The 576,716-nt window shown below is 46.3% G+C and overlaps 1 protein-coding gene and 1 long non-coding RNA gene across 8 annotated transcripts; one reads left to right on the forward strand and one right to left on the reverse strand.

The window, feature by feature from the left end:
• Nucleotides 1–165,550: 165,550 nt before the first annotated feature.
• LOC147701398 (uncharacterized) lies at nucleotides 165,551–218,889 on the reverse strand. 2 transcript variants are annotated; one of them, XR_015297459.1, is made up of 3 exons: nucleotides 218,746–218,889; nucleotides 198,645–198,858; nucleotides 165,551–166,344 (listed from the first exon to the last, which is right to left on the reverse strand). It is a non-coding gene; the product is annotated as an uncharacterized LOC147701398 (long non-coding RNA). The 2 variants fall into 2 exon arrangements; XR_015297458.1 differs by lacking the exon at nucleotides 165,551–166,344 and adding an exon at nucleotides 186,341–186,427.
• A 29-nt stretch (nucleotides 218,890–218,918) lies between these two features.
• Nucleotides 218,919–462,710, forward strand: LOC147701399 (beta-1,4-galactosyltransferase 3-like). Of its 6 annotated transcripts, none has more exons than XM_086930078.1 (7): nucleotides 218,919–219,089; nucleotides 269,229–269,890; nucleotides 289,872–290,107; nucleotides 319,640–319,827; nucleotides 389,309–389,431; nucleotides 413,556–413,660; nucleotides 460,580–462,710. In XM_086930078.1, exons 2-7 carry the CDS (start codon nucleotides 269,617–269,619, stop codon nucleotides 460,728–460,730), a joined length of 1,077 nt encoding a protein of 358 aa, XP_086786204.1. In that variant the 5' UTR covers nucleotides 218,919–219,089; nucleotides 269,229–269,616; the 3' UTR covers nucleotides 460,731–462,710. The 6 variants fall into 6 exon arrangements, with proteins under 6 accessions (XP_086786204.1, XP_086786205.1, XP_086786202.1 ...); XM_086930079.1 differs by lacking the exon at nucleotides 218,919–219,089 and adding an exon at nucleotides 219,227–220,415; XM_086930076.1 differs by lacking the exon at nucleotides 218,919–219,089 and adding an exon at nucleotides 219,227–219,485.
• Nucleotides 462,711–576,716: the final 114,006 nt, after the last annotated feature.

The following is a 576,716-nucleotide window of genomic DNA, read 5'->3' on the forward strand; positions in this document are numbered from 1 at the left end:
CAGAGTAATGCTATTATGACAGGATTGTATCCAGTCCTGGACGAGGGCCTGCCCAAGGCGACCCCGGAGGTACCGAAAGATCTGTCCCCTCCATTGGTTCCGACTAAATTACGTCACAAAACCGCAGCAGATATTTTCCTTTCTTCCTATTTAGATGACGTAGCTCCCGCATATACCAATGTAACCGCACCACATGTACCTGTACTCCCTGCTGATCGTCTGGCCCCGGGTCCGCAAGAGCAGACCCCTCCAGCAGCACTTCCTGCACCTATCGCTCCTCCTATTGTTCCCGCTGGTATTAATCCGCTTAATCCCTTTGGGCCTGGTACTGCTCAGGTTCCAACTCCGTTACAGATTCCGACCTTACAGTCAGATTATGCTCAAGCCTCCGCCACAGGAGGTGCCACAGGAGGTTATCGCACCCCGCCACAGGTACATCGAATGACAATGAGAGATTTAGCAATGCAGCGTACGCCTAAAGCAGCCCCAGCCGAAAAGCTTAAAGAACAGCTTACAGATTGCAGATATGATACAGTGCCCGGTAAAACAGGACCCATGATGTTGGCATCCCTACGTTTAAGACGTGTTACAGATTACTTGGTGTTATTACCAAAAATGCCAGAACATCTAGACAATATATATCATTTCATTAGAACAGGAGAAAGACCCGAGTGTGTTGGTGAAGCCATGTCACGTCAGAAAGTCGAGACACAAGGTTTAATAATGCGATTTTTGGTTAACTGTCTGATAAGGGAACAAGATCAGCCTAGCTTTCCACAAGAAGAGATGGGACGATTGTCAAGATGGAGTCAGAATATTGCCGATGGTAAACATGATAGAGAGAAAAGTATACATGCCATGGTTAGAAAGATCCGTAAAGAAATAATAGAAATACATGCCCGTCGAGACTCTGAAAGGCATTCTGAGTCAGACGATAAAGAGACCTCAGATGAGGAAGCACCAGAGAACGCGGCAGAAACCTCGCAACAAACGGGGGAAGACATGATAGCATATGTAGGTAGAGAGAAACTACATAGACAGTACCCTCTTGATAGGCCCTTCGACAGACCCATTCGTTTAGAAAACAAGAAACGTTACCTTTGTCCGATACCAGAGCGATGTTCCCTTGAACATATATTCCAGATTACTGATAAAGTACTGAAAGAAAGAATAGGTTATCACGAACTCAATACCTTACGTGATCAGGAACTAGCCCGGTCTGCGGTACAGTGGGCCGGTTATGACAGCATATACAAAGATGATTCAGTAGTGCAAACATTTTTAAGTCTTACTCCAGAGGAACAGCGACTAGCTGGTATATACATGACCCAACACCTCATTATACAGTATGAAAATCAAGCATCCGACCCAGGTCCATTGTATAATTTATTGCAGGACTTACTCATGAGAAGATGGCAAGGTCTAGGTACCGATCTAATTGAAATAATTCTAGAACAACGCCACAAGTATAGAACCTTCTTAACTCCACATCTTGTTTCCGTTCCACCCCCAGTCAGGCAACCATATCACCTAGACAAACAGAATCCTTTACGAGAAGTACATCCAGTTAGGAAAGCCGATGATACCCTTGAACGCGTGTTTGTATACACGCCTATAACTAAAATGGAACTGTTAGAAATGAAGAAAATAGTACCCAGTCATGATAAAGACCCTGCAGGTTTCCACCGTGAAATAAAAGACATGTTACTAATGGGAGATTACACCTATTCAGACATTATGAAGATACTGAAAGTGTTATTGCCTGCCGGTATTTACGAGAAACTCAAGGAAAAAGAATGGGAGGTGGGAGACAAAAAGATTAATTGGGCTGAATTAGAAACAGAAGAAACTGGTCGAACCCCAGGTTTAGGTCTTGGGGAGAAAACTAAAGCATTACCAGGATTGTTAGTACAGGTCTTGCCAAGATTATTGGCAACTAAAAAGGAGGATTGGGATGCAATCTCAGCCTGCAAACAGAAACACGACGAAGACACTAGTGATTTTTATTCCCGATTCGAGAAATGTTTTATTATTAACAGTGGCCTGAAAACGAGTAGCGAGTCATACCCACACCTTTTTGTGTCAAAGTTAGTCGAGAACTCACTGCCCCAGGTTAAGAACCGTGTACTGAAAGTCGAGAGCACATGGCAAGCTAATACACCTTCCCAAATGTTACAAATGTTACAGTATCACCAGAACAGAATTAGAGAAGAACATGATCACGAACAGAGACGTATGAAAGACACAAAAATGAAAGTACTAGTTGCTCAGTCAGTTCCAGCTGACGGTCATAAAAGGGGTACGACAACATCCAATAATTCAAATTCAGCAGCTCCTGTTAAAGGGGTATGCAACTATTGTAAACAGCCAGGTCACTATGTAAACGATTGTGCAGTTCTGAAGCACAACATAGCTACAGGTAAAACTAAAGAGAGACCGCGTCCTCCTAGACAGGACCAGGTCCAACAACACGTTCCACAGAATGTCCAGCCTATGCAGGTTCCACAACAGACCGTAGCGGTACCACAGCCACAACCCATTGCCGCAACACAACATGTTACACAGCAGATGTACCAGTATGCACAATCTGACTATCCCGATTATCAGCAATACACATGAAACAGCCTAGAGAGGGAGGTTGGCTTGCCCCTTATTGAGGTTCCTGTAGATCAAGAAGGCCCTTATGTACATAGTCAGGTATTAGGGAAGGATAGAAAATTTTTGATTGACACAGGGGCAAGCAGAACGACCATCAGTCACGAAGAGGTTCCAGGGGCACCCCTCTCAGGCTCACAGAATGTTTCCCTTGGATTTTCGGGAAAGCCTATAGTCAATGAAGTATCGAAACCTGTCCCTCTAGCAGTTGGTCCATTATCTCGTACTACAGACTTATTACTCACGAAATCATGTCCAGAAAACTTGCTTGGTATAAAGACCCTGAAAGCTCTAGGAGCTGTAATTTGTTGTTCTCCGGAAGGAGTAAGGTTGTTTCTTCGTGATTTCAAAGGCCATTATGTATTGAGAGATTTTGACCCCAGGTTACAGAATGTTCCTGCACATTTATGGGCACAAGGCCCCACTGATGAAGGTTGTATGCACATTACTCCATATCGTGTCACACTCAAACCAGGAGTAGTACTACCACGTATCCGACAATACAAGTTACCACCAGATGCTGTAGTGGCTTTACTGAAAATCATTGACGAGCTCATGGCACAAGGAGTGGTTGTAGAGACCGACTCAAATGTTTGTAATTCCCCTATCATTCCAATTCTTAAACGTACAGATCCCAATGCTCCTCCTGTTTATCGATTAGTCATCGATTTACGAGAATTGAATAAATGTATTATACCACAGTATCCTGTAGTCCCAGACATTTCATCCCTATTGACTGCTATTGATTCTGAGGCGACGTTCTTTACTGTAATTGACCTCAAGAACGCCTTCTTTAGTGTCCCCATTGATCCGGAAAGCCAATATCTTTTCGGATTCTGTTTAAATGGCCGAAGCTTCAAATTTGCACGCGCACCTCAAGGATTTACAGAAAGTCCAAGCATCTACAGCCAAGCATTGAAAAGACAACTTGACAGTATTCACATGCCTGCCAACACTGCCCTACTCCAATACGTCGATGATCTATTGATCACCGCCCGTAGTGAACCAGAATGTGAACAAGCATCATTGACAGTTTTGCATTTCTTGGCGGACAAGGGACACAAGGTGTCCCCTTCGAAGCTACAATTCTGTGCCCAGCAAGTGGTGTACCTTGGGCACTTGCTGTCCAAGTGGGGTAGGCAGCTGACACCTGAACGAATTCAGTTAATTGCACGTCTTCCGCAACCCAAGACACAGAAAGAAGTACGAGCCTTTATTGGACTCACTTCCTATTGCAGACAATGGATTCCACAATATGCATTTCTAGCTAAACCACTCATACAGTTGACAACACAGGAGGCAGCGTCTTTGACTGTCCTCCCTTGGACTCAGGAACATACACAAGCTTTTGACGAATTAAAGAAAACCTTATGTCAAGCACCTGTTTTAGCGACACCATGTTACAGCAAACCTTTTACACTTTTTGTCACAGAACGCAATGGCACAGCGTTGTCGGTTCTCACACAGGTACAAGCAGACAAACACAAACCGTGTGCCCATTTTTCAAGTACATTGGACCCAGTAGCACAGGCCCTGCCTGCGTGCTTAAAGTCAGTTGCAGCGACAGCTCTAGCAATCAGACAAAGTGATTCCATTGTATTAGGACATCAATTGGCCGTACAAGTTCCGCATTCTGTAGAGGTTCTCCTAAACAGAACACAGACTCAACACTTGACTGTAGCACGACTGACAGGTTATGAATTGACATTATTCCAACCCCACATAGAAATCAGACGTTGTAATATACTGAATCCTGCTACACTTTTACCATCGAGCACAATAGACCCTACTCCACATGATTGCGTGGATGTAGTTGACACAGTTACGAAACCCAGACAAGACTTGACAGATGTCGCATTATCCAATCCTGACCTGACACTTTATGTGGATGGTTCATGTTTAAGAACAAGTACAGGAGAGTTAGTAGCCGCATATGCAGTGGCCACTGAAACTGAAGTCATAGAAACACATCGCATTGACACCTTGTCAGCCCAAGCAGCAGAGCTCATTGCTCTAACCCAAGCCTGTACACGAGCCAAGGACTTGAAAGTAAACATATACACAGATTCACGATATGCATTCGGAGTCGTTCACGACTTTGGTGTCCTCTGGCAAGAAAGAGGTTTCTTGACCTCTCACGGAGCCAAGATACAACATGGTCCCCTCATTCAAGCTCTGTTAGAAGCAATACATCTTCCTACAGCTATAGCTATCATGAAGTGCAAGGCACATACGAAAGTCACAGACAAGATTACTCAGGGCAACGATTTTTCAGATCGAATAGCGAAACATATAGCATTGACTCAAAATCAAACAACGGACATGACAAAGACTGATGTACCCTCACTGACACATAGTATGACAGTCAGGGACCCCACACAAGATGTCATCGACATACAGACACATGCCACTCCAGATGAAATAAAGAAATGGACTGAACAAGGAGGGGTCCAGACAGATCAAGGATGGATGACGAAGGGAAAGACCACATGGTTTCTCCCCGACTCTATGGTTCAGGTTATCATCAACACAGCACATAGTCCAGCACATTTAGTAGAAAAAGCCATGTTAGACAGTTTTCAGAATATCTGGTTCAACAAGCATTTACGAGCAGCAGCCAAACAGAAAGTGCGTACCTGCATGATCTGTTGTCAGTTCAATCCAGGAAAAGGTGTTCCCGTAGAGCAAGGTGGATTTCATCCTCCCGACTACCCTTTTGAAGTCCTCCAGATGGATTATATTCAGATGGAAAGATGCCGAGGATTCAAATATGTCCTCGTAGTTGTCTGTGCCCTATCCCGATGGACAGAGGCATATCCCGTCCCAGATTATACTGCCCCGACCACTGCCAAGCAGTTGGTTCGTGAATTTTTCCCTCGATACGGTTTGCCCCGTGTCGTGTATTCAGATAACGGTCAGCCATTCTCGTCTGAACTCATGAAACAGGTCTCGCTTCTATTGGGGTACCAGTGGAAGTTTCACTGTGTCCGGCATCCTGAGGCAGCAGGTCTCGTGGAGCGGCATAATCAGACTCTGAAAACTCGCCTTGCAAAAGTGTGTAAAGAGAAGGGAGTAGATTGGATAGTAGCTTTGCCAGTTGCTCTTTTTTACATGAGAATGGTAGCTCATTCTAGGGCAGGGCTATCCCCGTATGAGGTGGTCTTCGGTAGACCTCCTAATATGTGGGGGACGCCTCTGCCGCGAAAAATTACCGATGTTGATAGTACTATGCTGACAGATTACCTTGCTTCCTTGATGTCTGCACTACAATCATGTCGTTCACAGGTCGCAGCAGCCTTCCCAGACAATACCGAGGTGAAGCCACATGAACTGGTACCAGGCGATGTAGTCGTCGTACGCAACTTCGACAGGACAAGCCCTTTGGAGCCCCGCTGGAAGGAGCCGAAGATCGTTTTGTTAACAACAAGGACAGCAGTAAAACTGGAGGGGCGTAAAGGTTGGGTGCACTCCAGCCACGTTAAGAGATACTTTGGACTTCCGCCAAAATCTGAATCCCAGAACTCCCACGTACCAGTGACTGATACCAAACTCCCCCTTCTAGAGAAAACTCCCCAAGAGGAGTATAAACAGAAATTGAGGTCTAGTAAGTCAGACAGTTTAATTGTTTAAGTCCCCCCCTGGGTGAAGCGGTTAGGCAGTTTCTGACAATGTACAAGTTAGACCCAAATAGAGAGAGAGATAGACAGGAGACCAAGAAACGAAATTATTGTAAAAGTCTCCGGAGCAGATGCGTCTGCACATTACTTGTTATGTTTTTTCTGAGTCTTGCGATTATTGCAATAAGTTTGATGTTATGCATATAGTTTCCTCTTGCACATTCTTTTCCTAATGACACTGTCGAGCACACGTTTAGTGCTCTTCCTCCACACGAATTGTCCTATCGACTTGCGCTGCGCAACAATACATTTATTCGTATGTTACATCATTCTCACCAGATCAACAATGCTACTAATTGTTGGATATGTGGCCGACTCCCTCCCTACCAGAACTACAAGGGAGCTCTGCCCCTCTTTCCTTACCCGTTTACACATAATGGTTCCTGTGGTGCATGGTTTAGTTTGATATCCTCTATAAATACCGAGTCTAGAGTTTCCCAAAGCAATTGGATATGGGGAAATCTGAACACAGTCATGAACAAGGCATGTTTCCCAGATAAGGAGGGTTTTCCGCAAATGACAGGGACAGATCTAGAAAATGAAGTGTATGGATTAGGCAATTTTACACTTAACCTCATGATTCTAAATGTTCAGTCAGAAACAAGTCCAGACTTGCCATCCATATCAGTTTTACCCGCGAAAGGTGTATTATGTGTCAGAAAGAAAGGTTCAGTACATCTAGGTCACAGTGACTGCACTACTGTGGTCGAATTCAGTGATAAAGGCAAGTCTACATTCAAAGCTTCCCGACATTCCTATTTCATTTGTGGTCAGACAGCCTATGTCCGTTTACCCCCAGACTGGGATGGTACCTGTTTCATTGCATTCTTATTGCCACCAGTATTCCTAGCCCCATCCGACTATCACAGGAATTCCCGCCTTAATATTGTTAGACACAAGAGAGACCTCCCCATAGTTGATCAGACTGAAACTACATGGGAACAATATACAGATTTCAATAAAGGATTCTTTCCCTATCTAGGTACTGTCTCTAATAGTAAACTGATACGCAAGTTAACTAGAATACTTAAAGCAGTAGTGAATGAGACTACTTCTGCCTTGGGCAACTTAACAGAGGAACAGTCTGCTATGAGACTTGTCGTTCTCCAGAACCGCCTTGTCCTTGACGTCATCCTGGCCGATAGGGGCGGGGCTTGTAGAGTCATCGGATCCAGTTGCTGCGTGTTTATTCCAAATAACGCGCCATCAGTCTATAAGGCCATAACCAGACTTCATGAAATTGCCCATCTGATACACCAGAATCCAGGCTCCTGGACTTGGTCCGGTTGGCTCTGGAGTGTAATCACAGCCTGGGGATGGAAGCTACTGTCATTCCTAGGAATCATATTGGCCATAGTATTCAGTTGTTGTCTATGTCTGCAATGTGGGCCAGCGATTTGCGGCTTGTGCGCCACGGCTTGTGTTCCCCATCCGAGTTCACGTTCCCATTCCCGAAGAAAGAAAGAAGAGCAGATGTTGTTATATGAACAGATTGATGGTCTCATGAACATTGACATATCATGAAGGGTCCGTAGGGGACAAGGAGGGAATGAGGTAATTGAAATTTTTATGGTCAAATGTGTCCCCTATCGTGTACCCCAACGGCTCCATGTACGAGTTTCAAGTACATGTAATTTCCCTCCACAACCGAATCTGATGACGCAAATACATTTGCGTCCACCGTTAACATGTCCTCTATCAGATCCACCATGAATGGATTGATAATTCAGTTCCTAAGTATGCCGTGCCACCGTCTTTATATGGTGCGCTTTTCACGTTTTTCTTCTGGGTCTGCCGAACTAGGCCCTGATTTTCTGTCTTCAAGCCATGTCTGCCTCTGCCTTTGAAAGCTGCAGCATGAAGATGTATCCCTGACCTCTGCCTTACTTCCTGCCAAGCGAGCGGTGCCCGGCTCGGCCTGGCCTGCCTGCCAAGAAACAGTTTTTTACCTTCAAGTTATCAGCGTAGCCTGCTCAGCTCCTAGAAAACACATTCCTGTCTAGTGATTTAGGTAAACATATCCCCGGCTGCAGAGCAAAGAGCAAGTCTCCCTGTCTCCGTGCAAGTAATTTACAGTTCCCGTTACCAGAATAGGCCCATGGCCCCCGCACGTAGACACGCAGACACCTATGCACGCACTAACATTCAGTATAGAGTGGCCTCTGCCCAAGAGACCATTTCCTCTAGATTAAACATCCTCCAAATACTAGATATCAGATATGTTATAGGGACAGGTCGATCTGACATGCCAGACTTCTGTCTCTTCTACTAGTGTTAAATGTCAGACCCTTAGCTTCCTCCCGTTGCACGTCAATCACACGTCATATTAGCTGCGCGCGCATCCAGGCCATAGGTTTCAGCTGACTCTGCAAGAATTCCCTAAGCATCCACCCACTTGTGACACTTTTCTGTGACGTTTCTAGTACACGCCTATGTGCACACCCTTGTTCACGCCTTTTTGCTACGCACATGTGTTCTTATCATATACATTTCACTTGTCACGCCTACTGTATTCAATGCCATTGTGTCATTTTGCTATATATGTCATGTACTGTGAATAATTCGTGTACATCTTTCCTGACATCTTCCCTGCCATTATTGCATACCGAACCCTTGTATTGATGGAATAGATCTCCATGACTCGAGTCATTTTCTATGATTAAAGCCCTTATGACTCAGACACCACGGACTCTGCCTCTCATTTGATTGAGCTATTTTCTTTAACTTTCCGAAATTATCTGGCAAACTCGTATACGGTAAAATATTTACCACAAATGGATAAACACCTCTGATACCGCCCACATTCTGCTCACCGCACATTGTACACCAGCTGAATTACTCATCACAGACTACAAACAACTCTCACTTGCCTCCTATAGAGATTTTTTGAATCCTTTACACAGCACACATCACACACTAAACCTCAACTACATACATCTCCCTTTTCAACAAAGACCAGACAGGCCTTCTGCTGAATAACGCAGACACACCCACTACTTCACGTGACATGGCTTTCAGACCTATTGGTCTTTCTCAAAACCAAAACCGTCAATGACTGCAAGTACACACTGGTAAAAAAAAATGAATAAGCCCACGGTTTGACTCACACTTTACACACCAACTCCAACTTTCTCGGGCATGATTAATTTCAGGTTCAGCAGCAGCAGCGGTCCGGTCACAGGAACACATTTTTTAAATGATTCCTCGGTGTGCATAGCTGCCAAGGTCTCAGATTGCCATGTGTGACATTTTCAGAATTTCAATGTTATTAAGAGTGACATTTGAAGGAGTATGAGTGACACTTTCTCGTGAGCAAAATGAAGCAATGAAGACAAGGGAAACATAAATATCACAAATTACAACCATTTGTGCAATGAGACACTATACTAGCTCCTCAGTAAACCCCTGCTGCCCTCTGTTGCAGGGGGTGAAAGTCTAGTAGGCATTACTGCACAGTGTGAGGCGGACATCAATGAAGTTTGAATGAGAGCATCTGAAGGCCGTGAAAGGCCTAGCGTTAGAAAGCGCTAATGTGCACACTCCAAAAGAGCGACAAAGAGGCGGAAATGCATGGATTGAGACACATTGGGACATAGATACATTAATAGACGTGTATTTACAGACACTGGGATGTAGAGAAATAGTCATGAGGGCATAAAGACATGGGCAGACTGTCACTACAATTTAATTCAGACACAGGTTGGAAAGGTACAGGGAACTCACACCAAAAGGTAGGGACACGTTAATGGGTCTTAAAAGTATGGGTGAATTGGCACGGACTATTACAAACACAATGCTGCAGAAAGATAGAAACAAACTTAGAGAAACCGAAAGAGACCGAAAACGGGGTAAAAGGCTTAATACATGAATGTGGCCTTGAGGGGGTAGTGAAAAGTGAGGACATGATGCCAAAATCAACTGCATGACTATGGATTACCCAGACCCAGTAACACGTGCCGTTTTTTATTTAATCATCACGAGGCAGGACTTCTTCCTAGGCTAATGTTTACCGAAAGTCACCAATCAATTATGCTACAAAAAGTCACAAATCAATACACTGTTTACTAGCGACATCACACAGCCAAACACTTCACAAAGTCCGAGAATGAGATAGCAAGTCTTAAATCAGTCAGATTTATCGCTTACCTGACTGGAAAGCGGAGTTCCAACTGCTGATAACACTGCAGCTGCTGGAAATTGTTTAGTGAAGGCAGTGGGGCATGTAATCGGCGGCCCCTCTCTTACTTACACTCCCTCTGCCGTGTCTCGACCTCTCTCCTCTGGCTCGACTCTGTGTCCATGAAGCCTCAGCACCTTAAGCTGAAATCTATGCTTCCCACATCTTTAGGCCTTAGCATAACACAATGCGCACGCGGACGGCTATGAGGTAATTGGACCTGCACAACATTCAGTTACTCCATCTGCCCGGGCCTAAAAACTGGTGCTACCTTAAGTGTTTCTCCGGTTCAGGCGCGCACTGTATAAAAGTGCAAGAATGGGCCCCACAAAATATCACAGATATTAAGTGTTCTCAAAACACGAAAACTGTAAACTGCTGCGTATTCCGAGCGCATACAATACCGTGAAAACTGTAAGTGAAACAGTTTAAAAGATTTTTTAGCTTTGCAGCAGCCCATGGTGTTAATCAAATCTCGGGTGGGTGGCTGGTTCTCACTTCGAGTCTTAACCTGACCCGACTCGTTAATCCAGGGCTGCCTGCTGTTGTCCAGTGACTGACACTGACTGTCCTGGGCGGCTTCTGCAACCGCGGTCCCAAGCTCCATGTGAGCGCCTCGACAATTAATAATTGAATTCACCACTGCACTACTTGATGGCGGCCCGGCCAAGGTGTGAAGAAGCAGCAGGGAGTGTTTTGCGAGCTCTCAGGCGCCATGCTGAGTGAGGCTGCCAGGCCTTCCAACGCCAGTAATACAGCGCAGCGCTGCTTAGCCAAGGGCACTAATGAGCGTCATAAATCCGACGCGGACAGAACACAGAGTGACTGCCCGGCACGCCGTGTGCGGCGTGCTCATTGCTGCCACAACAACTTCCTCCTCGCACTCGCATCAGGCAACTGGAAGTCACGTGACGCGCTGCTGCGCAGCCGCGCGCTCGCACTTCAAACGGCGGCTGCAGCACTGGCCCGTTGCGGCAGCCTTTATCATTTATTTGAGGACACTCACTGACAGTAGTGTCCTCAAATAAATGATAAAGGCCGCCGCAACGGGCCAGTGCTGCGGCCGCCGCCCGCATAGTAGTGCCACCTGGGGCGGACCGCCCCCACCGCACCCCCCTAGCTACGAGGGTGGCCCAAGCTCTTCATCCTCAACGGGTGGATGTTCCAGCTCATCAGGATCCAGGATGAGTGGCACCGCCTTCTCAACTGCCATATTGTGCAGCATGCAGCACACAATGAAGATGTTACACACCTTGACCGGGCGTATGGGAGGGATCCGCCAGTCTTATCAAGGCACCAGAATCTGCTCTTCAGGAGTCCAAACGTTCGCTCAATCACATGCCTGGTCTGCCCGTGTGCATTGTTGTACCGATGGTCTGCAGCTGTCCTTGGGTTGCGGAGCGGTGTCATGAGCCACGGCATGTTGGGATATCCTGCATCTCCTAAAAATATACAGCGTGTTCAAATGTAGGGTAAAGCAATTTTTTTCAGATAAATTTTAAATGTGGAACATACAGGACAAACAGAGTATACCCACCAACAAGACATTCAGCATCATCTGTGGTACCCTGCTACACCTCATGATGAATGCATCATGGCACGATCCTGGAAAACGAGCACAAACATGGGAAATCAGCATGTTAGCAAGACACACCACAAGGGCATTTATTGAGTGGTAATGCTTCCTATTGCGGTAATCCTGCTCCTGAGCCTGTGGTGGCACCAAGGCCACATGTGTACCATCAATGGACCCAATGACATGTGGCATCCCTCCCAGGGCATAGAATTCACCCTTGACATCTCTCAACTCTTCTGGGTTTGGAAATTTGATGAATTCATCAATTTGTCCTAACATGGCAGCTAAGACATCACGTAGGACACGGCTTGACATGGTCTGGGACATACCCCCCATATCTGCAATGGTAAATTGAAATGTACCTGTGGCAAAAAAATGTAGGGCTGCCATCACCTTTAGCTTTGGTGTCAGCGCAGTTGGATACCTGTGTTGCGGTTGGAGATGTGGGTCCAGCCTGTCCGTCATGCGCTGAATCAACTCTCGAGTGAATCTGTAACGATGGATGCAATCACGTTCCAGCCTGAGCCTGACCTCGTCAGTGCCGGTCGCTTAACCCGCCGTTTGGCTCCTCCTGTAGGTCACCCGGTCCCCTTCTGTTGCCGCCTGCTCTCATTTGCCGCCTTTTGCTCCCACTGTACTTTTGCCCTGCTGCTGTGCCCCTGATTGTGTTTTCGCTCTTGTCCTGCCGCTCTGTTTCTGTACTGCTGATTGTGTCCTCGTAGCGTCATAGTGCCTTTTGCTCCCGCTATACTTTTGCGCTGCTGCTATTGCCCCTGATTGTGTTTTTCGCTTTTGTCCTCTGCCCCTGATTCTGTCCTCTGCTAGCGGATTCTTCTGGCCCCTCGCCCCGCTGGTACACCCCGCTCCCTGCCGCTGCTCCCCCGCGGCCCCGCCCCCTCTCCTTCTGCTTCCCTCTACCCTCTCCCATTCGCCACCCTGCTCCCACCTCCCAGCTGCCCCTCCCTCCCACTGTGTACTTAGGGTAGTGGCCGTGCGACGGAGAGCTGTGACCCAGCCTGACCTCATCAGTGCCGGTTGCTCAACCCGCCGCGTGGCTCCTCATGTAGGTCACCCGGTCCCCTGCTGTTGCCACCTGCTCGCATTTGCCGCCTTTTGCTCCCGCTGTACTTTTTCCCTGCTGCTGTGCCCCTGATTGTGTTTTCGCTCTTGTCCTCCCGTTCTGTTTCTGTACTGCTGATTGTGTCCTCGTAGCGTCATAGTGCCTTTTGCTCCCGCTGTACTTGTGCCCTGCTGCTATTGCCCCTGATTGTGTTTTCGCTTTTGTCCTCTGCCCCTGATTCTGTCCTCTGCTAGCGGATTCTTCTGGCCCCTCGCCCCGCTGGTCCACCCCGCTCCCTGCTGCTGCTCCCCCGCGGCCCCGCCCCCTCTCCTTCTGCTTCCCTCTACCCTCTCCCATTCGCCACCCCGCTCCCACCTCCCAGCTGCTCCTCCCTCACACTAGGTACTTAGGGTAGTGGCCGTGTGACGGGGAGCTGTGACCCAGCCTGACCTCGTCAGTGCCGGTCGCTCAACCCGCCGCGTGGCTCCTCCTGTAGGTCACCCGGTCCCCTCCTGTTGCCGGCTGCACGCATTTGCCGCCTTTTGCTCCCGCTGTACTTTAGCCCTGCTGCTGTGCCCCTGATGGTGTTTTCGCTCTTGTCCTCCTGCTCTATTTCTGTACTGCTGATTGTGTCCTCGTAGCGTCATAGTGCCTTTTGCTCCCGCTGTACTTTTGCCCTGCTGCTATTGCCGCTGATTGTGTTTTCGCTTTTGTCCTCTGCCCCTGATTCTGTCCTCTGCTAGCGGATTCTTCTAGCCCCTCGCCCCGCTGGTCCACCCCGCTCCCTGCCGCTGCTCCCTCGTGGCCCCGCTCCCTCTCCTTCTGCTTCCCTCTACCCTCTCCCATTCGCCACCCCGCTCCCACCTCCCATCTGCTCCTCCCTCCCACTGGGTACTTAGGGTAGTGGCCGTGCGACGGAGAGCTGTGACCCAGCCTGACCTCGTCAGTGCCGGTCGCTCAACCTGCCGCATGGATCCTCCTGTAGGTCACCCGGTCCCCTGCTGTTGCCGCCTACTCGCATTTGCCGCCTTTTGCTCCTGCTGTACTTTTGCCCTGCTGCTATTCCCCTGATGGTGTTTTCGCTCTTGTCCTCCCGCTCTGTTTCTGTACTGCTGATTGTGTCCTCGTAGCGTCATAGTGCCTTTTGCTCCCGCTGTACTTTTTCCCTGCTGCTGTGCCACCCCGCTTCCACCTCCCAGCTGCTCCTCCCTCCTCCCGCCCCCCCACTCTCCATTTATGGCAGAGTCCGCACGTACGCGCAGCGTCCACGCGCAGCGGGCGCGCCGATTGAGCGCCGAAGGCGCACCAAAGGCAAGGCCGTCTGCGCCCGTCCGCGCCTGGACCGCGCCCAGCGCCAGGACCCCTGGCGCCCGCAGATGCCAGCCCACCCGCCGGACTTACGACGCCGCCATCCTCAACGCACTCAACACCGGCCGGATCCCCGGTTGCTACTGAGCCACCCCAAGATGCACCCACGGACCCTTCACCTGCCAATCCTGCAAGTTCTCCTGCATCCGGACCTGTACCGCACCCTCCAAGCCGAGCACCAGCAGCAACCACCTGAATTGCATCCTGCTCAACACCCGCTCCGTTCACAGACACGCCGTGGAACTCTGGAACCTGCTCGACACCACAGCTCCAGACGCCGCCTTCCTCACGGAAACATGGATGAACGCCTCCTCAGCGCCCGACATCGCCATCGCCATATCGGACGGATACAAGATCACCCAGAGAGACCACGTCAACCAGACAGGAGGAGGCATCGCCATCGTCCACAAGAACACCATCCGCATCACGACCAACTCCGACGACACCCTCACAGCCGCCGAACATCTTCACTTCCAGATACACACCGACCCCAATACCACACTCAGAGGCACCCTCATCTACAGACCCCTAGGACCTCGCACACAATTCAGCGAAGACATCGCAGACTTCATCAGCCCACACGCCCTCGCCTCCACTGACTACATCCTCCTAGGGGACCTCAACTTCCACCTGGAGAACAACAATGACACAGCCGCCCTGCTGGACAACCTCGCCAACCTCGGACTAAAGCAACTGGTGAACACCCCCACCCACTACGCCGGACACACGCTTGACCCAGTCTTCTCCTCCAGCAAGCACATCTCCTTCAGCCACTCCACCGGACTCCACTGGACAGACCACAGCTGCGTCCACTTCAGCTTCAGAAGGACCACGACTCACCGCCACCCGCAACAGGTTCCCCGCAGGAGCTGGAACAAGATCACCAACGACCAGCTCACCACATCACTGAGCCATAACCCTCCCGCCAGCTCAACGGACCCCAACCAAGCAGCCAACAACCTCGCACAGTGGATCACCAACTGCGCTGATGACCTCGCACCTCTGAAAAACCATCCCAGCAGGCCCGGCAGCAAGAAAGCCTCCTGGTTCAATGACGACCTCAAGAACTCCAAGAAGAACTGCCGTACCCTCGAGAAAGCCTGGCGCAAAGACCTGACTACAGACAACATGACCGCCCTCAAGCACGCCTCCCGCAAACACCACCAGCTGATCCACACCACCAAGAAGACAGCATTCAAGGAATGACATGACAACAACGCACACAACAGCAAGGAACTCTTCAGCATCGTCAAAGAGCTCTCCAACCCCAGCACCAGAAACAACGACATCACTCCCTCACAAGACCTCTGCGACTCACTTGCCTCTTTCTTCCACAGCAAGATCGCCGACATACACAACAGCTTCAGCCCACAGGCCACGTACCCAACCACAAAACCGACGCCCCCCACCACCACCCTCCTCGCTTGGACCCCGGTCAGCACCGAAGACACCATCCACACGATGAACACCATCCACTCCGGATCACCAACCGACCCATGCCCCCACCACGTCTTCAACAAGGCCGACTCCGTCATCGCACCCCAACTCCGGGACATCATCAACTGCTCCTTCAACACCGCCACCTTCCCGGAGAGCTGGAAGCATGCCGAACTCAGCGCCCTCCTGAAGAAACCATCAGCAGACCCCACCGACCTCAAGAACTACCGCCCCATCTCGCTCCTCCCTTTTCCTGCCAAAGTCATTGAGAAGACCGTCAACAGACAGCTTGCCACCTTCCTCGAGACAAACGGATCCCTCGACCACTCGCAGTCCGGCTTCCGAGCCAACCACAGCACCGAGACCGCCCTCATCGCTGCCACTGACGACATCCGAGCCCTGCTAGACAACCGGGGAACAGCGGCCCTCATGCTCCTGGACCTCTCCGCAGCGTTCGATACTGTCTGCCACCGCACCCTAGTGCAGCGCCTCAGCAACATCGGAATCCAAGAGAAGGCACTAGAGTGGATCATCTCGTTCCTCGCCGGAAGAACCCAGAGAGTCTGCCTCCCCCCGTTCAGATCCAAGGCCACCAAAGTCATCTGCGGCGTACCACAAGGATCATCACTCAGCCCCACCCTCTTCAACGTCTACATGAGCCCCCTCGCAGTCATCGCACGCCAACACAACCTCAACATCATCTCCTACGCCGACGACACCCAGCTGATCCTCTCCCTCACCAACGACACAGCCACCGCCAGAACCAACCTACATGAAGGGATGAAAAACGTAGCCGAGTGGATGATGAACAGTCGCCTGAAACTGAACTCAGACAAGACGGAAGTCCTCATCCTTGGATCATCACCTTCTGCCTGGGACGACTCCTGGTGGCCCCCTGCCCTGGGCAGCGCACCCAAACCAACGGACTACGCACGCAACCTGGGCTTCATCCTGGACTCCTCCCTCTCGATGACCAGACAAGTCAACGCCGTCTCATCATCATGTTTCAACATCCTACGCATGCTCCGAAAGATCTTCCGATGGATCCCCACCGAAACCAGGAAGACGGTCACCCAGGCACTCGTCACCAGCCGACTGGACTACGGAAACCGGAACCACAGCCAAACTACAGAAAAGACTCCAACGCATCCAGAACGCCTCCGCACGACTCATCCTGGACATCCCCCGACACAGCCACATCTCCGGACACCTGAGAGACCTGCACTGGCTCCCCGTCAGCAAGAGAATCACATTCCGACTCCTCACCCACGCACACAAGGCCCTCCACGACCTGGGCCCCAAGTACCTCAACAACCGCCTGATCTTCTACACTCCCATCCGCCAGCTACGATCGACCAGCCACGCCCTCGCCGCCGTTCCACGCATCCGAAGAGCCACCATGGGAGGAAGATCCTTCTCCCACCTGGCTGCGAAGACTTGGAACTCCCTCCCCATCCACCTCCGTCTGACCCAAGACCACCTCTCCTTCAGGAAGCAACTCAAGACCTGGCTGTTCGAGCAGTAGCGCCTTGAGACCCTCCGGGTGAGTAGCGCACTATACAAATTTCTTGATTGATTGATTGATTGGTTCCCTCATGGTCTCCAAGTTGGGAAAAGGCCTTGGTAGAGGTGGTGCCCTGCAGTACATATTTAGGAATAATGTAGAACAACTGTCAGCCAGAAAATATTCCAATGTACATAGCACATGCAACCTTGCTAATACACATCAAGGTACTATGGGGGCTGGTGTAAGCAATACATCCTGGACACATGTGGCAGCTTCATGGCACTTAAAACTTTACCGAGATACATCTGTAGTAATAGTAATAAACTTTACAAGCACACAAATAAAGTGCAGCGCTGCTCTGAGTGAGCAGAGCAAGATATCACTGGAGTGACACACATCACCAGACCTGCATTAGAAGGTTGTTATCCTTGACTGCAAGGCACAGACCCAGGTCACATGGAATATCTATTGGACATATCATACAACTTACTAATGAGGTGTGTATGTGACAATGCAAGACCACAGCAATTGTCAAGATTCAGACATGTATGCATATGGATCAATGATGTATGATGCCATCAGACACAAAATACCTTGAAAAGGCTCCTGTGCCATGGTGTGCGTACAAGCAAAACCATTTCAGTCACAACACAGACCCATTAGAGATGCACCCACAGAGATGCATTATACAGACCTCAAACTGAAAATTCTGCATTAACATTTATACACACAATACATTGTTACATAGGGACCTGATTAGCGTCAAAATGACAACTGAGAAATTGCCACGGTCCCTGCCATCATGTGACAGGTTCCGGAAGTGATGACTGTGCAATCCCAGGGCTTATGTGCATGACAACATGTGCATGATGATACACAGGGGACAAGTGGAAAGGTGATGTGTACCACATAGTGCCCCATCACACATCACATGTGTCACCAGGTTATCACACATCAATTGTGCAACATGAACTGATATGCTGTGCTATATCAGTGCCTGCCACACCTAGGGCCTAGCTCATGGAAGTATGCAATGACAAGAACTTGATAGACATCCTTGTGTTAACCGTACTGCTACATCCCTGCCATGTGTGCGTCTCGTATCACTAGCCAAACGTGACCGTGTGCAATGTACCATCCCCCTGCTTTGACTCCATCGCGTGAAACGCACTGGGTAAAACGCACCATACACCTAAATTCACATGGGTGTGTGAAACGCACTGTGTAAAACGCACCGTACACCTACATTCACAAGGGCGTGTGAAACGCACTGTGTAAAACGCACTGTACACCTGCATTCATATGGGCGTGTGAAACGCACTGTGTAAAATGCACCATATACCTACATTCACATGGTCGTGTGAAACGCACAGTGTAAAACGCACTGTACACCTGCATTCACATGGGCATGTGAAACGCACTGTGTAAAACGCATCGTACCCCCACAGTGCGTGCGTGTGTGCGGGACGTTTCACCATTGTAATGGTGCCATATGCGAGCGTACCGTACCCCGACAGTGAGTGCATGTGTGTGGGACGTTTCACCATTGTAATGGTGCCATACGCGAGCGGACCGTACCTCGACAGTGCGTGAGCATGTGCGGGATGTTTCACCATTGTAATGGTGCCATACATGAGCGGACCTTCCCCCCACAGTGCATGCATGTGTGCTGGATGTTTCACCATTGTAATGGTGCCATAGGCGAGCGGACCGTACCCCGACAGTGCGTGCGTGTGTGCGGGACGTTTCACCATTGTAATGGTGCCATACGCGAGCGGACCGTACCCCGACAGTGCGTGAGAGTGTGCGGGACGTTTCACCATTGTAATGGTGCCATACGCGAGCGGACCGTACCCCGACAGTGCATGCATGTGTGCGGGACGTTTCACCATTGTAATGGTGTCATATGCGAGTGTACCGTACCCCGACAGTGAGTGCATGTGTGTGGGACGTTTCACCATTGTAATGGTGCCATACGCGAGCGGACCGTACCTCGACAGTGCGTGAGCATGTGCGGGACGTTTCACCATTGTAATGGTGCCATAAATGAGCGGACCTTCCCCCCACAGTGCATGCATGTGTGCTGGATGTTTCACCATTGTAATGGTGCCATAGGCGAGCGGACCTTCCCCCGACAGTGCGTGCGTGTGTGCGGGACGTTTCACCATTGTAATGGTGCCATACGCGAGCGGACCGTACCTCGACAGTGCGTGAGCATGTGCGGGATGTTTCACCATTGTAATGGTGCCATACATGAGCGGACCTTCCCCCCACAGTGCATGCATGTGTGCTGGATGTTTCACCATTGTAATGGTGCCATAGGCGAGCGGACCGTACCCCGACAGTGCGTGCGTGTGTGCGGGACGTTTCACCATTGTAATGGTGCCATACGCGAGCGGACCGTACCCCGACAGTGCGTGAGAGTGTGCGGGACGTTTCACCATTGTAATGGTGCCATACGCGAGCGGACCGTACCCCGACAGTGCATGCATGTGTGCGGGACGTTTCACCATTGTAATGGTGTCATATGCGAGTGTACCGTACCCCGACAGTGAGTGCATGTGTGTGGGACGTTTCACCATTGTAATGGTGCCATACGCGAGCGGACCGTACCTCGACAGTGCGTGAGCATGTGCGGGACGTTTCACCATTGTAATGGTGCCATAAATGAGCGGACCTTCCCCCCACAGTGCATGCATGTGTGCTGGATGTTTCACCATTGTAATGGTGCCATAGGCGAGCGGACCTTCCCCCGACAGTGCGTGCGTGTGTGCGGGACGTTTCACCATTGTAATGGTGCCATACGCGAGCAGACCGTACCCCGACAGTGCGTGAGAGTGTGCGGGACGTTTCACCATTGTAATGGTGCCATACGCGACCGGGCCGTACCCCAACAGTACGTGCGTGTGTGCGGGACGTTTCACCATTGTAATGGTGCCATACGTGAGCGGACCATACAGCGACAGTACGTGCGTGTAGGCGGGACGTTTTACCATTGTAATGGTGCCATACGCGAGCAAACCGTACCCCGACAGTGCGTGCATGTGTGCGGGACGTTTCACCATTGTAATGGTGCCATACATGAGCGGACCGTACCCCAACAGTGCGTGCGTGTGTGCGGGACATTTCACCATTGTAATGGTGCCATACGCGAGCGAACCGCACCCCGACAGTACGTGCGTGAGTGCGGGACGTTTCACCATTGTAATGGTGCCATACGCGATGTGAAACGCACTGTACACGTGAGGGGATCTCAAAAAATAAATGCTCGGGGTACACCTAGGGGACAAGTAGTAGGCCCTGAATACAGCCTGGTTGTCATGGATACTGAGATTTGGATGTGTGCTACAGGTGTCCTGCAAAAGTCAGTTGGTCAAAAAAATACAATGTTGCAAATTGATTGTGGAGCTGGTGCTCAAATTTTAAACCATGCAAATGTGTGTCAGGCCCTTAAGTTTAAAGGGAATGGATGAGAGGTAGGATGCAAAGTGATCTGGCCTATCACACTGTACTCCTGAGACTGAAAGCCCCTCAGCAGCACCAATTTAAGGCTCCATGTGGCTGTGAGAGAGCACTTGACTGCACAACATTAGAGTGGACCACACTGCTGCTGTCTCTGCATTCCCTGGACCATCATGTTGCTTACACTGGAGAGGGCACCTGCATTCTCTGATGAGGAAAACCAGGCCCTGCTGGATGCCCTCCTACCACAGTACAGCAAGCTGTATGGGAGACCAGGGGAGCAGGTGAGTGCTGAATGCACTAGCTGTGAATGTGCACCTGTTGAGTGTGTGTCACAACAGGCATTGTGTATTGGTGGGACAGACATGCTATGTGGTTTTGAGAGAGTCACAGGGGGTGTACATGGTGGTGTCTCTCATCCAGAGCATGATGTAGTTCATGTGTGTTAACTCCTCACTTGCATTGTGCTTACTGTGACATTCAAAGCATTGTGAAAGACACATTCAGGCATGCAATACCTTGGTGGCTATATTCACAAATGTCCTGAGATGTAACAGTGTTTCCTCCAGGCTGACAGCTGAATGTACTCACAGAAGTTCATGACTTGTGGGGACCTGTGGTGATATTCAAGAAATTATGTTTCTGACCTCATGGACATTGAAGTATGTGAATGTTCCTTGTCATGTGGGTGAGTGTGTATGTGGTGTGTTGCACCGCAGCTGCATGTCGTATGCATCTGCTCTGCCCATCTGATGTGACAAGTGAGCAGTGTTGTGTGCCTGACTAGCAAAGTTCGCATGACACCTGTGACACCTCTATGTGAAGTGGCACATGTGCAAAGTGATGGTTGTACCTACTGTGGTCAGTGACTGGCAAATGATCTGTGCCAGTGTATATCTGTCTGCTCTGGTGAGGGTTGTTAAGTAGATAGGATATGTGACTGCTTGCCACATGCTATCCCACACGCTGTAGTTGCATGTGTTGTCCAGTATGTGACATGATCAGTGAGTGTGTTGCCCCCTTATGCCATCTGTTGTCTTTCATAGGCATATAGTGCATTGGGGTTTGCCCACAGAACAAATTCACATGTACAATGATCCAAGTCCTGTCAGCATCCTATGGCCTGTTTTCATCATCAATGTAGTGCATGTGTGTCTCTGGGACATGGAGCAGGTGTAGTGATGGTGTTTCACTTTGTCTTCCTGACAGGTAACTGCCTACGAGAAGGGGGAGATCTGGTTGGACTTTGCCAGGGCTGTCAGGTCTGTGGGGGACCCTCGCTGGCGGATTACCAACATAAGGAAAAGGTGGCAGGACATCTGGTGCTGGACCCAACACAACCACCCTTTTGGACAACCTCGCCAACCTCGGACTTAAACAACTTGTCACTTCCCCCACCCACATCGCAGGTCACACACTCGACCCTATCTTCACCTCCAGCAAACATGTCTCTTTTAGCCACACCACAGCTCTCCTCTGGACTGACCACAGCTGCGTTCACTTTACCTACAACAAGCCCACATCCAACAACCACCCCCAACTCACTCTGCAAAGAAACTGGAACAAAATCACCATCGACCAGATCTCCTCATCGCTTCTTCAAAACCCCCCAGCCCACTCCTCAAACCCAGACCAAGCAGCCACCAACCTCACCCAATGGTTATCCAACAGCGCCGACATCCTAGCACCACTGAAAAAACGACAAATCAAACTAGGCAGCAAGAAGGCCTCCTGGTTCAACGAGGATCTTCAGAAATCCAAGAAACTCTGTCGCTCCCTTGAGAAGGCCTGGAAAAAAGACCTAACCACCAGCACCAAGGACGCCTTCAAAAACGCCACCCGCATACACCACCAACTGATCCGGACTGCCAAGAAAGCCGCTTTCAAGGACCGACTAGATAACAACGCCCACAACAGCAAGGAATTATTCAACATCGTCAAGGAATTTACCAACCCCTCAGCCAACTCCAACGACATCACCCCCTCTCAAGCCCTCTGCGACTCCCTAGCCTCATTCTTCCACAACAAAATTGCAGACATCCACAACAGCTTCGACAACCGACCCAAAGACCAACCCACCCAACCCCCTGCAGGACCCCCACCCCCCCTGAATATCCTCAATGACTGGAAGCCAATCTCCACTGAGGACACCATCCGTCTGATGAACTCTATCCACTCAGGATCCCCCACAGACCCATGCCCTCACCACATCTTCAACAAAGCAGACTCCATCATAGCACCACACCTTCGAGACGTCATCAACTGCTCCCTCAACTCCGCAACCTTCCCAGAAAGCTGGAAACACGCCGAACTAAGCGCCCTTCTGAAAAAACCCACAGCGGACCCCACCGAACTCAAAAACTACCGCCCTATCTCACTCCTTCCATTCCCGGCCAAAGTCATCGAGAAAGCGGTCAACAACCAGCTCGCCGCATTCCTCGAAACCAACAAATCCCTCGACTCCTCACAATCTGGCTTCCGAGCCAAGCACAGCACTGAAACCGCCCTCATCGCAGCAACAGACGACATTCGAACTCTACTGGACAATGGAGACATAGTCGCCCTCATCCTCCTCGACCTCTCCGCAGCCTTTGACACGGTCTGTCATAGCACCCTTTTACAACGCCTCAGAAACGTCGGAATCCAAGGAAAAGCACTGGAATGGATCACCTCGTTCCTCACCGGAAGAACCCAGAGAGTCCGCCTCCCACCATTCAAGTCAGAGGCCACTGAAGTCATCTGCGGCGTGCCACAAGGATCTTCACTCAGCCCCACCCTCTTCAACGTATACATGAGCCCCCTCGCGGTCATCGCACGCCAACACAACCTCAACATCATCTCCTGCGCCGACGACACTCAACTGATCCTATCACTCACCAGAGACCCTAACACTGCCAAAACCAAACTGCATGAAGGAATGAAAGAAGTAGCCGAATGGATGAAGCACAGCCGTCTGAAACTGAACTCAGACAAAACAGAAGTCCTCATCCTAGGCACCTCCCCCTCCGCCTGGGATGACTCTTGGTGTCCAGAGGCCCTTGGAAAAGCACCCATCCCGACGGACCACGCACGGAACCTGGGCGTCATCCTGGATTCCTCACTCTCGATGAACAGACAAGTCAACGCCGTTTCTTCATCTTGCTTCAACATTCTTCGCATGCTCCAAAAAACATTTCGCTGGATCCCCACCGAAACTAGAAAAACAGTCACCCACGCTCTGGTCACAAGCCGACTGGACTACGGAAACACCCTCTACGCCGGTACCACCGCAAAACTCCAGAAAAAACTCCAACGCATCCAGAACGCTTCAGCCAGGCTCATATTAGACATCCCGCGCAAAGAACACATCTCCGTCACCTGAAAAGCCTCCACTGGCTCCCCGTCAATAAGAGGATTACTTTCCGGCTCCTAACCCACGCACACAAAGCACTCTACGAAATCGGACCCGAATGCCTCAACACACGACTGTCCTTCTACACCCCCCCCCCCCGCCAGCTACGATCCTCCAACCAGGCCCTTGCCACTGTACCTCGCATCAACAAAACCACCATGGGAGGTAGATCCTTCTCATACCTGGCAGCTAAAACCTGGAACTCACTTCCCACTCACCTTCGCCTTACTCAGAACCACCTAGCATTCAGAAAGCAACTTAAAACATGGATATTTGACAAGTAAGTCCCCACCCTTCTTCAAGCGCCTTGAGACCCTCTGGGTATGTAGCGCGCTTTATAAATTTATTGACTTGACTTGACTTGACTTGACCCGGCGTAAGCCCGGGTCCAGCTGAAGCTGTCACCTCCACGCCGGCATGATGGAAGTCGTCATCTCACCCCCCACATGCTCCGGGTCCTGGAAGTGGTCTTTCCAGACCTCCATAGGTAGTTGCAGGAAAGACAGCAGCAAGAAGGGGGTATGTACATGGCTGTTTGTAGTGTCAGCTGCTACTTGAGGTGCTCTGAAGCCTGGAAATACTCCCACAGTTGGGGTGTCTGGTCAGCCAGGCTATTTGTAAATTGTAGTTTCAATTCCCCATATTCAGATGGTGTCCATTTTCATCCCTCACCCGCTTCCTCCACATGTGTCCCTGGTCTGTGTTTTGGGGCATTTGCACAAGTTCTTCTAGGTTGCCAGGTAATTAGACTGCACATTGATTTATTTTGCACATCATGTGGGAGGGAGGTCTGTCACATGTGTTGGTACCTTGCCTGTGCCATGACCTGCGCACTGTGTTTGTGCTTCATATTTGTTTGCCCTGATGATGCATCTCATCATAGTAGTGTGGGGGTTGAAATGCACACCATTGCAGCATGCATGACCCATGTTGTGTTATCAGACCTGATGTACATCATTTGTGAGATATGCATAGTGCCATCCCGGTTATTGATGGTACAGTCAGCTCATTCCATAACCACTGATCAGTGTGCCCACTACAGTCACCAGACACACCCTGGACTCATAGTCATGTGTGTCATGCAACACTGTGCCCATTCAATGTGTGTTCATCATGGCTCTGCCTCAGTGGCATTGGAGCCTGGCATAGTTTGTATGAATCCTGTGTCTGCTACATGTGCCCACTGAACATGGATACAAGATGTGGCTTGTGCATGGTTACACTGGGCAGTGCCTGTGTGTCTATTCACAAAAATCTGTGGTTGTTTGTTTGTGACTAATATGTATTGCCATCCCTACGAGGTGAGCTTGTGTTACTTTTGGACTCGTTGCTGCACAGTTTTGTGTACCCTGATTCCGATTTCTCACTTATTGATCTGTATCAATCACATGGACTGAGGGATGGGGGTGTTGTGCAGGGGATGTCTAATGGGCCTGCCTGATTACGCCTTGCCAGGTGTGACCTGTGTGTGGGCATTGGATGGCTGATGTTTCACCATGCACTTCCCCTGTGATGGTGGGCAATGTTTTTATTTTATGCTTGACAGCCTATGTAATTATTTTCAAAACATGATTGTGCCTCATTCTTTTGTACACACATGTATGTAGTTGTGGTGGAATGCTGTTTTGTGTTGGTGTGCACACTAGTGTTGTCATTTAGCCTGGGGATGAGGGTGTGTCCACGATGCAGGTATGATTTTGTGAAATGTATATTTAATTTATAACTTATTTTAAATAATTAATTTTATGGTATTTTATTTTTGCGTAATATAAATCAGTAGCGGGTTGTGGGTTTATAGGGGAATAGGGTGGGAAGTAATTTCATTATAATTAATTAAATATATTAATTTATTTATTGGTATTTATTTTGAAATAATTGTTCATTATTTATTAATTGGTAATTAATTAAAATTTTATTTGTAATTCATTTAAGCATTAAATCTTTTTATTAAGGGAAAAAACATCACAAGAAGTACAGCGGTTCGTGCTTGAAAAGGCGCGGGCCTACCATTGATAATACATGCATGGAAGTAGGACTGTAGTGAGCTCCAGTCAATGCGCATTATACACAGCAAGCCGCCTACAACTCAGCTGGGCCGACCGCGTTGTAATGGTTTAGAAGTCGTTTTTGGTAGCATTGCATCAGGAAACAAGAAAAAAACAGCCCCAACAAGTCCCCCCCCCCCAACTCCCTCACCTTCCCCCTCCCTGTCCACCGAGCGAGGACCAAGCAATAGACTAACATCACCCTACAGGGTTCCCTGGAAGGCATCTCACCTCCGTACTTTCGGCTTATGTGGCTGTGTTTTAGAGTCTGCAAGCGGGGTATCTGCGAGGCGTAGCAGTCGCAGGTAGCAAGGACAGCTCAGTTCCCTGAACTCTCCCGTAAGCAGGGTCAGGAACGGCCGCCAGAGGTCTGCAAACTCTAAACTCTTCCCCGCCCTTGCCAACAATAGTTTCTCTATGCCCAGTATCGTCCAAAGCCTATGCAGCCAACCAAGTTGGAGGGGGGTTGAGCGTCCCTCCAGTGTGCCACAATATTCTGCACCGCCGCCCCCAGCGCAATCGCTATAAGCCTACCCCTCATGGATTTCAGGGGGTACATCAGGGGGTTAGGGAGGCCAAGCAACACATAGGCGGGGAATCGGGGAAGTTGTGTGTCTAAGTGCATGTTTATTAAGTCTAGGATTAAGGTCCAATAAGGTTGTAGTCGGTCACAGCTCCACAGTAGGTGCTCCAGTGTGCCGAGCTCCCCACACCCTCTCCAGCAGCGATCACTAACGGGAGGGTCCCAGCGGTGTATCCGTTCAGGCGTGTGGTACCAATAAGTGACCACTTTGGTCAGCGTTTCAGTAAGGCCCATATGATAGGCTGAGTGTCTGGCCCTGTGGTATATGCCTTCCCACTCCTTACGTGTGAGCTCTCTCCCCAGGTCCCTCTCCCACCTGGCCCTCCCCGCGTTGTACGTGTAAATGTCGGTGAGAAGTAGGTGTTGGTATAGGTCAGAGAGTAGCTTTTTGTCGGATGTGCGCGCCAGTAGCCATTTTTCGTACGGTGTGAGGAATCGATGCGCGCCGGGTTTAATCGACGGGTGCAAGACCCAGTGTCAGACCTGCAAATAGGACAATCGGTCTGTCTCTGGTATGCCATAATCCTCTTTCACCTTCTGGAAGGGGAGGGTACCGTTGAGGTCAAACATGTGTCCCACGTCTCTACAGGGCGTCGTCTTCCTACCGCGAATGCCCTAGGGTCGAGACTGGGGGGAAAATCCGGACTGTCAAAAAGCGGTGTAATCGGGGAGGGAAACGAAGTGAGACCCCGCCGAAGTGCCACTCTGTCCCACGTGTCCAGGACCATGCTCGTGATCTGCGACGCGTAGAGGTTGGGTGGCTTATGTCGACACGGTAAGAACGGAACGCCCTAGAGCGGCCGACCTGCCACCGCCTGGTCCTGAAAGAGCCAGTGATTACTGGACTCTAATTGGTGCCATTCCACAAGCGTGCGCAGCTGGGCGGCCTGAAAATATAGCGTAAGGTCGGGTATTCCCTCTCCGCCGTGTGCGGGAGGGAGTACAGCAATCGAGTGCTTGAAGCGCGGGCGGTAGCCATTCCAGATGTAGCGAGCCAGGTCAGCCTTCGTCTTTTGAAGCCATCCCGTCGGCGGGCGCAGAGGGAGTGTTTGGAAGACATAAAGAATCTGCGGCAGCAGGGTAATTTTGGCGGCCGCTATTCGGCCCAACCAAGAGAGTGTAAGGGACCTCCATCTCCTAAGTTCTTCGCCGAGACACGCGCTGAGCCTCACGTAATTGGCATCTGCTGTGGCTCGAACAGTCGGCGCCAGCAGGACCCCCAGATAGGGAATGGAAGAGCTTGACCACTGCAAGTCAAATTCAGCCTTGGCCTCCGCTAATGCGTCCGGAAACAGGGATATGTTCAAGGCCTCCGACTTTCCCACGCTGACTTTAAAGCCCAAGGCCAGTGCAAAGGTATGGAGCTCAACAAATACCGCTCGGAGGGATTGCATCGGCTCCATCAGGGAGAGTAAGATGTCGTCTGCGTATAGGCTGACTTTATACGTGTCGCCGCGAATGGAATGCCCTTAATAAGGCTGTGCTGCCTTATACGTTGCGCTAACGGTTCCATACACAGTGCAAAAAGCAGGGGGGAAAGCGGGCAGCCCTGCCTGGTCCCCCTGCCAATCGGGAATCGTGGGGCGGTATGACCATTGACTCTGACCGTCACAGTTGGCTGGCGATAACAGTTAAAAATACGGTTGCGGAGTGTCTCACCCAGGCCGAACTTCTGCAGTGCCAAGTCCAGGTACGGTCAGTGCACCCGATCGAATGCTTTCTTGGCATCAATGGTAAGGAGCATGCAGCCCGGCCTTGTCCGTGACCCAGCCTCTATTAAGTGGAGAACTCGTCTAGTATTATCACTGGTTTGCCGCTGTGGAATAAAGCCCGCTTGGTTGGGTTCCAATAATTGCTGCATATACGGGGCCAGTCTACTGGCAATGATGCCCGTGTATAGCTTAAGGTCGATGTTTAACAAGGATATTGGCCTGTATGAGCCGCACCGAGTGGGGTCCCGGCCTGCTTTAGGAATCACCGAAATCGCGGCCTCCAACAGGTCTGGAGGTATGGCACCCGGTTGATCGAAGGTTTTAAAGAGGTTGCGCAGTAGGGGGGCTATTTGTGGGCAGAACATTTTATAGAAGGCCGCCGAGTAGCCATCAGGACCCTGCGATTTGCCCAGTTTGAGGCGGGATATCGCCGATATCACTTCCTCTAGGCTTATGGGTCGATCGAGGAACTCCGCCTGTGCGTTGTTCAAGGATGGGAGGGCCGCCCCCTGCAGATAGTCGCGACCCGCTTGCAAATCTAATCGGTCTGCTGCATACAGTCCAGCATAAAAGTCCCCAAAGGCAGCGGCAATAGCCGCATCCTCCGTGACCGGGTCACCGTGACTAAGCTGGAGGGTCCGAATGTGTTGCCTCTGCTGCTGCTCCCGCAGTCTGCTCGCTAGCAGTTTCCCGCAGTGGTCCCCTCCGGTGTAATACGCATGTCTAAGCCGCATAGTGGCGTACTCGGCCACATCCTGGTCTAAGGCTGCTAGCTTCTTTCGTTCTGCGCAGAGTTGGCGCCACGCTCGAGCTGCCCCCGTGCGCTGATGCATTTGTTCCAGCTCTGCCACACGTTGGATAATTTCAGCTCTCTTTTGCGCGCGTTCTCTGTTATTGGCAGTGGTCAGTGAGATGAATTCGCCCCGGAGAACCGCCTTGAGCGCTGCCCATTGGGTGGCTTTGGTGGTGTCTTCATTAGCATTGTGTATGAGGAATTGGATGAGGGCAGCCTTGATCCACTCGATTATGGCCGGGCTTTGTAGTAGGCTGTCTCGCAAGTGCCAATGTCGTTGGGGGCCAGGTGTGGACGGTGTCAGAAAGGACGCCATCACTGAAGAGTGGTCCGACAGGGAGGCCGGAAGTATCTCGACATCTCGCGCACGAGTCGCTAATTGGGAGGAGCACAGAAAATAATCGAGTCTCGCGTAGGTTTTATGGGCCGCCGAGTAGTGAGCGTATGCTGTGGCCTGCGGATGTGCATGTCTCCATAAGTCGATCAGGCCCAGGTCTGCCAGGCGAGTCTGACCCAACACGGACAGTGCCCCGACCTGGCCGGAGCGTTGTCCAGAACGGTCCCCCGTGTTGTGAAATACTAGGTTAAGGTCGCCTCCCAGCAATATGTGTGGATGCGTGTTGGCAGTGGGCGCCTCTGAGGCCTTATGTAAGAATGCCTCCTGACCATCATTGGGTGCGTATATGGAGCCTATCAGAAGTGTCTGCCCCGCTATGAGAAAGCGATGTACTAGTAACCTGCCTTTGATCTCAACCTCTTTTTGTAGGACTCGTCCCCAAAAGGATTTCACCACCAGGATCGCTACTCCAGCCACTTTCTTGCCTGCGGAGGAGAAGAATTGCCATGGGAAGGAGCGGGATTTAAGTCTATGGTGATCTTTGGGAAGTAGGTGCGTCTCCTGCAGGAGGCAGACGTCTGCCTTTGAGTGTTCTAGGAGAGAAAGAATCGCCCTGCGTTTGACTGGATTATTAAGCCCTCTCACATTGAGGGAGAGAACAGTTAATGGACGTGTCATCTTAAGCAGGCAGGTGGAGCGGCTGCGTAGTGTGCTCGTTCGTGGAGGTGAAAAGGGGAAAAGAACCCCGCTCGGTACTCGTGGACAAGGAGGACCCCCCACCCGCTCCCCCCACCCCCCCTCTTCTTCCCCAACTCCCGCCAACCCCATCCCCAAACCCCCCCCCCCCCCGGTCCCCCCATAACCCCAACAAGGAACTCCCAAAAAAGCGCAAACCCCAAACTAGAAATCATTGTCCTGGTCCTGTGCAGTCTCTTTCTACAGGTCCCTGGTATCAGGTCGAAAAGGGAAAAACGTGTAGTCGAGGCAACCCCAGTGGCCCCCCGCCCCGTCCCTCCCGGCCCCTTGCTATGAGAAGGTATTCATTCACACACCCCAATTTTAGCATATCACAGCTCCGCGGAAGTGTCCTTGGCGACCTCTTGGACTGCTGTCGCATGTTCTTGAGCTATGGTATTGGGGTCTGGCTTGCGGATATTCTTGTGGGTCCGCTGTCGCCTCACCCGCTGCCAGCCGTCCCCAGTTCTGGTCTGGGAGGGCACCGGGGAGGACCGCCTGGATGAGTTCTCCTCACTATCCTCCGTCTCCAAGGTGATGCCCAGCAGCTCACAAGTGTCCCGCAGGGATCGAAGTTGACGGAGGACCCCTTCCCATTTAAAGATGAGTCTGAAGGGGTGGCCCCAGGAGTAAGGGATTCCTTTGTCTCTTAAGAAGGCCGTGACCATCCTAAACGACCTCCTCTTCTGCAGCGTGATTGCCGACAGGTCTTGACATAGCGCCACCGCATAGCCCCGGAACTGGAGAGGCTGTTTCTGCCTCGCCATTTGGAGAATGCGCTCCTTCAGTGGGTAGTCAGGCAAGAAGGCCAGGATGTCAGGTGGTGGGGCCGAAGCCCTGCGTGCTATGCCCACTCTGTGTGCTCGATCTATCCGGACCTCGAAGTCCTCCTGCTCCCGCAATATGCTCCGGAACAGCTCCTGCAGAAAGGCCGTCATGTCACCCCCCTCCGAGTTAGACGGCACTCCCCGGACCTGTATGTTATTGCGACGGGAGCGGTTCTAGAGGTCTTCATTGTGTGCCTGTAGGTCTGTGTGTTGGTCCTGAAGCCGAATGATCTCCTGTTGCAGGAGTTCGATCTCCCCGCTTCTGTTGCTCACCGATTCCTCCACCGCCGCCACACGCTCACCCAGTTCATCGACGTCATGCCTGAGCTCCCTGTGCTCTCCTGCCATCTCTTGTTTAAGGGTTTGGAAATCTTCTCTGAGAGTGCTGAAGAGCGTTTCCATGAAGGCCCTCATGATGGGAATCTCCCCTTCCGGTTGTGTCTTAGGTTGCTCCGGTAGTTGGCTCTGCTCCGGGATCTCCGCCCCCTTGGGGGTGCCCCTGGTTAGCATGTCGGTGATCGTCCGTCCTCCCTTGTGATTCGATATGGCGCTATTTATAGTCACACCCGAGGCCCGTAGGGACGTCAGTATAGGAAGGCCCAGTGTGCAGGTGGAGTGGCCGGTGTGGCCCCGCCGTAGACTCCCGTGTGGGGCGTGGGGGGGCGCACGGCCGGCTCGGGACGTCGCCTGTTGTATGATGTCCAGCTCTGTGGGCTACTCCCAGTGTGTCCCGCTATCTCCACACGCGGCTCCTCCCTCTGGCCTGGGGTTCTTTCGCCTCCACAGGGCCTCTCTCCCGGAACCGGGCTGGCCCCGCCGGTTCCGCGGCTTCTCCGGGGGTCACCCCCCGGGTATTAGGCCTTTGCGGCAGCGTGGTCTGGAGTCAAGCAGGCTCCGCTGGGCCTCGCGCCGGGAGCTCGACTCCCGCCCCCCGATTCTGGTGCAGTCCTTGAGGGCAGGACAACCACTCCACTCAATGCAGCTTTGCCTCTTGGCCACTACCGGTCTTTCCCTGCAGCCAGTACCGCTCCACTTGAGCGTGTCTCGCCCGGCTCTAACTTCCCGTGGTGCCACAGGCCCGCCTCTGAGGGACCTCCGCCGCTCCTCCCGTTCCTCTTGCTGGGGGCGCGATCGTCCGCCCGGCTTGCTCCTCACTTCACGCCACTATGGTCTGTGGCCTCGGGGGGTTCACCTGGGTCTCCTGCGTGATCCGGGTTCCACGCCTCAGCTGCGCTCCTGTATCCGGTGCCGGGCAGGCCGCAGTAGGCCTCACGCCGGGGGCTCGATTTATGCCCCCCGAGTCTGCACAGCCCTCAGGGACAGAGCGCACAGCTCCACTCCGGTGTCTCCGGGGGGCTCAGTGCGGCCTCGTTCTTCAGTCACCCCCAGATTCAGCCCCAGGCGGCGCACAAACCTCCAGGGCGTGTGCCGCTCTGTATTGGTCACACGTGGTGCTGCAGGCCAGTCTCGGGTGAGCTCCGCCACATCTCCTACCGGGGGGCACGATCAGCAAGCCCCCCCCGGATCCATCCCCTCCTCAGCTCCTCACCTCCGCAGTCTGGCAGATGCTGCGCTGCGTCGTGTAGGCGCGGTATCCGTTGCCGGAGGACTCGCCCGCCCAGGCCCGTGCCGGGGGCTAAATTTGTGGCGTCCCGCTCCAGGCCAGTCCCGACAGGCCGGAGCCGGCAGGACCCAGTCTCGCCAACCTCCGGCTTCCTCTCTGCTCCGGCTGGGTTGTGGCTACTTGGGGGCAGCACTCGTCCGGGCTCCAGGCAGATCAGGGCCCCGAAGCAGCCCGTCAATAGCCGGCTAGAGAGCTCGGCCGTCGCCGTGGCGTCTCTCGGGCCAGCGCTGGTTGCTGCTTCCGGGGCAAAGCTCAGGATTCCCCCGCCCCTGATCGGGTCGTCGCTTGACCGTGGTCACAGGGTCGCCACTCGCCAGGCTTGTGGGGGGCTCAGCTATGCACAAGGGGGCACAAAAGGGGAATTGGGACGGTGAGCTCCTCGCCTACACGTCCGCTCTGGCCGCCATCTTGGCCACGCCCCCCCTTGTAATTCATTTTAATTAATTGATTCATTGATAATTATGTTAATTATATTAATTAATTTTCTGTAGCGGGTTGTGGGTTTATAAGGGAATATGGTGGGAAGTAATTTAATTATAATTAATTAAATATGTTAATTTATTTATTGGTATTATTGTTTCATTAATTATTCATTAATTATTAATTGGTAAATAATTAAAATTAAATTGCTAATTAATTTTACTTAATTGGTTAATTGATAATTAAGGTAAATATATTAATTTATTTTCTGTTGCGGGTTGTGAGTTTATAGGGGAATAGGGTGGGAAGTCATTTAACTAAAATTAAATATGTTAATTTATTTATTGCTAATTTTTAATTAATTATTAATTGGTAATTATTTAACATGTAATTGGTAATTAATTTTAATTGATTGATTAATTGGTAATTAATTAAAATAAAATTGGTAATTCATTGTTAATTAATTAATAATTGGTAAGTAATTAAAATATAATTGGTAATTAATTTTAATGAATTGATTAAATGTTAATCATGTTAATTGTATTAATTTCTTTTCATTAGTGGGTTGTGGGTTTTCAGAGGATTAGGGTGGGAAGTAATTTAATTATAAATAATTACATTTTTTTATTTATTTATTGCTTTTTTTTGTTGAAATTAATTAATTTATTATAAATAACTAATACTTATTTTAAAAAAAATTAATTGGTATTCATATTTAATTAATTTTCATTCATATATGAAGTATTTATGTTCCCTACTGTTGCACTCTCAGGAGTGGGAATAGTAATTTTTACCCCTATGCTATCCAACGCTTTTCCTACTGTTGCACTCATTGGAGTGGGAATAGTAATTTTTACCCCTATGCTATCCAATGCTTTTCCTACTGTTGCACTCTCTGGAGTGGGAATAGTAATTTTAACCCCTACGCTATCCAGCGCTTTCCCAACGGTTGCACTCGATGGAGTGGGAATAGTAATTTTTACCACTACGCTATACAAACCCTTTCCCTACTGTTGCAATCTCTGGAGTAGAAAAAGTAATTTTAACCTCTACGCTATCCAACGCTTTCCCTACTGTTGCACTCACTGGAGTGGGAATAGTAATTTTTACCCTCCCGCTATCCAACGCTTTCCCTACTGTTGCACTCTCTGGAGTGGGAATAGTCATTTTTACCCCTAGGCTATCGCTATCCAACGATTTCCCTACTGTTGCACTCATTGGAGTGGGAATAGTAATTTTTATCCCTACGCTATCCAATGCTTTCCCTTATGTTGCACTCTCTGGAGTGGGAATAGTTTTTTTAAACCCTACTCTATCCAGCTCTTTCCCTACTGTTGCACTCACTGGAGTGGAAATAGTAATTTGTACCTCTACGCTATCCAACGCTTTCCCTACTGTTGCACTCTCTGGAGTGGGAATAGTAATTTTTACCCTCCCGCTATCCAACGCTTTCCCTACTGTTGCACTCACTGGAGTGGGATTAGTAATTTTTACCCCATACACTATCCAACGCTTTCCCTACTGTTGCACTTTCTGGAGTGGGAATAGTAATTTTTAACCCTACGCTATCCAACGCTTTCCCTACTGTTGCACTCTCTGAAGTGGGAATAGTAATTTTTACTTTCCCGCTATCCAATGCTTTCCCTACTGTTGCACTCTGTGGAGTGGTAATAGTAATTTTTACCCCTACGCTATCCAACACTTTTCCTACTGTTGCACTCTTTGGAGTTGGAATAGTAATTTTTACTTCTACGCTATCAAATGCTTTCCCTACTGTTGCACTCACTGAAGTGGGAATAGTAAATTTTAATTTCCCGCTATCCAACGCTTTCCCTACTGTTGCACTCACTGGAGTGGGAATAGTAATTTATACCCCTACGCTATCCAACGCTTTCCCTACTGTTGCACTCTCTGGAGTGGGAATAGTAATTTTTACCTCTATGCTATCCAATGCTTTACCTACTGTTGTACTTTCTGGAGTGGGAATAGTAATTTTTACCCCTACGCTATCCAATGCTTTCCCTACTGTTGAACTCACTGGAGTGGTAATAGTAAATTTAACCCTCTCGCTAACCTACGGTAACATTATTGTATATGTTTTCCTAATATTATGTAAATATATATATTAAAATTATTAATACATTTTTTTTAAGTTACATTAATTATTTATTGATTTTAAGTTTATTTAAGTATTTTAAAAATGTTTAAATTAATTATATTTATTATTATTAAATATTATTTTTAAGTTACATTAATTATTTATTAATTTTAAGTCTATTTAGGTATTTTAAGTTTGTTTAAATTAATTATATTTATTATTATATAATTTATTTTTTTAAGTTACATTAATTATTTATTAATTTTAAGTTTATTTAAGTATTTTAAGTATGTTTAAATTAATTATATTTAATTCTAAATTACTTTTAAGACATTTAAAAAATTCGATATTTTGACTGTCTATATTTTTTACAATCGATATTTTGGAGTCGATATTTTTGTACTTACCTGTTTGTAGATAGGAAGTCGATATTCTGGCATTCTATATTTTTCCCTCGATATTTTGGCAAGCCGATATTTTGCTCCTTGATATTCTGTCTGTGATCTGGCCACTTCACATGACAGCCAGTAGGTCTTATATGCAAGCAACTGCATCATCAGGTACCAGATGCCCCTGTGAGGACTGACAGATATTACGTTGACTCACATTAATGATTGTACCCTGGCACTCCCAAAATCTTGAGCTAGCAGTAGAGTACAAAGTTCCCCAGGGGGCGTTTAACAATGTGGAGCAAGGAGTTGGTATTATAAATACAGTGGCTGCAAAGAAAGGGTTCCCTAGTCGGAACTTAGAGAGCCTCACACACCCAAAGTAATAAGCGTGAAACACACCCTTACTAGAGGGTGTCCGGTGTCATCATCGGCTCACTGCCCCTCGTCAGACCGGCGCTGCAATGTCTGACGGAGTCCCCAGAGGTACTCTTTTGACGGGGTTCTTTTGGTTCCTTGCCGATGGTGGATGTGGGTGAGGATGAAGGAAGGTGTAGTCAGTGCAATGGTGAGTGAAGGCGATAAAAAAGGTAATCAGTCCACTTCCAACTTTAATAACGTGGCTGATTCCTTAGTTAAAAGGGGTGGGAGGGGAGTTTAGAGACCGTAAAGGTGTACAGAACAATAACTCTACCCCCTGGTGTGGTCAACATGTTTCTCGCCAAAAGGCGATTCGTCAGGACCTAAAATAAAGTACTACACAAAGAAACAAATGTGGACTCAATGCTCAATCTATATAAAGAAAGCAAATACAACCTCGCTGGGTCAGAGGACAAGAGGGCCAAAAAAAAAAACTCCCAAAATCTTGTCATTATTTCTTTATGTTTTGAATGTGTACATATGACGATTTGTGTAAGTTACACTTATGTGTCTGCATGATAGTTGTCTCACAAGTAGTGCACACAAAACTACATTATCAAATTTTGTGTTACAAGCTGGCAGCTTTTGATTGAGCCCATTGTTAGTGATTAATGTTGTGCGTTGCTTTCCATATACATGTCCACACAGTGGTTTTTGGGTCTTGCAACTCCTTTGCTCTCAATTGTACAGACTAATGTGTATAAAGCAATCAAGACATCTGTTGGCCCAACGTAGGTTTGCAACACTTGCCCCCTGCTTGTGGAACACCTTCCCTCCTGAGATCCGGAACTGCCAAGATCTCCTTTCTTTCTGGAAAGCCTTGAAGACCTGGCTCTTCAGACAAGCATATCAATAACTCTCCACCTCCCATCCATGCTTATGTTACTGTTGACCTCAGCGCCAAGAAACTAATCGGTGATAGTGCGCTTAACAAATGCCTTAATAACATAACATAACATAACATAACATAACATGTATATGCCAAATCTGAAAGCCATTTTTTCCTACCAGTGTTTCATCTGACCGGGTGCCAGCTGTTTCAGTGAATGTGTCTATGTTTATTGGGTGCATTTCCTTGTGAGTGTTCTTTCATGCAGGCACATACGTGTTTCCTTTACAAGTTTGAAAATGTACACATTCAATACATGTTGAATGTTCGAAGTATTGTGAGTCACAAGATGTACACTATTTCTTACATTTTTGATCAGCCAAATGTACTTACAGGGCTCTGAGTGTGGTGTCACCTTGGGGAGTGAGGTGGGTTAGTTTGCCCTGACGGCCACGACAAAAGTTTTTTTATTAGTAAACTTTAAGTGCCATCACTTCATTGTATGGGTCTGCTATCATGAGAACCAACAGAATCTTCTAAGTGTAACTGTCTTTGAAGTTGGGGCCTGGTGTGTTGATGGTATCCTTGTGTCCAACTAGCATTGTGGCAATACCAACTGGTCAGTACTAGTCTCAAATATGCGCAGAGCTATCGGGCTGTTACTCATTATGCATGCCATGATTTGCTATGTGACCAAATGATTTTGTGCTCATGTGCCATATGTGTACAGGTGACTGATGCATTTTTGTTTCTTCTCCTTGCCCACAGCATCATCAACCGAGCCAGAAGGAGGAGACATGAGCACGGACCAGGAGGAGGGACCCAGCCACAGTGGCACCAGCGCTGAGGAGTTGGAGGAAGCTAGTGGCATGGAGGGTGAGGGGAGTCAACCGTCCGTACCTTTTGAAGGTGACACTTAGTATAATGCGGACGGATCGTCATCTGACTCCCTGGAGGAGGGGAAATACCCGGCGAGACCTTCTATGTCTGTCCCCGCCTCCTTCAGACCCATCTCCACCCTCCCAGTTGCTTGTGTCCCTTCTGTCCGTGCTGCCCCACATGTCTCCTTCGTCCCCGGCACCGCAGCCCCTTCCCCTGTCTCCCCTGCTGCCCTCACTGCCGAGTCTGTGGACCTATTCTGGCAGATTCTTGTTGGTCAGACATCAATGCTGACTGTCCTCCATGGCCAAACACAGATACTGACACAGTTGTTGTCATTCGTGGAGAGCATATCAGATAACATATCTGACCAACGTCGGAGTCTATCGTCCATAGACTCAACACTGATGGCAGCAGTTGCCCTCCTGCAGCGGTCCATCCCCCCAACTCGTTCAGACCCATCCACATACCCATCTCCCATACCTGTCCAAAGAACACACAGACACACAAGGGCACACACACCAACAGGGACACCCAGCACACTACCACGGAAGTCTAGGTGTAGTTCTCCAGACACACAATCTCATGGGGATGTAGGCACACCCACAGGGACTGGGGAAAGACAGCAGTCACGCCGCCACAGACACACTACACCTGACTCACAACCCTCTACCTCCACTCCCATTGTGTACCCGGGGTCAGGTGGTAGCCTGTCCGAACTGGCAGAAGTAAGCAGTGAAGTATATGTTTCAAGCTTTTGCGATGCACCAGCCACTGTCGAGGAATCCTCCCCACCTGCACCCACTATACCTACCCTTCCCTCTCCTGTCCCTGCGGTGCCGATCACTGACCCAGTCGATGCCCCCATGGGTCCACAGACCTCAAAATCCACCATGTGTAGGCAAGTTTGGGGGTGACAACCTCCACAGCGTCACTACTGTCATGAACAGTATATTGGACTGGCCATTGGCCTTCTTTGAGCATGGACTCATTTATTTACTCATTTTAATTTAGGAGCTGAATAAAGCATTTTATTTTTCATTCTGAACTATAGCATTTCAGGTACTTGCTTTAGGTGCTGTGTGCCTAGGAGTTGGTGTCATGTTAATGTTTTGGTATTGTGAAAGATGTCGATTTTCTGATGGTGATGAGGTGGCCCATGGTATCTATGTGCCATCCCAATGTTGCTGCGAATTCTCTTGATTAGTGTGTGTGCAGTTTGCATACATACATTGTCCAAAAGAGAGTCCCTTCCTCAGTGACACATGAGATCTTTACTACAGACAGTTGCACAATTGTTGTGGTTACTTTTGTGCAGAGTTCCTTTTTTCTGAACCTTCCCTTTGGCAATGGCCATGCCTGCTCACAGATGAGTTGTGCTCATTGATCTGTGCCATCCATGCTACTCACTGTAGTTGTGTTTGTAGAATGTATAAATGCCATCATGGACACCATCTGCCTTGTTCACACTATGCAGATATATAAGATCACTGTTTTACCCTTATGTTTTGATTTGCAATGCGGGGAATTAGTGCACACAACTCCCAATTTATTGATTTGTATTTAAGGTGTTTCAACCCTGTTCCTTCTATGAAACAGTACATGTTTCACCACCTGTACATTCATATCAGGGACGGGATATACATGACAGTGTGTTTATCCTTTTTGCTCTATTTGTTTGGTGGGCTGTTACATGACTACACACTATTGAGTCATGATGGTAGGGTGTGTAGGTTGCCAGCAAACTTCATGGGTGGATCAGCATGTGTGATCTGACATCACACCCACATGTGGTGTGTCACGCAGAGTGTGACAGGTATTAAACCTCCATGGAGTGGGACACTGCTGTAAATGATGTGTTTCTATGGCACTATCAGGACTGTCAGAGGTTAGGGCTGTAAACATACACCCAAGTAGTTGTTGTATGATAATGATAATGCCCCCCCTTTCACTGAGCAATGCTGGGGGCCTCTGCACACACCCCTCCTATGTCTGGGAACTGATGGGAGTCCTGTGCACACCCCCCTCCTATGTCTGGGCACTGCTGGGAATCATATCCAGCCTCCCGCCTATGTCTGGGCATTGCTGGGAGTCATATCCAGCCACCCCTCCTATGTCTGGGCGCTGCTGGGAGTCCTGTGCACACCCCCTCCTATGTCTGGGCACTGCTGGGAGTCATATTTACATCCCCTTCCTATGTCTGGGCACTGCTGGGAGTCCTGTGCACACCCCCCTCCTATGTCTGGGCACTGCTGGGAGTCCTATCCAGCCACCCCTGTCATGTCTGGGCACTGCTGGGAGTCCTGTGCACACCCCCCTCCTATGTCTGGGCACTGCTGGGAGTCATATCCAGCCACCCCTCCTATGTCTGGGCACTGCTGGGAGTCCTGTGCACACCCCCTCCTATGTCTGGGCACTGCTGGGAGTCCTATCCAGCCACCCCTGTCATGTCTGGGCACTGCTGGGAGTCCTGTGCACACCCCCCTCCTATGTCTGGGCACTGCTGGGAGTCCTACGCACACCCCCCTCCTATGTCTGGGCACTGCTGGAAGTCCTATCCAGCCACCCCTGTCATGTCTGGGCACTGCTGGGAGTCCTGCGCACACCCCCCTCCTATGTCTGGGCACTGCTGGGAGTCCTATCCAGCCACCCCTATCATGTCTGGGCACTGCTGGGAGTCCTGTGCACACCCCCTCCTATGTCTGGGCACTGCTGGGAGTCCTATCCAGCCACCCCTGTCATGTCTGGGCACTGCTGGGAGTCCTGTGCACACCCCCCTCCTATGTCTGGGCACTGCTGGGAGTCCTACGCACACCCCCCTCCTATGTCTGGGCACTGCTGGAAGTCCTATCCAGCCACCCCTGTCATGTCTGGGCACTGCTGGGAGTCCTGCGCACACCCCCCTCCTATGTCTGGGCACTGCTGGGAGTCCTATCCAGCCACCCCTATCATGTCTGGGCACTGCTGGGAGTCCTGTGCACACCCCCTCCTATGTCTGGGCACAGCTGGGAGTCATATCTACCCACCCCTGTCATGTCTGGGCACTGCTGGGAGTCCTGTGCACATCCCCCTCCTATGTCTGGGCACTGCAGGGAGTCCTGTGCACCCCCCTCCTATGTCTGGGCACTGCTGGAAGTCCTGTGCACACCCCCTCCAATGTCTGGGCACTGCTCGGAGTCCTGTGCACACCTCGCTCCTATGTCTGGGTACTGCTGGGAGTCCTACGCACACACCCCTCCTATGTCTGGGCACTGCTGGGAGTCATATCTACACCCCCTATGTCTGGGCACTGCTGGGAGTCCTGTGCCCACCCCCTCCTATGTCTGGACACTGCTGGGAGGTCTGTGCACACCCCCCTCCTGGCACTGCTGGGAGTCATATCCTGCCACCCCTCCTATGTCTGGGCATTGCTGGGAGTCCTGTGCACACCCCCTCCAATGTCTGGGCACTGCTGGGAGTCCTGTGCACACCTCACTCCTATGTCTGGGTACTGCTGGAAGTCCTACGCACACCCCCCTACTATGTCTGGGCACTGCTGGAAGTCCAACGCACACACCCCTCCTATGTCTGGGCACTGCTGGGAGTCATATCTACACCCCCTATGTCTGGGCACTGCTGGGAGTCCTGTGCACACCCCCTCCTATGTCTGGGCACTGCTGGGAGTCCTATCCAGCCACCCCTGTCAAGTCTGGGCACTGCTGGGAGTCCTGTGAACACCCCCCTCCTATGTCTGGGCACTGCTGGGAGTCCTACGCACACCCCCTCCTATGTCTGGGCACTGCTGGAAGTCCTATCCAGCCACCCCTGTGAAGTCTGGGCACTGCTGGGAGTCCTGTGCACACCCCTCTCCTATGTCTGGGCACTGCTGGGAGTCCTATCCAGCCACCCCTATCATGTCTGGGCACTGCTGGGAGTCCTGTGCACACCCCCTCCTATGTCTGGGCACTGCTGGAAGTCCTACGCACACCCCCTTCCTATGTCTGGGCACTGCTGGGAGTCCTATCCAGCCACCCCTGTCATGTCTGGACACTGCTGGGAGTCCTGTGCACACCCCCCTCCTATGTCTGGGCACTGCTGGGAGTCCTACGCACACCCCCCTCCTATGTCTGGGCACTGCTGGAAGTCCTATCCAGCCACCCCTGTCATGTCTGAGCACTGCTGGGAGTCCTGTGCACACCCCCCTCCTATGTCTGGGCACTGCTGGGAGTCCTATCCAGCCACCCCTATCATGTCTGGGCACTGCTGGGAGTCCTGTGCACACCCCCTCCTATGTCTGGGCACAGCTGGGAGTCATATCTACCCACCCCTGTCATGTCTGGGCACTGCTGGGAGTCCTGTGCACATCCCCCTCCTATGTCTGGGCACTGCAGGGAGTCCTGTGCACCCCCCCTCCTATGTCTGGGCACTGCTGGAAGTCCTGTGCACACCCCCTCCAATGTCTGGGCACTGCTCGGAGTCCTGTGCACACCTCGCTCCTATGTCTGGGTACTGCTGGGAGTCCTACGCACACACCCCTCCTATGTCTGGGCACTGCTGGGAGTCATATCTACACCCCCTATGTCTGGGCACTGCTGGGAGTCCTGTGCCCACCCCCTCCTATGTCTGGGCACTGCTGGGAGTCCTGTGCACACCCCCCTCCTGGCACTGCTGGGAGTCATATCCTGCCACCCCTCCTATGTCTGGGCATTGCTGGGAGTCCTGTGCACACCCCCTCCAATGTCTGGGCACTGCTGGGAGTCCTGTGCACACCTCCCTCCTATGTCTGGGTACTGCTGGGAGTCCTACGCACACCCCCCTACTATGTCTGGGCACTGCTGGGAGTCCTGTGCACACCCCCCTCCTATGCCTGGGCACTGCTGGGAGTCCTATCCAGCCACCCCTGTGAAGTCTGGGCACTGCTGGGAGTCCTGTGCACACCCCCCTCCTATGTCTGGGCACTGCTGGGAGTCCTATCCAGCCACCCCTATCATGTCTGGGCACTGCTGGGAGCCCTGTGCACACCCCCTCCTATGTCTGGGCACTGCTGGAAGTCCAACGCACACCCCCCTCCTATGTCTGGGCACTGCTGGGAGTCATATCTACCCACCCCTGTCATGTCTGGGCACTGCTGGGAGTCCTGTACACAACCCCCTCCTATATCTGGGCACTGCAGGGAGTCCTGTGCAACTCCCCCCCTCCTATGTCTGGGCACTGCTGGAAGTCCTACGCACACCCCCTCCTATGTCTGGGCACTGCTGGGAGTCATATCTACACCCCCTCCTATGTCTGGGCACTGCTGGGAGTCCTGTGCACATCTCCCTCCTATGTCTGGGCACTGCTGGGAGTCCTACGCACACCCCCCTACTATGTCTGGGCACTGCTGGAAGTCCAACGCACACACCCCTCCTATGTCTGGGCACTGCTGGGAGTCATATCTACACCCCCCTATGTCTGGGCACTGCTGGGAGTCCTGTGCCCACCCCCTCCTATGTCTGGGCACTGCTGGGAGTCCTGTGCACACCCCCCTCCTGGCACTGCTGGGTGTCATATCCTGCCACCCCTCCTATGTCTGGGCACTGCTTGGAGTCCTGTGCACAACCCCCTCCTATGTCTGGGCAGTGCTGGGAGTCCTATACAGCCACCTCAGTCATGTCTGGGCACTGCTGGGAGTCCTGTGCACACCCCCCTCCTATGTCTGGACACTGGTAGGAGTCATATCTACACCCCCTCCTATGTCTGGGCACTGCTGTGAGTCCCGTGAACACCCCCCCCCCCTATGTCTGGGCACTGATAGGAGTCCTGTGCACAACCCCCTCCTATGTCTGGGCACTGCTGGGAGTCCTACGCACACCCCTCTCCTATGTCTGGGCACTGCTGGGAGTCCTGTGCATACCCCCCTCCTATGACTGGGCACTGCTGGGAGTCCTGTGCACACCCCCCTCCTATGTCTGGGCATTGTTGCATGGTTATATACGCGCGCGTGTGATGCACTGTACCCCAACATTAATGACGTGTGAGCGGCTCGTATCACTATTGCAATGTTGATATACGCGAGCGTGTGACTCACCGTACATGTACACTTCCATTGTTGCGGTACGTTGTACTCACCGTCTGCGCCGTCGTCAGTTTCTGTGCACCAGGTCGTAGGCGTACAGGACAGGAATGACACGGTCCATGGGGTTCATGGCGTTTCTGTTACGTACCGGGGTGCGGTTCGGACCGGACTCTGCTTTTACGGTAGTTTTCAGCTCCCATAGCAATAGGGTCGTACGGAGTGTCGCCGAGATGAATTGTACTTGCAGGGCCGGAAACTGATGCCTGTTTACGTACGGACAGTGTGTACAGCGTGACCCGGATAAGTATTGTATGTATTTTTGGTTTGTATGGTGTTTGGTACGAATCGTATGTTGAAATGCTTTGGGTTATAATCGTACTTCATCGTACGTATGGGGAGGGTGTAGGTTTACGAATCGTATAGAAAAAACAGACCGTACTGCGATTCGTGGGGATTTTACCGGATCGGAATTGGCCCCCATATGTCAGTGGTAAATGATGATATGTTACTCCTTCTGCTACAGATGTCAGCAATTTCATGCATACATAACAATCATTAACTTCCACGGTTTCTACATAATATACTAACATGTTAGCAAAAATATTTAAATATGTATCATTTTTATTTACACTGTGATGAAAATCTGTCTCATCTGGTGCTTCTAATTCTACTCTGTCTTGCTTAATGTTAGCTACCTTTCCATGTGCACTAGTGTCATTCTGTTTGCTTTCGTTCATTAGGTAGGGAATGGCTATTGTCAGTCCTACCCATACTATAAGTACTAAAAATATGCTACATATACACATTCTACAACATCTTGTTACACAATTCCGTTTCGGTTTTCCACCAGCTCTATTATCAGCCATTTTTAGACTGAGAGGATTTCGCCCCTCTTTTTACAGATTCCAACCTAGGGGATTTCTTTTCTTCAAGTTGGTCTCACTTCTTCGTCTATTCGATCAGCATTAAATTCTTCATCACTATCTCCCCTTATTTCTAAATTCTCAACATCATCAAGAATTACATATGTCCATTCAGGACCCTTGAATTTATTATTCAGTCTTTGCAATCGTGGACTTACCTTCTTAGCTTTTCAGTGGACGGTCCAGATTGGCTTGTTACTTCATTAACTTGGTCAGGTTCTTCACTTATTGTCTTAAAGCGATATTTCAGTCTCTTGATAATACTAGGCCAAGTATAACCTTTCCTGAGTCTTTTAGCTTGCACTGTGCTTTCAGTTTCTTCAAGTTGTCTTTTGTTTTCATTGATTTGTGGCACAACTTGATTATGTCCGTCTTATTTATTTATTTATTTACTTATTTGTATTTTGTAAAGCGAATGGTTACACTAGTAAGTGTGTCCCCGTGCTGATATTGCTACAGTTGTTTCCAAGAGTTCATGGCATGAAAGCGAAAGGACTTAAATCCGGTCTTAGTCTTTAGGGAAGAGGACTGTTTTTAGGTCTCTTCGAAAGTTTGACTCAGAGGGCTCCAGACGCAGTTTTTCTGGCAGCTGGTTCCAAATCCTAGCAGTCATGACTCTAAAGGATTTTCCACCCATTCTGGCTGTTTTAACCTTCGGGACCTGTACTTGCCCTGTGCCGCATGATCTAAGCTGGCGGGTGGGTTCGTATCGTTTCAGAAGCCCATACAGATACCTTGGGCCTCTACCATGAAGTATGCGATGTCCTACACATAGGGCTTTGAAAGTTACCCGTTCCCTAATCGGGAGCCAGTGAAGGGTTTTCAGTGCTTTTTTTGATTATGCTCTTCTGGGCAATTGTAGGATCAAGCGGGCCACTGCACTTTGTATTCGTTGTAGTCTAGAGAGGCTTTTTACGCTGGCCCCATTTGAATTCCTCACTATCTGACCTTGTCCAGGGCTTATTACATTAGCCGTTTCTGCTTGGATGGGTTCTTCTTCTCTATTCTGACCCTGTTCAGGATTCTGTTTGAGTTGACTTTGTTTTCCTTCCTCTTCCTGAACTTTGTTTTCTTTACCTAACTGGTCCTGCCCAGGTTTTATAGATTCATGATTTTCTTCTGCCTGAGCGTTTTCTCTAATGCCTATCTGCCCCTCCTCCGACTCACAGGTGTTGCTTTCATTTTCTTCTGTCTGAGTACTATGATCTTTCCTTATCTGGGCCTCCTCAGATTTGATGTTAGCTTTATTTTCTGTAATATGAGTACATCCTTCTATTCCTGTCTCGTCTTCACTCTCGTCCTGTCTTTCTAATCGAGTTTGACTTCTCGTTTTCACAATAATTTCAGGTATGTCCACCACTGAGATCCAGGCATCCTGACTAGTGCTAGGTTGTTCTTGATCAGCTACTTCAGGATCAGGATCTGTTACTCGTGATCCTTCAGCTGTACAACCATCAGCCTTTTCAACTCCTTGAGCTGGTTGTGGATCTACTTCGTCAGGTGCTGGTACTCTCTTTGTATGGCTTGCATGAATCCAATTAGGCAAGCCTGCACATTTTACAGCTGTTGTCGTAACCAATATAACCTTACGTGGCTTTTCCTACCTTGGTGCTAGGCACGACTCTCGTGTGTGATTTTTTCACTACTACTCAGTCACCCGGATTCAGATCATGCACTTGGTTCGGCTGCCTGGCAACAGCATTTTCCCCTACCTGGTGAGAGATAGAACGCACTTGGTCAGCCAACTCTTTGCAATACTCCAGTACCAAATCATCAGATATATTCAACAGCTTCTGTCCTGGTATACATGCTTGCCTCATTGCCCTTCCCATGAGTTTCTCATGGGACTCAAGCCTGTATTTTTGTCTGGGATGCTTCTGAGTCCCATCATGACAAGAGGTAAAGCATCAGGCTACTCCAGTGGGGTGGATGCACACACCTTTCCCAGTCCTGCCTTGATTGTGGCATTCAGTTGTTCTACCACTCCAGAAGCCTCTGGACGATATGCACAGGGCAGTTTTTGTTCAATTTTGAATGCTTCACAAATTAATCAAACAATTTCATTATTAAAATGAGATTCAATAGTTACTGAAAAACTGATTCGAGGAATGAGTTCCCTCAGTAAAAGTTTGTCCACTGTCAAGCGGTTGTATGACATTACAACGCATACTTTTACAACGCATGCCATTACAACAAATTTTTTACAACGCAACATCCATTAAAACACATTCCATTACAACGCATGCCATTACAATGCATTTCTAAAAACTACCTTTACAACGCATTCCATACAACGCGTACTACCTTTACAATGCATGCCATTACAACGCATACCATTATATTGCATGTATGGTAAGTATTGGATAGTGTAGGGGTAAAATTTACTATTCTAACACCAGGGGGGTGCAACAGTAGGGTAAGTGTTGGATAGTGTAGGGGTAAAAATTACTATTCTAACTCCAGGGGTTGCAACAGTAGGATAAGTGTTGGATAGTGTAGGGGTAAAATTTACTATTCTAATTCCAGGGGGTGCAACAGTAGGGTAAGTGTTGGATAGTGTAAGGGTACTATGTGTTGTGATGATATGCGTTGTAATGGTATGTGTTTTAATGACTGCGTTGTAATGACATGCGTTGTAGTGGTATGTGTTGTAGTGTCATGCGTTGTAATGGTTGCGCTGTAATGGCATGCGTTGTAATGGATGTTGCGTTGTAAAAGTTTCATTGTAATGGTAGTGCGTTGTAAAAGTTGCGCTGTAAAGGTTGTTCCCCCTGTCAAGCTGTCATTCCTTCTGGTCGGGTATGCCTCCACCCCCTTTGAAAGTAAACAAAGAATGACAAGTATATGTTTCAATCCTAGACAGGCAGGTAACTGAATGAAATCAATCTGAACTCTTATGAAGGGACCCTCAGCCTTTCCAATCTTCCCTGTGCAGACTACAGTTTTCCTGCCTGGGTTCATTTGTTGACAAGTTAAGCATCTCTGGCAAAGACTCTATGTGATATTCCTGAAACTTGCATTAAACCAATCTTGTCGTAAAAGTCTAATCATAGCATCTCTGCCTATATGTGTGTCTCCATGATACATTCTAGCCATGGGTGCAAGCATACAGTCAGGTAACACAGGTCTTCCATCTAGATAAATCCACACTTCCTTGTCAGCTCTTCTCTGACAATCGATTTTATCCCATTCTTCCTTTTCTTTTGCCTCTGCTTCATCTTGCAAATCTCTCACTTCCTTCCATGTTCCTACATCCTCAAGTAGCATAAGTTGGCAGCTGATTCCACATGCATCAATTTTCTTGTTTACTGCGTCATCCCGCTCCTGAAAAAATCAGGGGTAAATTTCAAAGATTCTAAAAAACTTCAGGCCAATTTCCCAGCTCCCATTCCTGGCAAAGGTGCTGGAACAGCACGTACAAAACTCACTGTCATACAATCTAGAGGATAACCACCTCTTGCAATTGAATAGGCAGGGTTTAGAGCCCACCTCAGCATGGAGTTGGTCATGCTGTCTGCGCTGGATGAACTAAGACTGAGGGCGACAAGAAAAAGCTATGTGCCCTGGTGCTTCTGGACCTATCTCCAGCATTTGAAACGGTCAATCATGACCAACTATTTTTGCGGATTTCGGAACTAGGCATCCAGGGCACGGCCCTTGCGTGGCATACATCCTTTCTTAGGAGTTGTTCTCAGGGAGTACAGCTGACTGACCACATGTCCGACCCGGCCATAATTTCGTGCGGCGTACCACAGGGCTCAGCGCTGTCACCTCTCCTTTTCAACTCCTACCTTCAGCCACTGATAGCGGCACTGATCCGCATGGAGTGCCGGATTTCTAACGATGCCGATGATACTCAAATAATCATCCAGATAGACAGCTCCCCGATTGCCCACACAACAAATCAAAACATCTTAAAATTCACTGTCAACTGGATGACAGCCAACTCCCTCAAAATTAATCCTGACAAGGCCGAGGTCTTGGCTGTCACCACAGACTCCAATCCCTGGAGCGAAACTCTTCTGGCCTCACGAGCTGGGCACCTACACGGAGCCGGCCGTAAAAAGCCTGGGCATCAAAATTGATGCCAAACTCTCCATGATCCAGCAGGTGTCTCTAGTAGTGGGAACATGTGTGGGCATACTGAGACAGCTGCAAAAACTTGCTCCACTCCTCACCTTTGCCACTCTCAGACTGGTGGTATGATACTGTCACGGCTGGAATATGGTAACTCCCTGTACATCGACCTACCGGCAAAATTGCTGGCCAGATCACAGGTCATAATGAATGACACTGCCGGACTAATCTACAGAGCGCCTAGATGAGCCCACACCACCCCACTCCTACGCCAGCTGCACTAGCTTCCGATCAGGCAAAGAATAAAGTTCAAGGGCCTCTGCATCGCATATAAAGCCATCTATGGTTAGGCCCCCAGATATATCAAAGATCGTTTGGTTAACTACGCTTCTAGCAGGGTGTTCCGCTCCTCTGAGGCTAGCCTGTTGGCCTGCCCTCGCTCCAGCTTGTCCTCTAAGGGAGGTGGAGTATTCTCAACCTCCCTCCCCAAATTTGGAAAACCTGCTGGATATTTTACGTAAGGAACATGCCCTTCTCCTGTTCAGAAAGAAGTTAAAAACAGTCCTTTTTTCAGAAGCCTGGGGCACAATTTGAATCTGATTCACCCCATGTGCTAGGGTAGGGCTCTCACTCACATTGCTTAGAGACCTGAAGGTGATAACACGCTCCATAAATATCAATTACAAATACAATTACTGCTATTTTGTATTTAGCACAATGTTGGGCACCTTTGTCAGCATAACCATTACCAGCTTTCACCATAATTTCCTGACTGGTGAGCTGCACACTTGACCACAGCCACTTCTTTTGGCAACTGAATTGCTTCAATTAATTCTTTTATGGAATTTCCATTTTTAATAGGGGTTCAAGGAGAGGTCATGAAATTACTTTGCATCCAGAGCTCACCAAAGTCATACGCAACCCCGTAACCATACTAACTGCCAGTGTAAATGGTTACTCTCCAATTTTTCCAAATATTACAAGCTTTGATTAAAGCCACCAATTCGGCTACTTGTGTAGACTTGACTTCTGGTAAATAGGATGCTTCAACTATTCCAGCATATGTGCACACAGCATAAGCAGCACTCAATCCTCCTTCCTCATGGCGCATACACGAGCCATCTACAAACAGCTCATGTTCTGCATTCTTTAAGGGTTCTTCCTGTATATCTGGACGAGGCTTGGTACTTAATTCAGTGACATTGAGGCATTCATGATCAACTTCATATTTTACCTCTTCAAAATATTGATCTGGCAACAGAGTTGCTGGGTTCAAGACAGTATATCTGACTTTCGTTACATTCTCAGCCCCTAATATGACTCTCTTATATTTAGTCAGCCAACTAAGGTACTGGAGTAAGGTACTGAGGACGGGTTTTTGTTAACAGAATTCCAACTGCATGTGGAACATACACCGTTACAGGGTGTCCCATTACAATAGATTCACTTTGTTCTAAACTCATGCACGTTGCAGCTAGAGGTTTTAGACACCCTGGGAATGCAGATGCCACTGGATCCAATATAGAGGAAAAATATGCAACCGGACGTCGCATTAGGCCATGTCTTTTTGTTAGGACTGAAAGTGCACAATTATCTCTCTCATCACAGAATAACGCACATTCTTTGGAAAATTGTGGCATACCTAGAGCAGGTGCTTCACAAAGACAGTTCCGTAATTTCCAAATGCTGTCAAGCTTTCATCATCCCACTCTACTGGATCTTTTGCTCGTTTCTTGTAAATTTGTATCAAAGGTTTGGCTAGTACTGCAAATCCCACAATCCACACTCAGCAATAACCTACGACTCCAAGAAGCATCCTAATTTCTTTCTGGGTCTGTGGTAACTGCATATTTCTTGTTATTTGTATTCTTTCTGAAGGCACTCTTCTGACTTCTCTTTCTATTTGGTGTCCCAAATATTTGACCGAAGTTGTGCAAAATTGTAATTTTTCCGGTAACACTTTATGTCCACCTTCAGCCAGGTGATTCAATAATGCAATGGAATCAGTAATACAATCATTTCGAGTTTTGGGTGCAACCAGTAGGTTGTCAATGTATTGCACCAAGACTGATTGTCTGGGCAACACAGAGATTAAAAAAAAAAATTCAGAATCTGATTAAAAATCGTAGGACTTTCAGTATACCCTTGTGGAACATGATTCCAAACATAAATATGCTCATCAAAATTGAAATAAACTAAAAACTAGCTATCAGGATGCAATGGATTAGAGAAAAAGGCAAGGCACAAATCAATTACAGTGAACCATTTTGTACTCCATGGTATCTGATATAAGATTACGGCTGGATTTGGTACTATCGGACAACATGGTACGATAATTTTGTTAAATTTCCTCAAATCTTGGACCACCCTATATTTACTGTTAGTTTTTTTTTATACCAATTATAGGCGAAATACAGGGACAACTCATTATTTCTTTTAATGTGCCTTGCTCGTCTCTCGTCCAATCTCTGCTGCAACACCAGCTTTAATTTCTGGGCCCATTTTGTATTGTCGAGTATTTGGATACAGTTACTTTTACTGGGTCTACATTTGTCATTAATCCTACTTCTTTTCCGGTAAAATTCCACACATCAGGATTTACTGTATTTTGGACCTCGTCTGCTAAACTCGTCTGGTGTCATCATAGAAAACAGGTCATTCACTTCTGTTCCCTGTTTAGCGAACATAGTTTTGTATACTCCATCTTCATCAGGAGTTTGAATTGCAACACCATCCGGTGTGCAAAATATTGTGCAGTTATTTTTCAACAATAAATCCTTTCCTAGTAGATTCACAGGGTTTGAGTCACAGACCACGAACTTTTGCATTTCTCTAAAATTGCCAATACATACCTCCATTGGTTTAGTGATTGGGGTCCTAATTTGTTTATTAGAAACGCCCACTACTTGGATTGCTTCTCCCGAGAGGGGTAGGTTTGAGATGTCTGCTGTTCTCACAGTAGAACGGGTAGCACCAGTATCCAATAAGAAGGTGATGTCATTTCCTTCAACTTTACCACCTATAAATGGACCTGACTGATCTACTGGCAAGGATGCGCCAAGTACGCATTCCTCTTCCCCCCCTCTCAGGCACCGTCATTGGGATTCTGCCTCAAAAAAGGAATCCTGCAAAAGAAACTGTGATGTTAGAGAATGTTTCTTACCGCTTCCCTCCCGGAATCCGGTGTCCAAACAGTACTTAGCTTGACTCACAAAATCTGGCATAGGGACAGGTGGCAATTGACTCTGTACAACCTGCTGCGGTTGCCTCATTAACATCTCATTCTGCGTCTGAGGGTTAAAATTTTGAGTTTGGACAAAATTATTCTGTATAAGTTTACACTCGTTTTTCCAATGCCACAATTTTCTGCACCCCTGACAGGGAAACTTTTTCCTAGCCTCTTCTTTGCTCATTCGCCCTCTTGGTTTGCCCCCAGTATTTTCACCTTGACCTTTTCTTTGGTTTCCTGCCTGATTACTTATTTGAAGTTCTTGTTGTTCTGCTAATTTAACTTGAGCCCACAATACCTTTTCTTCTTATTTCTTTCGTCATTTGTCGATCTCATCCCCACAATACTTTGCATACTTAAGGATCTCATGGCTTCGCTTGCCAGCATAACATGTGCTATTTAATCATTTGCGATATTTCTAACCTCAACCCAGACACAAATCGATACACAAAATGAGTCATGTCTTTGTTTTCAATGTTTTCAAACCCACTGTACTGTTTGAACACCTGCAAGAGACTTTCATAATATGCATGTACTGACTCATCTTTTTCTTGGGCAGTTCTATCATTTTTTATCCGGTTTCTTTTAGTGGAATTTTCCCTTTCAAAAATGTATTACTTGATATTTTTTCATTACATCGTCTGATGGGGCTCCTGTTTTTGCATCTCTTGGGTACTCATCATTAGGCCAATCTACAGTGATTTTACATTCTGCTCATAAATCAGCAGGAACAACAATGTCAAACAAACCATCTAAACCCATCAGCAAAACTTTCGATACTTTCACAAACCTTTCAACTTGCCTGTACCATTCTACTGGTTCTGCTTGTTTCATTAAGTATTCAGATGTTGTTCTATTTTCCTGAGCTTCTTCCTTTTTATTTGCATACCTAACTTTCCATCTATCCAAATCCACCCACTTTTGCACCAATGTTAAAAATTCTTTTATCTGTAACTTCCTTCCTGGCACATTCATGTTTTCTAAATCTTTGTCAGAAATTTCTGCTCTGTAAGGTTTCTGCAATACTTTGGATTTACCTATGTCAGTTCCCATTTCTGAGGCCAAATTCATTAGTTTTTCATGAAATATTTTTGTATTTCGGGTGATGCTTCAGCATATGAATAGTAACTCTTCTTCACTGAAAGTTTTCAATCTTTCTATCTCTACATTTCTAGCTATCATTTCTTCCAATTCTACTTGTGATTTAAATCTATCCAATACTTTCGGTTGTGTTTGGGTTTTTCTATATCTCGTGTCCATCTTTCTATTTCTTCTGGGGTTACAGCAGTAGCACTTCTTGTTCCTATAGGTGTTTCGATCTGTACCTCTTTTGAACATTCTGGTGTGACCTTTCTAAATGAATTGCATATTGGCTCTCTTATTGGCAAATCCATTAATGAACTTATTGGCTCACACTCACACTCACTTCCCTGATTATCTATTATTATTTTAGTCGGAACAGGAGTTTTAGGACAATTTTGCATATCCCCATAAAAAGGAACAACAGGACCTATTGTTACTGGTATCGTTAGAGCTTCAGGACTTCAACTGAGTTACTTCCTAAATTAATTCACTTCTATTTTTATTTATTGCTTCTTTTTCTTTCTCTTGAAGTACCTTTTCTATTGTAGTGTCATGTACTACCTGTGGAACCAAGGGTGTTTTCAGAAATGGGGCACTAGGGGTAATTCTATTTGATTCTTCCTGAAAAGGTGGAGGATTTTTCATTAAAATGTCTTCAAAATATTCATCTTCTGAATCTCCACTACGTCACTAAATGTTTTGTTATCTCTGTACTTTTGATTCCTATCGTTTCTTCTGTGGTCATTACATGATATAATCCTTCTACTATCATGGCCTATCTCAAATTGTTTCATCTGCTTGTCTCGAGATTTATGTGGAAATTTAGGATAAAATCTACTCAAGCTCTGGCCACTTCATAATCGGTCTCTCTCAAATGCCTCAGTTTCCCATTCTTCTAAGGCTTCGTACTGGGTTAATCTAGGTCTTTGTTCTAACTCATTCATGCGAGTTTGCAAATTGTGTAAAATTCTCCCATTAAATGTTCCATACTCAGAGAATGCTTGATACTCCATCATCTTTTTTGTATTCTATTCAATTCTCTAACCATACACAAGTGTTGTAACCTTTTCCTATCATCATGTATGACATAGGTGTTTTCGGGGAAGGAATAATAATCCCATCTCTCGTTTTAATAAAATAATTCTTAGTTTTCTGGATAAATGACATTTTTCTGTTTTTTCTGTACATTTTACGTGCATTCCCTCTAATATATTGCTGGTGGGCAAAACCTATAAATCTTCTGTCTGGACGAGTCCCTATTATAGTTGGATTGTGTCTCCACATGCAAAACCCACTGTCTATTAACAATGGAACTTCAATTTTCGATGATTAATATTTGTTTACTTCTTTTAATGCTTCTCCAATACCAGCGTGTCTTCTATTCTGGTGACCAGTCAACGTTTGGTTTACTGATTTACTTTAACCAATGATTGTGTGGCTTTTCTGTGATGTCAGATTTGCTCCCCTGACTCACCCCTCCTTGACAATTTTATCTCGGCTACACACCTGCTGTTTCTACCAATCCTAGCGCGGCTCTTAGTGATGCCAGTGCAGCACCCGCAACTGACCCCTCCTTTGCAAGTTAATACGAAACTCAATTTCAGGCAGCCATTTTAAATACTACTGCGCAGCTGCAAAGATTTCCCACTAAAGCGAAAGACATCATACTACGTAGATGTAGTAGACGCATGCGCTGAAGAGTTACCGCATTTTTGGCAGCCATTTTAAGTCACTCGAATTACTTATTAGTAAAGCAAATTGAAAAGCTTCCCTAGATTAAATAAATGTTTGGTGGTGCAATTATTAGTATTTACAAAACATGTTGGGTACATTATTAAATTTTACTCCAAGAGGATTGAATCCAAGCAAGTTGTTTTGTGTACGAAACGATGCTCCATCATCTGTCCGACTGGATGGAGGGAACGCCCGCTGGACGTGGCTCTGATTTTAATGTAGTAGTGGTAGGCACGTCATATGGCTGCCTCATTACTCTAACCCTCCTTTATACATGTCCAGTGATATCCATGCTTTTGGGGGCGTATCTACCCTGTGGCTGCGGTCCAATACTGGGTTCTGTTCCTTAGTTGGGGCATTGTCATATGGTGTCGTAATTATGCACCAGGGTTTGCTTCCTTATAATACACCTGTTCTCCTTCTGTCTACAGTGACATTGGACTGTTTATTGACAAGTCCTTTTTCGTTTTATTCTATCTTGGGAATCTATTCCATTCCTACGCCAGCCGGGAAGGAAGTACAACCAGCACAGTGGCAAGCCTCCCTTTTCATGATAATCATTTTGTGTGCAGGCGTCAGCGCAGTTAATTGAAGCCCCATGGTTTGGATGGACCATTGATCCCTACCTTTACACTCCTAGTTTTTGCAGATCGATACATATTCAGTTGTTCGCAATAGAGGTACGAATCAAATCTCTCATTGTTAGCTTGACTGACCTTCCACTCTGTGGTCCCTCTTCTGTGCTTACTCTGTCACTTTCCTCTTTTCCTTTCCCTTTCTCTCTCCTTTATAATCTCGGATATACCTTGTCCCTTTCTCAACACATGTCAGAAAAAGTAAGTAAGTAAGTAAGTAAGTATTGAGCTTATGGAGCGCGAACTAAGCCCAGGGGCGTCAAGGCGTTGATGCAAACTGAAGAGGGGAAGCAGACTAGACAGTATGCTCATACTGGAGTATATGAGAAAAGCCAGGTTTTTAAGATTTTACGGAAGAGAGAGTGAGAAGACTGACCAGAAAGCTCTTCCTGGAGGAAGTTTCACAGCCTGGCCGCAGTCAAGGAGAAGGCTCTACCTCCCCACCTGGACTTTTTAAGCCTAGGAAGTATTAGTAGGTTTTTATTAGAAGAGCGAAGTGGTCTGCTAGGGACATACCCCTGGAAAATCGCCTTGATTCTCTCTGGGCCTGAGCCATAGTAGGCCTTGTGAGTCAGGCAGGGGGACTTAAACAGGATCCTTTGGTCAAGAGGCAACCAGTGCAGAGACCTGATAGAGGCTGGGACAGAATGAGATTTCAGGAGATTCATCACCAGCCTGGCCGCAGCATTCTGCACCATCTGCAAGTGTCACACTAGGCCCTTGTTAATGCCCAAATAGAGGGCATTACAATAGTCCAGTCTGGACGTTACCAGTGCATCCACAACGTGCTTGCGTGCTTCAAAAGAAAGAAAATGAGCTATTTTTCTAAGGACCCTAATGATACCAAAACAAGTGGATATGGTCCTGCTGCCCTGACGGTCCAGGGAGAGTGAATTATGAACGATAACCCCTAAGTTCTTTCCATGTGAAACCGGACAGGGGCAGGCACCTAGACTGGCAGGCCACCAGATGTCCAGTTTACTACCAACGATCAGGACCTCTGTCTTGTCTCCGTTTAATTTGATGTAGTTTTCACCATCCAGGAGGAGACAGCCTGCATGCAGTTCCTAAATATGAGGGCAGAGTCCCTGATGTTATGAGAAATGGAGACCATTATTTGGGTGTCATCCGCATAGGACAACACCTCCAGCCCAAATGATCTAACAACCTTTGTCAGTGGTGCAACATACATGTTAAAAAGTGTTGGACTCAAGGAGGAGCCCTGAGGCACACCTCATGACAAGGACTTGGAGGCCGAGTAGAATGGACCAAATTTCACAGTTTGGGCCCTTTCACTAAGAAAAGAGGAAAGAAGGCTCAAGGCCGAGCCCCCAATCCCTATCTCCCTACGTCGTTGAACCATCCTCAGGGGAGGCAGGGTATCAAAGGCAGCGGTGGGTCAAGAAGAACGAGCAGAGTGGTATGCCCTTCATCCACTTTAGTATGGATGTTATTAAAGACAGTGTTTAGTGCTGTTTCCCTACTGTGATGGCTTCTAAATCCGTGTTGGGAGACATCAAGCAAAACAATGGTCCTTAAGGTAGGTACTAAGATGGGAGTTAAGATGAGTCTCCAACATCTTAGCAGGGACTGGCAGAAGGGAGATCGGTCGATAATTTTTCCATTCTTGTTGACAAGTGTATCACATTTGTATTCGATTTTATGTTGTAATTTATAAGATGTTTTGTGATATGATGGAATGATATACATAGTCTATATCTTTATGTGCATGATGAGATTATACCAGTCACCAAAACTGTATCACTATACACTGCCACTATGATGTGATTGCACCCAAACCATTGTTAGCCAGTTTAGGATGTCACCTGACACCCTTCCACTCCACTGGTCGATACACCACTTATGGAACCTATCTATTAGAAGTGATTTTGCACATGACTATGGGTTGTCACCCAGGGTGTTACTACACTAGAGTCACCTGTCGCCTTCCTTTAACACATGTTTGTGTTTTAGTCTCTGAGACCCTGTTATTGTACATCTTCTAGCCCTGAAGTAGTTGTGGGTTTACACCCTGACGAAACACATGCTGGCGGGGCAATCAATCTCCAATAAACACAAAGGACACGAGACACCCGGAGTGTTCTGCAATTGTTTTACATATTTGTGTGTTGATAGTAGTCATTTGCTTGAATTTTAATGAATCTGAGATACGCTGTACTGGTTCTGCAGTTTTCAATAACGTGTGCACAGGAATTTGGTATAGAAACCTGTGGGCCTTGTGTCTGTTTGAGGGATTCAGGGCTATCCCCTCACCTGTAGCACCGGACGGTACAAATATCATTTATATACAGATGCGCACACGAGTAGGCAGCATCGCCTACCACATACATCCAAACCCTTCCTTTGCATCCATCTAAGAACAAAGGGTTGCGGACCATTTTAGATCTTCAGACCATCAATCTCTTCCTCAAGAAGGAGAAGTTCAAGATGTTCACTGTTGCTCAGGTCTTGTCTGCCCTAGACCAAGAAGACTGGATGGTAGCTGTTGAAGATCGAAAGTCCACAGAATTGGACCCACAGGATGCATATTTTGACATTCCCATCTTGCAGGGCCACAGGCGTTACTTGTGGTTCAAGGTGGGCTGTGAGCATTTTCAGTTTACTGTGCTCCCTTTCGGCCTGACCAGCGCCCCTTGTGTGTTCACCAAGGTGATGGTGCTGGTTGACCTCATCTGCGCAGGTTAGGGGTGTCAGTCTTTCCCATACCTCGACGACTGGCTGTTGAAGGCACCTTTCCCCCGGTCTGTCGTCTCCTGCCTTCAGGCTACAGTGAACCGCCTGCATTTGCCGAAGTCACACCTGACTCCTTCTCAGATGCTCCCTTTCATCGGAGCATTTCTGGACACAGTGCAGTTTCGGGTCTATCCTCCCAAGCTGCGAGTCCAGGATATTTTGGTTATGATACCGATGTTTCTGCTTCTATCCTGGATTCCAGTGAAACTGACTCTTAGGCTGTTGGGCCTCATGCATCCTGTTGGTAAAGCATGCCAGGTGGCGTATGCAAGCTCTGCAGTGGGACTTGAAGTTCCAATGGGCACTGCATCAAGGTAATCTTACCGATTTGGTCCAGATCTCAGAAGGAACTGCACAAGATCTGCAGTCGTGGTTGCGAACCGCGATTGGGTCAACAGTAGACCCCTCACCCAACCGGAACTCACAGTAGTGACAAATGTGTCACTTCTGGGATGGGGCGGCCATTCCTGGGAGAGGTGGAGATTAGGGGACAATGCGGAGTCAGGGCTCCACAAAAATCGGTAGGAATCCGAGTGATTCGATAGGCATTGAAAGCATTTCTTACCTCTGTCAAGGGGAATCTATTGGAGGGTTCACAGAAAACCCCACCGCCATGTCTTACTGCAACAAGCAGGGTAGCGTGGGGTCATGGACCCTTTGTCAAGAAGCTATACATCTCTAGACATGGTGGTACAGCAGGGCATAACCCTGCTGGTTCAAGACCTGGCACATTATCCGAAAGCAGGATGGACAAACTCGGCTGTCAATGTCTAGCAGATCACGAATGGCGTCTCCAGTCAGAGGTGGTGCAAGGTCTCTTTCAACAGTGGGGAGAACCTTGGTTAGATTTGTTTGCTTCTGAAGAGAACACGCAGTGTCAGGAGTACTGAGCACTGGAGTTTCCAAGGTGGTTATCACTCGACTACGTCTGTCGTTGTGAGTGGCACTCAGGCCTACTGTACGCCTTTCCGCCCATACCACTCCGGATCAGGGTTCTAAAGATCAGGAGCAACAGGGCCCAAGTCATCCTTGTGGCTCCGGACTGGGCGAGGAGAGTCTGGTATCAAGAGCTTCTGAGAATGAGCATAGATCCTCCGATCAGGCTGCCCCTTCGGAATGATCTCCAGTCGCAGCAGCAGGGGCGGGTCCTCCACCCAAACCTGTCAACTTTGCACCTCCATGCATGGAGAGTGAATGGTGGCAGTTGATAGCTTTTGACCTTCCTCTTGAAGTCTGTAACTTTATTTTGGAAGCAAGGCGGCCCTCCAATGAGATGGCATATGCTTGCCATTGGCAGAAATTTTTATTATACTGTACAGAAAGGTCTATTGATCCTCTTTCTGCATCCCTTTCTACTGTCCTTTTGTTTATTCTGACCCTTGCCCAGCAGGGCTCTGCTTTGGGAACTCTCAATGGTGACCTTTCTGCCCTGTCTGCTTTTTTGCTGCTTCCAGACCAGCTCTCTCTTTTCAAATCTCATATTTTACATATATTTCTAAAAGGGCCGGCTCATTTGTTTTCACCGATGCCCTTTGTGATGCCACAGTGGGATCTTAATTTGGTCCTCACCTACCTGATGTGTGCTCCTTTTGAGCCTCTGCACAGTTGTCCCATCCGGCTGTTGACCATCAAGACAGCCTTCTTAGTGGCAATTATATTGGCCCAGAGGGTGAGTGAGTTGCAGTCATTATCTTGCTCACCTCCTTAGCCAATGTTTTTTTCTGAACAGGCTTCCTTATTGCCAAAAGTTGTAACCCCATTTCATCTGGATCAATCCATCACTTTGCCCACTTTCTTTGCTCCCCAGCATTCTTCTAAGGAAGAGGAGCGTCTCCGCCGGCTGGACTTAAAAAGGTTTCAGAGTGGATGACCAACTCTTTGTGTGGTTTGTGGGAGCAAAGAAGCGAAGGGCAGTGCAGAAAAGGACCATCTCTTGCTGGGTCGTTCCCTGCATCAAGATCTGTTATGCCCTGGTGAGGAAGCAGCCCCCTGAGGGAATAAGGGCCCATTCAACCAGGGGAAAGGCTGCGACTATGGCCTTGGCTCTTGGTGTCCCAGTCCAAGACATCTGTCGGGCAGCAACGTCGGCATCCTCGCACACTTTTACAAACACTACTGCCTTGACAGACAAGTCCGCAGGGATGGGCATTTTGCCCACTCGGTCCTGCAGGACTTCCTAGTATAGGATATTGGTCCGCAACTCACCGCTGGGATGGTATGGCTTAGGTATCTAATTCAAAAGTGAGGAATCTGCAGCTAGAAGTCTCTATCAGATGAACAAGTTACTTACCTTCCATAACGCATTATCTGGTAGAGACTCTATCTAGCTGCAGATTCCTTCCAGCCCCACCTATGCCTCCCCACTTTGCAGGCTAATATTGTAGGACTAGGTTTACTCCTCGTTTCAGGGCTCTAGTTTTGCACATAACTGCGTCAGTTACTTTGTGGCTCTGTGCTTCTTGTGTGGAAAAAAAGTACGAGTTCTGACGTCTGTGCGCCTGTGCGGCACCTATTTAGGCACCGCAAAGTCATAACCGATGCTACCGGCACCACTGATGTCACATGGATGCGGAATGAAGCCACCCGATGGCACGCGCAATGGGTATTGCTCAGCAAAAATTTCCGGATCCAGCCTGACACCTGGGATATTCAAAGTTAAGGAATCTTCAGCTAGATAGAGTCTCTACCAGATAATGCGTTACCGAAGGTAAGTAACTTGATCATTATCACATACTGGCTAGAGAAAGTGTATCCACAGCACAAAGCATTTAAACACATGTTATGTTTAAAATGTGGGAAGCAAGAAAAAACGTGAGAACTTCTAAAAGACATCAAACAAAAGTGGTATACCAGTACCAGCAAGGGGAAAAGATATGTTTGTAATTCTAGTTATCGGTACATGTCCGTAGATTCCCTGCTGCTCTTGTCAAACCTAACACTTATGAGGAAATAACTTCCCTTTCACCGATACTAGTATTAAATCATGGAATGCAAATGTTCTGCTAGCCAAAAACCCAGGGCTGACACGAGTCACCCGCCGCATTGTCACTCTCTCCTATTGCACATCACCATATACCCTCTATATAGAACGCATTGTGCCCTGTTTCTCGTTATTCCACCATTCAACCAACTCGGTGCTCCTGAAATGTGCATTAACCGGTGCTAATGTGATGTACAGAAATCGGGGTTTTCCTCTACGCACAACATCTAGTGCTCCAATTCAGCCAGTGCAACCCTATGACACATGCCGAATGTATTTCTGGCACACCTCACCATCTAGTTTGCCAGTGCAAAGTAATCTTTTTCTCTCATATAGTATATTACTTTGTGACCATGTTTGACATAATTTCCTGAAAAAACACAGTTAAAGTAATATTATGATTTTGAACTAAAACCAGGGCCACCACTGGAAACGTTATTCTGCGGTAATGGCTTTTAGCACATAATTATGGATTTGCTGCCTTTGCCACATAATCGACCATCTGCTGCATAATCTACAGATTAAAACCAAAAATACGTTTTCTATCTCAAATGGATCAAAAGTGTTTTAGAGCAGTGGAAGGCCCGTCGCAAAGCAAAGCTCTTCGGCAAAGCAAGTCTTCTATGGTCCCCTGACTGGTGGCCGCTGGACCTAGGTCCAGTGCCAACATCAAAGCCACATGTCAAAAACTTAGGAGTAAAAATTGACCAAAAACTAACCCTTAAGGAGCATACCAATCATATCGCAGGATTGTGCTTTTACACCATCGGCCTTTTAAGACGAGTCTTCCCGTATCTCCCTGACACCTATAGAAAGACACTGGTACAGGCCCTGGTTACCAGCCGCCTGGACTACTGCAACGGCCTGCTGACACTTGCTAACGCTGATGCAGTGGGCCGCTTGAAGGTAGTCCAGAATACGGCGGCCAGATTGGTTATGAGCGCACCAGCCAGGACTCCCTCTAAGCCCTTGTTGGAAGAGCTGCATTGGCTCCCTATACGGCAACGAATCAGCTTTAAAATGTGTTGCACGGTCCACAAGTGCTTATATGGAGACAGCCCTAAACATCTTTCTCAATCGCTGGAGCTGTATCAACCTGGCCGGTCACTTCGCTCAAGCAATCAAGCCCTTCTGAAACCCCCTGTAACAAAAAAATCCAGACAGGGAGACCGAGCATTTTCTTCAGTCGGCCCCGCTCTGTGGAATAAGCTTCCCATTGAGCTGAGAATGACCAACAACCATCTATCCTTTAGAAAGTCACTAAAAACTCTCCTCTTTCGGGAAGCATTCCAACTCCGCTAACCTTCGCACTGTATCTGCTATTGTCTCTGGTGAACAAAGCGCGGAGATACCCTTATGGGATTGATTCCTGCGCGATATAAGAAATTAAATAAATAAATAAATAAATAAAGGCTAACCACTCATCATTCAGTTGCTTATTTATGTATTTAATAGTTAAATTGGTCCTAATGAGGTCAAATGTGTGCCCAGACCTAGGGGATTTCTTTTCTTCAAGTTGGTCTCACTTCTTCGTCTATTCGATCAGCATTAAATTCTTCATCACTATCTCCCCTTATTTCTAAATTCTCAACATCATCAAGAATTACATATGTCCATTCAGGACCCTTGAATTTATTATTCAGTCTTTGCAATCGTGGACTTACCTTCTTAGCTTTTCAGTGGACGGTCCAGATTGGCTTGTTACTTCATTAACTTGGTCAGGTTCTTCACTTATTGTCTTAAAGCGATATTTCAGTCTCTTGATAATACTAGGCCAAGTATAACCTTTCCTGAGTCTTTTAGCTTGCACTGTGCTTTCAGTTTCTTCAAGTTGTCTTTTGTTTTCATTGATTTGTGGCACAACTTGATTATGTCCGTCTTATTTATTTATTTATTTACTTATTTGTATTTTGTAAAGCGAATGGTTACACTAGTAAGTGTGTCCCCGTGCTGATATTGCTACAGTTGTTTCCAAGAGTTCATGGCATGAAAGCGAAAGGACTTAAATCCGGTCTTAGTCTTTAGGGAAGAGGACTGTTTTTAGGTCTCTTCGAAAGTTTGACTCAGAGGGCTCCAGACGCAGTTTTTCTGGCAGCTGGTTCCAAATCCTAGCAGTCATGACTCTAAAGGATTTTCCACCCATTCTGGCTGTTTTAACCTTCGGGACCTGTACTTGCCCTGTGCCGCATGATCTAAGCTGGCGGGTGGGTTCGTATCGTTTCAGAAGCCCATACAGATACCTTGGGCCTCTACCATGAAGTATGCGATGTCCTACACATAGGGCTTTGAAAGTTACCCGTTCCCTAATCGGGAGCCAGTGAAGGGTTTTCAGTGCTTTTTTTGATTATGCTCTTCTGGGCAATTGTAGGATCAAGCGGGCCACTGCACTTTGTATTCGTTGTAGTCTAGAGAGGCTTTTTACGCTGGCCCCATTTGAATTCCTCACTATCTGACCTTGTCCAGGGCTTATTACATTAGCCGTTTCTGCTTGGATGGGTTCTTCTTCTCTATTCTGACCCTGTTCAGGATTCTGTTTGAGTTGACTTTGTTTTCCTTCCTCTTCCTGAACTTTGTTTTCTTTACCTAACTGGTCCTGCCCAGGTTTTATAGATTCATGATTTTCTTCTGCCTGAGCGTTTTCTCTAATGCCTATCTGCCCCTCCTCCGACTCACAGGTGTTGCTTTCATTTTCTTCTGTCTGAGTACATTGATCTTTCCTTATCTGGGCCTCCTCAGATTTGATGTTAGCTTTATTTTCTGTAATATGAGTACATCCTTCTATTCCTGTCTCGTCTTCACTCTCGTCCTGTCTTTCTAATCGAGTTTGACTTCTCGTTTTCACAATAATTTCAGGTATGTCCACCACTGAGATCCAGGCATCCTGACTAGTGCTAGGTTGTTCTTGATCAGCTACTTCAGGATCAGGATCTGTTACTCGTGATCCTTCAGCTGTACAACCATCAGCCTTTTCAACTCCTTGAGCTGGTTGTGGATCTACTTCGTCAGGTGCTGGTACTCTCTTTGTATGGCTTGCATGAATCCAATTAGGCAAGCCTGCACATTTTACAGCTGTTGTCGTAACCAATATAACCTTACGTGGCTTTTCCTACCTTGGTGCTAGGCACGACTCTCGTGTGTGATTTTTTCACTACTACTCAGTCACCCGGATTCAGATCATGCACTTGGTTCGGCTGCCTGGCAACAGCATTTTCCCCTACCTGGTGAGAGATAGAACGCACTTGGTCAGCCAACTCTTTGCAATACTCCAGTACCAAATCATCAGATATATTCAACAGCTTCTGTCCTGGTATACATGCTTGCCTCATTGCCCTTCCCATGAGTTTCTCATGGGACTCAAGCCTGTATTTTTGTCTGGGATGCTTCTGAGTCCCATCAGGACAAGAGGTAAAGCATCAGGCTACTCCAGTGGGGTGGATGCACACACCTTTCCCAGTCCTGCCTTGATTGTGGCATTCAGTTGTTCTACCACTCCAGAAGCCTCTGGACGATATGCACAGGGCAGTTTTTGTTCAATTTTGAATGCTTCACAAATTAATCAAACAATTTCATTATTAAAATGAGATTCAATAGTTACTGAAAAACTGATTCGAGGAATGAGTTCCCTCAGTAAAAGTTTGTCCACTGTCAAGCGGTTGTATGACATTACAACGCATACTTTTACAACGCATGCCATTACAACAAATTTTTTACAACGCAACATCCATTAAAACACATTCCATTACAACGCATGCCATTACAATGCATTTCTAAAAACTACCTTTACAACGCATTCCATACAACGCGTACTACCTTTACAATGCATGCCATTACAACGCATACCATTATATTGCATGTATGGTAAGTATTGGATAGTGTAGGGGTAAAATTTACTATTCTAACACCAGGGGGGTGCAACAGTAGGGTAAGTGTTGGATAGTGTAGGGGTAAAAATTACTATTCTAACTCCAGGGGTTGCAACAGTAGGATAAGTGTTGGATAGTGTAGGGGTAAAATTTACTATTCTAATTCCAGGGGGTGCAACAGTAGGGTAAGTGTTGGATAGTGTAAGGGTACTATGTGTTGTGATGATATGCGTTGTAATGGTATGTGTTTTAATGACTGCGTTGTAATGACATGCGTTGTAGTGGTATGTGTTGTAGTGTCATGCGTTGTAATGGTTGCGCTGTAATGGCATGCGTTGTAATGGATGTTGCGTTGTAAAAGTTTCATTGTAATGGTAGTGCGTTGTAAAAGTTGCGCTGTAAAGGTTGTTCGCCCTGTCAAGCTGTCATTCCTTCTGGTCGGGTATGCCTCCACCCCCTTTGAAAGTAAACAAAGAATGACAAGTATATGTTTCAATCCTAGACAGGCAGGTAACTGAATGAAATCAATCTGAACTCTTATGAAGGGACCCTCAGCCTTTCCAATCTTCCCTGTGCAGACTACAGTTTTCCTGCCTGGGTTCATTTGTTGACAAGTTAAGCATCTCTGGCAAAGACTCTATGTGATATTCCTGAAACTTGCATTAAACCAATCTTGTCGTAAAAGTCTAATCATAGCATCTCTGCCTATATGTGTGTCTCCATGATACATTCTAGCCATGGGTGCAAGCATACAGTCAGGTAACACAGGTCTTCCATCTAGATAAATCCACACTTCCTTGTCAGCTCTTCTCTGACAATCGATTTTATCCCATTCTTCCTTTTCTTTTGCCTCTGCTTCATCTTGCAAATCTCTCACTTCCTTCCATGTTCCTACATCCTCAAGTAGCATAAGTTGGCAGCTGATTCCACATGCATCAATTTTCTTGTTTACTGCGTCATCCCGCTCCTGAAAAAATCAGGGGTAAATTTCAAAGATTCTAAAAAACTTCAGGCCAATTTCCCAGCTCCCATTCCTGGCAAAGGTGCTGGAACAGCACGTACAAAACTCACTGTCATACAATCTAGAGGATAACCACCTCTTGCAATTGAATAGGCAGGGTTTAGAGCCCACCTCAGCATGGAGTTGGTCATGCTGTCTGCGCTGGATGAACTAAGACTGAGGGCGACAAGAAAAAGCTATGTGCCCTGGTGCTTCTGGACCTATCTCCAGCATTTGAAACGGTCAATCATGACCAACTATTTTTGCGGATTTCGGAACTAGGCATCCAGGGCACGGCCCTTGCGTGGCATACATCCTTTCTTAGGAGTTGTTCTCAGGGAGTACAGCTGACTGACCACATGTCCGACCCGGCCATAATTTCGTGCGGCGTACCACAGGGCTCAGCGCTGTCACCTCTCCTTTTCAACTCCTACCTTCAGCCACTGATAGCGGCACTGATCCGCATGGAGTGCCGGATTTCTAACGATGCCGATGATACTCAAATAATCATCCAGATAGACAGCTCCCCGATTGCCCACACAACAAATCAAAACATCTTAAAATTCACTGTCAACTGGATGACAGCCAACTCCCTCAAAATTAATCCTGACAAGGCCGAGGTCTTGGCTGTCACCACAGACTCCAATCCCTGGAGCGAAACTCTTCTGGCCTCACGAGCTGGGCACCTACACGGAGCCGGCCGTAAAAAGCCTGGGCATCAAAATTGATGCCAAACTCTCCATGATCCAGCAGGTGTCTCTAGTAGTGGGAACATGTGTGGGCATACTGAGACAGCTGCAAAAACTTGCTCCACTCCTCACCTTTGCCACTCTCAGACTGGTGGTATGATACTGTCACGGCTGGAATATGGTAACTCCCTGTACATCGACCTACCGGCAAAATTGCTGGCCAGATCACAGGTCATAATGAATGACACTGCCGGACTAATACTCAGAGCGCCTAGATGAGCCCACACCACCCCACTCCTACGCCAGCTGCACTAGCTTCCGATCAGGCAAAGAATAAAGTTCAAGGGCCTCTGCATCGCATATAAAGCCATCTATGGTTAGGCCCCCAGATATATCAAAGATCGTTTGGTTAACTACGCTTCTAGCAGGGTGTTCCGCTCCTCTGAGGCTAGCCTGTTGGCCTGCCCTCGCTCCAGCTTGTCCTCTAAGGGAGGTGGAGTATTCTCAACCTCCCTCCCCAAATTTGGAAAACCTGCTGGATATTTTACGTAAGGAACATGCCCTTCTCCTGGTCAGAAAGAAGTTAAAAACAGTCCTTTTTTCAGAAGCCTGGGGCACAATTTGAATCTGATTCACCCCATGTGCTAGGGTAGGGCTCTCACTCACATTGCTTAGAGACCTGAAGGTGATAACACGCTCCATAAATATCAATTACAAATACAATTACTGCTATTTTGTATTTAGCACAATGTTGGGCACCTTTGTCAGCATAACCATTACCAGCTTTCACCATAATTTCCTGACTGGTGAGCTGCACACTTGACCACAGCCACTTCTTTTGGCAACTGAATTGCTTCAATTAATTCTTTTATGGAATTTCCATTTTTAATAGGGGTTCAAGGAGAGGTCATGAAATTACTTTGCATCCAGAGCTCACCAAAGTCATACGCAACCCCGTAACCATACTGACTGCCAGTGTAAATGGTTACTCTCCAATTTTTCCAAATATTACAAGCTTTGATTAAAGCCACCAATTCGGCTACTTGTGTAGACTTGACTTCTGGTAAATAGGATGCTTCAACTATTCCAGCATATGTGCACACAGCATAAGCAGCACTCAATCCTCCTTCCTCATGGCGCATACACGAGCCATCTACAAACAGCTCATGTTCTGCATTCTTTAAGGGTTCTTCCTGTATATCTGGACGAGGCTTGGTACTTAATTCAGTGACATTGAGGCATTCATGATCAACTTCATATTTTACCTCTTCAAAATATTGATCTGGCAACAGAGTTGCTGGGTTCAAGACAGTATATCTGACTTTCGTTACATTCTCAGCCCCTAATATGACTCTCTTATATTTAGTCAGCCAACTAAGGTACTGGAGTAAGGTACTGAGGACGGGTTTTTGTTAACAGAATTCCAACTGCATGTGGAACATACACCGTTACAGGGTGTCCCATTACAATAGATTCACTTTGTTCTAAACTCATGCACGTTGCAGCTAGAGGTTTTAGACACCCTGGGAATGCAGATGCCACTGGATCCAATATAGAGGAAAAATATGCAACCGGACGTCGCATTAGGCCATGTCTTTTTGTTAGGACTGAAAGTGCACAATTATCTCTCTCATCACAGAATAACGCACATTCTTTGGAAAATTGTGGCATACCTAGAGCAGGTGCTTCACAAAGACAGTTCCGTAATTTCCAAATGCTGTCAAGCTTTCATCATCCCACTCTACTGGATCTTTTGCTCGTTTCTTGTAAATTTGTATCAAAGGTTTGGCTAGTACTGCAAATCCCACAATCCACACTCAGCAATAACCTACGACTCCAAGAAGCATCCTAATTTCTTTCTGGGTCTGTGGTAACTGCATATTTCTTGTTATTTGTATTCTTTCTGAAGGCACTCTTCTGACTTCTCTTTCTATTTGGTGTCCCAAATATTTGACCGAAGTTGTGCAAAATTGTAATTTTTCCGGTAACACTTTATGTCCACCTTCAGCCAGGTGATTCAATAATGCAATGGAATCAGTAATACAATCATTTCGAGTTTTGGGTGCAACCAGTAGGTTGTCAATGTATTGCACCAAGACTGATTGTCTGGGCAACACAGAGATTAAAAAAAAAAATTCAGAATCTGATTAAAAATCGTAGGACTTTCAGTATACCCTTGTGGAACATGATTCCAAACATAAATATGCTCATCAAAATTGAAATAAACTAAAAACTAGCTATCAGGATGCAATGGATTAGAGAAAAAGGCAAGGCACAAATCAATTACAGTGAACCATTTTGTACTCCATGGTATCTGATATAAGATTACGGCTGGATTTGGTACTATCGGACAACATGGTACGATAATTTTGTTAAATTTCCTCAAATCTTGGACCACCCTATATTTACTGTTAGTTTTTTTTTATACCAATTATAGGCGAAATACAGGGACAACTCATTATTTCTTTTAATGTGCCTTGCTCGTCTCTCGTCCAATCTCTGCTGCAACACCAGCTTTAATTTCTGGGCCCATTTTGTATTGTCGAGTATTTGGATACAGTTACTTTTACTGGGTCTACATTTGTCATTAATCCTACTTCTTTTCCGGTAAAATTCCACACATCAGGATTTACTGTATTTTGGACCTCGTCTGCTAAACTCGTCTGGTGTCATCATAGAAAACAGGTCATTCACTTCTGTTCCCTGTTTAGCGAACATAGTTTTGTATACTCCATCTTCATCAGGAGTTTGAATTGCAACACCATCCGGTGTGCAAAATATTGTGCAGTTATTTTTCAACAATAAATCCTTTCCTAGTAGATTCACAGGGTTTGAGTCACAGACCACGAACTTTTGCATTTCTCTAAAATTGCCAATACATACCTCCATTGGTTTAGTGATTGGGGTCCTAATTTGTTTATTAGAAACGCCCACTACTTGGATTGCTTCTCCCGAGAGGGGTAGGTTTGAGATGTCTGCTGTTCTCACAGTAGAACGGGTAGCACCAGTATCCAATAAGAAGGTGATGTCATTTCCTTCAACTTTACCACCTATAAATGGACCTGACTGATCTACTGGCAAGGATGCGCCAAGTACGCATTCCTCTTCCCCCCCTCTCAGGCACCGTCATTGGGATTCTGCCTCAAAAAAGGAATCCTGCAAAAGAAACTGTGATGTTAGAGAATGTTTCTTACCGCTTCCCTCCCGGAATCCGGTGTCCAAACAGTACTTAGCTTGACTCACAAAATCTGGCATAGGGACAGGTGGCAATTGACTCTGTACAACCTGCTGCGGTTGCCTCATTAACATCTCATTCTGCGTCTGAGGGTTAAAATTTTGAGTTTGGACAAAATTATTCTGTATAAGTTTACACTCGTTTTTCCAATGCCACAATTTTCTGCACCCCTGACAGGGAAACTTTTTCCTAGCCTCTTCTTTGCTCATTCGCCCTCTTGGTTTGCCCCCAGTATTTTCACCTTGACCTTTTCTTTGGTTTCCTGCCTGATTACTTATTTGAAGTTCTTGTTGTTCTGCTAATTTAACTTGAGCCCACAATACCTTTTCTTCTTATTTCTTTCGTCATTTGTCGATCTCATCCCCACAATACTTTGCATACTTAAGGATCTCATGGCTTCGCTTGCCAGCATAACATGTGCTATTTAATCATTTGCGATATTTCTAACCTCAACCCAGACACAAATCGATACACAAAATGAGTCATGTCTTTGTTTTCAATGTTTTCAAACCCACTGTACTGTTTGAACACCTGCAAGAGACTTTCATAATATGCATGTACTGACTCATCTTTTTCTTGGGCAGTTCTATCATTTTTTATCCGGTTTCTTTTAGTGGAATTTTCCCTTTCAAAAATGTATTACTTGATATTTTTTCATTACATCGTCTGATGGGGCTCCTGTTTTTGCATCTCTTGGGTACTCATCATTAGGCCAATCTACAGTGATTTTACATTCTGCTCATAAATCAGCAGGAACAACAATGTCAAACAAACCATCTAAACCCATCAGCAAAACTTTCGATACTTTCACAAACCTTTCAACTTGCCTGTACCATTCTACTGGTTCTGCTTGTTTCATTAAGTATTCAGATGTTGTTCTATTTTCCTGAGCTTCTTCCTTTTTATTTGCATACCTAACTTTCCATCTATCCAAATCCACCCACTTTTGCACCAATGTTAAAAATTCTTTTATCTGTAACTTCCTTCCTGGCACATTCATGTTTTCTAAATCTTTGTCAGAAATTTCTGCTCTGTAAGGTTTCTGCAATACTTTGGATTTACCTATGTCAGTTCCCATTTCTGAGGCCAAATTCATTAGTTTTTCATGAAATATTTTTGTATTTCGGGTGATGCTTCAGCATATGAATAGTAACTCTTCTTCACTGAAAGTTTTCAATCTTTCTATCTCTACATTTCTAGCTATCATTTCTTCCAATTCTACTTGTGATTTAAATCTATCCAATACTTTCGGTTGTGTTTGGGTTTTTCTATATCTCGTGTCCATCTTTCTATTTCTTCTGGGGTTACAGCAGTAGCACTTCTTGTTCCTATAGGTGTTTCGATCTGTACCTCTTTTGAACATTCTGGTGTGACCTTTCTAAATGAATTGCATATTGGCTCTCTTATTGGCAAATCCATTAATGAACTTATTGGCTCACACTCACACTCACTTCCCTGATTATCTATTATTATTTTAGTCGGAACAGGAGTTTTAGGACAATTTTGCATATCCCCATAAAAAGGAACAACAGGACCTATTGTTACTGGTATCGTTAGAGCTTCAGGACTTCAACTGAGTTACTTCCTAAATTAATTCACTTCTATTTTTATTTATTGCTTCTTTTTCTTTCTCTTGAAGTACCTTTTCTATTGTAGTGTCATGTACTACCTGTGGAACCAAGGGTGTTTTCAGAAATGGGGCACTAGGGGTAATTCTATTTGATTCTTCCTGAAAAGGTGGAGGATTTTTCATTAAAATGTCTTCAAAATATTCATCTTCTGAATCTCCACTACCAGTCACTAAATGTTTTGTTATCTCTGTACTTTTGATTCCTATCGTTTCTTCTGTGGTCATTACATGATATAATCCTTCTACTATCATGGCCTATCTCAAATTGTTTCATCTGCTTGTCTCGAGATTTATGTGGAAATTTAGGATAAAATCTACTCAAGCTCTGGCCACTTCATAATCGGTCTCTCTCAAATGCCTCAGTTTCCCATTCTTCTAAGGCTTCGTACTGGGTTAATCTAGGTCTTTGTTCTAACTCATTCATGCGAGTTTGCAAATTGTGTAAAATTCTCCCATTAAATGTTCCATACTCAGAGAATGCTTGATACTCCATCATCTTTTTTGTATTCTATTCAATTCTCTAACCATACACAAGTGTTGTAACCTTTTCCTATCATCATGTATGACGTAGGTGTTTTCGGGGAAGGAATAATAATCCCATCTCTCGTTTTAATAAAATAATTCTTAGTTTTCTGGATAAATGACATTTTTCTGTTTTTTCTGTACATTTTACGTGCATTCCCTCTAATATATTGCTGGTGGGCAAAACCTATAAATCTTCTGTCTGGACGAGTCCCTATTATAGTTGGATTGTGTCTCCACATGCAAAACCCACTGTCTATTAACAATGGAACTTCAATTTTCGATGATTAATATTTGTTTACTTCTTTTAATGCTTCTCCAATACCAGCGTGTCTTCTATTCTGGTGACCAGTCAACGTTTGGTTTACTGATTTACTTTAACCAATGATTGTGTGGCTTTTCTGTGATGTCAGATTTGCTCCCCTGACTCACCCCTCCTTGACAATTTTATCTCGGCTACACACCTGCTGTTTCTACCAATCCTAGCGCGGCTCTTAGTGATGCCAGTGCAGCACCCGCAACTGACCCCTCCTTTGCAAGTTAATACGAAACTCAATTTCAGGCAGCCATTTTAAATACTACTGCGCAGCTGCAAAGATTTCCCACTAAAGCGAAAGACATCATACTACGTAGATGTAGTAGACGCATGCGCTGAAGAGTTCCCGCATTTTTGGCAGCCATTTTAAGTCACTCGAATTACTTATTAGTAAAGCAAATTGAAAAGCTTCCCTAGATTAAATAAATGTTTGGTGGTGCAATTATTAGTATTTACAAAACATGTTGGGTACATTATTAAATTTTACTCCAAGAGGATTGAATCCAAGCAAGTTGTTTTGTGTACGAAACGATGCTCCATCATCTGTCCGACTGGATGGAGGGAACGCCCGCTGGACGTGGCTCTGATTTTAATGTAGTAGTGGTAGGCACGTCATATGGCTGCCTCATTACTCTAACCCTCCTTTATACATGTCCAGTGATATCCATGCTTTTGGGGGCGTATCTACCCTGTGGCTGCGGTCCAATACTGGGTTCTGTTCCTTAGTTGGGGCATTGTCATATGGTGTCGTAATTATGCACCAGGGTTTGCTTCCTTATAATACACCTGTTCTCCTTCTGTCTACAGTGACATTGGACTGTTTATTGACAAGTCCTTTTTCGTTTTATTCTATCTTGGGAATCTATTCCATTCCTACGCCAGCCGGGAAGGAAGTACAACCAGCACAGTGGCAAGCCTCCCTTTTCATGATAATCATTTTGTGTGCAGGCGTCAGCGCAGTTAATTGAAGCCCCATGGTTTGGATGGACCATTGATCCCTACCTTTACACTCCTAGTTTTTGCAGATCGATACATATTCAGTTGTTCGCAATAGAGGTACGAATCAAATCTCTCATTGTTAGCTTGACTGACCTTCCACTCTGTGGTCCCTCTTCTGTGCTTACTCTGTCACTTTCCTCTTTTCCTTTCCCTTTCTCTCTCCTTTATAATCTCGGATATACCTTGTCCCTTTCTCAACACATGTCAGAAAAAGTAAGTAAGTAAGTAAGTAAGTATTGAGCTTATGGAGCGCGAACTAAGCCCAGGGGCGTCAAGGCGTTGATGCAAACTGAAGAGGGGAAGCAGACTAGACAGTATGCTCATACTGGAGTATATGAGAAAAGCCAGGTTTTTAAGATTTTACGGAAGAGAGAGTGAGAAGACTGACCAGAAAGCTCTTCCTGGAGGAAGTTTCACAGCCTGGCCGCAGTCAAGGAGAAGGCTCTACCTCCCCACCTGGACTTTTTAAGCCTAGGAAGTATTAGTAGGTTTTTATTAGAAGAGCGAAGTGGTCTGCTAGGGACATACCCCTGGAAAATCGCCTTGATTCTCTCTGGGCCTGAGCCATAGTAGGCCTTGTGAGTCAGGCAGGGGGACTTAAACAGGATCCTTTGGTCAAGAGGCAACCAGTGCAGAGACCTGATAGAGGCTGGGACAGAATGAGATTTCAGGAGATTCATCACCAGCCTGGCCGCAGCATTCTGCACCATCTGCAAGCGTCACACTAGGCCCTTGTTAATGCCCAAATAGAGGGCATTACAATAGTCCAGTCTGGACGTTACCAGTGCATCCACAACGTGCTTGCGTGCTTCAAAAGAAAGAAAATGAGCTATTTTTCTAAGGACCCTAATGATACCAAAACAAGTGGATATGGTCCTGCTGCCCTGACGGTCCAGGGAGAGTGAATTATGAACGATAACCCCTAAGTTCTTTCCATGTGAAACCGGACAGGGGCAGGCACCTAGACTGGCAGGCCACCAGATGTCCAGTTTACTACCAACGATCAAGACCTCTGTCTTGTCTCCGTTTAATTTGATGTAGTTTTCACCATCCAGGAGGAGACAGCCTGCATGCAGTTCCTAAAATTGAGGGCAGAGTCCCTGATGTTATGAGAAATGGAGACCATTATTTGGGTGTCATCCGCATAGGACAACACCTCCAGCCCAAATGATCTAACAACCTTTGTCAGTGGTGCAACATACATGTTAAAAAGTGTTGGACTCAAGGAGGAGCCCTGAGGCACACCTCATGACAAGGACTTGGAGGCCGAGTAGAATGGACCAAATTTCACAGTTTGGGCCCTTTCACTAAGAAAAGAGGAAAGAAGGCTCAAGGCCGAGCCCCCAATCCCTATCTCCCTACGTCGTTGAACCATCCTCAGGGGAGGCAGGGTATCAAAGGCAGCGGTGGGTCAAGAAGAACGAGCAGAGTGGTATGCCCTTCATCCACTTTAGTATGGATGTTATTAAAGACAGTGTTTAGTGCTGTTTCCCTACTGTGATGGCTTCTAAATCCGTGTTGGGAGACATCAAGCAAAACAATGGTCCTTAAGGTAGGTACTAAGATGGGAGTTAAGATGAGTCTCCAACATCTTAGCAGGGACTGGCAGAAGGGAGATCGGTCGATAATTTTTCCATTCTTGTTGACAAGTGTATCACATTTGTATTCGATTTTATGTTGTAATTTATAAGATGTTTTGTGATATGATGGAATGATATACATAGTCTATATCTTTATGTGCATGATGAGATTATACCAGTCACCAAAACTGTATCACTATACACTGCCACTATGATGTGATTGCACCCAAACCATTGTTAGCCAGTTTAGGATGTCACCTGACACCCTTCCACTCCACTGGTCGATACACCACTTATGGAACCTATCTATTAGAAGTGATTTTGCACATGACTATGGGTTGTCACCCAGGGTGTTACTACACTAGAGTCACCTGTCGCCTTCCTTTAACACATGTTTGTGTTTTAGTCTCTGAGACCCTGTTATTGTACATCTTCTAGCCCTGAAGTAGTTGTGGGTTTACACCCTGACGAAACACATGCTGGCGGGGCAATCAATCTCCAATAAACACAAAGGACACGAGACACCCGGAGTGTTCTGCAATTGTTTTACATATTTGTGTGTTGATAGTAGTCATTTGCTTGAATTTTAATGAATCTGAGATACGCTGTACTGGTTCTGCAGTTTTCAATAACGTGTGCACAGGAATTTGGTATAGAAACCTGTGGGCCTTGTGTCTGTTTGAGGGATTCAGGGCTATCCCCTCACCTGTAGCACCGGACGGTACAAATATCATTTATATACAGATGCGCACACGAGTAGGCAGCATCGCCTACCACATACATCCAAACCCTTCCTTTGCATCCATCTAAGAACAAAGGGTTGCGGACCATTTTAGATCTTCAGACCATCAATCTCTTCCTCAAGAAGGAGAAGTTCAAGATGTTCACTGTTGCTCAGGTCTTGTCTGCCCTAGACCAAGAAGACTGGATGGTAGCTGTTGAAGATCGAAAGTCCACAGAATTGGACCCACAGGATGCATATTTTGACATTCCCATCTTGCAGGGCCACAGGCGTTACTTGTGGTTCAAGGTGGGCTGTGAGCATTTTCAGTTTACTGTGCTCCCTTTCGGCCTGACCAGCGCCCCTTGTGTGTTCACCAAGGTGATGGTGCTGGTTGACCTCATCTGCGCAGGTTAGGGGTGTCAGTCTTTCCCATACCTCGACGACTGGCTGTTGAAGGCACCTTTCCCCCGGTCTGTCGTCTCCTGCCTTCAGGCTACAGTGAACCGCCTGCATTTGCCGAAGTCACACCTGACTCCTTCTCAGATGCTCCCTTTCATCGGAGCATTTCTGGACACAGTGCAGTTTCGGGTCTATCCTCCCAAGCTGCGAGTCCAGGATATTTTGGTTATGATACCGATGTTTCTGCTTCTATCCTGGATTCCAGTGAAACTGACTCTTAGGCTGTTGGGCCTCATGCATCCTGTTGGTAAAGCATGCCAGGTGGCGTATGCAAGCTCTGCAGTGGGACTTGAAGTTCCAATGGGCACTGCATCAAGGTAATCTTACCGATTTGGTCCAGATCTCAGAAGGAACTGCACAAGATCTGCAGTCGTGGTTGCGAACCGCGATTGGGTCAACAGTAGACCCCTCACCCAACCGGAACTCACAGTAGTGACAAATGTGTCACTTCTGGGATGGGGCGGCCATTCCTGGGAGAGGTGGAGATTAGGGGACAATGCGGAGTCAGGGCTCCACAAAAATCGGTAGGAATCCGAGTGATTCGATAGGCATTGAAAGCATTTCTTACCTCTGTCAAGGGGAATCTATTGGAGGGTTCACAGAAAACCCCACCGCCATGTCTTACTGCAACAAGCAGGGTAGCGTGGGGTCATGGACCCTTTGTCAAGAAGCTATACATCTCTAGACATGGTGGTACAGCAGGGCATAACCCTGCTGGTTCAAGACCTGGCACATTATCCGAAAGCAGGATGGACAAACTCGGCTGTCAATGTCTAGCAGATCACGAATGGCGTCTCCAGTCAGAGGTGGTGCAAGGTCTCTTTCAACAGTGGGGAGAACCTTGGTTAGATTTGTTTGCTTCTGAAGAGAACACGCAGTGTCAGGAGTACTGAGCACTGGAGTTTCCAAGGTGGTTATCACTCGACTACGTCTGTCGTTGTGAGTGGCACTCAGGCCTACTGTACGCCTTTCCGCCCATACCACTCCGGATCAGGGTTCTAAAGATCAGGAGCAACAGGGCCCAAGTCATCCTTGTGGCTCCGGACTGGGCGAGGAGAGTCTGGTATCAAGAGCTTCTGAGAATGAGCATAGATCCTCCGATCAGGCTGCCCCTTCGGAATGATCTCCAGTCGCAGCAGCAGGGGCGGGTCCTCCACCCAAACCTGTCAACTTTGCACCTCCATGCATGGAGAGTGAATGGTGGCAGTTGATAGCTTTTGACCTTCCTCTTGAAGTCTGTAACTTTATTTTGGAAGCAAGGCGGCCCTCCAATGAGATGGCATATGCTTGCCATTGGCAGAAATTTTTATTATACTGTACAGAAAGGTCTATTGATCCTCTTTCTGCATCCCTTTCTACTGTCCTTTTGTTTATTCTGACCCTTGCCCAGCAGGGCTCTGCTTTGGGAACTCTCAATGGTGACCTTTCTGCCCTGTCTGCTTTTTTGCTGCTTCCAGACCAGCTCTCTCTTTTCAAATCTCATATTTTACATATATTTCTAAAAGGGCCGGCTCATTTGTTTTCACCGATGCCCTTTGTGATGCCACAGTGGGATCTTAATTTGGTCCTCACCTACCTGATGTGTGCTCCTTTTGAGCCTCTGCACAATTGTCCCATCCGGCTGTTGACCATCAAGACAGCCTTCTTAGTGGCAATTATATTGGCCCAGAGGGTGAGTGAGTTGCAGTCATTATCTTGCTCACCTCCTTAGCCAATGTTTTTTTCTGAACAGGCTTCCTTATTGCCAAAAGTTGTAACCCCATTTCATCTGGATCAATCCATCACTTTGCCCACTTTCTTTGCTCCCCAGCATTCTTCTAAGGAAGAGGAGCGTCTCCGCCGGCTGGACTTAAAAAGGTTTCAGAGTGGATGACCAACTCTTTGTGTGGTTTGTGGGAGCAAAGAAGCGAAGGGCAGTGCAGAAAAGGACCATCTCTTGCTGGGTCGTTCCCTGCATCAAGATCTGTTATGCCCTGGTGAGGAAGCAGCCCCCTGAGGGAATAAGGGCCCATTCAACCAGGGGAAAGGCTGCGACTATGGCCTTGGCTCTTGGTGTCCCAGTCCAAGACATCTGTCGGGCAGCAACGTCGGCATCCTCGCACACTTTTACAAACACTACTGCCTTGACAGACAAGTCCGCAGGGATGGGCATTTTGCCCACTCGGTCCTGCAGGACTTCCTAGTATAGGATATTGGTCCGCAACTCACCGCTGGGATGGTATGGCTTAGGTATCTAATTCAAAAGTGAGGAATCTGCAGCTAGAAGTCTCTATCAGATGAACAAGTTACTTACCTTCCATAACGCATTATCTGGTAGAGACTCTATCTAGCTGCAGATTCCTTCCAGCCCCACCTATGCCTCCCCACTTTGCAGGCTAATATTGTAGGACTAGGTTTACTCCTCGTTTCAGGGCTCTAGTTTTGCACATAACTGCGTCAGTTACTTTGTGGCTCTGTGCTTCTTGTGTGGAAAAAAAGTACGAGTTCTGACGTCTGTGCGCCTGTGCGGCACCTATTTAGGCACCGCAAAGTCATAACCGATGCTACCGGCACCACTGATGTCACATGGATGCGGAATGAAGCCACCCGATGGCACGCGCAATGGGTATTGCTCAGCAAAAATTTCCGGATCCAGCCTGACACCTGGGATATTCAAAGTTAAGGAATCTTCAGCTAGATAGAGTCTCTACCAGATAATGCGTTACCGAAGGTAAGTAACTTGATCATTATCACATACTGGCTAGAGAAAGTGTATCCACAGCACAAAGCATTTAAACACATGTTATGTTTAAAATGTGGGAAGCAAGAAAAAACGTGAGAACTTCTAAAAGACATCAAACAAAAGTGGTATACCAGTACCAGCAAGGGGAAAAGATATGTTTGTAATTCTAGTTATCGGTACATGTCCGTAGATTCCCTGCTGCTCTTGTCAAACCTAACACTTATGAGGAAATAACTTCCCTTTCACCGATACTAGTATTAAATCATGGAATGCAAATGTTCTGCTAGCCAAAAACCCAGGGCTGACACGAGTCACCCGCCGCATTGTCACTCTCTCCTATTGCACATCACCATATACCCTCTATATAGAACGCATTGTGCCCTGTTTCTCGTTATTCCACCATTCAACCAACTCGGTGCTCCTGAAATGTGCATTAACCGGTGCTAATGTGATGTACAGAAATCGGGGTTTTCCTCTACGCACAACATCTAGTGCTCCAATTCAGCCAGTGCAACCCTATGACACATGCCGAATGTATTTCTGGCACACCTCACCATCTAGTTTGCCAGTGCAAAGTAATCTTTTTCTCTCATATAGTATATTACTTTGTGACCATGTTTGACATAATTTCCTGAAAAAACACAGTTAAAGTAATATTATGATTTTGAACTAAAACCAGGGCCACCACTGGAAACGTTATTCTGCGGTAATGGCTTTTAGCACATAATTATGGATTTGCTGCCTTTGCCACATAATCGACCATCTGCTGCATAATCTACAGATTAAAACCAAAAATACGTTTTCTATCTCAAATGGATCAAAAGTGTTTTAGAGCAGTGGAAGGCCCGTCGCAAAGCAAAGCTCTTCGGCAAAGCAAGTCTTCTATGGTCCCCTGACTGGTGGCCGCTGGACCTAGGTCCAGTGCCAACATCAAAGCCACATGTCAAAAACTTAGGAGTAAAAATTGACCAAAAACTAACCCTTAAGGAGCATACCAATCATATCGCAGGATTGTGCTTTTACACCATCGGCCTTTTAAGACGAGTCTTCCCGTATCTCCCTGACACCTATAGAAAGACACTGGTACAGGCCCTGGTTACCAGCCGCCTGGACTACTGCAACGGCCTGCTGACACTTGCTAACGCTGATGCAGTGGGCCGCTTGAAGGTAGTCCAGAATACGGCGGCCAGATTGGTTATGAGCGCACCAGCCAGGACTCCCTCTAAGCCCTTGTTGGAAGAGCTGCATTGGCTCCCTATACGGCAACGAATCAGCTTTAAAATGTGTTGCACGGTCCACAAGTGCTTATATGGAGACAGCCCTAAACATCTTTCTCAATCGCTGGAGCTGTATCAACCTGGCCGGTCACTTCGCTCAAGCAATCAAGCCCTTCTGAAACCCCCTGTAACAAAAAAATCCAGACAGGGAGACCGAGCATTTTCTTCAGTCGGCCCCGCTCTGTGGAATAAGCTTCCCATTGAGCTGAGAATGACCAACAACCATCTATCCTTTAGAAAGTCACTAAAAACTCTCCTCTTTCGGGAAGCATTCCAACTCCGCTAACCTTCGCACTGTATCTGCTATTGTCTCTGGTGAACAAAGCGCGGAGATACCCTTATGGGATTGATTCCTGCGCGATATAAGAAATTAAATAAATAAATAAATAAATAAAGGCTAACCACTCATCATTCAGTTGCTTATTTATGTATTTAATAGTTAAATTGGTCCTAATGAGGTCAAATGTGTGCCCAGACAGCATTACCACGTACAAACATTACTGAATAATGGAGTAATACTATAATGAAAAAAGTCTGCATTATGCTGCATAATTTGCCTCTTGTTACCACATAATTTAGTCAACTCTGCCACATAGTTTGGTGCTCCCCTGCCACATAATTCCAGTGTCCGTTGCTAAAACCTAAAAAAAACACTGAAATTGGCCAATTATGGTTACCTGTACATTCCACAAATCTCCACCAATACAGTGGTTGTACCCTCACAGATGCCACGGGTCATAACCCAATCGGATCCAAAAATTATTTTCAAATGTCGCAATTCATTCATTTTCTCTATGAATTCTGATTTTATTTTATAGAAAATGTACAGTGTGACTTTTGAATCGGGTGAAAGCGGACCTCGCGCTAGTACTGGCGCGCACCAACAAATGCACCTGCAAACACTCATGCAAGAGAATTCTGGCTTGTGGAGCCACGCTATTTGCTAGCGTTGCACTTTTTTCCTAAAAAATACTGTATACGCACTTTTTGAAACTATACTCCTGTGTGCCGTTTCACCAGCTGTGCAGCAATTTTTCTTAGAAGATTTTCCTCTATGAAGAACCTCTTCATCATTCGTCAGCATTACTGGTGTGCTGTAACTCAAAGTAGGTGTGCCAGGACACCCTTTGTGAGCTCAGGTCATTTGAACATATTCTCTATGGCGTTCCAGAGTGAGGTGGGTGAAAGTACAAACCAGAACATACAATACTGTTAGAATTAATCATGAAATATTGACTTAGGTACCATAGCACATTGTTTTCAAAGACAGTATAGGAAACAAATGATTGTAGAGAAGGACAAATGATTACTTATATGCAACATTTCAGTCATATCAGTCAGTCATGTCAATATTTTTTGTTAGACTAATTAAAATCGTTACAAAATGCAAAAGTCTGGATAAAAAATACTATACTACCATGAAATGTGTACAATGTGGAAAGAGTCTGAATAAACATATGAACTATCATAAAACAAATGCTAAAAATGGTTTGCAAACTATGTTTGGTATATGTGAGCCAGGGGTGATTCTTCTTAACTTTTCATCCTATTTTCTTATATCTTATAATATGCACAGGCAGAAAAGAAGGGTACATCGCTGATGATGGAAACATAAATACATTCCCCTTTCTCTTATTGTACACCATTAGCTCACTTTTAGACTAGAGTCGTGCGGTTCTCTCTCAAGAGAGTTTTATTTTTACATCAAATAGCACCTGTTGGACAGGCCACATGAAGGGCTCGCTCCCTCCCCGCCTGACAGGGCCCGGACACCGGCTCGCCAGGTACGACCCACCGAAGCAACCCGCAAACCGTCCCCTACGGGACTCCTGCTCCCGGACATCTCTGTATCACTGGCCCGGGCCACTGTCAGCACCATTGCCCGGCCCAGCCGCCATCTTGGACCCTGCACCATGAGGCCGCGTGGCCTCAGCTCGACCCCAACCCTGGGCCTGGCCAGGCCCCGACATCCCGGCACCACCATCCACCCAGGAGGTGAACGGACCACTTGGCAGGTCAATGGGAGGAAGAAGTGTCGATGGCTCTCCCCCGCCAGGTGCCAATCGCCCCCAGCCTCCCCGGGCGCTGGCTCCACCCCCCTGCTGGGTGTCTGGACTCCCTCATCCCGGACCTCCCGACCTCCAAGTGCGAGGGTCCGGACATCAAAGGGCGCCAGACCTATAACTGGGGCAGCTCCAGAGCAGGAAGGCAGTTGTATCTTGGAGTCGAGAGACACCGTGAAGAACTCATCCTTGACGGACTGCTGGCGCTGCCGCAGCCCTGCCTTGTGAACTATCGTCCTGCCTGCTGGCGCTGCCGCAGCCTTCCGCAACCTTCATCCTCGTTGGACCTGCTGGCGTTGCCGCGGCCTTCTTGCAACCTTCGTCCTCGTCGGGACCTGCTGGCGCTGCCGTGGCCCGTTCCTATATACGACCACCTCGGGACCTGCTGGCGCTGCCGCGGCCCGTCCCTCTCGAACGCCGAGCTCGAGGACTGTGAGCTACCATCATCGCATCGCAGTACCAGATTGGTAACAAAGACTGTCCCGCTACCCCTTTCCCTGTCAAGAGACTAGAATTAAGAGGATCCTCGTGTCCTGCTCCCATTGTATCGTATCACCATACTTCAAGAATTGCCTATAAAGAACGTTAACCTTATCCTTGTGTGGTGTCCATCTGTGGGGGGGAAGTTACTTGTCTGTACGATCGCTGGAGACGGCCCTCACCGGAGGCCTCTCCCCTTGTCCTCGGCCGACCCTCCCGGTCCCCGTCTAACATTTGGTGGCCAGCGGCGCGATCCGAACCAACGCGTAATCGTACAGAAAGCAACTCACCCCACGACTAAACCACAATGTCGACCAAAGGTAGCGGATCTACAGAGAAATTCCAAATGGAAAAACTGGAGGAGTACAGCCATCGAGAATTAAAACAATTTTGTATGGAACTGGGCATTGCTACCACCGGTCTGAGCACAAAAGATGACTTTAAACACGCCCTAGAATCGTGGGCAGAAGCAAATGCCGCCGGTCCCCGGGACCAACACATCGAAGCACCGGAGACGAGCACCGCTCCGTCCGAAGAAAGGAGAGCGGGTCTCTCCCGGGAAGAGATCCAAGAGCGAGAAAAAAGCAGACTGCACGAATTAGAGTTGGCAAGGCTCAAGTTGGACGGACAACTAAAACTAGCGGAACAAAAAATGAACCTAGAACACTTACGGCTCCGAGAAGAGCGGGAAGAAAAGCAAAGACAAAGAGAGCTCGAAGAAAAAAGACTGGCATACGAACACGAGCGCAAACTGGCAGAGATAGAACTACGGAAGCAAAACAAAGACCTGGGGGTGCCCGAGCAACCGCGCACCCCAGGAGCTACAGAACCAAAGGTCTACATCCCCAAAGATGTCGTCCGAGAGTATTTCCGAAACGACGACATACAACAGTGGTTCAAGGCCTACGAGATCGCCATGACCTCCCACCGGATCGATCGAAGTGACGGGGGAGCCGGTCTATGGGGGAGGTTCGTCAATGAAGGCCGCGATGCCCTGTTACAGCTCCCGGACCATCAAATGACGTCCTATGACCACATGAAGGCCGCCCTCCTCACTCGATATGGGCTTACACCCGAAATGTACCGCCAGAGGTTCCGCGACTGCACCCGAATCCCGGGTACATCTTGGGTGGAATATGTGAACTATTTCAGCCGAGCCTTCGAGGGATGGATCAAGGGGAGCCGCGTAACGACCTACGAGCAGCTTTTTAACCTCATTGTGTGGGAGCACCTCTCCAACAACTGCTTCGTCGAGCTCAGGCAGCACCTCCTCGACAGTAAATTGACTGATCCACGGCAGCTCGCCGCCGAGGCTGACCGATGGGAGAGCACCCGAGTGGGCCGGGGTGGGCCGAACGAACAGAACAGGAACAACCAAGGTCATCACCGTCCCCGAGGGGGAGGAGGAGGCCAGGGCCGGGGGAAAGACGCCGTCCCGGCCGCTCCCGCTACCAGCACCCCGCCCCCGGCCGGCCAGGGCAACCCCCCGATGCGCCCGGGATTCCGAGCCAATGTCACTTGTCACCGATGCCAGCGAGTCGGCCACTACGCCAATGACCCGAACTGCCCAAAGAACCAGACTCCGGGGCCCCGCCAGGTAGCTGCCGCCAGCCTAGGAGAAGAGCAAGTCTCCGAAGAGCATGAAGAATACGAACAGGAGCAACCAGAGTGGGAACCGGCCGCCATGGGCCTGGCGTGCCTAGGGGGAAGAGACATGATCCCGCGGGCTCCCCTACCCGCCAACACCAGAAAATACAGTCAGTGGGTGAACATAAATGGGCGCAAGGCTGAAGCCCTACGTGACACGGGGGCCAGTGTGACGGCCGTCCGCTGTCACCTGGTGACCCCGGAACAAATCCTGCCGAACGTTCTCTGCCCCGTCCGTTCAGCCGACAATTCTGAGAGCCTGTGTCGGATGGCCTGCGTCCCATTCGAATGGGGAGGAGTATCCGGCATGCTGAAGGTGACGGTCCGCGATGATGCCCCCGTGGACTGTCTCCTGGGGAACGATCTCGAGAGTTCCCCGTGGGCCGCCGTGGAAAGAAGAGAGCACTTGGGGATGTTGGGCCTCCCGGACTGGGCGTGCGTAACCACCCGGTCCATGGCCGCCCGCGCCATCCCCCGACCTGAAGAACCCAAATGGCCAGCACCTCCTCCCCCGATCGCTCCAGTGGGGGACGCCGACCATGCTGACCACCCGGAACAAACCCAAGAAGGGCTCGCTCAGCCCCAGGACCTTCCAGACCTGGCTCAGTGGCATCAAGAAGGGGGACCCACCCAGGAACAATTCCGTCAAGAGCAAAAGACCTGTCCCTCCCTCGAGGGACTACGACAGCAAGCCCTCGCCCAGAGCGCGGGAGATACCGCCGGGGCCCACTGGATCTATTGGGACAATGACCTATTGTACAGCGAACAAAGAATCGCGGAGTTGGGGGCCAGTCGAGTGTTGGTGGTGCCCCTCCGCTTTAGAGACTTCCTGTTGAATTTGGCCCACGATGTCCCCCTGGCTGGACACTTAGGACAGGACAAAACCTACAACCGCCTGGTGACCCACTTTTACTGGCCAAAAATGAGAAATGACGTCCTCAACCACTGCCGGTCCTGCCCCACTTGCCAGGCCAGCGGGAAGAGCGGCCGCAAACTCAAGGCACCCCTGCAACCATTCCCGGTTGTTACCACCCCGTTCGAAAAGGTGGGAAAAGACATTGTGGGGCCCCTGGACCCCCGAACAGTACAAGGGCATCGATTCATCCTGGTACTGGTGGACCTCAAACCCCACTTTGTGCGCTCGGAGCTCAGCCTACTGATGGCTACAGACAGTGGAGCGGAAGAAGACTCCGAGCCCCTCCCTGACCTACTGAGGACCCGGGAGAAAGATGGTTCAGTAGACGGGGTCCGACTCTCAGATGCCCTAACCCCGGAGCAGCGCCAAGACTGTCGGGCCCTCCTGCTGCAATTTGTGACCCTATTTTCCCTCACCCCAGGGGTCACCCCCTGGTGCTTGCACGACGTGGACATTGGGGACAGTCCCCCTATCAGACATCGGGCGTACCGCGTACCAGATCGGGTACGTGCCTGCATCCAAGAAGAAGTGTCAAAAATGCTCACACTCGGAGTCATCGAGCCCTCGGACAGCCCCTGGGCCAGCCCAGTCGTGCTGGTCCCCAAGGCTGCTGCCCCAGGCACCACCCCTGAGCTCCGATTCTGCGTCGACTATCGGGGTCTGAACGCTGTCACCCGAACCGACGCTCACCCCATTACCCGAGCAGATGAACTGATCGACCGCATGGGGGCTGCCCGCTACCTCAGCATCTTCGACCTGACAGCGGGCTAGTGGCAGATCGGCCTCACCCCCAGGGCCCAAGAACGATCCGCTTTCTCCACCCCGGATGGCCACTACCATTTCAAAGTGATGCCATTCGGCATGAAAAACGCTCCAGCAACTTTTCAACGACTTGTGAACCAGGTATTGGCGGGCCTCGAAGAGTTCAGCACCGCCTACCTGGACGATATTGCTGTGTATAGCCGCCACTGGTCAGACCACCTCCACCACCTCCGAGAGGTCCTGCAGGCCCTCCAACAGGCCGGCCTCACAATCAAGGCCAGCAAGTGCCAAATTGGCCAAGGGTCCGTGACCTACCTCGGACACCAAGTGGGAAGCGGTCTGGTGGCCCCCCTTCAGCTCAAGATCGCTGCCATCCAGTCCTGGCAGCCCCCCGTAACGCAAACCGAGGTCCGAGCCTTCTTGGGGCTCACCGGATACTACCGGCGGTTTGTGAAGGACTATGGCAGCATTGTGGGGCCCCTCACAGAGCTCACATCCAAGAAACACCCAAAAATGGTCAACTGGACTCCAGACAGTCAAGCGGCCTTCGAGAAGCTGAAGGCCGCCATGTGCACCGCCCCTGTGCTCCAGGCTCCCGACTACAGCCGGGAGTTCATCGACCAGACTGATGCCTCCGACCATGGCATCGGGGCCGTCCTCTCCCAGCTGAACCCCGATGGACTTGACCAACCAGTGGCCTTCATCAGCAGACGCCTACTGGCCCGAGAACAGCGCTGGAGCACCATCGAGAGGGAGGCCTTTGCAGTAGTGTGGGCCCTCAAGAAGCTTCGGCCCTACCTCTTCGGTACCCACTTTCGGGTCCAAACAGATCATCGCCCCCTGCAATGGTTAATGCAGATGCGGGGGGAGAATCCCAAACTGTTGCGATGGTCCATCTCCCTGCAGGGGATGGACTTCACTGTGGAGCACCGCCCTGGCCAGGATCACGCCAACGCGGATGGCCTGTCACGCTTTTTCCGCCTCGACGAGGAAAGTCCCCAAGAGGATGGGTGACTCTCCCCGCCTTCAGCTGGGGGGGACGCATGTTGGACAGGCCACATGAAGGGCTCGCTCCCTCCCCGCCTGACAGGGCCCGGACACCGGCTCGCCAGGTACGACCCACCAAAGCAACCCGCAAACCGTCCCCTACGGGACTCCTGCTCCCGGACATCTCTGTATCACTGGCCCGGGCCACCGTCAGCACCATTGCCCGGCCCAGCTGCCATCTTGGACCCTGCACCACGAGGCCGTGTGGCCTCAGCTCGACCCCAACCCTGGGCCTGGCCAGGCCCCGACATCCCGGCACCACCATCCACCCAGGAGGTGAATGGACCACTTGGCAGGTCAATGTGAGGAAGAAGTGTCGATGGCTCTCCCCCGCCAGGTGCCGATCGCACCCAGCCTCCCCGGGCGCTGGCTCCACCCCCCTGCTGGGTGTCTGGACTCCCTCATCCCGGACCTCCCGACCTCCAAGTGCGAGGGTCCGGACATCAAAGGGCGCCAGACCTATAACTGGGGCAGCTCCAGAGCAGGAAGGGAGTTGTATCTTGGAGTCGAGAGACACCGTGAAGAACTCATCCTTGACGGACTGCTGGCGCTGCCGCAGCCCTGCCTTGTGAACTATCGTCCTGCCTGCTGGCGTTGCCGCAGCCTTCCGCAACCTTCATCCTCGTTGGACCTGCTGGCGTTGCCGCGGCCTTCTTGCAACCTTCGTCCTCGTCGGGACCTGCTGGCGCTGCTGCGGCCCGTTCCTATCTACGACCACCTCGGGACCTGCTGGCGCTGCCGCGGCCCGTCCCTCTCGAACGCCGAGCTCGAGGATTGTGAGCTACCATCATCGCATCGCAGTACCAGATTGGTAACAAAGACTGTCCCGCTACCCCTTTCCCTGTCAAGAGACTAGAATTAAGAGGATCCTCGTGTCCTGCTCCCATTGTATCGTATCACCATACTTCAAGAATTGCCTATAAAGAACGTTAACCTTATCCTTGTGTGGTGTCCATCTGTGGGGGGGAAGTTACTTGTCTGTACGATCGCTGGAGACGGCCCTCACCGGAGGCCTCTCCCCTTGTCCTCGGCCGACCCTCCCGGTCCCCGTCTAACAGCACCGTTGTGCGGAGGGCGTGGAGGGGTAGAGACAGGCACTTCCGGTCGGCTGGGGGGACGGGACGGTTAGCGTTCTAGTTGACCGCCTCAGCTGGGAGGGATTTAAGGCAGAGGAAGTGTGCTCGCGCTTGCGGTGAGAAGGCTGTGGCAGGGCTTATCACTGTTGGCACGCTGCTGCTGACTACGGAGGTGCTGCACCAGGAGCGTGCAATATTTTAAACAAAAACTGCTTAACTGGTGAAGTACGTTATTTTACGGGGGCTGATAGAAGGCTATTTTTAAAATTACTGTTAATGCTGCTGGCACTTATCCGCCTTAGGAGGCACTGATACTCTGCTTACTGGGGTACCTGTCTCGATTCCTGCCTTCCCCGCCCCGTTCCGACGAGGTGACTAGCACCGTTGTGCGGAGGGCGTGGAGGGGTAGAGACAGGCACTTCCGGTCGGCTGGGGGGACGGGACGGTTAGCGTTCTAGTTGACCGCCTCAGCTGGGAGGGATTTAAGGCAGAGGAAGTGTGCTCGCGCTTGCGGTGAGAACGCTGTGGCAGGGCTTATCACTGTTGGCACGCTGCTGCTGACTACGGAGGTGCTGCACCAGGAGCGTGCAATATTTTAAACAAAAACTGCTTAACTGGTGAAGTACGTTATTTTATGGGGGCTGATAGAAGGCTATTTTTAAAATTACTGTTAATGCTGCTGGCACTTATCCGCCTTAGGAGGCACTGATACGCTGCTTACTGGGGTACCTGCCTCGATTCCTGCCTTCCCAGCCCCATTCCGACGAGGTGACTAGCACCGTTGTGCGGAGGGCGTGGAGGGGTAGAGACAGGCACTTCCGGTCGGCTGGGGGGACAGGACGGTTAGCGTTCTAGTTGACCGCCTCAGCTGGGAGGGATTTAAGAACCATGACCCCACATTCGCGCAGCGGGCGCGCCGGCAGCGCGCCTGAGGCGCGCCTAAGGCAAGCCCGGGGACAGGGGCCGGAACCCCTGGCCAAATTGAGAGATATGTACAATATTGTAGGTCGGAACTGCTGGCCTTATGCCCTCCGTTGGAAAGGGAGTGCAGACACAGCATGGTAGCTATGCAAAAAAGCGGGTGTTCACACTGTGCTTTTAGGCTATCAACTGCTCCGGCCAAATCAGAAGGGGAGGTAACTATGATAGGGGGCTTACCTAATTGCAGATCCCTTAGTAAACACACAATTCAAATACGGGATCTGCTTTTGGATCAAGACCTAGATTTGCTGTTTTAAACAGAAACGTGGTTAGGCATGATCTCTGATCCGGACATTGTAGAAACACTTCCCCCAGGGTACACTCTGGTAAGATTGGATAGAGTGGTTGGTAGAGGAGGGGGAATTGCTCTGATACATAAGACCACTATGGATTGTGTGCTGGAATCTATGGCCAGTCCCGACTGTGAGGCGGGAGTGTTCACTTTAAAATTAAGCTCTAAACTGACGGTGAGAGGGCTGTTGATTTATAGACCCCCAGGCCCATCCACCTATTTTGGGGCAAATTTACCAGAGAGTATTGCGCACCTAGCTATAAGGCATGATAAATTGCTGGTTCTGGGTGATCCGAACCTGCATTTTGATGATCCCCGGAATAAGGAAGCTCTACAAGTGCGCCAGGACCTTCAGGCATTTCAGCTACAGTGAAAGTCACTAGCCCCCACCCATCAAGGCGGACACCTGCTTGACCCGGTGTTCGCAAATTGGGAGGACGTGGTAGTTGTTAAGCCAGTTCCTGTCCCTTGGTCAGACCACTTCTTGGTCCCTATGAAGATTACTCTATCGAAGGAAGACAATCAGAGAGTAGAGACGGGCATGTGTACTTACAGGAAGTGGAAAACCATGGATCAGGGGAGGTTTAATAAGGAGTTGTTGGAAGGTGCCCTCCAGGGGGGACGGACAGTAACACAGCTTGTCTGAATCTAGATACACGCATTAGTAAAGCGTTTGATATGGTGGCGCCGCTTCTCCAGTGTAAGAAGGGGAACAGGAAACGTAAAACTGCTCCCTGGTTTACCCAGGTGCTGCAGGTAATTAAAACCAAATGCAAACGACTGGAGAGGAAGTGGAGTAAAGGTTTCCTAAGCCAGGATAAATTGGAGTATAAGACTCATCATCGTAAATATCAGAAATTACTGAGACAGTCTAAAGCCACCTACTTCAAAAATAGAGTTGACCTGGCCGAGAATGCCTCAAAGGAGTTATTCAAAATATACAGAGAAATTTCCTCAGTGGCCCAGTCGAATAATACTAATATAGGGGATGTGGAGGAGTGTGATCGTATAGCCACCTACTTTGCTGAGAAGGTGGAAGCGATCTACTCGTCCTTCTCAGAAACCCCACAAGTTGAGGTAGAGCCTGAAGTTCAGATGACAAGAGTCGGCAGTAGCTCGTAATCTGAACCATTTTATGGTTCCCTCCCCGGAGATGCTAAAAAGGATCTGTCTTGGTATTAAGTCTAGTTCGCCTAATGACCCGGCCACGGCTAAGGTAATGACAGACAGCCTGGATGTACTGGAACCGTATATCAGACATCTAATGGAGGTCTCATTTAGCTCCCGCACACTGCCTGAAAGCTGGAAACGTGCCATTGTCCTTCCAGTGAGGAAGAAGCCTAGCCTAAGCATGAGTAGACTTGACAACCTCAGACCTATTTCTCTTTTACCCTTTTTTGCGAAAGTGGCGGAGAAGTTGGTAAACCAACAACTAATGGCATATCTGGAAAAATTTAGTCTCCTGCATCCTGCTCAATCGGGATTCCGCGTAGGATACTCTACGGAAACCGCTCTTTTACGGGCCACTGAAACTATCAGGAAGGGAGCAGATGCGGGGCATACCATGGCCTTAATCATGTTAGACCTGAGCGCAGCCGTTGACACTGTAGCACATTCCACCTTGCTACAGTGTCTTAGTAAAGGTGGCGTATCAGGATCTGCCTTAAAATGGATAAAGTCCTTTTTAACATGGGGGGCTTCCAGGTTAGGCTGGGCATGCATCATTCCAGAGATATAGATTGGCAGCAAGGGGTGCCTCAGGGCTCAGCCCTGAGCCTGAGGAAATATAAATTTTATGGTCAAGAAATGTTCCCTAACGTGTACCCCACCGTCTCCATGTACAAACTTAAAGTGCATGTAACTTCCCTCCTGTGCCAGCTATGAAGACGCAAATACATTTGCGTCCAACGTTAACATGTCCTCTTTCAGATCCACCCTGAACGGGTTGAATACTCCGTTTCTAAGTATGCCGTGCCAACGTCTTTATGTAGTGTACTTTACACGTTTCCCAGCCCAGGCGAAGTAGGCCCTGAATTCTGCCATCAAGCCTTCTCCTGCCTTCTGATTCTAAATGCCTCAGCCTGGGCCTGCCTCTGTACCCGTGACCTCTGCCTTACTCCCTGCGCGGCTAACGGCGCTTAGCTCAGCCTGTTGTCTGCCAAGACTGTATTCAACCTTCGAATTATCTGCTCCGCTCCTCAGAAATACATTCCTGCCTACTAGTTCAAGTAAACATCCTTCCAGCTGCAGAGCAAAGGGCCCGGCCTCACTGTCTCCGTGCAAGTAATTCATAGCTCCTGTTACCATGGTAGGCCCATGCCCCTCGCATCTCATGCAGACACGTAGGCACATATGCACGCACTCACAGTCAGTATAGAATAGCCTCTGCCCAAGAGACCTTTCCCTCTAGATAATATGGTTCCCAAACAACAGATATCAGATATGATATAGGTACGAGTTGATCTGACATGCCAGACTTCTGTCTCTTTCCGCTAGTGTAAATGTCAAGTCCCCTGCACCCTCCAGCTCCACGTCAATAACACGTCGTGCAGCTGCGCGCGCATCCAGACCTCAGATTTCTGCTGACATTGCAAGATTCTGCTATGTACCCACCTACTTGTGACACTTTCATGTGACGTTTCTAGCACACACCTCTATGTTCACGCCTAGTTCACGCCTTCTAATTACGTATTGCTAACACGTGTGTGCTTTTATCTTGTTTCTCTCAGCTGTTACGCCTACTGTATTGGTATCCATTATATGATTTAAGTATAAAAGTTATGTCTTGTCAATAAAGTATGCTCTATCCCTTCCTGAACCCCAGTGGTGTCAGGAACATGATATCCGGTTCAAGAACCATTCCTTTTTAAGGAATAAAACCCCTAAGAACTCTAACACCACGGACTCTGCGTCTTTCTTTCCGATTGAGTTATTCTAATTTTAGTACTTACATGCATAGAAATTAAGACGGTAATTAAATATTTACCACATTATTTTGGCGCCCGAATAGGGACCCCTCCCCCACCTCACGCGCCGGTTGGTGCGTTGCAACCTTTGCCCCCTGCCATAAGTCAAGACGGACAATTACGCGTACCCGCAGGACTTCCTGTATCTCCCTCAGGCCTACGGAGGCGACGGAGACTGCGATCAGCACCCAGACGAGGCGGTGAGGAGTGCGGAGGATCCCGACCAGAGCCTAGCCGAAAGAAGCAAGGTCCGAGGTGTCAAGAGGCCCACCAGTTCCGAAGTATTCACGTATCGAGCCGAGTCGAGTCCAGTCCGGTCCAGTCCAGTCGAGTTTTCCGAGGCCTTCTGTTCCGTGCTTCCCGGTGAGTACCATTGCTGGGGACGCATCTAGACGGGTGCATTATTATGTATCCGGTAAAGACGGGTTTGGGTACACAAACACGGTCTGCACTGTTTTAGACAGTGTATCTGTGCTGTTTAGCAGTACATCAGGTATTCAAGTTCTTGCGCTGTTCTCCACAGTGTATCTGTGCTGTTTAGCAGTACATCAGGTATTCAAGTGTAGTCATATGTGTTTAATATGTTTTTCATGTGATTAATGTCGTGGTATGAGTGATCGTTTGATGTACATTACTGTGTTTTTGTGTAACTAGCTGTGTTCAGAGTAAGTAACAAGTATCGAGTATCCAGTACCAAGTAACAAGATGCCGTTTTTCAATAAATTAAGACAGATAGGAACTAGGAAGGGGATACTAGAGGAAGAAATTCCTATTCCCCCTAGGGACACTCCTGGAAATTTTATGTATCATAAGCATGGCTTAGATGCCATACTGTACCTAGATTTATGGGCCGATTATACCAAGCACCTAGAAGAGAGACACAGATGGCCCGTTACAGGAACATGGGATGCCGAGTGCATCATGAAGGTAGAAGAAGCGCTATGGAAAAAGAAAGCCAGACAATCTCAGAAAGACGCCACAGAATTTTGGCGTAAAGAATCACATAAACGTGCCGAAAAAGCACTCCGTAAAGAAGACAGACATAGAGAAGAGTCGGATAGAGTCCGAGAAAACGAATTAGTTAATGAAGGGATCCGAGTAAAAGCAGAACAAGTGGACCGCATGCGAAACAATCTTGTAAATGGCATGTACTTGGTGGCCGAGGGTTTGCCTGAAGCCACTTCAGAAATACCGAAAGATCTGCCGCCGCCATTGGTTCCGACTAAAGTAAGTCACAGGACCACTAAAGATATATTCCTTGCTTCCTATCTAGACGATGTAGCTCCCGCTTACACCAATTCACGTGCCCACGTACCGCCTACTGACGGTGACGGAGGTGGCAATCTACTCCAAGATAATGTCCCGCCATTACCGCAGCAAAGCTCACCCGCTCAACAGTCTGCTCCACCTGCTCCTCCACCTCCACCACTTCCCACACCTAAGATTAATATTCCAAATCCGCTTGCGCCTGATTCTAGTAAGAGACAAGTTCAGGTACAGATACCGACTCCACAGACATACAATTTTCAAGCTTCCGCTACAGGAGGTGCGACAGGAGGTCTCCAGACTCCGCCACCAACACACAGATTGAACGTTAGGGACATAATGAAGCAACGTACACCCCAAACACCACGTTTGGACATGCTTAAAGAACCCCTTTCAACTTGCAGATACGATCCAGTACCAGGTAAAGACGATAGAATGTTGTTAGCATCACTACGCATACGAAAAGTTGCAGACTACCTAGTGTTATTTCCAGGAATGACTGAGCACCTAGATAGAATATATCAGTTTATCCAGACTAGGGAGAATCCTGAAAGTATTAAAGAGGCCCTGGCTCACCAGAAAGTAGACATTCAAGGTTGTATATTACGTTTTTCCATAAATTGCTTAATAAGAGAACGAGACAGGCCTGGAGTAGACCAGGAAGAGATGGAAGCACTAAACAAGTGGGGTCAAAATATAGCCGAGGGAAAACATGACAAACTGAATTGTATAGCAAGTATGTACAAGAAAATCAGAAAAGCAGTAATAGAAATACACGAAAAAGAAAAAGAAAAAGAAAGTGACAGGAATGACTCCTCCGAGGAGGACGGACCTGAAGAACATGACACGGCTAAAGAAATGATAGCATATGTAGGTAAGGGAAATTATCTTAGGAAAGGCATTCGTCCAGAAAGCAAGAGAGTTTTCCTCTCTGGTATATCAAAACCGAATTCTCCTGAATATCTGTTTCAAGGTACCGATAAAATTCTTCAAGAACAGATGGGGTACCATGTACTCAATTCTATGGATGAACAAGAACTAGCCCGGTCAGCAGTACTATGGGCTGACAATCCTAACACATACAATGATGATACAGTAGCACAGACATTTCTGAACCTTTCCCCAGACGAGCAGAAATTAGCTGGTGTATACATGATTCAGCATCTCATCACTTTATACAGACAACAACATTCTGATCCAGGTCCCTTACCGGATACTTTAGAAGCGCTACTTATGAATAGATGGAGAGGCCTAAGTACCAGATTAATTCAAATAATTCTAGAACAACGACGCAAATATAACACTTTCTTAGGCCCACAATATGTTTCAGCTCCGCCCCCAGAAAGAAAAATGTGTCATTTTGACAGGCAGAATCCTTTACGAGAAGTACACCCAGTTATGAATGCCAATCATACCTTGGAACGTGTGTTTGTGTACACACCTTTAACAAAGTTGGAATTGTTAGAAATGAAGAAACTAGTACCCTGTCATGATAAAGACCCTGCAGGTTTTCACCGAGAACTTAAAGACATGTTACTCATGGGAGATTACACGTATACAGATATTATGAAATTGTTAAAAGTACTGCTGCCCACCGGCATCTACGAGAAACTGAAGGAAAAAGAATGGGAGGTGGGAGATAAAAAGATTATCTGGACTGAAATAGAAGACGAGGAAAAAGGCCGTACCCCAGGGCTAGGTCTTGGGGACAAAGCCAAAGCATTACCAGGTTTAATAGTACAGGTCTTGCCAAGATTATTGACAACTAAAAAGGAAGACTGGGACGCAATCTCAGCCTGTAAACAGAAACACGATGAAGATACTAGTGACTTCTATTCGAGATTCGAGAAATGTTTCATTATTAATAGTGGCCTGAAACCAGGTAGCGAGTCATACCCACATCTTTTTGTAACAAAATTAGTCGAGAATTCCCTGACACAAGTTAAGAACCGTGTATATAAAGTTGAAAGTACATGGCAAGCAAATACGCCGTCCCAGATGTTACAAATGTTACAATACCACCAGAATAGAATTAGAGAAGAACAGGATCACGAACAGAGACGTATGAAAGACACGAAAATGAAAATGTTAGTGGCCCAGTCGGTTCCAGCTGACGGTCAGAGAAAGGGTGCGACCCAGACAGGTAATTCAGCAGTTCCCGTTAAAGGGACATGCAACTATTGCAAACAGCCAGGTCACTATGTACATGAATGTTCAGTCCTGAAACACAATATAGCAACAGGTAAAACTAAAGAAAGACCGCGTCAGCCTAGACCAGACCAGGTCCAGCAACAGACTTCACAGAATATACAGCCTATGCATGCTCCACCACATACAGTACAGACCGCAGCGGTATCACAGCCACCGCCACAGCCCATTGCCGCGACGCAGCAAGTTTCACGACAGATGAACCAGTATGCCCAATCTGATTATCCGGATTATCAGCGATACACATGAAACAGCCTAGAGAGGGAGGTTGGCTTGCCTCTTATTGAGATTCCTGTAGATCAAGAGGGTCCTTATGTACACAGTCAAGTATTGGGAAAAGACCGAAAGTTTTTAATTGACACAGGGGCAAGCCGCACAACGATCAGCCATAATGAAGTCCCAGGGGCACCCCTCTCAGGCTCACAGAATGTTTCCCTTGGTTTTTCAGGACAGCCTATTGTAAATGAGGTATCGAAACCAGTCCCCCTAGCAGTAGGTCCATTATCACGCGTTACAGACCTGTTACTAACGAGATCATGTCCAGAAAACTTGCTAGGTATCAAAACGTTGAAGGCTCTAGGAGCAGTGATATGTTGTTCTCCGGAAGGAGTTAGACTTTTTCTACGTGACTTTAAGGGTCACTATGTATTACGAGAGTTTGATGTCAGATTGAAAAATGTACCGAAACACCTGTGGGCACAAGGCCCAACCGATGTAGGTTGTATGCACATTACACCATACCGTGTTACACTCAAACCAGGAGTTGTTTTACCACGAATCAGACAATACAAGTTACCACCCGATGCTGTAGTGGCTTTACTGGAAATCATTGAAGAGCTCATTGCCCAAGGAGTGGTCGTAGAAACCGACTCCAATATCTGTAATTCTCCTATCATTCCGATTCTTAAACGTACTGATCCCAATGCACCGCCAGTATATCGGCTGGTGATTGATTTACGAGAACTCAATAAATGCATTGTCCCACAGTATCCTGTGGTTCCCGACATCTCATCCTTATTGACTGCTATTGATTCAGAAGCAACGTTCTTTACTGTAATTGATCTCAAGAACGCCTTCTTCAGTGTACCCATTGATCCAGAAAGCCAATATCTCTTCGGATTCAGTTTAAATGGACGAAGTTTCAAATTTTCACGCGCACCTCAAGGATTCACAGAAAGCCCCAGCATCTATAGCCAAGCACTGAAAAGACAACTTGATTGTATCCAAATGCCAGTTAACACTGCCTTACTACAGTACGTCGATGATCTGCTGATCACCGCACGAAGTGAACACGAATGTGAACAAGCATCACTGATAGTTTTACATTTTCTGGCCGACAAGGGACACAAGGTGTCTCCTTCGAAGCTACAATTCTGTGTTCAGCAAGTTGTGTACCTGGGTCACTTGCTGTCCAAAGTGGGGAGGCAGCTCACTCCTGATCGCATCCAGTTAATTGTAAACATGCCACAACCCCAGACACAAAAGGAAGTGCGGGCCTTTATAGGCCTCACCTCGTACTGCAGACAATGGATTCCTCAATATGCATTTCTAGCTAAACCACTCATTCAGTTGACAACACAGGAGGCAGCGACTTCGACTGCCCTCCCTTGGAAACAGGAACATACACAGGCCTTTGAGGAATTAAAGAAAGCTTTATGTCAAGCACCAGTTTTAGCGACACCATGTTACAGCAAACCTTTTACACTTTTTGTTACAGAACGTGATGGTACAGCGTTGTCTGTCCTCACTCAAGATCAAGCAGGTTCACATAAGCCTTGTGCTTATTTTTCAAGTACATTGGATTCAGTAGCCCAGGCACTCCCTGCGTGCTTAAAATCAGTTGCAGCGACAGCCCTAGCAATCAGACAGAGCGACTCAATAGTATTAGGACATCCATTGACAGTACAAGTTCCACATTCTGTAGAGGTCCTTCTAAACCGAACACAGACTCAACACCTGACTATAGCACGACTGACAGGTTATGAATTAACGTTATTCCAGCCACACATAGAAATCAGACGCTGTAACATTCTAAATCCTGCAACATTGTTACCTTCGATTACGACAGATTCAGCCCAGCATGATTGTATAGAGATCATTAATGCAGTAACAAAGCCCCGACGAGACTTAACAGACGTTCCATTGACTAATCCGGACCTGACACTTTACGTGGACGGTTCATGTATGAGAACAAGCACAGGAGAATTAGTAGCCGCATATGCAGTGACCACTGAAACTGAAGTCAAAGAAACACATCGTATTGATACACTGTCCGCTCAAGCAGCAGAGCTTATCGCTCTGACCCGAGCCTGTATACTAGCCAAGAACAGAAATGTTAACATATACACAGATTCACGTTATGCTTTCGGAGTCGTACACGACTTCGGAGTGTTATGGCAAGAACAAGGTTTCTTGACCTCTCACGGTGCCAAGATTCAACACGGTCCCCTTATTCAAGCACTGTTAGAAGCAATACATTTGCCTTCAGGCATATCCATCATGAAGTGTAAAGCACATACTAAAGTTACAGACTCTATTTCCCAGGGTAACGACCTGGCAGACCAAACAGCAAAACATACAGCATTGACTCACACTCAGACAACGGATGTAACAAAGATCATAGTGCCGACACACTGTATGACAGTTAGGGATCCCACACTAGATGTAATCGATATTCAGACACGTGCTACTCCAGATGAAATTAAGAAATGGACTGAACTAGGAGGGATCCAGACAGATCAGGGATGGATGACGAAGGGAAAATCTACATGGTTTCTCCCCGACTCTATGGTTCAAGTCACAATAAATACAGCACATAGTCCAGCACACCTAGGAGAAAAAGCTATGTTAGACAGTTTACAGAATCTCTGGTACAACAAACATTTACGAGCAGCCGCAAAACAGAAAGTGCGTACTTGCATGATCTGTTGTCAGTTCAATCCAGGTAAAAGCGTCCCTGTAGAGCAAGGTGGATTTCATCCTCCCGATCACCCTTTTGAAGTCCTCCAGATGGATTATATCCAGATGGACCGCTGTCGAGGATTCAAGTACGTCCTCGTAGTTGTTTGTGCACTTTCCCGTTGGACCGAAGCATATCCAGTCCCAGATTACACTGCCCCGACCACTGCCAGGCAGCTGGTTCGTGAATTCTTCCCACGGTACGGCTTGCCTCGTATCGTGTACTCAGATAACGGACAGCCATTCTCATCCGAGCTCATGAAGCAGGTTTCACTTCTGTTAGGATACCAGTGGAAATTCCATTGCGTCCGACATCCCGAGGCAGCTGGCCTTGTAGAAAGGCACAATCAGACATTGAAGACACGTCTCGCCAAAATATGTAAAGAGAAAGGGGTCGACTGGATAGTCGCCCTGCCAGTTGCACTGTTCTATATGAGAATGGTCCCCCATTCGAGATCAGGACTATCCCCGTATGAGGTGGTCTTTGGCCGACCACCAAATATGTGGGGGACGCCCATGCCTAAGAAAATAACCGATGTTGACTGTAATATGCTGACAGATTACCTTGCCTCCTTGATGTCTGCACTCCAATCATGTCGTTCACAGGTTGCCGCAGCCTTTCCCGACAACACTGATGTGAAGCCACACGATGTCCGTCCTGGTGATACAGTTTTAATACGAAATTTCGACAGGAGGAGTCCGCTGGAGCCCCGCTGGCAGGAGCCGAAGCTCGTCCTTCTGACCACGAGGACTGCAATTAAAGTTGAGGGCCGAAAGGGGTGGATCCATACGAGTCATATTAAAAAATGTAATGAACTGTTGCCAGAGACTGACTCTTCCACCCCCTCAAAGGACTGCCCCGATTCTAGTGACTTTAAAGTTTGCAAGAGAGAGAAAACTCCGCAAGAGGAGTATAAATTAAAATTGCGGTCTAGCAAGTCAGACAGTTTAATTGTTTAAGTCCTCCCCTAGGTGAATCGGTTAAATTAGTTTCTGACATGTATCCCCTAGACCGAGACAGAGAGAGAGAGAGACAACTCAAGAAACGTGCATATTGTAAATCACTTCGTAGTCACTGTATAGTGACATTATTGGTTATGTTTTTTCTAAGTCTTTTGATTATTGCTGCCAGTATATTGCTGCATATATATTACCCTATCTTCAAGCGTGAACAATCTGCTTACAATGTCACTGCCGAACATTCTTTTAGCGAATTACCCCCTCACGAGTTATCTTACAGACTTGCGCTGCGCAACAACACATTCATTAGTATGTTACATCACTCCCATCAGACTAATAATGCTACAAACTGTTGGATATGTGGCCGACTCCCTCCCTATCAGAAATACAAGGGAGTTCTGCCTCTCTTTCCATACCCGTTCACTCACAATGGCTCATGTGGAGCATGGTTTAGATTAATTAATTCTTTAGATTCTGATATTGCTGTTTTCGAAGGAAATTGGGTTTGGGGAAACCTGAACTTAGTTCTGCTTAACGCCTGTTATCCTGACAAGAAGGGACTTCCCACTAGGACAGGAACTGATCTAGAAAACGAAGTATATGGGTTAGGTAATTATACAATTAACCTCATGATTCTTACTGTTGAATCCGAAGCTGCACCAGTTCTCCCTGCTATGTCAGTATTACCAGTCATTGGTGATTTATGTGTCAGAAAGAAGGGTTCAGTACACTTAGGTCATAGTAAATGTACTACTGTGGTCGAATTCAGTGATCAAGGCAGGTCTACATTTAGAGCTACTCGCCATTCCTACTTTGTTTGTGACCATACCGCATACATACACTTACCTCCAGATTGGGATGGTACCCGTTACATTGCATTCCTTCTGCCACCTGTTTTCCTAGCCCCCCCTGATTATCACAGAAATACTAATCTAGTAACTACTAGACTCCGAAGAGATCTCCCGATTGTCGACTATACTGAAACGGCATGGGAGCAATACACAGACTTCAATAAAGGTTTCTTCCCCTACTTAGGTACTGTTTTTAATAGTAAACTGATACGAAAATTAACTAGAACCCTCGAAGCAGTAGTGAATGAAACTACTTCCGCTCTAGGCAACTTAACAGAGGAGCAATCTGCCATGCGGGTTGTTGTTCTTCAAAATCGTCTTGTTATTGACGTCATCCTAGCGGATAGGGGCGGAGCCTGTAAGGTCATCGGGTCAAGTTGCTGTGTTTTCATTCCAGAAAACGCGCCAACAGTATATAAAGCTATCACACGTCTTCATAAAATTGCAAGTTTGATACATCAGAATCCAGGCACCTGGACTTGGTCCGGTTGGTTCTGGACAACGTTGACCGCTTGGGGATAGAAGATCCTATCCTTCCTAGGCATTGCCCTTGTCATAGTATTCAGTTGCTGCCTTTGCCTACAATGTGGGCCAGCGATTTGTGGTCTATGCGCCACATCATGTATTCCGCATTCAAGTTCCTACTCAAAACGCGAAAAGAAGAAAGAAGAACAAATGATGTTACATGAACAGACTGATCGGTTCATGAGGATTGATATATCATGAAGGGTCCGTAGGGAACAAGGAGGGAATGAGGAAATATAAATTTTATGGTCAAGAAATGTTCCCTAACGTGTACCCCACCGTCTCCATGTACAAACTTAAAGTGCATGTAACTTCCCTCCTGTGCTAGCTATGAAGACGCAAATACATTTGCGTCCAACGTTAACATGTCCTCTTTCAGATCCACCCTGAACGGGTTGAATACTCCATTTCTAAGTATGCCGTGCCAACGTCTTTATGTAGTGTACTTTACACATTTCCCAGCCCAGGCGAAGTAGGCCCTGAATTCTGCCATCAAGCCTTCTCCTGCCTTCTGATTCTAAATGCCTCAGCCTGGGCCTGCCTCTGTACCCGTGACCTCTGCCTTACTCCCTGCGCGGCTAACGGCGCTTAGCTCAGCCTGTTGTCTGCCAAGACTGTATTCAACCTTCGAATTATCTGCTCCGCTCCTCAGAAATACATTCCTGCCTACTAGTTCAAGTAAACATCCTTCCAGCTGCAGAGCAAAGGGCCCGGCCTCACTGTCTCCGTGCAAGTAATTCATAGCTCCTGTTACCATGGTAGGCCCATGCCCCTCGCATCTCATGCAGACACGTAGGCACATATGCACGCACTCACAGTCAGTATAGAATAGCCTCTGCCCAAGAGACCTTTCCCTCTAGATAATATGGTTCCCAAACAACAGATATCAGATATGATATAGGTACGAGTTGATCTGACATGCCAGACTTCTGTCTCTTTCCGCTAGTGTAAATGTCAAGTCCCCTGCACCCTCCAGCTCCACGTCAATAACACGTCGTGCAGCTGCGCGCGCATCCAGACCTCAGATTTCTGCTGACATTGCAAGATTCTGCTATGTACCCACCTACTTGTGACACTTTCATGTGACGTTTCTAGCACACACCTCTATGTTCACGCCTAGTTCACGCCTTCTAATTACGTATTGCTAACACGTGTGTGCTTTTATCTTGTTTCTCTCAGCTGTTACGCCTACTGTATTGGTATCCATTATATGATTTAAGTATAAAAGTTATGTCTTGTCAATAAAGTATGCTCTATCCCTTCCTGAACCCCAGTGGTGTCAGGAACATGATATCCGTTCAAGAACCATTCCTTTTTAAGGAATAAAACCCCTAAGAACTCTAACACCACGGACTCTGCGTCTTTCTTTCCGATTGAGTTATTCTAATTTTAGTACTTACATGCATAGAAATTAAGACGGTAATTAAATATTTACCACAAGCCCCACGCTGTTTAATCTATATATGGCCCCATTAGCAGAGATAGTGCAGGGGCATGGAGTTGGGGTCGTCTCTTATGCAGACGACACCCAGCTGCTGGTCTCCCTATCTCAAGCTCCGGAGTGTGCTGCATCCAATTTCAAAATCTGTATGCAGGACCTTGCCACTTGGATGAATGAGCACTGCCTCAAATTGAACGGTAGTACAACTGAGGTTTTGGTGGTACGGGGAAGTAGCAACAGCTGGTCAGCGGAATGGTGGCCGTCGAGCATGGTTCCCACCCCCATTCCTTGTAAAGAGGCCAAAAATCTGGGGGTATGGGTGGATCCAGCACTTTCCTATGAAGGACACATAAGTAAGGTGGCCAGCAAATGTTTCGGAGTGCTAAAGTCCCTGCGTAAGACACTGGACTTGCTCCCATTAGAGGCTCACAAGACCATGGTTCATGCGCTTGTAGCGTCGCGCCTCGATTACGCCAATATTTTATACTTAGGGGCCACGGAACATAGTCTTAGTCGATTACAGGTGTTGCAAAACTGGGCGGCGCAGCTTGTGCTGAATCAACCTAGGAGGGCGGCTTCTAAGAAAGCCCTTACCTCTTTGCACTCGCTACCCGTCAGACAAAGGATTATTTTTAAGTCTCTTTGTACCTGCCATCGCATTCTTAACAACGCTAGCCCGAACTACTTAAGTGACTTGGTTACCAGATATGTGCCCCAAAGATCGTTACGGTCCGTCGGAACTGAAATGGTGGTCATTCCCAGGGTCAAGAAAGCCAGGATGGGTGGCCGCTCATTTAGATTCCGGGCTGCGCAGCATTGGAATAAGCTCCCTGTAAATCTCAGGCTAGAGGGCTCTGAACGGAATTTTAGAAGGATGTTGAAAACTCACCTGTTTTCGTGCAGCAGGTAGTGGCGTAAGGAGTAGCTATGTCTACAGTCAACTCACCCAGCACGGGGACACGCCTAGATCGTGGAACCATTGCGCTTTATAAATGCTTCGTTATTATTATTTATCTATACTACTATTATAAAGAGAGAACTGTGTCCTTTGAGCCAGGTAAACTCAAAAAGTACACCACCAATCGCAACACCCAATACAGCGTTGGAAAGGGAAGGTCCAGGAGATGGACATAGGCTATATAAAAATAAAAAAATAAACGTAATTAAAAAAATTTACCATAAAAAAAGTAGTCCCTTGAAAGTAGCGCCGGCCGCGAGGTGCGTCATGACATCAGGAGCGTGGGGAGGAGCGGCGTACGCTGACGTCCGAGCATTGATTGCAAAGAGCGGAAACTGGAGGACTGGTGAGACGTGATTGGAGCAACCGACGCTGACGTCCGAGCATTGATTGCAAAGAGCGGAGACTGGAGGACTGGTGAGACGTGATTGGAGCAACCGAGAGGCGAAGAAAGGGGGACCCGATAAACGTGAGACGTGTGGCGAGTAGCAGAGAGGGTCAGGAAAGGGGTCACTCACTTGTGTGATAGTCACAAGGCAACAGCGCTAGGAAGGGGGCGGAGTGACATGATGCTGAGGCGGCCAGGGAGCAGGTATTGAGGTACAAAGACCGAGCGCTCGGGAAGGGGTGCTGTGACAAGGTGTAGTAGATGCCGCGTGGGAAGGGAACAGGTGACAAGGTGTAGTAGATGCCGCGTGGGAAGGGGTGCTGTGACAAGGTGTAGTAGATGCTGCGTGGGAAGGGAACAGGTATGATGTATACAGCCAGCTGGAGTGCAAGGGATATGGCAGAAGGCTTGAGAGGGCTGGTATGCGTAGAGAGAACCAAATAGCGGCTTTTGCAGTACGATCATCCTTCAGCACAGTCAGAAAGTCAGTGAGCAAACTAACAAGAGTGGATATGATACAGATGTGTCTACAGAAGTCGAAAGAATGCTGCCCTAGCATCTAAAAAGGTTACCAGGAGGTGGAAAAGTGGGCTCTTATGCAAACCCAAAACATGGTCTGAAAGAAAAGGTTTAAATACACGCAAAGCCTAACCGATTCCTTTTTCTACGTGCAGGCGGGGGCTCTGAAGCCTAATTGCTCCCGCTTTACTATAATTATCTGGTGCAATTGTGACAGTTTAGAGAGCCCACATATACTGCTTGCCTGATTGCAATGAATCTTACCTCTTTATCATTAAAAGACATAGGAATGGCCATTGGGCTTTACAGAGAGATGTGGTGAAAGCATATGCAGAAAATCACACGTCGACTCAGCAGATTACAAGGATGTGAATAGAGAACAGACAGATTGCAAGCAACCCGGACACTTTACCTGACACTATGGCTCTTCTTTTGTTTACGTACAATTGGGAAATGGAAGCGAAATGATAACTGGGACATTTCCTGCGTAGGCAGCCCAAATTATATTTCCTGCACAAACTCCCTTGGTTCTCCCTGGGAGATACTCTAAGGATTCATTAAAGTTGGGGGTAATCAATGCATCCTCTACTTTCTTTACGAACATCTATTTATCAGGAGATAAAGTCACTTGGTTGGTGCGAACAATGGGGAAGAAGACTATCATGTGAATCTATTTAAGGCTGGAAACATGCTCCTGATACGTATACAGTGTCCCAGTGGAGTAGCAATGGAGGGTGGGGGCAGTCCGCACAGGCAGCACAGGTTTTGGGAGCGGTGGCCTCCCCCTGACCAACCCTTACATGCATTTGACGCAGGGCGGCAAATGCAGGAATGATCGCCAGGACCCCCGCTCTCCCATCACGTGACTGTGGGGCAGCAAAAGCAGTGACCACTATGGGTGGCAAAGTGGATAGCTATGGCATAGCAGTGTCCCCTTCTGTAGATAAGAACTATTGGATTTAAGACATGGTAAAAATTACAAGGGGCCAGATGTATGAACATTGGATTTGCTAAAAGTGGTTGCACTTTTAGTGAATCCAACAGTATTTTTCAAAGTGATCTATGTACTAAGGTCGGTCCACAAAATACCGAATTGCAGTAGGTCACAATTTGCCCTACGGCATCAATATTTATGAAGTAGGTCGCACGTTGCCACCCACTACAATTCACTGCCAACACAGGGATGGTGGCTACCAGGGTCAGCAGCCCCATGGCTGTGATTATATTCAAATAAATCGATCTAAATGCAGTCTTAAAGGAAAACGGGATCCGTTTCTAAGAAAAAGGCTTTTAAAACTATTTTTTAAGAGAAGGCAGCAGTACCATGGAATACTGTCTACTCATAAAAACTGTTTTGGATCATTCACAAAAGGAAAAGGGTCCAACAGATTGAGAGGCCCAGTTCATTGATCATTTTTGGAAAGAATTAAGGAGGAGTTTGGGAATTTGTTCATTTACATCCACTAATTAACATTCACATACAGACAGTCATGACAGATGAGGAGGCTAAATCAAACTTTAGACCATTATTTAAAGAATTAAAGCATGCAACACCAAACTGAGTGGGTACATTGATTACTCTTAGCCGAGTTTGCGTATACCAAATCTTTGTACTCAGCATTAGGGTACTCCCTATTTTACTGCTCCGATAGGTTCTACCCTCAAATTTGGCCTAAAGTACTTGCCCCCTCAAAGAATCTCACAGTGTGGTCCCTGTACTGTGTGGCATTACAACTTGTTTGGAAAGCATAGGCTGCCTATAAAAGATTTGTGGTTCGCAACAAACAACATAACCTGCAGAATAATATAGAATACCTAGACTAGCTATCTTTTATCTTCCATCGCCGGATCCCATCCCAAGTTTAGTGCTCATTTTGTTGGCCTTTCAAATGAAAAGGGTTAGTTGGTACTAGGCCATCCAATTAGTGCTTCCCTCCCACTGGCGTAATCTTACTGTGGTTTATGCCTTCTGGGTGCCAAAGCTCATACATCAATCACCACACCACCATCCACAGTCATGAATAACGGGTCTCCTGAATATGTAGTGGAGGAGTCTCTGAATTTCCAAGCTGCAATATTTAGTGGTATTTAAGGGCTATGATGCTTTAGAATGATAATGGGAGCCTGATGTATTTGTTAGACCCTCCTAAGATAATTAAAGTTTTTCTTAAGTGGTTACCAGAGAAGACAGGCCACAATGAGAAATGGGGGGTGGCTGTGAGGAAGATAATGCAAGGAATCAGCCTTATAATGGTGGTTTTTCAATGGGAAGAGTGACAGAAAAACATTCCAAGCCAGTTAGGGTATTGTTTTATGTAGTATCCTTTATATTGTGTGTATGCATATTTCCCACTACTCCATCTGTAGAACACTCTGGTGTGATGTCATTTAGAATGTTGTTCTATTAAGCAGTCAGTTGGAGTAGGGCTGAGTGCCTAGCTGGGCGCTCCTGGTGGGGCTATATACTGATGTACTACTGATCTCCCATCTATCTACAATAAATCTACTTGAACATCACCAACCTGCGTGGAGTCAGTTACTACATTTATTTGGCGATGAGGATGGGATTTGATGGTTTCTGTTTCTTCACTTTATTTCTTTTCGCATTCATCAGAAAGGAGGATGGGAAACGGGTTTTGTATTTCTGTTTCCTATTATCTAGCTTTTCTTTGTTTATTATCTAGCTTTACTTTGTTTCTCTAGCTCTCTTCTCTTTATTTCCATCCACTAGGTTTTTATCTAGCCTTGCTTTGTTTCTACACCTCTTTTCTCTTTATTTCTGTCTACATGGTTATACACCTGAATATGTTCTTTTGCTTTTATTAGAAAAGAGGATATGTAGTATCCTGTATATTGTGTGTATGCATATTTCCCACTACTCCATCTGTAGAACACTCTGGTGTGATGTCATTTAGAATGTTGTTCTATGAAGCAGTCAGTTGGAGTAGGGCTGAGTGCCTAGCTGGGCGCTCCTGGTGGGGCTATATACTGATGTACTACTGATCTCCCATCTATCTACAATAAATCTACTTGAACATCACCAACCTGCGTGGAGTCAGTTACTACATTTTCCAAGGATCCGAACATGATACAGCAGTGACATAAACATGCACAGTCCTGGAAGCTCTAGAGACCCGGTACATGGAAACATGTAGAGCTAAAGTATTTAAAATACAAATGGATGCACTATATTTAATTTATAAACTAAAATATCATTATTATATTGTTTAACCATACTTTTAAAATGGTGATTGCACTGATAAAATCCTGTTAAAAAAAGATTCAGGTAGACGGACTTAGGGCCTTATTATGAGTTTGGCAGTCTTCCAATCGGTCTGCCACCACGGTGTTCCAGGGAAGACCGCCAAGCCCGTGGTGAGCTCACCTACCAGATTATGACCTAAATCCAGGGTGGGCGGGCAGTGCAGCAGCGGTGCCACGAAAACAGTCTGTGAGGCTTATAGGAGAGCCTAACAAGCAGACCGCCACAGTGAGAATGGCCATTGCACGTTCCTGCAGTGTGGAATGCATTATGTCGTGCATGCCACGCCGTGCAGGAACCAGGGTGAAAATTCCAGGGGGGTACAACATGTGCCTTCCTCCCGCATGCACCCCCAGGACCAGATTCAGCTGAGGGCCCTGTTAGGGCCCCCTTATCTGAATGTCCACCACCCTTTTCATTGCAGGATCCCCGACATGAAAATTTAGGTGGATACGCAGGTCTTAATATGCTCTACCCATTATTCAGGAGGTTCAACAAGTAATCGCCCAGTATTGCTTCCAATAGTGATGCATACCGTGACTCAGATCAATCAAATTATTCTGGGTGCAACTAGGCCTGTGTCACAGGTCACAAATCCGGGGTTAATGATGCCCCGGCCGCTGGCTTCTTATAATAATAAGTTGTTATTTATTAAGGAGTTTTATATAGAGCTAGACTGACCCATGGGTAACAGAGCACTTCACAACAGTTTTTGAGCAAGATTCATACAATAAGCAGTATTCTACATATAGGTTCAGAAGTCCAAGTGTGCTGAGCAGCACTGAGGTAGTCCGTGAGTCCTGAGATAATCTCATAGAGTGCACGTTGTCTTGGGGTTAAACTAATTAAGGGGGGGAGGAGCAGTTGGGGGATGAATAGCATGGAGGAGGTGAGTCTTAGAGCTACAATGTCAGTAGGAGACGACGAGCAGGGAATAGCGTATTGATGGCAGCTCTCCATTCGTGAGGGAGCAGTTGAGGAAAAGGACTTTAAGTTGTTTTTTGGACTTTGTGAAGGGCAAGATAGTACTGATACCGACTGGGATGGAATTCCAGATTTTGGGCGCGTTTCCGGCGAAGGACCGTGCAGCAGTTTTTTGTTTGCATGTTTTCATGTATATGATTGTATATGTTGAGCAGTTGAGGTGAAAGCACTGAACCTTGGGGGACGCCCCTGTTGGCAGGATGTAGGTCAGAGGTAAAGTTTTTTATTTTTATCCTTTGTGAGCGGCTGTGTAAGGAGGAGGAGAACCAGCGTAGGACCACCTCATCAGCTCCTACATTTCTTGTAAAGCCTTGATGAGAAGTTGATCAACCGTGACAAAGGCTGCCGATAGGTCTAGGAGAATGAGGAGGCAGCATTGGTTGGTATCGAGGGATTTGTGGATGTCGTCTGTGATGTTAAGGATCACGGTCTCGGTGCTGTAGCCTTTTCTGAAACCCGATAGATGGGGGTCAAGAAGGTTGATGTTATCCATGTGCTGAGTCAGTTGTTGGAGGGCGCATTTTTCAAGGATTTTGGAAAGGAGGGGGAGATTGGAGACGGGTCTGAAGTTATTCAGTTCCTTGGAGTCAAGGCTTGTTTTTTTTGTAGTGGCGTGACTTGGCAACTTTGAGGCATTCAGGTATGATGCCGGTTCTCAAGGAGCTGTTAATGATCTTGCACCAGAAAGGGGCTATGGAGAGTGTCAGTTTTTTGGTCAGTTTGGTGGGAATTAGGTCAAGGACGTGAAAGGCTGGTTTGGAGGTGGAGATCAGTTTGAGGATCTCGGTTTCAGGGATGGGTTGAAGGACTTCCAGGTTGTTGTGGGGTGCTTGGGCGAGCAATCTATTGTGACTGGAAGCAGGTTTTTGCAGACGGGGTTGATGTTGCTGTCCAGTGAGAGCTCAATCCTGGTGATTTTTTCTTCGAAGAAAGTGGCGAAGTTTTCACACAAGTCTTTGGAGGCCTGTAGGGAGGATTCCGGGGGTTTGGAGGTTTGTTGTCTGATGATTTTGAACAGTTCGTTAGGCCTGTTTTTTGCGTTGTCCAGGGCATCACAGAAAAAGGTGGATTTTTTGCTTCTGATGGGTTTTTTGTATTTCTTTCGGGCTGCTTTGAGTTGTTCGAGTAGGCTTGAGGAGGGTTTGATCCGCCATAGTCTTTCTGTAGCACTTAGTTGTCTTCTTTTGTTGTTAATGTCCATGTTGAACCAAGATCTGGATGGGGGACTTACCAGTTATAGATCTCCCATCAGCAAGCTGCCCCTACACAGTGGTCCTGGCAGGCGTACCAGGACTTAACAGTGCAAATGATGAGTCCATCATCCAGTTAATTAATAAAGTGACCCATTGGCTGTGTGATCATGCTAGATTTAATGTTGCCAAGCACAGACACATCTTGAGGGCCAGGAGGGTATCATGAATTGGCAGGACAAGGAAAGCATTCCCAGGAGATAGTGTGATTGTCACGCTTAGGTATCCTGAATTGGTCCATAAGATCCTATCTCCCCGTTCAAACCTATTTTTAGCAGAATCAGGGATCAAATCATTACCGCTGGGTTTCTTTTATAGGCCACCATGTAGCTTAAAATTGTCATAATGTTTTGCACGACAAGAGCAGGTATTAACTTAGGTGGGGGACCCTTGACTTTAAGTAATGCATTTGCACAATTGAGGGACCTGAAGGATATAGATTGACTACAAGGAGGGAAGGGCTTGGAAAGAGTTACTGATACTCGACCTGAATCTACTAGTATAGCAAGGGGAAGGGAGGAGACCAATTTGGGGATAACAACACAAATCCCCCAAGAGTGCACAGACCGAAGTCAGCTGGGACTAGATAGCTTAGAGAGGGCTATCATTGCACCTATTATCGCCCCATCTGTTGGTTCCCTGGAGGGGCGTATTGTGGGCATCTACAAATAATCTTGTGGAATGTATCTGGTTTAACCAGCAAGTTCACGGGCGAGCAGAGGCTCCATTACGTCAGAGATTTTCACATAATATGCCTCCAGGAAACTTGGGAGCCAGAAAATAACTTTTTGATTGAAGGATATAAAACCTTCTTCTGCTCAGCATTAAGATCGGGCTCAGGGGGAGCAAAGGGGGGCTAATCATGTTTATAGATCTGAGAATTCACGGTAGATGGAAGAATCAGGCATGGGACTCAGATGTAGCCCAAGGACTTACTTTCTTTAACAACATGTACAGGCATATTTAATTCATTTTTATAATGTGAAATCACACTCTCAGGGATTGACTATCCTTGATGAATTAAATACACGGCTGGAGCAAATACATGAGGTAAGTCCACTACAGTAACAATTTATTCTAGACGGAGATTACAATTGCCATCTGTGTCCAAACTTGAGGGTGACCCATCGTGATTGGTCATCCGGCACACTTAGGGAGGGACCACACATGGAGCATTCTCAAGAAGGGTGGGATTTGAGTGGCTTCCTAAACACCTATGGGTTATCTCACATGTTGGACTTGATCGCCACCCATCTGGACATAACTGTGCACTCGACTTACAAAGGGAGAGGTTGCTCATCAATTATTGATTTTATTTTTGTTTCACGAACATTGAAAAGGTTTATAACCTTTTCTAACATCAATTAAAGCGTATTTAGTTACCACAATCCGGTGACTTTGTCACTTGTTGCCTCGCACCAGCTTCCAGTACCTTATAGAGTAGCTGGGGGTACGATCTCCGCAACTGATCAAGGTAGGCGGTTACACTGGCCCCAGGTAGACACTGCTGCTTTTAACACTTCTCTTTTTAATATAGGCAAACAGATCATTTTGAAATGTCTAGACCCAGAAGTGCAATTGGGTTGAACTAGTAGAGAGGCCTTTAGGGATATTGCACAATTAGTGGATAGTTTACTGAAAGCACCGGCTTATTCCCCTTGTATGGACGCCCCAAGATGGTTTGTTGGACAATGTTCTTGGGCCCTTAAAGACTTAAAATGGGCCTTCAAGCAGTTCCGAGAGATAAGGATCGGGGGGACGGCCTGCCGTAAAATCTATAAACAAACTGTCAAGGGGCGAAAGGGACAACTACAACATAAAGCCTGTGAGGAGTTAACAGAGGCAGCTGAGCTAAAGGACTCATTTTTGGAGGGTCATTAATGACCCATGTTTTAAAAGACTCAGATAAACCAGGGCAAAGCCATAACATCCTACCAGATCATTGGCAGGAGCACTTTGAGGGTTTGTATAACCACCCCCTTAGAGCAGAGCAATTTCAGGCCATTGCAGAGCCTGCGTGCAGTCTGGTACTGTCATGCTGACTGGGCAAGTGCACCCACTTGCCAGTCCCTAAACCTTCCCTTTCTTCATATCAGTCACCCCTATGGTAGGCCCAAGGGCAGGGTGCATTGTAAGTATAAGGTAGGACAAGCCCTGCTGTGTGTGACATTTCCTAATAGTGAATTACAGCCATTTTCGTTTTTTACTGTTGAAAGGCTACCTGTTGTCCATAGGCCAGAATGGGCTGTTAGAGGGCTGTTAGAGTTATAACGTTTTATAATCCTAACTGTCTCAGAGAACATGATAGAAATTCTAGTATGCCTGAACTTAGAATAATAAAATACATCTTTTAGTGAAGTGGGTTTTAACATTCTGTGTTTGCAAATACCACTTTTAGAAAATAGGTATTTGCTTGTCTAACCATTCAAACCTGCCTCTGCTAGGTTGTGTATTCCTATGTCTGGTTTTATGAGTGACAGGGCTGGGAAATTCCAGGAGACAGGCTGTCACCCGGTGGTGAATAGAGAGATCTGCATCTAGATGGGAGGGAGGAGTTGCACATGAACCTTGAATAGGGCTGTGCCTGCCTTCCACAATGCTGGCTCCACCCCCTGGGGAGCGGCTGATGTCTCTGCCCTGCACAGTGAAAGAAGAGAAGGAGTCCTGTGAACAAAGTGCTCCAGGACTGTACTTGCCTTCCACAATGCTGGCTCCACCTCCTGTGGGGTGTCTGATGTGCATGACCTACACTGTGAAAGGAAAGGAGAAGTCTGGTAAACAGAGTGCTTCAGAACTGGTTTGGACTGGGCAAATGCCCCTCTCCCCTCAGAGAACAAAGGATTTGGGGGTATAAATATTGGCACCCTGATCCCATGAAATTAGATCACTTTGGACTACAAGAAGAAACCTTTACTGAAGAGAGGAACCTGAAGAAACTGAGGAGAGACTATTCCCAAGCTGAAGTGCTCCTTAGGGATTGGCCTGCAGTGGTTGCCTTAAGGCCAAAGGAAGGAGAAAGGAACTTTGTGTACTTTACTTTCAACTTGTGAAGGATCTCCAAGGTTTGGAAAAGAGCTTGCTTCCTGCTGAAGTTTCAGGGACAACAGACTTCACCCCCCAGCTCCCCAGAGTTCTTTGGAAGTGCCTGCTGCTGTTTTGGGCCTTCTGAGGAACTGCGTGTCACAAGGAGCTGGAAGTGCGACTCAACGAGAAGAAGCACGTTGATTTGCCTGCCGTCGCAACTCCAAAGGAGGGTGTCGCCGCTGGAACTGTCGCACTGCACCGCATCAGAGAGAAGCGTGCCGCAACGAAGAGGAAGCGTGTCGCCATCGCTGCTGCTGCCGTCGCAACTCCGAAGGAGGGTGTCGCCGCTGTAGTTGTCACACTGTACTACAACAGGAGAAGAACCTAGTAACAAGGTCGGAGCGTGTCACCATCGCTGTACCTGCCGTCGCAACTCCGAAGGAGGGTGTCGCCACTGGAACTGTCGCATTGCACCGCATCGACCAAGAGCACCTTCCCTCCCCGAGAAGTGCACTGCCATCGGTGCTGCTGCCGTCGCATCTTGGATATCACCGATGTAGTTGTCGCATCGAGCGGAAGCTTCACACATCGTGGGAAAAGAGCGTTGCTGCTGGAGCTGTTGTTGTCGCATCGTAAGGGTGCTGCCGCTGCAGTCCACGCATCGAACCGAGGACTTCTTGCATCCCCAAGAAGCGTGCCGCATCTGGAAGATCTTCACGTCTTTATTTCTTTGTATCTGAACTTTGCGGCATTTCCCATCGCTGCGACATTGCTTGTCATGGAAGCGCAACGCAACCTAAGGTACATCGACGCAGAGTGTCGCATCTAAGAACTGAACTTAACTAAGCTTAAATCTACCATGTTAAAGTAATCATAGTGTGTATTTTTGTTGTCTATGGTCTTGTGGTAACTCTATATAGAGTATACTTATTTTTTATATAAAACCTGCGTGGTGTCCATTTGTAGTGTTGTCACTGGGTTACTGTACGTGGTCACAACTGCTTAACTTACAACGCCTATGAAGTAAAGCCCTTCTGCTCGTGCCAAGCTAACAAGGGGGTGAGCAGGGGTTATTTTAGGAGTGTAATCCCCTTATCCTGACTAGAGGAGAGGGTCACTATTTGTCACACGTACCTACCTGTGCCAACTAGAGACCCCCAAATCTAACATTGGTAGTCAGTGGTGAGGATTTTGGATTTGCATTTGTGACTCATGTACAGTGACTGGTGAACACTACTTAGTGAGTGCAGACCATAACAATACGAAATACTTTTTGGTCGATTCCTTTTGGGATTTTTGTTCAATTTTTGAAAGATGCCTGATTCAGTTGTAGTAGAGAGAGCAGAATCTGTAGCCTATATTGATTGTGAATGGGAATAAGAGAAGCTACAAAGCTACAAAGTAAAGCACCTGAAGTATTTTTGCAAGAAAGTTAAGGTTTCCACTGTTGGGTGCACCAAGAAAGAAGAGTTCAACAAGGCGCTGAGGGCCTGGGTAGAAGCAAGGAAAACTCCTGAAATTGAGGAGGGGGGTGACCTGGCAATTGTGCAACAGGAAGAGCCATTGGGCTTAGAAAGAAGGGGAGTACCTTCCCCTGCAGGTAGCAAGGCTTCTAACAAAAGTCTGTCTCCAGAGAAATTGCTGGAAATAGAGATGACCAAGTTCAAGGTGAATAGGCAGCTGGAATTAGAAAATAGAAGATTTGATCTTGAGGAAAAGAAAATGCAGTTTGAGCATGAAAATGTTTTGAGGGAGTTGTAGTTTAAAACCAAAAGTTTAGAAGTTTCTTCCTCTGGTGGCAGCATACCGTCAGTACATACAGAAAGTAGAGTGTATATTCCCAAGGATGTGGTGAAGGAGTTTTACAAAAATGATGATATTTGTCAGTGGTTCAGAGCCTATGAGGTAGCCATGTCTTCCCACCGGGTCCCTGAGAGAGAGGTTCAGGAAATGCAAAAAGTTAGAAAACAGTACTTGGGTTGAATATGTAACTTTCTTTTGCAGAGCATTGGATGGTTGGGTAATCGGTAGCAAGGTTAATGATTTTCAAGGTCTCTTTGATTTGACTGCATGGGAGCACTTGTCTGATAATTGTTTTCCAGAGCTGTGCCAGCATCTGATAGATAGCAAGCTGACTAAGCCTACGAAGCTTGCTGAGGAGGCGGACCGCTGGGTGAGCACCCCCTTTCCACAAGGGTCATGTGGGAGACTCAGCCAAACGTGGGCAGGGTCCCCAGCAGAAGAGTGGGCGGGGACAAGGATAAACAGAAGGAGTTCCGAAAAAGGCCCCAAAGTAATTCCCAAGGGAACCAAGGGAAGGGTTCCCAGCCTCCCTCTGAGAAGAAGCAAGGGGCCCAACAGGTAATCCTGTTCCCCAGGGGCCCCTGAAGTGTTACAAGTGTGGCGACCTGGGTCATAATGCGAATGATACCAGGTGCCGCCTATTTGGTAAACCAGCACCCAATGGTGCTCCTCCCCGGCAGATGGCTAGTGTAGCCTCGGGGAGGAGATTGATGTCCAAGGTGGGTGGAGTCCGCACAGATGACCTTACTCTCTTTACGAGACTGTGAGATGGTCTCAGAAGCTCAGCTGCCCAGGAACACTAAGAAATATGGGCAGCGAGTGACCATCAATGGCCAAAAGGTGGAGGCTCTTAGAGATACAGAAGCCAGTGTGACAGCTGTCAAGTGTCACCTGGTGTCTCATGAGCAGATTTTCCCTCATGCATTTTGCTGAGTTGTTAACGCTGACAACACAGAGAGTCATTGTCCAATGGCTGAGGTTCCCTTTGAGTGGGGGGGTCTCTGGTACTCTTCAGATAGTTGTGAGGCCCGCCATGTCTGTTGACTGTTTGTTGGGAAATTATTTGGAGAGCTCCCCTTGGGAAAAGGTGGAGAAAACAACTCATTTGAAGATGGTTGGACTGGCTGACTGGGCGTGCGTGACCACCCGGTCAATGTCAGCCAGTAGGGGTTCTCAAGAGGACCTGGAGCCAGAGAGGAAGTCCCAGGAACCTGCCGAAGAGAGAAGTGGTGAGGGGTGTGGGAAACCAGCCCCCGAAGTTCCCATGGCCCAGGAGGAGATAGACCCTGAGGGATGCCCTGGAGCCTACCGGGGAGCAAGTAGCTGAACTGAGGGACCTGCCTGAGCTTCCCCTTTGGCAGCAAGAAGGAGGCCCCTCCAGGGTAGAATTCTGCAAGGAGCAGAGAGAGTGTCCTTCTCTTGTGGGCTTGCGGCAACAGGCTGCAAGCCAGGCAACAGGTGATCAGTCAGGGTCACACCTGATTTACTGGGAGAATGGTCTCCTGTATAGTGAACCTAAGGTTGCTGAACCTGTGTCAGTCCCTGTGCTGGTGGTACCCCAGAAGTTCAGAGCCTTCCTACTGGGGCTGGCTCATGATGTGCCATCAGCAGGACATTTAGGGCAGGACAAGACTTTTCAGAGGCTTGTCACCCACTTTCATTGGCCGCAAATGCGCAAGAGTTCTGATACCCATTGCTGGACTTGTTAGACTTGCCAGACAAGTGGAAAGAGTGGGAGGAGGCAAAAGGCTCCTCTCCAGCCATTCCCTGGGGTCAGTACCCTCTTTGAGCGGGTGGGGATTGACATTGTGGGGCCACTGGACCCCAAGACAGCCATGGGCAACAGGTTCATCCTGGTCTTTTTTTTTTTTGGTCCTCATCTCACCTTTTAAGCCTCTGCGGATCTTGTGAAGCCATTTTCGCTAACTGTGGACCTCTCGGCTTACCGCACACGCTTGGGTCCCCTGACCCATCCCCTTTTGTACAGGATTTGGTGTAATCATAGGACCAGCTAGATCAGTCTGAGGCCTCGCCCCCAACTCATAAGAGGATGCCAGATGTTTATCAACTTATCCTCCACACCTTCATATTCTAGCCATGCCATGGCAAACAAGGCTTTAAGCCAGTCTTCTCTTTTTGGTGGGAGGGGATCTTTCCATTTCTTACAGATCTCTCTCCACGCCAACAAAATCATATATAATAAGAGACCTCTGTGTCGCTGTGAGGCTGTCTCACAAAAGAAACCATTATCTCCAAATAGGACTAAGGAGAGATTCACATCAACCCTCGTTTTTAAAATGTCCCGGAGTGAGTCAACCACCTCTTTTCAAAAGGATTCTAATTCTTAGCACTCAATAAAGACGTGAGGGTCATTAGCTAGAAGTGTGTGGCATCTTGGACATTTGGGTGGAGGTACTGGAGCAAACTTTGCTATCTTAGTAAGTATGGGCGGTATTTGCAAATCTGCGATACGCAAATTCGAGTGAAAGTGAACTCGCAATTCGCAAAATTCGCGAATTCGTGCGAATTTACTGTTTTTGCCAGTTCGCGAGGGTTTTGTACAAGTTCGGGAACGCAAACTTACTTGTGTGGTCGCAACGGTCGCGACCATGTTGTTTCTACGTGATCCAGCCTGTTTGGCCATAAGGCGAATGATACCAGGTGCCGCCTGTTTGGTAAACCAGCACCCACTGGTGCTCCTCCCCGGCAGATGGCTAGTGTAGCCTTGGGGAAGAGATTGATGTCCAAGGTGGGTGGGGTCCCGCACACATGACCTTACTCTCTTTAGGAGACTGTGAGATGGTCCCAGAAGCTCAGCTGCCCAGGAACACTAAGAATTATGGACAGCGAGTGACCGTCAATGGCCAAAAGGTGGAGGCTCTTAGAGATACAGGAGCCAGTGTGACAGCTGTCAAGTGTCACCTGGTGTTTTAAGAGCAGATTTTCCCTCATGCATTTTGCTGAGTTGTTAACGCTGACAACACAGAGAGTCATTGTCCAATGGCTGAGGTTCCTTTTGAGTGGGGGGGTCTCTGGTACTCTTCAAATAGTTGTGAGGCCCACCATGTCTGTTGACTGTTTGTTGGGAAATACTTTGTCCAGCCTGTTTGCGAATCTGTGGTTCATCGCGGCCACCCTCCGGTTCATCACTGCCACCCTCTGGTTCACCAATGTCACCCTCTGGTTTGCCACTGCCACCCTCTGGATCATCACTGCCACCCTCTAGTTCACCACTGCCACCCTCTGGTTCATCACTGCTATCCTCGGGTTCATCACCTTGTGGTTCACCACTGCCACCCTCTGGTTGATCACTGCCACTCTCTGGTTCATTACTGCCACCCTCTGGTTCGCCACTGCCACCCTCTGGATCATCACTGACACCCTCTGGTTCATCACTGCCACCCTCTGGTTTGCCACTGCCACCCTCTGGATCATCACTGCCACCCTCTGGTTCACCACTGCCACCCTCTGGTTCATCACTGCTATCCTCTGGTTCATCACCTGGTGGTTCACCACTGCCACCCTCTGGTTCACCACTGCCACCCTCTGGTTCATCACTGCTATCCTCTGGTTCATCACCTTGTGGTTCACCACTGCCACCCTCTGGTTCATCACTGCCACCCTCTGGTTCATCACTGCCACCCTCTGGTTTGCCACTGCCACCCTCTGGATCATCACTGCCACCCTCTGGTTCATCCCTGCCACCCTCTGGTTCATCACTGCCACCCTCAAGTTCATCACTGCCACCCTCTGGTTGATCACTGCCATCCTCTGGTTCATCCCTGCCACCCTCTGGTTCATCACTGCCACCCTCTTGTTTGCCACTGCCACCCCCTGGATCATCACTGTCCCCCTATGGTTTATCACAGCACCCTCTGGTTCATCACTGCCAACCTCTGGTTGATCCCTGCCATCCTCTGGTTCATCCCTGCCACCCTCTGGTTCATCACTGCCACCCTCTGGTTTGCCACTATCACCCTCTAGTTCATCACTGTCCCCCTATGGTTTATCACAGCACCCTCTGGTTCATCACTGCCACCCTCTGGTTGATCACTGCCATCCTCTGGTTCATCCCTGCCACCCACTGGTTGATCACTGCCATCCTCTGGTTCATCACAGTGTAGGAAGGTGGATACCTGACTATGGTTACCCCAGATTTTTTTGCCTAGTGTATAGCTGGTTTTCGACTTAGTTGGCCTGGGATCCTGCTAATCAGGGGCCCAGGCCATCTGCTCTCTCTGTAAAATTCATATACATGTACTTTAGGTACATTACCAATTGGGATTGGATCACCTTATCAGCCCCTGTACAGAGTACTATAGGTACCCAGGGCATAGGGGCATCCAAGGCCTACCAGGGGCTGCCGCATATCTTTTGCCACCCCTGGCTGGCTATCCAAACTGACACAACTGGCTGATCACTCAGCTGGGGCAAGATAATGTAATCACCCCTTGCTTATATATAGTATACCTATATCTAAAGCTATATCTGGACACATATGCACCTATAAGTCACTCCAAAGGCAGGCCTTAACAATCCTGGAGGCAGTGTGCTTGGTTTTATGTGAGATGGTGCTCTAGCATGAGCTGAGCCAGTCTGCAGCTTTCGGAACCATGTCCTTTAGCTGTTCTGGGATATTGCCATACCATATACTCTTAAGTGCATTATAATCCTCGCGGTAACTTGCTAACTTTGGTTTGGCTTTATCGAAATATGTCGTGTAAGGTGTCATACGCTTTGGAATACTACCCCCTCGTCAGTTCTGGTGACGGGGGTAGCATTCCACCCTTCTAGAAGGAGAAGACATGTTAGTTTGCTTTAAACGCAGTTAAATCTAACCAGAGCCTCAGCATCACAAAATGGATGCTGCTGACACAGACACAAGTCTGGCCTCCTGCTGCTGACCGAAACTCCAGCAGGGGAGGCCTGGACAATAGGTTTCCTGTCGCAGGGAGGTGTTACACCTCCCCAGACAGGAGCTAGTGGATTGGGGCAGGGAGGGCTGAATGAAACGGAACACTGCCTGGGGCACACAAAGTGTCCCATGCACAGTCCAGTTCAAACCAGTGCTGGGGCTCTCCAGTCCCATCTCTGACGCAAAACTGGACAAAGGGAAAGGGGTGTAACCACCCCCTTCTAGGTTCCCACCCATAGGAGGGACCTAGCAGGAGATCCAGCCCCTAGATTTGGAATAAAGGTAGGAGCTGAGCCAATGCAAACCAGATCATCCTGACTGAAACTTTGAAACAAAACTCTGGACCCTTCGACATCCCACTCGACGTGGAAGACTGAAGAATCTCCTTTGTGGTCAAGGAGTGGCCACCCTGTGCAAGCAGGCACCATCAGCGCATCGAGACTTTCTTTGCCGTTGCTCCCGCCGGAGCTCGAACGACAGAGATCGACAAGACCCAGACTCCCAGACATCCAACAGCCTGATCCACAGTCCTGGCAAAGTTGAGACCCGTGGAGGCGACGAGAGACGTGGGACCGGCCATCTTGAAAAGTCGACGAAGTACTTCCTGTGTAGCTCCAGAGGCACCCTCGACGCTGTGCTTTGGGGTTTGAGAAGCCCCAGCCCGAGCAGCCTGTGTTCCAAAGATCACCCCTCCACACTCACCGAGTGCTGCGTGGGGCCCTTTTGCACTTTTCCTGCTCGACGCGTTGTCCGGTCGCTTGCCCATTGGCTAGTGGCCTCTGTGAAGACGATCCATCAAAACTACACTGATTGTCTGGTTGCTCCAGACTGGCCCTAGCTCCCCTGAAAAGGAGCCATCGATCTGACCTTCCCGGTCCAATCCAGAAGACATCTTCGAGTCCTGCTTGGGTTGCATTTGCCAAGGTTTGGTGACTTCAATTCGGGAACCGACACCGCCGACAGCAAGAGCCTTTGTGGGACAGCTCGTGTCCACCAGCTGGTCATCTTCGATCCTTCCTGGTCCACGTGGCAGTGGAGACAAACTACTCGACAGCACCTGATCGCAACCCGACACTGCCTGGTTCCGTCCTGGTTCCATCCTGGTCACTGGCTAGTGACCTAGACTCTGTCCCCTCTGCTTTCAGGTACTCTGCATCTTCGATCCACCCTTGGATATAACTGGACTCTTCTCTCCTGGCCGCCTGCAGCACCTTTACCTCCAGGCTCCATAGAACTCCACAAAGAAACCCGATGCACTTTGGCACCTATGCACCCGCTTCATGTGGGTGAGGTAACGAGATTACACTGGTGCTCCTATAGTGGTTTACACCTCTAGTGTCCTAGTTTTTAGTGGCTAAGTTCTAGTCCAGTCAGAAGACTCCTAAACCTATAACTTTCTGATTTTTACGCACCATTGACTTGTATGGTAAACGCGGTTGCCTATAGACACTGCACCCGCATCCTGTGGGCCTCCTATGTCTTAACCTTCGTTAGTCTAGTGTAGGCCCAGAGATTCCCTAGGCCCTAGGCCTGTTCATTTTGCGTGACGCGGTACTTATACCACTTTCTTAATATATGGTTTGAGTGGCCGCCCGGCTTATCCATGATTGTGCATCTTATTGTATGTTATACTGTGTTCTTTGTTTAACGCTTGAGCTCCTGTGCTCATAAAGAGTCAAGGGGATTATTCTAGAAATAAATACATATATTTTATAATATATAACTTGTGTGGTGTCCTTTCATTTGGTATTTAAAGGATTGCAAATGGTAAAACAGCTGGCTTCACATGCCCTCTTGAGTTTAGCCTAAGACTGATTTTGTTCATGCTACCACTAGGATAGCTGGTCTATAAGGTTGACTTACAACCAATCACCATAAGGGTCGTTTGGACTGGTACAAGGTGCTCACTAGAATAGTGATCATCATATACCAGGCCAACTTCTCACACACAGCACCCTCTGGTTCGCCACTGCCACCCTCTGGATCATCACTGTCACCCTCTGGTTCATCACTGCGACCCTCTGGTTTGCCACTGCCACCCTCTGGATCATCACTGTCCCCCTCTGGTTTATCACAGCATCCTCTGGTTCATCACTGCCACCCTCTGGTTGATCACTGCCATCCTCTGGTTCATCCCTGCCACCCTCTGGTTCATCACTGCCACCCTCTGGTTTGCCACTGCCACCCTCTGAATCGTCACTGCCACCCTCTGCTTCACCAGTGCCACCCTCTGGTTCATCACTGCCATCCTCTGGTTGATCACTGCCACCCTCTGGTTCAAGGCTGCCACCCTCTGGTTGATCACTGCCATCCTCTGGTTCATCCCTGCCACCCTCTGGTTCATCGCTGTCACCCTCTGGTAATCACTGCCATCCTCTGGTTCATCCCTGCCACCCTCTGGTTCATCACTGCCACCCTCTGGATTGCCACTGCCACCCTCTGGATCCTCACTGTCCCCCTCTGGTTTATCACAGCACCCTCTGGTTCACCACTACCACCCTCTTGTTCACCACTGTAGAATATGGGGGGAAAGCAAAGCACATCAGCCTCAACTGAGATGAATTCATTTGGGGCTGGTTAATGTGTCACTGAATTTGAGCTTCAAGTCTGGCACCTGCTTCCTTAGCTGTAAGTGTTTCCTGTTGCAGTTTAATGTTTTTTTACAGGAGCATTGTGCCATACTTGTAACTAACATTTTCTTCCATTACGAGATAAAATAGGGGTTGTGTATGGCATCTGAAAATATGACATGTTTTTCCTAGACGTCACAACATCTGATGCGGCACAGTTGACCACCAGTGCCGGGGCCAGCAGTGCGGAGGGGTCCACTCTGGATGCAGCGGCGCCAACAGGAGGAGCTGGGGGGGAGGACTCAGCGGAGGCCGACGGTGGTAAGTTATTATACTCCATTCTCATTGAAATGTTTTTGAGTAGGCTCGCAAAGGAGTGTATGATGTACTGTACAGTAGTACACAGTACACTCGTATAAGTAGACTGTACTGTTAAGAACAGTTACTAATTTAGAACTACTTTTTGGGCTGCAGTTCCAAAGCTATTGCCACAATGGCTATGTCTCAGCCGTCCGTGTGATGGTTAATACCAAAGATGCGAAACACCATAGGAGTATCCGTGTGCGCAGCAGGTTAAGCTGTACTGCTTTCCAATGTTTCCGCGTGTAAATGCGGAAGTCATTTACACGCGGAGACACTGGAAAGCTGAGGCGGCTGAGACGAATCAGCGAGAACCTCCACAGTACCCGGTAGCTGGGTAGGAATTAGAACCAGCTGAGAGCACATAGCCATTGTAGCAATAGCTTCGGAACCGCTGCCCGCGGGAGCCCTGATGAAGTCGTGGGCTACTAAACCTGACAAAACATTTGTTGGCTGGGCGTGGTGAATGAAATCTGAATCGAAGAAAAACTTCCATCAAGACTACTTCCACATTGTTTGTCTATTGGTTGTGTTGTTTGATTACCTACAGCAAAAGGCAACATGTGCACAGATACCTGTTGTATCAATTATGTTTGGATCTTGGTCCTAATTGGAGGTTTAGGTTCTTCCTCCTATCTGGGGCACCCTCAAAATAGTGGTTAGAAATTATAAATAACGTCACACACGGGAGGCGCCAGTTGTGGATCGACAATCAAAAAAAAACTGGTCCGTTATCTTCAAAATGTTATACTGTGTTTGCTACTTGCTGGTGTTAATGATGCTGGGGTTACTGAGTGTCAACTTTCCGTTGAATTATTTTGACTTTATGTTAAAGACTATTGGCTTCAGTATTTTTCTTTCTTTCTTCATAGATGCTACTCCAAAAAAGCTCACCCGTAAGGAGATGGCTGTTTGGGCCAGGGCTCGTAAGCTGGAGGCTATTTGTGCCGAGTATCGCTGGTTGTGGGCTCAGGAGCATGAGGACACTACAACAACCAGTACATCCTCCTCCAGTGCCCCCGGGTCCACCAGTCACAAGCCTCCAGCCAAACGGAGCCGGGCCCCGACAGCCTTCTTCCGCCACCGCACAGCAGCAAAAACAACAGCTGCCCCCCCCCCTCCCCCCTCCCAAGAGCCTGGATGGCACGTCAGCGCCGTCTCCGAAAGCGAGTGGAATACCTGGAGCGGTTGGGCGAAAAACATCAGCGCCAGCTCCGGGACCGCCGCAAAGAGCTGCGGGACCTGCAGCACCAGCTGTCCACACTACGCCACCGGAGGAAGTGACTGTCCCTTGCCCCTTTTTTAAAGACTGTTGGGGGGTGGGAATTGAGTTTTTGGGAAAGGGAACTTTTTGATTTTTGGACATTGGTTTGGTTAGGGAGGGGGGTGAGTTGGGGTAATTTATTTTATTTTTGTGACAACGACATCCATAATTTATATTTCTTAATAATTATATTTTTCATTTCAAAACACAGTATACGCGCTCATATTATTTTGTGTGGGGGTTGGCGGTGGTTACTGGACGTTTGGTTTTTTAAACCTACCAGCATGAATGAAACATCTTGTCCTGAAATGTACCAAAATGCAAGTAACCGAGTTAGTCAATTCAGTAGCCCTACTACTGTACTTTACTAGTAGTACTGTCAGTCTCTGCTCTCCTCCCAACTTAGTCCTATCCCATTATTCTACTACCTCTCCAATATGCTTATCTTACCTGTGATTTGTGAATCACGGTTAGTGAATAAGGTTGGTTGTTGACTTGAATCCTCAACAGATGCAATATCATTGTTGTGCTGGTAGCAGTAGTGGTACACACTGGCAGTATCACCATATGAAAAAAAAGGAAATGAAACATTGAGTGGGCTGAGCGTAGCATTAGAAACAGTACATTAGATAGTACGATAGAGAACAGTGCCCTAAATTGTAGCCTAAGCAGTGTTAAATTAATGTAAATATAGGAAGTAGTTGCGTGGAGTTGGACTGCTATAAGAAATTAAGGCAAAGGACACGTCATCAACGTAACGTACGCATTAGGCATTTGATTGTTCACGTCGTATAGGAGGAGGATGTTCTTATCAATCCACGATGGCGCACATGAACTTCTGATTGCAATGATTTTGGCTGCTTTGACCTTATCCTCCCCAGCAAGTGTGTGGAATTTATTGTTGTTGTCAGTCACACCACGATGAAATACCACACAGCCCGGGGGAAGGGTTAGGGTTTGAAAATTGGATGGGAATGGGGTTTTTTGGGAAAGTTTGGTAGAGAGGAAAAAAAACACAGCATGGACAGTCAAACAACAAATGAAGAGAAACACATTTTTGGATTTGAACTATGAAGAAACAAGTTGAGAGTACAGGGCTGCAGTCATTACACAATTTCAATTGCCTCTCTGCCCTCAGAGAGAATAAACACTTAGAACATTAAATTACTGTTAAACATAGCAAAAACATGGAATGCAATATAGTGGCCCCTGAATTTGAAGTACAATTTTAATTAAACAAAAAAAAAGAGTTGTTGATTGACATGAGTTAAAATACTGTGTGAAAGATTAGATAATAACTAAGACAAGACATATGAATCATCATTTCATGCACAAAAAACAAACAGCAATTGGTTTCATCAGAGCCAGACAGCCATTGCTGTCCAGTGCATGCCATCTTCTCAATTATTCATTACCTCTTCTACTTTTTGTCCGCATCTTCTTCGGAAAGTGAGGCCCCACAGGGCAGCCTCTCCTGTCAATATCAAAAGTAACTCTGTCAGCAATCAGCAAGCATGTAGTCAGTCAGTAGTTTCAGTCCCACTTGAGGGGACTCGTCGTAATCCATCAATCTGCCTTGAGGGAAATGGATAGGGGGAGTCTGGAGGAGGAGTATAAAGGAGCATGATTGAGGTGTGAACTTGTGAACCTCAGGAATGCAGCCTGGGGCACCTTAACATCAATCAGGAATATAAGATGAAGACAGTGCTGCTGATGGACTTGTTGTGATTATGTGATTAGAGTTTTGTTGTGGTAAAAGTTGCAAAACAAAGAAAGACACACAGGAATAAAAGTGAATAAGGACGAAAAAAAGGAAGTAATTTTCAGGGCTCGGTGTCAGGGAAGTAGAGCTCGTCCTCCAACTCCATGATTTGAGACAGGAGTAGGTCAGGTAACAGAGAAGAACTTCTGTCACCTAAGTCGGTGTCCTATTTTTCCTGCGTGCATTCACGTACTTTGTAATCTGGTGGTATCAAGTGCTGATTCATCTTGATCAGTGTTAACCTCTCCACATTTGTGGCCGAGAGCCGGGACATTTTTGAAGTTACAATGGCACCAGCAGCACTGAAAACACGTTCAGAAGACACGCTTGCGAGTGGGCAAGACAAATAATTTAGAGCTTGGTTGGCGATCAGTGGCCATAGAGACATTTTTCTGTACCAATACAGCAATGGGTTCGTATGAACAAAGACCTGTGTTGGCTCATCCAGATAGGCCTGCACCATCAACTCAAGGTTCTCCACGGTTGCTCCACTTTGCGTACCATCTGTGGCCTTCTCAGCACTGGAACGAACAAACCCTTGATGAGTTAGCCAATCCGCTTCCGACAATATTATGGCTGGGACTGGTGCAGGTGAGGATGATGATAGGGTTGCTGCTGGTGTCGTTAACGGCTGTGAGGGAAAGTGACTCCCTTCGGCCACAGATTCAGAAGTGGAACTTGACCCTGGATCGCCTGCTGATTCAGTTGGACTTCTGACGGCTCCTTGAATTCTCTGCCGATCTTTTTCGAACCGTCTGGCTGACACAGCTATCCAATGTTTGTACTTTGAAACATCTGCCTCATCAAAAGGAATGAATGCTTTGCTGGCCACTGCCTTTTTGTACCGTGGATCCAGAATAGTGGCACAAATGTAATGTTGTTCTGTATGTATCTTTTGAAGCCTTTCATTGGCAACTAGGCGGCTTAATAAGTTCTCCGCCAACAGATATGCAGCGTGCTTTCCACCATCATCTATCAACGTTGAAGACACTGCCTACAGTTGGTGCTCTAGCATGCGCAATGGGATAGCTTTGCTCAAAGAACAGTCCTCCCTGCTGACTTCACGCGTGAAGACCTCAAATGGACAAAGCATGTCTGTTAGGCTTTTAACTAGCTGCCATTCCTCCAACTCTAGCCTCAGGTCAATAGAACCTACTGTAAAGATATAGTCATTGATTACCATGCACTGCTCATACAGACGCTCAAGCATGTAAAAGGTTGAGTTCCAACGTGTTGCCACCTCCTGGATGAGTCCTTTGACTGGCACTTTACGTACATGTCGAATGCTCCTCAGCTGCTTCCGGGCCTTAAAAGAATGGCTGAATTGTGTGCAGATTCTTCGGCACATAGACAGTAACTTCTTGACTTGGGTTTCAGTTTTCAAGAAATCTTGAGCAACCAGGTTTATACAGTGCGCCACACACGGCACTCTGAAATAGTCACCGTCATGCATGGTCCTAACTATATTACTGCCATTATCCGTGGAAACATAACCAACTATGCGATTTCTTGGTTGCAGCCATTCAAAGACCTTAATGTTAAACTCATCCAAAATGTTTTTTGCAGTATGACTTTTCTCCATGGCAAACATGGCTAATGTCGCATGTTTCCGAGAAGCTTGAAAAACTGTGTCCAGGTCAACAACTGCACTTGACTTGTCTCTAACCCCTGCAAAAGACCCTGCAAAAGAGATCCAGTGTGCAGTGATGCACATGTAAACAAGGGCTTGGCAACTGGTCCATATGTCTGTTGTCAAGTGGATAGTGTGAACAGCACTCTTCTGCAAAGCTGCCCCAATCACCTCCAGCACATCTTGATGTAGTGCTGGAATCGCAACTCTGGCAAAATAGGACCGGCTAGGAACCTTCCATTTAGGGCAGACTGCTGCCACTATTTCTAGAAACCCCACCCCTTCCACGAAAGAAAAAGGGAGAAGGTCCAGCGCTAGCATTTTAGCCAGCTTTGCGTTATACAGACGTACCATTGGGCGGTTCAATTCAAATGGCGCCTCCGACCAGAACATTCCGCTAATGGTGGGCTGGATCATTTTACGTGACGATGATGATGATGACCCCTTCAAACCAGTTAGGCCCATTGATGTAGTTTTTCGCATTGGTGTCTCTCCAACACTATTAGTGTGCCTCATAGATGTTGCAGGGGTTTAGGGTGTGGGCGATACCACTGCAGTGCTGCTGCCAGGGGTACTGGGTGTACCAGAAAAAATTTCTTTCGCTTCTTCACTTCCCCCCGGCACAATCAGATTCTCATCATCATCAGATTCAGTATCAATGGATACATTTGGATTTGTTTTTCTTTTGCCTTCCTCGATCTTCCTCATGTGTGTTTCCCAAATGATAGTGTGGTGTTTCTTGAGATGACCTCTTTGGCCTCCGGTACCATAGTTGGTACCAAGCTTACCCGACTAACTGATCTTTTACAAATCGAACAAACGACCATGTTTTCCGCCTTTGCACTAACAGTAAAGAAGTCCCAAACTGCGGACTGGTGATGTCTGCTGGTGGTGGAGGTGCTACTTTGACTTTCAATGCCAGATGAAGTGGAGGATGGGCGTGGCTGAATTCGTTTCTGTTGTTCACTTACAGCACCACTACTTCTGGTCGAGCTGGATGGAGGTTCATGCCGGCCCTTCTGACTTAAAAAAGATGGAAGCTGTTGGTCGTGTTGGTGTTGTAGTTAACGCTGGTGATACCAGTGCCACGCTGCCCATATCCCACTCAGCAGCCATTCGGGCCAGGGTTAAAATGTCTATCTGCTGCATGCCTGCTGGGGCTGGAGTGACGACTGTGATGACTGGGTCATCGTCAGACTGTTCATCATCAGCAGAAGATACCACTTCTTGTCCGTCGTCATCACCCATAAGTGGAAGCTTTGCGGGAGCCTTCCTTTTAGGCTTAGCTACCTTTGTCGGCTCATCATGGGGTGAATGACTCTCAGACTGCATTGGTGGGTTCCAATCAACATCAACATCATCTGAAGGAAGGGGGCTTGAAGAAGAACTTGTAGTATCCCTCCTTGACCTTTTTCTTGCTGGGGATCTGGAAGACAATGGATAATCATCATCAGGAGGAGTGGCTTCCTCGGATACCTCCTCTTGAATAGCAATTTCCTGATGTGCCCCTACTTCTGGAGGAACAAGCGTTGTAGGCAGTTGTGCCGCTCCATGAACATCTTGTTGCACCTCTCCATGCACCTGTCCATGCTCCTCTCCTTGCGGCTCTACTTGCGCCTCTCCTTGCGGCTCTACTACGGCTCTACTTGCGCCTCTCCTTGCGCCTCTCCATGCGCCTCTCCTTGCGCCTCTCCTTGCCCATGCACTTGCGCTTGTACTAGTTGCACCTGTGGTTGTCGCTGCGGCTGTGGTTGTTGAACACTCATCTGCTGAGTTACACCCGGCGTTGATTGGATGGTACTTTCTTGTGATGAGCCAAGATCACTGGTCGATGGTGATTCAACAACCAAAGTCGCTGCCGCAGCAGCACTCATGGTTGTCTTGGACCTAACTTGGCGTGGTGGCACTGAGCCCAATGAAGCGGAGGTGCTGCTTCCAGCTTGGTCCCCGGCGGACACCGCTGCTGCTGCAGGCGTAGTTTTTTTTTCCCAAAAAAGGTGTCGGTGGGCACACCAGTATCCTTGGTAGGTGGTGCCACTTGCTTCTTCTGCTCCTTCTTACTGGCAGTGGCACTGATGACGTTTTTTGCTGAGGTGCTACGGCTAACTTTCTTTGGGGCCATCTTCTTGAGATGTCAGAACGGCAGGCCGTGATGCACGAGTTGCAGAGTTGTCTTGTCTATGGCCACAAGTGACGTCACGTGACGCTGTGGTGCACACACAGCTGCAGGACTTCCTCCTGGCACTGGTGGTGCTCTTGTGCACCTAAAAGCAATGGAAGCCAGAGTAACATCAGTTATACACCCCAAAAAGTAAAAAAACACTCAAAAATCCCCACAATCCCATGACATCTATGCCCTCAATGATGTTTAAATTCAAGACACCCCAGAGAAAGACTAGGCCCATGCACCACTGAGTACCCCTGGGCATAATGGTTGAAAACAAGGCAAACTGGGAGCAGGCCTCAGCACACTGCCTGGCTTCAAAATGGCCCCTTGACCCCCACCACATGGCCAGGCCCTGCCTGTCCCAGGCCTCAAAATGGCCCCCACCCACATGGCCAGGCCCCAACACCACCCCAAAAAGTCAAAAAAACACTCAAAAATCACCACAATCCTATGCCATCCTGGCCCTCAATGATGTTTAAATTCAAGACACCCCACAGAAAGACTAGGCCCATGCACCACTGAGTACCCCTGGGCATAATGGTTGAAAGCAAGGCAAAGTGGGTGCAGGCCTGAGCACACTGCCTGGCTACAAAATGGCCCCTTGACCCCCACCACATGGCCAGGCCCTGCCTGTCCCAGGCCTCAAAATGGCCCCCACCCACATGGCCAGGCCCCAACACCACCCCAAAAAGTCGAAAAACACTAAAAAATCACCACAATCCCATGCCATCCATGCCCTCAATGATGTTTAAATTCAATACACCCCAGAGAAAGACTAGGCCCATGCACCACTGAGTACCCCTGGGCATAACGTTGAAAGCAAGGCAAACTGGGTGCAGGCCTCAGCACACTGCCTGGCTTCAAAATGGCCCCTTGACCCCCACCACATGGCCAGGCCCTGCCTGTACCAGGCCTCAAGATGGCTCCCACCCACATGGCCAGGCCCCAACACCACCCCAAAAAGTAAAAAAACACTCAAAAATCACCACAATCCCATGCCATCCATGCCCTCAATGATGTTTAAATTCAAGACACCCCACAGAAAGACTAGGCCCATGCACCACTGAGTACCCCTGGGCATAATGGATGAAAGCTAGGCAAACTGGGTGCAGGCCTTGAGCACACTGCCTGCCTTCAAAATGGCCCCTTGACGCCCAGCACATGGCCAGGTCCTGCCTGTACCAGCCCTCAAAATGGCCCCCAACCACATGGCCAGTCCCCAACAACACCCCCAAAAAATAAAAAATAAACATAGAAATCACCACAATCCCATGCCATCCATGCCCTCAATGATGTTTAAATTCAAGACACCCCACAGAAAGACTAGGCCCATGCAGCACTCACTACACCTGGGCCTACTGGCAAGTAAGGCTTTACAGGCACCCCAAAATAACAAAAAAATCAACATATAACAGTGAGCTAAAATTCCATGACATAAATGAGAATTAAGTTAAAAAACAAATCACAGAAACAGTTGTATCATGCACCCATGACTAACCCTGGGCCTACTGGATACTGTGGCTACCCAGCACAATATATATTTTGTTAAAGTTGTGAAAAAAGTTTTAGAACTGTAGTTGCCTCAACTGCAATGCCCCAAACAAACAACACCAACTTACTTGTAAAATCTCAAGTCCAAAAGTGATCCAAACTCCAAAGTCCAAAAAGTCCTCAAATGCAAATCCAGCAGCAGTCACAAAAAGTAATCCTTCCAGCTCAACAGCCAAATGAAAAGTGACCAGTACATGCACAAAGCACTGGGAGGAGCCCACTGGACAGGAACAGGAATTTGGAGACTCTGAGGCACTTCCTTCATCCCACCCCACCCCAAAAAATGAACTCCTGCACCAAATAGTGCAGTCAAATGTCAAGCTGAGGAGTTATTCTGATCAAAATCATCATGTTCACAAGGTTCATGCTTCCTGCGGTGGATTTCTTGTGCAGAATTGCAATTTTTGCAATGTCGGGAATGCGAGCTGTTCGAATCTCCCGCCGGAAATCAGCTGCGCGCCGTTGCGGGCTTTTATGACGTACTCGCGTTGTCAAACTCTCGTCGTGCAAGATGGCAAGCCGCGATAATGTTATTGCGTTCGAAAAACTCTCGCGTGATCACGCAGCAAGATCGAAAATGGCGCCGTACACGCAAAACCTGAAGAAAAACAACTCGGCGGACTCAGTATCACGGTAAGACAACACAGCGCGCGCAATATTGTATTTTTAACGCGCGACCAAGCAAAATAATTCGTATCTTGCGAATTTGCGGATTATTGCGTAAATTTGCGTGATTCGCAGATCGCAAAATCGTCAAAAATCCGCAAATTCACCCACGAAACGGATTTTACGCCCACGCTTATATCTTAGCAGGGGAATAATAGAGCCTATTAATAACAAAGACATTTTTCTTTTTCAGATAGGCAGGTTTTATGAACTTATATAGTGTCTTTAATTATGGCTCAAAAAAGGACTTTACTGAGGATTCTACGGGGTATCGGTTCCATACCGCCTCCGGGGAAGGAATTGCTAGATCTTCAGCTTCTAGCAGAGGATAATACCATATTGAGATTTCCTTTTTGATTGGTAGAGTGGATTGACACAACCGCTCAATCTCTCCATTTCCCCTCACCTCCTCCCTCTCCGCATCATACTAGCTGTAAATATTTGAATATGGATAGTCCTGTGCCTATCTTAACTCTCAGATATTCCCAAGGATGTACTCCTTCGGTGTCCACCAGCTCCTTCCAGGTGTTAATTCCTGCCCTCTTTATTGGCAGCGCTAGACTGTCTTTCAGGCACTCCGGGGTTCCAGGCAATTCCCAGACTGGTGCCAGGTCCGAATAGTAACCTATCCCCCAACTAAGTCTCGCCCTGTGCCACAACTCCAGAGCTGCCCTCAAGACCTTCAAACGTACCCGCTTGAAGAATCTGGGGGACCCAAACTTGTACAGAAAAGCCTTGCCTCCTCCCACTCCTTCAGCTCTCACCATCTCTCCCAGCAGTCTGCCCCAAGCTGCCTCATCAGGTTTCACAAGTAACATCCGGATGCTCTTAAACTGGAATGCTACTGCATACAAGCCGATGTCAGGAAGAGCCATCCCTCCTTTAATTAGTCTGCGTCTTAGTTTTTTTCAAGTCAGTCGGATCCCCTTGGCACCCAAACAAAGCTCCCAATCTTGCTCTGTACCTTACTAACGCTCTCTTTCGAAAAGGTTAGGGGTATAGTGGAAAATAAATAAGAAAGCTTAGGGAGAATGACCATCTTTACAAAATTGATTTTCCCGTAAATGGTTAGAGGGAGATTTCTCCATCTACTGAAAAGATGGTCCATTTCTTTAGTCACTCTGCTTAGATTAATCTAAGGCGCCTTTTTTTGGAAAAAAGGCGCCTTCACCATAGGCTGATTAAAAAGTCTAAGGCTGCCTACTATGCAGGACAAATCCTGGGGGCGGAAAACTCGGCCAAAGAACTCTTCGGCATCTATAAGTCTCTGACCTCGGTAAATTCACCCACAGAGCCGGAGAGTTGCTCAACGGAGTCATGTGACCGTATTGCCGAATATTTCTCCGCTAAAGTCGAGAAGATCTACTCGACTTTCCCTAATCCGCCGACAGGGACTGACCTTGAGGTAGCACTGGGGGACACGGAGACGGCAGGGCATCTTACAAACTTCCGCACCCCCCCTTTTGAGGAACTAGTAGTGGTGTGTCGCTCTGTCAAATCAGGGTCCCCGTGGGACCCGGTGTCACCCAAACGCTTGGCGGATAGCCTAGAAGTTCTGGAGCCTTATATGAGGCACGTCCTGGACATCTCTTTCGGATCGGGAAAGTTGCCTGAGGGGTGGAAACAGGCGGTGGTGCTCCCGCTCCGGAAGAAACCCCACTTAGGCTTCGAGGTATTAGAGAATCTGAGGCCCATCTCACTCCTGCCTTTTCTGTCCAAAGTGGCGGAAAAGGTGGTTAATACCCAAATTATGAAGCACGTGGAAGAGACGGGACTGCTCCACGCGACGCAGTTTGGCTTTAGGCCACGCCATTCGACCGAGTCCGCCCTTCTTATGGCTACGGAACATCTGAGAGAGGGTGTGGATGCAGGCCAAACTATGGCTTTGATCCTGTTGGACCTCAGCGCGGTGTTCGACACTGTAGCTCATAACATCCTGCTACAGTGTCTGAACAGAGGTGGCATCTCTGGCACCGCGCTGAGATGGATCCAGGACTTCCTCAAGGGGAGAAGCTTCCGAGTCAGGCAAGGAGACTGCTATTCAAAGGGGGTGCCCCTGGGCCAAGGCGTGCCGCAGGGTTCGTCATTGAGCCCGACCCTTTTTAATATGTATGTCGCGCCTGTTGCCTCGATTGTGGAGAGTCATGGTCTCCAATTGGTTTCGTATGCCGACGATACGCAGCTGGTGATCTCCCTATCGCACGCGCCCTGTCTTGCTGCCGATGGCTTCCGGTCGTGCATGAAAGATCTTGCCGAGTGGATGGCTATCAACTGTTTGAAGCTTAATGGCAGCAAGACAGAGGTGCTGGTGGTGGGGAGAGCCCAGTCTGCTTGGTCGTCGGCATGGTGGCCATCTTGTCTTGGACCAACCCCAACCCCCTGCCAAGAGGCACGCAATCTGGGGGTGTGGTTTGATGCGGGTCTTACTTTTGGCCCCCAGATCAACCGGGTGGTGGGAGTTTGTTTTGGGATTTTGAAGAAACTGAGAAAGGTCCTTGACTTACTCCCGATTGATGCCCGTCAAACCCTGGTTCATGCTCTGGTGACAGCTAGGTCGGACTATGGGAACCTGCTGTACCTGGGGGCCCCAGAAAAAAGCATGGCACGCCTGCAAGTGCTGCAGAATGCGGCAGCACGTTTGATTCTCAGGCTGCCCAAAAGGTCGCCTTCTAAGGCGGCCCTCCAGCAGTTACACTGGCTCCCTGTGAGGAGAAGAGTGGATTACAAAGCCCTCTGCACCTGTCATCGTATCTTGAATGGCAGGGCACCCGATCCTCTGAATAAACTGATCGAAGTGTACCAACCAACACGTGCGCTTAGATCTGCAGGGGGCGGTCTACTGAGGATCCCTAGAGTCAAGAAAGCCCGCATGGGAGGCAGGTCCTTTAGATGCCTAGCGGCAAATAATTGGAATAAACTGCCAGCGGACCTTCGCCTGGAACCGGAGAAAGCTAGGTTCCGAGCGAAACTTAAAACATTCCTTTACACTAAATAACTGTCCGCTCAGCTTCTGTGCTCCCTGCTCGCTGCCTCTCCCACTTTCAGCGCGTGGACACGCCGGTGTGCGTAACGCAGCGCTTTACAAGTGTCCCAATAATAATAATAATAATAATAATAATCTGAGGAATCTTTTCAAGATCTTTCACAATATAGATCCCCAGATATCTAAACTCTGAGCTCACTGATCCCCTCCACTGCTCCAGATTCCAGCACATAACCTCTGTTTTGATCTGTTCACTGCGTAGCCTGACATGGACCCAAATTCAACCAATAACTCCTCAACGCGAGGAATCGCCACCTCCGGGCCACTTGTATATAATATCAGGTCATTTGCATAAAGGGCTAATTTGGAGCTATAAAGTTCAGACCTATAAGGTGAGATTAATTTGTTTAACCTTATAGCTTGTGCAAAGGGTTCTATGTAAATATTAAATAATAGAGGGGAAATGGGGCGCCCCTGCCTAGTTCCTTGCTGGATTTTAATGCTTGGCGTTAACAGACTATTTAAAAGAATCCGCGCCGAGGCTCCCTGATAGCAATTCCGTAGGGTTTGGATGAAAATGGGACAAAACCCCATTACCTCCAAAACCTCCCATAGGTACACCTGACACACTCTATCAAACGCCTTGGCCGCGTCTAATGCGACTACGGCCAAGGGGTCGGATCTTTGAATGGCTAGATCTATATTGCCTATCAATAGTTGTGTCTGCTCCTGGATGTGCCTTCCAGCCATGAACCCCTTCTGATCCGTATGCATCAGCTTGGGTACCAGTTTTGCCAATCTCCCCGCCAAAACGCCCATAAAGATCTTTTAATCAGCATTTAGCAGGGAGATTGGCCGATATGAGTCAGCCCTCAAGGGGTCCTTGCCTGGCTTTAAGATTAGAACTATTTTTGCCTCCTTCCACGAGTTAGGTACTTTACCTGCTGGGCAATATACTGAGTTAAAAATAGTGCCCAGAATGGGAGACAGCTCTTCAGCAAGATGCTTATATACTTCACTTGAAAGCGAGTCCAAGCCAGCAGCTTTTTTATTCTTTGATTTCTTTTTTTTTATTTTTATTTTTTAACTTTATTGTGCATTTAAATACGGTTACACTCACGGGCCTACAACCACAGGGGCCGGCCGCTAGAAAAAGTAGAAATAATCAGTGTTTACCACAGTTCTGTCGCCGACATCTTATAGGCCCGGCAGCAATACAGGATAAGATTCGTAGCAACACAGGATGAAACCAGGATATAATGGTATTTTGTTTTTTATAAAAGAAGAACAAAGAAAAGAAACAAACAAGTCTCAAGGCCTAAGACATTGTATATGAAGTTGTGCTTGTACGGGGGGACCCTCAATTGCAAGATGAACAAATTAGTAAGCGGTGGAGGTGGTCAGGGGAGCGTCAGTCGGGAAGTCAGAAATTGGGAACGAGAGTAGACTAAACATGGAATGTCGGATCAGGGGGAGAGGGAGGTGTCTGAATTATCCTCGAACAGGGGTATACATATGTTCCCTTGATAGGCGTTCCACTGGCTCCAGATTCTAGTCCACGCCCCAGGCTTGCCCCTAGCCAAATACACAGTCTTCTCTCTAAATATACACCAATCCATATTCTCCTTCCATACTGACATGGTGGGCGGCCGTCGGGAACCCCACAATTGCGCAATGTCTCTCTTTGCGATCATGTTCCCAAGGGCCGCCCCCCGAGTCTGGGCGACGTTGTAATCATTCGGCTTCCACACATTCAACAGACATCTCGGGGCCTCAGGCAGCAGAGCAACCCGGTGACACACTCCATCACAGCATGCACTTGATTCCAAAACGCAGCCACCTCCTGGCATTCCCAGATGATATGGAGGAAAGTAGCACTCAATCCACAGCCTCGCTTACAGAAAAACCCATGGAGACCAGCCGAGGACCGGTGACATACACACGATGAAGAATCTTAAGCTGGACGAGACGGAGACGGGCGGGAATGGCCACCTCCTTAGGGGAAGACAGAGCAGACTGCCAGTCTTCATCATCCAGTTCCAGCCCGTCCCCAGTACAGGCCTCCCTGAGACGCACTAGGAGATCTGCCCGATTGTTGATCAACTTTTTATATATTAGTGAAATCGTACTATCAGGCAGATGACCATCGAGTACAGGGTCTTCCAGTGGGGAGGACTCAGGAATATTGGCATCGGCGGCGAAGACAGATGTCAAGGCATGACGAACCTGTGCATATCTAAAAAACTCCCTTTCACTCAGCTCATATTCATTCTGTAATGTCTCAAAAGTATTAACAATTAAACAACAGGGGGTGGTGATGGACAGAGTTTCTGAATTAAGCAGAATACTCTCACCCAGTCAAGAGATCAGGGCTTAATCCAACACCGTTTTTTAGCTCACTGCACCATCCCAGCTCAGAACCTGGCTATATGCAAATTAGTCTGTCCCTGGCCCAGTGTATCATGGGAACAGGGCAAACCAAACTACCAAGCCAATTCTTTCACTGGGAAGGAAACAAGCTACCGGGGACCGGTTTCTGGCATTTCAGCCGTCTTCGGCCCGGCTTGCTTGAATCCTGATGGTGCAATGAGCTAGGGACTCACGTCTGAGTATACCCTTCCACGCTTATGGTGGACAAAATAATTAAACAACAGGGGGTGGTGATGGACAGAGTTTCTGAATTAAGCAGAATACTCTCACCCAGTCAAGAGATCAAAAGTATTAACAGCACCCTTAACCCAGAGGTCACCCACTCTGCTAATACCAATCATATCCCATTTCTCAAAACCTTTCGTTGTCCAGAGGCATCCCAATCTCTCCGACGCATGCAAAGGAGTCGCGCGTGTCAATCGATCCTTCCAACCCAGGGCAGCATTTGCATCACACCAGACTCGCACGGCAATCTTAGTGGGTCCTGTTAGATTTCTCCCTGCTACTTTAGAGTAGAGCGCCCTGTTGTAATTCCCACCTGGCAACTGATACTTGTCCATCTTAAATGCCGGGTTTGGGCTGGGTGCATACATTGCGTGATTATTCGCGCTCATCTGAGAGGCCCAATAGTACCGCCTGATATCTGAGAGCGCCATGCCCCCGTCATACCAGGGGAGGGTGAGCTTAGCGAGAGCGATTCTTGCACGTCCGTCCCAGATAAGCCGCCTCTGTAAGCTTTCCACCTCCCAGAAGTAACTTGCCGGGATGATGTCGAGTGAATTCTGTTGTGCGTACAGAAAACGTGGCAGGGACATCATTTTAAAGAGCGCGGCACGACCGAGCGGCGACAGTGGCAATCTATGCCAACGAACCACGTCAAGCTTCAACCTCTGGAGAGAGGGAAGCAAATTGCGCCATGGCGAGCAACAGGGTCCAATGATATAAAGATCCCCAAATATTTGAATCCCGTCTGCGAAACCTGGATGGGAAATCTACGCGGCAAGGGGGGGAGACCACCCGAAATTACATAGACACAGGATTTAGTCCAATTGATAACTAGACATGAATTCTTGCCAAACGAGGTGAGAACATCGAACAAGACGTAAAGCGATTTTTGGGGGGAGGTAAGGTATAAGAGGATATCGTCAGCATAAAGCGAGATCCGGTCTTCAAAATCGAGAGTCCCCTGAATACCCTTTATCGAAGGCTCCCATCGGAGCCAGGCTGCGAGGGGCTCTAAGGCAAGCGCAAAAAGCAGGGGAGACAGCGGGCAACCCTGTCTCGTACTCCTCCCAAGAGTGAAGGAATTGGACACTCGGCCGTTAACGACCACCTGAGCCAGCGGTTCCTTGTATAGAAGTTTCACCCACCCGATAAACTCCGAACCAAAACCAAATTTCGCAAGGGCGGCTCTGAGATAAGGACATTCTATAGTATCAAAGGCCATTGTGGCGTCCAAGGAAGCCAAGATGGCCGGCTCTTGAAGAGACCCCGCCCTCGCAAGAACACCATGCAAAAGCTGCAAGTTGAGTGCGGTGTTACGATGCGGGATAAAACCAGATTGGTCCGGATGGATCAGGTCACCAATCACTGTAATCAACCGATTGGCCAGAACTTTAGCTAGGACTTTAGGTTCAGCGTTCAACAGGGAGATGAGCCTGTACGAGGAGCAGCGATCCCGAGGCTTGCCCTCCTTAGGAATTACCACAATTGTAGCTAAACGCTGATCACAAGGGAGGGCGCCATGGTCTTGTGACTCCAGGAACATATCTCGGATATATGGTGCGACTTTATCGGGGCGCAATTTGTATAATTCGATGGATAGACCGTTCGGCCCCATGGCCTTGCCTGAATGAACGGAACGAATAGCGATCGCATTCTCATCCGCAGACAATGGAGCATCGATTAGGTCTCGGTCCACCTCCGATAGGCATGGCAGCGCAATATCACGTAGCAACAAATGGGAGTCTTCCTCATCTCTATCAGACACCGGGGAATACACAGTACAAAAATACTCCGCAAAACACTCCACAATCTCGCTCGGGTCAATCACTCACTCTCCACGCGATTCGCCCTTTCTTTCTTATCAAGCCACGCAATCAATTTACCCGCCTTGTCCCCGACATCGTACAATCTGCCCTGTTGCTCCCTGTGCATTGTTTTGGCAGCATCCGTGACATCCGTGACAAGGGACTTATAGTCCAGCTGCTTCAAACCAAGGACATGGAGTCTATCATGGGTAACGCCTAGTTCTAAGTCATTCTCCAGTTCGACTATTTCTGCCTCAAGACGCACAACCGAAATCAAGGATAAGGCATGCCCACGAATGACAGTCTTGAAGGCTTCCCATAGTGACACAGAAGAGGACACAGACCCCTCGTTTTCGAGGAAGTAATGATCTAGGGACTTTATCAAAGTGGCACGGGTCTTGGGATTACGCATGGGAGCGACTCGCCCCGCACCACTCACTCCAGTATCCATACAAAGCCACAATGGGGAATGGTCTGAAATGCCCCGGGCAAAGTGTCTAATCTCTCTAACAGAAGGGGACTGGGCAGCAGGCATGAGAACGTAATAGAGTCTGGAAAGATTTCCATGGGCCCCAGAGTGAAAGGTGTACTGACTCTGCGTTGGATGCATCAACCTCCAGCAGTCTACCAAACCAAAAGTGTCCAAAAATCTACCAAGCCATGACTGGGACTTAGGAAGATCCCTGGGGGGGTGACGGTCTACGGTACCAGAAACAACAGAATTAAAATCCCCGCCCATAACCAGAGTACCATCAGAGAGTCCCAGCATCACTCACCCAATATCTGAAAAAGTGGAGGTCTGGAGACCCGGAGGAACATATACAGTGAGCAACGAGATAGTCCTACCCTCCCATCTACCAGTGAGGTACCCACCCTCCCAACCCCTGTCGTCGAGGATTACATCGTCTATCTCCAGGGGGAGAGAGGACCGAACAAGAATGCCCACCCCCCTAGAGCCAGTGGTGAACCCAGAGTGTGCGACAAGACGATAACCCCACATATTCATGGCATGGCACATGTTTCCCACCAGATGTGTCTCCTGTAAAAGAACCACATCGGGGGACAGGCGATGCAAGAATTGCAGCACCACTCCCCGTTTTATTCTATCACCCAACACATTGACATTCCAAGAGATTAACCTCAACCCACTACCCCCCATCCCAACAAGTGATGCAGAACTCACCCCACAAAGAGCACAAAATTCGAATCATGGAGAAAAACAATACGTTGCCTTGAAGAAGAAAAACAAACTCAGAAACACCCCCCACCCCCCAACCGACTCCTGTTACAACTCCCCCCTCCCTGCACCCCTGCATTAGACTAGAAAGTCAGCCCCAACGTGCAGTGTGCCTGTCGCCCTACCATTACCCAATCTACAAAAAGACCCTGGAGGAGGAAGGAGACCCCCACCCCTGCCACCCTTGGGCACACAACAATACAATACAACAATAAGGAAATTATAGAACCCAGCTGCACAAAGTCAAGTGTTCGGAAATCAGGGGCCGAGTCATCATTTCTGTTCTGGCTCACCACCCTCGGCACCACCAGGGTGCTCAGTTCGGTCGTTCCGGGCAGGCAGAGAATCCAGCCAGTCACTCACATTCTCTGGTCGGTCAAAGAAAAATGTCCGGTCCTCGTACTCCACACGAAGTCTGGTAGGAAACAGCATCGCGTATTTCAGGCCCAAGTCACGGAGTCGTCGCTTCACACCCTGAAAACCCATCCTTTGCCTCTGGACGAGCTGAGTGCAGTCCGGGTAAAAGTTGACTGTAGCGTTTTCAAATTTTACCGGGCCGCTCACCCTCGAAGCCTGCAGGATATTATCCCGGTCTCTGAAGTGAAAGAGCTTGGCGATGATAGGCCTTGGAGGGTCGCCCGGTTTCGGCTTTCCACCCGGAACGCAATGGGCACGCTCCACTGCAAAGAACTTGCTCAGTCCTGTAGGGGCAAGATGGTTCAGGACAAGGCCCTCCACCAGGAGGCCTATCGAATGATTCTCAGGGTTTTCCGGGACACCTATGACGCGGATGTTGTTGCGTCTTGCCCTATTTTTGAAATCCTCCAGCCGATGAGACATGAGATCGTTAGTTGATTTCAGATTGCCAATTTCGGTTTGAAGTTCCGACACATCGGCCGTAAGGCTAGAAGTCTTCAAATCCAACGATTTCACCTTCTTGTTAGTTTTAGACAGGTCGGCTCTGATCAAGGTGACATCGATAGCAACCGTGTCGATTTTATGAGCTAGAGACTCATACTGCTGGCCGATGGTCTCCTTCATGTTAGCAATGGCGCTCATGACGTCTTGAAGAAACGGATCAGTAGGCGCGGTTGAATCTTCCTTGGCGTCCTCCGGGGTACGGCTGGCGCCACCAGGGGATCCTTTAGATTGAGTATACCGATCCATAATATTGGTTTGGACCGGTCCCCCGCGAATGGGCGCCTTAGTTTTCCGTTTCTTGATGTCGGCCCTAGCCGCCATACTGGAAGATACGCCCCGGAGGGGCCCATGAGACCTGGTGAAAATGGCCGCCTGCGGCAAGTCACCAAAAGTCTACAAAAGCAGGCTTGTGTGGCCGAGGTAGAGACACAGTTTGACACAACTGCGTAGAGGATAGAAGGCACACTTTGACAAAACAGAGCCTGGACGGATCTCCGACAGAACAGAACTGTCCCGCAGTCAGACAATGCCAGGACCCAAAAGTGAAACCGAAAGTTGATGCAGGGCTACTGGGGGAAGACCCCTCAGCCGTTGTTGTTCAACTTCGTCCCGGCATGCCATCTTGCCAAGTCCCCGGCTTACCGCAAGGTGGGCCTCAAAAGTTCGTATCAACGTAACTTTGTTTCCCAAAGTCCAATTTTTAAAGAGCAAAGAGATCAGCTGAGGGTCATCTTCAATAACCCATCTGAAAATTCAGGATAGCATCAGGATAAGTAGCGAAGAGTGGCAAGGGTCCCGGGAGCTCTGTGCTCAAGCGGCCATCTCGGATGATCGCGTAGCTCCTCCCCCTATTCTTTGATTTCTTAATCTGCTCTATGATTTCCTCTAACGTGATAGGGGCATCTAAACTGTTCCTGCCCTCCTCAGACAAGATGGGCAATAGTTTAACACCATGGATGCTGCACATATTCGTCTGCTGTGCTGGGACTCAATGTAAAACAGTATGGTCATGACGAGCTCAGCTCGTCATAAGCACAGCTCCACTGTACCTCATGACGAGCTGAGCTCGTCATGAGCATCGAAGGGGTTAATACTCAACCATGACCTCTTTATAGAGGTCTGAGAACAGTGAAGAAGGCAGGTTTGAATATACTCATTTTTACTTGATGTATCCTCATTACCGTTAATAATCAGTTCTTTATTATCGTTTCTGGTAGGTCAACTCTGGCTTTCCATGCCAGTAAGGCTCCTGCTTTTTCCCCATACTCAAAATTTTGCATATTTCTAGTGTACCATTGCACTCTACATCTTGCATCCAGCTTCACTCTTTATTCCTGTCAAGCCTAGTCTAGATCCTGCAAAACTTGCAAAAGATGCTCTGGGTCCCCATTATTTAAGCCATTCCTGTCCTTCTCTAACTGACTTATTCTTCCCTCAATATTTTTCAGGGCCATGGACTCTGCCCTATTCTTAGAGCATATGATACTGTGTAATCTCCCCTTTAGGCATGCCTTGTATGCATCCCAAATAAAATCCGTTGTTGAAGAGCTGATATTCAACGGGAAAAATTCTAAAGAAATAGACTTCATAGTCTCAATTTATTATTTATTTGGCATACTTATATAGCGCTAATCTGTCACCCAAAGGGCATCCTGGCGCTTTGACTCAGTAAGCCGAACCATCGATGCGGAGTTAGGCTACTCTGGGAAACAAATGCAGAGTTAGGCTACTCATGAGTTTTCAGCCCTTTTTTGAAGGCTGGGAATTCACCCTGACTTCTTAACAAGAGCGGGAGGGAGTTCCAGAGTCTGGCGGCCGCAAAACGAAACAATCGTCCTCCCATCCTTACTCTCTGCACTCTGGGGACCGACTCCAGGTACGCAGATGAGGAACGCAGGCTCCGAGATGTGGTGTACCAGGAAAAAAGGTTCTCTAACAACACTGGGCCCTGTCTATGTAAAGCTCTAAAAACCAGACAGGATGCTTTAAAAAGGATCCGCTGATGAACCGGCAGCCAGTGTAAATCCTGTAGTGCCAGAGTAGATGAGGCAGCGCGTGGTCGAGAAAGTGCCAGCTTGGCTGCCATATTCTGAACCCGCTGCAGCCTGCCCACCAGCGTTTTAGGCGCCTCCAGAAGTAGTGCGTTGCAGTAGTCCAATCTGCTTAGGATCAGACCCCGCACTACCTCTGGCCTAGCCTGGGCTGGAAGAAGTGGTAGGACCTTCTGCAGCATTCGAAGCAACATCATACATGTGGCCACAGACTTATTTATGAAAAGATCCAGTTGAAGGTTGGGGCCAAACATGACCCCCAGATTTCGAGCAGACTCTGCAGCCGTTACTGTCCCAGAGAAGGAAGGAGGCCAGAAATCATCCGGTAGAGCGCACGGTACACGGTCATTAGAGCAGTAGAGTACCTTCGTCTTAGATCCGTTGAACTGGAGGGAGTTGGAACGCAACCAGTTCGATGTGGCAGTCAGGCAGCGGTGGAAAGTCTCTAGAGGGACGGCATCTTTGCCCTCCAAGGAGAAAACCAACTGGGTATCGTCGGCGTAATTAAACACCGATATACCAAAAGATTTTATCAGTTGGAACAGATGGCGGAGGTACAGGTTGAAAAGTATGGGGCTGATGGCCGAGCCCTGTGGTACCCCCTGCCCAACTTTCCGCACATCCGACTTAAAAGGCGGCAGAGCCACTACCTGCTGTCTGTTGTCAAGATAGGAGACTAACCAGTCCCTAGCCAACCCTGTAACCCCGCTCTCCTCCAGTCTCTTGATGAGGGTGGAGTGGCTGACCGTGTCGAACGCGGCCGACATGTCGAGCAGCACTAAAAAGGCTGCCCGGCCTGTGTCGACCCGCGAACGAAGATTGTCTAACATGGCCACCAGCGCTGATTCTGTCCCATGCGCTGGCCGAAACCCAAACTGGGCCACATCTAACCATTCGTTATCCTCAAGAAAACTAGATAGAGAGCGGGTAACGAACTTCTCCAGGATTTTAGCCGGAAAAGGGAGCAGGGAGATAGGTCTATAATTTGACAAACAGGTGGGATCAAGTGAGGGTTTCTTCAGGAGGGGAGAAACCACCGCTAGTTTCCAACTCTCCGGGACGGTCGCGGTAGCAAGCGACTGCTGATAGATGGAATACAGAGGGTGAAAGAGTTCATCCTGGAATGCTTTCCAGATTTTATGCGGAAGAGGATCTAGCGGGGAGCCAGAGGATTCCGTCTGTGCCAGTTTACAAAACTCATCAAAAGAAGGCAGAGGAAAGCGACTCAATTGAGGATGATTAGGAGGTTCAGCCAGAGTTCCCCGACTAAGAGGAAGACCATCCCGTCGAAGATGACTAGAGCTAAGGGGTTCCTCCGGAGCTCCCAGACTAAGATGCCGGTAACTCTCCCGAGGTCGACTGGAGGACTCCTCCGGAGCTCCCACACCGAGAGAAGAGTTTCTCGGTGGGGGTCGACTGGAAGACTCATCCGGAGCTCCCGGGCTAGAGGAGGGGCGACTCAGCTGGGGTCGACTGGAGGTCACTTCCGGAGCCACCAGGCCGAAAAGCAGACGACTCGACCAGGGTCGACTAGAAGGTTCTTCCGGAGCTCCCAGGTCGAGGGGCGAGCGACTCGACTGGCTAGATAAACAGTCCGAGGCAGTCGACAGAGTTGAAGGCCCCCCCGCAAGTCCACTTAGAATCGTGGAGATCTTATCCTCAAAGGTGGCTGCCAGGGAATCACATAGAACCTGTGAGACTGGAATAGTATTCATGACACCAACCGGGTGGGAAAGGTCATTCACAATCTTAAATAAGGACTGAGATTTATTAGTTGCCTGGTTTAGCGTATCCAATCAATAACTTCAGGGTCGAGAAGCATGGCCCTCTTTAACGTCCATCTAGGCTGTACCTGCAGCCCTTTACTCTGAAATGCAAACTGCAATGGTGCATGGTCTGAAAGGTGGCTTGGCATAACGGTAATCCCCTTTATATCATTCAAGAACTGCGCCTTGAGACCCTCTGGGTGAGTAGCGCGCTATATAAATGCGATGATTGATTGATTGATTGATTGATCTATCTATAAAAACATAATCAGTCCTAGATGAGTGACCGTATTTCTTACTTTAAAACGTGAAGCCCTGTTGGTTACCCTTCATAGCTCTCCCCACATCAGTCAGATCTAGATATTGGATCAGGTTTAATAATGCACGTCGTATCTTTGAGATGCATTTATAATGACTCAGATTAGACCTATCTTTTATGGGGTCCAATAGGACATAGAAATCTCCACCTAAAATATAGGGAGGTGATTCCAGTATCTATATTGATTGCAACTTAAGTATGTAGGTCGAGTCATCAATATTAGGACCATAAAACGAGATGCACACTACGTCTGTATCGTTTAATGTGATTTGAGCCACTAACCATCTCCCAGACGAGTCAGTTTCAGTTCTTTTAATGGAACAAAAATTTCATGTGTCACCAATATTGCTATGCCTCTACTATGGGACGTCTGATGAGACACACTAAAACATTTTTTAATGGGGACTTTTAAAAAAATTGAACAGCTTTCTGTGAGGGAGGAACTTGGCGGACGCCAGCTGAACCACCGCGGCTCGGCTCCCCCTAAGAGATGCTTTTTTATAGTTTGCCAAGATGTTCCTGCTAGTTTCTTAGTCGGAATTATGATAAAATCCCCCCTATAATCTTTTATAACCCCTTTTGTCACCTGTTATGCTGCCGGAGTGCAGGGTTCGTGGTGCTGGATCACCTGTGGTGAGGAGAGCGGTTCGGGCGGAGAAGGGAGCGGTGGACGCGGCTGGTGCTCGCGGTGGGTGGAAGCGGCTCGTGCGCGAATGAGACACGACTCGGCTCTCTTTCTGTTCCGGGTCACTCCTTGATGCTGTTGGTGAATCGTGAGGAGGTGTAGCTGAACTGGAGTATTGCCTGCGTTTCTGCCCGAGGATTTGCCCACTGCTCGCCGGACCCGCTTCGCAGGTCCAGCTTCGCTGTTTGAGGACATTGTAATCGCTCGCACCTGGACTAGCGCTGAAGCGCTGTGCTTGGGAAAGGTGAGGTTCAACTGGCAACAGGGCTGCGAGTGTTAACACAGGGACTTCATTTCCCAGGTGTCCCTGTATGACCTTTTAACATCACCTGGTCCGCTCTCCCTGCCTGCCTGCCCTGCCCCCTGACCACATTCCCTCCCTTTATAGCAAGTAGAACATACCGCTGCGCGGGAGCACGCGGGAGCGTCCCGGGAGAAGCCCAGGACAAGGGCGGGACCGTCTGTGGCCGTCCGGGGCCGACAGAGGCCGGGCTGGGCCACACCACTTACATTAGAGACCGGGACACTCAGCACAACTTTATTGTGAATTGTTGACCCCTACTTGTTTAGTTGTTTCCTTAGTCATATTGGTGTTCCAATAAGTATTCAGGAAGTAAGTTAGGATTTACTTTGCGGGTCTTCTTCTTTTTTCCCTTTCCTCAGAGGGTATTTAACTATGAGTAGACTTAGTGGTGGTATAGGTAGGCCTTCGTTGGGGGGAGGTTCTGTTAGGGGGACTCTAGACGCCTTCATTACGAGGGCTGCCTCAGTCCTTGAAAAAGAGATCGTTCTAACAGAAAAACGCCTCTCCATGGCGTTGACCAAAAAACGATTGTCATTGGGCCAAAACCAGACAGTGGTGACACCCCTTAAACCGAACGCTGAGGTAGTTAAAGCCCAAATTCACAACCCCCAAAATGTAAAAGACCTATCACATTCGCCTCTTCTAGATTTATTAACACAGGAGTTAAATGAAACCGCAACTTCTATTGAAAATTCATTAAAAGCTTCATCAATCGTAGAAGTTGAAAACTCTTTAAATGCTTCATCAATCGTAGAAGTTGAGACACTGATGAACGGGCCCACTACAGATGAGGTACTAGTCAAAACCACTAGCAATATCCCTCCACCGTCGAAAAAAAAAGGAAGCTGGCCAAAACTTGTTTGGGTGATAAGAACAAGAAGGGTGAACCAGATCCTAGAGTCCAACTGAGAGGGTCGCGAAAGATAATAACAAAAAAACACCATAGTGGATCAGTTGCCAACTACACTCGCCAAAGAGTTATTGCCTAGTATGGAAAATATGATTAAATCATTAATTTCCCCATTGATAGAAAGGGTGAAGAGGATAGGGGAACAATTAGTCATTATAGAAAAGGAGGTTTAAAACAAATCATCATTGCCTAATATTCAGGGTGCTATGCCTCCTTTAGTACAAACAAAAAAGACTCGTGCAGAGGATAGATCACCACCTTTGCCATCCAATAATGCCCAAAACCTCCCCTTAATACAAAAATCATCTGCCCCAAAAGTGGCACAAAAACTAAAACCGACCACGCAAAATGGAGATAATGCGGAACGGGGGGGTAAAGAGGTAATCCAACAAAATAAACCAGACGTTGGTCCAGTAACCCCACAATACAAAAATAACCCAATTCAGAGAAGGGTCGACTTACCCCCGGATTCTGCTCTATTTGTAATAATTATGGCTGGAGTACCAACTCTTCCGGAGGGAATAAAAGAGCATCATTTAGCCTTAAAAAATAAGGTCATATATTGGCTCCGCAATAATAGACCTCTCCCGCACATTAATGGGGAAATCTTAAATGTTAGACATGTGAATTGGGTAGGAGCACGACCAAATGGATAGAAAAGGTGATACTATTATAATTAAGTCAAAGACTACAGAGCAGTGAGACATATCGGTGACTGGTAAGATGCGAAAGGAAGCGAGGAAATTTCCACTCATTATCAAAGTTATTTTTATCCTCAGAAGTTCCCTCAGCCCCTAATAGGTCTTCCTTTGGGAAATCGCGCAGCATACAGACACCACACAGTGCATCGCGGTCCCAATCAATCCTATTTTGGCTATCCACACAACTTCCCCATTAATCAGCCTTCCCATATGAACAATATAGGACATTTTGACTACAACATTCCAACTTTTAAACACTTTTCAATTTTGTATGGGATGGAGGGCGTGGATTGACTCACGCCTTCCATCAACCAGAATATTAGTCCAATAACTCAGAATGCAAGGGTGGGAAATTTGTTAACGGAAGGCCGGGTATTACAAAATGAAATGGGAAATAGCAGTAATTCCATCCCCCAACTGCACTCCAATATGGAAGAAACCGAGGTATCCCCTAATATAGTGGCCAAACTTAGTGGTGGTATTTTCTCCGACATACTTGGTGATACACCCATAGAGCCTGTCTCTGTGGGTGAGTCACAACCGGGAGGTCTTAATTCCACTTTGGTGGACAGTACTGAACGCAATGTGGGTCAATCATTAAAAATCATCTAATGGAATATAGCCGGCCTCCGCTCAAAGGTTGAAGATGGCACTTTACTGAACTTTGTTCAGAACCATAGTATAATCCGTCTCCAGGAGACTTGGGCGAGAACAGAGTTCCATCTTTTAGGATATAAAACCTATTTCACGCCCGCACTACCTGTTATTTCAGGTAGGTCTAAAGGAGGACTAACAGTTTTCATATTCAACACGATATGGGGCTTAAAAACTACTGTAGTACATCTAGACCCTATCTATCAGCTGCTTAGCCTAACGCTGAATAAAAAAAGAGTCCTTTCTTCTTCTTAATTTTTATTATAACCTAGTGGAAGACGATCCTGGCCTGTATTCACGAAAGGCTTTCCAAGTTGATGCAGAAAGTGGGAGGTAGAGCTAGTCCTAGTATAATATGGGGGGGTGATTTTAATCAGTATGTGTGCCCACATAGTAACAGTAATTTATGTGGCTTTATGGACGAACATGACGATCCTATAGTACATTTCAGTCATACTAGCACGGGGCTATATTTAAACGATGTCCTATTTGATCTGGGGCTTACTATGGCTAATAAGCCTGACGTGCATTCCGGATTATTGATTCCAACTTTTCAGGGGAGGGGCCACGGGTCAACAATAGACTACATTTTAGTTTCAAACACAATTGCTCACAGAGTTATGAGCTTTGATGTGTTGGTAAATACTTTAAGTGACCACTGTGCCCTGAGTATTGATCTCCACCTAATAACCACTAGGTCGTCCTCACAAAACATAGCACGTGCCCTAACGCAGAATACCCTGCACATATCCAAAATAAATGGGTTCTCCCTAAGATGGGATAAGTGTGACCCGGGGGAGTTAACTAAAGCTCTGATTTATGCAGTTTACCCCTCCATAGTCAAATGTTTAGACATGGGTACTCCGGCAGAGGAAATTCTGTATAACTTTGAGTTAATCATGGGGAAGATAAAGGAAGTGTTAATGGTTAAGTCACAAAGAGAGGCTTGCACGAAACCAGGATGGTTTAATAAAAAATGTACGACAGCACACAAAAAGTTGAAAGTAGCATTAAATGAAAAAAATAGGGACCAACAATCTATAAGAATCCTTAGAAAGGAGTACAACATAGCCTGTAAGGAGAGGAAGGCTGAATTGAGAACAGAATTATGGGACCAACTCCATAAACGCTTCCTGGACAGAAACAGTGAGGCATTTTGGAGAGTGGTTAAATCCCCTTATTTAATAGACTCTCATAATACTCCAACAATAGAAGTCGCAATTGAGGAATCAGTTTGGGTGGAACACTTTTCAAAAATATTTCAGATAAGCCCTGACAGAGGAGTCCTGGACTCAGCGCCTAGTGCGAAACAATCCCCAGTGGCTTATCCAATATTGTGGGTACCCACTATAAGTGAGGTATGTCTGGCGTTAAAGGCAAGCAAAAATGGGAAAGCGCCGGGCCCAAACGGGGTTCCCGTAGACTTTTTTAAATCCAATATGGATCTGTGGGCCGCCATTTTGACTAGGGTGCTTAGAGCAACAATGGAGAAAGGATTGCTGGCCTCCTGGACCAAATCCATCATGGTCCCAATTTGGAGATAGGCAAGACCCATCCTGCTATCGTCCGATCTCACTGCTGGACTTGCTAGGCAAGGTGGTGGGGAGAGTGATCCTTGAGGGCTTACAGCAGTGGGCTGACGATGGTGGGATCCTTTCGGACCTTCAGTTTGGGTTCAGGGAGGGATTTGGGACAACCGAGCAAGCCCTGAACCTATCAATGCTCTTGGGTAAATATGCCACAGCGAAGCAGGGCAGGTTGTACATGGTGTATGTAGACCTGTCTGGTGCCTTTGATTGTGTGTCCCACTCAAAACTTTGGACAGTTCTCCTATCCATTGGCATTGATGTTCCCTTGATTGATTATCTGAGGGAGTAGTACTCTAATGCTTCTGCGAGGGTACGATTTGGAGTGAAAGGGGAGATATCCGCGTCATTTGGGGTAGAGCGGGGTGTTCGGCAGGGGTGTGTCCTGGCCCCCTTCCTCTTTTCACTCTATACCAATGGGTTGGAGGAGGCAATGTTGAGGGGGGCCCAGGATCTCCCACAAATAGGAAAACGTCCGGTACCCGCTCTCCTCTACGCGGATGACGCGGTAATACTGGCACGTACTCCACGAGAACTGCAGCAGGCCCTGGATAGGTATGCCACTTTTATGGGGAACCTAGATTTAAGAATAAATATTAAAAAAACATATGTGATGGTAGCTGGCAGAGGGAAAGGGTGCAAACAAATCTCCCTAGACACAGAAAAAATTTAAAGTACGGGCCAATATCCATACCTAGGTATTATAATAGATGACAAGTTATATTGGAAACCCGCAATAGAGGCTCTGAGATTACATTTCTTGCGAGCAATCGCGGAACTTATAGCTTTCTCGCAGAAGCTGGGCAAAAGGCCACCACTAGAACTTCTGCAGATTTACAGAGCTAAGTGCCAGGCAATTGCCCTGTACGGGGCCGGAGTATGGGGGCACGCAAATGTTGGTTCCCTCCAAGTGGCGGAGAACTCTTTTTTAAGATTCCTATTAGCGGCACCTAAATGCATTTCAACGTTTGCTTGTCATACCGAACTGGAGATTCCACATTTAGAGGATCTGGCAAAGATTCAACCAATTTTGCTTTGGCGCAGAATCTGGACGTCCTGTAAGAACACATTTACTAAACAATTTCTCGCTGATTGTATGGCACTGGATTGTGCTTATAAAATTAGCTGGCTCAGATATGTAAATAACTTTCTGAACGATTTGGGCTTAGGGGACTGTTATGTAACACCAGAGTTAATCTGCGAGATATCTAAAAAGGAACTGAAATTGAGGGCTTTAAGCCACTTAGAGGAGCTGCGAATCGCCAAAGTAGGAAGTAAAACCTCTGTTCAACACTCTTCGGCGATCCAGACAACTTTTTCCATTCAGGCTTACTTATTGCATGATTTGTCGCAGTTTGAGCGATTTCGATTTAACATCTTTCATCGTCTGGTGGCTTCCCCGGTTCAAAATTGCTGGGACCATACTCTCCCCTTATGCCCTTGTGATGATATCTCAGAACAGTCTACTATTCACTCTGTTTTGTTCTGTAAGTTCTATGATGATTACCGTAAGCGCTGGCTTTTACCCTTGTTGAAGTTATTGGGTGTTAGAAGATGCCGACCAGCCATGCTGCGTTTACAGTTCTTAGAGTCGGATTGGATCTGCAAACTTGTAATGAAATTTCTGAAATCTGTCTGGAAACATAGGTTAAATCTATGATAACGGCCCTAGATCGCCGTGTAACTAAGATTAAAATCTGCAAAAGAACTTGTTTGTACAATTAGTAGCACTGTCTTGAGATCCCCACTGTTAGATTCGGACATCATATACTAATGTAATCTTGTATGTTCCTCTATTTTTTATATGAAATGTTTTATATAACTGTGAAAAGCTTTTATGGTTTTTTATGTATTTTAAAAACCGAATAAAGACTATTGATTGATTGACTCAGATTAGACCTATCTTTTATGGGGTCCAATAGGACATAGAATTCTCCACCTAAAATATAGGGAGGTGATTCCAGTATCAATATTGATTGCAACTTAAGTATGTAGGTCGAGTCATCAATATTAGGACCATAAAACGATGTGCACACTACGTCTGTATCGTTTAATGTAATTTGAGCCCCTAACCATCTCCCAGAGGAGTCTGTTTGAGTTATTTTAATGGAACAAAAATTTCATGTTTCACCAATATTGCTATGCCTCTACTATGGGACGTCTGATGAGACACACTAAAACATTTTTTCCAGGGGACTTTAGAAAAAATTGAACAGCTTTCTGTGAGGGAGGAACATGGCGGACGCCAGCTGAACCGCCACGGCTCGGCTCCCCCTAAGAGATGCTTTTTTATAGTTTGCCATGATGTTCCTGCTAGTTTCTTAGTCTGAATTATGATAAAATCTCCCCTATAATCTTTTTATAACCCCTTTTGTCACCGGCTGGTGCTCGCGGTGGGTGGAAGTGGCTCGTGCGCGAATGAGACGCAACTCGGCTCCCTTTCTGTTCCGGGTCACGGGAGGCAGCAAAGGTGGCGGCGCGGGCTTCCTCTCAAGCATGGCAGATTTAGACACTGTGGAGAGGGGAGTGAGTTCTTGTCCAGATCTTAATTTGATTGATTTGGAAGCTGTCTCCAGCACTAAGGTAGGGAGTCCACATACTATTAGAGGCTACATTGTGGGGAGGACCCGGAGGAGAGGGTGGTCCCTGGAGAGACTTATTGTGCCTGAGGAAAAGGGGGTGAGAGTCCTTGAGGCTTCAGTCAGATGGATGGATGCAGAGGGTGAGCTCAGTATTGGTAGTTTTGCTGGGCATGAAGGTTTTGGAAGCACAGAAGTGGCGCCACCAGAGGTAGTCCAGACCTTCAAAGGTAATAGGTACGCCCTCCGTGCTAGATCAGTATTTGACGCTCTAAATGGGAATCCAGTCTACCTCCCACGCGTGTCCCCTCCTATCTCTGAAGTAAGGCTTAGCGCCAGATGGGGTAAAGCGAAAGGGTGCAACTCCGAAAAAGTGTTAGGGCTAAAACCAAAACAGGTGACATTGCTGGTAGAAGGAAAGGAAAGCGTAAGAAAGAATTACCTCCTAAGATAAAAGTTATCCCCTCGCTCCAAACTTTTTATAAATTCCTGTCTACCAGTACTGCCTCAACAGCCAATTAAATCATGGAGATGTAGCCGAAGACAGTGTAAGTCAGGGGGCTCCTATCATTGTCAATACTGTTAATATTGTAGTCCGGTAAATGAAGAGGCGAGAGATCAGCATATACTCGAAACCCCAATAATGATTCATCCAGCAGTAAACCGGTCCAATAAATATTCAGTTTTGGCAAGTAACGACCCAGGAAGTTCCTCTATGGAGCTGTCTGGTGTTGGTAATTCAGATCAACAGGAGCTGTAGGAGTTGTAGCAATTGTAGAAGAAAACGGCAACGGCACCACCATTAATGGAGTACCGGAGATAACAAGAAAACCCAATGTAGCGCCCTCCAATCTGGCAGATATTCTTTTGGCAATGAAGGAAGAAATACCCTGTAGATTTACAGTCTCAGAAAACAATCAAGATAGTAGATTCCTAACATCTGAGGCGAACCAGGCAGAAATTCAAGCCTCCTGCGAAATACTAACTAAAAGATTAGATGACGTCACATTAAGAACTGAGGTCATGGAGAAAGAAATCCCGATGATGAAGGACACTATGCGATCGACCGACGAGGAGGTAGCTACATTTTCTGCTCAGAACAGAGAACTGAAAGAGGACACTGAACGCTTAGAAATCATTCTTGGCAGAACAACTTAAGGCTTTTAAAAGTTCCTGAAGCTCTGGAGGGGTCTGATCTTAAGGGGTTTGTGATTTCATTGCTAAAGGGAACGGTCCTGAAAGGAGTGCAAGAAGTGGACCTAGCACACGAAATTCAAAGGGTGCATCGTGATCCCTTTAGAAGGAACCCAGCTACGCAAAAGCCAAGGAAGATTTTGGTTAACTTTTTAACATATTCAGTTAAGGAGCAGATCCTGTCCTCCGCCCTAAAAGTAGGGTCCATTTCTTTTAATAGTTCTAATCCCTTCTCCTTTCAAATCAGATCAGACATTTCGCATGTAACGGCTGCTAGACTGTGGGAGTTGGGAAACAGGTTGGAAGAGCTAAATAATACGGGGGCTAAGGCACAGTTGAAGTTCCCAGCACTGCTTTGTGTGATGTGGAACAATCGCATGTACCAGATATTTATTTATTTATTAAATTTATAGAGCGCGGCAGCTACCCAAGAAGGGTTTCCTGTCGCTGGATGAGCAGAGTACTTGGTAACAACAGTTTAAAACTATGAGCAGAGTTATTGATTGAATAGCCAGGTCTTAAGGGCTCTGCGAAAGCGTATTGAACTAGATTCTTTGCGGATTTCCATGGGGAGAGAGTTCCAGAGTGTGGGACCAAGGTATGAAAAAGATCTGCCACCCATCCTGGCGAGTTTGATTCTAGGTACAGTAAAATTTGCGTGGGATGAAGACCGAAGGTGGCGGGAAGGAATATAGGAGCGGACCAGGGATTGTAGGTATAGTGGACGGTGCCCATTTTACTTTTAAACATGTAGCTCAGGGTTTTAAATTTGATACAACTCTCTACCCTGAGCCAATGTAGGTCACGGAGATGTCCGGAGATATGGGTTATGTTGGGAATTTTGCATAGAAGTCTTGCAGCGGCGTTTTGTACCAACTGTAGTCGTCGGGTCACTGCCTTGTTGGCGCCCAGATAGAGGACATTACCGTAGTCCAGCCGGGATGTTATAAGGGCATCTACCACAGATTTTTGGGTGTTGATGGGCAGCATCCACATGATTTTCCTGAGCCACCGCAAGATTGTAAAGCAGATGGCCGAGACCTTGATAACCTGTTGGTGCATGGTTAAGGCATTATCAATGGTAATTCCCAAATTACGGACATGGTCTGTGGGCAGAGGGAGGGGACCCATCTCGGCAGGCCAATGTGCAGAGCTCCATAGGTCTTGTCTTTGGCCCAGAATCAGAATTTCGGTCTTACCCCCATTCAATTTGGGGAGGTTGTTGTTCATCCAGGTGGCATTTTTCCCTAAACCCGATTGCATGTTTGAAAGGGAAAAGTTGATCTGAGAGTCATTAGCTTAAGTGAATAGGGTTAGACCAGCTTGTTCTGCGATATAGGCCAAAGGCCTGACATACAGATTGAAAAGTAAAGGGCTAAGCACAGAGCCCCGGGGAACCCCGTGGGGTGAAGAGTGAATATTGGAATGTGCAGTGTTTGAGAAGATTTGAAACGTGCAGTGTGTACTATTGGGAACTTAGTTAATTTAGGATTTTACATCCCAGGGGGGAGGAGGAGCTAAAAAGGCTCATGGGAAGAAGGGGCACAGGCACATGGGTGGGGAGCATTGGGTAAAAAATAAAAAACAATCTCATCTCACCTAGTTTGTACTACATCATGCCGAGTTGAGGAGGTAGCCATACAGGCCATTCAGGTAGATTGGGAAGATGGCAGGAAACCAAGGTTTAAGGGATAGAAAGACCATCTTTATCTCTTGGAATGTAAATGGACTGAGGTGCCCTCGTAGGCAAAGGCTAGTCCTCAAATATCTGGAATCATCCATTGCCCACGTCTGCTTATTGCAAGAGACACATTTGAGTTTAACAGGTTCATCCTAGTCTTGGTGGACCATGCCACCCGGTACCCGGAAGCCATACCTCTGAGGACAGTGACGGCCCCCCTGGTGGGATGAGCACTGATGGGAATTTTCTCCCGAGTGGGATTCCCTCGCGAGGTAGTGTCTGACTGGGGGACCAACTTCATCTTTAAGTATATAAAGTCCCTGTGGCAGGAGTGTGGTGTAACCTACAAGTTCACCACTTCTTACCACCCCCAAGGAAATGGGCTGGTTTAAAGGTTCAACCGTACCCTGAATTGCTTGATAATGGTTCTTGAGGAACGCATGAGGCCTAAGTGGGACGTCCTCTTACCGTGCCTACTGTTTGCATACCGTGAGGTGCCACAGAAATCTCTTGTGTTCAGGCCCTTTGAGCTTCTCTGTGGACACCCAGTCAGAGGACCTCTGAATCTGGTTAAAGAAGGCTGGGAGCAATCTCCCAGGAAACCTCCCCAGGATGTATATAGCTACATGCTGGCCTTCAGAAACCAGACTAGGTGTTTCAGGCAACTTGCTGAGGCGAATCTGGAAGCCAGCCAGGAGGAGATGAAGCGCTGGTATGACCAGAATGCCACTCTGATAGAGCTTCAACCTGCCCGTAAAGTGTGGATCCTGGCCCCAGTGGAGCCCTGTACGCTCCAAGATAGGTGGACCGGACCATTTGAGGTTGTGGAGTGCAAGAGTCCAGTTACCTACTTGGCGGACTTGCGGTCTCCTAGGAACCCCTTGAGGGTCCTACATGTCAACCGCCTTAAGCCCCACTTAGAGAGGTCTGAAATGGGCATGCTCTTGGCAACAGATGCTGGAATGGAGGAGGAGACTGAGCATCTTCCTGACCTCCTGTCATCCTCAGAGCAAGATGGGTCAGTGGATGGCGTTTACCTCTCTTCCACCCTGACCCATGAGCAACAGAATGACTGCCGCCAGTTGCTGGGACAGTTTTCTGATCTGTTCTCCCTGGTTCCTGGTGTCACAGATTGGTGCGTCCATGATGTGGACACAGGAGACAGCTTACCTATGAAGCACAAGTCTTACCGGGTATCTACAGGGTAAGGGCTTGCATCAAAGAGGAAGTCTCCAAGATGCTTGCGCGTGGGGTGATTGAGTCCTCCAGCAGTCCTTGGGCCAGCCCAGTGGTCTTGGTCCAGAAGGCTCCAGCGCTTGGTGCCACGCTCGAACTCCGGTTCTATGTGGACTACAGAGGGCTCAATTCAGTCACGAAGACTGATGTGCACTCCGTCCCTAGAGCTGATGAGCTATTAGATCGGCTAGGGGCTGCACGGTACTTCAGCACGTTTGACTTGACGTCTGGGTACTGGCAGATCGCCTTGACTGATGGGGCAAAGGAGAGGTCAGCATTCTCCACACCAGATGGGCATTTCCAGTTCTGTGTTATGCCCTTTGGGATGAAGAATGCCCCTGCCACCTTCCAGAGGTTGGTCAACCAGGTGTTGGTTGGACTGGATGAGTTCAGTGCCGCCTACCTGGATGACATCGCAGTGTTCAGTGCCAGTTGGGAGGAACATCTGTGCCACCTCTGGGAAGTGTTGATGGCGCTGCAGAAAGCAGGCCTCACAATCAAGGCGAGTAAGTGCCAGATCGGGCAGGGTTCCATGGTGTACTTGGGACACCAAGTTGGGAGCGGGCAGGTGGCGCCCCTACAACTCAAGATTGAAACCATCCTGGCTTGGGAGCCACCCAAAACCCAGACAGAGGTGAGAGCCTTCTTAGGTTTCACAGGGTATTACAGGAGGTTTGTAAAGGGGTATGGCAACATTGTTGCACCCTTGACAGAACTGACTTCCAGGAAGCAGCCCAAGCAGGTGATCTGGACTGACACCTGTCAGAAAGCTTTTGAGGCCCTGAAAGCTGCCATGTGCACGGCGCAGGTGCTCCTGGCACCCAACTTCTCTTGAGAGTTTATCGTCCAAACAAACGCTTCAGATGAATGAGGAGGGCCTAGATCAACCTGTAGCCTTTATCAGTAGAAGGTTACTTCCACGGGAACAGAGGTGGAGTGCTATTGAGTGTGAGGCATTTGATGTGGTCTGGGCACTGAAGAAGCTGAGACCATACCTGTTTGGGACTCACTTCCGGGTTCAGACAGACCACAGGCCCCTCGAATGGTTGATGCAAATGAGGGGTGAGAATCCAAAGCTGTTGAGGTGGTCTATATTCCCTACAGGGTATGGACTTTACGGTGGAACACTGCCCTGGTACAGAACACGTCAACACTGATGGTCTGTCCAGATTTTTCCACCTTAGTGAAGAGAACTCCCAGGAGTTAGGGTAGTTCTCCCCCCTTTTCAGCTAGAGGGGACACGTGTTAGACCTGGCACCATTGGCGTGGGTCTCCCTTCCATTTTTGTTGTTGCCTCATGTATTTTTGCTGGCATTAGATGCTTTAAGCACTGTGCCACTTCTATCCAGTGCCACAGTGCAAGTGTTCCCTACTGTAAATTGATGTACTAATCAGTGGTTCCATGTTTTGCTATTTGGTTTACTTGTCAGACCCTAGTACAGTGCACTGAGTGTGCCCAGGGCGTGTAATCCATATGCTGCTAGTTGGCCTGCAGCACTGGTTGTGCCACCCACAGAAGCAGCCTTGTAAAAAGTGTCTAAGGTCTGCCATTGCAGAGCCTGCGGACAGTCGGGTACTGGCATGCTGACTGGGCAAGTGCACCCACTTGCCAGTTCCTAAACCTTCCCTTTTCTTCATATCAGTCACCCCTATGGTAGGCTCAAGTGCAGGGTGCATTGTAAGTATAAGGTAGGACAAGCCCTGCTGTCCTAATAGTGAATTACAGACATTTTCGTTTTTCACTGTTGCAAAGCTACCTGTTCTCCATAGGCCAGAATGGGCTATTAGAGTTATTACATTTTATAATCCTAACATAGTAGAAATTTGAGTTTAGTGAAGTGGGTTTTAATATTCTGTGTTTGAAAATACCTCTTTTAGAAAGTAGGTATTTGCTTGTCTAACCTTTCAAACCTGCCTCTGCTACGTTGTGTATTCCTATGTCTGGTCTTATGAGTGACAGGGCTGGGGAATTCCAGGAGACAGGCTGAGTCACCCGGTGGTGAATAGAGAGATCTGCATCTAGATGGGAGAGAGGAGTTGCACCTGAACCTTGAATAGGGCTGTGCCTGCCTTCCACAATGCTGGCTCCACCTCCAGGGGAGCGGCTGATGTCTCTGCCCTGCACACTGAAAGAAGAGAAGGAGTCCTGTAAAGAAAGTGCTACAGGACTGTAGTTGCCTTCCACAGTGCTGGCTCCACCTCCTGTGGGGCGTCTAATGTGCATGCCCTGCACTGTGAAAGGAAAGGAGAAGTCTGGTAAACAGAGTGCTTCAGAAATGGTTTGGACTGGGCATAGGCCCCTCTCCCCTCATAGAACAAAGGATTTGGGGGTATAAATATTGGGACCCTGATCCCATGAAATTAGATCTCTTTGGACTACAAGAAGAAACTTTTACTGAGGACAGGAACCTGAAGAAACTGAGGAGAGACTATTCCCAAGCTGAAGTGCTCCTTGGGGGATTGGCCTGCTGTGGTTGCCTTACTGCCAGAGGAAGGAGAAAGGAACGTTGTGTACTTTACTTTCAACTTGTGAAGGATCTCCAAGGGCTTGGAAAGGAGCTTGCCTCCTGCTGAAGTCTTAGGGACAACAGACTTCACCCCGCAGCTCCCCAGAGTTCTTTGGAAGTGCCTGCTGCTGTTTTGGGCCTTCAGAGGAACTGAGTGTCGCAAGAAGCTGGAAGCGCAACTCAACGAAAAGAAGTGCGTCGCCATCGCTGTGCCTGCCGTCGCAACTCCAAAGGAGGGTGTTGCCGCTGGAACTGTCGCACTGAACCGCATCGGAGAGAAGCGTGCCGCAACGGAGAGGAAGTGTGTCGCCGTTGCTACTGCTGCCGTCGCAACTCCGAAGGAGGTGTGTCACCTCTGTAGTTGTCACACTGCACCACATCAGGAGAAGAACCTCGCAACGAGGTCGGAGTGTGTCGCTATCACTGTACCTGCCGTCGCAACTCCGAAGGAGGGTGTCGCCGCTGGAACTGTCGCATTGCACCGCATTGACCAAAAGCACCTCACATCCCTGAAAAGCAGGCCACCTTCGGGGCTGCTGCCGTCGCATCTTGGATGTCGCTGGTGTAGTTGTCGCATCGAGCGGAAGCATCACGAATTGTGGGAGAAGAGCGTCGCCGCTGGAGCTCTTGTCGTCGCATCCTAAGGGTGTCGCCGCTGCAGTCCATGCATCGAACCGAGGACTTCTCGCATCCCTGAGAAGCGTGCGGCATCTGGAAGATCTTCACGTCTTTATTTCTTTGTATCTGAACTTTGCACATTTCCCATCGCTGCGACATTGCCTGTTGTGGAAGCGCAACGCAACCTAAGGTACATTGACGCAGAGTCTCGCATTTAAGAAACGACTGAACTAAGCTTAAATCTACCATCTTAAAGTAATCATAGTGTGTATTTTTGATGTCTATGGTCTTTTGGTAACTCTATATAAAGTATACTTATTTTTTATATAAAACCTGCGTGGAATCCATTTGCAGTGTTGTCACTGGGTTACTGTATGTGGTCACAACGGCTTAACTTACAACGCCTCTGAAGTAAATCCCTTCTGCTTGTGCCAAGCTAACAAGGGGGTGAGCAGGGGTTATTTTAGGAGTGCAATCCCCTTATCCTGACTAGAGGAGTGCGGCCCTATTTGTCACATGTACCTACCTGTGCCAACTAGAGACCCCCAAATTTAGCAGGGCAAAATAGAGGCTAATTTCCAACAAATAGGAAATTACCCCAGTTCATACATGCCCTTAAAAATAGGTTGAAGCAACAATGCAATGGGGATCGGAGCAAGATTGGCCACTGCCACTTGGCATGGGTCGTAGGGTGACCCTGATTTGGCTGCTTCGAGGAGTCCTTGAATGTCTTCAAGGGACACGGATGAGAATTTCTTAAATGAGCCATTAGGAACTGTTGTTAATTTTGGTTCCTCAGCAGTTGCCTCAATTCCAAAGATGGACTCTACTTTATTCAAAAAGAATTTGGCGATGTCTTCGCAAAGTTCCTGGCTGGACTGAATGTTCGTCGTACTTGCTGATGCCAAATTGGAGACCGTTCTAAATAGCTCTTTTGCTGAGTTCTTAGCCATATCAATGTGGGTCGCAAAATACTCTTGTTTAGCGGAAAATATAAGTTGTTTGTACTTTTGTAGACTGAGTTTGTACAATGTTTTATCGGTTTCACCATAGCCCTTCCTCCAGTTCCGCTCCAGCCTTTTACACTTGAGTTTCTGATTTCTCAGATCCTCTATGAACCATGGAGTGGAGGGTAATGATCTTTTAGGGCGCAGTGACTGAGCTGGAGCTAATATCTTAAAGGCTTGGTCCAGCCAATTCATATACACTGCAGAGGCTTCATCCGCTCCCACTGGCAGTTGCCCTGCTGTGGCAGTTAAAAGCTCCCGCAGATCTGCCCCTTCAACTTTGATCCATGCTCTAGTGATTATAAGGCCTTTTAGGCACTGCCCCTTGTACTCAGACCCATTAATGTCAGCTCGAATTGGACGGCGTTGTGATCCAACCAGACAAGTGACAGTAGTCCCATAAACTTAAGACCTGGATGGTTGGTAAAAATACCATCTAAAGCATGGGTACTCACAAACTTTCTCTCGGGGGCCAAATTCGGAGTGTGGTTTGTGGCTGAGGGCCGCACCGGTGGGGGCAGGGTCAGTGGGGGAGGGAGGTGGGGCTAGAGCAAAAAGAAACTGTGACCATGAGGTTAAACACAAGCCCCTGCAGCAGACGCCTTCATCCACTGAGCCACCAGACTCCGCCTACACACATCTTTCTCTCTCTCTCTCTGCCTCTCTATGTTTTCCTCCCTCTCTCTCTCCCTCCCTCTCTCTCTCTGTCTCCCTCCCTCTCTCTGTCTCCCTCGCTCTCTCTCTCTCAATCTCCCTCCCTCCCTCTCTACCTCTCTCTCTCCATCTCCCTCTGTCTTCCACTGTCTCACTCACTCGGTCTGTCTTCCTCTCCCTCTCATTCTCTCTCCCTTTCTCTCTCTCCCTCCCTCTCTCTCCCTCTTTCTCCCTCTGTCTCCATCTGTGTCCCTTTGTCTGTTTACCTCCCTCTGTCTCCCTTCCTATGTCTGATTCCCTGTTTTCCTCTGTCTCCATCCCTCTGTCTCCCTCCCTCTGTCTCCTTCCCTCTTTCTCCCTCTCTCTCTCCATCTCCCTCTGTCTTACTCACTCTGTCTGTCTCCCTCTCTCCCTCTGTCTCTCTCCCTCTCTCTGTCTCCCTCCCTCTGTCTGTCTCCCTCTGTCTCTTTACCTCTGTCTCCCTCCCTCTGCATCTTTACCTCAGTCTCCCTCCCTCTGTCTCTTCTCCGTGTGTCTGTCTCCCTCTGTCTGTCTCTCTCTGTATGTCTCCCTCTGTCGGTCTACCCATCTGTCTCCCCCTGACTCCCTCTCTCTGCCTCTCTGTCTCCCTCCCTCGATCACCCTCTGTCTCCTTCCCTCTCCCTCTCTCCTTCCCTCTGTCTCCCTCCTTCTCCCTCTCCCTCTCCGTCTCTGTCTACCTCTCTGTCTCTGTCTGTCTCAGTCTCTACCTCTATCTGTCTGTCTGTCCCTGTCTCTTTCTGTCCCTGTCTCTGTCTCCCTCCCTCTGTCTTCCTCTCCGTCTCTCTGTCTTTGTCTGTCTCCCTCTGTCTGTCTCACTCTCCCTCCGTCTCCCCCAGACTCCCTCTGTCTCCCTCCCTTTGTCTCCCTCTCTCTCTGTCACTCTCTCTCTCGGTCTCCCTCTCCTCCCTCTGACTCCCCCTGACTCCCTCCCTCTGCCCCCCGTCTCCCTCCCTCCCATTGTCTTCCTCTCTCTGTCTCCCTCCCTCTGTCACCCTCTGGCTCCTTCCCTCTCTCCCTCTGTCTCCCTCCATCTCCCTCTCCGTCTCTGTCTACCTCTCTGTCTCTGTCTGTCTCAGTCTCTACCTCTATCAGTGTGTCTGTCCCTGTCTCTTTCTGTCCCTGTCTGTCTCCCTCCCTCTGTCTTCCTTTCCGTCTCTCTGTCTTTGTCTGTCTCCCTCCGTCTGTCTAACTCTCCCTCTGTCTCCCCCTGACTCCCTCCCTCTGTCTCCCTCCCTTTGTCTCCTCTCTCTCTCTGTCGCTCTCTGTCTGTCATCCTCTGTCTCCCTCCCTCTCCCTCTTTGTCTCTCTCTCTGTCTCCCTCTCTCTCTCTCTGACTGTCTCAGTCTCTGCCTTTATCTGTCTGCTCCTGTCCCTGTCTATGCCTCTATCTGTCTCTGTCTGTCCCTGTCTCTATCTCTGTCTGTCTCCCTCTCTCTCGCTGTCTTCCTCCCTCTCTGTCTCTCTCCCTCTCTCTCTGTCTCCCTCTGTCTCACTCACTCTGTCTGTCTCACTCTCTCTGTCTCCCTCTCTTTGTCTCCCTCCCTCTCTCTCCCTCTGTCTCCTTCCCCCTCTCTCTGCCTCTCTCCCTCTATCTATTGCTCTCTCTCTCTGTCTCCTTCTGTCTCACTCACTCTGTCTGTCTCCCTCTCCCCTCCCTCTGTCGCCCTCCCTCTGTCACCTTCCTCCCTCTGTCTGTCTCCCTCGTTCTCTCCCTTTCTGTTTCCTCCCTCTCTCTGTCTCCCTCTGTCTGTCTCCCTCTGTCTGTCGCCCTCTGTCTCCCTCCATCTGTCTACCTCCCTCTGTCTCCATCTCCCTCTGTCTCCAACTCCCTCTGTCTCCCTCCCACTGTCTCCCTCCCACGGCCTCCCTCTGTCTCCCCCGGACTTACTCCCTCTATCTCCCTCTGCCTCCCTCTGTCTCCCTCCCTCTGTCTCCCTCTCTCTCTGCCTCCCTCTGTTTCCCACTCTCTCTGTCTCCCTACCTCTATATCTTCCTCTGTCTCCCTCTGTCGGTCTCCCTCTTTGTCTCCCTCCCTCTGTCTCCCTATTTGTCTCCTTCTCTCTGTCCCTCTCTCTCTGTCTCCCCCTCCCTGTCTCTCTGTCTCATTCTTCCTCCCTCTGTCTCCCTCCCTCTGTCTTCCTCCCTCCATCTCCCTCTGTCTGTCACCCTCTGTCACCTCACTCCAGCTTCCCGGGTACACACACAGCCGCTGCCAAAGAATTTCACAGGTCTTTAAAAGACCATTTACTTGTTAATGAGGCTTTGTTGTGAATCACCCAACCTCTGTAGCGCAGAGTGTCTCGGAGTCCGCGCTGCGGTGTTTGCTGACACAACATTTTTTTTTTTTAAAACACAGGTACAATGTCTTCAAGGTCTGCGGGCTGCCAAGGAAGGCTGTACTATGAGTATCCATGATCTAAGGTATGCCATGCCTCATGAGTGGAACCTAACACCAGCTGCCTTAAGTCAGCACCGTTCATTATGTCATTCAGACCCAAGGTATCTGGGTCAGAAAGTGTCTCTAAATAAAAATTGAGATCTTGCATAACTGTATAGGCATCTGTACATAGACCTTCTTCAATACATTGCCCAATGATGCTAAAAATGAGTTTCTATGTCCTGGTGGCCTGTATAGCAAGCATCCTTTAAAAGTGTGATGATGAGATACATAAACATTAAAAAATAGCCCTTCTCATGCCTCCATAACGATAGGCTGAAAGGCTGCCTTAATTGAACCATGGTAGATCACAGTCAGACCCCCCCCCTTTCTTATGGGGCCTATCTAACGTAAAGCATAAAACCCAGGAGGGTAGCCTTCACTATATCAGACCCAGAGGAAATGTCCGTCCAGGATTCTGTAATGAAAGCTTTTTTTATCTCCTCTTCCTCTATCAGCCTTGCACACTCCAAACTGTGCTTGACCAAAGATCTGGGGTTAAACATTATACATTTAAATATTTGGTTCAAGCCTCCAACTGGCCCTGCAGTCTTAGAGACTTTTGATGAGATAGGGTGCAACAAGATCTTTGGCAAGGCCATTCTACAATTGGGGCATGCTTCTGGAAGGGGAACCGGACGCACATCCAACGCAAAACAGATACAGTCTCTGCCCCTTCCCCCCGTTTAGCTCCAGCAGTGTTGATCTATCATAGTAGCATGGAGGGGACATAACTGATCCAAAACTGCCAAGGTTCCTGGCTCTAAGCGCGGACGGGCGCAGACGGGCGTGCCTTCGGCGTGCCGGTGGCGCGCTCACTCCATCCTCATTTTTAACAGCAGGGCAGGGAAAGCCTAGACAGCTAACCCTAATCTTCCCCAAGATAGCGGCCTTCTGTAATTCAGAGCCATCTCAGCCCCCTATGAACAGCAGTTTTAACAAAATAAAAGCCTTGAATTAGTACTCAAAACAGGCTATTTAAAAGGGAATTCTGATTAAAATCAGGAATTTAAAAACAAAATCAGTCCAACAAGGTATTTCAGTATATGAATCTGGATCTAATTGTGCAAATAGCAAGTTGTAAAGATGCCACAGTTACAAAACTGTCTTTTCTCTTCTCCTGGCTCAAGCCTCAGGAGATTAAATCTGCAACTTTATATTCAAAGTCAAGAGGAATCATTTGGGTAAGTCTAGGTCTTGCTGCACACAAAATCAAGTATTGAAATATGTACAAGAAATTGAATACTTAGCATTAAATGAACTAGAAAGTACATATATTGGTAAAACAAACATGTTGGGTACGTAATATCTTTAAAAAAGTCCACTACTTGAAAACATATGTCTCTATGAAGTACTGCAATATTACAGCTTTGAGAAAAATATTACAGCAAATATAAATTAAGAAAAATATGCAGTCATTGGATGTGATGGATGTTTGGTGAAACATACCAAAGGAAATCTCATGAATCACAGGAAACTCAGTTGTGATACTCCAGATCAAAGGGAGTTTATCTATTTAGCACTCCTGCAACTGTTCAAGCCTTGGCGTACTGAAATGGAATTACTTGGAGATTTTCAGTGCTATGAAGATTATTTTACTGCATGTAAAGATTATCTTCAAATGCTGAATGAAGAGATTGAACAAGAAGCTACTATTGCAGCTGAAATTGCTAGAGACAGTTCTCAAGATAGTCAAAGTTCTGCTCCACTGAGTCAAGATCCACTAGGAGAACCAGTTCTTGAAAATGAAGCAGCAATCTCCATTACTGAAGTCGAAAAGGCAATGCATCCAGCTCAACAGGATATTCTGGAGTAGGGAAACCTTGAAGAACAACTAAATATTGAACAAAAAGAAATATAACAGCAAGTTACACAACAGATAGACCAAGGTTTACTTCATGAAAAAAAGAATGCACCTGCACATCATTTAAACCTATTTGAATGTATATCAGTGGTCAAGCTGGTACAGGAAAATGTTTCTTAATTAAAGTTTTGACCAGTTATTTACAGAAAACCACTGAATCACATTTATCTTGTGTTGTAACAGCTCCAACTGGGTTAGCAGCACACAACATTAAAGGGATTATGTTACATCGTTTACTGATGCTACCAGTTGAACGTGAAAACAAGTTGGAATATCACAAGCTATCTGGAGAAGCTTGTTCTGAAGTTTCAATAGAACTAAAGAAAATGAAACTTCTGATCATTGATGAGGTGAGCATGGTCTCAAACTTAATGCTTGCCTTTGTACATTTAAGAATGCAGCAGATTTAAGAAACAGATAATGATGTTTTATTAGGAGAAAAACATGTGACTGTATTTGGCGACCTACTACAACTTACTCCTGCAAAAGGACAACCAGTTTTTAAAACACTTGTGCATGAAGACACCGGGAAATCTTTGGAAAGTATTCAAAACGTCAATATTTGGAATTATTTCGAATATAAAGAACCTATTAGGAATATACGACAAGCAAGTGATGAACATTATGGAAGCATTCTTCAAGATATAAGAATTGGTGTTTTGACAAAACATGGTAATGAAGTATGGCAAAGTCGGCTACTTAGAAACTTGTTTCCAAATGAAAATGTTGCTCCTGAAATAATATACAAAAAAATTGGAGAAAATAAATCTATAATTTGCTTAATGCCAACTCTCCAAGAGTATTATACATTCAATGAAGAACCTTTAAAGCAGGAAAAACAACAAATAATGAAAATAGAAGCCATTGATTAAATAGAACACAAAGCAATTACTATTATTTTGTCAGAAACATTAAAATCAAAATTGGATTCTTCAGAAAAGTCTATATCTAAGACTCTAATACTGCTGGTTTAGAAAATAATTTATATGTATGTGAAAACTGGTAATTTTACTGCGTAATTTGGATGTAGAGAAAGGTTTAGCAAATAGAGCAATGGGGAAAGTTGTTGATTTTGTTAATTATTCTAATAGAGATGGAATTGAATTTTTGAAGATTAAATTTGATTAGATTGAAGAGATAAAACAGATTGGAAGCTGTGCTGTTCATTTTTTGCTTGTTAAAGACTTGTATGTTCGTAGAAAACTGTTTCTTCTTTCTTTGGCATATGCGGTGATCATTCATAAATCTCAAGGTTTAAGTGTAGATAATGCTTTGGTAAACATTGGAAGTAGAGTGTTTAAAGATGGAATGGCATATGTTGCATTTTCTTGAGTAAATTCATTATCTGGATTGTATTTGATTGATTTTGATGAGAGAAAGATTAGTGCAGATGCAAATTGTGTAAGAGAGTATAATCGGTTAAGACTGTATGCTCCCAACTTAGGTGAATATCCTGTGTATGGAAAACGTGTAGTATGTCCAAAACGAACATATGAGAAACACTGTAGTGAGGTTGGAAAGAAGAAAGAAAATCAAGAGAATGGTGAGACACCAAAGTAAATGAAAACAGACATTGTTGATGATATTGTAGTTTACCAGTTAGAAAATAGTTCAGGTATCACCTGCTATGCTAATGTAATCGTGAAAGTCGTGTTTTTTCTAGAAAATCTTCATCATCAAATTATGGAGAATCAAGAAAAAAAATGTTGTTCTTTGTTGCACAATATTTTTGAAAATTTTACAACTGATAAAACTAAAATCCAAAGTGCTTCTGGCATTCGGCATCTTTTGGACATATGTTCTGATTCTTTACAATTTACACTTGATGTACAACAAGATGCTCAAGAATTTCTTATGTTTATGCTTGCAGTATTGGAAGATGAAGGAATAGAAATTGATGATCTGTTTGGACTACGTTACAGATGGAATCATAAATGTTATAGCTGTTTTCTTCCACCACTGAAATAGACACTGAATGATTCATATATTTGACAATACCGGATTGCAAAATAGTGTCTTTTAACAAATAAGTAAAATCAGCTAATCAAAATATGGAATGTACTCACTGCAAATCAGAAATGTTGTCAACATTATTTATAGAAAGATTTGGACAATATGTAATTTTAATGCTACAACGTTGTAGAGCAGATGGAACAAAATTGGAAACCAAAATTAAAAATGTTGTGGCAAGTCAAGTGTAAATTTCAGGAAAAACTTTTAAAGCAGTGGCTAATATTTTCCATGATGGACCTAGTACAACATCTGGACACTATACTGTGTTTTTAAGATGCATAAAGCATTGACACATTGCAATGACAACCATTTGGAATTCAAATGTTAGTTGCCTTATGAATTACGAAATTCATATCTAATATTTTTGATACCAAAGTTCTGAAAACATCATTCGGCCTGTTGAGAAGATGTCAACATGAATTAATGAGCCTATTTGCCTATTTTGGATATTTTCAATGCAAATGAATTTGGTAACATCATGCGGCCTATTGGGAAGATGTCAATATTAATTAAGAAGTTTATATTGGATATTTTCAATCCAAACAGTTCTGGAAATATCATTCAGCCTATTGAGTAGATGTTAACAATTAGTGATTTTTTATTTTTGTTACGGTTCATTGATATTGCATTTGGAAAATTGTGATAGAAAGACGTAGGTCATATATTTGATGTTTGTATTGTATTCAAAGAGAATGAGAGTGTTTATTTTTGAAAATGTAAAGAGATACATGAAGTTGTTGTAAATATTTTGAACATAGATTTGTTTATTTTTACAATCTTATTGATTGAATTATTTGCCCGCTGTTTCATGATGATCAACATTAAAATCGCTGTGTATGGTGAAATTCAATAGAATCTGAAAACAGCAAAAAAGAAAACCTGATTATGTTACGTAATTCTAAGATTATGTTGTGTTTTTAATGTATAATAATATTTGCAATAATAGTATTTGTCTGTCTTTTACAGAAAGTAAAACTAAAGTTTGGAAATATTTTAAATTTAATTTACAATGAAACAATTATAAAATACTTTCAATGACTTTAATATGTCATTGATACAGAAGATAAGATGAAATAATGAAATAATGTAATAAGCATTGTCGTGTAGTTCCTATATTCCCAAAAGGCTCTGCGCATTGGAATAATATATCCTATAGATTAGACGTAGGACTGAGGTCAACTAGGTCTCTATCAAATATATTAAACTTAATAGTGAGTGCCAGCTAGCTCAGAGGTCACAAGAAGCTTTCTCGAATTCACAAGAGGGGATTAGTTTCTGACAACCGCATATAAATGACAACTTTGTTTCCCAAGAATAAGAAATATATCTCTAGAGTTGAGGAAACAATAGCAAAGTATTTCACTCAGTCACTCATGCATGCTTCGTTTATACAGAGGTGCAGAGAAATAGAGAGACGGGCGTTTTCAATAAAAAGGTTTTATTGAACAGTCTTCTTTCTCATGCAAGTAAAGTAAACTGCTACAATTGTAATGCAGACTGCAAAGTATGATGCGTAGAGCGAGAACAATATTATAAAATAATACTGTAAGAGCATTGTATGGTTTCTAAGCCATATATAAATACATACATAAAAAACAATGGCTAAAAATGCTCAACTGGTGCTTCTAAAATACTCCTACCCCAATGTACCTAACCTAAGTCTAGTACGCGGGAAGAAGTAAGTATTGTGTAGCATAGGTTTAGTTTTCTTAGCCAAGAATCTATTCAAGATTTCTCTAGGTTCTAATCAGCTCCATACCTCAGTTTAGAATAAAGGAGGTCTGGTATCTCAGTCTAGGGAATCGATTTCCCAACACCCCGCAAGAGGAGCTTGAAAACACTGGAGCTGGATTCTCGCCAAGAGAAATACAGCCTCTCGAGCAGTGCATCAGCTGGAGAGTCGGCTTCCTTCGGCACTTGCTGTAGCGAGCTGCGCCGGGCAAGTAGATAGTCAAATTGCTCCAAACCACTGTGTCTTGCTAGAGCAAGTGAAGGCATATTTATACCTTGAAGGTGTCTAGTTTGATGTAATAACGTCAGGAAAGAACCCCTAGGGAATAGTAGTTCTTTGTAAAGTACATGAGTTCTTTGAAAAATCAATATTCAAGCAAGGGAAGGTCCCTGATTGCTTAAGCCGATTTTCCAAGAAATTGTTGTGACGTTTGGTACGGGTGGAAGTAGCCATGCCTGTATTTGGTCTGCATGGACTATGTCTAACTAAGGGATTGATTTCTATGCCTATATCAGGGCAATGGGAATTGTACCTATATAAGGGCATGAATCAGGAAAATTCACTTGGAGCTTAAAACGCCACACAACAGCATGAGTTAATGTTTACAGACACGTTTATTGCAGTTATTCATTATTACGAACTCAATCATTTCAATCCTCAAATCACCTTAGCCGTACTAATGATCTTTAGGTACTGAAGCATAAACTATGTACTTAGAAAGTCACCCAGGCATTACTAATCCACACCTTTAATCAGTCTGGTACTAACCATACACTTCTGCAATCATCCAGAAATTAGGTCTACAGTCTTCCAATCACCCAAGTACTATCTATGCATTTCTTGAATCATCAAAACATTACTCTTCTACTGATGGAATCATCCAAGCAGTAACCATGTCTCATGCAATCACCCAGGCATTACATATAGTTTCAAAATCATTGAAACAATACATATTCACTTACAAAATCACCCAGGCACTACGAATGCAATTCTGGAATAACCTATGCACTATGAATACACTCATGCAATAACACAGACAGTATAAAGACAGTGCTTGAATCACCCATGCACTATCTATGCATACTTGCAATCACCCAGGCACTACTCATGCACTCCTTCGATCACTCAGGCACAACTCATCCACTCATGGAATAACCCACGTACTATCCATGCACTGTTTCAATTACCCAAGCACTACCCATACACTTCTCTAATCACCTAGACACTACTCAGTCACTTGTTCACTTACCCAGGCAATAGCCATGCACTTCTCCAATCACCTAGATAGTACACATCCACTCATGCAATCACGCAGGCACTACCCATACACTCATGCAATCACCCAGGTACTACCCTTACACTCATTGATTCACCCAAGAAATACCCAGTTACTCATGCAGTTACCCATGCAGTACCCATGCAATCCTCCAATCACCCAGTTAGTACCCAAGCACTCATGTAATCACTCTGTCACTATCCAAGCACATATGAAATCACTCAAGCACTACCCATGCACTCATCCAATCACCCAGGCACTACCCATGCATTCATACAATCAACCAGGCACTATTTATACACTACTAGAATTATCCACATATTACATATAAACTTATGCAATCACCCAAGCTTTACTTATGCATTTAGAAAATCACCCAGACATTACAAAAACACTTCTCCAATCACCCATGCACTATTCATCCACTGAGAAAATTATTATTATTTTTTTTTTTTAAATAATTTTTATTGTAAGCATACCTGTACAGGCCTTTACATTTAGAAACAGCTTCATAAGAGCGAGCAGATATACAGTGTGGTACGTCAACCAGTACACAGCCGTTATGCCCACAACCCGGGGGTTGGGCGGCGATGATAACTCTGCTCTTTCATGCCTGACGTTCTAGATAGAGGAGTGGCTGTCAATCGGATCATGTGCATGCTTACTTTTATAGTCCTACCCAACTGTGCGCTAATACCCCCAACTCCCACCCCCTGCGCTATTCCTATAACTCCCCCCCCCTTGCCCCTTCCCACCCACCACCACCCAACTAAGGCTTCTCTAGCGGACATGCCTGGGGTACTGGTAAGTGCCCCCCTGCATAACTGCTGCTACTGGGTGCTCAACTGGCCTCTCCCACCCTGTCTACGTCGGGGGTCTCCTCCTCTTCGTTAGCCTCGCTATCCCTGAGTGCTTGAACCATCACTTCCCATGAGGTCGCAGTGTCTGCTGCAGTTTGGGTAGGGGTCCTGCGCGCCAGCTGGTACCTGTGTGTGCTGTCAGCCGCTGCCCATTTTAGAAATTCCTGCCGCCACCTCCGTGGAGTTGGCCCCACCCTCGCCTTCCAGTTCCTAGTGATCTCCCTCTTGGCCACCATCAACCCCATATCGATGAATTTGCTCGTGAGTTTGGTCTTGGGGGTATGGGGAAACCAATGCAAGAGACATTCCGCCGGTCCATAGTCTATGGTCCTATCCGTCACTTCATTCAACACTTCCCCTATTTCCTGCCAGTAGCCCCGAAGTGCCGGGCACGCCCACAGCATATGCACCAATTCCGCCCCTTCCTCCGGGCACCGGGGACAAGTTGCTGTTACCGCCCCGAAATACCGCCTGATCCTCCCCGGGGTCAAGTACGCCCTGTGTAATGTGTAATAGTGGATTAATTGGAACCGAGCGTTTCTCGTGCTGTTGCGAGCCCTACGGATTAGCTGTGCCCACGTTGTGTCGGGTATGTCCCTACCCAGGTCCGCCTCCCACTTGGCTTTTAGGGCTGGAAGGGGGGGAGCAGCCTCTCTAATCATTCGGTTGTACAGGCACGTCACCGCCTTGATCGTGCCCGCCGCCATCATAGTGTACTGGCACGCTGCCGCCGTCTCAGGTTCCTCAAGGCCAGCCCCCCAGTGGGCCTGTATTGCCCTGGTCACCGCCGCATGTAGCAAGAATCCCCCTCTCGGGACACCAAAGCGGTCCATTAACTCCTGGAACGGGAGCAGCGCGCCATTTTCGTAGAGGTCCCCTACCACCTGTACTCCCGCCTCTTCCCACCCCTGAAGCTGCGACCAGTCGCCCCCATGTGGCAAAGCCGTGAGCATGCCCAGAGGGATCTCCGGTGCGTATGGGCGCCGAACCCCTGCCCTCCTCTGCACTCTGTTCCAGCATTGTCGGTACGTGCGCTGTTCCAGCGATAAATCCCGACTGTCCAGCCGCTGCTGGAGGGTAATATACGCTAGGATGTGTCTGGGAGTACCCCGTAAGCTGTCGTCCTCCGGGCCCCGATATACTCTTGCCACCTCTTGCGTGAAGATCTGTAGTTGGGCTGCAAGATAATAAAGTTCAAAGTCTGGCACCGCCAGTCCCCCCTCATCTTTCGGGCGAGAAAGCGTGGCGAGCGCCACTCTGCAGCGCCCCGCTCCCCAAATAAACGTTGTTACCAGAGATTTAAGCAGCCGAAAGAAGGAGCTGGGTAGCCAGATCGGGAGCGTCCGGAAGTAATATAACAGTCTCGGCAGGGCAACTATCTTTAGCAAAGAGATTCGGCCCGCCACCGATAATGGCAGCGTGGCCCAAAAGGCCATGCAGCCCCGTAGTCCTCGCACGCATCTTCCCAGGTTGCCCTCAAGCAGGGCCTCCGCCGTGTGGTAAATATGGACCCCCAGGTACTTGATGCAGGCGGGTTCCCAGGCCGCTTCCGACCGGTGTTGTGGCTGGGCCGTGCCCTCCTGTAGTGGGAAAAGACTCGTCTTGGGCCAGTTGACCCTCAGGCCCGACAGTTCTCCAAAGCTTCCTAGCAACGCTTCCGCTCCCTGCAGGTCCTCAACGCCGTCGCGGAGGAATAGCAGTAAATCGTCGGCATACAGCGAGATAAAATGCTGTCCATCTCTAGCTCGCACTCCATGGAAATGCCGTCCCGTCCGGGCCTCAGCCGCCAGTGGCTCTATGGCCAACGCAAAAAGAAGCGGCGATAGGGAACAGCCCTGCCGAGTTCCGCGCTCTACCGGGTAGCGGAGGGACACCGTCGACCCTACCCTCACCCTCGCTAACGCCTCCGCATACAGGACTTTCGTCCAATGAATATAGCCCGGTCCCAGCCCAAACCGCTCCATCACAGCATAGAGGTAGTCCCACTCCAGGCTGTCGAAGGCTTTCTCAATGTCGACCGAGAGGACCAACTCCGTCCCAGCCCCGCCGTCCAGCCCGTCCATGAGACGGACAAGCCTCCTGACGTTTATGGTGGTGTTGCGCGTCGGTATAAAACCGTTCTGGTCGTCATGCACCAGGCTCGTCATGTGAGGCAGGAGCCTCGCCGCTAGTATGGAGCTCAGGATCTTATAATCTGCGGTGAGCATGGAGAGTGGGCGATAGGACGCGGGGTCGCCACCCTCTCTGCCGGGCTTCAGCAGTGGGACCACTAACGCCTCCCGCATTGACTGAGGCAGCCGGCCCGCGTCCTTGGCCTCTTTATACACGGTCAGTAGTCGCGGTGCCATAACGTCTAGGTACTTACTGTAGAACTCTATGGGGAGCCCGTCGATACCCGGTGACTTATTCCGTGCCATGCGCCGCACCGCCGCCTTGATCTCTTCCAGCGCGACGTCCGAGCCCAGATCCTTAGCCTGTTCCGCCTCCAGCCGTGGGAGGGGCAATCCAGATAAGAAGGGTCCCGCCAGCTCCGTCCTGTCGCCTGGGGAGCTCTTGTAGAGACCCTCGTAATACGTCTGGAAGCCGTCGACTATGCCCAGCTGAGTGTGTTGCACCACGCCCGCCGCATTCCTTAGCTGGAGTATGGGGGAGCATCTTCGAGTGGGGTTCGAGAGCCACGCCAGGAGGGTGCCCGCCTTATCGCCCTCTACGTGGGAGCGCAGTACATAGCGCTTATGGTCGAAGGCTCGGAGCCTCTCCACTTCAACGGCTACTGCCTCCCTGGCCGTGCAGAGCGTCTCCTGGAGCTCAGGGCGCCCTGGCCGCTCCTTCTCCACCTCCCTCAGCCTGGTATCCGCCTTGGCCAAATCGCCCAACAACACCTTCCTCACGCCCACATAATCCCTAATGCAGATGCCCCTGACCACTACTTTAAAGGCGTCCCACTCCGTCGCCCTAGTGGATGCCGTTCCTTCATTCTCCGCGAAGTATTGAGCCACCCCCTCCGCTAGGGCCGCTCCGAGGAGGGGGTCCTCTAGGGTCTCAGGCCGCAGTTTCCAGGTAGGGACCCTGGGTGGTTCTGCTACCCACGCTAGCCGGACCAGTAGCGGATTATGGTCTGAAATCGTTCTCGTCAGGTACTCAGACCCCGTAACGTACGGCAGCACCCCTCTGGAGCAGAGTATCGTGTCCAGCCGGACATGTAAGTCGTGGAGCCCGGAGAAAAATGAGTAGTCCCGGTCAGTCGGGTGCTGTCCGCGCCAGACATCCACAAGTTCCCAACTTTCCTGCCACTCCCTTCTGCCCCTAGATAGCCTGTGGACCGGGGAATCGTGCAAGGGGGGGTGGGACCTATCCAAAGAGGGGTCCGCAATGGAATTGAAGTCGCCCCCCAGAAGGATCGGGCCCACCAGGGAGTGAGCCAGTCGCCCCGAAAGCGACGTGAGGAAGGCCAGCTGGTCCACATTTGGGGCATATATACTAGCCAGGGTAACCTCTCTACCTTCCAGCTTCCCTTCCACCACCACATACCTCCCTTCCTGGTCTATCCACTGGCGCGTTAGTTGGAAAGGTGTGCCTGCTCTAATCCATATTAGTACCCCCCTAGCATAGGCTGAATAGCTGGTGTGGTAAACCTGCCCCCGCCATCTCCTCTGTAGCGCCGCCCCCTCCTGCCGTGTAAGATGTGTCTCCTGAAGCATCGCGATGTGCACTCCCCTTCGTACCAAATAGGCATGTACCTTGTGTCTGCGCTGCATAGTATGTAGGCCCCGCACATTCCAGGTAATACAGTTCAACTTTTGCACATTAGCCATTGTCCCAGTGATCTGGTCGAAATCCTCCCTCCAGTTCTCGCCCGTCGATGGTGGTGGTACCCCCCCTGAACAAAACAAAACATCCCAACAGTCTTACCCACGGTGTACCCAGGGTCAACACCTGCAAGAAGAACAAACAATCCCCAACTGTGGAACCCCCCCCCACCCCCAGAATAGGCCCCAATATCATGATACTAGTTCCCATCCAAACTCCCACACCTGATTGACCCAGGTCTCAACTACACAGCCGCAGCTGTGGGTGCCTTAAGGGCCTACGGAGCGCGGACTCGGCCCAAGGGGTGCTGCGCCTCCCAACTCCCTGCCCCCTCCCCAATACCTCATGTCCTCCCCGCTTTGAGCCCCCGGTGTGCCCCGGTCCCCGCTATAGTCGTGGGCATGGGTTCACCTCCCAGCTCCCAAACATTACCCATCGTGCCCTGCCAGTGTTTCAGACATTCAGGATCCCGTCCGCCGTTTGCGGTGTCACCTGCGGCCCTCCAGTCCGATGAATCCCAGAAAGGTCCGATTCTGAGCCCGAGGCCGACACATTAGTGTCCGAGTCCGTGGCCCCCCTGGAGTCGGGGCCTTCTGCCCGGCTAAGCTTCTCCACTTCCTGCAATGCGGCCCGCCGTTCCGTTTCAGTCTGGGAGGCCGTCGGTCCCAGCTTCCCCCTCCCACGCTTCCTCAGCCTCTTTGATTGCCGCAGCCGTGCTGGTGAGCGTTCTCGCTCCTTCTCCCGTTCCTCTTGCGCCTTGGCTCCGTCGGTGCCAGCTTTGTATGTCTCCCACCAGTCCCAGGCCTCCGCCGACGTGTTAAAGAAGATCGCCTTATCGTCCACCACCACTCGCAGCCTGGCAGGGAAAAGTAAGGAGTAGGCAATCCCTTCAGTCCGCAGCTCTTTTTTGATTGTGAGGAAGGAGGCCCGCTGTTTCTGCGTCTCAAAAGTGAAATCCGGAAAAAGTGTGACTCTGCTGTTCGCAATCTGAAAGGGGCCATCCTCCCGAGCCCTCCGCAGGAGAAGATCTCTGTCCCTGTGGTGGAGCACCTTGGCTATTATCGGTCTGGGCGGAAGCCCGGGCTTGGGAGGACCCGAGGGGACCCTGTGAGCCCGCTCCAGAGTGAAAAATGGCGAAAGGCCTTCCGGTGCCACCACTGTCTTTAGCCATTCCTCCATGTAGGCAACCATGTCCATCGCTCCCTCCGTCTCCGGCACACCTACGACTCGCACATTGCCGCGCCGGCTCCTATTTTCAGCGTCTTCCGCCCGCCGTTCCAGGGTGCGTATGCGATCTAGGGCCTCCGTTAGCTGTCTCTCGGTCACCTTATGGGCCGGCGCTAGCTCCTTGATCACCGTCTCGGCCTCCTTGACCCTGTCTTTTAGCTTGTCGTGGTCCGCCCGGAGCAGGCCCAGCCCCGATGCCACCTGTGCTATATCATTGTGGAGTGCGTCTCGGGTGGCCGTTATGGCCTCCAGTATTCGATCTTGCAGCCTCTGCAGGTCTGTCTGCTCGGTGGGGCCCCTCTCCGCCGCCCCAGAAGTTGCTGCCTCTTCCGCCTTGGATTTTGGCTTCCCCATCGCAGTATGCCTCGCTGCTTCCGACCTCCCCTGCAGTCTGCGGTGCTCCGTGCCCCTGCCACGTGGCCCTCTCCTGAGCGCTATGGGGTTGCTCCGCACTGAGGTCGTGCACCAGAGGATCGTCCGCCTCGTAGCCCGTCCCCCGGGGCCTGTGGCTGCCCGTTCTCACCCCCCCTGGGCTAGTGTGCCTGGCGAATGTCACCACAGGGGACCCGGCGCCGCCGAGGATCCACCTCCAGGTTTTGGGCTCTCCCGCTATGCCCCTGCACACCTGCACAGCGTCCGCAGCGAGGCGAGGGGGGGGGGGGGGGGAGGGGGCCCCCAGTAGCACGCTCCGTGCCCCGCTTCTCGTGGTGCGCTGCTCAAAGTGGCCTCCCCTCACCTGCTGGCTTGTCCTGTGCCCAGAGCCGGGGAGCTGGTCTACTGCTCGTCCTTGCTGCGGTGGGGGCCGTCTGCTCGCACCACTCGCTCCGGCTCCCTCGGGCGGACCTTCGCCTCCCGCGGTCGCGGTCTCCGCGCTCAGCTGCCGAGGGTGAAGGATCGGCTTCCACAGCAGGGGGATCGCCGCCTGGGGCCCCCAATCCGGCGATCGCACTCAGTGCTCCAGCTCCGGTAGCGCGGATCCCCGCCTGTCCCCTGGAGTCCTAGATCTTCACCGCGGCCGCCATCTTTTGCGCCGCTCTCGGTCGCTCCGCCCAGGTGGTCGCCGCAATCGGCGGTCGTTCTGCCCTCCGTGCAGCCGTTAGCCGGTCAGATGCCGCCCAGCCAGTCTCCGTGAAGGGTCAGTGCGGTGCCGGGGCACACCGTGGCCCCGCGGCCCCTTTAACAGGATGATTGTGGGGAATAGGCACGGAGCTCCGGGCTCACGCCGCCATTTCCCTCGGCGCCCAAGCCACGCCCTCCACTGAGAAAATTATGCAGGCATTACCTATGCACTGCTGCAATGAGCCATGCACAACCCTTGCACTTCTGCAATGAACCTGCTTGTAACCATAGACTTATCCAAGCACTCCACTAATACTCAAGCACTTATAAAATCACCACACACTACTCTTCCACTCGTGAAATCACCTTGACACAACCCATGCACTCATGCAATCATACACACATTACACATAAACTAATGCAATCAGTCAAGCATTACACATCTTCCAATCACTAAGGCATTAACCCAGTAGTTATAGAATCACCCAAGCACTACCCATACACTCCTCAAATCACTCAGGCACTACTCATCCACTCATGCAATAACCCAGGCACTACTCATGCACTGCTTCAATCAACTATGCACTACCTATGCATTCTTCTAATCCTCCACACACTACTCATTCACTCCTTTAATTACCCAGTCAGTAAACATGCACTCCTCCAATTACCCAGTCACTACCCATGTTCTTATAAAATCAAAATGCACTATCCTTGCACTCCTCCAATCACCCAGGCACTACTCATTGACTCATGCAATAACCCCAGTACTATCCCTACACTCATGCAATAACCCAGGTACTATCCATGCACTCTTCCAATCACCCAAGAACTACCTATGTACTCATGCAGTCACCATGTACTACCCATGCAATCCTCCAATCACCCAGTTAGTACCCAAGCTCTCATATATTCACTCCACCACTATTCAAGGTGTATGCCGCCACAAGCGCAAGTATGTCTCCTATGCAGCGCATGTCAGGACGCACTCCGCGGGATCCAGAATGTAGCAAGAATGTCCACCTCCTGACCCCACCAACAACCTGACATAGCCATATACAGGGTGTTTGAACGATCGAGCGAGGGACGAGAAAGGAAGGGAACAGCAGGGAAGGGAGGCTGAAAAAGAAAACACACGATTATAGATATACACTCACATAAGCAACTACTCTCATAAATTCTCAGTAAGGCGAGACGTATTCACCTGAAGGCCTGTCTCTACGCTCCCAATCCAAACAAAGAAGTCGAAAGAACTCATATGTCTCTTCTCCCTACGGAATACAAACATACATATCAATGCTGGTGACAGAGCAAATAACAGTTCCCCTATTTGAGAACCTGGGAACCCACCCTGTCTGTTCCCTTTCAAACAATAAAGATTGGGGTGCTCTCCTAGTATTTGATGATCCTCAATGATATCAGGCAGAGACCCAAGTATTAATAAAGTAAAGGGTAACATAAATTCGTCTCGTAGTTTCCCCACGAATCTAAACGAACAATAGTACAGTTCCTTAGATCCGATCGAACTCCAAACACGGCAGAACGTAGTTGACCTCACTACAGTTCTCCGCTTTGGCACTTATATGTTCCAGTCATTATTCCATAATCCATGATCCAATAGTTAATGTCCCCCAATTCGGAAAGACGTTGTAAAATTACCACCGTCCTCCTCCTTGGTATCTGTAATCCACAAATGAAAGTTCCTGGTCACCAGACTCACGGATACTATTACGGCAAGGCGTAGCGGAATACTACAGCCTTCCACGATAGCAATTCCCCCAAAGACTCTCATTCGTGACGGTAATGCGAGGAACACACCTTTGCATTCCGCCCTCTTCACAGAACAAGAAAACGGCTCTCCCAACGAGAGATAGCACAATATGGAGAAGCCTTTCCGCTTCAAAACTGAGGAGCTGATAGCAGAGCCCCCCGCGCTCCTTGCGCAGAAAAGGAAACAAGCGTTCTCGGCAGAAAACACGCACACAGTACCTTAGTCTGGGAAGCACAGAACTGGCTGAACCTAGATCTCTGACCAGCAAGACGCTCCCCAGGGGCCAGATCAGAGCAACGATGCAGGCAACGAAACAGAATCCCGCACAATGTGCTAAGGCTCGGCCCACTATTTATCAAGTACACATGAGTGAAGCCTTCTGGGATCTATAGTTTAAAACGTTAGGCAGGCGCAGCTGAGAAGATTCCTGACAGTGCATGTGTGCTGAGTAGGCCAGACATAAAAAGGGGTAAAATACAAAAAAGGGAAAGGAAAAATGTAAACCTGGGGGATAAAGGAGTAGTTAAGAGGAACGGCATAATGAAAGTGGATAAAAATAATGTATCTGATTATAAAATGATTAGAAGAGGAGGACTGGGAAAGAAGAGTCATTAAATGATTGTCTCCTCTACACACCCTCAGTTATGCCCCTGGCTCCACCGCTAGTCCACAGTTCAGTGGGTTGAGTACCTGCTCTTATTTTTCCCCATTGTGGATTCAGCCTTCTAAAAACTATGAAGTTTAAATTAAGAAAAAATCAGGAGGAGAGTCACTTGAACATGTCGATCAGGAAAAAAGCCTACCTTTTGAGAAGCAAAGTTGAGCTTGATAAAGGTTATCAGCGGTGGAAGAAGGGCCAGTCTGTTCGTCCTGGATGTGCACATTTTACAGACTGCTTCTTAGGAGGGACACAGATTGTTAGGTGGTACATCAACATGTTGATGTGTTATGTAATTGTCAACTTGCTAAATGTATATACCCTTGTACAGTCTCCCAACATTCCCCTGTCAAATTAACAATTCTCCAATTGAGAATATTCAATAAAATCTTATTATGGTGTTACCTTCTGAGTCCCGTCCTTTTCTAAACTTGGGGTGCAGGCACCACTAGAGTAACAAATCATGTCATCATGATTTGTATCAACATTGCAAAACTGTCTCAAGGCTATTAAATGTAGCTATATTTGTGAAATACTCCTGTTTTCGCTCCCATTGTAATTAAAGGTTTTGAGTGGTAATTGCCAGAGATTTATATACTCTAGTGCTGTGTTGGCATGCATGGTGCACAAAGCCTTGGCTGAAGCACACAAAGATCTTGTGGCTGTTTTTTCTCCAAACTGGACTTTCATCAGACTGGTTACAATTGGTAGACCAGCGGGAGATCTGGCGTTGGTTTATAAATCATGGCATCAATGCCACCTAGAAACTAGCCTCTTCAGTAATTCATGTGAAACCTTTTTTTCTTAAAAGATAAAAACATATCATGACAGCTCCTTTTCCAGAATGCTAAGCTACAGGCTCCCCCGGCCATTTTTCCTGACTGAAACAGCGAAGCTTATAGAGTCCTAAATGGGAAAGGGCAACATTACTATTTTGCGGGACTTTAATTTTCATCTCGAGGACAGTACTAATATTGATACTATAGCTCCTAAAGAGACCCTGGCCTGCCTTGGGCTGGCACGGATGGTCAAGGTCTCCACTTACAAAGCAGGAAAGACCCTTGATGGTATCTTCTCAAATGTCCCAAGTTGTCATTTCAGTCTGTGCTTCCCCTTTCTGGTCATATCATATGGCAGTCTCCTTCTCATTTACATTGCCTCCTCTCCCTGGGAGGGGAACTACTTCCCACTCCAAGACCCTCAATCCTGGAAGGTATTCTTGTATACCATCCTCCTGGCTCTTACCCGCAAGTTCTCACTGATTTATACACCACGGTCGCCGACCAATCGCTTAAGCACTCTTATTTTACTATTTTAGGAGATTTAAACTTGCATGTGGATGATACTTCATGCACCAAAGCGAGATTGCTCCTGGACACCATGGAGGGCCTCAATCTTACCCAGGGGATTTGTGGCCCCACACATCGGGCCGGCCACAGGCTGGACCTATTGTTCACCAATCATCCAAATCTAACCACTACGTCTCCCCTGCCTCTCAACTGGTCTGACCATTATCTAATCCCATTTAGTCTGGCTACTATCCTTCACTCCGACATTTCAGTTAAGGCCAGAGACTATGGTAGGAAATGGTTCAAAATCACTTGTGCCTCGGTAGCCCCGCACTCTCTAGTTCCACTTGGCAGTCAGTAGGGGACCTAGACGCGGATGTCTCAAAGTTTAATGCCCGGTTATCCTCAGCCATTGATGCTATTGCCCCAATGCGACCGATAGCTTCCTCTAGGCTAAAACCCTCCGCACCCTTGTTCTCTCCTGCCTTGCGTGCTGAGAAGAGCAATTGTAAAAGGCTTGAGCGGAGCTGGAGACAATCCTATGATCCAGACATTAAAGCCACCTATAGAGCCACCATTAAAAAAATCCACAAACTTAAATGTACCGTAATGAGAGAGTACTTTATAGGAACAATCAGCTCTGCAGGAAACTCCTCCAAAACTCTGTTCAAAATAATGAAAGAGTTTTCTAAACCTACTGTATTATCCAGTTCGACCTACCCAGCGAAAGCTTCTGCGACGGCTGATCTAACTTTTTCACGAAAAAATTATAGATATTTTTGTTACATTCAATCAGCCCCTGTCAATCCTGGTTCTTGACTCCAGGGTACCCAAGGAGGAGGCTCTTACATCTTTCAACACTACCTCGAACGAAACCTCCTTGAAAAAAATGCTGCTGTGTAAATCTGGCTCCCCTTTGGATCCATGTCCGGCTCAATTATTCAGTTCTCTCGGCTCTCTCATCATGTCCCCATTGAATTCAATCTGGAACACCTCATTACAAACTGGTCATTTCCCCACATCTTGGAAACAGGCCATGCTGATCCCAATTTTGAAAAAACCTGAAGCCGATCCTTCGGTGTTCATAACTACTGGCCCACCTGACTACCTCGAGTCTGGACAACTTCTTCATGATTCTCAATCCGGATTTAGGTCCGGTTACAGTACCGAGACTGCACTTCTGGAGGTGACCGAGACTATTCGCGAATGCGTGGACGCAGGCGAGGCGGCTATGCTTGTGCTCCTCGACCTGTCTGCGGCTTTCGATACGGTCTCCCATGCCATATTGATAGAGGGACTATATAGTCTTGGGATTCAGGGCACCCTCTGGCCTGGATTAGATCCTTTCGAAGTGGTTGTACTCAACAGGTCCACCTTCAATCTTTAGTCTCAGAGAAAAAAAACACTAAGTGGCGGTGTCCCTCAGGGCCCTGCCCTGAGTCCACTGTTTTTTAATGTCTATCTATTACCGCTGGATTCGGTGGTTGAATCATGTGAGGTCAGAGTGATCTCTTACGCCAATGACACTCAAACTGTGTTTTCATTTAGAGATCACTCTGATGCTAGTTTTTCCAACTTTAGACGCTGCCTGAGCAACATCTCGTCCTGGATGGCACTAACACTCTCAGGCTCAATTCGGATAAAACCGAGGTGTTGTTTTTTAATTAAAAAAATCCACCTCTAACCTTACTTTGGTGGCCTCCTGGGTTGAACCCTCCCCCTTTACTGGTGAACTCAGCTAAGAATCTTGGCTTTCAATTTGAAAACTAATTGTCTTGCAAGGCTCAAATAAATAAGGTCACCTCTGCGTGCTTTGGTAAGCTTCACATGATTCGTAAAATTCTCCTTTTAACACTTTTGTGCTGTGTACCCTCAAATCTTTCCCTGATCAGTTTCTTGCTGGCTATAGAACTTACTTTATCCCTGCTAACCGGATTTGCATTTTCGGCTTACCTATAAATCCCTAGTATTTGAAATAATCTGAGCTTCTGTGGTCTTATAAAATTCAACTGGAAGGTTGGAAGGCTGTCCTTCCCAGATACCTTCCTGGAGGCGCAGCATCGGTTGCCGACGTGATTTCCTCTGCTGTGTTCGCAACTTCCAGTTGTGCAGATTGTGTGGGGGATAGCCTTGGTATTTTAATGGAATTAAAAAAGCAGATTCAGTGTCTGATGCAGGATGTGTTTCAGCTGGGGAAGTGCTGGCTCGGCTACTCATGAGGATGGGTCAAAGCATGTGTCCTGCCCCGACTCACCAACAGGTGGCACGCTGAAGGCTGTATCCTTTGCTGCAGCAATGGGCACACATCGCCTCAACTGCTTGTCAGCTCGTTGTTGACACAGGCCTCATAGTCAATTTAAACAGCTTAACTAGCCAGGCAGGTTATGGCCGGAGCCACATCAGTTGTGGGAGTGGGCATGACGGGGCCACATCCCATCTACTTAACCCCCTTTGCCGAGCCCAGCCCAGGGGTGCATGTGATGTAATTTAAGTATGGTGTGGACACTGAGTGGCACTCTACACAAATCTCACCAATGCTGTATTGTATTTTATTGCAGCATTCATATAGCACTTACTACCCCTATTTGGGGCACTGAGGTGCTTGCCTAAAAGGGTAGCATGCTACACTGTGTAGGGTATGTGGTTGGAAGGATGCTGTCTTTGGTTTGATCTTATGTGGTAAGGGTGTCCATGCTGTGCGTGATGATCACAGAGGTGCTGTAATCATGCTTGTAGTGTGTAGCAGTGGGTATGATGATGAAGTGTGAAAGACAGGCGCACAGTTTTTTTTCAGTATGCTGGTAGCTTCTTACACCTTGGCAGGTCTCTTTATGGTGTTTCATATGATGTAGTCTACTTAGCTGATTACAATGCTTGGATGTTCAATATGAGATTTTGGGAATAGTTGTGGTTCTAAGCTGGCATACTTGGAGGGAGAGAGAAGTGTAGAGGTCTTTTGGGATGGGCATATTTATCATCCCATATCAGAGTGTCTTTGTAAGATCTAAAGAAGGGGTCCGCTTGTATAGATATTTGGGGCCTGCAGTGGTGGGCTATAATACATTTCCCAGAATTATCCAGCAATCAGTGACAGATCTCTTCAGTTATTCCATGCCTGTTCATTTGGTGATGGCTGACAACTATGTAGCATTAGTTTGATTTATTATAAAGCCAAAAACAACCGAACATAGAGACACCTCAATATAAGAGTGTAAAATACATCAAAATCAGCATAAAGCCAAATCTGCAGAACCAATTGAGACGATGTAACATTAACAAAACAATTAGTTCAAGAAACAGAAAGCAGTGTCAGCATGTGAAATGTTCTTAAGAAGTCTCTCCACCATCAATGGAACATGTAGCATAAAGTTACAGAGACAGAGCTTGTTTTCAACTGCTCTCTCTGAAGGCAGAAGAAGTGGACCCTGTCCCTACTCTCGACATCACATTATTGCAGGTAACTTTCCCAAGATTAATTGCGTATCATGCCATCTGCTCTGGATACAATCTGAACAGTAGTTTTCCATGGACAGCAGTGTCTTCCATTGCAACATTCTGTCCTTAGTTCCCAGGCCCTCTTCTGTGTGAAGCACACCGACCTTCCTTTATCAACACAAGCCACACTCTTGTAACTCGTTCTCTCCTTGCTTGACTAGTAAAACAAAGACATTGTTCTAGCTAACAAGAGCACTTCTTTCACCACTTGCAACCCAAACGTGAGAAAGAATAAATCTACATCATATGAAGTTCAAACTGTTAATTCTAAAGCAAGAGTTTCCAGGGACTTGCATTTCAGGCCTACCAAGTTCAGCTAACATAAGAAAGCATCATAGGAACTTTATGAAATTACATAGAAAATAAGGCACCTTCGATTAATGTGTTTAACTACACGTAAACGACACACAAATAATAAACATTTAGTACATGAATAATTGTCAGTTTCTCAATACGAGTACTTCACGTTAATTTTTTTCAGCTTGTTACATTCACGTTCTACCTTAGTTCTCAATTTTACTTTCTAATAGCCTAAGCACATCACGTTTCAGGTTAATACATTCCAAAATTCTAACATTTCATGTTAATACAACAAAGGATTATATGCGGGGGAGCTCTACACATGTGATTATAATACCCCGTACTACATAAGTTCCCCCCTGATGATGTTGAGTCATCACAAACACACTTAAATCCCTGTAGAGTAGACCGATCTAAACATACGTTGTAACTAGTCTCCTCTGTCTGAACTCCAACTGCTTCCAATTCTCATAAATGTCCATCTTGCAGTCTTTCCACCTTCTTTCTCTCTCCCTTAAGGAGTTTTCCATTTGCCTTGCGCCATTTGTATGCTCTTGACATACCTATGAAGATGATAACACAAACCACAACAATGATTGACTTCAAGATATATCCAACAATTCCCTTTCCTAGGTTATCAAACCAACTTCCAACTGTGCCAATCCCTTTCCGATCTTACCCCACACTCCCTTGGTTGCCGGATCATGTATCTCGACGGACCTCAAGAACTACAGGCCCATCTTTCTCCTCCCCTTCACCGCCAGAGTCACCAAGAAGATTGTCAACAGTCAGCTAACGAACTTCATAGAAAAAAACGATGTCCTGGACACAACTCAATCCGTCTTCCGCAGCAAATACAGCACTGAGACTGCCCTCCTAGCCGCCGCGGACGACATCCACACACTCCTCGAACAAGGCCACACTGCCGTCCTCATTCTACAAGACCTCTGAGCAGTCTTAAACACTGTCTCCCACCGCACACTAGCCACCAAACTATGCAATACTGGCATACAGGAAACAGCCCTAGACTGGATCACACACGCCTATAAAGCCCTCCACTAAACCGGACCCCAATACCTCAACAAACCAATCTCCTTATACGCCCCAAAAAGAGAAACCTCTGCTCTGCTGACCTATTCCTGGCCGAAATCCCCCGCATCCACAGAGCCAGAATGGAAGGCAGATCCTTCCCCTACATCACGGCCAAGACCTGCAGCGAACTCCCGCTCAACATCAGATGAAGCCCGACACTTCAAGCATTAAGGGAGAGCCTCAAGCCCTGGCTCGTCGAATGACTGCAGCTGCCCAATAGCCCCCTCCCCCCAGCGCCTTGAGACCCTCATGGGTGAGTAGTGCACTCTACAGATCCCTGATTCATTTGTACCCTCAGATCTTTACTTTTATCAGGAATATAAGTACAACACTTTTGGACTTTCAGCATCCAACAGATTGCACCTCCTTATACCAGTAACACATATAACGCAAGACGGCTGTGCATCACCATCGCCCTTCTCGAAGCCATTTCTCCATCTATGAGTAGCAATGACTGAGCTTTGTTAATAGATAACTTTTCTACAGTGGTAGACAACCTGATCTTGTTCAGCACCACCTCCAAACTAGGTATCATCACTCCAAATATGGCTCCCATTAGTTCACCAGCACTCAGTCCACGTTGTTCCCAGTTTAGAGCTATAAGTCCATAGCTTCCTTTAGCCTTGTAGGCTAACTCTTCCTTGGTCCATTCAACTTTCCATCTCGAATATTAAATTTAACACTAAGGGGCCGACTACGATGGCGGGTGGACTCGAGTCCGCCCGCCATTGTTGTGGGGTTCGGGACCGCCCGCCATGCATGTGGCAGTCCCGCACTCCAAATTAGGATGCGACCGCCACAATGGTGGTCGCATCTTGCAATTTAACATTGCAGCGGGCGCTACTGACTGCAGCACCCGCTGCGAAATTAGAAATGCATGGGGTGCTGTTTGATTTGATTTAATTTGAATTGTTTCTTGTTAAGCACTCAAATGCAGTGGCGTCTTGGTGCTGGTTGTGGTACCCAGAACAGAACGTCATAAATGAATTTTAGATCCTAGAAAATAGCCAAGTTTTCAGCTCCTTCCTAAACATACCAAGGTTAGGCTGGAGTCAAAGTGTGGAGGGCATCTTGTTGCAGTTCACTGCACTACGTGGCAGGTACCACACTGTGCCTGGCACTTAGTGCAGTGAAATGTAGGGGGTACCCACGGGGTACCATGGGTACCTGCACTAGTGCACCAACACCTCCCCCCAACACAAGGGGGACCCTCAACTGGCTCCCAAATCCAATCCCACCAGCCTTTCCATGGCGGTTTCGCCACCATGGAAAAGCTGGCTGGCTAATTTGGCGGACGGTGCCTGTTGGGCACCGCCAAATTAAATCAAAAGAGGGAGAAGGAAGTATTTGTGATCCTTTCAGCTTTCTTGTTCATTATCAAAAAATCAAAGTGGGGAAGGATCACTTGTCCTGAGTAGCCAGGGTTTAGTTGTTATTCATTCTAGTACCGATAAAAAAATTAAAATACCCTCATTCACGTACTAAGGCTCGAATGGCGGTATATCTTGATTCTCCGCCTTTCCTTTGTTTTTTTAGCTACGTGACAGCATCATCATCACCCGGGGGTCCAGAGAGGCAGAGTAAGCACAAGTTGTGCACCACCGCGTAAGAGCAGGTTTCCCCTTTCTGACCGCCCGACGAAGTTTACAAATAAACTCCGACAAGGTACTAATAGACCTTGATACAGGTCAGGATAATATACCTAGACCCACCCTCAAAACGAAGAGGTGTTTTCTCATTCTGACTATCAGCTTCTAGGTCCAGAAGAAAGCCTACTCGACCACCCCCAGGGCAGACCAAGGCTGAAACATGTCGACCTTTTTATGGACTCCAAACAGTGCGGAAGCCCCATAACTTTCCTTCCTCCGCACAATTTTTTTTTAACAAGCCTGACACCAGACCTAATAAAATGTCGTTCTATCTGGTTACCCAAGCTTTTTTATCAAGAACTTTTCTTACTCACAATTATTTTCATCACTAATCGCTACTGTACTAACCAGTGGTGCACCTCCGGGTGGAGGAATCATACAAATTAACCCAACGATGATGCTGTCACATAGCTAAAAACAAAGGAAAGGCGGAGAGTCAAGTTATACCGCCACTCTGCCCTAGATTAACTTCTTTCGAGCAACTTATTTACAGTTCAACGTTTAATTTACAACCCTTATGAGATGAGAGACAATATCTTCAATGACTTGTTGTAATAGTTCGGCTCTCAATGCTACAATCTCTTGAGGAGACTGTGGAGCTCCAAAGCCTGGGAATAAAATGTCTTCCAATATCAGAGTCCATAAACCACTGAACCTTGGTGGAAAAGGCACAGTCAATGACAGAGTTGCCTTTGCCTCCATTCCAGGAACTCTCAGTAAGATCTCGGCAATGTATCCAAATCTCGGACCTCGCTCTCCCTGGCATTTGTAACCAGATAAGTCCACTCGGGAGAGGGATATCTCTGACACAGCACTCTTGCCCTCCTGGACCTCCATACACTTCCTGTGGCTTGCTTGCACTCGTTTAGATCAGACTCGTAAGATTCATTTACTGGTGCAGGTTCTCTATCAGATGCAAGTCTCAGGTTCTATATTTTCTTTTTCACAGGCCACAATTCATCTGCGGCATCTTTCTTCCATGACTGCACATGACCAATTTCCATAACAGTCTCTTCTGTGGAGTCAAACTCTATAATACTTGCAACGTTACTGTCTCCATCAGAGCCTATATCAGGGTCTTGTGTAGCTTACCGCTCTTCAGCCTGATCTGGTGGGTATCCAGTCTCTTTAGGAACCTCCACAGCTTAGCTTGTCCTCTATGGTGACCCCTCGGTCACGGCTGGAACTACTTCTGGGAGAGGAGCTGTTTTGTCAGAGGGACCTGTGACTCGTCAGGTACGGAAAGCATGGAACCAGTTCGGTACTGCTCTACACTTCACAGCAGTGTTTGTCACCAGTATCACCTGATATGGTCCACACCACCAAAAGTCAAGACATTTTTTCTTCACGTGCTTTTAGACAAGCACCCAAAAAATACGTAGGCGCAGGTCGCGGTAGACGTCTTTTGAAGTCTGTGCAGTCGCTGATTCAACCTGATGAAACACAGAATGTACCACATCAGCTAATCCTTTAAAGTTGTCAATGATCAAGTAATCTGTGATATTAATCAATGCAGCGGTAGGCACAGCAGGCAAGAAAATTGCTCTTCCTATCAAGATTTCATGTGGTGATAACCCAGTTTTCCAATCAGGAATACTCCGAAAGCTCATTAGAACCATGGGCAACACATCTGGCCATTACAGAGATGTTGAAGCACAAGCTTTCGTCATTCTTGCCTTTAGGGTTCCATTAATTTGCTCCACTGTGCCACATACCTCCGGCCTGTACCTACAATGCAGTGTTTGATCCACACTCAGGGCGGTACACAACAGTTTAATAACTTCATTGTGGAAGTATGTTCCTCTATCCGACTCCATTGTAGTTAGAAAACAAATCTAGGAATGAGCTCCCTCAGCAATAACTTTGCTTCTGTGAGACTATCACACCTTCTGGTTGGATAAGTTTCCATCCATCGAGAAAATGGCACACCACAACCAAGATGTACCTCAATCCATTACACACAGGCATCTCAACAAAGTTCATTTGGATCTGACTGAAGGGACCCCCCAATTTACCAATGTGGCTCAAGGCAACAAGTATTCTTCTCAGCATTCATTTGTTGACACATGACACCCTGATGACAAACTGCTTCTGCAATCACACCAAACCTCGGATTGAATCAAGTCTGCCTAAACAATCTCACCATTGCATTTCTTCCTATGTGAGATGCTCCGTGAATTTGTCTTGCCATTGGATTTAACAAACAATCAGGCAACACTGCCCTGTCATCAGTTGAGACCACATGTCACTTTCCCCTTCACACAACCTGCTCCAATCCAACTTGCTTGTTCATGATCTGTTGCTTCCATTTGCATATGACTTACTTCATCCCATGTTTCTGCAACAGCTGGCATCATGCTGAGTTCGGTCTTCTCTGTACTCCTGCCAATATATTCCCCATTGAAAATACATGTGTGTCTAGCACAAAAGCAAGCAACTTCGTCAGTGTACAGATTCCTAGTTGTAACAAAGTTGTCTCCCCTCACATGGGCTGCGCACTTGATGACAGCAACTTCCTTTGGTAATTGCAATGCTTCCAACAGTTGTCTCACATGTTCTCCATGTCTAATGGGAGAGCCTGATGACGTTAGGAACCCTCTCTGCGACCATAGCTGTCCGAAGTTATGAACCACACCAAAACCATACTGGCTATCGGTGTAGATGGTGGCTCAGGTTTGCTCAGAGACAAGACATGCATGGGCCAATACAATAATTTCAGCTACCTGTGCGGAATGTACTCCCTGTAAACAAGCAGCTTCAACCACTCCAGAGATAATACAGATAGCAAACGCTGCTCTCAAATTACCTTTATTGTCTCTTGGACATGAACCATAAGCAAAGAGGAATTGATTGGGATCAGGCAATGATTTACCGACAATGTCAGCTCTTGGCTTGGTGCAAAGCTCACATCAAGACAGTCATGGTTTTCACAATCTTCCCCATCAGCATTTGGAAAATGGTAATAAGGTAGCAGGATTTAACACAGAACAGCGCTTAAGAGTCACATTCTCAACAGCGAGCAAAACCTGCTCATATCTTGTCAATCTGTTATTTGTCAAATGCTGCATTTTGGTTCTTGTCATCAGGAGCTCAACTGAATGTGGTACATATACAGTAAGTGGATGACCCATCAAATGCTCTCACATTGTTCAATACTGATACCTTGCAGCAACAGATTTGAGACATCCAGGCAAAGCTGAAGCTACAGGATCTAATCTATCTGAAAAATAGGCCACTGGTTAACGGGCACCGCCATGTGTCTGGGTGAGTATAGAAAGAGCAAAACTTTCCCTCCTGTGACAAAATAATGAGAATGCTTTGTTGTAATCTGGCATTCCTAAACCTGGAGCATGCCAGGCACTCTCTTAACTCCAGGAAAGCAAGCAAGCAGTCGTTATTCCAAGGTACTCGATAATACACATCCTTGTGGGTCGGCACCTGCAAAGGCTTCGCCAACAAGGAGAAATTAGGAATGCATTATCGGCAGGAGGCAACCATTCCCAGGAACATCCTGACCTCTTTGTGTGTGCCAGGCGGATTCATTTTCATGACTTCCTCCACTCTTTCTGCTGACACCTTCCTCTTGCCTTTTTCGATTTGATGACCCAAATACTGCACTTTGTTCAGAAAGTACTGAAGTTTACTCGGAGACACCTTATGCCCAATGTCAGCCAGATGATTCAATAAGGCAACAGTATCTTCCTTACAAGCCTCTTGCTTTCCAGACGCAATGAGGAGGTCATCTATGTATTCGACTAGCACTGAGTTTCAGGGTGAAATCAAGTCCTCAAGGTTCTTCTTCAGAACCTGGTTCAATAGGGATGGACTTTCAGTATACCCTTGAGTGATATGAGACCACGTTAAGACACGTTAAGACACGATTCTCCAGAAGGAAAGTGAATAAAAATTGGCTTTGCAATGAAATGGAGAAAAATGCCTGACATAGGTCAATCACCCTGAACCCATCAGCCTCACAAGGAATCTGAAACAGGATCATAGATGGATTCAGTACCACTGGACAACATGGAATCACTATGTTATTGACCTTTCTAAGGTCCTGAATAATGCAATATTTACTGCTCGGTTTCTGCAATCCCATGATGGGTGAATTGCATGGACTTCCCATTATTATTATTTTTTTTTGCAACTTATACCGCGCAAACTAAAACCCGAAGGTGTCAAGGCGCCTAGCAAAAAAAAAGATCAAAAAGCGGGCAGTAATGCACTTACATGTACGCTTGAACAAAGAGGCGAGTTTTAAGGGCTGCTCTGAAAGTTTGGAGGGAGGGGAGGGACCTAAGTTCTAATGGAAGATCGTTCCACCATTTAGGGGCCAGGAGGGAGAAAGCCTTACCACCCCATCTGGCTTTCCGAGTACGGAGGATGTGGAGGAAGGAGTGATTGGAGGAGCGGAGGCTCCTGCCAGGGTTGTAGTATGTCAGGATGGCTCTGATCCCTGTGGGGCTGCTTTTGGCCAAGGCTTTATAGACCATACACATGGACTTGAAGACAATCCGCTCCTTAATCGGAAGCCAATGCAACTGCTTCCTGGCCAGCGTAGCCGAAGAGCGACGGGGAAGATCAAGGACAAATCTAGCTGCTGCATTCTGTACTACCTGCAAGCGCTGCATCTGACTCTTATTCAGTCCAGCATACAGCGCATTGCAGTAGTCCAGGCGCGATCCCAATAGGGCGACAGCAAGTTGTCTTCTTGCCGGCTGGGAAAGATAGTTCCTTATTTTCCTGAGAACATGAATTATGCCCCAACAGGTCGATACCGTCCTGTTGACTTGCTGGCGCATGTCCAGGGTAGGGTCAATCATCACCCCAAGGTTTTTGGCTGAAGAAGTAGGTTTGGGGCACAGACCAAGCGAGTCGGGCCACCACTCCATGGACCAGATATCTTCCCTTCCACCGAACACCATCACCTCGGTCTTCTCCCCATTCAATTTGAGTGAATTGTATATCATCCACTGGCCGACGGCCTCCATACAGGATCTAAATCTGGAGGCGGTCAGCTCAATTGACTGGGAGAGAGACACGAGGATCTGTGTGTCGTCCGCGTAGGAGACTACCTCCATCCCAAAAGATCTAATGAGTCTGGCAAGGGGGGTCACATAGATGTTAAAAAGGGTGGGACTAAGCGCCGACCCTTGAGGGACCCCACATTGCACAGACAGGGATGGAGATAGAAATGTTCCCAACATTACCCTCTGCTCCCTATGATCGAGAAAGGAAGAGAGCAGACTCAGGGCTGCCCCCCGAACCCCAATCTCGCCCAGTCGAGATGTTAAGACCTGGGGAGATAGGGTATCGAAGGCAGCTGTGAGGTCCAGAAGGATCAGGAGGGATGTCCGACCCTCATCCACACTCATGCGGATGGAATCGAGAACCAGGGTGAGGGCGGACTCGGTGCTATGTTCCCTCCTGAAGCCATGCTGGGAAGGGTCAAGGCAGCCTGAGTTCTCCACAAAGGCCGCTAGATGCTCGTTAAGATGGGACTCGAGCATCTTTGCAGGGGCCGGAAGCAGTGAGATGGGGCGGAAGTTTTTTAAGACCCCAGGATCGAGGGAGGGTTTCTTAAGAAGGGGTTTAACCACAGCATTTTTCCACTGCTGCGGAAAGACACCCTCCCTCATGGCCCCATTCATGATCTCAAGTAGAGGGGGTAGAAGAGATCCCCTACACTGCTTCAAGATCTTAAGAGGGCAAGCATCTAGTGGAGACCCTGACTTGGTTTTATCAAGCCGCTTGTCGAGATCTTGTAGGGAGAGCGGGGGGAAGGATTCCAGATAACCGGCCACGGGAGACTCTGCCGATGGGACATCAGGGACTACGGTAGCTGATGGCTCTGCCGTAGAAAGCCTCTGAGACTCCAGGGCAGTGTAAATGTCCGCTATTTTGGACTGGAAGAAGCGAGCGATGTCATTACAGAGCTCCTGAGATGGAACAACAGGATCGGGGACCTGAAGAGATGTGATAGAGTCCACGATCCTGAAGAGCTCTTTGGGAGATGAAAGGGAGGAAGTCAGGGCCACCTGCAAAGGCTTCGCCAACAAGGAGAAATTAGGAATGCATTATCGGCAGGAGACTTCCCATGATCTCCTTTAGAATGTCCTCCGCAATCATGGACTCAATTACAGGTGAAATTCCTGCCACCGTTTCTGGGTTGGGCTGAACTGCATTAGGCTTGACCTGCATGTGGACTGGTTGGACTCATCAAATTAGTACAATCTCTTCTCCTGAGAATTTCCATTCCACTAGAGAAACGGTGTCTCTCACATCCAGCGGCATGTCCTTTACTGTCAGCTAGGGAAACATGGCTGTGTAATGGTTCTGATTAGCCAGTTTGAAAACAATGTCCTCATCATTAGTTTGTAATTCAATTCCCTTCAGTGGGCAATAGATGGTGCAATTCAGTGTGCAGAAGTGGTCACTCCCTAGCAAACCGACTGGACTCGTATCACATACTACAATCTCTTCGTCAAAGGATTTGTCATTCTTTTGTTAGAGACTCCTACAAATTACATCGATTTTCCTGAAAGGGGCAGGTTTGGAACTATTGCAGATCTCACAGTCGTACAAGTAGCACCAGTATCTATCAAGAATGTAATGGGATGACCATCTATGTCTGCTTCCACGTGTGGTCGACTCTGGTCTACCCCTAACACTGCACCTAGTGTACAGTCTTCCTCCCCCCTCAGGCACCCTTATAAGGATGGGTCCTGCCCAAATCCATCCAGTGCTTCCATTAGGGGCATCTGATGGTACATTCGATTTCCCTGTGAGATTATCGGAGGTTGGGGCACTTGCACTAACTGATTCTGATTTCCTCCCGCACTAAGAGAGTCACTGTTGAGTCACTGTTGTTAACTGATTCACCACATCTGTCACATCCACAAGTTCCCCTTCCTGCACCTGATTTGCAGGATTTAGATGACCCTTGCGCTTCCAATGCACAATCCTGTGACAAAAATGGCAAACAGTGGTCTTTTTTAGAGTCGCAAAATCGATTCCTGTCTTAAGATCTATGAGAATCCCTCTCCCCTGCCCCGTGGATCCTGCGACTGATGTAACTTGGACATCTCCTGCAACATTCCCTTGACTGTGAACTACAGTTCCCCCTGTTGCCTGCACCTGCTCTCCCTTTTGTGCTTGTCGCATTTGAACCAGCATCAACTAATCTTTTATTCTCCTGTGTTTGGAATCCATATCATCACTGAAATACCTGGCGTAGCATAGAAATTTGACTACTAACTTATTTTGCCAGCATATTAAGTGTTGCTGGATCAGAAGGCTCTTTTCCGGCATAAGTCCTGTCACAAAGTTTGAGACGAATTGACCCATGTTTTTAGGGTTGCGACAGTATCTTCCTTACAAGCCTCTTGCTTTCCACACGCAATGTACAGAATATTCTTTTGTAATAGGCATGCACTGACTCTTTACGTTCCTGAGTCGTTCTGTCTATCTAAACCCAATCGATGTCTTGATGGGCTATTTTGGACTGCAACTATGTGATCACCGTCTCATACTTCTTCATAACTGAAGGTGAAGGACCAGGAGCTACAGTATTCATCTCTGGCTCAGCAGCAGACCACACAATAGCAATTATACAAACAGACCACAGATCACTAGGAACCACAATTTCAAATAGGGTATTTAAGTTAATCCACAACACCTTTGAGATCTTAACAAAGTGATCAACTTGCTTATACCAATTAGCAGGTTTCTCCCTCAACCTGGGTAAGTCATTGTGAATGCAGCTAGGTCACCCCTAATCCAAGGGACATGCACATACCCCCTCTCTGCACCTCCTGTAGTGGGTATGCCTCAACTAAAGGTGTTCCCCCTCCTGGAGGAGGCGTTTCCGCTGTTACCTTCCTCACACTCTTCTTTTTCAACCATCTTTCCTCCCACTTATGGACTATACTCCAAGCCTTTAGTCCTATAATCAACTCTTGGATTATGTGTCTTCATTCGCCGTCCCTCTCTTTTTCTCCAGCTCCTGGTCACTGTAGTGAAGCCTATGATTTCCTTGTAACATTTTCGTTTGAGACAAGTCCACTCCATACCTGTGAGCTAACTCTGATAACTTCTTATGCACTTGTGTCAGCCTGCGGGAGACATCCTTCGATAAAAATAACAGATCATATCGCTCATAAGTCTCTATCCTATCCAAAGGTAAATTCACACTGATGATCTTGTCTACCTCAGCCTTCAACCTCACCACATCCAAAAGATTTGTTTTCACTGCAGCCTTGATGGTAACCCGACTTGATTTATTACTCCGACTATCCTTGCTGTTATTTCGATCACTCAACTAGGATTTGAAGTCTGAAGCATCCAAGACATGCTGATTACCAGCGACTCCCTGACTTGTACTTGCTTTTGAGGCAGCACCAATTGGTCCATTTAGTGGAATTTCCCACATACGTAGGTCTGAACTAATGCTTGCCATAGGTATAGACTGTATAGTACTGGAACCAAAGCGTACTCCTGAAGGATCATCAGTAGCTAATGGGTTACTATATTACCTAGGCACCAGAGATGGACAATTCCCACTTGCACTCTCTGCTCTTCCCAATCCAGTCCTTTCAACCTGGACGGGCTGAATCTGACTAAGGCTGACCACTGAGCTCAGGTCATACACGGAAATAACATGACCAATGGTGTCCGGTACTGTATGAGCTTCCGGCAACTGTGAAGCAGTGTTAGCTCTGTTCTGTTCCATACCTCCTAAGGTGGACACTCCCGTCCCCCGTACTCCTGCAGATATCCTTCACACAACTCCGGTACCAGGAAACACTTGTGCTGGTGCGCTTCCCACGATTTCTGCACTTCCTGAGTCTTGTCCCCATCCCCTGATTGCACACTGTTAGGTAGAGGACGCTCAGATAACAGCCAATCCAAAAAGCTGTCTTCATTATCACTACTCTAACTTCAGTTTACCTTTTTGCTCCTGTCCTGAGGACCTCCTTCTTCTACTGGCACCTTTCTCCTTCTATGGTACGCAATCTCCATTTCTTAAGCTGTACATACTACTGGGCGTTCTGGTATGACCTCACAGTTTTCTTCATCCTCCCTTCAAATTTCCCGCTCTGTTTAGCATGTGCTGCACCCATCCATGCATCTAATGATTCAAACTGTGTTGGTCTAGGCAACGGTTGCAGCGTAAAGATTGGTCCTCTTAACTGATGCAATACGTCCAGACAAAATTAACCAAAGCGTTGAAATGACAATTGAACCTCATTTTCAGTGATCTTATGCCAATTTTGAAGCCAAATTATAGTAAGGAGTCCAAATTATGACGCCATGTAATGTGCTGGAGTATCCTCGAGTACCAACCCCTTTGTCACCCCTGAACAGATCTCGCAACACACTAACAAATTGCATGATTTCAACTGCAATTTGTTCAAAATATTGAAACAGAACAATTCTTTTCCAACCACAACTTCCTGATGACTACCCACCAATCCCAGCATGGCGTTACACCAACTGACCTATCGCAACAAGACACTCTCTGATGTCACCCTCATTCCGCTCAGCAGTGCACCCTCCTTCACAATTTCTCTGTACACATTCACTCACACAATCGTCTTAAAACCCAAAATTGTCTGCCACCTAAATGATCGATAGAATTCAATCATCCAAGAACATTCACACAAAGTAACCCTCGATGTGCGCTGGTCACCCGAATCAGTATAGCTCACCTCTGTACACAAGGTTCACTAAACGATTCCCATGCAGCCCATTCACACAAAGTTCCCTGTCTTAGTTGGAACTGCTGATGACGTCTCACAACAACTCCTTAATTCTTCGGTCAGACAATCACAATCTCAATCTCTGTGTCTTCTAAACCTTTAATATATAAAACCTGGGATATTAGGCCTCTTTGGGACCTGAAACTCAACCCTCAGTACTTGGACCATATCCGGCCCGAGCCCACATTCACTCGACTCTCATACAAGCTCCGCAAGACATCACACAATCAAATCATTCCCGCAATCTAACACATAACATTCACCCTATTAATACTCACTTCTATGTTCGCCGCTGATCTTGCTGCACCATCAATCTCCATCAGTCTCCGCCGGATTCTGTCGACATCCATTCTCGGTCATTGGGCTCTATTTTTTGACTCTAGGGTTCTAGGCTCCACTTTTCTAGACTAATTCTGAATTTTCACCTTGCTTCACGTGCTAACTACCCGGCACTGCTACCAACTGAAAGGGTTGAGTCCATATGTTCTGGACCTGTTCATGAGACACAATACAATGGTTCTTTTTAGCAGCATTTCAGCATAGAGGGGAGAAAACGTGCTATTGAAGTCAATCAATTTAACAATAGTCCCGGTGGACACATAGTAACCACAGACTATTACGTAGGAATAGTTTAATTTATTATGAAGCCAAAAACGAACATAGAGGCACCTCAATATGAGAGTGTAAAATACATTGGAATCAGCATAAAGCCAAATCTGTTAATCCAATTGATACAATGTAGCATTATCAAAACAATTAGTTCAAGAAACAGAATGCTAAGTATAAGAAACCATGTGTCCAAATTTCTCGGGCAACATCCATTACAACGCTGCTTTTACAACGTAAGTCGTTACCACAACTTGTGCTGGGAGGCGCTCTAGGCTAAGGAATAGTAGATTTACTTTTCCAACACCTACCTTCCCTACTGTACGTAGGCTGGTGTTGGAATAGTAAATCTTACTATTCCTAAGTCCAGCACCCTACAGCTCAAGTCGTGGTAACGACTTGCGTTGTAAAAGCAGCGTTGTAATGGTAGTGCGGTGTAAAGACTGCGTCGTAACGTCATACATCCAAATTTCTCTGCATCAAGGGCTGATGAAAGAAAAGCATTAATATATCCCTGCACTAACACTAAAGTGACATCCTTACTTGAGCATCTTCAGGAAAAAGGATAAAAGGTATCAGCATGTGGGGTCTTCCTAAGAAGTCTCTCCACCATCAATGGGTCATGAAGCATGAAGCTTCTGAGAAAGAGCTTGTTCTCAGGTGCTCTCTCTCTGAAGGCAGAGAAGAAGTGGGCGCTTTCCCTGCTCCCAACATCACATTATTGCAGGTAACTTTCCCAAGATTAATGGCAGATCATGCCATCTGCTCTGGGTACGATCCGAAAGGTAGCTTTCCATGGACAGCGGTGTTCTTCTATTGCGAAATGTTGCCCTTGGTTCCCAGGCCTTCTTTTGTGGCAAAGCACAACAACCTTCCTTTATCGACTCAAGCCACATAATTGTAACTTCTTCGCTCCTTGCCTGACTAGTAAAACAAAGATATTATTCTAGCTAACAAGAGCACTTCTTTCACTTGTAACACAAAACGTGAGAAAGAACAAATCCACAGCATGTGAAATTCAAACCTTTAATTCTAAAGCGAGAGTTTCCTGGGACTTGCTTTTCAGGCCTACAAAGTTTAGCTAACATAAGAAAGCATCATAGGAACTTTATGAAATTACATAGAAAGTAAGGCACCTTCAATTAATGTGTTTAAGTACATGTAAACGACACAATTAATAAATATTTAGTACATGAATAATTGTCAATTTCACAACACAAGTTCTTCACGTTATTGTTTTTAGCTAGTTACATCCACTTTCTACCTTAATTCTCCATATTACTTTCTAATGACCTAAGCACATCTCGTTTCAGGTTAATACATTTCAAAATTCTAACACTTTATGTTAATAAAACAAAGGATTATATGCGGGTGCGCTCTACACGTGTGATTATAATGCACCCCTAAAACAAAATGTGATTTCTGCCACATCATCTTCGTCACTATCTATTTCATGCTGCCAAGGTTTCAGATTGCTATGTGTGATATTTTCATAATTTCAGTGTAATTCTGAGTGACATTTTGACAACTATGAGAGACACTTTCTCGCGAGCAAAATAAAGCAAGGAAGATGAGGGAAACATATAAATATCAGAAATTGCACCCATTTGACCAATGAGGAACTCTAGGAAGATCTTAAAATTGCATCAAAGCACCAAAAATGGAAGGCCACTGACCTAGTAAAAAGCAGGAACTCACAGCTTATACTCAATGATGCTACTATTCTGGTTACCTCTTTTACGCAAACTGGACAATGTGTCCATTTCTGCTGACCGTGAAAAGATGAATATACAGGCAATGAGAGGAAAGACACATAAAAAATGGAGAAGCAGAAAGGGAGATGCATACAGTGGGCCACAGTTGTATTTTTTTTGGAGTGGGCAGGGAACAGTCCTTTAAAGATTGTGGGCCCTATTCACAGAACTAACTTAAGACAAAATCCTAAACTTACTACCATTTTGGTATTCACAGAAGGCACTTACTCATCAATGAGTAAGTGCCTTCTGTGAATACCAAAATGAGTAAGTGCCTTCTGTGAATACCAAAATGAGTAAATGGTAGTAAGTTTAGGATTTTGTCTTAAGTTAGTTCTGTGAATCGGGCCCAAGTTGTGCAGAGATTATGGTAGGCATTATATATATTTGTAGTATTTTTACTATCTTGTCCTTATTGTGTCGGATTCTTTTGTTAAAAACACAGAAGGGAGACAATTTCTATCACAATTTAAAAGGTAAATGTTTCTGTGACTATTTTCTGAAATAAGTATGACAGTTCAGTACAACAAATGGGAAAAAATCTAGGGTCTGATTGGCAAAGCCATGCGCACACTAAAGTTGGATTTATGTGTGCAAATGGCCTGTGTTACGGGTGTGAACTCTAGTTTGTGTTCCCAAAATGTTAGTTAACATTCAGAAAATAATTTAATCAGAATAAATAATACCTGTGCACAAATCATTTCTCTGGATAGGATACGGACATTTCTGAGGCAGCGATGACTTGCAAGGTCAATGTACACTCACAAAACTGCAAGCTAGTGGTTTTTCAACTTTTAAAAGAAACATTTCCACCCTAGGTATGGTCTAAGAATCACTCTTGTCCAGGGCAAAAATAAATCTGAATCCATGGTGGAAATGCCCACCAAGACAGTTGGGGTGCAAATGAAGGGGTTGCTATACAAGAGAACATTTTAAATCTCAATTGCAATTTTGTATTACTTGTACACACATTTAAGATACAGTCCATATATAAATGAAAACCTGTGAAAGCAACATTGAAATTTAGAAAATAATTAAGTGTACACCCAATCCTGGGGATTTTCAACTTGTTAGTCAGAGATGTACTCCAAATGTAGATGGAAACAAACGTTAGAACATTTTCACCTGTTTTTGCCCGAAGAATGAAAGCGTGAGAGAGAGCATGTGCATGTTCCCTGTGTGACTTTCGTTCCCCAAGCATAGCTCTGCAGACACTCTCACACTGCTAGTCCCTCACTGCCTAACTGTGGAAGGCGTCATGAAGAATGCCACGCAACGGCCCGCTTGAAGACTATAGCCTGTGCACCAGTGGCGGTGCGTCCATTGGGGCGTTGGGGTGTTGCCCCACTAATCAGAATGGCCACATTCTTCCTCGTTAACTAAACGAGGAAGATTAACTTCACTCACTGGCATCCCACGGCCGGAGTCAGTCAGGAGTCAGACGCGTCGCTGAAGGGTAGGGCATGGGGCGGGCCAGGGGCAGCAATGCAAGGTTGGGTTTGTGTTGTACTTGTTGAATGAGAGCAGCAGCAGGGCAGGCCCAGTGTGTATGTTCGGGTTTGGGCTGATCAATTTTCTGACCAGCCCGAACATGCGCACTGCAGTGCCCTGCATTAGGAGAGCGAGCGAGGGTTGCCAGTGGCCGCAGCCCCCGGTCTCCTATGGGCAGGGACAGTCCCTGCTCAAGCCAATCCTGGCGCTGCTGGAGCAGCGTCTGGATTGGCTGAGAGGGGTTGCCACCAGCCACTCGCGAAGGCGCCAACGCGGACCCCTGCCCAGGAGCGCACTTGCAGAAGCGGCGCGGACTGACCCAGTGGTCAGGTAAGTTTTCAAGAGCTTTTTTTTCTTTCTTTATTTTTAAACCTCCCCCTTACCCACTCCCAACCCCCCACTCCCGGGGCTAGCAATTCGATTGTCATGTTGGGCGCGCACTATTAATCTAACCTCTAACTTTTTGCAATGCTTTCTGTTTTCATGCCCAAACAATGGCTGACATTGCAACTATGTCTTACTGCCCAGAAAAATTCAAGAATCAGTACAAAAGCTTTGCCTTAGCATTAAATATATTGGTGTCCTTCTCAGTAGGCCTATTGAAAAATGTTGACTACTTTCTATTATATTCTTGTTGTGTTACTTGTCCTGGCAACTGCTGCCTGGCAACTGCAAGCTTCCACTCTTAGAATCCGGCTTGTGGAGTCCAGTAGGAGGCAGCTGAGGTTGTGAGAGTTAGCTGTTGGGGGTTGTTCCTTTATGCTTCAATAAACCTATATGTACACCTTCTTGGAGTTGCTCGTTATAAAAATGACGACGAGGATGGGATCCAATTCGTCAAAGAAGGTGATTTAATGAAATTCTCTGTTGGAACTGATTTTTTTTTTTTTCCTCGAGTTTTGGAGCATCTTTCGAAATTGAAGACCCACAGCAGTAACTATTTTCACAAGAGGACACCATCTGCTATTATTTGTAGGCGAAATTTTACTTAATTTATGCTGTGTCTGAAGCTGAGTGTCGTTGAGAGTTGCTGTGTGCCATTAAGTACTGGTGCAGCATAAGGAGTAGGATTTTGGCTGTGCGCAGGGTAAAGGTGTCTGTCTCTGTTGTTTTGTTTTCTTTGGTGGATCGTCAGACAACACCTTGTACCCCGTAAGACGCGCAAAGATAGCGTTTACTGGAGTGCATTTTTTAAAAAATTGTAAAAGCTATATTGGCGCGTGTTTGGAACACGGAACGCGAGTGCTCGATCTGCAGCCATATTATCTGATGTAGCTTCCCGTTGAGTTTACTTGAGCTTCACGTCGGGTCACGCAAACGTGCCTCCATTTTTTTTTTTTTTCCTTTAATGTACGTCGGAAGGTTTGCCAACCACGTTATGCATTTTTGCCAACCACGTTTGTACAAGCATCACAAATTTTCGGAATTCATTGTTTTAAAAACTTTGTGACAATCGACCACGTTAAACACACTCCAATGTACTTTTTAATCTCATTATACCAGTTTATCAACATCAGCAAGTTACCAGCAGAGCATTTTTTTTTCATTTTCTTGAGATTTTTCTTTTTTACATTCAATTAATTAATTTTCCACTTTGAGCTATATGTAAAAGGATTGTATTTATATAATGACTTCCCAAGTCATTACACCACCTCCTACCTTTCTTCAAGATCCAGGCACGCCTCCTATGAACTGGGAAGATTGGAAGGAATCCTTTATAACCTACCTGGAAGCAATTGGAAGCGATGATAATATTCCTAATAGGAAATTAGCAATTCTTAAACATCACCTGGGAGTGGAAGGAAGGAATGTATTAAAAACACTTCCTAAACCTCTTTCTAATTCAAGAGATGATGATAATGGGTCTGGTGAAGAAGGGTCCGGTGAAGGGTCTGCTAATGTTGAAGAAGAATGTTATGAAATTGCTTTGCCGATGCTTGAGGAGAACTATGGTAAAAAATTAAGTATAGTAGTTGAAAGGCACAATTTTTTTTTCGCAGAAGGTGAAAAAAATTAATAATATGTGGCTGCTTTAAGGAGACTAGCAATCACTTGCAGATTCAAAGATCTCAGAGATGAGATCATAAGAGATCATGTAAATGTAAATGTAAAAGTACATGTATTTATATAGCGCAAATCGCCCACATTGCAGGCATCTATGCGCTTGCTTAGGGAACCCGTCCTGGTATTCCCCTGTGAGATACCCTGGCAGGTGAAAGCCAGGCATCCCGCCGCGAGGGGCCGTTGTGGAGATTAAGCAAGCTATTGCCCAGAGTCGCAGATGATTAATGCCACGAATAACAAGAAGATTCAGGAGAAGTTACTAGATTTAGGTGATCCCACGTTAGAAAAAGCCATTAGCATAGCAAAGCGTATAGAAAACACTACATTATATGTAAAGGAATTATCTGTCTCTGAATCTAAAAATGAAAACAATTTCACAAAAGTGTGCAAAATAATTGACAAAAATAAGAAGGGTAATGTTACTGAGGAAATCAAACCTGAAGTTAAACGGAAAAATGTTTCGTCATCTTTTAATAAATTGTGTTACAGATGTGGGAGTAACAGACATTCTTTGGATGCTATGCATTGTCCTGCAGCCCAAAGCAGATTTTATAAATGTAAAAGGATAGGACATTATTCTAGAGTTTGTAAGTCTTCTAATACATTTCAAACGAAACCTGTTATTAATGCTATTGATGATGATGTGTGCGAAGGTGGAGTAGAATTGTGATGTTGAAGTATATATGATTGATGAAATTGATGACATTGCAAACTGTGAGGATTATAATTCTCCCAAATGTGATATTGTTGTTGATGGAAAAAAATTTGCAATGTGGGCCGATTCGCGTTCTCCCTCCACTATAATCGACAAACATGTTTGGAATGAGTTAGGGTCTAAAACACTTCAAAGTCCTGATGTCAATCCTGTGGGGTATTGTGGCCAGAAATTACCAGTAATTGGTCATTTTGTATCCATAATCAAATTTCTGGATAGGGAGACTGAAGCTAAACTATATGTGGTAGAGAAGGGCAAATCCCTGTTGGGTTGGAAAGATCAAAGAGCTTTAAATATCATTCTCAACCCTAATCACCCCATGCAAGTACTTTTGACCGATGGCGATAATAGTTGAGAATGGGTGAGAAAATGTCCTAATCTCTTTAAAGAAGAGTTAGGATGTTTGAGAAAATTTAGACATCAGATTATTTTAAAAGGTAATGCATCACCCAAGGTACACAAAGTGCGGAATGTGCCATTGGCATTGTGGATTTCGTTAAGAAAATAATTAGACAGGTTGTGCACTGAAGGCATAATAGAACTGATAGAAGCTTCGGAATGGCTCAGTCCTATCGTTATCTCACATAAACCTAATGGCAGCATTCGCATGTGTGTTGATTTAAGAGATCTTAATGAAAATATTTAGGTTGACCGTTGTGGTATTCCATGACTTGATGTCATCTGGAATCTATCTATGTCATTTGGAATTGTCTTAGTAACTTAGAATGTTTTCTCTTGATTTATTACTGTTACTGTATTGCTTATGCTGAGAGGACTTCTCCTGCTACCTGTGGTTGTTAAGCTGTACTTCATATGAATAAATCTACTTGAACCTACTTCCAGTGTAGTTGGACTTACTACATAATTACTGGCGACGTTGGGAGCAGTGGATTTCTGAAGACAGCTTCACTTGTTTTTCTTCATTATCATGCAAAATTTTTATTTTGCCAACTAAAGGAAAATTCTTCCTCTTCAGCGGTGAGAAGCTCCTTCTATGCATTTTTAAACCTTCTTTAAGAACTTGTTGGACATTGCTTCTCAAACGTAAGTCTTCTTCTTTCAAATTATTTTGGATATTTATTTCAATTCTGCGCCTTCTCGACATCACCACTCCTCGACCGCATTTATCGAGCGGTTTTCACTTTCATAATTTGAAGACTTTCATTTTAATTGCATTAGCGTGTACGCCTTTTCCCCTGCTCGCTTACTTTCAAAAGTAAACATTTAAGAACTCACCTCGAGCCTCGAGTTTCGAGCATCCCAGAGTTCGTTTACTTCCTTGTCCATTTGCGCTGCATTCTGGGATACCCGCATCATCGCGCACGTCATCGCGCACAACTAGACGCTCATGGCGGCCATCTTGGTGAAGTTTGAAGCAAAAACTTCGTGTTTTCTCTGATTTATCAAGCACATAGAAATTTTAATTCCTTAATATTCACCTTTTCAATTTTAATTGAAACGCTTTGCTGCAAATCTCCATGGTGATTTGCACACCTTTATTAAAAAAAAAAAAAAAAAAAGAGATTATTCAATTTCAGCAAATCCACAACTACGGTGATTTGCACACCAATACTGTTTTTTTTTCTACTATTTCTATTTTCACTTATTTATTCATACTGTTCTAATATTAATCTATATTGTTCTAACATTAACCTTTATTTACAGGATGTCTAATATTGCTGCACCACCCCATTTTCTTCAAGTTGCAGGTGATCCTCCTATAGAATGGGACCTTTGGTACCCCATGTTTATTGCATATGTGGTTGTTTTAGAAAAAGATGATTGTTCTGTAAAAAGAAAACTTGCCCTTTTAAGACATTGTCTTGGTGGTGCAGGGATAAAAGAATTTGACAATCTACCACCCTTGGAGGATGCTGATGACATGAATGTATTTAATAAAGCTTCTAAGCAAATGAAGATTCGTTTTGGTAGAAGGATAAATACTGTGATGGAAAGGTTCAAATTCTATTCTCGTGAACAGAAACCTGACGAAACAATTGAAGATTATGTTGCAGCACTACGTTCACTTGCCTGTACTTGTTCTTTTGAAACTATATCATACGAGCAAGTTCTTAGGGATCAAATTATGATGAAGACAAAAAGTAAAAAGATCCAAGAAAGACTTTGGTTAGGGACTGAGACTACATTAGCTGCGGTAGTGAATATAGCTAAAGGTATAGAACATTCTGAAATATTTGTATCTGAAATTAGAGGGAAAAATCAGAAAAAACATGTTCCTGAGGTTGAAGTAGCTATTGTTAAAAGTCAAACCAGTCATCCCACTTCGAGTGTTTTCAACAGTAAATCTAACTTCAGAAAAGAATATGTAAGAAATGCTAATGATAATAAGAGTTTTGTTAAGAAGGGTACAATATTTTGCTATAGATGTGGTAGTCCCAACCATGTTGGCAATTACAAGGGTTGTCCTGCTTGGGACAAAATCTGCATAAAATGCAAGAAAAAAGGGCATTTTGGTAATGTTTGCAGGTCTGGTCAAAAAATTAATTACATATCGCCTGAAGAAGAGGAAGTTCTTAATATCTTGAACTGTATACTTTCTGTTGATGAGACTATTCAAAAGAATTTAGCTTCTTGTACAATTTTTATGGATGACAAACCTGTTGATATTTTTGTTGATTCTTGTGCGTGGTACACCATTATTAGTAAGAATATTTTTGAACAATTGTGGCATCAAAGAGAATTATTGAGTCCAGACATATATCCTGGTGGGTACACGGGACAAAAGATTGCTCTAGAGGGTTTTTTTGGGCGAAGATATCTTTTAAGAACTGGGATATCAGAGCAAAAGTTTATGTTTCTACCAAGGGCGTGTCTATTCTTGGTTGGCCTCATCAACGTGGTTTAGGAATCAGGTTGGATCCTAATGCTAATCCACTAGTTTATGTTGATGAGCCCCGATTTGAAAAGTTTATTACTTATTCAATGGTGAACTTAACTTTAGATGCATCTAGCAGTGTTAGTTTCACTAAGAGTGTACTTGAAAGGTTTCCTGAAATTTTTAACGACAAGTTGGGAAAATACGTTGATTTTAAACACAAAATCATTTTAAATGATAACGCTGTTCCTGTTAGGCATAGGGTAAGAAACGTTCCTTTAGCTTATAGGCCTAAATTAAAAGAAATGCTAGACGATTTAGTCAAAAGAAACATAATTGAGCCAATTGAATCCTCCCCTTGGGTTTCGCCCATCGTGATATCACTTAAGAGCTCAGCCGAACTTCGCTTATGTGCGGATCTTCGCAGTCTTAATAAAGAAATATGGATAGATAAACATCCTTTGCCAAACATACACGAGTTAATTGCTGCGTTATCAGGTGCTACTGTTTTTTCTTCCATTGATTTGGCTAGTGCCTACCACCAAGTGGAGTTACATGAAGACTCCAGGAAATTAACTGCTTTTGTCACTCCAGAAGGTATGTTCCAATATTTGCGCATGCCTTTTGGGTTAGCGAGTGCAGCCTCCGTTTTCCAGCGCCTTATGAAAGAGTTATTGACAGAATGCAAGGGAGCTATAGCTTTCCAGGATGACATTTTGATTTTTGGGAAAGACTACATTGAACATGATGAGAACTTAGCTTCTGTTTTGGAAAAAGTTAGATCTAAGGGTCTTACGTTAAAATACACTAAATGTAAGTTTAGACAAGACAAGGTTGAGTATCTAGGACACAAAATCTCAAAGAATGGTATCAATACCAAAGTTAACCATGTTCACAGTATTGTCAATGCATCTTCTCCTAATTCAAAAGAACAATTGCTTTCTTTTTTAGGATTGACTGAATTTTACGGTAAATTTGTAAAAAAGTATTCAGATATTGTGCATTCTTTGAGGATTCTATTTAAAAAAATGCAAAGTTTGAGTGGGTCAAAGAACAACAGGAATCCTTTGAAATTTTGAAACGCAAAATTGTTGAAGCTCCATTTTTGAAGCCTTACTCAGTGGGTAAGGAGTGTATTGTCTATGCTGACGCAAGCAATGTTGGCTTAGGTGCTGTTTTGATGCAAAAGGATAAATCTGGTGAGTTTGTTGTATTGTATGCTTCTTGAGCTCTACGTGATGCTGAGAAGAACTACTCAACTATTGAGAGAGAACTACTTGCTTGTACTTGGGCTTCCCAGCATTTTAGACAATTTTTGTGGGGGAAAAAATTCTCTTTGAGAACTGATCACAAACCCTTGATCACTATGTTGTCTGCGGGAGGTGGAAGAGTTCTTACTGCCCGTCTAGCGAGGTTAGCAGCCAAATTACAAGAATATCGTTGTGAGGTTGTGTATATTCCAGGACGTTTTAATGTTCATGCAGATTGTATGTTACGTTTTCCAGCAAGTGTAGATGTAGGGAATAGTGTTGATTGTGATGTCGCATACTCGTTTGCAGATGTTACTGTAATTTCAAATCAAGAGAGCTCTTTGGTTTTTTCCGAGAAAGATTGGTCAGAAGCTATGAAAAATGATGCTGTTTTGAATCAAGTTAAGCAGTTCTTGATTAGAGGTTGGCCTGAGGAAAGGAAACTTTCCGGTGATTTGGCGTCATTTTACAAAGTCAAGGACGATTTAATGTTATGTCAAGACATCATTGTTAGATCTGATAAAATTATCCCTCCTATGAAATTAAGGGAAACAATTTGCAAATTAGAACATGAAGGACACATGGGCATGTCTACTACTAAAAGGAGGATTAGGGAACACTGCTAGTGGCCTGGCGTTGATGCTATGGTGGATAGTTGGTATTAGCAAAAAACAATGGCCCAACCCGAAATCGATTATCAGCTCAATGAATCAGTACTCACAGTTAATCATTTTTTGTGACTGAATGGGTGTTTAACAATTAATCACCTCTTGTAGATTTTATCAAACCACTTAAAAAGCATCCACCTTGGAAAAAACTGATTTATTCAAAAAAAGGGAGTTTTAATGAATTGCTCCAACACAGCGAGAAAATTTCATATATACAGTAATAAAAATTTTTTTTTTTCAACAAACGAACGGTAACAAAGAGAGCAGCGTGCTTCTATAAGGGTGCCAGAAAACAGAAGGAAGAAGTGATTTAAATAGAAAGGGTGTAAGCCTCAACAGAATAGTGACATAGGGTTATTTATAAAGTTGAAAAAACAGTGCTGTACAAAAAACAGCAAAATTATGTAATAAGGCCACTGATTGCTTGTTTCTCTTTTAGCATTTATACATTCTTTAGCTGGCATGTATAATGGTTGAAAAAGGTAGTGGTCCTATTTTTTGGAGTTTAGCGTCGACGTTTCGACCCGTCTGGTGGTACTAGGGTGGCTGGGGACCTCGACCTGCGGGTCTTCCTCAGGACGTGTATGACACAAAACTTCGTACCGTGGTTAATAAAGCTGTGAGCCCAAAATTCCTTTATATGGGGTGATCAAGAACCTCCTACATCTGGATGGTCATAGACGACTGATTGGTCACAGTCCCGTTCCTACAGTGCCGAATTAATGGTCGTTGGCCTTCCACAAAGTTATTCAGGTGATGTTATCAAAGGTAACATATAGGACTTAATCCGTTACTTTCTGTGTTCGTGTACAGGCATCATAATGAATATAGATGAAGCTCAATTAGTGCGCCAGGATTCCTTATGGGATGGCGGCCCTCACTTAGAGATGTTCGCAAAGGTCGAAAAAGTCTCCCCCGGCAATTCAGGGCGCTGCATGAAAACACAAACGAAGTCACGTAAGAATCGGATGCGGTTGTATTGCAGCCTAACGGACACTGTTTCTGGTGGATAGTTGGGTCAGGAATTTTTCTCCTTGCTCATTGAGTGACAAATCAGTGAAGAGTATGTCTGTTGACTTGACTCCCATTGAGTATGCTAATGGTCCTTGGCGAAGATTAGCTATTGACATTATCGGACCTTTCAGTTATCAATCTGGTAAAGAAATGTATGCATTGGTTCTCATTGACTACTTCTCAAAATGGCCTGAACTGAAAATTGTTGAGAAAACTTCTTCAGAGCAGGTGATTGAATTTCTTGATGAAATATTTGCTAGGGAAGGTTTACCGGAGGAACTTATTTCAGACAATGGTCCACAGTTCATTAGCAACGAATTTGAAGATTTTCTTAGAAATTGTGGAATTATACATAAAAGAACCTCAAATTATTTTACACAAGCCAACGGCCAAGTTGAGAGGTTCAACAGGGTCATCAAGGAATCTTGCCAATTAGCTGTGAGGAGTGGTTTGAAGTGGAAGAAAGCTCTTCAAGCAACTTTATTAACCTATCGTTTGTCTCCCAATTCAGTGACTGGTTTGTCTCCTTTTGAGTTGTTACGAGGGAGGAAACCAGGTTCTCGACTTTTACCTTGGTGGTTAAAAGGTAATTCTCCTTATGAGGTAGATTTTAAAGAATTGAAGGATAAAATTGGGAAATACCAGGAGAGAATGATTCAACATTCTGCAAAAAGAAGTATAATACTTGCAGTGTAAAGATAGGTGATCTAGTTCGTGTAAAAATGGGTGGTTTGTTTCACAGGAAAGTTTCTAGATGGTCTGATCCTGTCAAAGTCATTGAAATCTTTAGCAAAGCTGTCAGAGTAGAAGGAGGGAAAATATGGAATTTGAGAAGGATTTCCTTATGCAAGTCTTCTGTTGCTCCTTCCACTCAAAAAACTACCTTTCCAGAAACATTTGTTTCAGACCATAATCCAAATGGTTTTTCTGGTATGCATGAGGCTTATGACAATTTAGAAAATGAGTTTGTAAATAATTCTGATGTTGTGATTAATCCTAATGTTCGACCTGATCCGTGTGTCGAAATTGACAACCAATCAAATATAGAGTGTGAAGAAATTCCTTTAAGACGCAGTGAGCGCGTGAAATGTGCTCCTTCAAAGTTTAAAGATTACATTAGAACTTAACTTCTTTTATTGTATTACCTTGTTTCTCTTGGGGTTTTGTTATTTTTTTTGTTTGTTTTGTTATTTTCTTTTATTTATTTTTTTAAAGGGGGGGGAGGTGTGTGGTATTCCATGACTTGATGTCATCTGGAATCTATCTATGTCATTTGGAATTGTCTTAGAAACTTAGAATGTTTTCTCTTGATTTATTACTGTTACTGTATTGCTTATGCTGAGAGGACTTTTCCTGCTACCTGTGGTTGTTAAGCTGTACTTCATATGAATAAATCTACTTGAACCTACTTCCAGTGTAGTTGGACTTACTACAACCGTCATCCCATTCCCCATATAAATGAAATGCTGGCCACTGTGGATAATGCTACATTTTTCTCCACTTTAAACCTATCAAGTGCATATCATCAAGTGTTACCTCAATCTGAATCTAAGCACATAACATCTTTCATCACTCCAGAAGGAGCATTTCAATTTGTATGTATGCCATTTGGTTTGGCATCTGCCTCAGCAGTTTTTCAACGCATTATGCAAGGTATTCTTAAAGACATATCCAATATTTTGGTATTTCAGGACGATATTCTAGTGTGGGTAAAAGACAAGGAGGAGCACAATTATATTTTATCTGTAGTACTGAGCAAATTAGAGCTAGCAGGTTTGACCATCAGTCTAAAAAAATGTTAGTTCGAGCAGGCTGAGGTGGATTATCTTGGTCACACCTTAAATCATGATGGGATTAAACCTATGTTTAAGCTTGTAGAAGATCTAGAAAAAGCTCCTATTCAGCAAAACAAGGACCAATTAAGATAATGTTTGGGTTTAGCCGAATATTATTCTAGATTTATTTGTAATTTTTCTAATTGTGTATTTCCATTGTGTGAATTAATGTAGAATAATGTCACCTTTATGTGGTCAGACAAATGTCAGTGTGCTTTTGACGAAGTTAAGAAAGCAGTTGCAAATGCTGCTGCTTTAAAACCTTTCAACATCAATGATAAATGTATAATTGTAACAGATGCCAGTGGTTATGGTCTGGGCGCAGTACTAATGCAAATCCATGATGGTAAAGAAAATGTAATTGCATTTGCTTCCAGAACACTTAAAGGGGCGGAGAGCACATATTCCACCATCGAAAAAGAGGCATTACCATGTTGGTGGGGTGTGCAGCAGTTTCGTAATTTTATCTGTGGAATGAGGTTTGAACTCCATACAGACCACAAACAATGAATCAACATTTTTTCTACTTCAGGAGCAGTCAGGGCCACACCACGAATAGCCAAATGGATTTATCTTTTACAAGAGTAACACTTTAGCATCAAATATGTACCTGGGGTTAGGAATATAAATGTAGATTGTTTATCACGTCTTCCAGTGGATAAAGTTAATCAGGAAAGTTTTTATAACGATGAGGAAGAATGGGTTGTGGCCAAATTGGCTGAAGTGTGTCAAGCCATAGAAGAGTCAGATTGGAAATCGGCAATTTTGGATGACGTTGTTACTAAAAAAGTAGTTGAGGGTCTTCCATTAAAAGAGGGGTGGAAGTCCCATGAAGACATACGTACATATAAAGAAGTCTGATATGAGTTATCATTTGTGGATGGTATTTTGAGAAGAAATGACAAGTTGATAGTTCCTTCTACGATGAGATCTAGACTGTTAAAATTGTTACAGGAAGGCCATGGTGGTATGTCAGCCATGAAAAGGAAGGCTAGGGAGGATTTTTGGTGGCCAGGAATGGACAGGCAGATGGAAAGGTTTGTGAGGGATTGTGTCGAATGTTCTCGCAGTGACAAGACCCATATGGTGAAGGAAACTGCCATTCATCATATGGATTGGCCTAAACTTCCTTGGGAAAGTTTGGCAATTGATATTTGTGGTCCATTTGACATTCTTGGAGTTGGTAGCAGAATTGCCATTGTTTTAATGGATTATTTCTCTAAATGGCCTGAGGTGACATTTGTGCGAGAGGTCAAAACTGACATTGCAATTGATTTCTGTGAAGAAATTTTTAGGAGAGAAGGTTGTCCAGCAGAGATTTTATCAGATAATGGACCTCAATTTACTTCAGAAGAGTTCAGTAGTTTTCTCAAAACATGGGCATCAAGCATTTGAAGACCCCGGTTTATCATCCTCTGGGAAATGGCCTCATTGAATGGTTTAACCGTGTTTTGGGTGAACGTATACAAATGGCTATTTACAATCAAGTTAATTGGAAATATTTAGTAAAACAAATGTTGTGGAATTACAGAACCAGGCAACATTCTGTTACTGGTGAAACTTCTTTTTGTTTACTCAAGGGTAGGGTTCCTTGTTCTATTGCTGTTCCTGCATGGATGGGAAGATGTGGCAGGACAATTATTGATGATAAGGCCATAAGATCTAAAATTGAAGCTTATCAAAGTTCTTATGAAGACAGACATAAATAATAAGATACTCAAAGATTCTCAAAGATTTGAGGTAGATGATTATGTGAGAGTACAGTTGGGAACGTTACAACACAAAGGTGGTTCTAAATTATCAGAACCCTAGAAGAATATATCTATCAAGGGTCATCTTTTGAAATTTTCAGATGGCAAGTTGTGGAATGCCAATCGAGTGACAAAATATAATGAAACAGAAGTTCATGAGTGGTTATCTAAGGATATATATAGTCCTGTTGTGAGTAATGATGCCAAAGGTGTTTCCATTGGACGTTCTAAGGTTCCTGTTTGTACCAAATCACAGAGTCAGAACACCAAGTACTCGTGTCAGGAATGTTCCTAATGTTTGTACCAAATCCACAGTCAGAACACCAAGTACTCATGTCAGGAATGTTCCTAAAAAACGTCAAGATTACTCTTGTGGTTAACCTTTTAAGTTTTATTTTATAAATATATTTTTGTTTGTTTTTAAAGAAGGATATGTTATATTCTTGTTGTGCTACTTATCCTGGCAACTGCAAGCTTCCACTCTTGGAATCCGGCTTGTGGAGTCCAGTAGAAGGCAGCTGAGGTTGTGAGAGCCAGCTGTTGGGGGTTGTTCCTTTATGCTTCAATAAACCTATATGTACACCTTCTTGGAGTTGCTCGATATAAAACTGTCAGTGATAATACAACGTACTCGTGAGGCCGGAATGCTTCCATATTGAAAGTCACTACGTGTGTTTTGGCACACAGCGGCGATCGCTTCTGAGACGCCTGTGATTCGCTGGCACCAGACGGGCACGTTTTCTGCAGCTGAAAGGAAACTTTTACGATGCAATAGAGTATCATTAAACATATAGAGATAAGAACCTCTGCCTTTTATGTTATAAAGATCACAGTTTGAATTGTAAAGCTTTTTTTATGAGTGAGTCATCCTTCTGGAAATTTGCGAGAGGAAGCTGCATCTAATTCAAGCGCCAGAAACAAACATCAATTCGAAGAACAAGTGCTGGCAAAGCACACAGGTGTCTCTTGCGTTTTGAGGTATAAGAGACACACACTCTGGGCTAGGCAATACTCGTTTTAACAATGTTGGGGTAGAACCCCTCATCTACAGTCCTTCAGTCAGAGGATTGCAATGACTCTCTCTAATAAAGAAAATAGACGAGTCTTCCCTGTCTGTGTCCACTTGCTACTCTACGTTGTGCCTGACCCTTTGATTAGTGCTTTCATTTAAAACTAAAGCTAATGGAGGGAGGTGAAAAGGGTGTGTTGTGGGCAACATTAAATCAAATGTACAACACATATCAATATACTAGCAGAAGTGCACTGTGCCCAACTGCATGCAAGGAACATGGGCGCCTATTCTAGAATTTGATATTTAAAAATTGTTACATTCAGGGCCACCTTTAGGGCGGTGCGACCAGTGCGGCTGCCAGTGGTGGCTCCTCCACTAAGGGAGAGGAGCGTCACCTCACTGCTCTTTGAGTAGTGCAAAAAAATTAAAATTAAAGGGTAATAACAACATGCGTCAACAGCAGGTGGACAGTACACCTGTCGGCATACAGGCTGCGTATTTACGAATTTATTTTGAGCACAGAAATCTATAGCAATGATTTAGTCCACTTTCTTTATTATCCTAAGCGATCTTTGTAAAATTTCACATGAAGATTGTAATTGTGTTTTCATATTAGAATCTGCATAGTTCCTTTACCAAAATGTACATTACGTTTGTATTACTCTTTGAATCTTCTACGTTGAAACTGTCTGTTTATATGCTGTTATCCAACTCCGCCTTTCATACTTTTGATAAAATAAATACCATTATTTCAAAAACATGTTTTGTTAAAGGCACTGAGAGAGTGTTGTGTATTGTTTCCAAGAAGATAAGGTGCCGACTGAGTACTGATTAAGGGTGGGAGGTGTATGAAGGAGGGGTGAGAGATCGACAAGATAAGGCAGCGGACGGATTGGCTTACAGATCGGTGAATAACTTCTGGTCCGCCATCTCAGAAGGGCATGTACAGGTAGACGGGAAACCTTTAGGCATGCACCCAGTAGTTTGCAAGTTGCTCTATTAAATAGGAAACAGCTATCGGCCAAGTTAGCCATGTTACTTTGCCTTTCAGCATGTAGGCGTTCGTCGGACGTGCGAGCTCTCGACGTAACAGGTAGAGTATTCACTCAGGAAGGAGTTTCCTTTACCATTACAGGACGCACAAAGACAATGTCACGTCATATTAATTACAATGCATTTCCTGATAATGAAAAGTTGTATTTAGTTCAATGTTTAAAAACGTATGAGGAATGCACAAAGGCCGTTAGGCCTCAGGGCTGTTCACAATTGTTAATTGCTTTGCAAAAACCGTTTAAAGCTGTGGCGGCTGCCACCATTGCCAGATGGCTTCGTTATATCATGAAAGAAGCTGGCATTGACATTACCATATTTGGTGCTCATTCTGTGAGAGGCGCTATGGCCTCAAAATCATTCATGTTGGGTTCCAGCATCCAGGACATTATGCATAGTACAGATTGGTCCTCAGAGTCCACTTTTAGGACGTATTACTTTAAGCCGGTGGGGGATATTACCTCTGTTGTTTTCAATAAGCGTTAAACTAGCATAATCTGAAGCCTCCGGTTCTGTAATAGAATCAAAAATTTGCTAACATTAGTGCAAAGAATTTTCAATTCTATTAAGGACACGGAGGCGAGGATTATCCCACCCGGCATGGTTACTTGTATACCTGCTTGCCCACCCAGTTGTTTCGGTGGTTACGGTCTCATCTCCTTTATTTCAGGTTCAGACAAGAAAGCAGACTGAACGTAGAAGATTGCCAGGATATTCAACCTGAGATGTTGCGTTATTTCTTCCATGTTGGAGGAGTTATGAAGTTTCAAGTTACTTTGGACTTGTTCGCCTCAAAGAAAGAGGAAGATGGCTGCACGCAAGGAGTTCTTATGGACTATGGGGGCGTGCCTAAGTACATGTCATGATGGGATATGTAGTTTGTTTACTGTTATTGAATGAAAAATACGTATTTTCATAGGTTGCTGTGAGTTTCAGTAAAAGAAATGAGAAGCATAATCCTCGCCTCCGTGTCCTTAATATAATTGAAAATTCTTCGCACGAATGTTAGCAAAATTTTGATCCCAGATACGTCACGTATTATTGGTAATTCTGGAAATGGGAATACTGTGGTAATCCTAGCAGGACCAGAGTGGCCTAATGGAAATAGAAAACACAGTGCGAAATCAATGTTGCTGTAAAAAAATTCCAATGTCAATTCCCCATTTTTTACACAAAATTTCACCAACTCTTAGCAGGTGAAATGTTTTGACTGAATAGGCAGAGCACAGTAGTTCCCATCTCTAGCATTCTTATTAAACCAGTCTGTGTGCTAATTTAGCGTGCACAACTAAGCAGATGTTACATTTAGCAGTACCAGGAGCTGATTCACTTTATTATCCACAGTTTCTGTTGTCTTCTTTCTTCTATTTCTAGATTCTGCCATTTTATACCCCTGTTCTTTCCTTTCTCTGTCAATCTTTTCTTTGTTTCTTACTCTATTGCTGCTCTCTCTTAGTAACCCTACTATCTTCCATTGGTGTTTGTACTCTTCTTCCACCTTTAGGAGTTTATACAATTGAGATTCTTAAATAAAGATATTTATTCGTAGTCAGAATCACAGCCCTGCACAGCAGGTACTGCATCGGTTCAATTTAAATGTTTGATTTTACAAATTCTAGGCACCTCCACGTTAATTTAACAGTGCAACTAAGGAAAAAGAGAGCTGAAGTAATTTACCAATTATTACGCAAATTGGACGGGGAAGCAGGGATTAGCACACAAATGTTCAGATTGCACAACCGTACCAACAACTTTACATCTAGATCACATCCTGTCAAGGGAAACTCAGTCTGTAACCCACTTAACCGTTAGCTTCTTTGCTAAACAACAGTTAAGATAGAAACCTGCAACAGGATGAGGGTTTCAAAAGACAGATATTGTATTAAGACTACCAAATTGTCACGTTCAAATGCAAGACTTTGAAATGGACATTTACCACCCAGCCCCAAAGAAATATTGTTTGTTTCATATAAAAAGACACTAACATTTGGAATCAGTAGAGAAGGTTAACAAGCATTGGCATAGCCACTAGGTCCCGCTTTTGGGACCTTATAAGTATTTAGTTATGCAGCTCAATATCCTTGATGCAACATCAACTGTTGCATGGCTAAACACTTATAATGTCCCAAAGGCGAGACATATCGGCTATGCCAATGCTTGTTTTTATGTTGAACAGCTGACTGGGATGTGTAAGTGTAGCAAATAGTAGGTTGTATTTAACAATAATTGCGCAGAAAGTCAGTTCTTAGAAAGATTCTGAAATACGTTGTTATAATTCTACTCTAACGGTTCTCTCGAATAACAGGGCAACAGCCAGGAAACGTATTATTTACCGTAAGGAAAGTCCGTCATCCCGATGACCACATATTGGGGGGGAGCATTTATTGGTTAGAAGAGTTCTTCCGAAAGTCCATTGGATATTTCTCTTCAGAAAAAATACAGGGGCTTGTGATTGGCTTAGGAAATGTCTGCTTCTTATTCATTGGTCATGGCTGGCTTTCAGAGGGGCGCACGTGCCCCCTGCGAAGAGTTTGCGTTGCTGGTCGCCTCCATCTGTTGTGAGCAGGCGGACCTTTCTTTTCAAAGGATGGGTTTGGTTTTTGAGGTCAGTGAGTCGGCGCACGGGTCCGAGGGAGCGGGAAGATCCTGATGACCCTCGTAAAGCGGAGCTAGATCGGTGAGTAGCCTTGTAACCAAAGCGGCCGTAGCCTGATTGGACTCCGCCCAGCAGCAGCGCAGGAGGCGCTGTTCCCCACCGAGATCCACCCGGACCATACATTTTTTCGGACGCGCATCATCTCTTCCACTGTCTCACTCTGGGGAACGGGCCGACGCCCCGCCCTGTACCCGTCTGATTCTCTGCGCAGCTTGGCTTTGAGGTTAGACTTACCGTGCGGCTCCATCCTTAACTATTTGTCTGCTGCCACAGGAACGTCCCCCTGCCCAGGACTTCCACCAGCGCGGTGAGTGCGGACTACAATGCAGTCCAACGAGCTGCGCGGTGTGTCCGGGCTCCCGCATCCCTTCGTGGCAGGGCTTGGCACGGATGGACGTGATTTTCGCCCGCTATAGGGTAGGTCTTGCTCAGACCCCGCACTTAAAGTGCACTGGTCTGGAAACGAGAGGCCATTTAAGTTTACATCTTGGGAACCTCACGCTTTCCTAAAGTGCCGTCTCATGTTTTGTTCTCTCGGACAGCAGATGAACACAAAGTATTGGGGGGGGGGGGGGGGGGGAGGGGGGACCTACATTTGTGACTCGGCTGTGAGATTACAGTATACTCTTGAACCTGGATGTGGAAGAATGGAAGGGTGAATGTAAGCCAACATCATAGCCCTGGAAGTGGGGGCACAGAGTGCTGCTGAACCCCAAAAGAAGCATGCTGGAGTTTTACTATGGTGAATGAGGAATAAAGAGTCCTTTACATTTATCTTGTTATATTTGCTGTCGGTGTATATGGAAAGCTAAGTCTTCTGTCGAATTGCTGCGAATTTTTTAACACGGACATTAGTGCTTCCTTTTCTGTAAAGTAAAAGGGTTTTTTAAAGCAAGCTATTCAGGCCTGGCTCCAGGAATTTTTATTTGGGCGGGCCAAGGGTGCATTTGGGTGGGCCACCGCGGGCTCGACTTGTCGCATATGTCTAGGCAGGCCTGCTTCAGGGCCCTCCTTTATCTATTCTTAGTCTTACAAGGCCCAGTAAAACACACTCTTTTCTAAATCTCTTTCTAAATATTATCACTTTCAAAAAGTATTTTTTCCATGTAATGTTCCTTTGAATGGAAGAGGAGGTTTCTGAGGTGAGAGTATCAGGCAAGTGACACTTCATGAGCTCCCTCTGTGCGAGCCTTCAGGGAGAATCCCTCTTCATTACTACCTCCACCAGACCCTGGAGTCTACAACGCACTCGCTTACAGGCTTGAATATCCACTACTCCTCTACAATGTACCTTATCTCACAGCTGACCATATCAGGCACCATCGGGCTCCACTTTCAATTTTCCAGGTAAAAACAGTAACATCACCTTCAAACTTAAAACATTGAATATAGCAGTAAATATATTTAGCACGCACTTTAAAGTATGTTCCACAGTAGCCCTTAAGACACGACTGCTAATTAAATAAAGAAAACCGGAAAGGCCATGACTAGGCCGGCTTCAGCGCTGATGCAAAAGTCTTTTTTGACGCCACACCAATAACCTCTTTCTCCGTAAATACCTTTTACTATCCAACAGTGCCCCTCATCCTTCCATGCCCCCCCTATTGACCTCCTCCTAGAATTCCCTCACTGCCACATGTGCCCCTCATTTCCCTATAGCTTCTCCCCCTTATGACCTCCTCCTCTGATTCCCTCACTGCCACCCTTCACCAGTGCCCCTCATGTCTCCCTAGCTCCCCCCTCCATCCCATGACCTCTTCCTCTGATTCCCTTACTGGCACACTCTAACTGTGCCCCTCATCGCTCTATAGCCCCTCCCACTACCTCCTCCTGGGATTCCTTCACTGCCACCCTCCAACCATGTCCCTCATCTTTACGTAGCCCCTCTCTCATATGCATTTCATTTGTTGTATATTGATACTCATATCAGCGTAGTGTGTCAGTACTTTACACCATGCACACATTATACAAAGACAATGAATCATACAAGTATGTAAATCAGTCTACAGGGAATGTCACATTAGCCAACGAGGATTACAAGGTGTATGAATCACATGGCATCCATACTGGTGGGCAGTATATTTTAAAAGGGTTTGGTCTGGGGAAACAACCTTAGGATTTAAAGAGTATTCCATGGGGGTCAGCTTTACTGATAAAAATTTATATCTGCCCAAACATACTAATTTTAGCAACATAAGAATAATGAAAGACCGAGGAAGTTCTAACTATATCACAAAAAAAGCAAAGTTCTAACTATACCATTCATGTTTGTATGCAGCTCTTTAGTGACAGTTCATTGGTCACTGTCCTATGTTAGGATCTCCTGTGACAAAGGCAGTAACCCACTGAGCTTCCACATAAAATATAGTTCATCTGCATTTCAAAACTACTAGCATACAAATTATTGCTCTCCTGTAGGATCATTAATCGCCAGCATTATCTGGGCATTTTGTATTGTCATATTGTTGTCCTGTATCAGCCATGATAATGATAAAAACTGTTTAAATGAAGCGCACACGAAGTATGTGTCCTGCTGGGCCTGTGCATATTTTTAAAAGAAAAACAAATAGTAACACATTATCTTACCTACTACTCCATTAATCAAACTTTGTGTCAAAGCCTGATGTGATGAGCAGCTCAGGGGTCAGGAATGGTGAATAGGAGTAAACAAACTTTTTTTTCTCCTGCGCTGCATAGAAAAATAAATATCCACGCAGCAGAACAGTAGGCAAAGGTTACTCATGTCAAAGAAAGAATTTGTCGCCTTTCCCCATGTGGAGATGAAGGGGTGAAAAAAATAAGCAAAGCCTCGTTAACATGTAAATGGTCTTTTAAAGACCTGCGAAGTACTCTGGTGCTGCTGCGATAATCTCAAAGTGTGTGTGAGCCCGGAAAGCTGTCTCAGCCTAGGCGCACGTACACACAGACAGCCCTTTGAGGTTTGAGCCCAATGCCGTTGCGCGCCTGCCTTCAAGCCCTCACTGCGAGGGCCAAGGCTCTTGTTTGGGTGGTCCTGCCCCACCCGCTAGAATCGGGCCTGGATGTATTTGACAGTCTGGTTAAGGCGCAAGGCGTGTGAAAGGAAAGGCTGCAGGGTGTCTTTTGTTTTCTAACACACATTATTTGAATACTTGTAACTGAACTGTGCAAATATTTAAAATATATCTGCAGTTAACAAAGCACAGGATGCACGTTTTTCTGTCATTCTGAAGTGTGATGGAAACAAAGATTTTAATAGGATCAAGCCACTTTTCTTAGTGATCCATAAATGATAAAAGTTCACAGAAATCCGATTTCAATGCATGGTGCACTATATAATTTTCTGTGCAAATGTAGTGGCTGTTTTAATGTCAGTGTGCTGTTTGTAAATTACAGTCTGCTACCACACCATGTTTTTAGTAATAACATTATGACAGTGTGTTCCAAAACTCTACCAGCTGCACATTGAACCTGCAACTCTCCCTGCTGAACAGACACTGCTCATTTGCTGCTCTTGTTCTGTGTGTCGCTTGGGTTTTTACAGTCCCTATGACTTCAGTGATCTAACATTGATGTCAGGACTCCCACTCTGAAAATTGTTTTAGTAATACTGTAAGCCGCCAGTACAACTACAGAAAGTAATAATAACCTATTAGGGTCTAAGCCAACTTCTGCAGGATAAAGCAATACTGTGTTGCCTCTACGAGCTTTGTTTTCTATTTACGGGTAACGTGAACATTTGTATCCTGCCTGCTTGCCACTGGATTCAAGCAAGCCTGGCTGAAGACGGCTGTAATGCCAGGTCCTAGAAGGCTTGAATCAGGTCCATGGAAGGCATGGCTTGGCAGTTCGGGCTGGACTGTTCCCATGAGGCACAGGGTCAGACTGATTTGCATATGGCCATGTCTGAACTGGGGTGGCAGAGTGGGCTAAAGAACGGTGATGGATTAAACCCAGATCTGTTGACTGGGTGGGAGTGTTTGGTTCAGATGCTCCGTCCATCACCACCCCTTTTTGTACTGTCTTATGTGGTTTCCCTCCTACATTCTTGCCTGAATTAAAAAAAAAAATATATATATATATGTACCCCTGACGTAAGTTTGCTCGAGTTCCCTGCTTGAATAAGAGTGTGTCTGCATATGTTTGTATCTTATTTTCCTGGAAACGCTGTGGTAAACAGTAGTTGCCAGATTATTGTTGTAAGAGTATTGTATTAAGTTTATGTTGCTTTCTCAAAGACCATCTATTTAGTTATGTGATTCTCCTTTAATCTCATAATAATTTAGTTATCACTTGTAGTACATTAATTTTTATGTCTCGTGACCTAAAATGCGCGCAAGCGCATTGAGGGAACGAGAATTCAAGTGGCCAAAATCCTCTTCAAACCACGGGCTTTCAGCCGCGGTTTTCTTTAAGTTCACGTGAATCACGTGATTAAACATGCACGCGCATGCATCGGCAGCATTTCTCCTGCAGGCTCGCAAAAGGCTCTCCTCCCTCCCCACATCAAAGGCATCAATCACCCTCCCACAGGCTTCCCCAGCGCTGCCCGGCCCCCTGCTTCACAGCCAGGCCATCTGTTCCCTGCCAGACCTCTCACACCATGCCTGTGTACTTCAAAGGCTTATCACTTCACACGGCCGGCCGCAGGCCATGCAACCAGAGCACTTCAGTTGGTGCGCAGCCCCCCTCCCAGCACTGCCTTGTTACTCTCGGCAGCGGTGAGTCCCTAAACACTTTTTATATTTAATTAGCAGCAGCAGCATTTCTCCTGCGCAACGCCACTCTCCCAAGCAACCCCACTCTCCCAAGCAACCCCACTCTCCCAAGCAACCCCACTCTCCCAAGCAACCCCACTCACACACGCTACCCCACTCACACACGCAACCCCACTCACACACGCAACCCCACTCACCCACGCTGCGCCACTCACCCACGCTGCGCCACTCACCCACGCTGCGCCACTCACCCAAGCTGCGCCACTCACCCACGCTGCGCCACTCACCCACGCTGCGCCACTCACCCACGCTGCGCCACTCACCCACGCTGCGCCACTCACCCACGCTGCGCCACTCACCCACGCTGCGCCACTCACCCACGCTGCGCCACTCACCCACGCTGCGCCACTCACCCACGCTGCGCCACTCACTCACGCTGCGCCACTCACCCACGCTGCGCCACTCACCCACGCTGCGCCACTCACCCACGCTGCGCCACTCACCCACGCTGCGCCACTCACCCACGCTGCGCCACTCACCCACGCTGCGCCACTCACCCACGCTGCGCCACTCACCCACGCTGCGCCACTCACCCACGCTGCGCCACTCACCCACGCTGCGCCACTCACCCACGCTGCGCCACTCACCCACGCAACGCCACACACCCACGCAACGCCACTCACACCCACGCAACGCCACTCACACCCACGCAACGCCACTCACACCCACGCAACGCCACTCACACCCACGCAACGCCACTCACACCCACGCAACGCCACTCACACCCACGCAACGCCACTCACACCCACGCAACGCCACTCACACCCACGCAACGCCACTCACACCCACGCAACGCCACTCACACCCACGCAACGCCACTCACACCCACGCAACGCCACTCAAAGCCACTCACACACACGCAGTGCCACTTTCACCCACACTGTGCAGTGCACAATAGGTCTCGCAGTAGGAAAGTTGGAGCTATTGGTTTTGTAAATGACAAAGCCCTTTATGTTTTGAAAATGAAAACAAAAATAAAAGGCATTGTTATTTGCAATTGTAATAGCTCCAACTTTCCTACTGCGAGACCTATTGGCAACGCCAGTGCTTGTTGTTTTATTTGCTGTGTCCTTCTTTTGACGCCTATATGGTAACATGTTATCTACATTTAAAGAAACATTGCCATGTCTTCATCCATGTAGCAATCAAGAATGGGGAGAAGGAAAATTAGTGATCCCACCAAGTTCCTTGGCTTTAAATACTATTAATCAAAAGGGGGGAAGGGGGGATCACTTGTCCTGTATAACCTGGGTACAGTTCTTACTAGAATGACCCTTGTTAAAAGACCCTCATACACGTGTAGTCATGGTGGTATGGGCGGTATATCTTTATTCTCCGCCTTCGTTTACACGTCTGTGCAGAATCACGGGGTCAGTTGGTATGCACACTCCACCTGGAGGAGAACACCCTAGGTTAAAACAGTAGTGATCAGTGATTGTTGGTGAAGTGAGAGTGAATTTCTTAAAAACAATCCAATCATGCCGGGGAAGAAATAATTTTATTGACCGGGATTGAATTGATGATAGAGGATATGGTTGAATACGTTGGGGAAATTATTAGGATTCACACATATTCAATCCTCCTGTGTACAAAAAATGGTCGACATGTTTCAGCCTTATTGCCCAAGGGGTCGGTGCGGCTTTCTTCAGGACCAGGTGAGTTCGGTGAAGAGAGTGACTAAGGTCTACTCTCTAATGAAGGTCAAGGTTGGACCTATAAGTGAAAAAAAGGAATAGTATTGCTAGGGTGTGGGTCATAAGGATTAGTACAAAACTTCAATTAAAAATAGGTTTTTACTCAAGAGTTAAAACTACGCTATCAAACTCCCTATCTCTAGGGGACATAAACCACATACTCAGTACTGGGAAACAAGTCATGGCTGGGAACCTCCAAAGGTGTATGGCAGGAGGTAAAGGTAACTCTAGAGTTCATGCATCTCCCTAGGGTTCCTCAAAATACTTATTGTTCAGTAAGATACGTAAAGGTCTGGTTTCAAAAGGAATCTTAGTAAGGTAGAAAGCTATTTAATCTCCAACATAAGTTTGGGGTATTAAAAGGTGTTGTTACTACAAGCAACAGTATCAGGAGGCTGTTGTGATTTAACCCCAGATACCGAAAGTATACTCAAAACACATACCTTCCATTAGTTACTTTTTAACATTTCACGGGTACCCAGAGGCTTGAAGGAGGGGCTCCTACAGAAACAGGAGTAAGATTAAGTTAAAGGAGCGGATGGATACTTATCTCCGTTCAGTGACTCGGTCGTTCGGTCTATCCGCGCCATACCTCGTTGCTCCGCTCGCGAACATGCAGCTTGTGCTGTCTCTGCCTCTCGCGGTCCCGGATACGGCAGTAGCCTACGTTGCCGGGTTAAATGGTCATTTTCCGTGTGGAAATGGAGAAAAGACTCCTGGGGATTAATAGAGTGTTCATTGGTAAAGAGAAATATCGGCAAAAAATAGATGCGATATTAGTCACGAAGTATAGATTATACCTAATCGGTAAAATAGTGGTGGGTTTATACAGATTGGTGGTAGTTGTTATAGGGAGAATTAATGTCACCAGTAGAAGAAAGACTCCCGTATTGGTGTCAATTATCAAATGGATGGGTATTGTTATTGAGGTATTGGAGGTAGTATTATGATTGGTAAAATAAACCATATATAGTGGTATTATGAATATACTTGTTAGTTCTTATTCACAGCTGCTAGCAAGATTCTCAGGGGGACAGCTCATCTGTAGAGGCTCAGCCATGGGACACTATCATTCAATCCCCATTGGTCTGTCTTCAGACGATGAACCCATCTCTGTTCCTTTTCGAACAAGATGCGCTCCGCATTGTGATCTTTATTGCTCAATGTCTCTAAGATGACCCATTTTAGGTCTTCCACAGTATGTCCCTTCTCCAAATAATGGTTGGCCATTTTTGTTGTTGCTTTCTTGCACTTGACATTACTTCTGTGTTCACAGATTCTTTGCCGTATCTTCCTGCATGTCATTCCAATATACTGCATATTGCAGGGACACGTGATCATATAGATCACGTGGCTGGAATTGCAATTAGTATGAGTTCTAATGTACCATTTCAGATCTGGTAATAATTGAATCATTTTCGTGGGGGTTGTGAGGGGGCATACCGAACAACTCCCACAAGGGAAGTGACCTTGGACAGGTGGAAGGTCCCAAAGTTGTGTTTGTTTTGCTCTCTGCTCCAATTGCGGTCTAGTGTGTACTAGAATGTCCTTGAGGTTCTGGGTCCTTTTATTGGAGAATCTCGGTTTAGGCCATGATAGATTCGCCGAGGTAAGGATTCGCCAGTGTTTATTGATTATTTTCTTGATATGATTGGAAGCTGGACTGTACAGAGCTAAAGAAAGAACAGATAAGAACCGCAGTACATGGCATCATTATGACAGAATATCTCCGCGTAAATGCTGCACCCAGAGGCCTTTGGGTGACAAACAGCCCACGAATCTTTCTCAAAGACTTAGCCTTTAGGAAAGACTGGTCATCGATTTCGTGGAAGTGTACCAGGGATTATTTAGTACTTATCATCAAAACAGCTACAAGACTAACAGACGAATTGCAGGTCAAAATCCAAGTAATCGAGACCAAACTAAACACCATGGTAGATATAAGCATCTACAAACGCAAGCTGGATGAAATTAATAAGGAAATGAGCGATAACCAGGAATACCTCACACAACAAAAACTCCAAAAACTATCTAAGGAGCTAAAGAGGTTTTCGATCGAACGGATACATCCGTATAGTAGCAAAGATTTCAAGAGCAATGATAATGCTTCTAATCACAGCACCAACAGTGGCTCTTCAGTGGATGGGTCTGATAGTGGTGGGGATGACCACTATAACAATAGGAGAAGAGGCAACTTTAACAAACGGGGCAACCGTAGAGGTAACAATATGTGGCCACACTACCAAATGGGCCCCCCAATGCCCTTCCAATCATACAACCCACACTTTCAGAACTGGATGCCTCCTTTCTTCCAAGGCCCCCCTATAAATCACCAACAACAACAACAATTAGGACCCAATTTCAATCAACGTCCTTTTTTAGGAGGGGGCCGTGCTCCACAAAGACAAAGAGGCAGAGGAGTGACCTGGTCCGACCAACCACGCCAAGTACAGACCAGGAGTGTCACCAAAGCCAAAGCGGGACCGAGCACAGCGACCTGATTGTTAATTTAACAGAAAGGACACTCACTCAAGATCAAGTGAAAGTACTCAACAAGGGCCTGGGCTTTGTACCCACACCAAACTTGGATATCTTTAAAACCAAGTGTGAGATATCTGAATTTTGTCGGAAATTGAAACTGAAGGCCTTCTTTGGAGAACAAGAAAAAGCTACTACGGATGGTGATACTTCACTCAGGAAAAAGTCGAGATTCTGTCCCCTAAACTCACAGATACCAATAGAAATACCAACTACCCCAAACAAACAACTACCCCACCCCTTCCCCCCACACACCAGCCCTCATCCCCGTTCCTCTCATCCTCATTCCTCTCACCCCTGATACCACAGCTCCCATCCGCAACCCGTCTAACCTCGATCAACATCAGACTGACACACACAAATGCAAACCCCACCCTTTATCCCCCCCCATTCTCAGCCCCCACTTCCACCCATTAACTAATCACACAGAACACACCACCTCCATCAACTCAACTCCACCCTTTCAAAAAAGTACCATCTACAATCCCACTACGCCCCCCAGTCTCACCCCCCACTACCCAACCTCCACCCCCTTCACCACTAATAAACGCACATCCTCCACCCTACACTCCACGCCTACCACCAATACTCTCATCCACACTACCAACCTCTCCCCTATGTCACCTACGACCGAGCCTCCCATCCCCACCTCCAACACATTTCCCACAGGGGACCACATTACGGCCTCTCTCCTCCAGCTCAAAGAAGACATGGACATCATCAAACAACAACTACTCTGTCTATCACGCTCCAGTCACCCTTCACCCAACACCCTCCACCAGATCAAACAGGACATCCACATCATCAAACAATTACTCAGCACACATCCCAGACACCACTCACGCGCCTCCTCCATCATCTCCGCTCCCAACTGGTCCTCCATCCGGGCGGCGAACTCTCGCACTCGACCACCACCACACTGGACCTCAATCCCTGTTCACAATCGTGAAAACCGCCCCCATCGCTCCTGCAACCCTCTCTCGGACCTAGACACAATCACCCTCCTCCGCTCCTATGACTCAGCTCCCCATAGCAACACACCCGACACTCTCACTGCCATTCCCACGATTCACTCTAATCCCCTTAGACCCCCCACGCTGAACAACAGAATCGCTATCCATAGTAACCTGAGTAAAGTCCCCCTCGCTCTAGAACACCCTTCCACCCTCGACACACCCCGTCTCAAATGCACTCTCCTCAACTGCAGATCAGCCGTTAGACACTCCGCCGCTATCGCCGATCTCATCCTAAAATTGGATCTTGACTTAATCATCATGACTGAAACATGGCTAACAGAATCTTCTACACCTATAATGGACATTTTGGTCCCCCCCCAACTACCACATCACTAGACTTGACAGGTCTGGCAATAAAAAAGGTGGCGGAATCGCATGTATATACAGGAGCAACCTCTCTGTCTTGAAAGTAACTTCCCCTTCCCTACCCTCCCCAACTTCCTGTGAATATATCTGCCTCGATATTCACAGTGAGGACAAACCGATCTGCACTCTGCACGGCATTTACCACCCACCCGGTGACAACCTTACCTTCTCCCAACAAATCATGGACATGATCTCAGCCAACTCCGGGCGACAACTCACACAAATATACCTTGGTGACTTCAACCTCCACTGGAACGATCATAATGATGCGGTGGTAAAAGGTCTGAAGAATTTCCTTAACGCCCTTGACCTCACTCAAATTTGCAACAGTCCAACACACAAGAAAGGCTCTATCCTCGACCTCATCATCTCCAAAGAGGCCACTATCAAACTCGAATCTATCCAACCCTGTGATTGGTCGGACCATCATACCATCACATTCTTCATCAATGAAAAAGTTAAATTTAACCCCGTTCAACCCGCCAGGCCCAAAGTCTGGAAAAGAGACATGAAAAAACTAATCTCAAACTCTCTGCCCCCCAACAGCTGCAACTTACTACTTCCTCCTGCTGGCGTTAAAGATGTCCAATCCTTGACTGATCACTATCTTAACACTATGACCTCAATAATTAATGAAGTCGCACCCTTGCAACTAAAAAAAGCCACCACAAAAATGTCCAATCCCTGGTACGACGGGAGTCTCAATGACGATAGACGCGCCATGCGAATGGCAGAGCGCACCTGGAGATCAGCTCCCTCCGCACTGAACCTAAAAAACCTGAAGAAAAGGAGAAACGCCTACTTCAGGAAAATAAAACGATCAAAATCAGACTTCTTCAGCCGTCAGCTTGACCAAGCCAAAAATCGTCCGAGAAAGCTGTTTGAGCTTATCCGAACACAATCCAAAGAACAACCCCAACATCTCAACACTATGTGCGAAGCTCCCTCCTGCGAGGACTTCACCTCCTTCTTTAACCAAAAAACTGACAACATAAAGAATGACCTCCTCATAGACGCAAGCCTCTATCCCAAACCCCACCGCATAGCACCCACTACACCAAAAAACAATGCCACCTGGTCAACCTTTCTCACCTACACGGAGGAAGAAATTGGCAAACTGCTCAGCACTCTGAAACCATCCAATCACCTCACGGACCCCCTTCCTACTAACGCTGTCAAAGTCCTTACCCCGTCGCTCCTTCCACTCTGGACCAAAATCATTAACAGCTCACTTCAACAAGGGATCATTCCCGACTCCCTCAAAGTTGGTCAAGTCACACCTTTGCTAAAGAAACCTACAGCTGACCCCTCTGACCTAAACAACTACCGTCCCATTACCAACATTCCGACTCTTGCCAAACTGCTGGAAAAATGCGCACAAACACAATTAACTAAACACATTACTCAGTTTGATCTCCTCAACTCTCATCAATCAGGCTTCCGAGCAAATCACAGTACTGAAACTGCTATGACTCACATAATCGACGACGCCCTCCAAATCCTAGATCATAACGATACTTGCCTCCTCATCCTCCTTGATCTCTCCTCTGCATTTGACACTGTCAAACATGAGAGCTTACTCGAACTATTAAACACAAGAATGGGCCTATCTGGAACTGTGCTCAAATGGTTCACGTCCTTTTTGCATAACAGGTCGCAGAAATTCAAGAGCAACAACTTGATGTCTGCACCAAGACCTGTATCGCTAGGCGTACCACAAGGATCCTCCCTATCCCCAACTTTGTTCAACCTAGTTATGGAACCTCTCACCACCTTGCTGCAAGAATCCAATGTACACTTCCACATGTATGCTGACGACACTCAACTCTATCTCAAACTACAATCACCCAAAGACATCACGCTCTTGAACTCAACGATCAGAAGCACCCAATCGTGGTTGGCCGCTAATCAACTGAAACTCAATGCCCTTAAAACAGAGTTCCTTCTGATCTCACCACCCGCGAAGAGCACTACCGCACAAATGTGGCTTAAAGACCTAACGGCACTCAATGTCCAACCCACCATCGTGGACTCAGCGAAATCTTTGGGCATAACACTTGACACCAATCTCAGCATGCAGGAACACATCAACAAAGCAACTAAGGGAGCGAACTACCAAATCAACACCCTTAGGAAACTTAAACCTTTCCTTCCAACCAAAGACTTCCAAACTGCGGTACAATCGCTAGTCATACCTCGAATAGAATACGGCAGCACCGCCCTCTGCGGTCTCCCCCTAGCCACTACGGCACCCATCAGAGCCTCTCTAAACGCCGCAGCGAGACTTATCACTGGATCAAAAAAACACTCACACATTTCCCCTGACTTCAAATCCCTGAATTGGCTGCCGTTTGAAGCCAGAATACACCTGAAAATCGCTTGTCTGACGCACAAGGCTGTCCACCTGAGCTCACCTAGATACCTCGCTCAGAAGCTGACGATTTCTGGAGGCTCCAGAATCACTAGAGGTACAAATAATCTTTTGCTAAAGCCTAAAAGATTCCGCAAGGAAAAAACCTATAAACACTCCTTCTCAGGAATGGCTCCCAGGATTTGGAACTCGCTCCCCCCTGAAACCAGGCTCATCACCTCTACCATACTTTTCAAGAAAGAAGTAAAAGCGATCCTCATGGCTAAATACACTTGAACCACTACTGGAGATAAACTACAAAGACTTGATACTCCTCTGTACTACTTGTCGAACCCTTTGTATTGTTATTTCGATTCTGAAATTGACTTATTGATTGTTTTATGTTATCACCTCAATGTACCTTGAACATGTTTGATGTATCTGCGTATACATGCTCCCCTCCTCTGTAAAGCGCTCTGATATCTGCGAAGATCTTGTTCGCGCTATATAAAACTTTCTAAATAAATAAATAAAATAAATACAGACATTCGAACAAGCGGTGATGCATGATCTTGATGATCTAACAACTCTGACAAAGAAACCATTTCAGAACATTTCGAAGAGAGAACAGCATGCTCTTCAAGAACTAAAAAATGATAAGGATCTGGTAATAAAACCAGCGGACAAGGGTGGAGGGATTGTCCTGCTCACGAAAAAGAGATACCATGAACAATGTTTGGAATTGCTGTCTGACAACACCTTCTATGAAATCATTACTGTAGACCCTACACCCAGGCTACAACAAACCATAACACTGATGATCGAAGAGGCTGAAGCACATAACTGGCTTTCTAAAAAAGAAGCGGAGTTCCTATGTACTGACACCCCGAGAACACCATATTTTTACTCTTTACCGAAGACACACAAAGCTAGGAGCCCACCCCCGGGACGCCCCATAGTGTCCGGTATCGGTTCAGTTCTGGAACCTCTATCCCAGTTTGTAGACGAGTACTTAAAACCTTTGACCCAACAGACTCCAACGTACCTTAAAGATACTAGAGACCTTCTGAACCATCTCTCCACTGTGACCTTTTGTGAAACATCCATGATCCTTGTAGGATTAGACGTGGAAAGTCTCTATACGAGTCTCCCGCAAGGAAAAACGTTGGACACCCTGGAGAACATATTATTTAACATGGATTGGAACTACAAAACACCAAGGCATTTCATACTGGAGTGTTGCAGACTTGCATTAACAGAAAACTATTTTCTTTTCGAAACAACCATGTATAAACAACGACATGGAACCTCGATGGGCAGCACATTTGCCCCGAGTGTGGCCGGATTGTATGTCAGTGATTTTGAAAAAACGTTTGTCAACAATCCATGTAACCCCTTCCAGAGACAGATTCGTTTCTGGAAGCGTTACATAGATGACATTCTTCTCATCTGGGAAGGAAGTGCTGACAGCCTGACACAGTTTCACAAATGGTTGAATGAACAAGATCAATGGCTCAAGTTTACATACACATCAAGCAAAGAGAGTCTAGACTTTCTGGACATCACCATCTACGTGGAAGAGGGCATATTACACACGAAAACCTTTTTTAAACCCACGGCCAAAAACAGCTTGTTGTCGTTCAACAGCCACCACCCACGACCTCTGAGGGAAAACCTCCCATTCAGCCAGTTTCTACGCTTACGGAGGAACTGCAGCAAAATCGATGAGTATCAACTCCAAGCCAACGATCTGTGTGCTAAACTCTCAGCTAGAGATTACCCAAAGAGAGTGATTAAGAACTGCAAAAAAAGAGCTAGGAACCAAAACCGTGAGAGCCTCCTAGAGACCAACCCAAGAATTCAAGAACAAGACCTCATGACCTGTGTCACGACATACAGTCCAGCTTCCAATCATATCAAGAAAATAATCAATAAACACTGGCGAATCCTTACCTCGGCGAATCTATCATGGCCTAAACCGAGATTCTCCAATAAAAGGACCCAGAACCTCAAGGACATTCTAGTACACACTAGACCGCAATTGGAGCAGAGAGCAAAACAAACACAACTTTGGGACCTTCCACCTGTCCAAGGTCACTTCCCTTGTGGGAGTTGTTCGGTATGACCCCTCACAACCCCCACGAAAATGATTCAATTATTACCAGATCTGAAATGGTACATTAGAACTCATACTAATTGCAGTTCCAGCCACGTGATCTATATGATCACGTGTCCCTGCAATATGCAGTATATTGGAATGACATGCAGGAAGATACGGCAAAGAATCTGTGAACACAGAAGTAATGTCAAGTGCAAGAAAGCAACAACAAAAATGGCCAACCATTATTTGGAGAAGGGACATACTGTGGAAGACCTAAAATGGGTCATCTTAGAGACATTGAGCAATAAAGATCACAATGCGGAGCGCATCTTGTTCGAAAAGGAACAGAGATGGGTTCATCGTCTGAAGACAGACCAATGGGGATTGAATGATAGTGTCCCATGGCTGAGCCTCTACAGATGAGCTGTCCCCCTGAGAATCTTGCTAGCAGCTGTGAATAAGAACTAACCAGTATATTCATAATACCACTATATATGGTTTATTTTACCAATCATAATACTACCTCCAATACCTCAATAACAATACCCATCCATTTGATAATTGACACCAATACGGGAGTCTTTCTTCTACTGGTGACATTAATTCTCCCTATAACAACTACCACCAATCTGTATAAACCCACCACTATTTTACCGATTAGGTATAATCTATACTTCGTGACTAATATCGCATCTATTTTTTGCCGATATTTCTCTTTACCAATGAACACTCTATTAATCCCCAGGAGTCTTTTCTCCATTTCCACACGGAAAATGACCATTTAACCCGGCAACGTAGGCTACTGCCGTATCCGGGACCGCGAGAGGCAGAGACAGCACAAGCTGCATGTTCGCGAGCGGAGCAACGAGGTATGGCGCGGATAGACCGAACGACCGAGTCACTGAACGGAGATAAGTATCCATCCGCTCCTTTAACTTAATCTTACTCTTTCTGTAGGAGCCCCTCCTTCAAGCCTCTGGGTACCCGTGAAATGTTAAAAAGTAACTAATGGAAGGTATGTGTTTTGAGTATACTTTCGGTATCTGGGGTTAAATCACAACAGCCTCCTGATACTGTTGCTTGTAGTAACAACACCTTTTAATACCCCAAACTTATGTTGGAGATTAAATAGCTTTCTACCTTACTAAGATTCCTTTTGAAACCAGACCTTTACGTATCTTACTGAACAATAAGTATTTTGAGGAACCCTAGGGAGATGCATGAACTCTAGAGTTACCTTTACCTCCTGCCATACACCTTTGGAGGTTCCCAGCCATGACTTGTTTCCCAGTACTGAGTATGTGGTTTATGTCCCCTAGAGATAGGGAGTTTGATAGCGTAGTTTTAACTCTTGAGTAAAAACCTATTTTTAATTGAAGTTTTGCACTAATCCTTATGACCCACACCCTAGCAATACTATTCCTTTTTTCACTTATAGGTCCAACCTTGACCTTCATTAGAGAGTAGACCTTAGTCACTCTCTTCACCGAACTCACCTGGTCCTGAAGAAAGCCGCACCGACCCCTTGGGCAATAAGGCTGAAACATGTCGACCATTTTTTGTACACAGGAGGATTGAATATGTGTGAATCCTAATAATTTCCCCAACGTATTCAACCATATCCTCTATCATCAATTCAATCCCGGTCAATAAAATTATTTCTTCCCCGGCATGATTGGATTGTTTTTAAGAAATTCACTCTCACTTCACCAACAATCACTGATCACTACTGTTTTAACCTAGGGTGTTCTCCTCCAGGTGGAGGGTGCATACCAACTGACCCCGTGATTCTGCACAGACGTGTAAACGAAGGCGGAGAATCAAGATATACCGCCCATACCACCATGACTACACGTGTATGAGGGTCTTTTAACAAGGGTCATTCTAGTAAGAACTGTACCCAGGTTATACAGGACAAGTGATCCCCCCTTCCCCCCTTTTGATTAATAGTATGTCTTCATCCAACAAGCGGTACAAGTGTGATTTATTTTATTTAAAGAATTTTTTTTTTTGTGTTGGTACCGTAATTATAACTTCCTTGCAAAAAAAAACATTTGAAACCTTTAATAAATTCTCTGCTATTAAATTTTAAGTGGCTCCTAAAACGCTCAGGCTTTTGCATATACATTTAATAGAGAAGTGTACTGTATACAATAGTATAAAGGGCCCTATAAAACCACTCGAACTGCCAGAACTCTCCGTCTGACAGTTAGTGCTTGAAGCACATGTCACTGCCTCACAATAGCAGCCGTAAATGGGTTACTAAAATGCTACGGTTCTGGGCGTCGGTTGCTGTTCAGATTGAGTCATTATTTTGTGCAATTTGTAGCATTTGAGAGGCCCGGTATTTGATGCATATTGGCCACACTGGCTCATTAGGAACTAACCCCTGCATATCTGACATTGTGTGCCTCGTATTCTCTGCTGCCACTGGGGCTGTGGGTATGCTGCGCTGCATGCACATCTGCCTGGAGGGAACAGCATCATACCTGCCAGTGTGGTCTATGACCAGTGTATTACAAACCATGGTCAACAGATCTCAGATTGAGTGCCCGATACTCTCTGCTACCAGTGGGTCTTTGCATACAATGATTACTGTGCACTCCTGACTCTGGTCTAACTGTCCCAAATGGGACCTTTTCATCTATTTTTAGGGCGAGCCCTTATGATGCACTGCATAGCAGTGCTCGTGTAGGCGAGCTTGTTTTGTAGGGGTTTTTCAAAATGGACCTGGAAATGCCACATAGCTCATGCGTGTTATTTCCTAGGTCATATGCCTTGCAGTGGCGCGCGCGCGCACCACTCACCGGGTTTTTTTTTTTTTTAATCCATTTCACTGTCTCCCAGGAGCCTCAGTACCCACTCCGGCAGCAGCTGCCAGGTGACCTCGGCTAAGCATGGATGAGCACTGGGCCAGCACTATCACGGACTTCCCACTGGCCTTCAAACCTCATAGTTAAATCTACGTTGAGCCTTTTTAGGGCTCGCCCCTTTCCTATTCCGCAGGAATAGGAAAAAGAGCCCTAATGCAGCTAAACCACAACTTCAGGCCAAGGGCTAACCAGCGGATTTTGGGAAGTGCACGCCTCGTGCACGAGCTTGCCTGAGTTTTCTGCCTATCAGCCTGCCAGTTCTCCTCCCCTAATTATTCACTTCGCCGGCTCTGGCTCTTCAAAGGCTCTCCTCCCCGCCCCCCCGCCTGCACTTCACGGCCGCCCCTGTCGCTTGCCTTCTGTCCCTTAATCTCCCTGTGACTCCCCACTCCCCTCTCCTCGATCGCTTTCAGTTTCGTGATCACCCATGTGCCACATCTCCTGCCATATTCATTATCAAACTAAGCATAGATGACGCCTCTGAGTTATCACCGCACTTAGCACTCAGACGAAACTGGCGTAAGAAGCCGTCCATACAGTTATAAAATGACGTGACGTGACTGCATCCTCTCGGGCATTTCTTGACCCTGGTGCCTTAGACACAAAGGGTACTTTCTCAGAAAGAACGGATTAGAGTAACATATTCAGCCAAGAGGAAGCTGGGAACGGAACACACACCCTGACATGGAAGTAACATTGGAGCAGCCGCACAGAATTCGCAAAAGTGCTTTTTCAACAGTTTCCTGGACGTGTGACATCTGCCTGTGATTGGCAGGTGTGAGAAGGGTGTTCCAGAACCCGCTTGTGACACCAGTAAAGACATTAATTCCGCTATGCTAGTGATCTTCAAATTATATGGAAATCTTTGTATGAGGTGAATGACTTCACTTTGGATTTCAGCCCTATTCCAACATACAGATCACTGCAGTAGTATGTATCAGTCCGCTGCACTATCTTAGTATTTGAAATTGAAGACCCTGTCCAGCAGATTCTATGTAGTTCTCTGCAGCTAGTGCAATAACCCATTCCGTGATTACTACTCCTCTGAGGCGGAAGCCGGAGGACGAGACGACCACTATTTTAATTTGTAATTTTGTTTGTTGCACTTTTAACTTGTGAATTGTGCTATTCTTAACAAGCTCTTCACTCACCCTGACCGCCGCACTCACCGCCCGCTCCTCGCGCAGACGACTAGGATCTGACTCGTTGGAGGCAGGGCTTGCCGCCATTGGGGGTTGAGTCATTCAGCGCACCTGTGCTGGGATGAGTCCCACCCTCTCTCAACCCTATATATTTCATACCACTTCCAGCCCGTGCAGCGGACGGGCGCAGCGGGCGCGCCAAAGGCAAGCCCGTCTGCGTCCGCACCGGGCCCAGGGCCACCTCCCCCCCCCCCCCCCCCCCCCCGGTCAACTCGTCCCTCGGACCCCCAATGCCCCTGCCATGATCAAATATACTTCCTCTCAACTTCTAGAACTCAATCCTTCGTCCAACCTACCGCACTCAATACCTTCATTTCTATATATTGACCCTTCGGTAGGCCCTCTCAAATGCCCGGTTTGCATTAACCATACTCCCCCCGGCTACCACCCCTAAACAGGTTCTGGCAGCACTCATTAATGTACGCTCCCTTCCAAAACACAAACTCGACATCTTAGAGTTCATTGTGTCACATAACCTCGATCTATTGTTTATCACCGAGACTTGGGGTGATAACTCCTCTGGCCTGGATTTCAAAGCAGCCCTCCCTGAGGACTACTGCGTCCACAGATTAGATAGCTATACCGCCACCCTTTTTAATAGATCTATCAAATATAGAAACCGCTATAAACTCAAAACCACAGTCCTTAATTACAGAGACTGCAAAGCCTTTTCCTTCTCTATTAGCCTCTCCGGTAACCAGTCATTCACAGGCACCTTGCTCTACCGCCCTCCTGGCCCTAGATCTAATTTCCTTGTTAGTCTCAGAAACTACACCATTTTAGGAGACTTCAATTTTCATTTAGAATCCCTCACCGACAATGATACCATTGCCCTTATCAGTGATCTTTCAGCTGTAGGACTTCATCAAATTGTTACCCAGCCGACTCACAAGGCAGACCCAGAATTCCTGCTTACAGCAGTTAGTACATGTGTATGTTAAACCCTATAGAATCAGGATTACCAGGCAGAAAAAACAGTTCTGCACAATTATTCGCCAGTCGGTGGCATTTAACTTGCAATTTCAGGAATTCCATAGAGAGATTCTGGCTTGTATCATAAATTCAGCCTGTCCAGAATTCTGCATGGAATCCTGTATTCCAAAGGCTATAAACTGCTGACTCAGTAGTGGTTATAAACTAAGATTGAGACGTGATCATGGAATTCTACACAAGCATTTGCAGAGTGCAAACCTCGCTGGAGAGCAATGAAGTACTGAACAAGGGAAGAAGGCCTGAGTTAAGGTTTAGGACCTATTACAATAAAAGAGGCTGTTTCGGGGTGTGAATGACCAGGGGCATAGCTTCGGGGTTGTTTGTGGTATTACACCCTCTAATATATTATTTAGTAAAATAGTTGGGTACAGGAGCTTTCAGTCGGTGTGGTAAGGTGTCTGTCGAATTTCACCAGGAATTTTAAATACCCAGACGCAAACACATGCGTACTCGTCTGTTTTGAAGATCTTAAAACATTGGTATTTATAAAATGTGGTGTTTTAAGTACCCCTCACAATCTGCACTCCTTTCCTCCCCATTGGCCCATAAGCCCCCTCATGCACTGTTTCTCATAACATATCATCCCAGTGCGATTGTCAGAAAATCTGAAGCTCCTCCCCAGTCTTACTTATCAAGCCTCAACCTTGTGAATAACATTGTGTGGAGATGCAGTAATCCCTGAAGTGGTGGGTCTGCAGCTCCTTTTTGAACTGTGGAAGGCATGAGGATGTTGGTCTCTATTCTGAGAGCATAGATGGATAAGGCTTATCTCCTGGTTGGCTCCTGTTTGTAGTTTTCCATTTTCAACCTTGGGCCGATCTGGTTTCCGGTTTGGCATTGTCCACCTGAGGTACTTAATTGATCTGCCAGTTTCCCCGTTGTCATGTTAACACCTTAGCAGCTATGGAACGTCCAGCTCCAGTGCTGAACGTTCCATTGCGCAGGTGCAGTTGGAACGGCCGACGGCAGCACTCCCGAGGTAGTGGTGCCGTCGGCCGTTGGACTGGCGCAGCACTTATGAGGTTAAGTATTGTTTAGCATCAAACTTGTTTATTATTGCCGGTCTCTTGTTCATAGCAAAAACTTGCATAGGCCTACTTCTGCCTTCTTTCCCTGTCAACTCCTGCAGCCTCCCCTGCCTCTTCCAACTCTGTGTCATCATCGCTCGCTCTCTCCTCCCCTCTCCATTTCACTCTGCCTCTCCCCCCTTATTTCCACCATCTCCCCACTCTGCTTTTCCACTTCCCTCTTTCCTAGTTCCTTTCTTCTCTCCCATGACTGCATTTAAGCCGTTCTCGCCTCCCTTCCTTCGTTTTCTTCCTCGCTCCCTACTCCTTGAACTTAGTTTCTCTGTTTCTCCGTGCCTCTTTTGCCCGTGCACTTTCTTATTACGCCTTCATCTTACTTCTCCCACTGCTCTTTGATCCTTATCTTTCTTGCTTCACTAAACGTCCCTGCTTCTCTCAGCTCCCTGCTCCTCACACCTTCTTCCCTCTTCACCTCTATGCTTTGCCCTTTGCTTTTTAGCCTCCTTATCCCGCTCCCCCTTTGAAACACGACCCGCCCCTTCTTTCTGACCTGGCCCCCTTTTATTTTCCAGCGATTTTTGTCGACCTCAATGCCCTACCTCACTTTTTGCTCACTTCCCTCCCTCCGGCTCACATGTCTTCAATCTCCCTCTCTCCGGCAATTCCTCGCACCCTCTTACAACCTGCTACACACCTCTTCACTCTCCGCTCTCCCCTCAGGCTCTCTCCACCCCCTCACCTCCTCCCCCACCCCACCTCCTGTGCTGGGGTTCACCCAGCATGCTGCTGCCGCTGCCTTTGCTCGCAGCCCCTGGTAGACACATTCTGATCTGTTCTAGCACCACCACCACCAAATCCACCACATTCACCACCACGGCCAGCGCCACCACGGCCAGCGCAACCACCACCATTACCTCCACCACCACCACGTCAACCACACCCAGCAGCACCACCACCAAGTCCACCACCACCACGTCCACCATCACCATGTCCACCGTCATCACCACCTCCGCCACACCCACCTCCACCACTTCCGCCGCCACGTCCACCACCACGTCCACCACCACCATGTCCACATCCACCACCACCCTGTCCACCACGTCCACCACCACTACCACCACCACACCCACCACACCCACCACCACCGTGTCCACCACACCCACCACCATGTCCACCACACCCACCACCACCATGTCCACATCCACCACCACCACCACATCCACCACCACCACATCAACCACACCCAGCAGCACCACCACCACGTCCACCACCACCACGTCAACCACACCCAGCAGCACCACCACCACATCCACCACCACCACGTCAACAACACCCAGCAGCACCACCACCACGTCCACCACCACCACGTCAACCACACCCAGCAGCACCACCACCACGTCCACCACCACCACGTCCACCACACCCAGCAGCACCACCACCACGTCCACCACCACCACCACGTCCACCACCACCACGTCAACCACACCCAGCAGCACCACCACCACGTCCACCACCACCAGTACTTCCACCACCACCACACCCACTACCACACCACCACACCCACCACCACCGTGTCCACCACACCCACCACCACCGTGTCCACCACACCCACCACCACCATGTCCACCACACCCACCACCACCATGTCCACATCCACCACCACCATTACCACCACCACGTCCACCACCACCACATCAACCACACCCAGCAGCACCACCACCACGTCAACTACACCCAGCAGCACCACCACCACGTCCACCACGTCCACCACACCCAGCAGCACCACCACCACGTCAACCACACCCAGCAGCACCACCACCACACCCACGTCCACCACACCCACGTCCACCACACCCACGTCCACCACACCCACCACACCCACGTCCACCACACCCACGTCCACCACACCCACGTCCACCACACCCACGTCCACCACACCCACGTCCACCACACCCACGCCCACCACGAGGCCACTACCACCACATCTACCTCTACCACCACCACATCTACCTCTACCACCACCACATCTACCTCTACCACCACCACATCTACCTCTACCACCACCACATCTACCTCTACCACCACCACATCTACCTCTACCACCACCACATCTACCTCTACCACCACCACATCCACAACCACCACGTCCACCACTACATCCACCACCACCACCACCACCACGTCCACCACCACCACCACCACGTCCACCACCACCACGTCCACCACCACCACGTCCACCACCACCACGTCCACGTCCACCACCGCTCCCACCACCGCTCCCACCACCGCTCCCACCACCACTCCCACCACCACTCCCACCACCGCTCCCACCACCACTCTCACCACATCCACCACCACCACTCTCACCACTCTCACCACATCCACCACCACCACCACTCTCACCACATCCACCACCACCACTCTCACCACATCCACCACCACCACTCCAAATACCACCATCCATCGCCCCTCACTCCATCCATCGCCCCTCACTCCATCCATCGCCCCTCACTCCATCCATCGCATTGCAAATGCTTGTTATTTAATTATGTTTAATTTGCGAACAAGAAAAACAGCACTGAATAATGAGATCGGGCAAACTGAGCCAAAAATTCAGGCAGATGACAACCTCGCTTCTGAAAGGCAGAAGAGTTTTGCATAAGTCTCTCCAAGTTCTGATGGACAGAGTCGGCACATGACCGCATTGCATCCTGAAAAGCAAAATCGTTGGGTACCAGTCAGGCAGGTTCTGATGGACAGTCAGACAGATGACAGCCTCATTTTTCTGAAAGGCAGGTGGGGTTACCAAAGAAGTAAGTAAAAGTCAGGCCCACTTTTGATGGTGCAGATGCAAGATCCGCGTCGAAAGGACGATTCCCCTTAAGGCATGGCTGTCCTGTTCGAAGAGATATCACTGTTTTGAGGACGACCAATCCTTCACACTGCTCTTCCTCCATCAGAGCTACCCCTTTCCTAGCGCCTCTTTTTCGTCTCTGCCCCCCTCGTCAGGTCTTTAAGAGAATGACTGCAGACCTGGCACTAGGGGTCACTTTCGTAAGCATCAGGCTTTGCAGAAGATACAGGCTTCCTTTAAAGCCTTATAAAGGGTAAACACACATTCAGGATTCCGTCTATCATTTGCTGCCACAGTTCTTTGTAAGGCTGGCAGGGTGGCTCGGGGATTTAAACACTCCCACTGAAAGCTGCGGTGTTCTGCACGTTACGACTTCGAACCTCAGCGCAGCATTCGGTCCAACCGAGGTGAACACACTGTCATCAGACTGAACAGCCGCCTCTGCTAATTGCTAGATCGCTTAAAAAGGTTTACTATGAAGAGCTCGATAAAAACAAATTATATTTTTTGACTCCAACTTCCGGTGCAAAGATTTATAGCGCTCTAGGGAGATAGATGTAGTCCTTTGGTCTTCTCCGTTGCCTTGCAGCACGGCGCCCCTTGTGGTGGAGGTATAAGCAGCTGCATACAATGGATTTAAAGCAGCTCTTCGGGCGGTCACGATAGACGAGGACTCCCCAGGTCTGAACACAGTGGTTTTAAAGGCTGCTTTTACCACATGCACAAGCAGGTACAGGGATTCCCATTCCTTTTGTTCAGATAGTACTTAAAGCCGGCAGTTAATAAACACGTCCTAGTGATGGCTGGAAGGGAACAGGCTAGACAGACAATTATGTGCGGAAGCAGGTTTGAAGGCGAGACAGGTAATTACAGAGTGCCCGGATGAGGAGGGCGGGGCGCCCGCTGCCAGTCCGCGAGACAGTGGCGTTTAAATCCCAAATTCTGGCAACGGTGGCAAAGGGCCCAGCGCATAGACAGACCAGCCAGCACTCAAGATGAAAATGGCTAAACTGTCTCCTGCCATAGAGACCTGCCCAGGGCATCAGCAGGCTAGACTGTCCCCTCGCAACTCTGATGGGACAGGATGTCAAACAGTGCCTCTGCTGAGACGGCCACGTGACTAATACTCTGCCCGCCCATTTTTGGCTCACCTGCCAGGTGACGGGATGGCACCCAAGAGAGAGGCCCAAGCTGGTTTTGTCCTCTCCTCCTGCTTGCAGCTAGTCCTTTCCAGGCTACACTATTATCTACCACCACGCAGTTACCCCCCAGTGCTCCACTATCTTACAAGTACCTCGGCTCTGCTGTCTCCCTCCATCTCCCTACAACACATTCTCCCAACACCCCCTCCCCCAGTGCTCCAGTCTTCTGGTCCTCCTTGCCCCATTTTTTAAAATAAGTTTTATATAGCACAAACTTGACTCCAACCGGGTATCTGAGTGTTGTACATAGCACCATTTACGTTACATGAGGACCCACATTCATTTTGTTAGGCACGGGGAGACTAAGTGATTTGCCCAGAATCACAGCACCCATCGACCTCCTCTATCACTACCTGGTCTTCTGAATGCTCAGTAATGTCTGAAGCTCTTTTATGCTCCAGCCTCCACTCGCTGGATTTTTTTAGGTCTTGCTGAAGCTATCCCGTTAGGAATGCTTGGCGAGATATAAAGTAAGGGCTCTGAAAAATGCACCCAAAGGCGGATTGCCTACAGTGCATGTGAGCCTGGCGCGTGCACATTGCACACCATTGGCAACAGACTTCAAAGGAAGCCGCTCCCCTGCCACGCAATGCAGAGAGCTTGTCACAACTGAAGCTGAATGGGTAGACTGAGATTAGGGTGCACATAGGGACCCTTCAAAGACAACTCTTACTAATGCTGCATATTAGTAATTCTTGAACATGCCATCCTTCTTAGGAGAAAGCTTAAATACAAGTTTGAGAAACCGCCTGTTTTTTTCTTTTTGATTAACTTTGCTCCCCCCCTCTATTGAGAAGTGACAGGCTCCCTTATTAACCGGTCCGTAAATGTTTATTAACCACATATGAAGCAGACTCCAGCAAAATGTTTTCAGGATGCTGTCCACTTAGGTGCTTGCTGTCTTTACAATTTCTTTTTCAATTTTAATTTATAGTCTTGAGGGCGCACACTTTGTACTTTTCATGTTAAATGTGTATAGCTAGTAATGAGTTTTCATACATGAAGGAGTTGGCTGCAGAGAAATTGCCTCTTTTTTTGACAACTACAGATAAGTTGTCTATCTTGTAGATCACTTCACGAAATATCGACTCAAAGTTGGTGCGTGTGATCTGCTTTGCAGGCTGGTTTCCGAAACACAAAATGACAGTCCAGAGAAGGTGGTAGGATGTAGAAGATTTTCTTGGATGGAGGCTGGAGGTACATTTTAACACTATAGATGTCTCTTGGAAAACATAGGATGTAGAAGATTTTCTTGGATGGAGGCTGGAGGTACATTTTAACACTATAGATGTCTCTTGGAAAATATACCTTAGTAAATGTCTCCTGGGTTCCCAGTTCTTTTAATTATATGTAACTTGTAACAGAAACTGGTCTTGTCCCTCATCCTCTCTCCCACAATCTGCAGTTGCATACCTCAAAGTTAAACATGCCAGTGTTGCTGAGTGCATGACACTGTATGCACACTTTGAGCTCAACAAGTTAACTTGAAAGCATAATTTACCCTAGCAGAATGCTCTTAATGTGAAGGGGCTCTCTGCCAAAATCACCGGATGATGATTTAGATTACTGTTGGGTGGACATTTAGTATCCTTTGGTCTGGACTGCAGGTCCCAAGCAGTTACCCATACATTCTGATTTTGTTTGTCATTTAGTATAACAAGCAAGTGCTTCCAGCAGAAACTACCTTTTTAAACTTGGTAAGGACAGCTTTCTGCGGTGACTAGTGTGCCAAGTAATTTACACTGGCACTTCAGTTGCCAATGAAGAGGGTGTGGCCAGTGTTCATTGTGCAAGAAGGTAGTGGTATGTTGAGCATGCCAGCAAACGCAAGGGAGAAGGGGCGATGTGGTTATTTAATTGTGCTGGACGTTAACTGGCAACTCCTTACTGTTGGTTTTGTCTTAAGTTGCTGACAAATGCCATCCTCTAGTGCTCTCCTCCCCAAACCTGCCCAAATATTGGTAGTGGGGCCAGCACCTGAGGTCTGTTGTTGTCCTAAATTTGAGTTGATGTGAGGTGTTAATACTACATGGAGCAACTGCTCAAGTACTGTCCTGGTACCACTCAATTTTAGGTCTCGCCTAGGCGGTGAGCATGCGATGCTCTAGGAAGGCCTTTAGCCATCGGTCTTCACTTTTCAAGCACTACACTTGTGCTTGTGGCGGCATCCACGCCACAAGCTCTGGTGCAGTGCTTGAAAAGTGAAGACTGCTCTCCCAAGCGTGCGTGCACCACTCGCGGGCTCACCTCCTGCTCCCTACTTCATCTCCCTCTCTCTCCTTGCCCACATGTACCGGCCACTCACTCAATCCGCCCTCTCTGTCTTCTTTCTCTGTGGCTCACTCTGTCTGACCTAATTTCTCTGACTCTCGTTTTACCACCATCTCTTCTTCTTGGAGCTCACTTTAGTTCCTGATTTCTGCATTTTCTGCCTTCTAAACAGCCACTCTCGTGATATTTCTGTTCTCACATGCACTTCTTCTTTCACACACTTTTGATCTCTGTTGCACTCTTTTTAGCTTTCGCTCTATTGTACTCTGTTTCTCCCGCCACCTTCTCAGTCACTAATCCCCCATTTCCTGCCTCACTTTCGTTCTCCAGCTCTTCTGTTCCCACCCTTTTACGCTCTTCTGGGCTCCCTGGGATTGAACCTTTGACCCAGCTCTTCTCCTGAAAAGATCGATTATTTATGAATTTCATAAGGGAGGACTTGCTGACTAATGACTTACTGCTTCTATCATAAGATATTTTGTGTTTTTCTGGCCTGTCCTCAGTGGCCTTTACAGAGCCTTTTCATGGCCCACTGTTCAGGGCTTTGAGCCCTCCCGTATTTTTCTGGTTCATGCTGAGCTTTTTTTCACAGTTACTTTATTCAGAGGACTTTAATGCATATCCATTCAAAGCCCTTAAGTGTTTGTTCATTCAGAGCTTTGTAGTTTCTGTCTTCAGAGTCCTTCAGTGTTAATCCATTTAGAGCTCATCAGTCTTTTTTTGATATCTGCTGCTAGATCTCCTTTGCTTCCATGGTAAGTTGACTGACATCTTTACTCTTCCTGTGGTCTCTTCTTAGAAGCATTCAGTTTGTCTGTGATAACTGCTCAGCGCCATTGCCTTTGCTGTCTACCAGTTTTAAAAGGCCACTGTTCTGACCTGGTTGGGATCTCTTTATGTCCTCTGCTGTGCTCCTCTTGTATTCGGTTATATATTTTGGGGCCATGTGTGTCCTCAGCAGGCTGTGCTGCCTGGCTGGGCTGTACCCCTACTAAGGGTTGATGTGCTGCACCCCTACTAAGGGTTGATGTGCTGCCTGGCTGCAGGTGTACCCCTGCTAATGTTTGATTTGCAAGTTACTGGGAGTTTTCACCTGTGCTCTGGGGATTGGTTACTCTGTGGCGATTGGGAGAACCTGGCAGACACCAAGCAAACATGGAGAGACACCTGGCAAACTGGTTGAGCGTAGCTCTATTTTTTTATTATTCATGTCTGGCTGGGTGTTTCTCCATCCTAGAATCTTCAGTAATGCTAACAATTTTTCTCCTTATACCAAATCCAAATAACCTTTTACTCGCAGATAAACGTCTTTAAAAAACAAGCAAAGGCATAGCTAATAGGTCTCTCCTTTGGGACCTTATAAGTGTTTAGCCATGCAACAGTTGATGTTGTTGCACCAAGGATATTGTGCTGGATAACCAAACACTTATAAGGTCCCAAAGGCGAGACCTATTGGCTATGCCAATGCTTGTTTCAGTCAGCCCTTGGCTCAAAACTGAACACTTTGTGACGTTGGGTCGTCATTGTACACATCCCTGTGGTGTATTTGATCTTGGGTCATGTAGGGTCTTCTCTTTTCATGGATGTAGCTATTGTTTTTTTTGGTTAGTCACATTTTAACTCCGTGATTGAAGAGCTTTTCAAGTTGGAGAGACCTAAGGGAGTCCACCATTATGTGCATGGCTAATGGCCGTGGTATGTATTGCCACCGTTATAGACGATCATGCAAGTAGGGAGTGTGCTGCTGATGTTGTTCATGTATGACTAGATTCCCCCAGTACATGAGCTCATGTTGCACCAGGTCACTTTGACCCTGTTATGGGCCATGTGCCTCTCCAAGCTGCAGTAAGTGTAAGACCATCCTGCCCAGAGCCGCTTGTGAAATATTTAAAAATTCTGTCAGAAACGGACTATTAAAGAGACATAATAAATATAATACAAAATAAGAAAATCCTCAAGTTCAAGACCAGTTCTTGTTATTGCTGCAGCCGTAGCTCTACATCATGCACAGAGAAGGACCTCCGTTATTCAGTTGGCATCACAAAAAACATCAACCTCCATGCATTGACAACAATAACATTGCTGCTGATGAAGCGAGGTTCAGAAATGAATTATATTTTGACTCTCGAAGTTAAACTTCCATAATAAATCGTATTAATGAGTTTATGCACGAAAATGTACAAATCAACCTAGATTAAAATACATTCATGACCCACAGGACTAATTTACATGCTCTATGTTGCATTTGCAAGTACGTTGAAAAATAATGAACTAACCTGGTATATTGATTTTGTCAACATTAATTGCGTCTATTTAATGGCATGTGCCTATTTTAAATGTGCTTTTGTCTGTCGTGTCTTATATGTGGCAAAGGCTCATGGAGAATCCTGTTGGCCTAAAAAGAAGATGGTAAATAAAAACGCTGCTTATATGTGCCTAAAGCTAGATAACCTAAACTAATGGGTTAACTTTAGCAAAGAGGGTGGGTGACAGAATAATTTTCATTACTCGAATTAATTAAAGTTTGTGTATGTTTGAATATTAGTTCTCGAACGGGCCCAAAGAAAATGGCTGGCAGTGCTGAAAGATAATATGAAACTTGACCAGAGTGAAGCCTTCACTCACGTGCAGGAAGAATTCTCTTTTGCTGATTAAACAAAGAATAAATCGGAAGCGTTATGGTCAAGACGAATGTGTTCTTGTTGTAAGGACCGAGGACAATAATCCTGGAAAGCCTGCCAAGAGTAGGAAGTGAACTTTGCATTTGGACGAATGTTGCTTTTTTGAGGAAGCTAGAAGGATGGTAAATCTAAGAACAATAAGGGCTTATGATGTGCCCCGGACTTGGTCAGAAATGAATGACCTAACAGTGTACTGACGTGAAACAGCCAATTAGAAGCATGGATTTTGTTGAAGGAATGCAGAATTAGTAAGTTTTAGATAGAGAAAAGGTATAAAACCTGACTTCATGAGAGGAGGTCTGCTGGCTCGTTCCTGATTCCTGATGGGCGTGAAGTCCTGTCGGACTGTTGACACACGTAAGGATAGCTGATTTAATTACTTTTCCTTTAGGTTTTAATGAGTTTAGTCCGGGAAATAGAAATTAGGGGATGAGACCTTTTCTGCTTTAATTCTTTGCAAGCTGATTGTTTTGAAATGTCAGTCTACTATGCCTTTACTTTGAATAAATGATATTTTCATTTGCAAATAAAGATTTCTAAATTCTAAAAAATGCTCTTTGTTTGATAATAAAATTAATAAATTAGATTTTGAAATGACAAGCTGGTCTTGTTTATTCTTAGTCTAGTTACCATCAGTTGATCCATTTACCAAGTGACTTAATTAGATGTTTTCGTTATATTTTCATGATTATGATGATGACAAACTGCAGTTGTATATAATGTGTAAATAGATTGTGCATAGTTCCGGTTAATTAAGTCACATGATTCAGTTGCACAGTATTTGTCTCGGTTTCTTATGGGCCTTGCAAAAGTTTGATTAATGGTGAGTATCATGGTGTTGGGTAGTGTTGTTGAGACAGATTTTCTGTAGGGGTGCTGGATCAATTCTTTAGCAGCAGAGGTACGGTTACTATGGGAACTGACATGCTACATGGTAGTTACATAGGATCCATGTCTAAAACATGTTAAGTTTGTTTTCTTGTTACATGTAGTCGAAAGGTTTTTTCCAGCTGTGTGAAAATTCCTCGTTACCGGCAAAAGAGTAGTGTAACAGAAGAAGTTACACAATGCATTTGTTCTGTTTCAAAATAGTGGTATTGACATATGGCTAGTGTTGTGGACTTACAGCACAAGTTTAGGAATTTTAGGTGTGATAGGTTAAATGTATAGTGAGGATTCTCTATGAAATTGTAGCTTTGAGTATTGGGACTAGGAGCCTGTTTTAAAACTCGCTGTGAAAAGAGTAATAGGATTTATCCAAGCTTGAGTGAAGGGTAAGGAAGCGTCTTCTATTCTTACTGGCGAATGAGGATTTTCTATTGGCAGTTTAAAGTCCTACCAAAGATTTTTTGTATGCGTGGTTAGGGTTTTCTGTTTGAATGTGTATAAATGATTTTGTGAGAATAGCATTGTCTATTTCAGAGAAAGAACACTCACATGATTGAGAAAACTATTGCTTTATTTAGCGAAACAGGTTTGTTTTTCTGTATTTACTAATTAAATTTCATTGAAAGAATTGTCAAAATGGCGCTGTGAAAATATTTTGTAAAGGAGGGGTGTGTTTACCGAGCTGAGACGGCGAAGCTGCAGCGGCAGCATACGTCACAAGGTTCGCACTGTGATTGGTTAACATACGTCACAGCAAGCGCACTGATTGGTTCATGTGACCAAAACGAGCTGATAGCTGATTGGTCCTTTCTGAAAACAGAACTTCCATTGGTTGAGCAAGGTAGTGACGTGGCTTAACCTGATTGGCTTGTTGGTGAGTTTCGCGCACGGATTGGCTAGAGTAGCGGAACGACAAAGAAATACTTCCGCTTAATTTGGAAAAGATCGTAATAGTTTTAAGACATGAGTTATTGGTACAGAAAAGAGGAAAAGCAACCTACATGGTTTCAGAAATTGAAAAATATATTCAGCACCGATCAGAAAATTGAAACGTGTGGTGGAAAATTACTTCATAAGTACAATACACCCGCAGCATATATGGAAGGTGAATATGGTTATTATACTGTCCTTTGGTTTGACAATTGGATGCAATATACCAAAGATGATGGTGTATTAGTATGGCCGGAAGATGGGTCATTTAATATTAAAGTTTTGAAAAACTTGAGAGAAAAAATGACGGCTCTTTCGCCAAAGCCTAGACCTACTCAATTTGAGGCTTTAGTTGAATGGGATGATGAGATGATTGAACTCGAGCGAGAAACCAGAGGTATAACAAGAGGTCCTAAATTAGACATGAATAGGGAAACTCATGAGGATAGAATGCGTCGATGGAGATGTGCAGACATGTGTGATGGTTTGTACACAGTAAGAGTGATGATTACTGAAACACCAGGTCAAAAGAATACCCAAAAGAAAAGTAATATTTATGAAGAATTAGATGATGCGGTTTTAGAAGAAATTTATATTACAAAACGCAAACCGCCACCTTATCAACCAGATTGTTCATGGTCTATGGTCTACCCCGAGAATTTCTTCAGGAACCTCTCCAAGTGCACCTCTTAGAGAAATTGATGAAAATTCACCAAGTTTAAATCAGAAAAATGAAAAATTACCTGAAAGAGTAGGGACAAGAAGTAATTCTAATTCATCAGGAGAGAACAGAAATTATCCTGAGATTCCAGAACAGAGAAATGAATTCTCAAGGAATGTAATAAGAACAGAGAAACTTGGGAATATACCAGTAATTTCGGAATATTTAAGAGCAATGGAGGAATTAATACAGCAATTAACTAAAGGGATGGAAGCAGTAACAGTACCAGTAACAATTAGTCCTGTTGTACCGGTTTTTGACCAAAGAGAAAATAGACACTCAGCTCTGACTGTTCCATTAAATGCGGAAATTCAGAAAGTGGCTGAAAAATTTTATTCAGATTTATCAGAAATATATCGAGAAAAAACAATACCAGATTTAACTTAAAATCGAAGTTTGTCAAATGATCAGACACCATCTGTTGCAGGATCTGATTCTGGATCTCCAGAAAAGAGCATGAATAAAATAGATTTAACACAGACTCCACAGACCCCTGAATTTAAACTACTTGATGTTGCAAAATTGAAAGCAGATTTAGAAGAATTAATATAGAAGAATTAATTATTGGCACAATTGGAACTGACAATTTAAAGCTATATCAGGATGATGAATTATTGTTTATTTGCAAAAGCATACAATGGAAAACAAAAAACAAGTATGATCAATTAGAGGAAATGGTTGCTGAATTAGAAATAGATTTGAGTAGACAAACAATTGCAAAAACATTAGAGTGTATTTTTCTGAAAAAGATTGAAAATTTGAACACCACAGGTAGGATACCTCATGTAAAAGAATTGTGTTTCTGAAAAGATTAGGTGAATTAAGCAAATGGAGAGTGAAATGGACAAAAAAAGAAGAAAAAAGAGAAAGAGGGGAAGTTGCAAATTAGTTTCCTATGAGAGAAATAGCTGGTGGAGGGTACGTCCATGTCCCTTGGACAAGACAGGACATTCTACTGTTTACAAATGATTTTCCTCGGCTGAGAGTAAAGTCAGTAGAATGGTATCGCCAGGTAGACAGATTCATTGAAGTTTCTAAAGTTCTGTGGATTGACATTGTTGTCCCATCAGATCTTTGGACAGAATGTAAAATTTCTGTAAGTTGGCCCAAGGAAGAACCAGCTCGAGATAAAATAACAGGTGCTCCTTCAGCAGATGTCATGGATTTATATGACAAAGTAATTGTGTGTTTGAAAAACAAAATTGCCCCAAAAGAAGTAGTTTAGGTTAAAATTGACAAAACAAATCAAGAACCAAAAGAGTCAGTACATTCATTTTATAAAAGATTACTGCTGGTATTTAAACAATACAGTGGCTACGAAACATTAAGTGAGAAAGACATGAGCCACTTAATATACAGGTTTATGGCTTGAGACCTGACATTGGTGAAATGATTCGAAATGGAATTGTCGGCTGGCAATCACTCACAGTTGACGACATTCAGAGAAAAGCAAAATACTGCAGTGACAAGATAGATGCCAAGCAAAAGAAGCTTAAGGAAAAAGCAATGTGGACACAGGTGAAGGTAGCTGAACCGCAAATAGCGACCTTAGAAAATAAAATTTTTCATCAGAATCAAGGCAAATTTAAAGGAAATTTCAATAAACCAAAATGTATTGTGAATATTGAAGAGCTCAAGCAGAAGCTCCCATGTTTTAATTGCGGCGAAATCGGACACTGGAAGCGTGAATGTAAGAATCCGCCCAGAAATTTAAAAAATGCATCATTAAATCCACAAATGAAGAGTGAGATAAATCAGCAGCAACAGCTACAGCGACAGTTAGTGAATCAGCAGAGCCAAATTCCACAACCGCCACTTCCAAACTGTGTGAATGGGCAGAGATACAGTCCTGAAACAGGATTCTGCGGAGGTGAACAGGTAAACAGATCACCAAGAGTAAATGTGTCAAATGTTTCTCAACAATTTTGGTTAAAAGAAAATGAAGCAAGTGATTCAGAGGATTACTCATGACGTTGCCTGAGAGAGGAGGAAGAGTGTGTGCTTGGAGCCACTCTTGAGGTAGATCAGGCTGGTCCATTTGTAAATGGTAAAGTGAATGATGTAGAAATCACTTTTCTAGTGGATACAGGTGCTACCCGTTCTACTGTTAGATCAGTGAAAATAGAAAACCTTCCTCTCTCTGGTGAGACCATCCAAGTAGTTGGCGTAGCAAATCAACAGATTAAAAAAGATTCAACTGATCCAGTTAAAGTCGAAATTGGAAAATTTAAAGAAACACAGATTTGTAGTCTGTAACGGCAGTCCTGTAAACCTATTAGGGAGGGACATTTTATGTAAAATGAATTGCAAAATATATTGCTCACCGGATGGTATTGAGCTCCAAACTTTGGAAGAAGATGATCTATACAAGCTAACAATGCTAATGGTTGAAGAAGAAAATAATCTATTTCCTGCTTTTGATAAAAATAATTTACCTGAAGAACTGAAAGACAGTTAATGCAAAAATCTGGGATTTAACTGGAGATGAAATGGGTTTAATGAAACGTGTGGACCCAGTAAAAATTACTGTAAAACAAGGAGTAGATTTACCAAACATTCCTCAGTATAAAATGAAAGCTGAAACTATTGAAGGTGTCATTACTGTGATTGAGAAATTTATAAAACAAGGTGTTTTAAAAGAAATTGAGAGCAGCCCATGTAATTCACCAATTATGGGGATCTAAAAGCCAAATGGAACTTATAGGATTGTTCAGGACCTGAGAGGTTAACCAGATAGTTGTTCCATGTTGTCCAATTGTACCAAACCCAGCGGTAATTCTATATCAGATTCCGCAAGATGCAGAATGGTACACGGTCATAGACCTATGTAATGCTTCCTTTACAGTTCCACTGCATCCAGAGAGCCAACAAATGTTTGCGTTCAGATTCCAAGATCGCATCTTAGCATGGTGTTGTATCCGTCAAGGGTATACTGAGTCCATCTATTTTTATTTGTTAAAGAAATCTTTGGAAGATCTAGATTTACCTGGTAAATAAAAATTGTTGCAGTATATTGACTATCTTCTGGTGGCTGCAAAAACACGAGAAAATTGTGTAACCGATACCATTACGCTTTTGAATCGTTTGGCAGATGAGGGACATAAAGTGTCACCAGCAAAATTACAGTTTTGCAAACAAGAAGTAAAATATCTTGGTCACAGGATTGCAAAAGGAATCAGACAAGTGACAGTTGAGAAAATAAAAATGTTTCGAGCAATACAACCTCCAACAACACAGAGACAAGTCAGAATGTTTCTAGGAATGGTAGGCTATTGTCGTCAATGGATTAGTGGATTTTCAGTAATTGCGAAACCACTGCAGAGACTGACAAAAGCAGACATAAAAGACCCGATTACCCTAACAAAAACTGAGTTAGAAGCTTTTGAGCAGCTAAAAAGTAGTTTGTGTGAAGCTCCAGCATTGGGAATGCCAGACTATGACAAAGAATTTGAGCTGTACTGCAGTGAAAGAGAAGGTTGTGCATTATCAGTTCTGATTCAGAGATATGGAAAACTGAGAAAGCCAATAGCTTATTTCTCAGCTGTTCTTGATTCTGTTGCAAAAGCATTGCCAGGTTGCTTAAAAGCAGTGGCTGCAACAAGTGTAAGCCTTGAGCAGAGTGAATGAATCATAATGGGGTTTCCTGTAAAAGTGTATGTACCTCATTTGGTTGAAATTCTTCTTACCAGAAGCAAAACACAACATTTGACAAGTATCAGGTTGACCAAATATATGAGAACTATTCTGGGATCAGATAATGTCTCAATAGGAAGATGTGTGAATTTAAACCCTTCCACATTGTTGCCTGATGGTACTATTACTGAAATCAAGAACGAGACTGATGTTGACCACGAGTGCTTGGATGTTTTAGATTACTGCACTAAACCCAGGCAAGACATAAAAGATGTACCCTTGCCAGAATCAGACTTTGTTTACTTTGTTGATGGCTCCTGCCTAAGAACAGATGAGGGCATTCTGAGAGCAGCATATTTTGTCTGTACAGTTGCAGAAGTAGTTGAGGGTTCCTCTCTTGAGGGAATTCGTTCAGCTCAAGTGGCAGAATTAATTGCTTTAATTCGTGCATGTGAAAGAGCAAAAGGAAAAAAGATTACCATAGTGACTGATAGTCAGTATGGATATGGCGTAGTCCATGACTATGGCCAGCTTTGGTCTCAAAGAGGTTATTTTGACTTCTGCGGGAACACGGATCAGGAATGCAAAATTAATCAAGAGATTGATTGATGGCATTCAGTTACCAGAAAAAATTGCTGTTGTAAAATGTGCAGCACATAAAAAGGGCGAGGACTATATTACTAAAGGTTCCTTTGCTGATGAGATTGCAAGATACTGTGCGAATTTTTTTTTTTAATTAATCGGGGAAAAAGACAATGAACGTGTTTTGAACTCACTTATGGTAAGATCTGTAGTTGAGACATGGCAAGGAGTAAAAGATCTACAAGATGAGGCAGATGATGAAGAAAAGGATACGTGGCTAAAAGCAGGTTGCAGACAGCAGGAGGAAGATGAGGTTTGGGTTTATAAAGATGACAGACAAGTAATGCCAAATAGCATGATTGCTGACATGGCACGGGTGTACCCTGGTCCATGACCTTTAGGAAGAGACTCTATGAGCAGGTTGTTTAGGCAAACGTGGTTTAATCCAAAATTTAGGATTATTGCAGAATCACTTTGCCAGAGATGTTTGATCTGCCAACAAATTAATCCAAACAGAAAAACAGTTGAGTTGTGAGCATGGGAACCATAGGACGGGAGGGTGGTCCTTTTACCAGGTTGCGAATGGATTTCATTGACATGCCACCCCACAACAGATTAAGATATGTCCTAGTGATTGTCTGTCTGTTTTCAAGATGGGTGGAAGTGTTCCCAACACGTCACAATGATTCAGTTACTGTAGCAAAATTGCTTTTGAGAGAAATCATACTTAGGTATGGATTTCCAGTTACAGTTGAAAGTGATCGTGGCACACATTTTGAAAACCGATTGCTACAAATGATTTGTGAAGCCCTGAATATAAAACAAAAGCTACACTGTGCATACAGACCAGAAGCGTCAGGTTGTGTTGAACAAATTAATGGGACAATAAAAAATAGAATTGCCAAGATGTGCCTGGTTACAGGAATGAAGTGGACAGATGCACTTCCACTTGTTCTAATGACTTTGAGAAGTACACCAGATAAAGACAGGTCTAAGCCCTCATGAGATCCTCATGGGCAGAGTCATGAGACAAGCATTTGTTCCAGTTAATAAGCTATTAAGTATTAATGAAAGTACAATTATGGAATATTGCAAGAACTTGTCTGATGTGATGACTTCTGTATTCCATCAGGTGGGAACTGATGTGATTTCAAAAGAAAAAGAGCAAGCTCATGATCTGTTACCAGGAGACTGGGTAAGAACAAAAGTACACCGGAGAAGAAACTGTTTAGTACCCAGGTGGCAAAAAGCAAGACCGGTGATATTAGTCACAACAAATGCAGTTAAATGCAAAGGTGGGTTGACGCGAGCCACACCATTTGTGTACCACCTCCTGATAATCCTGATGAGGATCGTGACACGACAGCTGATTCAGACTCTGAAGAAGAACCTGAAGAGAATCCAGATTCTGAAAATCGACAAGAGGGTCGACATCTGGAAGAATCAGATGTGGATCAGGCATTGAATGAAAAAGATCTAGAGATTGTGATTCTAGATTCAGAAAATGATGAAGATTTGCTAGAAAAAGAAGCAGAAAAAGAATCTGAGTCAGAAGAAAATCAAGATCAGGAGAGTATTGAAAAGCAGATTAAAAGCTCTAAAAGCAGGAACAAGAATTCTGAAACTGGGAAGTTGGAAGTAATTCCAGAAGAAGACGACAAATTACTGAGTACCAGGTATATAAGGATGATGTTCCTAACGGAGTGACACTGCCGAGTAAAGAAGATCCTAGATATAAATTCGAAGTCTCAGAGACTGATTCAGATGAAAGTTATGAAGATTCTGAAATAAGAAAATTCTGAAAAAGAGCTTGGAGAGCTGAATGTAACAAAACTGAGCCAAAGAAGAAATTCATAAGAAAAGGATATAATTGGCCAAAAGAAAATTTAATATTCAAATTGGTGAACAAGTCAAAAGAGCAAATTAATGAGATATTCAGTCAAAAGGGTGAGTCTGATAAGAAAAATCAGATAGGAGAGAAAATAGAAGTGATTAGCAGTAGAGCAAAAAGAGTATTGAAGCCCAACCAAAAGTACAAATCCCCTGAGTGGACTTATATTATAATTCCACCAGTAGTGGAAATTAGTAGCAGTAGTCAGGAGGATTTAGAAGAAACCAGTGACAATGATTGAAGTTGTTTTCTTTTCAGGTTGAGGTTTATTTTTGGCATAAGGCTGAAGAAATTGTGTTAGGTGACATAAGGTCGAAGAAATTGTGTTAGCTGGAAAAACACATTGATGTAAGACGTGAGGTCGAAGAAAAGCTGTTAGATTGTTACTAAGTTAAAAAAAAAATTAAAAGGGGAGGTGTATATATAAAAAGTACTTTAAATTTTTGTTTTAGAATTTTTGTTTTTGATTTAAGTTAAAAACTCTTGTTTAAAAAAAAAAAAAAAAGCCTAATACTGACAATTCAAGGTGTACTATTTTTAGAAGATGCTGTAAAATGTCTTCTATTTGTGTGATCCTAATAATTTTGGTTTGGTTGATTTTGGCAGTCATCTTTCCTTTTAGGATACATAAAGAAAAATACAAAGCTAACATGACCAGTAAAGTAGTAACTAAACAAGTTAAACATAATGGCAAAACTAACAGTTATTGAGCACAAACCAGAGATCCACGAAGATGGATCTGTTGGTGATTTTTCTAGTAATTCTTTCAGGGGTGTGGAATTTATTAAAATATCTGCTTGTCCATGGGGCAGATTGCTTCATAAATCTACTTGTCCTCTAACAAAATCCACTTGTCCCTTTGGTGCCATGTAATGCGGCGACAAATTATGGCAGCAATCTCATTATATAAGAGCTCTTATATAGCCTCTCTGATTATGCCAGGGATCATAATATGGTAGTGTTTGAATACCAGCAATTCCTTTATGTTGCCATGTTTCGGCAGATCTACATACTGAGACTGAAGTAGTGGTAAGCAATAGTTTCAGGGTTGGAATGCCCTTTTGAGTCTGTGCAAACCTACTAACCTGCATGTTTAAGGGCTTTCAACAACTCTTCTCTAATCTTGTCCCATACTGAGAAATGTTGGAAATGTACTCCTGATAATGACAGACACAAACCTTCTTCCAGAGTTAGGAAAAAAGTGGTTGGAGGGAAAATGAACTTGGAAACACTCAGGTTTTCGCATGAGCAAATCTACACATGCACATATTTCTCATGCTAAAATGTAGTTCACAAATATTTTCTAGGACTACAATTTCTTGTCCTACTTCTGTAAATTCTTGTGAATTCACGAAAACCATATAACTAAACTTAATGCAAGTACATATACCAAGGGTGCACTTTTGAGACTTTCTTTAATAATTGGGGCCCTAATTTTGTCTGGCCTTAACATGACCTTGTGGGTTTACTGAAATTCCCTCTCTCTCTTTGTATTGGCTGGCTTCACTGTGAGTGACAGCATTCTGCTCTTTCACAAGGAGCATATCGGCACACAACATAGTTTTGTTCAGTGCCAATAACTAATTTGGCAGTGTGTGCTTTTTGAGACCAAAAACAATTTTTGCTTTTGGCAATGTTTGTTGTAATGGTGAGGGCCCGGCAGCTCTCACATCAATAAGGTTTTACAAAAACAATGCCAAAACAAGTCACGTATTTCTAAAACTAAAACACTGACCAGCAATTTCAGACCTACTGGCTTTGCCAATGCTTGTATATTTTTATGTTTTCCATAATCTTATTGATACTGGTTACTCTGATTTTCCAATATGAATATCTTTGGGAAATACTAGCATGCATCAACACATTTTACTAAATGACGCTGCAAAGAAATGGTACCTGAAATTTTACAGTTGTTTAGCAAAATGTGTTTTTCCCTACTTTCATTTAGGAACACTTTATATTGAAAGCTAAGAATCATTAATCTTGCTTTCAAGCTTCTGCAAATATTTGTATCTAATCATAGAGCATTCTGGGAGCATTATGCATAGCCTTATATTGCTAAACTTTGAAACCGTGTAAATAAATTTTTATACTGGAGTGGAGCCAGAATTTACATTTATTTAGAGCGTTCACCCTAATAATAAAGGCTTTAAATTAACGTACCATGAATTCAAATTTGAACAGCTTTAACATATCCACACGAATATTAACTTAACTGCAGGCAGTGCCCTTCCCTGACCTTTAATGTTGTACTGCAAACTGGCAGCCAAAGGGTTTGTGCTGCAGGAAGTTGGGCCTACTTGTCCCAAGGACAAAATACACATTAAAACTTGTTGCCCTTGACCCCAAACAATAGGTCTTGGGCGTCGGGCTATAGGAATTCCACATCCCTGTTCTTTTCACGACTTCTGTCAGAATATGTAAAAGTTATGGATGTGAAGGACTGTTACGCCTGTGTGAAGCTTCCTGCTTCTGTTTCAGATGGGGTTACTTATAACATGCTTCCCCTTACTTATGGCATTACATGCAGTGTTATAGCTAGTTTGTTCTATCAAACTCGTCGTCTGAAGTACTATTACTCAGATTATGACGACATTTTTGCAAATTTGAAAGTTGTAAATAGCTTGAACAAAGTAAGACCTGCTAAACGGATGAGGGAATTGTTTTTAGTGATTAATGAACTTACCTATGAGTACGCTTTTAAAAACAATTTAACATGCAAAATGAGAGCTGAAGAAAAATCATTTCTAAATTTGGTTGAGGTGAGAAGAGCGATTTACAAGAGAAATGAGATGCTGAAACAAACTAAATCAAAGTTTTGGCAAATTGAGGATGAAAAGCTCAATGGTGGAAATGGGTACGCTGCTATTCACATAGATTAACCTGTTAGTGGAAAATTCTGTATTAGGAGAGAATACTTTGTATGATAATTTCTTTGTGGGTGCAAGTCAATGTGAGGATACTTATCGTATCATAGGGTGATGGGGATTTAAAGGTGGCAAAGACCCAATTTTTCCTGGAATTTATTTTGTCTGTGGGAACAAAGCTTACTTTAGCCTCCCGGACCATTCGCATGGGACGTGCTATCTTGGTTTGGTTTTTCCCGAAAAATTTCATGTGGACAGAAATGCAGAAGGTTCATTCGAAATTGGCAAACATCTGAACAGGTACAGGAGGGAAAGTTTTTCAGAAATCATGGGTGACATATTTGGTGCAAAAATACCTATGGTGGGAATATCTTTTAATGCAATCAAAATCAGAAAAGTTTCCACAATTGTAGATAGATTGTCCACGGACACCGCAAGTGGTTTCCAATTAGTTAACACAGAAATTGTTGCCATGAGAAGTATGGTAATGCAGAACCGTCTTGCATTAGACATTCTGCTAGCAAAAGGAGGAGTTTGTGGGATTTTACATGTCCAGCATTGTTGAATTTCATTCAGAAATAGAACCCCTGGAAGATGACAATTTTTCATAACGTTTGAGCAAAAGATTTACAGCATTTGGAAACTGGTTTCGAGAGATTGGCAGTTCAATCATTGGCAAAATACTTTTATCCTGTAATAATCATAGTCATAGTGACACTTTTGTTAAAAATTAGTTGCATGATACACAAGAGAAAGAAGTATGTGAGGGAAAGAGAAGGATTTATAAACTCAGAAAGTAACGGGAGAAGGAGATAGAATTGGAAGAGTTTCGGAATGCACAATATGAGAGTTGTAGACTAACTGCTGAGTCAGGAGTTTAGAAAAACTAACACAGAGGGTGTTCAAAACATGTCTTCAAAAGTAAAAAATGTTGGTAAAATTTGGGTATTATTTGGTGATTTTGATATCACCAGATGAGGGAGTTGATGAAGCGAGGTTCAGAAATGAATTATATTTTAACTCGCGAAGGTAAACTTCCATAATAATCGTATTAATGAGTTTATGCACAAAAATGTACTAATCAACCTAGATTAAAATACATTCATGACACACCGGACTAATTTACATGCTCTATGTTGCATTTGCAAGTACATTGAAAAATAATGAACTAACCTTGTCTATTGATTTTGTCAACATTAATTGAGGCTGTTTAATGGCATGTGCCTATTTTAAATGTGCTTTTGTCTATGTCGTGTCTTATATGTGGCAAAGGCTCGTGGAAAATCCTGCTGGCCTAAAAAGAAGATGGTAAATAAAAACGCTGCTTATATGTGCCTAAAGCTAGATAACATAAACTAATGGGATAAGTTTAGCAAAGAGGGTGGGTAACAGAATAATTTTCATTACTCAAATTAATTAAAGTTTTGTGTTTGTTTGAATATTAGTTCTCGAACCGGCCCAAAAGAAAATTGTTGGCAGTGCTGAAAGAAAATATAAAACTTGACCAGAGTGAAGCCTTCACTCACGTGCAGGAAGAGGAATTCTCTTTTGCTGATTAAACAAAGAATAAATCAGAAGCGTTATGGTCAAGACGAATGTGTTTTAAGGACCAAGGACAAAAAGCCTCGAAAGCCTGCCAAGGGTAGGAAGTGAACTTTGCATTCGGACGAATGTTGCTTTTTTGAGGAAGCTAGAAGGATGGTAAATCTAAGAACAATAAGGGCTTATGATGTGCCCCGGACTTGGTCAGAAATGAATGACCTAACAGTGGGCTGACGTGATCCAGCCAATTAGAAGCATGGATTTTGTTGAAGGAATGCAGAATTAGTAAGTTTTAGATAGAGAAAGGGTATAAAACCTGACTTCATGAGAGGAGGTCTGCTGGCTCGTTCCTGATTCCTGAAGGGCGTGAAGTGCTGTCGGACTTTTGACACACGTAAGGATAGCTGATTTAATGACTTTTCCTTTAGGTTTTAATGAGTCTAGTCAGGGAAATAGAAATTAGGGGATGAGACCTTTTCTGCTTTAATTCTTTGCAAGCTGATTCTGTTTTGAAATGTCAGTCTAATATGCCTTCACTTTGAATAAATGATATTTTCATTTGCAAATAAAAAGATTTCTAAATTCTAAAAAATGCTCTGTTTGATAATAAAATTAATAAATTAGATTTTGAAATGACAAGCTGGTCATGTTTATTCTTAGTCTAGTTACCATCAGTTGATCCATTTACCAAGTGACTTAATTAGATGTTTTCGTTCTATTTTCATGATGATGACAAACTGCAGTTGTATATAATGTGTAAATAGATTGTGAATAGTTCCGGTTAATTAAGTCACATGATTCAGTTGCCCAATATTTGTCTCGGTTTCTTATGGGCCTTGCGAAAGTTTATGATTAATGGTGAGTATCATGGTGTTTGGTAGTGTTGTTGAGACAGATTTTCTGTATCGGCACTGGATCACTGCTGTCTCGAATGATTGATCTTTTGCACATCGTTTAATACGTGTGGAAATGCATCATTGTTTTTTAGGGCTCGCCACTTTCCTATTCCGCAGGAATAGAAAAGAGCCCTAATGCAGCCAAACCATACTTTCTGCCATGGGGCTCTCCAGCGGATTTTGAGAAGTGCACACCTCGTGCACGAGCTTGCCGCCTGCCTCCACATCAAAGCCATCTTTTGCTTTGGGCTCGGCCTCAGGCCGGCATTTCTCCTCCCCAAATTATTCACTGCATGGCCGGCCGGCACATCAAAGGCTATTGCTCCCCATGCGTCTCGTCACCCTTCCTCCATTGTTTTCACTTCTTTCACGGACGCTTGGGGCTTTGCTTACTACCATGTTCTGTTGCTTTTAGAAGCATTAAGTGTTACCTAAATAAATAAATAAATACGTACAGACTGATACAATAAACAATAATTTGGGATAAAATAAAAACAACCTGCACTTCTAAAAGCACCTTGGAAATGGAAAACACTCTTTTATTATCACTGTATGCTGCCATAGCAAGAATTAGCTGCTGTCTGCTCCAACTGAGAACGTACTTCAACCCACTTGAACAAACGTTATTTACTAAATTACCGAGTACCGTGCGCCCTGTGAGTTGAACCGCCCCCTGTTTCACTTCTGCCTCGAACACCTCGCAGCAAACCCTGCGCGCTGCTGGAGCCGAGCTAATCGTTCTGGTTGCAACAATAAAAGCTTAGCTACAATTCTCTTGTGGCACTATGTAACATGCTACATCGCCCTTACTAGACAAGGGGTTCCCGCCTCCTATGGGGGCCGTTTTATTGGGGGAGGGTGAACTTTCAGGTGTTTTTGACTCAACTCCACTCTTACCCCCGCGGTGTCGTGAAAATTAACATAGCAGCGTGGCCTTTATGCTCAACTATCCACAAAGAGACTTTCGCAATGAAGACACTTCCAGACGTGGTGCGCCGATTGATCCCTTTGTAAATGGGGGTGCCTGTAATTAAATCCCCTTCCATGTAAAGCCATATTTGATTAAGCTACATTGCACCCCCACCCTCTGTCCGCCTATGCTACCAGCAACCTTCTGGATCCCGACCCGAAGTCAGCTTTATTTTCACACATCTGCCGTATCGGGGGCCCCGCCGCCCACACCTATACCCGCCTTGCGATGCATGACTGGATCGCTGGTCCTCGTAACTCCAGGCTGGGCCTCCCGCCTCAACCCAAGGCACTGCTGTATTGACTTCAAGTGCCCCGTAAGTCCTGAAAACTCTTCAGCTTGTCCCCCCGTGGTCTTTGTGAATCGCTGCCCTCGCACCTTCGGTCCTTGCGAATCGTACTTGCTCTGCTCCAACTCGCTGCTCACGGTCAGGTTTCAGTTCTTGTCCTCAGGTCAGTTGTTCCTCTTCCCGGCGATTCCTCATTCCTTCTTCTCATTGCAAGGAGGGGGGGGTTGTCGTAACTCAGGGCTTAGTGCCCTTATTTAAACCCTCCCCAGCTGCTTGTCAACTTGTCCCCCTCCCCCCCCCCCCAATTGGAGGGGGGCGCTCAGACTTGCACGCAGAAGACAGCATTATACTGGCCTGGGTTCTCATCAAGTATTTTACCCGAAAAGTCCCAGCAATGGCTCAGTTTTTCACCCTACTCGTCTCCTCTGTGCACAACCCTCACCCACCCTCAAACACCCTCACTCACCCTCAAACACCCTCACTCACCCTCAAACACCCTCACTCACCCTCAAACACCCTCACTCACCCTCACTCACCCTCAAACACCCTCACTCACCCTCAAACACCCTCACTCACCCTCAAACACCCTCACTCACCCTCACTCACCCACACACCCTCACTCAACACACCCTCACTCAACACACCCTCACTCACCCACACACCCTCACTCACCCACACACCCTCACTCACCCACACACCCTCACTCACCCACACACCCTCACTCACCCACACACCCTCACTCACCCACACACCCTCACTCACCCACACACCCTCACTCACACATCCTCACACACCCACACACCCTCATTCACCCTCACCCACCCTCATTCACCCTCACCCACCCTCACACATCCCACTCTCACACCCCCTCAACCTCACACACCCTCAACCTCACACCCCCTCAACCTCACACCCCCTCAACCTCACACCCCCTCACCCTCTCACCCACCCTCTCACCCACCCTCTCACCCACCCTCTCACCCACCCTCACTCACTCACCCTCACTCACTCACTCACCCTCACTCACTCACTCACCCTCACTCACTCACCCTCACTCACTCACCCTCACTCACTCACCCTCACTCACTCACTCACCCTCACTCACTCACCCTCACTCACTCACCCTCACTCACTCACCCTCACTCACTCACCCTCACTCACTCACCCTCACTCACTCACCCTCACTCACCCTCACTCACCCTCACTCACTCACCCTCACTCACTCACCCTCACTCACTCACCCTCACCCTCACTCACCCTCACCCTCACTCACTCACCCTCCCTCACTCACTCACTCACCCTCACTCACTCACCCTCACTCACTCACCCTCACTCACTCACCCTCACTCACTCACCCTCACTCACTCACCCTCACTCACTCACCCTCACTCACTCACCCTCACTCACTCACCCTCACTCACCCTCACTCACTCTCCCTCACTCACTCACCCTCACTCACTCACCCTCACTCACTCACCCTCACTCACTCACCCTCACCCTCACCCTCACTCACCCTCACTCACACTCACCCTCACTCACACTCACCCTCACTCACCCTCACTCACCCTCACTCACCCTCACTCACCCTCACTCACCCTCACTCACCCTCACTCACCCTCCCTCACCCTCCCTCACCCTCCCTCACCCTCCCTCACCCTCCCTCACCCTCCCTCACCCTCACTCACCCTCACTCACCCTCACTCACCCTCACTCACCCTCACTCACCCTCACTCCCTCACCCTCCCTCACTCACCCTCACTCACCCTCACTCACCCTCCCTCACTCACCCTCCCTCACCCTCCCTCACCCTCCCTCACTCACCCTCACTCACTCACCCTCACTCACCCTCACTCACTCTCCCTCACTCACTCACCCTCACTCACTCACCCTCACTCACTCACCCTCACTCACTCACCCTCACCCTCACCCTCACTCACCCTCACTCACCCTCACTCACCCTCACTCACCCTCACTCACCCTCACTCACCCTCACTCACCCTCACTCACCCTCACTCACCCTCCCTCACTCACCCTCCCTCACCCTCCCTCACCCTCCCTCACCCTCCCTCACCCTCCCTCACCCTCCCTCACCCTCCCTCACCCTCCCTCACCCTCCCTCACCCTCCCTCACCCTCCCTCACCCTCACTCACCCTCACTCACCCTCACTCACCCTCACTCACCCTCACTCCCTCACCCTCACTCACCCTCACTCACCCTCACTCCCTCACCCTCACTCACCCTCACTCACTCTCACTCCCTCACCCTCACTCACCCTCACTCCCTCACCCTCACTCACCCTCACTCCCTCACCCTCACTCACCCTCACTCCCTCACCCTCACACCTCATCACACCCTCACACCCACATCCTCACACCTCACCCCCTCACCCTCACACCTCACCCCCTCACCCTCACACCTCACCCCCTCACCCTCACACCTCACCCCCTCACCCTCACACACCATCACTCACCCTCACTCACCCTCACCTCTCTCAACACTCATACCCTCAATGACCCTCACCTCTCTCAACACTCATACCCTCACACCCCCTCACACCCTCATCCTTACACGCCCTCACTCACCCTCACAACCTCACCCTCACAATACTCAAACTCCACCCTCCAACTCCACCCTCCAACTCCACCCTCCAACTCCACCCTCCAACTCCACCCTCCAACTCCACCCTCCAACTCCACCCTCCAACTCCACCCTCCAACTCCACATGCAAGACAACTACAGAACCCAAGTCCACCCTCCAACTCCACACGCAAGACAACTACAGAACCCAAGTCCACCCTCCAACTCCACACGCAAGACAACTACAGAACCCAAGTCCACCCTCCAACGCCACGGCACCCTCCAACGCCACGGCACCCTCCAACGCCACGGCACCACTCAACGCCACGGCACCACTCAACGCCACGGCACCACTCAACGCCACGGCACCACTCAACGCCACGGCACCACTCAACGCCACGGCACCACTCAACGCCACGGCACCACTCAACGCCACGGCACCACTCAACGCCACAACACCACTCTTTGCAACCAATCAACAACAACTGGTTCTAATATGTTCTCTCAATGTTTTAAGCTTTATTAGAAATGTACAAAATAATGTTAATATTTCACTTCTGTTCTTGGATTTTCATCACAGTAAAATACACTGAACATAATCTTCCCATAAGTTATTTACAAAAGTTTAAGCTATTGCCATTATACATTACAATAACTTTTATTTAAGTATTATTTATTAAAACAAATAAAAGCCATTGTTGTTTGTAATATTAACCCCTTCGCTGCGACGGCTATTCCGCCGCAGCGCTAAGGGGATGGGGCGGCCGCGCGCTAGTTCCATGCTTGTGACGGAACCGCTCCGTCACGGCTCGCGGGTGAGCTGTACTTGTGACGGAAGAGTTCAGTCACGAACCCGCCCGCCCATTAAAACGTCAGCGCAGGCGTGGCGAGCGGGCCGTGACGGAACCGTTCCATCACAAGCACAGCTCACCCGAGGCTTGTGACTGAACGGTTCCGTCACAAGCCTGCAAGGGGTTAATACTACAAAGTCATGTAAATACAACACATTGCATTAGAATGCTATAGGTGTCACGTTTGCAAAAGTTAAAAATATTGGCATTGTAAATGACGCAGCTAGTAATTTCCCTACTTTCAATACCAACACATAAATAAAATGTGTCATTTGCAATACCAATACCTCAAACTTTCCTAATGCGAGACCTATTGCATTGCAAATGTTTGTTTGTCTGGAGTTAGCCTAGCTCTTTTGTTTTTTCTCCCAAACTGTATAAAAAATGCACATGCTTAGTTTGATCGGGTTTTCAGTCAACCATCTTCATATGTTGGGCTGTTGGAGTGCCATTCGTATTTTGCTTCTGGCTACCACATCATACTGCATAGGGCAGTAGGTCACACCCACTTCAGCCATTGGCTCTCATCTCTCTCAGTAAGTCATAGCATTCTTCTACTTGTGCAAAGGAACCTCTTCCAGTGTCCAGGACTGGTGGCCTAATGTGTCCCTTTTTCTTTCCTTGTTTTGTTTGTAATTTCTTTTGTAATACTTTATAATGTTTAGGTCTTGCCTACATCGCTTAGCTAGGTGTGGCAAAAAGGTTCCATGTTGCTACCCAAAATTCAGTGCAATGGGGCAAGGACGTAACCATTGTTTTTATGAAGTGTTTGCCGTATTTCATCACTCTAACCTGCTGTAACAATCACACCGCTATAAAAGATTTCAAATGTTGAAGCTAACATGAATTTTACTTGCACTTCGACAAGAAAATGTTTAAGTCCTTCCGTTCATGCGCCTGTAGCATAAAGACACGGAAGGTGGGGAGGGATGAGGAGGGGTGGGGAGAGGGAGGTGTTGTGCCGCTCGTAGTTAATTTATTGGTTTTCCTGTTGAACCTGTTTGTGTAATCGGACACAATCCCGTGAGGACTGTGGCCAGAGGCTGCTTCGCTGGCGAACCGATGCGCTCTTGTTGCTGCAGACGGGTCCTGCTTTCAGTAGGCAAATACTAGCGAAGGCGCAGGAGCGCCTCCGTTCAAGCTTCAAACTCGCTTTATCCTTATGTGACCGAACCGCTCCGTGGAATGAAGGTAAACCCATGGACAGTTCGACGCTAAGCTGTGTGAATCAAAATGTTACGATGCTCTTCACGATATGTACAGGTGGTGATTGAACGGATCATGTGTTTTTAAGACTCGAATTGAGTGCCTTTTCATCATTGATGTCAGTCCAGAAGCGAACGCTAGTTTTTATTGGGGGCAATGTTGAAAGCAGAGTGTGTGTATCCATGTACTTTCCTCGACCTTTGTATTCCGAGTTATAAATCCACCATGGAAACACTGTCCCCGAAACATTAATATCCTTTTAAGGTACTGCTTTCCATTTGGATCTTGAAGGCTGCCAAACTATGCTTTCCTGTACGTTTACTACTGTGACATACCGAACAAAGCTCCCGACAATCATAATTTGGTGTAAATGTTTTTTTCTTTCTACAGGCTGGAACATCTGCTGCATTTAAACTGCATTTAAACTTCATTTAATCTGCGAAGAAATCCACTTTGAAGATTCTGTGCATTGGAGCAAGCTATGAGGACTGAATGCCCTTCCAGTTTATCTCGCCGGGACTCCTACCTGACCGCTCAAAGACAAAGTGCCTTGGCTTTTTGGAACCCCCGCCTTTGTGCTCCGCGAATCTAGCGAGATCTAGGGTTGCTTCCCGCCTCTCCCCCTTTCTTCGATGGTCCCAGTGTTCGGTGCTCTTACAGAAGCGGCTTTTAAAAAAATATCTTACTACACTCTGATTGTGTCCGCCTTCTCTGAGACTGCCTTCTCGGGATCGCTCGCACTGTCTCCGCACCAGACATCCACCCGTTTCAAGTGAAAATGGGCTTTGCCAAGGGGCGCTACTTGCTGATGTTTTTGTGTGTCCAGCTCGTGGTCATGGCCTTCCTGTACCGGGAAGGTTACCGGAAAAGGATGTCTTACTTCTTTGGAATTCTGTACAAAGGAGGTCCTCCTTCCGCAGCGGGTCCTGCAGTTGGTGCCCACCTGAACTCGTCTCACCCTGGAGATGTCTATGCCAATCTAAGCCTGATCATGAAACCCAGCATTGGAGAGCAGGAGCTGCCGAAGTGCCCGAAGACCTCCCCGTTACTGGGTATGTCATTATTTACAGAGTATCTGTACTGTCTTCAAATGTCATTGCGTCTATGAAGGTCTCGCTTCCACGTTCGATATGCAGCCTGTAGTGCAAACAGAGTTGATTGATTAGTTCCTTGTCTGCAGATTCACTAATCCGACCTTCAGACCTAGTAGGAGCTATGTTGTGTCTAATGTGTCTGCGAGAAAGTGAATCACCCTTAGTGACTCATGTTTGTCCTCAAGCCGTTGCTGATGATGCAGTCTTCAGTGTTGGCTCATAAGTTAGTGTCAGCCGAGAAAGCTGCTTAGATCTGATGCTGTTTCTGACGGTGTAAATCGTCGCTTAACTTCTGTGTAGCTTAAGTAAAGAAACGTTTTGTACCACTGAGTGCGTCACTATTTTTGCAGGTATTATTAGGCTGTGCAAATACAGCGTATAATTAACAAGTTTCAAATTGTTAGCAGATCAGAGCGCAACGATAGCTTTTTGCAAAATGCCTAATATTTCAGGTGAACGTAGTTGGTGCACCACTAGGATAGAGCTAATTTCAGTGCTTTTCAGCCAAAGAATCACGGCACAAGTCGAGGGGTACACGCAGGTAGATTAACTATTTTCACAGGTAGACGCCATCTACCCTGCCAAGAAGATGCTCCCCCCCCCACAGAAATATGCTGAACTCGTCCCGGTGCAAGTTTCATACACCAGGACACATTCAGCAGCTCCAGCACGTTGTCTGCTTTTCTAACGAGCAGCAAGGGGAGGAGGGAGATTACCAGATTTCAACCCGGCTCCGAAAGCCTGACGTTACGAGGCCTTCAGTCCTCCTTTTGTCCCCGTATCCTGGCTAGGAACTATCTGGATCTTCACACCTAGATGCAAACAAAGGCTCACAGCTTGGTATTACTTCACAGGTACTTAGGAGACCATGGTTCTGACTTTGTTCGGTCCCTGTAAATGAGGTATGCATGCACTATAAGCATGTCAGATGTCTTGATCTGTCACAGTACACAACTATTTACATAACATTATTTTGTTTTATTTCTTTATAGTGCTACTCGACCCCAATTGGGGTCGGAGCACTTTACATCACATTGACCATAAATAATTCTAAGGTGTAAATCAGTGTACATGATGTTTTACATAAGAAAGTGAGGTTTACAAGGTGTAAAAGTTACATGTACTAACTACAATAGTTCGCTGTGCTATATTAAAAGTATGAACTGTGAGTAACAAAATTATCTATTTGTTAACATCAGTAACCTGCTTACTTAGCTACATAAAATAAAACTGCATATTATATGATGTGCTTTGCAGAAGACAAATGCTACTTTGATTAAAAACTGGGACTAGATAAACGAGCTCTCTCCCCAGCATTTGTGTTAACTTTCAGAGTTATATTTCCATTATTATCCCCTGAGATTTTCTCAGCACTCCATGATCTCTGCAGCAGGTGCCATAACTTCATAAGATATTTTGAAATGCCGACTTTGCAAAAAATTAAATTGGGCAGAATGGATCAATTCTCCACGTTTTTCCTTGTTGCCAATTTCTTTGTGTGGGAGTAAAAAAAAAAGTACATGTGCAAGTTGAGGTCCAGATTTTGCATCAGTTTGCATTACTTTTTATGCACAACCCTGATGCAAAATCTCATTTGTTAAATCTTGTAACCTCAGTTGTACTCATAATAGACCTGCTGAAAGTGTGTGAGGTGTTAATATCTGATGTCACTTCTTGTGAGGTCTTGGGTTGAGATGCCACTTCCTGTGATGTCACATGACGTGATGTGTGCTGTGATGTCACTAACTTGGTTTTGTCCACCCACTTCTTTTTTTAGGACTTTTAGGACCTGTACCCTGTGGTAAGGGCAGAGATAGTGTGCTAGTAAAATAAAGCGGCCGAAAGTGGATTCGGCAATACACAGCATTGGCATTTATTTCTAGCTCGCACATTTAATTGCTCCGGCAGCATGTGTGGGCCCTGACACTCTTTCATTGACAAATTAAGTACTGCTTACCATGTTATCTTAATGTCAGCTGTAGGCATTTGTTTGGTGGTGCAAATAGTCGTGTTTGTGCTACTGAAATGGTCAAATTTCAAGATGAGTTAGGTCGGCCACATTTAATGGGTTATGGGTCAAATGGATTGTCTCGAAAATGGGCTTTGAGAAGAACACATTCTCATTTAAGGAAGAATCGTTAAAGAAAAAGTTACAATTCTATTAAGCCAACAGTAAGGGAAGGAAAGTGTGCTGGACACAATATTCAAACACCTCATAATCCGAGAACACAAAGAAACTACCTCGTTACATGAAATATACTGTTTTTTTTTTTTGTAAATATATTGCTCGCCTGCTTCCGGTGGTCTCTCCAAATAACTTACTGAAAGTACTTCATTTTTGGTTTTCTCAATCAAAACGTCTTTGTAGGAAAGTGCCCATTTAGGTGTCGCCCGCTTGTCGAGATTATAGTAAGCGGTCCGAAAAGTCTACCTAGCTGCGGATCGCGTACAGTTCATATGAGCGTGCACATCCGACACCATCGGCCTCGGCATCAGACTTCAAACGAATACGCTCCCATGCCCCCCACATCAGACTTCAAAGGAATGCTCTCCCCGCCCCTATTCTCGCCTTTTATCCTCCCCAGTTAATTGCTCCCCTTTTTCTCCCTTCGCCTTGCACCCCCCCTCCTCGTTTCACGGACTCAGGCCTCATGTTCATTGTTCCACTCCCGTTCACCAGCGCCAGAGGTGCTGTTTTAACTGCCCCTCTAAGCGGGCCCTGCGAAACTCGCCTCCCTTCACCCGCATGCTCCTTTCGTGGCCTTTCTACAGCTCCCCACTGTGTTCCTCCTTAAGGATTCCCTACGTTGCCTCTGTCTGAGGCTCATGGCTCCCTCCATTAAATGTCCACCGCTGTTTTTTCTCCCCAACCCTGCCTTTGAGGCTCCCCTCTCGCTTCTCTGAAGCCCATGCCTCCCATAATGAAATATGCCTCTCTGCTCATGTCTACCCCTCCTCTGCCGTTTCTCTTTTCCAGACCTCGCCCCACTCTTTGTGAAGACGGCTTCATATTGTTATATCTGAGCCCCCATCCCTAATTCCTTTGAGACATGCCTTACCCCCACCCACATTCATTATCTTGCCCCACGCGCCATTATTCTTAACCCCTTTCCTGATTTTCCAAACCCCCCTTTTCGGGAATCGCTAACCCCATCTCTCTCCGGTATTCACCACCTCCATCACTTCCCGTCTCCTCGGCATCTCAGCTGGCCCTGCCACTCCTATTGCCTCTCTTTCTATGAGGCGAGCCTGTCCCTCTCGTCTTATTTTCTCTCCCTCTTTGAGGCTTCCATTGCCTCTAAAAGAAGCGTGTTTCCGGCCTCCTGAACCCCTACTCTCACACTCCCTTTCTAAAGCTTACTTCTCCCTTCCTTGAATGCTCAACATGGTCTTTTTTAAAGGTTCTATTTCCCGTCCCTTCCCTCTGCTCGCTTTCCTTTCCACGACTCTCCTTTCTGAAGCTAACCGCTTTCTCTATCCCTCAGCTTTCCTCTCCGAATTCCACCTTTTCACCCTACTTTTTGAACCTCTGCCACCTCCCTTCCCACCAATGGCTTCTATGTCCTTCCCAGCTCTGTATCTTGGGCTGACATTTCCCTTCGTAAAAGGAGCCATATCCTTTCCCTCCCTCGTCTCTTGATTTCTTAGGGTCTGCATTTACTCTACTGACTTCGGAGCTCCCCTTATGAAGCCCACACTACTTCATCTGTCTTTTTGGCGGACTGCTTCCTCTGCGACCCCTCACCCCCCACCCCATAGTGCTTCCTCAGTTACTCTGTCTTTTACTTCCCCACCCCAAAATGCCCAGCTCATTTGTCTTTTTTTTGTGTTTAGGTCTCGCTGACTCACCCACCCTCTCCCACCCCCTCACCCTCACACCCCCTCGCCCTCACACCTCCTCGCCCTCACACCCCCTCTCGCCCTCACACCCCCTCTCGCCCTCACACCCCCTCTCGCCCTCACACCCCCTCTCGCCCTCACACCCCCTCTCGCCCTCACACCCCCTCTCGCCCTCACACCCCCTCTCGCCCTCACACCCCCTCTCGCCCTCACACCCCCTCTCGCCCTCACACCCCCTCTCGCCCTCACACCCCCTCTCGCCCTCACACCCCCTCTCGCCCTCACACCCCCTCTCGCCCTCACACCCCCTCTCGCCCTCACACCCCCTCTCGCCCTCACACCCCCTCTCGCCCTCACACCCCCTCTCGCCCTCACACCCTCTCGCCCTCACAGCCCCTCGCCCTCACAGCCCCTCGCCCTCACAGCCCCTCGCCCTCACAGCCCCTCGCCCTCACAGCCCCTCGCCCTCACAGCCCCTCGCCCTCACAGCCCCTCGCCCTCACAGCCCCTCGCCCTCACAGCCCCTCGCCCTCACAGCCCCTCGCCCTCACAGCCCCTCGCCCTCACAGCCCCTCGCCCTCACAGCCCCTCGCCCTCACAGCCCCTCGCCCTCACAGCCCCTCGCCCTCACAGCCCCTCGCCCTCACAGCCCCTCGCCCTCACAGCCCCTTGCCCTCACAGCCCCTCGCCCTCACAGCCCCTCGCCCTCACAGCCCCTCGCCCTCACAGCCCCTCGCCCTCACAGCCCCTCGCCCTCACAGCCCCTCGCCCTCACAGCCCCTCGCCCTCACAGCCCCTCGCCCTCACAGCCCCTCGCCCTCACAGCCCCTCGCCCTCACAGCCCCTCGCCCTCACAGCCCCTCGCCCTCACAGCCCCTTGCCCTCACAGCCCCTTGCCCTCACAGCCCCTTGCCCTCACAGCCCCTCGCCCTCACAGCCCCTCGCCCTCACAGCCCCTCGCCCTCACAGCCCCTCGCCCTCACAGCCCCTCGCCCTCACAGCCCCTCGCCCTCACAGCCCCTCGCCCTCACAGCCCCTCGCCCTCACAGCCCCTCGCCCTCACAGCCCCTCGCCCTCACAGCCCCTCGCCCTCACAGCCCCTCGCCCTCACAGCCCCTCGCCCTCACAGCCTCTCATCCCTCACCCTCACATCCCCAGCGTAACAAAACAGCATAGCATAGGATAGCAAAACATAGCATAACAAAACCCAGCATAGCATAACAAAACACAACAAAACGTAGCATACACAACAAAGCAAAACAAAACATAGCTTAATAAAACACAACAAAACCTAGCATAGAAAAACACACCCCCTCGCCCTCACACCCCCTCGCCCTCACACCCCCTCGCCCTCACACCCCCTCGCCCTCACACCCCCTCGCCCTCACACCCCCTCGCCCTCACACCCCCTCGCCCTCACACCCCCTCGCCCTCACACCCCCCCTCGCCCTCACACCCCCCCTCGCCCTCACACCCCCTCTCGCCCTCACACCCTCTCGCCCTCACACCCCCTCTCGCCCTCACACCCTCTCGCCCTCACACCCCCTCTCGCCCTCACACCCCCTCTCGCCCTCACACCCCCTCTCGCCCTCACAGCCTCTCGCCCTCACAGCCTCTCGCCCTCACAGCCCCTCGCCCTCACAGCCCCTCGCCCTCACAGCCCCTCGCCCTCACAGCCCCTCGCCCTCACAGCCCCTCGCCCTCACAGCCCCTCGCCCTCACAGCCCCTCGCCCTCACAGCCCCTCGCCCTCCCTCTCACCCACCTTCGCCCTCACAGCCTCTCACCTTCCCTCTCACACCCCCTCGCCCTCACACCCTCACATCCCCAGCGTAACAAAACAGCATAGCATAGGATAGCAAAACATAGCATAACAAAACCTAGCATAGCATAACAAAACACAACAAAACGTAGCATACACAACAAAGCAAAACAAAACATAGCTTAACAAAACACAACAAAACCTAGCATACACAACAAAACCTAGCATAGCAAAACACACCCCCTCGCCCTCACACCCCCTCGCCCTCACACCCCCTCGCCCTCACACCCCCTCTCGCCCTCACACCCCCCCTCGCCCTCACACCCCCTCTCGCCCTCACACCCCCTCTCGCCCTCACACCCCCTCTCGCCCTCACACCCCCTCTCGCCCTCACACCCCCTCTCGCCCTCACACCCCCTCTCGCCCTCACACCCCCTCTCGCCCTCACACCCCCTCTCGCCCTCACACCCCCTCTCGCCCTCACACCCCCTCTCGCCCTCACACCCCCTCTCGCCCTCACACCCCCTCTCGCCCTCACACCCCCTCTCGCCCTCACACCCCCTCTCGCCCTCACACCCCCTCTCGCCCTCACACCCCCTCTCGCCCTCACACCCCCTCTCGCCCTCACACCCCCTCTCGCCCTCACACCCCCTCTCGCCCTCCCTCACACCCCCTCTCACCCTCCCTCACACCCCCTCTCAACCTCCCTCACACCCCCTCTCAACCTCCCTCACACCCCCTCTCAACCTCCCTCACACCCCCTCTCAACCTCCCTCACACCCCCTCTCAACCTCCCTCACACCCCCTCACCCTCACAAAACAGCATAGCATAACGAAGCATACACAACAAAGCAAAACCTAGCAGAACAAAACACAACAAAACGTAGCATACACAACAAAGCAAAACAAAACATAGCTGAACAAAACACAACAAAACGTAGCATACACAACAAAGCAAAACAAAACATAGCTTAACAAAACACAACAAAACCTAGCATACACAACAAAACCTAGCATAGCAAAACACACCCCCTCGCCCTCAGACCCCCTCGCCCTCAGACCCCCTCGCCCTCAGACCCCCTCGCCCTCAGACCCCCTCGCCCTCAGACCCTCTCGCCCTCACACCCCCTCTCGCCCTCACACCCCCTCTCGCCCTCACACCCCCTCTCGCCCTCACACCCCCTCTCGCCCTCACACCCCCTCTCGCCCTCACACCCCCTCTCGCCCTCACACCCCCTCTCGCCCTCACACCCCCTCTCGCCCTCACACCCCCTCTCGCCCTCACACCCCCTCTCGCCCTCACACCCCCTCTCGCCCTCACACCCCCTCTCGCCCTCACACCCCCTCTCGCCCTCACACCCCCTCTCGCCCTCACACCCCCTCTCGCCCTCACACCCCCTCTCGCCCTCACACCCCCTCTCGCCCTCACACCCCCTCTCGCCCTCACACCCCCTCTCGCCCTCCCTCACACCCCCTCTCGCCCTCCCTCACACCCCCTCTCTCCCTCACACCCCCTCTCGCCCTCCCTCACACCCCCTCTCACCCTCCCTCACACCCCCTCTCAACCTCCCTCACACCCCCTCTCAACCTCCCTCACACCCCCTCTCAACCTCCCTCACACCCCCTCTCAACCTCCCTCACACCCCCTCTCAACCTCCCTCACACCCCCTCACCCTCACAAAACAGCATAGCATAACGAAGCATACACAACAAAGCAAAACCTAGCAGAACAAAACACAACAAAACATAGCATACACAACAAAACATAGCATAGCAAAACACACCCCTTGCCCTCACACCCCTTGCCCTCACACCCCTTGCCCTCACACCCCCTTGCCCTCACACCCCCTTGCCCTCACACCCCCTTGCCCTCACACCCCCTTGCCCTCACACCCCCTTGCCCTCACACCCCCTTGCCCTCACACCCCCTTGCCCTCACAGCCCCTTGCCCTCACAGCCCCTTGCCCTCACTCACCCTCACATCCCCAGCGTAACAAAACAGCATAGCATAGGATAGCAAAACAAAACATAGCATAACAAAACCTAGCATAGCATAACAAAACAACAAAACATAGCATACACAACAAAACAAAGCAAAACAAAACATAGCATACACAACAAAACAAAGCAAAACAAAACATAGCATACACAACAAAACAAAGCAAAACAAAACATAGCTTAACACAACAAAACCTAGCATACACAACAAAACCTAGCATAGCAAAGCACACCCCCTCGCCAACCCTCACACCCCCTCGCCCTCACACCCCCTCGCCCTCACACCCCCTCGCCCTCACACCCCCTCGCCCTCACACCCCCTTGCCCTCACACCCCCTTGCCCTCACACCCCCTTGCCCTCACACCCCTTTGCCCTCACACCCCCTTGCCCTCACACCCCCTTGCCCTCACCCCCCCTTGCCCTCACCCCCCCTTGCCCTCACCCCCCCTTGCCCTCACCCCCCCTTGCCCTCACCCCCCCTTGCCCTCACCCCCCCTTGCCCTCACCCCCCCTTGCCCTCACCCCCCCTCGCCCTCACCCCCCCTCGCCCTCACCCCCCCTCGCCCTCACACCCCCTCGCCCTCACACCCCCTCGCCCTCACCCCCCTCGCCCTCACAAGCCTAGCATAGCATAACAAAACACAACAAAACAGCATAGCAAAACATATCATACCAAACACAGCAAAACATAGAATAGCATAGCATAACAAAACACAACACAGCATAGCATAGCATAGCATAACAAAACACAGCATAGCATAGCATAGCATAGCATAGCAAAACACAGCATAGCATAGCATAGCATAGCATAGCATAACAAAACACAGCATAGCATAGCATAGCATAGCATAACAAAACACAGCATAGCATAGCATAGCATAGCATAACAAAACACAGCATAGCATAACAAATCAAAGCACAGGATAGCAAAACAGCATAGCAAAACAAATCAAAGCACAGGATAGCAAAACAGCATAGCAAAACAAATCAAAGCACAGGATAGCAAAACAGCATAGCAAAACAAATCAAAGCACAGGATAGCAAAACAGCATAGCAAAACAAAACATAGGATAGCAGAACAAAACGTAGCATAGCATACAGCATCACCACAGCATCACTCAGGGGCACCACAACATCACTATGCGCTACCACAGCATCACTGAATGCCACAACATCACTCGTTCGCCATCACAACATCACTCCGCGCCACCACAGCATCAATCTGTGCAACCATTCAACAACACCTGGTTCAAATATGCTCTCTCAATGTTTCAAGCTTTATTGCAAATGTAACAAAAAGATGTTAATATTTCTCTTCTGTTCCTGGATTTTCGTCACAATAAAATACACTGAACATAATCTTCACAAAAGTTATTTACAAAAGTTTAAGCTTTTGCCATTATACATCACAATAACTTCTATTTAAGTGTTAATTATTAACCCCTTCGGCGCCTATGACTGAAGCGTTCCGTCACGTGCCTTGGGTGAGCTGTGCTAGTGACGGAACGGTTCCGTGACGGCCTGCTCGACGCGCCTGCGCGGCGCTGATTTTGCGCCTGCGCGGCACGTTCTATTGAGCGGGCGCGTTTGTGACGGAACCGTTCCGTCACTAGCACAGCTCACCCGAGGCGCGTGACGGAGCGGTTCCGTCACAAGCGCAGGTGAGCCATGCGACCCCTCCACCCCCTAATATCAATACATGTAAGTCGCGTAAATACAACACATATTGCATTACAAATGCTATAGGTGTCACATTTGGCATTGTAAATGACAAAGCTATTCATTTCGCTATTTTCAAAAACAAAACCTAAATAAAAAATTTGTCATTTACAATACCAATAGCTCAAACTTTCCTAATGCGAGACCTATTGCATTGCAAATGCTTGTTTGACATGGTCACCCCCACTTTTTGCCTGATATTTGATGTGATTTCGGCTGGAAATGCACTGGGTTGCTTTCCATCGCAAAATAGCAGACATCCATTACAGCTTCAACACCCAGACAGCCCCAACAAACAAGTACACAACAGACACTTCGCACACCCTCGACCACTACCCCATGCTAGCCTGGGCCAGCGTCGACGACGCCATCAAGACCATGAGCACAATCCACTCCGGCTCTCCGGCAGACTCATTCCCGCACCACGTCTTCAACAAAGCAAGCAGCTCCATCGCTCCCCAGCTGCGCAATGTCATCAATCTTTCCCTAGAGACCGCTACCATCCCAGAGAGCTGGAAACACACCAAGATCAACGCCCTACTCAAACTTAAGGCAGACCCAAGAGACCTCAAGAACTTCCGGCCCATCTCTCTGCTGCTCTTCCTGGCCAAGGTCATCAAGAATATCGTAAACAGACAGCCAATCCAATACCTCGAAGGAAACCGAATCCTGTACCCTTCCCAGTCAGGGTTCCGCAGCAAGCACATCAGCGAGACTGCCCTCATCGCCTCCACAGACGACATAAGGGCCCTGCTGGACAACGATGAGACTGCAGCACTCCTCCTCCTAGACCTCCCCGCCGCCTACGACACCGTCTGCCACCGCACTGTACATGCATGCATCCGCGCCACAGGGTCATCTGCGGCGTGACCCAGGGAATCCTTCCTCAGCCCAACACTGTTAAACATTTACATGGCCCCGTTCGCACACGTCGCCCGACAGCACGACTTCAACCTAATCTCCTACGCCGACGACACTCAACTGATACTCTCCCTCACCAAGGACCCCATCACAGCCAAAGCCAACCTCCACGAAGGAATGAAGGCTGTCGCCCACTGGATGAAGATCAGCCATCTGAAGATGGACTCGGACAAGACGGAGGTCCTCATCCTCTGCTCCAACCCTTTAGCCTGGGACGACTCCTGGTGACCGACGGCACTGGGGCCAGCCGTGACACCCACCGACCACGCACGCAAACCTGGGAATCCTCCTCGATTCAACGCTCTCAATGACCAAGCAAGTCAATGCCGTCTCCTCTGCATGCCCCGCTGATCTACAGATGGATCCCGACTGATACAAGAAAGACAGTCACCCAGACCCTCATCCGCAGCAGACTAGACTACGGAAATGCCCTCTACGCGGGAGCCCCGACCAAGCTAATCAAACTACTACAACGCATCCAAAACACTTCTGCACGACCTGATCCTCGACGTACCACGACATGGCCACATCACCCCCACTTGAGAAACCTGCACTGGCTCCCCGTCAACAAGAGGATATCCTTCAAGCTCCTCATCAACACACACAAAGCACTCCACAAGAGTGGCCCAGCCTACCTTAACAGATGGCTCTCCTTCTACATCCTCAACCGCCAGCTATGCTCCGTTGACCTCTCACTCGCCACCGTCCCGCACATCAGAAGAACCACCACCGGCGGGAGATCCTTCTCCCACCTCGCCGCCAAGACATGAAACACCCTCCCACTGAGCCTACGACCGACCCAAGCCCCGCTGACCTTCAGGAGGATACTCAAGACCTGGATGTTCGATCTTTAGCGGCACCCCCTCAACGCCCCCCGCCCCCCCCTATCGCCTTGAGACCCTCGCGGGTATGTAGTGCGCTTTAAAAATGATTGATTGATTAACCAGGTCCCCATTGCCAGATCTCTTTCCCAAAACTGGACAATAGTTTCCCAAATAGATAATACCCTTTAGTGCTCCCTGCAAGTCCCTAGTAAAAGTTACCTCTGGTACCTAGGGTAAGAAGGCTAAAGAGGGTACTTAAGGGCTGAAAAACGCTTTGTGCAACAATAAAGTACCCCTCACCAAACGAATACAGACTGCCACTGCAGGGTCCGTGTCTTGATGCAGACAAGTGAAAACAGAACATGGCCCACATCTATGTGTGCCATGTCCACAGACCCTGCATGCAATATAGTTAAGTCACCCCTACAACAGGTCTTACACCCCTAAGGCAGGATGCACTATACTTTGTGGCCGGTAATACTGTGCAGAAGCAGGTATGCCCCTGTGTTGGTCATCTCTATTGGTGCTAGTACAAGCTCACATGGAAGCCATTTTAAGTACACGTGTTGGACACTGGTGAAAATAAGGTCTCCAGCTACATGATTGCTTCACTGAAGAGAATGATGCTTTGTATTAAGAACCTCTTATTAATAAATCCAAGCTGATCCCAGTTTTGGATTTATTAATACATTCACACTGAGGGCGTTTTAGAGGTGCCCCCTGAAAATCTATCTGCTACTGCTGTGTGGACTGACTGGTTTGCACCAGCTTGCCACCAGAGACAAGTTTCTGACCCCCAAAGGATGAGGCCCTTTGCTATCAGAAGGTCAGAAATGAAGCTTGCTTGGGCAAAGGGTGTTTACACCCCCTCCCACAAGATGGCTTGCAGATAAGCATTCCAAGGCATGGGAATCCTTAATTTGGTATGCAAATCAGGCTTCTCACAGGAGAGGAAGTCGCCCCACCCACCTTTGCCTACAGCCCTTAAACACCAGGATAGGTGGGGAAAATTAGCTAGTCAGATAGGCGTGTCCACCCTCAGGCCAGCACCACCCCTAAGGTGGGCTAGCAGAAGCGGAAGCAACTTTTCAGTTAGCCAATTTGGTGATGGTAAAGTTAGGAACTCTGGGATAGGGTTATGACTGCTCCCCACAGGACATGGCCATATAGGGTGTGTGGTGACCTCCAGGGGTAAGTAGTCCATTTACTCCTGCCGTACACTTCCCTAACTCCCCTAAATTAAGTATTTAGGGGAGCGCCTGTCACCAGAAAATCAGACCCTGTCTACGAAGATGAAGGACACTAAAGAGCCGTAAAAGAAGAGCAACTGATTTGGCTTGTGCCGGCCTGCCTGCTGTTCCTGTTGAACCTGCGCCAAAAACTTCTTGTCCTGTAGCTGTCATACCTCCAAAGCCTGAGAAGATGCCCTAGCCCTTTGGCACCTGAAAGGGCAGAAAATTTAGATAATCAGATAAGTGTGTCCACTCTCAAGTCAGTAGTGCCCCTAAGGTGGGCTACGTGAAGTGGAAGTCAATTTTTCAGAGTTAGACATTTTGGTGATGGCAAACTTAGGAAGTCTTTATTAATGACTCAAGAACTCTTTAACCTGCAGGCACCACAAAAAGAACTGTGAGGACTCAGGAACTGCCAAAACCTAATGCCGCACAGCACCACTGCACCGTTTCCCCCTCCAGCCCAAATTGAGGTGGACTAACGTGTGCGCAGGAGACCGATTCAGCTTTGGGATCACCCTTTGTGAACTCCACAACATCTCAAGCAGCCCCTCTTCGCAGGCCCCTTCAACCGTACGTACTCCCGGATGAAGAAACCTGACACCACAAAGATACTCTGCACCCGGCTTTTCCGGCCTGCAGAAAAGACCACCGGTGTCCCCATGTCCCCCGCACTGCAAGACTTGAGTCCTTTGGTTCAACCCAGCTGGCCTCCCACTCACTCAACGTGCAGCCTCTTTTCACAAAGACCGATCCCCATAGACTAACATTGAGCAGCCAATGCTGTATTGCAACACTGCAACTGGCTGCCCTAGTGCCGCTGGAGCTGTCTTGGACCTGGCCCAATGCTCACCTGAAGTCTGGGAGATTGGTCTCTTAAGTCGTTGTACTCTACTTGATTGCTGTACTTGTTTTTCATCCCATATTATAAAATTGCAGCTTCTGCAAAATGTACAATCAATTTTTTAAACGTGAAAATATTTCTCTTGAAAATGCCACTTACCTGATTGTATTGATTCTGGTGCCTACGCATATATAAAGCTAATTGTTGTTTTTTTAAATTGGTGTGGATCTCCTTATGGAGTTGTGTGCATCATTTATTGACTGTATATTATTTGAATTGCAGATGTCTAACATTCCACTCTGATCAGTCTAAGGTTGCTCAACCAAACTACCCCTAGCAGAGCACCTTGGAATTGCTAGAGCAAGCCCCCTGTCTACTCAAAAGGGAACCTCTGGACTCTTGCATGAATTTTGGTATATCCTATAAAGAGCCTGCTTACAAACAAAAATACAGGGCACTTAGTTCCTACAAACTCATCTCAACCCCCTCCACCACCTTCACAGAACCATTTAGTCAGAAGTAAATTATACATATAGGCAAATATGTCACAAGTAAATTAAGTAAACAGCAATTATGTAGCTCCGGTGAGCGATGTCTCACCCGAGGCCCATCCCTCAGAGTCATTTAGATGTCAATAGGAATGTACAAGTTCAAACACCATCTTAGCAAGTTCGTTTTCGAAATCATTTTAAGCTACGTCAATTAACTTGCCGGGCCAGAAGTTCATTGCCGAAGATTTCATCAACTGCAGCACACAAACTTCCTATGTTTCCCAACGATTTTCTACTGTCCTCACTGTCCGGAAGGCCGTCAATCCACCGGAGAACATCCAAACTGAGAAACTGTACTTGCAGTGGTGGCACGCTGCAGACGCTGCTCCGGGTGGCTCTCCACACGCTGTTGCATGAGAACGTGGAATGTACTCTTTTGAATTTCAAAAGTTAAAAAAGCTGTTGGAGTTGGCCATACATCATTAAATTTGACATGTAGAATAACCATTAGCTCCAACATCGCAACAGAGCTGTCCCAAATGAAATCTCCCTCTGTAGCGTTCAACTGCCGCTCGGTCATACTGTGTACAGCTAACTCTCTCTCCGTGGCGCCAAACGGCACAGCACCGCAAATTAAGCACTGACCATGCAAAATAAAGCACTGACAATGTAAAATAATGTAAAACAACTGTTGCGCCAAACTGCCGCAGGAACTCACACGAGTGTTGCTCTCTCTCTCTCTGTTGGTCGGGTGACAGCCGATCTTGCCGTAGTTGCTGCCAAACTTCCTTAGCATCGGCCAGCACGGTCCACTTTAGTCAGTAGAATCACTCACAAGAGGGGAATAGGAACTTCACTATACTCTGAAACTTTTCCCATTTACTTTCGGGCTGATGCGATGTCTTTTGGCACAACGGGGGTCAAACTCTCATGCCACACGCATAATACTGTCTTTTGATGTTGAGCTTAAATTTGCACTTTCAGATCTTTGGGCGGCCGATTTCGTGGTCACTGGTGGGGTCTCCTAGTGCCAGTAAGCTTAAACACGCATTAAAATAGAGTTTTTACCTTTTTAAATGTTCCTTGTCAGTTCTTTTCTTTAATACTCTTATGTTCGTTCTCTGTTTCTCTTAGATTTTCTTTTCTTCTATGAGTTAAAGACTCTTGTCTCCTTGTAGGTTCTTTGGTTCTTTGTAGATTTCTGCACGCTGTTGATACTTCTTTCTCAAGTCGCCAAAAATGTTGTAAATAAGGCCAGGTAGTCCATATGCTTTCTTGATGCTCCTTTATTCAGGTAAGATGGTAGGTAAGATATATAAAGGGGAAACCCCACCAGGAGTGGCTTCCTGCCACTCAGCCCACATTCAACTGCCAGACATCCACACAGAACATTCTATCAGGCTCTTGCATCACACATTCTAAGCTGGGCAGCAGGGACAAGTATAACACAACTTTACTGTTCATGGCAATACTGCAGCTCTGCAATGACTAGTCCCTGTCTGAATGACCCGCAAATGATAGCTTCTGCGTAATGATGGTTGATTGAGAAACCTTGATTCTATATTTTTTTGTGTGGAAGAGCTAGACAGGCCTGTGCCTCAAACGCTTTCACCTTTGCTCAGTGTCAACCAGCTGGGTTGGACTCCTTTGATTGTGACCTGTTATGTATTGCTCAGGTACAGCCTTGCAGGAGTCCAGTTTGGAAGAGTCCTGTAGACTGCTCTTTCTCTCCCCCTGTTTGATCCTGTAGACAGGACAGGACATCTTGGGAGAACTGTGCAATCGGATTTACTTCAGCTTATTATTTTCCAATCTAACCTCTCGTTTCAAACTGGTCTAGGTCAGTCTCCAAGGAAGGCCTCCCTAGGTGGCTCTATGCTATTGTCTGACTCCTGGGGAAGGACTGAACCAAATGTATTGCCTTGAGCTCTTCCTTATATGATGGCATGTACATTCTCCGTGAGTGACCATAGCCTTTTCATGTAATTTAATTTATTCAGGACATTTGCACCATTGAAACTCCTGCAGATACTGACTGTTCTTCCCGTATCCACTTGTGCACCTTGCAGTCCACTATACTTCCACAGAAGTACTCGTACACGAGTCCTTGTTTTTTTTCCCAAACAATCACTGCTTGATTTATTCACCATAATCAGCTGGGTGATGAGCAGTAGAAACAAAGAGATTATTGTGAGCAGTGGACTTGGCTGCTGATGCATACATAGCTTGTAGAATTAGTTACATGGCCCCAGGAAGGGGGGGGAAGTGACAGCGGTGGGAGGTGAATGGGATTGTTGAGATTAGTGCACAAACTGGTTGGAAGTCAATTGAGATGACTTTAGTTCGCCTCTACACAATATCTGCTTCAGTTGAATGCTTCATCTCTATGGAGTTGCTGTATTGAACTTGGTAAACCATTCAAAAGTGCCTAACCCCTTAACTGCTGGGCCTCCCCACAACCCCCCCGCCCCCCAGTGGAGTGGTTCCAGATGTTAGCCAAAATACAGCTACATTTAGTTTTTTTTGTGAAAAATGGGAAAAAAGTCCTACATATGAAAATATCTGTTTTTTTCCCTGCAAATGGTATCAAAAAAGGGTTTGTGGGGCTAAAATCTCAATTTTTCCAGCTTGTAGTGAATGGCCGACTTTTGTCAGAAAACACAAACATTTTACACAGTTCTGCCATGTTTCTGTGACATAACCTATTTTGTCTTTTGTGTCAACGTTTTCTCCTGTAACTTCTTCTATTTTTGACAACTCTTTGAAAGCAATCTACCGTTAAATCCACTGGACCTTACTGGTTGTGGGGATATATAGGACTTGTAGGTTCACCAAGAACCCGACGAACCCAGAGCCAAAAACTCAGCAGCATCTTGCAATGGTTTTTTATTATGTACCTGGTATATAGCTATTATTCTGGGAAAATGTATACATGGAAAATTCGGTATGAAAGACTCCTATGTATTTCTGAAATGGGAACAAAATATAGAGTTTAGAAACCGTAGATATTTGCATATTTCCGAAATTAGGAATACTCATACTAGCATGTGAATTTTCAGTCCTTTTTCAAAATATTTTTTTTTTTACACATTGTCTTTAATTTGGAAGGCAGAAATACATCAAAAATCAATAGGTAAAAACAGTTCCTTTACAAATCTGAATTACTCAAAGTGTCCCGATAAAAATGGTACCTCATTTGTGTGGGTAGGCATAGTGCCCACGACAGGAAATGGCTGAAAATGCAACGTGAACACATCACATTTTCACAATGAAAAATTAACCTTTTTTTGCAAAGTGCCTAGCTGTTGTTTTTGAACCCTATACATTTTTTTTAATCTAGACACCCAGGGGAATCCAGGAGGGGGTAACTTGACAGGCTATCAACAGGTTCTGTTAACCAGAATCGCCAATATACTTACACCAATTGAAAAAACCTACCGCACGACAATATTACCCAACAAACCTCCATTTTTTTAAAGAATTGTACTGACGGCGATTTGGACCCATTCTCTTCACCTGGTCTCGAGCGGGGCCAGTTTGGAATTATCACCGACAGAAGCGACCTGCAGTCAGCCACCCTTTAAGTACAGCCCTCAGGAGTCTCGGAATTACTGTATTCCATTGCGACGAAACACGTGTCGGCTGGCCAATTAAATACAATAAAAGAGGATCCGAATTACACAAACATTGGTGTTTTCTCTGACAGCAGAAACTTGAACTTCAAAGTGTCCATTGAGACAGCAAACTTCAGGACTTTTCTAATTGAGTGTGCAACAGGCATTTGTTTGCTACACATTTCTGGGAACTAGACACCTGAGGGGTTCCTGGAAGGTATGGCTTGTGTGGATCCCCCAACGTTTTCCTACCCAGAATCCCCTGCAAACCTCAAATGTAGCTGAAAAAAATCACTTTCCACACATTTTTGTCTGGGAAAGTTGTGGCATCGCTGGGCAGACAAGCATTTCCTACCACCCAGTGTTCCCGATTAAAAATGGTGCCTCACTCCTGTGGGAGGCCCAAGTACCCGCGACCGGCTAGGGCCCAAAATTTATTGAGGAGACTTCAAAATTGGCTATCACAAAATAACCTGGTTTTGCGGAGGGGGTCACCTTGGGCCCAAACAACCATATCACTTGCACTCACACAAACATACTGCCGCCATGCAAGGGCCCATCAAATTCATATGCCACAAGACATAAGGACTTTGACTATATTTTACCAACTGTAAAGTCTCTACCTCCTTCTTCCATAACATTACCAAATGCATGCCCAGTAAACCTTTACTAATGGCTTCCATGACAGCCACACGAGGCTCAGGAAGACATGTCTTTCATGCACCTCTAGTGCACTCACTATGCTAAATCCAACTCCTTCCAGTTTGTGGATGCAAGTTGGGGGGTGCTCGAGTATGCTGCAAAGCCCATTCCTCAAGCTGAGCAAGCATATCTACCTTTGAAACTAAGGCAAACATGCTGGAAATTTTCTAAAGATAACATCATGAACTATGAACGGATGAATGTGAAACAAGGGTAGTCCGTGACAACGTAGCATGTGTCTAATCCACCATTATGTGCAGTGACTGTAATGCACTTATCAAACAGCAAACTGACCATCTTCTAAGTTCTAACAGAGGATGAACATGGCAAGCAGCATTGACCCATAAGTACTACAGTAAATTCAGTGTGAGTGTGGCAGCAATGGATTTGAATCATTAGGTGAAGAAGTAAGGATGTGTATCTATACTACCTTTACTATCTGCCTTCTACCTTTGCAATTTTCCTCGGAAAGGGTAAATATCTTCAACTCCCCTAGAGAAGTGGGAGTCCACCTGCGTGCCCTAGAATGAGGCCGAAGAGTGCCTCCTTGCTCCCTCAGAAATTGTTCGACAAGCAAATTTCTTTGCTGCACAATTTAGTCTAGTAAGTCAAAACCAAAAAAGATATAGAAGTAATCAATTGACAAAAAATTTGCCGTATCTACTTTACATCCAGCGTCACCAGTGAAAGGCGGAATTTGGGGCTGAACTAAATTAAAAGGCTGCCAAGACAGTACTCCGTCTGTGCTTGCGGCCGTACATGCCTGCACTCTGCGTTGCTCTTCCCTGTAACGGGTATCCTGCTGCTTAGACTATGCTGGCAAAGGGACAGCACGACTGACTTCGTCTCCTTAAGAATCGCTGGACGATAAGTCATCGGATGGAATTTCGACGACTAAAAAGTCACTCCCAGTTTCGGCTCCATTGTCCTCTCCCTCAGATGCTGTCTCAGTATCTGCTGTCTCAGTCTCTGATCCTGCCTCAGAGCTGGACTCCAGAACCAGATTTAGGGCCTGGGCAGCATTCATCCAACGATATGCCATCTCTGCTAGTGCCTAAACTATCTTTTTAAAACACTATCCTATGTAGAAGGCGGATAGGTTGTTGGTGTTAAAGTGTAGGTGGGTGGGTGGGTGTGTGCGTGAGTGTTTAAGTCAATAATGACGAAGTCACCTTACCTTTGCGAAATCCACTTTACCTGTAGAATGTTCGCACTGCTGTCCTACTCAGAATAGAATCTTGCATTTACACTTTTTGCAGTAAAAGGTATCTTTACGTGTCTGGCCAGCTCTTAAAACCTGGTTCCTCGGTATCCGGTTTACTCTGTGCCCTGTGACACTGTTGCAGTCAGCACTTTTTAAATAATATTATTGGAGTAGAAAGAACTACGGCTAAGAAATCGGACTAGGAAAACAGATTGGAAAGCTTACGTTCTGTAAAGAGAATGTTGTTGATTAGATAATAAGTTTATCTTGCTACAAGACTGCGCATAATGGCTTCTATCCTGCTTTCGCCACACTCCGGTTTTACGAATTTTAATGCAATTTCACAAGTGTTGCCGAAGTTCCCAACGTGGGTGGCTGGAATTATTACGGGTACAGATGTGTTAATTACCCTGCAAACTGTTAACCTGTGTAGACTACTTTAACTTTAAACCTTATTGAGGAGAAGTTTGCTCTACACAATAGCGGACCAGAATTCCATTAGCCATTGTTCTGGTGGTGCCCAAGCCTTCTGACATCCTAGTTAAGTATCCACTGTACCTGCAATAACCTTGCCCTGGCTGTAATCTCTCCCCTTCAGAAAGGCAGCACAACTGAGGGGGCATATCTCCAATTGATGTGCCTCGTGTTATCCATCTCCAAGAAGAACACAATAGGTCACTAGTTTTAAAGGATGGGATTCTCTTCTAAAATCATTCTGGTATTAGACTTAAAGCTTGCAAAGTTACATTTATACCTACACTTTTTAATTAAATGCTTTCTTTTGTTAGGAGGACCTTTCAGAGTAACCTTTCCCACTGCATTGACCACAGCTGATATAATAAGGAAAAACCAGTATGTGACCAAAGGTGGACGATACAGACCCCCAGATTGCATTTCCAGTCACAAAACGGCTGTCATCATTCCACACAGAAACCGAGAAGTACATCTGAAATACCTCCTCTACTACATGCACCCCTTTTTGCAGCGACAGCAGCTGAACTATGGAATATACATCATCCACCAGGTGAGTTTCTACTTCTATTAAAAAATTGTTGAATTATTACTTTTATGGGTGTTTGCATACGCATCTTTGTGTATGGGATCATTTATTGGAGCAGTTATTTTTAATACCGGGGAAAGGGCACGGCAGCCATTCCCATCATTGCGTTTTGAGGGACAGCAGTGATTGTACATGTCATTCATTATAAGAGACTAAGGGAAAGACGTGGAGGTTTTGTCAACTATAGATTTCCTCCTACCACTGGGTGGAGATTTCCACCTTGGTGATATTCACTAATTGCCCCAGTATTGGAACTTTCATAGATTCCCATGCTTTGTATCATTCCCCGTCGTCGGAATGGGAGCCTCGGTAAATAGAAAAAACCATAGTAGTAAGCACAAAGTGAAAAAATAGGCCTAGGCCTCATCTCATTTTGTAGCTTATCCACCTCTTTTTGTAAAAGAGACAAATTCTGCAGTAGCCAATCAGAGCAGCCTCACCCCATAGAACCTTCCTGAGAGAAGCTCAGAGCCTCAGATTTTCTACCGCACGTTGTGCAAGGGAGTCTCCATTGAGCTCTGCTCAGTTTTCTTCAGTTTTCTTGTTATTTCTTCAACTACTTGGATATTTTTCATCATGTCTGAGAAGAAAGCCCTTTTTAGAGCCTGTGCCACCTGCTCCAAGAAGAGGTTGTTTGTCGAGGACAAACACGAGGATTGTATTTACTGCCTGTATCCGGACCATAAACCAACAGGCTGTCCGATTTGCAGATCCTTCTCAGCAAAGACCTTGAGGGACAGGGAAGGACGTCTCCTCACATGGCTTCAGAAGATGAAGGACAGGAAGGATATTATCTCTTCGGACAGTGAGGGCTCCTCGTCGATGGTGTCGTCCAGGAAGTCTCTGAAGAGGGGTAGGTCCCCCCTTTCTGCTTCAGACGAGTCCCGTCACAAGGCCTTACCAGGGACCTCTGATAGGTCTGACAGGCCTGCTGCCCAAAAATCTCCTCACCACGGTGAAAAGGAGAGGCAGGGTAAGCCTGAGGAACAACAGTCCTCAAAGAAGGTGAAAAAGTCTTCAACTATCTCTTCACCTCCCTCGGAGAAGGATCGAGGGGTCAAGAAGCCTTCAACTCCTGTTCAGGAGGTCGCTTCAGACAAGAGGCAGAGGTCGTCGACGATTAAACTGTCAGGTACGTCGTCGACGAGTGTTAAAAAGGACAACTCGGGCAAGGTTGCCTCGTCGACGGGCTCGTCGACGACGGCTGTGTCGACGACGCCTACACCGTCGACAGTTTTCAAGGCTCCAGATTCCTGTTCGTCGTCGACGAGAGTGACCATCTCCACGTCGACGACGATGACTACAAAGCTGGTGTCGACGACGAGGACGACTTCGACGACGATGTCGACGACGCCGGTTACCATGTTGCTGACGACGAGCTCGTCGACGATCCCGTCGACGATACCACCATCGTCGACGATGAGTTTCACCTCGTCGACGACGCAACCCCCGACGACGAGGTCAGTGTCTACGTCTGCACCATCGTCGACGCAGACCCTTAAGAGCTTGCCGTCGACGACGGCCTCGTCGACGACGAACTCGTCGACGACGGAATTTCCTGAAAAACATGTTTTTTCGCATAAAAGACGGCAGATAACGCCAGAGATGACGTCTCCTCGCCAGGTTCAGAGATTACCACCTAGCCTACTGTTAGAGGACGACTCTGATGAAGAGACTTTTAGTGAGTTTGGGCAAGCCTATAGCCCATCTGACCTCCAAGTTAAGGTTCAAGATGTTAGCTCTGAGGAAGAGCAGATGGAACGACAGCACTATGTTCCAGAACATTATTATGCGGAGGAGCGCACTACTACCAGGCACATGCCTTCACAGCAGCCTATGCGTCAGGTACCTGAGGGGATGGTGGCAATACCGTCCACTTTAGTTGCGGATTTGCAGCTTATGTTGCAGGACTATCGACAACGTTTCCCTGCTCCTCCAGAAACCCAACAAGTGCGCCCCCCAACACCTCTGCCTCAGACTTTACGACCTATGGCAGACCATTCTTTACCTCCAAGAGAGCGTGCCACTGCACCGGAAGTGCGCCCACAAGAGGTGGTGCAGGTGCAGGATACTGATGATGACGCTGCTTCTTCAGATGCAGACCAACAAGCGGATCCTGATCAAGATCAACAGGCGCCGTGGAATACTACTGATCCTATAGATCCGGACAACACAGATCCGGATAACAATACCTCGCCTCCAGCGGACGTTGGAGGGTTTCATAACCTTATGGACAGGGCATCCAAAAGATTTGGTCTCCCAGTGACCACAGTTCAATCGGATTGCTTCTTATATGACTTTAAAGAACCATTCAGAAAATCTGTGAGATCCATACCGATCATTGAGCATGTCTGGTCTGAGGGCTTGAAGGCGATGCATAATCCGGCCACAGTCCTCCCGGTGCTACCAAGACTGGAAAAGAAGTACAAGGCACCTGATGGCAGTCCGGCATGTTTGCTTGGCCAACCGAAACCGGACTCGGTTATTTCTCAGGCCGCCCAGAGCAAATCTAAGAATCCTTCTACGCCGCTGACTACCCCGCCGGATAAGGAGGGCAGGCGCCTAGATAATGTAGGCAAAAGATTTTCAGCTATGGCCAGTCCTCTGGTTAGAGCAGCCAACGCTTTAGCGATTCTGGGACGCTATGATCGGCAAATGTGGTGCGATCTTGCTCCATTTGTAGAAGAACTGCAGGATTCTTCTAAAGAGGAAGTGAAGAAGATTTTGCTCGAAGGGGAACGAGCCTCTTCGGAGGTCATTGATGTGGCAATGGATATAGCTACCACCGCATTCCGAGCACTTGCCGGCTCGGCGGTTCTGCGACGCCAAGGGTGGTTGAAGGCCACATGGTTCAGGCAGGAGGTGCAGAATAAGATCTACCATACGACGGTGAGATGCTGTTTGGCAAGCACGTCGATGAGGCCCTGCAAGGCATCAAAAAGGACACTGACACAGCTAAGTCCTTAGGTACATTGCAGTATCGTAAAGTGCCTTTCAGAGGGGCTAGAGGTAGAGGTTTTTCTTCTTATCGTGGAGGAAATCAAAATCGCTACTCTTCTGGATCACAGTCCAGCCAGACGTATAAGCCTCAATACTCTCAAAGGGGTTCTTTCTCTCGCCAGCAGCCTAAAGGACGTCAGGGGCAGCAAAGGAGAGACAACACTAGGAAACAATAGCGGCCAGGTGGCTCTTTCCACTGTTCCTGTTCCCTCATTCACATCAGTGGGGGGCAGGATTGCCCATTGCCTAAACAACTGGATGATCATTACATCGGATCAGTGGGTCCTACAGATTGTCAGAGAAGGACACACATTGGAGTTTCAAGACCTTCCTCCAACAAGAGCGCCGGATGCCTATCCTCCCAAACATCTCAGGCTCCTTCATCTCGAAGCCCACCAACTTTTCACCAAGGGGGCGGTAGAGCCTGTACCCCTTTCGCAGAAGGGGAAAGGGTTCTATTCCAGGTTCTTCCTGGTTCGGAAGACAAAGGACAAGTGGCGTCCAATTTTAGATCTACGGCAGCTCAACACTTATCTCGTGAAGTTGTCCTTCAGGATGGTCACTCTTCAGGATATCCTTCGTCTACTCAATCCAGGGGACTATATGGCGACCCTAGATTTGGAGGACGCCTACTTCCACGTTCCAATTCATCCAGCTCACAGGCAATATCTTCGCTTTACAGTGGGCAAGAGCCACTTTCAATTCAAAGTACTGCCATTTGGTCTCCGGTCCGCCCCGCGGATCTTCACAAAGTTTCTGGCTCCGGTGGCAGCTTTTCTCAGGAAGCAAGCTATTCAAGTGTTTCCATACCTGGACGATTGGCTGCTGAAAGCTCCATCTGCTCTAGAAGCGTCCAATGCAGTCCGGTCATGCAAAGATCTGTTCGAGCGACTAGGTCTTCGACTCAACAGGGAGAAATCGGTTCTATGCCCATCCAAGTCAGCAAGGTTCCTAGGGGCCATCCTGAACACAGACAGTTGCTTAGCCCTTCCATCGGAGGAACGCCAGACCAAACTAATGTGTTCAGCTCGTCTTCTCCAATCTCGAAAGACACTGACGGTTCGCAGGTACAAATCGCTTCTCGGATCGATTTCATCTTGCATACCTTTAGTTCCGCACTGCAGGCTCAGGATGCGTCCACTACAAGAGCAATTGGACAGACAGTGGCGGCAAGTCACAGGATCTTTCGACGACAGGATTGTCGTTACCAAGGAAATGAGAAAGGCAGGCAGCTGGTGGCTGCTGAAAGACAATCTTTCCAAGGGTTTATCGTTCCGACTTCCACCATCTCCCCTTATTTTAACAACGGATGCTTCCATGGAAGGATGGGGAGCGGTCCTCCAAGAGCTAAAGGTCAGCGGTCATTGGAGTCCAGTACAGAGCAAGTTCCATATCAACCTCCTGGAACTTCTCGCTATCCGTTTGGCTCTGCAAGCATTTCTTCCGAGGATTCACAACCGTGCAGTGCTGGTTCGTACGGACAACACCACAGCCATGCACTACATAAACAAGCAGGGTGGAACAAGATCCTCCACCCTCTCCAAGGAAGCCCAGACGCTGTGGAATTGGTTAATCCTGAACAATGTCTCCCTCTCAGCGGAACATCTAGCGGGGACACTCAATGTCAGGGCGGACGCTTTGAGTCGTCAGAGAACAGTCTCTCACGAGTGGGAACTGGATCAAACCGTTCTGGAGGAACTCTTTGCACGATGGGGAACACCATCCATCGACCTGTTTGCGACTCCCCAGAACGCCAAATGCCTGTCCTTCGCAAGCAGGGTTCACCATCGGGAATCCTTGGGGAATGCGCTTTTGATTGCCTGGTCAGGCGCCTTTGTTTACGCCTTTTCTCCCATTCCACTGATTCCGAGGTTGATCAGCAAACTCAAGGTGGAACCGTGCAGGATGATTCTGATCGCTCCAGCATGGCCCAGACAAGTTTGGTACTCGGAACTTCTTCTCCTCTCCCAGGACCAGCCAGTTCTCCTGCATCCTGTTCCAACTTTGCTAACAATGTCTCACGGTCAGGTTCTACATCCGGACTTGAAGTCACTGCGATTGACAGCGTGGCTCCTGAGTTCAGAGAGTTCCAGGGTTTAGATCTCTCAAGGGAATGTAGAGACATTCTGGCTCAGGCTCGAGCCCCTAGTACCAACAAGACCTATCGTGCTAAATGGAAGAGATTCTGTGTTTGGTGCCAGAAGGAAGGTTTACACCCATATACTTCTTCTCCGCACAAACTCTTGCCTTACATACTTTCACTGGCGAAATCTGGATTGGCTCCATCTTCTGTAAAAGTCCATTTGGCAGCCATCTCTAGATTCAGACGTTCCTCTTCAGGTCCTTCCCTATGGTCAGCGAGGATTGTCAAACAATTCCTGAAGGGTTTATTCAGGGTCTTTCCTCCAGTCAGGCCGCCACCTCCGGCCTGGCATTTGAATCTAGTTTTGTCATCTCTCATGAAAGCCCCTTTTGAACCTGTTCATAAGTCTGACCTTAAGTTTCTCTCCTGGAAACTGGCTCTTCTCTTGGCCCTAACATCGGCTCGCAGAGTAAGTGAGCTCCAAGCTTTCACGATTGAGGAACCGTTTCTCCAGTTTAAGAATAATGTGCTGATTCTACGGACAAATCCTAAGTTTATCCCGAAAGTACCTTCGGAATTCCACCTAAATGAGCCGGTAGTCTTGAAACCATTCTTTCCAAAGCCTTCTACACCCGCGGAAAGAACTTTGCACTCTCTGGACATTCACAGATGCCTGAAATTCTACCTGGAGCGAACGAAGCATTTCAGAAAATCTTCACAGCTCTTTGTTTCCTTCAGTGCTCCACGCAAAGGTTGTCCAGTTTCTAAAGCTTGTATTTCCCGTTGGATTTCCAGTGCTATACAATTTTGTCACCAGGCGGCTGGGAAACCGCTGCAGCGAGCAGTTCGTGCTCACTCTACCAGGTCAATGGCTTCATCTGCGGCTTTGTTCGCAGGAGTCCCTATCAAGGACATTTGCAGGGCGGCAACGTGGAGCAGTGTCCACACCTTCACCCGCCACTACTGTTTGGATTCTTCTGTGAAGGAGGATGCAGCAGTGGGCCAAGCAGTTCTGAGGAATCTTTTCCAATAAGTCGGTGAGCTTTCCTTTCTATCCCGCCTTCCTGTTTGCATATTTTGTATACCTGCATTATTGTCATATTGTATGATCCTATGTGTTCTACTGTTCTAATCAGAGATGTGTAACATTTTCAGGTTCATATATTGCAAAATATGCTTTTCTGTTTACTGCTGGTTACTCTGATACAAAGCATGGGAATCTATGAAAGTTCCAATACTGGGGCAAGAAAACTAGTTACTTACCTGTAACTTTGGTTCCCCAGTATTGGTAACTTTCATAGATTCCCATGCGCCCACCCACCTCCCCTGGGAAAGCTCAGTCTTCTAGTCTTGGTGGATAGCTGTTCACAACGGCTACGAAAATCTGAGGCTCTGAGCTTCTCTCAGGAAGGTTCTATGGGGTGAGGCTGCTCTGATTGGCTACTGCAGAATTTTGGTCTCTTTTACAAAAAGAGGTGGATAAGCTACAAAATGAGATGAGGCCTAGGCCTATTTTTTCACTTTGTGCTTACTACTATGGTTTTTTCTATTTACCGAGGCTCCCATTCCGACGACGGGGAATGATACAAAGCATGGGAATCTATGAAAGTTACCAATACTGGGGAACCAAAGTTACAGGTAAGTAACTTGTTTTCTTCCAGGCAGAAATCTCCACCTAGTAGTAAAATGTACAAGCCTCCAATCTCTTAAGAGAAATTACTCTCCAGAAGTTACTGGTAGTAACTTCACAACCAGATTTCAGATCTACACCTGTAAGGGAAGGAGGATATGTTCACTTATGCTGTGGAAAGCTCCTGATTAAAATACCATTCACCCTACCACAATCTAAACCCCGGATTCACATTTACACTGTAGACACATACATTCAGTCTATAGCTTGGACTCTTCCTTTTTCCTCCTGGACTAAGTGACCCTGCGGACACCAGTAGCATGATCCATCCTTCAGGATAAGGACCAAATACTCAAGAGGACAATTACATGGACTGAGGGGGGTGACTGGCCTAGTAGTTAACTTTGTTGTAGAGCACTAAAGGAAACTTCTGTGTGAGCCTGCATCTAGTGTGAGCGGGGCAGAGAAGCTGGCCATGTGGCTGGTGGTGGCACTCCTTCATTACATTAAGGAGGGAGGTACAAAATTTGGGAAACCTGAAAAGTGTCAGGACCCTGGGAGGTGAGTGAAGGAGCCACTCTGTGATTCAGGTGGCAAAGTCTCTTCCTTGAGGTATTCTCGAATCCTGCCTTAGTTTCACCCCCTCATTCACACTCCTTCCTATTTCAACATATATTCTTCACTATGGGGAGGCAGAACCCAGAGCGTCCGCCTCCCCCCCTTTCCGGCCCGTAGCCTCAGGGATCATCTGCGGCGTACCCCAAGGATCATCCCTTAGCCTGACTTTGTTCAACGTGTACATGTCACCGCTCGCCCACGTCGCCCGACTGCACAACCTCAACACCATCGCTTACGCCAACGACACCAGCTGATCCTCTCCCTCACCAAGGACCCCCTTACTGCCAAATCCAACCTCCACGAAGGAATGAAGGCTGTCGCCGAGTGAATGAAGACAGCCGTCTGAAGCTGAACTCGGGCAAAACTGAGGTCCTCATCCTCGGCTGCACCCCCTCAGCCTGGGACTACTCCTGGTGGCCGACCGCACTGGGAGCAGCACCGACACCCACCGACCACACACGCAACCTGGGGTTCATCCTTGACTCAACACTCCATCACCGAGCAAGTCAGCGCCATCTCATCCTCCTGCTTCAACACCCTCTGCATGGTCCGCAAGATCTACAGGTGGATCCCCACCGGAACAAGAACAGTCACCCAGGCCCTCGTCTGCAGCATGCTGGAATACGAAAACACCCTCTAGCCCGGAGCCTCGGCCAAACTCCTGAAACGACTTCAACGCATACAGAATGCCTCTGCATGCCTGATCCTCGACATACCTCGCCACAGCCGCATCACATCCGACCTGAGAGACCTGCACTGGCTTCAACAAGAGAATCCTCTTCAAGCTCCTCACCCATGCACACAAAGCACTCCACAACACTGGACCGGCATAACTCAACAGATGAACTCACCTTCTACACCCCGAATCGCCAGCTCCGCTCCGCCGAACTCGCCTTCACCACCGTCCCCTGTATCAGAAGAGCGACCATCGGCGGCAGATCGTTCTCCCACCTTGCCGCCAAGACCTGGAACAACCTCCCCATCGTCCTACAGCAGACCCAGGACCTACTAACCTTCAGGAGGCTCCTCAAGACCTGGCTATTCGAGCAGTAGCAGCACCCTGCAATCCTCCCGCCCCCCCCCCCCCCCCCCCCCCTGCCCCCAGCGCCTTGGGACCCTCACGGGTGAGTAGTGCACTTTTATAACTGTTTTGATTGATTGGATGGATTGATTGACTATGCACACTGAGCTGTTATATGCCCTGTGTATTCACTAAAATCCCAAAATGAGGCCAGGTAACAAACTCCACTCTTCACCACTACCTTTCTACTCCACACTCCTGTCGCATACTTCCCTCTCCCTGCCAAAGATAGGCTCACATTTCTCACTTCTGTCACAACCTGCTTAACCCCCTCTTCCTTTTAAAACTATTATTTATCTTTATGTACTCTTTAGTTTTTAAATACATTTCGTATTTTAAGTACATAGATAGCAATAGCTTGAGTACCATCTGCTTTGGTGGGATGACAATCTGGTAGTGATGCATTTCAGTACCTGTTGCAGGCAGCATGATTGCCTGGCTTGTGCAATGCCCACAGAGTCCATAATAACTCTCTAGAAAATCAAGTAGCTGCTCTCAAAAGTGATTTCCTGGATTGATCTGCGGAAATACTAGCCTATTGATGTGCCGTGTGGAAGATTTATTGCTATTTTAATTATCCTGTAGTAGTCTACTCCAATATTACTGTTCACTATCCTTTAAAACTTGCTTCTGAGAAAAAAGGAAAATCATACAAATACACTAATTCAATTCTGTTCGATAATCATGGAACTGTAAAGAGAGCTCAGAGGCACGAAGACCAATTCACACGAAAATCCTCTGTGCTGTTTGGGGTTCTCACCATGAAGTAGGTAATTTACAGCCTGGCATCTTTACCTGGGCTTCCCAATCGTCAGTGCTGAGGATTACTATCGTTTTCTCATTGTCCCATTTGTTTATTTCAGAGCATCAGACATATACTAATGCCCTGAAGTTTTTACTGCTTCAAGTCCACAGTCCTTGCTAATATCCCTGATTATTTTGGGGCTTAAAAGTACACTGAAACATGTTGCCAAATCCATAAAGACACGAAGGGGTAACATCTGTGTCCTAGATTTGTCTAATATTGTGATGGAAGGAATCTCCTTAATTATTATTTTTTTACCACATTGCACTTTCAAGTTAGAGTGGTGGCGTTGACAATCTAGATATGGAGATTTGGAGGGCTAGGCTATGAGGCTGTCCTCGAAGAGTTGTAACATGAGAACCAAGACTACAGCTAACCTTTTTTAGGGCTCGCCTATTAATATCCCGCAGGGATATAATAGGCTAGCCATATTGGGGTGAAACCAAGAGCTCAAACCATCGGGCGGATTTCGCGGTTTTCTAAGAGTTCACGTGAAATCACGTGACCACAAGCACGCGCATTTGCCCACATCAAAGCCTCAATCTCCATCCCACAGGCTTCCCCAGTGCGCTCCGGCCTCCGAGAGCTTCAAAGCTTCAAAGCTTCCCCGCCCACTGCTTCACACTTCACGGCCGGCAGGCCGTGAGCCGTGAGATCCATTCCTTTAATACAGTTGGAAAAGCCCAGCCATCTGCAGTTCCTTGTAGCTTGTTGTCTGTAAGTTAATGTATGTTAAAACGTAACACAATCAGCACTCACGTTTATTTTATTAAACGTTTAATAAAGGCAACTTCCCACATCAACGTCTGTTAGCCTTTCCACTTTACAATCACATTGTGTGGCGTTTTATATAGCGCTAACTAGACTCCAATGTATCAGAGCGCTTTACACCAGCACTAGTTACGTTACATACACACGCATTCATTTTTGGTAGGCACAGGGGATATTAAGGGATTTTCCCAAAATCACGCAAGCTTGGGCATCCCTGCCGAGACTCGAACCCAGTTCCCCAGCTCCTAGGTCAGCCGCCCTAGCCGTAAGGCCACAATCTCTCCACATTGTTCCTTTGTTTACTATCTTAGCTATTCAAGTTTCAGGCGTGCTCTTTAAACTATATATGGCACTTTTATTACCTTATTGTCTTCCCTTAGTTTCTTGTTTGGCGTGTGATTTATTTTACAACCCGGCCAGGAATGTTTGTGGCTGCTGTACATTTCTTAAATTACGTGTAGAAACATGAGACAGACGTAGACTCGGCTAGTACACTACACACGGAAATGACGTATACATAGTTATTTTTCCACATTTCATAGGCCGAGGATGTAAAGTAATATTTGAGACGTGTTATACTTTTTATCTAAAACATGAGCACTTGAAATTCGCATGCGATTATATAATGCGCTGTTTTTTGGTATGGGTACATATTTTTGTTTTGTTGATTGTACGTGGCAAAAACGTAGCTTTTCGCCCTATGAAAGTTGCGTGCAATTGCCCATGCGTTTTTCTCGCACCTAAATGAGTCGTTCAAACACGAACGCTGAGCACACCAACAAGAAAACAATGTAGTGTAACAGCATGTTTGTTGTGCGTATTATTTTCCTTTGTGAATGATGTCATATGCAAAGCCACGAGGTAACACAACTGCATGACTTGTTTTTCTTGTATTTTAATTCCACACATAGTTGAAACTATGGCGGCATGCCTTCCCCTGTAGCTTAAATTTGAGATGTAGCCTGCTTGCAACCTGTTGCGTAAAACACGTAGCCTGCTCCCAGCTGGGCCGCTGCCGAAGTCCTGCTCTGCCCCGGGGGCAGCCTCTCTTTCATTACTGGTCCCATGCTTGTGCGACCTCGACCAGCCCTGCACTTCCCACCTTCAGGCAAAGCAGCTGCCGGCAGCAGGCTTCCCCCTCCTTCTCTTACATTGGGGCCGTCGCCTGCAGATTTCCCTGTGCTGCTTGCTGCTGGAGGGGCCACTGCAGACTATCTCGCGCTGTGGTCCATCCACTGTCACCTGGCTGCAGGTGGTGTCCCTCATATCAGCTGCTGCAGAGACGATCCCGTACCTGCTCCCCCGCAGTTAACAATCACTTCAGCATTAATAACAATGGATCACAAGAACGCCAAACTGTGTTTACTAATAAAATGTTATACTGGAATGCCCCCCATTGTCTTTCCTTCTCGGAGCTGACGGTTTGCTTTTATCCTATTTACATGCCTTTATAATTTCTCTTTTTCACTGATGACAGCATTAGTTCTTTTCATCACCTTATCGTACCAGTTCTTTGCCCCCTTGGATGTCATCACTCGGATGATACCTGCTGCTTTTCATGTTAGGTTGCAGATCCATTTATTTTTTAAAGAGAAGGTTTTACATGGTAAATATTGAATTGATATCGGTTTGTTTTAAAAAGTGGTTAACATTAAAACTGGGACTTCTCTCAAAATTTAAAAAAAACGTAAGCGTCCAGTGTGTCTCACAGCTGCAATATGGTTAGCTCGTTTCTAAGTACTCAATATTTTGGCAAACAAGGGGGCCTACAGAGTTATGGCATTTTGCAGAGGATCACTCTGTTTGGTTGATTCGTGCGCGCCGGGATTCAGTGTTAATTAAATCGCCGCGTTCTTCAGTTCAAGCATTTTTCAGCATAATCTGAGCACGTAAACTTCACACTAATACCCAGTAACGAGAAAACCAAGAGCTAAGCAGAAGCAAAATGTATCCCCCCCATCTCTCCTCTCATACTGTAGGGGCCTGGCGAATGCTTTAGTAATATGCACAAGAAATTACTGCCACAGCTTTATTTAAAAATGTCACAAAAAGATGTTAATATTTCACCTCTGTTCTTGTTTTATGCTGTTTTAGTTTGACATAAATACCAGTTAACATGAAACTGCAACGGCATTTCCAATGCACCATCATTACCACTGCAAGAGTGAATCCCTTCAAACAATGAACAGTTTGTGATTTCTTTGCACAGATATTACATTATATATTACTTTGGCATTTCACATATTGGGGAATCAATTATTGCTATGATACTGGAGAGGCTTTGTGGTTGAGCACATTGCACACACATTAATATGGCATGCATTTCTTATCAACATTGACTCAACGATCTTATGATTTCTCCAACTAAATGTGAAAATCTAGCAACAAGTATCACCTACACTCTTCAAGGGCATGCAGTGGTGCTGCTTCTTTCTGAGTAACACGTTTTCGAGTGTATTGCAAGGATATGTGTATTTTATTGAAACATCTCTATTCACCACTCTCCCTTTCCATTTACTCCCAAAGCCTTCCATTTTGCCCCGTATTACCTCTCCTGACACCACAGCACCACTCAACACCACAGCACCACTCAACACCACAGCACCACTCAACACCACAGCACCACTCAACACCACAGCACCGCTCAACACCACAGCACCGCTCAACACCACAGCGCCGCTCAACACCACAGCGCCGCTCAACACCACAGCACCGCTCAACGCCACAGCACCGCTCAACGCCACAGCACCGCTCAACGCCACAGCACCGCTCAACGCCACAGCACCGCTCAACGCCACAGCACCGCTCAACGCCACAGCACCGCTCAACGCCACAGCACCGCTCAACGCCACAGCACCGCTCAACGCCACAGCACCGCTCAACGCCACAGCACCGCTCAACGCCACAGCACCGCTCAACGCCACAGCACCGCTCAACGCCACAGCACCGCTCAGCGCCACAGCACCGCTTAACACCACAGCACCACTCAGCGCCACTGAATGCCACAGCACCACTCAACACCTCAGCACCACTGAAGGCCACAGCATCACTCAACACCACTGAAGGCCACAGCATCACTCAGCACCACTGAAGGCCACAGCATCACTCAGCACCACTGAAGGCCACAGCATCACTCAGCACCACTGAAGGCCACAGCATCACTCAGCACCACTGAAGGCCACAGCATCACTCAGCACCACTGAAGGCCACAGCATCACTCTGTGCAACCATTCAACAACTGGTTCTAATATGTTCTCTCAATGTTTCAAACTTTATTACAAATGTCACAAAAAGATGTTAATATTTCACTTCTGTTCTTGGATTTTCATCACAATAAAATACACTGAACATAATCTTCCCAAAAGTTATTTTTCAAAAGTTTAAGCTATTGCTATTATAAATTAAAATACATTTTATTTAAGTATTAAGTATTATAAAAAATAAAACCCGTTGTTATTTGTAATATTAATATATCTAAGTCATGTAAATACAACGCATATTGCATTACAAATGCTATAGGTGTCAGGTTTGCAAAAGTTAAAACTATTGGCATTGTAAATGACAAAGCTATTAATTTCGCTATTTTCAAAACCAACACATAAATAAATTAAGCACTGGCGTTGCCAATAGGTCTCGCAGTAGGAAAGTTGGAGCTATTACAATTGCAAATAACAATGCCTTTTATTTTTGTTTTCATTTTAAAAACATAAAGGGCTTTGTCATTTACAAAACCAATAGCTCCAACTTTCCTACTGCGAGACCTATTGGCAACGCCAGTGCTTGTTCTCTGTCCCTTCCGTGTAAGCAACCAGTGCTTTCCTTCTGTCTCTTTAATAACTGGTTTGGTTACCTGTGTGTACCAAGTAGATATAATGTGCATACTATATTCTGATGGAGAAATGGGCAAGCAGATCTGTTGCTGCTTGAGCCTTGGTTAAAACGGATGAAACTCCACTTCAGGCTGGGATGTTGATGAGGCGTATCCTGTTTGTCGGGTGATAGGGAATTCTGCCAAAGGCATACACTGCTAATAAGTGTCCTCACTCGTTCGTGATGTGGGTGTCGGCTCCTGAAAAGGTATTTCCGGCATCTGTCAGAAAAGCAGGATGTCTCCCATGGCAATGACCATTTACAAGCTTTGATTGTCTCAAGAAATCAGTGATGCTTCTCTTTTAAATATTTCATTCATTTGAGGCACTGACAATATGACTAAAACACCTGCACTATAGAAAATCTCAGTTTTGAAATTTACAACCTATTCAGTTTTTTTTCTTTCTGAGCCTATTCCGCCGTCTGTAAGAACTTAGTTTCATAATATCTGTTCCTAAAGCGTGCATAAAATGCCTCTTTTACATATGTTTATGTACTTGTGCTTTGTGTTTGAATGGTGTTAGACCTGACATCATTGGCGTAGGCCTCCCTTCCCCTGCTAGTCTTCCTGTCTTGTATGTTGGCTGGATATAGATGTTCTGGGCGCCGTGCCACTGCTACTCAGTGCCATGGCGCGAATGCTCCATGTATATAAATGACTGTGTGAATTAGGATAACTCTGACGCTTACATTAGTATAGCCTGTGTTGTTAAGGATTACTGTCCATCACCCTATCTGGGCCTAGAAACCCGATAGGAACCACAAGTTTAATATGTTTATAATCGGGCCGGAGAGGGCCACCTTTTAGTGAAGACCGTTTAGGTATTATATGTTGTGAAATGCCTTTCCTGAAAACGCGGTAGTTTCTTGTTTAAAGCCTTAATGCGGGCTGTTGCGAGTATGCGTATTGGCCGTCTGGTTTTGGAGCAGCAGGGCCAGCTTGGTCAGGTTTTCCAAGCGTGGGGAGAGGTGACTCCCTCATTCTGAAAGGGCAGGATGTCTCCACGTAAGCCAAGTGCTCCCTGACCCCACCGATCTGGTTCTGACTGGCGTCCGTGATTTGCAACCTTAAAGAACAAAGACTTAGGTATAAAATGCTGGGCTGGAACTTCGGCCAAGTGTGTTCCTTCTGGATGTCAAGACGAGACTCGGTCCGAGTAAACGGAGACAAGCATTTTGCAACTTTAACCCATCTTGTCGAAGAAACTACCCAGAGGGCCCGAATCGAGGTAGCCTCCTGACGAAGTCTCAGGGCCAGTAGACTTCACCCAGTTGACAGTTGGTATTCCAGTGCGGGGAATTTTGCTTACAGGTGAGGCCCCTGTTGAGTAATCCGGAGCCTTTAGGTCTACTGTAAGGGCCAGAGCCTGGATCTCTTTTGAAACCTTTGCTGAACTTGTGTGGGCCGCTGCAGCTCAGAGGGAACTGCCGTCGCTGAGCGCCCGCCTAACTTTGAACCTTTATTTGCTGAACCTGTGCGGGCTGCTGCAAGCGCCCACCTAACTCTGAACCTTTGAATCTTCCTTTACTAAACCTGTGCGGGACGTGGCAGCTAAGACGTGAGCCGCCGCTGCTGAGGGCCCGCCTAAATCTGCACCCTCCAACCTTCCGCAGGATCCGTGTGGGCCGCTGCAGCTGTCGCAGCCGAAACCTGCCCCATTGTGATTTGTCCCATGGGCCACTCCAGCAGAGATAGAGCTGTAGCCGCTGAGTGCCCACACCTTTTGCTACTGGGCACCATCGCAATTTGTCCCGTGGGCCGCTGCAGCGTATAGCGAGCTGTAGCCGGTGAGTACCCACAATTCTGGCCACTGTGCACCCCCTTGAGCTGTCCCGCCGCAGCCAGAGGAGAGCTGTAGCTGCTAAGCGCCCTCGCCCTATGTTACTGTGCATCATTGTGCTTTGTGGAGGGGCGCGCCGCAGCTGAGAGCGCTGTAGCCGCTGAGCGCCCGCATCCATGACACCTTTGACCACTTTACATCCTCCTTTAGAATTGTCCTGCTTGCAGCCACAGCTGAGAGAGAGAGTTGTAGCCGCTGAGTGCCCGCACCCTTGACAACTTGCATCTACCCGGCATTGCCCTGTGGGCCGCCGAAGCCAAGAGAGAGCGACTGCCGCTGTGCGCCCACCACAGAGCAACACTATGATAGTCCTTGCCTCCCCCAATCCGGGCCGCCGCAGCCGCGTTCTGATGCTGCGGGTAGCCCGCCTGTCTCCTAGTCAGTGTGGATGTGTGCTGCGGACCTCTCCCGCTCCGTATTGTGATCGCTGGGAGTCCGCCTGTCACCGTCTCTGCGAGAAGCTGCGTGCTGTCCCCCCTTGCAACGGGGCGCGTATGCCCCATCCCTGAACTCAGTCAGTGTTACGATTGGGTCGAAGCATTTTCATTTCTTTGAGTCCCTACGGGTTGACTTGAATTGTTATTGTTAACGCGCTTTGAGAGTTGAGTTAGACTGCTAGATAAAGGTATTCTTTTTCTTTACCTACCAGAGTTGTGTCCTTTTGTGGTGTCATTGCTGCCTTATTGTACGTGGTCATAAACGCTTCACACACTTCCTCTGAGATAGGCTTAACTGCTTGTGCTACGTTACCACAGGGTTGAGCAGGGGTTATCAAAAAGGGTCACTCACTTGCGCTGACTGATATTTTGACAACTGTCAACCATAGGAAAATGTTTCCAGAGCTTCTGAGTTCGGGGTGACTACCCTCTGTTAATTGTACACAACCCATGGACCTGGAGAAATAGACAAACCCTAAACTTTCTAATGTGTTTGAGAAATGTGAATGTCAAAGGCATCAGCATTCTTGAGGTCCCTTTCAGATCCCTCACTGGATCATAATGCAAACTACTTGCTTGTGTTTTTCTACTAAACAGTTCGACTGGCAGTACATGTTTATGCATGGAAGCACCTCCCTCGGTGTCTGGCATGCCTACAACTTCCGTATGATACAGATGTCTCAAAGATGCATCCAGTTAAGTCCAAGTCTCCTGGCTTGCTGATCTCATGGTTCTTTGTTGGCAGTTGTCACTCCTCTAGTCTTGGTTACCTTGGCTTTGGTCTAGTTGATTAGTTCCTCGGACAGGATGTTTCTACTTTATCAAGCATCTCCTTTTCTGCATGTAGGCTCTCTCCAGGCTTCTGGGTCGAAGGGGAGATTAATGAAAAATTTCCTAGCTAACGTAACAGAAAGTTTCAATTCTATTAAGGACTCTGAGGCGAGGATTATGCTTTCTCTCTTCACTTTATTTGAATAGCAGCACATTAAAGATTTAACAAAGACTACATTTCCCATGAACCCTAGGAAAAGGTAGTAAGGAAAAACACATAGTAACATTGAATCAAGTCTGCATAACTGTGTCCAATCAAGGGCCTCCTAGCCCAACATAGTCCTTCGTTAGTGTCCCTTCGCCCTCTTTCGTCGCGCGAAGACAGCCATGACAACTTCTTCATGTGTCCTGTTTGTTCGCGTCAGAACCTGTCAACAACAAGGACATATTACCAATTGAGCCATAACTGCTATACCCTGCAAAGGAAGCAGCAAACAGATATCACAACAGAGCAAGAGTATCCCACTCATTTATACTTTTAAGCCAATTACTTACTGCAGTATGGGGAGGGATGTCTATCCTTGGGACTTAGGGTGGGATAATCCTCGCCTCTGAGTCCTTAATAGAATTGAAACTTTACGTTATGTTAGCTAGGAAATGTTTTATTCTATGTCAGGACTGGAGCCGAAGATTATACTAGTTCAAAGCTTGCACACCTAGAGGTGAGCCATATTCAGCACCGGCTTGAAGTAGAATCTCTTCAGTGTAGAGTCTGAAGACCAATCTGCGCATTGAGAATATCCTCAAAGGTGGCACCCAAGTCGAATGCTTTAGAAGCCATTGCTCCTCGTGTGGAATGAGCTCCGAAGTGATGGAGATTGATACCTGCCTCTTGCATCACCCGTCTAACTCATCTGGCGATGGTCTGAGAGGAAACCGCTTTAAAGGGTTTCTGGAGAGCAATGAGGAGTTGGCGTTCCCAGGGGGCAGGAATTCCTCAGTCATCTCTTCATAAGCTTTGAGACATCTAACCACACAGTTTTAGAGAATCTGCAAATTCCGCGGAAGAAATTACCCTGGTATGGTACTTCGTCCGTCGGAGCAGAGTGAAAGTCACCCCATTGGGGGTTAACGTCCTACTGGGTATGTCTAGAGCTCTAACATCGCAAACACATCTGCAGGAAATAAGGCAGAGGAGCATGGCCAATTTGGCAGAGAGCTCCTTTCTGGAAAGAAAACAATTGGGCTGCCAGGACAGAAACAGGTTGAGGACCTGACCCAAAGAACAGAGTAGCGAGGCTCTGGGAGAACAAGAGTAGAATACCATGCAACATCCTGCAGACCATTGGGTGTTCACCCATTGCTGTGCCATTATCCAGGACATGTCCAGATGAGATGGCAGGTCGGAAGATATTGATGGCCCTGTATGCCATGCCGCTGGAAGCCAATTGTGTTAAAAGTCACCACGTTCACGTCGTCTGCGACCTGGGGATCAAAACCCTGTTGCAAACACCAACAGGACCATCTGCCCCACGCTGATCTGTACCTCTTGACAGTACTGTCCGCCCAAGCATTAGAGATGAATGTTTCAGCCTCCTGCAAAAGGCCTAGGGCTTTCCATTGGCCCTGGAATTCCGCCACAACGAGTTTGTCTGCACCAGGAGTTCTGTCGGTACTCAGGAGGAGAGTCGGAAAGTGGGGGAGTAGGATTGGAAAATCCCAGAAAATTTCCAGTTCTTCTTGAAACCAGACTTGTGACGTCCAAAGTGGGGTTATTAGGACAAGGTTTGCTGACTGCCTGTGGACTTGGGCTGTTGATCTCATGATCATCGCGAAGGGGGGAAAAGCGTACCCCTTCTCCACACTCCAATCCTGTAGAAATGCATCTGTGGCTACCGCTATGGGATCCGGTCTCCAGCTGAAAAACCGAGGAGTCTGATGATATAATCTGGACGCGCACAGGTCCACTTAGAATGGACCCCAGTGGTTGCTCGGCCTCGCAAACACGCTCCGGTCGAGCATCCAAAGTCTGGAATCCCTAAAGTGGCGGGATTGGAAATCCGCCTCCTGGTTGTCTCGCCTTGGCAGATACTCTGCTGTAACTGAAATTTGACTGCCCAAGCAATATTGCCAAAACCATGGCGCTAGGTCCGAGAGGGCCTTGGATCTGGTGCCTCCCAAATGGTCCACATACCAGACAGCTAAAATGTTGTCCATCTTGAGAAGGACACAATAATGCACGGAGTCCCTCGCCTTGCAGCGGAAGGCAAAGGATCCCGCCAGAAGTTCCAGGCAATTGATATGCAACTTCTTTTTGTCAGGAGACCACAGTACTCCTGTAGAGAGGTTCCCGCACCTGGCACCCCAGCCTATTCATTTCATTATTTATTTATAAAGTGCGACATTCATCCCATTGGGATATCAAAGCGCTAAAGTAGTGGGAGGTTGTTGAACTAAGTTGGTCTGCATAAGATCGGTGGCAACAGTTTTAAGGAAATAGGAACGTTTAAAGTTTCTTCCTGAACGCCATACATTCCTCAGTTAGCCGTAGTTGCAGTGGAAGCTTGTTCCAGTGTAACGCTGCAAGATGCGAAAAGGTACGTCCACCTGCTGATTGTTTTAGTCTCGGCTAACGCTAGAGAGCATGACTTCTTCACCTGTCTGGAATGTAGAATTTGATTATATTCTGGAGAATCTTTGGCCTGTACGATGGAGCTCACGGTGTGCATGTCCTAAGAGCCAGTGGAGTTGGCTGTTGCATTTTGTAGCACTTGCAGGCGTTTGAAAAGGTAGTGTGGCATCCCAACGAAAAGTGCATTTCCTTAGTCTAACCTACGGACAAGCAGGGCCTCCTGCTTTTCTGCCTTGCCTAGCCTGCTGGTGTCTGATTCTATAACAAGATCTGGAGCGGAACCGAAAGTCTTGCGACCGTTCCAGGCCTCCATATGATCTAGCCACCACTGGATCTCCTCCCAGGCTTCGCTGGACAGGGAGACCTTGTGGGAGTAAGGGTATCCCTTGCAAAGAAAATACGCCTTGAGGCGCTGAAGAGCCCAGTAGTGTAGAGGGCCTGGAAAAATGGCCTAGATGGATGCCGACAGGAGCCAGCTGGCGGAGGGATACTTGCGGTCTGGAAAGGACACCTCTCAGTTCATGGCAGATCTTGGCCACCTTCCTGGTAGGCAGACTGAGAGTAGACTTGGTGGAGTCTATAACGAAACCCAAAATGGTAACGGACTGAGCAGGTTGTAACAAATTTCTGCTAATCCTAGGTTCCGAAGGAGGTCCTCTGCCATCCGAAGGTGAGCTGTTAATTGACTGGGGCAAGAACCCATAAGGAGTAAAACGCCTGGATACACAATCATTCGGATACCTCTGGCTCACCGGAACTCCATCACGGACTTGAGCACCTTGGTGAAACACCAGAGAGCCAAGGAGAATCTGAAAGGGAGTGCTGTGAACTCGCAAGTTTGCTGGAGCTAGACAAACTGGAGGAAGCATCTGTGGGGAGGATAAATCGGGATCACCAGATAGGCGTCCTTGAGGTCTAAGCAGACCATCCAATCTTGTAGACGTAGGACATCCCGGAGGAGGTAAATCCCCTCCATTTTGAAATGGCGAAAAACCAGCCATTCATTGAACCTGCATAAGTGTGGGAGCGCAGGTTTGATATACAGACGAGGAGGCTGTATGTATTTGCGAATAGAGTGAGATTTATTTTCAGGGGTAACAAATGTTCGTGAGTCAAAATATTGTTCTTCAGGTTCCTCTTCTAATGGTGGTGTCGAGGGCGATGTTTCCTGCTCCTCGTCTTCGGAGTCCAAGCGATTTCCCCGGAGGCTCATAAAAGAGGAAAAAAGAATGAGCCCTCAGAACACAGGTTCTAAAGTTTCTCAAAAGGTTATCCCGTCACCACACCGTGAAGTGTTCCGAAACTTATAACAGAATACAGCCTCGTAGAGTATAGGGATCGTGAAAGAGCTTCGTGCCTAGGGATGGACTTGTGCGGGAAAACAAAACTTCTAACCAATAACAACCAGATGTTATCTCTTGTTGCACTTCAAATACTATACAAGCCCTTTATGTAATATCACTCGTCAGGATATCCATTAAATTACAGCTCGAACCTCTTTGTCTAGGGCTTCGGGTTCACGAGCTGCTTGGTGATTCCTGTGTCTGGTTTGGAATCGGTACGGTTGTAAGGAAAGGAACCATCTAAGTACTCTCTTGTTGTGGCCCTTTTTCCTAGCTAACCATTCAAGCGGGGCATGATCAGTATATAAAGTAAATTCTCTACCTTCAAGATAGTATCGCAAAGAGTCTATAGCCCATTTGATAGCTAGGGCTTCTTTCGCTATAGTGGCATAATTCTTCTCTCTTGGGAAAAGCTTGCGACTAATGTATAATACGGGTTTCTCTCCCTGCAGTGTTTCCTGGGATAAAACAGCCCCTAACCCCTGATCCGAGGGGAAGGGAATAATCTGGACTAGTTAATACTGTGTCAGATGTTAAGGTCGTTTTAAGGGCCTCAAAGGCTCGCACCACCTCTAAAGGAGGATGTTTGAGAATCTCTTCTGTTTTACAGTTTTTCTGTAGCAAATCCGTTAAGGGGGTTGCCATCTGTGAAAATTGTGGGATCAACCTACGGTAACAGCCTAGTAATCCTAAAAAGGCTCGTAGATCCTTTTTAGAGCGAGGCAAGGGGATTTGAGATATGGCTGTTAGTTTGGAGGCTTGTTTTCTAATCACCCCTTCTCCTAATAAATAGCCCAAATACCGGACAGTTTGTGCAGCTAAATGGCTTTTAGCAGGGTTTATCCTTAAACCGTAATGTCACAGGGTTTGTATCACACTGGAAAGATGATAAAGGTGTTGTTCCCATGTCTCGCTATAGATGATGGTCATCTATGTATGCACCAGCATATTTCTCATGAGGCCGTAGGATTACATTCATTGCCCTTTGAAAAGTAGCTGGTGCCCCATGTAAACCAAAGGGTAAAACTTTAAATTGATAGAACCCATCGGGTGTAGAGAATGCCGTTTGTTCTCTGTCTTCTTTTCTGAGGGGTATCTGCCAATAACCCTTACATAGATCCAAAGTACTAATGTATTTGGCTCGCCCTATCCTCTACCATTTCGTCCACCCTAGGAAGGGGGTATGCATCAAATTCTGAGATTTTGTTGACCTCTCTAAAGTCGATGCGAAAACACACCAACCCGTCTGGCTTAGGTACCAGAACGATTGGTGAGTTCCACTCACTAATAGAGGGTTCAAGTATGTCAATTTGTAAAAAAAAGTTTGATCTCCTCTCGTATGGTTTGTCTACGTGCCTCTGGAATACGATAGGGTCTTGGAAGTACTCGTTTCCCTGGCGGAGTTTTTATCGTATGTTCAATAAATGTCGTCCTACCAGGAGAGATGGAAAAGGTATCCTGTAGGGGCTGTAAAACCTGGGATAGGTTATCTCGTAGGGAATAAGGCAAGTCAGAATCTATGCATTGATCGATTAGGGCCGGTTGTACCTTCGCCATGCTCACTTCGGTCGGAACAGGACCCTCCAATTTTTTCAATAGGTTAATGTGGTATACGTGGGATGTATGTCTGATCGGATCCGTTTCGATACGATAAGTTACAGGGGTAACCTGTTTGACTATAGTATAGGGACCCTGCCACTGTCCCAACAACTTATGGTCTTATAAAGCCATCATAAGCAATACTGACTCCCCTACTTGGAAGGTCCTCTCTTTGGTTACTTTATCATACTGTCTTTTGGGCCATCTGTGCTTCCTCAAGGTTATTCCCGACAATAGCCCTAATCTGTCCCAAGTGTGTGCATATGTTAGAGACATACTCCGTGAGGGGTTTGGAATAATGGGGTTCGATTTCCCATCTTTCTTGAGCCATCTCTAATAAGATGCGTGGTTTATTGCCATACAACAATTCAAAAGGGGACTACCCTGTACTCTTCTGTTCTTTGCATCTAATAGCAAATAGGGCCAAGGTTAACATATCTTCCTATTTCCTGGCCTATAAAGCTAGGAGTTTCTTTAAGGTGGTCTTTATAGTGGCATTATATCTTTCAACTAATCCAACCGTCTGTGGATGATAAGCAGACGTCCAGATTTGTTTGACTCCTAACTGAGTGCACACCTGTTTCATCAATTGGGACACAAAAGGTGTCCCTTGATCAGTTAGGATTTCTTTTGGAAACCCCACCCTTGAAAAGACTGTGATCATGGCTTTAGCGATGTTTGAGGCATCAGGCCTGCGTAGGGGTATGGCTTCTGGAAAATGCGTGGCATAGTCTACCATAACAAGGACACATCTACATCCGCTACGGGAAGGTAACAGAGGCCCTATTATGTCCATGCCTATTCTATGGAAAGGCTCACCTATAATAGGGAGGGGTTGTTGGAGTACCCTGGGCGGGTGATATCTACTGTGTCGCTGACACACTGGACATTCTCTACAGTATTTCTTCACTTGTTGATATATCCCAGGCCAATTAAAGTGGTCCAGGATCTGTTTCTCTGTCTTATCAGCCCCAAAATGTCCTCCTAATAAGTGGCTATGGGCTAAAAACAACACTTTCTCTTCTCTAAAAGAGCCAGGGACCAATAATTGTGCTTTTTGTGTGGGGTTTCCTTTCCTGTACAACAGCCCGTTCTTCTTAAAAAAAAATAAGGACCTACATGTTGGGGATCCTCATCTTCTATGGCTTTGTTCCATGCTTCTTGCAAAACGGGGCCTCTCGTTGCGCTGAATGGAAACTTCTATCCGTTTCCCAGGGGTTCTCGTCCTGCAACACTGGTAGCACCACTGGGTTCTTCGCTTTTTCTGCTCTCCTTTGTCTTCTAATCTTTCGTGCTTTGGTGACTGGCCATTCTTTTTCTTCGTCTTGTGCAAACGGTGCGGTGGACCACCATTCTTCCTCTTGTGTAGGTTTATCATTCAACAGCTGTGACAACTTTGGATAATCGTTCCCAAGAGTAGTTTGTTCGGGCAACCAGGGTATCAAACCCACCGTTAGGGTAGGTCCAGTATCTCTGGGGTGTTGTATTCTCACTTGGGCGGTGGGATATGGTTTAGTATCCCCATGTACACATCGTATAGCGACAGCACCATCGATAGCCCAAATCTTCAGGACGAACTACACTATGTAGGCATCCTGTGTCTTCCAGGGCGGTTACTTGTTGTCTGTTCCCGGAAACAGTGCAATGATAAGGCGGTTTTCCAAAGGAGAACAATAATAATTACGAGCCATCCCGATTTCCATTGGTTCCTCTTTTTGTGGGCAAAAACGAGCAATGCATCCGATTCCGCCACATTGGAAACACTGTGGTCCCATCGGGGATCTACGGATCGAGGGTCCCGGCACAATGGTCCAGGGTTCTGACTTCTTAATCGCTGGGGGTCGGGGAGGACGATGAGGTACCGGTCCTCCTGGTTTCCCTGGAAAGTCGTCCCGCCCTTTCTGAAGTTCTTGGGCTTGGCTACAAGCGCTGGCGATTTCTACCGCAGTCTCTAGAGTAAGATTGGCCTGTTGACGCACCCATTTTTGAATAGGCGGATGTAGAGAGGATAAGTATTGTTCTAAATAGATTTTTCCCATAATTCCGTCCTTGTCGGTTGTAGCTGGTTTAACCAGCGGTCGCCATGTCTTTTGCACTAAAGTATAAAGCCTGGGGTGTCTCTTGTGGACCTTCTTTCATCTGTCGAAATTTCTGTTGATAGGATTCATTGTCAACCCGAAATCGTTCCATAATGCATCTTTTTATCTCTGCATAGGAAACCCCTCCTTGGACTGTTTCAGCCTGATAGGCCGCCTGCAAGTCCCCGAACAAAAGAGTTCCTAGATATTAATCCCACTTCATCAGGCCAAGATGCTGCAGTCGCCATTCTTTCGAAGTTAGTAAAGAAATAATCCAGATCTTCCCCACTTACATAACGTTGTAACACTACCGAGGGTAGGGTGGTAGGACCTCTCTGGTGTCCTAAAGCTTCTGTGAGTTTATCCATTGCCGCAACATGAGTTTGGCTTTGCCCAGAAAGGACTTGTACTTTCCCACGGTCCTCTTCCACTACAGTCAGGAAGCGTTCTATTACTTTTCCAAAATGTTCCTGGTTTTCCGCCATTTTTGCAAGGGCAGCCTCCATAGTGCCTTTCAATCCCACTTCTGACACAACTTGTGGTAGCGCAGGTTTGATATACAGACGAGGAGGCTGTATGTATTTGCAAATAGTGAGATTTATTTTCAGGAGTAACAAATGTTCGTGAGTCAAAATATTGTTCTTCGGGTTCCTCTTCTACTGGTGGTGTCGAGGGCGATGTTTCCTGCTCCTCGTCTTTGGAGTCCAAGGGATTTCCCCGGAGGCTCATAAAAGAGGAAAAAAGGAGCCGTCAGAACACAGGTTCTAAAGTTTCTCAAAAGGTTATCCAGTCACCACACCGTGAAGTGTTAAGAAACTTGGAACAGAATATAGCCTCTTAGAATATAGGGATCGTGAAAGAGTTTTGTGCTTGGGGACGGACTTGTGCGGGAAAACAAAACTTCTTACCGATAACAACCAGATTTTATCTCTTGGTGCACTTCAAATACTATGCAAATCCTTTATGTAATATCACTCGTCAGGATATCAATTATATTACAACTCGAACCTCTTTGTCTAGGGCTTCTGGTTCACGGGTAAATGCTTAGGCTGCTTGGTGATTCTTCCCCCACCCAGGACTGCACAATGCCCAACCAGCGTCTTACACTCAAGCTCAACGAAGCTCAGTGGTTAGAGGCGGCAGACCCGAGAGCAGAGGACGGCCCGGGACCAGGGTTCGATTCCCGGCGTGGCAGGTTTCTGGACCAGGGTCAGCGGACTCGATAATTCTCTCGCCTCGGTGCCCACTCTGATCAGCGATCACACTCGGCAACTCTGGGCATTAGCTTGCCTCATCTTCACTAATGGCCCCACCAGACCGCCGGGGATGCCTGGTCTCACCCTGGAGATACCCATTAAGAGACCATCTCTCAGGGAAGCCAGGAAGGGTTTCGCAGCGGTCGAAGCGCCTTGGAACCCTCCGGGTAAGTAGTGCGCTATATAAATGCCTATACATTTACATTACATACACATACAACCCTTATGCACCCCACCTTCCCCCAGTTCCCGTGGGATGCCCTCACTCACCGGCTCTGCTGCAACTCTCCCTGAGTTGCGGCCGCTCTTCAGCATCCTCCGGAGGACTCCACCACTCCTCGCACCAGGGCTCGTCCGGTTCTGCATCCAGGGTGTCTTCTCTCCTCGGTTCCATCGCGTTGATATCGGGATTCTTCTCCTCTGCCTCTCCTTCCGATGTCCTCTCTCCGGTTCCCGCTCCACACGCTTGAACGCTGTCCTCCTCGTGGTCCTCCCTTTTCATCGGCCTCGCCCAATCACTTCCTGTGTCACGCCCGCCCACTTCCGGGTTCTTGCCGACTGCTCTCTGCAGAGAGACGGGAAAGCGGCATGCATTGGTTTCCTCTGGTATTGGAGTTCTTCGACCGTCACAAACCCTTCCAGTTCCAGGCATAACACGGGGAGCCTCTGCCCAGGGGGATACACCGGTGAGTCCCTCCTCACATTAAGTTAATAACTGGTTTTAGACCGCAATCGGTCTTGTTGACAAACTAAATTGCTTAGGAACCCCCTGGGGTGAGGGGCAGATAGGGAGATGGCGCCCTTGTTGAGGAGGGATGTGACTTCCTCGTTGACCAGGGTGGCGTCTTGGGTAGAGAACTGAATGGGACACGGTGTGGCCCGTTGGACCAGATTCCCCATATATTCTATATGAAACCCCTGCACTATCTGCAGCTCCCAAGCGTCTCGCGTGATGGACAACCAAGCCTGGGAAAAATTTGACACCCTCCCCCCTATTTTTAATTGGGGGAAAAATGGAGAACACTCACCGGGGCTTGAGGTGGACGCTCCTCCTCTGAAATCTCTACCCTTGCTGCGGTGCCCGCTCGTTGGATAAAAGTTCCCGAAGCGGGACTGGTGCTGGTATTGTCTGGAGTCTCTTTGTGAGTTCTGATGGGGTTGGTGAGCGGCCGAGTGGCCCCTGCCTCGGCCGGTCTCGTGAACTGGGCCTTGTCCAACGACATAAAAGTGTTAACAAACTTTCGAGCGCTTTTACGAAATGTTGGGCAAATAGACCTCCCTGGGCAATGGTGCCTGCCTCCGAGTCCGCCAGATCCCCGCTAATTTTGGGTCTATCTTGATAAGGAGGGAGGGCGGGGCTCGATGGAAAGGGCGCAATTCGCGTTGCCCAAAAATAGTAAGGCCCTCTGGGCCCATTCTGACAACATTTCCGGGGAAATTATGGGGCTTGACTCCTTGGCTTCCTCTGCCATGTCAAGGATTTTTGTAATGGGGCTGAGGGCATCCAGCAGCTTATCCTGACATGCCCTCCAAGATCTGTTGATCCCTTTTTTAGTGTCCATGATAAATTTATGCAGAAGAGTGGCCATGTAGGGGTAAATTTCTGGGGTAAGGGCCACTTTCGCCTCTATCGATGGGCGGGGATATTCTCCACGTAAACTATGCGGGCCTTCTTTTGCAGCGGACTACGGATGTACCCTGCAACGTAAGAGGCAACCTTATCAGCTGGGGCCCACTCTGAAGAGCGTGGGAGGACGATATAGTTGGGGTCAAGCATGTCTGACGTGCTCTGAGTAGTTTAAGAAGGACGGGAGCCAGGGTCTAGAGGGGCCCAGATTGGAGTCTGCATCTCCTGCTGCAGCCGGTTCAGTGTTGGGGGTGACTGGCAGAGAAGCAGGGGGGGTTCCCCGAAGGTAGGGCAGACTGTTTAAAAAGGCTTGTTCGAGCTGTGCAGAATGCATCCAGGTCCATCTCGGAGTACCGGGGCCACTGAAGTGGCGGCGCACCAGGATCTCCTGTGCCCACAGGCTCTGGGGCTGGAGGGGGTGCGGTCAAGTGGTGCGCGAGTCTGTCAAATGCCTGTGATATCTGGCGGGAGAGTCTATCTTTTAAAGGAGTTATGGCCTCATCAACCGCCCGGTAAATCGAAGTGTCAACCGCCTCATAGAAGGTGTTCCCCCCTTCCCCCCCCCCCCCCCCCCTCCACCCCCCAACACACGGCAAATCAGAGAATCTTCCTCCTCCTGATAATCCTCATAATACTCAATAGCTCTGATTTATGAAGGAATGCGAGACAATGTCACTGGGTGGTAATCCACCAGGCGGTGAATCGGGCCTAAAGTATGTCAGAGCTGGGTGGCAGCTCAAAAATAAGGGGCGGATTCGCCACAATTTAAATGGGGTACTAGCCCCAGGGGACTTGGTATGCTGGTAGAGGGGTGTAAACGGTACAAGATTGACTCTTTGACCAGGGAACTGGCCTTGGAAATGTCCCCAACAAGGCCTTCAGGCCCGATACAGACCCAATCAGTGCGTTCGCTACTGCAATAATACAGACTCTGTTCCCCGTGTACTTTATCTGAGGAAGGAACAGAGCGTGGATAACAACACGTTGGTCGGCCGCTAATGCGAGAGCTTCTCGCCGCCTACAGACCCAACGTCTGGCGTCTCCCTCAGGCCAGAGGCTCCAGAATGCGCGTGCGGTGCTTGAACTGCGATAAGAGTTCAAGCAGGGCGCCTCACTCTCTGCTGCCTCCCATGCCTGCTAGCGGTGGGATGGCCACATCTCTGAGGTAGACACCAGCAATTTAAGGCATAGGAACGGAAAGCCTTTTCTGTGGCGGCTTCCAAGGTAAAAAAAATAACGCGCCAAGCGACGCCGAACACAGGGACGTGCAAGTAAAATCCTACATTTGTTCTTAAAGAAACACGGATCAAGCGCAAAATGTGCACCAGTCTCAACAATGTCATTAACACAATCGTAGCCAATACAATATAAAATCGAGTACATTAACAGTGAAAAATAACACCAAACAGAGAACAAAGTCTGAAGGGTACTTATCTGGCTGCGTATCAGCGAAGAAAGAGGACGAAGGAACACTAACGAAGGACTATGTTGTGCTAGGAGGCCCCTGAGTGGACACCGTTATCCTGACTTGATTGGATGTTACTATGTGATTTTTCCTGGGAAATGTAGTCTTTGTTAAATATTTAATGTGCTGCTTTTCAAATAAAGCAAAGAGAAGGCATAATCCTCGCCTCCAGTTCTGACATAGAATTCAAAGGGCTGGCTTTGGAGTTTGAGATATTGGATGAGTAGGCCGAGCATAAATCTGGATGAACACACATCCCTTCCGTACAAACATTACCTGATGTGTTTAAAGCTTACGTACAGTGGATACAGCTAATATTTGAATGTGTTCTATAGTTTCTGCTGTACACATTTAGGTCGAGTGTTTTTGTGCATATTTCGACTAATAAAAGTATGATTATATTGTATTGAGGCTGGGAACTTCATTTTCATTTTACTTGGTGTTTTAATAACTCATCTGTAAATTTATTCTGTAAAGAATACATTTAAAACTTTGAACCGTGTTGTATTTAGCTGTGCATAAAAATACTGCTTTAAACTCAAACTTTCTGAGACTGTGATTTTTTTTCGAAATCTGCTCAACTCCACAGGCTGGGAATTACACATTCAATAGAGCAAAGTTGCTGAACGTGGGCTTCAAAGAAGCAATGAAGGAGGAAGACTGGGATTGTATGTTCTTCCATGACGTAGACCTTATTCCAGAGGATGACCGCAATATCTACACATGCGATAAGTTTCCCAAGCATGCTTCTATTGCCATGGACAAATTTTTATACAAGTAAATTGTTTTCTATTTATTTATCTAAATGTAAAATATTTTAATGACTACTCCGGTTTAGCCTGCACAGTTTCATCCCATTTCAAGAACAGTTAGCAAAACAAATCTGATCTCTCATAAAATGGTCTCCAAGCTGGTGAAACTGAGCGAGAATTTTGGGAGCTTTTGAGAATCATTTTATAGAGAAAACTACTTCTGTAAGTTTGTGCAGTTTGCTCGTTAGTTGTTTTAAACAATGTGACCAGAAGCTTTGTTCTCAGTGACGGGATCCTCAATTTATAATAACCTGCGGAATAATAAATTACTGTTGGTTCAGCTGCATCCCAGAGCACTGAAAAATCGAAAAATTATGCAGCCATCCTTTTTTTTTTTTTTTTTTTTTGCAGAGTGTTGTGCAAAGGTACACCGCCCCTTTTAAGATCTGCAGTACGTATATTGCTTCACTCCAGCCAAGTTCCATCCCCTCCCTTAACCACTCAGCCACAGAGGACCCTGGTAACAGTTTTACACTGTTTGGGCCTCTTTAAAAAAGAATAAAAAAACTGCCCAGGTTGTAATTTTTTGATTTCTGTTCTGCAGTTTCTTATGTATTTTTTTGGTGGTGATGTAGTAGGCAAATAATACAAAGTGCCTCTTTTTTTGGACAATAGAACACAAGTTGTTTACCTACAGCTATAGCTTTCATGTGTTGGTATATCTCCTAGATTAACATGCAACCCACATTCCTCCCTGAAAAAGGCTCCCTTTCAAGCAACATCTTTTAACACTTGTGTTACAAAATCTTATGTATGGTGGTCTCTGGAGAGGGTGATGTTCATTTTTCTGTTTCGCCATTTGCTGAAGTTTTAAATTAAGTTGTTATGCTTTAAAAGTGAATGTTTATCCTAAAGGCTCGGTTTAGTTTTCCTCTGCTATTTACGAATTACCATGGGATTCCCCAGCTCAGCAGCTGAGAAGGATTAAAGCATGTTCATCTATGTTGGAGTACTGCAGTTTCCGGTAAATAACTGTGTGTAACATGTTCTGCTGTAGATGCACATGTTCTACATACTACGGCCATCTAATGTTGGGTTCAGAAGTTCGTAATTTGTTTTTCTTCAGATGTTTTTCGAGTCACAAGATATCGATTGACTCCTTCCTTTCCTGGCAATGCACATGGGCATCAACTACATGAAGTATTTTTTATCTCTGTCATCTGGTTCAGACCTGCACGGCCAGGGCACCAAACTCAATGCATTCTGTTTGAACTCAACCAGATTTGGAATGAGCAGCCTTCATTACTTTTTCTTTGGGATGACATCTTCTAGAGACCGATCCTCCATCGACTTATGAGCCACCAGAGCCTAGGCCTTCTTCAGGATCGCCTGTCTCTCTTCAGCTTTCTGGTAGACAGTGTCCTTAGGGTGATGCAGCAGACTCCCATCGAGAACTGTCCTCAGCGTTGCACAAAGTTCTCTTCCGGGGTATACTCCTCAATAGTCCTAAGCACTAAATAGTCCTGCCCACGTACGGGTACCCCAGAGCAATTACAAATTATATGCATATACCTACATATATCCAAACACTCATCTTCAAAAAAGGATTGACAACGCCATGTTGTGACAAATAACAGGTTTTATTTGTCGGCTGATTAGAGGCGTTTTGCCTGAACCAGCAGGCTTGTTCACCACCAACGTTAATGCCAAAATCAACCATTTTTAAATTTTGTGCATGTGACATATCACATGGTAAACTACAGACACATTGCCATAGTAAAGACTCGTAGTTTTGCAGATACATTCATCAAAACAAATGTTAACTTTCTTCTTTTTTGCCGCACTATTATAATTTATTTTGCGGTCAATAAAATAAAAAAATAAACATGATAAACACTAACTTTCTTTCATTGACAATTTCATCTTTGACAAACCCTTAATTTCTGCATTTTGCGTTAACTTAAGAGTTTGTATCTACATTCCGCACTACTTAATTATGTTAAGAGAAAATATAATTCTTCTACAATTCAATTAACATTCACACACGCTCCCTTATTTGAATCGCACAAGTGATTGTGTTCATTTAAATTTGTCACATCTCCTTGACATAATTTACCATAATTAGTGTATACTGCCCCAGTGGGCTAAAGTCCACATATTAAACTGAGACTCAAATAAGAAACTGTTCATCCGACAATATAGTTGATGTCATGCCCAAGTGGGCAAACCCAAATTCAAAACCATGGTTCTCAACAATTATGCATTGTGTCAAAATTACGTGTAAACTAAACAAAAGTGCAAGTGTTGACAAAAACTAAAATTTAATTAAAACCGAGAATCAGAAGGAGTTTCTTACTTCATACAGTTTTGGCTATTCGTCAAACTTTTGGGGGAAGTTATTAAAGGTGTGCATATAAATCCTCCTCCATATTTAATCCATTCGGAACTCGTGTATCTAATTCTACAATAGAGCACGATTCCAATTTTCTTCTATCTCTTCCTCCGATCAAAGGAGGGATAGAATCAATGACAAAATATGACCAGCCTTGTTCGTTCTTATTGTGGAATTTCTAAATATGGCGCACTACTGGATATGTTTTGTCACCATTTGTAATTGCTCTGAGGTGCTGTAGCACTCTTTTATGAACAGTCAGAATAGTAATCCCCACATACTTAAGCTTGCATGGGCATTCAAGCACATATATCGCATAATCGGTCTTACAATCATAGTATCCCTTTATTTTTCTTTGTTTTTGAGATAACCCTGGGGTGTATGTGCTTGTATTCTTACCATGCCTACAGGCTTTGCATTTCATATATTTAAGGAAGCCTTCCTTCTGTTGCAGCCATGTAGCTTTGGGTTTTACCATGTTGGAATTTTGCACCATGTTACTAACCCACATCTGTTTGAATGATTTAGCCTTATGAAATGTAACTAAAGGTCTCCTTGGCACTAGTTTTCCCAAAATAGGGTCCTGTTGAATTATGTGCCAATCTTTGGTTAAGATATTTCTAACCTGCCCAAGCTTGTTGTTATATGTTGTTATCATTCTACACTAATTTGGGGGGTCTCACCTGCTTTAGCATGTTCAGTTGGATTCTGTTTAAACAGTATTTCCTCTCGTTTTTTTTTCTGACTTTGTGGATTGCCGATTGTATACATCCATCATCGTAGCCTGCAGATCTAAAATGTGCTTGCAAAGTTGATAGTTCTCTCTCAAAGACTTCTGGCTCACTACAGTTTCTTATAGTGCGTAGGCATTCACCATACGGTATACTTCTCACTAAATTGTTAGGCTGGAAGCTAGTTGCGTGAAGCAACGTATTACCTGCTGTAGGTTTCCGATAAAGTTTTGTTACTAGTTTTCCTTTACTTACGTATACTGTTAGATATAGAAAGTTAATTGATTTGTCACTGATGGTACTGGTGAATTTCATATTGAGGTCATTTACTTGAAGATCTTTTATAAATTACTGAGCTGTTTCAATGGCACCCCTGCATACAATGAATAAGTAATCTATAAAACAACTCCAGTGAAGAATGTTATTTTGCCATATTTCACAATACTGCTTCCGGACCACCTGCTCCTCTCACCAGCCCATATGCAAATTAGCGTAGCTGGGGGCAAAGCAGGTGCCCATCGCAGTTCGCAGGTTTGATGAGACTTCCCCTTTAAAGAGAAAAAAAGTTATTTTGTAAACAAGTTTTAGTCATAGAAATGAGCATTTGCGTGTGCGACCATAATGAAATTGGCATGTTTCCTAGAAAATGTTTTATGGCGTTGAGACCGTCCTTGTGCCTAATACTCGTGTAGTAAAATACTACAGGAGTATGACCCATAAACCACGTTGGGATCTGGGTAGAAGATCAGAATAAACAAACAATATCCCAACTGGTATTACTGTAGAGACATTTAGACATGTATGCGAAAAGCATTTCTTGAACGAAAACCAGGAGACTCAATTTGTTTTAAACCGTGCTCATGGCATCGTATAGTTAACGAAAAGTAAGAAACACAGTTGTAGCAGCACTGTACATGAATGAAAAACAAAACAACCCGAATTGGACTTGGTGCTAAGTATGTGCAAGTGACACATAAGGTGGCGACGCAAGTGACAATTGTGGTCAGCGTGAACGGCGCAAGGTGTGAAAGTGTCACGTATATATGAAGGTAAATTTCACCAAATGGCACTGAAAAGCATCAATAAATTTCGATGTATTTTCTAAAGCACTGCCTATTGCCGAAATAATTGGCCGACCAGGCGGATTTTTAAAATCTTTGTGCACTTTCAGGATTAAATAAAATACCGACACCGCAGGATTATTTACCTTAAGGAACACAAATTCATCATGCGTGATTAAACATTCATCCTACCAGTGCTGCAGCTGCGAGTTATACCTGCTGTGACTGTTAGTCATAACTTCTGTTTTAATTCTGACATAACTGCTTTGGTTATTAAATGCGTATATGCCTAATCTAAATAATGAATTCTTTGGAGTCGTCTAGACTTTGCAGAATAAGAGCAGTGCACATGGCCTGCTTCAGGTCATCTAATGCCTTTTGACAGCTTACTGTCCACTGAACTTTCTTTGGCATTTTCTTGGAAGTTAAGTCATTAAGGGGTGTCACTATGGAACCATACCCCTTGACAAATGTCCTGTAGTACCCAGTCCGGCCCAAGTAAGCTCTGAGCTGTGTCTGGGTGGTTGGAGCAGTCCAGTCCTTTATGGCCTGGATCTTGCTCTCCAATGGTTGAACCTGACCTCCACTTACAAGGTGGCCCAGGTATACAACTTTGCTCTGCCGTATCTGGCACTTGGTAGCCTCGATAGTTAGGCCTGCCTTTTGCAGGGCCTCCAAAACATTCTTCAGGTGGATCAGTTGATCTTCCCAAGTGGTGCTAAAGACAGCCATATCATCTAGTTCTTCAGTATTGGGGTGTCTTTCATAGATTCACATGCTTAAATATTCCCTGTCGTCGGAGTGGGAGTCCCACGGTACATAACATTATGTACATTATGGTGCTGTAAAGTTTGTAATGACAACCTCCGAGCGCCATATACTCTTAAATGGCATCACTGTACTTACAATGCCCAGGAATGGCCCTGGGTACTGTAGGGGCACAGGGCTCAAGCACCCGTGCCCTCAACTCTGGCATAGGGTACCCAGCTAGAGGGGTGACTGAAGTATGCCAGGGCAGTGGGTTCTGTGGGTATGGCACACAGGGATGTGTCATGGTATTAGGGGCGACATTACGCCCCATAACCAGTGGCTCAGCTTAATTCGAAAATATCCGTTTGAAGTTTGTCCGTGTTTTCCCAAATACTCAATACTTTGTTCATCTTTATATGTTTAACCACCTTCAATCCACAAATGAAGAATCATGCAATTTTCCAAGTTTCATATGTTCTGATGTGACCATCCGGAGACCTCTATCAAAAACACGACCAACGCATAATTCGTCCAAGGCATATTCTTTATTCAAACTCCATGCATTTCGGACTGCGTGAGTCCTTCCTCAGGGGTAGCTACAAGTGAAATATTACATCATTTATGCTCGCTTATAACGTATGCAATAATGCATATTAATTATTTGAAAAACTGTGTAAAAAAACAATGTAATATTGGTACTATTTTTCTGTGCCATGCATATTAATACATTTGTCATCCTCCAAAACCAACGAAGAAAAACCAATTCATGTGTGATTTGAAGATGGTTAAACATATAAAGATGAACAAAGTATTGAGTATTTGGGAAAACACGGACAAACTTAAAACGTTGGATATTTTCAAATTAAGCTGGGCCACTGGTTTTGGGGCGTAATGTCGCCCCATATACTATGGTTTATCACTTGTGTGCCACAAGGGCAAGGCACTGTACCAGTGAGCATGCACTCTTTGATGATCTGAGGACAAAAATGTATGATTTCAGAAAAGAATGGTGTGCATCCCAGTATCTTTTTGAACACAGGGATGTGTGCCAGGTCGACTCTTGTTTTAGTTCTGTACTTAGGCACTCAGCCTGCAAAGGCAGTGTGTGGGTGCCAGGGTACAGGGCCCCTGAGGGTGGCACAATAAGTGCTGCAGCCCTCAGGGGTCTTCTCTGATCACCATGCCCTGGGTACCTAGTGTACCATTTACTAGGGGCTGACAGGTGGCCAGAGATGCCAATTGGGTATTTTGTTTCAGCATAGTTTTTCTTTTTAGGGACCCTGGGCACACCTAGTCAAAGCACATCAGCAGTTCAGAAACAAAAGTGGGGGCATACCATGGCAAGAAAGATGGCGCACTCTCACAATCCCCAACCTGATAGGGAGGGACAATCTTCAGGTTTCTATGGTCATGAGACCTTTCCCTATCTCTAGGTACTATGCTGCCACCAGTGGGCTCTAGCCCACACAACCTTTTCTCTTTCAAGAGTCAGGGTCTCTTTTGCAAGGGCAACTTTTTGCCTCTTGATCCTAAGCTTGACTTCCTTCATCCTAGCTTTGTGCTCTCTCCTCCGAGGGGAAGTCATCCTCCTCACAGCAGAGGCACTGGACCCTACTGAGGAATCAGAATGATCAGAAACACTGGAGTGGGATCTGTGCCTTCTGTTTCCTGTGTTAGGCCTACTGGGGTGAGTGGAAGGGGGCCTCCCATGGCCCTCTCCACCTCCAGATAGTCCTAGGTTACCCAGTGGAGCTTTATCAGCTGCATCCTGGTCATCATCCTCATCAGAGACCAAGGGATCATCTCCAGTGGAATTTTCCTCTGCTGAAAGATGGCCTCCCTCCCCACTACCATGGTTACCTGGGTCTGATGCATTCTCTTCATGAGCTACTAAGATATCTACCAGGTGGTTAAAGGTTGGACTCTGTCCTTGTCTAAACTTTCTGACTGCACACAGGCTTCTCAGTTCTTGAAAATTGAATGAGTCATACTTAGGCACCCTCTGGGTTTCTTCTTGAGGAGGTCCACTAGGGCCTGCTTCCAAGGACATTTTGTAGTGAGGTGTGGTGTGCACCTACCTACACTAAATGGTTTCCTACTAGAACCTCTAGGAGTTGTAGTCAGGTTGTGCTAGGCCCTTACCACCTACAACTGCTAAGTTCAGTAGAGCTTATGTATTATAAGAACTTGATTTATATGTACCTACAGGTACCTTAATGTGATCTTTCAAATGATATTTCAAGATTATATGGCAAAACAGCAAGCTCTTATCCCATCCGCAGCACACCAATGTTAGAAGTTAGCCTGGCATATGATGTCCACTATTCTAGTGGGCACCTTGCACTAGTCTAATCGACCCTTTTTGATGGTGGTTGTAAAGTCAACCTTATAGACAAGCTATCCTAGTGGTAGCATGGACCAACAATCTTAGGCTAAGACTTCAGAGAGCATGTGAAGCAAGCTGTTTTACCAATTATAATCCCTTGAATATCAAATGAAAGGACATCACACAAGGTATATATCAAATACATATGTATTTATGCTAAACACAACCCCTCTGCAGATATCGAAGTACATCACAAGTTACTCAATTAGCATACGATAAGTCGCACAAATACAGTTCTGCCCTAGGGGCCTCACAAACCATATACTAAAGAAGTGGTATAAGAACCACGTGAGAGTTAGTCAGCAAGCCTAGGGCCTGTAGAATCATTGGGGATACACTAAACAACCAAAGGTTAGGAAGTAGGAGGACCACGGGAGACGCGTGCAGTGTCTAAACACAGTTGCGAGTTACCATTGACTTATAATGGGAAACGAAGAAGTTACAAAGTTACTGTTTAAGGACACCTCTGAATGGACTACGATAAAACCCCTTTAGACTAGGACACTTCGAGAGTCAAGACCCACAGGATCACCGAAGTACTCGCGTTACCTCACCCAGGGAAGCCGGGTGCATAGGTGCCTATTGGTGTTTGGTTTCGTCATCATTTTCTATGGAGAGCTGCAAAGAAGTGCTGCAGGCGACCAGAGGAAAAGTGTCCGGGTGGATTCAAGGATGGATCGGTGAAGTGAAGAACCTGAAAGCAGAGGGGGCAGAGTCTGGGTCACTAGCCAGTGACCAGGAAGGAACCAGAAAACGGGGTGGTGATGAACAGAGTGTCTGAATTAAGCAGACCACTCTTACCCAGTCCAAAGATCAGGGCTTGATCCATCACCGTTTTTTAGCTCCCTGCACCATCCCAGCTCAGAACTTGGCTATATGCAAATTAGTCTGACCCTGGCCCAGTGCGTCATGGGAACAGGGCAGACCAAACTACCAAGCCAATTCTTATACTGGGAAGGAAACAAGCTACCGGGGACCGGTTTCTGGCATTTCAGCCGTCTTCGGCCCGGCTTGCTTGAATCCTGGTGCAATGAGCTTGGGACTCACATCTGAGTATACCCTTCCACGCTTATGGTGGACAAAAATGATTCAGAAAAGGGACAGACTGATTTGCATATAGCCAGGTTCTGAGCTGGGATGGTGCAGTGAGATAAATAACGGTGATGGATCAAGCCCTGATCTTTGGACTGGGTAAGAGTGGTCTGCTTAATTCAGACACTCTGTTCATCACCACCCCCTCTTCTGAACAGGAAGGAACCAGGCAATGTCACGTGCTTGAAGGTGAGCTTGTCTCTTCAGCCACGAGGTCCAGGAGGCATCGACGATGACCAGGAGCTGGATACGAGCTGTCCCACGATGGATCTAGTTGACTGCGGAGTCGGTATCCGAATTGGACCCAACAAGCCTTGGCAACCGCAACCCACACAGGGTGACGTAATTGGCTCTGTTGCAGACCAGCATGGTTGTGGTGCTTCTTCTTTGAAAGGAAGCTGGAACATGCCTAGAGCAACCAGCAATGCAGTTTAGTTAAAAAGAAAAGTCTTCAGGGGGCTCACTAGCCAACAGTCAAGGAACCGGGAAGACGTGTCGAGCTGAAATGCAAGAGCAGGCCCCACGTGTCACTCGTGGAGGGCTGAGCTTTGGCGCAAATGGCGCTCGGGTCTGGGGTTTCTCGTATCCCAATGCACAACTGCGAGGGTACCTCGGTCGTCGAGCAGTTAGCAAAATGCAGGATGTCCAGGGTGTCTGGTCCCACGTCTCTCGTGTCCGCCACAGGTCTCGGCTTTGCTGTGGATGTGGGTCGGAGTTAGAGAAGTCTGAGAGTCCAGTTCCTGTGTCGCTGAGTCTTCGGGTTTCCGGCGGGAGCGTCGACAAAGCAGATTGGCAAGTTACTGGTGGTGCCTGTTTGCACAGGGTGGTCACTCCTTGACCACAAGGGAGATGTCTTCCGTCTTCCAGTCAGAATAGAATGTCGAAGGTTCCAAGAGTTCGGTATCAAAGTTTCCTTCCAGGTTAATCTAAAGTCCTGGGGGCACAGCTCCTATACTTATACTAAGAATGGGGGCTGGATTACCTGCGTAGGTCCCTCCTATGGGTGGACCTGAGAAGAGAAGGGGGTGGTTACACCCCTTTCCCTTTGTCCAGTTTCGTGCCAGAGCTGGGGCTGGAGTGCCCCAGCAACTGGTTTGACCCGGGCTATGCATGGAGCCCCTTGTGTGCCCCAGGCAATGTCTAGATGCATTCACTGAATGCAGCCCTCCCTGCCCCAGTACACATAACCCCTGTCTGGGGAGGTGCTGGCACCTTCCTGGACAGAAAACCTATTGTCCAGGCCGCCCTTGCTGGAGTTTTCCCCAGCACCAGGTGGTCAGACTCGTGTCTGTGGCAGCAGGATCCATTTTGTGATGCTGAGACTGTTTAACCGGGTAAAGCTGTAACATACATGTCTTTTCCCTCTAGAAGGGGGGAATGCTACCCCCGCTGCCAGAATTGGCGGGGGGGTGGTAGTATTCCAAAGTGTTTGACACCTTACAAGACATGTTTTGATAAAGCCAAATGAAAGTTTGCATTAACTTTAAAGGATTATAATGCACTTAAGAGTATATGGTATGGCTATATCATAGACCAGCTATAAGGAGATGCTTCCGAAAGCTGCAGAGGGGCTCAGCTCATGCTAGGGCACCCTCTCCCATAAAACCACCAAGCACTCTGCCTCCAGGATTGTCGAGGTCTACCATAGGAGTGACTTATAGGTGTATATGTGTCTATATGTAAAGGTAGATATAGGTATACTATATCTAATTAAGGGGTGATTACACCACCTTACCCAGGCTGTGTGAACAGACCTGTGGTGTCAGTTTGGAAGGCAAACCAGGGGTGGCACAATACATGCTGCAGCCCCTGGTAGGCCTAGGGTACACCTATGCCCTAGGTACCTATGGAACACTATACAGGGGCTCACAAGAGTGACCCAGTAACCAATCTGGTATGCACCTAAAGTGCATGGTATCCATTTAGAGAGAGAACAGCTGGGATGTGGGTCTAATTACCAGGCCCACAGCCACATTAAATGCGAAAAACCAGAGAATCACAGCAAAAAGTGGGGGTGACCATAGGAAGCAGACTCTACTCTCCTACATGGCCTTAAACTATTTTTGCTGCTTAGACTTTTTTTATGCATTACACTGGTACATTTCTCAAGACTTTTTAAATCATTAATCTGTAAATCATTAAAGACATCTACAGAGTCTCTCGTAGTCATAGGAAGCAAGCGTGATCTCATTCTAAAACTCGTCTCACTATCCCCAATGTCAAACCCTTGTTCTGTAGTAGGGGATCTCTGTGTATAGTCATAATCTAGTGAATAGTCCCGCTCATATGCGGGTACCCCGAAGCAATGAAAAATAATCTCTTAAGCTGTCTTTTTGTGCAGTTCTGCATAGACACTTAAGAGAGAATTTAAAGACAAATAATGCAGCCTATACCTGCTAGGCTCGACGTCAGAGTTCTCCTTCTCGACGTCTAAGATCGCAGTGACTTCGAAGCTCTACGACTCGAAGTCTGATACTCGGCGTCGATGATCTCTTCTTCGGCGGTGAGCGCCGGCTTGACCTCTCTCGCCGGGGAACAGACTGTGGTCACTCCTCTCGACGCCGACGTCGAGGCTATCGACGGAGACCGGTGGCGTTCTCTGGCCTTCTTCTCACTGGGGAGCCCCCCTGAGGCCTCAGCAGGGGCAGATGAAGCAGTTCCAGCATGCCCAGACCCACCTTGACATTGCTGTCTTCTTTCTCCAGTCCTTGGAGCCTGATCTTCGGTCTTTCCTTCAGGGTCCTGGAGGAGAAAGTCTGGCAGATCTCACACTCCTCAGGAACATGTGCAGAAGGGAGACACAGGATACACACCTCGTGTGGATCGGACTTGGCCTTCTTCCTAGAGCACTCAGGACATTTATCAAATAAGGCAGGCATATTTCATAAATGAGGACTCAGAATTACCTGAAAAAACACCAGGTCTACCTTTATACGCCTCCAAAAAGAACTGAAATTGGAGGGAACCTGCTGTGCTTTCAGGGATACTGAGAGTACTAGAAAGTTTTCTTAAAGGCATGGTAGTGGAGAAGTGTGGCTCACTGGTTAGAGGAGACAGACCTGGAAGCAGTGGTCAGCCCGGGACCAGGGTTCAATTCCCGGCTCGGCGGGGTCTTGCGTCCTAAAAATGTCCATGGACTCGACAATTCTCGCTCCGGTGCCTACTCGATTCACTGGCTCACACTCGGCGACTCTGGGCAATAGCTTGCTTAATCTCCACAACGGCCCCTCGTGGCGGGATGCCTGGCTTTCACCTTGTGGATACCCTGCCGGGGTTATCTCACAGGGGAATACCAGGAGGGGTTCCCTAAGCAAGCGCTTAGAAACCGCTCGGTGATTTGCGCTATATAAACTCCTGTACATTTACATTTACATTTTTGAGCCACATAATGGCAGCCTATTGGACTTGTCTGTCCACCCCTTCCTCTCTATCATTCCAGAGGCTTTCTTGGTAAAAGGGGAAGTTTCTCTAGGAAGGAAACTTGGCAGGCTGTGCTGAATATGGTATTGGTGGAATATCTAGTTGAAGTACTGGACAGTGTAGCCTAGCAGGTATAGGCTGCATTATTTGTCTTTAAATTCTCTCTTAAGTGTCTATGCAGGACTGTACAAAAAAGACAGCTTAAGAGATTATTTTTGATTGCTCCGGGGTCCCCGCTCATGAGCGGGACTAGTCACTAGATTAGGACTATAACAGAGATACCCCTACTACAGAACTGGAGTTACAGGTAAGAAACTACTCCTTCTATCGCCAGTTGATTGACATCTTCTAAACTTGGTTCCATTTCGTCTGTTCCTCCACTTACTTCATCAGTTGCAAGTTGATTTATCTCTAATAGGAGATCCATGTCACTGACTTGTAGAGTATTAAATTCATTGTGTGTTCCAGACAAATTGCTCCTTGTGCTTGATTTTGCTTTGATTTGATTTAACGCAAAATTTTTCTTTAATTAGAGCATTCCCGTGTATTTAAAAGTATCTACTTTGGCTTCCACATAGTTAAATTCCGATGTTGGGCGGAAAGAAAGTCCCAATTTTAAAATTTCTTTTCATCTTCAGATAAGGGGATTTTAGGGAGATTATTAATTGATGCCTCATTTCCATATTTATTCCTTCATTTGTTTCTTGTGGTTTTGCCTTCTATGTTACCATTGCTTTGAACCTTTGCGCCTCTGCCTCCTCCTTTTTGTGGACCTGCATAATTTGTCATGGGACGTTGGTGGAGGTTGAACCTCCGCTCTTCATGTAAAAAACCAAATTCATCCAAAATTGATGGTACCTTCTTATTGGGAATTCAACTTGGCCCTTCATCTGCTGTTGTTTTTACTTCAGAGCTTTGTACGCTGCTCGGGCTCAACTGCATTTCATATGCTGTTCTAGCGCTGGCATTCATTTTTTGTCTTCTCATATTTTCAAATTTTTTGGCAAATATGTAAATCTGGCCTCGCTCATAATTACCCTTATCCCGCAAAAATGTCTGCGCTTTACTTTCTTTAATAGAGGATTCCACTTTGCGTAATACAATTGGTATTGGACTTATTAGTCACATATTTATGCCTCCTAGTTCATGGTGACTCTTACCGGGCTCATAAACATAGTCTGCCCAAGTGGGCTCAAACCAAATTCATATTCAATTAGTAACTTATGAAATTGACTGAATGCCCACTTGGGCTGTGAACAAAGTTATATAGCAAAGAACACAGTTGATGGACAGAATGCAGAACAATGTCTTACATTCACCCCAGTACAAAGATCTGGGCCTAAATCCTTCGTTTTTTGCACTCCACACCACCCTAGGTCAGACAATGGCTATGTGCAAATCAGCCTTGACCCTGTGCCTCATGGGAACAGTCCAGCCCGAACTACCAAGCCATGTCTTTCCTAGACCGGAATCAAGCATCCAAGGACCGGTTTCTGGCTATCAGCCTTCTTCAGCCTGGATAGCTTGACTCCAGTGATGAGGAGAGCCTGGGACTCACGTCTGAGCATACCCAGCCCACTCGGGGTGAAAATTGCAAAGAACACAGTTGATGGACAGAATGCAGAACAATGTCTTACATTCACCCCAGTACAAAGATCTGGGCCTAAATCCATCGTTTTTTGCACTCCACACCACCCTAGGTCAGACAATGGCTATGTGCAAATCAGCCTTGACCCTGTGCCTCATGGGAACAGTCCAGCCCGAACTACCAAGCCATGTCTTTCCTAGACCAGAATCAAGCATCCAAGGACCGGTTTCTGGCTATCAGCCTTCTTCAGCCTGGATAGCTTGACTCCAGTGATGTGGAGAGCCTGGGACTCACATCTGAGCATACCCAGCCCACTCGGGGTGAAAATTGCAAAGAACACAGTTGATGGACAGAATGCAGAACAATGTCTTACATTCACCCCAGTACAAAGATCTGGGCCTAAATCCTTCGTTAACAAAGTTATATGCACGAAGGATTGTGCCTTACGCGTATGTTTCCGTGGCTCAAGTGTCAGGAGCACGGTAATCACGAACCTCTTTTGTTAAATATTGAAAAGCAGGGGTTCGAATCGCCAACTGTATTTACAAAGAATAACGTATTTTGAGTGACGATATTGCACTTGCAATACTCGTGGGTACAGTATTTTAGAAGTTGTATATTGAATGACAGGCGTTTCAAAATAAGCAATCGTGTTAGGTTATGTTAATAGCCATTTATAGAGCGCACGCACACCCGTAGGTTTTCACGGCGCTAATGCAGAGAAAGGTAACCCAAATCCCTAGGTGTATGCTTGCTCGAACAGCCACGACTTCAGGGACTTCCTGAAGACCAAGAGATTGTCACAACTCCTAAGTGACAAGGGGAGGGAGTTCCAGAAAGTGGCAGCTAGGTAGGAGAAACAACTTCCTCCTTGCCTTTTCCGTTTGAACGATGGAATTGTTACCAAGTAGAGATGGGCAGATCGTAAGTTACGCAGGGGTTTGTAGTTGTTAATCATGTTTCTTACAAATCTGGGACTGTTACCATGCAATGCCGTAAAAGCTATGCAACCCGTCTTAAAGGCAACCTTTTGGGCCATTGGTAACCAGTGTAATTTTGACATTCCTGGTCTAGCTGACTGCTATTTTGGTTGTTTCCAAAGGAGTCTTGCTGCCTGATTTTGAACCATCTGGAGTCTTTTAGTAAGCCCAGTGGCAGGCCAAGATATAGGGGGTTCGAAAAATTCAGGCGCGAGAGTACCAGGGCTATCACTACCTGTATGAGTGCGGAGAGAGTCAGCAGGTGTGCAATTTTCCTAAATTTCCGAAGTTTGGAAAAACTAGAGGAGACAACAGCTCCCACCTGTCCTTTAAGCGAGAGGTCGGAGTTGATGGTGACGCCGAAGCTCTTAACCGAAGGGGACGCAGTGGGAGAAGAGCCCATATCGGTCGGCCAGAAATGCGGGCCCCAACTGAGCTCACTCTTCCCTGGCAGAACTAGTTCTGTCTTGCCTGGGTTGAGTTTTAGGTGGTTCAGGTCCATCCAACTCCGTATGTGAGACATGGTCGCCCGGAACTCTGCAGCTGAATCTGGGGAATTCAGGTCATGAGACATGTCTTAGACTAATTAAATATGCATATTCTTTGGTTTATTTATGACAATCGATTATAAGCTACTATGTACCATTTTTTTATGAGTAGTTTTATGTTTTCAAAGTCTGTCTTCACTTGAGTATCACATGGTGTAACTTGTCAATATAACTTTATTGATCTAATTTGTACCAGTGAACAAGCAGCGGACGCTGCGAAATGCGTCGGGTGATTGAGCCGAATAAAACTTCACTAAAGAAATTAAATGGGCTGCAGCTTGTTCTTTTTGAAGATAACTAGAACAACTCTTTGCTGGATTAACCGGGGCATAAAAGGTTTATTTCCGTTGTTCATTCCCTTGAGACATTTAGTCGAGGCTGCAGCCCGAAGCACTGGACGGAATTAGACCAAATTTGGCAGAAAGGAAGGCTTGCTTACTCAGATCACGCTTTAACTTATTAAGTGTGAATCCGTTCAGTAGTTGTTTAGAAACCAGAGAAAATAAAGATGGTGATATCTTTGGCAGCAGCAAACTTACGACTATTTCTCTAATAATCGTGACTGTGCGCGCCAAGAGTAATGCCATGATTGGTTGGCCTCAACCTGAGTAGAAGTTGCAGCCACCATTTTAGGAAATAAGACCCAGTCCCTGGGGTGAAAATTCACCACAGGAGTGTTATAAGAGATCATGGTAGAGGTACCCTGGCCTCATATTTGACATATAGGGGTGTGTGTTAATGAGACCAGCTGTTTGTCAAAAATGTTTTGGTCTCGCAGAGAGACCTATTGCAGTCAAACCAGAAAGCTGAGTTCACGATACGGATTTGTAGAAGTGCAGGTGCTCGTGAACGCGCTTCTATCCCCCTGCCTTGCTCTTCAAAGGCTCCCCTTACCATTTGTTCCTGCCTCCCCTGCCCTCTGCTTCACACTTCACGGCCGCCAGGCCGTGACTCGCATTTCTGCCCAGCCCAACCTCATATTTACAACTGTTAGTCCTTTTGCGTTAGTTTATTTATTTATTTATTTATTTATTTTAAAGTTTTGTAGAGCGCGTAGTCACCGCGAGGGTATCCCAGCGCTGAATCCTTGTTACTCGTAAGGGGAAGCGGACCGAAAGGTGCCAGTTTAGGGGAAAAGAAGAGTTTTAAGAGTTTTTCTGAACCGGAGGAGGTTAGGTTCCGTTCTGAGGTTCAGAGGGAGTGCGTTCCACTTGACTCCAGTGTTTACCGAGAAGCGACGGCCACCTATGCGGGCCTTTTTCACCTTGGGGATCGTGATAAGGTTTCCGTGCTCCGAGCGGAGCGCTCTCGTGGGTTTGTAAGGGATGATCCAGTTGTTAAGTATGGGGGGGCCGGTGTTATGAAGCACCTTGTGGGCAAGACAGAGGGCCTTAAAAGTGACCCTTTCCCTGATTGGGAGCCAGTGCAGCTTCCTCAGGGCGGGCTTGGCAGATGATCTGGCCGGGGTGTTTGTTAGGAGTCGAGCGGCGGCGTTTTGTGCTTTTTGCAGGGTTTGAAGAGTGGATTCCGGGGCGCCCAAGTAGATGGCATTGCTGTAATCCAGCCTAGATAGGATTAATCCCTGGATCAGCAAGAGGCGCGACTGGAAAGGTAAAAGAGGAATTACTTTCCTGCAGGATTTAAGTAAACCGTAGCAGGTGCCAGCCGTCTTTCTGGCCTGGGTCCGGAAGGTAAGGTCAGTCTCCAGCCACACTCCGAGACTCTTGACTTCCTTCTTGGGAGTGGGGGGTTCGCCCATGCAGGCGGGCCAGATGTTAGAGGGGATGTTCGTGGTTTTTTGTCCAATGAGCAGAATCTCTGTCTTGGAGCCATTAAGCTTCAACGCAGAGTCGCTCATCCACTGGTGTACGCTGGAGAGGCAGTCGTGGAGGTTGGAGGGCTCGAGCTTAGGGTGGGAGAGTGTAACCACCAGTTGTGTATCGTCGGCGTAGCTGACGATAGTGACTCCGAAGGGTGACACAAGTTGCTCCAGTGGGGCCATGTAAACGTTGAACAACGTTGGGCTCAGGGAGGAGCCCTGAGGCACGCCGCACTGGAGGGGGATGGAGGAGGAGCGGCTTTCGCCTTCCCATACTTGGTAGGAGCGTCGGGAGAGAAAGGACGAAAGCCACTTCAGGGCTCTGCCCTTAACCCCAACAGTACCGAGACGGTGGGTTAGAACCTGGTGGCTGACCGTATCAAAGGCCGCACTAAGGTCTAGGAGGACCACTGCCACTGATCCTCCTGTGTCGATGATTTCCCTGGTTCTTTCTACTGCCACAAGAAGGGCAGTGTCAGTACCCTGACCTGGTCTAAAGCCTGTCTGTGAGTCGTTGAGAAGATGGTTTGACTCAAGGTACTGTGACAGCTTTTTGTTTGCTAGTTTTTCGGCGACTTTACCTATCCAGGGGAGAAGTGAAATAGGTCTATAGTTGGAGAGGTCTGCGGGGTCAAGCGACGGTTTCTTAAGAAGCGCTTTGACGACAGCTTCCTTCCAATTAGAAGGAACCTCTCCTTGTTCCAATGAGATGTTGATCAGGGCTGTAAGTTGAGGAACTATGGTCTGCGCGATATTTTTTGCAAAACGTATGGGAACCGGGTCGCTAGGGGCTCCGCTCTTGGTTAAGGTAAATATGCCTCTTACTACTTCTTCTGTGACTGGGCCGAGCGACTCTAGAAAGGGTTTGTCAACTGGAGATGTCTGCTCCTTGGCTCTCTCTAGGACGACGGAGTTGGCAGGTGGAAGGGAAGAGAGAATTTTTTTAATTTTTTCGTCGAAGAAGGAAGCCAACTTGACGCATTTTTCCTCGGCTTCTTTGGGGTCCATAGGTTTTTGGGGGGGGGGCCGGGACAAGGAGGAGTTCTTTTAGGATGGAAAATGTCTCCTTGGATGAGCTGGCTGAGTTATTTATCTTTTCCTCGAAGTAAGTCCTTTTGGCGTCGTGTAGGGCTCGCTTGTAAGCTTTCATGGAGCAGTGATAGACGCTTTTCTCTTCTGCTGACTTGTTTTTTCTCCATGAGCGTTCTGTCTTTTTGCATTGTTTTTTAAGGGTGGTGAGGGCGGGTGTGTACCAGGGAGAGGGACTGATTCTTTTCATGTGTTTAAGCGTGCTAGTCAGAGGAATGGAGCTATCTAGGGGTCGGACTAGCCAGTCCATGAATTCTCTGTCTGCGGTATTTGGGTCCGTGGACAGGGGGGCGATGGTATTGCGTAGTTTGGCTTCCCATTCTTCTGGAGCCAACTTGTGCCATCGTCTGATAGATGCCCTCGTTTTTTGTGTGGGCACTGGTGATGTGTCGAGTGACCAGTGCATGGGTATCAGCATATGGTCTGTCCATGGCAGGGGGGTGGGGTCCTGGGCGTGCAGGTTCCCAATGTTAGAGAAGATGGGGTCTAATAGTTGACCCTTCTCGTGGGTAGCTTTAGGATTTTGCAGATGGAGGTCAGCTGTAGTGAGATCTGCAAGCAGGTTTGCAGCGGTGGTGTTCGTGGGATCCAGAAAGTGCATGTTAAAATCCCCTAAGAGGAGGAAATTAGAGACCGAGATGGACTTGAGTAATATATGGTCCATCAGAGTGCTGGTGAATTCACCTAGGGATCCTGGAGGTCGATACACAAGTAGTCCCGATAGGGAGGTAGATGGTGAGATCTGGATAGTGAAGTGGCAGTTCTCACAGTCTTTAACAGATCCGGTCTCGATTCTGCATTTGAGGTGATCTTTGAAGAGTATGGCTAGGCCACCACCTCTACCAATTGGTCTATTTAGGCAACATGTTTGGAAGCCTGGGGGAGTTGCATTGGCCACATCAAAGTCGCTGTGCGGGGTTAGCCAAGTTTCCGTAAGAAATAAAAGATCTAGCAGCGAGTCCTGGACGAGGATGTTAATTTCGTGGGCATGTTTTACCAGGGATCTGCAATTCAGAAGGCCAAGCCTAAGTCCTAGGTGGCGTTCCGTTTCCACGGAGTTATTGCAGAGGGTGCATCCTACATAGGGGGTGTCCTCCTTGTGGATGTATTTGCACTGGGGGCGTTTTCCCGGGTTCCAGGCAAGCAGTGAGCCTCTGGGGTATGAAATGCGGTTATGCCGAATGGGCATAGTGGCTGGGCCTAAGGCCGTCTGGGCCCGGACGGGCCCAGACGGGCTTGCCTTTGGCGCGCCTTCGGCGCGCTGACGGCGTGCCCGCTGCGCCCGTCCGCTGCGCGTCCGGTGATTGCACATATTTTAAGGGAGGGAGGTGGGGGCGTGTGGGCGTGGCCTATGGTAGGCGTGGCCTCTATTCCTCGCTGTGAATGGCGGCGGGAATGTTTGTTTTCCACTTTCTAAGTTGCAGCGAAGATCGCTGTTTCGGCGTTACAATACCCGTTCTGGTGGAGCCAGGCAGGTGGGTGCAGTTTAAAAACAAGTATTCAGGGCACAGGTGATACAAATTTAAAAATGCGTGATCTCCCGGCTTCCGCCTCAGGAGTATGGCAAGGATCTGTTACCGTGGCGCTGTCGGCAGCGTTTTATAGTGAAGTGGGCGTGTGGGCGTGGCCTATGGTAGGCGTGGCCTCTATTCCTCGCTGTGAATGGCGGCGGGAATGTTTGTTTTCCACTTTCTGAGTTGCAGCGAAGATCGCTGTTTCGGCGTTACAATACCCGTTCTGGTGGAGCCAGGCAGGTGGGTGCAGTTTAAAAACAAGTATTCAGGGCACAGGTGATACAATTTTAAAAATGCGTGATCTCCCGGCTTCCGCCTCAGGAGTATGGCAAGGATCTGTTACCGTGGCGCTGTCGGCAGCGTTTTATAGTGAAGTGGGCGTGTGGGCGTGGCCTATGGTAGGCGTGGCCTCTATTCCTCGCTGTGAATGGCGGCGGGAATGTTTGTTTTCCACTTTCTGAGTTGCAGCGAAGATCGCTGTTTCGGCGTTACAATACCCGTTCTGGTGGAGCCAGGCAGGTGGGTGCAGTTTAAAAACAAGTATTCAGGGCACAGGTGATACAATTTTAAAAATGCGTGATCTCCCGGCTTCCGCCTCAGGAGTATGGCAAGGATCTGTTTAGAGCTGTATTTCATGCTTTACCACTCTTAGACTGCCACTATCTTTATTTTACGAATGCACACACACCTCCCCTTCACCCTCGCTTTTCCTCTCCCTGTATCTCTTACTCGCTTTCTTCATTTCCACTTCATCTCTCACATGCTTTTAACCTTTCTCTTTCACTCTTTCTTACTCATTATCAATCTCACTTTCTCAAAAACACTATCTTTCGTGGCCTTGCAAACCGCTCGCACTCCGCCTTAGACTCTTTCTCACGCCCACTGTCCCCCCAGCCCCCCACATCCACTCTGAGCCTTTCACCCCCACCTTTCTCTCTCCCACTTGCAGCCTTCTTGATCTGTGTCCATGCCTTTCTTCCTTCTCTCACTCATCGTTTTCCCGACCTTTCTCTGCTCTGTTTAAACCTGTTCCAATGGCACAATATATGTTTTAATTTTACTAAAAAACTATGATCTGCGCAGTTATTTGTTACAACACAGCTGTTTGGTTGACGCAATCGAACAATGTTTTCAGATCGGAACAATTGATGTCATGTGCGTCTAATGTTGTGTAATGTTCGTTTCATGGCAGCAGGGCTTTCTTTGCATTATAAAGTGCCACTCTCCTCCAAGAGGACCTGGCCAAATTTGTAAACTTGCTTAGCCCTTTTCAAGTGCCCAATTTGCACGTATTGGCTCATGTGTGAGAGAGCCTCCGAGAAAGGCCCCAAAAGTTCTTCCTTCTAGTTCTCAGATCTCATTCTTTCGTTTGCTCCGTTGTTTGTTTTTCAGAAGTTTTCAGTCCACCTTCCCACCTGAGCCAAGTCTATTATCCCCCTGCCTTGCTCTTCAAAGGCTCTCCTTACCATTTGCTCCTGCCTCCCCACCCACTGCTTCACACTTCACGGCCGCCAGGCCGTGACTCGCATTTCAGCCCAGCCCCCCTCCCAGGCCCTCTTCTGTCTGTTTTACCCCTTCACGCTCTGCATCTCACTCACAGCTTGGTGCCGCCAGCAGCTCTTCCCACTCCGCCTCCTGCTGCATCAAAGGCTCCCCTAATTATTCACGGCCCGCCAGCCGTACTTTCAGTTTCACGGCCTCCAGGCCGTGTCTCCTTTTATTTTTACTTTATTTTTTTTATTTTACCAGTTGTTTGTCTTCTGCCAGCCTCCTTTTCTCTTCGCTACCCTTTTCTACGTTTTATAATCTTTGTTTTCTCGCTGTACTACCTTTTGCCCATCTCTTTCTACTGTCTCTATCTCTTTTTTGCCCCTTCCCTTCTGTATGATGCATGTCTCTTTTCTGTGTCGCACTTTCTGTCCTGCCCCACCCAGTCTCTCCCGTGGGTGCACTTACATTTCTCTATAATTTCTCATTGTCTCCACTAAGTGTCTTTATTGCTCTCTTCCTCTCGTGCGTTGATCTTCGTTTTTCTCATCCTCATTGCCTGTCTAATGCATGTCTCTTTCCTACTCTGCCCTTAAAATATTGGAATTCCGAGTTTCCCCATTCACTCTCCTAGTCTCTTTATTGCTGTCACTCTATCTCTCGCTGCTATATTTCTCCCTGAGTATTCTATCTCTTGCCTGTGTCTGTTTGTGCACCCATGCTTTTATTGTCTGTATAGCTCTCCTCTCTTGGACTCAAACTTTACACTTCCTCTTGCCTCTCTCTCTGTCACTTTTACCCAATGATGCCCTCTTCTTTCTCTTTTGTTCTCCCCGTGTCTCACTGTACTGCCTTTTTGCCCATCTTTTTTTCAACTCGTCCATCTACTACCACTATCTTGTCTGTATTACGTACTTCCCAGTCCCTCATTTGCTAGCCCCATGCATTCATTTTTACCCAACTTCTCGTTGTCTCCCTCCAGTTTGTCTTACTCTTTCTCTCCCTTTCATTCATATTGTCTGCTCTCGTCTTTCTCTCTCGCAATCTCTGGCCCACTCGTACCTTTTTCAGACTCACTATCTCCTTCTTTCATAGCACCTACAATCTAGTTGCCACTGCCCTTCAGTCTCTCTGTGCCCCTCCTCTCCCCCTGCTCTGCCTGCTCTACGCCTGTGCCTCTCCGCGGCTTGACCTGCTCGGTGGATCGTAGTCTTCCATATCTGCCTTTGCCCCTCCTGTTTCTCACCGCATGATCTCTGTCTGCGACACTCTTCTTCCTCAAAGCCTGCCATCCTTTCTCTCTTACTCCTTCTTTGTGTCTGTTTCTCAGGCAGTTTCTGCCTTCTATCTCCCCTCCTCTCCCTCCTTCCCTCTCGTCCTCCCTCCCCCTCCCCCCTCACTCCCCTCACTCTCTCTCTCCTCTCTCCGTCTATCTCTCTCCCTTTCCCTCACTTCCCTCTCCCTCTCTCCTCTCTCCCTCTCCTCTCTCCCCCTCTACCTCTCTCCTCTCTCCCTCTTTATCTTCCCCCCTGCTCTCCTTTTTCTCCCTCTCTCCCTCTCCCCCTCTGCCTGCTCTCCTCTCTCTCCCTCCCCTCTCTCCCCTCCGTCCTTCGCTCTCGTCCTCCCCCTCTCTTCTTACCCTCCCTCTCTCCCTCTACCCTCTCTCCCTTAGTCTCTCTCCCTTTCCCTCACTTCCCTCTCCCCTCTCCTCTCTCCCCGTCTCAGTCTCTCTCCTCTCACCCCCTCTCTCCTCGCTCTCTCTTTACCCTCTCCCTGCTCTCCTTTTTCTCCCTCTCCCTATCTCCCACTCAACCCCACCACAGCATCACTCAGCACCACTCAACGCCACAGCCCCACTCGGCGCCACAGCCCCACTCGGCGCCACAGCCCCACTCGGCGCCACAGCCCCACTCGGCGCCACAGCCCCACTCGGCGCCACAGCCCCACTCGGCGCCACAGCCCCACTCGGCGCCACAGCCCCACTCGGCGCCACTGCCCCACTCGGCGCCACTGCCCCACTCGGCGCCACTGCCCCACTCGGCGCCACTGCCCCACTCGGCGCCACTGCCCCACTCGGCGCCACAGCCCCACTCGGCGCCACAGCCCCACTCGGCGCCACAGCCCCACTCGGCGCCACAGCCCCACTCGGCGCCGCAGCCCCACTGGGCGCCGCAGCATCACTGGGCGCCGCAGCATCACTGGGCGCCGCAGCATCACTGGGCGCCGCAGCATCACTGGGCGCCGCAGCATCACTGGGCGCCAATGAAGGCCGCAGCATCACTGGGCACCAATGAAGGCCGCAGCATCACTGGGCACCAATGAAGGCCGCAGCATCACTCTGTGCTACATTCAACAACAACTGGTTCTAATATGTTCTCTCTGTTTTAAGCTTTATTACAAATGTCACAAAAAGATGTTAATATTTCACTGCTGTTCTTGGATTTTCATCACAATAAAATACACTGAACATAATCTTCCCAGAAGTTATTTACAAAAGTTTAAGCTATTTCGATTATAAATTACAATAACTTTTATTTAAGTATTAGTTATCAAAAAAATAAAAGCCATTGTTATTTGTAATATTAATACATCAACACATATTGCATTACAAATGCTATAGGTGTCATGCTTTCGAAAGTTAAAACTATTGGCATTGTAAATGACAAGGCTATTAATTTCGCTATTTTCAAAACCAACACATAAATAAAATGTTTGTCATTTAGATCAAACTTTCCTAATGCGAGACCTATTGCATTGCAAATGCTTGTTTTTCCTTGCGATATTCACAAAGTTGTGCCAACCGTCTGGACCCCATGTACTATTGCGACATATTCATGAATATGTGCAAAAATATTCATTCAAACGTGCACTAGTCATCATTCTAGTTGAAGTGGAGGTGCTCCATGTCTGGTGATTGGTCGTTAGAGCTGGTTGTGTATGATGGAAATGCCTCCTGCCGGTAGGTTGATGCGGTCCTTGTGGATGATTTTGTAGCTTTCCGGGATAGCAATTGCGGTCCGGGGTGAGCCCGAGTTCATCCAGGTTTCCGTGAAGAATGCAGTGTTGGGTGAGATGGAGACAAGCAGGTCCCAGATCTCCACGACTTGTCATTTGAGGGAGTGGGTGTTGAGTAGGATGCATCTGAGGTGGTTGGTGGGTCTGGTGTGTAGAGCCAGTGCAAGGGCAGTTGCAGGTGCGGCAGGTGAACGGTCCTTGGTTGTTCCTCGGCGATGCGAGGTGGCAGGCGAAGTGGCGTCCGGGTTAGAGGGTGCTGGTGTCATACGGGTGGAAGGTCTGAGGACCAGGGTCTATAGTGCTGAGTGCGGACAGCCGCAAACTGGCTTGCCTTTGGCGCACAAGTGGTGCAGTCACCATTAAGTCGTGAGAAGGGGAGGGCTGGACAGCTGGGAGGCAGGGAAGTGGGAATTGTAGCTGGAGGGGGACAAGCAAAGGCATGGACACCGTGAGTAAAAGATGCAAAAGTGAGGAGTGGTGAAATGCAGAAAATTAAAGCATGACCAAAGAGCAGAAAAACAGAAAAGATGAAGGGAGGACTAAAGAGATCAGAATCGAGAAAGGCAGAAAACAGAGGGCAGAGTAGAGATTTTGCCCACTGGACCAACCGGGATGAGGCGCAGGCTAATGCCTGCGGGTGGAGCAGGGCCTTGAATTCGCAGACCTGCAAGGGTCAGGTTAGCAGCTACCAGGCGGAGCTGTGCAGGAAGGGAAGCAGTTCACTGACTAGGTCAGTGAGAGTGCTCATGCACCCCCTCCCAGACCCACACTGACCTATGCACCTACTCACAGGCCCACTCAGACCCTCATGCCCCGCTCACAGACCCTCATGCCCCGCTCACAGACCCATATGCCCCGCTCACAGCCCCATATGCCCCACTTACAGACCCATACATCCACTGAGAAACACCCACACACTCATACCCCCACTCACAGACCGACCGGTGCTCACACACCCACTAACAAAGGTTATAGGTTACAGTTATCAAAAAGATTTCTTTTTAAAACCTTAAGTCACTGAAAAAAACAAAAGTTAAAGGCACGTTATAGTTTGGAAATAGATTTAAAAAAACATAGAAATTCACTGAAAAAAGCAAAGGTTACAGGATGTTCTAGTTATACTCCCATTTCACTTGTACAAAACTGGAGAAATTCAGCAGTTAGTTACCTGAGCTAACTATACCTTATGCCCCCACAATGCATTGCTTATGACCTCATATATTACATCACTCATGACATGGCCTGTGTCATCACTGGTGACGTCATCCACAGACCCACTCAGACACACACTCACACTCCGATAGAACCTCTCATATACCCACTGCCACACAACCCTCACATACCCATACACTCACAACCAATCATTCATCCATAGAGCAACTCAAAAAACCACTCACTCAGCCACTTGCACCTACTAATACCCATACAGCCACTCATGCACCCACTCACCCATAGTCACCCACAAATCCAGTCATATAGACACACACCCACTCATACACTCTTACAGCCACTCACACACCCACTCAATCACCCATACAGCAACTCAACCATAAGGTGCACTCACATCCATACAGCCTCACACTGCTACTCACTCACCCATACAGACACTCACTCTGCCACTCACTCACCAATGCAGCTACTCTCTCATACACAGAACCACTTGCATACCCATTCACACATCCCTACAACCACTCTCACCCTTACAGCCACACACATTCACTCACTCTCCATTCCAGCCACTGCAAGTCATTCACCCACCTTTACACACTCAAACCGCTCCTCCCTCACCTATAGTCACTCACCCATACAGCTACTTACATACCCAAAGATACATCAACAGTCACTCGCACACCCGTACAGCCATTCTGACATCCACTCACACACTGATAGACAGTCACATTGCCACTTAAATGAGATGTTAGAAATTGTATGACTAATTACTAGTACAGAAAGAATAGTACTTTAACTTATGCTGTAGTTTAGTATATATATTTTAGTCTCGTAAACGTTTGCGAAACACTTACACTCACAGGTTCACTGTGATGTCATTTGAGATGTCATCAGTGATGTCACTGACCATGTCATGAGTAATGTAATGTGTGAGGTCATAAGCAGTGTATTACGGGGGACAAGTTATAGTTAACTAGGGTAACTATAGCTGCTGAACTTCTCAGGTCTTGAATTCGTGAAATGTGAGCTTAACTAAAACGCCCCTGTAACCTTTTTTTTTTTCTTCTTTTTTTCCCCCCAGTGGAAAAAATAAATATATAAACACATGTATATATGTTATGTTATGTTAAAAATGCTTGTTACCGCGCACGGACACCAATATATGTGTGTATATGTATATATATATATATATATATACATACATATATATATATATATATAGGTTCTGTGGAGCTAAAATAAACAACATCATTTGCTGACTCGTGGTCCGTATCCTTTTTGTTGTTGCCGTGGAGGCTGTGACCACGAGCGCAGATCGGACAGAGGAGGAACTTTGTGCTCTCATATATATGTATGTATATATGTATATATATATGTATGTTTGAGGCATATGAGCTGCAGATCGTACACTTAGCAATAGATCGCCACCTGGTGTTGGTCTTGGATGATTGCAGGTTGTTATCATCTTGGAAGAAGTCTTTGTAGTCACAAGATAGGGGACTCCTCCCTTGGACAATACTGCGCATGGTCATCGACTCCATCCTCAGATAGTTTTTTTCCGCCACTGGGTTCGAATGAAAGTTTTCCGCTCCGGCTGGAAAAGACTTTTTCAGCTACTTCGAAGCGTGAAACTGTATATGAACATTTTTGACATCGAATAGACTTTTTCGACATCACCAGCTACATTCCGGTGCGTCGACGTCAAGAGATGCCCGCTATGTTCCCTCACAGCAACCATCACGAGGTCTGCAACCTCTGTCTATCGCCGGAACACGACGACTCGACCTGCACAGCCTGTGCCTCCTAACGATCGAAGAAGACCATTCTAGATCGGAGGGCCCGTCGACCTGAAATGAGGAGATCAGTGCCAGCACCGGAGGCCATCTTTGAGGAGGAGATCGTCTGAGAGGACGTCTCCGCAGATGAAGATCCACTCGAAGATATCACCGAGGACGAGGCTCCACTCGTCACCGAGGAAGACTTGCCTGATCTCAGATCATATCGGGGGTAGAGGACTCGGAAGATTTGATTCCATCTCGACAGCCCGTGAGTACCCCTGCCACTGCACAACATACACTACCCAAGCCAAAGGCAGCGGTCGGCACTCCGCCCATGGGGCCCAGTCGAGACCGAAATCTACCCTCTGACGCCCCGCCTTCGGGCTCGGCTCCGAGGAAAAAGACTACGCCTTCCAGTGCCTCGGCACCGAAAAAACGTGCCAATTCCTCCTCCTCCATTGGCACAGAAACATCCATCTACACCGAAGGACTCTTCGACACCGAAGACAAAACACCCTTCGGTGCCCAAAGACAAAGACCCTTCGGCACCCACACCAAAAGATACATCGGCGCCAAAGCCAAAAACTGTACCGGATCCGAAACATTCGACTCCGAAACCTTCCGGTTCCAAAAATAAAGATAGAAAGCCAGAGTCCGGCGCCGCAGGCCCAACAAAACCTGTCTCCACGCCGAAATCTCCAACATCGGTACCAAAGACTCCAAGGCCTGATACAGAGAGACGCCTAAACCCTCTAACAAGCCTACCAAGCCGAAACTACCTTCGGCACCGAAGAATTGCCACAGGACTCGATAACTCCTCCTAAAGCAAAGAACACTAAACAACCACTATCTGCACCGAAAAAATCGACGTCGAAAAAGACTGTAGGAGAGGAAGAACTTTTTAGACCAGATCCTAAACAGAAAAAGGTCCATATCAACCCAAAAACTGGACATGTGGAAGCAATTCCTTACAAGAAAAGACCAGCAGACACACCACTTCCACCTGTGGTTCCTGCCAAAAAGGATTGTGCAACTTCTCCAATCCACCCTTCCTCTCCTTCACCTTCTTCTTCTCCTATCCCTCCTTATATTGAACCTATAGCTTCTCCTGTTCAATCTCCTGCATCATCATACCACACGGACGAGGAGTATGATCTAGGTGGGGGGAATGACGTACCAGAGCCACACACATACCCTTTAGATGAGGATGTCAATCCAGAATATCCTAAGGATGACAACATATATGGTTTTCCACCACACAATGTGCCAGACATTCCTGATCCTCAGTACTACCCAACAAAACCTTCCCTTCCAGAGGATAGTATTGGGTTTTATCATCTTTAAAATAGAGCTGCCCTTTACCATGGAGTTCCAATGCACTCTGATGCCATTGATGAGGATTTTTTACTAGACGCTTTTGAGCAGTCACAAAGGTCTACACAAATACTACCCATGATCAAAGGAGTCATTAAACATGCTCCAGACATATTTAAAGACCCGGTATGATGTAGGGTGTTAAATCCCAGAATAGAAAAAAGTATAGACCAGCACCATCTGATCCAGTCTATATTAAGGGACATCTGCCACTAGACACTTGGTAGTGTCTAATGCACGTAAAAGAGCCAATTCCCAGACCTCTCGTGACACGCCCCGCCTGACAAAGAATCTAAAGTTATTGATGCGTCAGGGAAACGGATTGCTGGGCAGGCAACAAACATATGGCGCACAGCAAACACACAAGCCTTACTCTCACGCTATGACAAGGCTCACTACGACCAGCTAGAAAAACTCATGGAGCACCTCCCAGATCAATACAAAGATCAGGCAGCAGAGCTCTTACAAGAAGGCAAATTAATATCGAATACCTCAATTAAATGTGCACTAGATGTAGCTGACACAGCATCCAGTGCAGTCAACACTAGTGTCATACTCAGACGTCATGCGTGGTTACGCATTTCAGGTTTCAAACCAGAGGTTCAGACTACCATCTTGAATCAGCCCTTCAATCAGAACCAGTTGTTCGGGCCGGAAGTAGACAGCACACTAGAAAAGATGAAGAAAGACACGAACACAGCTAGTGCTATGGGTGCATTACAATCCACACAGAGTAGAAGTTCTTTTCGCCGCTCCTTTTATAGGGGAGGCTCCAAGCAGACCGGCGCAGACACAACATCATTTTTTAAGACTCTCACACAGACCTCCTCTAACAAAGGCTACTTTAGAGGAGGACACAGAGGCAACAATAATAAGGGAAGAGGTAGCGGTAATAACAACCGCTCCTCTTCCACTTCCAAACAGTGACTTCCCTCTGCCTACCCTACAGCATTCCACTCCTGTGGGGGGCAGATTATCACAGTTCCTACCTGCCTGGAATTCCATCACACCAGACAGGTGGGTAAGACAGATTATCTAACATGGTTACTGCCTAGAACTCACAGCAACCCCCCCAAATATACCACCCAGGCAGCGTCCAATGTCCACAGAACATATAACTCTGCTTCAACAGGAAGTTCTAGCACTTCTACAATAGGATGCTATTCAAGTAGTTCCTTTAGAGGAACGGGGAACATGAGTTTACTCCCTGTACTTCCTAATTCCCAAAAAGGACGGGACACTAAGACCAATTCTCGATCTCAGGCCCCTCAACCATTCTATACAATCAGATCATTTACACATGATCACTCTGCAACAAGTACTCCCACTACTACAACAGGGAGACTTTCTGTCAACTATGGACCTAAAGGGCGCCTATTTTCATGTTCCTATACATCCTGCGCACAGGAAGTATCTTAAGTTTGTCATACAAGGACAGCACTATCAGTTCATGGTCCTTCCCTTCGGGGTCACAACAGCACCAGGAGTGTTTACAAAGTGCTTAGCAGTAGTAGCAGAACATCTCAAAAGACAACAGATACATGTTTTCCCTTACCTCGACGATTGGCTCATAAAAGCAAAATCATTCAACCAGTGTGTACAACACACAAAACAAACAAAATTCAGACATTGCACGACTTAGGGTTTACAATAAACTACACCAAGTCGCACCTAGAGCCTTCACACGTTCATCAATATCTAGGAGCTACCATAGACACATCTACAGCTCTAGCGTATCCCAGTCAAGCCAGGATACAGAGCATTCAGACCTTAGTTTCCTTTTTTTCAACACCAGCAGTCTCTCCAAGCCAGAGTGTTCATGAGACTAATAGGCATAATGGCGTCTTGCATCTTCATAGTTCCTCACGCGAGACTGCAAATGCGCCCATTACAAGAATGTCTAGCACAACAGTGGAATCAGGCTCAAGGTCCGCTCACAGACCTGGTGTTGGTAGATGGCCGTACATATTGCTCTCTGCAAAGGTGGAACACCAAAAACATGACAAAGGGACTGCCGTTCCTAGACCCTGTTCCACAGATAGTGCTCACAACAGATGCATCCCTCACAGGATGGGTAGCGCATCTCTTGCATTATACTACACAAGGCCAATGGAACAACCCACAGAGAAACAAAGCTGTCCTAATCCGGACGGACAATATGACAGCCATGTATTATATACTAAAACAGGGGGGGGCACTCTCTGCAACTGTCCCAGCTTGCACAGAACATTTGGAGATGGGCCAGATAGCAGATCTGTTGAGTCGTCAGTCACAACAGATTCACGAATGGGAGATACACCCACAAGTACTTCAACCATTCTTCCAAAGGTGGGGGCATCCACAGATAGATCTGTTTGCCACTCACGAAAATGCAAAATGCCCAACCTTCGCCGCCAGGTTTCCACACCCACAGTCTGAGGGGAATGCGATATGGAGGAACTAGTCAGGCAGATTTGTGTACGCTTTTCCGCCTCTCCCACTCATTCCACTAGTAGTACCCAAGCTCAGACAACAGTCTCTCAAACTAATACAAGTGGCTCCCATATGGGCACGTCAGCCGTGGTTCACCACACTACTAGATCTCTCACTAGTTCCACATCAGAAATTACGGCTCACGCCATCCCTGTTAAAACAGAACCATGACACCCAGAACCAAGCCAACTGAATATTGGCGATCTGGCTCCTGAAGTTTTAGAGTTTGGTTACTTAAACCTACCACCAGACTGTATGAACATAATTAAAGAAGTTAGAAGACCCACTACCAGAGCATGTTATGCCGCTAAGTGGAAAAGATTTGCAATATATGGTAAAAATAATCACATTGATCCACTGGATGTTTCCATCCAAAATATTATTTGCTACCTTCTACACCTACAAAGGTCCAATTTGGCTTACTCTTCCATACGCCTGCATCTGGCAGCAATTGCAGCCTATTTACAGAATAGGCAACATCTCTATTTAGAGTACCTGCAATCAAAGCATTTATGGAAGGATTGAAACTAATAATCCCACCTAGGTTACAACCTGCTCCAGTATGGAACCTAAACGTGGTCCTTACAAGACCTTCGGGACCCCCTTTCGAGCCTTTACACAAGTGTGAGTTGCAATTCCTAGCATGGAAAACTGCTTTCCTTGTTGCCATCACCTCTCTCAGAAGAGTTAGTGAAATACAAGCATTCACAATACAAGAACCATTTTTTCAGATACCTCCTAACAAAGTGGTTCTTAGGCCTAATCCAAAATTCCTGCCAAAAGTCATTACCCCTTTTCACCTTAACCAATCAGTAGAGTTACCAGTGTTTTTTCAAAAAACTGACTCTGTTGCAGAGAGGGCTTTACACACCTTAGTTGTTAGAAGAGCTGTTATACTACACAGACAGGACTAAATCCTTCAGAAAGACAAAAACAACTATTTGTATCTTTCTCTCCCCCACACAAGGGCAATCCATTTCTAAAGGAGGAATTGCCAGATGGATTGTAAAGTGTATACAAATATGCTATCAAAAAGCTAAACGTACACTAACAGTTCCTCCTAGAGCGCACTTCACTCGCAAACTAGGAGCCTCTATGGCTTAGGAAATATACCACTAGAGGACATATGCAAGGCAGCAACATGGTCTACAATACACACCTTCACTAAACACTATTGTGTTGATGTGCAAGCCAAGCAGCAAGCTGCAGTATGTCAAGCTGTTCTCAAACCACTATTTCAGTATGCTGCAACAGATACAAGCGACCACCGCTAGGGGAGACCCTGCTGCACAATCGATGCTAAGTGCCCGATCTGCAGCTCATATGCCTCGAACGGAAAATGCTACTTACCAGTATGCATCTGTTTTTGGCATGTAGAGCTGCAGAGTTGTGCACTTAGCAATAGATCGCACTACGGGCGCCTTGACGCCCGTAGGGCAAAGTTGCGCGATATAAGTTTAGTTTCATTCATTCATTCATTCATTCACCTGGTGTTGGGCTCGGATGATTGCAGGTTGTTGTCTTCTTGGAAGAAGTCTTTGTAGTCACAAGATAGGTGACTCCTCCCTTGGACAATACTGCACATGGTCATCGACTCCATCCTCAGATTGTTTTTCGCCATGATGGGAAATGATTGAGTTAGTAGCAGTAAAGAGAAAGGATGTCCATGCGTGTGCATCTAAGTAAGATGAGTACTGGAACGGATACAAGTCCAGGGGAGGCAGGTGGGCATGTACGACTCTGCAGCTCTACATGCCAAGAACAGATGCATACTGGTAAGAAGCATTTTCCATAGGAGCAGGCAGGAGAGGAGGGCCGTCCAGAGGCAACGTGACGAAACGAGGAGGTTGGGGCTCAGGGTTATGGAAAAACAAAGTATATGGGAAAACCTTAAATGTCAATTTAAACGCCAATACCATCATCAATATGGCGGAGATAGACCTATCAGCAGCGGAGAAGCAATTACTCTCTTTAGGTCTCTCATATTGCCCTGAGATCAATTTCCAATACACCAGAACAAGGGCTGACGTTTTTCAATTAATAAGAAAGCTTAAGTTGCAAAAATACCATAAGTTGCAGTTAACTAACTAATCAAAAATGAAAACCAATGTGGACAAACCCAGTGAAAGATCTAATTTGGTAGCCGGTGACTATGAGCTATTGGCACGGCACAAAGCATAATAAATGCACCTATAAACTCGCAAAGCGACATGGAGTTACAACAAGGAGGTGGGTTTCCGCCAGCATTTCCAATTCTAAACACTCAGCAAGTGAGGGGACTTGGAGATAAGAAACCGGAAACACCTTTCAAGAAAAAAATCCAGATTTGTGCCTGTGATGATGAACGACTCAATTGATGTATTCAATGATGTAGTGGTGGCTCAAGTGAAAAAATTAAATGTAAAAATCCAAATGACTAAGAGAAAGAGATCAAGTGAAGAAATACAATATGGCCTATTGTTGGGCAAACTAAAGAAAGAAAACAATGTTGTGATAAGAAATTGCGACAAGGGAGGAAACACAGTATTATGGCCTCTGTCCCAATATCTAACTGAAGCCAACAATCAGCTCAGTGATACTCAATGCTATCGTCACAGCTCTCCCATCAACTATAAACACTTGCAGGATGATTTGTGTAGCAAACTATTGGCGTGGAAAAGTCTTGGACTTCTGAATATGGAAGAATTCAAATATCTAAAGAAAGAACATCAGAGAACGCCGGTTATTTATTTCACACCGAAGATACACAAGGATAAGGATAAACCGCCAGGTCGGCCGATCATTGCAGCATGTGACGGTCCACTTGAGAATTTATCTAAATATATAGACTTTTTTCTGCAGGATCACGTGCAAGAGTTGGAATCCTATGTAAGAGACACAGGAGACTTTTTGCTCAAAATTGGTAAGGTTCAGTGGCGAGAAGGCTATTTGATAACGCTTGATGTCTCGTCATTATACACGTGCATCAAAAATTCTGTTGGGTTAAGAGCTGTAGGACACTTCCTTGCGAAAAGGCCAATTGAATTCACACAACACAACAAAATGCTCATGGACATGTTGATTTTTTTGTTTAGAGCATAATTTCTTTCTTTTTAATAAACAAATGTTTCGTCCGGTTCAGGGAGTAGCCATGGGGGCCAGCTTCTCACCCAGCTATGCCTGCCTATTCATGGGCTAGTGGAAGGAGCTGGTCCTCAGGATGCAATATAGCAACACTTACAGGGACAAAATTGTATCCTGGCTAAGATACATTGATGACCTGATAATAGTTTGGAATGGCACACTTGAGGAGGCGGAAACATTTATGCATCAATCACAATGATGTAAATCTAAAATTTACGTCCCACATTAGTAATTGCCAGGTATCCTTCCTGGATGTGCAAGTCAACATAGAAAACGGCAAAATCAATACTACAATATATAGAAAAGAAACTGCAGGAAATACTTTGCTAAATGCAACAAGTGCACATCCTACACACCTTATACTCCGCATCCCCTATGGGGAAATGCTGAGGCTGCTCAGAGTATGTAGTAATGAGGGAGAATTACATAAACATCCACAGGAAAGTAAGATCAGATTCCTAGACCGAGGCTACAGTGTCAAAACGATTGACATAGCAATCAGGAAGTCAAGATTGAGGCATAGGGAAGATCTTCTGGAGATAGCAAGTGCCACCTTGGATAAGAAGGGAGGGGTGCAGATACCAGACGAAACGCCCTGACTCATCCTGACCTACAGTCGACAACACAGGGAATTGCGCAAAATTGTACAACGTAACTGGCACATGGTGAAAGATGACCCAGTGATAGGTAATTATCTCCCTGAACATCCTGCAATAACTTACAGGAAGGCTACCTCCATGGCAGATATTCTGGTGAAAAGCAGCCCCGAATATAAGGATAATACAGGATGGTCCTTGGCCTGTAAGGGATTCTATAAATGCCCCAGCTGCAAAGCATGTTCATATGGCGTCAATAAAACTACATATATGACTGCCTTTAATTTAAAACCCCAGCCAATAAAATATCACCTAACATGTAAGAGTGAATATGTGGTGTACGTCTTAGAGTGCAACTGCAATCTAAAGTACGTAGAAAGTACAAAGGTTCGAGGCATGTGGGCTGCTGAATTCATATCTGTGCATAGATCGCCACCTAGTGTTGGGTCCGGATGATTGCACATTGTTGTCCTGGAAGAGTCTTCGAAGTATCACGAGATAGGTGGCTCCTCCCCTGGACTACAGTGCGCATGGGCATCGCCTCCATCCCCAGATTGTTTTTTTCCGCCATTGGGTTCGGATGTGTTTTCGGTTCCCTCTGTCGGACCCGATAGTTGTTCAACTTCTACTCGAGACCAAAAGGTCTTTAGGCTGGGCGTCGGTATAGTTGCGTACGGGTTTCTTTCTGACTCTCAGCTCCGATCTCTTGCTGCCCTTCCACGTGCTTTCGGCGCGGACGGGCCTACACTACACTCTTGCTATGGAGCGAACTCCGTTTAAGAAGTGCCCGGTGTGTAACTCTAAATATTCACACCTCGATGTGCACCCTGTGTGCAATACCTGCTTGTCGCCGGATCACCGCGAAGACACCTGTATGGCGTGTTCGAAGTTCCGGAGCAAGAAGACGCTGAAGATTCGCCGGGCTAACAGGCTCCAGGCTCAGTTATCGGCTTCGGCGCCCCCACCGGACGACATTTTCCAGGAATCTGTCGAAACAGAAGACTACGTGCAAGGTTCGGACTCTAATCCCGCATCCGAAGGTGACACCTATGACGAAGGTGCGGAGAACTTTGACGAAGGTGCGGAGAACTTTGACGAAGGTGCGGAGAACCTTGACGAAGTCGCCGATGAGGTAGGGGACGACGAACAGGCTTTTGCCACTATGGGTGATAGCTCAGAGGAGGAGCATCCCCAGCGAGACTCTGGGGTTATTACCCCTCCTACGGCCCAGGTCGAGGGATCGCCTTCGGGCCTTACCCAAGATCTAACTATGAGTCCTACGTCCCCGCCTCCGGGCCCGGTCACGGACACTTATGAACAATCACTTACGTCGACGAAAACGAAAGTGAAGCCAACTGGTCCCGCACCCTCTGATGCGAAACCGAAAGTGAAAGTTGCGCTGGTGAAGAAGGTTCTAGAGGCGTCAACTTCCAAGGAATCCAAAATGGCCGACTCAAAGAGCCACGCCAAGATGGCCGACCCGAAGTCCTCGGGGTCGGTGCCGAAGGCGAAATCGTCCGACGCGGCTGCGTCGGCTCCGAAAGGGGTCGTGAACCCGAAGTCGGCTCCGAAAGGGGTCGTGGACCCGAAGTCGGCTCCGAAGAAGCGTCTAGGCGACGACGCGCACAGCCAGGGGGCCTCGGCACCAAAGAAGGCGCATGTCGAGCCGGTCAAGTCCTCTCCGGCCTTGACGAAGAAGGTGGAGGAATCCTTACAGCGGATTCGGAAGGACACGGTGGCGCCGAAGCTCACGCCTAAGCCTGCGAATGAGCAGACGCCTATCCGTTTCACCTTTCCTCCCAAGTCGGCGCCAAAGGCCTTCGCGCCGAAACAGAGTGGACCCTCGAAGGAGGTATTGGCACCTAAAGCGGCCTTGGTGGTGTCGAAGCTTCGACTCCAACCCCTTGCTGAAGAGGAACGTCGTGAGGTACTCATCGACGCCAACACCGGAAAACTGTCGCTCCTCAAAAGGAAGATCACAACGGAGCCGGCGTTGGAACATTTTAAGATCCCTCTCAAGAACAAACGGGACTCCGAGGGCTCTTCGGCTTTGGTGGAACCTGTGTCCCCACAAACATTGGGGTACTCGCCGACGCATTCCGTCGCAGCCGGTGCGGACAACGAGGATGCCGAGTACGACTATCCGGCATACTCGGATCCGGAGGAGGAGCACGTTCCGTGGACCGCCGGTGGCGACCCGGAGGACCCGCAGGGGGGTCAGGACGCTCAACTTCGCGGCCAAGACGTCCCCGACCGAGGATTCGGCGGCCTTCAATGCCCTGATAGAAAGAGCTGCTGCTAACCACGACGTCGAGCTGCACTCGGACCCCGTGGATGTGGACTTCTTGTTCGACACCTTCTCGGTAGCCGAAAAATCAGTCAAAACGCTACCGATGCTGAAGGGGGTGCTTAAACATGCTACGGAGGTTTTCAAGGAGCCCACCCGAGCGCGTGTGGTCAACCCTCGCATCGACAGGAAATATAAAGCGGCGCCGACGGATCCGACATATATCAAGGGACACTTGCAATTGGACTCCCTGGTCGTTTCCAATGCTCGGAAGAGGGCAAACTCTCAAACTACTGGTGACGCTCCTCCCCCAGATAAAGAGTCCAAGATTTTCGAGGCCTCAGGCAAACGGATTGCTGCACAGGCAGCTAATATTTGGAGAATATCTAACACCCAAGCCTTGCTTGCACGTTATGATAGAGCCCATTATGACACATTAGAGGCCATACTGCAACACTTGCCTGACCAGTACAAGGAGGCGGGGGAGATGCTGATTCAGGAGGGTAAACTCATTACAAATGCATCCATTAAATGTGCGTTGGATGTGACAGACACAGCCTCCAGGGCTATCAATACTAGTGTACTGCTTAGACGCCATGCCTGGCTTAGAATTTCGGGGTTCAAACCCGACATCCAAACCACTATACTAAATCAGACAGTGAATCCTGACCATCTGTTTGGCCCTGAGGTGGATGCCACCCTGGAGAAAATGAAAAAAGATACGGAAACTGCCAAGTCCATGGGGGCTTTACAAAGTCAGCAGTTTCGGAGTGGTTCCTTTCGCCGCTCAAACTCCAGAGGCACCTCAAGGGGACAAGCATCCCAGTCCACACCATATTACAAGACTAACAACCAAGCCTCGTATAACAACAAAAATAGAGGTGGTTACAGAGGCAATAATGTCAAGGGCAGGGGACGTGGCAACAATAGCTCCAGGTCCACCGCCACCAACAAACAGTGACGTCTTGTCACTGCCCCCCGGCCATGCAACACCGGTCGGGGGGAGGCTCCAGCAGTTCCTGCCGGCGTGGACGTCCATCACCACAGACAGGTGGGTGAGGTCTATTATCCAGTACGGGTACTGTCTAGAGCTTACGTCCACTCCACCGGACATACCCCCAAGGAGCCGTCCTATGTCAAACGAGCACTTGACCTTGTTGCAGCAAGAAGTTCTCGTCATGCTGCAAAAAGGGGCGATAGAGCTCGTTCCATTGCAAGAGCGGGGAACAGGGGTTTACTCCCTGTATTTTCTGATCCCCAAAAAGGACGGATCCCTCAGACCTATCCTGGACCTCAGGCCCCTGAACTGGTACATCCTCTCGGAGCATTTCCATATGCTCACGTTGCAGCAGGTGCTTCCCCTGCTTCAACAGGGGGACTTCCTGGCTACACTGGATCTGAAGGATGCCTATTTTCATATTCCCCTGCATCCTTCCCACAGGAAGTACCTCAGATTCACTATCTTAGACCAGCATTACCAGTTCAAGGTTCTGCCGTTCGGGGTCACCACGGCACCAAGAGTGTTTACCAAGTGCCTAGCGACTGTGGCGGCGCATCTCCGTCGCCAGCACGTCCACGTCTATCCCTACCTGGACGACTGGCTCATTCAAGCAAGGACAGAACAGCAGTGCGTCGACCACGTGTCACGCACCATTCATCTCCTGCACGTTCTGGGATTCTCTCTGAACTACCCGAAGTCCCATCTCCAGCCCGCCCACGTGCGACAGTACCTGGGCGCGACAATCAACACTCTGGCGGCCACCGCGCAGCCAAATTCAGTGAGAATCGCCAGTATCCAGGCGCTGATCCATCGATTCAGACCCCAACACTCGCTTCCAGCGAGGGTGTTCATGCAGTTGATAGGCATGATGGCCTCCTGCATCTCCATTGTCCCGCACGCGAGACTACATATGCGTCCGCTTCAGGAGTGCCTTGCACGTCAGTGGACTCAGGCTCATGGGCAACTGACAGACCTAGTGTTGGTGAGCGGTCGGGCATACAACTCTCTGCATTGGTGGAATCCACGCAACCTTTGCAAGGGCCGACCATTCCAAGAGCCTGTCCCACAGATTATCCTGACAACGGACGCCTCTCTCCAGGGATGGGGAGCGCATGTACTCCATTACACTGTGCAGGGACTATGGACACTACAGCAAAGGAAGATGCACATCAATGTGTTGGAACTGATGGCAATCTTCATGGCCTTGAAGGCGTTCAAAGTACATCTGTGCAACAAAGTCGTGTTGATCCGGACGGACAACATGACGGCCATGTACTACATCCAGAAGCAGGGAGGCACACACTCTCCACAGCTGTCTCATCTGGCTCAGAGCATGTGGAAGTGGGCCATTCAGAGGAACATCTTCCTCATGGCAGAGCATCTCCCGGGCAAGGACAATCAGATGGCGGATCTGCTCAGCAGGCACAGCCATCAGATGCACGAGTGGGAGATACATCCATCAGTACTCCAACCGTACTTCCAAAGGTGGGGTCATCCAGAGATAGACCTGTTCGCCACAAAGGAGAACGCAAAATGCCAAAGCTTCGCCGCCAGATTCCCACACCCCCAATCACAGGGCAATGCGATGTGGATGAACTGGTCAGGCAAATTTGCGTACGCTTTTCCCCCAGCACCTCTGATACCGCTGGTGGCACGCAAGCTCAGGCAGCACTCGATGACTCTCATCCTGGTTGCTCCAACGTGGGCTCGCCAACCATGGTACACCACGTTTCTAGAACTGTCCGTGGTACTGCATCAAAGGCTTCATCTTACTCCCAGCCTTCTGACGCAGAGCCATGGCGACATTCAGCACCCAGATCCGCAACAGCTCAACCTGGCGATCTGGCTCCTGAAGTCATAGTTTGGCTACCTCAATCTTCCTCCCGATTGCATGAACATCATTCGGGAGGCAAGGAAGCCCACTACCAGAGCTTGTTATGCGGCTAAATGGAAGAGGTTTGTCATCTACTGTGCTAATCACAATATTGACCCTCTAGATGCTTCCATTCAAAATATCATTTGCTATCTTTTCCACCTGTATCAATGCAATCTGGCATACTCTTCCATCCGCATTCACCTGTCTGCTATGGCAGCATACCTCCAGAATAGGCAACATCTGTCACTCTTCAAGGTCCCTGCTATCAAAGCCTTTCTGGAAGGACTCAAAAGGGTCATTCCACCAAGGACCCCACCAGCTCCAGAATGGAACCTCAATGTGGTTCTTACGAGACTGATGGGTCCTCCCTTTGAGCCGCTGCACTCTTGTGAGCTTCAGTTTTTGACTTGGAAGGTTGCGTTCTTGGTAGCAATTACATCGCTACGGAGGGTTAGCGAGCTGCAGGCGCTCACCATCCAAGAACCTTACTTCCAGGTACATGCTAACAGGGTGGTGCTCCGCACTAACCCTAAATTCCTACCCAAAGTGGTATCCCAATTCCACTTAAACCAGACAATTGAATTGCCGGTGTTTTTCCAAAACCCGGAGACACTGGCGGAGCGCATGCTCCACACCCTTGATGTTAAGAGGGCCTTGATGTATTATGTAGACAGGACAAAAGATTTTCGCAAAACCAAGCAGCTTTTTGTTGCTTTTGCCACTCACCACAAGGGAAACGCTATCTCTAAAGCAGGGATTGCTAGGTGGATAGTAAAGTGCATTCAGATCTGTTACGCTAAAGCTAAGCGCACTCTCACTATCCCACCAAGGGCCCACTCCACCAGGAAGTTGGGGGCCTCAATGGCTTTCCTAGGTAACATTCCCTTAGAAGATATCTGTAGAGCAGCCACATGGTCTACCACACATACTTTCACTAAACACTACTGTGTAGACGTGCATTCCAAACAGCAGGCAGCTGTTGGTCAGGCTGTTCTAAAAACGCTTTTTCAGACTGCTGCAGCTGGCACGGGCGGCCGCAGATAATGGAGGGACTGCTATGTATTCTATGCACAGATATGAATTCAGCAGCCCACATGCCTCGAACTGCAAATGCTACTTACCAGTATGCATCTGTTCTTGGCATGTAGGGCTGCTGACATTCATATCGCCCACCCTCCTCCCCGGCGCCTGTAGCAGCTGCAGAATTCATTCATATACATACATATGCTTATAGCATGGTCATCATTCACATTCTTCACTCCATCTCTGCCAATGGCTAAAAACAATCTGGGGATGGAGGCGATGCCCATGCGCACTGTAGTCCAGGGGAGGAGCCACCTATCTCGTGATACTTCGAAGACTCTTCCAGGACAACAATGTGCAATCATCCGGACCCAACACTAGGTGGCGATCTATGCACAGATATGAATGTCAGCAGCCCTACATGCCAAGAACAGATGCATACTGGTAAGTAGCATTTGCATTACCAGGCCACAAGAGGGTTTTGCAGCACATCAGGGCGATAAATAACAATGATCCAAGTTACCCTGTAGCGCGGCATTTTCATGAAACCCATGAGGGTAAACCCAAAGATCTGAGATATTTAATAGACACCGTCCCAATTCAGAGAAGAGGTGGGGACAGGGAGGGATTGTTACGCCGATTAGAGACCCACTACATATTAATGTTAGATACCAAGCAGCCAAAAGGATTGAATATGAGTGAGGATCTATACACCTATTTGGACTGACAGTCTCCAACTGCGTCTATTTAGATCATATATGGGTTGTACGCAGTAAATGTAGAAAGACATTTTTATGAAATAATATTGTTTGCCTATCGAAGATCTGTTCTTGAAATCTCATCAATATTTTATATTTTGTGAAAGACTATGTATTCGTAAAATATGATTATGTAAATATTTTGATAGTACTTTTTATATGATTTGAAGTTTTATCCATAGAGACATAAATATTTTTCTACATAAAGGAGAGTTTTACAATGGTTTTTTAGTGGATTTTAGCATTTGAATGAATGAATTAATTAGTACCTTGCTTGAATACTGGTTTAATTAATTGTGGGAATTATTCATGTGATGTTAGAAAGTTTCATTCGAGGAAGCCCATTAGAAAACGGTCTCCTAGAAACATATTTATTTATGGATACTGAGCTAGAGGTTGTGTATTTGCTCTCAATATTAGTTTGAAATTAATTTAAGAAGGTTTGGGGTGTCACTTGTATGGCACTATTTAGTCATTTTCTAGCACTTTTCAACACTATTAGGTATTATTTATGGGGGTTCAGGGGATACACACTGTTTTATTGAATTTTTTTACACAAAGAAGTAAATCACATTCAAAGTTGGTGTGTTCAGTGGTAAAAACAAGAATTTAAAACTATGAATCGTTTCGGGATAAGGATGCATGCCAAGTTGAAGGGTATTGCAAAATACATTGAAAGTCAATATAGAATGCTGGCTGTGAACAATGAAACAATGTATTTTACAATCACAGCTATGCCCGTCCACCAATGCATTTAAGCAGTTATTGATTTTATCTGTATTTTACATGTATTTAAATGAAATGATTGTCTTTGGAACAGTAATAAACAAAAAAATCATCAATGAAGGACAAGTATTTCTTTTATGTCTATTTAAGCACTGTCACTTTAAAAAGAGGTGTCTCTCACGACATTGTTGTCATGTGATCAAGGCAGGGATCTGCCGAAATGTGTCGTGATGAATGGTGGCACAAATGAAATAAACTAAAAAGAAGCACCAAATTAGGTCTACCTAGTCTAATAGCAAGTCCGTGGTGAAGTTGTGGAGGAGGCGAGCTTTTGAAGTGTGTGTGTGTGTGTGTGTGTGTGTATATATATATATATATCTATCTATCTATCTATCTATCCTACTGGCGATAGCCAGTAGGTATATATAGTTAGGATTTTTTTCCTATGGGACTTTTGAAAATTCTATGTCTAATAACTTTGGCGTTTGTGGACGGAATCGGCTGAAATTTTCAGGAAAATGGCACATTTTGTTTCTGAGCAGCCCTTGAAAATTTGGGGGGGTTTCGTCAAGGGGGGGCCGAGAAAAAAGGGGGGTCCCAAAACGCGTTTTTCCCATGTTAATTTTCATAGGGCGTTTGGCCTCACTTTTAGCTCGAACGGCTGAATGGATTTGCACGAAACTTGGCCAAATTGTAGGGACTGTTAGCCCGATGTGCCTTTGCTGGGTCTCAATATATGTGCTCCAGTGGATTTTGAGAAATTAACGTTTTTAAAAATTTATATATCTGTGACAGCGTCCTGGATAGCGCACCAGTTTGCGTACTTTTCGCGTAACGGAGCTTTGCGAAGCGAAGCTGATTGGCTCTTCGGTGTCTGTCAACATTCTAAACAGTCCGTAGCGGCCGCCATTTTGTCTCTCGGTAGGATCGGGTAGCGTTCCGGTAAGCAGAACAAGGGGAAAACCAAAAGAAACAGTAAAAAAGTAAAATAAAATTTAAAGGAATAGATTTCCACCAAACTTGGCAAAATTGTAGGGACTGTTTGTTTGATGTGCCTTTGCAAGGCCTCAAGATATGTGCACGTGTGGATTTTGTCTAATTAAGGTTAAAAACAATATATATATATATCTGTAAGCGTGCTCTGGCGCGCTTACGTTACGGGTTTTGTTTGCGCTGCAGAGACGATACGTCACGTTTATGTGACGCGTCATGAGGCGTCTCACGTGGCTACGTGATACGTCACGTAATAAAGAATATATTTAACAGCTATAGATATTAGCTTTTAAAAAACCAATGAAATTCACTGAAAAAACCATAGGTTATAGACAATATATAGTTAGGAATTTGCATTTACAAAACCTTGAAAATTCACTGAAAAAAACATTGGTTATAGACCATATATAGTTAGGGATTAGCATTTACAAAACCTTATTTTACTCGCATAAAACCATTGAAATTCGCATATATAGTTAGTTGCGCTAACTATATATCGCGCACCCGCAATCCACTGCTGATGTCACATATTACATCATTCATGACATGGTCAGTGACATCACTGATGACATCACTGATGACATCTCAAATGACATCACTGATGACATCACCCAGTGACTTTATGTTTCTGTAAAGTTAAAATATGTCTTACATATTGAAGAATGAGTGGATGTATAAGTGTCTGGATGAAGGATTTAGTAGGTGCATGACTGACTGTATGAGTGAGTGATTTAATGTGTCTCACTGAGTGCATGGGTTAGTGACTAAACTGTCTTAATTTGTGTATCATTATGTCTGTTGTCCTGTAAACTGCTGCATGTGTTGATCAGTAGCTATATGAGTAACTATATGGGTTATTGATTGGTTGCCCAAGTATTTGTATGGGAGACTGAGTGTGTGTGTGGGTGGCTGGGAGGTGTGTGACTGTGTGAGTAGTTGATTCACTATATGTATGGGTTCAAAAGTGCATGTGGAAACAGCTGTATGGGCGGTTGACTGTGCATGAGTGCATGAGTGTATTGGTGAGTGAATGGATATCTCAGTGCTACATGTCAAAGTAAGTACATATGTAAAACACAGTACATGTGAGAGTTGACATATATAAATAACTGTGCATAAGAGCCAGTGAATGTGTGAGTGGCTGTATGGATCATTGTGAACATGTATCAGGGATTGTATAAGAGAGTAAATATGTGTTAGTATATGTTTGAATAAGTAAGGTGTGTATAACTGTATAGTTGAGAAAATGGAGGTGTGATTGATTCTTTGCATGACTGGCTAGGTGTGTGAGTAACTCCATGGATAAGTGACAGTCTGTGAGTGTCTGTTTACACTGATTGTATCTAAGGTTATATTAAAGTCTGAAGATGTTCATTGTATTATCACATAAATTATATCATCAGTGATGTGATCAGTAATGTCAAATGAGATGTCATCAGTGATGTCATCAGTGATGTCACTGACCATGTCATGAATGATGTAATATGTGACATCATCAGCAGTGGATTGCGGGTGCGCGATATATAGTTAGCGCAACTAACTATATATGCGAATTTCAATGGTTTTATGCGAGTAAAATAAGGTTTTGTAAATGCTAATCCCTAACTATATATGGTCTATAACCAATGGTTTTTTCAGTGAATTTTCAAGGTTTTGTAAATGCAAATTCCTAACTATATATGGTCTATAACCTATGGTTTTTTTCAGTGAAAATATATATATATTCAAGCTCAGACCATTTCCATCAAGAAACGTGTAACGCCCGCCAGAGGTAAGCGGCAAGATTTGATTTCAGCCCACAAACTTGTGTAGCAGACGCGTTTTGGACACAGTCCTTTGTCATAATTGGTACTGTTGAATGAATCTGATACAATGTGGGTGGTGAAGAACAAGATCTCTAATGATGACAAAATTGTTGTCACGATTCCCCCTCAAATCAGTAATGATGTTTTGAAATTTTGAAATGTGAAAATGAATGAAATTGTCGAATTTTAATTAATTCTCTCGCCCTAAGTTCGGCAAGGAGTGGTGAAAAGCCGATACACGGCTTTATTTTCTATCTTTTATTATCAGCCTTTTGATTTATGGTATATAATATATTATGTATCTATACCTAGATTGGCAATCAACATATCCATTGCTGCAGTTGTTGCACATGCATATATATATGCTAATAAGTTTGTGCTCTTTTCACTGACAAAATGGGCAGCTCAATAGCGCTTGGGTAAAATGCCAGTGAATTGCCGATACACGGCAATATATACATAATATGCACCGGCAATAGCGGGTTTGACACGAAAATGATATAACATCAATGTAAAATGTGTTATTTAACCTTCTCTAAGATGGCCGCCATGTTCCCATGCGCTGAAATAATTGTCCGTTGTCAGTTACTTGTAAAATAATGTATATATTACGCTGCTAGACGGTCAAGAATGTAAACATTGACGAAGGACTCTGTGTCTGAAACGCGTCACAAGTTTGTGGGCTGAAATAAAATCTTGCCGCTTACCCCTGGAGTGCGTTACACGTTTCTTGATGGAAATGGTCTGAGCTTGATTATTTGACTGCGAGTATCGGCGCGGAATCTGCACCCGCTGGTGAGTGCCTTGGGATTGCCAGTGCAATTGGGAATATATATATATATATATATATATATATATATATATATATATATATATATATATATATATATATATATATATATATATATATATATTCCAGCCTGTCCCTCGATGCACTTTCCGTGCGGACAAGAATGGGACACCAAATGACGCCACAACCAGACTCAAAGTACTTTCACTGGTTGTTGGACCTGCGATGGGCAAGCCCAGCACAGAGGGGGTAGCTTGGCTCGAGTGACCAGGCAAGTGAAGGCTTTCGTGCTAAGCCGGCTCTGACCCAATAATAACTCCCTGTACAGTCACCAAAAAGGACACCACACCACTGCTGTAGAAAAATACCATTCCTTTATATAAAATGTCTCTGTTGTGAATAGGGATCAATTAGGAAAGCACATACACATTTCTTTTGGTCACAATTTGCTGGGTTTTTGGAATAAATACAATAAATAAGTTCAAGAATAAATATCAATAAATACAATAAATATCAGGAATAAATAGAATAAATATCACTTTTGTTTAGCAGAATAAATACTGGTTCATTTAGATAAACAAACACATGTTCATTCTGGTATCGCTGCCACCAATTAAATACTTCAGGAACATTACACTTGCAATACGTTTCAGTTTGGAAAGATAACTCTTACAGTTTATGATGATTTCACTGATAATGAATACAGGCTTCTCTGGGCACAAAAGGAGTGTTGGGACTCTTTATGATTCACTCGGGGAGTATGCACGTGTATCTAAAAGGCAAGGAAACACAGTGAACACTTCATTTACACTCTGCTGCCACCGGGATGAGATCTCTGCTTGCCGGTGGGGTCTAAGCGCGCCTATGGGCTTTGTCACCGCTAGCACTCAGGCGGCACTAGTTCAAAGTCTTTAGACTGACGAACGGGCTGCCGGAGAGGTCACACAATCTTTGCGCTCAGTCAAATAAATGCCGGTTCACAGTTCCTTTACAACGCCGCTCCCCACCTGAAGAAACGGGCCCACCTCACATCGGCTGCAATCGGAAAACGATTCAGTCAGGGCACAGCACTTCTCACGCCATCGACGGGGTTCTCAGGGGCTCCACAGACCTCCCTCCGACTTCCTCATGCAGGGATGGTTCCCGCCCACAGCTACAGCTGCCGATTCACTGGGGAGGGGCAGAGACAGTAGTCCTGCCCAACGAAGGCCGGCCTTTCCCCGCCCCGGTGCACCACCTCGCCTTCAGACTGCGCAGGAAGCACTCTACGCCGGTGGGGCTCGGAGACATCCGAGCTCCTCGCTGGAGGCGCATGTCGCAAAGGGGCACAGAAGACGAACGCGGTCGCGGCGAACTTGCTCTCGCCTCGCGACACGCGGAATCTGTTGTGATTCACCATGAGGGGGGGGGGGGCGGGGAGGCACACAAAATTGGCCACAGTCTCTTGGGGGTAATGAGGCACTCGCTGGGCAGGCGCTGTAGGCGCGAGGTCACCGCACACGCAGCTGACTAGAACGCCAGTCAGGATAAACGCCAATGACCTTTGTTAATCTACTGCCCGCGCTACCAGCCACTTCAGGGGTCAACAGGGCAGGTGTCAATCTGGTGTCAAGTCTGGAATCTCCTTCTTCAGCTAGATCTGGAACATCATCATCCAATCTAGTCTTCTTGATCATCTAAAATGGCCGCTGACTAGAACGCCAGTCAGGATAAACGCCAATGACCTTTGTTAATCTACTGCCCGCGCTACCAGCCACTTCAGGGGTCAACAGGGCAGGTGTCAATCTGGTGTCAAGTCTGGAATCTCCTTCAGCTAGATCTGGAACATCATCATCCAATCTAGTCTTCTTGATCATCTAAAATGGCCGCCAGGGACTGGACCTTATATAGCCAGTGCCCTGAGGTGCTGGCTCGTGCCAATAGGTTCTAGAACCTTCTCTGGCTAGGCCAATGACATGGCACTTTTGAGATGTATTTGGGACCCTAACAGCCACCATGCTGTGGTTCTAGAGCAGCCATTTTGTGTACCTGAGGGAAATAAAGGAATTCCTGTCAGGAATGCGCGCCAAGTAAAAGGGCGCCAAAACCTTGAGAGGTCAAAGTTCATTGAGGCTCCAAGGGGAGTCACTCACATAAGGAAAAAGGATGGCCACCATTTTGAGGCCATTCATACAGGTTGCCAATCCCAGTCTATGATGTCACTGGTTTCGCCAGGTGCCTTGTAAACAGGTGCCAAAAACCTTGTGAACAACTGGGCGTCAAGGAACATCTAGCCCCATGAAACAGCACATAAAAGGTCCTTGTAGACAAAGAAAAGCGACAAATTTTGGGAGGCACAGGGGAACAAAAGAAATCATAGTGGTGAGGGGACTCTCAGAAGTAGACGGGGTCTAACACTGGTGATATATTTTTATTCGTGCATACAGGGTGCAAAGCCTTGTCAAACGTGTTTCGGGCGCCGGCTGTGCCCTTGCTCACTGACTATATATATATCCTACTGCGAGGTCGCCAGTAGTTAGTTAAAGTTAGAACCTAGTTTCCATAGAAAATGCATTTTTTGATTTGCTAATAACTTTGGCGTTGTTTGATGAATCTTCGCGAAATTCAACCCCCCAATAAGTTTCCAGGTCAGCTCCTATCCTGAATGTTTGGGGGTGATTTGTCAAGCAGGGGCTGAGAAAAGAGGGATCCTGAAACTTGTTTTTCCCATGTTAATTTGCTTAGGAAATTTTGAGACGAGCTACAGCCCGACCTGCTGAACGGAGTTACCACAAATTTGAGGAAAAGGTAGAGCTTTGTTTAGAAAGCAACCCCTTTTTTTTTTTTTTTTAAATGGTCTAAATACGTTCAGTAGTTTTTAAGAAATTAAAAAAATAAGAGTGAAAAAATCAATTTCCCATGGGAAACTTTGGGCCAGGCTACAGCCAAAACTATTGAACGGAATTACCCCAAATTTGGCAAAAGGGATACTGCGTTGATCAGAAAGCAACCTTTTTTAAATGGTGTAAATCCGTTCATAAGTTTCTGAAATTTTTTTAAAATGAAAGTTTCGATATCTGGGCAGAACACGAGCTTCACTGTGATTGGCTGCCAACACTCCAAACCTGGAAGTGTTGGCAGCCATCTTGTGACTCGGTAGAAGCGAGTCACCAGAAAACAGAGAAACAAAGATATAAAACAAGTGAAGGGGGGCAGGGTAAAAACACCCTGACCCCTAGGCCTGCTCAGGGGGTCCCAGAAGAACCCCCAGGGCCAAAAAAAGCACTTGTCTTTATTAAATTTAGGCAAAATTTGCGCTGGAGTCACAGATTCCCGCGCTTTATTTTAATGAGGCCCCCGGCTCGGTCCCGGGGGCATTTCTTAAAAAATCATTGCTTGGGCCCACTGGGGCCTCTGCAGCCCCGGGGCTTCACTCATGTTGAGAGGGCGCGGCCCCCCTCCCCCCCTCCTGGAGCCCTCCATGTGCTTATAACTTTGGCTTCCTTTGACTAATCTTCACACAATTTTCCAAAGAGTTTCTCTTTTGTGATCAGCTCCTATCTTGAAAGTTTGGGGGTGATTGGTCATGGGGAGGCTGAGAAAAAAGATGGTCCCAAAACGTGTTTTCCCAATGCAATATCCATAGGAAAGTTTAGACCAGGCTACAGGTCAAACTGCTGAAAGGAATGATGCCACATTTGGCAGGGAGAAAGGTCTTGGCCCAGAAAGCACGCTGTTGTTTAAATGGTGTAAATCCGTTCAGTAGTTTTTGAGAAATATCACATTTTACAGATATTGATATTTGAGCATTCTGACATCTGATTGGCTGAGGGGTAAAGAGCATGAGCTTGCGGCTCATTGGCTTAGAAGGGTTGAAACTAGGAAGTGTTGGCAGCCATTTTGTGTGATTTTGTGTAAAAGGAGTAGGGGGGAGAAAAATAGTATAGAAAGGTATAGTAGGAACACTGTGGAGTTACTTTAAGCAGTCTGCACGGTGCAGTGGCAGGGAGTTTGAATGTTGCGTTGGCCATGGCAATCACGTTCGCAGAACTGTGCTCGGTATTGTGGCAAGGTTGCTTATGGTCTGGAAAGCCCATTGGCAAAACAATGCGCTGTGTTGTGAGAAGCAGTGTGTAGGGTGCACACACAGGTAGTATGAACGTTGCGTAGGCATTGGAAATTACTTCCGCAAAACAAAGATGCGCTGTATTGCGGCAATGTTCAGTAGGCTGTGGAAATCATATCTGGAAAACAACAATGCGCTGTATTGTGGCCTTCCTTTAATATAATGTGGAGTAATGTTTACTTCTAATGTAGTGTTCACTTTTATCATTGACAGTGTCACTTTGGTACAGGAAATTTACTATTATGTGGGAGGGCGTGTTCTCGATCTGTGCGCGGAACAAAATTAATTTTATTGGCTGAGGTGTTCCAACAACAAGCTTAATGTTCATTTGCTGCGAACCATTGAAAGTAGAAGTGTTGCCAGCCATTCCCTTCCCCTCTGCTGAGTAGCAAGGACATCTGATTGGCTGACATGTTCCAAGGAGGACTTTCCCAAGCTTAATGTTCATTGGCTGTGAAGCATTAAAAGAAGTGTTGGCAGCCATTCCCTCCCCTTCTGTGGAACAACATGGACATTTTATAGGCTAAGGTGTTCCGAGTAAAAGTTTGCTCATTATTGGGTGGGAACGGTTCATTGTTGTCAGCCATTTTGTGACGCACTTCAAAGGAGTACGGGAATACAAAGTAGTAGAGGGGAGGATAGGAACACTATTAACTCTGTACAGTGGTCACAAGGTGGTGGACAGGGATTGTGAAGGTAAAAATTGTTTTTGATATATTTTAAGGATCATTTATATAATTGCTGTGGGGTGTACAAATCACGGCGAAAAAATAACATCTTGCGGTCTTCTTTTTATCAAGTTTGTGGGTGGGATGCTTCCCAGGAGCACTATGTACTTATAATGTGGTGTTTACTTTTCTGATGGGGAGGTGGGGTTGCACAGCAAAACTTTCTGTCTAGGTTTCAAATCGTTTTTATTAAGCAATTACAAATAAACTTTCTTTGGAAACTGACGCTTTATATATCAAAGGGGTGACAAATAAAAATGAAATTTCATAAAATATCACTTAAGCGTGGCCACACCCTCCTTTTTTCAGCTATAGTTTGTAGAAGTGTTGTCCGATATTCTTGATAACGTAAGAGGGAATGTATTACTTTTAGATAAAGTAGAAAAGAAGTTCTACACGAAACACTCCCGCACTACATCATCTGAGGTCAGAAGAACAAGTAAAAAACAGGTAAACACCAATGACTTCATATTACATAGAAATGTACGCTTTATTATTTTTTTGCAATTTCTATTCTGTAGAATTCGGGAACGTTCTGTCTTAGTGCTTAGAGATCGCTCAGTGTTCCGCTAACAAATCACGTACTCTTTTAAGAATATGTAGGATAGCACTATTATAATATACAGTACTGGTCCTACATATTCTATAGGGAGAAAGTGAAAAGGAACCGTAACTGAGAAATAGAAATTAGAAAATAACATTCAGAAATGTAGGGTTTATCAAAGGTTTAAAGTAAGAAAGCATGTATTCCAACCATCTTTTTTTTAGACTGCAATTTCGAAAAATATTCTTGCTGAAAAATTATTTGATCAAGTAAGTTATAAAGGTCAATAAGCTGTATTTCAGATGGTTTACTCCTGGCGCCGACAAATCTCCAATTCCTCTTCTGTAACAATATAACATTCTATTACAATATAAAATGTTACCCGAAAAGGAAAATAAGGTTCTGAATACAACACAAGATCAATAACTAAATACTTTTGAGCAGTGAATATTTTTGGGCTTCTTTTCTCCGGGACCTCGAAATGTTTCATGTTTGTGGCGACGGGTCAAAAACACCTCAATGACTGTGAAAATTATAATATACATATTCACAGTATATGATCCCAAGGGGGAAACAGGCTAACAACCAGAAGCTGGTGTCATGCGTATAAATCTTTACTCTTGGCGCCGAAGGGTCATGAACTCCTCTGAGATCACAATGACTGACAATATTATAATATACATATTGACAGTATATGATCTCCAGGGGAAAACAGACTAACAACCAAAAGCTGGTGAAGTTCAGTATAAATCTATAGTCTTCTCGCCGATGGGTCACCAACACCACTGAAGTCAATTACAGTGTCAATATTATAGTATACAAAGTCACAGTATATGAGCTCAAAGGAGCCAGAAAAGGAGTAATGTTCGCTGTATTCTCTCTGTTTCTGAAAAGAAGCTGGTGACGTTAAAGAAAAAAGGCAAAAACAACCAATAACACTTTTTTCTAAATACAAATGTTTAAATGGATAAATATCTACTATGCCAAAATCAAACTACTTACAACTCCTTAAAATGTTTTGTTGCCGCAAAACAAGAATCCGGCGCTAGAAAAGGGAACCTGTATCACAGAATGGACACGGGTAAATAACTCGCGAAAACAAAACTAATCGAACAACGGGTGTGGTCTATATAGTTTTTGGTCATTAAGTAGTGTATGGAAGGAAGTTGCGGCTCCGCCCATTTAGATGTCACGTTTTACAGTTAACACGTGGTCACATATTAACTGTTTAACTTGTGCACATGTTGGGAAAAGTTACAAAATGTGAAGCTGTAAAGGTTTCGATTTGGATCGTAACACGTATAAGGTCCTTAATATGTGCATACGCTGGCCAGCTTAAAAACTGTTACCTGGCAAACCATGTCATTTCTATTCTCATGACTAAAACATTTATTAATTTCCGTAATTCTAAATAGAAGACATAAAAAAAATATTGTTCACAATAGAAGAAAAATAAATGCGTGCTAATATTTTTCATCACTATGCTGTTAAATTAAAAAAAAATCCCAGCATTTGTAAAGCGTACAGCTACCTCCGGAAAGGTATGCCTGTGCTCCGGGCGTCGGGAAGATTAAGCAAGGTGTTGCCCACATTGACAATGTGGTAGGCTAACATGCTGCTGGAGCTGGGAATCGAACTGTCAACGCTGTTGTTCGAAGTCCGGTATCATAGCTGCTACGTCACACTTTTCTCACACTTCTATGTTAATTACTGCTAATTTAGTTTTAAACCTTGTTAAATTATATGTAGGGCTCCCTGTTTTCAGTTTTTACAGATAAATACAGACCGAAAACCATTTATTTTCCTGTCTGTATTTATTTTGAAATGTGGATAAAAACTGAAATTGGGTTATTTTTTGAGCGATTTTTAAATGCTGTTAATCATGACTACCATGCCAATAGCTCTGTCGATCTAAAAGAAAGAGAGTTAAAACAATAAAATAATTTTAGTAAAGCGCCTTAAACAGCAATATATATGCTAGTTGTAAAAACCGCTGGACCCTCAGCACGTGTGGCAGGTTCAATTTGTGCCCTGATAAACTCATGCTGGCGGAAGAGAAAAGAAAACACTTATTCCCCAATACAATCCCTTATACATGCAGTCACTCATCAATACAACTCTATCATATGCACTCATACACCTATTCAGACAATTTCGCACCGCCACTCATGTAAAGAATCAATCACACTCCTATTTACTCACCTATACTGTTATACAAACACCACCTGACTAATTCATACAGATAATAGCTCATACTTACTCTTATATAATCACAATACAAGTACACACTCATCCATACGCCACTCTCGTAATCACTCTCACATAGTTATTTATATACACCATTACTCACTTAACACCTTGGCTGCTAGGTGTTTTCCCCTCCTGTGCTGCAGGAGCCCACTTTCCCATTGTTCATGACGAGCTCAGCTCGTCATCAGCACAGCTCAACCGTGCATCATGACGAGCTGAGCTCGTCATCAGCATCGAAAGGGTTAAACTGCCTTTTACATATGTAGCTAATTACATGTACCACTGAGACCTCCATTCACTCATCAACACACCCACTTATAGAGCTGTTTCCACATGCACTCTTGAACCCATACACCAAGTAAATCAACTTGTCACACATCTATACACAGAGTCGCACATCTCCAACCCACACACATACAGGCACCCATACAAATACTCAGGCAAAAAATCAATAACCCATATAGACTATCATTTAGTTACTGACCAACCCTTGTACCAGTGTACACAACACACACTGATACGGACATTCACACTGTTTAGTCACTAACCCATACATTCAGTAAGACACGTTTAATCAGTCACTTATACAATCACACCTCGTAAATCCTCCATCCAGCCACTTATACACCCACTCATTCTTCAATACATCTTGGAATATATTTAAACTTCACAGAAACAGTCACTGGATGATGTCATCAGTGATGTCACTGACCATGCCATTGTAAGAGTGAAATGTCAAGCGAACTAGAACGTCCCTGAAACCTGTGGTTTTTTCAGTGTGTGTGTGTGTGTGTATATATATATATATATATATATATATATATATATATATATCCTGTAGGGCCCAGAAAGCCTTGCGAAAGGCCACGCCCACTACTGGCAGGGGCTGATACTTATCAAGGGTGCGAGTCCACGAACGGCTTTGCAATCCTTTTTGAACATGCCTCTGATGAAAGGACACAGTTCCTGAAACGCGTCAGGCGAACTTTTAATCTAGAAGACTGCAGGTGTTTTAGCTGTCTGCTGGCAAGCTGTGGAAACTATTAAATGCGAATACTAAAGAACTTCTTGAGGCGTCTCTTCGTTGGCTTACCTGTGTGTGTGTTTGATATATATATATATATATATATATATATATATATATATATATATATATATATATATATATATATATATATATATATTGTTGAAGAATGTGTGGGTGTTTAAGTGACTGGATGATTTAGTAGGTGAATGTTGGTGTGTAAGAAGCTGCCTGGGTTGTTGAATAGCTACATGAGTGTCTATATGGGTTATTGTTTTGTTGCCTGAGTATCTGTATGGGAGCCTCCGTGTCTGTGTAGGTGGGTGGGGGTTTGTGACTGTGCAGAGATGTGTGAGTGAGTGATAAACTGGGTGTATAGGTTCAAGAGTGCATCTGTGCAGGGCTGTACGGGTGGTTGAGTGTGTGTATGGGTGTGTTGGTGAGTGAATGGATGTCTCAGTGGTACATGTGTGAGTAACTAAATTTTTTGAAAGGCAGTATGTGTGTTGGAGTATATAAATGACTATATGTAAGAGTGAGTGATTGTGAGAGTGGCTGTATGGATGAGTGTGTGCTTGCACCAGTGATTGTATGAGAGTAAGTATGTGTTAGTATCTGTATTAATAAGTGAAGTGGTGTGTGTATAACGGTAGGCGAATAAATGGGAGTGTGATGGATTCTTTGCATGACTGACTAGATGTGTGAGTAAGTCTATTGATGATTGGGGGGTGTGAGTGTCTTTATAGGTGTAAGAGTGCACATGATAGTGCTATATTGATGAGGGTCTGCATGTGAGAGTGGCTGTATGGGTGAATGAGTAGAAGTGTGTGTAGACCTAGGAATCAGTGAGTGGGTATGTAGTAACTGATATTGGTGCGTCTATTATTTCTAAAATGAAAGTCTGTATTTTAGAGTGGTTGTATCAAAGGTTATATTAGGGTGTGAGAGGGTGCATCAGATTATCACTTGGATGATATCAGCGATGTCATTTGAGATGACATCAGTGATGTCAGTGATCATGTCATGAGTGATGTAATATGTGACGTCATCAGCAGTGCATTGCAGGGACGCAAGTTAAAATTAGCTCGACTAACTCTAATAGCTGAATTTCTCTGGGTTTGTATGAGTCAAATATCCAACTAACTCTAATGTCCCTGAAACCTATGTGAATGTGTTTGTGTGTGTGTGTGTGTGTGTATGTATATATATATATATATATATATATATATATATATATATATATATATATAATGGACTTTCACCTGCAGTATACTTTCATTTTTGTTGTAACGGTAAAGGCATATGCGTGGTAATGGATGTGTTGTTCTGTTATACATCTGTGCTATACATCTGGCATGCTGTGATGTAGACATCAAAGCATGCATTTATTAAGTGCTATTTCCTTGACTGGTCCGATGGAAGGCATTTTGCCTATTCGGTTGTGCAGGACTTTTTTGTCTAAGTCCAATTCACAGACCCTTCACGCCTTCACTTTAGGTAGGTGCTGCTTTTGTTTGCGTTTTAGACGTGAGGAATCTGTTGGAAGTTTCCAAAGGAAAAAGTTACTTCTCCAGTATTGGGGTGTCTTTCATAGATTCACATGCTTGAATATTCCCCGTCGTAGGAGTGGGAGTCCCACAGTAAACAAAATAGCAATAATACACTAAATATATATATATATATATATATATATATATATATATATATATATATATATATATATATATATTCAGAAGAAAAAACCTGAAATATGTAAAAGAAGAGGCATAAATTGCCTACCCAAAGTTCTACATAGGAATGCATGGGAATGGAAAAGACCTAATGCAGCCTATCCCTGTCATTATGTTGGTCCAAACTGCAGTCAATCAGGCGACAGCAGCCCTCTAGAACCTTCTCCTCAGAGCTCAACACCTAAGATTTTCTACCGCACGTCGTGTGTAAGGGAGTCTCCCTGAGCTCTGCTCAGTTTTCTCTTCTCCTCAGGTTATTCCTGTTCTCTACAATGTCTACTAGTAAGAAGTCTCTTTTCAGAGCCTGTTCATCCTGTGGAAAATTAAGACTTTTCCATGAGGACCCACACAGTAAGTGTATTTACTGTCTTTACCCTGACCATGAGGTGGGAAGCTGTAAGTTCAGTAGAATTTTTTCCAAAAAGACTTTAAAAGATAGAGAAGGCCGTTTACTACTCTGGCTTCAGAGGCTAAAGGATAAAGACAATATACTTTCTGATGCAGAAAGTCTAATTTCCGGCCATTCTAAAGAAGCTTCTAAGTGTGGTAGTGTGCAGGAGGTGCCTTCTCCATTTTTGAATTGTGTCTGTCTCCTTAACCCCTGCGGTGTCTTCACCACATCCTACCACTTCTGGGCCCACGAGACCTGGTTCTCAGGCTCCTTCCGCTTCTACTTCCAGTTTTTCTGTGAAGAAAAATGATTTTCCTTCGACGACGGTGGCTACAGTTCCGTCGACGAGTATAGCTATCTCTGGATCAAAGTCGACGACGACGGTCACGACGACGCTTGCTTCTGGATCGTCGTCAGCCCCTTCATCGTCATCGTTGTCGATGAGGGTCATTCTCAGTTCGAAGACTGTCATCAATTATCCCAATTTCGTCCTCGTCGACTAAGAAACCTCCGTCGTCGACAGTCCGATCGTCGTCGACGAAAGGATTGAAGATGTTGATTTCGTCGACGACGAGTGTTCCGTCGACGGGTGTCCCGTCGACGAGTGTTTCATCTTCTTCTGTCCCGTCGACGGCTATCCTGTCGACGGCTGCTCCGTCGACTGTTTCGTCAACGAAAAAGTTAAAACTGAAAGTTCCGTCGACAGCTACATCAATGAAGGTTCAGTCGACAGCTCCACTGCTGACGATGTCCTCATCGACGATTTCGTTGACGGTTTCCTCAAAAAAGACCACGAAATCCATCGCACCGTCGATGACTCAAATAGCTCCGTCGGCGGATGGATTGCCGTCGACAAGGTCGCAAGATGCAGTTTCAATGACAACTTCTTCATTTGACTCACTGCCTTTGTTGCCGCTGTCTTCCAGCAAATCGGACCACTTTGCAACTTTTACAGAAGGGGGAGTGATTCTTCCACCCTCTCCTTTGTTTGCTACGGACTCTGATCATGAGTCGGAAGGGCAGGCTCAAAGTCCTTCAGACTTAAATATAAAGTGCCAGGACTTCAGTAATGATGAAAAAGAACAGTATGGCCAGCATCATGAAGTTCAGTCTCAAATGCCAGCTGTGATGTTGCCTTTGTCAATGATTTCAAGCCTCCAAAACATGTTGGATAACTATATTTGGCGTTTCCCGCCATCACCACAAGTGTCTACTGTCCCATCGGTTTTGACCCTGATTACAGAGCCGTCAACCGCTCCTTCGCAACCAACACCGCCTGTTACCGTTCATAGAAGCACATCAGTTCAGGTTCATGCAACTCTTTATCCTGATGATGACGATGAGAACCCTCCAGAGCGTTGTGGATGGTGATGATGATCAGATGGCGGAGTGGGATGACTATCTTGGACAGACACCATTCCCATCGCTAGTGACGCCAGGGGATTCTCCTTTGGTGGATATTGCAAGCTTCCATCAATTGATGGACAGGGCGGCACAGCGTTTCAAGTTACCACGAGTCCAAAGAGAGGAAGATTGCTTCCTGTATGACTTTAAGAACCAACCATTTAAACCGATTCACACTGTCCCAATTATAGATTTCATCTGGGCTGAAGGGGTGAAACTCATGAAGACTCCAAACTCTTTACCAGCACAATTATCAAGATTGGATAAAAAATATAAAGCGCCGGTGGGATCTCCGGCATGCCTTACGGGCCAGCCTAAGCCTGATTCTGCCGTTACGCAGGCAGCTCAGAGAGGATCGCGAAACCCAACATCTACTATCACGCTCCTCCAGACCGTGAGGACCGACGTCTTGATGCAATAGGTCGCAAGTTTTCCTCAATGTCTTCTACGGCTGTGCGAGTGGCTAATGCTATGTCCATTTCGGGTCGATATGACCGTCCAGTTTGGGCAGATATGTCCGCCCATGTGGCGTTAATTCCGGATGCTTCCAAGGCGGAAGCGTAGCAGCTTCTGCAAGAAGGTGAAAGAACATCCGAGGAATTCATTGATTGTGCAGTGGATGTGGCCTGCACTGGTTTTCGGCAACTCACTGGAGCGGCCGTCTTACGTCGGCAAGGTTGGCTGCGCTCAACTTCTGTTCGGCAGAAAGTTCAAACAAAAATTCTTGATATGCCATATGACGGCGAATCACTCTTTGGAGCGCTCATTGATGAAGCGTTGCAATCCATAAAGAAAGACACTGACACTGCACGTGCCTTAGGTACCCTTAAATTTAAGAAACAGCCCTTTCGGGGGGCTTGAGGACGAGGCACTACCTCCAATTTTCGAGGAGGAAACCATCAATACCGCTCCTATAACCAAGGCAACCAGAGTTTCTCCGGAAACCAACAACCGTCTTCTCGTCAGCAGCCTGCCAAAACCTATAGAGGAAAGTCCACTTACAGGGGAACTTCCAACAAGCGTCAATGACTTGCCTTTAAATCTGCAAATTGGAGGTCGAATCTCTCTGTTTGGTTCTCAATGGTCCTCCATTACAACGGACCGTTGGGTACTCGATATTGTAGACAAGGGCCATGCATTGGAATTTGTCGAAGTACCTCCTCCGACGCCACCTTCCGGACCGCCACCTCCGCACCTCAAGGAACTATTCCATCAGGTTCGCCTTCTGATTCAGAAGGGTGCGGTAGAAGTAGTGCCAAGGTCTCAGAGAGGAAAGGGGTTTTATTCCCGATTTTTTTCTAATCGTCAAGAAGAACGGAGAATGGACACCCATATTGGACTTAAGAGCGCTCAATCAATATCTCAAGGATCAATCCTTCCGTATGCTAACGCTTACAGAAATCTTGTGTTTGCTCTCGGTCAGAGATTTCATGTCAACCATCGATCTCCGAGACGCCTACTTCCATGTCCCAATACTCCCAGGTCATCGGAAGTTCCTAGGATTCAAGGTGGGGCACCTGCATTTCCAGTTCAAGTTCTTCCATTTGGCCTCCGGTCCGCCCCTCGAGACTTTACCAAGATATTGGCTCTGGTCATGGCCTTTTTTCGCCTCCAAGGTGTCCAGATATTCCCATATCTCGACGATTGCCTCCTGAAGTCGCAGTCCCGCTCACAACTGTTGCACCATACCTCCATTTGTCAGAGGGTATTTCGTTCCTTGGGTCTGTCCATCAACCTGGAAAAATCCCGATTGCACCCGGCAACTTGCAAGGATTTCCTAGGGGCCACACTGGACACCATGCTGGCAAAGGCGTTCATCTCCCTGGAACGTCAACAGAGGATTCTACGCCTAGTGTTTCTTCTGTCAAAACTGTGCATTTCAGTCCACTGTTGAAGTCCTTTCTAGGGATGGCTTCTTCGTGCATCGCTCTCATCCCTCATTGCAGACTACGTGCACGTCCCATTCAAGAGGAACTGGACGGACAGTGGCATCAAGTCACCGGTTCCTTCAACGATCAGATTTGTGTCACGACTCGCATGAGAACAGCGCTCAAATGGTGGACACAGCCATTGCATCTTGCAGCAGGAATGTCCTTCCTGTCAAACACCCCAGATCTGACGCTAACTATGGACGCATCTCTGGAGGGTTGGGGGGCTCATGGCTATTTTTCTAGTGCTGAAATTGTTTCAACCCGTGCTGCAAGGAGAGTCTGTCCTAATACAAACAGACAACACAACCTGCATTCACTACATAAACAAGCAGGGCGGAACGAAGTCTCCGGTGCTACCCCGCCTGGCACAGGCTATTTGGGACAGGTCACTCAATCACCAAATCCCAATCACTGCAGTTCATCTCCCGGGGTTGTCCAACCTCCTGGCGGATTCCCTAAGCAGATCCCGATCATCAACCCATGAGTGGGAACTACATCAACCGACACTCAACATGATTTTTCGTCGCTGGGGTCGCCCAGCGCTGGATCTCTTTGCAACGCCTGAGAACCGCAAATGCCCAGCTTACGCAAGTTGGCATCCCCACAAAGGGTCACAGGGCAATGCCCTTTTGATGAATTGTTTGCTTACGCCTTTCCTCCAATCCCTGTGGTGCCGCGAGTGCTTTGGAAGATACGGAGAGAACCCTGCCACATCCTTCTCATTACTCCCAGGTGGCCACGGCAGGTGTGGTTCTCGGAGCTGCTCCTTCTGTCTCAATGCGAGCCCATCCCTCTTCATCCTCGGATGGATCTTCTTTCCATGGACAGGGGCCTCGTCTACCATCCGGATCCCTCTTCTCTGAGCTTATCAGCCTGGAACCTGAGCACTGTGAATTTGCACATCTAGCCATTCCTCAAGAGTGTCGAGACATCCTTGCTCAGGCCAGAGCTCCTTCAACTATAAAGGCTTACACGTTAAAATGGAAACACTTCTGCCATTGGTGTGCTGAGGCCTGTGTGCATCCCTTGCGTGCAACGCCCGCTGAGTTCCTCCCTTTCTTTTTTCAACTAGCTCAGTCAGGATTGTCCCATGCTACTTTAATAGTTTTTCTGTCGGCAATTTCACGCTTCCGCCACGATGGCTCCGCCTCCCTATGTTCATCTAGGATAATTCGCCAATTTTTCAAGGGACTCTTTCGTAAATTTCCACCAGTTCGGCGTCCTCCTCCTGCGTGGTGCCTCAACATTGTCTTAGCACAATTAATGAATGCACCATTTGAACCAATACATAGAGCGGATCTCAAGTACATCACCTGGAAGGTTGCGCTTCTTCTTGCTTTGACGTCTTCGCGTCGAGTGAGTGACATTCATGCATTCACGATCAAACCACCTTTTCTTCAGTTTAAGCCGGATTGTGTGCTGCTACGCACTAACCCTACTTTTCTTCCTAAAGTACCTTCAGATTTCCATATTAATGAGCCTGTTATTCTGAGGTCTTTCTTTGCTAACCCGCAGTCTCCTGCGGAACAACGCTTGCATTCCTTAGACATTAAGCGGTGCTTGAAGTTATACATGGCCGCTTTCAAAGGGGACGTCCAGCAGGCACACGTTCACGAAACATTACTGTCTGGGTGCCATGAATGAAGGGTATACCGCAGTAGGACAAGCTGTGCTTCGTAATCTTTTTCAATAAGGTGAGCCTCTATTCTACCCTCCTCCTATTAGATTCCATATGTTTTATGACTGTTTAATATATATATATATATGTATATATATATATATATATATATATATATATATATATATATATTTATATTGCACGTGTTCTATACACATACATTTTTTCAGTCTTTTGTTATGCATTGTATCTATGGAAACTTTGTCTTTTAGTACTGACTGCTAACTATTCTATATTCAAGCATGTGAATCTATGAAAGACACCCCAATACTGGAGAAGAACAATTGTTACTTACCTGTAAACAGGTGGTTCTCCAGGATTGGTGTCTTTCATATATTCGCATGCGACACTCCCTCCTCCCCTCAGAGGCTCTCTTCTCCTCATAGACTCTTTTGGGTCACTCTGTGCTACGAAAATCTGAGGTGTTGAGCTCTGAGGAGAAGGTTCTAGAGGGCTGCTGTTGCCTGATTGGCTGCAGTTTGGACCAACATAATGACAGGGATAGGCTGCATTAGGTCTTTTCCATTCCCATGCATTCCTATGTAGAACTTTGGGTAGGCAATTTATGCCTCTTCTTTTACATATTTCAGGTTTTTTCTTCTGATTATATATGGGTATATATGTTTATATTTAGTATATTATTGCTATTGTATTTACTGTGGGACTCCCACTCCGACGACGGGGAATATTCAAGCATGTGAATCTATGAACGACACCAATACTGGAGAACCACCTGTTTACAGGTAAGTAATAATTGTTCTTACTCCAGTATTGGTACTTTCATAGATTCACATGCTTGTATCATTCCTGGTCCTCATGATGGGAGTCCCCGGTGCTTACAATCGTAGTAGTAGTAGACTTAACCTCTTCGCTGCTGGGGCAATTCCCCCACGGTGCGGGGGTCCACGGCGCCGCGGTGTTTGTAACGAGCCCTGCTCATCATGAATCACAGTGTAGCTGTGCTCATGACGAGCTGGGCTCGTCACTACCGCGCCCACCGATTAATTTGCCCGCACAGGCAGGAAATCAATCAAGCGTGGGCGGTGCGCAGCTGTTATGACGAGCCCAGCTCATCATGAGCGCAGCTCCACTGTGAGCACCAAAGGAGTTAAATAGTCCTAATACACTAATAGGTATAGACTAAAGAAGGTTAGTTTAATAACCTATCCTAGTCCATATAAAGAAAAGGACCAGATTTTTGCCTCAACCAATCTGCACTAATCACCCTCTAGAACATTCCTGAAAGAAGCTCAGAACCTCCTATTTTCTACCGCACGTTGTGCTAGGGAGTCTCCTCTGAGCTCTGCTCGGCTTTCTCATCAAGGATAAAGAAATGTGGACTTTTTCTACAGGACAGTACAATGTTGTTATAACTTCTTAACATCATCTTCCTACTTTGGGGGTCTTCATTACATCTGCACTTTGTCTGACAAGGCTAAGAAGGCTGTCATCAGAGAATGTGCCACTTGCCTGAAGAAAAGACTTTATGTGGATGATCCCCCAAAAAATTGCATTTACTGCCTATATCCATCTCATAAGGCTTCAGAATGCAAGATTCGTCAGACCTTGTCTAATAAGACCCTTAGAGACAGGGAAGGATGTCTTCTCATCTGGCTTCAGAAACTGAAACCTAGATCAGACCCTGTGTCAGGCTCTGAGAATGACCTGTCTACATCTACAAAAGCCTCTTCAAAAAAGGCAAAAGAGTCATCACAGTCTGATAAAGAGCCTGCTAAAAAGCGCGCAAAGGTTCTCATAAAAAAGAACCGCCATCTAAGATTATTGTTGAACCAAAAAAACCTCCTGCGGAAGTAAAAACTGACTTTCAAAAAACTTACTACTTACATTCTGCCAGGAAGTACTGAGTTCCTGAAGAAAAGTACTTCAGCTCCGTTGACGAGAGGATGCATTTCTGGCATGTCAACGACATGTTCTATGGCTATCATCACCGTGACATCGTTGACCCGTGTTCCAGTTTCATAGACATCTCATAAATATTCCACAAGGAGATTGACAGACCGTCGACGAAGCACTTATCGTCGACGTTGATGCAGACTACATTGTCGAAGAAAATACCTTCAAGGAGGTCGACGTCGCCACCGCCGACGGAAAAAAGGTTGACTCAGCAAAGGTCGGCTAGGTCATCCCGGTCGACGAGTGCACCACCACCGTTGACAGGCACATTGCCGTCAACTAAGTTAAAGCCACCAGCGTCAACAGTGTTTACCGTTGACCACTCCGCAGGTGTCGATCAAATAATAATCATCGTGTCTGCACAATTGCTGTCGACGACATCACGTTCGGAATGTACAGTGGCGGCTGTGGAAGTGAAGACATCGTCGTCAAAGCAATTTTCGACACATCCGTCGACAAAAGTTAGATCTATGAAACTGACTACGCAAGAAGAGTCTGGCATCTGAAATCACGCCTGAACACACCTCACTCAGGAAAATTACTCCTCTCTTACTCACTCACCTTTTAGAGGAGGGAGATTCTGAAGAAAGTGATTAAGATGAAGGTCCCTTTGGGGTTGCATATAGCCCTTCAGAATTACACGTCAAGTGCCAACCAGTCGATGATGATGATGATGACCAACAATACTATGGTCAAGCCTATTTTACCCAGCCTGAACATCATCAGTACCTTGAGGAAATGGCATCTGCATTACTGGCAGATTTGCAGTTTATATGCAGTTTATGCTCCAGCATTACAGACAGCGCTTCCTACCTTCAGACCTGTCTAATATACCTCCTCCTCCTCAGGTGACCTCGCCTGTGAGAATTAGGACTCTTGGGGGATTTTACAATCTGTTGGAGCGGGTTGCAAAATGTTTGCCATACCAGTGCCTTCCAAGCAAGAAGACTGCTTCCTATATCATTTTAAGGAACCATTTTGTAAGTCAATTAGGGCTATTCCCATAATTGATTATATTTGAGAGGAAGGTGTTAGAATTATGAAGAACCCAGCATCTGTGTCAGTGGTGCTTAAACGTCTACATAAAAAGTATAAAACGATTGAGGATGCCCCAACACCGCCTCACAAGGCACCCAAAACCGGACTCCGTAGTGATGCAGGCCGCTCGAAAAATCCTACGTTACCCTTTTCTCTGCCTCTGGATAAGGAGGGCAGATGTTTAGATTCTATTGGGAAAATATTCTCATCAATGTCCGCTCTCACAGTAAAGGCAGCAAACTCCTGGGCGATTTTTGAGCGCTACGATCGCCAATTGTCGTCTGACATTGATTCTCACATTAATCAATTAGTGAAAGATGTAAAAGAGGAAGCAAAAAAGATATTGCACGAAGGAGAAATAACATTAAACAAGATTATAGATTCAGCGATGGATTTTGCTGTAACAGGATTTGGACAACTAGCTGGTTCAGCAGTTTTTCGAAGACTGGGCTGGCTTAAAGTCACCTAATTTCGTCCTGAGGTTCAAAACAAAATATTTGATCTTACATATGATGGAGTGAATCTTTTTGGCATCCATGTAGAGGAAGGCCTTAAAACCATCAAAGCAGACACTGCCAAGTCTTTGGGGACACTGCAGTACCGAAAAACTCCTTTTCTTAAAGGGTAAATGTCAACCTTCTTAGAGGAGGATACCAGCAATACCGTTGTATTCTTCCACGTCAGTCATACAGACCTCAGTTCCAACAAAGACAACCGCCTCAGACATTCTATGTCGGAGCTTATAGAGGAAAGAAGTCAAATCAAAGGCTGGCAAGGATACTAGCCGCCGCCAATGATACATCTGTGGCTCCAACTCTCAGTTCACCAAGCCAATCATTTCAATCTTCTCCTACACACCTGGCAAGCCTCTTGAGCTCCGATCTATAACTCTGTACCCTCTATTTCGGAAGCAACTTAAAGCCGACCTATTTGTCAAATGTTTCAACTAAACCAATTGGTGCTCCCCCCTTCCTATTTTGCTCCCCCCACTCCTACTCTGGAGAATTGTCTTTTGCAGCGCCATGAAACCGCTGGTGAAAGTGCGCTATACAAATATTTTAAACTCAAACTCAACTACGGACCAGTGGGTCGTGCGCCTAGGTCAATTCAGACACACTCTAGAATTTACCCCAAACACCGCTTACAAAACCCCCACAAGCCTCCCACTACAAACATCTCAGGACTATTCAACAAGAGGTAAAAAAGATGCTAAAATAGGGGCAATAGAGAGAGGACCATTCTCGAGCAGGGGCACAGCATTTTACTCCAGTTTCTTCTGAATCAAAAAGTTAAGGCAGTGTAGACCAATTTAGGACCTTCGAAATTTCAATATGTATCTGAAGAAACAATATTTCAGAATAACATTGCAAGAGGTACTGAAGCTCCTGAACAAACACGATTTAATAACATTCGACCTCCAAGACGCCTATTTGCATGTGCCTATTCATCCAAAACACAGAAAATACCTGAGATCTGTGGTATGCTACTACCAGTTCGGAGTGCTCCCATTTAGCCTCAAGTCTGTGCCAAGAATTTTTACGAAGTGCCTCACTCCGATTGCAGCATTTCTCAGACAGCAGAAACATCAAGTCTTCCCGTATATGGGCAACTGCCTTATCATAGCTCCGTCTGAGTGAGAAGCGACATCATCCACGAAGGCGTGCACAGATCTTTTAAAAAGTTTGGGTCTGACTATAAATCAGCAAAAATCCAATCCGAATCCGTCACAAAAGATTGTCTTCCTAGGAGCGATACTGGACACTGTCTGCTTAAAAGCATACCCGGCAGAGGAACGTCGGCGGTGATTTCTTGTTCTGGCAAATTCAATAAAAAGAAAAGTCACTTTTGGTCCACTTTTTCAAATCCCTTTTAGGGATGATGATGTTACGCATCAGTGGTATCACTGATTCCATTTTGTCGCTTCAGGATGCACCCATTTATGGGGGTGCTGGACAGACAGTGGGTACAGTCAGTAGGCTCATTCAACGACATTGTCAGAGTAACTCCATGTATGGTGAAGGCCCTAAAGTGCTGGTAAGACACAGACCATTTGTTAGTAGTGATGTCCTTGCATCAAGAAGCCACACCACTAGTGATCACAACAGATGTGTCCTTAGAGGGATGGGTAGCTTACCTACAAGAGCTCCAATTAAGCGGAAAATGGCATCAAGCTCGAACTCAATCTCACATAAATTTGTTAGTTGAAAGCTGTGCATCTAACCCTCAGGGCGTTTCTGCCCAGGATACAGAATTAATCAGTGCTAGTCCGAACGGACATTCCCACAACGATGCACTATGTAAACAAGCAAGGGGTCACGAAATCTCACCTTCTCTCCAAGGAAGCCCAAAAGTTGTGGGAATGGGCTATAGACCAATGAATCTGCCTCCGAGCAGAACCTGTTCCAGGACTGCTGAACACTATTGCAGACACGTTAAGCCGACTGACATTGTGTCACAAATGGGAGCTGCACCACCAAACCCTGAGGAGAGTATTCTTGTGTTGGGGCACACCAAACTTGACTTGTTTGCAACTCCCCAGAACCTCAAATGCTGGGACTATGCAAATTGGCATCCCCAACAGGGGTTATGGGGGTATGCCTTCTTGATTGCATGGTCCGGCATTTTTGCTTACGCTTTTCCTCCCATTCCTCTTCTTCCAAGAGTCCTGAGCAATATGAAAATCGAACCATGTAAACTGATCCCTATCGCTTTGGCATGGCCATTTCAAAACTGGTACACAGAACTGCTTCTCCTATCACAAGTCCCACACTTCAAACTTCCAGTGATTCCCAATCTCCTGACCATGAACCAGGGGAAGATACTACACCCGGACCTCAAGAGCCTGCATTGGTCAGCTTGGCTCCTGAATACAATGAATTTGAAAATTTCTAGTGAATGCCGCAATATCCTAGCAAAAGCGAGGGCAGACAGTACCAACAAGACGAACCGCCTCAAGTGGAGGAAGCGTTTCTGCATCTGGTGTCATTGGGAGAATTTACATCCACGGTCTTTCTCTCCAGAACATATCCTACCTTACCTTCTCGCAAAATCAGGTTTGGCACATAGTTCAATTAAAGTTCACTTAGCAGACATTTCCCGGTACAGAAGTCCATCGACGTCTTCTCCTCTATGGTCTTCTAGAGTAATTGAAGAGTTTCTCAAAGGGCTCTTTCGAGTGTTTCCGCCAGTTAGACCACCACCACCAGCCTGGCAACTGAACCAATTCACACTGCAGAAATCGAATTCCTTTCTTGGAAGTTGGCTTTGCTACTTACTTTGACCCCAGCCAGACGGGTCCGTGAAATCCAAGGTTTTGTAATAAAGGAACCTTTCTTGCAATTCAGATCCGATGGAGTTCTGCTCCAAAAAACCCAAAGTTCATTCCCAAGGTGCCATCTGATTTCCACCTTCACGAACCAGTCGTTCTTAAATCTTTCTTCCCGAACCCTACGACATCGGCGGAGAGAGCTTTGCATTCATTGGACATCAAACGTTGCCTAAAGTTTTATTTAGATTGAACAAAATCTTTCCGTAAGACGTCTCGACTATTTATGGCATACAGTACACCAGGGAAAGGTTTTCCACCCTCCAAACAGAGTATTTCCAGGTGGATTTTAGGTGCAATGCAATTCTGTCATCAAAAGTCCGGTAGACCTCTGTCGGCTAGAGCCCCAGCCCATTCCACAAAGTCATTGGAAACATTTATAGCATTATTTGCAGGAGTATCACTTCTGTTTGGACTCAGCAGTTCTCATTAATACAGAAGTAGGTCAGGCAGTACTTCGGCATCTGTTCCATTAACGTGAGCCACCCCCGTCTACCCTCCTACCTATATTGAACTGTATCACATTTCCATATGGTAATTTGGTTATGGTCTTGAATGCTTATGGAAGTTTTTTCCTTGACTGTTCACATTATGGTTATGTCTTTTTCTATGTTAGGTAGTTGCTTGCAGGTTACACTGTTTAGATTCCTGTTAAGCGTCACAACTATGGAAAATGTGCTACCAAACTGCTTACTACTCTGATTCAAGCATGTGAAAATATGAAAGTTCCAATACTGGAGAACTTCAGTTATAGGTAAGTAACGTATATCTTACTTTCAGTGATATTCCTTCTGATGGATACACTATGAAGTGGCCTCCTTTTAACATTCAAAAATGTTGCAATTTCTAGATCCGCACTCGTGTACCAACGATTCTGTTATGTTCCACGTTCGAGGGCACAGAAAAATTAAAGCTAGAAACTGATGCTGCCATGCAGGGATGGCGCTGAGATGCATCTCCTCTCTCAATTTCAGAGCAGAAAACGATACATGGATACACAACTGCGCCACCTAGCAGTGCACAGGAACACTACTCAAACTTTTCTGATCTAGTCTGGCGCCTGGGAAAAATTTAGAGAGGAAAGGAACCTGCGATTAGAGTATCCACCTGAAAGAGCATTACCAAAGTTAAAAAAAAATTGTTTGATTATTTCGTAGTGTATAGAGGACTTTAGACCCTGTATTTACAAGCTCCATTGAAATAGCATTGCTGTAGTCTGTGTTGTGAGAAAATATAGCTGCTAGTTCCTGAAAGCTATAAATAAATTTGCACTAAGATCTCTGGCTATGAAGGCGCTAAAGAGTTCTGTTATACTTTATTAATAATCATTCTATGTGTACTATTTATTTCTCTTTGAATTAAAGTACTTTGGTTTTATTCATAAAAGTAAACCAGTGACTGGGCACTAATGTATTGTCGGGTATTGTTTTTTAACTATGTTATAAGTTTCTAGCTCACACTACCTTGCTGTACCGAGTCAAGTGCTAAACTGACTCAGTACAGCAAGCAGTTTGGGCTGCTTTTGTACAGTGGCCGCCGTACACCATTGATATACTAACCAGACTGTCAAAGTTGGGGCCTAGGGTCCGATTGCCCTAGGGTGCCTAAACTAGGTATTCAAACAAGTGTATTTTAAGTATTACTATTACTGTGTGAGAAGGGTATTCCTATTTCCTTGTGTAGTTTGTGCAACCATATTTGTTCTTCTATTACCATTGTGTTTTGGGAGTGTTCACTCATGGCTGCTGCATAAAAATATCTTCAGGGTATTTGAGATTTATTGTAATTTATCATTTGCAGGTTGCCATACAAGTCCTACTTTGGAGGTGTCTCCGCCCTGACACCTGAACAGTACATGAAGATGAATGGATTTCCTAACAACTACTGGGGTTGGGGAGGAGAGGATGATGACATTGCTGTAAGGTAAAGTAATAATCTTGTCTCTGTTTTAAGGCAGCTATACTTGGTTAATTACATTTAAAAGTAAATACAAGTACATATCACGAGTGAGCAAAAACAAACTTCACTTCAATCTTCCTCATGGCCTTGTAGGAGGACTTGACTAAATAATAATGGCCACTTTAGCTATCCTTCCTACAAGCACATATTTTACAAACAGACCACATACCTTGAAACAATTGAAATTGAACAATAGCGTATGTACCTTTTTCAAGGGCATTGCTGTTTTGGGGAGTTCATTTAAAGCATCTACCTCGCTACCAAAGCATTGACATTACTCCTCGTTTTACTTTGAAGAGTGTTGAAGTGCCCCAACAGATATGCAGTTTTCTTAATAATAAAGCATAATTAAAAGCTATTTTTGTAGGCGCCACACATGCACATCTTATCAGTATTCATCTAAAGAGTAGTCTCTTAAATTAATTTTTCAAGACCGCAGGTGCCTACTTCAATTGTCATCTGGCAGTCTACAATGGTTTGCTTGCGGAAGGGTATGCTTAGGTGAGATTCCTCCACATCCTGCCTTTCAAAGACTAGCAGGAGGGATCATGGGCATCATGATAATGATCGCACTCCCAAGATTTCTTTTTTTCTGCCTTTGGGTCGGAAAACAATAGCTGAAGCTATACGGCCGTTGAAGGGATCACCAATCATAATGCATTGGATCGTCTAAGGAAAGACGAAAAGAAAAGAAACAGAGCACCGGAAATCACAGAAAGTGACCGAGGATCACTGAAGAAAGGAACTGGATTGCGTAAGCTGTCGTCCACGTGGTTGGAGAATGCATGGAAGGGGTGAGGGAGCAACTAGGGAAATAGAAAGCCTTGCTTTCAGATTCTGCCACAAGTGCCACCGAAAGTTTGCCCAAAATTACAAGCACAAGATATGCAAACTCTGCCTGTAGGAGGAATTTGACACAAAGAACTGTGAAGCGCATGCAGTGTTTTGAACAAAAACTCTGAGAGCAAGGGAGAGGGAGAAGCATGAACACAAAAGAACTATGCAGACGCAAAAGAAAGTGAGCACCTCTACCTGTTAAGTGAGATGAAGGACAACGTAGAAGGTAGAAGTTACTCAATCAGAATGTTCCAATGTCCAGGTGGAAAAGATGCGCAAACAGCTAACAAACCCAGGTATGGGGAAACTCAAACACCAGTTGATGCCATAGCACAGAGGTCTTCAAACTTTTGTCAGCCGAGCCACCCCATCTAAACCTTTTTACATATCGAGCCCCCCCACCGCTACCACCACATGACAAAAAAGTTCTGGAAGCTGCACTCTGCATCATTGATGGCCATTCCTTCCTGCAGAGCCCAGGTCGTATTTGGCAAATAATATTAAATAAAGGTAGAGTTTTGGTAGTCCATGTGCTTATTCTAAAGTTCAAATGAAAAGACTCCAGGAAAAAAATAAGCACAAAAAATTACATTGGTGCTTTTATTTTTCACATAAAACACAAAATTTAGGATAGGTTAGCAAAAACACTCCCAAAACACAAGTGAAGAGAGTGCATGTTTTTTTTCCACAGAAACAATGTGTGGATGGATTCTTTCTTCTGCCATACTTAGGTTGAGCTCCACTTCCAGTCTTGAGCAGTGCCTTAAAACAGGAGGGCTCACAAAATTGTGTAATATATTTTTTGCAGTTTTATATAGTGCGAACATAACCCAAAGGTGGAGCGCTTTACAAGAGCATCTTTTACATAACACAAGCACACCTTCATTTTTTGTAAGCACAGGGAAATTAAGTGATTTGCCCAGAATCACGTGATGTTTAGCAGATATCAAGAATTTAACCTGTTTTCCCAGCTCTACAGTTATTAGCTCTGGCTGTTGTGCCACATCCCTGCCCCTGAACAAGATATCAGAAAAAGAAGTTCCACATAACATGCTTTCTGACACAATCGAAAAATTGATTATGTGGTGTACGGCCAGGTGTTGCCATGCTTCCGGTTTTAGACGTCACATGGTTTGAGGAGAGCTCCAGTGGGCAGTCTTCCCCTGTGAGCTGTCCCATTTCAATCTCTGCTGTCCCTGCAAGTTCCAACAGCAGCTAGGGCCGTGGGGTCTGATTGCATTGATAAACACTGATAATCCGTAGTCCCTCTTTGTCGCTCACCTCCACGCAGACATGGCTGAAGAGCATGGGTACATGAGGCAGGTCACAACAGTGAGATATGTTATAGACACAGATTTTATCGGAGAATTGACAGTATCTGAATCGGTGGTGGCAGCCATGTCAAAGGCCTTGAAAAAAACATACAGGACCTCTTGACTGACAAGTTTTGATTTGCAAAGGGTCGCAATTCGGACACACCCTGTGGGTGCCTGAGGGTCCCCAAAGTGTGGATCAGAGAGAAGAAGAATCCGGAACAAAGGCATATATTTTTTGACAAGTTTCAGTTGCGAAGAAGAGGGATGAGGTAGCTGCTGGGCCAAGTGGTAATTTTAACCAGATAAGGGTGCCGCCCATAAAGGGGCTTCTGACTAAGACCTGGGGGATACAAATGCCTTCACATCAGGTGTGCAATGCCCATAGGGCTCAAAGGGCTTTGTCATGTATGTCAGCCCGGTATGAGACAGCTTCCCCGGGCACACACACAGACAGTTGTGGAGCTGCCAGACACTCCTGAGTACTTCACAGTTCTTTAAAAGACCATTTCGCGTTAACAAGGCTTTGTTTTTTTTCACCCCTTCTTGGAGCCCCTGAATGTCTACTCTTCCTATTGCTGGAAGAATTACACGACTTAAACAGATACTTATAGGGCAAGTAACAGTTGGAGGCATGTGTGCTGCAGATGCAAATGCCCTGCCATCTAGTATTGGGTCCGGTTGTTTGTAAGATGTTTTTCTTTGAAGAAGTATTTCCCAGTCACAAGGTAAGGTGACTCCTCCTGTTGGTGATAGTGCGCATGGTCATCAAATCCATTGTTAGATTGTTTTTTTCCGCCATCGGGTTCGGACGTGTATTGCTGCCCTCCGGTTCGAACCCGTTCTCCGGGTTCCCCCCGACGGACAATCCTCTCTACTCTCATCGGTATTGTTTCTGTATGAGTTTCACACTTCTCAGCGGATCGTGTCGACATCGGAATCTACTTTCGATCGGAAAGCTTTGTGGACGGCCTTCACGACCTGAAATGCAGCTTCAAAGCATCGTAGACACGCCGGACATCTTCATTGAAGACTCTGGCCAAGAAGGCATCCACGACAGAGAAGGAAGAAGCCTTCTCCAAACAAGAATCTGATTCAGAGCTCGAGATAGACCACAACGTCGAAGAACTGCGGCAACGACAAGGTGACGTGAGTACCGAAGCCCCCTTGCCCCCACAAACTCTGAAAAAGCACAAGCCTTCAGCACCACCTCTGCCTCTTGGCCAAGGTCAGCACTGTGACTGTTTCTGATGCCCCACTTTCGGGCCCAGCACCAAAACTACAAATCATGCCTTCCTGCTCGGTACCGAGTCGACAAAAGACCTTCTCGGAACCCAAAGCCTCGGGTTTCGAGCAGAAGTCCTGCTCGGAGCCAAATTTCCCTGCGCCGAAAGTAAAGCAGCCTTCAGAGCCAAAACCTTCCGCGCCGAAAAGTCAGCCTCCGTCAACACCGAAAACTCCGGCGACGAAACAGAGTCCCCATCGGATCCAAAATTGGACACAATTCCATTACCTCCCGATACGAAGCAAAAGAGGATCCATATTAACCCTGGCACTGGCTAATTTCACGTAAAGCCACCTCAAACGCAAGATTCAATAAGAGAAAACTTACAAAATCCCCTTGAAGAGAAAGTCGGTGGCTACAAGCCCTTTTCGTGTACCATTGCCTCCACCCCATCACCAACTGAGAACCTGTGAGCGGGACGGGCGGAAAAAGAATCGAGGCGGTCTTATTCGTGGATCAAGGATGGCGTGATTTATTGTCGGAGAATAAATCAAACAAATGAGGTAAGTGTCTTTGAGGTTATCCGGATGAAGGGTGTCCTTCTTTTTCCTCTTCCAGGCAAGTGGTGACGACGACCCCGGGTACCGAGGGAGAGAAAAAAAATGAAGGTGGTAAGTTTGACTGTCCGGAATGAGGGTGGGTTTAGAAAAGGAGAGGATAACAGTCACCAGTTCCAGAAGTGAAGGAAAAAGAAACACTGTGTGCACTAGGCAGGGTTAAAGTGTGGGGTTGAAGAAAGAACACCAAGGTACCAGACCTAAAGAACGTAGGACCTTTACATTTCCTGCCCCTTAGCTTCAGGTGGTAAGGAGAAAAAAAGCATGAATAGGCAGAGCCCAAATGAAAAGGACGTTTTGCAACCCCAAGCAGTGGGGGCCACGTAAGAGACCACTATCCAGGATTTTCGTTAGACCTCAGAAGCCCCAAAGTCAAACGATCCCTTGGCTTGACTCCAACAAAAGAAGTAATAGGGTGCACCGTGACCCTCCCAAGAACAAAGAAAACAGTCCTGATAACTCTGTGTGCCTTGTTCTAACAAAACCCTCCTAGCCCCCCCCCCACCCCCCCAACCCCCCTCCCAAACCTTCGCTCTCTCCCTTTTCCCCCACGTACCATGGGAGCCTTAACTCTCCAGAGTTACGGCGGCGTGAAGGTGTCCTCCGGGGGCGTCCACCAGTCCTCTGACCATGTCTCTGGGTCTGCGTGCACGTCCTCTGCTTCCTTCTCAATGACACCGCTGGTCCTGCATCAGACGTCCTCGCATCCCGGTGAGAAGTAGCTTCCTTCTTCAGTTCCAGTCCTTGATGAGCCTCCTCTTCCAGATTTCCCTTCACTCTCTTTCTTGTCGGCTTCTTTCGGGTTCTCTCCTCGATGCATGTTAAGCCTCTGTTTCCTGGGTCTTTATTCCATTGGCTCTCTTTCTCCTCTTGGCGTTCCTGTTCCTATATGGGAGAGGAGTCGGGGTTAGTTAACCCTTGCTTTCCTAGTTTGTCCCTCACGGCAGATGACAGATCGAAATCTGGGTGGAGGTGGAGGTGGGGGTCATGATAGGTCTAAAGGCAGGCTCCTCCTCTCAGAACCCTTCGCAAATTGCACCTCATGGCACTCCTTAATCCCATCATGACTATGATGCAGATGATGGGGGAATTAATATTCCAACAGATCCTTGGACAGACTACACAGTGGATCCACCAGGTGATACTGATCCAGACCTTTACCCAGCCAAACCATCTCCTACAGATGACAATGCATAACACCAAGAACTCCTTGCCAGGGCTGCATATTACCATGGAGTAGAGCTCCACATAGAATCACTAGAAGATTTTTTGTTTGAGACCTTAGTATACACACACAGGTCATCACGATCACTTCCAGTGCTTAAAGGCATGATGCGACATGCTGGTAAGATTTTTAAAGATCCAGTCAGAGCCCGCATCTTAACGACTAGAGTGGACAAAAAATATAAGCCCTCTCCTACAGACCCCATTTTTATCAAGGGACAAGTGCCATTAGATTCCCTAGTTGTATCAAATGCTCGTAAGAGAGCAAATTCTCAAACATCAGTGGATGCTCCTCCGCCAGATAGAGTCCAAATCAATTGACGCTTCTGGCAAGCGCGTAGCCGCTCATGCAGCAAATACACAAGGCCTTTTAGCCAGATATTACAGAATGAGGGTAAGCGCATTTCTAATTCCTCTAATCGTTGTGCTCTAGATGCCGCAGGTAGAGATCGACATCCGCATACTGCTCAGGAGACACGCTTGGTTAAGTATCAGGTTTTAAACCGCAGGTCCAACAATCTATCCTTAATACACCATTTGATGAAGAATACCTATTTGGACCTAACGTTGGCCAGGCGTTAGAGAAAATGAAAAAGGACACCTAAGTCACTAAATTGATGGGAGCACTTCAGACTGCAATCAACCAAGGTTCTTTTTGTCGCTCCTTGTACAGAGGAGGGCCAAAAACCATGTCCCCAGATCGAAATAACTCCGCTTACAAGGGTAACAACCAGTCCTCTGCCTCCAAAGTTTTTTCCGAGGAGGTTATAAAGGCAATCACTTCAAGGGTAGGGGTAAGGGTAACTCATCCTGTAACTCTCCTTCCTTCAACAAGCAGTGACCTGCCCACGCTTTCCCCCCGATTATACCACACCTGTCGGGGGGAAAGACTTCAACATTTCCTCCCCATTTGGCAGTCTATAACATCAGACAAATGGGTGCTTGGAATTATCCAACATAGTTCTTGTTTGGAGCATACCAGCAATCCCCCAAACATTCCACCTCGCTCTCACTAGTTGTCTCCAGAACACATACACTTTTTAAAACAAGAGGTCTAGTTCCTTTTACTAAAAGGAGCATTAGAGCCAGTTCTGATGCTGTACCAGGGCTAAGGGGTTTACTCTGTAGTTTAGCATCCCAAAAAAAAGGACGGGTCCTTAAGACCTATTCTAGATATGAGAGAGCTAAACATTACATACTGTCAGAGCATTTTCACATGGTGACACTTCAACAGATACTCCCACTTTTACAAACAGTAGACTGTCTGCTCTAGATTTAAGACACCTATTTTCATGTTCCAATTCATCCATCTTATCTTAAATACCTGAGGTTTGTGATAGCAAACAAGCACTACCAGTTCAAGGTACTTCGCTTCGCAGTTACTACAGCGCCCAGTTTTTTACCCAATGCCTGGCAGTAGTCACTGCTCATCACAGAAGACGACAAACTCACGTCTTCTCCCACGTAGACGACTGGCTCATCAAAACCAGTACTTCCCAAAACTGTCTGCAGCACACATAGAACACAATAGATTTACTTCATTGACTGAGCTTCACCATCAATGCACAGAAGTCTCACCTGCATCCCTCACAGATGCAGTCTTATCTAGGATCCAAGCTAGACACAGTCAAGGCTCTAGCCTCTCCAATGTAGCCAGAATACACAGTATTCAGACTTCTGTTCAACAATTTCAACCCAATCAAGCGTTACCGGCCAGAGTGTTCATGCAACTACTAGGAATGATGGAGTCTTGCATTGCAGTCATACCACATGCAAGGCTTCACATGCTCTTTCTTCAAGAGTGCTTAGCACGTCGATGGAATCAATCAAAGGGTCTGTTAACCGATCTAGTGTTGGTTGACTGCCATACGCATTGCTCTCTACAGTGGTGAAGCCCACAAAACTTGTGAACAGGGCGGCCTTTCATTGACCCTGTTCCACAGATCGTACTCACAGCAGACGCATCTCTAACAGGTTGGGGGACTCATCTCTAACATTACACAATACAAGTTGTGTGGAGCAACAAGCACAGGACTCTCTACATCAACTATCTAGAGCTCTTAGCTGTCTTCCTAGCACTAAAAGCTTTTCACTCATCTCAAAGCCCAAACTGTCTTAGTCCGGATTGAGACCATGACAGCAATGTATTATATGCAAAAACAAGGGGGGGGGACACACTTTCTCCAACTGTCAATGCTCGCTCAAGCCATTTGAAATTGGGCAATCCATCACAAGATTTATCTCCTAGCAGAACATCTCCCAGGAGTAAACAAATTGCTAATCTCCTCAGCAGAAGAAGGCAACAAATTCACAAGTGGGAACTTTACCACCAAGTTCTCCTTCCGTACTTCCAACTGTGGGGATTTCCACAGTAGACCTATTTGCCATAGCTGAAAACACAAAATGCCCAAACTTCAGGTCCAGGTACCTACACCCGCGATCAAAGGGCAATGCCCTATGGATGAACTGATCAGGGCTATTTGCCTATGCTTTTCCTCCTCTCCTGTCCATTTCATGGGTGGTTCGGAAGCTCAGACAAACATCACTCATTTATTCTAGTGGCTCCCACATGGGGTAGTCCCTGTTGGAGTTGTCACTACACACAGCAATAACTACACCTGAACTCCAGTCTTCTCACACAGAAACATGGAGAAATTACTCCTCAAACTCCCAAAGAACTGAATTTAACGATCTGGCTCCTGAAGTCCTAGTGTTTGGATACTTAAATTTACCACCAGAGTGAATGAATATTCTAAAAGAAGCAAGAAGGCCTACTACCAGAGCCTGCTGTGCTGCCAAATGGAAAAGATTTGCAATATATTGCAACAACAACAAAATGAATCCTTTAGATGCCTCTAAACAAACCATTATTTGTTACATTTACAACGACTAGGAGTGGCTTAAGCGTCTATTCGTTTGCATCTTGCAGCTTTAGTTGCGTACTTGCAAAATAGGCTACATCTGTCACTATTCAGAGTTCCAGTAATCAAGCCCTTCATGGAAGGTTTAAAAACAAGAACACCACCTAGGATTTCTCCTGCCCCAGTCTGGAATCTCAACATTGTCCTCACAAGGCACATGGGTCCACCTTTTGAACCATTACACAAATGTCCTTTACAGTTCCTCTCATGGAAAGTTGCTCATTGCTATCACATCACGGAGGAGAGTTAGTGAGTTACAGGCATCAACACTGAAAGAAACTTTCCTTCAGCTATACAAAGACAGGATAGTTCTCCGTACCAATCCCAAATTCCTTCCCAAAGTAGTTTCTGCTTTTCATATAAACCAATCAGTTGAATTACCAGTCTTCTTTCCTCAACCTGATTCCGTAGCAGAATGCGCTCTTCACACTCTAGACTTTTAAAAGAGCATTATTGTACTACTTAAAGAGAAAAAAAGGACTACCGCAAAACTGTTTGTAGCATTTGCTCCACCTCTTATTATTATTTTTTTTTTTTAAACAAACTTTATTTATTTTCCTCATTTCACATGGATGCAACACTCCTTTGGCCATATAGAACATATTATAAGAACGCAGCTCAGTAGTCAATTGTGTCCACATCAAGTCATAGCCCCGTATCACATTAGCTCATCGAGCCCGTCGCCCGCTTCGTCGTGAGGAGAGTAGTCCAGCAATTCAAGAGTCATACCCCACCTGACTTGTGTCGTGTCCCTGAGGGACTAAATCGGGCGACCCCAAGATGATGTAAGCACTGCCGATATTTGTTCATCATATCAAATAACAGAGAATGCTAACCCCCCCCCCCCCCCCCAACTCATTCCCTCTTCCCTAACCCTCTCCCAGTAACCCCACCTCCGCTCAGACATGTCGCTCTCCCTAACAGAGCACTTATTGCACAATATTTATTCCTCACAGGTTGTTGGAATCCCTGTGGCAGTGGTCCATGTTCCACCTAGGGGGATGCACCCACGTTAGTCAGCTCCCCATCTATCTTCTCACCCTGAAGCCTATGGTTGCGTTCTCATTAAGGAAAGGGCCCCCCACGCCTGGAGGGCTCAGTCATAGTCATCAGTCGGGTTTTTAAGAAGATCCACCATCGCCACCCATGCTTTCGCCGTGTCCCACAATCTGTCATTGTCAGTTCTCTGAGCTTGCTGGAGACTTAGTGTCCCCTCGCAGTCCGCCCACTTTATAAATTCCTGCAGCCAGCGCGCCACACTGGGGGCCGCGACCGCCTTCCAATGGCTAGTAATTTCTCGTTTGGCTAGGACTAACCCCAGATCCAGGAATTTACTGGTGGTTTTGGTGCGGGCAGTGCGGGGAAACCAGTGTAACAGGCACACTCCAGGAGTGGGCAGCAGCTCCCGTTCCGTCACCTCTGTCAACTTGGCGAAGGCCTCCCCCCAATACCCATGGAGCAAAGGACAATCCTAAAACATGTGCAGAAACGCTGTGTCCAGACTGCAGCGCAGGCAGTGTGGGAGCCAAAAAACTCATTGATTTTGTAAGGAGCGAGGTGTGCCCCTATGAAACACATAGAATTGTATGAGCTGGAATCTCACATTTCGAGAGCATTTCCATGCCCGTTCCTGTAGCATCTCGTAGAGCCTTGCCTCTATAGGCGTTCCCAAGTCAGTCTCCCATTTAGTGCGCAGTTCGTTCAGAGGAGCCCTTATGCCCTGTGTCATTCTCCGGTACAGACACGTAACCGCCTTGATCTTACCCGCGGAGGTGACCACGTATTGACAAGGGAGGAAGACCTGTGGTTCCTCCATCCCTTTCTTCCAGTGCTTGCTCACAGCAGCCGTCGCTGCCGCATGCAGAAGGAAGTCTTGAGGAGGCAGTTCGTGCCTTTCCATAAGGTCCTGAAATGGTAAGAGGGTACCATCTTTGTATAGATCCCCAATGGAGGAGATCCCCAGCTCCCCCCCCCCATTCCTGCAGTCGCTGCTAATCCACTCCGTGAGGCAACTCCTCACAGAACCACACCGGAATCTCAGGCGCATACGCAGGGCTCGTTTTATTTCGTCGTAGAGCCCTATTCCAGCACTGCCGTAGCACCCAGAGATCTCTGGGCACCTCCCTTTCACGCACCGGGAACTGGAACAGTATCCGAGTCAGGTGACGAAGCCCCAGATCCCTACCTCTCTGATCCACGTCGGCTCCCAGTTTCCCCGCCATCCGCACCATTGGAACTGGGCAGCGTGGTAGTAAGCCTCGAAATGAGGCGCCTCGAAATGAGGCACTGCGAAGCCCCCTTCTTGTCTGGGACGCATCATAGTATTCAACGCCACTGTACGCCTCCCTGATCCCCATAGAAAGCTCAAAACCATTCAGTTTAGTTGGGCAAAGCACTTCCTAAGGACCCAAAGAGGCAGCGTAACAAAGTAATAAAGTAAACGGGGCAGGGTTATCATTTTTAGTAACGCCACTCGCCCCGCAACCGATAAATGTAGAGACCCCAGAATTCAAGATTGCTCTTGGTAGTTCGCAGGGCCCTCCCTTACCCTTAAATAAATCAGCAGCCTCATGATAGATTTGGACCCCTAAATAAGGCGAACATCTACCTTCCCATCGTACATCGAGCCCCTCGGGAGGATCTCCTCGCCCCCCACGCACCAGAAAGATGCAGGTCTTGGCCCAATTGACTTTGAGTCCTGCCACTCGCCCCAGCCTCTCCAGCAATTCCCCGGTGCCCCGTAGCTCATCAGTAGTATTGGCAAGGAACATTAACAAATCATCGGCATATAGCGCAATGTAGTGCATCTGTTCCATCCCCTCTAGGCCCCTGTAGTGTCTCCCTGTCCGTGCACGAACCGCCAGTGGCTCCATTGCCAGGACAAACGGGAGGGGAGACAGCGGGCAGCCCTGCCTTGTCCCCCTGCCTAGGTCACAAGCCGCAGAAATCACCGCAGAAATCACCCGAACCCAGGCGACGCGAGCATACAGAATTTTCGTCCAGGTCACAAATCCCTCACCTAAGCCAAAGGCCCTCAAAAACTTGAAACAGATACTGTCACTCTAAGCTATCAAAGGCTTTTTCAATGTCTATTGATAGTACACACGCCTCATCACCCCCTGCTGCCGCCTCGTGTATCAATTGACACAATCTCCGAATATTCATGGCCGTGTTCCGGGTAGGAATGAACCCCGCCTGGTCTCTGTGCACAAGAGTTGTCATATGTACCATCAGGCGACTAGCCAAGATACCACTCCGGATCTTATAATCCGTGTTTAACATCGCCAAGGGGCGATACGCTGTACGGTCCCACTCTGGCTTAAGGAGTGGCACGATTATTGCCTCCCTTGTCGAGCTAGGTAAGCAGCCATCCTGCTTCGATCAGTTATAAACGGTCACCAGCTGTGGGGCCAGCAGATGGCAACCCATCAGTACCGGCGTTTTGTTCTTGGCCATGTGCTTGATCGCTCCCCGGACCTCAACCAATTCCACCGGTCCGCCCAGGCTCTCTGCCTCTTCCGCCTCAATCTGGGAAATCCCCTTCCTCGAGTTCTCAACTTGCTGGAATAAAGGGTGGAATAGTAGTCTAGGAACTGTGTGTTAATGGCCTGTTGACCGTAATGGACCGTCCCCCCCATCGTCCCGCAATTCAAGGATCGGTGTGCCTCTGCGCCCTGGATTTGCCAACCAAACTAGGAGTGCCCCGGACTTATCTCTTTCCGCATGCGCCCGCACCATATATGCCCTGTAATCAAAGCACCTCAGTCTCTCCACTTGCATTGCCAACTCCTCCTTCGCCCTCACCAACCCTTCTTGTGTGTCCTCTCGTCCTGGTCTCTCCCTTTCTTCTGCCGTTGTTCTGCCTGCTGTACCTCACTCAATAGAGTTCTACGGACTTCCACAGCTTCGCCAAAGCACCGTCCGCGTATCACTACCTTGAGTGCTTCCCATTCATTATGCAGACTAGAAGAAGTGCCCAAGTTATGCTGAAGATAGTCCTCTATGGCAGTACTTATGGTGTTTCGGAAGACCTGGTCCTCCAGTACTTCTGTTCGGAGGCACCAATTGGGGATCGCCGTTCTGAGTCGAACCCAGTACAGGTCCACCAAGAGGGGGTTATGGTCAGAGGTTGTCCTAGCCAGGTATTCACTCTTCGTGGTCAGTATGTGGACATCGAGGGAACACAACACAGCGTCCAGCCTAACCTGCAACTCGTGGTCAACTGAAAAATAAGAGTATTCTCGGTCCCCAGCTTGGTGAGCCCTCCAAGTGTCCGCAAGCCCCCAACGCTGCTGCCAGTCTCGTCTGATGTCTGCAATCCTACGAGCAGGGGCGTCAGGGTGGTGGATGGGAGCGGTCTAGGTCCACGTCAGTCACACGTTTAAAGCCCCCCCCCCCCTCTAGAAGTACCGGCCAATTTCTGGGAAAGCTGTGCAAAAAAGGTGGACTGTTCAACATTGGGGGCATATATGCTACCTAGTGTAATATCTCGCCCATCCAGTCGCCCCGTGACCACAGTAAACCTGCCCTCTGGATCAACCACCTGCCTCACACATTGAAATGGTACCCCTGCCCGCACCCAGATCAATGTCCCTCTGGCATAGGCCAGCAACATTGTAACGCCATTCCCTCTGCCTTCGTCAAGTGAGTTTCTTGGAGCAGTGCAATTTGCACTCCCCGCCGTACCAAGTATGCATGTATTTTGTGGTGCCGACACATAGTGTGCAGCCCCCGAATATTCCAAGACATAATTTTAAGGCCTATGGAGGTGCCCATGGATCCAACTCATGTACGCTCTCCACTAAAGCCCCCCTAGCGACATGTCTGACCCTCCCCATCCCACCCAACCTTCAAACTTCACCCAACTCCCACACCCCAAGACAGGCACATAAAAACTGGTTCCCATCCAAACCAAACTGCTCATACAAAGAACCGTAACTGGGAGGTAACGTGTGACTCGCGCACCTTACCCCCCCCCCTCCTTTTTAGGAAATTACATAGCCAGTTGGGTCCCCAGCATTCCTGGAGAGTCATCTTCCGCTGTGCTGCCCCACAGCTAACTGGACCCTGGGCCCGATAAGCGCAATAGACATTTTACCATGTGCCCCACATACCCTCTGCAGCCCCATCACCCAAACATTCCATCGGCAGTCTGCGGGGTAACGTCTGGCATCTCCATATCCAAGAGTCCTTGGGCACTACCAGATCGTGGGCTCTCCATTCCGCTCTTCTCATTGTCTATATTGTTACTCGCTGGGCTGATCGCTCGTCGACTGATGGCCGCGACTGCCAGCACCGTGGTGTCTCGCTCCTGACGTTGATCATCTGGGGAAGTAGGCCTCTCTCTCTTGGCGGTGTAGTCTCCTGCCGTTCTCGTGACGAGGGCGCCCGTGAGGTGTGTTCAGCCCCGCCACCGCGACCCTACAGCCAGTCCCATGCCTCCTGCGACATTAGGAAGAAGTGCGTCTTCTCGTCTGCTGTCAACCGCAGGCGTGCCGGAAAGAGCATGGCGTAGGGAGATGAAGCTGGCGCAGCTTTCTCTTAACAGCCAGAAAGGATGACTGTTGGCGTTGAACCTCCCTGGTGTAATCTGGGAATATCAGCACCATGCTGTTCCCTATTTGCAAATTCTGTTATTCCCGAGCCTTCTGCAGGATAAAGTCCCGGTCGCGATAATGTAACAGTCTCGCCACCATTGGTTGTGGTGGAGCTCCAGGTTTAGGCGGGCGAGCCGGGACCCTATGCGCCCACTCCAGCGCATAGAATGGAGATAGACCTTCTGGTGCTACCTCCGCCCGTAGCCAGGTTTCCAGAAATTGGACCGCATCTGTTCCCTCTTCTCGTTCCGGAACCCCCACAGTGCGGAGATTGTTGCGCCGCGAGCGCCCCTCACTGTCCTCCGCTCTCATTTCCAGGACTTTGACTCTATGCGTCACCTCCTTTAATGAGTGGCGCAGGGCGGCCACTGTATCCGGGATGTCCTTCATAGCAGTTTCGTGAGTCGCCACTTTCTCCTTGAGCTTCCGATGATCATCCTTCAGTAAGGTGAGATCAGACCCAATGGCGTCCATCCTTTTCTCGAGTGCTTCCCGGGAAGCCACAATGGCCTGCATGATTACCCCAGAGTAGGGTCCCCAGGTCTTCCCGGTCTCTGTCTACCAACGTTGCCATCCTCATCCTCCGTGTGCTGCTCCAGCTCGTCTAAGCGTAGGACCTCAAAACCCTTTTTCTGCGAGACCCTGCCAATTGTGTTAGGCACACCCGGCTGAAACTAGCAGCGCTTGAGAGCTCAAGGACCCACTCCACACCAGCGAGGCGCCACCTGCCCTTAGCAGCTTCTCTGGAAATCGCAGCCCCAGTCGCCCATCTGACCGTGTGCGGGACCTGCTGTCCGTCGCCAGTCTACCCCAGCTAGGTCCCCCTGTAATTCGCAGATTTGTGCTACGCCCCTGTCCAGCAATGCAAGGCTCCCAGAGCCAGAGCGCCGCTCCTGTAGTAGCTCTACTGGCCGACGCTGGCCCTCACTGCTGGGGGCGGTTAGTGGGGTCGGGCTGGCTGGTAATCACCGTCCAACCACCCACCCTGTCGTACGTTAACACCCACAGAGAAAGTTCCCAGTGTGGTGCTGCTGGGCATCAAGCAGGAAGTCTCTCTGCAGCGTCTCTGACAAAGCGCTTGCCAGGGGGTGGCCCAGCTCGCCACCCGTCCGAGCCCACCCCAAGTCCGCCACTGGCGCAGCAGCACCAAGACACTCCACCAACACTGCGCGAGGCACGTTGTCCCATAGGCTGCAGCCGTCTCGCAGGGTCGTCTTCTAGAGCCACCTGACAGTGGGTCCCCCATCCAGGGGTGCCAACCTCCTCCTCACCGCCACCGTCCTCCCGCCAAGAAGTCCGCAGGGAGGTCCCACCTCGCTCTCCCCCTCCGCCGTCCAAGCCAGGCAGTCCGTGGGAAACTCACCCACCTCTATAACAGCAGCCTCCGCCACCGATCGCGGCCACTCGCCTGAGCCCCTTCCGCCGCAGGCAGACACAGGGGGGAATGAGCAGCCTCCTCCATAGGGCCAAGCAGCGGTACCACCAGAGTCACTCAGAGGCCCAACTGGCAGCTAGGGCGGCGCAGCGTCAGTGCGAGGTAAGAGTTAAGGGCACACCCCACCGCACCACTCCGGAGATGCCCACAGCGGAGGCTCGGGCAGCAGAGGCAGTATGAACAGGAAAGGCGGCAGAGGCGGCAAAGATGTAGGCCTGGTCTCAAACTCCGCTTCCCCCCCCCCCCCTCTACAATTCCAGGCCGCTCCAAAGTCTGCTTCAGGCCGCCCGGGCCACCAGTCAGCAGGCGCCAATCTCCATGCCAGGTCCATGGCATCCGCGCACACAAGTGTGAGATTTTCCGCCCAGCGAGCGGGTTAACAGCTCGCACCAAGCCCCAAATGGTGCCGTCTATGTCCCGGGCGCCGCCATTTTGGAATCCGGCATCCGCTCCCAACCAGCTGGCATATAATAGTCCACACCCGCCGATGCGCGCTGTCTCCTCACCGCCAGGGCCAAGGAAGCTGCAACCTCTGCTCTGGTGTCGTCGGCAGGGCCGTAGACACCCCCGGGGCCTCCCTTGACCACAGCAAGCTCCCCCGCAATCAGGCAACAGACCCTCCACGTGGGGCTGCCATTTTAAGTCTCGTCTCGGCGGCCCGCAGCAATAATGGGAATGAACTCTCTCCTGCCGCCGATCGCCCTCGCCGATGTCTCAAACACAGTTCAGGGCGAGCACCGACTATTCCGCTGTGAAATGCGTTGCCGGGGCCTTAGGTTTCATAGAAGGATCAGTTGTAGTGGAGGGTAGCCGCGGAGGAGCTCCGGAGTCCGCCGCTGCTCACATTGGCGCTCAAGCCACGCCCCTCGCATTTGCTCCACCTCATAAAGGCAATGCTATCTCTAAAATCTATTATTTTTCAAGATGGATTGTTAAAGGCATTCAAACATGCTATGCTTAAGCCGAAAGAACTTTGACTAAACCCCCTAGAGCGCATTTCACTCGCGAAATAGGGGCTTCTCTGTCCTTTTTAGGTAACATCCCGCTAGCTGACATATGTAAAGCAGCTACATGGGCTTCACCACACACATTTACCAAACACTATTGTGTAGATGTGTTAGCACGACAACTGGCTAATGTAGGCCAAGCAGTATTTAAACACTATTCCAAACAACTGCAACATTTACAGGTTAGCCACCGCTTTTGGAGTATACTGCTGTTCGAGGCATATGGGCTGCAGATGGTACATTATGAATAGATCGGCATCTGGTGTTGGGCTCGGATGATTGCACTTGTTTTTCTCTTGGAGAGTCTTTTGTAGATTGGTGACTCCTCCTTTCGTTGCTAGTGCGCATGGGCATCGGCTCCATCCATAGATTGTTTTTTTTCCGCCATCTGGTTCGGATGAGGATGGAGTGCTCCAGATCGACTTCAGGAAGAAGTGATATTTCGGCGCGTATTCCCTTTCCAATTCGACGGTATTGTTGAACGCGATTTCATTTCCATTCCGACACGTTTCGACTCCAACATTAAAGAAAAACTTTAGTCTACGTCGACGACCGAGAGGCCTTTCTCGACGTAGTCAAGCCCGGAGTCCATGGAAAGGACTCCATTTAAAAAATGTCCAACGTGTGGTGCTAAGTTCTCACAAAAGGACCTACACGAGGTGTGCAATCTCTGTCTATCACCTGAACACGAATCCAGGGACTGCGAAGCCTGCGCAGCATTCTCCTCCAAGTCTACAATTAGACACCGTCTAGCTCGAAGACACGAGGTTTCGAGAATGCAGTCGGAGGCAATCCCGGAGCTGTTCGAAGACCAGCACCTCGAATAAGAAGAGGAACATGAAGAAGAGTCGGGGTCTGAAGTGGACGAGTCGGATGTCGAGGAAATCGACGTTCAACAAACCGTGAGTGACGATGTACCCTTACCAAAAAACCGACCCCGTGCGGTAACGACCCCGCCTTTGAGCCCGGTCAAACCGCTGAAGAAAGTTTCCGACGCCCCGCTTCGGGCCTGGCAACGAAACCGAAACAGAAACTCTCGGTCTCCCACCATGTCGGATCCGAGAAACGGTCGACGTAGACTTCGACACCGAAGCTTCATACAAGGGAAAGCTCGGCATTGAAACATTCCATGTCGAAACCGAAACATGCTTCGACGTCGAAGACTCGCTCGACACCGAAAAAATCGTAATCAAGCAGATCCTCGGTGCCGAAAACACCGAACATTGACGATCGGAAGCAAGGGCACCTTTCGGAACTAAAAACTTCGGTACCGACACAGGAGCAGCAAACCGATCCAAAACAAAAGACTTTGTTTATCGATCCACAAACTGGCAAAGTAGTGACAAAATCACAGAAAAAGAGGAAGAATTAACAGCTAGATGACAAAGCTCTTCCTCCTTAGAGAACAATGGGGACAAATACAACTCCTCCTCCTGCTCCTCGGCCTAGAGTTACACCCTCTTCTCCTATCCCTCACACTATGCCAACTATTCCTCCACCTTCTACACCAAGACCATCTACACCTCAGACAGATGTAGACAGTGATACAGGGGAGGGAGAACCTCTTGGGGATGATGACACTATCCCAGATGAGGAAGACCCATGGGAGAATTATGATGCAGGGTCAGATGATAACGACCCAGAGTTATATCCCTGAAAACCTTCACCACCTGATAACACAGGTTTTGTACAGCTGATTAATAGGGCAGAAAAATACCATAAGGTACATCTACATACAGAACCTCAAATAGAGGATTTCCTATTAGAAACACTACCTGCTGCACAAAGAACATCAGGCACTCTACCTATGCCGAAGGGTCTTCTCAGTCACACAGCAGACATATTCAAAGACCCAGTGAGGGCTAGGGTGTTAAACCCAAGAATTGATAAAAAATATGAGGCAGCTCCAAAAGACCCAATATTTATCAAGGGACAGGTACCTCTGGACTCGCTTGTAGTTACAAACGCTTGTAAAAGAGCGAACTCATTATCTACAGGAGAAGCCCCTCCACCTGATAAGGAGTCAAAATTAATAGATGCATCAGGCAAAAGAGTAGCATCACAAGCAGCAAACAGCTGGTGCATAGCCAATACACAAGCGCTACTTGCACGCTATGATAGGGCGCATTATGATGAGTTAGAAAAGCTCATCACACATCTTCCTAAGGAACATCAAAAAAGAGCAGATCAGCTTATACAGTAAGGAAAGATAACTAACACTTCCATTAAGTGCGCCTTGGACGCAGCAGACACTGCAGCAAGATCCATCAACACCAGTATCATGCTAAGAAGACATGCATGGCTTAGGGTCTCAGGGTTCAAACAGGAAGTACAAACATCTTTATTGAACCAACCTTTTGATCAAAAGACACTTTTCGGCTCAGGTACAGATGAGACTTTAGAAAAGATGAAAAAGGACACAGAAACGGCTAAGTCAATGGGAGCATTATAACAGCCAACCCAAAGGGGTTCCTTTCGCAGATTCACCTATAGAGGGTGCTCAAAAAGTACAGGCACAAGTCAGCAATCTACCTCTTTTACACCAACATCACCCAGAGGTAATTGAAGAGGCAGTTACAGAGGTAACAACAACAAGGGTAGAGGTCGCGGAAATAATAACAACCGCAACTCCCCAACCCCAAAACAGTGACTTAATACAATTTCCCCCAGACCACATAACACCGGTCGGGGGACGTCTATCACAGTTCCTACCTGTCTGGGAAAACATCACATCAGACAAGTGGGTGAGACAAATTATCCAACATGGTTATTGCCTAGAACTCACAGCTACCCCACCAAACATCCCCCCCAGACAGCGTCCAATGAGTCAAGACCATCTGACATTGTTAAAACAAGAAGTACTATCACTGTTACAAAAGAATGCCATAGAGAAGGTTCCAAAACATCAACAAGGGACTGGAGTATACTCTCTATACTTCCTAATCCCCAAAAAAGACGGGTCTCTAAGGCAAATGAACTCAGAACATTTCCACATGGTCACGCTCCAACAAGTACTTCCTTTACTGAAGAAAGGGGACTTTCTTTCTACACTGGATCTAAAAGACGCTTACTTTCACATCCCAATTCGCAAAGCCCACAGGAAATACCTCAGGTTTGTAGTAGAAGGACAACATTATCAGTTCAAAGTCCTTCCGTTTGGGGTCACAACGGCACCAAGGGTGTTCACAAAATGCCTAGCAGTGGTTGCAGCACACCTAAGAAGACAACAAATACATGTCTTCCCTTACTTGGACGATTGGCTAATAAAGGCCAAGTCACAGGAAGAATGTCTTCACAACACACAGAAGACCATTCAATTGCTGCACCGCCTAGGGTTTACGGTGAACTACAAAAAAATCCCACCTACAACCAAACAAGATTCAACAATACATAGGGGCTACTATAGACACAGAAAGAGCCAAAGCATACCCCAATCCAATCAGGATACAAACAATGGTCACGCTGATACAAAAATTTCAACCACAGCACTCACTAGCAGCACGAGTGTTCATGCGGCTGTTAGGCATGATGTCCTCCTGCATACTGCTAATACCGTATGCCAGACTACAAATGCGTCCACTACAGGAGTGTCTAGCGACACAGTGGAATCAGGCTCAAGGTCAGATTACAGATCTGGTGTTGGTAGACGACTGCACGCATCGCTCTCTGAAGTGGTGGAACACAACAAACATTTCCAAGGGACGGTCGTTCCTAGAACCGATTCCACAAGTGATACTGACAGCGGACGCATCGCTCACCGGATGGGGAGCACATATGGACAAATATATAGTGCAGGGAAAATGGAGTGTGTAGCAGAAAAGACTGCACATCAATTACTTGGAACTACTAGCAGTTTTTCTAGCATTAAAAGCTTTCCAAATGCAAATAACCAACAAGGCAGTCCTTATCAGAACAGACAACATGACTGCAATGTATTATATTCAAAAACAGGGGGGGGACACACTCTCCAACTTTCCAAACTAGCACAGGACATTTAAAGATGGGCCATTCCTCAAAAGATCGATCTGTTAGCAGAACACCTACCAGGAGTTCAAAATCAGATAGCAGACATCTTAAGCAGAGAGTCAGAACAAGTACACGAATGGGAACTGCACGACCAGATACTGCAGCCATTCTTCCAAAGATGGGGGCAACCAGAGATAGATCTCTTTGCCACTCATCAGAACGCAAAATGCCAAAACTTCGCATCCAGGTACCCACACCACCGGTCCCAGGGCAATGCACTATGGATAAATTGGTCCAACAAATTTGCTTACGCTTTTCCCCCTCTCCCACTAATTCCATTAGTGGTTCGGAAGCTGCAACAACATTCAATGACAATGATATTAGTAGCACCCACGTGGGTAAGACAGCCGTGGTTCACCACGCAACTGCAACTCTCACAGGTGCCACATCAAAAGCTGAGATTACTACCCATGCGCCTTACACAGAACCATGGAGAAATAATGCACCCAGATCCCAAACAATTGAACCTAGCGATCTGGCTCCTGAGGTCATAGAGTTTGGATACTTAGATTTACCTCAAGACTGTATGGAAATCATTAAACAAGCAAGACGTCCTACCACCAGAGCATGCTATGCAGCAAAATGGAAAAGGTTTGCTGTATACTGTAACAGTAATAACATCAAGCCTCTGGACGCATCCACTAAACAGATTATTTGCTATTTACTACACTTGCAGCAATGTAACTTAGCATACACCTCTATCCGAGTTCATCTCGCAGCTATAGCGGCTTACCTACAAAACAGACAACATCTTTCCCTGTTGAAAGTACCAGCAATTAAAGCTTTCATGGAAGGACTCAGAAGAGTCATTCCACCAAGACTGCCACCTTCCCCAGTCTGGAATCTCAACATAGTACTTAATAGACTAATGGGACCACCCTTTGAACCTATGCATAGGTGTGAAATACAATTCCTCACATGGAAGGTGGCCTTTCTCATAGCTATCACTTCACTCAGAAGAGTAAGTGAATTACAAGAACCATTCATGCAGTTACACCAAAACAAAGTGGTTCTTAGAACAAACCCAAAATTCTTGCCTAAAGTAATTTCAGCATTCCACATCAATCAGTCAGTGGAACTACCGGTCTTCTTTCCAAAACCACAGACGGTAGCTGAAAGGGCCCTACATACATTGGATGTCAGAAGGGCAATATTGTACTACATAGAAAGAACACAAACTTTCAGAAAAACAAAACAGCTATTTGTGGCGTTTTCTCCTACACATAAGGGCAATCCCATCTCTAAGGCAGGCATTGCCAGATGGATTGTAAAATGTATACAAATATGCTACTTAAAAGAAAAGAGGACATTAACTGTTCCTCCTAGAGCTCACTCTACACGTAAACTAGGAGCATCTATGGCATTCTTGGGAAACATTCCACTAGATGGCATATGCGAAGCAGCTACCTGGGTTACACTGCATACCTTCACAAAACACTATTGTGTAGATGTGCACACAACACAACAAGCTAGAGTGGGACAAGCTGTGTTAAAGACTTTATTCCAGACTGTTGCAACAGACACGGGTGACCACCGCTAGGGAGAGAACTGCTGTATAATCTATTCATAATGTACCATCTGCTGCCCATATGCCTCGAACGGAATATGCTACTTACCAGTATGCATCTGTTCTTGGCATAGTGGGCTGCAGAGTGGTACATGCCCTCCCAGCCTCCCTGAAAATCTGTGTCTGTTCCAACATTATCTTATTTAGATACACTTACATGGGCATTTCTATCTGTATTCTATCATACTACTCCATCTAACCCTACTATGGCAAAACAATCTAAGCATGGAGCCGATGCCCATGCGCACTAGCAACCAAAGGAGTAGTCACCAATATACAAAAGACTCTCCAAGAGAAAAACAAGTGCAATAATCCGAGCCCAACACCAGATGGCGATCTATTCTTAATGTACCAATCTGCAGCCCTCTTTGCCAAGAACAGATGCATACTGGTAAGTAGCATATTCCTTATAGTCTATGCAAAGCATGTGTATCTACAGCACACATGCCTCAAACGGATAATGTTACTTACTCAGTAAACATCTATTCTTGACATGTAGAGCTGTTGATTCACGTGCACCCACCCGCCTCCCCCGGTAGCGCATTATCCTTTTCCTTATCAGCCCTTTAAACCTTTTTGTGTTTACTTGACCAATTCTTTGTTTAAGTTGCAGGTTAGGTTGCGTTTTGTTAAAGGTTTGATGTGTATACCGCTCAAATCACTTTTTCCTACCTCCTTGAAACTTGAACTTTGTCTTAACATTCTCATAGACATGGCATTGAGCAGATGCTTAGCTGTTTCCGAACAACTCTTGACATTGAAAATAGTCATACTCATTGTGATTATGTTTGCATGCTGCTTTATGAACTTTTTCCAGACAAATTGATACTGAGAACTAAGGCTGCCTTCCTGCCGATGGTTGTGACGCCCACTTTAGCCAGTCTACTACTCTGCCAGTGTTTTACCATATAAGTTCCAAAAGAGTTCCTTAAAAACTGTTTGTTCTCCATCTGAAACTTCTATTTAAATAATTATGAATACATTACAGAATTGTCTTTAACGTTTTTTTCTACATGCCCAATTAATCTCCTCCAGCTGGAATATATAACGTCTTGGCCACAATATTGTTTCAGTCTTCTCTCAAAAGACCCTGGTTTTACTTTAAAAAATTTGTTAGAACCCATTCTTGCCAATGCCTTGCAGACTTGGTTTTCACAGTCCAGGCATGGGCGCCCATTTTTGTTTTTGGCCTATTTGTGTTGGTGTATTACCGGTAACTGACTTTCTGTCCCCCTCTATCCCTCTCGGATCTGAAGTTGGCGCCCCCTTCCCAGGGCTCAATGCTCAGCAGGGCATGGATTTAGAAAGGTGTCCAACCTATGGCGGCCATCTTGGAATGGGCACTCACTACCTATACTCCCACAGTCACTTATAGTGGCCATCTTCATGTGGGTCACTCAATCACCATATATTACCACACCGGGTCATGCTATATATGCCCCAATACCACACATTATGCAGTGGTTTTCTCATCCCATCTGATGGTTCTTGAACTGCCTGCCGTGCCTGCTTCCCAAGTGGTAATTCCACTCTAGAGACTGCCTCTTTTCATCATGGTCCTACCCTTTCCCTTGACCGCTGAGACCTAGCCGTTTTGACTGATGCCCAGCAGAGCTACCTCGCGAGCTATGGATTCCCTCCTTGACCATCACCTACCCAGCCTGTCTTTGGGCAAACCCTCCTGCGTCTCTCCTGACCTTATCTCGCTCCTCGCCCCTCCCCCTTCCCCCTACCCCTCTCCGCTCTCACCTGCCCTTGCCCCCTACCCTGTTTATCTGTGAACGTTTCCTTGTCAATTGAGACCTAGCTATTTTGACTGATGCCCGATAGACCTACCTTGTTTAGCTAAAGGGAAGACTGGCCGTGGATTCCCTCTTTGTACATCACCTACCAGTCGGTCTTTAGACAGACTTAGTTTCATTTCTCCTGTCGTCTCTGCCCTCATCCTCCCTCTTCACACTTCCCCTTCCCCCCCCTCCACTATTTGTCTCTCCTTCTCTCCTCTTTCAATGTATTGCTTATTTTTTGACATAATGTGTAATTGATATCATTTTCGGTTACATTGTGGAACCTAATGTAAAGCACTCTGATACCTTCTGGTCTAGCCACCACTATATAAATCTCTTGAATTAAATTTAAAAAAATAAGGATGCAAAAGTTGCATGTTTTGTGAAGTAAGGAGCACATTAATCATTGAGCCATGTGGGAATACTTTAAGTCTCTCCTGGAGTCTTTATAATAAATTCTCAATATTTTTAGTAGCTTATCGACAGTCAAATATTTAGTAAATTCATAAACTTTGCTTTTTTTGCTCTTTAGGGTTGCTCTTGGAGGTATGTTGATTTCTCGACCATCAGTTCTTCATGGCCGCTACAAAATGATTAAACATGGACATGACAAAGGCAATGAGCAAAATCCTAAGAGGTACCTGCAATTAGTCTTTTCTAGTAATAGTCATTTTTGTAACTATTCTTTAGATGTTTAACTGACGTTTCCATGCATCTCGGAATACAGTTAAATTCTGTTACCAGTCTAAATGTCTTCATTCTGATAAATAATTCTAAGTGAGGATTCCTTACCTTTTCAATATTCCCCAGGCATCAGACTAGATCTAGAAAATCCTGCATGCTGCTCTGGGCCTAGATTGTTCTGCTCCAAAATGTATGAACGGAGACTGGTATAATTGCCACCCATGTACAAGGATGTCAGTTCCTTTCTTTCCCCACAGATCCAGAGCTACAGCTAGTCTCTACACAAGATTATTTCCTAACAAATTTATCTTCCAATACCAGTGTGCAAAGGATATGTCAACCACCCTACTATAGCGTTTAAACCTTGTAGGGGCTGTTGCGAACAAATGTCTGTGACAGATTCTAATGAAGTTTTCCTTTGGGGCTTGAGTTCAGAACATAGCTCAAAGGCAAGCAGTGACTGCACCTAGATGTATCTGAAGGCCGCCTGGGACTGGGAAGCAAAGCTCTGTTGCCAAACATTGCAATGCCCCACGCCGTGACTGGTCGAATTTGAGGGAAATGTCCCATTCCTGTTCCTACAGCAGGTCATCCTTGTGGTCGAAGTCTGAGCAAGTCAAAGGAAAAGCTGTATTCCAAGCCAGACTCTGCCCCTTTTCACTGCTCTCCAACTCCTGAGAAGTGCCAGACAGCCTCAAAGTGCAACCCAGTCTGTCTTCTGAAACTGCTCCCCTTTCGAACTAATTCCTACCTTCTATCGAGTCCACCCAAATTTCCATGGCTATCGGCGATGCTTCAGCAAACCAAAAAAATTCTGTGACACCATGCTGCTGTTCTGTGGCACACTACCGACTCCCTCTGGCATCCCCTTGGCCCCCCCCAAGTAACCACACGTAAGTACCTTCACTTGGGACCAGTGGTCTGGATACTTCACTGGGCTGGTTTCTTCCCCTGTCCCTTTCACGAATGAAAGTGCCTCATTTGCAATGGTAATGTGAAAGGTGGCGGAGGTTTTGAACCTCCAGTTGCCCACAATGAAAAGGAAAACTAACTGAGATGCCTCTGCCAGGGCAAACTTATGGCCTCCCACAAGGTGGAAAGGAATACTGAGCCTACGTTAATCCTTCATGTAGCTATCAAGGACTTGACTGTATGGCTGTGCAGTGTGTGGTGTCAGATGTACGCTGACTTGGATTTGGTAAGGACGCTTATGGATAAGATTGTCCCCAAGAGTAAAGGAGCTTATCCAGTATTTGGGTGTCTTTCATAGATTCACATACCTGAATCATTCCCCGTCGTCGAGACTGGAGCCTCCGGTATATAAAAAAGTAATGTCCTATAGACATATATAGAGAAAAATAGGCCTAAGGATCCCAACTTAGTGGCTTATCCACGTCCTTTTGTATAAAGGACCAAACTAGAGTAGGCCCAGGGGTCCCACCTTAGTGGCCTATCTATGTCCTTTTGTAAAAAGGACCAAGTAAAGAAAACCAACCAATCAGCTACCACCTCCTTCTAGAAACTTCCTGTCAGGAGCCTAGGTCTCTCAGATTTTCTACCGCACATTGTGCTAGGGAGTCTCCACCTGAGTTCTCCTCAGGATTTCTTCTACTTACTTTAAAAAACGAATTTACTAAATTTATTACATTATGGCTGATGCCCAGAAAAAAGGCCTCTTCAGAGCCTGTTCCTCGTGTGGAAAGAAAAGGCTCCATGCAGAGGACAAGCATGAAACCTGCTTGTATTGCCTCTACCCTCACCATCTAGCCAAGGACTGCAAAATATGTAGGACCTTCTCAAGCAAGACCCTCAAAGACAGAAAAGGACGCCTGCTACTCTGGCTGAACAGACTGAAGGACAGAACAGATTACTTGGTGTCAAAAGACGGTGAGAGTGTGTCTGGTACCTCACAATTTTCCTTGAAGAGGCCAAGGGTTACTTTCCCTACCCCCTCAGACACCCCTCCTAAGAAGACTCTCAAGAAGTCCTCCGAGCAAAACCTCAGTGTCTGGCAAGGATCTTCCTGTCGCCAGGAAGCAACCGCTGATTTTGACGACTACAGCGTTGAGTATCTCCTCAGCGCAAAAAACTGCGTCGACTACGACCGTGTCGACGACAGCATCGTCTACCTCTACCTCGACGACGAAGACGATGCCTTCATCGACGGCGAGTATGCCAGTGTCGCCGACCATTCCATTTACTCCCTCGACGACGAGGATCCTATTGTCGACAACGAAGTCGACGTCAAAGCCAAAGTCGACGACTATGGTCCCGTCGATGAAGATCCTCCCGTCGACGACAAAAACGTCGACGACGGGGAAAATACCGTCGACTAAGGACACGTCGACGGGGACACCGTCGACGACGGGAAAAATACCGTCGACGAAGGTGATAACCACGACACCGTCGACTAAGTCATCGACGATCCCTGGAAATGCACAGTCGTCATCAGCGCCGCATCTGACAACCCCAACAGGAAAATGGAAAGAGTCTGCGTTACGTTCTCACGCCATGGATACCCTGCCGCCACAGACATCCCATGTTGCCATTAAGATCACAAGGAAACCAATTATGCCAGACCTGACGTCACCCAGTAAGGTGCAAGAGCTGCCTCCAACCTGTTTATTACAAGGCGAGGAGTCGGAGGAAGAGCAGTACACACAAGCCACAAGCCCATCAGACCTTGTGGTTAAGTGCCAAAGCACTGATGAGGAATTAGAAGAGGTGGAACATGTAGAACATTCAGTCCACACTCGAGTCCACACACAGGTTACACCGATGGTGTGCTACCAGCGGCCATTGTATCAGACCTACAATTTTTAATCCAAGATTATAAGCAGTGGTTCCCGGAGCAGCCCTCTACGCCTGTGCCTGCTACTGTATAAGCATCCACTCCTTTGGCCCGACACAAGCCGCCGCCACTGGCACTCAGTAGAGAACAAGAGCCAGTGCAGGAAATGTATTCGTCTGCTGACGAAGAAGGGGACCAAGAAGAGGGTGAGGTCCGTGAAGATGAGTCTGACCCAGATGTAGATCAAGACTATATCGCTCCTTCTCCGGCCTCCCCGGAACCACAGACCTCGGAATCACCACCCGCAGACATTGGTGGATTCCATAACCTTGTAGAGCGTGCAGGCAAGCGATTTCCATATGGCTATGGAAACTCAGGAAACTGAGTGCTTCCTGTACGACTTCAAGGAACCAGCCAAAAAGACAACCAAGTCAATTCCCATCATTGACTTTATATGAAAGCAAGGAAAATTACTGATGCAAACACCAGCCTCAATTCCATCAGTGGTACCCAGGCTTGAAAAGAAATACAAGGCAACCTCATCAGCGCCAGCATGCCTCACAGGTCACCCCAAGGCAGATTCTGTGGCAGCCCAGGTGGCGCAGAAAAATTCACGTAACCCAGCATCGCCTTTGTCAATACCACCTGACAAGGAAGGCAGAAAACTGGATACTATTGACAAGCGTTTTTCCACCACGTCGGCCATGACAGTAAAGGTGGCAAATTCCATTGCACTCCTCGGCCGCTACAACCGGCAACTTAGGTCAGATATTGCACCTTACCTATCTCACCTGCCAGAGGATGTAAAAGAGGAAGCTCAATCACTCCTCTTGGAAGGACAGACGTCTGCTTCCGAACTCATTGACTGCGCAATGTATGTCGCCTTGACCGGGTTCAGGCAATTGGCAGGTGCTGCTGTACTCAGAAGACGAGGCTGGCTCAAGGCCACCTCTTTTCGCCAGGAGGTGCAGACGAAAATTATTGATATGCCTTATGACGGCCAGCATCTCTTCGGGGAAAAGATTGATGAGGCCTTAAATACTATCAAAAAGGACACTGACACTGCCTAAGCCCTTGGGGCACTGCAATTCCGAAACCAGTCCTTTCGTGGGAACAAAAACAGAGGACAATTCTCTTATAGAGGCACATATCAGAACAGGTCCTCTTATTCATACAGCCAGAACAGAACGCAATAGCAACCGCGACAACAACAGCAAGGGCGTCAGACTTCCTACGACAAGTCTAACTATAGAGGGAAGAACCAGAAAAAACCCGCTGGCGGCCGCCAATGACTTGTCAATGGCCCATCCGTCCACCATCGAGCTTCTTCAAAATTGGAGGAAAACTCACACACTTCCTCGCAAATTGGAGATTGATAACAGATCGGTGGGTGCTCCAGCTCATTCAGTTCAGACATTCTCTGGAATTTGTCACAATTCCCCCGACAACACCACCTCGCAAACGGTCCCACAGGCACCTACGATTGGTTCTTCGGGAAATCGCTTCCATGATGCAGAAGGTAACGATAGAGAAGGTTCCACCTGCCCACAAAGGGAAAGGTTTTTACTCCCACTTCTTTCTGATCCACAAAAAAGGGAAAAAGTGGAGGCCAATCCTGGATCTCAGGGCACTCAACGTGTTCCTAAAGAAACAATCGTTCCGTATGGTGACACTCCAGGACATCCTGGGACTATTGGAGGAAGGGGACTACATGACGTCCTTAGACCTGCAGGACGCCTACTACCATATTCCTATCCTCAAAGGCCACAGGAAGTACCTCAGATTTGCAGTAGCGGGGCAACATTACCAATTTCATGTCCTCCCGTTTGGCCTCAAATCTGCACCACAGATATTTACCAAATGCCTCTCCCCTGTGGCAGCCTTCCTTCGCCAACAAGGACACCAGGTCTTCCCATACCTGGACGACTGGCTGGTAAAGGCACCATCTGCGAAAGGCGCAGCCAAATCCTCCAGCGCCTGTCTGAACATTTTCCAACGTCTAGGTTTGACTCTCAACCTCGAAGTCTACACTAGAGCCCAACAAGGTCATTAACTTTCTTGGGGCGACTCTGGACACGGAACGTATCAAAGCTTTCCCTTCTCAGGAGAGGAAAGTCAAACTCATCTCCCTGGCCACGTCAGTGGCATCAAGGAAAACCTTACCGGTCCGCACCTTCAAGTCTCTCCTAGGCATGATGTCCTCATGTATCATGCTCATACCCCATTGCCGCCTCAAGATGCGCCCACTCCAGGAGGAGTTGACAAACCAATGGACGCAAAGCACAGGATCATTCGAGGACCGCATAAGTCACTCGAAACATGGTCAGCCACTTACAGTGGTGGAGATCGCTCAAACACCTGTCAAAGGGATTGCCGTTCCTGCTTCCCGCAGAGCCACATGTGATAACAACGGACGCATCCCTACAAGGCTGGGGAGCGGTCCTCTAAGAACTCCAGGACAATGGCAAATGGACAGAACAAGAAACCCGGCTCCACATCAACCTATTGAAGTTAAGAGCGGTCTTCCTGGCTCTACAAGCCTTCCTGCCATGCATTCAAAACTCCCCAGTGCTCGTCAGAACAGACAACACCACGACGATGCACTACCTGAACAAGCAGGGGGGGACGCGATCTCTATCGCTATCTCGCGAATCGCAAAGGGTCTGGAACTGGCTTGTGGTACAAGGGATAACGCTGAAAGCAGAGTACGTCCCGGGCAAGGACAACGTCTTGGCGGACGCTCTGAGCAGAAAGGGAACTCCATCTCACGAATGGGAAATAGACCTGGAAGCGCTGGAATACCTCTTCGCGGAATGGGGAACTCCACAAATAGACCTCTTTGCCACAAAAGAGAACGCCAAATGCCCAAGCTTTGCAAGCAGGCATCACCAACCGGGGACCCTTGGAAATGCTTTTTCCATCGCATGGTACAACATCTTTGCATCCGCCTTTCCGCCATTCCCACTGATACCCAGGATTCTCAGGAAAATGAAGTCAGAACCCTGCACTCTGATCCTGATCGCTCCATTCTGGCCGAGGCAGCACTGGTTCACGGACCTTCACCGCCTCTCGGCCCAGGCACCTATTCGACTGCGTCAACATCCAGCGCTGCTCACAATGTCCCAAAGACAGGTACTTCACCCGAATCTGAGCTCTCTAAAGTTGTCAGCGTGGCTTCTGAACACCGGGAATTCAGCCACCTAAACATCCTGCAGGAGTGCAGAGACATCCTTGCAAAGGCTAGAGCGGACAGCACTAATAAAACCTACTCATTAAAATGGAAGCGGTTTTGCTCTTGGTGTGTGGCCGAAGGCCTACACCCTTTCCACATCACTCCACAGCAGCTGCTACCATAATTGCTACATCTGGCAAAATCGGGCCTTGCGCACGCATCCATTAAAGTGCACCTGGCGGCGATCTCAAGGTTCACAAGGACTTCTAAGGGTCCATCCCTGTGGGCAAACAGACTTATAAAGCAGTTCCTTAAAGGCCTATACAGGTCCTTCCACGACCAAGACTGATCCCTCCGTCGTGGCACCTCAACGTGGTCCTTCACCAATTAATGAAGCACCCCTTTGAACCCATCCATAGGGCGGACATCAAATTGATCTCATGGAAAACGGCCCTCCTCCTAGCCTTGACTTCGGCTAGAAGGGTCAGCGAGTTGCAGGCTCTATCAATCCAAGACCCTTTCATTCAGTTCAGGGAGGACAGAGTGCTCTTACGAACTAATCCTCGGTTCATGCCGAAAGTCCCTTCGGACTTCCACCTCAATGAACCAGTGGTCCTCAGGTCATTTTTTCCAAATCCTACCACGGTAGCTGAGAAAACTCTTCATTCATTGGATCTGAAGAGGTGTCTTAAATTCTACATTGACAAGACAAAACACTTCCGAAAATCATCTCAACTCTTTGTTGCCTTTAGTAGACCTCGGAAGGGCATGCCCCTGTCAAAACAAAGCATTTCAAGGTGGATTTCCTCGGCAATCACCTTTTGCCATGACAAGGCCGGACGACCTTTGGACTCAAGAGTCCAAGCCCATTCGACAAGTGCCATGTCCACGTCTGCGGCACTATTTGCTGGAGTGCCGGTATTGGACATCTGCAGAGCGGCGACCTAGAAGTCAACGCATACCTTCACCAGGCACTACTGCCTGGATACTGAACTGATGAAGGATGCAGCAGTGGGCCAAGCAGTGCTGTGCCATCTATTCCAGTGAGGTGAGCCTTCTGACATCCCTCCATCCTTTACTGGTATGCACATTCTTTTACTAATATTTATATGACAATGCATTTTGGTGGTTTTACAGTCACGTGATATGTATTATCTACAGACTTATATATGATGTTCCATCAAAAAATGTGCATAATATATTGCTTGCTACTCTGATTCAGGCATGTGAATCTATGAAAGACACCCAAATACTGGATAAGAAATGCGTTACTTACCTGTAACTGCAGTTATCCAGTATTGGTGTCTTTCATAGGTTCACATGCACCCTCCCGCCTCCCCTGGAAGGACTCGCCTATCTCTCTAACAAGTTTACGCCTACCTAGCTTGGTGCGTACGAAAATCTGAGAGACCTAGGCTCCTGACAGGAAGGTTCTAGAAGGAGGTGGTAGCTGATTGGTTGGTTTTCTTTACTTGGTCTTTTTTACAAAAGGACATAGATGGGCCACTAAGGTGGTACCCTTGGGCCTACTCTAGTTTGGTCCTTTATACAAAAGGACGTGGATAGGCCACTAAGGTGGGATCCTTAGGCCTATTTTTCTCTATGTATGTCTATAGGACATTACTTTTTTATATACCGGAGACTCCCGTCTCGACGACGGGGAATGATTCAGGCATGTTAATCTATGAAAGACACCAATACTGGATAACTGCAGTTACAGGTAAGTAACACATTTCTTCTGACAGGCGCATGGTCTGATGGAGAGATTGTCTCAATATCTGAAGATGGAGTTTTTTTGTTAATCAGGGGGTAGGTTCCTAGGAAAAAATCTATGCATGTACAAGTTTTGTATGAGGCCGAACAAGAAGTGTAGTCTTTTTGTGTGGGGTGCGATGACCTTCGCAGATCCTTTAAACCATTATCTTGCTGCCACTCGAGACCTTGTTTAGAGAGAGCACCTGTTTGGCCCTAGTGCTGCCCTGATGTATCTAGGCCGTTGAAAAAATCCCAGATCCGGATAGGGAATGGGATGACTACATTATTCCGGATCCGGTGGATTCTCCTCGAGCGGACATTGGAGGCTTCCACAATTTAATGGAAAGGGCTTCCAAATGGTTTGATCGTCCCATACCAACAGTACAGTCGGAATGTTTTATTTAAAGAGCCTTACAGAAAGTCTGTCTGTTCTATTCTGATTGTGGAACATGTATGGAGTGAGGGGATAACGGTGATGCAGTCTACAGCTACCGTCATCCCTGTTCTTCCTTGGCTGGAGAAAAAAAACAAGGCTCCAGAGGATAGTCCCGCTTGCCTGGTTCGCCATCCAAAGCCAGACTCTGTGATCTCTCAAGCGGCCCAGGGGAAGTCCAAGAATCCGTCGGCCTCCCTTACCACACCACTGGATAAGGAGGGTAGGCGATTAGAAAATGTGGGAGAGAGGTTCTCCTCTATGTCCAGCCTCCTGGTCAGGGCTGCTAATGCCTTAGCAATTTTGGGACGATATGATCGCCAAATGTGGTGCGACTTATCTCCATATTTGGACCAGCTGCCAGAGTGATCAAAGTCGGACGGTAAGAAGATCCTGGTGGAAGGAGAGCGTTCTTCAGAAATTATAGATTGCGCAATGGACATTGCTACCACTGCTTTCCGCTCTTTGGCGGGGGCTGCTGTCCTTCGATGAAGAGGTTGGCTTTGGGTCACCTGGTTTTGCCTGGAAGTTCAAAATAAGATCCTAGATCTGCCATTTGATGGAGAAATGCTTTTTGGAATGCATGTGGACGACGCACTACAGGATATAAAGGACACGGAAACGGCGAAGTCTCCTGGGACTTTGCAATACCGCAAAGTACCTTTCCGTGGCGTAAGAGGGAGAGGTTTTTCTTCGTACAGGGGTGGATACCAGCAGCAGCGCTATTCCTCCTATTCGCAGCAATCGCAGTCTTACAAACCCCAGTATTCTCAGTGACCGGGCCAATCATCATCTTTCTCTCGCCAACCTTCAAGAGGACAACCAGGGCGCCAGGGGAGAGATTCCTTGAAGGGCCAATAGTGGCTTCCCGGCTCCGTCTACTGTTCCTTCACCCCCTGTAACACCAGTGGGGGGGCAGGATATCACAACACCTCCACAGCTGGGAAATCATAACATCAGATTGGTAGGTCCTCCATATCATCCGGTTTGGCCACAAACTAGAGTTTCAACACCTTTCTGCCACCAGGGCCCCTCGAACCACTGAATCCAAACATCTACACCTTCTACGTCTAGAAGCTCACCAACTGCTTTTCAAAGGCACGATAGAACAGGTTCCTCTGTCCCAACGAGGCAAAGGATTCTATTCCCGGTTCTTCCTCGTTCCCAAGACAGTAGAAAAATGGCGCCCAATCTTACACCTGAGAGAGCTCAACACTCTCGTTTCGGATGGTATCCCTTCAGGACATTTTACGGCTTCTCAACCCAGGCGATTACATGGCCACTCTAGATCTCGAGGACACATTTCCATGTTCCTATCCATCCGGCCCACAGGAGGTTTCTACGCTTTACAGTAGCCAAGAGTCCCTTTCAATTCAAGGTCCTGCCTTTTTGAACTCAGATCCGCGCCACGGATATTCAGGAAGGTATTAGCCCCAGTTGCAGCGTTTTTCAGAAAACAATCGCTAGAAGTTTTCTCTTACCTTGACGATTGGTTGATGAAAGCATCGCCTTCTCAAGCAACTACAAGAGCAGTCGAAAGTTGCATTCAACTTTTCAATCATCTGGGACTTCAATTCAACAAGGACAAATCAGTCCTCTGTCCTTCCAGGTCGGCCAAGTTTCTGATGGCCATTCTGGATACAACTTGTTGCAAGGCTTTTCCATCAGAAGAAAGACAGAAAAGATTGATTTCCTCCGCCCGTCGATTACAAACAAGACGGTCTCTGTCTGTTCGCCTGTGAAATTCTCTTCTAGGATCAATCTCATCTTGCATTCCCTTAATTCCACATTGCAGGCTTCGTATGCGCCCGCTCTAGGAGCCACTGGACATGCAGTGGTGCCAAGCGGAAGGCTCGTTCGACGACAAGATAATCATCCCTCCTCTTATGAAAGATGCAGCATGTTGGTGGATGATCAAGAACTATCTCAAAGGGTCTCACTTTCACAGTTACTCCAACTCCTTTGATACTTATCACTGACACACCTCTAGAAGGCTGGGGGCCGGTCTTGCAAGATCTTCGAGTGGCCACTGGAGGCCATAACAACGCATTCTCCACATCAACCTTCTGGAGCTCAAGGCGATTCATCTGGCGTTACAGGCTTTCCTTCCAAGACTACGGAATCCCACTGTCCTGGTCCTTACGAACAACACGACGGCCATGCACTATGTAAACAAACAGGTCGGAACGAAGTCTCAGCTTCTCTCCAAAGAGGCCCAAAAGATTTGGGAGTGGGTGATTCATCACCAAATTGCCCTTTCGGCGGAACATCTTCTGGGTACCCTCAACATGACAGCAGATACATTGAGTCGTCTGAAGTTTGTCTGTCACGAATGGGAGCTGGACCAGGGCACTCTCCAGGAGATTTTCCACCGTTGGGGTACTCCGTCCATGGACCTGTTCGCCACCCCAGAGAACAGGTAATGCCACTTTTACGCAAGCAGGGAACACCATTATGGGTCGTTGGGGAATGCGCTTTCGATGACCTGGTCAGGCGCATTTGTTTACGCCTTTCCTCCATTTCCACTAATTCGCAGACTGCTTAAGAAGCTCAAAGCAGAACCCTGCACAATGATTCTAGTAGCATCGGTGTGGCCCTCCAGTTTTGGTTCAAAGAGCTTCTCCTGCTCTCCCAAGATGATCCAATTCATCTGCGGCCAATTCCCTCTCTATTGACAATGTCCCAGGGACAAGTGGTACATCCGGATCCGAGCTCACTATACTTGACAGCGTGGCTCCTCTGAGCACCGAAAGTTTCAAAACTTAGATCTCCCTCAAGAATGTAAAGAGGTGCTAGCTCAGGCCCGTGCACCAAGTACGAATAAGACCTATTGTTCGAAATGGAAACGTTTCTGCTTGTGGTGCCATGGAGAGGGCATTCATCCTTTCTCCTCTGCTCCTCATCAGATTTTACCTTACATTTTGTCTCTGGCCAAGTCGGGTCTCACCCATTCTTCTATCAAAGTGCACCTGGGCGGTATTTCTAGAATCAGACCGACGGCTTCTGGTCCTTCCCTCTGGTCGGCAAGAATTGTCAATTAATTTTTAAAAGGACTCTTTAGGGTTTTAACTCCGGTAAGACCTCTGCCTCCCATGTGGCAACTAAATTTGGTTTTTGCTCAGCTCATGAGACCTCCTTTTGAGCCTATTCATAGAGCGGATCTTATGTTGCTTTCATGGAAAGTGGCCCTCCTTCTCGCTTTAACTTCAGCTAGGGGGGTTGGGGAACTGCAAGCTCTCACTATTAAAGATCCGTTCTTACAGTTTAAGAAAGACACTTATTCTGAGGACAAATCCGAAATTCATTCCGAATGTCCCTTCGGATTTTCATTTGAATGAGCCGTTCATTCTGAAATCCTTTTTCACTCGACCTACAACTCCAGCGGAGAGGTCTCTTCATTCCTTGGATGTCCAAAGATGTTTAAAATTCTATCTCCAGCACACCATGGACTTCAGGAAATCAACTGAACAATTTGTCGCTTTTAGTGCACCTCGCAAATGTTTCCCTCTTTCAAAGCAAGGAGTTGCATGTTGGATTGCCAGCGCAATCCACTACTGACATCAAGCGGCTGGTAAGCCCCTAGAAAAACGAGTCGGGCGCACTCCACAAGATCAGTTTCATCGTCTGCTGCTCTTTTCGCTGGAGTACCGATCAAGGACATTTGCAGGGCGGCTACATGGAGCAGTGCCATAACTTCACGAAGCATTACTGCTTGGACTCTTCCACACGGAGTGAGGCAGCAGTGGGACAGGTAGTCCTGAGGAAGCTCTTCCAGTGAGCAGTGAGCTTTCCCTTCTAACCCTCCTTCCTGTTATTGGTATTGCACATTTTGTATTTTGTGTTTTCTGACTGTTTGAATATCTGCATATTACTTGTGAGAATATAGATACAAAGTTATTCCAGTATTTATTTCACAAAATGTGCATTGTTGCTAACTGCTAACTACTGACACAAGCTATGGAAATCTATGGAAATTCCAATACTGGAGTAAGAAAACAAGTTACTTACCTGTAACTTTGGTTCTCCAGTATTGGTAAATTTCATAGATTTCCATGCGCCCACCCTCCTCCCCTGGGAAAGCTCGGCCTTCAGCATATTTGGTTATATTGTTACACAATGGCTACGAAAATCTGAGGCGCTCTCAGGAAGGTTTTAAGGGGTGAGGCTGATCTGATTGGTTGTTGCATTAGTTTGATCTCTTTTGCAAAAGGAGGTGGATATGCTACAAAATGAGATGAGGCCTAGGCCTTTTCTTTCTCTTTTGTACCTACTGCTATATTATTATTTATTTACCGAGACTCCCATTCCGACGACTGGGAATGATACAAGCTATGGGAGTCTATGAAAGTTACCAATACTGGAGAACCGAAGTTACAGGTAAGTAACTTGTTTTCTTCCTACCCTTATTTCTTAGACAAGCAACCTTTCCTTGATTTACAGAATCTTGTCACCCAGTTCCTCTTTTAAAGAGACAGGAGAATTCTGACTCCTACTTTCTTATTTGGACTTGAAGATAGGTATTATCAGGTGAACCAGAGAGAGCTTAGCTGTTTACAATCTCTTAGCATCGGTGAGACTCCTGCAGTAGATACATTTTGCAGTCCAGGTTTTCGAATATTAGTAAGACAGCTATGCTCTTCGCTGGATGTTTGAAGCCTCATGCATTAAACTCTTTTAAAAGTGGGGGTCATGAATACTATTAAATGGTGCCTGGGTATGTCCATACTATGGGACCCACGACACTTATCAGGCCCCGCCCTTCCCTTCTAAAGAATGTCTTGTGGTGCTTCATGTTTAATTCCCTCAAACAAGTTAGCCAAACATTTAAACCATAAACTAACACACCGTGGTCCAAAGTCTTTTGAGTAGTCTAATGTTCGTCCTTGATTAAACCACCCGGACCTGATGGTTGTGCGAGGACATCAGCTGCGAAATGGTTACGTACGAGCAGCCTCCTCCTGTGCCACCCATAATTACATACAAGAATCTAGGCCCTCACAGTGGTAGGCTTGATGTAGTTTACCTTATTTCAGTCTTGGGAGGTAGGAAGGATTTCATTGGGCTGCAGGGTTCATGTGGGGAGGCCTGTAACGCCTGCCTTTCTTGAGTTCTGATTGAGAGGCCATATTTCAGGCAATCTTGTTTTCTGCCAACTCTCCCACTGCTTCGCTCTTGCGGGCAGATCTCCAGGTTAAGGTGTCCACGTTGTCCAGATCGACTCTTCCTAGCAGTCGTTTTGCTTTCGGAGAGGGCTCTGATCTGCAAAATTCGGCTGGTGAGCTGGAAGGGGTAGCCATTTTTTATGCTTTTCTCTTGGAGAAAGTCTCTGGCTGGTTAAAATTCCGTTTGTTTCCTCAAAGTGATGGTTAATAGATCTTAATATAGGGACACTTTCTCTCTAAGGTACATTGTCAGACCCATTTCTCTAGCTGCCTCAAAAATCCTTCCTTTTTGCATGCAGTCATGGAGCTCAGGATGTTGGAAGGTCGCTTATTTGCAATCCTATGGAGCACGTTCTCTGGACCTTGTCTATTGTGAAATGTTCAGGGATGACGTCTGAAATACGTGATGAAGCATTTTTGTACAAAGGCCTCGCTGGCATCTCCTTGGTTGGTTGTGTGAACCCCCACCCGTCTGCACATTTTGTCTAGGAGAGGGGTTTCCCAAATCTTCCATGTGTAGATGAAGTTTGGTATACTCTCTGTGAGCGTCAATATTTCATGGCCCAGCATTTATTGAGCTTCTAGAGAGAGTCCGGTGTCTTCCGAGTTGCCATTCTATTCTGAATGTCCATGGGGTGTTGCCAGACATCTTTAAGTAACTTGAAGTGGTTGGTTTTAAATGTTGGCAGGTCAGACCTGATAGAGTTGCACAGCGATTCCATGAACTCTCTTGTTGGGGACATGGTGATCTTCGTGTGAACCCAAGCTCGTGTTGTCCTTGGAAATTGAGTCGGGCTTGGTTTGTACTGTGTAGTCCGTGCATTCAATTGCTTTTCATGTTTGGACTTGGCCATAGTGAGAACAAGCATGCTGTAGTAAAGAGTACAATGTGCCTGGAGCCTGTATTGTAGCTGCTACGGCGTCCCCTCACCACATGCTCAGGGCAAGGCTTATGGAGGCTTGTATGATCAGGTGGGCAAATGAGTCTGTTTAGGGCGTCTTAGGATGCTGAAAGCTAAAGAAGTCGAGGCTTGTTAAAGTGGACCTGTTTGTGCAGAATTCCTCAAGATGGCGCATTGTAGGACCAGAGGGCGCTATGGTCACTATCAGTGAAGTCACATTACTTTCAGAACGTGTGGTATTCTTAGGGCGCAGGTTTGCTTCACCTCTGATTGGTCAGTAGGCTTGAGTGCCCTAAGCGGAAGGCTCAAAGGTGGCACCTGGAGAGGCCCCTCTGATAAAATCTGCCCTGGTACTGTGTGAGTTATCAATGCTGCATGGTCCCCTGCCCCTGAGTAGGGGAGCACTCTTGATTTGAGTACCTCTGTACTCAGTGCGCTGTTGTAGCTGCCTTGCCTTCTGGGTGGCATCTTATTCTGGTGTTGATAGGAACTGTCCTGCCGTTGTGCTTCAAAAGTCTGCTCAGACATCTGAGAGAGCCATTCCCGGCTGCAGTCCTGTATTAAACACGAGACACTATCAGAAGTGATCACCCTTCAAGGCTCCTGGCCTGCCTCTATCTCTCATGGTAACCAAATAGTGCGGCATGGGTAGCCCCACAGCTTCAGTGGATGGCACTACAGGATAATGTGGGTGTTTGGCGGGATCCCCTTGTCACGGCTCACCAGCAATAAAAATGCTCAGCGCGGACCACATTAGGTAACGGCACATCGCTATGCTACGAGGCCATGTTCGTCCAGCGTCAGATTATGTTGTGCGACTAGCTTCATTCTGGGTAGTGTGGATGGTAGGTGCAGGTCCAAAAGTCCAAGCCTCTAACCTCCCTATGGGCATAGCTGGCTCTTTCAGAACTGTGCATGAGCAGCAAGGAGTAACAGCCTGTCACTTTGTTCCCAGGCTGCCTTATGATGTGTGGCCTGCTGCGATGACCACTACAGTTTGGCAGCACAGGTTGTCCCAAAATGTGTGAGGCTGGAGTCCGGACTGATGGGGATCTGCTTGAGGTCCTGAAATTCGAGCCGGCGGAGGCACTCAGATAGAATCCTCCTTCGATTTTTCAAAGAGTTTAATTGTCTATAATAACTTGCACACGCACAGTAATGAATATTATTTGGCACTGCAAGTTAAATAAATGGATATAGTCGAAATTATTGATTGGTAGAAGCTGGACTTTTTTATAAGCTTACCTGCTAAATCACTTTAAACAATGAAGCATAGGAATATTTGGTGTTGCTTTATATCCCCCACCCCAGTGTCTAAATAGTGGGGGGTTCCTCTGTATTTTCTTTGTGTTTCACACATGCTAGTTTCAGAAACTTTACAGTGGGATAGGACTGTCCTCCTTCAAAGTGTTCAGTTGTGTTCCCCTAGCCCTCAATATCCAAATGCTAATCATGTGGGTGCATGTGTGCGCAAACACCTAGACCTGTCTCTTGAAAAGAGAGGTCCTGTGCCTGGAGGGGTGCTCAAATTGTACATTCATTTATTTGACAATGGGCAATTGTCCATGTCATGGGTTAGCATGCAGAGCGGTGGTGGCGGTGTGCTCTGTGTTTAGCGAATCAGTAGTTGTGACCAGACCTTTTATCGGTGTCAAGGGAGTGAAGGCCTGCTTCGTCAACCCATGTAAAGTTGTGCACTTACATGCTAACCCAGGTCCCAGCGTTAACATCCCAGTGCGTATTTGCTTGTATGCATTTATATGGCCCGCATAGTGCATACTTTGTGTGTATGAGTGAACTAGAGTAATGGAGGCCCATAGGGTCCATATTTTAAGCCTCTAACCTGTTCATGTTAACAAGTTGGATACAATGTTTTTTCTCAGAGGGTGTATTCCTGAAGGTGGGAGATGTAGATACTGAGTGGAGAAGTTTCGTTATAAAAAATAAAAATGGATCCTTTTGTATCTAGATGTTCATTAGTCTTCCTCCGCATTGCCATTTGGTAGATGGTCAGTTTAAGGAAATGGGGTGTATTATAGGGTGTGGCTGTGTGACCTCACTGTGTAATAAATTTACCAGCCCACTTTAGAACCAGTAGGTTTGGTTTGGTAAACCTTTAGCTCAACCCTGTGTAGCTGTGGCCTGAACAGTTAGGTTTACACACAGGAAAGAGTTTTAAGCGTTTAAACTACACCAAAACAATTAAGGAAGAAATGCACAAGACACTTAAAGCCGACGGCAATTTAAAGACAGTAATTTTATGAATTTTTGGACACCACAACAAAAAAGATTCGTTGTAGTGTTCTTAACTTACAGAATTTACAAGATAAACTAAATCAACTTTTTTTTACTTAACCATAAACAAGCATTCACAAATGCAATAAATTTGACACTTCGAAACCTTTTCAAGATAACTTGGTTTGAGGACTCGTTTGCTTAGTTACTTTAGGTAACGAACTCCTATGGGGAGCCAGTCAGAGGAACAGCAAAGTCCACAGAAATGGTTACCTTTTCAAGCAAAGCAGTCTTCAGTTTCAGTGTAGGTGGCTCCTTGCCATTGACGTCTATGGATTGGTCCTTATGCTAAGGGTACAGGATGCTGAAGATGCTGTGTGGTGGACAGGGGTCTTCCTGGGGCTACTTGTCTGTCCAAGGGCTGGGTGAGGCATTCCTAGAGGCAGGGTTTGACGTCCCTTGAAGTCCTCTCGAGCTGGGGAGAAGTCCTGTTGCCACAGGGCTACCATTCGCCCAGTACAGTGGTTACAGTGGGTTTCTTCTGATGGTAACTTGCCTTCTGAGCGACCTAGCTTCACATTGAGGAATCTCCCGGTCCAGTAGATGAGGTGGGGCATCTAATTTTGGTGCCTTAGGCTGCTCAAGGGTACGGAGCTGCAATTCGGGAATCTGGGCTACCAAATCACCCCAGTGGGCTTCTTCAGCTGTTGGGGACCTGTGCTGCGAGTAGGAGATCAGACCCAGAAGTATCTAGCTTGGGCTGGGAAACGACTTCTCAAACAGGACACAGGCACAGTCCCTTCTCCTTTACTATCTACCCACTATAACCGGTGCAGTCCATGTCCCTGCAGCCAATCTTCGCTGGGTCCTTGGTGCAGCAGGGCAGTCCTCCTTCGGTCCTCTTCTCCAGTCCAAGATCGGATGCCTTTCTTATGCCCAGAAAATCCTTCAGGGATGTTGCGGTCACTAGCCAATGAGCTACCAGGTTCCTGCCTGTTAACGACTTCCTGTGAAGTGTGGCAAGTCTCTATTCTGCCCACTCTCAAAAAGCAGAACTCCATAGACCAACCCAGAGGTGGGGCTACATGTCCCTGAAAAAACTGTTTAATGACTGATTCCCCCTCTGTCCCCAGTGCCAGCCTGTTTGCCTAACCAAAACAATAGATCCTTTCCGAAATGTTACCCGTTTACCCTTCAAAGGCAGCTTCTTCTTTGAAGATCGCCTTTTGGGCTAATGCCCATGTGGCGTCCTGCCTGGGAGAGGTAACACCTCTCCTGCCCACACAGGCTCTCATTGTGTCCCTTCCAGATTCTTTTGCATGTCTCACAAGGGCAGAAGCTGTCGCAGGGAAAATACCCCATGTCCAATTGTTTACGGGCACAGGAGGCTTTGTGTAACAAAGAGGCAATTTTGTAAAAGTTGCACACTGCAACAAGTTACATTAATTCCAACTTGGCAATTAAGTTGGGCTTAATGAAACAAGTTGTTTGATACCCTATTGTATCAACCTCGGCTGTCCCAGTCAGAAGTTAGCAAGGCTGAAGTGTCAGCTTCTAATTCTGCACTGGCCAGTGGGGCTGCAAACCTTTTCCACATTATAAACAATAATTGCACCTTTTTATTGGTGGAGAATTCAAAAGTACATATTCCACATTCTAATATACAGCACACTGCATTAGGGCTCGATAGGCCTACATTAGGGGTGACTTATGTTTATTAATAAGCATTGGCAAAGCCAATAAGTCTCCCCCGCCGTGAGATCTGTTGACTTTGTCAATTATTATTATTTTTTTTTAAACCGCAAAAAAGAGTAACAGTGACAGTAAAGACAATGAATGATAAGCAATGGGCTGGCTCCAAGACTCTAACTGTACCTGTCTCAGCAACGTGGCATGCACAGTCAGCAAGTGGGACATTATCATGGGCCACTGCTATCTCCCAGTGATCTTGAGATCATTGCTGTAGGAAAGATAATAGTAAGAAGGTATGATCTCTAAGAAATTTATGTAATTTAGGATCTTCTTTGAAGTGAATCCAAACATCTCAAATGTTCCTGACAAGATGTAATCTTGGAGAAAGAGAAATGCATTCTGGAAATGTAAGTAAAATATTTGACTTTTATTTTTACAGTATTACATAGTGCAAGCTGGCCCTAGAGCTATTGGATCGCTTTGAGCGGCAGTCACATTAGAGAATGTCAGATTCATTTTATTTTACATAAAATAGCACTTGGAGTTAAGTGCCGGCTACGGAACTCTGCATTAAGCAGACTGTCACAAGTGTTTTTACTTATGCATGAAACCTTACTTTAATGAAGTTGTGGAGAGGAGTGTCTTTTTTTAAAAGTTTTTATTTTATTTAAAGCGAGCAGCCCTTTGATACTGTTTCTATGAGTCAGTATTTAAGTTGAGGCAAAACTACATATTCCTTAATAGAAAGTGCTCCCCACCTATTGTCACAAATAACACGGGTCCACATGACAACATTCATCTTTCTTGTTCGCTTGAATTATGAAATATAAATGAAACTGATATTTCTGTGCACTATGCAAGTTTAGTATTAGATTTTCCTGAACCTCTCGGATTGCCATCCCCCTCTCTTCAGCACTGCAGCCAACAACGTACTGGAAGTACTCAGGGGGGTGTTGGTGGTGGGGGCCCCTCTCACTGCATCCCACTTTAGAGCTCTAACGCCAAGGCCTCAGGCCTGTCTAAAACAGGCTCATCAGTCGTATTAGGGGCTGTTGGTTAGAATTGTGGCCTCTGAGAGGGACAGAGAAGATTGAAAAAGTGCAGGGTGGGAGGTAAGGAGAGGAAGAGGAAAGAATGATTGTAGGGAGAGATTGAGCGATGAGGGGTGGAGGAAAGGACCAACCCGAGCGATAGACTACACATAAAGGTTCACCCTTCATGCGCTAAGCAGGTGTCTAAATTGGTATAGTGAAACCAATAAAGGAAATCAAATCACCCAGGTGACTTCTCTTGAAAATCCATGCTGCTGCAACCATTATGTGGCATGACCCGGATTTACTTGGAAGAGGTTCAAGCTCCTTGCCACACTCTGTGTAATCCTCAGCAAGTCGCTGCGTTGATCTGTAAAACGTCGAATCAGTCACTATACCAAAGCAGTGGCACATATCTTGGACGTCATCTGTACAATCTGATCCCCATTAAGATAGCAGCATACAGAGTTTCAAAGCACTAGATCTTATTGGGCCTGGAACCTCCTTACTGGATACCTTGATCTCCAACTTCTATGTAGACAGAAGGTGCCACGGTCCATAGAAAGTGCCTGTAACGTCTGAGAGAATCTCTTGCCTGAAGGCCATGCGGCAAATATTGGGTGGATACCGGATGGACGGCTCTGCAGAGTGTGGAATGGGCCAGGAAGGTTGGTTAAACCAGATATCTAATGCCTAGTTACTTCAAAGCAAGAGCACCAGAAGTACAACTCTGAGTTCTCCAAGATCGGACGACGCTGCAAACCTTGCTGTAATCAGGTAAATGAGGTATGTTTTTTACCATGTTGTTTTATCTGTTCTACACAACCCCATCCTATTGTATGGAGTTATGAATGGGTTAAACTAGCAGCCATTTGCACATTGACCCACTGGAGGCAAGCCACCAACATTTAAAACAAATTGCTCTTAAGATCCCCAGTGACACTGATCCAGAGCTCAAAGGGAACCGTAGTGAAAAGGGCAATGTAAACCATTCAGCAAGAGTACTACAAAGGAACAATGCATATGTGAAGATATTGACAAATTATCATGATAGTTTTTCATTTCCAAACAAAAAAATGCAAATACTACTAAACATATAAATTAAAGTAAACCTTAACATTATTTTAGGTCATTAAAAGCAGTGCAGTACTGTCAATATACTTGATGTTTTTAAACGGTGTACACTGTTTTCCCTACAGTTTCATCTTACTTCTACTAGAAGAAAACTCAACCAGCATCATTCTCGATCATGATTTCATTAGTTACGTAAACCTTTAAAGGGTGCTAAAAGGATGGGAGGTGGGTGGAAGGCTAAAACCAATAGTGGTGCTGATCATTGGATGCCTATGGTCCTATGCATTACAAACAGTATATGACCAATAACTATTATTGGGTGACAGGAAGTCAGCAAGGAGGCTGAAAAATATCCAATCTACTAAAATTAAACCAGTGTTAAAATCAATATAAACTTGTAGGTGAAGTACCTCAAATGTCACAAAACTGAAGAGGAGGAGTTAGAAATGGGATTTTTGGTAGGCTAGAGCTTGGGCCAAAGACAGGCAGACACCACCTATCTAGTCAGGATAAGGGAGTTACACTCCTAAAATAAGCCATGCTCACCTTCTTGGTAGCTTGGCACGAGCAGACAGGTTTATCTTAGAGGCAGTGTGTAAAGCATTTCCACATAAACAACAGTAATACAGTGTAAGCACTACAAAAGGACACCACACCAGTTTAGAAAAAGATCCAATATTTTTATATACTTTATGTTCCGGAGGTCCACCACCACCTTCCCGGAGAGCTGGAAACACGCCGAACTCAACGCCCTCCTGAAGAAACCATCAGCAGACCCCACCGACCTCAAGAACCATCGCCCCATCTCGCTCCTTCCGTTTCCTGCCAAAGTCATCGAGAAGACCGTCAACAGACAGCTGGCCGCCTTCCTCGAGACGAATGGATCCCTCGACCACTCAGTCCGGCTTCCGAGCCAATCACAGCACCGAGACCTCCCTCATCGCAGCCACCGACGACATCCGAACCCTGCTCGACAACGGGGAAACAGCGGCCCTCATCCTCCTGGACCTCTCTGCAGCGTTCGATACGGTCTGCCACCGCACCCTAGTACAACGCCTCAGCAACGTCGGAATCCAAAAGAAGGCACTGGAGTGGATCCTTTCGTTCCTCGCCGGAAGGACCCAGAGAGTCCGCCCCCCCCCCCGTTCAGATCAGAGGCCACCGAAGTCATCTGCGGCGTACCACAAGGATCATCACTCAGCCCCACCCTCTTCAACGTGTACATGAGCCCGCTCGCAGCCATCGCACGGCAACACAACCTCAACATCATCTCCTACGCCGACGACACCCAGCTCATCCTCTCCCTCACCAACGACCCCGCCACCGCCAGACCCAACCTGCACGAAGGGATGAAAGGAGTAGCCGAGTGGATGAAGAACAGCCGTTTAAAACTGAACTCGGACAAGACGGAAGTCCTCATCCTTGGACCATCACCATCTGCCTGGTACAACTCCTGGTGGCTCCCGGCTCTAGGCAGCACACCCAAACCAACAGACCATGCAGGCAACCTAGGCTTCATCCTGGACTCCTCCCTGTCGATGACCAGACAAGTCAACGCCGTCTCGTCTTCATGTTTCAACATCCTACGCATGCTCCGAAAGATCTTCCGTTGGATCCCCACCGAAACCAGGAAGACTGCCACCCAGGCACTTGTCACCCCCGTCAGCAAAAGAATCACTTTCCGCCTCCTCACCCATGCACACAAAGCACTCCACGACCTAGGCCCCAGGTACCTCAACAACCGCCTAACCTTCTACACTCCCACCTGCCAACTTCGATCGACCAGCCACGCCCTCGCCGCCGTTCCACGCATCCGAAGATCCTTCTCCTACCTGGCAGCCAAGACCTGGAACTCCCTCCCCATCCATCCACCTCCGTCTTACCCAAGACCACCTCTCCTTCAGGAAGCAACTCAAGACCTGGCTGTCCGAGCAGTAGCGGTTACCCCCCCCCCCCCCCCCCCCCCCCAAGCGCCTTGAGACCCTCTGGGTGAGTAGCGCGCTATACAAATTTCTTGATTGATTGAGTGCAGGAGTAGTCGGGCCCTCGAAGTCACGTGTTGCAGATCGATCTCCTCTCTGTTGGAGTCATGAGCGCTGGCGTCAGCAGACATAGTGCTGCGGTGCAAAGTGCAGCTGTGCGGCGTACACTGACCTCAGGTCCCGGTGCAAGCAGCGGCTAGGTGGCGGCATCAGATGGCAGCGTCGTTGAGACCAGGGTCATGGTCTGAAGTGAATGCGCTGCTTGTCGCGGTGCTGGCAGGTCGCGGTGCAAGCAGCTGCGTTGTCTGTGCTGAAGCGCTGTCGTCGGTTGACGAACTGGAGTCGATATGCCACGGTTGCGGTGTGGAGTGAGAGCGGTGCGTCGTGTAACTTTGCGAACGGTGCTCTCGTACTGCCGTGCAAGCAGCGGCGTCTATTTCGGCGTGGAGCTGCATTGTCTGAGATACCAAGGCGTTGTTGTGAAGCGAGGCAGTGCGGGGCTCACAGGTCGCAGTGCGAGCAGCGGCTTGGTGGCGGCGTCAGCAGGCGGCATCGGTGAGACCAGTGTCAGGTTGCCGCGGTGCCTTCAGGACACTGAGTTGGCAGCAGCAGCGTCTGTCGTCTGGTTGCTGTTTCTTCTGTTGCAGCATGAAACACACAGTTCCCAGTGCTGAGGGCAGAAGAGCTTGAAGTCTTTGCTGTTTGAGACTTCTTGAACAGGGTGCAAGCTCTACCTCAAGCCCTTGGAGAAACTCACAAAAGCAGATTGCAGAAAGTTCAGTCCAGTCCTTTCCTTGCCCAAGACCGTAGCAGCCACTGCAGGCCAACACAGCAAAGCACAAAGCGATATAGTAGTACCTCCTCAAACAGCTTCTCCAGCTCTTCTTGGCAGTCTTCTTGTTTCACAAGAGCTCTAAAGTTCAGGGGTCTGGGCCCCAATTTTTATATCCCAAAATCCTTTGATCTCTTAAGCACAGTGTCTGTGCCCAGCCAGAACCAGTGTTGCTTTATCTGGTGTGACTTCCTGGCAGGAGGTGGAGAAAGCATGGTCCGAGGCAGACCAGGTCCTTTGAGGTACAAGGAAATCTCCTCCCCCTTCCCCAATTGCAGCCCAGGTCTTTTTCGCCCTTTCTTGACCCACCTAGACTATCTGGAATCACTCCTGCTCCCCAGCCTTCTGTCACTATAAGGACATGCCACACACACCAGGGCATGTCCTACCTTTCACATACACTTCACCCGGCCCACAGGGGTACCTTGGGCCTCCCTTAGGGGTGCTGACATGTAAGAAAAGGGAAGATGAGGGACTGCAAGTGTGTGCACGAGCCAAGTCGACATGGCTGTTACAAACTGTGTGCGGACTCCACAATGGCAGGTCTGAATTACCTTTTCAGGGCTACTCCCATGGGTGGAACAGTCAGTGCTGCAGGCCCACTAGTAGGATTTTATTTAGAGGCCCTGGCACACTCAGTGCACTTTACTTGGGACTAACAAGTAAATCAAATATCCAATCCATAACACAATTTCCCACAGGAGCACTTGCACTTTACCACTGATCCGCAGTGAGAAAAGTATTCAGAAACACAACGCCAGCAAAAACAGAGTAAAAACCGGGAGGTCACAAAGCAAAAACTCTGGGAAAACACGCCAAAAGATGCCAAGTCTAACAGGAGTATAAAGGAGCGGACTGCCCAGTTCGAACATCAGGACTGCCCAGTTCGAACATCAGTAGGTTTCAGGATAGTGTGAGGTTTGTAAAAGCTCAGCTGGCCTGGAAAAGTCTGTCCAAAGACAGGCCTTACATATTTATTATTTCTGCACTAGTCATATAGTTATTAACAGGCATGACCAATCCATCTGGCTGACTTGTGGCCCATTCCTACCAGACTTTGATAACCACACTCCTGTCCGTGTGATAGATGATGCCCCAGCCTTAGTGGTTAAGCAGCTGGTCTTTGCATGTGGCAGATATTTCTTCAGCCCTACCAGCAATACTGAAGCATGGGACTGTGTGCAGCTAGTTGAACTTTCCCAGTCTTAAAGTCCACTATCATTATCGTATCTGTCTGTTGAAAATGTAATTACTTACTTTTTAAGGCTAGCTAGTTTTCAGTGCTGCATACCCTAATATAAACACTTTAAGAAAAAATACACCTTTTCTAATCAGCGTCTTTCGACAAAACCTGCATTATGCTCTTATAATAAAGCAGCTGTTATAGTGTTTTATTGTAAGTATTGTAAAAATCTAAGCACATTCATAGAATAATTTAGATTTGAACAATGTCTTTAAAAGGCTGCCATTTTGTCGAGACTGGACTACGCCAGCTCGCTCTACTTGGGGACCAAGTCAGAGATCTTAAGATTACAGAGGGCACAGAATGCTGGGGCCACAAATCTTCTTGGCCTCCTGAGGACTTGCTCTGCCGCCATTTCCCGACTAGATACCGGTGGCCAGACGCATGGAATTTAAGTCCCTTTGCATCGCTTTCAAGATCCTAAACTCCTCTTCTCCTGCCATTCTGGCCACCCTGCTCTCGCCCTACATTCCCCCACCAACTTCGTTCTATGGGCCAACATTTGGCGATTGTTCCTAGGGTAAGGAGAGCACAGGTGGGGGGGTGGGGGGAGGGGGGTAGGAGGAGGAGGAGGAGAAGGGAGGAGGGGGGTGGAGTGGAGGGGGCCCGGGGCGTGCCTTCTGCAGACTGGCAGCCAAAATTTGTAATTCTCTCCCACTGCCCATTCGCAGCCTTAATAATTACATGCCATTCCGTAAGGCAGCTAAGACTCATCTCTTCCCTTCACTGTAGGTCCCTGTGCCTTTTCTGGTGGTCCTCTCCATTTGACCGTTATTAGCGCCGGGACGCCCCTTTGCTGGGGCAGCCGCGCGCTCTATAAACTATATAACATAACATAAAAATTACACAGAATTATGAGAATGTCAAGCCTTTTACACAGCACTTGTGTGGGCTTCACAGATCTACAGCTTATGTTTGTCACTGTCATCCAATATACTCTTTGTAGACAATAAAAAGATTTTGCCTTTTAACTGCTGGTAAAACTAAAATATTTGCATCAAGATCTTAGTCCCCTCACCAGAAACCATGCCTTAAAAAGAAGGTACTGTGAATTTTTCTTCCATCCATGTTTGTTTTTCTAAAAAAAGTAGTGTTCTTTCTAGCAAGTGTGTGTTGCTGTTCTCTAAATACATATAATGTACTCAGCTCCTCTTTGTAATCTGACAAGAATCTCTGTAAGAAATTAGGTGTTTCTTAGCCCAACATACAGAAGAAATATCTAACTCTGTCGATTCTCATTGTAAATATACAACTGCAAAGATCACCACACTTTCTTTTAGTAATCTGCTGGCAAATTATAGAAGCAAGGAGGAGGTATGCATCAATGAGTCAGCGGTTGAGGTGACGGATTCTCACTCCTTAAAGCCTAACAAATAAAAGTAAGCTGGTGCCCTCGAGGAAACTTCTTCTGACATTTGAGCTCGGTCTTTGAATGAACAGCAAATGTAAAAAGATAGAAAAAAGAATTTTATCCCTGTTTACAGGAAAAGCTCTGAGCGAGTGAAAACACCAGCACTCCTTTGAAGTGCTCTTAATTAGTTGCTAAAATGGACCAAGTGTAAGGCTGCAAGTAATTAGGCCGTGCTCCGGGGGAGAAAACAAGCCACGAAAAGGATGGACAAATAGGAAAGATTAACCACTTGGAAGCAAGAATTATTAAGACTCAAAGAAGCAAATGAAGAGCATTGGGCAGGCTATCAGCCCACAAAGTATATACAACATGTCTCGCAGAGACAACGCAAGCCCTGTCTAGGGGAGACCTAAAAAGGAAGGATTGGATTCTGCCATCGCTTTAAATGGCAAAGTCGAATTAGCAGTTTAAAAACTGTCCTTCCAGTGTGCTGTGGCCATGTTTTACCTTTGTCACATCTTGAGTGTCACAAATTGTGCTGCAGTCCTTGCAGTGACCCTCAAATTTACAGACCATATTAGGCACTTACAAGTAAGTTAGCATGCAAATTGGATATAAGCCAGTCAACCACACCTTAACGCCAAGGCATGGGCACGGAGGTCTGGTTGGCAGGCCTCAGTTAAATCTCTGAGTCGAAAAACCAGCTGCATGAGTCACAAGCTTTGGGGGTGATCAGCATTATCTGTTGGATGAAGGGCAACTCACTTAAGATTAATGCTGAGAAGACTAAGGTTCTGATCTTGTGCTCGCAGAATTCCGTCTGGTCAAATGCTTGGTGGCCGGCAGACTGTGATCCCCTCCCGGTCCATGTTAGGACTGCAATAATTCTGGGGGTCACTTTCGACGAGGGTCTGACCTTTGGTGCTCAGATCAGCCGAACTGTTAGCACTTGTTCCTTTTGAAAGGTGCTGCCATATATTCCGTCTGAACTGCATCGGTCCACCATCATTGCACTAATTGCCTCCCGGCTTGACTACTTCAACGCTCTGCACCTTTACATCAATGTTGCTTCCCTTGACAAGCTTCAGATTGTACAGAACGCAGCGGCCAGCTAACCCTTAACATTCTGAAGCACCAATCAGCTAGGGAGGGGATTTGTGCCTTGCACTGACTCCTCATCATGAAACTCATTTACTTCAAGGTCCTGAGCGTGGTATATAAGGCCTTGCACAGTAAAGGCTCGCCGCAGTTGAAAACCATGTTCCAATAGTATACCGCCGGGAAGACCTTGAGATCCTCCACTCAGAAAAAATTGATCTCCCGAGATATCCTTTTTGTTAGCGGCCACCAAACTCTGGAACTACTTGCCTACCTCAATTTCCAACTCTGAATCTCTTCCGGTGTTTAGAAAATTACTGATAACGTGGCTATTCTCATCCTAGTTGGCTGTTCCGTGCTTCTCTCTACTCTACTCCGTCTGCCCAGCGCATTGACACCCTTGGGTATAAGTGTGTTTTATAAGTTTTATCCCATCATTCAAAATTAGGCATTTCCTTACAGTAGGCTGAAGGGTGAGACTATAGTCGGTGTTCAGTGTGTGTGTTTTTTTAGGTGAGTCCAGCCTTTTGTCCCTTTTTCTGATCACATTTAGGTGTGGCTGTTGATAACCCGTTGTAGAAAGCTCACACCTCTTTGTGCCTCTGTTGGGAGTACTCCACACTGGAAACAACCCTGCTTTGAGGACCATCAGTTTACACCTGCCCAGAGTGACTCAAAGTCCACCGGACATACTCCCTGATTAAAGCGTTGATTTTCTGGCCTGCAAGTGGCCTGTACTGTGGCAATCCAAATGATGCAGCCTACATCAAGGGTCATGGCCCATCAGACTCGCTGGTCGTCCATTCAAGCCAGCTTCCGCTCAGGCCAGGTTGTTGCCCCTGCCCCCAACTGATAAGGAGAGCAAAAGGTTGGATGCTGCAGATAAGAGGGTAGGGGCCAGGGCCACTACCTACTTGAAGGATAGGCAACTCCATTGGCCCCCCTTTTCCTCTGACAGGGCACAATAAGAAAAGATGCAAGAGCTAGTCAAGCATCTTCCCAACAGTTTAAAAAGAGGGGGGAGACGCTTATGGTAGAGGGAAAAACTATCTACAATGCCACCATCTGCTACACCTTTCACGCTGTAGAATCCATATTGTGGGGTGGTCGTTGGGAGGTCAACACCAGCATCCTTATCTGACATGTCCGATACCGCATCTCAGACTTCAAGCCAGCAAAATCTCCTCACCGTGCTCTTTGGTACAAACATCTGTTTGTCCCATAGGTTGAATAGACATTAGAATAAATAAAAATGACAAACTGCAAATACCGTGGGTGCTCTTCAATCCTCATTATCTACAACTCCTTTTGGATACCACACTACAGGGCAGGCTACATAGCTGTTTTCCCCACAGCCTATTACCTCATGCCACAAGCAGCAACAGGCATACAATCAACATGGGCAGACTAGGAGTGCCATAAGGCGAAAATTAACAGGGGCAGGAGCAACGGAGGTTCTGATAAAGGGGTCTACAACTTAAAACATTTACTCAGATCCTTTATCACACTACACCTGTTGGGAGGGAGACTGCAGGATTTTCTCCTGTGCTGGTAGGAAATCACATCAGACAAGTGGGTATTAAAGGTAGTTTGGTACGTCTACAGCGGCAACTCTTTACTCTCATACTCCTCTTAGACGTCAGTCCCCTCTGCAGTTTTGCCACTTTCAATCCTACTCCAAAGGTTTGGCATATCTGCAACTCCAGGCCAACCACCCAAACAACGGGGGCCCCAGTCCTTTTGAGGTGACGATGAAGCAATCTGGGGAAGAGCACTTTAGTTTGCACTTCCACCCTGTAGGTGTCAGAGCCCCACAAGTCTTACCTCTGCTTGTGAAGCGATTCTGCAGAGACAAGAGCCACCGCCCCTGTACCCACCTGACCCGCACGGACTGTAGTACCCAGTAGAGATGAGATGGGAGCAGGGAAGGGAGCCAAAAAGGAACAAAAGGCCTGGCGTGTGTGGAGCTTGGGTAGGGTCTTGGCGCCAAATAGAAGACAAAGAAGACTTAATCAGGGAATGACCACACCTCCTAATTCTAATGCAGACATCTAAACACATACAGAAAGCCTGTTCACCCACGAACTCACCAGCGTAGGTAGTGCAGACCGTCGTACCCAGGGATTCATTGATGCTCCAAATTTAAGGAAACCAAAGCATAGCGCTCCTGCGCGTAATGTACAAAAAGAACCAAAGTAATATCGCTCCTGCGCGGTAGTGCATAACCCCAAAGTGAAGCGTTCCTGCGTGATACTGCACAATCAAGAGGAGAGCTCAAAGCAAGTAGCGTTCCTATCTGGTTAGAGGGAGAACAAAAAGGCGCTCCAGCGCGGCAAACGTGAAGGAAACAAAATAGCGCTCCAGCGCGGTAACGGCAAGGAAACAAACAAGTCTAGCGCTACAGCGCGTTGGAGCAAAATCCCAAATCGAAGCGCTCCTGTGCGTCGGGGACTTCTGGAGATGACTCCGGGCACTTCAAGCTGAGTCTAGCGTCCGGGGATTCAACTAGAATCCGAAGCGCAGACCCGGCGGGGAAACGCTGTGTTTATGCGTTTTCCCCCGGAAGTGCTTTGAAAAGTCAGCACAGCAAAAGACTGGACCGGGACTAGTCTTCCTCCGGAAGTGAGTATCCCGGTCTCTTGTATGTGTTCAGTGGCCCCCAAGGGAACGGCAAACACCGCAACACGACAGTAGGAGGCTTGATCAGGCATTTCCTCCAAGGGTGGCAAAATAGAATATCTGATAGGCTGTGTCCTTCAGATCATTCATCAGTGGGGCTTTGCCCGGTCATTCCTTTTTGACCTGCCCCTTTCCCCGTCCACGTCGGAGTAGCTTTCATGGGAGCACCTTTCCAGCTTGCTTCAGGAGGTTATAGTCTCTTTTGGCCAAAGTTGCCCTATAGAGAGAGTACCACTCCAGGAAGTGGGAACTGGCTATTACTTCAGCTTGTTCCTCTGCCGAAGAATGGTGAAGGCCTTCATCCTATTTTAGATTTCTGCAGAATCAAACACTTTCTATTGAAGGATAAATACAAGATGCTCACTTTGGCCCCGGTTCTATCTGCCCTGGATCCAAGTGACTGGATGGTTGCCTTTGGACCTGCAAGACACCAACTTTCATGTACCCGTCCTGCAGTCCCACAGATGCTACTTGCTTCAGAAGTTAGGCCATAAGTATTTTTATTTGTTGTTCTCTTCTCCCGCTTACCTGCAGCCTTACCAGTGCACCCACGAAAGTGATGGCAGTGATCGCAGCAAACCTTCTTGAGGTTGGGCATCAAGTCATCCATTATGACTGGTTGCTGAAGACGGGCTCACCACAGTCAGTAAATCGTAGACCACCTTCAGACAAAAAAGAAACTTCTGTCATTGTCCTGGTTCACTATAAACTTGTTGAAGTCGCACCAGATTCTTTCTTAGGGACTCCCATTCATTGGAGCCATTCTTGATTCTGTGCAATTTAGGTTTACTCTCCATCACAACAGGATATGATCCCAGTGTATGAGGTTTCTGGGCCATTTGGCCTCACGCATTTTGCATTCTGCTCGTCAACTATGCTGGGTTGCTCTAAAGTGGATCCTGATGCATCAGTGGCCCCAGGAGAACCTATGAAATTCTATCCAGGTTTCAGGCGAGGCTGAAAATATCTGCAGAGATAGTTGCCCAACTACATTTACACCAGGGACTCACCTCTCCTTTCCCCAATCAAAGCTGATGGTGGTGAAGGATGCATCACTGCTGGGATTGGGGGATGTCATTTGGGAAAGGTTGGGATCAGAGAACTCTGGTCTCTGGCAAAGGATCCACTCCAGATCAACCTTTTGGAGGTGAGAATTATTCGTCTGGCTCGGAAGGTCTTCCTGCTGTCCATCAAGGGGAGGCTGATTCTGGTTTTCATGGGTAACGCCACAGCTATGTGGTACTTCAACAAGCGGGGCAAAGTGGAGTCCTGTGTCTTGTGCCAAGAGACTTAGTCATTGGAGCTGGCTCAAGCATCAGGGCATTTCCCTGGTTGTGAACCACCTGGAGGGATCTGTGCATTCCAGAGTGGAAAAACTCACTCTGCAGCACCTGGTAGATCATATTTGGTAATTACATCCAGAAGGAGAACAAGGCGTCTTCAGCAATGGAGAGAACCATGGCTAGATATTTTTGCTTTTGTCAATCACTCAGAATGTCAAAAACTTTTTGTGCTGGAGTTTCCAAGAAGGCTTTCTCTTGAGGATTCATTCCAGCTAGAGTGGAGCACAAGAATCCTTTATGCCTTCCCCCCTCTTCTATCCCGAGTTCTGAAGATCCAGTACGACAGGGGCCAAGTCATCCTTGTGCTTATGGATTGGGCTAGGACTGTGTGATACACTGAACAACGTTACCTGAACCTCTAAATAGGCTACAGCTTCAGGAGTATTCTTTGTGACAGTAGCAGAGCTCTGCACCCTTGCCTGCATGATCTACACCTATATCTGTGGAGATTGTGTCGCCAGTTGACTGCATTCAATCTCCCTCTGAAGTCGGGGATTTCATCCTTGCTGCTAGTCATCATGCAAAGTCTATCTGTGCCGTGAGCTGGGACACATTTGTGGCATTGTGTGACACCCACAATACAGACATCTAAAAAGTCAAGCTCACAGATGTCTTGTTTGTTTTATTTGTCACCCAGCAAGGAATTGCAATGGCCATTGGTTAAGGTTATTTGTTAGTCCTTTTGGCATCATTTTGTTATCTGGACCAGCCATCTTTATTTCAGTCACCTGTTGTGGTGAGGTTTCTAAAAGCTACATGGTTTCCCTTCCAAACCTTTTATGATGCAACAGTGGGATCTTAATTTAGTCCTCTCTTTCCTCATGTGAACTCCCTTCGAGCCATTGCACAGCTGTCCTCTGTCTTCTGACTTTGAAGACTGCCTTCCAAGCGATAACATAAGCTTGTCACTTGAGTGAGCTTCAGGCACTCTTGGTGCAGTTGTCCTAAACCACCGTTTTTCCAGACAAGCTGAGGTTGAGGAGGAGGAGGAACACTTCGGCTTCGACACCCCGCCGCAAGACAGTCGGCGCAGAAGACTGCGCCAGACCCGGAGAACATCTTCGAGGCTGATGACAAGGGCGTCGATGAAGAGGATCCTGAACAACAGATGGATCCTGCATCTGAGCACAACTCTATCTATGATTAGGACGAAGAAGACGACTACGTCCATGAGGAAGACGTCGTCAAGGTAGGAGTCGGAGCAGAGGCCATCGGAGCCGTCGATGACGACTCGAGCGATGAGCAAGGCCCTACCGCAGTCGCGGGGCCCAATACTGACACTGTACTTTCTAAGGCTCAGGTCGAGGCATCCACATTCTATAGCACCGCGTCAAGGCCCGGCTAAGAATATTTCTAAGGAGCCATCGGTCGATCTACCACAATCAGCGGTGAAACCGAAACCGACAGATGCTAAACTGCTAAAGACAGTCCTCGGATCGACGGCTTCGGAGTCATCAGCTCCAATCAAAACCAAAAGTATCATCGACCCTTCGGGGTCACAAGGGGGCGTTGGCCCGAAGATCGGGGCGCCGAAGCCTGTATCTACGGTCAAGCACGTCGCGCTGACGCCGTCGACGTCCAAAGATGGCGACACTGGCAAAGGACTCAAGGCTAAGAAGACCCTCGATCCAAAGCTTCCAGCCTCCAAGCCAATAGTGGGCAAGGCCTTCGAGTCGAAGAGCAAAATCGACCCGAAAGAGCATGTCACGTCGAAGCAGAAAAGCGTGCCTGCTGCGCACCGGGAGCTCGAGTTGACGCAAGGCCGCAAGCAAACTATTGATCAGACGAAGTCGGTCGGATCGAAGACAGCGCCGCCCTCAAAGAAGGTTGGTTCGTCTCCAATGCTTACGCCACCAATCAAGTACGAACTACCCCCGACCGCTCGACCCAAGGCGTTCGAGCCACAAAAAAGCACCGACACAGCCAAAAAGGTGTCGGTAGTATCAGGAAGTCAGCCCATTGAGGAGGACGTGGTGTGCCCTCCTATGACAATCAGTCAAAACTATTCATCGACTCGGATTCTGGCAGACTCACTATTTACAAAAGAAAGATCATTCCAGAAAATCCTTTGGAGTCATACAAGATCCCGCTCAAAAAGAAAAGGAACTCTGCCACCTCACCTGTTCTTTTTGAACCTGTGGAGTCCTATGGACAACAATATGCCTTTTCTCCCACACGTACCAATGAGGATGTGGGGGAGGGATACAATGAGGAGGAACTTAATTATCCTCTTGACACAGATCAAGAGGAACCTCAACCCTGGACTGACCCTGTTGACCCTGGTGAGCCACACACCACACCTGACACTCAGTCCTATACCGTCAAAACCTCGCCTACTGAAGATACTGCTGCGTTTAACGCATTGATTGAAAGGGCAGCCAATAACCATGACGTGGAAATGCACGCTGACCCAGTGGAGGAAGACTTTTTGTTTGATACTTTCTCGACTTCAGAAAGATCAGTAAAGACATTGCCTATGCTAAAGGGTGTCCTTAGACACGCTGGTGACATTTTCAAGGAGACCACAAGGGCAAGGGTTGGAAACCCAAGGATTGAAAGGAAGTACCGGCCTGCGCCTGTAGACCCTACGTACATCAAGGGCCAGCTCCCATTGGACTCCCTAGTGGTGGCTAATGCTCGTAAGAGAGCGAACTCTCAGACAAGTGGTGATGCTCCTCCTCCAGACAAAGAATCCAAAATCTTGGAAGCTTCTGGCAAACGAGTAGCGGCTCAAGCGGCAAATATTTGGAGGATCTCAAATACACAGGCCCTATTAGCCAAATATGATAGGGCTCATTACGACACGTTAGAGTAGCTACTACAGCACCTGCCTGATGCTTATAAGGAGGGAGCAGAAATGCTGATACAGGAGGGGAAGCTGATTTCAAATGCATCCATTAAATGTGCGCTGGATGCAGCAGACACAGCAGCTAGAGCCATCAACACAAGTGTGATGCTTAGAAGGCATGCCTGGCTATGCATCTCTGGTTTTAAGCCAGAGATCCAAACAACTTTACTTAATTAGCCGTTTAACCCTGACTTTCTATGTGGTCCTGATGTAGACACGACCCTAGAAAAAATTAAGAAAGACACAGACAGCAAAATCCATGGGAGCTCTGCATTCACAACAGTTCGGGGGTGGTTCCTTTCGTCGCTTCAATAACAGGGGAGCCTCTAGAGGTCAAGCATCACAGCAAGCCCAATACAACAAACGGAGCACACAGACCACCTATAACAAAAACAATAGGGGTGGATATCGTGGGAACAGCACCAAAGGCAGAGGACGAGGAAATAATAATGCCAGATCCTCCGCCACCAATAAACAGTGACGTCTTGTCACTGCCCCCAGACCATGTAACTCCGGTCGGGGGAAGACTTCAGCAGTTCCTGCCAGTCTGGGAAGGCATTACCACAGACAGGTGGGTGAGACAACTTATCCAATACGGCTATTGTCTAGAACTAACCTCCACTCCACCCAACATACCCCCAAGGCACCGTCCTATGTCCGCAGAGCACATGCACTTATTGCAGCAAGAAGTCATCTGCATGCTGCAAAAAGGGGCCATAGAACTCGTGCCTTTAGTACAACAGGGTACAGGGGTGTACTCACTGTACTTCTTAATCCCAAAGAAGGACGGGTCTCTCCGGCCCATTCTAGACCTCAGACCCCTGAACCAGTACATCTTGTCAGAACATTTTCACATGCTGACATTGGAGCAAGTTCTACCATTGCTCAGTCAGGGGGACTTCCTAGCAACCCTAGACCTAAAGGACACATATTTCCACATTCCCATTCACCCAGGACACAGGAAATATTTCAGGTTCACGATAAACAACCAGCATTACCAGTTCAAGGTCCTGCCTTTCGGGGTCACTACAGCCCCCATAGTGTTTACAAAGTGCTTGGCAACAGTGGCAGCGCACCGTTGGAGACAACACATCCATGTCTATCCTTATCTGGACGACTGGCTTGTCCAAGCAAAGTCAGCCCAGCAGTGTGCCAGCCACATGTCCTGCACGATTCACCTCCTACACAGTCTAGGATTTTCACTAAATTACCCAAAATCTCATCTTCAACCCGCACATGTACAACAGTACCTAGGAGCGACAATAAACACTGACGGCAACAGCGCAGCCTAACTCTGCCAGAGTCAACATCATGCAATTGCTGATTCAGAAATTGAGGCCCCAACACTCACTCCCAGCGCAAGTATTTATGCAGCTGATAGGTATGATGGCCTCCTGCATCTTCATAGTCCCTCACGCAAGACTACACATGTGTCCGCTTCAGGAGTGCTTGGCACAACAGTGGAACCAGGCTCAGGGACATCTCAAAGACCTAGTATTGGTGACTGGTCGTGCATACAACTCTGCATTGGTGGAACACACAAAACCTTTGCAGGGGACGACCGTTCCAAGAGCCTGTACCACAGATAGTGCTGACAACAGACGCATCTCTCCAGGGCTGGGGAGCGCATGTCTTCCATTATACAGTGCAGGGTCTATGGACGACGCAGCAGCAGAAGATGCACATCAACCTGTTGGAGCTGATGGCAATCTTCATGGCGATGAAGACGTTCAAATTGCATTTGTGCAACAAAGTTGTGCTGATCCGGACGGACAACATGACTGCCATGTATTACATCCAGAAGCAGGGAGGCACACACTCTCCACAATTGTCACATTTAGCCCAGACCATGTGGAAGTGGGCCATTCAAAGAAACATGTTCCTCATGGCGGAACATCTCCCAGGCAAGGACAACCAGATGGCGGACCTGATCAGCAGGCACAGCCATCAGATGCACGAGTGGGAGATACATCCCTCAGTGCTCCAACCGTATTTCCAGCAGTGGGGTCATCCAGAGATAGACCTATTCACCACAAAGGAAAACGCAAAATGCCAAACCTTCGCCGCTAGGTTCCCGCGATATGGATGAACTGGTCAGGCAGATTTGCGTACGCTTTTCCTCCAGCACCGCTCATACCGTTAGTGGCACGCAAACTGCGGCAGCACTCCATGACGCTCATCCTAGTTGGTCCAACATGGGCAAGGCAGGCGTGGTACACCACGTTCCTAGAACTTTCAGTGGTGCCTCACCAACGACTGCGACTCACACCCAGTCTCCTCACTCAGAGCCGTGGAGACATTCAGCACCCAGATCCGCAACAGTTGAGCCTTACAATATGGCTCCTGAGGTCATAGAGTTTGGCTACCTAAACCTGCCCCCTGACTGTATATACATCATCAAGGAGGCAAGAAGACCTACAACCAGGGCGTGCTATGCGGCAAAATGGAAGCGATTTGTCATTTATCGTTCCAATAATGACATAAATCCGCTAGATGCATCAACGCCAAAAATTATATGTTATTTGTTACATCGATACAGATGCTATCTGGCATATAGTTCCATCAGGATACATTTAACTGCAATGGCAGCTTATCTTCAGAACAGACAGCACCTTTCCCTTTTCAGGGTGCAGGCCATTAAAGCATTTTTGGAGGGACTCAAGAGTGATTCCTCCCAGACACCCATTTCACCTGTCTGGAATCTGAACATAGTTCTCACCAGACTAAAATGGGACCACCTTTTGAACCGCTTCACTCTTGTGAAATACAGTTTCTGACATGGAAAGTGGACTTTTTAGTAGCAATCACATCGCTAAGGAGAGTTAGTGAGCTTCAAGCCCTAACTATTGAAGAGCCTTTCATACAGATTCATGCTAATAGGGTAGTGCTGCGTACCAACCCTAAATTTATGCCTAAGGTGGTGTCGCAGTTCCACTTTAATCAAACCATAGAACTGCCCGTTTTCTTCCCAAATCCAGATTCAGTAGCAGACCGAGCACTGCACACACTGGATGTTAAAAGAGCTCTCCTGTTTTACATAGACAGGACAAAAGATTTCACGAAAACTAAGCAACTGTTTATTGCCTTCTCTCCACACCACAAAGGCGACCCCATTTCCAAATCAGGTATAGCCAGATGGATTGTTAAGTGCATACACATCTGTTATCAGAAGGCTAAACGCACATTAACAGTTCCCCCAAGAGCGCATTCCACACGCAAGTTAGGGGCATTCATGGCTTTCCTAGGTAACATTCCTCTCGAAGATATATGTAGAGCAGCCACTTGGACCACCATACATACATTTACCAAACACAACTGCGTAGATGTGCACTCCAAACAGCAAGCTGCTGTAGGACAGGCTGTTCTCAGAACTCTTTTTCAGACTGCTGCAGCTGGCACGGGCAACCACCGCTAAGGAGGAAACTGCTATTTATTCTATGCACAGATATGAATTCAGCAGCCCACATGCCTCGAACGGAATATGCTATTTACCAGTATGCATCTGTTCTTGGCATGTAGGGCTGCTGACATTCATATCGCCCGCCCTCCTCCCCGGTGCCTGCCGCAGCTGTAGCACTCAGAATCATTCTCAGGCATGGTCATCACTTACTGTACTATACTCCATCTCTGCCACAATGGCGAAAAACAATCTGAGGATGGAGAGGATGCCCATGCGCACTGTAGTCCAGGGGAAGAGCCACCTATCTCGTGATACTTCGAAGACTCTTCCAGGACAACAATGTGCAATCATCCGGACCCAACACTAGGCGGCGATCAATGCACAGATATGAATGTCAGCAGCCCTACATGCCAAGAACAGATGCATACTGGTAAGTAGCATATTCCTTCAGGAATGTGTTGTATCTTCTCGAAGCATTGAAATACCTTAATATGATGCCTACTGCAATTCATCAGTTAAGTTGTTTAAAGTTCCAAATCATTGTCTCCTCCAAAAGGGAAATATTACTGTCTGGAACTTTTTGAGCGTAACTGTTAGAACCGGCTGTCTCTAGTTGGCAGAGGTATACACTTCTGACAAATAGGGACACTCCTTTTCTAGTCAGGGCAAGGGGATCACACCCTTCGATAACCCCTGCTCACCCCCTTGGTAGCTTGGCAGAGCAGAACAGGCTTATCTCAGAGGCTGTGTGTTAAGCAATTACGACCACATACAGTAATACAGTGAATACACTACAAATGGACACGACACCGTAGTATTATAAAAATAAGTATTTTTATATAAGGCTTAGCACAAGACCAAAATAACGGCAAAACTGTACACAATCGGAATAAATACGTTTAGGAAGGAAAAAGGATAGTTCAAAGGTAGTTCTTCTTTAGCACAAAAGTCTTTTATATCAAGCAAATCTTCTTCTTGGAAACACAGTTCTTTAGCAACAGGGTAACTCACACGGGAGCTACACAACGCTGGGCAGAGATAATCCACAGGTTCGGCGTCGACCGCGAGGAGCGCTGCGTCGGGCCTGGAGTCACACGGACCCCCGATAACACAGTACCTTAGGAAAATGAAGCACACGATGATCAGCGGCGTCGAGCAATCCGGCGTCGCGTCTTCGGTGTCGATCAGGCCTCAGCAGGCGTTGTCGATGAGGCAGTTGCACAGAGTGAGCAGCGCTCACGGCGTCGAGGGGCACACGGTTGATGCGATCAGCAGCGGGGCAGACACGAGGTCCTCTGGAGTTAGAGCCGTACTCCTACTCACTGGCGTTGCTGCTGGCGTCGGTCGGGCCCAGCGTCCGATCGTCGTGGTTGCTGGCTCTTTCAGAGGTGCTGGATTCACACTTCCAGCGGATAGCACTTTTTAGCAGGTGAAGTCCTTTAGCCCTGTGACTTCGGCAGGAGACTGGCACTCTTCCAGTCCTTGGAGATTTTCTTAGCAAGCGTGAGAGTACACACACAGTTCCTCTCTCCTGGTTCCTTGGCAAAAATAAAGAAGCACTGCAGGATTCCCCCAACAACAGCACACTGGCAGAAGGGGTAAGCAGTCCTTTAGATCAGCAGGCTTCTTGTCCTTGGTTACAGGGTTCCTTGTCAGAAGTGATCTGATTTCCTAGTTTAGGGGTCCTCCTCTTATACCCCTTTTCGTCTTTGATCCCTTTGTCCATGCCGGGGGTTTCCCAACACCCTGGGTCTGTGGTGGGTGGAGCTAGGCAGTAGCACCTGGCCTATTCATTGAGCCGGGCCGGGTGCTCAGACGCCCCGCAGGAGGTGGAGCCAGCATTGACACTGGCAGGAGCAGAGCTATCGCCCTCCTGGCAGGAGGTGGGGCCAGGATCGTCCATGGCAGGTACAGAGCCATCAGTCGCTCGGCAGGAGGTGGAGCCAGCATTGTATCCGGCAAGGCAGGCTATCAACAACTACTCTCCCCCTACTCTCAACGTAATGTCCCACTCATCCCACACTGACTCATCCAGACCTCTTGGAGCCACCCAGCTCCTGTCACATACACGCAAGACCAGCAGAGACCAGATATGGTTGGACAAGAAAATAGACACTTTCTAAAAGTGCTATTTTCGAACCCAGAGTCCAAAAACCATCCACACCAGCGGATGCGTAATTAAACCCCGAGTTCAGGGATACCAAACTCGACATTGCACCATGCTCCCCGAGCCGGCTAGGATTATAGCGTTAATAATCCCGGCGGCCCATTCTATCCAACGGAGAGCAGGCTACCTCGCAATAGTGAAGCCCTAAGATGGCGGCACTTCACTATCAGGACAGGCCAACTTGGTCAGGCTTGTCCTACCTTACACTTACAATGCACCCTGCCCACGGCCTACCATAGGGGTGACTAACATGAAGTTAAGGGAAGGTTGGAGGGCTGGCAGGTAGGTATACCTGCGCAGCCGACGTGACAGTGCAAGACTGCACGTGGGTCTCGCAATGACCGACCCGTAGACATTCTTTTACAAGGCCGCTCCTGTGGGTGGCACAACACGTGCTGCAAGCCCACGAGCGGCATTGGTATTTACAAGCCCTGGCACTCCTGGTGCACTAGACTAGGGACTGACAGTAAACCAAATAAGCCAAACATGGATACAATAGATACATCATTTTAACAGCGGGAGCACTTGCGCTATGGCACTGATCAGCAGTGACACGGCGCCCAAAGCATATACCAGCAAAACATCGTAACACAGTAGAGGCAAACAGAAAAAATGGAGGAGAGACTCAAGCCAATGATGTCAGGTCTAACAGTAACCGTTTCACTTTCTTGTAATTGTGCCCCATTAGAAAAACTTGGTGGGGTGTCATCAAACATAAACGTGTACCATTCTTTGAGGGGGGTAGATGATGGTGTGTGGCTTATTGGAAAGGAGTAAATACGGATGACATGGGGGAAGGGCAGGAGACTGGGTACGGTGGGTTTCAATACGTTTGGCCGTCCTCTGCATGTGAGCATAGATTATAGCCTCTGCTGGCAGGCTACCTGGCAGGGTCTGAATGGTCTTGGTATTAAAATTCTCCCAGATATATTCATTTTGAGGGATGCATACAGTAAACACACAAAGAAAAATGATCAAGAAGTCTTCTATCACACGTATGTGCTCCAGATCTTTGATGCTTAATTTGATAACCAAAATCAGTTTGTTCTTTTTAGGTCTCGGCTTGGCAGCGAGTATGCGCTGTCTCGTCAAGAGATGTCGTATACAGTATTTAGGGGGGAAGCTCCCCCACTTTCCATCTCGGTTTTCTAGGTTTTTCATTGGCTTCATTTTTAAATGTTCCCTTCTGATTGGTTTTCCACTCGTTGGTTCCTCCTCCTGACAGCCATGGCGTAATTTGTGCACATCCGAGGCTATTGGCCCCTTCACTCAAACATTATTTTACGCCCTATGTCCTCTCCCTGTCCCCTCCCGCAGTTCGACACTTCTCGCCCCCCATCATCCCCTCCACTCCCATTCTTGCTTTTTTATATGCCCGCCGTCCCATTTGTAATGCAATTTTTCTTGCGTAAATGCAAATCGTATTGCATTGCAAATGCTTGTTTTAAAGTAATGCCTGACGAAGCCGTAGTATACAGGAAGAGAACCCTCGGTTGCTCCAGAAGTCTTGTTTCGGTGGAGATTGAGCCTGCCAGCTAGCGCTACTCTGCCGCTGTTTTTTTTTCCCGTTTGATGCGGAGGGAGACCCGGAAACAGGATTGAGGGCCCCAAAATGGTGGAAGGAGAAATAATCGTGGTCAGTCATCACCCGGCTGCTGGAGGGTGAGTCAGGGATGTTAGTGCACAGGGGCTTTACGCAGTGGGAGCCGTGCTTTTGTGTTCGTTTTTGCTACGGCATTTGTCACACCTCATTAATAGTGCTCTGTGTCTCTGCATCAACCCCTCTTGTAGATGGTTGGTGTCAGCCCCACTGGCGCACACCCCTGGCTCGGGCCTTGGATTCTGTGTCGGGGGCGGGGTCTTGCGGCATTTGTCACACCGCATTTCCCCGGATCAGGCTCAGACAGAGGTCACCTAGGGTGACCAACCGTCCGTAAATTTCACGGACAGTCCGTAATTTCGGCCGTCTGTCCGTTGTCCGTGAAGGATCCTTTAACGGACACCATTTGTCCGTAATTTTAACCGGGCACCGCTTCCACCCACCTCCCTTCTTAACTCCGAGGCTTTTCCAAAGCTCAGATACCCAGCAGCCTTGGAGAGGCACAGCGGGATGGCCTCACACCTCCAGCCCTTGATGAGCTGTTAAGGGGTGCTCGAAGGTGACAGAGGGCGGGGCTGCAGCTTCAGGAGCAGGGGCATCTATTCAGATGCAAACAGCCCTGAATGCGTCTCTGCAATTTAGAGGGGCCGCCGCTTCACACATTCCCTTTTTGCCAGGGCTCCAAACATCCCAGAACCGGCCCTGATTGCGGCACTGGTTCTCTTCACAGAGCGGTTCTTCAAACATGCAGCCTATAATGTAATAAAGTAAAGAAATGGCACAATCGCACCCACACTGATTAACAAAGTATGGAGGACAATCAGTTCAATCAGTTCTCTTGGAGTATCTCCTTTAAGTACTGTATAAGTGGGGGATGGCAAAACTAACATTTTGGGAAGAGCCTGTCTTCTCGTTGTCTTGTCCAGGAGGGGGTGAGGAGCCCTACCCCACCCTCGAAGAGACCAAGATGATACTAAAATACTGCATGCCCACCCCTGTGCCCACCCTGGTGGATCCTGTTCCCCCTTCAGTGATGGCTCTTGTCCGCCCATGTGGTGCTCCTGTACACCTCCCCGCCACCCCCCCACGCCTGTGATGGCTCCTGTCCCCCCTGTGTTGGATCCTGTCTCTGCCCTGGGTGGCTTCTGTCCCAGTCCTGGAATGGCCCCTGCAGCGAGGGTGAAGTTCTTGTTGGGTCTCTTCTCAGAAAGGTTCAGCTCAAAATTAATATGAAAAAGTGGGTGAGTGAGTAAGTGAAGGGAAGGGTGGATGGCTGGATGAATTAGTGAAAGGGTGAATGGATGAATGAAAGATTGAATAGATGGATAATGGGAGGGGATGGATGGATGGATTGATGAGTGAGTGGAAGGATGGAAGAGACAAAAGGTAAATAGCTGGATGTATGGGTGGAAGGGTAGCTGGATGGGTAAAAGGGTGGACGGATCAGTAAAATGATGGCTGGAAGAGTAAAAGCGTGGATGGTGAGTGAGTTGATGGATGAGTGAAATGATAGATGATTGATGAACTGATAAGTGCCAGGGTGAATGGATGGACAGATGAGCGGAAGGGTGGATGCAAAGACGGATGAGTGAGTGAAAGGGAGGGTAGATGGACAAAAGGATGAATAGATGAGTGAAGGGGTGAAAGGATAAATGGATGAGAGAAAGGATGGATGCGTGATAGGGTCAATGGATGGATTCATGAGTGGATGAGTAGATGGGTGGGTGGGTGGATGGATGGAAGGAAGGATTGCTAAGTGAAAGGGTCGATGGAGAGAGAAAGGGAGGACGGATGGATGACTGAAAGGATGGATGGTTGGAAGGATGAGTGACTGGGTGGATGGATAGTAAGTGAAAGAATGGCTGGATGGGTGAAAGGGTAAATGGCTGGATGGATGAGTAAATGAATGGATGGATGGGTAGAAGAGAGGATGGATGAGTGTACAGATGGATAGGGTGAAAAGGTGGCTGGATGGATGATGGATGAGTGAAAGGATGAATGAAGGGATGGATGAGTGAAATGATAGATGGACGGATACATGATGAATAGGTTTGCAAATGGTTGAATATGTTTGGATATGGCCGGGCTTACTTATATACTATTGCGCGACCTCTGATGTGTCTGTAAAACTTATCCAACTGTCCTGAATTTGTGTCCTGAATTTTGACCTACTGTCCTGAATTTGTGTCCTGAATTTTGACCCATTGTCCTGAATTTTTACAGTCACCGTCCTGAATTTGCACCCATAACAGTTGGTCACCCTAAGGTCACCTGATTACTAGGATCAAGTTCCACATCACATGAGGATGATGGGATTGCTGGGCCTGGAAGCTGATGGTACCGGGGGAGTGTGATGGCGATTAATTCCGGCCGGGCCTGGTGCTGAGCAGCTCTGCGTTAGTCAGCAGCACAGCACTGAACCCAGCGGGGACAGGGCCTCGGCAGCAGAGTCGGAGGGAGAAGCCGAGCTCCAAGGCTGCTCTTTCCAGTGGAAAACGACTTCTCCTGCTGGTGTGTCTTTTCTGGCGAAGTTCTCAAAACATAACTTTGCCTTTTCCCCTAGAACGCATTTATTTTGTATTTTCATTAGACATACCTACCGTTAATGTGCCAGGATGCTGTACAGAGTAACAATATAGAGATGCGGGCATACTTTCCGGAGCACCATCATTTACAATATTGTGAACATAACAGCGAACAGAGGGGACAAGGAAACGTACTGAGGGACATTAAAGAGGGGGAACAGAGGTAGGAGGTGTGGATTCTATGAAGTGTAGTGAAGCTTTACAAAACAATTGAATTCGCCAATGCTTGTTGAACCGTGCAAGGAATCTCAGTGTCTCCTGCAGAGCGCAATCATCTTTTTTAGGCCATGGAGGCTTAATTGCACATTTGCTAGTTTCTCCCGGAAAGTATTTCAGTAAGTATGCTTTCAGAATCGCCCTGAAGTCTGCTGTCCGCTTCGGACTTGCGAACGTACTGCAGTGCATGACAGAATGTACATATAAGAGTATTATTTGAATGACAATTGCGTAAGTGCAAACCATGATTGTGTACGTTTTTTTTAGCTAATTAAGCCCCTGCTCCTCTATGCCCTAGGGAGCGTGATCTCCCCTGCCTATTAGGAGGCGTAACCCCTGCTGCTCTTTTCATAGCCGTCCGAAAGATTGCTTGTCCTTTGCAAAACAGATGCATTCATTTTACAGGGCACAGCCTTCGCCCAGGCAGAGTGGAGGCTGTGTGTTCTCAGTTTTGCTATAATCATGACCTCCGCCGCCCCTCACTTCCATTCGAGAACGCAGCAGGAAAAGCACCCCCCAGTGTCCGCAGGAGCTGTTGCTAGGGTTCCCAGGGGTCACAGGTCTGTCCCGGGCCCCTGGCATCTAATGACAAGCGTTGCTCCCTCAGACTTTACCACATGGACGCCTCCTCCCCACAGGAACCGGAGGACTAGGGTAGAGGTGTAACCCAAAACGATGGGGTCTTCCAACCGAGGAGCTCAACGTGTGCTGTGGCGCGAGGCAGTTGTTGCATCTCACTAATTGTGGCCTCGCGCGGACACTGTCATTATTGGGCTTCTTTGTGTCCCTGCGAGGACACTGTCCCACCTGCACTGGCACCGAGCGGTCCGCTGATGACTCAGGTGGAGCCGTTCACTACCCCCGGCCTGTCGGAGCCTGCCTTGGTGAACTAAAGAAAGAAACCTTTGTTGGAACGACTTCTGACCTCAAAGCTCTCCTCCTTCAAAGACACTTCCAAATGTAATTCACACCCTCTCTGCTATCTGAAGGAAGACCCCCGCCCCCCATCATGTTAAGTAAGGTGACAGCAGCCATCACCCCAAAACCGGCCCTTTGTTTCAGCTCCATACTTCATGAGACTTGCAGCCTTCTCTTGCAGAAACACGTCACAGTCACAGTTTTTCCACCATTTCTATAGTGCTCATACCGTTTTTGTTTGTTTATACTGCTTTGTACAGCGACAGGAGATCAGTGGTATAAAGGTGTATAAGCGTGATATAAATGACACTGTTTCCTTACACCGTTCCGGAGTAGTGTGCTACTTGCCGAAATAGTGCTTCGACTTCTCACCACTTTCATGTGTGAAACACAAAAAAGCACTCATGACCTTTGTTAATCACCATTTTCCTGGAGATCAACATATCTCATCACATAATCCTATCACAATCCTTTTCACACCTTAACGTCAGTGGAACCTGTAATAACAATTGTCACTTTTCTACACTCTTCTGAACCCTAACACATCTGTCAAACCTTTCACGAGACTACCCTTCTACCTAACCCCTAACTGAGCTAGATTGGGCAAAACATGGGAAACTGACACTGGAACTAACTCACATAACCTGGATTAGCTGAACATTTATTACATTCATTGTTCAGAAATCGTTAGTAGATTACCCTGTAAAGTGAAAGATATAACTCATGAATATATGTCCCGATAGGGACACGTTTCATTATCCGTTGTAAAATACCACGGGGTCAGAGGCCCAGAAGTACCTGGCCCACTTAAAACCAAGCCTCCCAAATGCAGGCTACCTATGTGGCTCTGTCTACCCTGGATTCCACAAAGTGTCCCTTTCAAACCCCTCCCGCCCCCTTTGCTAGGTATACTGTCTCTTTACTTCTTTCACAATGGAGGTTCCTCTTCCTTATACCTTTTTCACCATTTCCCTGCCTTTATCTGCCTTCCCTTATCTGTCTTCTTCTCCAGTTCAGAATGGGCAGAAGTCGAATCATAAAATATAGATGCCAAATACACAATGTTGTGCGCGGGTGGGCCCTGCCAACATTTATCCACTTAAATTAAACCCTGTATCAATCCAGCCACGGGGAACAAACCACCTTGAGAAGCAGAACCACCACCAGAAGTCTGTGCCAAGCACTAAGAGGCCAACCCATGGGCAAGCTGCTCCACAAAATTCCCTTAACCAAGGAAGAGGTCTTCTGTCGGCATTCTCATTCACCAGCTCTTGGCCTCTGTGAGCGCGCCCCACTACATATGGGACAATGGTACAGAGTCTGTAATGAAACTGGACTTGTGGAAGTGATGGAGGAAGGGGGATGAAGTAGGGGGGAGCTCCCGTACTCTCCCAGTAATGCATACAGTGCGGTGGCACCGGGCCACAGCAGGAGTGAGGGGTCCTCTGAAAACCAATGGGGTTGTTCTTTACGAAAGCCATGGAATAGGGGACCCGACTTCCTTGCTAACGACTGGAATGGTGAATTTGGCCCCACCTCTATATCCCCTGTTGTCCCCCCTCTGCAGGGGCAGCCTCTGCTTCACACTACTAGAACTGCTGTTTTACTAACACTACTTGTAATGCTCTCTTGCTAACTTTTATCACTGCTCTCCTGGTAACTTAACTGCTATCACTACTCTATTGCTCATGCTTACAACTTTACTAGTAAAACTGCTGCATTACTATTCTGCTACTTCTGAAGTCATTGCTAACCTGCTAACGTATTCATCTGATACTAAAAACTGTATATTAATACATTTATAATGGCACTTACACCACTAAGCTCATTAATATGCCGAGACCAATTGGCTTGGCCAATGCTTGTTTGATCCTATTAGGTCATTCTTAGTCACTGCCTTTTTGTGGTAGCTACTATGAATTTTCCAGGGTAGAGTACCTGGAATTCGGCCACACATACCACAGATTTAAAAGATTAAATGTTTTAGATAATCACAGGCTGTAATGAAGATCGCCATCTTCCAAGCTTTGCAACAGAACTCGTGAGCCAAACAAGAGATATTCTGCATTCGCTTGCAAAAAAATGCCCTGCTCTCACCAAGAGAATATGTTTTAAATCTTTTGTGGACCAGAGTCTAATCTATGATTTGAGCTTACCGGTGTTTGTTTTAAATACAACAAAATGTTCTGTTATATCACAGTGGATATGTTTTTCTCATGGTCTAATAATTTTAGGAGCTACTCTTGAATATTAACTGTTGGCTAACATTAGATATCTGATTTCATAGCTGCAACCAACTAGTTAAAGAAAGGAACGATTTTGAAAGATTGCAATTATGACTTTTGTTGTATTCTCTTTTCTAGATTCAATTTACTGGCCAAAACTCGTCGAACGTGGAAACAAGATGGAATGAATTCATTAGAGTACAAACTGCTAGCTAAAGAGCATCTACCACTTTATACAAATATCACAGTGGACATCGGTTTTGACAATATGGCTAAGCGCCCCTCGTGATACCCATTGGGAAAGAACTACACAATTTGGGGATTAAATCAGACATATAGCTCTGCAATGCAGGGAAATATACATGTTCCTGGAATCCAGACTGTGTACACAGCTTTCCAGTTACTTGATTTGAAGAACAATAATGTGCTAAAACTGGAAACCAAAGAATTACCAGGACTCGGATGTATGCCTACTTGTGGCAAAAGAACAGGCAATTGAAGGCTGCTAACTGTGCAGTGTAGTAACACAGTGTTGTCTTGGTTCCTACAATCGGCACCTGATGATCTCATTGTAACACAGGAATATTTGAAGTTGGGCTGAATTTTATGCGGATTTAAAATATGGTGATTTTAATTGAAATTCTCTCAGGAACAATACTAAACCACCCACACAAAATATGCTCCAGACTGTGGGAACTTCAATCATTCCATCCTCTTCAGGAATTATCAGCATAGGAGCGTGACATTGAGCCTGCTCATGCTGGTTTTAACAGTATTCTTTTATTCTTTTCATCTTGAATTACACGTGGTGTTTTAAAGTGGCAAGCATTAGAGCATGGTTACAGTCTCCTGAACCTCCGGTTGATCTGTGGTTAGAACCCTTGTACAACAGGTCACATAAAAGTGCAATTTTTTTCATTTTTTTTAAAGAAATCTTTCTACACTGCTTAGGTAAATTTTTTCAGTGTTTTGTAAGATGCATCTTATCACAAATGGTTACTTTTTTAAAATGAGGATTTGATGAATAATTGCGATAAATCGCTCTGGAAGATCCTGTGTTTTTTAAAGCCATCACATTCCTCCATAAATAGTGAACCTAATGTTCTATAATGGTAGCACTGCTTCAGGAATATATACCTGTCTGGAAGGTCTGGCTAATATTTAAATGTCCATTTCCTGGCTGTGGAAGTCTTTAATTCTCTCTGTGCTGCAACATCCTTTATGCCTTAAAAGTTTTTATTATCGCTTGCAGTGGGTACCTGTGAAAGATTGTGTTCTAATGTCTTAGGGCCCTTTATCTAGCCAGTTGAAGTAAATCAATTGTGGCTCAGAAAATTAAATTGGGTGCTTACAAGTTAGTAATGATATTGATGTGCATGGGATTTTCTTTCTTATTCTGCCTTGGAATGTAAAACTTTTTTCACAGTGGGCTGTTTACCATATTATTTTGTACACTGACAGCACTTTAGGGAGAATTTTAGCAAAACATGTGATATGTCGGAAGTCCCTAATAATATTATTGATAGTTCTAAAGCCATCTGGCTAGTGCACTCAGTTTAAGATAAGTGACAGTTTATATACTCCCATAAACACTACCCCACGCTGTTTACAGATGCATGCATTCTTCTAGAAATTCTCAGTGAAAGCATTGGAATTTTGAATGTCCTGAATATAAATGAAAGGGCTATTGAACTGCTGACATGGTCTTGTGAAGCTGCGTAAGTTCCATAACCAGTTCTGAATGTAAAATTACCCTGATTGACAGAGCTATTTCTCCTCATCTTTGTGGTTTGTGCGGCTGTTGATGGGGGCGTGGGGGTGTTACAACAGTGGAAGCAAATTGGGGCCGTAGTACCATCTGATATTGTGATCTAAGAAGCACCTGCTCATCAGCCCACTGTGACACAATATGCCCAGAAATTTACCATGGTTTGCTTTCAGATGCCAAATAAGTCTGTGGTGATGTTTTGATTGTTTAAATATTATTAGGTTGAGTGATGGCTGGTTGGTTTGATCGTGGGTTTAGTTACTTCACAGTGCCTAGTTTCACCATCATTGCCATGTTTGTGATTACTTTTTTCTTTGGGTGAAATCAAATGTGGCTGCAGGAATTAAATTGATTATCATTGACAGTCATTTTAGTTTCTAAACCTGTCAGAATGTAGAGGGCTTTGACTAATGTATATCCTGTTGGCAAGCACACCAAGATTGTATGATAATTAATGGGATGATAAAAGAAATAAAGATTTCACTTCATGTCATGCCAAAATAATGGTGAGCATATTCTAGCATGTGGTTTATTGGCATTTTGTTTATCATGTTCTCCAATATCCTTAAAATGTACAACGTTGCACCTTTCCCAGAAAACAACTTTTTGATATGATAGTGTGAAAATCATGGAAATAACAAAATGCCTAGAAGTGGCAGCATCAGTTTTTTAATGCTTATGAGGTACATTTATCTGAAAACTCCAATTTCAAACCGCATTTTACAGCTAAAAAATAAAGCTGAAACTGTCTCCGGAGTGTAAATCTGTTATGAGGCATTGTTTCTCCACAATCTGCTCTGAGAACAAAGGTGACCAAGAAAACGGTCTCATTGGAGGCTACTTTTTACAGAAAGACACGCCCCTTCTTTGTGAGGGGATTTTTGTTATGTTTCCCTCAACATTTTGGGGCATTTATTATTTAAGGGTTTTTTGATGGTGGGATTTCTTTCCCATGGTTTGTTACAGTGACTGCTTGTCAGTAAATTATGTTGGATCCATTTTTTGCACAAGAGCTTTTCTTGTGGAGGGATGAAGCCATGGAAGGATGGCCACAATGTTTGAGTCGTATGTCTTTTTGAGGCACCACGTTAGGGAGTGTTAAATGTTATTATGAATAATATAGAAGCGGAGAGACACAGAGGAAGTTATCCTCAGGGCTGAGCTTGGAGAGGTCAGAAAAGTGGCTTGTTGATGTTGCAGAGACATGTCTCTTTCAGACCTCAATGGTATGGTTCAGAGCATAAATCCACAGACTTTTATTCTGGCACCTCAAGGCACCGAAATACTATCAAGTGGCCAAGATGTTTTGCTAAGGCCCCACACGGAGACTCCCAAGTGGACTTTCTCTCCCAAAGATACCTTTGCACACACAAAATATAAAAAGCAAAATATGAAAGAGAAGTCTTCATCAAGGAAACTGTCCCATTCCATGGACCTTTCAGTGGTTTGATGTTATTTCTCTGCGCCAGACATTTGTCAACTCTCGCCACCTAAGATGTTGAGACTAAGCTTCCCAGTCATTTGGCTGACCCTATGCATGTTTACACTTCCCAGCTTAAAATGATCGCTCTTTTCACAGCTGCTCCATAACCTATTGGGATGTACCTAAGGGGAAATTGGGGTGTGGGCTGGGCTAGATTCCTACAGCTTTGGTGGCTCCAGTGCTTCACCTTCACAGGATTCGACCCTGGTGCCTGCGGCGAAGTCGAAACCGGCCTGAGTGACTTTCCCTGTTCACTTAGGCCCTTCTTAATCAAGGATTTCTAAGCCAGTGGTTACGCTGCCCACTCTGGTACCAATGAGTTTATGGATGAAAGCATCCTCTGTGTGGCATGGATGAAAGCATTCTCTGTGTGGCAACACAGAAGGCCAGGGCTAACTTTAACAATGAAATCTGTTGTGAGCGTCACGTGGCCTCAGGGCACAAAGGTTTGCTTGCTTGTAGGAGATGTCTTTGCTGTGGAGTATGAGGACTGTGGCCAGACAGAAGATGACTTGAGAGGCTGATTTTTTCCTGCCCACCCCTACTCACTTAGTAGACCGATGCTAACATCTAGTTGGATTTTTCAACTTTCAGTTGCTTGGATGCTTCTTCAAAAACATTTCATACCCCTCTTGCTGTGCTTTGGTGGATCTCTTATCTTTGTCATTTGTAAGGCAGTGGAGATCTTTGGGTTGTCTTTATCTTCTGTGGAAAGGTGTAACATTCTGAAATTAACTTGCAGTCCAGCACAGCTTCTGTGGAGCCCTGGATTCTGTTTAAAGAGGCCATCTAAACCCTTCAATAGTTTCTTTCAGGAAACAACAAGAAACCTTCTGGTGTACATGCACTTAACAAGCTCTTATAACATAATCCTTTGCTCGGCTGATAGTCCACAGGCAGATTGCTAGACGCCAAAGGCCTGTGCTCCACCTTGCTGCTGGTCATCAGAAAGTCTGGTGGTTCAAACATATTCTTTAAAACAGAACCTAAATGCCTTCCCTACGAGTTCCAGAGACAGGAAATCAAAGAGTGGCTGCTTGGCTTTACATATGCCAAATGCCACCTGCCTTTTAGACTGCTATGTCCTTGCCGTATGGAAGCTAATAAAACCTGAGACTTTAATCCTGCCAAAACATTGAAAGAGCCTTATGAGTGATTGCCTATATGCATCAGAACAGACCCATAAGTGTGTCTTTGAGACTGCAGACACCACTGCTTGGTGTATAGATATGGCTGCTGCACTTCTTTAGATAGCCAGATGCATTCTACTGGATTTTTGGAAGATGTCCAAGCAGCTATGTTCCCTTTGACAGTCAGCTGGTATTCAATGAGAAGGCTGGCTGCATTTTAGAATGTTTACAGAACAAGTGGACTGCAAGTCCACAGCGTAGACTTTACCTGCCTTACAATGGCAATTTCACCAACCGTACTGAGTTTAATGGTGTAGGGCTGTGCGGTCCCAATAATGACATCCACTTCAGCTCCTCTTGAGGTGCGTATGGACTCGGACGGCATGAACAGCAGCAAATCAATTCCCATACTGTATTCTGCAAGGTCTGTCCAGCCAACGCTCCCTCTTCTAACCCCAAATAAAACATTTCTGGGGAACATTACTGTCTTCTCTCATGTTTTTGTCACTCAATGGAAGGTGATTACGGCAAACCAATGGGTGCTACAGCTGATCTGCCAGGGCTGTGCCATTCCTTTCAATCCATCCTGCACACCACCCCCTATAATTCAGATCATGCGTGCCTGCCCATGCTACGATTTGAGACATGCAAAAAGAACAATTGGTGGACAGAATGTTGAACTATGTCAAACATTCACCCCAGTACAGAGATATGGGCCTAAATCCATCGTTTTTGCTCCCCAAGCCATTCTGGTTTAACCCCAACCATATGGAAATCAGTCTTGACCCTGCTCCCTATGGGAACAGTCCAGCCTGAACTGCCAGGCCCTCCCAGGACCTGATACAAGCATCCTGGGACTGGTTTTGGGATTTCACCCCTCACCAGCCAGGCTTTTTTTTTTTACATTTTGTCAACTATTTTGGTGTGATGGTTTTCACTCGAACTCAAAGTAGACTTCTGGATTCAAACCATGTGGTGCCTGCCACTGCGCCATGTCGGTGACAAATCCACATTTAATTTGTCTCTGGCTCCTGGAGCATGACCACAATTATACGTTGTGTTCCAACTGCTGGGCCATGGTTCCGGAGGCTTTGAGGGAGCGGTCTCTAAAGCTGCATGCCGGAGGCTATCAACTCCATGTCGCGCATCCCGGATGTTTAGTTTCCGGTCGAGAGGAACATCTGGGAGTCCTAAGACCTCATCCCCTGCTCGAACTCGTCGAGTTGGTCTGCTAAGAGGCATTAAAAATAAAAGAAGTCTATGTGTGCTGCTTCTTCACGTCAGTCTGCCAACATGATGGAAGGGCCTCTAGTCTCTAGGGCTCATCCTTCGGAACCTTAACCTGGGTCGGCTTTGTGCTTAGCCAGAGTGACCCCTGCCCAGTTTAAAGATTTCCATGACTCCATGTGCCTCCTGTTTGGGCGATGCAATGCTCCCGATGTGCCTACTGGACCTGGAGGTTCAAATCGGGCTCCATTGGGTTCTGTGCTGGCGGCTCCAGCATTACAACAGCGACCTTATCCAGCGTAACCCCCCATACCGAGACTCCCAGCGGCAACAGTCCAATCCTTATCCCCGATGACCCAGAGCCGGATTGGTGCCTTTTGACAATGTTCCTTCGTCAGCTGCACCCTTGGGTCCTAGGTCTGTTCCTCTGCCTATTTTGAGAGGTTGCTGAACCCTTTACAAGACCAGCACAAAATGGACTGGTTTGAAGAATTGCATGAGGCCCATGGACCGGATACGACCTCTGAATCTGGACTACTTTTTTCCCCTACCGTGGCTATGGTTGCGGGAGCTTCATATGATATGATGGTGAGAAGGGTAACCGAGGTACTTCGGTGAACATCAAGACTAACATCTTGACAGAGGTCAAGCAGCTGGGTGTCTCCTCTCCTGAACCCCTCCTGCCTTTCAATGAGGCCTTGACTGATGTACTTCTGGGAACATGGTCGAAGCCATGGGAATAGGATCATTGCCCACGCCATTGCCCTGCACTGGCAATCCGAAATTCCTCACAAATCACAAGTCGCATTCCCTTCCTCATCCCCAGACAGGGCTGGATAGTTGGGGCAACAAAGATTGTTTCTCCCACCAGCCTTTCATTATGGTCAGCGAATGCTGCATGCCTATTTGGACGTTTGCGCAGGTGCTGCCACAGGTTCTGGAGAAGACCCGGGCCTTTCTCTCAAAAGCGGTATCGAACGGGCGAGATGCTGACAAGTTCACCATTCGTCGCTTGACAATACTGACTTGCTGGGGAGAGCAATGTCATCAACGATGGGTAGTCTATGCCATGTCTGTCTGAGGACTTCTGGCTTCTCTGAGGATGTTGAGGTTTCCCTTATGGACATGCCATTTGGCACCTGTCTCTTTGGAGACCTGGCATTCGAACGCTTTAAGGATCGGAGGGGTGGAGATAATCAGAGGTGGAGATGTCCTGCCTGTTCATCAGTGTTACGTGCGGATCACGGAAGACCACAAGCACTTTCAGTTCGTCCTTTGGTCTTTCCAGCACCCCTCGAGTGTTCAAAGCGATGGCGCAGGTCATCTGCACAGATCAGGAGTGTCAGTCTTACCCTATCTTGACGACTGGCTGTTGATTGCGGGCTATCTCCAGGCTGTCATTTCCCACCTCCAGACTACTGCAAGCCTCCTGCTTTCCCAATGTGCCAAAGTCACACCTGACTCCCTCTCAGATGCTCCCTTTCATCAGAGATGTTCTGGACACAGTGCAGTTTCAAACCTATCCTCCAGAGCACTGAATGTTGGATATTAAGTCTATGATATAGATGTTTCAGACTATCCTGGATTTTGGAGAGACTGACTCTGAGGCTGCTGGGCCTCATGGCCTCCTGCATCCTACCAGTGACACATGCCATATTGGCATATGCGGGCTCTGTAGGCACAGCATCAGGGGTATCTCTTTGACATTGTCCAGATCTTGGAGAGAACTGCACAGGACCTGCCGTGGTGGCTGACCAAACGAGATTGGGTTTGGCGCAGACCCCTATCCCTTCCTCAGCCAGACCACACATTAGTGACAGATGTGTCACTCTTGGGATGGGGCGGCCATCCTGTAGAGGTGGAAATCAGAGGACTCTAGTTGGTGGAATCTGGACTCCACATAAACTTGCTGCAGCTCCAAGCTATTGGCTTGGCATTGAAAGGTTTTCTTTCTTCTATCAAGGGAAAGATGGTTCAGGTGTTAATGAACAACACCACCGCCATGTGGTACTGCAACAAACGGGGTGGGGGTCTTAGACCCTTTGTCAGGATGTCCTTCGTCTCAGGATATGGCTGAAACAGCAGGGCATATCCCTGGTGATTCAACACCGGTCAGGTTTCCTGAACGACAGGGTGAACACACATAGCCATCGATGCCTGGCCGATCACGAATGGCCTCCCCATCCGGAGGTGGCGCAAGGCCCATTTCAGAAGTTTGGGAGAGCTTTGGCTAGATTTGCATGCTGGGTTTTCCAAGGTGCCACTCGCTCAGTGACGCTTTTCATCTCAAGTGGAGCTCTGGCTTCATGTATACCTTTTCACCAATACCACTCCTGCCCACAGTGCTCAAGAAGATCAGGAGTGACTGGGCCCAAGTCATTCGCGTGGCACCAGACTGGGCACGGAGAGTCTGGTATTTCGAGCTTCTTCTACTGAGCATTGATCCTCCGATCAGGCTGCACATTCAGAAGGATCTTCTGTTGCAGCAGTATGGGAGGGTCTTCTATCCGAAAGTGTCAACTCTATTATTTCTTGCATGATGATTGAACAGTGGCAAATGATAGCATTCAGCCTTCCTCCTGTAGTCTGCAAAGTTAACTTGACAGCCAGGCGTTCCTCTACCAAGACTGTGTATGCATGCTGATGGCAAAAATGTGTAAAATATTGTACAGAAAGATCTTTTGATCTTTCTGCTTCCCTTTCCCAAGTCCTTCTCTTTATTTTGTTCCTTGCCCAGCAGGGCTTTGCTCTGAGCACTTCTGGCCCTGTCTGCCTTCTTGAGGCTGCCAGACCAACCCTCCTTATTCAAATCCTCTATTGTAAATAGGTTTCTTTTTGGGCTTGGACATAGGTTTCCTCCTGCTCCTTTCATCGTGCCTCAGGGGGACCTTGTTTCGATTCTTACTTTCCTGATGTGTGCTCCATTTGATCCTCTGCACACCGGGCCCCCTCTGGCTGCTTACCATAAAAACAGCCGTGCTAGTAGCCATAAATTCTGCCAGGAGGGTGAGTGAATTGCAGGCTCGGTCATCCACGCCTCCTTACCTGACCAATCTTCCCTGGTAAGTTGATGCTTCGCACTAGGGCATCTTTCTTACCAAAAGTAATAACACACTTCCACGTGGGACAATCCCTCACCTTGCCCGCGTTCTATGCTTCTTCGCACCCCTCTAAAGAGGGGAGCAACTCCGTCTGGACTCAAAAAGTATTTGTTCTACCTTGACCTCACTAAAGAATTTCGGGTGGATGACCAACTCTTCATGGGGTACGTTGGATCAAAGGTTGTGTGGTGCAGAGGAGGACTTTCTTCCGTTGGGTCATCCTCGGCATCAAAATTTGCTATGCTGTGGCCAAGAAACAGCCTTTTGAAGACTTAAAAGCTCATTCATCCAGAGCTAAGACTGCGACCACAGTTCCAGTTCTTGAACTTTGTATGGCAGCAACGTGGGCATCACTGCACATGTTCACTAAGTAAGACTGCCTGACAGTTAAGGCTGCAGGGACAGCGTTTTTGGCTGCTCTCTCCTGCAGAATTTCCTGGTCTTAGCTTGTCTGCAGTCTCTCCTCCAGGGATGGCATTGCTGGGGTATCTATTCTAGGGTAAGTAATCTGCATCTAGATGTCCTATCAGAAGGACAAGTTACTTACCTGCTGACTTGTCTGGTAGAGACATAATCTTTCTGAAGATTTCTTATCTAACCTACCCGACCTGCAGACAGTGCTCCCTTTCAGAGCACAGATTTTATCCACACCACTGTCTGTGCCCTTCCTGGCTCCGCTCTACTGGCATAGAAAGTCGTGAAAAGTAACGGACGTCATGTGAATAGAGGGGCTGCCTGTTTAGGTGATGCAGACATCCTTTCCGTGGATGCCGACAACATCACACGGAGCCGACTGACGCCCCCTATCGACGTGCAAGCGCATTGCTCAAGCAAAAGTTTCTGGATCCAGGCTGATGCCTGCGATATTCTAAGGAAAGGAATCAGCGGCTACATTTTGTCTCTACCAGATATAGCATTACCGAAGGTAAGTACCTTGTCCTTTATAGTATGCAAGGGACATGACGCCTCCCAAAATGACAGGTTGTAGCACTTTAAGGGCTATCGCAAAACAATGTCGGTGACAGATCTTCATCAGATTTGCCTGTGGTACTTGAGATTGGGCCACACTCGAAGGCCAAGAGTGACTATGCGTTAATGAACCTGAAGGCCATATAAAACCGCAAGGCAAATCTTTGAATATCGCCAAGCTCCGTAAGACTGCAACAAGACTGGTCCAATTCGAAAGTTTGCTCCCTGTCATATTTGAGATCCAGAAATTGAAGTCTCATCCCAGAGGCTGGCCTTGGACTCTATCAAAATTCTTCAGGTAAATCAAAGGAGAAACAAAATAAATCTAAGCAGAACATTGCCTAACCAGGGACGGTGCAGCAGCACCACCATGCGTCTTGATCTCCCTTCTAAAGTTGTATGACTTTGGAGCTGATCCTGCCACTTGCTCCAGCACAACCCCTAAGTTCCAGGAGGCCATGCTATGAATCTTTGGATCCTCGCTGACAGTCTGGTGCTTTTGTAGGACTCGCAGAACTGATAGGTTTTCCTCCTCCACCTGCCATCGGCGGGTTTCCCCTCTGTGTTAGCTAGACCATCCCAAGTTCCCTACAGGGCTGCCTCCGGCTCCAGTCTCAACTCTGCCTCTGATCACACTAGTTCCCAGTAAGTCAAAATCAATACAGACACCATCATTGTGGAAGACAAGGTCCCAGTTGTCATTTCTGATGCTGGGCCGGTGGCAGTTGAATCTTGACTGAGACAGTGTTTGGCCATAGTTGAAGTCTTACTTTCTCTGCTAGATCGGACTCCACCAAGACACACACCCTGCATTCCCTGTTCATCGTAGATTTGAACGATTGCGATGGTGATGAGTGGCTAATTTTATCATGAGAAGAATTGGTATGATGACCTGCAGGATGCCAGTGGCCTTCATACCACTGAGTCGGTCCCATCCACTGAGGAGAGTGCTTCTTATGCCATGGTAATCAGACCCCCCAGGATATTGCAGCATGGATTAGCAAATTTAGCGGCGCAAATATGTAAATTTAGGGGCACAAATATGGAAATTTAGCAGCATTTTTGCAGCGCTTTATTTTACTCCTAATCCTTAATTTTCAGCCTGAAATCAATGGAAACTGTTTTAGCAGAGTATTCCACTTTGAAATGGGTATGTTTAAAGTGTCTGCACATCTCCAGTGCTAACCACGTAGAAGGCAGCTGTATTTCTTCCTGGGATGTTCACACTTGGCCAGGCAGACAGCAACTGTCATTTAGCCATTCACTAACACACCAAGCCCCTTCCCCCAAAAAATCACCAGGGTACGCCACGCCATCCTCCTCTGGAGATCCAGCCTGCCTCCCCTCTGTTGTCTCTTGCTAGTCGCATATTGAGCCACTGAGAGATCATTCTCCACCAGAAGCTGCTGGAAGGAAATCGGCCCCATCCTTCCAGACCTCCCTCACTACCGAGATTCCCAGTAAATCCTAGCATCTGTGACCCTCAATCTCTCTCAGTTCCCTGACTGTCTAGGACTCCCACAAAGGCGTGGCCAGTGTAAGACTCCCCTCACAACTAATAGGCCCTATAGCCTTCTGCCATGTATCTACCATGAGTGCAGTCATTGAGGGCAGCAAACAAATTCTCCCCTGGTCTTACTGATGCCTCAGGCTTGATTCCCTTTGGTCGGTGAAGACCCAGTCATTCACTACCACCGAATGAGCTGCCCAGTAATAGTTTCATATTTGGCAGGGCGATACCCCTGTCCCACCCTTTCCTAGGGTGGGACAGGGGTATCGCTCTGCCAAATCTCCAAGGCAATTCTGGGAGGGTTCCTATTCCATAGCAAAGCTCTGGTAACCTCGTCTACCTGACTGAAGAACCCTCCAGGCCAGCGTGTGGAATGTTCTGGAGGGTGTACGAAACTTGGGCAGATATGTAATTTTGTAGTGCGCTGCCCTGCACATCAACGACAAAGTCAGGGAGTGCCAGTGGCCTGTATCTCTTATAGGCCTCCAAGTTCTTCCCCAAGTTTCTCGCAGGTAGTTATTAAATTTCCAGATACCCAAACCCCTGAGGCTCTCTGCAGACTCGGGGTAGTGTGGCAGGGGGGGTTGCCCGGTCTGACCGGGGTATTACCACTGATTTGCTCCAGTTGATACGGAGCCCTGTGTAAACCCCAAAGTCATTCAGGATTTTCAGTATGTATGACAAGACACCTTCCCCTTATGCACTGTCCATATTATAGAAGCAGTCTAAAGAGGTATTTAAAAACAAGTGTTTGCAATGCAATAGGTCTCGCATTTGCGAGCATGTAAGCTATTTGCATTGTAAATGCCAATGCCTTTTATTTATGTTTTAAAAAACCAACACATAAATAAAAGGCATTGTCGTTTAACAATGCCAGTAGCTCCAAGTCTCGCGAATGCGAAACCTATTGCATCACACATACTTGTTAATCTTGCAATAATATTGGGACATCATAAAATGGCCACAATCTGCCCTCGTTTCCCACACGTTAGGAATGGAATGGTGAAAATATCGGTTTTCAGCCTCACAAATAAAAATGATCACAATTTCACGTGTTCCAAATTTCACGGGCAGTTCTGTAAAAATCACGGTATTTTTACAAAACTGCCTATTTCACGATTTTTTTTTTGTGCAAATCTCGAGATCCTGGAGGATCTGGATAATATGTAAGATGGCCAAAGTCCTTAATCTCCAACGTCCCTACTTTGTAGGTCAAGACCAGTGTTCTTACAGAAGTCTTTTTGTTGGGGTAAACATCCACTAAGCCCCTCTTGCCTTTTAACAAGGTTCTTGTGGATACTTTGTAGGGGTCAAGGGCCAAACCTTGCTCTGGCCCCCTGGTCAGCGGCCAGATTGCATGACACTACCACCTGGCCTTGTGTTACCCTGCATTTTCATCTCTGTACCCCTAGTCTGAAAGCTTGTTAATGTAGGTATCTGCAAGTAGACCAACCCTAACATGTTCCTTACTACCCCCTGTCCCCCGATAGGGAGTCAAAACAGGTGGAGACATTTGGGAAATAGGGCTTCTCGTTCACCTGCCTGGTGCTTCGATTTTTGAGTGACAGCTGTGTGACTGGGTGCTTTTCTCATGCCCTTTTGTAGTCTGTGGCTCATGTCCTGCTAAGGGTCTCTGAAGATCTTCAAATTGTCCTTTGCCCATGCCAAACAGGACATTTGTGACACAGCCAACTTCACAATTCTTTGTGGCTTGGACACCACCGGTTTCATTGGGCAGGCCATTGGCACCAATGTCATCGTTCGCTGCAGTTCACTTTTTTTTTCTTTTTTTCCTCAGGTGATGTTCTGTGGTCTGTTATGGACATGGAATATGCTGTTTTGAGACCAAGCAGACTCCGCTCTCGAGCAATTCAAGGAGAGCAGGGCCATGGCATGCTCTCTTGGCTTGATGCCCCAACTTGCCAACCAGCCCTACTACTCCTTTAGCGTCTTTGCCAGAGCCCCCCCCCCGTAACGCCAGCTAATTCAACCTCTACAAGATGTGAAATAGTTTTGCGGTCAATGCTGTGGTGCCCACTGTCCTGCAGTACATGTCGAACAGTCCAGCACCTCCTCTGCGACCACACCTGCCAAACCGCTTCAGTTTGGCTTTCGCGAAGCACAGCCACCCAGCAGGAGGCTGAATTTGATGATTTTGGCCAGGTTGGAAGCCATATTGTCGGACAGGTGGGTCCTGCAAATGGTTCAGAAGGGATTTGCCTTCCCCTTTCTATCACACTGCCACACCTTTTGCCATCCTCCCTGCGACTTAGAAAGGGACACCTCTATTTTCAAAGAGTGGAGAAGTGTGGCTCACTGGTTAGAGCAGGCAGACCATGAAGCAGAGGTCAGACCCGGGACCAGGGTTCGATTCCCGACGCGGCAGGGTGTTGAGCTCAAATGTCCACGGACTCGATAATTCTCGCTTCGGTGCCTGACCTAATCATGGGTTCACACTCTGCAACTCTGGGATGAAACCCTACTCGTGCAGAAGGCACAGTTATTGCAATGGTGAAACACAAGTAACTCCCAAACTAACCTGAGCTCAACCCCCTGGTAGCTTACCACAGATCCATCAGGCTTAACTTACTGTCAATATGTAAAGTATTTATGCAGCCCTTCAAAAAGTAATAAAGTGAAAGCACACCACATGAAAACCACACCAGTTTAGAAAAGTAGACAAAAATGTAATAAATCATGCAATCAGTAGAACGAGATATGTAGTTTTAAATTGTTGAGTAAAACTAGTGTCTAGCGCATGGGTACTCACAAACTTTCTCACGGGGGACAAATTTACAGTTTGGTTTGTGTCCAAGGGCTGCACTGGTGGGGGCGGGGTCAGTGGGGGAGGGGGTGGGGCTAGAGCAACAAAAAAAAAACTGACCATGAGGTTGATCACTGGTCCCTGCAGCGGACACCTTCGTCCACTGAGCCACCAGACCCGGTATACACATCCCTCTGTCTCCCTCCCTTTCTCCCTCCCTCCCTATCTCCCTCTGTCTCACTCACTCTGACTGTCTCACTCCCTCTCTCTCTCTTAGTCTCCCTCTCCTTCCCTCTCCCTCCCTCCCTCTGTCTCTCTCCCTTCCTCTCCCTCCTCCGTCTGTCTCCCTCCCTCTGTCCCCTCCTCCCTCTGTCTCCTCTCTCTGTCTCCTCTCCTTGCCTTTAACCGAGCCACCTCCGAACTCCTCCGGCAATAACGTGGGAGCGGCAGCCGGAAAAAGCAAGAGATCCTGGCTCCTAGGGTCCCTCTTTCGATTCGAGAGCAGACTCAGCCATAAGCTGATTGGCTGGCCGCTCAGTTTTAACGCAAGGGAATATGCTTCGCTACTCAAGAGCAATGTTCATTGGATGGAAGCTCCTGACGTCAGGTTTTTTTGGTAGCCATCTTTGATCGGGCAACAGGTAACCCCTAGTGATGTGGAGGGCGCTAGTGGGAAGGGAAGAGCAAACAAGCATTTGAAATGCAATAGGACTCATTTACGACAGACCTATTGTATTGCAAACGGTAGTCATCCCGGACAACTGGAGGGAGGTTGGCGGGTGGGGCACCGGCAACGTGAGTGAGAAGGCACAGACAACGGGAGTGCAGGCGGGGGAGGAGGGCGGGAGAAGGCACGGATAACGGCAGCATGGACGGGGAGGCAAAAGGAGGGCGAGAAGGCACGGACAATGGGAGGGAGGGTAGGGAGGAGTAGAGAAGGAAGTAGGATACTATTTTACAACGGCGCTGGCATTTTTCTGGCGCCATTGTAAAATAGTTGCATGAGTGGGGGTTCAACTTTTGAACCCGTTACGTTCGTGGATTTTTTTTTGCGGATTTTGCGGGAAATCCGCAAAATTCGCGGATTGCGGATTTCCCAAAAATCTGCAAAATCCGCGAGCGTAACGGATTTCCCGCTCACACCTAGTCTGTAGCCCTGCGACACTGCACCTGGTTGAGGTCCACTGGTTTTTCGGGCGATGTCCAATCAACTCTTTTAGACATGTTCTTTGATGGCCGGCGCTTGTTTGGCGACAAAGCGGACAACGCGCTTGAGCGCTTTAACAATTCTAGGGCTACAGCCGGATCCTTGTGCCTTGCTACCACTTTTCGCCCATGCAGCCTGCTTTTCGCCCATTTTATGGCTATGGAAGGGGTGCCCCAGCATGTTCCGGCCAGAGACACAGGCCTGAGCAAACTGTTCAGCCTCTGTGTGGCAGAGACGTGGAATCCAGGGTCGTGGGTCAGGGGGCCAGCGGGTGGGCCAGTCCACCAGAACCCTATCCCCTCTGCAGCAGCCTCCAAACCCTCCTAGTCTGTCCTTTCTGGACCACCAGTTGCCAGTGGGCGGCAGGATCCGCCATCACTTCCCCCACTGGCAAACCATCACATCGGGCAGATGGGTTCTGCAGATAGTCCGATGGAGCTACTCCCTCCCTTTCGAGACTATCCCTCAGTCCATGCCACCACAATTCTATTACATGTCGTGGGACCACTTTGCCCTTCTCAATCAGGAAGGTACGACTCTCTTGGCGAAGGGGACTATCGAGCGAGTTCCTTCCCCTGAAGTAGGTTGTTGCGGTTATTCCCACTACTTTCTGGTGCCCAAAAGGACAAAGGCCTGCGTCTTATCTTGGATCTCAGGAATGTCGACTGCTTCCACCGAAAGGAGAAGTTCAAAATGTTGACATTTGCTCAGGACCTGCCTGCCTTCAACCCTTGAGACTGGATGGTAGCGTTGGACTTGAATGAATTAATATTAGCCTTATAAAGCACAAATTTTGCCCGGAGACATCAAGGCGCTGCTGAAAGAGCCAACAGACTAGAAATCATAGGGCTCACAGTGATGAGTGGGTGAAGAGCCAAGTCTTCAGGGTCTTAAGGAAGAAAGAGTGAGACTCCAGTCCAGAGATTGAAGAAGGAAGGGAATTCCAGAGTTTGGCTGCAGCAAGGGAAAAGGCTCTATTCCCTCACGCCCGATCTCACTCTCTTAAAACTCGGAACTACCAGATCTTTACTGCCAGATCTTAATTGCTTAGTAGGAATGTATCTTCGAAAGAGCCTTTTATTTCCTTCTGACCCAGTGTTATAAAAAGCCTTGTGATCGAGACAAAGAGTTTTAAACATGATTCTCCGACCAAGATGGAGCCAATGAAGGTTACTGATAGTAGCCGAAACAGAATGGTGTTTGGGAAGACCCATCACCCGCCTGGAAGCATTGTTCTGTTCCAGCTGTAGTCGATGAACAAGTCCCTTGTTGATACCCAAGTAAAGAGCATTACAATAGTCCAATCTGGACAACACAAGGGCAACAGCTGTCTGCTTTCGGGAGGAAAAAGAAAGAAAAGGAGACTTGCAGGACGCCTATTTCCACATCCCTGTCCTGCTGGCCCACAGACGTTACCTACAGTTCACAGTAGGCCACGAGCACCATCAGTTTACCGTGCTCCCTTTTGGCCTTGCCAGCACCCCTTGGGTGTTCACGGAAGGTCTGGCGGTGGTCGCAGCTAATCTGTGCAGATCAGGGGTTCCAGTCTTCCCCTATCTCCACGACTGGCTGTTAAAGGCAGGCTCCACCCAGGCTTTCGTTTCCCACCCCCAGACTACGGTGGACCTCCTGCATTCTCTGGGGTTCACTATCAATGTGCTGAAGTCACACCTGATTCCCTCTCAGAAGCTCCTTTTCATCGGATCGGTGTCTGGATACAGTGCAGTTTTGGCGCTATTCTCCAGAGCAGCGAGTCTGGGATATTCGGGCTATGATACCGATGTTTCAGCCTCTATCCCCGGTTTTGGTCAGAATGAGCCTGGGTTGCTGGGTCTCGTGGCCTCCTGCATCCTGCTGGTGGATCATGCCAGGTGGCATATGCGGGCTCTGCAGTGGGACCTGAAGTTCCAGTGGGCACTGCATCATGGGAATCTTTCCGATTGCGTCCAGATCTCAAAGGGCACTTCACACCAATTGCAGTAGTGGCTAACAAACAAGGATTGGGTCACCTGCAGATCCCTCTCCCTTCTCCAACCAGAGTTCACAGTGGTGACAGATGCACTACTTCTGTGGTGGCCTCATGGGAGAGGCGGAGATCAGAGGCCTCTGATCTCCAGTGGAGTCGGGCCCACATCAACCTTCTGGAGCTCAGGGCGATTTGTCTTGCACTAAATGCATTCCTTCCCTCTGTCCGGGGAAGAGTAGTGCAGGTGTTCAAGGACAACACCACCACCATGTGGTACTGCAACAAACAAGGCAAGGGTGGGGTTGTGGACCCTATGTCAGGAGGCTATCCGCCTTTGGACATGGCTGGAACGTTATGGCATATCACGTGGTTCAACATCTGGCAGGTTCTCTGAATGCCAGGGTGGACAAACTCAGCCGCAGGTGCATGATGGATCAAGGAAGACATCTTCACTAGGATGTGGTGCAAGGTCTCTTTCAGCAGAGGGGAGAGCCTTGGTTAGATCTATTTGCCATCGAAGAGAAAGTGCAATGTCAGCAGTTCTGCACATTGGAATTTCCAAGGCAGCACCCGTTCTAAAACGCTTTTCATCACGAGTGGAGTTGCGGTCTTCTATACACCTTTCCGCCTATACCCCTTCTGTCCAGAGTGCTGACGAAGATCCAGCACGACCGGGACCAAGTCATCCTTTTGGCTCTGGATTAGGCAGGAAGAGTCTGGTATCCCGAGCTCTTACACATGGCCATTGATCCTCCGATCAGACTGCCTTTCTGTTGCAGCAGTAGGGGACGGTCCTCTACCGGAACGTGTCCAGCGTCCACCTCCTTGCATGGAGATTGAGCAGAGACAGTTGACAGCTTTTGACCTGCCTCCTGAAGTTTGTAATGTTAAATTGAAAGGCAAGCGTCCCTCCACTAAAACGGTATACGCCTGTAGATGGAACACATTTGTGGCATGGTGCACAGCAAAGGCTGTGGATCCCTTTTCTGGTCGTCTTTTTGGTGTTCTTTTGTTCTCCAGTATTGAATCTTTCATAGATTCACATGCTTGTATCTTCCCCGTCGTCATGGTGGGAATATCACGGTAACAGAATGACCAAAGCAGTATCATAGAGAAAAACTGCATAGAAAATCCCAAAGGGAATGACATAATTTGTTAACCAGACCTTCTTATTCATTGGTCCAAAACTCAGCCAATCGGCAGAAAGCCCTGACATCACACTCCCCAGCAGAGCTCTACTACCTCAGATTTCCAACCGCCTTCGTGTAAGAAGGAGTCTCTCTGAGCTCTGATCACTCTGTTCCTGAGTGAACTATTGACCTTTTCAACTGTCGAATTTTCTTCTGGATTTAAGGTATTGTGCTTCATCTAGTATATTACTATGGCTGAAACCTCTAAAAAGATGCTTTTCAGGCCCTGCAGATCTTGTGGAAAAACTAGGCTTTTTCTGAAGATCCACATAAGGACTGCCTTTACTGCCTTCACCCCAACCATGTAGCTAAGGACTGCAAACACAGCAGAATCTTTTCATCTAAAACCTTGAGGGATAGAGAGGGACGTCTTCTGTTGTGGCTTCAGAAGAAGAATGCCACCTCAGATTCAGAGTAGAAATCCACAAGCCAGTCTTCTAAAAAGAGGAAGTCTTCCACTTCAGAAGAATCTGTGGATCCTAAGAAATAGAAAACTAAGGAAAAAGAGACCTCTTCATCTTCTCTCCCTCAGACATCTCTGAAGAAATCCTCAGTTTCAATGGGAGTGTCTTCTGCTCCGCCGACGAAGACTGTGGTGTCTCCAGTTATAGTTCCTGTGAAGACGTCGCCGACAAAATGGTCGACGGCAGTGATTAAGACTACACCGAGGAAGACTTTGTCAACGGGACGAGTTACATCCCCGTTAACGATATAACCGACGACGGCCTCGTCAACGACTACACCGTTGAGGGTAGTTCTGTCGACGACGTCATCGTCGACCATTAGAACCTCGATAATGGAAGCTGCGTCGACGGTGGCTCCGTCGACGACGGCTTTTAAGTCACCAAAGTCAAAGACTATGATCTCGATCAGATCTTTCCACTCGTCGACTGGCTCGTCGACGGTAAAGAAATCCTCTGAGTTTATGGCATGGACAAAAATTTCTCCGCTGCCTCCGTCAAATTTGCTAGAAATGCAGGAGTCGGATAATGAGGAGTCTTCAGGAGTGGCTTACAATCCCTCTGAACTGCAGATTAAGAGCCAAGAGACTGATGAGGAAGGCCAGGAGGTTCAAGAGATCTATTCCTTTAAGGATCATCCTCAAGCAAAATCAAAAAGATATGAATCATTTCAAGAGTCATATGACTACGAGGAAGAGAAGGAACAACCAGCTGATGAGAGAGAAGAATCCATCTCAATGCCTATCTCTCTGGTGACGGACCTACGCCACATGATCGATGACTACTACCGTTGTTTTCCGGAAGCTAATCCCTGCTGCAAGCGCTCCAGTCACACCTGCACAAATGCCAGTAGCCCAGCCTACACCTGCATTGCAAAAATTGCGATCTCTTCCAGTTGTCACAATACGAGATGACTTTACAGGGAGTGACTGGGAAGAGCAGCCAGAGGAAGGAGAACTTCTTCATGACACCCCAGTAGGTGTAGAATGGGATGAATATGTTTTGTCAACAACCCCTTCGCCATCAACTTCTCCAGCGGACTCTCATCCACAGGACATCGGAGGATTCCATGATATTATGGAGAAAACAGCTTAAAGATTAGAGCTTCAGATGCCCCCGGAAACAGAATGTTTCCTATATGATTTGAAAGAAGATTCCAGGAAGTCGGCTAGATCAATCCCAATCATCAAACATATCTGGGATAAAGGTCTGAAAATCTTAAAAACACAAGCATTAGTGGCGGCTTCGGTTCCTAGGATTGAAAAGAAATACAGGGCGCCCGAATCTTCACCTACGTGTTTGATCGGTCACCCACGCCCAGATCGGTATTAATGCAGGCAGCACAGATACACTCTAAAAATCCTGTCTCCACATCTGTAGCTCCCCTGACAAGGAAGGAAGATGAATGGATGGAGCAGGGAAGCGGTTTGTAATAATGGCATCATCTACGATCAAAGCGGCAAATGCTATGGCTCTTATCAGTCGTTATAACAGACAGATGTGGTCCGATTTAGCACCACTGTTAGCTCACCTGCCAGAGGATAAAAAAGAGGAAGCAGCAGCTATATTACAGGATGGGGCTAAGGCGGCCTCTGAATCCATTGATATTGCTATGAACATCTCTTCAGTGGCGTTTCATCAAATGGCAGGAGCGGTGGCCCTCAGAAGGCAAGGTTGGCTGAAAGCTACCTCTTTTAGGCCGGAAGTGCAGGCAAAAATCGTTGACATGCCTTTCGACGGGGAGAATCTCTTTGGTAAATACATAGATGAGGCTCTCCAAGGAATCAAGGCAGATACGGACACAGTGCAGGCGCTTGGGTCTCTTCAACAGGGCAGATTCCAGTCCTTTCAGAGGAGAGGAGCTAGAGGACAATTCGGACAAAGATCTTCGTACCAGTCCAACAGGTGCCAGCCATACAGCCAGCAAAGCTACCCCCAATATCCCTCTAACCAGCAATATTGTTCCTCAAATCCCTCTTTCCATCAGCAATCTATAGGAAAGAATCCTGCTAGAGGAAAAGCACAGCAATCTAATAGACGGCAGTGACTTCATCAAGGTGCCCCCCACCTGGTCAAATCCCGACAACGACCATTATCTCTCTCTCTTCTCGAAACATTGACTATCTATAACAACAGACAGATGGGTATTGGATATAATTCATCGAGGCCAATACCCTAGAATTTGTACAGATACCCCCAAATCAGCCTCCTGTCTTCAGACAGCAGCAACATCTTCCAGCTCTCAGAGCAGAAGTTCTATCTCTGATACAGAAGGGGACTATAGAGGAAGTTCATTGTCCTCAGAGAGGAAAAGGATTCACATTTCTTTCTGATAATAAACAATCATTCAAATGGAGACAGGACCTGAGGGATCTGAACCAGTTCATCAAGAAAATCCCATTCCGCATGCTCTCATTTCAGGAGATTCTCTTGCTTCTACACAAAAAATATTTCATGGCATTCCTGGATCTCTTGGATGCTTATTTCTATGTCCCGATTCATGTAAAACACAAAGTATCTGCGTTTTGTAGTGGAGGGGCACCACTACCAATTCAAAGTTTTGCCCTTTGGTCTAAAATCGGCCCCAAGGGTCTTTACAAAATGCATGGCACCAGTCGCGGCTCACCTAAGATTACAAGGGCATCAAATGTTCCCATATCTGGACGATTGGCTTATAAAAGGATCATTTTACAAGAAAGTCCGGGATCTCTCTAAAATGCTGCATGGATCTATTTCATCGGCTGGGCCTGCGAATCAATCTGGAAAAGTCTTCCATGGTGCCTTCACAATCCCTTCAATTTTTAGGGGCCATGCTTCGACTCTGCAGTCAAAAAAGTACACTTCAGTGAGAATATACAAATCCTTGTTGGGGATGTTGTCTTCCTGTATCCCATTGGTACCAAATTGTCGTCTGCAGATGAGACCTTTACAGGAACTCCTCGACAAACAGGGGATACAATCCCAGAGGTCCTTCAAGGATCGGATCTCCATATCTCCTCAAATGCGACACGCTCTGTCATGGTGGAAGATCAGAAAGCATCTAATACAAGGTCTGACATTCGAACCCCAACGTCCCGGTTATGTAATGATGTCAGATGCCTCGCTGCAAGGCTAGGGGGGCACATCTCCAGGACCTCGAGATTCAAGGTCACTGGTCCAAACAAGAGGCTCAGTTACACATCAACATGCTAGAACTGAAAGCTGTGTTTTTGGGTGTAAAAGCTTTTCTCCCCAGGATACACGATTCTACTGTAATGATAAGAACAGACAGTACAACAACGATGTTCTACCTCTTGAAACAAGGAGGTATAAGATTGAAGCTGCTCTTGACACAAACACTGGAAATTTGGAGATGGCTCCTACTTCACAACATCTCCATTCAGGTCCAACATATTCAAGGGATAAACAAAACGTGGGCAGATGTTCTGAGCACGACAACCAGTGTGTCCCACGAGTGGGAACCAGACCAAATCCAACAGCTAAGAGTGTTTCAGCGGTGGGGCATGCCAAAGTAAGATTTGTTCGCAACCCAGAACAACTCAAAATGCAAACAGTTCACAAGCAGATTCCCACAGGGGGGATCATGGGGGAATGCGTTACACCTACGCTGGACAAGAATGTTCGCTTACGTGTTTCCTCCATTCCCTATGAAATAATGAGTACATCGCGAAATGAGATCGGAGCCATGCCACTTGATCTTGATAGCTCCAGCTTGGCCGAGGCAAGCAAGGTTCTCGGAGCTTCTCCAACTTTGAATAGCCCCCAGGATCCAGTTTTCGATAGCACAGGATCTGATTTCTATGAACAACGGACAAATTCTCCACCCAAATTTGACATCGCTGAACTTATCAGCATGGAACCTCACGAACATGAACTCCGATCCCTAAACATCCCTCAAGAGTGCAGGGACTTACTGTCTCAATCTCAGGCAGTTTCAACAAACAAAACATATACAGCAAAATGGAAGAGATTTTGCCAGTGGTGTGCATCTCAGGCTTTGCATTCTTTCACAGCTTCTCCGGAACAAATTCTGCCATATTTTCTTCATTTGTCTAAAGCAGGTCTTTCTCATGCCTCCTTAAAAGTACACTTGGCAACAATTTAAAGATAAAGAAGAGTTCCAAATCAACCTTCGCTCTGGTCAAGGAATTCATCAAAGGAGTTTTCAGAGTGTTTCCTCCGATTTAGCATCCTCTGATCCCTTGGCATCTTAATACGGTACTATCTCAACTCATGAAGCCTCCATCAAACTGATACATAAAGCAGATCTCCAATTCATATCGTGGAAGACAGCATTGCTGTTGGCTCTCACATCTGCTAGGAGAGTTAGCGAAATCCAAGCTTTCTCAATTGCAGAACCCTTTCTTAAGTTTCGGCAAGACAAAGTGATACTTAGGACAAACCCAAGATTCATTCCTAAAGTTCCTACAATATTTCATCTCAACGAACCGGTTAGTGTTACCTACATTTTTCGGAAATCCTTCGACAGAAGCGGAGAGAGCCGTACACTCTCTAGACATCAAAAGATGTTTAAAGTTCTACATCGACAGAACAAAATCATTCAGAAAGATAAAACAGTTGTTCATAGCCTTTGCTGGGCCGAGAAAAGGTCTGGCATTATCCAGATCAAGTATTTCAAGATGGATTTCATCAGCTATTATCAAATGTCACGAAAAGGCCGGGAAACCACTGTGCTCCAAGGTGCAAGCCCATTCCACCAGGAAGATGGCAACCTCAACTGCCTTATTTGCAGGAGTGTCACTGCCAGACATCTTCAGAGAAGCGACCTGGAAGAGCATTCACACTTTTACTGGACACTACTGTCTAGATACTGCGTGGAAGGAGGTCGCAGCAGTGGGACAAGCAGTTCTTCGGCGTCTATTTCAATAAGATATTTCTCTGTTCAAGCTATATATACTTATTTGTCAAAGTATACATGTGTATATCTGTATATATATAGATGAATATAATGATATATGAACAAATGTTTGAATTATGCACTATGTTAGTATTGTTATATGTGGAATGCATTTCAACTTCATAGTTTGCAGAGATTATTTATTAATTCTGGATGATTTCCAATGGATGTTACCTCACAAAATTTAGGAGCAGAGCCCAGAGTTCTGTGATTCTATACTGGAAACGCTGTGAGATTTTTGTACTACTTGCTATTCTGATACTAGCATGTAAATCTATGAAAGATTCAATACTGGAGAAGAAACTAGTTACTTACCTGTACACTATGGTTCTCTAGTATTATCTTTCATAGATTCACATGCGCCCCCACCTACTCGTTTCACAGGCAGAACTTTTTACCTCTGGGTATATCCATGTCTCTCACTCAGGGCTGGAAATCTGAGGTAGGAGAGCTCTGCTGGGGAGTGTGATGTCAGGGCTTTCTGCTGATTGGCTGAGTTTTGGGCCAAACAATAAGGAGGTCTGGTTACCAAATTGTCATTCCCTATGGGATTTTCTATGCAGTTTTTTCTATGATACTGCTTTGGTCATTCTGTTACTGTGAGACTCCCACCATGACAACGGGGAAGATACAAGCATGTGAATCTTTGGAAGATAATACTGGAGAACCATAGTGTACAGGTAAGTAACTAGTTTCTTCCTCCTTTCTTTAGCCCAGTAGGGCTCTGCTCTGGACACAGTTCAGGGCTATCTATCGGCTATTTCAGCCTTTCTTCGGGTTCTTGATCATGTCCCCTATTGTAAGTAGATTCCTTAAAGGCATTACTCATCTCTTTCCTCCTATTCCTTTCGTAATGCCCCAGTAGGACTTGAATCTGGGTTTGACTTCCCTTATGTACTCTCCTTTCGAGCACCTACATAATTGTCCTCATAGACTCTTAACTTTAAAAACTTCTTTTCTGATTGCCCTCACCTCTGCACGCAGGGTGAGTGAGCTTCAAGTTCTGTCTTCTAAGCCTCCTTTCCTTGCTGTTCATCTGGACAAGGTTGTCCTTAGAACTTGACCTTATTTCCTTCCCAAAGTGGTTACCTCTTTCCACATTGGACAGACCATCACTTTGCCCACCTTCTTCCCCCCCTTCATCCTTCAAAGGAGGAGGAGAGGCTCTACTGCCTGGATCCAAAACGTGCGCTATCTTTCTATCTGGATCACACAAAACAATTCTGGGTGGATGACCGGCTTTTTTTTTGGCTATGTGGGTGCCAAGAAAAGTTGTGACGTGCATAAACAGACCATCTCTCGGTGACTCGTTCTTTGCACCAAAATGTGTTATTCCTTGGCAAAGTAGGAACCTCTGGTAGGACTGCATACCCATTCTACCAGGCTGATGGTAGCCACTACTGCTTTGGGACGTGGAGTCCCTCTCAGTGACATCTGCCAGGCAGCCATGTGAGCATCCCTGCACATCTTCATGAAACACTACTGCCCGGACAGCCTAGTCCGGAGAGACAGCTTCTTCGGCCGTTCAGTTCTCCAGGACTTTCTGGTGTGAAGTTAGTTCACAGATCCACCTCCGGGGTTGGTACTGCTGGGGTATCTATTCTAAGGTAAGGAATCTATAACTAATGTTCTCTTTCAGATGAACAAGTTACTTACCTTCGGTAACGATATCGGTCAGATATTAGTTATAGATTCCTTACCGCCCAACCCCTCCATCCCGTTCTGCGAACTGAATTCTAGGTTAAGGCACTCCCTTTTAGGGCCCTAGTTTTGTGCACCAGTGGTCAGTGTCTTGCATGGCTCTGAGCTTCTGGCGTGGAATGTTGTGTAAAGAACTGATATCAGCGCACGAGGGCAGCACCTAAGTAGATACCGCGACATAGCTGCAATCACGCCGACGACGAGCGCAGAGTCGACCAACACCACCTACCGATGCACAGGGGTGCTGCTACGAAGAAATGTCTCTGAATTCAGTTTGGCACCTGGGGTAATTGTAAGGTAAGGAATCTATAACTAATCTATGTCTCTTACAGATATATAATTACCGAAGGTAAGTAACTTGTTGTATGAGTTGAAAAATTGTTCCCTGTTGTAGGCACTGGCGGGCTGTTTTAAAGAATGTTGAAATGCATTTTATTATTGTGATTAATGAACTTGCCGCTATAATGCTCTGTCTGGAGCAATCGGATATATGAGAAGAAGTTGCTGCTTCTAATGTTTTGTTGCACTGCTTGAACTGGGTATTGGTCTGTAGATTTTGTGTAGGTTTTAATGCTGTGGTTTGAGGATTTCCCTACTTATGAAGTGGTGTTTGTGTGGCCCTCTTTGCCTTCTAAGCAGTGTTAGGTGCTGTGTTGAATGAGCGAATGAAGTTGATAAAACAAGTGCCAAATTTACTGCCACACTTATAATCACTGCCACAGAGTCCATTGCAGTAATGTGGGATAATATAATGCATGGCTAAACTCTTATAAGGTGCCATAGGCAAGACTCATTGCATTGCAAATGCTTGTTGGGGGGTTATCAACATGCCTAAGTCACACTGGCTTCTTCCCAGATGCTTTGCTTTATATAAGCCATGCTGGACACAGTTCGGTTTGGTGCCTTTCCCCTGGGAATGAGAGTCTAGGACTTTAGGCTATGATCCCTATCTTTCAGATTGACTGGGAGGCTCCTGGGACTGAAGGCAGCTTACATTATGTTGGAGAGCACACCATATGGGCTCTTCAGTAGGATCTGAATCCCAGTGGGCCCAACTTCAAGGGCACCTCATCAGCCACCAGGTTTAGATTTCAGAGGAGACTGCAAAACCTCTGCAGTGGTGGTTTCTGGACTGTGATTGGGTCGGCGGCAGTCTCTCCCTTCACTACCCAGAGCTCACCATGGTGACTGATGCTTTGCTTCCGGGTTGGCCAAGCCATCTGTGAGAGGTGGAGATCAGAGGTATCGTGGTGTCCCAGCTCCACATCAACCTTCTAGAGCTGAAGGTGATCCATTTGGCTTTAAAAGCCTTCCTTCCATCATTCAAAAAGAGACTTTTACTTGTGCTCTGGGACAACACCACCACCATGCTGTATTGCAACTAAAAGGGCAGGGTGGGGTCATGGACCCTGTGCCAAGAGGCCTTGCACCTCTAAAAATGGTTGGACCGTCAAGGAATTTTCCTTGTGGTGAAGCACATGGCAGGATTCTTCAGTGCCATGGCAGATGAACTCAGCCATCGAAGCCTAGCGGACCACAAATGGAAGTTACACCTGGCACTCCTGTATGCTTTTCTCTCAATACCACTCCTGCTTCAAGTTCTCAAGATCATCAAGATGGTCTAGACCGGATTAGGCCTGGAGAGTATGGTATCCAGAACTCCTAGGCTTGAGCATATGTCTTATGATCAGGCTGCCCCCCTGAGAGGACTTGCTATTGCAGTTACATGGCAGGGTTCTGCAGCTGGGAATTTGTACTTTCCAAATTCATGCTTGGAGATTGAGCAGCAACAGCTGAACACATTTGATCTTCCTCTGGAGGTGATTGATGTCATTTAAGCATCCAGAATACTTTATAAGCCTGTTGTTGGGACAAATATGTAGATTTGTGCGGCACTTACCAGATGGATTCCCTACAAGCGAAGTTATCTGATGTTCTGTTATTTGTTCTCTCTCTTGCTCTGCAAGGTTTTGCTTTTGGCACAGTTAAAGGCTAACTGTATAATTCTTTAATTAACCAGTTGTGATGCGATTTTTGAAAGTTGCAGCACTTTCTTTCCCCTCCCCCCTTTGTCTTGCCCCAATGGTACATTTATATGGTTCTGACTTATCTGATGTGCACTCTATTTGAGCGCCGTCCGAGCTGTTCCTTACTTCCCCTCCAGGCTTTTTGTGTTAATCCACTGTACACTTCCTTCTTCCCAGGCAAACTGGTTCTGCTGACTCTGGACTCCTTTTTGCTGAAATTTGTTATGCCGTTTCACGTTGGTCAAACTATCACCTTGCTGCCGTTCTGTGCTCCACCTCAACCATCTCATGAGCAGGAAAGGCTCCACTGCTTAAATCCCAAAAGGGCACTCAACTTTTATATTATTCATACCAAAGACTGGATGAACGATCATCTTCGTGTGGTTCTCTCAATCAAAATATTGGAGAGCTGTGCAAAAGAAAGCTATCTTCCCCTGGATCGTGCTTAGCATTAACTGATGAATTTCAGTGGTTTTGTACGTTTGAAACATTACATTGTCACTGAAATTTACCTAACTAGAACATTACTTTAACATCATGGTTTTTAGTGAATTTCTAAGTTTTTTTTTTTAATGTTACCGAAGAGATAATCACAATTTCTTAGTATAATGTCACTTTACCCTTTAGTTTTTTTCAGTGAATTTCTAGTTTGTTTTTTTACTTAAAGTAATTTATTTACCATACCAAAAGCCAACTCCCCACCAGGCCCTGCGTCCAACTCCTATGGCCAGCCAACCCACCACCGCGCGCAGCTTTTGCGTAGGGGCGAGTTACCCAAGGCGACAAACCACTGCCATGCATGCCCTTCGGCCGCAAGATTTGGTAAACCCTTCACAGCCGTCGATGAAATCCGGCAATTATTATTTTGTTTTGAATGTTGGGGCAGGGAGCACATTGTATGGCTCCCTGAGCCTTAGTGCCCAAAAGACCCCACTCTCCATGGCCTTTCCTTTTAATTTAGGGGTGAGAGGAGTGCTGCCCCCTTCCTGAGCAACTATGGTCCCCAGGGTCGCCATCCCGAGGGCCTTTATTTTTTATTAAGGGGAAGGAGGCATGCAGCCCTTCTCACCAAGCCACTATGGCCACTGGGACCCCATCACTGGGGCCTTCTTTTTTATAAAGGGGAGAGGGGCAGGCCTATTGAGTTTTAGAGGGAGGGTTCGGCCCATATAGGATGAAAAGGGGGGCTGTGCACCACCCCACCCTTTCATTTGTGTTAGTCTCCAGGGGATGGTGTCCCTGGGGCCGTATTGAGGCTCATGGGGAGAAGGGCACACCTCCTACACTGTCTTTTGATGTTGGCCGCGGGGGTTGGGGTCCCTAGAGCCTCCCAGAGGGTCTAGGTAAGGGCTACATATCACCTTGCCCAAATAAGCATTTCTGTAGGCCCCCTGGCCCACCTCCGGACCTGTGAGGGGAGATTTGTTTTGGATTAGCACAACAGCCTGTGCTTTGCTTATGTATTTCGTAAACTTTTGCCACAGATTTGTATTAAACACAAAACAATTATTTTTGGGCCTCAGATGAAGTCCCTTAGTAACCCCCCTGCCCCTCCTCAACCAGGTTTTGGGTCGTCAGGATTGCCCTACTCTGCCCCTTATGTCTTTTTTTTTTACCGTTTTGCAAGGACTCCTAAGGTGGCTGCCACCACATCATTGTTGATTTTGTGGTAGCCAATCAGATCTTAGCTTTAGATCTGTAGGCCCACTGATCCTCCTCAGCTGCTTGAAATATGCACTTATTTTTAAGCCTTAATTTCTCAAAAACTAAGTGGATTTATACCAAATCACAAAAAGCAGGCTTTCTCTGCCAAGATATAGCTTTCTCACAAATTCGGTTCAGCAGTTTTCTATGTAACCTTGTTAAATTTTCCTATGGAAAAATGAATGGGGAAAATGTATTTTGGTACCTCTACCGGGTTGGATCAACCCAATACATTCTAAGAAGGATCTGAGGTAGAGGAGACTTTTTGGTCCAAAGTTTTGTAAAAATTCTTTGAAGAGCATGTCATGAGTAATTTAATATGTGAGGTCATATGTTGTGCATGCCATGGGATCAAGATATAGTAAGGTCTGATAACTATGATTAATTTTTTTTTTTTGGGGTTCAAACCATTAGTGCGATCCCTGAGATATTCACCTAAATATAACGTTACTTTAACCTTTCCTTATTTCTTTTACATAAAGTAACATGTTTTCACCAGACGTTGATGAATACAGGCCTCAGCAAGGCCTGCGAATGCAAAGGGGTTTGCACTTCTGTGCACGGAGTCCTCAGACTACACAGAGAAATTGGCACGGAAACTGGAAATACAAAGACATAGTTTAATAAAGTTTAATAAAGTGGTACTACAGCCCACACAACACTCTACAGTATTGTACAAGGTAGCACAAAGAACTCAGACATGCGGTCCCCTTTTATACACAAAGAAGGGGCTCATAAGTAGGCGTTTACAGCTCAAAAACATGATTTACAACCATATATGGACATTTCTTGAACATGATCGATACATGGGTGGGTTAACGGTTCTTGAGACCCGCCGAAATGCACATTCCAATCTACGCTAATTAGAGACAGATGTAACTCCTACTGAGCATGCGTTAAACGGACAAGGAACTATTTATAGCTTGTTGCTGGGCAAACTCCAGGGGTGACAATCAGTGAGGTAGGACTCGCCTCGTGGCGAGCACATGGCAATGTATAACACTCAAGATGGACGCTGTTGGACCCGGGCCTTTATGGCTGGTTCACCCCTGAACTTTTTGCTTTTGATGGCGACCTGGCGTTCATGATTTCTGGCTTGGCGCACTTTTTCCCTGGGTCCCAGAGTAAAGTGCGTGCATGTAGTTAGGCTGGCCTGCCCTCCCATAGGAATGCATGGGGAATGTCTGTGTCCCTAGTAGTTCCGATGCGTGGGGAGTGCAGGCTCGAATTTAGTATGTGTAAACTCGTGAGAGTGAATGCTGCGAGATGGTGTATGTGGCATGTATGTGTCTAGAAGGGAAGTGCTACTTCTGGACATTGAGATATGTGTGCAGTGAGCGTGCTGGAGCGTGATTTGCTGGAGCTGGCAGGCATGCCAGGCTCCAGGAAGTCTGGATGGGTCTGCCCGGTGGTGAGTGGGAGATTAGCATGAGTGATGTGTGGGAGGAGTGTACCTGTGTCCAGGATGGGCTGGGTTTTTCCCACACAATGCTGGCTCTGCCCCCCTGTGGTGTGTCTAACGACCCTAGCCTCCCCAGTGAATGAAATGGGTGGTTGGGCCATCAAGAGTGCTCCAGAACCAGCTGCGACTGGTTTCTCCCCCACCCTGCACCTACAGACAAAGGATTTCAGTATATAAAAATGGGGCTGTGTCCCCACTGAAGTTGTTCTCTTCCAGGATCTTGAGGGGGCTGCTGCTGCTGCTGGGGCCAGGAGGAACCGCCACTTGGACTGCCTCCCTGCCTGGAGGGCCAGTGAGCTGGCCCCTGGCCCAGCCTTGCCCCCTGCCTACAAGGACTTTGGCTTGACTTTTAGGGACTTTGGGGCCTGGACTTTGCCTCTAGCGCTTGGAAGCGCTTCCTTGTGGCCCTTAGCGCTGGAGAGCGCTCTCTTTTACCCCTGAAGCGTTGGAAGCGCTTTATTTGCGGCCCTAGCGCTTAGAAGCGCTTTATTTATCGGCTAAGCGCTGGGAGCGCTGTCATTGTCCTTTCGCGGCTGCCCATGCCGCTTTTGCCACTTCTAGAGTCCCCTGCAGGGTGCCCACCCTGCCCGGGACATTGCCGCTGTTTTTCTGCCGAGCGAGTGCCCACCTCGCTCGGGGTGGATTTAAAGCCGGTGCCCACCCGGCATTGCCCTGCTTGAGTGCCACCGCGTTCCAGGTAATTTTAAAGGAAAGCCGTTGCCCACCCGGCATTTGCAGCTGTTTATCGCCGGGCCGCCGCTCTGCCTACAGCGACCCGGAAGCAGTTAGCGGGCCGGCCAATTGCTGCGCGGCCTGCCCGGAAGTCCCGCCCCCGCAGCCCGAAGTGAGGAGGTCGTCCGAGGGTGCAGGCAGGGCTCCGGTGCTTTGAAGAGAGCCCCGCTGCTGCCCCAAAGGAGACGGTGACCGAGCCTGCAGGCATCCGAGGAGCCCCACTGAGGAGGGCTCCCCTGTTCCACCCCTGCACCAGCCGCAGCGCCGGAAGAAGATCCCCACCAGCCGGTGAGTGCTCCCGAGAGGAGGGGAGGGGCGGCGGACACATTGTCGGTGTCCGCCCCCCCTCCAGAAGCGCGATCTCGTGCGCGGTGCGGCAGTGAAGGGGGCATAATTGTGTTCGAGCCCATGTGTGGCTCATCGCCCACGTGTGATTTACGAGCCCGAGAGGCTCTGGGGGCATAATCATTCTCGAGCCCCAGAGGGGGCTCCAACGACCCCGCATTTGAGGATACAGCCACGGAGGCTCTAGGGGGCATTTTGATTTACTTAGAGCCCTGAGAGGCTCGAGGTGCCAGATTGATTCAGAGCCCTGAGAGAGGCTCTAGGCGCGCCAAGTGTTCCTGGGTCCCCCGTGAGGGACCCCACAGCCCAGTGGGGCTGCACCTTTGCTTTGAGAGCCCGGAGAGGCTCAGGGGGACATTTTGTTTCTGCAGAGCCTGTGAGGCTCCCACATCATGTTCGCCCCACCAGTGTTCAGAGCCTAGAGAGGCTCCCACGTTGCCCCCATCATTTGCACCAGTTGCCCAGCACTTTGTGGGCAACTGCCACGTTTAGGCTTGTGTTCTTGGCTGCCTGCGCAGCCTGCCTGACATTGGGACTAAGGGCATTGCAGCCCTTGCGAGGCCAGTTGGCTTATGGACAGTCACAGGTGGTGACTTATGTAAGTTTGCGCAATTGCTTGTGCTTGCACCTCTGAATGTGTTCTGAAGCATCATGTGTTTTTCCTTGCATACACCGCTGAATGTGTTCTGAAGCATCATGTGTTTTCTTGGCATACACCTCTGAATGTGTTTTGATACATCATGTGTTTTCTTTCCCTACACCGCTGAATGTTAATGCATCATGTGTAATGTTCCTATGCTTATACCCCTAGATGTGGGTGATTCCTAGGTGGTTGTTTTTCTCCTAGTACAGGTGTTGCTAGTGAGGTCTTGGTTCCCTGCGCAATATTTTCCTAAGGTGGTTAGGGTTGCGTAGGAGGTACTTATGCTTTACCAGTAATTACTGGTTGTGTGCTAATTAGTGCTACATGTTCTATTTGGCTCTTAAAGTATTCCATGTGCTAATTACTATTCCTAAAAAGTGATGATTCCTGACAGTGGTCCAGGTGGCCCTGTCTTGTAAATATCCCCCCTGTAAATTCTGCCCGTGCCTGTTGGCACATTGTAAAATGTGTGTTCTTATCTAATGTGTTTTGATATAATACAAAGGCTATTTTTATATAACCTTGTGTGGAGTTTCCTTTGTGGTGGGCCTTGGGTGTTGTTGCTGGGTGCGCGCGCAAACACTTAACCTACATAGCCTCCAAGTTTAGCCTTGCTGCTCGCGCCACGTTACCTAGAGGGTGAGTAGGTGTTATCTTGGTGTGTGACTCCCTTGCCCTGACGTGGAAGTGGTGGTCTCTGACTGACGTTGGCGCAAGCCTTGGCCAGCCAGAGATCCCGTTTCTAACATTGGTGGCAGGCGGTGAGGATCCGGATTTGTGTTTGCGTTGTACTGCAGTGGCAACAGGCCACACTACAAAGCTCTGCATTTTAGATAATTACATGTTGGGGATTATTGTCCTTTGAAGTTCTAGTATTTCTTTTTCCAAAGAGTGTCCAGTACATTTGTCCCCTGCCCTGCTCCCAGAGTTTGGTACCTGTGTCACGTGTGGTCAGGTTGAGAAATCAGGGGTGGTAAAAACTGCCTTACCGGTCCGAGGGGGGGTGTGCGTGGATGAATGGTGTGTTGCCTGGACGAATGGTGTGTTGCCTGGACAGATTAGTGTGAGTTCTCTTTAGTAGGGAGCTTGCTGAAATACTTTGAACCGTGTGCTCTTGCTTCAGCTCTGACAGTTAAGTCCCCTGTGTTGCACGAGTCTGTGAGCATCCTGTCAGGATGGAATCTCCTTTTAACCTCTGTGGTCTGTTTAAGTACAGTATGCATGAGTTGGTGCATTTTTGTGAGGAGAGAGACATCCCAGTGAACGAGTCAGACACCCAGTCCAAGCTTAGGGATAACCTGATCCTATGGCAGAAGAATGACTGGGAACGTGAGCACAGTGAGAGAGATAGGGCCCGGGCCGTACGCCATGAGGGTGGTGGGTCGGAGGGGAGCCCTGAAGAGTCTGAAGAGGAGGATGAGGAAGACAGTGAATGGGCATCAGCAGATGGTGAGGACCCCCTAGATAGGGAGTCCCTTGCTGGGTCCAGTGTCAGATGTAGCACCCCATCCCTTTCCCTGTCCCCAGAGGAGTGGGTGGATAGGAGAGAAGAGAGGGAGCATCAGCTGGCCATGGAGAAGCTCAGGTTAGAGCATGCCAGAGAGATGGCGCAGCTGGGTGTGAATGAGCGGACTGCAGAGGCTGAGAGGGCCTTGGCCAGGGAGAAGATAGCCCTAGAGGGTAGGTTATCCCCTGACCGCAGTCATAGTTTTCTGGATCCCCCAGGGAGGGTTGGATCCAGTGGTGGCAGCAATAGAGAGTTTGGTGCGGGAAGTGCCATGCCCCGTTTCCAAAGAGTGGTACCTTGTTCCCGAGAGGACACCTACAGGTTGAAGTTTAGGGGCAGTAGGAGACTGCCTCACCAGGATTGGACGGATTATGTGGATGATTGTCGTGAGGCACTGCTTGATTGGTTAGAGGTTCATGGGGAACCTGATTTTGATGGACTACTCAACCTGGTTATCAGAGAGCAGTTGCTCAATTGTTTTGTGCCAGAGTTGCGCAAACACCTGTCAAGAGGTGACTACGTGTGTCCTTGGGACATGGCAGAGGAAGCAGACCACTGGGAAGGTGCCAGTGGTTCTGACACGTCATGGGTGAGTGAACCCGAGAGTAGTGGGTTAGGTATCTTCCAGACCAGTGTGGTGGAAGAGGCTCAGAGTAGCCCAGCTAGGTCCCAGTGTAGCGAGAGGGGTGAAGGGGCTCACGTCTTGTCTCCGTGGAGTAAGAGTGAGTGGGGGACTGAGTGTTCCCAGGTGCCCGAAACCCAGTCTCAGAACCTGGATGGTTTCTTGAGGGAACACCAGGTTAGGGACCTAGGCTGTCCTGTTAGACCCCTTGAGGGGGATCCCCTAGTGTCTAGAGAACCTGGAGTATCTTTAAATAGTGCTCCAGTGGTTCTAGTGTCCGGCCGTGCCACTCCAGTTGGGGGGGCACAGAAGTCCGAAGTGAGGAGTGAATGGGGGATGTGTTCCCCAGTGGGAGAACCAGTGGGTCAGGGACTACCCAGTTGGGCGAAGTTCCCGGTTAGTGACCATGGTGACACCACTTCTGTTCTGGGGGATCTGCCCGCACTGTCAGGTGGACAGGGGTCGGGAGATCTGCGCCAGACAGACAGTCACACAGCACATGAGTCATGTGTTAGCCTCAGGGGGATGGTGAGTGAGTCCCCAGAAGTCCTGGAGTGCCAGGCAATTATCCCACCTAGGGGTTTAGACCGAAGGTTGGGAGGCCAGGTTCAGGATCGGCCTGACCTGAAGGGTGGGACTTCTGTAACCAGAGTTCTCGCCAGTGCTTCTTTCAGGGGTACCTCTCCAGTTGGGAGGGTGCAGAACTCTGGAAGGGGGTGCAGAGGGTGGGAGAGCCCGCCTCTGACCCCGGCGCAACCTGAGGGGTTAAACCCTGGGTTGGAATGGCGTTCTAGGTGTACACCTCGCAGGAGGTGGAGGAACCCTAGAAGAAGAGGTAGGGGAAGGAGAGCCTTCTCGGAGACTCTTGGTCCGCCTGAGGTTATAGACCCTAGGCTGGAGAACCAGTGGCAGTCTAGCCCTGTCTTGCAGACAGGAAGAGTGGAGAGTGGCTACTATGTGCCAGGGGTTACTACCCCCCACTTTGTGAGTAGGCAGGAACCAGTGGCACCTGGGTGGCCTAGGGCCTGGTCCTGGCCGCGGACAGCTAGGGAGTACCAGTGGGGTAGCCCAGTTGTTCCAGATGGTGGTTTTAGAAGGAATCCCAGGGGTTCACAGTGGCGTGGAACAGGACGGTGTCCCGGCAGTGGCTGGCCCGTGTCCGTGTTCTTTCGCCCAAAGCAGGGAAGCCCATCACGGTGGTGATCGGTATACCCTGCGTTTTGGCTGGAAGGGGGTTGTGTTGGACCCGGGCCTTTATGACTGGTTCACCCCTGAACTTTTTGCTTTTGATGGCGACCTGGCGTTCATGATTTCTGGCTTGGCGCACTTTTTCCCTGGGTCCCAGAGTAAAGTGCGTGCATGTAGTTAGGCTGGCCTGCCCTCCCATAGGAATGCATGGGTAATGTCTGTGTCCCTAGTAGTTCCTGATGCGTGGGGAGTGCAGGCTCGAATTTAGTATGTGTAAACTCGTGAGAGTGAATGCTGCGAGATGGTGTATGCGGCATGTATGTGTCTAGAAGGGAAGTGCTACTTCTGGACATTGAGATATGTGTGCAGTGAGGGTGCTGGAGCGTGATTGGCTGGAGCTGGCTGGCATGCCAGGCTCCAGGAAGTCTGGATGGGTCTGCCCGGTGGTGAGTGGGAGATTAGCATGAGTGATGTGTGGGAGGAGTGTACCTGTGTCCTGGATGGGCTGGGTTTTTCCCACACAATGCTGGCTCTGCCCCCCTGTGGTGTGTCTAACGACCCTAGCCTCCCCAGTGAATGAAATGGGTGGTTGGGCCATCAAGAGATCTCCAGAACCAGCTGCGACTGGTTTCTCCCCAACCCTGCACCTACAGACAAAGGATTTCAGTATATAAAAATGGGTCTGTGTCCCCACTGAAGTTGTTCTCTTCCAGGATCTTGAGGGGGCTGATGCTGCTGCTGGGGCCAGGAGGAACCGCCACTTGGACTGCCTCCCTGCCTGGAGGGCCAGTGAGCTGGCCCCTGGCCCAGCCTTGCCCCCTGCCTACAAGGACTTTGGCTTGACTTTTAGGGACTTTGGGGACTGGACTTTGCCTCTAGCGCTTGGAAGCGCTTCCTTGTGGCCCTTAGCGCTGGAGAGCGCTCTCTTTTACCCCTGAAGCGTTGGAAGCGCTTTATTTGCGGCCCTAGCGCTTAGAAGCGCTTTATTTATCGGCTAAGCGCTGGGAGCGCTGTCATTGTCCTTTCGCGGCTGCCCACGCTGCTTTTGCCGCTTCTAGAGTCCCCTGGCAGGTGCCCACCCTGCCCGGGACATTGCCGCTGTTTTTCTGCCGAGCGAGTGCCCACCTCGCTCGGGGTGGATTTAAAGCCGGTGCCCACCCGGCATTGCCCTGCTTGAGTGCCACCGCGTTCCAGGTAATTTTAAAGGAAAGCCGGTGCCCACCCGGCATTTGCAGCTGTTTATCGCCGGGCCGCCGCTCTGCCTACAGCGACCCGGAAGCAGTTAGCGGGCCGGCCAATTGCTGCGCGGCCTGCCCGGAAGTCCCGCCCCCGCAGCCCGAAGTGAGGAGGTCGTCCGAGGGTGCAGGCAGGGCTCCGGTGCTTTGAAGAGAGCCCCGCTGCTGCCCCAAAGGAGACGGTGACCGAGCCTGCAGGCATCCGAGGAGCCCCACTGAGGAGGGCTCCCCTGTTCCACCCCTGCACCAGCCGCAGCGCCGGAAGAAGATCCCCACCAGCCGGTGAGTGCTCCCGAGAGGAGGGGAGGGGCGCGGGACACATTGTCGGTGTCCGCCCCCCCTCCAGAAGCGCGATCTCGTGCGCGGTGCGGCAGTGAAGGGGGCATAATTGTGTTCGAGCCCATGTGTGTCTCATCGCCCACGTGTGATTTACGAGCCCGAGAGGCTCTGGGGGCATAATCATTCTCGAGCCCCAGAGGGGGCTCCAACGACCCCGCATTTGAGGATACAGCCACGGAGGCTCTAGGGGGCATTTTGATTTACTTAGAGCCCTGAGAGGCTCGAGGTGCCAGATTGATTCAGAGCCCTGAGAGAGGCTCTAGGCGCGCCAAGTGTTCCTGGGTCCCCCGTGAGGGACCCCACAGCCCAGTGGGGCTGCACCTTTGCTTTGAGAGCCCGGAGAGGCTCAGGGGGACATTTTGTTTCTGCAGAGCCTGTGAGGCTCCAATATCATGTTCGCCCCACCAGTGTTCAGAGCCTAGAGAGGCTCCCACGTTGCCCCCATCATTTGCACCAGTTGCCCAGCACTTTGTGGGCAACTGCCACGTTTAGGCTTGTGTTCTTGGCTGCCTGCGCAGCCTGCCTGACATTGGGACTAAGGGCATTGCAGCCCTTGCGAGGCCAGTTGGCTTATGGACAGTCACAGGTGGTGACTTATGTAAGTTTGCGCAATTGCTTGTGCTTGCACCTCTGAATGTGTTCTGAAGCATCATGTGTTTTTCCTTGCATACACCGCTGAATGTGTTCTGAAGCATCATGTGTTTTCTTGGCATACACCTCTGAATGTGTTTTGATACATCATGTGTTTTCTTTCCCTACACCGCTGAATGTTAATGCATCATGTGTAATGTTCCTATGCTTATACCCCTAGATGTGGGTGATTCCTAGGTGGTTGTTTTTCTCCTAGTACAGGTGTTGCTAGTGAGGTCTTGGTTCCCTGCGCAATATTTTCCTAAGGTGGTTAGGGTTGCGTAGGAGGTACTTATGCTTTACCAGCCTGGAACAACCTGCCAGTTAAGCCTGGAACAACCTGCCAGTCAACCTTAGACTTATTGAAAATGAGAACAGTTTCAGAAAGCACCTCAAGACATGGGTCTATTAACAATCAGACACCTCTGTATTGGCTGCCATCTAGTTTCAATCTTCCATCACATCTCACTTTTTCAGTTATCCACTGCAGTTTGCTTAGCGCCATGATGCTCCCTTGGGAGCGAACGTCTGCGCTTTATAAATACACATAAATATCAAATATCAAATATCAAAATACCAGTAATTACTGGTTGTGTGCTAATTTGTGCTACATGTTCTATTTGGCTCTTAAAGTATTCCATGTGCTAATTACTATTCCTAAAAAGTGATGATTCCTGACAGTGGTCCAGGTGGCCCTGTCTTGTAAATATCCCCCCTGTAAATTCTGCCCGTGCCTGTTGGCACATTGTAAAATGTGTGTTCTTATCTAATGTGTTTTGATATAATACAAAGGCTATTTTTATATAACCTTGTGTGGAGTTTCCTTTGTGGTGGGCCTTGGGTGTTGTTGCTGGGTGCGCGCGCAAACACTTAACCTACATAGCCTCCAAGTTTAGCCTTGCTGCTCGCGCCACGTTACCTAGAGGGTGAGTAGGGGTTATCTTGGTGTGTGACTCCCTTGCCCTGATGTGGAAGTGGTGGTCTCTGACTGACGTTGGCGCAAGCCTTGGCCAGCCAGAGATCCCGTTTCTAACAGACGCCAGAAAACAAAATGGAGTCTGGCCGTATTTCAAATATGAGCGGGAAAACTAGAACAAAGACACAATAGCATGTCTTCAGTGAATGCTTAATACTATCGCTGTTTTATTTACAACAGACGACCCTTTCAGCATTTGCTAAAGACATTCGGTTTCCTTGGATAATCTAAATACTCATCGTTTATGTCGATGATCATCATGTCGGCTATCTCTCTAGTTATAGTTTTCCGATGGGCAGCCTCTGCAACGGATTGTTTATTGGGCACACAAAACAAAACACATAAGGAACATATCATTGGACTACATTGAATACATACACAACACGTGAATAATATGGCAACAACTATACATGTCCAGTGAGAACTTTCCAACCCCATGTAGAAATCAAAGTCCAGAACCAACCGGAAAAGGTCCAAGATCCATTTTCAACATATATATCAGCTGCAATTTTATGTAATTTGTTAATGGCTTTATACACGGAAGGAGTATGGTCAGGGATAAAGACACAACAACTGCTTCCAATAATTCTACAAGCCCCGCCTCTATCCGCTAACATCACATCCAAAACCATTCGGTTCTGTAATGCAACAATCCTAGTAATTTGCAGCTCTTCAGTAAGATTTCCAAGGGCTGCAGCAGTTTGATTAGTAACAGCTTCCACTACTCTTGTCAATCGTCGTATCTTTCTACTATTCAGAGCAGCTCCCACAAAGAAAAACAGTCCTAGGTTGAAATCTATATACTGCTGCAGACTAGTATAGTCTGGTCAACGTCATCTACAGACAAATTTCGTTTATATCTATTTACAGTCACATTGTTCAGTAATTTCAAATCTTTATGATATGATGCAGGTGCCAAGAATACAGGTGGCAGTATAAATTATACATAACATACTCCGGACCATCCGGCGGTAATCGATAATAACCCTTGTTTCCACATACAAAATAAGTATTATGAGAGGCGAGAAATGTGCTGTTGTTGAGGCCATCAATATTCAATACAACCACTAACACCTACAGGAATATGGCCTACACTCTGTACACATAAATCTGCTTGTGCTTGGGCCACAGAGATCACGAACTTCTCTTTTCCAACAGGGTCTCTAGTGTTCGTAGAGATATAAGGCGTTGATTCATTGTCCGGTCGATACTCTTCCCACTCCCATATAGTTCCGTTGGCTTGTGGATAGCCTTCCTTATCTTGATGGCATTCTTTATTCAGTCTGAAAAGCAGTCTGCCCACTGTGGGTTTTCTTGTAGCAAAAAGTAAAGTGTACCACGCTCTACAAGAGCCGTTATGAGAGAAAGGGAGAGGTATGAACTGTGTTCCCCCTTTCTTTTGATGCGCCGGCATCATCCCACATATCCAACAGTTTGTGGCATTCGTAGCAACGTGGGTGTGATGCAACATTTGGATAAAAGTGTTATTCAAATACGACTGTCGATGTTTCAACTCTTGATATGGAAGTGTATAGAAGAAGTGCTCATCTGGGACTGGAGTGGAAACAACATATAGCTCAAAGGCAGGAGCTTTATCCTCTACAAACCACGTGACTGTAGCAACAACTGCTACCACGGCAATGAAACCTACAGAACCAAAAATCTTCTTCTTATCCATTCGAACAAATGTACACACAGTATCTTCCTGAAACTAAAGTGTTGTCAGAACTCTTACCCCTAGGTAGCCGTTGTTGCCTTCACCAGCGGGCCAAGACGGGTGTCACTACACTAATGCAGGGCTGATCCCCCCCCCCTTGCCTCATCGGCTCTCCGTTTCACTGACCTAGGGACCGTTCTGACAACTTCTCACACAATTGCAGATTCTTTTCTTGGTCGCAGATTATATCGTCTTGATGCAGGAATTGTCGGGTCCGGGAAGAACTCCTCAAATTCGTCAGGTACCACAGCACGGCCTCTTTCCGCAGTCAGGATATCTCGATGGTCGGTCATACATCAGGCTCCACCAGGTCAGGTTGCACCTTCCGGCAATGGATGGAATGTATCCAATTCTTCCGGTTGGTGACTCGGACAGCTGTTCTTGTCGTGAGAAGAACCTGCTCGGGACCACACCACCTTGGCTCCAGACTGCTCGATCTCTCAAAGGACTTCACGAGGACGAAGTCACCAGGCCGGAGATTATGGCCTTCTACTGTGGACCGGTCCGGGAGTGCTTCTCGAACCTGTTGATGAATGGAAACCAAGCTATCAGTTAATTGTGCCAAATAGTCATTCATTAAAACACAAGGTACATCGTACACTGAGCTCGGTTTGGGCACCCCCCATATGTTCATGGGGCGCCTGAAAACAATCTCATAGGGCGTTAGGCCCATCCGAGAATGCGGTACTGATCTGATAGACAATAATCTCAAAGGCAGAGCATCTGGCCAAGTCAGAGAGGTAGAAGCCTGTATTTTCGCTATTTTGAGCTTCAACGTACCATTATACTTTTCCACCAATCCTGCTGACTGCGGGTGGAACACTGCATGGAACTTTTGCGTAATTCCTAATCCTTTCAGGACATACTTAACAACGTCCGCCACAAAATGGGGCCGTTGTCACTCCACAACAATCTGCAAACACCATAGCGAGGGAAAAATTCCTTCAACAGCCCCTTAGCAGTAGTCATTGCAGTATGCTTCAATCCATTTGCTGAATGCACAAACCACAACCAGAACATACTTTAGATTATTGCAGCATTCCAGCTGAATATAATCCATTTGCAATACTTCAAAAGGTGCAATAGGTGTTGCAAATCCTCCTGCTGGAGTTTGTGTCCCCTTTCCAGGATTGTACTTAAGACAAATCATGCAGGTCTGTACTACTCTTTTAGCCGCGCTAGCAATTTCTGGATGCTCCCAAACTTGCGTAAGCAATTTCACAATTGCCGAAGCTCCAACATGTGCTAGCCCATGTGCCATCTGAACCATAGGTTGTACAAAGGCTGTGGGTAGCTTCCACCTATCCATCTGCTTATTCCTCCAACAACCTTCATCGTCCAATTCTCCATCTTTGGACCGTTGCTCTCGTTCTTTATCAGTAGCGGTCTTTTGCATCTCTAACACCTCTTCCCTAGCATCGTGCCACCGCTCAGCTTGTGACTTCACAACATACATTGGAGTGGAGCCAGGCTGCATCCCATTTTCACGTGCTACTTGATCTACAAAAGCATTTCCTTGTCCCACTTTATCTGTCACTTTCTTGTGTGCGCTACATTTCACTATAGCTATCTTCTTCGGAGAGGTCAATGCAGTCATGAGGTTATGTACTAATTCTCCATACATTATCTGTGCTCCATGTGATGTCAAAAAGCCCCTTTCCTTCCAGAGCAGGCCGAAATCATGCGCTACTCCGAAAGCATAGCGGCTATCCGTATAGACATTCACGCATAACCCTGTACTAAGCTCACACGCTCGTGTCAACGCTATCAGTTCTGCTGCTTGAGCTGATTTCTGCGGTATTCGTGCTGTCTCCACTATTGTGTGTAGTGTAGTAATTGCATATGCTGCTGAGGTAGTTCCGTCTGGTAACTTCAAACAAGACCCATCCACCCACAACTCTCCATCCACATCTGTAAAGGACGTATCTTGCAAGTCAATACGAGCCTTTGTCTGTTCCTCAGTCACAAAGACACAGTCCTGTGTCTCTTGCGCCTCAGGCCGAGTCATTGGAAAGGGCAACAACGTGGCTGGATTCAGTGTTGCACATCTCTTCAATGTAATATGAGGAGCCAACAGTGTTAGCTCGTATCCTGTCAGACGAGCACTAGTTAGATGCTGCGTCTTTGTTTGATTCAAAAGGGCATCGACAGCATGGGGGGCCAACACCACAGCTTATGAGATAACACAATCCCTTCACTCTGGCGTATTGACACAGCTGTTGCTGTAACCGAGCAAAGACAACCAGGCAATGCTCGAGCAACAGAATCAAGCATTGCTGAGAAGTATGCACAAGGGCGCTGTTTGTCGCCGTGCATCTGCACTAACACTGATAATGCACATCCATCTCTCTCATGTACATACAATGTAAAGGGCTTTGTGTAGTCAGGGGTGCCTAACACTGGTGCTGAACAAAGGGCCTGACATAATTGTTGAAAAGCATTTTCACATTCATCTGTCCATGGAAGGGGAACTGGAGTATCCTTTGTCAAAAGAGCTAACAGTGGTTGAACTATGTATGAAAACCCTAATATCCACTGTCTACAAAAGGAAGTGAGACCCAGGAAATCTCGAACATCTTTCTGCGTGGAGGGTGCTGGTGTATCTAAAATGGCTTGAATGCGATCTGGTGTAAGTGCACGTCCCTCCTTAGACAAAAGGTGACCTAAGTAGGTCACCTTTGGTCTACAATATTGCAATTTCTTTTTCGATACTTTGTGAATGTGCGATGCCAGGAAGGTAAGCAAAGACAATGTACACTCCTCACATTGTTCGGGGGTGTCGGCTGCCAACAAGATATCATCGACATATTGTATAAGCGCCACGCCTTCAGGTAAAATAAAAGAATCCCACTGTCGTTTCAATGCCTGACTATAAATGCTAGGATGCTCAGTATAGTTTGAAGAATTCTACAAAATCTGTACGATCTATTATTCAAAGTGAATCCGAAAAGATATCGGCTGTCAGGATGAATAGGGATCGAAAAGAAAGTGTTCTTCAAGTCTATAACTGAGAACGTTGTTTCAGTTGGCGGGACCAGAGTAAGAAGTGTCGTAATGTCAGAAACCACTGGGTATTGAGGTATCACTATCTTATTGACCTCCCTCAAATCGATAATAAATCGATAAATCCTAGTGTCAGTGTCTTTTTTCAAAATCTGTAGTGTAGGACTGTTACACACATTGTATGGAACTTCTTCAACAACCCCTACTTTAATCAGATCCTGCACTATCTGTATTAGCGCCTCCACCCCCTCCTGTGAAATTCGATACTGAGGCAGGCGCGGCAACACAGCTCCCTCCTTTACACTAATGTGTACCGGGGGGATGATCATCTGTCCCACATAAGTATCCGAAGTAGCCCACAAAGTATGAGGTAAAGAGGCGAATGCAGCATCTTCTTTAATCGTACACACTCTCTCCATTGTCGGATAGTTGGCATTCAAGATAACACGTACTCCTTCAGGGGAGCATCGTATCGTAGCCCGAAAACGCTTGAGCATATCCAGGCCAACAATGTTATCAGGCGTGTTCGGGGAGAGCAAAAATGGACATGGTGCAGCAAACCTATCTACATGAAGTGCAAGAGGTTGTGATAGTGGGCTAAGAGAAGGTGTTCCATCGAACCCTATAGACGTGATTGTTAAGCCAGACAGGGGATCACTCGGAACCAATTCTTTAGACAAAGCGCTACGAGTAGCTCCTGTATCAACCAGGAACCGATCAGTAGAACCCAAAACATGTGCTGTAACATAAGGACCCCTCTGATCTACTGGCACTTCGACTGATTCCTTACCCCATCCTACGCAATCCTATGCATACTGTGAATCGTGCTGTTCAGGAGGTACATACTCAGACATTTGGTATTGATTTCGTCGATCAAAGACATTGGACCCGTCTTGCGGTCGCATATATGTAAATGTAAATGTACAGGAATTTATATAGCGCAAATCACCAACCGGTCTCTAAGCGCTTGCTTTGGGAACCCGTCCTGGTATTCTCCTGTGAGATAACCCCGGCAGGGTATCCGCAAGGTGAAAGCCAGGCATCCCGCCGCGAGGGGCCGTTGTGGAGATTAAGCAAGCTATTGCCCAGAGTCGCAGAGTGTGAACCCGTGAATCGAGTAGGCACCGGAGCGAGAATTGTCGAGTCCATGGACATTTTTTTTAGGACTCAAGACCCCGCCGAGCCGGGAATTGAACCCTGGTCCCGGGCTGACCTCTGCTTCCAGGTCTGCCTCCTCTAACCAGTGAGCCACATACCGGAGTCAAACCTAGCTCGATCATTCGTGTTGCCCCTAGGGCCTGAAGAACCTCCCCTACTCCTCATCGGTCCCTGCCCAATCTCTTGCCGCTGTGCGCGCAACATTGGACACTCGTCCGCCCAATGGCCTCTCTGTCTGCAATATGCACATTGATCCCTGGCCATATCAGTGCGCCCCGAGAAAGAACCAGGAAAATTCCGACCGCCCCTTTCATTACCTCTACGAGGCGGTCCATACACTTGTGCTAACATAACCTTCGTTTTTAAATCTTTAGATTTCTTCTCATCATTACCCTTCGCTTCTAATTCCTGACTCTCATAATACTGAACCATCGTCAGAAGGGATGCCGGCGACGAAGTGGTCCAAGAGCTTTCACTCGCTTTCAATCAAGCTACTACTCCCGGCAACAAATTCGAAACATATTTATCAACGAAAAGATGTTGGCCCGTGTCGTCCGTAAGCGACTGCTCGCTGAAATCATGGAAAGTTTCCTCAAATCGTGTAAAGAAATCTGAGACTGATTCATCTACCTTCTGTTTACATGACGCTAGCATAGTCCAAGCAATCTTTTTAGGGGGGATAATCGTTTTTAATTTAGTCAAAATAGCAGCAGGAAGATCTAAAATCAACTGGGGCGGTTTCTGTGCAGGTTTCCTTTCTCTATCCTCATTCTCAAGATCCGCCCATCTAGCCTTAAATGTTACAAGATCGTCTACCTTTCGTACAGATCTCCACATATCTGGGGGTAATATAAGCCAGAAAAATAGATCAATATCGGCCAGGGTCATAGTGCAAGAATTTAAGGCCCCCTCAACTTCCTCATAAAAGGCGGCAGGATTCTTTCGTGGATCAGGTAATGCAGCCTTTAACGCCATAACATCTGCTCTATTCCAAGGAGTATAAACCCAGTTATAGATGAAATACCCGTGAGCATCAGGAGACCCTCTATCCAAACTAGTACCCGCTCCTTTAGGAGGAACGTACAAAGGCGCTGCCTCCTGCATCGGTTTAACATGCACTGCATCGATCATATCTGAATAAAAGATGGATGACTGCTTCCCGTCGCCATTCAGATTTTTTCTCTCCTCGCCAGCTTTCCTTTTCCGCGCTTCATCCCGTAGCCGAAACATCTCATCCCGCAACGCAACAGTCGTCGAACCGCATCAGGCACCTGAGAAGGAAGAAGAAGACCTCTACGCAATTCTTTAGAATCAGCTACCACATCATCTGGCTCAAGAACATCGGAATATTTCCGAAAAGCTGTCACTACTTCATTAGAAACAAACTCAGTAAAGTACAATTTCTCCCTATCCTCCCATACTTCAAGCTCTTTCAATAAATCTGCAAGGGAGACAGTATCCATGTTGACCCGATAAGCAATCTTTTGGAGATCAGCCATACGGTCGGCCGATAACATAGACCGCGTATCCACTTTCTGCGCGGGCGGTCCAAAATCCTGATCTCCTCCTCTCGGAGCGGACGGGCCAGCGTACGGGGGCGGAGAGCGATCTAATAACGAAAAATCATCATCAGGTTTATTAAGGGCAGGATAAAGAGGGTGTCGAACAGGATACTGGCCAGATACTTGCAACCGACGTTCTTTCTCCTGTTTCTCTTCTAATTCCTTTGCTTCGCGCTTTTTCGACTCTTGCGCTCTCTCACGCTCACTCTTACGTTGCTCTTTCTCAATCAGTGCCTGCTCACGCTTCTCATGCTCTCACACCTCTTTCACCCACATACGTATACACTCAAACATGTCTTGCCTCACTCGCCGTTTACACATACACTGCTCCACATACTCAAGTTTCCGCAAATCAAATGATCCATACAGAGGCCATCGTAACTCAATATCCTTTTTGGTATATTTCCTCCATAACGTACTGTACATTATGGGGGAAAGACCAAACTTTACATACATATCCCTATTCGGCGTCCCTTCCGGGGGAGCCGGCTGTGATTCTTCAAGTATCAACCGGCCATTTCCAAAACAGCAGCACCACTTACGGAGTGCGCTAAAAACAGGCATGTCCAAAATAGTGCAAACTATGCAATATTATAATTAAAATGGCACTTAAAGCGTTGCGCCGCTCAAATCCAAAGTTCAGGAGAAATATCTCTACATTGCCTGCCTATATGTGTTGCAACGCATATATGTACAAATTCAAACCAAACAATATGACTAGTCACCTCAAACAAACAAACAAATTAGTTGCGGCAAGCGTATCCTAAAACTGCCTTGCCAATCAAGACTACCAAAGGCTCACGGCAAGTACCGTACAATGATTCTTAACAATTAAGAGCGTCCAGATTCCAACTGCCAAGTTCCAAATTCACCCAAACGGCCACTATGTGGCAAACCGACAGAAGAGGTCTCAGTTGATGACCGGCACCACCCAGATGGTCAGATCGGAAGGGAAGGAAGAATACCATGGGATTCCAGGACTAAAAGGCGCCGCTGGCAGTGATCACGTCCCCGGCAAGGTTCCAATCCTTCATCACGACCAATCCTTCGAGCATCCGAGTCGTCAATGAGCCCCACGTGACGGGCGCCAATTGATGAATACAGGCCTCAGCAAGGCCTGCGAATGCAAAGGGGTTCGCCCTTCTGTGCACGGAGTCCTCAAACTACACAAAGAAATTGGCACGGAAACTGGAAATACAAAGACATAGTTAAAAAACCTTTAAAGGTGGTACTACAGCCCACACAACACTCTACAGTATTGTACAAGGTAGCACAAAGAACTCAGACATGCGGTCCCCTTTTATACACAAAGAAGGGGCTCAGAAGTAGGTGGTTACAGCTCAAAAAGATGATTTACAACCATATATGGACATTTCTTGAACATGATCGAAACATGGGTGGAGTTAACGGTTCTTGAGAGCCGCCGAAATGCACATTCCAATCTACGCTAATTAGAGACAGATGTAACTCCTACTGAGCATGCGTTAAACGGACAAGGAACTATTTATAGCTTGTTGCTGGGCAAACTTCAGGGGTGACAATCAGTGAGGTAGGACTCGCCTCGTGGCAAGCACATGGCAATGTATAACACTCAGGATGGATGCCAGAAAACAAAATGGAGTCTGGCCGTATTTCAAGTATGAGCGGGAAAACTAGAACAAAGACACAATAGCATGTCTTCAGTGAATGCTTAATACTATCGCTGTTTTATTTACAACAACGTAATGCCATACCCTACCGGCAAAGCCTCCACAGGCAGCAAACCCAACACTGTGCACATCTGGCAATACACAACAGGGGGTTAGAAACCCACCTGGAGGGGGACAACTACCCCCCTTCAGGCAGCCAACCTCACACTGCGCATTGTCTTTAGCCACACATGGCATGGAGTTGGCCGCAGACTCTGGCTTGCAGACGTTCCCTGTATCCAACTCCCCACCGGCAGCCACCTGGAAGTGCCCAACCACATGCCATACAACATTCCTTTTGCCCATGTGTGGCATATGGTTATCCTTAGGGCACGTGTTGCAGCCAGGCCCTGCTTCCAAGTCCCCACAGGCAGCCTACTCCACGCTGTGCACAGCCTTTGGCTGGTCACAGGGCTTGGCCGGCTGTCAGGTCCTGTGGCCAAACCCCCAGCAGGCTGCCAACCCTACATCATGCAAAGCCCTTGGCATGAGCAGCGTACAGTTGGCCAGGGGACCACATCTGCTGGGGCAAAAATATATATTAAGAGGAGGGGGCATGCAGCACCCTCCCCGATGCTTAATTGGTGAGTGTGCGGCCTCCCTCAATCCACAGAGCCAAATACAATTTTGTTTTCAAATGGGAAGAGGGGTATATGGCCTCCCTCCCTGTCCCTTCCTAGGCCCTGGGGACCCAATACCCTGGGGCAATGTTTTGTTTAAAAGGGGCGGGGGCTGCATGGCCACCTACCAAGAGCCTTATCAGGTCCCAAGGACCTCATCCCCTGGGGCCAAAGCTAGTTTAAAAGGAGAGGGACATGGAGCCTTCCTCCCGACCCTTACAAGACCCTGGTGACCCCATCCCTAATCAAAGGGAGATGCAAGTGCGCCCCCGCTCTCTCTGTGAGCTTTTATAGGCCCCTAGGACTCCATCACCCAAGGCTGTGCCTTATTTGAAAAGGGAGGGGGTTGCATGGCCAACCTTCATGACCCTTTTTAGGGTCACCAGGCCAAATATAAAAAATGGAAGAGGGCCACATGCCCCCCTCCCTTAGACTCATTTGGCTTTGGGGACCCCATGGCCATATTTATTTTATACTGGAAGGGGGGGCCCCTTTCATAGCTCCAGAGCCCCAGCTACTGGGCCTCCATTTTAAAGAGGTGTGTTCCCGCCAAGGGCCCCCACCATGCACACGTTGTGGGCTTTGGGGCGAGCTCCAGGGCCCCCACTGGCTCTTCGCATGCAGCGCCCGCCATGTTTCCCTGCCTGTATTGCTGCGGACAGGAAAACCACTGTGTCCTGGGGGTGGGCTCCCCAGACACAGATAGGATCCCTGGGGCTATTAAAGGCTCGGGGATGGGGGCCACTCAACCCTCCTCCTTATACACGTAAGTGACAGCCATAGGCGATGGGGACCCTAGAGCTTAAGGCTCAATGAGTGGATCCGCAGCTCCATCACCATAATACTTAAATTGGACTCCAGGTGATGTAGCCTCTCAGGTCAAACACGGCTCGGGTAGGTGCTGAGCACCCTCCTCCCCTTATAGAATTTAGGCCCGCCGGCCATGTTTTTTTCCCCCCCTCCCTGCTGGAGTCACATGTGAGCGTGGTAAAAATTGCTGTATTTCTTCTTCAAATTTGGTGCCATGGGGAAGGAGGGGTCCTCTCTGTGTCCCCAATGTAGGGCCTAAGGGGGCAGGAAATCCCCAGCCTAGCTGCTTATCTTTGTTTTGCAACTTCAGGACGGGGTACAAAGTGTGCGAGTCCTATAATGGCTACCAACAACATTCCTCTCATGTTGCTGGCGCCAATCAGAATGCTCAATCCTGCTGAAGTCTGACTTCTGCGGGATATAGATGGCCCAAGGGGATGAAAAGCTCTGTGTGCTAATCTGAACGCTCTATTCTTTAATTAGCACTCCCGCAAGAGTCTTGCAAGCCTTTCCCGGACCCAAACGTCCTGATATACAGGTATATTTGATTGTTAATACTTCAAAAATTACTGAACGGATTTACACCAAAACACTAAAAGCACAATCTGAGCCCCAAGATTTAGCTTTCTGCTAAATTTGGTGTCATTCCTTTCAGCAGTTTTTGTGGTAGTGCTTTTGCAGTCTATGGAAAAAGCATGGGATTTTGTGTTTTTAAACCCCCTTTTCATCTCTGCCCCCGCTTAACAGATCATCCTGAAACTTTCCATGCACTTTTTTGTAAAGTTTGGTGGAGATTTTTCAAATGGGCCAAAGTTATTTTAGCAAAACAAAAAAAAGCATTTCCTTTGGAAATGCTGACCTAACTATATCTACCCGGTGATGGCTGCCACTGGGTAATGTTTTATTTTTTTGGCTGGGTGAACCCCTAACCCTCCATTTTCTTAGGTCTGTTTTGGGGGAGAAATCACCTCAGCCCCCATTTTTTTTTAAAAACCCTTACCTACCTCTGCCTACCCCTGAACCTTGGCTGTACTTTGTGAAACATGCAAAGCCTACCAAATGTGCATGCTATGCTGGTAAGTGGAAGCCCTTCAGCTACTACTGTCTTGCAAATCACCAAAACCTCTAAATGTAATGGTGCAATATATATGTTGTTATTGTAAACATTTATAAAAAGCAGGAGTGTCATAAGCATCCATACCGTTCCATCTGGCAGCAGTAGCAGCATATATACAAAACTGGGAACAATCTTCACTATTCCAAATGCCTGTAGTAAAGGCTTTTATGGAGTGTCTTAAAAGAATTATACCTCCTAGAACACCCCTAGCACTGCTGTTGAACTAAAATATAGTACTCGGCACGTAGTGGATTTCGAATTCTTAAAATGGAAAATGTCCTTTGTGAAGCATTAGTTTGGTACATGAACATTTTATTCAGTTACATAAAAATGTTGGTGGGCCTCAGAGCTAGCCCAACGTTTTTAACCTGAAGAGATTTTTCTATTTCACTTAAATGAGTCTATAGAGTTAACAGTAATCTTTCCAAAACCAAACTCAGTTTCGTAAAGGGCTTTGTACAAGGATGTAGAGAGGGCACTTATGTACTACACTGACCTGGCTAAAGCATTCAGATAGTTGGAGCAACTGTTTGCGGCATATGCATCACTATAAATATTACTAGTGATTTCTAAAGAAGGGATTTCAAGGTGGATTGTGACTTGTTAGGCAAACTTGTTATCCCCAAGAGCACATTCCACACGTAAGAATGGTGCAACCATGGACTTTTTAGGTAACACCCCCATAGCGGACTGAGCTAATGCAGCAACGTGGTCAACTCCGCACACCTTCACTAACCATTACTGTGTGGCTGTACTGACAGCAGGCTATGGTTGGCCAAACAGTGGAACACGTTTTAAAATATATGCCTAAGCTGCCCACTACTGGGAAGATACAGCTTAATAATCTACACGAAGCATGTGTATGTACAGCAACACATGCTACCAACTGATTATTTTACCCTATAAGCATCTGTTCAAAGTGTGTAGTGCTGTAGATTCACATGCACCCTTACATCTCCACATATGCTGGCACCCTCAGTAGGTGTTTTATTATAAATAGTTTGGCACACAGTGCATAGCCAATTTATTTACATGTATGTATACACTCTAGCTAATTTTCCCTTTCACCAGACAACAGTCTAAGGGTGGTACTAAGGCCCATGCACATTGTGTACTAAGGGAGAAGTCATGCTACACCTCATGACTCAAGACGTCTTGGAAAAAAAACAACTTGCAATGTCCAGACCCAACTTTAGATGGAAGGAGTCTGCACAGAATAATCTCTACATCACTACATCCTATAAACAGATGCTTAATAAATCATAATTCTTTTGCTTTTTTTTTTTTGCAAGGGGCTAGTCCAACTAAAAAAAAAAGATTACAAAACAAGCGTTGACAGAGCCAAAAGGTTGTCAGCCAGCGCCACATCTATTGCCATTCCTTGTTTATGCAAAAAAAACAATTGATGGACAGAATGCAGAACAATGTCATACATTCACCCTAGTGCAGAGATCTGAGCCTAAATCCATCGCTTTTTTGCTCACCATGCCATTCCAGTTTGGACCCAGCCATATGCAAATCCGACTTGACCCTGCTCCCAATGGGAACAGTCCAGCCCGAACTGCCTGACCAGGTCCTCCCTTGACCGGAATCCTGGGACCGGTTTCTGGGTATTACCCTTCATCAGCCAGGCTAGCTTGAATCCAGTGGCGCAATGAGTAAGGGACCCACGTCTGGGCATACCCATCCACATAGGGTGAAAAGTGCTACGCAAACAAATGAGGGACAGAATGCTGAATACATCATACATTCCCACCCAGTCAAGAGATCTGGCTTAAATCCATCATTCCTTTGCTCACCATGCCACTCGAGTTTAGACCCAGCCATATGCAAATCAGTCTTGAACCTGTGCCACACAGGAACAGTCCAGGCCGAACTGCCAAGTCAGGACTGTTCCCATTGGGCGCAGGGTCAAGACTGATTTGCATATGGCTGGGTCCAAACTGGAATGGCATGGTGAGCAAACCGATGGAATTAGCTGATTTCAGTAGTTTTATCGTATTCTCATTTGATGAGGCAATACATTCTGTGAGGATTTCTGTTCCCTCTAATGGCTGATTGCTCATATTGCCAGGTGATATAATGGGAATCTGTTTAGATTTAGAACATTTAGAACATTTATTATAAATCGTTTCTAATTTTTCAGAAAAGTGCATTGCCAAATCATCACAGAAAGATTGATTTGCCTTTGAAATGTTTTTGTTCCCATAGCTAGTTAATTCCGTGATTGTCCTAAAGAGCTCCTTAGTGGAGTCATTAACTTCCTCAATATTCTAGGTAAAATATAATGCCTTCCTTTTCAAAATTAGGTTCTTGTTGGCAGCTATAGTTTGTTAATATTTTGTCTTCTCTGTCTCTTTATAGGCCGTTATACATTTTTTTCTTGTTTTCTACATTCTTGTTTATATTTCCTAAGTTCCATTGACAACCAAGGTGCTGAGGGACTTAACTGCTTTATTTGAACTGTTTTGACAGGGGCTACTTGAATTGATGAACTCGCCAACCATTTATTATACTGTGTAGCTGCTATCTCAGTGTAGTAATGGCATATTCCTTTATGGAATATGGTCTAGGACTACTGTGTATGTAAGTTTAGAATGTGGTGTATGTCGAATCTTGTACATGTAATCTCTGTAACCTTGTAAACTGTTAAGAATTTTATGATTCATTCTCTTCAGTCAGCTCCACTTGAGCTGCATGTTTCCTTCATTCCTGCATCTTATTATTCTAATAAAAAGAATACTAAAACTGGATTCTACAATACTTATTTACTGCAAGACCACTACATCTTTTGGCGACGAGGATGGGAAAGTGTTTTTTGAGGGAAGGCTTTCCAGCTTCCATTTTAACCGATAATGGTGTGCAGTTTAAATCTGATTTGATGAAGAGATTTATGAGTAATACTGGCATTGAGCAAAGATTTACAGCTCCTTATCACCCTAGAGGAAATTCGATGGTGGAGAGAATGAATAGAGTTTTGAAAGGTGTTTTGGAGGGGCCATCGGTTTTGGGATGGAAGGACCAGAAGATGTTGGACATAATCCTTAATCCAAATAGCAAAGAGCAAGTATTAGTCTCTTGTGAAAGTGTAGACACTAAGAAGTGGGTTTTACAAGAATTTCAAGAGGTATTTGAGAATCGCATGGGGAAACTAAAAGGCTTCACGCATCAGATTCGCCTGAAGGAGGGAGCATGTCCTAAAGTTCATATGGCAAGAAATATTCTGTTCATTATTAGGGAGGAAGTCAAGGGAGAGTTAGATAAAATACTTGCTAACAAAGTAATTGAGCCTATAGAAGCTGCCGAATGGGTTTCTCCATTGGTCGTTGCCCGGAAGTCCAATGGCAAGGCCCGTTTATGTGTGGACCTTAGGTATCTTAATAATAACATCCTGGTCGACCAGTTTCCCCTTCCTAGAATTGATGAAATGCTTGCTTTGACATGTGGTGCTAAATGGTTCTCCACTCTGGACCTATCGGCGGCATATCATGAAGTTGTTTTGGACAAAAATAGCAGGCAATTTACTTCGTTTTGTACACCATTTGGGCGTTACAGGTTTAAACGTATGCCTTTTGGCTTGGCATCGGCCGCTGCCGTGTTTCAGAGGCTCATGTCAAACCTTTTTGGCCATATTAATGAGGGAATTTTTTCAGGATGATATCTTGATAATGGGGAAAGACAAGGCACAACACGATGTAAGAGAAGTTTTGTCTTTAAGAACAATAGTTTGGTGGCTGAAAGTACCAAATGTAAATTTTCAGAAAAGTCTGTCACGTATTTAGGCCATGAAATTGGAGGTAGTGGTATTAAACCCCAGAGCTCCTTAGTGGAAGCTATTCTCAATGCTCCTGCTCCCAAGTCAAAGGACGAATTGTGTTCGTTCTTGGGTTTGGCAGACTTCTATGCAAAATTTGTCTATAATTTTTCGCAAAAGACATATGAGATGCGTTTATTAAAGAAGAACAAAGCTCCTTTTGTGTGGAGTTATGGTTGTCCGAAGTCCTTTGAATGTATTAAAAAAGCCATTGTGAATGCGCCTGCTCTGCAGGGTTTTGATCCACTGGCGGACAATATTGTTATAACTGACGCCAGTGGTACAGGTTTAGGAGGTGTGTTGTCTCAGATCACAGAAGAAGGCAATTAAGTGGTCATTGCTTTTGCATCACACTCTCTCTCCTGCTGAAGCAAAGTATTCAGTCATAGAGCGAGAGACCTTAGCGTATGTATGGGCTATAGAACATTTTAGAAAATTCATATGGGGAAAGAAATTTTTATTGAGGTCAGACCATAAGCCTTTAACAAAATTGCTCACTACAGAGGGTCTGTCTAGAGCTTCTGCGAGAATTTCAAGAATGTTAATGAGGATTCAAGATTTTGTTTATGAGGTGCAATATGTTCCTGGGGCCAAGAATGTCATCGCAGATTTCTTCAGTAGACTTCCTTTGCTCCTTAAAGAGGTTGAACCTGATCCTTGGAATGATGTTTGTGTTGCTGCAGTGTATATGGACACCCCAGGTTTGTCTAAAGATACTTGGGGTGAAGAGAACAAAAAGGATGATGTGTTGCAGATTGTGAGAGACAGGATCACTCAGGGGTGGAGTAATAATTGTAAACTGGATCCAAAATTGAGGCCTTTTTGGGAGGTTTCGGGATGAGTTAAGTGTTGATGGTGAGTTTTTATGTAGAGCTGGAAAAAGTATACCTCCATTTGGCGTAAGAGATAGTATTGTGACTTTAGGTCATGAAGGACACCCAGGTGTTTCTCACACCAAGAGAAATATTAAAGTCGTATATTGGTGGCCTAGGGTGGATCTGGATATTGAAAGACATGTTCGTGACTGTGTTCATTGTGAGTCTGCAGACAAGTTACAAAAAACTCTTAATCCACCAATGTCATCTTTGGGTTGTCCAAGTTTACCATGGGAACACATTGCTTTGGATATAATGGGCCCAGTAGTTTGGCAGGATGGCATTTCATAGTACATTTTAGTGCTTGTTGATTTATTTTCAAAGTGGATTGAAGTAGAAGTGGTCACAAGTGTGGATACACAGGTTGTGATTAATTTTTTGGATAAGTGTTTTTGAGGGAAGGCTTTCCAGCTTCCATTTTAACCGATAAAGGTGTGCAGTTTAATATGAGTAATACTGGCATTGAGCAACGATTTACAGCTCTTTATCACCCTAGAGGAAATTCGGTGGTGGAGAGAATGAATAGAGTTTTGAAAGGTGTTTTGCAATTGGCAAAGAGAGGGGACAAGAATTGGGATGATGAACTCAACAAATTGATTTGGTGATATAGGGTCACAGTACATGATACTGTTGGAGAGAGTCCATTTGGATTGATGAGGGGAACATTTCCTCACTGTAGGTTAAATCCAGGATGGATTGGAAGGAGTAAAAAGTATGAATGGGATCCTGATCATGTGAAACAGTCCATCTTTAAATCTCAATGTAAGAATAAATTGTATTTCGACACTAAACATGGTACCAAAGAGGTGAATGTCAAAGTAGGACAATGTGTTAGAGTCAAGTCTGATAGGAAGTCTGGAAAATTACAGTCTAAGTTTTCGGATCCCAGAATTATTACCAAAGTTATGAGGAATACGGTTGAATTAGAAGATGGTACTATACATCACATGAATTGTATTGCTTTAGCTGGTGATACTGGTGTTGTAAAGAAGAGTGCTCCTGTTAGGGAAATAAATTACTGGTGGTTGGATGTTTTACCAAATTTGGAGAAAGGGGATGAGTCTGGAGTTCCTGTAGAGCTTCAAAGGCAAGATCTGGTTCCTTTGGAGGGTCCAGTAGATCCTCACTCTTCACTGGGTGATGTGTCTGTGGATTCTTCCTCTAGTGATAAGGGGTTTGACAACCATACTAGGAGTGAGTTTCATCGGGTTGATTCTCAGGTTCAAGTAATACATTGAGGGAAGGTATGGTTGTTCCTGAAGGTGATGTTGTTAACAAGTCCACTAGGGGTGGAAGACGTGTAGTCAATACAAAGACATTTCAGGATTTTGTCAGTTTCTAAGGTTAGGTTTGTTTCATTTTCTCTTTGTTTTTTGGCATATTTTATTGTTCAATAAATATATTAAGAAAAGGGGATGTGTAGTAATGGCATATTCCTTTATGGAATATGGTCTAGGAATACTGTGTATGTAAGTATAGAATGTGGTGTATGTAGAATTTGTACAAGTAATCTCTGTAACCTTGTAAACTGTTAAGAATGTTATGATTCATTCTCTTCAGTCAGCTCCACTTGAGCTGCATGTTTCCTTCGTTCCTGCATCTTATTATTCTAATAAAAAGAATACTACAACTCGATTCTACAATACTTATTTACTGCAAGACCACTACACTCAGCTTATTTTGCAAGGACTGGAGGTGTATTTTCCAATACTTTATTTAGATATTCATCCTGCACATTTCGTCAAATTCTCGATCAAAAGGTGAATGGCATTTTATTTACATTAGAGACGATTTGTGATAGGGCAGTTTTCTTTGAAATATACCTATGGTCAGACCATCCAACTTGAGATGTCTTTACATGAACTATTGTAGTGTAGTTCCTATATGCCCAATAGGCTCTGTGCATTGGAATAATATATCCTATAGATTAGACGTAGGACTGAGGTTGACTAGGTCTCTATCGAATATACTAGACTTAATGGTGAGTGTCAGCGAGCTTAGAGGTCACTAGAAACTTTCTCAAATTCACAAGAAGGGATTAGTTTCTGTCAACTGCATAAACATGACAACTTTGTTTCCCAAGATTAAGAAATATATCTCTAGAGTCGCGGAAAAAATAGATGAATGAATGAATGAATGAATTTGGGATTTGTATAGCGCATGGCTGCCCGGAAGCGTCCCAGCGATGTGATTGCAGACCAACAACTGAGGATAGAGGCTGAGGGGGAAGGGAAAAGGTTATTGTGGAAAAAGGTGAGTTTTGAGAAGCTTTCGGAATTTCATATGATTAGGTTCAGACCGGAGTTGGATTGGGAGAGAGTTCCAGAGGGTTGCGGCGACCACCGAGAAACGGCGTCCACCAGTACGAGCTCTTTTAGTTCGGTGGACCTTGGCCAGGTTGCCTTGCGCTGACCGTAAGGGTCTGTTCGGGGTGTATGGGTAGAGCATAGATTTCAGCATTGGGGGTCCTTGGTTTTGCAAAGCTCTATGGGTGGTACAAAGGGACTTGAATTTGACCCTTTCGCGGATCGGCAACCAGTGCAGTGTCTTAAGGGCAGGTTTGGCTGAAACTCTACGGGGGTGCCAGTGAGTATCCTTGCAGCGGCATTTTGTGTTCGCTGCAGGACATTGAGCGTGGCTTCAGGGGCACCCAAAAAAAGGGCATTGCAATAGTCTAATCTTGATAATATTAGACCTTGCATAAGCATTTTCTGGGAGGTTGCGGGAAGTAGTGGAAGAATCTTCCTGGTAGATCGAAGTAGACCAACACAGGTGCCGGCTGTTTTTTTGGCTTGTGTTGTCATGGAAAGATTCTGTTCCAGCCAGAAGCCTAGACTTTTGATTTCAGTTTTAGGCTGGGGGATGGGTCCTAGGCATGAAGGCCACATAGCAATGGGGAGGGATGGTGGTTGGTGTCCCAAGAGCATAAGCTCGGTCTTTGAGCCATTGAGCTTGAGCCTTGAGTTAGACATCCAGGCATGTATACCTTCTAGGCAGTCAATGAGGTTTTTGATTTTTTCTTCCTCGAGTGAAAATGATACGATCATTTGGGTGTCGTCAGCGTAGGTGACGGCTTTTATCCCAAATGGGGAGACCACATCCTCCAGGGGGGCCATATATGTATTAAACAGTGTAGGGCTCAGTGAAGAGCCCTGGGGGACCCCACACTGGAGGGAAAGGATATCTGAACGGACGTTCCCTTCACAAACCTGGAAGGTACGGTTTTCTAAGAAGGAGGAGAGCCAACATAGTGCTGTGCTTCTCACTCCTAGTTCAGATAGTCGCTGTATTAGGATCTTGTGGTCCACCGTATCAAATGCAGTGCTTAGATCCAGGAGGATCAGTAAGACCGATCCCCCTGAATCCAAGATGCATCTAGCCTCCTCTACCACTTTCAGGAGGGCTGTTTCGGTCCCCTGGCCTGGTCGGAAGCCTGTTTGTGAGGGTCGAAGAAGATTATTGGATTCGAGGAAGGCTGACATTTGCTGGTTAACTGCCTTCTCTGCGATTTTGCTCAAGCCAGGCAGGAGAGAGATCGGTCGAAGGTTGGATAGGTCTGATGGGTCATGTCCTGGTTTTTTCTGTAATGCCTTGACCATGGCATGCTTCCAGCTGGGGGGAACCACTCCTTGGCCCAGCGAGGTATTAATTAGGTTAGTGGCCAGGTGGGATATGGTAGGTCCGACTTGTTTTAAGATTCGAATAGGAGCAGGGTCGTTGGGGGAGCCGCTTTTCAGGTCTGATAGGGCTTTCAGAAAGTCATCGTTAGACAGTTGGTTAAAGCTGTCGAGGGTTGGTCTTGGGGTAGGGGGGCAGCAGGGGGATTGCTGTCTGATTTGGGCGGGAGTGACTGCAGAATGTTGGTAATCTTGCTTTGGAAGAAGCCCGCTATTTGGTTGCATCTGGCAACTGAGGGTTGTTGAAAAGAGGGGTGGGTGGGTATTTTGCGAAGTTCTTTGACTATTTTGTAAGTCTCTCGGGATGAGCTAGATGCAGATTTGATTTTTTTGTCAAAGAATGAGGCTTGGGCTGCTTTCCGTGCTGCTTTATAGATCCTCATTGCAGTTCTATACTCTTCCTTGATAAGGGGGTCCCAGTTTTTTCTCCACTTTCTCTCATGGATTTTACAAATTTTTCGTAGGTTCCTGAGTTCTTGTGAGAACCAAGGCGACTTAAAGGAGTTATTTTTCTTTTTTAGATCTTGTTTCGGGGCGATAATGTCCAGAGTGGACGTGAGCCAGCTGGTAAAGTTTTTATCTGCATTAACCGGGTCAGGGAGTGGCAGGGGAGCGGAGCGAATTAGCTCCTGAGTCCATTGCTCAAATGATATTTTAGACCATATTCTATCGTTTTCTCTGGGAATTGGTGTGTGGGCCTTTTTTACTTGAATTTGCCAGATAAATGGGAGGAGAAAATGGTCAGTCCAGGGGAGAGGGATCGCAGGTCGAACCTCAGTTTTGGGGAGATTGGTGAAGAGAGGGTCCAAAAGATGACCTTTGATGTGCGTAGCCTCTAGATAAGTATTTCACTCAGTCAATCGTGCATGCTTCGTTTTAACAGAGCTTGCAGAGAAATAGAGAGACAGGCGTTTTCAATAAAAAGGTTTATTGAACAGTCTTCTTTTCTTTCTCATACAAGAGAAGTGACCTGCTACAATCGTTAAGCAGACTGCAAAGTATAATGTGTACAGCGAGAACAGTATTATAAAATAATACTGTAAAAGCATTGTATGATTTCTAAGCCATATAAAAATACATACATAAATAACATTGACTAAAATAATCAACTGGTGCTTCTAAATACGCCAACCCCAATGTACCTAACCTAAGTCTAGTATGCGGGAAGAAATAATTATTGTGTAGCATAGGTTTAGCTGTTTGGCCAAGAATCTACCAAAGGTTTCTCTAGGTTCTAATCAGCTCCATACCTTGGTTTAGAATGAAGGAGGTCTGGTATCTCTGACTCAGGACTCGATTTCCCAACACCCCGCAAGGGGAGCTTGGAAACACTGGAGCTGGATTCTCAGCAAGAGAGAGACAGCCTCTTGATCAGTGCGTCAGCAAGTTCCTTCTGCACTTGCTGTAGCGAGCTGCGTCGGGCAAGTAGATAGTCGAACTGCTCTGAACCACCGTATCTTGCTACAGAAAGAGAAGGTATATTTTTACCATGAAGGTGTTGAGGAATGCCATAGTTTGACATAATGTCGGGTATATGAACGTCATGAATGAACCCCAGGGGAAAAGTTGTTCATTGTAAAGTAACTGAGTTCTTGGAGAAATCAATATTCAAGCAAGGGGAAGTTCCCTAACGGCTTAAGCTGGTTCTCCAAGAAATTGTTGTGAACGGATGGAAGTAGCCATGCCTGTATTTGGGTAGCATGGGCTATGCCTAAATAAGGGCTTGATTTCTATGTAAGAGCATATATCGGGAAAAATGTAATCGGAGCCTAAAACGCCACCCAACACCCACTCCACTTTTTAATGTATGACATTACTAAGTTCTAAACACATTAAACATATCTAAACATGATGTGTTAAAACCCACCCAAAATACATAAAAATGCATTTGTACTGTTTGTACACGAAAAGAGCATTTGTGCTGTACGTATTTAAAACAATGTTTCATTCAACGCATATAGTTTGACATTTGAAAATGCTAACCGAATGAATCATTAAAAATACATTTATGAAATGGCTCTTAAATACAAATGAAAAAGTCGAGACCATTTCATGGCAGAATATATAAACTGAAAGTTGAATCATAGAGAAAATAAAAGGAATCCCAAAGTTAGAACTTTGTTTTGAAAAATGAAGGTCGAATTCAGAGTCTCTCAGAACACTGTGTGCCAAATAAAAAGTCAGTGTTATTGTTCGGAGACCAAATCTTCTAATTCTGTAAAGAATTTGTCTACCATTGTAGGTGAGAGCTGGATTACTTTGTTAAGAAGATCAACCGGACATGGATGTGAAGAGTCGCCATCAGCATTGGTCGCATTAGCAATGTTCGTAGTAGATGATACCTGTGTTTCCTCTCGTACCTCATCGTCTGCATTTTGCATCTCAATGAATGCCGTCATCAGAATTAGTAGCCATTGGGGACAACACTGCGCATGGGACTTTACCGGGTTCAGCAAAGTATCAACAACCATTGGCATGACTGATGGGAGTGTGAGACAGATGTCTAACACTCATTCTTCTCCGCATTGCCGGCAGCGTAGAACAGGTAAGATGTAATCTTTCCAAATTGATCTGAATGAAAGAAACCATGTGGTATTTAATTCTCTTGAACGAGTTAATCCCAAAATTTGTACTATGCGCTCACAACACTACATCACCAGTAGAATGTTCTCCACGGTGAACTGGGTATCGCTTGTGGATTGGCTTGCCATATCGAAGCAGTAGGAGCAAAAATAGTATCCCTGCAGCGAGTCCCAAAATGAGAGGCAATCCGCCAAACACAGAGTGCACGAAGTTTGGAAATATTCCTAGGACTGCTTCAAAGGGTGTTAACAGTCCCGAAAAAAGTTTTTTAAATACATGTACAGTACCGCGCGTATCAGAGATGTTTAAGAAACGACAACATTTCTGAGAAATGTATAGGCCAATTTGTAGTTGAGAGGGCATGTATCTCTGCAGAAGTCCTTGTGATTTGCAAATCATAGGTCTCTTTGGGCGAGGTCAGTGGCACATTTCTTTGCAAAAGAATGGCTTTCATTTTGCTTAAAGTATCAATTCGCATAGAAGAGATGTTCAGTGAAGGCCATAACAGCGACTCCTGGTCTGTCATGGTTTTAGGAAACAATACTTGCATACAGCAAGTGACCCTGGCTGACACAGTTAAGAGATAGGGTAAATCTGGCAACATGCCACCGCAGCTGTGATCATTCAACATAAAGTAACTTCCATTAGAAAGTTGCCTAAAAATTGGATCAATCACTGCAGCTGGTGAACCTTGCAGGTGGCAGGATAAGTTGTTCGAGGAAACATTGCAGGCCCCGTGTAAGTTTATACCCTGACATAGGAGAGAACCGCTTAGTGCGTTTTCACAAGTATTGCCAAAAAGAAACACTTCTTTCCCCCCACTCCCCCCACTCCAACATCTGTGTGTGTAAGGTAATTCCCAGGATGTCTTGATGTATTCTTTACTCAACCTTTCATATAGGCCTGCTGGGATACGTTTTAAGCAATACTGAAAATGGAAAATTGTAGCAGGCAGAGTGATTGTACCGTGTATTATCCATTCAGTGCCTGGTTTTTCAGCGACTGTAAATGGCAATCTTTCCAGTTTTTTAATGCTCAGCACCATATAGCCTGTTCCCCTCTGTGCCAATTTGATTTGTTTATCTGTGAGAATAAATAGAGAAAACAGTGACGTTGTGTTGATTAAACGACAAGGCACATAGCCTGAACTGAGGTTTTGTAACATCCAGTCTAATAGCATGATAGAACGTAATTGCGACTGAGCATGTTACAGCATGACCAAGTCCTGTTCCATTATGTCTATGGCAGAGGATACTATTCTGTCCAAAGAATATCTCCTGGATGACAGAGTCGTTAACCCATTGTCAACTACAGAGAGAGATTTCTCTAAATTAATATGATCAATTTCTCGTATTCGCTCTGCTGAATCTGCTTGCATAATCTTCCATGCTTCATTATACATGGCATGGATACCGGTGTATATAAAACGTTTATGACACATTTTTTTAGGCCCCTGTAAGAAGTCCCTCAGGTCAGCACCATCTTTAAGTAAAGATAAGTGTTGTTTTACTTCCTTCAGTGTAGACTTATGGCGCCACTCAAGGCACAGTTTTCCTACACTGTATGATGTTACTATCCCTGGCTGCTGTCTTTGAACATATCTTGGATCTGGCCTAGTGAATGTGGACCCTTGTGTCTTATTCAGGAATCTATCTTGACAGGTGTTTGTGTCTGTGGGCCATATTAACCATTATTTCCAATCAGGATCTGTTCAGTTGTGAAGAAAAAAATAGTATGTACGTCGACCTCCGCCTCTGAAGTGTTATTACTATAAGGTGTAGGTGTAGGTATGGACGACGGTTTGTTTAAATCTTTTATCTTAGCTAACCCAAGACAAGATGACTGCTGAACAGTGTCATTCAAAAACATTATTTGCTCTAGGATGATGCAGGCTCTAAATAAAGCTTCTAATCCCTGCACTTGCCAGTCTTTTCTGCCCCAGACTGTTTATGTCTCAATGTTGTCTTTCCAAAAGTCTAACCCTAATGAAGACAGCTGAGCATAAAAGGCAGCAGAATAACTTTGTTTGGTATTTGTCAACATACTTTTCATTCCTGTCCTATTAACATTTTTAAAATAAAACCTGAAAAGTATGGAAATTTGCCATAAAATGTTTTTGAGCTACCCTTTGGCGGTGTTGGACAATGTTCCCATTGGTTATACATTAGTACATTTCTAGGATTTGCAGATTTGTGCAAGAAATGATGACCATAGTTATTATAACAAACATTTGTTCATAATCTGTTGAAACTTCTAAGTATTCATGATTTGTAAATACAGCAGATATTTCTAAGTCTGACATCATATTATTAACAGTCTCAAAGTCCCAATCATCGGAAAAGGTACAAGATGAAACAAAGTCATTCAAGGAAATCTTTAACTGGTGTGGATTTTTCAACAGCTCCGCCGGACCAAAAATGTCATATTCAGTTCTGTCCCAAGCTATACCACCAGGTATAGGAACGGCTATGATGTTCACTGATGACAAGTCTCTTTGTTCACAATGAGATGATTTGTGTGGCTTGAGGAGTAAGTTGATGTTCTTACTTGCTGTGTTGTTTTTTACATATCTTCCATTTATCAGCATTCCCAAAGTTATCACCAGAGTCAACCAAAGTAGAAGAAAAAGTACACCCAACACAATCTAAAGTTCAATCCATCGTGAAACCAGATAAGTCTTTTCCAATTGATGAAAAAGTTCTGTCGCTTGTTCTTTGAAAGTTCTTTTTACTGGTGTTGTTTCAGGTTCACTGGGATCCTCGGAAAACGTATCAAAGTTGATGAAATACCCAGAGGCAGTTCTGTCAATTGTAGGGATTGCATCAGGATTTGTTGAAATCGCTAGAACCACTTGATCACTTGTTACATTTGTATAGTCAGTTGCTATTTCATTGTAGACAGGTGTTTATTGACGAACTTTTATTTGAGGCTCAAGAGGTACAAGTTCCATATTAGTCCTTCTTTTCGCACTGCAGAAAGGTAGTGAGTCTCTCAATTTGAACCTCTTGGATAGTAGCCAGATTCGGGAGTCTACATCTTTGGAGTCCACTTGGCCTACTACTTATGATCGGCCACATGATGTAGTTTGATCAGGTCGATGGACACAAACCTGTTCTTTTTTTTACCAGCAAGGGGTGGCAGTAATACTGTTCTTGATCCGTGGATGGCTAGGACAGGTACTGGTTGTCTGTAAGAAGGCCCAAATTCCTTCTTCTCTGCGATCTTTTCTCTGACTAGATCCCCACTCTTTGGAATCCAGACAGGTCTTGTTGGGACAGATGGTTTCTCTTCAGTGGTTGTTGTCTTAAGGAGTACGTTACTTTGTCTGGATCTTATTTCATTTAAGTCCTGCAAAACAGCCAAACGATCTTTGATATCAAAGGGTTTTTGTTCCACCACTGACGTGTGACAATCGAGGCCCTGCACAATCATTCTAATTCCAAAAAGGATTTCATATGGAGTTATACCCCCTAGAGAACTTCTTGGCAGATTGTTAAGACTACGTTGGACACTTATTAGATGTTTTACCCACCCGTCACCCGAGCCTAGTACCCTAGCTGTTATAGATTGCTTCATGCCCCGGGTTTTCTCTCCACTACCGAATTTCCCTCAGGACGGAATGGACCAGATTACTGCAATGCAACGCCCAATTTGGCCATGGCCTCCTTGTAAGCTCGAGACCTAAACGCAGGACCCTGGTCAGAATGTAGCATGCCGACTGCATATGTGCCGATGAAGACTCACAAATCTTTTATATCAAAATCTTTTATATCAGTTCGAGTGTCAGCTAAACGCTGAGGCCACATCCAAATGAATCTTGAGCACAAATCCACTGCGACCATGATATATTTATAGTTACAATCCCTCTGTAGGGACCTCAGTGATCCAGGTAAACACAAGCTAATGGTTTGTCTGAAATCAATAGGGGCGTCTGCGCAGCATGTTTCAGTGTAGACACTTTCATCTTTTGGCAGACTTCACATTCCAAAACATAGTTTCTGGTTTGCTTCCTCATGTGCGGCCACCAGTATCTCTGTTTTAATAATGAAACTGTGGCGGAAACACCTGCGTGTGCAGAGGCGAGCCCCTCATTTGCTGCTAAGATTAGTTCTTATCTATGTTTGGAATTACTCTAACCCCCATTCCAGGGATTTGAGCAAATGGAACATTATTTGCATCAGTTATATATGAGTATTTGAGTGGAAAGCCTTTTGGTAATGTTTTACCACTGTCTTTGCTTGAAGCATTGACTGCTAGCATTATTTCGCCGTCTATTTTAGTTTTTGAAAGAGTGATTGCAGCTACGGAAGCCGTTTGCACAGCTGCCTTTGCGGCTTCATCAGCCAATGAATTCCCTGCAACGTGAACGCCATCACGCTGATGACTCAGTGTATGAATCACGTGAGCTTTTTGTAGTTCTTGTCGTAACTGAAATACTTGTTCCCAAAGCAACATATGCTTGATTGTGCCACGTTTTGTATCTTTGAAACCATTTTCAATCCAGTTCTGCAAGTATTCATTGTAAGATTGAACGCATTAATATGAATCGCACACTATAAGTGTGGGTAAATCGCGATCAGTATTTTCAAGCGCCATCTTGAATGCTTGTAGTTCAGCTCGCTGAGCTGTACAATCTCCTAGAGATTGTGTTTTAGTGACCATTTTTCAGAATTTGCCATCTCGCCAGCGACCGTTAACGATCGCGCACGCAGCACTATAAGCTGTTCACCCCCAATAGCGGGCTGTGCTGCTCCGTCAGTGTAAATGATACATTCATACTGTTCTAGAGGCAGAATTTCAGTAGGCAGAGGACATTCTTGTTCATATTGTAGAAATTATTGTGTTTTCAAATAAGGGTCGAAAACGTATTCAAAGTCTGTTACAGCAAGAGAATTAACCCATTGTATCCATCTCAGATGTAAAGCCTTAGCATTTGGAATGCTCGCTTTTGTCACTGGCTCTAAGGCAGGTACAGGAATAACGGCCATTATGCGCTTAACCTGTGCGAGGGGTTTCTCTTTTGCTACTGCAGTTTGAACTGCTGTCAGAATTTTTTCTGTTGAAGTAAATCTCATTTCTGCTTGTGTGTACAAGGTTGATTTGTAAGCTATTTGTACTTTTTCTCCTTCTTTAAAGGTTAAGTACGTGAATCTGCATCTTCCTGGGATGATTCGGATCACTAAGTTGCGTACGTTTACGCGTGTTTGCAAATGTTTTGTTGCCAACATGTCAGTTTGGACTGAACGCAAAATTTCTGTGTGTTTTTGAGTCAAATTAACTGGTTTGAAATCAGGTTTGATTAGTTCGTAGGGAGATCTAACCCTTTCCGCGGTCTTTTAGAATGTATGTTCTTCCAAAATTTAGGAAACCTAGAATCGACTGTAAGTTTTTCATAATTTTTGGAGGTTGGAGCAACGCACATTTCTCTAGAAAGTTGCCTGCCAGGCTTTAGCCTTCACTTGATAATTCATATCCCAGAAAGAGGAAGTTTAAATGGGCAATTCTTGATTTCTTAAAATTGAATTCCTACCCTTCAGAGGCGAAGCCAAGTATGATGGTGTTCACCCTGTTCAAGTGCCTATCCAAGTCATCGTCTGTTAGAGAGATGTCATCGACATATGACAATGCCTCATCATTATAGGTTTGTGGTAACTCTGTTACTCTGGCTGAAAATAACCCTGGACTATTCTTGAATCCCTGTGGGAGATGACAGAAGTGACGCTGTGTCCTCATAATTGAGAGAGCTGTCAAATACCTACTTTCTGGTGAAATGTTTTGACAGAAGAAACCGCTAGAAATATCTAATGTGGTTTTATACTTTTTACGCACAATGTTATTCATTAGTGCTGCACTATGTTCATTTTGTACTACAAAAGTTTTGCAACCAGAGTTTAATTCTCTGTAATCCAATATTAGACGATATGTATTGTCTGGTTTGGAGACATGAAACAAAGGATTGTTCATTGACGAGGTGCATGTTTCAATCACCCATTGTTATTCAAGTTGATCTAATATCTCCCTGACCTGTTGTTTAGCTTCTTGCTTAACTGGATACTGCCTTTGTGCAGTTGGTTGAGTTTTTAACTGGATTTTATGGTGAGGAGAATCCTCATCCCATCCTGCATGATTTTTATATAATGCAGGAGCCTACACAACTACCCATTTCCTGGCATAAGTATATTTTAAATGAATTGGAATGTGGTTGGAGAAAGCTGACATAATCATTTCTTCGGCATGTGGGACAAATTGGTGTGGCCAGTCTTTTTCAGCTAGAAGAATGTCATAACCCTTAGAAAGCCGCTCCCAAAAGAGTGCTCTTATTTTTCTTATGTCCCCCTCCATCCAGAGTGTTACTTCATGTAGCGTATGTGGGACACTAACCCTGGTATCTTCAGTTTCAACTTGAATTAACTCATTCAAGTCCACTGTCTCCAGATAATCCTTCAAGTTCTTGTGAGCTATGGTGACTTCTGCTGTGCTGTCCAGCATTGTCTGGGCCCACTCCCCATTCTTGAGTTGTGTCCTCAAGATCCTCAGCATGTCTGATTTTTAGACCTTCTACTTTCTTTTTGGTGAATTGAGTTTTCATATTTTCATGTTGATTGTCTTTGGACTTCACGCGTTCTTCTTTTTGTTCTGATCGTCCTCTTCTTTCTGATTTCAGTGAGGAAGTCTGAAAGGTACGAGAGGAACGTGTATCAGTATCTTGATATCTATCAGGTTTTTACAAATTATCCCTATTCCTGAGGTTATACCTCCTTTCAGAGTGCTCCTTTTGAGGAGACTTACCTCGGGATTGAGAACGCTTCTCTTTAGAAGTTTGTTTAGTGTTCTCCCACTTCTTTTTGGGAGGAGTAGGAGTGTTTTTAAAGAAGACCTTTTCAGGACTTTCAGTCAGTTGTGGTTTCACTGGTTTACCACCCAAACTGTCTCTTCCTAGTTCTTCATAGGATTTTTCAAATTATTCTGGTTGCTCAGTTACATCAAATTCTCTTAACTCTTGGCGGATCACCACGGATTCTGCTTCACCTTTAATATTAGCTAATATTATTGTTGAGACATGTTTGAAATCTTTCAGTAATTTCATACCTAGATTTAAAGCAGGCTCTGCCCCGTATTCATTTTGAATCTGTTTCAGGATGTCTGGTATTACCGCCATAGATGGAACACCATGTGTTTTGGTGTAGATTGCAGCAAAGACTGTACTCCTAGTGTCGCAGTCCTCCAGGTGTGGTGCGATCCCCATTGGGAAACAGATTGTTAGAATCGTGTGTTTTTCATGAGGGATAGTATCAGGAAATACTGCCTCAGTTTGAGTATTTTTTTAGCTATCCAGAATGGAATTTGTTCCCGTTTTCCGGGTAATTTTCCAATGACTGATTGTATAGTCTGTGCTGTTATTTTATTTGTGTTCCCCTGGTAAGGGGTGTGTTGCAGAATCCTTATTGCTGTTTGGACAGTAAAGGTCTGCATGACATATTGAACCAATTGTCTGTGAATTTTAATTAGCTCTTTCATTTGAACTAATAGCTCCACATCTGTCATATTTTCAATGGCAGGATGTGGTGTATAGCTGGCTAATACCGGCCATGTTGCTCCTGGTCTACCTAGTGGACCGAGCCTGGTAATGTGATGTGTATGTTTTAGGACGCCTTTAAACCAGAGCGCATGCTCTTGGTATGTTAGTGGAATTTTAACATCCTCGAAAGGAATGTATTCCTCTGGAGCTGCATCTTCTTTGTAGAAGTGAAACACTTTTGTTCCTGGATTTGCTTCAGGGAAGACTATCCATGATTAGAATACCTCTGTCTGATGATATTCATGTGCCTCTATCACAAAAACTACCCTACTTCTTCTAGATGATAGGCCATTTCATAGTGATGGCTTTCCTTAAAGTTTCTGGAATGCTTATAGCATCATTGTTGGTCTCTTGGAAACCTGTAAAGTTTAAAGCTTGTACGGCATTGCTGCCTGTAGCTCCACCGGCCTCGGTGTTGTCATCGAGTGACATTTTTGTTTAACCCCTTAGATGCTGCGCACGTTCAGCGGTCGATGGCACCACTACCTCCGTAATGCTGCCGTCGGCCGTTGAACGTTCGAACCTCACCAGCACAATGGAACGTCCAGCACTGGAGCTGGACGTTCCATAGCAGCTATGAGGTTAATGAAAGTTTGCAGAGCAAGTTTCAAGGAAACAAAGATAAAGTGCACAATATTTTGTCCTTCTACGTTGAACAAACCAAAAACTAATACATAGGATTTTCATCCTACTCAGCTATGGCGGATATTTTATCCCTTTACTCAATCCAGATGTGTCTTGGAGTATTTTACGTAAAAAGGGGTCTCTAAGAAAAGCACGACTGAGTTACTTTAGTATCTAGCTTTAAATTACTGCCTTACCAAATGTTGGGGGCCATATATTGTAGTTCCTATATTCCCAATAGGCTCTGCGCATTGGAATAATATATCCTATAAATTAGACGTCGGACTGAGGTCGACTAGGTCTCTATTGAATATACTAGACTTAATAGTGAGTGCCAGCTAGCTCAGAGGTCACTGGAAACTTTCCCGAAGTCACAAGAAGGGATTAGTTTCTGACAACTGCATAAACATGACAACTTTGTTTCCCAAGAATAAGAAATATATCTCTAGACTCACGGAAACAATAGATAAGTATTTCACTCAGTCAATTGTGCATGCTGCGTTTCAACAGAGTTTACAGAGAAATAGAGAGACTTGCGTTTTCAATAAAAAGGTTTATTGAACAGTCTTCTTTCTCATACAAGATAAGTGAACTGCTACAATTGTAAGCAGACTGCAAAGTATAATGTGTACAGCGAGAATAGTATTATAAAGTAATACTGTAAAAGCATTGTAAGGTTTCTAAGCCATATAAAAATACATACATAAATAACATTGACATAAATTCTCAACTGGTGCTTCTAAATATGCCTACCCAAATGTACCTAACCTAAGTCTAGTACTATGGAAGAAGTAAGCATTGTGTAGCATAAGTTTAGTTGTTTTGCCAAGAATCTACCAAAGGTTTCTCTAGGTTCTAATCAGCTCCATACCTTGGTTTAGAATGAAGGAGGTCTGGAATCTCTGTCTCAGGACTCGCTGTCCTAACACCCCGCAAGGGGAGCTTGGAAACACCGGAGCTGGATTCTCGGAGAGAGAGAGACAGCCTCTTGATCAGTGTGCCAGCTGGAGAGTCGGCTTCCTTCTGCACTTGCTTTAGCGAGCTGAGTCAAGCAAGTAGATAGTCGAACTGCTCCGGACCACCATATATAACTATAGCAAGTAAAGGTATATTTATACCTTGAAGGTGTTGAGGAATGCCATAGTTTGACGCAACGTTGGGCATATGAATGTCATGAATGAACCTCTGGGGAATAGTTGTTCATTGTAAAGTAACTGAGTTCTTGGAGAAGCAAGGGGAAGTTCCCTAACGGCTTAAGCAAGTTTTCCAAGAAATCATTGTGACATTTGGTGAACGGATGGAAGTAGCCATGCCTGTATTTGGGTAGCATGGGCTATGCCTAAATAAGGGCTTGATTTCTATGCCTATATAAGGGCAACATGAATTGTACCTATATACGGGCATATATCGGGAAAAATGTAATCAGAGCCTAAAATACCACACAACACTATGTCTGGGTTGTTGGAAAAAAATCAGATCCAGGGTATGATCCGCCTGGTGTGTTTTGTTCTCAAACTATTTGATCTAATCCTAGTGGTGAAAAAGTTTGCAGTGAAGTGAAGTGAAGTGGATACTTATATAGCACTAAACTGTCACCCTACGGGTATCCTGGTGCTTAGAATGAAGAAAGTCAATGTAACGCCAGAGATAGCTATCCGTGAGAAGAACTAATGTTTGCTCCTAGGGAACAGCCAGGTTTTCAGGCTCTTCCTGAAGCACGTCAGCGAGCTAATCTGTCTGAGATTCTGGGGCAACTCATTCCATAGGCGCACAGCCGCCACACCAAAGGCTCTGCCTCCCAACCTTGATCTTTTGAACCTGGTGGCTGTGATCAAATTATCACTGGAGGAGCGAAGCTGCCTCCCGGGATTATGCCAGGTGAATCTTTACTGCAGAGGAACAGGCCCCAGATCATGGACTGCTTTATAGACAATGCAGAGAGATTTAAAGCAGTTTCTCTCCTTGATAGGCAGCCAGTGAAGGTCACTCAAGGCCAAAGCTGTGGAAGACCAACGCTGTCTCTTAAGCACCGGCTTTGCGGCCATAGACTGGACTCTCTGCAACCCCTGCAAAATATATTGCTGTGCTCCTAAGTATAGGGAATTGCAATAGTCCAGTCTACTTAAGATTATGCTCCTCACTACCACGGAACGAGAGTCATTTGGTAGTAGCGGAAGGATCTTCTGTATCAAGCGCAGAAGGGAAAGACAGACACTGATGGTTTTCTTGGCCTGTGACTCCATTTGGATATTGCCATCCACCAGGACCCCGAGGTTACGCACTGTTTTGGCAGGGGTCAAAGGTTCATCCTCAGGGGTGAGCCTGAATTCTGCTGGTAGAAGATGGGACACTCTAGTAGCTGGACAGAACACCACCTCTGTTTTCACCCGTTGAACTGTAAGGTGTTTTCCCTGAGCCAGCCAGCTGTATGACACATGCACTCCTGGAAAGTATCCATAGATACCGCTTGTTTTCCTTCCAAGTAGAGCACCAATTGAGTGTCATCTGCATATTTGACCAGGTCAATTCCAAAGGATCTAATCATGGGGAACAGGGGACGCAGATAGATATTAAAGAGGATAGGGCTGATCGTGGAGCCCTGTGGCACTCCGTGGTGTACTATGGATTTGGCTGAGATAAAAGGCTTCAAAGACACAGCCTGTTGTCGTCCCGACAGATAAGATCGTAGCCACTGCAAGGCCCGTCCTTTAAGTCCTACACTCACTAGTCTTTCCACTAACACTGCATGGCTCACCGTATCGAATGCGGCTGACATATCCAGTAATACTAGGACCGAAGAGTTCCCGTTGTCAGCACGCATTTGTAGGTTGTCAAAGGCCAAAGCGCTCTCCGTGCCGTGTCCTGGACGAAAACCATATTGGTCCTTATCCAGCAGCAGATTGTCTTCCAGATAACATGACAGTCTCAGGGTTCGTAATCTCCTCTAGGTGATAGTTAAAATCGGCCAACACCTTGTTCTTAGAATCTGAAAGAAAATGCTCCAGAAGGCTACCTAGTTCCTGAGGAAAGCCTTTTTTGGAGGTAGGTGGTCTATATAAGACCATACCCTTAAATGATTGTTGCTTACTGATTTCGATAACAAATGAGATTAGTCCCCCAAATGGAGGAGGGAGGGCTGGCAGCTAGATGCCATATCATCTTTAACAATGACTCCTACTCCTCCTCCACGCTTAAAGTCTCTGTCACATCTATAGATGTTGAAACCCTGCGGTACTACTTCCTGTATATCGATGTTACAGGAAGAGCCAGGTCAGGTTTCCATATTAAAAGCTAGCTCAGATCGATATGTTTCCATAAATAGATGAAACTCAATGCTATGTATTACTATAGATCGGGTATTTAATAATACAGATGTTAGCCCTGGTTTGGGGGCCATTTGTCGTTTAGTAAACTAATTGTATTTGTTTTTTGGAAATATCAGTGTAGGAAATCTGCCATTTCTGTGTGGTCAGAGAAGACCTGGACCTGCTGTCGATGACCTGAGAGTAGCCCTTAAGATCTGGACCTACTGCCTCTTATACCCAGGACAAAGAAGTGGACTTCAAGGGTTAGTTGACTGATCTCTGTGACGACAAGCTGCAATAAGCCTTTTGTCAGAGGTATCCAACTGACCACTTGCAGTTGGCCTTTGACACCCTCGGAGTCTATGAGTGCCTCCCCTGAGGTTCTGTGGGCTTTAGTAGTGTACTCCTGTGGTGGATTGAGACTTAAAAGAGTAAGTCAGAAGGTCAAATCTTTAACCACAAAAAGCCTGGTGAGTATAACTGTCCTGTGCTCCATTGCTGTCCACCTCAAATTGCGCCTAGGTCCTGGGCCACCATGACAACTGGCTATCAGTGGTGCTTTGTGCCGCTATTTTTACTTAAAACGTTAAAAATGCAAATCTCTGTGTTCCCCCTTATTTGATTTGTCATTTTGATGTCATTTTGTTTTATTGTATTTTTTACATTTTGACTTTCTTACTGTTTTGATGTTCTGTAAATACTTTACACATTGCACTAAGTTATGACTGTTTGCTCTGTGCCATAGCCACCAGGGCGTTGAGCACAGGTTTATTTAGGGAGTTTAAAGTTTCACCCTCACAAAATTCCTAGCGGTGGATAGTCAGCCCCTTCAAATAATGCAATTTCTTATGATCATTCTGGTGTGTTAAGGCAAAACTATTTCCCTACATGTACTATAGATCGAATTCTAATTCATGTTGAGTTGGGGTTGTTTTTCATAACATTTCCGTGGAGACAGAAAATACATGCTGGTATGTTTGTTGTTATTCGTGAATAATTAACTGCCTAATCCCGTTATTGCTTTTTAGCCAATGTATTTGTTATGTTATGTTATTTATTTTCTTTTATAGCGCACGGCTACTCCCAAGAGCATCCCGGCGCTTTGGCGAAGAGAACTAAGTACAGAGTAACAGCACAACAGCTAAAAACTGAGGGAGATCTGGCGCTACTATTGGACAAAAAGCCAGGTTTTCAGTGCTTTCCTAAAAGCAAGAAGGCTGTTTGCCTTTCTCAAAGACAAAGGTAGCTCATTCCAGCCCCGAGGAGCCAGATGGCGAAAGGACCGACCACCTATTCTAGAATGCTTGATGGCAGGCACTACCGCTTTGGGATAGTTTATTGTAAAATGCACTGTGCGACATTTTGTTTCAAAATATTTTTGTGAAAAACCTCACAAGGTCCCCCAATAGAAGGTTGATTAACAACTTGCTTGCTTGCTGTCCTTTTGAGTTGGTTTTGAAAATGTTAATACTAGTCATGCAAGGAGGTTCCAGTTGTGACCTGGGAGTGCCCCTTTTCATTACATGATGCCTGACATATTACCCTTAGAGTTCAATGGGGTTTTGGTGAATATAGGTGTTATTATGGAAAAACAACAAGAGAGAGAGGGAGAAAAATTGATTCACTCTTGGTCCCCCTAAACTATAACAAAACAACAAAAGAGTGAGGCCCATCAGAAAAGGAGAGAGCCAGCAAAAGACTCTCTTGTTTAATAGAACCCTCACTTACCAACCTAGTCGGTGACATACTTCATCATTGGGTTCTCACCAGAGAGGCCGAATGCCTCTCTGGTGTGCCACGACTCCTGACTAGAGTGGAGCAGGTTTTTTTATGAGAGGCATGAGTGCAATGGTGAAAAAATGTGAAGTAAAAGATACCTTGGGTTAATCCCCAAAATTTCTTAATGGTGGAAAACCAGGTATCAATAAAAGCAAGTGCGTTGGATGTTTAATGTCTGGCTAGATTGACCAGATACATCCTATTATAAAAAGTGCAAAAATTAATGAAAATGTTTTCTGCTTCAAAATGCTATTGGCAAAGCATTCATTAGGACCAGCCCACCACGGCGGGCTGCGCACGCTAAGGCGCACCCTGACCTGTGGGGGAAATGAACCGTAGCAACTCACGGTTATCTGTTCGCGCCTTCAGGATTTCCAAAAGCCGATAATATATGTGGGAGTAAACAGACATATAGACAAACAGACACAAGTCGCTAGGCATTAAGTTTGTCATAGATTATGTCTTTGTACATATTCTGGAGTGTTTAAGCTCATGCTGTAGTTCAGTGCTCTCTGTAGTGTAGCTATATTGCTAACAGCCTCTTGTGAGGCATCTGTGTCCCTGACAAGTGAGTTAACACTAACACACTGTGCTATACAGGTGCTCGCGAGAAGTGCGCATTAACCATATAGCAAGAAGGTATGCTTTCGGTTGTGCGCCCATTACACAGGCATTGCTGGCAATTTGTCACATTTAGTTAAGAACATGACTATGCTGTTGTAGCGAGGGTAATTGTATGACTCAAGCCCACAAAAGATCTAGCAGTTTATTAAGCATGGGTCCAAATATGTAGTTAAAAGCATGTTAAAAAGAAGGGCTTACGTGAAGTAATGAAAAACCTCACGACATGGGTCTGTTGTGAACCATTTTTAGGACACTATTGTAAATTTCCTGATTTATGTCCTTATATAGGTATTAATCACTATGTCCTTATATAGGCATAAGAATTATAACCATATTTAGTCATAGCTCATGCAGTCCAAATACGGCAGGGCTACTTCCACTAGTTCCGAAAATCGGAAACTCTGCTTCAGCAGCTAGGAACTTTCCCTTGCTCGAGAACTGACTTATCCAAGAACTCATGGAGTTTTTAAAGAACTGAGAGTCTTTAATGACGTTATTATGTCCACGTTTACGTCAAACTCGGCAACTTCAAGGTATAAATTTACCCACACCTGCCTTAGCAAACACACAGTGGTTTGGAGCAGTTCGACTATCTACTTACCCGATGCATCCTGCTACAGCAAGTGCTGAAGGAAGCCAACCCTCCAGCAGATGCAATCAGAGAGACGCTGTCTTTTCTCCTGCTGAGAAATCCAGCTCCAGTGTTTCCAAGCTACCCTTGCAGTTTGCTGGGAAATAGAAGTCCTGAGCATAACCTTCTTCATTCCAAACTAAGGTATGGAGCTGACCATAAGAGAAATCTTGGACAGATTCTTAGCAAAAAAATACTACATTTATGCTACACCTCACTTACTTCTTCCCTCGTACTAAGCTTAGGTACATAGGGGTAGGCATATTTTAGAAGCACCAGTTGAGTTCTTTTAGCCTCTATTATTTATGTATGTATTTATCTATGGTTTAGGAACCATACAATGCTCTTACAGTATTATTTTATTCTTCTCTTTGTACTGTATGCATTATATTTTTCAACCAGTTTTACGATTGTAGCAGTTAATTTCTTATGCTTGAAAAAGAAGACTGTTCAATGAAACCTTTTTATTGGAAACGCCCGTCCTCTGGTGAAACGAAGCATGTACGATTGACTGAGTAAAATAACTTTCTATTGTTTCCACAACTCTGATGATCAGTTTTATCTTGGGGAAACAAAGTTGTCATGTTTATGCGGTTGTCAGAAACTAATCGCTTCTTGTGAATTCAAGAAAGTTTCTAGTGACCTCTGAGCTAGCTGGCACTCACAATTAGGTCTAATGTATTCGATAGAGAGCTAGTAGACCTCAGTCCTACATCCAACCTATAGGATATATTATTCCAATTCGCAGAGCCTATTGGTAATATAGGAACTACACTACATGGCGCCCAACATTTGGTAAGGCACTAATTTAACGCTAGATACTAGAGTAACTCAGTCGTGCTTTTCACAGAGACCCCTTTACCATTAAATACTCCAATAGACGTCTGGAGTGGGTTAAAGGATAAAATATCCGCCATAAAACTGAGTAGGACAAAAAATCTTATTTATTAGTTTTTGGTTTGTTCAACGTTGAAGGATACAGTGTTCCAAAATATTGTGCACCTTTTCTTTATTTCCTTGAAACTTGCTCTGCAAACTTTCATTAAACAATGTCGAATAACGACAACACCAAAAACCGGTGGATCCAGAAATCATCGACCAGGTCTTGACACACCAGGGTTTAATGAAGAAGACGTGGATGCTATAATCTTCCCGGAAAACATAAGGAAAACCATAGCTATAAAGCTTATAGAAAATGGCCTATCATCAAGAGGTGGTAGAGTCATATTTGCGATAGAGGCACATGAATATCGGCAGACAGAGGTATTCTATTCATGGATTGTCTTTCCACAAGCAAATCCAACAAAACATGTTCCAATTCTATAAGATAGAGGAACATCCAGCAGAATACGTTCCTTTCGAGGACATTGAAATTCCACTAACTTACCAAGAGCATCCGCTCTGGTTTAAAGGTGCCCTACAACATCAAAATCACATTACCAGGCTTGGTCCACTAGGTAGACCAGGAGCAACATGGCCGGTACTAGCCAGCTATACACCACATCCTGATATTGAGAGAATGTCAGATGTAGAACTGTTAGCTCAGCTAAAACAATGAATTAAAATGCGTAGACAATTGGTACAATATTGTCATGCGGACTTTAACAGTCCAACCTGCTATGAGAATTCCACAGCACACCCCTCATCAGGGGAACACAAAAAAAATCACACCACAGACTATACAGTCAGTCATCGGTAAGTTGCCCGCAAAAAGGGAACTAATTCCATTCTGGTTAGCCCAGAAAATTACTCAAAGAGAGGCAGTATTTCCCGATAGTACACCTCATGAGAAACAAATGATTCTAACAATCTGTTTACCAATGGGGATTGCACCACACGTGGAGGACTGTGACAATTGGGGTACAGTCTTTGCTTCAATTTACACAAAAACACATGGTGTCCCGTCTATGGCGGTATTACCAGACGTTCTGAGACTGATTCAAAATGAATACGGTCCAGAACCAGCCTTGAATCTTGGTATGAAATTACTGAAAGATTTCAAACAAGTCTCAGCTATTTTATTAGCTAACATTAAAGGTGAAGCAGCATCCGTGGCAATCCGCCAAAAATTAAAAGAACTCGATATTACTGAGCAACCATATGAACTTGACAGAATTATGGAAAAATCCTATGAAGAACTAGGAAGAGATAGTTTGTAAAGCCAGAACTAACAGAAAATCTTGAAAAAGTTTTTATCAAAAACAATCTAACTACTCCTAAAAAGAAATGGGAAAATAGTAGACAATCACTTCCTAAAGAGGAGCGCTCTCAGTCCAGAGGTAGAACTCCTCAAAAGGAGCACTCTGAAAAGAGGTATAACCTTAGAAATAGGGATAATCTAAGAAAACCTGATAGATATCAAGATACTGACACAGGATCCTCTCGTACCTTTCAGACTTACTCGCAGAAATCCGAAAGAAGATGACAATCAGAACACAAAGAAGAACGAGTGAAGTCCAAAGACGATTAACACGTTCCAAAAAAATAAGAAAACTCAATTCTCTAAAAAGAAGGTAGCAAGTATTAAAATCAGACATGCTGAGGATCTTGAGGACACAACCCAAGAACGGGGAGTGGGCCCAAACAATGCTGGACAGCGCAGCAGAGGTCACCATAGCTCGCAGAATCCTGAAAGATCATCTGGAGACAGTGGATCTGAATGATTGCATTCAGGTTGAAACTGCAGACACCAGGGTTAGTGTACCCCATAAGTTTTATGAAGTAACACTCTGGATAGAGGGGGACATAACTAGAAAAGTAAAAGCACTCTTTTGGGAAAAACTATCTAAGGATTATGACATCCTTCTGGCTGAAAAAGACTGGCCACCTGAATTTGTCAAGGAGAGCCCACATGGCGAGAACATCATTATGCCAGCCTTCTCAAACCATTTTCCTATTCATATAAAATACACCTATGCCAGAAAATGGGCAGTGGCCCAGGCTCCAGCATTATATAAAAATCATGTGGGATGGGATGAGGACTCTCCTCACCATAAAATCCAGTTAAAAAATCAAACTACTGCTCAGAGGCAGTACCCAGTAAAGCAGGAAGCTAAAAAACAAGTCAGAGAGATCTTAGATCAACTTGAATACCAGCGGGTGATTGAAACATGCACCTCGTCCGTAAACAATCCTTTGTTTCCTGTCTCCAAACCAGACGAATCATATCCTCTAGTTTTGGATTACAGACATTTAAACTCTTGTTGCAAAACCTTTGCAGTACAAAATGCACACAGTGCAGCACTGATGAATAACATTGTTCTCAAAAAATACAAAACGACATTGGACATTTCAAACGGTTTCTTCTGTCAAAATATCGCACCGGAAAGCAGGTATTTGACCGCTTTCTCAATAATCGGGACACAGCATCAATTTTGCCGTCTCTCCCAAGGATTCAAGAATAGTCCAGGGTTATTTTCAGCCAGAGTAACAGAGTTACTACAAACGTATGATGATAAGGCATTATCTTATGTCGATGACGTCTATTTTACACATGATGATTTGGACAGTCACTTGAACAGGGTGAACACCATAGTACTTGGATTCGCCACTGAAGGGTGTAAATTCAACTTTAAAAAATCAAGAATCGCCCACCTCAACGTCCTATTCTTGGGATACAAACTTTCAAGTGAAGGCAAAAGCCTAGTAGCCAACCTTTTAGAAAAATGTGCACTGCTCCAACCTCCAAAAATGCTGAAAAACCTTACAGTCAATTCTAGGATTCCTAAACTTCGGAAAAACTTACATTCTGAATTACGCAGAAAGAGTTAAACCTCTCTACGAACTAATCAAACCTGATTTCAAACCTACTAATTGGACTCAAAAACACACAGAAATTTTGCGTTTAGTACAAACAGTCATGTTGGCAAGAACACACTTACGAACACGCGATAATGTATGCAACCTCGTAATCGGAATCATCCCAGGGAGATGCTGATTCACATACCTAACCTTTAATGAAGGTGAAAAGGTACCAATAGCTTACAAGTCACACTTGTACACACAAGCTGAAATAAAATTCACTCCAACAGAAAAAATTCTGACAGCGGTTCAAACTGCGGTAGCAAAGGAGAGAGTCCTCGCACAGGGTAAATTCATTAAAGTCGTTACACCTGTACCTGCCCTACAGGCAGTGACAAAAGCAAGAATTCCAAATGCTAAAGCTCTACATCCAGAATGGATACAATGGGTTAATAATCTTGCTGCAACAGATGTTGAATACGTTTTTGACCCTTACTTGAAAACACAACAATTTCTCCAATACAAACAAGAATGTCCTCTGCCTACTGAAATTCTACCTCTAGAACATTACGGCTGTATGATCTATACAGACGGATCAGCACAGCCCACAATTGGGGGTAAACAAGCTTATAGTGCAGCGTGCGTGAGTGTTAAAGGTTGCTGGCGCGATGGTAAATACCGACCCATAGTCACAAAAACTCAATCTCTAAGAGACTGCACAGCTCAGCGAGCTGAACTACAGGCTGTCAAGATGGCGCTTGAAAATACCGAACGCGAATTCCCCACACTCATAGTGTGCGATTCGTATTACAGCATCAGTCTTACAATGAATATATGCAGAACTGGGTTCAAAATGGTTTTAAAGACGCAAAAGGTGGCACAATCAAGCAAAAAATGCTTTGGGAACAACTAGTTCTTTTGCAGAAAGAACTACAAAAGACTCATGTGATCCATACACTGAGTCATCAGCATGAAGGCGTTCATGTTGAAGGGAATTTATTGGCTGATGAAGCCGCGATGGCAGCTGTGCAAACGGCTTCCGTAGCTACAATCAATCGTTTGAAAACAACAATAGATGGTGAAACCATGCTCGCTGTCAATGCCACGAGCCTCCTACCTCGCCGCCAAGACCTGGAATGCTCTCCCTACCAGCCTACGACAGACGCAGGACCTGCTGGCCTTCAGAAGACTTCTCAAGACCTGGCTCTTTGATCAGTAGCAGCGCCCCCAATCTCCCCACCCCAGTGCCTTGAGACCCTCACAGGTATGTAGCGCGCTTTAGAAATGCAGTGATTGAGTGATTTAAGGCAGCGGAGCCGGGTTACCTCTAAATTATCAACTCAAATATACATTCATAATTGATGCAAACTATGGGCCCGATTCACAGAATGAACTTAAGACTCAATCCTAAACTTACTACTGTTTTGGTATTCACAGATTGCACTTACTACTTTTGGTATTCACAGAATGAACTTACTACTTTTGGTATTCACAGAATGCACTTACTACTTTTGGTATAAGGGATCTCTAAATCTCTATTAGAATTAGAAGAGATGTACTGGTGGCCAGGGATGAAAGCTCATGTATACAAATTTGGAGTTAATTGCGATGACTGTTACATATACCACAGCTTTGAACACAACCAGATTCCTGACTACAGTGTAGCCAGCCCAGTACAGACACTTTTGCTAGATAGCATTAGACTATCCACGCTCATACGTCCCAATGGACAAAAGCGGTCCCACAAATACTAGGGCAAGATTCATTTGGATGTGGTCTCAGCGCTCGGTTGACGCCCGAACTGTTAAAAAAGATTTGCGAGTCTTTATCGGCACATACACAATCGGCTCGCTACATTCTGACCAGGGTCCTGCTTTTAGCTCTAGTGCTTACAATAAGGCCATGGCAAGCTTGGGCGTTGCATTGCGATTTTCAAGTCCATTCCATCCTGAGGGAAATTCGGTTGTGGAGAGAAAAAACCATGACATAAAGCAATCTATAACAGCTAGGGTATTAGGTTCGTGTGATGGGTTGGTCAAACATCTAATAAATGTCCAACATAGTCCTAATAACCTGCCAAGAAATTCTCTGGGTGGAATCACTCCATATGAAATCCTTTTTGGTACTAGAATGTTGGTTGAAGATCTCGATCGTCACACTTCAGTGGTGGAACAAAACCATTTGATATCAAAGATCGTTTGGCTGTTTTACAGGACTTACAAGAAGACGTCTAAGCAACACCAGTGAAAAGCCAATGACCACTGAAGAAGAACCACCTGTCCCAGCAAGACCTGTCTGGATTCCAAAGATTGGGAATCTGGTCAGGGAGAAAATAGCGGACAAGAAGGAATTTGGGCCTTCTTACAGAAAACCAGTACCTGTACTAGCAATCCAGGGATCAAGAACAGTGCTAATACCGCCCCTTGCAGGAAGGGGCGGTAACGACGAGCTCATGATGAGCTGAGCTCGTCATGAGCACCGAAGGGGTTAAAACACGTACCAGCAGGCCTGTATGAAAGGTTGGGTAAAGAATACATTAAGTGGACCTGGTATTTACCATATAGACACAAATGTTGGAGTGGGGGAAAGGAGGTATTTCTTAGGGGTAAAAATTGTAAAAACTCACTAAGCGGTACACTGTTATGTCAAGGTATTAATTTACATGGAGTCCGCAAGGGTTCTTCCAATAACCTTTCTTGCCACCTGCAAGGTTCGCCCACAGCGGTGATAGATCCAATTTTTAGGCAGCTTTCCAATGGTAGCTACATTATGTTAAATGATCACAGCTGTTGTGGAATGATACCCAGGAATAGGCTATCTCGTTAGTGTGTCAGCCAGGGTCACTTGTATGCAAGTATTGTTTCCTAAAACCAAGACAGACGGGAAGTCGCCACTATGGCCTTCACTGAACATCTCTTCTATACAAATTGATACTTTAAGCAGAATGAAAGCCATTCTTTTGCAAAAAACTGTGCCACTGACCTCGTCCAGAGAGACGTATTATCTGCAAGTTGCAAGGTCCTCTGCAGAGATGCATGCATAATTATCAACAAACTGACCTATACATTTCGCAGAAATGTTAGGTCGTACCTTTAACATGATTTTTTCGGGACTTAGCACCTTTTGAAGCAGTCCTGGGCATTTTTCCTAACTTCGTACACTCTGTGTTCGGCGGCCTGCCTCTCATTTTGGGACTCGTAACAGGGATACTATTTTTATTCCTCCTGCTTCGTTATGGCAAATCCGGCCACCAGCGATACCCAAGTCAGCATGGAGAATGCGCTCCAGGCCATGAAGTATTGTAACAGAATAATACAGATCCTTGGCTTGGCTCGTTTGAGAGATCTGAATACCACATTGTTCCTGTCATTCAGACCAATCTGGCAAGATTGCATCTTACCTGTTCTACGATGCCTGCTTTGTGGAGAGGAATGCGTGTTAGATATCTGTCTAACACTACCATCGGCTATGCCAACGGATGTTGACGCATTGCTGGGTCCGGTAACGACTCATGTGTTGTGTTGCCCCTAATGGCTACCAATACTGATGACAGCATTCATTTAGATCTCACCGGCAAATCCAACTGGAGGTGAGATTCGCGGACCAACAGGCACACAGGTACCATCGGCTATGAACATTGCTAATGCGGCTGACGCTGACGGCGATGCTTTACATCTGTGTACAATTGACCTTCTCAATGAAGTAGTTGAACTTTCATCTACTGTGGTAGACAATTTCTTTGCCAGCCTGGATGACTTAATGTTTTCTCCTGACACCGAGAATAACTTTTTAAATTAGCACAAAGCGTTCTTTCGAACTCTGAAATTCGGCCTTCACTTTTTTCAAAACAAAAGCTTTCAAGTTTGGAACTCTATTTCACTACAGTTTGATTTGACTTTTTTTCAAAACAGACTGAACTTTGGCACAAAGCAATCTGCTTAAAGTAGAACTATTCTTAGAGAACAAGAATTCTTTGACTACTTCCTAGAAACAATATTGACCTAATGGACAAATCGAACTAGCTTGTATATTCTGCTATGGGATGGTCTCAACCTTTTTTCTGTATCTAGAGCCATTTCATAAATGTAAATTTCGTGATTCATTTGGTTAGCATTGCTAATATCATATCATATGCTTACGATGAAAACATTGCCCTTAGATGCATACCGTACAAATGCTCATTTTGTGTACGACCATTTTTTTTATACATTTCATGTATTTTTAGGGTGGGATTGTAAAAACACATGCTCTAGCTTTTATGTTTAGTACTGAATCTTAGATGAACATGATAACGTGGAGTGGGTGTTGTGAACCATTTTAGGACACTATTGTAAATTTCCCAATTCATACCCTTATATAGGTATAAATCACTATGTCCTTATATAGGCATTAGAATCATAACCATATTTAGTCATAGCTCATGCAGTCCAAATACGGCAGGGCTACTTCTACTAGTTCCGAAAATCTACAGCGATTTCTTGGAAAACTCGGCTTCAGCAGCTAGGGACTTTCCCTCTCTTGAGAACTGACTTAACCAGGAACTCATGGAGTTTTCAAAGAACTGAGAGTCTTTAATGACGTTATTATATCCACCTTTACGTCAAACTCGGCAACTTCAAGGTATAAATATGCCCACACTTGCCTTAGCAAACACACAGTGGTTTGGAGCAGTTCGACTATCTACTTGTCCGACGCATCCTGCTACAAGTGCCGAAGGAAGCCGACCCTCCAACAGAAGCACTGAGAGAGACGCTGTCTTTTCTCCTGCCAATAAATCCAGCTCCGGTGTTTCCAAGCTACCCTTGCGGGTTGCTGGGAAATCGAGTCCTGAGCCTGACCTTCTTCATTCCAAACTTAGGTACGGAGCTGATTAGGCCCTAAGAGAAATCTTGAACAGATTCTTGGCAAAAGAATACTACATTTATGCTACACCTCACTTACTTCTTCCCTCGTACTTAGGTTAGGTACATCGGGGTAGTCGTATTTTAGAAGCAGAAGTTGAGTACTTTTAGCCTCTATTATTTATGTATGTATTTATCTATGGTTTTGGAACCATACAATGCTCTTACAGTATTATTTTATTCTTTTCTTTATACTGTGGAGTGGTGTGGCTCACTGGTTAGAGGCGGCAGACCCGGAAGCAGAGAACGGCCGGGGACCAGGGTTCAATCCCCGACGCGGCAGGGTTGTGAACCAGGGTCAGCGGACTCGATATTTCTCGCCTCGGTGCCTACTCTAACCAGGGATCACACTCGGCAACTCTGGGCATTAGCTTGCCTCATCTTCACAACGGCCCCCCACAAATGCCGGGGATGCCTGGTTTCACCTTGGAGATACCAAGGAGGGAACATCTCACAGGGAAAGCCAGGACGGGTTCCCCAGCAGTCTATAGCGCCAGGACGCCTCCGGGTAGCAGTGCGCTTTACAAGACACACACATTTACATTTACATTTACATTACTGTATGCATTATATTTTACAACCAGTTTTACGATTGTAGCAGTTCATTTCTTATGCTTGAGAAAGAAGACTGTTCAATAAAACCTTTTTATTGAATACGCACGTCTATCTTTTTCTCTGCACCTCTGGTGAAACGAAGCATGCACGATTGACTGAGTAAAATATCTATCTATTGTTCCCACGACTCTGATGATCAGTTTTATCTTGGGGAAACAAAGTTGTCATGTTTATGTGGTTGTCAGAAACTAATCCCTTCTTGTGAATTCGAGAAAGATTGTAGTGACCTCTGAGCTAGCTGGCACTCACAATTAAGTCTAATGTATTCGATAGAGACCTAGTAGACCTCAGTCCTACGTCTACCCTATACGATATATTATTCCAATGCGCAGAGCATATTGGGAATATAGGAACTTCACTACAGGTCCCGGTGGAGGCGGTGACCTATAGTCAAACACTGTAGGGATTAGAGAAAACTGAGTGAAATGCGCAATGGCTACAGAATTGTATTAATTTTAAAATGGGCCCCCAAAACCGCTTACTTCATCAAAGAGACACACCCACGATAAACCTGCCAGTTGCCTTCCGTGGACCCCGAAGATGGTTCAGTGGCTGCATCTTGTTGGTTTATGAAGGAAACTGCCGGGTAATTGGGATAATAAGCACTTGACGCACCTGGTCGAGTGATGACGTATGAAGTCACAGAGAGCTGAAATGGTCACCTTAGGCATTTGTGAGTTGAAACGAAAAAATGTATGCGCTTACAATTGAAGGCCTGGTGTCGTAACGTATTATGCTTTGAAAGTGCTTGATGTAGAGGGCTTGACCTTATATTTTCAGTAAAACAGAACAAATAGGCAACTATAGTTTCCCTCTATATCATTTTTGGTAATTGGTACAAAAAATATCTGGAGAGGAGAGAACTATGTGCAAGAGTGCATCTGTGAAGGGCTGTATGGGTGGATGAGTGTATGTATGGGTGTGTTGGTGAGTGAATGGATGTCTCATTGGTACATGCGTGAGTAACTGCATATGTGAAATGCAGCATATGTGAGTGTTGGAGTATATAAATGACTATATGTGAGGGTGAGTGATTGTAAAAGTGGCTGTATGGATGAGTGTTTGCTTGTATCAGTGATTGTATAAGAGAGTAATTATGTGTTAGTATCTGTATGAATAACTGAGGTGGTGTGTGTATAACTGCATAGGTGAGTAAATGGGAGTGTGATTGATTGTTTGCATGACTGACTAGGTGTGTGAGTAACTCTATGGATGAGTGTGGTGTGTGAGTATATAGGTGTATGAGTGCAAATGATAGTGCTGTATTGATGAGTAACTGCATGTTTGAGTGACTGTATGGGTGAATGAGTGAATGTGTGTGCAGTCCTTGAATTAGTGAGTGGGTATGTAGTATCTGGTATTGGTGTGTCTATGGTTTCAAAAATGGTAGTCTGTATTTTAGAGTGTCTGTATCAAAAGGATATATTAGGATGTGAGGAGGTGCACCAGATTATCACATGGATGATGTCATCAGTGATGTCACTGACCATCTCATGAATAATGTAATATGTGACAACATTAGCAGTGCATTGCTGGGGCGTGAGTTATAGTTAGCTCAACTAACTATAGCAGATGAATTTCTCTGGTTTTGTATGAGTGAAATGTCCAACTAACTATAACGTCCCTGCAACTTATGTTTTTTTTCAGTGAATTTCAAAGGTTTTTTAAATGCTAATTTCTAACTATGCCTACAGAGGTAGGACATGTGCAGAAAGAGGAAGAAATGCACAGAAATAAGCAAGAGACATGCAGACAGAGGCAACAGAAGTCCAGAAAGATGAAGAAAGAAGCAAGAGATATGCAGAAAGAACCAACAGAGGTGCAGAAAGAGGCCTTGTTGCAAAGGCATCCTGTGCCACCAACTTTTTGCTGACTGATACTGGTGGTAACGGACTCTGACTAACCAGGCCAGGAGCCAGTGCTACAGTGAAAACACCTTCGTACACTAGGTTATAGGTTGTGGCATCCCTGTGACTGGCTTGACCTCCCCTGTAAGCCCCTAGTACATAAGGAATTAAAACTACCTCTAAGTCAGAGATGCAGAAAGAAGCAAGAGCAGTGCAGAAAGAAGCAAGAGAGGTGGAGAAATAGGGAAGAGGGGGCAGAAAGAGGCATGATGGATGCAGAAATTTGAAAAAGAGGTGCAGAAAGAACTAACAGAGCCGCAAAAAGAGGTAAGAGGGGTGCAGAAAGTGGTAGGAGAGATGCACACATTGGCAAGAGAGGTACAGAAAGAGGCAGGAGGGGTACAGAAAGAAGGAAGAAAAGTGCAGAAAGAAGCAACAGAATTGCTGAAAGAAGCAACAGGTGTAGAAAGAAGCAAGAGAGGTGCAGCAAGAGGCAAGTGAGATGCAGAAAGAAGCAAGAGCAGTGCAGAAAGAACCAACAGAGGAGCAAAAACAGACAAGAGGGGTGCAGAAAGAGGTAGGAGAGACGCACACATTGTCAATAGAGGTACAGAAATAGGCAGGAGGGTGCAGAAAGAAGGAAGACAAGTGCAGAAAGAAGCAACAGAGGTGCTGCAAGAAGCACGAAGGGTGCAGAAAGAGGCAAGAGAAGTGCAAAAAGAAGCAACAGAGATACCGAGAAGTGCAGAAACAGGCAGTAAAGGTGCATAAAGAGGGAACAGGGGTGCAGAAAGAAGCAAGAGCAGTCCAGAAAGAACCAAGAGAGGTGCAAAAACATGCAAGAGGTGTGCAGAAAAAGGTAGTCGAGGTGCAGAAAGAGGCAAGACAGGTACAGAAAGAGGCAGGAGGGGTGCAGAAACAAGCAACAGAAGTGTTGAAATAGGTACAAAGGGTGCAGAAAGAGCGAGAGAAGTATAGACAGAAGCAACAGAGGTACAGAAAGACGCAATTGAGGTGCAGAAAAAGGCAGGAAATATGTAGAAAGAGGGATCAGGGGTGCAGAAAAAGGCAAGAGAGGTGCAGAAAGAGAAAAGAGGGTACAATAAGAGGCAAGAGGGATGCTGAAAGAAGCAAGTGAGGTGCAGAAAGAAGCAAGAGCAGTGTAGAAAGAACCAACAAAGGAGCAAAAAGAGGCAAGAGGTGTGCAGAAAGAGGTAGGAGAGATGCACACATTGGCAAGAGAGGTACAGAAAGAGGCAGGAGGGTGGAGAAAGAAGAAAGCGAAGTGCAGAAATAAGCAACAGAGGTGCTGAAAGAAGCGTGAAGGGTGCAGAAGAGGGATGCAGAAAGAAGCAAGTGAGGTGCAGAAAAAGGCAACAGAAGTGCAGAAAGATGCAAGAGAGGCATCTAAACAAGCAATATAAGTGCAGGAAGAGGCAAGAGAATTGCTGAAAGTAGCAACAGAGGAGTGGAAAGAAGCAAGAGAAGTACAGAAAGATGCAAGTGAGATACAGGAAGAGGCAAGTTAGTTCCAGAAAATGGCAAGAGAACAGCAGAAAGAGGCAAAAGGGATGCAAAAAAGGGAAGAAGGGTACAGAAAGAAGCAAGAGAGGTACAGAAAGAGGGAAGGTGAGTGCAGAAAGAGACATCAGGGGTGCAAAAAGAAACAAGAGCAGTGCAGGAAGAAACAAAAAATATGCAGAATGAGGCAAGAGAGGTGCAGAAATAGGCAAGAGATGTTCAGAGAAAAGGAAAAAGGGTCCAGAAAGACGCAAGTGAGGTGTAGGAGGCAAGAGAACTGCAGAAAGAAGAAAGAGAGTTGCAGAAACAGGTAAAAGGGGTGCAGAAAGAAGGAACAGGTGGGCAGACAGAGGGAAAAGAGGTGCAGAAAAGAGGGAAGAGGGTTAGAGAAGGAGGCAAGAGGGATGTAGAAATTTGCAACAGATGTGCAAAAAGAAGCAAGAGCAGTACAGAAATAACCAACAGAGGTGCAGAGGGGACCAGAACGAGGCAGGAAAAGTACAGAAAGAATAAAAAAAAGTGCAGAAAGAGGCAAGAGAACTGCAGAAAAAGGCAAGAGAGTTGTGAAAGAGGCAAGAGAGGTGCAGACAGAGGGAAGATAGATACAGAAAGATGCATAAGAAGTGCAAAAAGAAGCATAAGTGGTGCTTAAAGATGCAAGAGGGTGAAGAAAGAGGCAAGAGAAGTGCAGAAAGAAGCAACAGAGGGGCTGAAAGAGGCAAGAAATATGCAGAAACAGGCAAGAAATGTACAGAAAGAGGGATCAGGGGTGCAGAAAGAGGTAAGATGTGTACAGAAATATGCAAATTAGATGCAGAAAGAAGCAAGATAAGTGCAGAAAGAAACAAGAGAGGAGGAGAATTGGGGAAGAGGGGTGCAGAAAGAGGCATGAGGGATGCAGTAATGTGCAAGAGAGATGAAAAAAGAAGCAAGAGCAGTGCAGAAAGAACCAACAGAGGTGCAAAAATAGGCAATATGGATGGAGAAATAGGTAGGAGAGGTGCACAAAGAGGCAAGAGAGGTACAGAAACAGACAGGGAATGTATAAAAAGAGGGAACAGGTACACAGATAGGCAAGAGAGGTGCAGAAAGAGGGGAAAGTGGTGCAAAAAGACAAGAAGGGTATAGAAAGAACCGAGTGAGGTGCAGAAAGAGACATTAGAGGTACAGAAAGATGCAAGAGAGGTACAGAAACAAGCAGGAGCAATACAGAAAGAGGGAAGAGAATTTCCGAAAGAAGAAACGGAGGTGTAGAAAGAAGCAAAAGGAGCGCAGACATGCAAGTGTACAGAAAGAGGAAAGATAGGCACAAAAAATAGCAAGAGAACTCGAGAAAAAGACAAGGGTACATAAGAGAGGTACCGAAGGAAGTAAGAGAAGTGCAGAGAGAAGCAAGAGAGGTGGAGAAAGAAGCAACAGAGTTGAAGAAAGAAGAAAGAGAGGTACAGAAGGAGTCAAAAGAAGTGCAGAAAGAAGCAACAGAGGTACTAAAAGAGGCAAGATAGGTGCAGAAAGAGCAAGGAAGGGTACAAAAAGAGGCAAGATGGGTGCAGCAAGAAGCAAAAGAGGAACAAAGAAGCAACAGGGGTGCAGAAAGAGGCTAGAGGGTGCAGAAAAAGGCAAGAGAAGTGCAGAAGAAGCAACAGAGGTGCAGAAGGAGGCAAAAGAACTGTAGAAAGAGTTCACAAGAGTTGCAGAAGCAGGCAAAATGGGTATATGAGGAGTGGACAGATGTGCAGTCAGAGGTAAGAGAGGTACAGAAAGATGGAAGAGGGGTGCTGAAAGAGGCAAGAGAGATGCAGAAAGGGGGAGGAGGGATGCACAAAGCGGCAAGATGTATACAGAAGGAAGCAATAGAAGAGTAAAAGAACTGCAGAAAGAGGCACAAGAGTTGCAGAAGCAGGCAAAAGGGGTATAGAAAGAGTGAACGGATGTGCAGACAGAGGCAAGAGAGGTGCAGAAAGCCAGAAGAGGGGTGCTGGAAGAGGCAAGAGAGATGCATACATTTGTAACAGACATGCAGAAAGAAGCAAGAGCAGTGCAGAATGAACCAACTCAACAGAGATGCAGAAAGAGGCAACTGAGGTACAGCTAGAGGCAAGAGAAGTACATAAGAAGCAACAGAAGTGCAGAAAGAGTCAAGAGAACAGCACAAAAAAACAATAGTGGTGCAAGAAAGAGGAATGAGAGGTACACAAGGAGGTAAAGTCCTACAGAAAGAGGCAAGAGGGGTGCAGAAAGATGCAAGAGAAGTGCAGAACGACACAAGTGAGGTGTAGGATGCAAGAAAACTGCAGAAAGAAGAAAGAGAGTTGCAGAAACAGGTAGGCAGACAGAGGGAAAAGAAGTGCAGAAAGAGGGAAGAGGGGTACAGAAAGAGGCAAGCGGGCTGCACAAGTTTGCAACAGATGTGGAAAAAGAAGCAAGAGTGGTGCAGAAAGAACCAGCAAAGGTGCATAAAGAGGCAAGAGGGGAACAGAAAGAGGCAGGAAAAGTGCAGAAAGAAGCAAAAAAAGTATAGAAAGAGGCAAGAGAATTGCAGAAAAAGGCAAGAGAAGTGTAGAAAGAGCCAGGAGAGGTGCACAAAGAGGCCCAAGGGGTACAGAAAGAGGGAAGAGGGGTACAGAAAGAAGCATAAGAAGTGCAAAAAGAAGCATAAGAGGTGCTTAAAGATGCATGACGGTGCAGAAAGAGGCAAGAGAAGTACAGGAAAAAGCAACAGAGGTGCTGAAAGAGGCAAACAAGGTGAAGAAACAGGCACGAACGGTACAGAAAGAGGTAAGAGGGATACAGAAATATGCAAGAGAGATACAGAAAGAAACAAGAGCAGTGCAGAAAGAAGCAAGTGAGGTGGAGAATTGGAGAAGAGGGGTGCTGAAAGAGGCATTAGGGATGCAGAAATGTACAAGAGAAGTGCAGAAATAAGCAAGAGCAGTACAGAAAGAACCAACAGATGTGCAAAAAGAGGCAAGACGGGTGGAGAAACAGGTAGGAGAGGTGCACAAAGAGGCAAGAGGGACATAGAAAAAGGTAAGAGTGGTGCATACAGAAGGTAGAGAAGGGCAGGAAGAAGCAACAGAGGTACAGAAAGAAGCAAGAGAGGGAGGCAACAGGCAGGAAAGGTACAGAAAGAGGGAAAAGGAGAGGGAAAAGGTGTATAGAAAGAGGCAAGAGAGGTGCAGAAAGAGGAGGAAGAGGTGCAGAAAGACAAGAAGGGTGTAGAAAGAAGCGAGTGAGGTACAGAAAGAGGCATTTGAGGTACAGAAAGATGCAAGAGAGGTACAGAAACAAGCAAGAGAAGTGCAGAAAGAGGCAAGACAATTGCTGAAAGAAGCAATGGAGGTGTAGAAAGAAGCAAAAGGAGCACAGACAGGCAAGTGAGGGGCAGAAAGAGGAAAGATAGGTGCAGAAAATGGCAAGAGAACTGCAGAAAGAGGAAAGAGGGATGCAAAAAAGGGAAGAAAGGTACATAAAGTAGCAAGAGTAGTGTAGAAAGAAGCAAGAGAGTTGTAGTGTAGTGTAGTTCCTATATTCCCAATAGGCTCTGCTCATTGGAATAACATAAACGACAGTGTAGACATAGGACTGTGGTCGACTAGGTTTCTATTGAATATGTTAGACTTAATTATGAAATGCCAACTAGCTCAGAGGTCACTAGAAACTTTCTCGAGTAAACAAGAAGGTGCTAACTTTCCTGAATAGACAAGAAGGGATTAGTTTCTGACAACCGCCTAAACATGACAACTTTGCTCCCCCAGAATAAGGAGTATATCTCCAGAGTCGCGGAAACAATAGATAGCTATTTCACTCAGTTAATCGTGCATACTTCGTTTCACCAGAAGTGCAGAGAAATAGAGAGACGGGCGTTATTTATTGAGCCGTCTTCTTTCTCATGCAAGAGAAGTGAATTGCCACAATTGCAATACTTGTCATAAAGTAAAGTGCTTACAGTAAAATGAGTATTATTAAATAATACTGTAAAAGCATTTATATAGTTTCTAAGCCATAAGATACTTAAAATGGATAAAATACATACAATGATAAAATAATGACTAAACGTACTCAACTGGTGTTTCTAAGATACGCCTACCCCAGTGTACCTAACCTAAGCCTAGTACAGGGAAGGAGTAGATGAGTTATAGTTTTTGCCAAGAATCCGAATCAAGAATTCTCTAAGGGTCTAATCAGCTCCGTACCTTGGTTATAGAATGAAGGAGGTCTTGTATCTCTTTCTCAGGACTCGATCTCCCAGCAACCCGCAAGGGTGACAGGGAAACACTGGAGCTGGATTTCTCGGCAGGAGAAAAGACAGCGTCTCTCTCAGTGCGTCAGCAGGGAGGGTCGGCTTCCTTCGGCACTCGTATCAGCAGGGCGTCGGGCAAGTAGATAGCCGATCTGCTCCAAACCACCGTTTGTTGCTTAAGGCAGCTGCTGGTATATTTATACCTGGATGGTGCCGAGTTTGACGTAAGGTTGGACATAAGACGTCACTAAGAACTCGCAGTTGTTTCAGGATTCCAGGAGTTCTAGGACAAATCAATACAGAAGCAGGGGGAATTCCCGGGCTGCTGGAGGCTAGGTTTGTTTAAGAACGCGTTGAGCTTTCTAGGAGTCTATGGGAGTAGCCTTGCCGTATTTGGACTGCATTAGCTATGTCTTAATATGGGTATGATTCTTGTGCCTATATAAGGATATGATTTGCTATACCCACATAAGGGCATGAAATCAGGAATATTTAGTAGAGTCCTAGAATCATCTACAACAGTAGAGAGGCAAAAGAAGTGTAGAAAGTAGCAATAAAGGTACAGAAAGAGGCAAGAGAGTTACAGTAAGAGGGAGGAGGGGTGCAAAAAGAGGCAAGTTGGGTGCAGAAAGAAGCAGCAGAGGTGCAGAAGGAAGCAAAAGAACTGCAGAAAGAGGCAAGAGAGTTACAGAAACAGACAAAAGGGGTACAGAAAGAGGGAACTGGTGTGCAGGAAGAGGGAACTGGTGTGCAGGAAGAGGCAAGAGAGGTGCAGAAAGACAGATGAGGGGTGTTGAAAGAGGCAAGAGGGATGCATACATTTGCAACAAAGGTATAGAAAGAAGCAAGAGCAGTGCAGAATGAACCAACACAACAGAGGTGCAGAAATTGGCAAAAGAGGTACAGATAGAGGCAAGAGAAGTGCAGAAAGAAGCTACAGAGGTGCAGAAAGAGGCAGGAGAACAGCACAAAAATGCAATAGAGGTGCAAGAAAGAGGAAGGAGAGGAGGTCAAAGAGGCAAAGGCCTACAGAAAGAGGCAAGAGGGGTTCAGAAAGAAGCAAGAGAAGTGCAGAAAGACGCAAGTGAGGTGTAGGAGGCAAGAGAACTGCAGAATGAAGAAAGAGAGTTGCAGAAACAGGCAAAAGGAGTGCAGAAAGAAGGAACATGTGGGCAGACAGAGGCAAAAGAGGTGGAGAAAGAAGGAAGAGGGGTAGAGGAGAGGAGAGGAGTTGGCCTAACGGCTAGGGCGCTCGACTTCGGACATGGGGAGCTGGGTTTGAGTTTTGATAACGACACCAAAAACCTCCTGTGTTTCTGGGTAAATCACATAATCTCCCTGTGCCTAAAATGAATGTGTGTCCTCATGTAACGTAACTGGTGCTATGTAAAGCGCTCTGATACCCGATTCGGTTAGGTTCTAGTTCGCGCTATGTAAAACTCTGCAAAAAAAATGCAGATATTTGCAACAGATGTGCAAAAATAAGCAAGAGCGGTGCAGAAAGAACCAACAGAGGTGCAGAAAGAGGCAAGTGGGGAACAGAAAGAGGCAGAAAGAAGCAAAATAAAGTGCAGAAAGAGGCAAGAGAAGTACAGAAAAAAGGCAGGAAAAGTGTAGAAAGAGGCAGGAGAGGTCCAAAGAGAGGCAAAAGGGGTACAGAAAGAGGGAAGAGGGGTACAGAAAGAAGCCTCAGAGGTGCTTAAAGATGCAAGAGGGGTGCATAAAGGGGCAGGAAAAGTTCAGAAAGAAGCAACAGAGGTGCTGAAAGAGGCAAGAGAGGTGCAGAAACAGGCAAGAAAGGTATAAAAAGAGGGATCAGGGGTGCAGAAAGAGGTAAGAAATATGCAAGAGACTTCCAGAAAGAAGCAAGAGCAGTGAAGAAAGAAGCAAGAGAAGTACAGAAAAAAGCAAGAGAGGTGGAGAATTGGGGAAGAGGGGTGCAGAAAGAGGCATGAGGGATGCAGAAATGTGCAGAAAGAAGCAAGAGCAGAGCAGAAAGAACCAACAGAGGTGCAAAAAGAGGCAAGATGGGTGGAGAAAAAGGTAGGAGAGGTGCACAAAGAGGCAAGAGGGATTTAGAAAAAGGCAAGAGGGGTGCATACAGAAGGAAGAGAAGAGCAGGAAGAAGCAATAGAGGTACAGAAAAAGGCAAGAGAAGTGCAGATAGAGGGGGAAGGGTATAGAAAGAAGCGAGTGAGGTACAGAAAAAAGGCATTAGAGGTACAGAAAGATGCAAGGGAGGTTCAGAAACAAGCCAGAGAAGTGCAGAAAGAGGCAAGAGAATTGCTGAAAGATGCAACTGAGGTGTAGAAAGAAGAAAAATGAGCGCACTCAGGCAAGTGAGATGCAGAAAGATGAAAGATAGGTGCAGAAAATGGCAACAGAACTACAGAAAGAGGAAAGAGGGATGCAAAAAAGGGAAGAAAGCTGCATAAAGAAGCAAGAGAAGTGTATAAAAAAGCAAGAGAGGTGCAGAGAGGCAAAAGAAGTGTAGAAAGTAGCAACAAAGGTAGAGAAAGAGGCAATGGAGGTGCAGAAAGAGGGAGGAGGGGTGCAAAAAGAAGCAAGGTGGTGCAGAAAGAAGCAACAGAGGTGCAGAAGGAAGCAAAATAAGTGCAGAAAGAGGCAAGAGAGTTGCAGAAACAGGCAAAAGGGGCACAGAAAGAGGGAACTGGTGTGCAGGAAGAGGGAACTGGTGTGCAAGAAAGGTGCAGAAAGGCAGACAAGGGGTGTTGAAAGAGGCAAGAGGGATGCATAAATCTGTAACAAAGGTGTAGAAAGAAGTAAGAGCAGTGCAGAAAGAACCAACCGAGATCTAGAAAGAGGTAAGAAGGGTGCAGAAAGAGGTAAGAGAAGTGTAGAAATAAACAAAAGGGGTGCAGAAAGAAGCAATAGAGGTGCGGAACATGGCAAGAGAACTGCAGTGCAGAAAGAGGCAAGAGGAATGCAAAACAGGGAAAAAGGGTGCGTACAGAAGCAAGAGAGGTATAGAACGAAGTAAGAGAAGTGCAAAGAGAAGCCACAGAGGTGGAGAAAGTAGCAACAGAGGTGCAGAAAGAAGCAAGAGAGGTACAGAAGGAGTCAAAAGAAGTGCAGAAAGAAGCAACAGAGGTACAGAAAGAGGCTAGAGAGGTGCAGAAAGAGGGAGGAAAGGTGCAAAAAAGAGGCAAGATGGGTGCAGAAAGAAGCAAGAGAGGTGCAGAAAGAAGCAACAGGGGTGCACAAGGAGGCTAGAGGGGTGCAGAAAATGGCAAGAAAAGTGCAGAAAGAAGCAACAGAGGTGCAGAAGGAGGCAAAGAACTACAGAAAGAGGCAAAAGAGTTGCAGAAAGGAGCAACAAAGGTATAGAAAGAGCCAAGAGAGGTGCAGAAAGAGGGAGAAGGGATGCAAAAATAGGCAAGATCGGTGCAGAAAAAAGCAAGAGAAGAGCAAAAGAACTGCAGAAGGAGGCACATGAGTTGCAGAAGCAGGCAAACGGGGTGTAGAAAGAGTGAACAGAGGTACAGAAAGAGGCAAGAGAGGTGCAGAAACAGGCAGGAAGGTACAGAAAGTGGGATCAGGTATACAGAAAGAGGCAAGAGAGGTGCAGAAACAGGCAGGAAGGTACAGAAAGTGGGATCAGGTATACAGAAAGAGGCAAGAGAAATGCAGAAAGAGGGGGAAGGGTTGCAGAAAGACAAGAAGGGTATAGAAAAAAGCGAGTGAGGTACAGAAAGAGGCATTATAGGTACAGAAAGATGCAAGAGAGTTACAGAAACAAGCCAGAGAAGTGCAGAAAGAGGCAAGAGAATTGCTGAAAGAAGCAACGGAGGTGTAGAAAGAAGCAAAAGGAGCGCACACAGGCAAGTGAGGTGCAGAAAAATTAAAGGTAGGTGCAGAAAATGGCAAAAGAACTGCAGAAAGCGGAAAGAGGGGTGCAAAAAGGATAAGAAAGGTGCATAGAGAAGTAAGAGAGTTGCAGAGAGGCATAAGAAGTGTAGATTGTAGCAACAAAGGTACAGAAAGAAGCAATAGAGGTGCAGAAAGAGGGAGGAGGGGTGCAAAAAGAAGCAAGTCGGGTGCAGATAGAAGTAACAGAGGTGCAGAAGGAAGCAAAAGAACTGCAGAAAGAGGCAAGAGAGTTGCAGAAACAGGCAAAACGGGTACAGAAAGAGGGAACTGGTGTGCAGGGAGAGGGAACTGGTATGCAGGGAGAGGGAACTGGTATGCAGGAAGAGGCAAGAGAGGTGCAGAAAGACAGACAAGGGGTGTTGAAAGAGGCAAGAGGGATGCATAAATCTGCAACAAAGGTGTAGAAAGAAGTAAGAACTCTGCAGAAATAACCAACAGAGATGCAGAAAGAGGCTGGGTGGGTGCAGAAAGAGGGAAGAGAAGTGCAGAAATAAACAAAAGAGGTGCATAAAGAGGCAAGAGAGGTTTAGAAAGAAGCAAGAGAAGTGCAGAAAGAGGCAAGTAAGGTGCAGAAAAAGTCAAGAGAGGTACAGAAAGAGGTGAGAGAGGTGCAGTAAGAGAAGACATATACAGAAAGAAGCAAGAGGGATGCAGAATGAAGCAAGTGAGGTGCAGAAAGAGGCAACAGAGGTGCAGAAGACCCACGAGAGGGGCAGAAACAAACAAGAGAAGTACAGAAAGAGGCAAGAGAATTGCTGAAAGAAGCAACAGAGACATAGCAAGAAGCAAGAGAAGTTCAAAAAGAAGCAAGTGAGGTATAGAAAGAGGCAAGAGAGGCGCGAAAAATGGCAATAGAACTGCAGTGCATTAAGAGCCAAGAGGAATGCAAAAAAGGGAAAAAGGGTGCATAAAGAAGTAAGAGAGGTATATAAAGAAGCAAGAGAAGTGCAGAGAGAAGCAAGAGAGGTGGGGAAGAAGCAACAGAGGTGCTGAAAGAAGCAAGAGAGGGTCAGAAGGAGTCAAAATAAGTGCAGAAAGAAGCAACAGAGGTCCAGAAAGAGGCTAGAGAGGTGCAGAAAGAGGGAGGAAGGGTGCAATAAAATGCCAAGAAGGGTGCAGAAAGAAGCAAGAGAGGTACAGAAAGAAGCAAGAGAAGTGCAGAAAGAAGCAACAGGGGTGCGCAAGGAGGCTAGAGGGGTGCAAAAAAAGGCAAGAGAAGTGCAGAAAAAAGCAACAGAGGTGCAGAAGTAGGCAAAAGAACTGCAGAAATAGGGAAAAGAGTTGCAGAAAGGAGTAATAGAGGTACAGAAAGTCGCAAGAGAGGTGCAGAAAGGCAGAGAAGGCATGCCAAAATAGGCAAGATGGGTGCAGAAAGAAGCAAGAGGAAAGCAAAAGACCTACAGAAGGAGGCACATGAGTTGCAGAAGCTGGCAAAAGGGGTGTAGAAAGAGTGAACAGATGTGTAGACAGAGGCAAGAGAGGTGCAGAAAGATGGAAGAGGGGTCCTGAAAGAGGCAAGAGAGATGAATACATTTGCAACAGACGTGCAGAAAGAAGCAAGAGCTGTGCAGAATGAACCAACACAACAGAGGCACTTTATAATATAAATCACCAGGGGGTGACCCAGTATCCCTCAGAACCTGGGCAATATAATTTAGTATAAACAGTGGTTCTGTCAGGTATGCAACCTGAATACTTCAATATCTGAATTAAATCTTTTCACAGTTCAATTAGTCATAAGGTTACTTAAGACAACCCTCCAAGAAAGGAGCTTACTCACAATGCAAATCCAAAACCAAAAGCGTTCAGGGTAACCATCAGTTTTTAATCTATGAATTATTATTCATCCATAAATAAATACCCTGTTTGTACAAAAGAATTATTCAATCAAAGCTTATTCACAATTTACAGATACTCTTTCTAAAAAAACGGTGCATTATACAATTGGGTGAATATAATGTGACATATAATAGTGAAATAGTGACATTCAAACGTGATTATATACAAGTGAGTGAAGAAAGGGGGAGGGAAAAAGGAAAGTCTTTTTTTGGCCAGTTCCACTATTTGGTTATAATTATCCCAGTAATCCACTTAAGTTGGCTAAGATCAAACTGGATATCCTGTACTCCTCTGCTGGCCCCAGTAAGTTTTCCTGTTAATATTAATAATTATACTTTTCTATCTTTTACAGCACCTGTATTTTTTCCAAACGTTCCTCATACTATTTTTTACTAAATCGTCTTTGATCTTTTTGTAGACTGTTTTTAAATTCTTATGCTGCCTCTAGTATGACTCCCTGTGGTACTACTAGATTATTATTAGTCTGTCTGTGTAGCTAACTAAGCTTGCACAGTTGGCAAAAGGTGTTAAACAAAACTCCTATTCTATTCAGCAATAGCTCTATGCACTGAGTGCAGTCCTCTGGTTTGTCCTTACTGTCTATTGAAGTCTTCTAAATGTTTATGCTTTGACAATTCCCAACAATAAAATGTCAATGGCCACCAAGAATAAGATACTAGTTTACTTTTTGATTGGATAGGAGGACAATCCATACTACTACTGTTGCTGAGACTATTGTGCACAAACAGAACTATGGACAAGAAATCGGGCATTGGTTATGAATTATAATAGGCGCAGTTAGACTTTCCACATACCTCAGTCATAACAAAAGTTGAACCCCCAATCTCCTTACTGACTAGCTAGTGTGTCAGAGTCATTAATTTAGCTCCCGAATGCAGCGATGATTGATCCCCAATGATTATACAACCCAGGACAGACCCAGAGTCCCGACCTCTCTGAGCCATGGACTCATGCTTGCAAATTGCAAACCCTTTCGCTCACTCACTCATGACCAAAAACCACAGAGTGTATATAAGTTTTAAAGTGTTATTAAAAGTAAAAACATTTATTAAAATCAACTTCATCATATAAGATAAATGATGAAGGATTTAAAACTGAAAAGTGGCTGATTTCACACATTAATTGTGGGAGAGCCCTCATCTGGTTGGAACTTCAAGTCTTCTTTGTGGGGATGAATCGTTGCTGACTCCCAGTGATGATGATCTGATCTTGCTCTTGTTCTTAGAAGGGAAGCTTCTGTCTGTTATGAGAAAAATGGTGCGTGTTAAAAAGCAAGCATTCATCAGTTGTGCCAAAAAGTGTAGCAAGACATGTTACGGCTAAGCATAAATTAAAAAAGCCTTCCCTGAACAAAGGGAAATTTGTAGTTTCGAGACTAGAGAGTCACAAATTATTACATTTGTTTATGTAGTACTAGTAAAAAATTGTCATTCCTAGAAAAAGTAGGGAGTGGTGTATATGGCATCTAAGAATATGAAATGTATTTTCTAGGCGGAACATCGGCACAACCATCCACCATTGCCGGGGCCAGCGCGGAGGTGGGCACTCCTGTGGCGGAGGCGGTGGAACAGCCATCAGGAACTGCTGTGGGGGATGCTACAGTAGTGGCGGGCAGTGGTAAGCTATTATATTCCTTACTTTTTAAGATTGCAGACTGCAGAGTGTGCTCTCTGCATGGCTGTATATGTTGTACAGCACAAGTACACTTTACTGTTAAGAAGATTTACAAATTTAGATGTAAGTTTTTGTCAACCAGGTAGAAGACATTCACCCTTGACTTCGCATGAGAAAAAGCATTAGCGGCGGGAGTTGACCAGTAACCAATGGCCTCTTCTAAATTTGACTATGTTGAGAAGAAGAAGACTGGTGTACTGTCTGAGTCTAATGTAGTGAGTCCATATAGTGCTAGTAGAATTCCTGAAACTCCCACTAATGTTAGAGAAGAGGCCGATGAAGCGGGAGGTTAGATAGATACAGGCCACAAATGTTATGTACTGTGCTTGCAAGTTGCTAGTGCTACTGTGACACAACTTTCAGCTGAATTATTTTGTGTTAATCTTAAAGAGCATTGGTTACAGTATGTTTTTCTTTCTTCATATAGATGCTCCTTTCAAACCAACATGAAAGGAGCTGGCTAAACGGGCCCGGCAAAGAAAGCTGGAGGTGATTGTCGCTGAATATCGGCGGGTGGTGGCCCTGTAGGAGGAGGACATGCAGTTGCTGTCCACAACAACATCCACCACGACAGCTGCATCCTCCTCCGCGCACCCTGGGTCAGCCAGTCAGCGCAAGCCTCCAGTGGTACGGAGCCGTGGTACCGCAGCCACCCGCCACCACCAAGCAGCCAAAAAAACAGCTGCCCCCCAGAGCAGGTGCAAGGCACGCATTAACCGCCTAACCCTCAGGGTGTCCAACCTTGAGCAGGAGATGGAGAGAGTGAAAACCCTGCTCAAGAAGAACCTCCACAGGGAGCAACAGGACCACCTGGCCAAAGGACACCGCCAGCGGCAGTAGAGGAGGAGAGACTGTCCCTTGCCCCTTTTTTTAAAGACTTTTGGGGGGGTGGGAATTGGGAGTTGGGTTTTTTGGACTTTGGGGACTTTTTATTTCATGGACATTCTTTTGTGTTAGGGAGGGGGGTGGGTCGGGTCTTGCGGGATAGTTTATTTTTATTAGGGATAAAAATAATTATTTACTTTCAACTTAAATATAGCATATGCATTTTTACTGTTTTGCGGGGGATGCGGGGGGTAACTGTACGTTTGTTTTCCTGAAACTTAACTGGCTGCTTGATTCAAATTGTCTAAGTAATCACCCTAATGTTTACAAAAGTAAGTACCACTCACAGAGTTAGTGAATTCAATTGTCCTACTACTTTACTAGTACTACCGTCAGTCTATCCTCTCTCCTCCTACTCCATTATTCTTCCTCCCCCCAAACGCTTATCTTACCTGTGATTTGTATTTGAGAATAGGGCTAGACACAGGGCTGGCTGCATGGCAAATGGCGATGAAGGTTGGCAATCCTGGGCGCATGAAATGGCATCGTTATGGTGGTAGTAGTGTTTGTACACAGTGGCAGTAGCAGCATATGACAAAAAAGAAATTGAAACCTTGAGTGACCTGAGCGGAGAATTAGAACAGTACGATAGATAGCACAGTACACAAAAACAGTGCCATAATTTAGCCTAACAAATGCTAAAGTATTTAATTCAAAGTATAACTACTAGTTGCGTGGCGTTTGGCTTTGCAGCTAGGCCCTAACCCCCCTTTTGAGCTGTACGGTCTCCAAGAGATTGTGTTTTTGTGACAATAGGTCGGAATTTACCATTGCGCCAGCGACCTTTCACAATTGCGCATGCAGCACTATAATCTTGTTTACCCCAAATTGCGGGCTATGCTGATCCGTCTGTATAAATTATACATTCGTACTGTTCCAGAGGCAAAATCTCAGTTGGAAGAGGACATTCTTGTTCGTATTGTAGAAATTCTTGTGTTTTTAAATAAGGGTCAAAAATGTATTCAACGTCTGTTGCAGCAAGAGAGTTAACCCATTGTATCCATCTCAGATGTTAAGCCTTTGTATGTGGAATGCTTGCTTTTGTCACTACTTCTAAGGCAAGTACAAGAGTAACGACCATTATGCGTTTACCCTGTGCGAGAGCTCTCTCTTTTGCTACTGCAGTGTGAACCGCTGTCAGAATTTTTTCTGTTGAAGTGAATTTCATTTCAGCTTGTGTGTACAAGTTTGATTTGTAAGCAATTGGTACTTGTTCACCTTCATTAAAAGTTAATTACGTGAATCCGCATCTTCCTGGGATTATTCTGATTACAAGATTGCGTATGTTTACGCGTGTCTGTAAATGTGATGTTGCTAACATGTTCTGTGTGTTTTTGAGTCCGATTAGTTGTTTTGAAATCAGTTTTGATTAATTCGTAAAAAAGGTTTAACCCTTCCTGCGTAGTTTAGAATGTATGTTCTTCCAAAATTCAGGAAACCTAGAATTGACTGTAAGTTTTTCAGTGTCATTGGAGGTTGAAGCAGCGCACGCTTTTCTAAAAAGTTGGCTGCCAGGCTTTTGCCTTCACTTGATAACTCGTATCCCAGAAAAAGGACGTTGAGGTGGCCAATTCTTGATTTCTTAACCCCTTCGATGCTCATGACGGAACGGTTCCGTCATAAGCGTCGGTTGGCCTGTGCTCATGACGGAACCGTTCCGTCATGAGTCCATAAGCCCAATAGAACGTTCAGCACAGCGCACAAATTTGCGCCGCGCTGATGAGGTTAAAGTTGAATTTGTACCCTTCAGAGGCGAATCCAAGTATAATGGTATTCACTCTGTTCAAGTGCCTGTCCAAGTCATCGTCTGTTAGATAGATGGCATCAACATAAGATAATGCATCATCATCATGCGTTTGTAGTAACTCTGTTACTCTGGCTGCAAATAACCCTGGGCTATTCTTGAATCCCTGCGGGAGACAACAGAAGTGACGGTGTGTCCCCATAATTGAGAAAGCGGTCAAGTTCCTGCTTTCAGGTGCAATGTTTTGACAGAAGAAACCGTTAGAAATATCTAATGTGGTTTTATAATTTATAGGCACAATGTTATTCATTAGTGCTGTACTGTGTGCATTTTGCACTGCAAAAGTTTTGCAACAAGAGTTTAAATTTCCAAAACTAGACGATATGTATTGTCTGGTTTGGAAACAGGAAACAAAGGATTGTTAATTGACGAGGTGCATGTTTCAATCACCCCTTGGTATTCAAGTTGATCTATTATCTCCCTAGCCTATTTTTTAGCTTCTTGCTTAACCGGATACTGCCTCTGTGCAGTTGGTTGTGATTTTAACTGGATTTTGTGACGAGGGGAATACTCATCCCATCCCACATGATTTTTATGTAATGCTGGAGCCTGGACTACAGGCGATTTTCTGGCATAGGTGTATTTTAAGTGAATTGGAATATTATTGGAGAAGGCTGGCAAAATGATGTCTTTGCCGTGTGGGCACCCCCTGACAAATTTTGGTGGTGAGTCTTTTTCAGCTAGAAGTATGTCATAAGCCTTAGAGAGCTTTTCCCAAAAGAGTGCTCTTATTTTACTAGTCATGTCCCCTTCTTTCCGGAGTGTTACTTCATATAACTTATGGGGTACACTAACCCTGGTATCAGGTGTTTCAACTTGAATGTACATATTCAAGTCCACTGTCTCCAGATGATCCTTCAAGATCTTGCGAGCTATGGTGACTTCTGCTGCGCTGTCCAGCATTGTCTGGGCACACTCCCCATTCTTGAGTTGTGTCCTCAAGATCCTCAGCATGTCTGATTTTTAGACCTGCTACCTTCTTTTTGGTGAATTGGGTTTTCTTATTTTTTGAACCTGTTGATCGTCTTTGGACTTAACGCGTTATTCCTTGTGTTCTGACCGTCCTCTTCTTTACGATTTCTGTGAGGATGTCTGAAAAGTACGAGAGGAACGTGTATCAGTATCTTGATATCTATCAGGTTTTCTCAAATTATCCCTATTCCAGAGGTTATACCTCTTTTTAGAGGGCTCCTTTTGAAGAGACCTTCCTCATGACTGAGAACGCTTCTCATTAGAAGTTTGTTTAGTATTTTCCCACTTCTTTTTAGTAGTAGTGAGAGTGTTTTGAATAAAGACCTTTTCAGGATTTTCTGTTAGTTGGGGTTTTACTGGTTTCCACCCAAACTATCTCTACCTAGTTCTTCATAGGATGTTTCAATTATTCTGGCCAGTTCATATGGTTGCACAGTTATATCAATATCTCTTATTTTTTGGCGGATCGCCATGGATGCTGCTTCCCCATTAATATTAGCTAATATTATAGCTGAGACCTGTTTGAAATCTTTCAGTAATTTCATACCCAGATTTAAAGCAGGCTCTGCCCCGTATTCATTTTGAATATGTTTCAGGACGTCTGGTATCACCGCCATAGATGGAACACCATGTGTTTTTGTGTAGAAGGCAGCAAAGACTGTACCCAAAGTGCCACAGTCCTCCAGGTGAGTGCGATCCCCATTGGTAAACAGATTGTTAAAATTCTGTGTTTCTCATGAGGTGTACTGTCAGGAAATACTGCCTCGATTTGAGTAATTTTTTTTAGCTATCCAGAATGGAATTTATTGCCTTTTTGCAGGTAATTTACCAATGTCTGATTGTATAGTCTGTGGTGTAATTTTATGTGTGTTCCCCTGGTGGGGGGGTCTGTTGTGGAATCCTTATAGGAGGTTGAACTGTTAGAGTCCGCATGAGATATTGAACCAATTGTCTATGTATTTTTATTAGTTGTTTTAGTTGAACATATAGTTGTTCACTTGACATTTCTTCAATGTCAGGATGTGGTGTATAGCTGGTTAGTACCGGCTATGTTGCTCATGGTCTACCTAGCGGATCGAGCCTGGTAATCTGATTTTGATGTTGTAGGGCGCCTTTAAACCAGAGCTGATGCTCTTGGTAAGTTAGTGGAATTTCAATGTCCTCGAAAGAAACGTATTCCGTTGGATTATCCTCTACTTTGTAGAAGTGAACACATGCAATACTGTATTTGCTTCAGGGAAGACTATGCATGAATAGAATTCCTCTGTCTGATGATATTTGTGTGCCTCTATGAAAAAATTACCCTACCACCTCTTGGTGATAGGCCATTTATTATAAGCTTTATAGTGATGGTTTTCGATAAGTTTTCTAGGATGATTATAGCATCCGGGTCAGTTTCTTGGAAACCTGTAATGTTTAAACCCGGTTGGTTTGCAGTTGCTGCAGCTCCACCAGTTGCGGTATTGTCATCAATCGACATAGTTAAATGAAAGTTTGCAGAGCAAGTTTCAAGGAAACAAAGATAAGGTGCACAATATTTTGGAACACTGTATCCTTCAACGTTGAACAAACCAAAAACTGATATATAGGATTTTCCTCCTCAGTTATGGCGGATATTTTATCCTTTTACCCACTCCAGATGTCTATTGGAGTATTTTACGCAAAAAGGGGGTCTCTGTGAAAAGCAAGACTGAGTTACTCTAGTATCTAGCATTAAATTAGTGCCTTACCAAACGTTGGGTGCCATGTAGTGTAGTTCCTATATTCCCAATAGGCTCTGCGCATTGGAATAATATATCCTATAGATTTGACGTAAACTTAGGTCGACTAGGTCTCTATCAAATATATTAGACTTAATTGTGAGTGCCAGCTAGCTCAGAGGTCACTAGAAACTTTCTTGAATACACAAGAAGGGATTAGTTTCTGACAGCCGCATAAACATAACAACTTTGTTTCCCCAAGAATAAAACTGATCTTCAGAGTCGTGGAAAAAATAGATAGATATTTTACTCAGTCAATCGTGCATGCTTCGTTTCATCAGAGGTGCAGAGAAATAGAGAGACGGGCGTTTTCAATAAAAGGGTTTATTGAACAGTCTTCTTTCTCATGCTAGTAAAGTGAACTGCTACAATCGTAATACTGGTTGCAAAGTATAATGCGTACAGTAAGAAGAGTATTATAAAATAATACTGTAAAAGCATTGTATGATTTCTAGATCATAGATAAATATCTACATAAAAACAACAGCTAAAAAGTACAAAACTGGTGTTTTTAAAATACGCCTACCCCAATGTACCTAACATAATTCTAGTAGGTGGGAAGAAGTAAGTGAGGTGTAGCAAGTTTAGTTTTTCTTTGCCAAGAATCTAACCAAGATTTCTCTTGGGTCTAATCAGCTCTGTACCTTGGTTTTAGAATAATAGAGGTCTGGTATCGCTGTCTCGGTCTCGATTTCCCAACACCCCACGAGGGGAGCTTGAAAACACTGGAGCTGGATTCTTGCCGGGAGAAATGCAGCCTCTTGATCAGTGCGTCAGCTGGAGGGTCGGCTTCCTTCGGCACTTGCTGTAGTGAGCTGTGTCGGGCACGTAGATAGTCGAACTGCTCCGAACCACCGTGTGTTTGCTAGGGCAAGTGTAGGCATATTTATACCTTGAAGGTGCCTAGTTTGACATAAAAGTCGGACATAATAACGTCATCAAAGAACCCCAAGGGAATGGTAGTTCTTTGAAAACTCCATGATTTCTAGGACAAATCAATATTCAAGGAAGGGCATGTCCCTGACTGCTGAAGCCGAGTTTTCCAAGAAATCGTTGTGGCTTTTTGGAACAAGTGGAAGTAGCCATGCCTGTATTTGGACTGGATGGGTTATGTCTAAATATGGGTATGATTTCTATGCCTATATAAGGTCAATGTGAATTATACCTATATAATCAGTAAATTACGCATGGATTCTAAAATGCTATACAACAAGATGATAATAAAAATTCCACTGATGCAAAGGGTTATTTTATTTATAATTGGGTCTACACTCCATGGAGTACAGCAGATGTTATGGCTCTTAAAGATGCTTTGCCTGACCCGTGCAAAAATCCAGCCGCTTTTTATGAAGAAGTTGAAGGTGCCATTAGTTCTTGCACCATGACTTTATCTGATATTGAGATGTTTTCTGGGCTTATTTTACCCCCTGATATGTGGAGATCTATTCGTAAAATCGATGATAATATAACTTTTAGGGCTGTTTGGAAGGACCTAGAAAGGATCGATGTGGAAAGGGAACCCTCACAGAAACCACAAGAAATTTTAGACCTTCCAAAAGCTATACTAGTTAAATTGAAAACTCTCATTCCTCCTAAAAAGATAGATTGGACTGTGTTAGCATCCTGCAAGCAAAAGGCAGATGAATCGGTCTCTGACTTCTTTACAAGTTTTGAGGAGGCATTCCACGACTTTAGTGGCCAGTCATTGACAGATGACATGGGCAGACATCTGTTTGTCGATAAATTTGTCGCGAACATGTTACCAGGAATAACTAGTCGCCTAAAGGCCAGCGAAAGATCATGGACTACGTCTTCTCCAGCCTCTCTTTTGACAATAGCTGAGTATTATGAACGTCAGGAATTGGAAGCTAAGTCCAATGAGGATAAAAATACTAAGGAGTTGAAAACAAAGGCTTTGATTGCTCAGGTTTATGGCCCATCTTATGGAAGTGGTGGTAGAGGCGGACATTCAATGTATCGCCCAGGCACACCCTCTTTTTCCCAAGCTACTTTGTCTTCTGATCAGTGCGCTTACTGCAGGGATACTGGACATTGGCTTTTTGAATGTCCTCGTTTGCGTACTCAGCAGTATCAGCGTGGTCGGGGACACATGAGAAGCCGAATGGGGAATTCAGGACAAAGGGGAGGTATGGATGATTGTGCTAGATTTGAGACTGTTGGGCATCATCCGAATTCTTCGAAGACATTTGATAGGTGTAACCAATATCAAATATCTGATTATTTGAATTCGGATTTGAAGGACTCTGCTTATGCATATGAATGCCTAGGATGGGGTAAGGAATCAGTTAAAGTCCTAGTAGATCAGAAGGGTCCATATGTTCAAGCACATGTTTTGGGTTCTACTGATCAGTTTCTGGTTGATACTGGAGCTACTCCTAGCGCCTTGTTTAAACATTTGGTTCCAAGGGCTCCCCTGTCTGGCTTAACCATTACATTAATAAGTTTTGATCGGACACCTTCCCTTAGCCCACTGTCACAACCACTTGCATTCCATGTTGATAAATTTACTGCTCCATGTCCGTTTTTACTTTCCCCTAATATACTGGACAATATTGGGGGTCTTGATATGCTCAAGTATTTTAGGACTACAATATATTATTCCCCAGAAGGTGTGCATGTTATTTTGAATGATCACTATCCGGTGACTGAGAAGTCCTGTCTCATTAGAGAGGATATTGCTCCGGCTTCAGTCCCTAGTACTTTGTGGGCTACTTCAGACATTGATGTGGGACAAATGGTTATTCCACCAGTGCATATTCATATAAAGGAGGGAGCTTCTTTGCCTCGATTGCCTCAATACAAAATTACTCGAGAAGGTTAAGAAGCACTTGTACGCATTGTTCATGATCTAATTGAAGTGGGGGTTTTAGAAGAAGTCCCTTCCAATATTTGCAATAGCCCTATCCTTCCTATTCTGAAGAAAGACACTGATACTAAAATCTACAGGTTTATCATTGATTTACGAGAAGTTAACAAGATTGTGGTGCCTCAATATCCGGTAGTCTCTGACATCACAACACTCCTTACCTTGGTTCTTCCAACTGCTATCACAGTCACTGTAATTGATTTGAAGAATGCTTTCTTTTCCATCCCTATTCATCCTGACAGCCGATATTTGTTCGGCTTTACTTTGAATAACCGATCCTTTAGATTCTGTAAAGTTCCCAACTGGTATACAGAGAGTCCTAGTATTTACAGCCAAGCGTTGAAACAACAGCTTGATTCTTTCTCTGTGCCGACTAGGGTGGCTCTCATACAATATGTTGATGACATCTTGTTGGTAGCTGACACGCCTGAACAGTGTTCGAAAGGAATACTGTCATTGCTTTAATTTCTTGAATCACACCATCACAAAGTTTCACAGAACAAATTACAGTATTGTAGACAGAAGGTTACCTATTTAGGTCACCTCCTATCTAAGGAGGGACGTGCACTTACACCAGACCACATTCAAGCTATTTTAGACACACTAGTGCCCCGTACTCTGAAAGATGTTCGTGCATTCATTGGTCTTACTTCTTTTTGTAAGCAATGGATTTTAGGCTTCTCACATATTGTTAACCCTTTGTTGGCTCTTCACACAAAAGACACTCCCATGCCCCTTCCATGGGCGACTGAATGCCAGAATGCTTTTTAACAGTTGCAACAAGCTCTCTGTTCTGCACCAGTATTAGGCACCCCAGACTACACAAAAGCTTTCACACTCTATGTACACGAGAGGGATGGTTGTGCGCTTTCAGTTTTAGTACTGATACACGGTGGAAGGGATAGTCTTGTCACATAGACTGTTGGTGTTAGTACCCCATGCAGTTGATGCCCTTTTGAACCAAACTAAAACACAGCATTTAACTAGGGCTAGGTTGACAGGTTACGAATTGACACTCGTGGCCCCTCATATCACCTTGAAAATATGTTCAACCCTGAATCCAGCTACTTTGTTTCCAAATCCAGCAACTCAGTCCCAGTCACAAGAGCCTCATGATTGTATTTTCCTTTCTGAGGAACAGACAAAGGGTTGTGTCGACTTGCAAGATACGCCCCTCTCAAATGTTGATGAAGAACTGTGGGTTGATGGGTCCTGTTTGAAGTTACCAGATGGCACAACATCAGCTGCATATGCAATCACAACACTTCAGACGGTAGTTGAGACAGCTCGGATTCCACAGAAGTCAGCTCATGCAGCTGAGCTAATAGCTTTGACAAGAGCGTGTGAACTTAGTACCAATTTGTCTGTGAACGTCTATACTGATAGCCGCAATGCTTTTGGAGTGGCTCACGATTTTGGGTTACTTTGGAAGGAAAGAGGCTTCCTTACATCCCATGGGATGCAAATCATGCATGGAGAATTGATACCCAATCTTCTGACTGCCTTGACATACCCAAAGAAAATAGCGATTGTTAAATGTAGCACACACAAGAAAGTGACCGATAAAATAGGACAAGGCAAAGCCTTCGCAGATCACACAGCCTATGAAATTGCAATGCAGCGAAGCACCACATCTATGTACTTAGTGAAGTCACAGGCTGAACGTTGGCATGATGTTAGGCAGGAAGTGCTAGACATGCAGAGATCTGCTTCTGCAGAAGAGCTTGAGCAATGGTCTAAGGAGAGAACATTTGATGATGAGGGCTGTTGGAAAAATAAAGACATAACCAAGTGGAGACTACCCACAGCCTATTTACAACCTATGATTCATATGGCACATGGGCCGGCCCATGTTGGAGCCTTCTCGATAACGAAATTGCTTACGCAAGTTTGGGAGCACCCAGAAATGATACGATGAAAGACACGCACCACAGGAGCTTAAGGTGACCGGGTGAAAAGTTGTTGCGTGCTGCTGGGGCTTCGCTTTCTGGACCTAGAAGTGTTAGATACTTTCAAAGATGCAATTCCTGTTAGGAGTTGTCCCCCTGCGCACAGCATATGAGATACCAACAACTGGTATAATGAAGTAGATCCAAACTTAAAGAAGTTTCAAGTGTTTAATTCATAATTTCCAATGTTCAATTATCTTTTTTTCTGGCATTAAGGTTGATTATAAAAGAGTATTGAGGGTAGAACCCACTATCCTCGAGGCTGAGCACTCATTAAACAAAGAAAACAAGTTTCTACTCCAAGTTCATCGGTTTTATTGATTCAAATTATTTTTCCAAATTTTTCAGTTCATGCGTTGCATATGTTTAAACGGAAGTTTCTGACCAACATAATTCATTCTTATGAAGTCATGTTATATTTTTCAAATGATTCAATCCACCCAATGCATTTCGGGTCCATACCAACATGACCCTTCGTCAGGGGTCTGAAAATAAAGCGCAAACAGGACCAAATTAGTCACTCCCTCATTGTAAAAACAACACACTACATTGCACTTGTATCACTATACGATGCAAAAAGAGAATTCAAAGTAAACAACTCCATTGACAGTAGAATGACGATAACTCACAAGTTTTTACCAAAGTTAACCATCAACTACATTGAACTGTTACTAGCGGATCTCGAAAGCACATTTATGACGCTTAAATCAAAAAACATTCTCACTTACGAGTAACAGGACGCGGCTGCGTCTTCGCAAATTTGGATTCAATTTCCGCGTATGTAAACGAAAGTTCTAATAGCCAGATTTTGATCACATGATCGGGACCGCGGCCAATGGCAGCGCAGATCACTGGTCATGTGACAAGAGTATCTCGGCTTACCGAACAATCAACATAGAGTGATCCTAGAGTTGAATCTCAAAATTTATGCGTATCAACGTACAAATGCCAATATATATAATGCTAGCGGATAACATAGGATAATGCTGAAACAGACAAACAATTCAAACATTACAATTCTGGGTGATTGGGGGGGGATCAGACAATGTCGAAAGTCAATGCTCAAGCTTGATGAGTTCATAAGAAGCATGCATGTTCAATCCTATCATTTAGCCCTGTGGGCTGGGTTGAAATCAATTTTTTATCCAGTGAAATTCTGCCCTTAGTCTCTGTTTCACGGGATCCATGTCTGGGCGTTGTTGGATAGTCTCGATCACCATGAATTTCAATTGAGAAATTTGATGCCCCATGTCTTTCCAATGGCTTGCCAGAGTGGATTTCATATTGCTTAATCTGATATTGCTCTTGTGCTCCGTGATACGGACCTTGATCTTACGCTCAGTTTGACCAATATAGATTTTGCCACATGGGCATTTGATTAAATAGATGCAGTTGGCGGTATCACATGTGCTGGAATGATGTAAATCAATTGGAAAACCTTTCGTGGGGTGCGTAATTGTCTTTCCGGTTATTACATTATTGCAATGGATGCAATTGAGACATTTGGACATTCCTTTCCAAGCTATTTTGGGCTTGGTCGGAGTATTCAATAATTCTTTAAGATTTTTGGACCTTTGAAAGGCAAATGTGATTTTGTTTTCGAACAAGTTGTTGAGATCAGGTTCAGTCTGAATCAAATGCCAATGTTTGTTAATGATGTGTTTGATTTTGTGAGAATCCGAAGAATATTTCAAAACGCAAATGGTTTTTTGTTGTTGTTGTTTTGTCTTAGGAACCAATAAATCACTTCTCTTCATTTTCTCAACTTTGGTTAAAGCTTTTTCCAAGATGTCCACGGGGTAACCTCTCAACTTGTACCTTTCTGTTTGTTTTTGTATTGAAATCTTTGCGCCGTGTTCATTGGAATTGATTCTTTTCAATCTGATATATTGCGAGGTAGGCAAATGTTTCTTTAAAGCTTCTGGATGAAAGCTTTGAAATAAAAGACTGGCATTTCTGTCTGTGGATTTGTGAAAAACTTTGGTGCTGATGACATTGTTGTTTAAGATAATTTGAACATCCAAAAATGCTATGGTTTCATTTGAGATGTTGTGAGTGAACTTGATCCTTTCATTGTGGGTGTTGAGTTTGATGATGTTAGACTCAAGTAGTTCTTTGGATCCACGCCAAATCAAGAAGATATCGTCGATGAAACGCTTGAACATGATCAAGCCATCTGTCCAGGTTTGATCGCTCAGGATGAAGTCTTCCTCAAATTTTTGCATGAAGATGTTTGCATAGGAGGGAGCTCCCCCAAAACCCATAGAGGTTCCATTCGATTGGTTGAAAAATTGGCCCTTCCACTCAAAATAGCTGTGATATAAAGCAAATTGCATTAATTGCTAAATCAAGATTTGTTGATACTCTTCTAGATTGCTGTGGAGCAAGCTCCATTCGAGCGCTTCAATGCCTTCTTTGTGTGGGATAGAAGTGTATAATGCGACCACATCTATGGTGCATAACAGATATGATTCTTCATGGTTCAGTTGTACTTGATTGAGCATGTTTAAGAATGCCGTTGTGTCCTTGATGTATGTCTGACTGCATTGAACTAGGGGTTGCAAAAATTTGTCTACAAATTTCCCTAATGGTTCCGAGATTGATCCACAGGCCGAGACGATGGGTCTAAAGGGTGGTTTCACAGGGTCCTTATGAATCTTAGGCAACATGTATAGTTGCGGCCTTCTAGGGTGTTTCAATTGAAAAAATGCGTAGGTTTTTTGACTAATCCATTTCATGGTGAGTGCATGTTCCAAGATCTGTTGTAACACTTTCTGGTATTCTTGTGTTGGATCTCCTGCGAGTGGTAAATAAATTTCTTGATTGTGAACATGATTGTCAACACTCGTTTGATAAAATTCCATATCCATTACTATCAGGGCTCCGCCCTTATCGGCTTTTTGAAAGACAAGACTTTCGTCTTGAATCAGATTCTTCAATGTGTTCCATTCTTTGGTGGTCAAAATATTTCTCTTTGGTTTAGCGAAAGCAAGTTTGTGTGTTTCGGACATTACAGCTCTTTCAAATGCTTCTATGGTTTTGTGAGTTGTGGGAGCACAAAATGCACTGGGCGGTTTAAACTCATCATCCCATAGTTCCGATACCTGAGTTTGTTGAATGTCCTTGAAAAAATACCGCAGTTTCAAATTCCCAAAAAATTTAAAAAGTGCTATTTCTGTTTCAGCTGCATTTGATCTATATGTAGGTACAAACGTAGTTCCTTTGTTCAACACTAATGTTTGCATTTTGGTTAACTGTTTCGATGAAATGTTAATCACTAAGTCACTTTCTGTACTTGACTCCGTGTCCTTCTGGCCACTTCCTCTTCTGTTTCTTTTTCTTTTTGACCTTCTGGTACATGGCTTGTCGTTGGAGGAGCGTTTGCTGCCGGGCTTATATCTAAAAAAGACTGCTGTTGAGCATTAGTTGAACTGGTAGAAGATTTGACTGTTTGTTTAGCTACTGTACTGATTGGTGGTCGATTTTGTGAAAAATCAGAATCTGAAACAACGCTTTCTTGTGACAATGCCGTACCGGACTTTTTTTGTGGTTGAGATTGCCATTTCTTTTGGTTGTATATTTCAGCCCACGTGTATACTTCTTCGAGCTTGTAATCCAAGGTGTCGTGTCGATATTTGCGGATTTTTCTTTCGTTTACTTCTTTTGCGTAGCGATCTAATTTCTGATTAACATCTTCCAAAGTTTTTTCCAAATCTGGAATTTTGTTTAGCTCTTCTTTTACTGTTTTTATTTCGTCTTCAAGTTCTACCAATACTTTTGAGAGTTCTTCCACAATCAATAAAATGAGATCCAAAGAACATTTATTTAATATCTGATACCATTTCTCAAGAATTTTTTTACTGTTTTTGCATAGCATTGGCTTAAGGGCTATTCTGAGTCCCCGGGGAATCCTTTGATTTTTGTGGTAATGTATCAGTGTGGTCGCATGCAACCGTTGGTTTATTTCCTTCTTACTGATGTATTCAAATTGTCTGAGTATTTGAGCAGTGGTCGTTTTTTGAGGAGTGATGCATCTGGTCTCCTGTATGAGCCCATATATTTCTTGGGCGGCTTCATCCGTAAAGACTAAAGTCTCTGCTCTATTAGCGGTTGAAAGTGCGATATCATCCATTTGCATATTCGTGTGTATCGTTTAGGTGCTCCAGGGATTGGGTAGACTAAACTGATTGAATATGAAAAAGTATTATCCCGGTGCACTCAATGTTTTTAGAGTTTTCAACAAAGTTAATTCAATTCATAGGAAGGTGCTCTAGTCGTCACACGTAGTCTGAACGTGCCTTGAAACATAAAAGAGTGTTGAGGGTAGAACCCACTATCCTCGAGGCTGAGCACTCACTAAACAAAGAAAACAAGTTTCTACTCCAAGTTCATCGGTTTTATTGATTCAAATTATTTTTCCAAATTTTTCAGTTCATGCGTTGCATATGTTTAAACTGAAGTTTCTGACCAACATAATTCATTCTTATGAAGTCATGTTATATTTTTCAAATGATTCAATCCACCCAATGCATTTCGGGTCCATACCAACATGACCCTTCGTCAGGGGTCTGAAAAATAAGCGCAAACAGGACCAAATTAGTCACTCCCTCATTGTAAAAACAACACAATAGATTGCACTTGTATCACTATACGATGCAAAAAGAGAATTCAAAGTAAACAACTCCATTGAAAGTAGAATGACGATAACTCACAAGTTTTTACCAAAGTTAACCATCAACTACATTGAACTGTTACTAGCGGATCTCGAAAGCACATTCATGACACTTGGATTCTCACAAAATCAAACACATCATTAACAAACATTGGCATTTGATTCAGACTGAACCAGAGACTAAGGGCAGAATTTCACTGGATAAAAAAATTGAATTCAACCCAGCCCACAGGGCTAAATGATAGGATTGAACATGCATGCTTCTTATGAACTCATCAAGCTTGAGCATTGACTTTCGACATTGTCTGATCCCCCCCCCCCATTCACCCAGAATTTTAATGTTTGAATTGTTTGTCTGTTTCAGCATTATCCTATGTTATCCGCTAGCATTATATATATTGTCATTTGTCCGTTGATACGCATAAAGTTTGAGATTCAACTCTAGGATCACTCTATGTTGATTGTTCGGTAAGCCGAGATACTCTTGTCACATGACCAGTGATCCGCGCTGCCATTGGCCGCGATCCCGATCATGTGATCAAAATCTGGCTATTAGAACTTTCGTTTACACACGCGGAAATTGAATCCAAATCCGCGAAGACGCAGCCGCGTCCTGTTACTCGTAAGTGAGAATGTTTTTTGATTTAAGCGTCATAAATGTGCTTTCGAGATCCGCTAGTAACAGTTCAATGTAGTTGATGGTTAACTTTGGTAAAAACTTGTGAGTTATCGTTATTCTACTGTCAATGGAGTTGTTTACTTTGAATTCTCTTTTTGCATTGTATAGTGATACAAGTGCAATGTATTGTGTTGTTTTTACAATGAGGGAGTGACTAATTTGGTCCTGTTTGCGCTTTATTTTCAGACCCCTGACGAAGGGTCATGTTGGTATGGACCCGAAATGCATTGGGTGGATTGAATCATTTGAAAAATATAACATGACTTCATAAGAATGAATTATGTTGGTCAGAAACTTCCGTTTAAACATATGCAACGCATGAACTGAAAAATTTGGAAAAATAATTTGAATCAATAAAACCGATGAACTTGGAGTAGAAACTTGTTTTCTTTGTTTAATTAGT

The sequence above is a fragment of the Lissotriton vulgaris genome, chromosome 7 (genome assembly GCF_964263255.1).
Source record: "Lissotriton vulgaris chromosome 7, aLisVul1.2, whole genome shotgun sequence".
Classification (NCBI taxonomy): domain Eukaryota; kingdom Metazoa; phylum Chordata; class Amphibia; order Caudata; family Salamandridae; genus Lissotriton; species Lissotriton vulgaris.

Coding starts and splice junctions, on each gene's coding strand:
- LOC147701399 (XM_086930078.1), top strand. CDS start 269,617: ATGGGCTTTGCCAAGGGGCGCTACTTGCTGATGTTTTTGTGTGTCCAG. Junction 319,828..389,308: donor ATGGACAAATTTTTATACAA/GTAAATTGTTTT, acceptor TATCATTTGCAG/GTTGCCATACAAGTCCTACT. Junction 413,661..460,579: donor AATGAGCAAAATCCTAAGAG/GTACCTGCAATT, acceptor TCTCTTTTCTAG/ATTCAATTTACTGGCCAAAA.